General features: G+C 39.4%; 3 protein-coding genes across 6 annotated transcripts; 2 read left to right on the forward strand and 1 right to left on the reverse strand.

Moving 5' to 3' along the window:
- Window positions 1-91,663: 91,663 nt before the first annotated feature.
- On the reverse strand, window positions 91,664-217,686 carry Srp72 (signal recognition particle 72). The gene is made up of 12 exons (XM_067146409.2): window positions 217,566-217,686; window positions 217,290-217,407; window positions 217,071-217,208; window positions 216,876-216,993; window positions 196,924-197,114; window positions 193,892-194,162; window positions 142,939-143,142; window positions 129,039-129,200; window positions 126,726-126,884; window positions 126,460-126,620; window positions 116,450-116,659; window positions 91,664-91,854 (listed from the first exon to the last, which is right to left on the reverse strand). The coding sequence occupies exons 1-12, from the start codon at window positions 217,666-217,668 to the stop codon at window positions 91,716-91,718; spliced, it is 1,974 nt and encodes a 657-aa protein (XP_067002510.2). The 5' UTR covers window positions 217,669-217,686; the 3' UTR covers window positions 91,664-91,715.
- Window positions 217,687-217,905: 219 nt separating this feature from the next.
- On the forward strand, window positions 217,906-356,281 carry LOC136872613 (uncharacterized). 4 transcript variants are annotated; one of them, XM_067146416.2, is made up of 8 exons: window positions 217,906-218,095; window positions 237,898-238,332; window positions 267,363-267,512; window positions 270,141-270,239; window positions 293,413-293,553; window positions 313,735-313,833; window positions 332,801-332,950; window positions 354,698-356,281. In XM_067146416.2, exons 1-8 carry the CDS (start codon window positions 218,011-218,013, stop codon window positions 354,778-354,780), a joined length of 1,242 nt encoding a protein of 413 aa, XP_067002517.2. In that variant the 5' UTR covers window positions 217,906-218,010; the 3' UTR covers window positions 354,781-356,281. The 4 variants fall into 4 exon arrangements, with proteins under 4 accessions (XP_067002517.2, XP_067002523.2, XP_067002532.2 ...); XM_067146422.2 differs by having other exon boundaries at window positions 293,413-293,535; XM_067146431.2 differs by lacking the exon at window positions 270,141-270,239.
- A 20,218-nt stretch (window positions 356,282-376,499) lies between these two features.
- Window positions 376,500-377,974, forward strand: LOC136872638 (alpha-(1,3)-fucosyltransferase C). The gene has a single exon (XM_067146449.2). It carries the CDS (start codon window positions 376,657-376,659, stop codon window positions 377,656-377,658), a length of 1,002 nt encoding a protein of 333 aa, XP_067002550.2. The 5' UTR covers window positions 376,500-376,656; the 3' UTR covers window positions 377,659-377,974.
- Window positions 377,975-576,716: the final 198,742 nt, after the last annotated feature.

Raw genomic sequence — 576,716 nt, forward strand, 5'->3', positions numbered from 1 at the left:
TTAAATGTAGCAAAGGCTTTTCAGTCTGTCAAACACATAGCAAAATACAATGTAAATTAAAACACTAAAAGCATATCTGTAAAACACACACTAACATACAAAGAATGACATGTTTCGTTCTACAAGAACATCCTCAGATTCTATCAAATCAAATCACTTAAAATAAGCTTATATATGTACAGTATTGTTTACGTAGCGTAAACTTGTCAATGATAGAGAGATAAGTGATAACATGAAACAGTAATGACAAAAAATAAATTATATACAATTATAATATAGTGAAAAACTTACGTATTTATCTAGACTGCCGATGTTAAGTCTGTTGTCACCAAACACTATTTCAGGACTGTGGTCATGGAATGTTTGTGGTGAGCCACGCTGTGCGTGGAGAGGGGAGGGCAGTGTTTGGTGACAGCAGACTTAACATCGGCAGTCTAGATAAATACGTAAGTTTTTCACTATATTATAATTGTATATAATTTATTTTTTGTCATTACTGTTTCATGTTATCACTTATCTCTCTATCATTGACAAGTTTACGCTACGTAAACAATACTGTACATATATAAGCTTATTTGAAGTGATTTGATTTGATAGAATCTGAGGATGTTCTTGTAGAACGAAACATGTCATTCTTTGTATGTTAGTGTGTGTTTTACAGATATGCTTTTAGTGTTTTAATTTACATTGTATTTGCTATGTGTTTGACAGACTGAAAAGCCTTTGCTACATTTCACACGATACCTCATAATCTGGAGGCCTTCGGGCTCAGCAGCGGTCGCTTGGTAGGCCATTGTAACATTGCTCCAACACATTTGAAATGCTCATACAGCACAGCGTTCACTTCTGAGAAAATGATTTCCACTCTCTTTTCACTCTTTGATTTCTGTTTTTCTGCCACTCAGTTGAAAGTTCAATTTTATTCTTCACAATTGTGTTTGAGTTCCCTTGCACTTTTATTTTCAGGGAGATTTTTTCACTGAAAGTTAACAGCACTAATACTGGCCTGTGCCAGATCAAGTTCTGTGCATTTAACAGGGCATAGAGGGCAATTAATAAGGTGCCTTGTTGTTTGTACATCGCTGCATTCACATAGGATCTGATCCCCCTTCAGGAAGCCCCATTTCTTCATATTGCCCTTTGATCTTCACAATTGACATAAAAGCAAATGTACAGACACACAAATGACATTAAAATCTGGGATGAAATATGTGTAAAATTTGAAAAATAAATTAGGCTCTAAATTATTAGCACCTGGAGTATGCTCATCATCCAGACTCTTTCTTGCATTAATATTCATAGAATTGTTAGTTCCATCACTGGTAATCATTACAATTTCAATTGCATGACGGGAAGTGGTAAATGTTGATTCTGTAGTTAGATCATCAATCACGAAATCTATTTGAGTGGTGTTAGCAGTATGCAAGACACTAGACGCCACTGTAAATAACCACCAGCTGACGTAGAACTGCTAGATGGTGTTTCCACATCAACCAACATAAATAAAATGAGATGTTCCCGTAGTGCTGCTTAAAATCATGCTGGACATTATCAGGACGGCACATGAAGATGTGTTTAAAACTGACACATTATTAATTATTACTTTGTGGCTGGTATATATTTGTTTTTAGGTCAATTGTGTGTTTGTATATTTGTTTAGTTATTAGATGTATTACACTGACTTAGCAAATGTCATGGGATAGTCACCTAATAACGTGTGGGGCCTCCTCTGGCCCTGCGAACTGCAGTGAGATGCCGTGGAAGTGAGTCGACAAGTCCCTGGTAGTCCTCTGGACACAGCTGACACCAAATCGTTTGCAGAGCGGCCGCCAGTGCTGGTCTGTTCGTGGGTGCAGGATCCATGGCACGGAGCCTGCGTTCCAGGACACCCCAGATATGCTCAATAGGGTACATATCGGGGCTCCTGGGTGGCCATGGCAGTCGTTGGACCTCTGTTGCATATTCCTGGAACCATTCTCGGGCAACGTGGGAGCGATGTGGCAGCGCATTATCATCTTGAAACACCGCAGAACCGTCTGGCGCTGGAAGGCCAAAAATGGGTGGAGATGGTCTCCGAGCAGCTCAACATACCGCGTACCATTCAAAGTCTCTTCCAGAAGAACTAGGGAGCCCATTCCATACCAGGAAAATGCACCCCAGACCATAACAGACACACCAGCACCCTGGACCACACCTTCGAGGCAGGCGGAATCCATCGCTTCATGTGGTCTGCACCATACACGGTGCCTCCCATCGGCATGGTGCAGTTGAAATCGTGATTCGTCCGACCATATCACGTTACGCCATTGTTCCAGTGTCCATCCCTGGTGACTGGCAACAAATGCACGTTGATGTGCCCGATGACGTTGGGTTAACAGTGGCACCCATGTGCGGCGCCGGCTCCCATACCCCGTAGAACCCATGTTCCTACGGATTGTCCACTGGGAGACATGTCTAGCACGGCCTGTGTTGAATTTAGCTGTGATTTGTTGCATGGTTGCCTGTCTGTCACTATTGACAATCCGTCTCAGATGTCGTCGGTCACGGTCATTGAGGGTGGCTGGACGGCCAGTCATTCGTCTGTTGTGGGCGGTGACACCCGCATTCAACCATTCAGATACACCCTGGACACGGTTGATCGTGTGAAGCCGAATCCCTGCACCACTTCCGAAATCGCACTTCCCATCCGTCGAGCACCGACCACCATACCCCGATTTGCAAGTAATCAACTTCATTTTCCGTATCAAAATTTAACCACTAAGTTTTACAATATTTAAAATTCTTCCACCGTTTTGATACTTTTTTTGCCTTTTGGCAATTTTTTTAAAAATTTATTTGTCAACAGTACATGTTTCGTTCCTTATTTAAGAACATCCTCAGCTGTTATTGTAGCTTAGGTGAATTGCTAAGATTTAAAATACATTAATTTGCAGGTACGGTACATTGATTCATTTAAAAACTTCTGAAAATACCAATTAAATTAAATGATATTAAAAACAATGTAGGGGTTAGTGTGTTAATAAATGTGAGAGTGGATGATTACATAGTTGGTCAGCTTAAAAACTATGTCTATTCATTTGAATAGTTGTTAAAAAAAATTTTTGTTACATTAAAAAGTCTGTTTGCGGTTAAAAGTTATAAAAATAAAAGAAAAATGTTTGACTTTGTAACACCATTCAGATTATTGAATTTTTTTATCTTCTGTTCCTTCCAGGTAAGTTGTTATATATTATGAGTTTGCTTATGGTGCCTTTGATTGGGTCTAATGTGGAACTTTGAAGCTGATTGCTGAATAATATTTGTGAAGGGAGCACCATAAGCAAACTCATAACATATAACAACTTACCTGGAAGGAACAGAAGATTTAAAAAATTCAATAATCTGAACGGTGTTACAAAGTCAAACTTTTTTTTTTTTTTTGCTTTTAACCGCAAACAGACTTTTTAATGTAACAAAAAAATTTTTAACAACTATTCAAATGAATAGACATAGTTTTTAAGGTGACCAACTATGTAATCATCCGCTCTCACGTTATTAACACACTAACCCCTACATTGTTTTTAATATCATTTAATTTAATTGGTATTTTCAGAAGTTTTTAAACGAATCAGTGTACCGTACCTGCAAATTAATGTATTTTAAATCTTAGCAATTCACCTAAGCTACAATAACAGCTGAGGATGTTCCTAAATAAGGAACGAAACATGTACTGTTGACAAATAAATTTTTTAAAAAAATTGCCAAAAAGCAAAAAAGTATCAAAACAGTGGAAGAATTTTAAATATTGTAAAACTTAGTCACCATACCCCGTTCGAACGGTGTCAGCTCACGACGACGTTCCATGTTACACCTGTCACATGCACAGCCACAGCTCACAAGGTCTCCTACACAACTGCTACTGGCACAAGGGGCATGTGGTGCGCAGACAACACACCTGCGCATCAGTGCTCCACTATTCCATGACATTTGCTCAGTCAGTGTACATTAATGCTGAAGATGGCCATCCAAGGCCGAAACTAGTTCCTTGTTTAGTAATGTAATTAAAAAATACTGCATATTATAGTATTGAAAAGTGGATCATTACGGCATTAATTTAATAATTGGGATCGCAATTCAATGTGGATCAAAACCTCGGAAGTTTATATCCTATCTTTGGGAAGTAATAGTTCAGCTGGGTGTACAAATTTAACACATTTTTCTTTACTGTAATATTCTCGAAAAGCGTGACATACAAATTATTTATTCAATTCCTCAACTGTCAAGTTAATTGCAATTTTTCGCTCTTTTTCTTGGAACATTGGTGCACTCACTCAGTTTTTTTGCTCCGTCACATTTGAAATGCTCATACAGCACAACGTTCACTTCTGAGAAAATGATTTCCCGTCTCTTTTCACTCTTTGATTTCTGTTTTTCTGCCACTCACGTAAAAGTTCAATTTTATTCTTCACAATTGTGTTTGAGTTCCCTCGCACTTTTATTTTCAGGGAGCTTTTATCACTGAAAGTCCTTTCACACTAATGTTTTCTTGTCTTGAGATCTAAACATGCCCGTCCCTCCTATTCATGTTTACTGGACATTTGAAATTCTGTGGTATTTCTGTCTCAACAATCAGCACATGAAAGTCCCTTCTTTGTCAAGTTTAACTGAACTAGCTGACCTCGACCTTATCTGCGACAATCTGAGTTATGAGTAGAATGATCCAAACCAGGTTGGAAAATCCCTTGGTAACTTGTGAGTAAACAATCACTTGCAAATTCGTGGGCAACTAGAATTCTCAGTATGTACACTAATTAGACCGCAAGTCGACCCTAACAAAAGGTTTGGAAAGAGCTCTGTACAGAACAACAAAATTCATGGGTACTTCAGCATTCCTATGTACATTTTTTTTCTTTTCCTTGGACTCAAAATAGTACATACATTTAAAAAGGGATTCCTGTATGTCTGCAGAATGATTTTTAACAGAAAGGTTGACGTAGCTGTTAAACCACCAGCAAAAAAGCAAATTCATACAGTCGGTAGTAGACTGCTGTGTGGATTTGTTTTATTTTTATCAAACTGTCTATGAGCTGCTGCAGTCAGAGACATGACTTCCTCTTACCATCTGACATGGAAACACGAGATTGTGTGGCATTGATGATGCAGCAGTGTGTGTAGGCACCTAAAGAAATATACAGTAGGAACTCGATGATTGTAATCTGTAATCTGTGTTAAATTATTTTTTTTCTGCATGATGACTGAATAATAATTTTTGCATAAAACACAATTTTTGGTATTTTTGCTAAATTTGAATTGGACTAACAACGAATCTGGGTTAAAGGGGGCCAAACAAGTAAGGTTTACTGTGAAATGAAAATGTAGTGTCCAGCATTAGGCCTTGTTAAACTTGACTGAAGTACAAAAGATATGTATTTCTGTTTACAGAATATTATGCTTATACTTTAAAGTATACGTACGACAATACAGGCTTTATATTGAAATTCATTTTATGCAATGAATATTATACTTAGCAACAAATTATCATAAGATTATTTTTCCTTACTATCCAAAAATTTCACTAGGTGATGTTTAATTCTAGCACAAAGTCTGCTACTTGCATGACACACAGTGTTTGGTGCGAAATGTTCTGATGCGTAATTGCTGAATTATACCCAATATAATTGTGTTTCAACACATTTGGAATTTTTGAAGCTTTATACACTATGTAACTTCTGTCCCAGTTGTTCTTAAGTCGACTGTAATGCCGTTGTTATTTCAGGCATAAGATTCTCTATTCAGTGGTACATCATGTGCCAGAATTTACATGCTTCACTCTGCTTAATTGTCTGTAGGGATCGTAGGGCATCTCTGTACCTTACATCAGGGATCATAGTTGATATTTAGGCGGTATTTAATGTAATTTTATATCATAATGAATTGAGAAAAATCAATCATTCAATCAATAAATCATCATTCATCTGCATTGTTCAATGTTATTCATGAATGAATAAAGCTTCATCTTATATTATGTTTGAATGTATAAGAACAATTTATTAGATCTTGAAACTTTTATAACCTCCAATTTTCCCATCTCTGATATCTCACCCTATGATAAAATACACAGATGATCAAATAAGGTGGTCAAGATCAACCAGCATGTGAGTAAAACATAATTTCTGTGTTCTTTAAAGCAATGAACAACTTGATTCCGTTTGCTGGGTTGAATCGAACAGCTCTTGTGATTTTTTCTTCTGCTTCCATGGGAGTCTAGAACATGAAAATAACTGGAAATACCTTTCAAGTTATGAGCTATAAAACTTTTTTTAAGCATACCCCAGTTATTGGAGCCACCTAGGTTCGTTTTGGTTGGGAGTTTGACAAGATGCCCTTCCTAACGCCATGTGATTTTTGAGATGAAAATTGCAACCCAGGATCAGCTGGGATTCGAACGTCAGCTTTAGAGGTGGGAAGTTGGTAGTCAAGCCACTGAGCTAAGCATGCCTCTCTCACAAGTTATGAGCCATCGTACACTATTTTCGTTCTTAACGTAGTTCATTTTTGTTTGTTTTACAATTTGCTTTACTTTGCACCGATACAGATAGGTCTTATGGGACTGTGGGAGAGGAAAGAGCTAGTTGTGGGAAGTCGCCATGGCCTTAATTAAGGTACGGCCCCAGCATTTACCTTGTGTGAAAATGGGAAAGCCCGGAAATTCGTCTTCAGGGCTGGCGACAGTAGGGTTTGAACCCACTATCTCCCTAATGCAAGCTCACAGCTGCGTGCCCATAATCGCATGGCCAACTCGCTCGGTCTTCGTTTTACATTATTTATGAATTTCACTTCCTTCAGAGCTTCTTCTTCTTCTTCGTCTTCTTCTTATTCTTATTCTTCTACTTCTTCTTCGCGAATGAGACTGCAGAATTAAAATTTTCTAGCCTTTCTTTTAGCCCAATATTCTTCATATGCAACAAGCAAGTTTGGTTTCGTTGCTTTGACCATGTATTTAAAGATAAAAATTTCATTGTTCCGTATTGAAATTATTGATGTTAAAAATTAAATAATTGAAAAGGAGGTTCAACCTATTCAATACTTAAAAGAAAGAAATGCAGTAATCACATTCCTATTTAAATGGGACCGGTTTCGACCTTAGTCCAGGTCATCATCAGCCGTAAAAACATGTATAATGTTTATGAATATTGGAGGTCAGTTTCACACTCTGATAGGCACAAAGACACGACACCACATTCTGTCATGCACAAAGTCACAACACGATCAACTAATATACGAAGATCAAAAATAACTTGAAGTCGCAGATGAATAGATTTGTAGTAGAAAGCCGCCAGCTCCTGGTGATCAGCGCGGCACATTCGAGGTCATGCGCTGCGGTCGAACGCCAAAGTAGAGTGGAGAATGTTTTGAAAGTCCAGAATTTGTCACGGTTGCGGGAAGTTAAGTACGTATATAAAAATATACAACGCAAATCAGTATAATTGAATGAGTACTTGTTTTTTCAAGTCAGCTGTTTTCCAAGAACTTCAAGTTATTTTTGATCTTCGTATATTAGTTGATAGTGTTGTGACTTTGTGCATGACAGAATGTGGTGTCATGTCTTTGTGCCTATCAGAGTGTGAAACTGACTCCAATATTCATAAACATTGTACATGTTTTTACGGCTGATGATGACCTGGACTAAGGTCGAAACCGGTCCCATTTAAATAGGAATGTGATTACTGCATTTCTTTCTTTTAAGTATTGAATAGGTTGAACCTCCTTTTCAATTATTTAATTTTTGACCATGTATGTCAGTGAGTCTTCTCTCCTTTCTCGAAACCCTGCATGCGAGTGATCTTTCTGTGTTCATTTCAGCCATGTAGATTTAGTGACCCTAGCTATTTCAGATCCTTTTCTGTTTGTTGATACCAAGTTGGCCAGGGTAGCCTTATTCTTTAAAAATGTGTGGATTTTGTTAGTCTGTTTGAGCCCATTATTTCTAAGTGTAAATTTATTATACTGAAATTTAATATTTTTATATTCTCTTGCTAATAACATCATTAGTATAACTTTGCTATAAATGGAATTCTACTCCGCGGGTCATGGGTCGAACCCCCGTTCGATTTGTTTGCACCCATTCTGGATGAACAGGTGGGCATGGTTCGAAGCCATTTCATGGCCTTTTCTCTGCCAAGTTAAGAAGTGTGTGCAATCTTTTATCACAAGCACTTCTTACTCTATTTTACCCTTACGTTTTTTATACTTGGGCCTTTCCTCTAGGCTTATGGCTACAGGGTGGCTGCATGCTTTCCCTAATCATAAACCTCAATATTTTCAATTACATTGTAAGCTGGCTCTATTTCAAGCAGGCTGGGATGGCTTCCAGTGAACTCAGGTCTCTGAAAATGTGGTTGTAAATAGTCATCGAATGATTTTACATATCTTGCATTTATTACTTTTACACATCTTAATACAATTTGTATGCAGCATCCTTTGGTGTGAACCAAATACTTCTTTTTAAAATTTCCCACAGGGCAAGGGCAGCAACATTTATAGCGTAAACAGTGTAAAAGTAAGATAATTAATACTACAGTATTCCACATAGTGACCTTATATACATTAGTATGAATAGCATAAATTTCTTTTTCTTTATTAACAGTTAAGCTTTTACAGTACTTCTACCTTTTTGCTTATCCATTTCAAACAATCTACATGTGCAGTGCACTGTTTCTTAATTTAGGTACCAGGTGTATGCAGAAGTCTTTACCGGTTTCACTAAAAGATGGCGCCAGCAAACAGTACGCAGCGTATGAATTTGACACATGTCAGTTTGTTCGTCTGTCATCAACATAACACACACAAGTTGAGTCCGTCAAACACTAATATCTGTGTTGTATCGTTCAGTGATCATGTTGACATTGGTGCCTGAAAAAGAACATTTGCAGCACGTATTGCTTTTCTTATTTAATCAAAAGAAAAAGGCTGTGGAAAGTCATCGTTTGCTGTTAGAAATTATAGGATATAAACTTCATGCTTTTGATCATTTGCTGTTAGAAATCATAGGATAAACTTCATGCTTTTGATCCGTATTTAATTGTGATCACAATAATAATTATTAAATTAATGTTGTATGGTCCACCTTTTTCAATACTATATTATGCAGTGTTATTGAATATTGTTGAATTAGTAATGTAATTCAATAATATTGGATAATATAGTATTAAAAAAGGTGGACCATACAACATTAATTTAATAATTATTATTGTGCTGTAGAAACATGGTGAACCCACTCATTAATTACAACATGTGAGACATGGTTTCAACAATTTAAATGTGTTGATTTCAATGTGAAAGACAGTGCGCGCTCTGGTAGATTACAAAAGTGCAAAGATGAGCAATTGCAGCGTAACAGTTAATGTGCAACACTATCACCAACAAATGATTCATTTAAATCATGCATTGATCAAAAGATGACTGGAATGGGCCAGAAGATATGGCAGAGCGATTTTGTTACACAATAGTGTGCCACCTCACACAGCAAAACCAGTGAAAGACACCTTGAAATCACTTGGATGGGACATCCTTCTGCATCAATGGGGCACGCGCTCGCAGAGCAACGCTTCAGCAATTTCAAAGAAGGTGGAAAATGGCTCGACAAATGGTTTGTCACAAAAGACAAGCAGTTTTTCTCACATGGTATTCATAACTTACCTGAAAGGTGGGTGAAGTGTGTTGAAGCTGATGGCCAGTATTTTGAATAAGCAAAAAATGAATTTCCCTTGAAAATTAAGTGTTTTCTTTACCACAAAAACTGGCAAAACCTTATGCATACACCTGGTATATCTTTTAAGTTTAACCAAAATATCTGGAACTATGTCTTTTCTTCATGTAGTATTTACTTCTCCCATGAACTGTATTTTTCTGTCTGGTCCGTAAACAGTGTAAGGTCCATAAAGCGTTAAAATGCCCATGTCGTTGGTAGTTACATCGCCAATCCCTTTATGTATCATTGTTAACCTTTGTTAGCCCTGAACCAGCGATACTAACATAGACATGAGGTGAGAGAGACCGCCTTGAAAGCTAAAGAATAATGTGAGAAGTAAATGCTATTTTTCATTACAATGATTTTACCTTAAACTACCTAATAACATAACTTTTTTTTTCATCAATTTGATAATAGATACATTCACAGATCAGTTTCTGAAATTCAACATATGCAAAATTTCATACAAGTTGACATTCTTCACATCACAAGTAAATGTACCCTAACTGAGGATTACAATAGTTCTCTAAACATTTCACACAAAATTAAACAAACTGAAGAATGATCTTTTCTTATCAAAATTGCAAACACTGAACTTGTTGGTTCTTTATGTTGTGGTGCAAATTATAACTTACTGACATTCTCAAAATTACTAAATCTATTGGGTGCTGAGAAAAAGGATTTCCCCCTCCCCCCCACTTGTTTGAATTATGAATGAAGATAACTTTTAAAATAAATTTGGGTACTACTGTAATGAAATTACAGAAAGTGAACAATGAATTAAATTAGTATGAAAATCTTCATCCAGATCCCAGGGTGTTCGATCATGAGCTGACAAGAATCCAATTCTGCTGGCATAACCTTACATGACGCTGTTTGAGTAAGACATTGTTTTCAAACTCCCTTTTTAAACAGATGCAAACTGTGCATGTCCCAAAATTTTGTTTATTTTTGTATATTTGCCTTTCAGCTAGATTTATATACTCTGCCACTTAATTTCAGAAATAATTTGTGGACATTGTACAATTGGAAATGGCCCCTTACTCTGCAGTATAGGACTATGTTTTTCTTATTTCCTAACATTCTGTCTACATGTACATAACAGGTTTTGCTAATGGGCAACTCATATTTAACATGTCCATATTCATTGATCATTTCCAGCAGTGGCCTAATATTTTGTACTTAAAAATCATAAATGTTTAGGCTTACTTGTTATATCTTCTGTGTCTTGAGAAACTTTAACAGTTCTGAACAGTGGAGCAGTTTCCAGACTTTCAACTTTGTCTTAATTTAGTTTACGTGTGTGATGAATGTATAATTGTTACTCTTCTCAGATTTCTACTTGTTTTCTCTAATTAAACAAATATTTCTTTTGTGTTTTTCTTATTGTGTTATGGAATGTATAACGAATTGCAATGTGAACATATTGTATAAATGTTTGTAAGTTCTAGTCATGTCTGCAGCTAAATGTGATGATATTCCTTATTAGTACGTTAATGAAGACTGTGGAGTTTATTCAGTCTGTTACAAATAGTTATAATATTTGAGTTTCGTTAGTATAAAGTTGTGTTTGGAAAATAAGAGGCGATTTATGAAATAATTTTATACAGAGTATCAATAAAGTTTGACTTCAAACATAATTCATCTTGTCATTTTCTTTGTTTTGTATAGTTCACCATTAATTATTTTGCCTTTTCCATTGTATTTCTCCTTAAAACTACAATCACCACCTCCTGTTGTAGAAGAGTGTTGAAGTTTGTTCCATAACATTGTCAGGTCAGCAGCCCTGAGGATGGTTTTTCTTAGTTTCCCATTTTCACACCAGGCAAATCCTGGGGCTGTACTTTCAGTAAGATCACGGCTGTTACCTTTCCTGTACTGCATTGCCAGAAACCTATGTTAGTGCGATGTAAAACCTCTACAGTAAAACTTGGATGCATCGTTTTTCAAGGGGGGGGGGGGGGGGGGAATGACGACGGATGCGGGCAACATAAAAAATAGTGGGAAAGCAAAATAATAAAATACGGGTACTGTATTTGGACATTTTACGTTATATAAATATATTATTATTATACAAACAACAATAATGGCGTGCGGCCTTTGGCACCGGGTACAGGTCTTTCGAGTTGTCACGTGATGGGCGATCTACGCGCGTATGAAATTGCAGCTCTACCTAAGATGAATTCTAATGTTTAATTCGGCACACAAACAGCCCGCGAACCGTTGGAATTAACCAAGGAAAGTTCAAATCCCAATTGAGACCCCTTGAACCAAACGCCAACACGCGTTAACCATTTTACTCATAAGTTACTATACATAACGGTATCAAAATATTGCAACCATGATACAGTGTATGCTTACGCGATGAAATTAAAAAGGGTGACTTCTACGCCGTTTCGTTTCACCATCGCGTATGGAAAGAGGAAGTGAGTGCTCTCCCGTTGTTAATAGGGGGTGGTGGCAGACTGCGCTAGTGTAGCAATGGATGAACCGCGCTGCTCACGTTAATACAATAAGCGGGCGTGGCAATATACAAAACATACACGAAACAAATTCTCTATAAGACTTCCAGTTGTCAGAATAACCTTTGAATTATTCCCTTTCATGTGCCATGTGTGTACAGTCAAGGAATATTCAAATAAAGGAAGCTGGGAAACACACTAATTTAATGGCTTAACCCTTTCCTGCCCTTACCGCCTGAAAGCGCCCGACAGTTCAATTTGCCTTCCAGTCCTTAGCGCCCTGCTGCATTATCTGCACACCTCTGCGATCTATGCAATAGTTTTGTAATTTTTTTTTTTTTTTTCAGCAGTGAAGTGTTTATAAGGCATTTATGAACATGCAGTACAATATACAAGGCTTAGGAAATAAAAGAAGAGCAATAATCTACCTTGATGTTGCCTAGGCAACAGTCTTGAAATTCCGCGAGTGCAGGTCAGCTGTTTCGTTCGTAAACATGGCGGGATTGAATACTGCGGATATTGAAACTGAGCTGAATATAGCGAAGAAAGTAACACAGAATGATTGAGTAGGGCTGTAGGTGAATTTTTACTGAGTGAATAACATATCAACAAAGATAATTTTAGTGTTAACAGTGTTATAAGTGAAAACAGATTTCGAAAAATCGGACCTGATGGCGATGCTGCAACATTTGAGGTAACATAAACATTTTGTTCTGTTACTCCGAATGATTATACGGATGATGTTGAACCTGTCCATAATTTCGAAAGAGTGTTACGAGAAATGGATTATTTTTGACATATGTTAGGAGGAAACAAACTATTCAGTGACGTAGCCAATTGCATATATATACATGCAACATTCAAACAGGGACATTCCGGTAAAATATACACAGAATTGGAAGACACTTGCCCAGAGGAAATAAAAGCTGATATAGCGTACATGCACATCATTCCTCTTCCAGAATCACGTCATTATTGGTTTAGGGGTGGAGGTTTGAACCAACAACATTATGACTCTGTGAATAGAGAAATGGATGTGATATGTTTTCTAATGTTATTGAATATTTGAGTACGTTGTAATCAATAGTTTCTATTATATTTAACTTTTTCTGAAACAGGGTACTCTGCTTCATTTTTTCCTAAATAATAGGTTGAAACCTGGGGATAAGCGGAGTGAAAATGTGGGCGGGAGAAGGTTAATGTTATCCCCTGAAAAGGTTTGAACATCAATAATTCTGAAATGACTTACAAAGTATTGAGTTTTAATTGAAACTATAATGCAGTTCACATTATCAAGACATACCGGTATACAAAAAGTTTTAACTCACCCTTGAAAGCGTTAGTATTCCGAAACCTTAGAGAAGATTTGGACGACAGCAGCTCTTTCCTTATTTTCTTCGTATGAAAGAAGAATCAGCACTTAATGTAATGAAACATTAATTTTCCCACAAGATCATATCTGAGATCACTGCTGCATCCAAAGTCTGTAGGTTGGATAACTATAAGAGTCTATGCTGACCAAACATGCAAAAAAGTATATTACCCCTTGAATTTTATTTCTGAGACGACCTCTTCTGCTTGCAATAGCAACGTAAACACACACGGTGAAGGATATTTCAAGTATTGCAAGCTTTTCTTCATGCCGTAATTTTTAATGAGGGTAAATATTGCCAGTGGAAAATCAGTGGCTGTTCACTAGGAAGGGTACGAGCACAATCTAAGCAGTCAACATGTTCATCACTTTTTCTTACTAAGCCTGCCAAGTGAAACACTAAATTCTGTTTTGTGAGGTTTATCGCGTAAGGAAGAGATGCTTCATTTTCCCAGTCCCTGAGTACTATTTTTTCTTTAATCTGACCTCTGTGGAATCTTTAATTTCTTTATTCTTACGTTCACTTTCTTTAGCTGTTGTACAGATATGACCAACAAATGAAGTGAGGGGGGAATCTATCACTGACTCGCAATTTGCGGTCAAATTTAAGGCGAGTTTGGTAGGTACATGCACAGACTGCAGCCTGTGTAAATGCTTTAATTTACAGTAGCTCTGCGTACAACTAATTTCTCTTTGGTTCTAATTAAATTTCTACCAAGGTTTTTAACTTGTCTCCTCAAATTTAGTACAGTTCTAGAAGCATCGTCACTATCAGCTACTTTACAGGGCAAATTGAAACAAGGTTCTTTTATTTTTACATTATCACTGGGCGAGTTGGCCGTGCAGTTATGAGCGCGCAGCTGTGAACTTGCATCCGGGAGATAGTGGGTTCGAACCCCACTGTCGGCAGCCCTGAAGATGGCTTTCCGTGGTTTCCATTTTCACACCAGGCAAATGCTTGGGCTGTACCTTAATTAAGGCCACGGCCGCTTCCTTCTCAGTCCTAGCCCTTTCCTATACCATCCGTCGCCATAAGGCCTGTCTGTGTCGGTGCGACGTAAAGCAAATAGCAAAAAAAAATTGTTTACATTATCGTCACTATCAAGTATTTTAGATGTAGAGGGAAAATTTTGTTCATTACATTCTAAGCTACTACTGTTAGTATTGTCATTGCCAACATGTTCTTTGAGTAACTCTTGTTTGAATGGGGTTTTTTGAATTTTCAGGGACTTCCTTAAATAGAATGGTAAGTTTGGTAAAATGTGAGCAACAGCTCCTGGCTTTAAGCTCCACCTTATTCTCAGAATTTCAACTTTTCCCCCATTAATATATACAAGTTTACCTTTATAATAAGAAATTTCAAAAAATAACACTCGCAAATCCTAGACTTACGGGTAAGCTGCATGTCTCTCTTGGAATCGATCTAGCCCACTCAGAGAAGTGCTCATTTTCAGGTGGTGAGAAGAAATGTTTACCTCACCTGACCTGTAACAAGATCGACACCTCGGCACAAAGCACGACGGCATTTTCACACACACACACACACACTATAAGTAAAAATGCGTGCACCCAGTATAAACAATGCCATCTCTTCATCCTGACGCAAGTGTGATAACGGGTATAACTTGAAAACAATGTTCTCACACCCATGGGTAACTAATGCAGATATCGAGCTTGTATTATTATTATTACTACTATTATATTAAGATTCTGATTATTATTACTTGTATGTATGGCTATGAAGTGATGTACATCCATTTAGTACCATTATTATTATTATTATTATTATTATTATTTACGTAGTTGAATGATCGTATTGTGTGCGAGGTTATGTCATGAAACGTGTTGTACATAAATATTCAAATCAGTTCAGTTAATGTAAATACCTGTAAATTAATATCATATAATTTATTCTTACCTGTATAGTTTGTAATCCATAATTGTGAAACATACTGTAACTTCCAGAATGGGAATAGGCATTAGAACGATTGAGAATATTCTGTACATTGTAATCTGTGTATTGGGTACTCTAGAATCTTCATGAAGGTAGGGTTTTTTTTTTTTTTTTTTTTTTTGTGTAACGTATCTTTCTGGAAGCCTGGCCAGGCATATATATAAAGAGACGATTTTGACGGTGAAATGAGTTATTGAGAGTTACTGTTAAGTGAGTTGTTGGAAGAGAGTTATTGTGTACCACAAGTGGAAATGCTTTTAAGCAGTCAACTGTTTTATTTGTGTTTCAATGTTATCTCGATATTGTGCCATTTCACTGTTCGCAGTGAAGTTTATTTGGAACGAAAATGGTGACTGGGCCGTGAGAACGTCAGTAATAAAACGTCAAAGTATTCATAAATGTTAAAAGAATGATGCTTTCATCAGGTTCTTGAGGGGAATTAAATATAGAAGGCGGTGAGAAAGAAAGACGTCAGAATATTGTTAAAATTTATTATTGATAAATAACATTCTATTTCACTGGAGACAATCTGGCAGAACACTACGCGAATCAATTTGAGAAGAAGGCTAGTCCTAAAGAAAGAAGACCAAAAATTAAAGATAAAATAGTCCACGGAGACATCGGCGATAAAAGATTTATTCAACTCCGTATAATAAAACTGTACAGTCGGATCGGAAGATAACCTTATTGCTACGTCACGATATCCCAACAAGGCGACGTATCAAACGATAAAGTTTAATCTTAAGAAGCTAGAGAATAATAACAACGGTTGCGCAAGATATAGAAAATATTATATTACGGTCAGACTGAAGCCTTACTAGACATATTGAAAGACTCTATAAGATATCACTTTTAGAAGCGGTAGTCACAGTTATCAATAGATCACAGTAGGCTGTGCGTCCGTGAGACGACGAAAATGACCATGTTATGTACTTTTCTATTCCAACTACACAAGAAACCAGAGACATCATGTGCTAAAGAAGCAGAGGCAGAAGCTACCTGGGTTGTGCTGACACGAGCCGACAAATCAAGCCCATGACGACCGGAGATAATCTAAGACCGTCCCAGATGTTTCCCAAAGGATGAGAGGATGCCGTGAACCCAAACACAGCATGTCCTAGCCAGCTAGACATGTAACAACAACGACGGAAGCAGGAGGAAAGATAAGTCATTACAATTATTCCTTATGTGAGTAATTCAAATGATATTTGTTTTGCAAAGTGCCATTCTATATTTTATGTTTCTTTCTTGAAAGATATATATGAAGTGCTATCGTAAGTTTTCCAAAGAAGTGGTGTTGCGTGAAAAGACAACAAAAGTAATGCCGTTAGGGGTTATTATGTAATCATCTAATGTTACCTCTACTACAGTGGTAACACCAAACAAGGCACAAACATAGTTAAAAGGGGAAGGTAAAAGTACAATACACAATATAAGAAAACACTACACACTTGGAAAAACAGTAACTAGCCTTTACGCGGATCTCCAACAAAACAAGTACGTAACTATCAGTAGGGTCAACTAGTGAACGACAAAACGGGAAGATGGAAGGGCTGGGAACCTACCAAAGGCATGGACATGGCTTAGATAGCGGACTCCGAAATGAATCACCGTGATCCTTAGTTTTTAAAATATTATTTACAAGATAATTGTACATATACATTCCAAGTTATGAGCTATAAGTTCAGTGATATACATATACATAGGTTATTCGTAGCAGTGTAAATTCAAATTACAAATGAACTGTACATCTAGTTACCAATGCAGTAGTACAATGCAATTTACAGGTTATCCAAAATCTAGCGTACCTAAAGTGATACAGAACTATCAGAGGCAAACCCCAAGGGAAATACTATTAAACTACAATATACGTATTTTAGTGAAACAAAACGGGAATGCTTCGGAAACGAACAGGTAAGTCTAGCTGAAAACTAAGGCGTCATAAGTAGCTAATTTGGTGAATCTAGGCGAGGTTAGGGCAGACTCCTGTATGAAAAGCAAATCGGAACATTACGGAAATTTTAGCAGGAACGGAATTCAAGAGTGCTTACCCGAGGAGAGTGCCATCCCGAAAACCGGGGGACGTCAACCAGATAGACTGCTCGCAGACAGGTAGACCAAGACCGACAGATATCAGGATACCGAATACCTTCGAACACTGCCTCGCTCACTATATATAGGAATTACTGGCTTTGGAGGCAACCAATCAGCGTGCACGTGTTCCCTATCGCCACCTAGACTCACCAATCACAACCTTTCTTTCGATCGAGAACTTTGACTAACATTCTAGAATACGCATGATCGCGAAAGTCGTATTTTTTTCAGAATAGACAGAACACGCTTTCTAGAACACATACCAACAAAGTAACACACCCTGTACAAAAGTTATGTAACTCTCTAGGTCTTTCCAGGAACTATAGACAGAAATCTACTATTTACAAATGCCTATGTTACAACATTATACAGTACAGGTTAGGTCAATAAAAATAAAACATCATATTGCATTTTACAAACAAAGACTTCAAAATAAAATACATTCCACTCGCATTACATATTTCACTTGTAACATCTTCCTCCCCCCGAAAGTCGAGCCCTGCTCGACCAATAATATAACATCACTGGGGAGCAAGCGATAGAACGTTTTCACACAGTACCAATAGTAAAGGTGCATTACGTTAACACACACGATTTCTTGAAGTAACCTTTGTGATAACCAACCAACACAAACTGTCATATAATTTTCAAAAATAATATAGATCCACCTCTTGAATAAATATCACAAAATCCACATGGATTGTCACATTGCACTTCAAAATGCCTTCTTTCGCAGATGATTAGACAATTTGTAGTCTATCCACCAAATCATGTACACCATACTTTCTTCCAAATTCTAGAAATACCAAAACTCCTCACTTGTTGCTAACACTTTTGCACTACTTTCCCACAACGGTCACAGCACAGCTAGGCCACAGGTTCTTGCTGATGATGCGGCTGCCGACACGGTCGTTTGCCGCCAGCCTTCATTCAATGTCAGTCCAAACCCGACACCTAGACGAGATGCAGTTCAGTGGTCTCTTGCACCAAATAAGCCGGGGTGAGACACCGTCCAGTCCGCCTGCCACCAATAGGACGTTCCCCGCAGGATAGTGGTGCCGGATGGTGACGCCCAAGGCACACAGTGTGCCTCCCAAGTTGGCACTTCAGGTTGCTGCCTGAAGAATCTGGTCACTGCAGCCGCTGTAACACAAAAACCGCAGCAGACAGGGGAATACTTGCGGTAAAAGTATGCTGCTAGGCTCAATATCTCGTGGTCACCCCATGGGTGGCTTAATGAATATGCAGGAGGGATTCTCCCTTGCACACAGGGATATTAGGGCACTAGCCCCGGGGCAAGCACTGCTATCTACAATTCACATGACAAGATTATGGTGGGGGTGAAAAGAAACAACAGGAGAGTGCCCTAAACCTGACCGTTAAAGGAAGAAAATTCCAAGTAGTGACCCTAAACTAAAACTTATCTAACTTATAATACTAAATCGATTACACTAGAGGATACCTAAAGTATTCACTTACACAATTACTTACAACTAACTTACAATGAAACTTATTATCTTACAACTAAAACCTTATAAATAACCTCACCATAAAATTATGTTATAAGTAAATTCTTACAAATAACTTACAACTAAATCTACAAGGTCACCAGCAATGGTATTTGCCCTTCCCTACCAGACTTACGGTACCTTGATCTGGGAGAGATGTACTCTGCTGATCCTTTTCCTTTCGGGATCGCTCACCAATAATGTCACCGGGGTGAGGAACTTTAAAATGGTGCAGGGACCTCGAAATCTGGGGCCAACGTACTGATAACATGGTCCGCAGCACTACTGACGGGATGTGTTTTAATAAACACCTGGTCACCCACCGAGAGATCGTGCGGTCTTCGCCCGTGGTTGTAATTACGCTGGACCTTAGCGTAATAAACCTTCAAGTTCTTTCGTGCACGGTGCCAATTAGCTCGGATCTTTTCTGGGCTGGCATCGTCGGGCAGAAGATCATTAATTGACCATAGGTTAGATAGAGGAGAATTTGGAGTAAAAGCCAACATCAACGAAGCAGGGGTTTGCTTGTGGCTTTCATGGACAGCAGTGTTAAATGCAAATGACAACCAATTCAATGAAGAATCCCACTTGGAGTGATCTGAGGAGTGATAAGCGATTAGGGCAGATCGCAGGTTACGATTCACTCTCTCAGCATAATTTGGCTTCGGGTAATACGGGGTAGTGGTTACATGAGCAATGGATAGATCAAAACAGAAAATCCGGAACTGGGCCAAAGTAAAGGCTCTTGCGTTATCACTTACCAAGAACTGACAGCGTCCAAACGAGGCGAATATCTGTTTCAATCACGAGATGGTAGTGTTGGCGTTAGCCATCCGAGTGGGGAACAGCCACGTGAAACGCGAAAAGGCGTCAACACACACGAGTATGAAACGATGACCATTCCGAGGTCTCGGGAAAGGCCCAATATAGTCTATGAACAGTCTTTCCATGGGGCGAGAAGGTTGCTCAGAAGACAAGAGACCTAGACGAGTATTCGGGGCAGGTTTACTGATGTTGCAAATCTTACAGGACTTGACAAAGGTACGGATCTCACTATCCATGGATTTCCAAATAAAGTGGTTACGGATTTTTTCTCTTGTTTTGAAGACGCCCAGATGACCGCCCACTGGGGATTCATGAAAGTATTTGAAGAGAGCCGGGACCAGGTTAGTTGGGACTACAATTTTGGGGTCTCTCCGACCACGAGCAGGACAACACAAGACACCATTCTTAAGAATATAGGGCTTAACATGCTCACCGGATTTAATCCTGTCGACAATGGCTTTTAACTCAGGATCATCCTCTTGATGTTTGGCAATATCCTTGAAAAGGAAGGGAGAGTCAGTGAGAACTACATTGACAAAAGCTGATACTTGTTCGGGAGATGAGCCAACTGGCTCGGATTGAGGGTCAGAGCTGTCTGGATGGAACATCCTGCTGAGGCCATCAGCCACAACGTTTTCCGTGCCACGAATGTGGCGGGCTTGAAATTGGAAGGCTGAGATGCGCACTGCCCATCGTGCTAGACGACCGGTCTTTCGCGGCTTGGCCAGTACCCAACTCAACGCCTGATTGTCAGTTTCCAGATCGAAAGGGAGATGTTCCAGGTACATTCTGAAGCGTTCTAAGGAGAAGACAACAGCCAGGGCTTCCAGCTCATAAATGGAATAATTGCGCTCAGCAGGATTCAGGGCACGGGAAGCATAAGAAATAGGACGACGCCCTTCTTGAAATTCCTGTAGAAGAACTCCGGATATGCCTGAGGAAGAGGCGTCAGTCTGAAGGATGAAGCGTTTAGAAAAGTCTGGCATAGCCAGTACAGGGGCATTACATAAGGCAGATTTTAAGTCCATGAAGGCTTCACGTTGGGCATCAACCCACACAAATTTGGCATCCTTTCTTCTCAAATCGTTCAATGGAGCTGCACGTTCAGCAAAATTAGGAATGGATTTGCGAAAGAAATTCACCATGCCATTGAATCTGGCTACAGCCTTGACGTCCTTTGGAGGGGGGAAATTCTGGATGGCCGCAGTACGAGACTGATCGATTGAGACACCCCTCCCCGACACGATATGTCCTAAGAAGGACATCTGGGGTTGTGCGAAGGAAACCTTGGATGCCTTGAGGGTTCGACCTGCTTTACGCAGTCTTTCAAGCACTTCCTTGAGATGGAGTAGGTGTTCCTCGAAGGTTTCGCTAAAAATTACGAGATCGTCAAGGTAATTATAAACAAACTTGAACTTAATGTCCGATAAGACATAATCTAGTAACCGTGTAAGGACAGCCGCTCCAGTTGCTAGGCCAAAAGGGACGCGTTCGAATTCATATAGATTCCAATCGGTTGCAAATGCAGTGAGATGCTTGGATTCTTCGGCAAGGGGTATCTGGTAATAAGCCTGATTTAAATCGAAAGTGGTGAAAATTTTTGCATTGGCAAACCAAGAAAAACAAGAGTGCAAATCAGGAAGTGGGACAGATTGGAGGACTACCTTGCGGTTCAACATCCGATAGTCCACTACAGGCCGATAACCACCTTGTGGTTTAGGGACCAGAAACATGGGAGAAGAATAGGCTGACTTGGACGGGCGTATCACTCCGTCAGCGAGCATTTCATCAATAATAGCCTTCAGGGCATTCATTTTGGGAGGTGACAACCGGTACGGAGGAGAGCGAACAGGTATGTTATCTGTAACCTCAATTTTGTATTCTAATACATTGGTGACGCCTAACCTGTCGGTGAAGACATCAGGGAACTTATCGCAGAGTTTCCTAAGTTGGTTGGCCTGCTCTTCGGGTAAGTGATTAAAATCAAAAGCCTTGGGTTCATCAGAATCTTCGGGAACAGCGTTAACATGGCAAGGCAGAATAGGGGAGCGATCACACAGCTCAAATATTCTTGACAAAATTTGAAATGGAATCTGTTGAACTGGAGGTCCAAAATCATGCCTGTTTTTGCAATAAAATTTGCACCCAATGTGAATTGTCAGGATAAATCTTTTGCCACTAGCACTGGCATTTTTCAGGTGAAATCGCGGACTATAATCTTGACCCCTAGGGACCCTACAATATTCAATGAATTGGAATTAGCAGTATGGCAGGTTAAGGACACGGGTTGTAATGTAGGTAGCTTGCAAACAGTTTTCATAGAATCATACCAGGTCTCACTCATCAAGGTGACACTACTCCCAGAGTCTAGCAACGCACAGACAGGTCCATTATTTACCTCTGTGCATAAATATGGTAGTTTACAAGAAGGTATGGCAGAAATCCTACAAGATTGTAAGAAATGAAGACCAGAGTCAGACTGGGAGCAATCATTAGCCTCAGAATAAAGTAAATCAACCAAGGTACAGTCATGATCGACAAGACAAGAAGCCATGCTTTGGGATTTGTCATCAGAACAGGCGGTTAGTCATCTAGCACTACTACGGCCTGGGGGTCCAGAGCCAGAAGTGTTACGTGAGCACTGCCTAGAGAAATGCCTAGTTGATCCACAGTTACGGCAAGAAGTATTGGTAGAAGAGCCTCCACCCATCGCAGGTTTCCTATTGCCTAATGTCCCGGCCTTGGGACAATCCCGCCTGAGATGAGCCGTGGAGCCACAATTGAAACATGAACGGGGATTACGCACGTTGGAAGCAGATGTCGGGGTGGTTTTAGAATCCTGAGTAGGGGGTACGGTTATAGGAGGTGGGGCTAATGCCAGGCGTAGCTGGTGAGCATATCGAATGCCTTCAGCGGATACTGTAATTGCTTCCAACTGGGCGAATGTTGCAGGTCGGGGTGAAAGAGCCAGGTATGATCTATAGTTCGGGGCGAGACCTTCAACTATGTTGGCAACCATCTGAGCCTCTGAATAGTGGAGCCGGAAAATTTTAGCTTGGAGCTTAATGTCTTGAACATACTCAGATAGTGACTCATTAAAATGTTGTACTCTAAAATAGTGCTTCTGCACTAATGCAGACAAGGCACGAGCAGGAATGAAATATTCAAGAACATGGGCATGAAATTGATCTACTGACCATCTTTCAGTAATGGCCCTGACAATGTGCTCAGAAAGAGCTCCAGAGACATGTGGGTATAGAATTTGAAATACGTTGTCGTTACTGAGATTATGCACTATTGCCTGATCCTTGAATTCGGTTAGAAAGCGAAGGAAGGAAATAACTTCATCAATGGAGTTAACTGACAATTTCGAGATACCTTTAAACACAGTGGTCAACGGGTGAGGCAGATTGGAGAAAATCTGGGGGAAGACAGGTGTAGGGGGTGCGTGGGAAGGCTTAGAATAGTCCAGAGGGTTTAGCAAGGCCTCGTGCCTTTGATTCGGGTGCCCTTGTGAAAAGGACGGAGTACAGGATAGGTTAGGATTAACGTTATCCTGCAATGTTACGGGCGCAGACAACCTGATTTGAGAAAGGTTCTCACTAATCTGAGAGACCATTTGGGCATTAACCTGTTGTGTAGAGGTTATGCAACTCGATACGGGTGGCGCTAGGACAGATGGGTGGTTATGCACCATTGAATCAGACCCGGGTTGATTAGGAATAGAAGGTAAACACTGAGCTTCAACGGAATTAGCAGGAATCATAGGAAAACTAGTACGGGTACCAACATGCAAAAGAGATGTATCATTAGAATGACTTACAGGTGTCCTAGGTCCAGACAATGAAACAGAAGATCCCAGGGCAGCATTAGTCACCTCAGACTCCAGAATATGCCTAACACCAGCACTAGGTGTCAGATTGCCCACTTGAGCAGCAACAGATGCCTCGCCACAAATAACACTGTCACTCATTGCAGATGGGATCGAATTTGAGAAACGGTGTTATTGCCTTCAAACAAACCACTGATTCTGTTGAAAGTTGTGGAAAACTGTTCTAGTAAGGTTTGACATTTCTGCCGCTCAATTTTCGGCAATTCAACAGACAACAAATCCTTAATCCGGTCTAAATAATGTAATAACTGCCCCTTAACCCGCGCTAAGTGGCCATGCGAGGGCTTCGAAGCACTAAAGGACAAAAGAATGGCGTTAAATTCGGGTATCCTATCTTCAATCACGGCCAAAGACTCACGCAACTCGTCTGTAGTTAACTCAGGTATGGTTATAGGTAGGTCAAGGGACTGCTTCAACAGGCTAGTGTCATCTCTGACATTCCCTGTCGAATTAATTTTGCGAATTTTCAACTCGTAAATCAGTTCTGCCTTTCTTAAATGGAAAGGATTAGGAACAGCGCGAGCCATCCTGACAGGTAGAAAGAAGATTTCAAGCGATATACGAACCACAACTTTTACGGAGATTTAGGTTAGGTATGATCACGGTTCACTTTTCTTCTTCCGCAATCTAGCGCTTGCCTCTGCTACCAAATGTTACCTCTACTACAGTGGTAACACCAAACAAGGCACAGACACAGTTAAAAGGGGAAGGTAAGAGTACAATACACAATATAAGAAAACACTACACACTTGGAAAAACAGTAACTAGCCTTTACGCGAATCTCCAACAAAACAAGTACGTAACTATCAGTAGGGCCAAATAGTGATCGACAGAACGGGAAGATGGAAGGGCTGGGAACCTACCAAAGGCATGGACATGGCTTAGATAGCGGACTCCGAAATGAATCACCGTGATCCTTAGTTTTTAAAATATTATTTACAAGATAATTGTACATATACATTCCAAGTTATGAGCTATAAGTTCAGTGATATACATATACATAGGTTATTCGTAGCAGTGTAAATTCAAATTACAAATGAACTGTACATCTAGTTACCAATGCAGTAGTACAATGCAATTTACAGGTTATCCAAAATCTAGCGTACCTAAAGTGATACAGAACTATCAGAGGCAAACCCCAAGGGAAATACTATTAAACTACAATATACATATTTTAGTGAAACAAAACGGGAATGCTTCGGAAACGAACAGGTAAGTATAGCTGAAAAACTAAGGCGTCATGAGTAGCTAATTTGGTGAATCTAGGCGAGGTTAGGGCAGACTCCTGTATGAAAAGCAAATCGGAACATTACGGAAATTTTAGCAGGAACGGAATTCAAGAGTGCTTACCCGAGGAGAGTGCCATCCCGAAAACCGGGGGACGTCAACCAGATAGGCTGCTCGCAGACAGGTAGACCAAGACCGACAGATATCAGGATACCGAATACCTTCGAACACTGCCTCGCTCACTATATATAGGAATTACTGGCCTTGGAGGCAACCAATCAGCGTGCACGTGTTCCCTATCGCCACCTAGACTCACCAATCACAACCTTTCTTTCGATCGAGAACTTTGACTAACATTCTGGAATACGCATGATCGCGAAAGTCGTATTTTTTCAGAATAGACAGAACACGCTTTCTAGAACACATACCAACAAAGTAACACACCCTGTACAAAAGTTATGTAACTCTCTAGATCTTTCCAGGAACTATAGACAGAAATCTACTATTTACAAATGCCTATGTTACAACATTATACAGTACAGGTTAGGTCAATAAAAATAAAACATCATATTGCATTTTACAAACAAAGACTTCAAAATAAAATACATTCCACTCGCATTACATATTTCACTTGTAACATCTAACATGAATGACAAATCCATTGATGTAGGAAGTGGTTAGCCAGTGATAATTTAATTTTACGTTTGCAATGTTGTCAATGTTGAATGAAAAGAGGTTAATTTAGCTTCAATGCGAATATATTGCGACATTGTGGTGAACATTAAGTTTACATTAGGGCATGTACTGTTACGCTGAGATGAAATGAGATCGTATATAGGATATAATAACGCCGTATCAAGACATATGAAGATATTTTGTGGAATTTTAAAAAGATTGAGAACAGAATGGAATAATCAGATGGATGGCTAATGATGACAGAGTAGCATGCGTCAAGTTGAGATGAATTAATATGTTTATTGTAATGTAGAGTGAGACATGAGATGTGTAATGTGAAATGAATGATTCATATGTGAAGAATGGTAGAAGGTCATGATGAATAGTGATGGTGATGATTATTGTTTCGTCGTAAATGAAATTATAGATTATTTTAGCGACGATATTAGGTCAATTTACGTAATTTGAATTAGAGAATGATCATAATTGGTTCTCAAATGACTGTTAATTTTTCAACAAGCCATATACGAATATAGCACTAATTACGATCTAGATAACGTCCTATGTTGACACCTACATACTAGATCATCAAATAATTCCAGATAGGAAGAGTAGCACAAATGTAGCCTATGGGCTCCGTGCACTGATGAGAAAAATGCACCGCTGCGCTGCAAGTGGCGGACACTGTAAGTTAATGCGATCACCGCGTACATATCTCTGTCGTCTGACAGCGTGCTGCTTGGCCGACTAAATAATAACAGTGGGATTTCAGAGTGTTTTATGCAACAACAAACGGCCAAAGTATTCCGAACTTCCAGAAAGGGGTCATGTGTTAAATTTAAAAAAAAATGTTCGCAGGAAATAGCAACAGAGCGAATAACTGCAAATATGTTATGAGAAAAACGTTGGTTCACTAGATACACTACCATTTCATGATAGAAGCAACATAGTAATTTATGTATTATTCGTGGTGATAACGAGATTAATGTTCATGTACACCTTCAACAATGTTGTCTTCAGAAAAATATATTTGTTCTAATTCTAATACGTTATCATGTTAGCGTAGGTTAATGTTGCTAGGGAGGCTTTGGTAAAAAAAATATTTCTGCGGTTATTTATACAGTTTACTCAGAACATGTAATCTCGCGTACTGATCAACCCTGTGAATGGTCTCGACTTCGCACTTCAAAAGCGGGGAAAGAGAAATAAAACAAAAAGAGCGTAGAGGACATTTTTCTGATTAAAAAAAAGGCACAGGTTTGATGTTGGACCAATTGAAATTCCAGATTTCGAAACCGAATGTACACTCAAAAATGTTGCGGGAGGAGAAAATATCAGAATATTTTAACGTTGCCAGTAAATGATTGTGTCTGTATTTATAAAATATGAACACGACCACCTCTGTAATATAACGGTTAGGGCCACTAGTTTTCTTTGTCGGGGGCCCGGGCCTGATTCCAGATGCAGACAGAAATTTATGATTGACATGAGGGTACATGCAGCTCATGTTCATTAGGGGTTGCTGAAGAAGAGTTGCAACACTTCGGGGCGAGGACAGAACTTTACGTATGTAAAATGCGGAATATCTGTGAACTATTAACAGTGTTGTTTAATTGTGCATTGGAGAAAGTTATGCGTGAATGGAACAAGAAATACCAACCAACTAACCAGATCGGTAGAAATATTAAACTCAACTGCCTTGCTTTTGCGGACGATTTAGCATTACTTGCAAATATAATAGAAGAGGCTAAATGTCAAATTGAAAAACTAGAAATTATAGCAAAAATGGGATTACAAATTTCATTTAAAAAAAACAGAAACGATGCCAACTTTTAAAGTTGATTTACCAGTTATTCAACTGAACAGTAATAAAGAGATTAAAATTGTTCAGAAATTCAAATATCTTGGGGAAATATGGAACAAAAATGAAAAAGAAGCAATAGAACACAGAACAACTAAATTTAAACAAGCACGAAGACTTACCTGTCCAACCTATAAAAAAATATCTTTCAATAAACGCTAAGCTGAAACACTATAATTCCATAGATAAACCAGAGGCAACGTATGCTAGTGAAACTTTATTCAAATTTGTAAAATCTACAACAGACAAATTACAGAAAACTGATAGAAGAATTCTTAGAACAATTATTAATAAAAACACCAAGTTGATGGACAGTGGAGATTGTTGCCTAACAACATTGTCTATCGTGAATGTGAATCAATAATATCTACAATGCATAAACGAAGAATTTCCTTTTTCTGTCACATATCAAGATTACCTGACACCAGGATATTAAAATAACTATTTGATTACTTTTTGAAAAATAAAATCAATAATAACTGGTTCAAAGAAGTTCAGGATGATTTGGAAGAATTGGGTATACCGCGGCAACAAATCAAAGACAGAAAGGAGAAGAGGATTTTGAAGAACAAAAGCATAAGTCTCAAACTAAAAACAGTTGAACGGAAACAATATACTATATCGGACACACAAAGGGCTTCCAGGTCGGAGAGGATGAGAAAGTTCTGGGAGAAGAAAAAAGAAATTAACTCAAATGTATTGATTTAAGAGCTCCAATGTGGGCGAAAAATATGTAAATAATAATAAAAAATAATAATTGGGTAATGGAGGCCTATTTCTGTAATTACATTTGTCTACTGTCTTTTTAAATCCATTTCGTGAGGTTGACAAAACACTATCAAATATCTCATTGTGGTCTCTAGTACGATACGGTATGTTATTATTATTATTATTATTATTATTATTATTATTATTATTATTATTATTATTATTATTATTATCGTTATTATTATTTATTTTGTACACTTTTGTGGTAATGATATTAAAGCAGTTGTACAGATTTTAGGAAATCAATGCACAATAAAACGTAATTTACACTACATTTTTACGTAGAAGTTGAACTCTTAAATTTCCGTACAATTATTATTATTATTATTATTATTATTATTATTATTATTGCTTTCATTAAGTATGTTAATAGAATACAATGTATCTGTTGTGATGTGTGTGCTTTAAAACAGATGGCCTATTGTAGCTAGCTTACTTTGAAATTTAACATTGCTATAATAATTTGTTTGTAATTGTTAACCTTTACATTTTGTAAAGTGATATGTATTAAATACATGTAGAAATCCTGAATCACTTCCTGCGATTTACTGCTACGATCCACCGTCTTTTCAAATCCATTTCGTGAGGTCGTGAAGGAAGGCTCTGTATTACAGTATCTATTAATGCAGCCATCACAAGCACATCATTCTGTCGGAACGTTGCGACAGTAAAAAATAATCATCTTAAGACAAAACTGTAAAAATAATTGAATAAATGCATGAAAACACATATTCCAGCTTCTTATGGTGAACTTTGATGAAGATACCTCCAAGTAGTTCTCGTAGTATTCACCCGCAGCAGCACAGTGCTATACGCACGGAGCCTATATATATACGATTTTCTAACCACAAATATTCTCATTCAGATAAGTAAAGCTAGGAATAAGTCCACACACCGCCGGCTGCGCAGTAGCGTGTGACTGGGGAAGAGATGTCCATGCGCTTTCCGCCATGTTGAGGGCACTCCTGAGCTCGCCGAGGAGATCGTAGTATGGAATACATGCATTAACTTACATTAACAGACGTACGAAAACACCTGTCGATGTTATTATTTCTGTGTCACGAGATAACGCGGTAAGACGAATGTTAATTAGGTTCATCGAAAATATTTTGAAAAGGAACCGCAATAGGAAACAGAAGATCCGTATGAATATTCTCGTCAGTTCACTAACCAAAACATTTATGGACAAAATTTGGATTTAGTCTGTTTAAATGAACGTATTGTCCGGTTTCATTTTAAGCTATATGGTTCTGTTTGTATTAACTTTGAAACAACAATTGTATACATGAAAAATGTTGTATTTTAGATTTAAATTATTATCAGCGCTATATTATAAATAATTCAATTTATATTTTAATATTGTAACTCATTAGTGTATTGTCGCAATACGAGCATTAGCTCATGGGATATTTGAAAGCATAAAATAAATAAAACACTGTATTGCTACTTTTAAATCACATGCTTGGCAGAAGTTTTATACAGGGATGTAATCCAAGGTCAGAAGTGGTACAAGTGAACCGTGTAGTGTGAAAGTCTGTGTGTGTTCTTTCACATTAATTCTCGGTAAATATCCGACAATAATTCGTTAAGGCCTCAGAGAAACTTAACCATGCCCGAGATATTGATAGTGAAAGACACAGCCTACACCAAGTACTGTGCTCACACAAAAACTCAACACATTTTGCATATTGAACAATCTCCACTAACATGTTTCAAGTTAAAAGGACAGTTCCCAAAACAGAAAATTATCTTATACCGGTACATGAAACTGATAACCTTAAAAAAAGACCACGTAGCTCACAGGCTTGTAATGAGCATTTTATAGACTTGGGCCTAGTAAAACTTTCGGAATAGCATATTTAACCGTTGTTTTACTACAAAACAGATGTGAAAAAGGAGAATGTAAGACTTACGGTACCTATAAAGAATTGTTCAGATAATGCTTAATATTTTGAAGCAATAAATAGCCCTAAAACTAGACAGGTTTTATCAAGCTTTATCAGCCGTATGTTCCAGTTTCTGGGCTCGTGCTTTTTTTTTCAATTATTAGTACCGGTGCCCAGTCTGTAAGAAAAATAAACATGCATTTTTAAAGAATAACTGTTTATTTCTTAAGAATTATACCTCAATAAATTGGAAAACGCCAACGCATTCAAAATTCCACGTCCACACGCTCTCTGAATCCAACGTAATATAGCCTGCTTAATTGACGATTGTGGTAGTTGAAAATAATTTCATAACATTTCAATTTCCACGCAAGCGAAGATATACCGGATCCCTTCTGATAGCGATCTGTACATTCAAAAGCTGCACAAGGGTTCACCATCCTTGAATAATTGTCCACTCCACACGTAAAGCCTAACATGACTCTCCTTTAATATTGCCCGTAAATTTAACTATTGCAATATCTCCCACTTATTCACTGTAAACATTTGGTAATATATTATCAGTCCATCACATATACCACTGCTACAGACCCACTAACCGACACAACTCAATACGGAAGTACGCAAGGAACTGTAAATATTATCACGCGCTAACCATGCATTCAAAGCTGAAGTTCTCACAACAAGGCGATGCGCGAATGTGTTCAATATTCCTCATAGCATCAGCGGGCTCTGTCAATCTAGATAAGTAAAAAAGAAGTCTTTGGCCAGGAAGCTTATTTAACTGCATTAATCGATATCACTGGTGACTTTTCTCTATATATGAAGGCTAATGGTGATTGATAGAGTCTTCTTACAAGCTAGACCACTTGATATCCAGCAAAATCTAGTTAAATGATTGTCAGATATGAATGATAGCACAGTAACAGATCACATATAATTACTATGTGGGCACTTAAATTAATTTTTGAGATTAATAATTATTTTTAATGAATAATTTAAAAAATATAGGTCATGACATTTCGATCATGTTATTTTAAATGGAGTAATGACTTAATGAATTATCTTTCTCTCCACATGAAGTGAAACATAATACCAAGAGCTTTGAAGTGTTTGAGATATGTGAAATATTTAAAATATTTGTAATAACTAAGAAAACATTTCCTTATAACAAATAACATTGCTGATAATTGAGTATGGACAGCTACTGTCAAATGAATTTATCGTGCTGTGATGTGATTAGGGAATATTTAAGTAAAAGCAAGTAAGAGTTTTGGAAGCATTTCATACAACGTTTGATGAAAGATGATAATGTGATTTTAATTTTGTTCATAGCTTATTCAATACAAAGAATTTGCGTCAGACACATTTTATAGCCCCCAATCAAGATTGTAAATATTGTGAACATATTTATTCTTTTTATTTAGTTGGAGCAGACGGGGCCGTACCTTATGTGCTGAAGTGCTGCAGCACATTGTCTATTTGAAAAATAAATTACTTTAATAATATTATCTACAATCAAATACAGTGCAGTGAAGAAGACGCCAACCAAAAAATAACAAATCATTCAACTCTCCTCACAACCACGTTAGTCGTGCGCTCCACGCCGGGTGCTGACTGTGCAGATCACACTTCAGCGTGGCTCAGCGAGAATTTCTAAGCCTTTTGCCACAAAGCATGCGTGCCTAACTTCTTCGGTAGGCTGTGGAAAGAACAACCAAGACATCACTTCACAGCGAGTATTCGTTCGACCACACAGAGGCAGCACTGATCACACCAGCATTTCGACCGAAATGAGAATGTGGGAGGTGACTCAGCGGTAGTATTTAAGAGTGGATCGCTCAAAGCAAACGGGAAACTAAATACTGTAGAGAAAGCCATCAGCTGCAGGTCTTTTAATACTCCCAATTTGCCTATTCAATAGCCACATTTGTAAATCGATGAACTATAAAAAATTTACTTTTTATGCTGTCAAAATCAGGACATGATATTGTGATGTCCTTTAATTACAAATATCTAGTATATAAATTTCACTAAGTAAACTCGTGTCCCCATCCCGAGGTGGTGCAGCTCTTTTCAGGCACACCCACAATGGAGGTGAGCTGCATGTACCAATTCAACAACAGACCAGCCCTCCTGCCATTCTTAAATTTCTGGCAGTACCGGGAACCGAACCCGGGCCCCCGAGGACGGCAGCTAATAACACAAACGCACACTACGGAGGCGGACATAAATTTCACTATAACAACATAACATATAATTTTGCATTACGATGTTGCTGATTTTATTTCAATGATTTTTATAACGTTGCGAATTTCTGTTTCTGCGCGCTCACACCAAGTGTTTCTGAGTTCGTGAATGTTTTGTGATTGAAGGTGTTATTGTGTGTTTAATTAGTTTTGTATGAGGAATGTATATATATGTTGGGGCACTGGCCGGGCCCCCCCCCCCAAAATATTTCCTGAAACTAGAGCGAGGATTAGCCGTTGTTTTACGTACGGTACGAACAACTTAAAAACGTACGCCGAAATGTTAAATTAACGTAGCGACAAGAATCTATTAGTAGGGCTCAATAGGGACATACATAATTCTCCATATTTGTACTGCTTGAATGAAAGGAAGACACTTAGGATTGTGATGCGCGAGGATATTTCCCTGTAGAGGCCTCAGTATTGGGAATGAAACCGTGTATTGACAAATGTCAAGATATGAAGAAAGGGCCAATTAGCAAGGGATTACTCAGTAGGGGGCCGGAACGTGACCACCGAGATAACGGGGGCCACGTCCAGAAACAGCTGCAAGCTTATAACATCGTGTCAGCTTTTGCAGATCGGTTCCAGGAAACAACAATGTCCTAGGGATCCTCGGGTTGCACCGTGGTTGAGAGATGTGCTGTGTTTAAGTTGCAGCTTTGGGAAGACTGTGTCAGGATTGTAAGCTGCACGTTAGTTCCTCATTTTGTGCCATATAAGTAACATTTTTTGAAGAGGGACCGTTTTGTCACTGAAAAGCCAACACTATGTGCATCCTCGGTAAGTTATGAAAAAGTTTTTTTTAAATTCTTACAGTGCCAAGACAATCGCGGATGCGTGCCTAAGTTCGATAGGTAGGCCTATATATTTTGTCAAATGCCCGGGGACTGATTGGAACCTCAAATGAAACCATCAAAAGTGCGGGTAAATACTTTGTAATTGGCGGGCGTGATAACTCAGTTCCAATGCTTCTATCTTCTCATCAGGACGGCCCAGGCTTGAATCGCAGTCGATGCATGAAACATTTTTAAAATGGGTAGTCACGTTCTATTGATACGGATTCTACTTAAAACACTAGATCCCGTCCCTTACCTTTCTTTATACTTTTGAGCCAGAACCGCATCATTTATGGTGGTGTATTTTGAGTATCCAACCATTCTTCGGACTTACCTTGTACCTTAAATGGTGAGTGGATGCAGTGGCGTACCCACAAAATAATTTCAGTGGGTGGGGTGTAAGTCCAGGCCAGTAGTGTGGATACAACTTTTCCTTGGAAGGGGTTGTGAAAATATATTTTATTCTTTAATTAGAATTTGCTTTACGTCGCACCGTAGGTCGTCAATGGCGACGATGGGAAAGGAAAGGGCTGAGAGTGGGAAGAAGCGGCCGTGGCCTTAATTAAGGCACAGCCCCAGCATTTGCCTGGTGTGAAAATGGGAAACCACAGAAAACCATATTTAGGGCTGCCGACAGGGGTGTTTGAACCCACTATCTCCCGGATGCAAGCACACAGCTGAGCGCCCCTAACTGCACGGCCAACTCGCCCGGTGAATATGAAAAGAAAGCCGGTCCTACCGAGTGCGGTGACGGATCTTCAGTAGATATTGTTGGTTTTGATTGTTACCATGTACAATCATAGCTTTTGTACTCTTAACATAAACCGGCTGCATTATTGAAACTGTTCGTAAAATTGATAATATCGTTCTTCGTTTGTGAGGAAGTAGAATCTTCATTTAATTTGTCTTCTTAAAAAAAAGGAACCACTTTGGTACTACACCCCGTGAAGGTGACTACCTTCCAGGCCGTATATATTTCGATTACGAGAGACTCAAGGAAAACTCTACTGCACCCTGTATTCTCCCCATCCCATGCCTTTCTTAACTCTGTCAGTGCCGGGAATCGAATGCAGGATGTCTTAAGTCAAATTCGAAAATAAGGAGACCTAGAAGTACCAGCCGGCCCCACAGTGTACGGGTAGCGTGCCTGCCTCTTACCGGAGGCCCCGGGTTCTATTCCCGGCCAGGTCAGGGACTTTTACCTGGATCTGAGGGCTGGTTCGAGGTACACTCAGCCCACGTGTTTATAATTGAGGAGCTATCTGACGGTGAGATGGCGGCCCCGGTCTAGAAAGCCAGGAATAACAGCGGAGAGGATTCGTCGTGCTGACCACACAACACCTCGTAATCTGCAGGCCTCCGGGCTGAACAGCCGTCGCTTGGTAGGCGATGGCGCTTCGGGGCTGTTACGTCATGGAGTTTGATTTGGAAAAGTGAACAGAGAAGGAAGCGACACCCCTACAAGGCTCCTTAGTTTCCAGCTAGTTCTTCTGCCCGGCCTCGTGCGTTTAGGAGAGTAAAAAAACGTATGCCTTAATAAATGCTCCTCGTAAAACATTTGTAAAAATAGTAGCTGCATCTATTTATAACAATAATCACAAACGCCTCCTTTTCATGTGGCTCAGTTGGTTGAGTCGCTGTCCTTCTGAGTCTGAGTTCGCAGATTCAAATCCCGGATTGGATCGGTAACCCTTAAAACGGTGTTGAAATGGCAACAGATCAGTGTCGTTGATTTCTGGCACGTTAATAAAAATTATAGATACGAATATTAGCGTCACGAAGCTCTAACTTTATACTACTATATTCTGTATCCCAGACTTGCGTGGAAAAGTAATTAACAATTTACTTTACGTCACACCGACACAGATAGGTCTTATGGCGACGTCGGGATAGGAAATGCCTAGGAGTGGGAAGGAAGCGGCCGTGGCCTTAATTAAGGTACGGCCCCAGCATTTTCTTGGTGTGAAAATGGGAAACCACGGGCAAACATTTTCAGGGCTGCCGACAGTGGGGTTCGAATCCACTATCTCCCGGATGCAAGCTCACAGTTGCGTGACCCTAACCGCGTTGGAAACTAACAGGACAAGGTAAACCCTACATAGCATTTGTTGTAACGTGTATTTTTCTTTACCAGCTAACAAAATATCTATACCCATACGCTTTACATTATTTATTTATTTATTTATTTATTTATTTATTTATTTATTTATTTATTTATTAGTGCCTTCAGTACAGTGGCGAAGTTAGGGCTCCAGGCCCTCTAGTACACTTAACCACATACTAATCAAAATCTTAAATAAAATACTGAGATTCTTAAAATAGTTAAAACTGCATAAATTAATAGAATTTAAAATAAATTTAAATAAATTACGTACTAAATTAATATTAGAACTAATTAATATTAAAAACTCTTAAACATGGCTAATCCTCAGGAACGCACACATTCATACTTCAACCATTCAGTCAGCTGTCCTCAGCAGGTAGTCTCGGCGGGTGACCTTAAATCGTGATTTAAAAAAGCTAGTTTCTCTGACCTGAACTGGCAGGGAATTCCATAATCTGGCGACAGTCAACACAAATGATCTAATAATTTTATTTGTGCGGTGCAGTGGAATAGAAAGAATGGATCTAGAACGTGTATTAATGTTGTGAAATGATGATAAAAAGATGAATTTAGAAGAAATATACATTGGCTGACTTTCAGCTACCACTCTGATCACCATCGTTAAAGTGTGTAGCTGCCGACGTTTATCAGACATCAGCCATGAGACAGCCTGATAGTATGGGGTGATATGAACATCGTACCCGATATTGTAAATAAATCGCAGGCAGGAATTCAGTGCTCGTTGAAGTTTAAGTGTTTCTTCTCTCGTCATGTCAACTAAAACAACGTCACAATAATCAAGAATAGGGAGAATGAGTGTCTGTATTAGTTTGGCCTGTAGCTCAAATGGAAATACATTCCTCTGTCGTTTAAGAGGGTGAAGAACTCCAAAAATCTTTTTACGTATTTCTTTCGTTTGATCAGACCAATCAACTGTTACATTCATCATTACGCCGGGATTTTTAACCGTTTTACTGTAGGGAATAATGTTACCATTCAGTAGGATAGGCGGGATTGCGACATTGTTTGAGAAGCTCAGTAATTTTCGTGATCCAATTATAATTGTCTGAGTTTTTTGCAGTTTAGTATAAGAGAGCTTCGTTGTGCATATACACTGAGTCGTCGGAGGTCCCTGTTAATATCTTGTCTTGCAGTGTCGATATAGCCTATTTAAAGATCGTCAGCACAGAGGTCATGTGTGTTATTTCCTGTCACAGATGGTATGTCATTGATATAAATCTGTATCATAGTCGGAATTAGTACAGTGTCAAAGGCGCTACTGAAGTCAAGAAGGATACGTATAGTGAGCAGTCGTTTGTCCATAGCGTTTCTAATGTCTTCGGTAACCTTCAAAAGTGCTGTCGCGGTACTGTGACCCTTCTCAAATCCAGATTGCAAAGGGTCCAAAAGAGCATTTTTATTTAGGTATTCCAGAACTTCCTCGTATACTAAACGTTCAAAGTCTTTAGAAAGCGCAGGGAGTACGGACATATGACGATAGTCAGAGGGTGATTGTGGATCTAAACTCTTAGGTACCGATATAATATTAGCTGTTTTCCATACAGTAGGGAAAGTTCCGTTTAGTTAACAGTAGTTCAGTATGTGCGTCAGTATAGGCGAGATAGCACCCATAATGTTATGTATAAAAGTAATAGGAATATCATATACACCTGTAGTCTTTGATTTAATCGAGTACAAAGCCTTTTAACCTGATTTTCTGTGACACTGTGAAATGTGAATGGCGGATTGGCTGGAGGGGAGGGCGGTGAGTAGGTGCAGTTAATTTGGGTAGGTTGAATATTTATTCTACTAAAGTAATCGTTCAGTTCGTCAAGTGGAATGTCAGGAGTTGTCTGTCTCTGTTGATGTTTTCCTATTCCCAGAGCTCTAAGTTGGTCCCATGCGCGATTAGAATTTAAGTTGTTAGGTAAAATCCGAAAATATATGCATTTTTAAAATTTCTGATTAACTGCTTTGTGCGATTTCTTAAGATGCGGTTAGATTCGAAGTCTGTGTCATCTAGGGTTTGTTTATAATGTCGAAATAACGAGTCACGGTGGGCCATCATTCTCTTGCCTTCATCATCTAGCCATGGACAAGAAGGACGAGAAACCTGTATTCGACGCGTGTGTATTTGTGTGTGTATCTTTGCCGCATTATTTGTATAAAATGTCACTTCTTTATTGCTTATCACATGACCATTATTATTATAACATTACCGTATTTGTTCTAAACCAGAATATTGCATCCTTACTCAAAGTGTTTATTCTTGCATTCATTTCACTTCTACGCGGAATATATGAAATGCTGCAGTTATGTTGGGATGGGAGTAACAGAGATAGCTGGGGGACCGGGGGGTTGTCGTCCAAGGAGTCCAGACACCCCAGGAGTTTTAACGAAAGTTCTTTTATTGAGCATTTTATATATAATGTGCATTAATATTAGCTTCCGGAGTCCGACTCATTGGCTGAATGATCAGTGTTGAGGTCTTCGGTTCAGACGGTTCCGGGTTCGATTCCCGGCTGGATCGGGGATTTTAATCGCGTCTGAATAATTCTTCTGGCTGGGACTGGGTGTTTGTCCCAACATATTCATATTCAGACATCATACTACATTACCAACCACCAAATAAACACACAACACTGATTACATTCTTCTATATAGGGTTGGCGTCGGGAAGGACATCCGGCCGTAAAACAGGGCCAAATCCACATGTGCGACACATTTCGCACCCGCGACCCCACAGATGTGGGAAAAGTGGGGAAGAAGAAGAAGGAAATTACTATTAGCTTCCGGAATCCGCACGAATCCACCACTCTTACTTGGATCCAAGGACACTCATTTCCTTTTTTCGGTATTCTACACCACCTAAACTATGGAAGTTTGGACACCTATCAAAATAAAATTCTGGATGAATGCCCCCCCCCCCCAAACTGAAATCCTGGCTACGCTATTGTGTTGGGGTTGGTTGCGTGTTTGTTCAGTATGAAATCTCATTGGAGAGCCTCTTGAAAACCGCATATGTTTCTAAATATTTTTATTTTTGGACGGGGGATTGGTTACAGCACACAACTGATTTTCTGCACCAGCCGCCACTGAGTTGGAGGCCTCTAATTTGAAAACATTTTAAGATTAATAGATGAGACACGAAGTCAGTTGTTTACTATTTATTTCTTCAATATGACATTTAAAATATTTAAACCTTTTTCCAAGATTGTCCTTATTTTTAAGTGATTGTTAGTTAAGAATTATTGTAAGTTATGCGGAAACTAACCAGATTACGAACAGGAGACGTCCGTTGCGTAGGTTAGGTTTATCCGACCCCGGCGTTCTTCTCTCGATGCGGAACCCATAGCCCGGAAATTCGATTTAATTAGAAATTGATATTGTATTCGAGCTAGCCTGGATCTTACGCGACTCGACCTGGACGCGGGAACGGCGCAATATGCAGCGATTAACAATTGTCCTTAAGTGGCCCAGTTAACGTATCCCCAAGCACGCACACGAGATGCTGTCAGTTGGCACAATTATATTTACATGTATTTACAAATTAAACACACATAACCTTAATCGCTGTTGTCAAAACAACCCACTCACATCACAACTGCCATTTAAAAAACCGAATATCACAGCACATAGAGGTTAGAACCTTGGAACACAAATAAAACAGTTGACTGCTTAAAAGCATTTCCACATGTGGTACACAACTCTCTTCCAACAACTCACATAACAGTAACTCTCAATAACTAACTTCACCGTCAAGATCGTCTCTTTATGTATGTGCCCGGCCAGGCTTCCAGAAAGATACGTTACAAAAAAAACTACCTTCGTGAAAATTCTAGAGTGCCCAATACACAGATTGCAATGTACAGAATATTCTCAATCGTTCTAGTGCCTATTACCATTCTGGAAGTTACAGTGTGTTTCACAATTATGGATTACAAATTATACAGGTAAGAATAAATTTATAATATTAATTTACTGGTATTTACATTAACTGAACTGATTTGAATATTTATGTGCAACACATGTTTCATGACATAACCTCACACATAATGCGATCATTCGACTACGTAAATAATAATAATAATAATAATAATAATAATAATAATAATAATAATAATAATAATAATAATAAATGTATGTTTAGTAGAGTCTCGTTAATCCGAACTAATTGGGACCGGAGTCTGTTCGGATTGCGAAATTTTCGTATTAACCAAAAAATATTTTCTAAAAATAATGTTATTGTACGTACGTCCCGCTAACAACTTTTACGGTTTACGGGGACGCCTAGGTGCCAGGATTTTCTCCCGCAGGAGATCTTTTACGTGCCAGTAAATCTACTTACACGAGGCTGACGTATTTGAGCACCTTCAAATACCACAGGGCTGAGGCAGGATTGAACCAGCCAAGTTGGGGTCAGAAGGCCAGCGCCTCAACCGGCTGAGGAAAATAGTTTCTGCAATACAGTACATACTGTAATTTGAAATATCCATTGTTTATCAGTTACATAGATAAAATACTGTATAAAATTACAGGAGGGTAGTTAAGAACCCATGGAGTAGAAAACTACAATGAAAATGACATTAGCGAGTGGATGGAAGCTGACTGTCATCAAATACAAACAGATCAAGAAATTGTACCTGTGGTGGAGAAAGAATCTGGATTGACGAGGAACAGAGTGATGACAAAGAAGACCACAATGAACTAGTGTCACATTCATTTGCCGCGGCAGCCTTAGAACTTGCCGTACGCTACATCGAGCAACACTCCGCTCCTACGCTCAGTGATGTGATGTTTATGAGACGCTGGTTTAAGACTGCATATTCGAGTAGGTTCTAATCACTACGGCAAAAGAAACTAACGGACTTTGTAAAGATAAAAGATCAGTGATTGATGATTTATGATGTGTAATAGAGCTGGGATTTCTATGTTATTACATATTTTGTTCCTTGCTATTTAGGTGCTGGGAAAAGTAATATGTTCACAAAACACTCTATTGGGGTTATTATTACCGAATTTCATTTTACATATTTTTATATATTTGTGGGCATTCTACATATTCTTAGTGATATTACATAAAATTACATATTTTAGCGTTTTTCTGTTTTCATATATTGCTGAATTGAAGTTTCACACTTAATGTGGGGCTGTTGTCTGTTCTCTCAACAGGGGGATTAAGGCAATTACGAGTGACAGGTATTTGAGAGGATGATAGGTTATTCTAAAGGTTCCAATTAGCTGCAGGAAAACTGTTACTTTATATGTGCCAGTCTTAAATCTTTCATCTCTTTTAGAGTTAATTGCTTTACAGCTAGCCACTTTAAAGTTGGAGCTTCCAGGAATATTTTTCTAAGCGCATTTCTGTGACCTCTTTGTTATGTACTTAGGAATTTCCAAATCTGTTGTTATAGCTGTCTTCCTTTGAAATGTCTCAATTAGGTTTTAGTTTCTTCTGAACAGCTGAAGAACATAGTTAATCAACATCAGTTTCCTCTAGAGTCAATATGGCACCAGTAGCGTCCTCGCCGGCTTCAAAGTTAAAATCATGGATTGCAGTTGACGAGTCCTTTCAAACTGATGGCAAAGTAGTGATTTGCCAAGCATGCAACCAACATATCGCATTTTCCATGAAATCCCAGCTTGAGCAACATGGACGAAGTGCTCTGCATAGAGAAACCAACAGTTAGGTCTACAAAAGAAACAAATCCTTTTAACGCAGATGCAGCCTTCACCTTCAAGTAACCCTTTTTATAAAGACTTATGCAGTGCAATGATTGCAGCCAATATTCCATGGTATAAACTTGAAGTGCCTGAATTCACATCTTTTCTGGAAAAATACTGCAAGCAACATGTTCCTAACCAATCAACACTACGCAAGAATTATCTTCAAGTCTGCTATGACGAGGTAATGCACAACGTAAGACAGCATACAGGAAATTCTTTCAAATGGTTTGCTGTTGATGAAACAACAGATGCTAAGGGTAGATTTATTGCAAATCTTGTGGTGGAGAAGCTACAACCTGACAGCGCCTCAAAACCATGTTTGATCTACTGTAAAGAGCTAGACTATACAAATCACTCAACTATTGCGAGATTTGTGAATGATGGATTAAGAGCTCTGTGGCTGACTGAAATGAAAGGGGAAAAGGTATTAGTGATGTATTCTGATGCTGCAGCATATAAGCTGAAGGCTGCAACTGCTTTGAAGGTGTTTTATCCCAATATGCTCCATTTTACATGCTTGGCGCATGGACTGCAACGTGTTGCCGAAGATATTAGAGCTACGTTTCCACAAGTGAATTGATTAATTTCAGCAACAAAGAGGTTTTTCTAAAAGCTCGACAACGAGTGCTATCTTACAAACAGCAATTGCCAGAGATACCACTGCCGCCGGAACCAGTGTTAACGAGGTGGGGGACATGGATAGAAGCAGTTAAATTCTATAGTGAGCATCTAGATGCTATAAAGACTGTGGTAGATTCTTTTGATCCTGAAAATGCTGTATCTGTTAGTGAATCACAAACTGCCTTTAGTGACTCCAAAGTGGTCTCCTCAATCACCTACATCAGGGGCAACTTCTGCTGGCTTCCAGAAACCATCAAACGTCTAGAAACATCAGGACTCCCTGTGCAAGATTCTATTGCCATCATAGAGGATGCTGTTGAAAAACTAAGTGCTGTGCATGGGGAAACTGGTACAAGTGTATTGAGTAAATTGCAAAAAGTGTTGAAGAGAAATTCTGGTTATTCAACATTTCACAGTGTGTGCCGAATTCTAAATGGAGATGACGTTGATCCTCCTGAGGACATTTCTCCAGCGAAAATTCCTCGCCTAAAATTTGCCCCAGTTACATCACGTGATGTTGAAAGATCTTTCTCTGCATATAAGAACATCCTAAGTGACAAACGCCTTTCCATGACCCCAGAGAACATCGAAAATTACTAATAGTTCACTGTGCTACAAAATTTAAGGAATAAAGTGCTTTGAGTGTTGAAAATAATAAGTTTCTATTGAATATGTGTGTGATATATTCATATAATATGACTCCAAAGAACATTGAAAAATACTTAATTGTTCACTGTACTGCAAAATGTAATATAAAGCGCATTTAGTTCGTTGTAACTGACAAAATGGTAAGTTTATATTAATTATATGATATTACATATTTTGCCTATTCTACATATTTTGGTGCTTTTTGTTACATATTATGTACATATTATACCACTTGATACTACATAAAAATCCCAGCTCTAGTAATTATGTTTACATGAAGTTATTCTAGTAAAATATGACTAATAAAATGCAAGTAAATCTTCATTCTATAATACATTCTTTCATTTCAATAAGGAGTATTTTTTAAACAATTGAATATTTCAGTTGGGATTAACCGGACTTTCGGATTAGCGGGACTCTAGCGTTCACTTTATAACCATGCATACAAGTAATAATAATAATTACCATCATCATCCTAAAATAATAATAATAATAATAATAATAATAATAATAATAATAATAATAATAATAATAATAATAATAATAATAATAATAATAATAATAATAATAATAATAATCACGATCATAAAATAATAATTCGAGCTCGATATCTGCATTAGTTACCCATGGGTGAGAGAACAATGTTTTCAAGTTATACCTGTTATCGCACTTGCGTCAATCCAAAGTGATCATTGCGTTGCAGTGGCAAATCTCTGCACTGTAGGCACTAGTTTCTCCATTGTTGTAATGTGAAGCAAGTTGAAGTGCTCTCGCTTCCTCTTTCTGTTAGCTATGGTTTCGTTTTTCTTCACACATTTCGTAATAATTGAAAACATTTAAGTTCAGTTCTCTTATTACAAATTAAGGATATACGTGGATATTACGGAGATAACTTGTATTTAGGAAAAGATTGCGCAGATCCTTCGCGAACGATAGGTTAGATACCCAACAAGGCGCGGTTCCCGCAGTTCGGCTCAGACGATGTCATAGAGGTTAGAAATCAACACGGAATGTCTCGGACGATATCACAGCGGCCTGTGCGAGGCTACCAACTTAGGAACTAGTTACAAGACTAGGCTATGAGAAAAGATTATTGGTCTGGTTTGGTTAGGTCCGGCTTGTAACAAGACTATTGGGCAGAGGGCAACGAAACAGTCAACAGGCCTCTAGCATCCCACACACTCCACAAGGTACGACGCGATTAATCACCTTGTGACTAATTAAAAACGTATCCCGCACATTGCACGATTTTCTCATTTTCAACGAAGTTGGCAGCCTTAGCCAGCCTAGCGTATACGAGTCCAACACTCGGCCACCTATTTTCCTCGCTGCACACCCTCTTTTCTGCACAACATGTAAGCAAAGAGAATGCTTGTAAGGACAGGCAAGGAGTCTCGATTTCAGTAATAGCCGTGTGAGCACTAAAGGTGTGGTTTGTATGTGCAATCTGTCGGTTCAGTATTCAACTAAACTGTTGGAATGGCTGCAATAGCCAGTTGCTGAACGTATTTCTAATTATTATGAAAGGTGTTGTCAATATAATCTGGGGTGTTAAAAGAATCTGTTGAAGTAAATTTTAAAATGTAGTATATGCTTCATATAGCATACTTGAATAATATTTTATATTAATTTAAAGGTGGCGTCCCTGGTATGTTCGATCTCTAACCTAAGTTTCATGCTTGTTGTTTTAAGGGGTCTAACATCGAAAGTCATCGGCCCCAAACCTAAGTTTCACCCAGTTGGTATCGTAAGTTTTATCGATTGATATATACAGGAATTCACTTTGGAAGCTTTTAATCTGTTCTCGCAGGTTATTGCGCAACGCTATGAAGTACGTCCCTCTAAAAATTCAAATCATGGACACTTGTCGCCAAACGCTAGGAAGTAGAATGCGGTAAAAATCCAAATTCGCTAGGAAGTAGTACGCGACAGAAATGCAAATCGCCGGCTATTACCATGATCCTTGTTACCGCCATTCTAATAGTTTAGTTCTAGTTGAATGCGGACAGATGGGACATACACGGCTATTACTGTAACCGAGACTCCTTAAGGTGCGATTGTAGCCACACGGCGATAGCTGTCTCCATCTCCGCGCATGCGCATTTTGAATTTGGTCTGCGACTCGCTGCGATTGCGGCTTGAGCCGCCACACTGGTGCAGTGAGCAGTGCTGGCGGTCGCAGTCGCTGGAAGGAAATGACTATTGCTCAACACCTCCTCCGCAAGCATTCTCCTCTGTCAATCAAGGGCCGATAAGAGCCGAGCCGTGCTCAGATGTAAACAGTCTTGATATCTTGTCAAGATTACTGGGTCATAATTAATAGGAATAAATATACAGTATAATATGTACTTTAAATAACATGCAAATCCCACTCTGCATTATCATTTTTATGCGTTTTTATTTATTCCTTCATTCCCTTGATTACACCGATGGAATGGCATGTAAATAATTGACATATTGGTGCAATTAATGTTGTGTCTCTCAATTAAGTTGCGGGTTTGTTAAACTTGAAGTTTACCGGGCCAGTTGACTGTGCTGTTAGGGGCGCGCAGCTGTGAGCTTGCATCCGGGAGATAGTGGGATCGAATCCCACTATCGGCAGGCCTGAAGATGGTTTTCCGTGATTTTTCATTTTTACACCAGGCAAATACTGAGGCTGTACCTTAATGAAGCCACGGCCGCTTCCTTCTGGCTCCTAGGCCTTTCCTATGTCATCGTCGCCATAAGACCTGTCTGTGTCAGTGTAACATAAAGCCACCAACAAAAAAATCTTGAAGTCTATTACGACCACAGATTTACTGATCGTTATGTCTTACTGTAAAAACACTTTTTCAGCTGAGCTAAACACTGTTAAATTAAGATTAAAATGTCTGTACCTAAGAGAGAGTGCAAGTTTATCGGCTGGGCTGATAGGCTTCTTGTACCGATTTCACGGGGTTTTCAAAATTTCACTTTTTAAAAGTTAGAGAATATAACTAAACACTCAGTCTGAAATACTTCCTGAACTTTGTCTCATCACTTAAAAGATGCCTGTTAATTAAATTGTTATAGCGTCCTTCCTCATAGTGCGATGCAAATATACTGGTGACTTTCCTTCTTTTCGGGCCGAGTTACCACATAACATTTCTTCGTCTTCTTATTCTTCTTCCATTAAAATGTCAAGGAAAGCACTGCCACTAACGAAATCGCCCGTGCTCTCGTCCATTTCTGATGGACTGGACTGCACGACTGGCGCCTGGAAGCGTGTCTAAGAAAACATCCCACGTGCCCGTCGCTTGTGGCTGCTGTCGCCAACGTATATGGCGACCCCAGTCGTTGCGACTCTGGCAGCTGTGGCGGCTACAGTCGCACCTTGAAAAACGCACCTTTATCGCTCCTTACAAGCATTCTCTTTGCTTACAAGTTGTGCAGAAGAGAGGGTGTACAGCGAGGAATCCAGGTGGCCAAGTGTTGGACTCGTATACGCTACTGCCTAATACCAATACAGAAAATGGTGGCAAATTTGAGTTTTACACTTCTTACGTTTTAATTCTTGTAAATAAGAATACTTCTAGAGTTGGGTTAGTGGGTTGAAGAGAAGTGTTGGCACCAGGAGGCTCGTAGTGAGATTGCTCATGAATAACCTGCGCACAGCACTCCAGCCTACAAGATCCTTGTTCAAGACTAGCAATTCAGAATCGCTCGTACATTCTTGCGTCAACAGGTTGCTGTTATTATATGCTAAGAGTACTGAGCAATCTCTCTATAATAAAAGAACGTTTGCATATATTTTTATTACATATCATCAATCAATAAGGGAAAATTGTGGCCGAGGATAAATACCGTAAAATAGGGTGAATAGAAACAAAAACCAGGAAAGTTTAGTAATTTACTGTAAATAATACTGTAATTGTTGCATTTTAAAATTTGTTGGATATATTTGTGAAATAGCATATCCCGAAGAGAAATTCATGTTTCAAAGGTGTGTCCACAATGTTTTGTGGAAGCCATTCTCAGGTAAAGTGGAGCCAAATCATCAGAAGAAAATTGGCGCGGGAAAACTTCATTCAGACAGCAGGTAAAATATTGGCGTAGGCTAATCTTATTTTATGAAATACCTAGTCTGATGTTTAATAAATGATATCATAAATATGGCATTATTATATTTTTACATGTGTTTGTATATCTAACCTCAATTTATTTTTGAGCACAAATTGTCGATTTGTGGGGTGAATAGAAACAAAGAGTTTCATCATGCCCCGAACTTATAAACACGATCCTAGGAGCAAGTGCTATCACAAACACAGCCAAAGAAGCAATCCAGGCAGCAGTGGATGATATCACCAAAAATGCCCTCAGTTATGGGGATGCAAGAAAGAAACTATTCTCTATTGTACCATCATTTGACTCAAAAGGGTGCCATAAAGAAACAAAGTGGACAGTATTAACTGCAGAAGAAGAATTGCTTGAAGATAGCTTAAGTGTATGTGCTGAGTGGGCTTACCCAATGGACCCATATGATGCGAGGATTATTGTAAAACGCTATCTTAATTCTCGTGGGAAGATCGTAAAAATGTTCAGAGACGATATACCTGGCCGGGACTTCATTTGTTTTCAAATTTTGGATTTTATACAGTACAGGCATATATGTTTTATATTGTAAATGTGTAAAGTTTAGAAATACATCAGAATGTTGTAGACTTTTATTCAATTTAACCTACTCATTTTGTACTGAATTTATTGAAGATAGACATAAAAATGTTAAGAAAGGATGTTTACGTTATTATTCTACCCCACTTATAGCATTAATGTTAGATATAGACCGTTTCCAATCCCCCAACAATAGCAACATTATGGTAAAATGTATGCCTGTTCCCATTCACCCCACTGGCGGATAAATAGAAACAGACATGTTTTATAAAAATATTTTGTGAATGGCAACTGCCAAGACCATGATAATTTGACCAGTTAATAATTTGACCTACACCCATACAATGCCACAAAAATAATTAGTTTATCTTTTGTAAAGCGTTGTCCAGACAATTTCAAAAGTTAATTTTGTTTCTATTCACCCCATTTTACGGTACTTTTTCAACGATCGATGCGATGAAACGATACCGTAGTTCGAGGAACGATAGGTGTGGGGAAATTTAACATTGGTTTAGAGGTGTGACTCTCCGGATATAATGTGTCACTGCTCCAACTGCTCCAGTGACACGTTGCCGGTCCAGCCACAGATGGAGCTGAGGAGCATGGCATAGCTACGGCAGAGCGCGGTGACACGCTGCCGGTCCAGCCACAGATGGAGCGGAGGAGCATAGCATAGCACGCAGAACGCGGTGACACGCTGCCGGTCCAGTGACAACCGGTACAAGCACAAATGGAGCTGAGGAACATAGCATAGTAGGCTTACGTAGTCAGGGGATATACGATTTGCTCTGTTCTTCGATGATGTCATGATCACGCCTGTCTTATGGATGGAAAATTCTAAATTCCCATGGAGGGAATTAGATATTTTTCACCAATAGAGCATGTCTAAAAACATATCAGATGTAAGGCTTTTCAGGCGTTTGCTCTATTAACCAGCGTTTCGTCTTAGGTCTGACACTAGACTCATCAGAGTGGGATGTGTCAGACCCTACCCACTGACGCTGGGTGTATGCAGGTGAGCTTATCAGAAGCCTATATATGAGGCACAGTCTGATAACTGCATACGGGGGTTAAATCTCCACAATGGAATTATTGCCCGCCTAGCAATTCCGAATGGAAAATTCTAAATTCCCATGGAGGGAATTAGATATTTTTCACCAATAGAGCATGTCAAAAACATATCAGATGTAACTCTGGTTAATAGAGCAAACGCCTGAAAAGCCTTACATCTGATATGTTTTTTTCACGCCTGTCTTATCTGATTCGATAATGGCACACGGGTGGTAGGTTGAAAGACTCGAAAATATTTTTGATCTTCAATTAATAATTACATACATAATAATGTTATTTTGTTTTACGTCCCAATAACTACATTTACGGTTTTCGGAGACGCCGAGGTGCAGGAATTTTGTTCTGCAGGAGTTCTTTAACTTGCCAGTAAATTTACTATTAATAGACTAATCTTATTTGCTTTACGTCCCACTAACTACTATTACGGTTTTCGGAGACGCCGACGTGCCGTAATTTAGTCCCGCAGGAATTCTTTTACGTGCCTATATATCTACCGACACGAGGCTGGCGTATTTGAGCACCTTCAAATACCACAGGACTGAGCCAGGATCGAACCCGCCAAGTTGGGGTCAGAAGGCCAGCGCATCAACCGTCTGAGCCACCCAGCCCGGCAGTGTAAGTAAATATAATGACCGAGTAACTGGCTATACGGTTTGGGTTACGTATCTGTCAACTTCCATTCGGGAGATAATGGGTTCAAACTCCACTATCGGAAGCCTTGAAAATTGTTTTCCGTTGTTTCCCATTTTACATCAGGCAAATGCTGGTATAACCTGTACTGGCATCGTAGCCCTAATTCTTATCAAGTTCCACGTTGGACCGACAACAATATATGTATAGCCATCGCGCTGTACTTCCTCTCAATTTGCTTCATGTTGTAATACTAATTTAATATGTTGTTTCCCGTGCTATCTTTCCTCTTAAATGCTACTAATTAACTATACGAAATCGGGGACGGATATACAGATCAAGCGCGGTGGTTGCATGTCAATGTTTAGTCAGCATCTCAGGGTAAAACATCCATATATATCCGATAATACTATCTACCTTCGTAAGTTCCGTTGAAGAGGGTGAATTTGTTCAATAAGTTACTCATTTTCCCCAAAATCCTATCGTAAAATCAATATGAGCCTCTAAATATATCATAACTCTGAAATACCAGTCTATAAATTATCTTATAACTATTCTTCCTACCTCTACCTTGGAACATAAACGCTTAAATAATCTTAAAACTAATTTATTAGCATGCTAATACTACAAATAATAAAATAATATCAATCTCTAGTAATAGAGGAAAATAAACTCAAATGTGACACATTATCACTCTTGACAAATCAAATTCTTGAATTAATACAATTAAAATTGGGTAGGTATCATTAATTCATTTGGGCATTAATTATTATTTTAGCCCGCCTGGTGGCCATGATCGTTAAGGCGCTGAAGTCTAAAACGGTCTAACACCGAGGTTAGCCGGTTCGAGTCCCGTTGGTCGAAAAAATTTTCACCATCTGAATGTTGGCCGGCAGGGTAGGGGAGGTGGTGGTATACAATTTCTAATCACTAGATTGCGTGCCAAAAGCCTGGATTAAATTCCAAACCTCTCCGCAGTGCTCATATGACGCTGTTGATGGTGATTCGTCCGTCGGATGGGGACGTTAAGCCTTGAGCAGACCCCTTGGTGCTATTCGACAGGAGTAGGCTATGTGCCGGCACCGGGTTTCACCCTCTCCCTACTATCATATATCACGTCATTCATTTCATCTCCCATTAACTCCTCTGATGAGGTTGACGTCAGGAAGGGCATCCGGTTATAAAAAACCGCCACGACAAATTCATCTCACCTCATACCCGACCCCGTAGGGAAACGGGACAAGGGTTGGACAAACAACAACAACAACATTAATTATTATTTTGTTGTGTGACCACATTTCATGATTTTTATTTCATCATGGGGATAAATAAGGTTTATTCTTTATTAAAGGAGGGAGTAGTCTTTCTTTCCTTTAGGTCTATTTGCAGTCTTCTTTAGGATTGGTTTGGAAATACGTATTGACTTTTCTGTGGCATGAGATAAGTAACTCCTTTCCAACTATGGCTTCAAAATGACATCTTAAGTAATTAAAAGAAATTAATCCTAACCATATTAATATCAATTCCAACATCCTTATATTTAAAAAAAAATATGTGCCAAAATAAAATCAAAAATCTTTATTTACAAGTGCCATATCCATGTTCATCAATCGTCATAACCTGCTAGAGTCGTTCCGCTCAATTAAATACTATGTGCATTTTCAATTAAGATGAATCCTTTTGCTGCCTACCGATGTGCCGTGTTTAGGTTAAAACGTGCTCCAATATTATATATTCACTATGTGAGATAAATATATTGCTAGGCGACTATATCTCTTTTCCATATGTGCTTCAAAACACATGTAAATTACGATCAATCTATCTCAATATTTGATTTAAGTTCAACCACTCGACCATCTAACCTCTATGCTATACTTAATATTCACGTATCTAGGCCTTAATTCCATTGCTTGCCTCATTTTCAATCATAACATAACCGTAGCTAGGCCATAAATTAGCGCCTATGTCATTCAATCATTCTTTACACAATAACTATTCAACATTTCAAAACACCAACAACATATTATTATTCACGCATCTAATTACTGCGATTCCTCCTCATACAACCAATGTCTTTACTCAACTTCCCCATAATTAATACTACGTCGCAGTAAAACACTTCTTTTACCTCAGTATCTATTCATAACACTGCAAGCTGCTACTTTATTCCAATTCTTCGTAAATATGAACGATATTGGTCTTGTTAGTCGATCTGGTCGTTGGGTAACCTAGTCTTCTTACTATAGGGACCGTGCGTATAGCGAATGCTGCCATCTGGTGGCTTTATCTGAAGTAACTGGTAGGAGCGGTTGAAGCATTTTTTACCATCGAGTTATTGAATAGTGTTTTTTATTTTACTAGCTGTAAGTCTTTGGCTGTTCACATTGCTTACTGAGGTAGCCTACATTTTGATTAGGTTCTTTCAGCATATTCTCTAAGCATGAACGATACTCATAGTACCGCACCAGTAAACGCAGTAAATGTCACGTGAACTGTTCCGTGTACGGTTGTAATTAAACCTACTAAAACAGCCCACCAGGAACGAAATGTTTCCTTTTCCAGCCGCAGCTGCCCATAGATCAGAAGGGAAGCATGGATAACATATTTAAAACGTTCAACACTTGATGGAAAACTGTAGGTTACTGTGGGTTCCTACCAGTAATTCCAGAATCTGCATCCGACACTTTACTGATGGAACACCTACCAGAGGCCCTGATAGCCCTGGATATAAACCTACTTTGCATATGTTACCACGAAGAACTAATAAGGACGAAATACAGAGGAATCTGACAGTCAGGTACAAGAGGAGGAAAGGGAGACAAAGTGAAATGCAAGAAAACATGAATTCTGTTCCTGAATCACAATCTCCCCTAACTGTTTGTAGTATAGGTATTCAGACTGATAATTTACTATTTTCATATGACCAGGGAAATGTAAATGTACTATTTTGTAATTTATATTTGCCCAGTGATAATTCAAAATGTGATTCAGAAACTCTGACGATTTTACACACGAAAGTGTTAGACAAACAAAACACGTACGGAAGCGCTGCGACGCAGCAGAAAAAATAGTTGTAAGGTACTAAAGTATGTATCCATATTACTCTCTTCGAGTAAAATATTTCGTACTTTTTCTTAATTTACCGCAGATTTTACACTTTATTTGAGTAAAAACAATTATTATCTTCCATTTGGGACAAATAATACCGTGACATTTCGTGGATCGGATTCGTTCACGTAAGCAAAGGATCTAAATTAAGATTTTTTAAATTCTTATCTTGATGTTAATATTGTATGGGGTTCGACTAACATTTGTCTCTCTCAAACATAAACCAGATACTTCTTTTGAAAGTTTTTTTTTCCACCTGATATATGTGATGGCTATCATTAAGCTCTCTTCCTTTCCTCAAAGTAGAATTACTAAAATACTGAGAACTCCAGATAATTTTCTGAAAACCCACAAGAATAACAGCATTCGACATAGCTGATTAATTCAAATTATACGTATTCACAACACATTTCAATAAGTAAACAATGACAGCTTATGTTATTCTGGTGTTTCTCCTACCGATGAATAATCGTCTCTTCCGCAAGGGGCGCTGCGGTCGAAAATTTGTTGTTTCGCACGGTCCCTATATCTTAAGCATATAGGTTCAAAAACATCATCATTCACTTCCTGATACTGCTCACATTATCCTAAGATCAACTTATGAGCACGGCAGTATATTACTATACATACATAACACATATCTGTGGTTATTTTCTCCGGCATATGCCTTAGAATTCACATATTGGCACAAACAAGTTATATTTTGGCACTTCAGCACTTCTACAATTATACTACACTAAATGAAGTAATTTGATAGTTAAATTTCATGAAAATGTTACTTATCTCAAGCCATTTTTATGTCCGATGTTGGTTTCTTCTTCCTCCTCATGGCATCTCAGAACATCTAGCCTCGTGCTGGATTACGCCATACTGGATCTCTCTAAGTCACCGGGCCTGAGCTTACGATGATCTGGTCAGCCTTCCTCCATCGATTTATGCTAGCTCCATTTCGAGTTCAAATTCCATGTAACGAAAAGACATTGTTAATTTCACAGAATACATCTTAGTTTTCCGTATACAAAGCTCTTCCAAGTACATTGACTAATTGTATTCATGCTTCTTATTCTTTAAGGATAATGCTCAGAGTTTATTATATCTTTATAAATTGGTTCTTTCTTGGTGAAATATATTGCCTAAACAATGTTATTTGAATCTTGTAGATGGATTATTCGTATTATTTGAGAAAATTTGGCCGCTTATTAAGTTACTATTGGCCTTATTTATGAATGCCGTAATCCGACACCTCTTCTTCAGCTCAGTATTTGGAGTGTATTATACGTGCTTCCCTGCCGTTTTTAAAAAAAGTAGTTTTCAATAGTATGTTATTGGATTCTTCCCGCGTACGGATTCTAGTACGGTTCTCTCGATTATACTAGCTGTTCTTCTGGTTAGGTAATCACAATTTTATAGCTTGTTTCTGGTGTAATCTTCTTGCCAAAGTAGATAAGAATAGGACGTTTTCAATTATATTTTTTACGTACAATTGTTCATTTTTTATAGAGTTTCCTTTCCTTCTCGCTGGGCAATGCCTCTTAATTGTGATCAACTTGTCATAAAAGGTTACTCCGTGCATTCTTGACGCTTGAAGCTGACCTGCGCCATTTTTCATCCGATCTATCTTCATGTCAATTGACGTCAATTGTAACGTAATGGTACACTGGGTATGTTCCTAAACTAAGGCCACGGTCGCTTCCCACTCCTAGTCCTTTCCTATGCCATCGTCACAAGTCCGTGTCGGTGCGACGTAAAGCAGATTGTAAAAAAAAAAAAAAAAAAAATAGATAAAAGAAAGAAGACGATACAAGGCTGTCGAATTTGAGCACTTTCAAATACCTCTGGACTGAGCCAGGATCGAATCTGCCAATAGAGCTGGGAACGGTAGGAGCGGAGCGGAGCAGTTGTTTTCAATTTTAGGCCTTCCCCTAAACTACCATGTGAGTAAAATTATTTATAGCCTAGATTGTAGAGGCTCATCCCCCGACTTCACATACCGATTTTCATTAGACCACTAATAACATAAACAGTTGAGACTTCAATTTTAGGCCTTCCCCTAAACTACCATTTCACTCAGCGTGAGTAAAATGATCTATAGCCTAGATTGTAGAGGCTCATCCCCCGACTTCACATACTGATTTTCATTAAATTCTCTTCAACCGTTTTCTCGTGATGCGTGTACAGACAGACAGACAGAAATTACGTAAAAGTAAAAAGTGCATTTCCTTGTTACTATGGACATGACCGATACAGAAATACCATTATTTTCAAATTCTGAACAATGTACAGACAAAAGTCTTATTTTATATATATAGATGTAAGAGCATTGTATATAATACATGTTTACATGCACTGGAGTCTTATTGCTTAAACTGTTTTACTATTAATAATATTGTAAATGCATTTGCAATGGTATTACATGTGCCAATATTCAATCTACAGTATTCTATCCACCTGCACCTATTGCAAACTGAATGTCAGCAGATCAAAATCTGTTGTTCATAGGGTAACAAATAATGTGGCGATCTTGAAACGACTACAGCATTTGAATGACAAACGTGAGGGAACACATGCATCTGTGGAATTAGTAATGAAATTTAAATTGTAATTCCTCCTAAGATCACCGTTACGACATTGCCCACATTAAAGCATTTGAATTTTCCGCCCATGAATTCAATCGGAGGACTACCGGAGGTCTCCGGAGGACGAGCGAAAACAACTGCTCCGCTCCGCTCCTACCGTTCCCAGCTCTACTCCGTCCTCCGCTCGCCCTGCGAAACCACCGATTGGTTTCCAAGCAACAGTTGACTACCGGAGAATACCGGAGGGAGCGCTGCACTCGCACTACCGATTGCAATCATAGGAGCAACAGCTCCGTTCCCAGCTCTATCTGCCAAGTTGGGGCTAGAAAGCCAGTGCTGTACCAACCAAGCTACTCCACCTGGCACAATTTTATTTCAAGAAGTAAATTACAAGTAAGAATTACTTTTTTTTTGTAACACGTAACGATTACAAGTAAAATTTGCTATGAATGTAATCGTTACAAGTAATCCGATTACTTTTACCCAATTACTTCCCAACTCGGAAAATGAAAGCACTTTGTGTGCAATTCTTACCTAAGATCCTGACATGTGAATGACCTATAATATTGTTTAGAGATCGCCGAAAGTCATTTTGAAACATCTGATGCTTTAAAAAGTATTCAATGTTGTGAATTTAAAATGTTCATTGATCATATTCGCCAGATTAAATGTTTAGTTAATAGTATCAAAAATGATGTTTGACCATATTTTAACTATGTTAAGAAAAACGACCATTAATAATAATCATAATAATAAAATAATAATAATAAGGTATTATTATTATTATTATTATTATTATTATTATTATTATTTGTAGAAACGTTTGTGTTGAAGTAGATTACTGTGGATTTCTTTCATTCACATGAAATAATGAACACCGTACCGGTATTTCTCCGTCCTGTTCTTGTCACAACCTCCCTAATGGTACGGGATGACGATGGCTGGATCACTGGACCGCTTGCGAATAGCAGTAACAACACTTTCCGGTACAGCAAACTGCGTGTCGCAGCGCGACACTGTCACAGTAGCAGTGGACCGGTAGCAGCAAACTGCGAGTCGCAGCACGACACTGTCACAGTAGCAGTGGACCGGTAGCAGCAAACTGCGAGTCGCAGCGCGACACTGTCACAGTAGCAGTGGACCGGTAGCAGCAAACTGCGAGTCGCAGCGCGACACTGTCACAGTAGCAGTGGACCGGTAGCAGCAAACTGCGAGTCCCAGCGCGACACTGTCACAGTAGCAGTGGACCGGTAGCAACAAACTGCGTGTTGCAGCGCGACACTGTCACAGTAGCAGTGGACCGGTAGCAGCAAACTGCGAGTCGCAGCGCGACACTGTCACAGTAGCAGTGGACCTGTAGCAGCAAACTGCGAGCGCAGCGCGACACTGTCACAGTAGCAGTGGACCGGTAGCAGCAAACTGCGAGTCGCAGCGCGACACTGTCACAGTAGCAGTGGACCGGTAGCAGCAAACTGCGAGTTGCAGCGCGACACTGTCACAGTAGCAGTGGACCGGTAGCAGCAAACTGCGTGTCGCAGCGCGACACTGTCACAGTAGCAGTGGACCGGTAGCAGCAAACTGCGAGTCGCAGCGCGACACTGTCACAGTAGCAGCGGACCTGTAGCAGCAAACTGCGAGTCCAGCGCGACACTGTCACAGTAGCAGTGGACCTGTAGCAGCAAACTGCGAGTCCAGCGCGACACTGTCACAGTAGCAGTGGACCGGTAGCAGCAAACTGCGAGTCGCAGCGCGACACTGTCACAGTAGCAGTGGACCTGTAGCAGCAAACTGCGAGTCGCAGCGCGACACTGTCACAGTAGCAGTGGACCGGTAGAGAATAGACTCCTGGAGCAGGTTGTCGCTGCTCCATTCCAAGAATAGGTGATGCGTACCGGTACACCAGTACCGACACACATCTACATTGGTTTATATGGAACATTTTTGGGACCGAGTAAATTGAATGATGAATACAGGAAAATGACAGTTTCGGGAACGATGCATCGAGGTTCTACTGTATATTGTTGGAGTGCTGCACAAATCAGAGATTTAAGGTGTGAACTGTGATATCAACTGCAGATTTACTGAGTGGTTTTTTGCCCTTTCCCCACATTACCACATTTGTATTGTGTCCTAGGATAACTCTGTCCAGTGTAAAGCCCAAATATTTGCACTTACACTAACTCTTTGGAGTTCAATTGTATTTCTACTCCATCCCCAGCAAGACCACTTTAAAATCCAATAAATGTGGGGAAGAGATGCACTGAAGACCTCCCTGGAATGAGGGTATAACCAACAATTTTTTTAAAAGTGAGATTTCAGTGGAAATCGGGTGTCTCATCACGTCTCTATGCTGTGGTGTCATCTTATGCCTTACATTCGAACTTCATGCTGGTTCGATCAAGATGGTGGACAGTGCTTGTGTTAGTTCATCACCAGGTGTAATGAAATGTCGTATGGCTTTTAGTGCCGGGATATCCCAGGACGGGTTCGGCTCGCCAGGTACAGGTCTTTCTATTTGACACCCGTAGGCGACCTGCGCATCATGATGAGGATGAAATGATGATGAAGACAACACATACACCCAGCCCCCGTGCCATTGGAATTAACCAATTAAGGTTAAAATCCCCGACCCGGCCGGGAATCGAACCCGGGACCCTCTGAATCGAAGGCCAGTACGCTGACCGTTCAGCCAACGAGTCGGACACCAGGTGTAATGCATCATTTAAATAAAGGCCATAGACGAAATCACATCTGTATTTTGAAATATTTTCTTGACATTTTATTGTTATTATTTTTTATTATTACACTAACATTATATCCTATCATTTGAGTTCCAAGGCATGTATAGGATTTCTCCTCTGTTATATACAAACATAAGACATACTTGTAAACCTTACGTTGCAACAATAAAATATTGGTTTTAATACATGAATTCATTTGCACACTTGCATATGCAATTGGTTCAAGTAGTGTGTACCATGAAATCATCATCATCATCATCGTCACCATCATCATCATCAATGTCCCACTCCAATCGCCTGGGTGTGGTAACAAGCCCTCCTTTCTGTCCCACTTTTCCTGCTCCATTACTTCTGCCACATCCAATCCAGCTTCTCTAATGTCCTTCCAAATCTGATCCATCCACCTTCTTATTGGTCTTCCAACTGGTCCCTTTCCCTTAACTTCTCTTTCCAATTCCCTTCTCACTACCCATTCTTTCTCATTCTTTTTACATGTCCGAACCATCTCAGTCTTGCTTTCTGTATGTTCTTTTTTTTGCTAGTTGCTTTACGTTGCGCCGACACAGATAGGTCTTATGGCGATGATGGGACAGGAAAAGGCTAGGAGTGGGAAGGAAGCGGCCGTGGCCTTAATTAAGGTACAGCCCCAGCATTTTCCTGGTGTGAAAATGGGAAACCATGGAAAACTATTTTCAGGGCTGCCGACAGTGGGGTTCGAACCTACTATCTCCTGAATACTGGATACTGGCCGCACTTAAGCGACTGCAGCTATCAAGCTCAGTCTGTATGTTCTGTACTAACAGTTCTATATTTAGCTCTTCTCTGATTTTAATATTTTGAATTCTATCTCATCTTGCCCTTTTAACCTATGTTCTTAAAAATTTCATTTCCACTGCGTGAATCTTACTATCTTGTCTCTTATTAGTTACTAGCGTTTCTAGTCCGTATGTGACATCTGGTATGACATACTGCTTATATAATGTTAATTTCATTCTCTTGGGTACTTTGTCATCCCATAAAAGCTCTCTGACTCGATGATAAAATGTTGTACCTCTAGTCTGTTATTAATTTCAGGGTTGGTTTCATTACTTCCATTAATAATGCTAACCAGATATGTAAACTGTTTTACATTCTCTAAACGTTCTCCATCTATGTTTGACTTCTCTTTTTCTCGTTTCTGCAGTGCATGACTGCATTTTTCATTTTACTAATTACCATTCCAAACTCATTCAGATTTTCATTCCAAATGTCCAGTCTCCTTTGTACTTCCTTTTCTCTCTTTCCCCAAATCACCACATCATCTGCAAATACCAAAGCATTCACTGCATCACTACTGATACTCTGTTTTATACGTTTCATGGCTTCCTCCATCAATGTAATAAACAATAATGGTGACAGTGCACTTCCTTGCTTGAGACCTTTTTTGGTATAAAATGTTTCAGAGTCACCACTCCCCACTTGTACACTACTTTTACTCTCATGATACAACATTTTTATCTTGTTAATTAATGATTTTGGTACATTCCTTTTCAGTAGGCATTCCCATACATGTTTTCTCTTAACTGTATCATGAGCGTTTTCCAAATCCAAAAATACGAAGATGATTACCTTGTTCCTTACCAGGTGTTTCTCCGTTATTGTTCGCACTGTAAATATCAAGTCTATTGTTGATTTATTCAGTTTACAGCCATATTGTTCTTCCTCTAAATGTGTTTCTATTATATCCCTCAGTCTTTTGTCTATGGCTTTCTCTTATTATTTTTAACCCATGTGATAATAGGGTTATACCTCTATAATTTTCACAATTCTTCCTTTCTTGAACAGTGGTACAATGCTTCCTTGTTGCCAATCTTCAGGTTTCCTTTCATCCTTCCATCAGGGGCGAAGCGTCAGGGGAGACAGGGTAGACAGCGTGTACCCTTAACATTTTGTGAACGAAATACTGTCTAGTTAATTCAATTATTTTTAGGACATTAGTTATTTTCACATTCATAACATTATCGTAATCTCCGCTTTACTTATTTTCGCCTCACTTCGTCAATGTTAGGGCTCGCGTCAGTTACACGAAGCACGTAGGCGAAAGTAGATGCTGTCCATTCTGTGTATGATCCCTTTGATTTCAGATAGAGCAACACTAACGCTATCTGTAGGTGCTGACTGTGGAACTATGACTTTCCTATAGCGAGATTTCTCCGCCCAGTAGACAGACTTGCCAGCGTTTCTTCTTGCTCTCATTGGCTAGTATTTGGATCCCAGGTATAAAGGTGCTCTTATTGGCTATCATCTCAGACGTGCTTTTAATGTAGTTAATTTGAATTTATTTTATTATAAGCCAGTCTAAAAATAAAATAATCATATTCAAATACAAAATATAGCAAACTTACACCTAATAAATGAATGACAGCATGAAAACCCTTCAAGTACATGCATTTCCTTGCCCGCCATTATTAGTTAAGGTATTATAACCCCCACAACTACTGGCTTACATTCTGAAAAATGAACTCCGATGTGTGCATACGGAAACAACAAAATTGCTTAACTAGATGCCGTATATTCCGTTAACGTCAGTTTCTAGTGAACGCGCTATTAATGCATTGAAATGAATTAAAACCTATTTAAGGAATTCAGTGACCAACCAGAGACTTCAAGACGAGGGTAATAGATATATTTGCTGAAATGAAGGACAGGCGGATTGAACTCATTTACAAGAATATTGTTTAAGGTGACTTGTACAAAAATCTATTTATTTCTTATTTATCTTATTAAATCTACATAGCAATATATGACAACTCCCACTGCCCATTTAGTCTATATTTAAAAATAAAACGAGTGCATGTAGGATTATAGGTTGTTATAGAATTTGTCTTAGTTTCAGTCATTAATATAATATTGAATGTAGATCTGTATACGTCGAAAACTAAATTCCATATATACACTAATGTGATTAAAATAGTTTAAATTTTTAAAAAATCTCTGTCTCCCCCCTTACTTAGTTCACGCTTTGCCGCTGCCTTCCATATGGCATTGAGGGCTCAGTGTAGCCACTGTAGTCCAATGTTTCCTGCTACCTTAATCATATCAGCATTGAATTCGTCTTTTCCACTTGCTTTACCCTTGGCCATTGCTTTCACTGCCCTTTCAAGTTTCAACCATGTTATCGGGTTCTCTTCTTTTTCTCCGTCTATTATTTCCATTTTCTTATCTACTTCTTCCTCCGAGCAGTCATCCTCATTATAAAGTTTTTCAAAATACTATGCCATCACCTTCTGGAGACCCTTTTCGTCATGTATTATGGATCCATCTTCTCTCTCTAATGACTTGATTTTTTCTTGATTTATTCTTTTCGATTTTATTACTCTGTATAATAGTTTCTGATTTCGTCAATTTTGTTGGTAAACTCTCCCCAACATTTCTCCTTTTCTTCCTTGATACTCCTTTTTACTTGTAATTTCAATCATTTGTATTCCACATGTAACCTTTCTATCTTACAGGATTCTCATCCCTCTGATATATATTTTTGCTTTTCCTTATCCATTTCTTTCTTAACCTTGTTCTTTCTTTTATTTCTTTTTTATTTTGTCTGTCCACCACAGTGTCTTCTTTCTCTTAACCTTTGCTTTTGTTTTTACGCATACCTCAATTACTGCTTCCACAAATGTCTGTCTTAAATTGTCCCACTCTACTTCGTATTTCCGTGTTAGGCAACTTCCTTTTTATACAATCTTGGAATGCCATTCTTTTATCGTCCTCCTCCAATTCCCAAATCCTGATCTTTGGTTTCTTCTTCAATACAATTTTAGGGAATTTTTACTTGTTTTAATTCCACAATTAATAATCTGTGATCACCTTCCATACTTTCGCTGGGGTTATCTTCGTATTTATGACATATCTTCCCCATTCTCTGTCTTTTGTTATAAAATCGATGAGTGTTCCATACTGTCCATTTCAACTATATTGGCTGATCTTATGGCTATTTCTTTTCGTAAACCATGTGTTCTTCATTATCAGGTTATTTCTGATATAAGAGTCCAACAGTTTCTCTCCAGCATTGTTTCTATCACTATATTTTCAGAGATAACACTTCTAAAATAAAATAACTGAACGGAGGAATAGTTACACAATATGTCCACCATTTTCCCTGCATGTTTACATGAAAGCTAACCTTGAAGTTTTGTTGGACCAGGTCTGACATAGGACTTGAAAGTGGATTCAAAGGACGAATACAGATTCCACAAAAACACAGGCAAGTTTTCAGAAGTGGTTTGGTGTCTTTAAGTTGTTCTGCTGATGCACATTTGTCAGCTACCAAGTTTATTGCCTCCTAAGATATTTATTAACTGCGGTCAAAGTGCAAACGTGTCGTAACATACTTGAGGTTCCTGAACGTGTGCTTAGAGGCTTTTTATGAAAATTGCATTGTGAGATACTTGCCCATAAACACACAGCCTTTGCTGGCAAGCACTATGTCTTCTGCTATGTACTAAACAAATTTATTACTTTTATTGACTTGTCTCAGTCTTATCCTTGGCTTTAACAATATTAAAGTGATTTGAGGTGTGAGCAATTCTAGAAAAGCCATTCGTTATGCACACAGTTCCTGGGATGAATGGTGTGGAAATGTCGCTCACAGGGTTCATGTATTTCAGTGGGCTTGGTAGACTTATATGTAACAGCAACTTCTGGTGTGTTAAGGAAAGCAACAGGAAACTGCAGCGCTCATTTCCCTTGTACACCTCTTTGGCGACACCTAGGCCATGGCATCTATGAGAGCTGCTGACAGAGCTGTTGAGGATCCAACCAGCCTGTGGGATGATTAATTAACTCAACGTACATAAATATACACAGACATTTTAATGTTGAAAACATTCCTTAGCAGACAAAATAGGGGTCCCCATACAACAGAAAACTAAAATTAAGCAATTTTCCTCAATTGTGCCGAAAGTTGAAGGGCTAAAGGGCCCGGAAAGGTTTCAAATTGTGAGTCTTGGATAGCTCTATCATACATACATACATACATACATACATACATATCCCACGTTGTTCCATCTATATGATGGGTCAGCGAATGAAGTCTCTCCACCAGCTTCTGTCTTTGAATTTTTCTCCTTCTTCAGTGCTGTCCCAGTCCCCTCCTCATTACTGAATGTCATTTTTCACCGTGTTGTATATCACATTATTGGCTGCCCTCTTGGTCTTGAATATTTTAACTGCAGATCATACATTTTTCTGGATATGCGATCAAGATTCATCCTTCGCATGTGATCGTACCATTTGAGTCTATGCAGGGTTATGTTATCCTGCATTCTGCCAACCTGAGCCACATCCCTGATGTTTTTATTACAAATTTTATCTCGTCTTGTTTTGCCAACCCTCACTCGGACGAATCTCATATCAGCTGCCTGAATCCTTGCTTCATCCTTTTTCCTCATGTTCCAGGTCCCACTCCCATATGTCAAAATTGGCATGTAATAAGTCGGATAAATTGCTCGCTTGCATTTCAATTATACTTTTGGGTTCCATATTAGGTCTCGGACAACTCTGTAGAATGTTCCTCCAGCTTGAACCCTGCTGGTAACTTCCTCTTCAATGGAGCCTGTTGCTGATATTATGCTTCCTAGATAGTTGAATTTGTTGGACATCTTGAGTTGTCTACTCTCTATTTCAATGTAACCTTCAGGTTGACCATTTCTCTGCATAACCAACACTTCACTTTACTTATTGGGGTAAAACAAATTCATGGCCGCATATGACCGAATATAGGACTCACCTTGTTCAGCGTACTTGTTATGTGTTGTGAGAAGAGGTGTGGACTGGCAATGTTTGACGAAAATCTCCTGCTAACAAAATAATCGCTCCACCAAATCGGTTTTGATTGTTCCACAAATCTTGCATGGTTCAGTCTAATGCCTCTAAAGACTTTTTATGTGCCATGATGCATTCATCCCACATTATCAATTTACATTGCTGCAAAACCGTTTGCATTGCAGAGTTCTTCGATATGTTGCAGGTCAGAGTTTCGTTGCTTAGTATATTTAATGGCAATTTCAGCACTGAATGGGCTGTTCGACTGCCTTCCAACAATGTAGCTGCAATGCTTGATGAAGCAAGTGCGAGTGCAATTTCATTGTATGAGTGAATTGTTGCTAAAATCAATGAAATTAAGAAAGTTTTTCCTCTACCCCCGGGAGCGTCCAAGAAGTAAATCCCCTCCAGTTCCATCATTTACAACTTTCATTAGAATATCAAATACATACTTTTGTTGTTGGTTTAACAGCGGAAGATTTATTCAAACTGATTCTCTCTTGAAGCATCAAGATCGTACAGTTTTTCGCGTTGCAACTCCTGATTAAAAGCGTTGTGCATCGGGCGACTGGGCGCGGTCATGCCTAATTGAGATAATACTTTGTTTGACATCATCAAGCACCTGTTCTCAATTATTGATATCAATGCCTCATTGTACATTTCTTCATTGATTTGTAAATTTGGATTTCCTGTTGTGTTGCGCATTTGATGCAAGATATCATCACACATATCATCTTTGTATTTGATGTATAAATGCATTGGTTTTGATGGGAAGCATGTTGATATAATTATAGAAATCAATGTTCGTATTTGATGAGGTTGCGAAGACATTACAGCATCATTGAGAGTTTGATCCCCAATGAGCATCATTTTCTAACAGGTGCAAACGTAGACAGGCTTCTCTGTAAGAGCCACACAATTCACCATTAACAGTTCGTAAATGATGGAATGATGTTGGGCATCGAACATTGTCTAATAGCAATCCCAAATAAAAACACTCGTCGTTGCTTGGATGGACTGAATAAATTCGACCTATTGCATCGGTGGAATATACATTTGGATAACCTGGAACTGGTTTTCCTTGTTTCTGTCGTTGAAATTTCTTTGAGGATTGATTCCAGGTATAATATTTTGGCATTTTGGAGTATAGCAGTGTTCGGGCGAAATCATCATTCTGACACAATTCAAAAAAACTGGTCAGAGTTGTAGATGGTGGTTCAACAGCTCATTGTAATGCATTCTGAGCCATGAAATATACTCTTTGACCATTTTCTAAGTTTATGGCTAAGTGAACAACAGTGGGGTGTCTTTCTTAAATGGGAAAAGAAAAAATGTGCCAAATTGCTTCTTTACTGCTAACGTAGAGGTCTATTTGGTATTGGGTAACTTCATCATTGGAATGTCCGACTCGTTGGCTGAACGGTCAGCATACTGGCCTTCGGTTCAGAGGGTCCCGGGTTCGAGTCCCGGCCGGGTCGGGGATTTTAACCTTCATTGGTTAATTCCAATGGCCCGGGGGCTGGGTGTTTGTGCTGTCCTCAACATCCCTGCAACTCACACACCACACATAACACTATCCTCCACCACAATAACACGCAGTTACCTACACATGGCAGATGCCGCCCACCCTCATCGGAGGGTCTGCCTTACAAGGGCTGCACTCGGCTAGAAATAGCCACACGAAATTATATTATCATCATTGGAATTCTCTGCACTAACTCCAATCACAGCCATGTCTCTTCCTTTGGTTACATATTTACAAATGTATTTGATAGATTTGACAGAATGGCAAGAATCAACATTGATGTGCACCTTGAAAGTCTTTGATAGGATCGGTCAATATGGAACAATCCAAAGATTATCAATTTCAATGTATTGTTGATTCACTTTGACTATAGTTGATCTTCCATTGTCTGCAGTCGACTTGCGACAATACAGTGGATAACCTTCATTTCTGGAAATTGTCTCTGGTACTAATGCCCGTGGATAATGCTTTGAACATTTACCATCCACCATAACACAGTGAATTTTGATTGAGTGTTACACAGGGACCATGAATCATGTTTTTAATAACTACCTCATCCAAGCCTGGATCTACTTCTACATCAAGGATTTTAGCTGATATCACTTCATCAGCTTCATTTGGTCTTATATTCTCAACCAACCAAATCAGAATATGCGCATGAGGCAATCCACTTTTCTGCCACTCCACAGAATACATCCAGCAACGCGTCTCGCCAAACATGCTATGTTTCACAATGAAAGACTCTAGCCGTAATGTCATGGCGATCAATGGTTGATTGGCCAGGGAATAACTTTTGTTTGATTTCTATTCAGTGCGGATTGTATGTGAATGTGATAAATAAATTTGCTGTGCCATATTGACGAACATACGACATGCCATCTTGAGCATATTCATGCATGTGTCGAGGACTTCCAATGTATGTTGCTGGAAGAATGGTCATCTGCCCGACATTCTCTGCATTTCCATCACTGTTAATCGCATCTCGAAGGTGAATACACTCTTCAGAACAAGACCATTAATTTCCTAGATCTCACTATCACTAGGCTCCCCTCTTCCTTCAAATATAAAACTTACAGAAAACCTACGCATACTGCTACTACAATAAATCAGGACTCCATTCATCCTCTTAATCATAAACGGGCAACTTACAATAGTCTAGTATATTGAGCCTTCAACATACCTATGTCCAAATCAGACCTCAATAAAGAATTAAATACCATACGCAAGATAGCATTCTATAATGGCTACAACAAGAGTTTTATAGAAAGTATAATTAGCAAGTTCAAACATCGCTCAAAATCCAACCTACTTAAAGAAACTACTAAACCAAAACTTTTGCAGCCTTCACCTTTAACAACAACATCCATCCAATTACAAACATATTTAAGAAACCGAATATCAACATCTCCTTCAGAACCAATAATAGAAACTTAGACATTCTGCACAATTCTAACTCAATCAACACTTCCAACCCATTTGAAAAGTCAGGTGTATATAAATTTCATTGTAACGACTGCCTCAGTACTTATCTCGGACAGACCGGTAGATCATTCAAAATTAGATATACAGAACATGTAAACACTATCAAATACCGAAGATTCTCTGCAGTAGGACAACATATAAACGACTACAAACACAAATTTCAAGGCTTAGACCAAGACATAGACATCATCGAAATAATAAATAAAGGCCCTGCACTCGATTTAACAGAACAATTCTGTATATCACTTGATCAGTACTATAACCCTAATTATAATCTCAATGTACTCTGAGAAACCTACGATCTTGTTTGACACGTTCATTAAAATTTTAAATAATCTAAAAATACCCAAAAATCAATCAGTCATCAAAACAATACATAACATGCTCAAGTATTACCCCTACCGCTCTCCGCGCCCACCTGACTATAGTCCTGCCTCTATTGCCCTTCCCCTTCCCTTCCCTCCTACTTAGAAACTCCGCCCCTCACTGCACTCGTGCAGACCCGCCTCCACCTTCAGTTAGTCCGTTGGTTCCTCTCTGACACATCTGATACTAGCTTGGCATCCGAGGTGAGTCTGCTATTTTTTTATTAATAACATACATTCCTGGCTTACGTAATTCTAAAATCGCGGATTATATTTTCTTATAGGTTCCGCCTTGGTTCAAGATCCTTCTCGAACAACCTATGTACTTGCAACTCATAGCACAAGAATCTCTTCAATACCATTACAACAGAACTACTCTTAATCTAAAATGCTCTATCTAATATGATATAAATTAGAGTACAAACAACTTATACATAGAATCTACCAATGGACATTTTATATGCCAACATCAATGTGCAGTGACATTCAATCTTTTAAGCTCAAGCTCAAGCCATATTCGAATACTTTCTAGATTTTACTGTACATATTTTTATTTAGAAACACTCATAACTAAGCATGTGTCTACTTTTATAATGTTAAACATGGCTATAAAGTCTCCAAAAACACAACCCTACTGTTCAACAGACAAATATGGCACTATAAGCTGATTATTATACTTCACTTTCAATACTTTCTCCTTTTTTAACTAAAATACTAAGGTGTACACCTTATAAAACAATCTTTTATCCCATTGACTGTCAGCTTATATATGTATATATTTTTTAATTATTTTCATGTTTATATTCATTACATGTTATATTACTGTAGGAGTCATGATTAATGTAATATATCTTTGTACAATTGTCCTTGGCTGATGATATCAAACATTGTCGAAACCGGTACCAGATGTAAATAAACGTGATGTTTTAAATGTAAAACCCTCACGTAATACATTGTATTGAAAAGGTGGATATTAACTTTTCCCAATTCTCTATTGTGAATCTGGATTCAATATGGAACCTAAAGAATGAAATTCTTAATGTTAAATAAATCCACCTTTTTGCTCAAACCAGCCTGTTCTCTCTCCTCCTATTTTTACACAATTGACACTCCCATTGCACATCTCCTTCACTCTTTCTACGGTCTGTTCCTCGACACCTTTTCTCTGTAAGGCTTCTTGTTTCTACCCACACGGTCATAAGCTTTCTCAAAGTCCATGAAGGCCATCACAAGATCCTTACCCCATTCATAATGAAGCTCTTGTCGTTGCCTTACTGCGAATATAAGGTCTACTGTGGACCTTCCTGATCTGAAACCATACTGCTCTTCTCTTTTCTTCCACCCTCTTTCTGATTCTATTCTGCAGAATCTTCTCAAACACCTTTGCACAGTGGTATATCAATGTGACTCCCCTATAGTTCTTAAACTCTTTTCTATTCCCCTTCTTGAAAATGGGTATGATTACCCCCTTCTTCCAATCTTCAGGGGTCTTCCTTTCCTTCCATACTACTTTCAACACATGATAAAGCCACTGTTTCCCTACCTCTTCTGCTGCCTTCACCATCTCAATACTCACTTCATCTAACCCTGGAGCTTTCCCTCCTATCATCTTCTTCCATATTTCTAACTACCTCCCTGCTTCTACTTTCCTCCTCTGTGCATCCTTGTGGGTTTAGTAAATCTTCAAAATACTCCTTTCACATTCCTTTGAGTTTCTTCATTTCCATTTTTGTCTATCATTATAACATCTTCACTCTTGCCTTTCCTCTTACTCTTGACCATTCCATATAGTACTTTTTTTTATTTCCTTTGCTATCCTCTTCCATCATGTTTGTCCACTTTTCCATACATTTTTTCTTCTCCTCTGTTACAACCTTTTCAGCTTCTTCCTTTTTCGTCTTATATTCTTGTCTTGTCTCCGTTGTCCTCTGTTGAAACCACACTCTGAAAGCTTTATTCTTCTCCCTAATTGCCGCTTTGACTCTGTCGTTCCACCAGGGGTCTCCTTGTATCTTTTCCTGGCACTAGTTCTCCCACAAACTTCCTCTGCAGTTTTTACTAGTGTCCTCTTGAACCTTTCCCATTCCTCCTCTCCTGTTTTTGTATCATCTGTTGGTACGTTCAATCTTATTTTTTCTTGTTATTCTTCCTTGGTTTCGTTTTCCTTCAGTTTCCATATTTTGATGTCTTTCTTACTTCTCTGTTCTCTTCCTTTCCATCATTGTTCTCAGTTTCATTACCAGTAGTCTGTGGTCACTATCTAGGGCCTCTGATGGTATTACCCTTACATCTATAACATTCCTCTTCATTTCCCAGTCGTAGATCATGTAATCTACAATGGATTTCCTAAACCAGTCACTGCTATACCATGTTATCTTATGGCTTACTCTCTTTTCGAAATACAAGTTCCCGACCATCATCCCATTTCTTTTGCACAAATCCAGTAGTCTTTCTCCTTCCTTATTCCTATTTCCCCATCCTTCCGCTCCAAGCACATTCTCATAACCCGTCCTTTCCATGCACACATGGGCATTCAAGTCCCCCATTACCACTTTATTTTGTCCATTCAATTGTCTGTCCAATTCTTCCTCAAAGTCATCTTTATCTTGTTGCATGCATCTTGCTTGTGGAGCATACACTTGTACAATTTCCCAGGTTTTTCCTTTGACTGTTATTTTGACTTTTATCAACCTGTCACTTACCCCTTTTATTTCCTCTTTCAATCTATTTCTTACTACCACTCCTATTCCATTTCACTTTCCCTCATTATTTCCTATCCAGTACAACCAAAAACCATTCCACAGCACTCTCCTACCCAAGGTCTCTCTAGGGAGGTCTGGTCACGCTACCACAATCCTTTGCGGTGGCGGCCATATTGGGTCTCAAATATCGTTGTTATGTGGGCGTGCACGATGTAATGATGTGAGTTATTACTTGTATTTTGAAAGAAAATGAGATACTGTGCCGCTCCAAATTGTCAAAATAAGACAACTGACGGAATTAGAGTGTTTCGCTTCCCGAAAGTTAAGCAAAGGAGAGCTCAGTGGGTACAAAACCGTAGGCATGACAAATGGTAATCTACAGATAATTCCGTCTTGTGCGCGGTTTTGTGAACTTATACACTCGTATTACTCCTGAATAATACAGTAATATGTTTGTATGAACGATGTTTTATATTTATAGGTCTTATTATGTATTTTCTTCTAGCATAATTTTGAAGAATCACTATTTGAACTAAAGAGGGCAGATGGACGGAAACTACTCAAGTGGAATTCCATCTCAACAATTTTCAACGTCCCTAATCCACCGAAGTTTTTGACATATGATAGGAAACCTCCCAAAGAAAGGGAACTGTCTTTCAAAACAAGCAAGGAAAGTAACAGGAAATGTGTAATAGTAGTATTGTAGTTTATGAAAATTTCCTCTTCATGCGTCCGGCTCCATGGCTAAATGATTAGCGTGCTTGCCTTTTGGTCATAGCGGTCCCGGGTTCGATTCCCGGCAAAGTCAGGAATTTTAACCGTAATTGGTTAATTTCGCTGGCCTATCTCTTCAAACCAACAATTTGTGACAGCTTGTCATCATTACAACAATAATTGTTAATAGCAGTCTTTTACGGTACTGTAGTTACTATTTACAGCTATATTTCATTCACCTTAAATGCTCTATGGAGTACATTATCTGGCTGGACAAATACTTAAAGATCACAACACTCGCACTAACCAACTACTGTAATTTAATGTACCGTAGCCTAACATAATATCCTAATGTAATCCCTAAAATAGCCTAGTTAACTCAACTTAATAGTGACTGAATTTCTATTTCTTAAGGAATCGTGTCTACCAATGGCTGTAATTTTCTTAACCATTATTATTATTATTATTATTATTATTATTATTATTATTATTATTATTATTATTATATGCATGAACGTTAGGACTCAGTTGAAAGCCCCGTGGTCGCCAACCCAGGCTCCCTAGTTAGGAGCTCCTGACGCCCCTTTCAGTCACCTCTTATGACGGGCAGGGGATACCGTGGGTGTTATTCTATTTCCCCCGCCCACAGGGGGAAATCAATTTAGGTTGTGACTACGAGGCCCTTAGCTGAGTCTTAACATTGCTTTCACTTGTGTTAGGCTCTCACCTATTCTATCCCATCCGACTTCCCCTGGTCAACACTTGTTCTTTTCCGACCGCGACGGCATTAGCGCATTTGAGGCCAAGGAAGTTTTTCATTTCCACGCACTTTGTGGCCTTTTCTTTTGCCGATACCTTCATTTTTCGAAGTGTTGGACCCCTTCCATTTGTTTTCTTCTGATTAGTGTTTATAGACGATGGTTGCCCAGTTGTACTTCCTCTTAAAACAACAGTCACCACCACCACTTGGTACTATATAAGCTGCATGGGTTATCAATAAACTAGTTAGGAGTAGCTAAGAACATAACTCTTGTTGCACATGTGCAGAGTATTTTTGCCTTAAAACCCAAAGAAATACCACATGAATTGGTAACAACAGTTACCATACATCATTTAATGCACTCAACTCAAGAGGCATTCAGTGTTCGTCAACACACTGGGGTAACCCCTTAGAAACGCAGTATCGGTAATTACTTTCTTAATAAAGAAAACGCTGAAGGTAATTTATTACAACTGTCTCTTAGTACTTTAAGTATAGTACTTCAAGTTCAGTATTTCAAGTACCGGTAATCATAATATGACACAGGTACTGTACAGATTTCTATGTTTCTGTCAATAAGATTACGTATTTGACAGATGATATTAATACGAAACACAGTAAGACCAAGTTGTAAGGAAGTATAAGAGTAGGACATGAGCTTTCCTGTTGATTCTTGTTAAAAAAAAATTAAAAAATTCAGGCTCTGCTAATTATCTTCCTATTCAAATAGCTGTGAATGTATTAATATAATTTAAGTGTTATACAGTTATATATACGTGAACAGTACATGCCCAATTAAATTCTTTACGAAAATTAGTTGATGTTCTGTTTTTATTTCAATGTACGGCACCGAAATCCTCTAAATTCAAATACACTTGCCTTTGGTTACGCTCGCTTAAAGACCCAATATGGCGGCTCCATAAGAAGCATTCGTGACTTGACCTCCCTAGACAGACCTTGCTCCTACCCTCACCCCTCAACTTAGTCTTTGCCAGCCCTAGTATATCCAGTTTTCTTCTTTCCATCATGTCAACAACCTCTTCTACTTTTCCGGTCAGTGTTTGTATATTCAGTGTGCCAATTCGTAATCCTGTTCCTCACCAGGGTCGTCATCTGTTACATCCGTCCGGCTTATCGTTCCTTGTTTCCTTGAAAGCGAGTTAATATCCATCACCGGCTTGCTAGGCCTGTCGTGACTTCACCAGAGCCCTATCAGCCGCCATCTTTTTTCAGGATTCCTGTAGGGCCTTCACAGCTACCGTAGCGGTCTCGGGGCCCACACAGTCCCCACTGCACTTCACCCCCACAGGCTATTCCCTACTTGATGACATTGCCCATCTCCCATGATGTGGACGAGGGGTTGGAATTGTGGGAATGTTTGTGGTATCATTCACATTTAACAGCTTATCAAAATAATTCTTCCATTCTTCTTTGATTTCTCTGTCATCAGTAATGAGATACCTACAATCACTAGTCAGATAATTAGTCTGTTCTTTGTCCCTCCTCCTATTCTTCATCATTCCATACAACATTTTTCTGTTGCCATCTACATCTTTATTTAGTTTATCACTCCATTCATTCAATCATTTTTCTCTTTCTGTTCTGACAACCTGCTTAGATTCTTTTTCTGCCAGTTCATAGAGTTCTTTGTCCTTATCTGTTCGACTTTTGAAATATTTTCTGTAGGCATTATTCTTTTTAAGGACTGTGTCTCTTGTTTTATCATTCCACCATAGTGTCTCCTTCTATTTCCTTTTGTCATTTGTTCTTCCACATGTCTCCTCTGTTGTTTTAACCAAGCATTCCTTGAAATTTTTCTATTCTTCTTTAACTGTTCCAGTGTCTGTTTTTGGTATTCACTGCTGGATTTTTTCTTGATATTCTGTGCCCTTCTCTTTATCCTTCAATTTCCGTACCTTTAATTTTTTGTCCTGGATGGTACTTATTTCCTTCAACTTTTTAAACCTGAAACAACTAACAAGGAGCCTATGATCACTGTCAAGAGACACACTTGGGATCACTTTCACATTCAGCAACATTTTTTGTACCTATATGTTTATCTACCATAATATAATCAATGATGGACTCCTGTTGCCCATTCCATCTATATCTGGTGATTTTGTGACACTTCTGTATTACCAATAACTATGTTATTTCTTAAACAAAAATCTAGGAGTTTGCTTCCCTCAGCGTTCCTTGATCCTCATCCATGTGTGCTCACGATGCTCTTATAACCTTGCCTATCAGACCCTACTTGGGCATTCGTCACCAATAACAACGGTTCCTTCACCTCTAACTTGCTCTTCCAAGGATTCAAATAGGTCTTTCTCTGACCTATCACAATCTATTTGCAGAGCATAGCACTGAACGATACTATTGTTCTGGCTAGGGTTTAATTTTAATTGACTTGGATAATCCTGTCAGATTTGAAGTTTATGTCTATTACATGCTGATTCATTGAATGGTCCTTTTTAACACTCACTTCATTAGCTGAACTTCCTCCCGACCAATATAGATGGTAACCTTCTCTGAGTTCTTTTGACCTTTGTCCCTTCCATTTGGTTTCACTCAGTCCTAGTACATTAATATTCCTCTTTTTCATCAAAACAACACACCCTTCTATTTTCCCTGTAAAAGTAATGATATTCAGAGTTGCTACTCTGATTGTGGTTGTTATCTTGTAGATTTTAGTTCTCTTGCTGGATCTTGATGGAGCATCGAGCATTGAGCTGTCATTAATATCAATACCAGGAGAACTTGTGTCCTTATTGGGTTTGTTTAACAATCTGAGGCTTCTTTTGGTTTTGAAAGCAATTAAAATTTTTCTCTTCCACTGATTTGCAAGGCCTAATGTTTCAGAGGATTTTCTGTCAGGGGTTGTCTCCCTTAGCCTTTGGCAGTCCCCTGCCTCACTGCAAGGCAACAGCTGATGAGTTTGTGTCATTTCCTACACAAACATCTCATCTAACCTTCTAACAGAAAACTCCTCCATACGTAGCTGTTGGTTTTTCCCTAGTTTGTCGGGTTTGGTATCGGCCGCCCAACCCTCGGTCAGGCAGTCGCAGGTAGTACCATCTACTGTCACATATGGTGGCAGAGTCTTTCCTGACTTGACAGTGGACAAGTCTATCAAACTTAGAAAAAAAAATTAAAAAAAAAAATAAAAAAAATTTTGAAAATCACTTCCGGCCTTAATGCAGTTCTGGAAAAACAGCTTAAAATCGCTTGTTTCTCTACCTAGTTTTCTTTTTGATTCAAATCCTAGCCAAATTATTTACATTATTATTTTTTTTCTAGTGGCTTTACATCGCACCAACACAGATAGGCTTATGGCGATGATGGGATAGGAAACGCCTAGGAATGGGAAGGAAGCAGCCGTGGCCTTAATTAAGGAACAGCCCCAGCATTTGCCTGGTGTGAAAATGGGAAACCACGGAAAACCATCTTCAGGGCTGCCGACAGTAGGGTTCGAACCCACTATCTCCCGGATGCAAGAATTTTTGAAAAATTGTTCACACCGAATGTAGTTATAAGGGCTTAAGTGAAACTCTCTATTGACTCACATTAGCGCTCGTAGTGATGCTTAAGTGAAACAATGCATTGACTCACATTAGTGCTCGTAGTGGTAGAAAAAGGCAAAATTGCTAATCTAATCGACTGGATAATGATGATTAAGGAAAGGATTGTCAATTTTAGGAATAAATAAAAAACATATTTTCATACTTTATTAGATTTTATTTATTTACCAAAAATTCTTAGCTCGTATCCCTAGGATGTTTTCAACATTGAGTTGCTTGCCTGAAGGGCTAGAACTGTGGATTTTTTCCTGTGCTGGAGTTGAGCCCATTTTCTTGTATAAATCCACTAGTAGTTAATTTCTTGCACAGGTTGTTTGTTCCAGCTGAGCACCCTCGTTCATGGAAGGAGTATTTTTCAGTACTACATCACACAAGTTTTTGTTTTTTTTAACCTGTGTATAATTGTAAATTTTATTGTAAATCGCTTCTTTACTTGCCTCTTGAGAATGGTATTAGCCCATGGCATCTGGGAATCTTATATTCCAACTTAGGTTTTGTCATTAAGGCATGTTGCCGTATCAATCTAGTTTGTGAAATTCTTTTCAAACTTTGTAAAACATGTCTTAGCTGCTTCACAGCATGTTTTCATGTATGTCAAACAGTGGCGAAGCGTGAACTAAGTAAGGGGGTAGACAGAGATTTATTTTATTTAAACTGTTTCAAGCATATTATTATTATAAGGAATTTTGTTTTCGACGCATACATCTGTATTCAGTGGTATATTAATGACTGAAAATAAGACAAACCCTATAACAACCTATAACCCTACGTGCACTTGATTTATTTTTAAATATAGACGAAATGTGCCGCGCGAGTTGTCAAATAACATATTTTAAAAATAAAAAAATAGCAATATATTTCATTGTTATGTAGATTTAATAAGAGAAATAAGAAATAAATAGTTGTTCGTACAAGTCACCTTAAACAATATTCTTGTAAATGAGTTTAATCCGCCTGTCCTTCATTTCGGCAAATATATCTATTACTTTCGTCTTGAAGTCAGGCGTCTTGCAAAGATTCCACAGAAATTCCTTCTCTATAGCTAGAGTTTCCAAGTTAGACAGTCTCTGGTTGGTCATCTAATTCCTTAAATACGTTTTAATTCGTTGGAAGGCACTCACAGCGCGTTCAATAGAAACTGACTTTAACGGAATATACAGCATCAAGTTAAGCAATTTTTTTCGTATGTGTACTCTAGAATACCTTATTAAGACTGGAAGCCAAAAGTCGTTGGGGTTATAATACCGCAACTAACATTGGCGGGCAAGAAAATGCACGTACTGAAGGGTTTTGATGCTGTCATTCATTTATTAGGTGTACGTTTACTATACTTTGTATTTGAATATTATTAATTTATTTTTAGACGTGTCTTATAATAAAGTAAATTCAAATTAATTACATTAAAAGCATGTCTGAGATGGTAGCCAATAAGAGCACCTTTACAAGAGAGATCCAAATACTAGCCAATGAGAGCAAGAAGAGACGCTGGTAAGTCTGTCTACTGGGCGGAGACATCTCGCTATAGGAAAGTCATAGTTCCACAGTCAGTGCCTACAGATAGCGTTAGTGTTGCTCTATCTGAAAGCTTTGAAAATCAAAGGGAAAATACACAGAATGGACAGCGTCTACTTTCGCCTACGTGCTTCGTGTAACTAACGCGAGTCGAAGTGAGAAGAAAATAAGTAAAGTGGGGAATACAATAACGTTACGAATGTGGAAATAATTAATGTTCTAAAAACTAATTGCATTAACTAGACAATATTTCTTTCACAAAATGTTAAGGGTACACGCTGTCTACCCTGTCTCCCCTGACGCTTCGCCCCTGATGTCAAATTGTTTCATGGTTGTGCCTCTAAAATCCCCTTGATGTTCATCTTTGGTTGCTAGTGTTTTCTAAATTATTAATCTTCAGTTTTGTAAGTTTGAATTTCTGTTTTGATGTTAAATGTTTTTAAGCTGCCTGGTGTTTCTTGCCATTGTATAGAAAATTACGGAATAATGGAGTTTTTGTTGAAGCATTTTATTTTTTGGAAAAAGCCTCAAAGAGTGCTACAGGTAATGTATTCCTTGATTTACAAATTAACTGACCATAATTTGTTTTTTGCCCCCTACCATTTACTTTGTGCAAATGACCAGTCCTGCTCATGTAACAGGGGTATTCTTGCCGACTGTTCTACTTAACCCAAGCTGGCTTGTTCCAATAAGCACTGTGCATGGCACATAACAGTCTTTTACTTCTTTCCTAGCCTCCAGCGTCTACTGTGCAAGCTTTTCTATCATCCTTCTCACAGCAGTTCTAGTATTGAAATTACTAAGCACAACCTCGTAGTCTTTGGCTCTGCGTTATAGCTCGCAAAATATGGCAGTTGCAGAGTGACGATTACAGCAAGCTATTAAGAGAGTGGAACAGTGGACCTCACAAAATGGCTTTTGGTTTTCAACCGGAAAGAACTCTGTCGTACACTCCTGCTAGAAGCGCACTCTTCATGCCCATCCTGAGCTTTATTTAGGAGATGTCGCTCTTTCTGTAGTTGACACGTTTCTTGGGCTCCTTTCTGATAGCAAATTATTGTGGGAGGCACACATGTGTCAACTAAAAGCCAAGTGCCCTGAGAAGCTGAATATTTTAAAGTTTCTTAGCAACATTACTTGGACAGACCGCGCTGTACTCCTAAGATTTTATAGGGCACATATTTTATCCAGGTTACTCTATGGCACTGCAGCCTATAGATCTGCAAGGCCAAGCGTTCTTGCAAAACTGAATAGCATCCATCACAGCGGAGTTGGTTGGCATAGGGAGCATTCTGTACAAGCCCCATTGTTATCCTGCTTACTAAATCTGGTGTGTCGCCTTTACACCTGAGGCACCGTCAAATACTTTTGTCCCATGCTGCAAATTTGTGACAATGCCACTTCACCCAAACTATCCTTGTGTATTCTTCTTATTCTTCTTCATGTGCCATGTCCTCACAGAACGTTGGCGATCAGGAGCATGATCTTTTGTTTATTCATAGCTGTTCTGAACAGAGTAAGCTTTGTCACCCCAAACCACTGGCTCAAGTTGCCGAGCCATGATGTCCTACTTCTCCCCGGACCACATTTTCCATTAATTTTACCTTGGAGTATTACTTGCAGAAGTTGGTATTTATAGTTCCGCATCATATGACCAAAGTATTCTAGCTTCCTTCTCTTGATGGTAGTGAGAATTTCTGGTTCTTTGTTCATACGGTGCAAAATGCCTATATTGGTCATTTTAGCTGTCCAAGGTATCTTCAGCATCCTTTGGTACGTCCACATTTCAAATGCTTGCAACTTCTTGCACAGGGTCTCAGTTAGTGTCCATGCCTCAACGCTGTATAACAGAATGCTGAAAACGTCACACCGAAGTAGTCGTGTCCGTTGTGAAATGGAAAGGTCACGGCTTGTCAAAAGTTCTCTAAGTCTCTGAAGAGGTTCTGGCCTGCTCAATTCTGCATCGGATCTTGTGAGTAAGGTCCCAGTCATCAATGATGTGACATCCCAGGTATTTAAATGTTTCCACTCTTGCGATCTGTTCCTTTGTTGTTGTGAGATTACCTCGAATGCCATCTTCTTTCCTACTTATAACCATCCACTTGGTCTTCTTTACATTAAGCTTCAAGCCCAATGCGCTGCTGGCTTCAGTGACAGCATTAAGTAGTTCCTGTAGATCCTGGAGATTGGTTGCAAGTAGGACAGTGTCATCGGCATACCTGATGTTATTTATGATGAAACCATTAACCACAATTCCTTGAGTCTTTCCGTAAAGAGCATCTTGAAAAATCTTTTCTGAATAGATGTTGAAAAGCATGGGGGAAAGAATACAGCCTTGGCGAACTCCTTTCATAATTGAGACTTCTTCCGAGACACCAAGAACCTCTACATGAACTATTTTTAATTCAAGAAAAGTGTCATAAGTGCTACCATTGTGTTAACTTCTTGCCATTTTTTTGTGTAGGCTGATGATGACATGGACAGATGTCGAAACCGGTCCCTTAATAAATTAAATATGTTGCTACATTGATTCGTGCAACAGTGTTATTGTATTGAAAAGGTGGAACATTTTTCCTTTTTTAACATTGTTACTATTAGTTCAATACGGATCAGTTATGAAGTTTTTAACTTTAAATACATCAACTCTTATGCCAGCACACTGGTTCCAGTAGAGATTACCAATAATACGAATGTCCCGTCCATCAAGTCCTAATTCTCGAAGAATGTTCATAAGTTCATCATGGCGGACTGTATCAAAGGCCTTTTTGTAATCGATGAAACAAGCAAAAACATCGACATTGACATCTTGGCATCGTTGGACTAATACCTGAAGACTGAATAATGCCTCTCTAGTACCAAAACCATGTCTGAAACCAAACTGCGAGGTTCCGATATTCTCCTCACATTTATGAAAATTTCCGCATGCAAGACTTTTAGGAATACTTTCAGAACGTGGCTTATCTAACTAATTGTTCTATATTCATTGCAGAATTTTGCATTGGCTCTCTTAGGCAATATTACGAAAATCAATTTGAGCCAGTCTCGAGGAATGGTTCCACTATGGTGAATACTATTGAATAGGTCAACTAATAATGAAAGGGATTTTTCTTTCTCAAGCAGTTTCAGTATCTCAGCATACATCTTATCAGGGCCTGGAGCCTTCCCATTCTTCTCTGTTCTTATAGCATATTCTACTTTTGCACGTGTGATATCCACACCATCGTCTGCCCAAGCACCATGATCCACATTTCTGCGATCCAAGAAGAGATTTTGTACATATTCCATCCATTCCTTCAGTTTCTCTTCTGTGCTCGCTAAGATGTCACTATTCTTATTAAGGAGGACTCCACTACCCTTCTCGTTATATGCACCAGTTACTTGTTTCACTTTCTTGTATATGTTAAAAAAATCATGTTTTGAATTCATTAATTCTATTTCGTTGCATTCCTCAGAGAATTGTTGTTCTTTTTCATTCCTTACTCTATATCGTATTAAATTCTGCAAACTTGTATATTCCACAATGGAAATCATCGGCTGTATGCTGCTTACCCATGAGCATCGCAGCTGGTTGGTATACGCTTGGATAGCAGTCACAGATTGATGTATCTTCGGTTCCTTGTCTTGTCAGACGACCAAGTGGGGTACCTCTGTGGATAATATGATGAGCCGAAACAATACTTGATCTGCACACCGGCCCAGAAGAGAACACGGACACGGACCACTCCACTTATCGGAGGCCAGTACACATATTCAGTTGTTGTTTACACAGAAGGTTCATGGCCAGATGTGAAAGTAGGCTGTGCATTCATTGTCGACAATAACAGGTTTCTTTTTTCTCTCCCGGCAGCCTGTAGTGCATACACAGCAGAGTTCTGTGCTCTTCTTCTGCTGTGTACCACCTTCTTGAGCTCGCTATGATTTCTTCGGCACCCTCTGGTGCAGCAGATCCAGGACCTACTGGCAGGGTGTTGGGATGCTAGCACTTTGTGGCTCCCAAGCCACATGGGTGTAGATGGAAATGAGTTAGCTGATAGGGCTGCCAAGGAGGTTGTCACATTGCCCCCCTTGCTTTACAAGGTTCCAGCCAGTGATATTCGTTCACAGCTGAGACAATTGGTTACGTCTCATTGGGAGATGGAGTGGCAGGCCACCCTTCTCCCAAATAAGCTGAGAGCGATAAAAGGAACTACGAAGGTATGGAAGACTTCCCTTCAGGCTTCTTGGAGGGAAGCAGTGATATTATGCCGTCTTTGGTTCGGCCACGGCATAGCAATGCACTCCTACTTACTGAAGGGCGAAGGCCACCCGGTGTGTACTTGCGGCGGTCATTTTCTTTTTTTGCTAGTGGCTTTATGATGCACCAACACAGATAGGTCTGATGGCGATGATGGGATAGGAAAGACATAGAAGTTGGAAGGAAGCAGCCGTGGCCTTAATTAAGGTACAGCCCCAGCATTTGCCTGGTATGAAAATGGGAAACCAAGGAAAACCATCTTCAGGGCTGCCGACTGTGGGATTCGAACCCACTATCTCCTGGATGCAAGCTCACAACCACGTACCCCTAATTGCACGGCCAACTCGCTTGGTGGTGGTCATCTTAGCATGGTACACATCCTTATGGATTGCGTGGACCTGGCCGATCTGTGCTGTAGTCTAAAACTTCCGAGTACCATCTTGCTCATCCTACAAGATAACGAGCAGTCAACAGACCGCGTCATCTATTTTATAAGGCATAGTAGCCTGTTTCATTGTGTATAAAAATAGATTTTCTATTAGTTTTTATTTTATTGTTAACTATGTTTTATTCCATTGACTCTGTTTTAGTTTTAATATTCATCATCATCATTTCCCCTTATCCAGCTCCAGCTGGGTCGGGGTATTTATGGCACTTCTCCATCTTTCTCTTTCATTCCACCATCTTGTCCCAGTCTAAACTTTGTCTTCTTATGCCGCTATTCACTGATTCAATCCACCTTGTTCTAGGTCTTACTCTTGCTCTCGCACTTTGCCTTCAGCATCTGTCTCGGAATTCTATTCTCCTCCATACTCTTTACATGTACAAACCACTTTAGTTTATTCTTTTCAACCTCTCCTTTAGCTTTCCTATTCCAACTTCCTTCCTAACATCATCTCTTCTCACTCTGTCTTTCCTTGTCTTTCCTACCATACTTCTAAGGAATTTCATCTCACTGGCTTGAATTCTACTCTTTTGCCTGCTAGTCAAAGTCCAAGTCTCAGCTGCATTAGTCAGTATGGGTACATAGTGCACTTTGTACATCATCTCTTTACTTTTCCTTGGTAGTTCTCTGCTCCAAACAAGTTTCCTTACACTTTGGTAGAAAGCATTACCTGCTGTACCCTCCTGCTAATCTCCATGTCCATCCTAGCATTTTGCATTAACTCACTTCCTAGGTATTTAAAGCTGTCCACAATTTCCAGACTCTGACTTCCAATTTTCACAGTGCCCTTTCCTTGCCTTTCTCCTCTCGACATCACCACAGCCTAGCTTTTCTCTGTACTTATTTTCACACCATACTTCTCAATTTTTCGTTCAATACATCTAGTTGTTGTTGCACTTCTTTACTGCCTTTCGCCAGATCACATCAACTTTATCTCCATAGGCTTCCTTTGTTTCCTTTACAATTTCATCCATGATCATAATAAACAAAAGAGGTGACAGCACACTCCCCTGTCTTAGTCCAGTTTTATTCCTAAACCATTCTGTCTTTCCAACTGGGCTAAGTACTCTGCTAACACAGTTGTACATTGCTTGCACCATTTCTAACATTTCTCTTCCGAGTCTCTTTTTAACCATGGTTTCCAAAACCTTCTCTCTGCGTACACTATCATATGCCTTTTCTATATTTCTGAAAGTCATGACCAGACCCTTTCCATATTCCCAGTTCTCTTCCATCACCGGGCGCGTTGGCTGTGCTGTTAGGGGTGCGCGGCTGTGAGCTTGCATCCGGGAGATAGTGGGTTTGAATCCCACTGTCGGCAGCCCTGAAGATAGTTTTCAGCGGTTTCTCATTTTCACACCAGGCAAATGCTGGGGCTATACCTTAATTAAGGCCATGGCCGCTTCCTTTCAACTCCTAGACCTTTCCTACCACACATTGTCGCCATAAGACCTATTTGTGTCGTGCGACGTAAAGCCACTAGACAAAAATAAAATAAAATCTTCCACTCTTGAAGCCATACTGTTCCTCTTGTAACTCTCTCTTTCTCACTCAATCTTTCTTCTTTCTCATATCCTTTCCGGTATTTTAACTATCTGCGATAACAGTGTGATTTCTCTATAATTACCACAAACTTTTTTGTCCTCTTTCTTTAACACTGGTATTATTACCCCTTTCTTCCAGTCTTCTGGTACACATTTGTGTTTCCACATACACTTTAGTAGCTGCTACAACCATTGCATACCAACATGTCTAGCAGTCTTTATAATTTCCATACTGATTTCATCCATCCCTGTTGCTTTTCCCATCTTCATCTTTTGTACCGCTAACTCTACCTCCAGCATTGTTATATCATCCTCTGTTGTTGAGTCCTCACACTGTATTGGTTCTATCTCCCCTGTACAGTTGTTCACATTCAATAGCTTATCAAAATACTCCTTCCATCTTTATCTCTTCTGGGTGTGTTAACAATTCCCCATCTTCCTTTTCCACTAGCTTTGAGGTAAGTCTTTCTGTCCTCTTATAAATCCATGCAGCATATTTTTTTTTTTGCTAGTTGCTTTACGTCGCACCGACACAGATATGTCTTATGGCGACGATGGGATAGGAAAGGCCTAGGAAGTGGAAGGAAGCGGCCGTGGCCTTAATTAAGGTACAGCCCCGGCATTTGCCTGGTGTGAAAATGGGAAACTACGAGCATGCTTTTACTGCCACTTATATTCGCTTTATTTTTTGTGTAAATTCCCCCCAACTCTTCTTCTTTTGTTCTCCTACCACCTTCTTACATCTCCGTTTACTGTTGAGATACTTACTTTTGCTTTCCTTTGTTTGATCTCGGTTCCATTCTCGCTAGGCTTTCTTCTTTTCTTTCATCACTTTCCTCATTCCACCACAGTGTCTCCTTTTTTTTTTTTTTTTTTACTCTTGTAGATGTCCTGCTACAAGCACACTGCTGCACTAACAAATGCCTTTTTAAAATTGGCTCACTCCTCTTTTACATTTGCCACTTCAGTAACTGGGATTTGTTGCTTCAATCTCTCCTGGAAATCTTCCTGTACTTTGACTTTCAATTTCCATACTTTTATTTTGCTTTCTCTTATCTCTTTTAGTTTTTCCATTTTTGCCAACTGTAATTTTGCCACCACAACTATGGTCTCCATCAAATGCTTCTCCTGGTAAAACTGTCACATCCATCAACTTCCTGCGATTTGTCCTTTCCACCAAAAAGTAGTCAATTACTGATTTTGTTCTTCTGTCACCCCACCCATATCTCATCATTTTCCTGCTGTTTTTCTTTCGAAACCATGTATTCCCCACTATCCATTCTGTTTGCAGAAGTCCACTAGTTCCTCTCCTTCACAATTCTTTTTCCCATATCCATATGGTTCAATGACTTCTTCATTTCCTTGTCTCTTGTTTCTGACCTGTGCATTCAGATCTCCCATAATAACCACTTCCACACCTGAAATTTCTCTTTCTACTTTTTTCAAGAATCCTTCAATATCTTCTTCCCTGTTTCCTGTCTGTGGTGCTTAGACTTGTATGAAGTCCATCACTTCATTCTTCATCTTTAGTCTAATCTTCCTTATTCTGTCACTCCCACATTCTACCACTTAGACAAACTCCTCCAATTGCTTTGAAATGATTAGTATCACTTTGTTTATTGCCTCTTGGCCACACCTCCAGTATAATGTATATCCTTTCCTCAATTTCTTCCTTCCATTACCTTTCCATTTCATTACACTCAGCCCCATCATTTTCACCTTCTCCTTCTCCATGAAATCTACTACTCCCTCCACCTTTCCTGTCAGGGTCATAAGATTTACTACTGCTATCTTAATGTTCATTACTGTTCGCCCATTTCTCACAGTTCCCCCGGTACCCACAGAACTGCACATCACTTTAAGCAGGGGACGCCCTAACCTTTTCCGAGGTTGATTTCCTATCACCATACCATGATGTGGTCGCCACTCCCAAGGGCATTTTGTACCTACTGCCAGGTGTTATTCTAGGTCGCTCCACTGGAGTGCAGACGCCTTCTTTAGCCGCTCCTCTGGAGTGCTGTACAGACGCTACAAGTTTCCCTCTTCCACCTCCGATGCTGTACCGAAGTCCATCTTCTCCGCCACTGATGGCGTTGGGGTCTTCACCCATACCCTGGACTTGGGCCCTCCATATTTGTGACCCCTGGAGAGAGGGAGTTTTAATATTACAAGAAATAAATTGACAAGTAATATATGAAGTAATAGTACATTATGCAACAAGCCTATAATGGCAATAATTAAGACACAAGTATGTTTATAAAATGAGCAAAGTGAGTTTTATAATTCCCATACGTGTGTCTTAATTACCATTATAGGCGAGTTACATACGACTGTTTATGCTCGACGATAATTATAACTCTATTTTTTAAATATTCATAAATTTCTGTCGAGATGTCGCTTGACAGTGGAGTTCACTGAGCAGAGCGCATGTGCTGGGTTATTGATTTTCCGTGAGTGGATCAGAAACCTTCACAATGTCATGTGTTTTCAAAGCTTTGATATGAGGTTATCATAACCTAGCTTTATTTCAAACACAAATTGTTTATTGTACAGTTGGTGAAGTGAATTTGCGAGAATGTGCCGTGTGGTTGTGGAATATTGGAAGTAGAAGGTGCATTGATGTTAATATGTATGTCTGACATGTTTGATTTTGGTAACAAGTGTGAAGCTAGTGCGTTAAGCACAGGTGCGATGCTATCCTTACCCGACTGGTCAAACAGTTGTATCATAATGAAAATCTGAACTCTGATTGGCAGAGAACCTATATTATAATGAAACTTGAACTATACTGGGACTCATTAAAATTCAGTTTTCTGGCAGACAATATTTATATTTCGGCATCTCTCGAGCATAAATGATATTACATCAGTCTCGGGACTAGTTTCAGCCACTTAATGGTCATCTTCAGCCAAATAAAAATTAAACAGATTATATGATAACTAAAACATATGTATACCAGATAAAGAATACGTTGCAGGAATGATTATAACATTAAAATACATATAACAACAAAAGTTATGGTTATGATCTTGTCATAATATGATGTCTTTAAGTTCACTTAGAACCTCAGGCAAAGAAGTAAATCTGGAAATGATAGCAAGAATTAGGAATGAATAAACATACAGAAAATAAATTAAAAAGGAGAAAAGTTATTTATGAGACTCACCTCTAATGACTGATGTAGAACAAGCACTGACTTGTTGTAGGAAGCAGGCAATGTAAACAAAAGAGTAATAAGGAGAGGAGGGGAGGGGGAAGGAGGAGAGAAGGGGTGTCTAAGGTGGGAACAGATTTTCGGCCATGGGACAGCACATGGGTAATATTTACCATAAGTTCACTAATATCAACCACGACATGAAAATGGTTTTATCCATCTGGAACAGTTTTTCAATCCTAACTTCAATCTAAATGAAATTTCAGAGAAATCAATAATTTTATTTGATCTTTTAATTCCTATCTTTAGTAACCAAGTTTCAGATAAAAGGAATTCCTTCTTTTATTATCTTTTTAAATTCCCCTTTCAACAGCAGTCTAGCGGTTGTCGACGGGCCCTGGAAATTTCCATTTTTACATTCTGGCGAGGTTCTCAGCTTGTTGCACTGTCTGTTGGCTACAGTTTGAATTATTTGCCATAATATCACGGAGTAGCATTATCACTGATGTTAGTGCTGATATTTTTCCACTTTTAAAATCATTGTAACCATGAAAACAACCTACATACATGGGTCATCTTACGCACTTGCGTAGAGACACAAAGTGCAAAATATTTCACCATTTATATGCAAATTCATTATCTGATGTACCACACGGGTGACAAGCCTTGTGAATTCTCGTAGCTTCTCAGCTGACATTAGGGGATGGACTACGAGAATCCTCGCTTTTATGCATCTCATACTTCCTTGATCAATGAAACAATTGAAGGCTATTGCTGCATCTTTCTTTCTTTCAACCTTCATGTATTTTACAAAATAAATCTATTCCCTGGAACTCCAGTGCAGATGTCAACATGGCACAGCACATTCAGTTGTCGACAGACACCGATCAATATTTGTGATTAATTATGCAGACCGGTTATCATAGGTACCAAGTGACAGTGAATTGGACATTTCAATGATCAGCAGCTAACACTAAATGGTGAGCAACTGTAAAGAGAAACCTTGCATACTTGAATATAATAAGTACACAAAAGGCACAAACAGAGCATTCCTACTACAGTGGAACCTCAATTCTCTGTTTTTGGAGGGACCATGAAAATAAAACATGCAAAACAGGAAAAACGGAAAATTCGGGAATGAATGAAAGTCATCAACAATTTCGTTAAACATCACAAAAATGAAATATGAATAATTATAATCTTACAAATGGTCCTAAACCAAACCAAACTATAGCCCCAATGGGCCTTCGCCTATCAAGTGACCGCTGCTCAGTCCGCAGGCCTGCAGATTACGAGGTGACGCATGGTCAGTGTGACGAATCCTCTCGGCTGTTATTCCTGGTTCTCTAGACTAGGGTCGCCATCTCAGCATTAGATAGCTCCTCAATTAAAGGTAATCCCCTAGGCAAAGTGAACCTAGAGCCAGCCCTCATATCCAGGTAAAAATGCCCGACCTGGCTGGAAACTGAACATGGGCCGTCTGGGTGAGAGGCAGGCAAGTTAGACTGCAGGGCCAGCTTCAAACATTAATTTCATGTACGCGAGTTAAAATTCTCAATACTTTACATTCAGTTTTACTGGGGAAACTTTGTCAGTTTTCCATGAAAACTTCTTTCAATTCAGCAACTTTGATCAGCCAAACTCTTTGAAGATAACATACAGTAGATGTTGATTCCCATAGGGAACCTGAATTTTTTGTCCTGAATGAGTAAATTTATAATACATATATAAATGGCCTGTTATTGGACATTATAAATATTCTAGCTAACTCATTCCTGGCTGACAGCATTTCACCCCCGTGTGCTAAGATGGGCTCATTCGGGACAAATATTTCAGGTTCCCTATAGGAATCAACATCTATATCACTCTGATGGTCAAGCAGGCATCAATTTTTGGTAATGAGACAAAGTCTCTCATAGTGCATTGGCACTGCCGGTGGCTCCAAGTAGCCTCCACAGTGGCCTCCACGATATGCACTAGTCATGTGTCTTGGTGGGTATGCTATGTACCAACTGATGAGCCGGAGCACAACTTAGGACACAGGGGCGAAACGCTGGCAACCAGGAATGAGTTAGCTGGAAAATTTATAATGTCCAATAACGGACCATTTATATTGCTATTATAGATCTAATAATGCCAAGCCAAACAACAATTGACCACAAGTACAGTAGTTTTTAATACTCTAATGTAATAAAATAAAGCACATTAGATACAAAAGCGCCCAAGATGACTGCAAAATCCCCTCTTTTTTCTTCTTAATCTTCTATTGTAATTTGGTCACCAGTATACTGTTTGTAGGTGGTTCGTAGTCAGTTCCTGGACATCTTGTACTGTGTAAATTAGGCCTACATAGACTTTTAAAGGTTATGCTGAATTTGAGAATATTGTTTTGAATGTATGGATTCTCAAAAGTTCTCCTCGAATGCATTATATTAAATTCTGTCTGTCACTAATCACAAGAAAAAATATCCTCAAAACATATGGCTATTCGTGACCTTGAGCTCAGCTGGAAAGTACTCTTGCTGCACAAGTCAGTACGAGTGGGAAACGATATAAACTTTTTAAATGAAACATGCGCAAATAAAACGACTGCAGTTTTCATGACATTTTAATATGTGTAAATCCCAGTCATATATAGGACCAAAACAGTAATAGGCAATCCAAAGAACTCCCATGGATGTATGTAAGGTGCAACATCTGTCTCGAAAACATAATCGTAAGTTTGTTTGTTTGTCCAACCCTTGTCCCGTTTCCCTACGGGGTCGGGTATGAGGTGAGATGAATCTGTCATGGTGGGTTTTTATGACTGGATGCCCTTCCTGATGTCAACCTCATCAGAGGAGTTAATGAGATAAAATGAATGAAGTGATATATAATAGTAGGGAGAGGGTGAAACCCGGTGCCGGGACATAGCCTACTCCTGTCGAATAGCACCAAGGGGTCTGCTCAAGGCTTAACATCTCCATCTGACGGTCGAATCACCACCAACAGCGTCATATGCCCTCACTCCATATGAGCACTGCGGAGAGGTTTGGAATTTAATCCAGGCTTTTGGCACGCAATCTAGTGATTAGAAATTGTATACCACCACCTACCCTACCCTGCCGGCCAACATTCTGATGGTGAATTTTTTTTCGATCATCGGGACTCGAACTGGCTAACCTCGATGTCAGACCCTTTAGACTTCAGCGCCTTAACGATCATGGCCACCAGGTAGGCTTGATAATATAATCGTACTTGATGATATAAAAATACTAAATTTGTGTTAAGAACGAGTAGTTTCGATTCCTGCCTGAAAGCCCAGTGACTATACAGTGCCCTGAGAAAAGTGCCAAAAACCTGTATGGCGATACAATTGAAAAAAGTAAAGATATAAACGTCTAACCCTGGACATAATGTGGACGTTTTACAAGTATGAACATTTGACGAAACTCATTCAGTCTTCGAGCAGAGCTGTGGAAATGTGCTCTGCCTCCTTCCAATTGTTGTGGCCACACACTGCTTTATGGTTCCGAGAATTCTCTAAACAGTATCACCCGAATGCGATGCTAAGATGGTCCCTTATGCAAGGTCACCGCTGATCGCTTCCAGTACAGTAGCTGCTCTAATTATTGCAATGACGGGACGTTAACACCAAAATCCATAAGCATGTCGTAACTGTCCTTTCGTGAGATACAGTTTCTTGAAAAACTCTTGATTGAGGATTTAGCGTTGATAAGGTTGAAATTTCTGGACGGTTGATCCAGGAAATCGTTTCTTCGAGGAATGAATAATGTGGGATTTTCACAATGTGATTTAATTAGGATGCTTGTGGGACCACGCAATTTGAACGAATAATCCGTAGTTTCCGGGAACGAATAATCAAGGTTCCACTGTACACTGTGCTTAGAAAGATATCACACCGTACAGACTACTAAGCAACCTAATGAGTACATGATCCAAGTTTTAGGGCAATATCTTGAATACTTCGAGTTACAGCAGTATAATTTCTTTCTTGGAGGTTTGGGGCAGCAACCTCCGTTTGGGGCCCGTTCTCAATATGTTAAAGAATTTTTGTTTATGGGTCAACTTTTCAATGCATAAAAGATGTGACGAACTTAGCCATATAAAAATCTGGTACATGTTTCGACCTTATCAGGTCTTCTTCAGCCAATTATAAACATTGAAATTACATTTTAAAATTATAAAATATGTTGAACAAATGAAATAGTAAAATTATGAAAAACATGTATAAATCAGATATTTAAAAAAAATATATTATGCAATGCCTGACATAGAATAATATTCTTGCTTCCATTTGGTTGAAATAAACAATGTGGTTATTAGAAATAGAACATGTCTTAAGTCGATTTAAAAACTTAAATAAGTATGCTAATAAAGAAAAAGAAAAGAAGACAAAAGAAAACAAATTAGGTGAGTGGAATGTAATAATAATAATAATAATAATAATAATAATAATAATGTTATTGGCTTTATGTCCGACTAACTACTTTTATGGTTTTCGGAGACACCGAGGTGCCGAAATTTAGTCCCACAGGAGTTGTTTTATGTCCCAGTAAATCTACCGACATGAGGCTGACGTATTTGAGCACCTTCAAATACCACCAGACTGAGTCAGGATAGAACTTGCCAAGTTGGGGTCAGAAGGCCCACGCCTCAACCGTCTGAGCCAGTCAGCCCGGCGATGAGCGGAATGAAAAAAAATACTTATTTCCCTTTCCCCTTGGTCTCATCAAGCAGGCTCTGTAATGTCACAACACGTTGACGCTAGAATAAACACAGGCAGGCAATGGCTGGTTCGTTTGATGGTTCTGTGCTGTAATTGCTTTATTAGTTTCTGATTCCAAATTCAATTTTTTATTTCATTGAAGAGAAATTTTGTTCAGATTAAAGATAAGATTGTTTCTGCATAATGTGTTTTTAAAAAACTTTACATATATTCAAGATTTTAATCATTTAACTATTTCATTTCTTGAACTTGTTTTAAAATTGGCTGAAGATAACCTAATAGGGTTGAAATATGTACCAGATTTTTAATAATAATAATGTCATTTGCTTTAGGTCCCACTACCTAAATTTTTACGGTTTATGGAGATGGCCGAGGTGCCTAGATTTACTCCCGCATGCCTTTTTTTATGTTCCAGTAAATCTACGACACAAGGCTGACATATTTGAGCACCTTAAAATACCACTAGGCTGATCCAGGATCGAACCTGCCAAGTTGGGGTCACAAGGCCAGCGCCTCAACTGTTTGAGCCACTCAGCCCAGCGTCAGATTTTTATATGATTAAGTTTATCACTTGATTTGAGTGTTGATCTTTTATGTACAGGAAGGTGGAACCATAAACAATATTTCTTCAAGAATTTAAAATCAAGAACTTTTTTATGGTGTCAAAGGTTGGACACTAAGGGCTTCATCAATGAACTGATTTTAGGCCTTTGTAATGTGGAAGATCCTATTGTTACAGTAAATCATGCAAAGTCTTAACTCTCGCATGAACAAGACAGCAACCTATCTTCCTGTCGTCTTCAGGAATGATCACAGAAGGCATGAATGTGGAAGCTCTGACAGTGGTTTGACACTCGTAATATGGTAACCCTGATACAGGTAACACAAACAGAAAAATCTACTCCACGATGGTTGCAGGTGGAACCAGAAGAGGAAGATTCAAGATGCATTAGTCCAGCAGTCTTACTAATAAAAAATCCTTATACAGTTGTTTAACGCTTGTATAGTTACACACTGAATTAATCTTGTATAAGCGTTGCATATTTTTCTTACTGACAAACATGGTATATGCATTATGTATTACTATACCGCAAGTATACACTCGTTCCAAGTCGTAGGAATCTCTTCCTGCAGTTCACTGGCGTATTTCTTCATGTTCACCGCCTTTATGATCGCTTGTGCTGGTTATCTAGGAGAAAACCTTTCAAGAAGCTGCGTGGTAGCACGAATAGAATAGGATGATCGAATAAAGAGCAGAACGGTAATACATATATTTCTGTGGTATATTATTCTCACTAGTAAAAATTATGTCACTGATAATAATTACTAACCTCATTCTGCGCTCATGTCCGTAGTGCTGTGAAAACATGAAGTTCAAAACCATATAGAGCCACCTCTTGGATCTTTCATTAAGTTATTTCTCTCTGTAGTAATAATGACAATTTGAGCATCCTCTTTCGTAAATATATATTTAATTTTAAAACTTTTGTCTAGGAGAAATGGGTCACTCCATCTCTTGAAGTGTTTTATTTTACGAACATGTCCACCCTCCATAACCTCTATGTTACAAATATCGTGGTGATCATCGTTATTTTCCATTCATTCAATGTGTACTTAATGGATGTCGGATATTTTAACAAGATTATGTCACTGAAGACATTAAATACTAGTAAAATAAACTGATCAGTCATAGTTTCTTTTTTTGTCACCCACTGCTACACAACGCTTACACAAGGGTCCTGGTCTGTATAAGCAATTCAGTGAACAACTATATGTACATACAGGAGGGTTATACACGGTTTATTAGTAACAAATTGCACATACACGGTGTATAAACCTTGTATAAAAGTTATACACCGTTTATTAGTGAGATTGCAGGTGTATGTGAGACAAAGCTTTGTTTTAAAAAAAGCTCCCAAATAACATATTATATAGCTTTTATTTCCCTTAATATACAATGTACTTTTTTTTTCTACCACTTTCCACCTTTTTTCTTCTTTTTCTGTTGTACCTTCCGTTGCTGCTGTCGAGGACCTGCTGCTTCAGGAGCGGGGCTGTTATGAGGATTTGGAGATGCTTTAGCTTGTTGGCTAGGCATCTTGGTGATGTCACTGCAAAAATAAAACATTAGACATTAGTACAAGAGAAAGTATCCAATATCCTTTTATTTAAAAAGGAACCAATGCAATTCATTTCAGTAATATGGCTAGACCAGCGGCCTTCAACCCACGGACCAGACTGCATATGGCCCGCAAACAAATACTAATTTTAATTAAAATAAGTTGTTGTATTATAAATGTATTAGGTCGTGTTCAGTATGTATAAAAAAAATGTTGAATACAGAACAAAAGTGGCCAACTAGACCCCCAGTGGGATCTGAATCTACAACCTTCCAATCTGGCCCACAATAGATGACTTACGAAGCATGTTTATTAAGGGGACCCGGTAGGGTCAAATTTGGCAAAAAATGTGATTTTTACTTTTTCATTCCATAAAAATCTAGAGACATTAAAAAAAAAAATTGAGTTATCATTCACGGTCATATCTTTATTATAAGTGCTTTAAATTGCATTTCCAAGACAACACTGCATGGGCACGGTAACGTCATCTTCCAGGAGATTTCCTTGTTGACAAAGACAATACATGTTTCCATGGCTCCCTCCTCATATTCCCGCCCAATGGTGGTAAATGTGTGTAGATGTAACACAATGGGTATTTATGACATTGGCTAGTCTGTTCAGAGATAAGTGACGGATGAATAACAGCAAGTTAATATTCTGTGAAGTAAACTTCTTGAAAAGTGCGTTCATGGACGAACCCAGAACCCCAACGAGAGTGTTAATAATTTGATTTAGACCCGAATTCCCAAGAGAGATTTTGTAGACATCAAAACCTTGCATTTTGGAGTGTACGATGCTGTGGCTACTTATAATGAAGGTAACATCACAAAGTGTAAAACCTTAGAACAATTGGGAATCTCTCCTGAGTAACATATGATGACAAGCATGAAGAAAATCAATTGTGAACAGAAAAGGCTGAAAGTGCAGAAAAGGACTTTAAAAATGTGGCAAGACAAACCAAGAAAGCTGTGAGAAGACAACTAGAGGATGAAATGCAAGACAACCCAGATGATCCAATATGGGACAGGATTACACTGAAAAACTTTGAAGGCCTGTTTCTGCAAGTTCACTTTTTCTGAATAAAAGGAACATTTTCTCATAAACTATTTAGTATACAATCTTGAAACTTTCAGGTGTTATATAAACTCATAACATACATACTTTAACACGATGTTTTTGGAGAGAAGTGTTTAGTACAGAAATAAGGAGCTAATAAATGAGCGATTTTTTCCAAAAAATGTTGCACTTAATAATAATAATAATAATAATAATAATAATAATAATATTAAAAAAGTTTGGATGAATATCTCTAATGAATAAACCCCTGTGTTAAAACATGCAAGAAGGTATAAAGAATGCATGAAGAAAACCTGAAGCCTTTAGTATGAACCGTCGTTCAGAGCATGTGCGTTCAGTATGTACATCTGTAGGCTAGCCACAAACGCCATTACAGAAGCATTCACCCGTAGTTACGTTTGTACGTATTTAAAATGCACCTGACAATTAACGGTCCTGCCAAGTGTGAAGTACGTGCTGTGATTAGTTTTCTAAATCCAAAGACGTGAAGGCTGTTGAAATAAATCGGCAGATTAGTGAAGTGTACGGAAGACACGCTATGAATGAAGGAATGGTAAGAAAACGGGTTAGAGCATTTAAAGAAGGCCGAACTAATGTCCACATCAAAAAGCGTATTGGGCGACCATCTATCATTACTGAAGACAGACTTGGTGCAAAAAAGTTTATGCAAAGGTTCCAGACAACAGACACTTTACAATTTTGTCATTAACTTATGAGTCGCTTGAAATTTAAAGGAGAGTTCTTTATGAAATCGTGTCGGGACACTTAGACTATCAGAAGTTTTGCTCACGCTGGGTACCAAGGATGCTGAAAGTGGTGTACAAAACCAAGAGCATAGGCAATGCTTTGACTTTCCTTGAGTGGTACAGTAATCAAAGTGATGCGATCCTAAGCTGAATTGTCACTGGCAATGAAATATGGGCAGATTATGTTACACCAGAATCAAAACAGCAATGGAATAGAGACGCTCAATATCATCTAAGAATGTGAAATTCAAGTAAACAATTTCATCTTGCAAACTCATGTGCACTGTGTTTTGGGATATGGAGGGTGTGTTGCTTTTTGCACCGGGGTGACACAATAAATGTTGAGACTTATTGCGAGAAATTATGTAAACTTCATCGTAAATCCAAAACAAATGGTGTGCCACGCTCCCAAGAGGGGAGAATTCTTTCGCTTCATGACAATGCGCAATCTCACACGGCTAATCAAACCTCAGACCTCATCACTTCACTTGGTTGGGAACAATTTGATCATCCTCCGTAAAGTTCTGACCTAGCACCTAGTGACTCCCACTTGTTCCTACATTTAGGAGATCAGCACCACGACGATGATCTAAAAACAGTGGCTGGCACATCAGACGGCAGCTTTCTATGAAGACGGAATACAGGGGCTAGTTTCACCATATGACAAGTGCCTTAACACGCTTGGAACTTATGTTGAGAAATAGTTTAAGTTACAGGCTTATATGCAAAAAAAGAATTGTTTAAGAAATAGCATGACTTTTTATAACAAAACTGTACTTACTTAAAAAAACATGCCTCATACATGCACTTTTAATCTGTTGTGATGCCAGTAGTGCCAGATCTGTAGCTTAGATCCTTTCCAATGGAACAAATATAACAAAGGCCACCATAGCTTACAAAACCAGGCTAACCAACATTTGAGAAACATAGAAGCTTCTAGAAGTGCAAGTGTCAGTTATTTCTACGCTACCATAGCAAATGATTAACACCTAACAGTCAAGGAGATAAATGAACACACACATAACGTTTTCTTCAACTAACCTTTCCATAACTGATTTACATCATTACAGGCGAAAGGGTAAGTGATTATACATTCTCCAATTTTTCTTTTTAAACCCATCTTCTCTTCAAAAATATTTTCCTAAGCATTCACTCTCCTCTTGTTACAGACTTTACACCAAAAAGCTCTAATCAACATCAATATACCTTCGACTTTCGCTCCTTCAAGCAAGATAAATACGATTTGTAAGAACAATCAGGATCCTGATTACTCGAGGCTGATGATGCCCTAAATATGGGCGAAACATGTCCCTTGCAACCTTTTATGATAAGATTTAATTCTTAATTTACTAGATCTCTTTGTAATGAATAGGTGGATATTAAAATAACACTTGTAACATACTTTGTATTTACGTACATTTTAATACAGACCTAACATGAGAATTATAATGTATAATGTAGAAATATGCCAGCAGTGCAACTCAGACATTCCTCCATATGATATTACAGAATATTTGGATATCAGAAAAATTCCCAGAAAAATGGACAACAGCTATAATTAATCCAATTCATAAGAAATGTGAAAGAAGTACACCAGACAACTATAGCGGTATTTCCATCCTTGTCTGCACATGTAAGATTTTCTCTAAGATACCAATCAGATTAAAGAACAACTTTATCAAGAGGAGGACATATTGTTTGGGTTCAGACAAACATCACATCATTTCAATTTGCGGATAAATTAAAGGAATGAAGTAAGTAGACCTAAATGAAAATTCTCCAAATATCTGAGTCGTCGTTTCTTTTTCGTAAAAACTCTCTAAATTTTGTTCGGTTTTGTTTATTTCAGGAATTGGAAGAGAGTAAGAGGAGAAAATTCTGATTCATAAGAAGTCTAGAAAATTAAAGCAGACGTTCAGAAAGAAGAGAGAAGAAATTTTTTTTTTTTTTAAAAATGACTAACTTCATAAATGTAGTTTATTAATTTAATAAACAATGGCTATTTATTATTGTTATTTTATAATTCAGGATAGAGACTAATTTTATAGATTTTATAGAAGATGAAGAAAGAGTTACTATTTTCAGATATTAATAAGGACATAAATTAACATAGAGAGATTATTTAATTAGATTTTATCATTTATGATTGGTAACATTCTGGTAAAATATGTGACAAATGACAATGTAAATAGGCTAAAGAAAAAACTTAGAGTAATATTGTAACTAATTTAAAATTTATATATTTTAATATATAATTGAAATATGATACCAATGAACCATAGTCCTAAGATAATTAGTATTTGGCACCGCTGAGGAAGAGAGCGGAGGCTCTCGAAACATGTACATGTACGGTAATTAAATAGAATAAAGTGTACAAAGTATTGACAAGGCGGAAAATTATTTTACAGAAATTTGTATATAAGTCAATACAGACCAAAATGGTGAAAATAATCAAGTTAGGTGAATACCAGGAGACTTCAGACCTTGGAGAAGCTGCTCTGAACAAATAACTTTGAAGCTAGTCGTGGCATATTACAGAAAATGAAACAAACACTTTTCAATAATGTTTACAGATTTCAAGAAAGCTTATGACTCCATCCACAGACCATCATTATTAAAAATTTTAAGACATTTCGGACTTCACCCAAAGCTAATGAAATTGAACTTACTCCAACTAATACAATTTTTAAAATTAAGTTCAGAGAACTTTCTGAACCATTCTTGGTAACAACTGGTTTAAGACAGGGTGACGGAGTGTCACTTCTTCTTTTTAACTGTGCTGTAGAGGACGTTATGAGGGAATGGTACAAGAACAACTCAAAAAATATAAAAATTGGAATCCAGAAGAATAACATACATTTGAACTGTCTCGGATTTACTGATATTACTGGCCAGTGATATTCAGGCAACAAAACAACAAATAAAATCTTTACAGGAAATAGCTCAAAATACTGGTTTGAAAATTTCATTTGAAAAAAAAAAAAAAATGCTAACTCAACTTCTGCCTGCAAACAAGATTAATCTGGGAGACCACGAAATAAAAATTGTAGAAAAATTTAAATATTTAGGTGAAATAATCACATACCGTATAATCCCGAATACCACCCCCACTTTTTCTCCAAAATATTGGTTCTAAATCTTGGGTGCAGGTCGTATTCAAGCCGTTCATTCTCGTAAATATGTACTACGTTTACACGGAGTATTGAAATAGATTTGAATACGGTTACTGTACTCAATATACCACATGTAAATGGGCATTCAGGTCCTATTGTGTTTTAGTTGCGTTCTAGAAAACAAGATCATTTTTTCTTACTACGGTTACAGTGGCATGTAAACATGAAATGTAAGGTAATGAAATATGGTATATCACAGAATATGGGTACATATGCGGTAAAAATGAAAGCCGCTGCTGCGGATGCTCGATCGTCATTTGTTTCGCAAGTGTTGCTGGCATGCTGGGTGCGTGAATAGCTGATCTCGCAGGATATCGTACTGTGTGAGTGTCGAGACTGTTGGTTAAGGAAGTCTACCTCGCTCACATTCGAGTTCCGTATATGTCCCATGAAAGTGCTGTCTCTATAGTAAGCGATGGATTCAAAATGGCATCTGTGGTCATTTACTGTGCATGAGAAACTTTAAGTTGTAAGCAAAATATATGAAAATCGTGCCATTGGAAGAAAGTAAGATAATGATGAATCGTGCATTCGTGATTGGCGGAGGAAGAAGGAAAAACTTCTAAAAAGTAACGGTGATCGCAGAGCATTCCACAGGCGGAGTGCAGTGTTTCCAGAAATTGAACAACGGCTCCACAAATCTGTGATAGAAAAACGTGAGTTAGGATATGGTGTTTCTTGTGAAATGTGTCAATTGAAAGCACTAGAGATCTCGAAAGAACTCAAAACACAGGGTTTTACTGCAAGCCGCGGATAGATCCGAAACTTTTATCGGAGAATGGGATTGTGCATTTGGAGACGTATGTCTATTTCACAATGTCTCCCTGGGGCGTATGAAGAAAAATTATCTGCTTTTCAGCATCACATTATTCATTAGAGGAAGCAAACTTCTTATTTGCTGTCACAAATTGGGAATGCTGACCAGACACCTGTCTATTTTGAAATGCCACTGGAAAATACAGTGGATACGAAGGGTTCTAAAAGTGTAACCATCATAACAGGTGGTAACGACAAGCAACGATGCACGGTGATGTTGTGTGTATTAGCGGATGGAACCAAACTCCCTCCATATGTGGTTCTGAAAAGGAAAACACTTCCGAAAGGAAACTTGCAGTTCGGTGTTATTGTTAGAACACGAGTCCAGCTGGATGGACAGTGCGTTAGTTGAGGACTGGGTGAAGTGCGTTTGGCAACATCGCCCGGGAGCTTTGTTGCAAAAAGAAACATGCTTGTGTTGGACAGTTACCGAGGACATACAAATGATGCCGTAAAAGATATGATGAGGAAAGGAAAAACCAATCTTGCAATAATTCCCGGAGGACTCACTTCTGTTCTACAGCCATTGGATGTGTGCGTGAACCGGCCTTTCAAAACTGCAATGAAACAGTTGTACACTGAATGGATGTCTGATGGTGATCACGCATTAACACCAACCGGACAAGTGAAGAGGCCTGAAGTGGGAATATGCAGCTGGATCAAGATCGCATGAGCGTGCATTCCCAATGATCTAGTGTCCAAAAGCTTTAAGAAATGTGGAATTTCAAATTCAGTGGATGGTAGTGAGGACGATTATTTGTGGAAAGATGCCAGCGACAAAAGTTCCTATGGTGAAACTTCAGATGACGACGGTGAATTGTGAATGATCTGAGTATTGGGCCGATGTTATTTACGCTTTTTGTGATGATTGTATTAATTGTAAGTGGTTTGAATTTATATTTGTGGTATATCTGAAGAAAATTAAATACAGTAGGTATGTAAGTTATTTGATTTTTTTATATCTTTCCGTCTCAAATTTAAGGTGTGGGTCTTATTCGGTGGTGGGTGGTATTCAGGATTATACGGTCATTTGTATGAGAAACCGGCATGGCAAAATAGGATAAACTGGTTACAGCACATCATGTTACCAAAAATACACATAATAAAAAGTGTTTCTCAATAGCAACCAAACTGAAACACTACAAACAGTCACACAGCCACAAATTACATATACATGTGAAACGTTACTCAAAACAACAAACACATTTGTAACAGATAGAGTGCTCAAGTTAGAAAGGAGAATAGTGAGAACCTGTTTCAATAAAAATTATCAAGTAAACAGAGTCTGGAGACTAGCTTCCAATGAGACAGTTTATAAAGAAATAGAACCTGTGACTAGCACAATGAAAAAGAAACAAATATCATTCTTAGGGCATCTAATACGGTCACCAGAAAATAGTATCAGTAGAAAATTAATAGAAAAATTATGGAAGAGTAAGAGTAAGAATAATATTAGATGGATCACAGAACGTTTTTTCCTAGTTGCTTTACGTCGCACCAACACAGATAGGTCTTATGGCGACGATGGGACAGGAAAGGCCTAGGAATGGGAAGGAAGCGGCTGTGGCCTTAATTAAGGTACAGCCCCAGCATTTGCCTGGTGTGTAAATGGGAAACCACGGAAAACCATCTTCAGAGCTGCCAACAGTGGGGTTCGAGCCCACTGTCTCCCAGCTGCGTGCTCCTAACCGCACGGCCAACTCGCCTGGTGATCACAGAACTTAAAGAAGACATGAGAGAGTTGCATATTACAGTAGAAGATAAAATACAAAACAAATACACTCAACATGTGTGTGTGTTCGAGTCATCAGTCCATAGACTGGTTTCATGCAGCTCTCCATGCTACCCTATCCTGTGCTAACCTTTTCATTCCTACATAACTACCGCATCCTACATCTGCTCTAATCTGCTTGTCATATTCATACCTTGGTCTACCCCGACTGTTCTTACCACCTACACTTCCTTCAAAAACCAACTGAACAAGTCCTGGGTGTCTTAAGATGTGTCCTATCATTCTATTTCTTCTTCTCGTCAAATTTAACCAAATCAATCTCCTCTCACCAATTTGATTCAGTACCTCTTCATTTGTGATTCATCTAACCATCTCACCTTCAGCATTCTTCTGTAACATCACATTTCAAAAGCTTCTATTCTTTCTGAGCTAGTTATCGTCCATGTTTCACTTCCATACAATGCCACGCTCCACACGAAAGTCTTCAAAAACATCTTTCTAATTCCTATATCAATGTTTGAAGTAAGCAAATTTCTTTTCTTAAGAAAGCTCTTTCTTGCTTGAGCTAATCTGCATTTTATGTCCTCCTTACGTCTGCCATCGTTAGTTATTTTACTACCCAAGTAACAATATTCATCTACTTCCTTTAGGACTTCATTTCCTAATTTAATATTTCCTGCATCACCTGCCTTCATTCGACTGCACTTCATTACTTTTGTTTTGGACTTACTTATTTTCATCTTGTACTCCTTACCCAAGACTTCGTCCATACCATTCAGCAGCTTCTCGAGATCTTCTGCAGTCTCAGATAAAATAACAACATCATTGGCAAATCTCAAGGTTTTGATTTCCTCTCCTTGGACTGTGATTCCCTTTCCAAATTCCTCTTTGATTTCCTTTACTGCCTGTTCTATGTAAACATTGAAAAGGAGGGGGGACAAACTGCTGCCTTGCCTCACTCCTTTCTGGATTGCTGCTTCTTTTTCAAAGCCCTCGATTCTTATCACTGCAGACTGATTTTTATACAGATTGTAGAAAATTCTTCGTTCTCGGTATCTGATCCCAATCACCTTCAGAATCTTAAATAACTTGGTCCAATCAACATTATCAAATGCCTTTTCTAGATCTACAAATGCCATGTACGTGGGCTTGTCCTTCTTGATTCGATCCTCTAAGATCAGACGTAAAGTCAGGATTGCTTCACATGTTCCTACATTTCTTCTGAAGCCAAACTGATCTTCTCCCAACTCAGCTTCAACTTGTTTTTCCATTCTTCTGTAAACAATACGTGTTAAAATTTTGCAGGCATGAGATACTAAACTAATGGTGCAATAGTTTTCACACCTGTCAGCACCGGCTTTCTTGGGAATAGGTATAACAACAATTTGCCGAAAATCGGATGGGACTTCTCCTGTCTCATACATCTTACACACTAAATGGAATAACCTTGCCATGCTGGTTTCTCCTAAGGCAGTCAGTAATTCAGAGGGAATGTCATCAGTTCCAGGTGCCTTGTTTCTATTTAGGTCGCTCACAGCTCTGTCAAACTCTGACCTCAAAATTGGGTCTCCCATTTCATCAGCATCAACAGCCTCTTCTTGTTCCAGAACCAAATTCTTTACATCTTCACTTTGATACAACTGCTGGATATGTTCCTGCCATCTTCCTGCTTTGTCTTCTTTCCCCTAAAAGTGGCTTTCCATCTGAGCTGAGCTCTTAATATTCAACATATTGAAAGATAAACACACCAGACTACAGACGAAATTCAACAAGCAGAGAATAGGAAGAGTGATTCCAGAAGCAGAAAGAAAACTACGTTCAGAAAGGATGAACAGTATTGGGCTGACAAAAAGAAGAAAAACCTCCATAAACCTGACTAAGTAGTCCTATGTTGGCTAAAAGATTAAAATAAAATAAATAAATACAGTAAACTAGATATAAAGATGGACTGATACAGTAAACTAGATATAAGGATGGACTGAAATGCATTCTTGCAAATTTGAACCTGCTTATTGTCCACCACTACATCATAAACGAGTGATAACTGTCGCCAACTTATTGCTGGGTTTTCAGCAGAACACTCCTTTCACTTCTTGGACACTGATGTAACCAGCAGCGTGTGCATTTTGAATGTTATTGTCTTTAAAATTCCAAAAATTAAGATAAATACGTTCTCTAACTTTTTGAAAACCGACTGTGAAACATTTCCGTGTGCACTTGCAGTCTTGTCCGACACTTTTCTTCAGCTTTACCTCACCCTAATTTTTTTCATATGACTCACCACTATTTCTTATTCTTTGTTTTTCGCTTCTCCAGGTATTAGCACTTCTCTTATGTTTTTCTGTAAATACTCACGTAAAAATCATGTTATTTCCATCTCCATCAGCAATACTACCAACTGTTTTACACTATATTGCTCTTCAATACGGATTACTATGATATTTATTACCTACGATATGTGCTGAACATGACCTAATATACTGAAAGTTTACTTCAAATAGTAACATGGTGTTCAACGATGGCATCCTGTTCCACAATTTTGCTTCACATACATTTCATATGAGAGCCTGGAATGTTCGAATAAAGACAGCTCCAAACATGACATGTTTAATCTTCAGAATATCCACAATAAGTCTCAACAGATTGTAAGCATGGCAACAGCTCTACCGCGTACAATGTACCTAAGTCGTCAACTGACGATTCAGAGTCCAGGCATAAATACATGCATAAACATTGCATCATTAATGTGCAAATCCACCATCACTTGGAATCTGCTTATAATGAGCTGCTTGATGGAGATGTGTATGTACTGAATAGGAGAACATATTAAATTTCCTTTGAAAGTGAAAACCACCAATACAGAATGATTCTAATATCTTGTAATGAGCTGCTTAGAGTTCTCGGGCATATATTCTGATTATAAAATTGATGATGATGTTGAAAGTGATGTTAGAACTCAGTGATGACTTAAACCATAAAGAAAACTATAAAGCTTGTACAGTACTTGGAAATGCCATTGTTTTAACTTGTATAATAACCTGTCCATACATGTAAGTGATGGAAGTGATGATCAAAGCCATGTATGAATCCTGAGAAAGCTCCTAAATAAGGAAAGGCTGCTAACAATGAAGAAAAAAAAAGTAGCAAATAAAAAGGAATGGAAAAGAAATAAAAGAAGGATTAACAGACAGTTAACACATTGAAGACTGAGCAGGTGAAGTTAGATCTTACACTGTTGACTGAGCATTTTAGTGCATTTTCACATTTTCATACAAAAATAAATGATAACCTTACTTACAGTCACAACAAACCTATTTTGCATTCAGCAAAGTTTGAGCTATACATTCATACCTTGTTTTCAAAGTGGAGCAAAACCACTGACTTTTATAAAGAAATTTAAAAACCCTATCTTCTACTTTCAATTTTTTAAATTTTTACAATGCACATTAAAAACATGAAAAGTTAGGTAGTCACACCCACCATGATACATTTATGAAACACAACATACTAATCATTGAGAAATGAAAAAGTGCTTTAATTGTGGATAATGGCTCTAGTCATCGACCGCACAAGACAATGCGGCTATGAAGATGCCTTGGTAGTAGCAACTTAGTACTATAACAGAAATAGATTCTGATGATCTGTTGCCACGGGGTAATTTTTTAATAAACTAAAAGCACTGTGGAATTTATTCCAGCACTCTGCTAACGTTTGTAGTATGCTGAAGTGGATATATAAGTATTAGAACTCACAACACCATATGGTGCACGTCACTTGTCTTCAAAGTGTTCATGAATGTTGAGGTTCCTGCTAGAAGGGTGAAACAAAGATTGTTCGAAGTTAATCCAGCAGTGAAAGAGTAACTTCAGCTGAGACTGCAAGGAAAATATACACAAGATTTTTTTTGGAGCTGGGACTGACCGAATTGCAACGACATTACGTCAGTAGTTCGGTGAAGCAAAGTGTTAGACCAAAGAACACAACATCCTAAAGGAAGAAAAGCAAGAGCTACTTCCTAATAAAAGGAAATGAAAGAACTGATATGTCAGGTTATTACTTTTGATAATGTTTAATATCTTGGAAACATTTGGACAAACTACAATAGGAAAAGGGAGAAAAATACAATGAAATTGATAAAGAAAGGACAGGCTACCACGAGCCTGGGACAGAGGGACAAGAAGATGCTAGAGAATTCATAAGAAGTTCCCTACCCTTCCCCCCCACTGTAAACGGAAAGACTCCATGAAGGACTATTTGGCTGCTGATTTGAATGTTACTATCATGTTTGATTTATATAAGCAGAGGTGTATGGAAGAAGACAGATTACCAGAAAAATTGTCTTATACTGCCAAATATTTACAATGAAGTTTAACATAACCTTCAACAAACTAAGATGACGATGATGATAATAATAATAATTATAATAATAATAATAATAATAATTGCTTAACGGGCCATCTACGTCATTGGCCCTCTAAGAAAAGATATATTTAACAAGTGTTTTAAATATTTGTGACTCTCAGAAGAAGAAAAGGAGAACAATATACTTTTTTTTTTTTACAATCTGCTTTACATCGCACCGACACAAAATGGTCTTATGGCAACGATGGTATAGAAAAGTGCTAGGAATGGTAAGGAAGTAACCGTGGCCTTAATTAAGGACTGCCCCAGCATTTGCCTGGTGTGAAAATGGAAAACCATGGAAAACCATCTTCAGGGCTGCTGACAGTGGGGTTCAAACCCACTATTCCCAGATGCAAGCTGACAGGTACGTGATCCAAACCGCGTGGCCACTTGCTCGGTAATCTAAAGATTGATTACTGTGAACATATTAAAAGAAAAGAAATGGCTAGAATGTTTAAGAATTCCAACAAAGTTAAGGCAAAGAGTGGTGAAATTATAGTGGAGGAATCTGACTTACAAGCTGTCATTAGTTGTTCAAAATCAATTCTAAGGTAATTTTCTACAAAATATTACTCTTGGTGTACAAACAGTTCTTGATGCAGGTTCTAATAAAGTTGACTGGTACATGCAGATGAGACAAATGGAAGAAGAAGTGACCTTTTCTGATGCCTGCCGGGAGCAGAATACGAACATAAACTTGAGTACTGTGTGTGCATGAAGTTGCTGCTTTGAACATATCTGATTAAACAGGGCTTTTTTTTTTTTTTTTTTTTCCAACCTTGACATTCACACAAATTGAGGTAGACTCTGCTAGCAAAGAGAGGGGATCACATCAACATTTTTTAGGTCTGCTGGATGCTAAACAACTGTTAGGATGACTTCATCAAAATATGTAGTGTAGGAAATGGACAAGTCAAAATTTTTGGACTTTGCCTAGCTCCACAAAGAAAAGATTACCAACTGAGCTCTGTAAAATTTCAAGCAACCCTAGACAAACAATACCTCAAGCTTACTGTGGCTCCCAGTGCATAAGTGAAGCAAAGAAGAAAGACTCAAAACAGCTGATCATGAGACAAGAGAATGGCAATTCAGACTCAGAAGAATTTCTAGAATGAAACCTGAAATTCACTATTTGTATTTTGCTCCTTCATTTATGTGGATTTATTCCAGGATACGTAAAACAGTTGGCCACTATAATGAATTCTAAAATGAAAACAACTCATGTTAGAGACCCAACAAATGAGCCTACATTGTAATTCTAGAATCAAAGAAGTGTGTTAAGGTTTAGAGTCAGGAAGACATATCTGCAAACAGCAATTTGAGAAATAATTACTTGATCCTACTGAAACAATCTAAAATTTTACAAATGAGACACAAGAAAAAAAAATGTATGTACTCTATTTTTTCCTGCAATACTATTTTGAACATTTTGATATGATATAAAAGGTCTTTATTCACTGCAGAAAACTTTAAATTGCAATATCTCAAAACAGTGTTCTTGTAGTTATGCTTATCTGATTCTAAGCAGTTGAAATATGAAATCCTTCTGCACTGGGGCTCATAAAAGTAACAAACAACATATTATTGCAGTTCATTTTCTTTCTAAACCAAATATGTAATGTTGAAATGTTAGTTGAAGCTTTGTTTCCGACCAGAGGGTTGTTAAACAGTTTTCGGTCCCATTCTTCGACCGTGAATTAGTTGGAGGTTATCCTCGCTCATGTGCGAGAAAATGTCATAAGCTGCCATCTTGAATGCCATAACACTTCAGCAATACTCAGCAATGGTTCAGACCGGCACGTTCCTCGCGATATCAATAAGAACAAGCCAGGTGTCAAACTAGCAGTTTCTATTTTCGTAGGAATGGTACACCGCTTTGCATAACCTTTTAATGAAAGACCTAGATACCTCATAACTTACCTAGGCCTATGTAGTACTGGACGTCAATAATAACAAAACAAACGAGTTAGTGAAGAGTAATTACACTCTGTGCATTTGAGAGCTCGACTGTATACAGTAATCTCTAATGAAGCACTGTATTTAGTCATGTATTAGACCCCCCAACGTAATTTGTCACAGAAGAACAACGATTCCGCTTCGAAGCTGGTACAAACCTTACAGCAGCTTTGAAGACATCATACAAATTTGTGAATAGTTCTGTCCATACGACCCACGCAATGAAAACACACGTTGAAGTCATGTGGTACATGTGTGTTTCGTAGTTAAGAAATGTCCACCTCCGTAGCGTAGGCCTACTGCAGCTCTGATGACGTCGCTCACATAGCTGAATAGTTTCGTGTCCGACCCACGCATTGCATGCATGCATGCATCAGTCATGCTATATGCCTGTGTTTTGTAGTTAAGAATGTCCGCCAGCGTAATGGTTAGCATAATTAGGGTGCCATTCTCGGGAGTCTGGGTTTGATTTTCAGTACCGTACTGCCGTAAAAATGATACATGTAACTCCCCATCCTGGGGGGGGCGTGTCTGAAAGGAGCTGCACCACCTCGGGAGGAGGAGAAAAGTTTAGTTTAGTTGAGAAATATTCACAGTTGTTGTTGTTAATATAGCAGGTGATATCATTAACAAAGTGATCGTTTAATATCTTGTAACTCGGGCCAATATAGGTATTTTTTGGAGAGAAGAAGGTTTAAAACATGATAAAAACTACCCAATCATAATGATTATTTTACTCGCCAACGTACCTAACTAATGATAATAATGACACGCAAAAACAAGACTTTTACAAAAAAAAAAAGCATTATGACTTTTGGGACTTACCGGGATGTGAAGTGGAAAACAGGTGCAAAGTGGTCAGATGAGCACCATGCTCAACACAGCGAGCTAATTAAAACCTACTGAGTAAAAACGCCAGAATGTACAACGAAACTTATCGTTGTCACTAGCTGGCCGATTAGTGAATAATAAATAATAATAATAATAGTAATGATTTTATGTTTCCACTTTTAATGATTTTCGGAGATGCCAAACAAAACATACTACGATATGCATTAATAAGAAAATGGAGACAACGGACGTATGGAATTAAACATCATGATGATAAAATGCATTACCGCCACACCTGTAGATATCCACAAATGTGGCAAACTTTCCTATTGTTTATTTTTATTCTTTCTGTCGTGGAACTTTTGGCACTATCCGGGTGATAGCATACCTAACCTAAACAATACAGTCTCTCTTATCGCATTTACAGCTGTTTAGGTAAATCCTGATGTGATAAATATAGAGAACAAGCATGAAATATACTTAAAAATAAGGGTCTGGCTTTCAACAGCCACATTTATCAAAAGAATGCTTCCAGTCACTATGTATTACATTCGGAAGTACAACTCGTAACATACTCTAGTTATCAGCTGGTGGTTTGGCACACTTTCTACATGGCTTTATTTGAAAGGAGTGGCTTCTGCTACACATACACCATCTGGGAATATCAGAGATCATCTCCAGAAACCATTTGGGAATAGATTCACACTGTTTGGATTCTATAATGGAAATGAACCTATTTTTAAAAGGTTCAAAAGGATGGGACCTCAAATGTTCTCAACTGCAGTGCCTGACTGACGAGATGGCAGTGAAGATAACGTCACTTGGAATGATGACACGCCGGTAGTACGGAAGTTTGCGGCGCAAGACGATAATTCAAAGAAAGCAGTGGTCAAGTTTACTGTGTGGTAGGCCTACTGCTCAGCTCACAGAGACAAATGACAACATGCTACTACGTTATTTTGTATCAATAATATGAAAATACTATCCCCTTATCCCTTTTCTCTACGGAATCGAGAATGAAGCAGACGAATCTTTGTACCAAGTTTTTACAACCATATGCCCCTCCTGAAGAGAAACTCATCAGAGGAATTAATGAGATGTAACGCAATTAAATTTGGCTATATTTACTTTGACGCAAGTGGGATAAACTGATATAACTTGAAAACAATATTCTCTCACCCAAGGGTAAATAATGGAAGTAACGAGCTTGAATTATTATTATTATTATTATTATTATTATTATTATTATTACTTTGATGTACATCCACTTATTTGTATCATTATTAGTTTAGGATTGCATTATTTGTGAGGTTATGTCATGAAACATTTGTTGTATATAGATATTTATTTGAGTTTATTTAATGTAAGAACCTGTATATAATTTATTATTACCTGTATTAATGATTTGTAATCCACTACAGAATTGTGAAACATACTGTACATCAAGAATGGTACTGGGTAGATGAGATCTCGGTAGAATATTCTGTGCATTATATCTGGGCCTTAAGCACTCTAGAATTTACGAGAAATGTATCTTTCTAGAAGCCTGGCCAGGCACATATATAAAAAGGTGGTCTTGATAGGAGAGACGAGTTATTGTTTAGTACGAGTTTCACTGGTGAACAGGTGTTGGCTGACATGCCGATGTAGGCAGTCGGTAGTCATCTGTTTCAACTGTGTTTCAAGGTTGTAATCTCTATGTACTGTGATATGCAATTGTTAAAATGGCGGCGTGTTGATGTTCTCGGAGTGAAGTGTTTTGTTTGTAATACAGTGATTACGGTTATGTGCGTTTAATTTGTAAACAATTGTAAATAAATCTGTGTACACAAGTTGACAGCATTTTGTGTGCGTCATTGTGGATACATCATTGGCGACCATGGGACAGGACGTAAAAATGTACGAGTAAATACGAGTGTAAGTGCAAAATGATCAAAATGAAAGTGATACTAGAAAATATGTTGGTGAAACAGCTCAAAGACGAACTTACCAAGAGGAATCTCCCGACGAACGGGAAGAAGAAATCGCTACAGGCGCAGCTACGGGAAGATCTCGTGGAAAAAAAGAGAAGATCCCGAAAAGTTTTTCATTGAAGTCAACGAAGATTTTGAGACATAAGAGGTAAATATCTCTAAAATGTGTTCTAACTTAATGACCGTGATGCAGGCATTAAATGACAAAATTTCAGACGTCAATTCCGGCCTAATAAGATCGCAGCTCAAGTTCTGAAAGTAAATGACAAAATTTGAAACGTCAATTCCGGCCTAACAGGACAGATTGCAGATCAATTTTTGAAAGTAAATGACAAAATTTCAGACATAAATGACAAACTCTCAGGCAAAATTTCAGACATAAATGACAAACTTTCAGGCAAAATTTCAGACATAAATGACAAACTCTCAGGCAAAATTTCAGACATAAATGACAAACTCTCAGGCAAAATTTCAGATGAAATTTCTCGAGCTAACTCAGTTTTAACCAGACAAATATCACAAGTGTATTCACAGGTTTACAGAGTTGAACAGGGCCTAGAATAAAAAATTTTAATCTTAAATGACGAAATTTCATCGCAAATTAGCGACATCACCAATCAATTAACGGAGCAGATATCGGACATCAGGTCAAAACTGGATTTCGACCATGAAGGGAGATGCACAGAATATAAGGGAAAGCATCCTTCACGCAATAGAAAATAGATTAAATCAAACAGGACGTACCACCACACCTCTACACCCCCCCCCCCCCACCAAACTTAACCGGCAATACAGGACACCTAGACCTGAAGGTGATTATAGAGAGCCTTCAGATTCCACGGGCGATTGAAAGAGAACATGACTAGCTTCATCGAGGGATCCGTCAGTCTCTTAGGAAGGACTAACCTACCAGAGGACATCTTCGTGCAACTCATCACACCGCGATCAAAGGGGCAGGCCGCTACTGGGTGGAACAACTTGAAGAGTCTAAATTTAAACTGGACGGACTTCAAGAGGGAATTCCTTGCTAGGTTGAATTCTGAAAGGGTGAAGAGCTTCGTGAAAATAAAGCTACTGACTGAGACACAACCCACTGGCATGAGAGCAAGCGCCTTCATCCTAAGAAGTACCAACTCTTCAAACGTCTGCACCCAGAAGGAAGTGAAAACGAGAATTTCCAGACATCACAGAGCTACTCCACGATAAGATTCGACCCCTAGTGAAAGTGTCAACCGAGATCCTTTGATGATCTACGCAGAATAATCGCCCAGGTGGAGGAGGAACACAAGAGCAAAGCTACGAAAGAGCCCAGCGCAGTTAGGAAGTGCTACCAGTGTGGAAGAGCGGGACACCTGAAAAACAAGTGCCCAGCCTTGTGACACAGTGTTTAATTCATTGGGCCCAAGCCACGGAACCGTTCCGTGCTTCGTCTTGGTGGACCAAATGCCAGACCACGGAACTGTTTCACTGTCTCACTTTACTATGTAATTCAACTTTTCCTCAAGAGATGGCAGTGAGAGTTGCATTTGTGATTTGTTGACGGACTCTTTCTTTGCAATGTTATATGCTCTTTGTTGATATATATCGATAGTGTGCTTGATAATATTAATAATGTTATTTGTTTTACGTCCCACTAACTACTTTTTAAGGTCTTCGGAGACGCCCTTGATAATATTAGTTTGAAGTGGGCTATCTCTAGATTTTGAGATTCGCTTGTAAACAAGATGGCTGCCAGTAAAGAACCGAACTTTACCGATATATAAACCCCCTCTTAGAAAGTAATGATGATTAGGAATGTCATTTTTTCAGTGAAATTAGTAGTAATAGTGTGAGCAATGCTCCTGAAGAACAAATGGATGTGGAAATCGAAGAGGAAGTGTAAGTAGAAGACTGTGTTTCAGCTCAGCAGGCGGACTGAGTATGGACCTGTGATACTAATAAAATAAAATATTTTAAATGTATTCCTTGTTCCGCAATTTGTGGCATGAAAGCCATTTATTTTCATGTATATTTAAATCTTTGTCTTGTAAGTAAGAAATTTCTCATGATATGAAGCGACACTATATTTCCTCGAAAATAATTCCAGCCCCAATGCAGTTTCAATCCAACAAATATGCAGGGTTCAATGGATTAAGGTTGTGTGTGTTTAATTTGTATATAATTGTAAATAAATCCGTGTACGCAAGTTGACTACATTTTGTGTGCATCATTGTGGATACATCAACTTTTATATGTAGGCTTAGGCCTAAAAGTCATGTTCTCCGTTTATTGTCTTTTTATATTTAAGAAATACTGCCTTCCATCGAAAATAGCCAGTATAAATCAAATACATCATAAGTTTGTTAAAGTATAGTGTAGAATGTTTACATGTACAATTTTTAGCTCTTTATAGCTTAGAAATCATGTGTCACTGCACAAAATTTCAGGTTATCGCTTATTGGACTCCCCTTCACATTTTTGGCTGTAAACGTGGGAAGAAAGGGGTCTAATATGTGAGTAAATACTGTAATAATAGTTTGGAAATTTTGATGTGATAGAAGGTCTTTACTCACTGCACAAAACTTTGCATCGCAATATCTCAAAACAGTGTTTTTGTAATTATGCTTATCTGATCCTAAGCAGTTGAAATATGAAATCCTTTTGCACTGGGGCTCATAAAAGTTCAAACATATTATTGGAGTTCATTTACTTTCTAAAACAAATATGTAATGTTGAAATGTTAGTTGAAGCCTTGTTTCCGACCAGGGGGTTACTAACAGAGCCCGGATTTTATGTAATATAAAAATGAGAAATATCTACATAAATATGTAGCTAAAATTGACAAAATATGTAGTTAAATATGTAATAAATTTTAAAAAATACGTAACTTAATATCTAAGCTTTATTTGATGTATTCTTTTACATAGAAAAGGAAATAAAACCAAAAAAATTTAAAAGTGCAGATGTTATTCAACCTCTAATTTTCATTTGCAGGCACAATTAATAACTAAATACGGCAATCTTCCAAATTTTCTACGGTCATCGAATCCGTTCTATCTGTTAGAATGTTCTTATATATATATATAAAGACCTTTCAACTTGACATGAAGTCACTGACGCGTATTTCAAATTGCCCGGCAATATTTAACTGTAGACTTGCTCAAGCATGTAAGGTCCTTATTAAGAGAGAAGAAATTTGTTCTCATGAAACACAGATATGCTTATTAGGAAAATGTTTCTGAAGACTTTTGTAGTCTTTTATGGAAGTGAATCATCATGGGCAATACCGTAATAAAGAAAGAAAGTGCTTTCGACATGTGATATTAAACCAAGAAATGACGAAAGGATCACAAAAGAAGAGTCACTAAATCTGAGAGGAGAACAATGCGGCAAAGTCTGTGCAAGGGAAGATTGAAATACACAGCTCAAAACACCTAAGACTTACACCGTCAACACAGCTATGGGATGCGATTCTTTGAAAGAATACCTCACTTTAAATTATTGAATTATTTTTAGATGTTAGAGACGCAGGCCTACAGGCTTAAAAAAAAAAAAAACTATTTTCAAGTGCTGAATTAAAAATCTTAAGTCGATGTAAAATTAGTGAAAAAAGAATTGTGTTCTCTTTCAAATGCACTATATCCTTCAAAATATTTAAAATATGTAATATTTATCAAAATATTTATTATGCATCGAAATATGTAGAAATATGTAACGTTAAACTCCCGGAATAATGGTCATTTTAGAGTGATTCGCTGACATTTTAGCTTTTCTTGTAGTTACACGTATGGAAACAGAATATGTAATTACATTTAATCGAGGTTCTAGTTATTAAACATTGTTTCTGGGTCACATTCTTTGACCATGAATTACTTGGAGGGTACACACATCCATGTGCGAGAAAACGTCTTAAGCTGCCATCTTGAACGCAACAACACTTCAGTAATACTCAGCAATGGTTCAGACCGACTCGTCCCTCATGGTATTAATAAGTACAAGCCAGTTGTCAAACCAGTGGTTTCTATTTTTGTAGGAATGATACACTGCTCTGCATACCCTTTTAATGGAAGATCTGGATGCTTTATAACTAGAGACGAGAATTATAGGCACTAAAAACAGTTAAAATAGGCAGGCATATAGGCTCTTAAATTAGCCAAAATAGGCATGTAAATAGGCACTAACGTGTAAAATAGGCAAGAAAAAATACTTATAATTCAATAAAACGCTCAATTACTATAAAATGAATTTACAACAAGCAACGTTTCAATGTTTTCAGGTATCAATCTTATTCTCCTGTCGGGCAGAATGTTTTGTACTGAGAGAAATCTCTTAACATCACAGGAAGTGATTGGACAAAACTTCAATGAAGCCACTTCATCTGGTTTTAGTTCAACTGCTTCATCTACCTCACCTCGTAGCACCCTGGCTACTTTTACCGTCGTTTTCCATCATGGATTCTGCTGCAGGACTCTTATGGAATATTTTACTGACAGTGGCTACCTTCTCAGAGGTTCGGTCAACATTTCTCCTGACTTCTTCCACAACTCTAAATGACTCCACCAGGCGAAAGCCACTCGTCTCCTACTCGGTGATTGCTCCCGGCAGCTTGTTGAAATCTGAAGATGCTCCAGTTTATGCAAGGGGGATATTAGCTCCCATCATTGCAGTGCACAGGTCTATAGCAAATTGTTGTTGGTTACTGTTCACAGTGGACTGGTAGAAAAGCTGCGATGACAACGCTTTCTGTACTCATGTCAAATGCATCGCAGCATTTCTATGTTGATCTATATGGTATTTTTTCACATTTGATCTGAAAAATAATAAAATTGACTTAAATTACAATGTTTTTATATTCCTAAAGCTGGGCTAATTGGCAATAATGCTTAATATAAACATAATAATGGCGTATGGCCTCCGGAGAGGCCTGGTGCGGGTCTTTTTCTCGTAGACTACCTATTAGGCCACGTGCATGTCTGTGATGATTTCTAATGTTCAATATGCCACACACACCCAGCCCCGGAGCCATGGAATTAACCAATTAAGGTTAAAATCCCCGACCCGACTGGGAATCGAACCCGGGACCCTGTGAACCTAAGGCCAGTACGCTGACCATTCAGCCAACGAGTCGGACAGTATAAACATGCATTTGTTTCATAAAAAAGAGAAAGACTATAAGAGGGGATGTTTCTAGAAGTACAAAACTTTAAACTAGGAACAAGGGAATTCGTAATTTACATGGAAATATGTCCTCAAAATGTTCAGTTATAATCTGGCAGTTTCCTGTCGAGTTCACCGGGTGAAAAAAATCATGAAAATGATGCAAAACAATACCTGAGTAGCGTAGAGGAGAGATTCTTCCTACATGCTTGTCAGAAACTCACCAAGCTGCCTCCAGCAGTATTCTTACTTATATAGAAAAATTAAAATGGAGGCACTACAAATCTCAGATTTGTGAACATTTTATATGTTGCTATTCGCCTGCGTTGGTCACCCGGGACAGCTGTCATGAAGACTATTTTCTGTTGCCTGCAATACATCCTGCATCATGTGTGCCCATTTTGTACGTCTAGCCTCTGTGATATCGTCCTAGCTGCACCACATTTGATCGTCACCCTATGTTTCGCGAAGGCATAGCGGAAGCGTAATAGAATTTACTAGAGCCTATACATAGCGCTGGTGAAAGTTACTCACGATTTTTAAAAATTACAATTCAATTGTAGTCCGTTTCTGTGGTGTAGTAGTTAGCGTGATTAGACGCTACCAACGTAGGCTCGGGTTCGATTGCCGGGTCTGCCATGAAATTTGAAAAGTGGCACGAAGTCTGGAATGGGGTCCACTAAGCCTTGGGAGGTCAACTGAGTAGAGGTGGGGTCGATTCCCACATCACCGGGCGAGTTGGCCGTGCGGTTATGGCCGCGCAGCTGTAAGCTTGCATCCGGGAGATAGTGGGTTCGAATCCCACTGTCGGCAGCCATGAAGATGGTTTTGCGTGGTTTCCCATTTTCACACCAGGCAAATGCTGGGGCTGTACCTTAATTAAGGCCAATACCGCTTCCTTCCAACTCCTAGAACTTTCCTATCCCATCGTCGCCATAAGACCTATCTGTGTCGATGCGACGTAAAGCCGCTAGCAAAGAAATAAAATTCCCACCTCAGCCATCCTCGAAGTGCTTTTCTGTGGTTTCCCACTTCTCCTCAGGGAAATGCCGAGATGGTACCTAACTTAAAGACGTGGCCACTTCCTTCCCTCTTATTTGCCTGTCCCTTCCAATCTTCCCATGCCTTCACAAGGCGCCTGTTCAGCATAGGTGAGGCCGTCTGGAAAAAGGCACTAGTCCTCCTCCCCGGTTGTATTCCCCGACCCAAAGTCTCACGCTCCAGGACACTGCCCTTGACACGGTAGAGGTGGGATCCTTTGCTGAGTCCGAGGAAAAAGCCTACCCTGGAGGGTAAACAGATTAAGAAAGAAAGAAAGAAAGAAAGAAAGAAAGAAAGAAAGACAGACAGACAGACAGACAGACAGACAGACAGACAGACAGACAGACAGACAGACAGACAGACAGAAATAAAATATTTCAGTTTTAAATCTCTATTTTCGCGAGAATTGAATCAGAGTTCAAATTACCGATTTTTAATTTTCATCCACTCTGTGACAAGAAACCATCAGCGTTCTAACTCCTCGTTCAGTAATAAAATGATTATCTACATTTTAGTAACATAAATTATTGAAAGTTCACGGCTAATATAGCATTGCAACAAAATTAACTTTCCACAATAGTAAATTAATAGGCCTATAAATGCTACAATGAAATGAGATCGTAGTTCAGTTACAAAAAAAAGATAAAAGGAACAAACGAACTTGCCAAGCTTGGCAGAAGACTACTTTTCCATCCGTAGTGAAACTGGGATCCCCTGTGATCCACCGCTTCAGCCAGGACTTCCGACGATTTTTCTTTGCAATTACATTTTTTACGTCACGCCGACACAGATAAGTCTTATGGGGACGATGGGATGGGAAAGGTCTAGAAGTGGGAAGGAAGCGACCGTGGCCTTAATTAAGGTACAGCCTCAGCATTTGCCTGGTGTGAAAATGGGAAACCACAGAAAACCGTCCTCAGGGCTGCCGACAGTGGGGCTCGAACCCACTATCTCCCGGATGCAAGCTCACAGCTGCGCGCCCCTAAGCGCACATCCAAATCGCCCGATGATTTTTCTTCGGGTATTGCCACAGACACCCTTCTTCTTCACAATAAATCGCAACACGTTTTGAAGATAAAGCGTACGTGTACAACAGTTCACATCGAGAAGGAGGTATAGGGGTCCGACGTTGATTGGTTCTCGCATATGTCTTAGAATGTTGGAGGGGTTGAAGGCTTCGAGGTCAAATTGTTTCTTGTCTCTTCTGATGGAAATTTCCCAAGGACTATTTCTGGTGACTTCTAAAAATTCCCATTTTTGTTTGTGGGGTAAACAGATCTTGAGAAACGAGAAGAGCGCATCAGTTGCAATATAATGCATTGGAGGAAAACCGGCTTCTTTAAAATATATTTAAAAGGCATCAAATAGGCATAGAATAGGCAATTATACTCCAAACAGGCACAAACCCCTGAAATAGGCATTTATAGGCACAATAAAACCAACTAAATCTAGTTTAAAGGAACCTGAAACGGATTTATATCTCAAAAGCCTACGTTTCTGACCACAGGAATAAAATAGGCAAATAGGCAATTTCCTGTCTCTACTTATAACTTACAGTACCTATGGAGTACTGGACTCCATAATGAAACAAAAGAGTTGTTGAAGATTAATCACACTTTGTGCATTTGAGAGCTCAACAGTATACAGTAATCTCTAATGAAAGTAAATAGCTTTAAGAACAATATGTGTGTGTGTACTTACTACATATCGCTGGCCCCAGTAGCAGCTCCCTGAGTGCCTTTTCCGACATCCTTATTGCGACGATCCTTTTTCTTACGATAGCCCGTTCTTTCATGTCGCGGCAACCATCGCTCGGGATCTGGAGGAATGTTTGGATCAAAGTTCTTTGGCAGTTTGCCCTTGCGCTTACGTTTAGCCTTCTTCTTTTGGATTAGTTCATCTCCTGGTGTGCTGGAAAATATTTAACAAGGTTAGTATTCAGAAAAACACAAATTGTAAGATCTTGCAAGTTAGCTGAGTGTGGCAAAGTCAGCTCACATAGTTTCTACACAGTAACTGAAGTGAAATAGTATATGAAAAGCATGGCTGGATCTTTAAGCAGCTTTAATCTAGAGGTCAAAAATTCCTGCTTTTTGCTATATTGGTACGAAGAGACAAAGGTAATGAGAAATCATAACCCCACTCAGTAGGACCTTTTTAATGGGTGCACAGCCCTGCCGCTTTTACAGTCTGCCCAGCTAATGTAACCTAAGTATGTGCTAGTTACATAATGTTAATATGCATTTGAGTCACTGGATCCTCCAAATTAACATGTAAATGCTGTAAAACTGTTTATTTAAATGATAAATTATAATTTTTGTCAGCATATCTGCATTAATTACATCGAAGTTGAAGTGTAAAGCTTGACTATCAGATGGTGTCATGCACGGGTGGTGTCTGGATTAGCGTGGAATCGCACGCGAGCACTCGATTCTGTATGACGTCGCAAACCCAAGCAACCGAGTGGTAAACCCTGATGTCACATGATTATGAACGGGCAGTAGAACTCTAGGAGTTCAAAATACTCTGTTATGTCATGTTTGTAATAATGACACAAAAATAGTTCAATTTTGCAGTTAATGTTTACCTGCCTGATGTTGTTAATGCCCTGAGAGGAACAAATTGAAATTTTTCATATTCATTTTTTTATGTAGCATTCCCCAACCGGCTGCTCGTTCCTGCCACCTGGCTGACGAAAACGTTTGGGGAGAGCATTGCCACTAAATAGCAAATGAAAAGGGCTGTACATTCAGTGATTATTTCTTTGCAACTTTCTCAGATACAAGCTGTATTAGGTATTGCAATTCCATCAATGAGGTCATACAAGTTTATTCACTAGATGTTTAACACACTTACTAACAAACAGTGTATGACTTTTATGCCAGGTTTATACATGGTTTAGATGCAATTTGTTACAAATAAACCGTGTATGAGTGTTCTGTATATACATCTGTTACAGTTATTCATTGAATTGTTTATACAGACCAGACTCTTTATATAAGTGCTGTATAGCAGCGAGTGACCAAAAAGAAACAAGTGATCTGTGTATAATTATTTGCCAGAGTTTTGCCTCAATGTTGAGTTAGCTGGAAAATTTAAATTGTACAATAATGGACTAATTATACTGGAATTTAGAATTAACTCATTCACGACAAATATTGCAGGTTTCCTATGGGAATCAATATCCATTAACCTCATGCCATACTTTGACAGACATTTCCGTCTGCGCACCTGGACTACCTGAAAATGAAAACCCAAAACCTGTTTTCCAGTCAATGACCGGGTCAGGGATGGAATGAATGAAGCCCCCATCTTGTGGCGAGGATAGGAAGTGTGCCGGCTGCCGAGGCCTGTCGCACTCTTCTGGGGCAATGATTAATGACTGAGAGATGAAATGAAATTATAATGGAGTGTTGCTGGAATGAAAGATGACAGGGAAAACCGGAGTACCTGGAGAAAAACCTGTCCCGCCTCCGCTTTGTCCAGCACAAATCTCACGTGGAGTGACTGGGATTTGAACCACGGAACCCAGCGGTGAGAGGCCGACGCGCTGCAGCCTGAGCTACTACAGGGGCTTGGCACATGGACTATCTACAGATGCATATTTATGGTTACCGAGCCAGCAAGTTTTGTTCTATATGGTTACCGAGCCAGCAAGGTTTGTTCTATAAGTTTTCAAATGTAACCAACAGATGTCAGGAACTACCTGAACTTCATTTTTTTAATCATAAATGGTAACTCGCTCCTGAAATAAGGAAAAATGCACCTCACTACATGTTATTTGTAAACTAATATGGCAGCGGTCTTACTCTGTGGTAAAGAGAAGCTCAGAAGATAAGCTAACAAAACTGTAAATGGTCAACTAATTCCCTACAATTCTGGGATCATGTAACAAAAGGAACCAATGCATATATCTGTAAATATCTTGTATATTTACCAAAATTCTCTTACACTGGTAATATACACTGGACACCTCATGGTCAACATACTCGCTACCACCTCATCAAAAACGGCTCTAACTCAGAAGAAATTACAGTTATCCAGTCGATGCAGAATGGTGCAACAGGGGATTGTGCAAGGATACCTCCTTAGAGTACCTCAAATGTGAGGTTGTTTTGTATGTTGACACATATTTTTTTAGTGTTCCATACATAAGAGGACTTCTCCAAACCATAAACGTAGGGTGGAATGCAAAAAAAATGTTGTTTATATGTGTGTAACATCCGTGTATATATTTGTCTGTATTTCCATAAAATAAACAATTAAATGGTATGTAAGGGCTCAATTTTTTCCAAAAAATAATAAGTCAAAGGGTTAAGCACACATTGAAAGAATGGAAAATAATGATCTCCATAATATTTCTAACATAGAAGATATAGAAGATTCAGGGGTTATGGAGGCTGGAAATGTTTGTAAAATAAAACACTAAGAGAAGGAGTGACCCATTTCTCCTAGAGGACTGAAGTTTTAAAATGAAATATAGACGTATGAAGGAGTATGCTTGAACTGTCGTTAACACAGTCAGAAATGACCTAATGAAATATCCAAGAGGTGGTTCTATATCTTGCGAACTTAAAGTTCTCACAGGACTACCAATGAGAAAAATATACCACTGAAACATGGGTATTACTGGTCTTTTATTCTTCCCCTCCAAGTTACTTTATGTTGCATCAACACAGATAGATCTTATGGCAAATGATAGGACAGGAAAAGGCTAGGAGTGGGCAGGAAACACCCGTGGCTTTAAATAAGGTACAGCCCCAGCACTTGCCTGGTGCAAAAATGGGAAACCACGCAAAAACCCTCTTCAGGGCTGCTGACAGTGTGGTTCGAACCCGCTATCTCCCGAATACTGGATAATAATTGCACTTAATGGCTGCAGCTATTGAGCTCAGTGCATTACTGTTCTGATCTTGATTATTTGAATATTGACATTCTACTCTATTCGTGCTACCACGTAGCTTCTCGAAAGTTTTTGCTGCTAGATAACCAGCGAAAGCAATTATAAAGACAGTGAATGTGATGCAATATGCCAGTGAACAGCAGGAAGAGATTCCTACGGCTTGGAACGAGTGTATAAGTGCAGTATTAGTAATACAATCTGTATACCACGCTTATTAGTAAGAAAATTTTGCAACGCTTATGTTATGAAGAGACTTTTCATTTTTATAAATTTATTTCATTAATTGAAGTTGGCACTTTCCGAGCCTATTTTTGATTGGTTGGATGATTTTTGTATTGTTAAAAAATTGTTACGCATGCAACAGTCATGTTCGTCATCAAGTTGTAATATTGCATAAGGAAAACATATCAAATGCAATAAAGTATTGAAGGCATCAAGTCGCTTTACTACCAAATCAATAAAAAACATTGGCGCCCAACAGCACGGCTCTCAACCTGAGATGTTCAATACATGATAAATATGTTGATTCCCATAGGGAACCTGAAATATTTGTTCTGAATTAGTAAATTTATAATACCAATATAGTTGGTCCGTTATTGGACATTATAAATTTTCCAGCTAACTCATTCCCAGCTGCCAGCATTTCGCCCCAGTGTGGCAAGTTGGGCTCATCAGTTGGTAAATAGCACACCCACCAAGACGCATGGCTAGTGCATACCGTGGAGGCCACTGCGTAGGCTACTTGGAGCCACCGGCAGTACCAATGCACTATGAGAGACTTTGTCTCATTTTCAAAAACTGATGCCTGCCTGGCACGGAGGTTGAAGAGCAAGCAGATCTTGCAGGATTTTGAGAATAAAAGCGACGTAGGGACTTTAGTGGTTTTAGACAAAGGTGAAGCTAGTAAGACTCTTGGACTCCTTTGGGACTCGGCACAAGATTGCCTTCAGTTTCGAGCTGAGCTGGCAAAGCACTCACCAAGATCCAAAAGAGAAGTTGCCTACAAAATCGCACAAATTTTTGATCCACTAGGACTCGTGGGTCCAGTACTGATCAAAGGGGAAGTTGTTGATGCAGCATTTATAGGTGGATGGATTTGAATGGGATCAGCCATTGTGCCCAGAGCACCTTCAGATTTGGAATGAGTGCTATACATCATTGCTGGCCCCGTGGTGTAGGGGTAGCATGCTTGCCTCTTACCTGGAGGTCCCAGGTTCGATTCCCGGCCAGGTCAGGGATTTTTACCTGGACCTGAGGGCTGGTTCGAGGTCCACACAGCCTACGTGATTAGAATTGAGGAGCTATCTGACGTTAAGAGAGCGGCCCTGGTCTAGAAAGCCAAAAATAACGGTCGAGAGGATTCGTCGTGCTGACCACACGACACCTCGTAATCTGCAGGCCTTCGGTCTTAGCAGCAGTCGCTTGGTAGGCCAAGGCCCTTCAAGGGCTGTAGTGCCATGGGGTTTGGTTTGCTATACGTCATTAGAAAGACTAAACAACATCAGAATTATGAGAAACATAAATCCTGGAAATTGCTCTGGTTCTTTTGATTTGTTTGGATTTAGTAATACTTCAGAGAGGGCTTTCGGAGCCTGAATTTATGCAGTTTGTGAAACGCAAAGTAGTCTTTACATTTCCAATTTACTTTGGATGAAGAAGAAAGTAGCTACTTTAAAAACAATTTTGTTGCCAAGATTTGAATTGGAGGCAGCCCTTCTTCTTGCACAACTTGTCAAAACAACAGTGAGTGCTTTGGAAGAAAAAATTGGTCAGTTCAGATTATGGAGTGACAGTACAATTGTTTTGGGATGGATCAACACTGAGCCAATGCTGCTGAAGACATTTGTGGCAAACAGGATTGCAAAGATTCAAGAAGCCACTGATGCAACCACTTGGAAGCATGTTCCTTCGACTGAAGATCCAGCTGATCTTCCCTCAAGAGGAATTACTTCAGCAGAACTCGAAGACAAAACACTTTGGTGGAGTGGACCTTCTTGGCTTCGCACGCAATGTCAACAACCAGAGCATTCAGAAGAATTTGAAACAGAATTACCAGAGCTGAAGGTCACAGCAGTTATGTCGACAGCAACATCAACTAGCATTCTACTGAATAAATTCTACCATATAGTAGCATATTTTCAAAGATTAATTTACAATTGCAAACTCAAACCGCCAAAAAGGAAAAAAACGTTCACTAGAAATACAAGGAACTTGTAAAGCAGAGAAACAGGTAGTCAGATGGACACAATCAGAAACATTCCCTCAAGTACTACATTGCTTAATTAATAATTAAGACCTCCCAGAGAAGAGTTCTCTAAAGTCACTTGGTCCATTTCTGGATAGTGACGGATTGATTAAGGTTGGAGGAAGGCTTCGTTTTTCAAAGCTAACATCAGAACAGAGACATCCTGTGCTTCTACCAGCAAATCATCACATCACCAGAATTATCATGGAAAATGAACATCGTCGTCTGAAGCATTGTCCCCCAGAGCAACTGCTGCATGAAACTCAACAACGATATTGGCCTATCAGTAGCAGAAGAGAAGTGCAAAGGATTGTCAAGAGGTGTCTGAAGTGCTTTAGTTACCATCCTACAGTTCCAGAGGTACGCATGGCGGATTTACAAAAAAAAAAAAGTCAGTTTAGTTGTTCGACCCTTTGTTATCACAGGAGTGGACTATGCGGGTCCGATATCCGTACGAGAAAGCCACAGAAGAGGCCACATTCATACTTACAAGAGTTACGTAGCTGTATTTACATGCTTCAGTACCAAAGCAGTGCATTTGGTGTTGGTGTCGGAGCTAACAACCAAAGCTTTCTTAGTTACACTGCAACGCTTTACGGCAAGAAGAGATTTGTGCAAGCAGCTTTTCTCTGATAATGGGTAGAATTTCATTGGAGCAGCCAACGCACTACAAGATATCCAGTCCTTTTCACAAAAGGGGTCAATGACCAATACCCCCTCACTCGCTCAGCAGCAGATAGAGTGAAGTTTCATTCCTCCCTGGTCACCCCACTTTGGGGGATTGTGAGAAGCAGCTGTAAAGATGATGAAAAGACATTTACTAACTGAAACACAGGGACGTATGCTAACCTTCGAGGAAACTTACACTATTCTGTGTGATATTGAGGCTGTATTAAATTCAAGTCCCCTTACTCCCTTGCCAAATGATCCAAATGACCTACACTATTCTGTGTGATATTGAGGCTGTATTAAATACACGTCCCCTTACTCTCTTGTCAAATGATCCAAATGACTTAGAAGTCCTAACACCAGCACATTTTCTTCTAAGTGACTCGATCGTGCAACCCGTGCAAAGGGATTTGTTGAGAGAACCCGATAACCGCTTGTCATGTTGGCAGCATTTGCAGAAAATTTGGCAGTTGTTGTGGCAGAGATGGCAGCGAGAATACTTGCAGGAATTGCAAAAACGTGTCAAGTAGCACGGTACCAATAGACGTATTGATGTTGATTCTTTGGTGCTGTTAATTGAGGACAATATCCCTCGTCTAGAGTGACCTAGGGGTAGGATAGTTCAAGTTCACCCTGGACGAGATGGTGAGGTGAGGGTTGTTTCGCTGTCGCTCCCTCTAAAATTCCCACTGAGGAGTTAATTACCTCTGTTGAGGCAGCCATCCACAAACTACCTACGGATGAGGCTGAGGAGTTAAGAAAGAAATGTGTGAGACTTATAAGGTCCGCTGTTGTACCCGCGCCCAATTTAACAAGAGCTCTGAAGGAACTTAGACATGATTCTGAACTGACCATTCTCTCAGCTGATAAGTGTATGATTCTGAACTGACCATTCTCTCAGCTGATAAGGGTGATGCTACAGTGGTAATGGACACTGACGAGTATAAGAATAAGATCTTGGCTATGTTGTCAGAGCCTGTTTACAGACTAAGCTAACGTGACAGCACCACTCGAGTGGCCAACGCCACCATGAAGTTCTTAAGGCAATCTTCAATTCCAAAAGAGGTGGCTAAACATCTGTCCCTCCAGGGATGCAGTGCCACCTAGATTATATGGACTACCTAAGATCCATAAGGATGATGTTCCCCTCAGACCTATTGTTAGTACGATAGCTTCTCCTACGTATGCTCTGGCTAAATACCTACAAAAATTGCTTCAGCCGCACATAAGACGTACTGAATCATACGTCAGGGAATCTTGGTATTTCGTCAACAACTTGTCAACCATAATCCTTCAACCTAATGCACTTTTGGTGAGTTTCAATGTGGAATCCTTGTTCACTAAAGTGCCAATTGACTTGGTCATGTCTCTCATTGAACACCTGTTCCCTGAGGACATTACTAAGCTATTTTACCACTGCATGACTTCCAGCTATTTCTTGTGTGGTGGGAAGTTTTATGAACAGATGGGCGGAGTGGCTATGGGAAGTCCACTTTTGCCCGTAGTGGCTAATTTCTTTATGGAGCATTTCGAGGAGGAGGCTATTGCTACGGTGCCCGTCAAACCTATGATATGTTGATGATGCATCTGTGGTCTGGGCAGAAGGTCCTGAGAAACTTCATCTCTTTCTCAACCACCTAAATCAGCAACATCCTTCAATTAAATTCACTATGGAGATGGAGTCGGATGGATGTTCTAGTAAGAAAGAAACAAGACGGCTCCTTAGGACATACCGTCTATCGTAAGCCTACCCACGCAAATCGCTATCTTCATGTAGATTCTCACCACCATCCAGCACAAAAAGAAAGCATTCTCACGACACTCGCCAACATCATATCATATCACTCGCCAAGAGGGCGAGACGAATTTGTGAGCCATCAAATATCCAGGTGGAGATGGACACGCTCAAAGTCACATTCAAGGGTAATGGTTACAGCGATTTGCAGATTCATAGAACCCTGCATCCCAGAGAAACGACCTAGCAAAGCTCACAGAAGGAAGAAGTGAACTGCCGACTTGCTTTACATTCACAACACCACAGATCGAATTGCCAAGGTCCTTCACAACACCGCCACTAAAATTGCTCACAGTCTGGATAAAACCAAGGACAAATTTTCTCCACTTTTACATCCTGGGGTATACAAAATTCCCTGTACTTACGGTAGGGTATACATCGGCCAAACATGCCGGTCCATTGGACCCGTATCAAGGAAGATGAACATAATATTCGTCTCAACCAGCCGGACAAATCAGCAATAGCTGAGCATGCTCTATCGTCGGGTCACGATGTCATCTTCCAAGATGCCCGAGCTCTTACCCACACCAGACACTACAGGTCCAGGATTATATGGCAAGCTGTGGAAATATGTAGAAATCCTAACAATTTCAACAGGAACACTGGCTATCAATTAAGTAATACCTGGTTGCCAGCCATCAAGGTTTTACGTAAGTAGTTCCCTTCCCTGTTGTTATTTCTTCTCTGTGTTTTCCAAATTCGTACGTTCCTCATCGCCAGATGTTTCATTCCAGGCTTGTGTCAACGTCATACATCTGTCAATGTTATGTTACTTACACATGTTGTGACCCTCTTAGACTGATTATGATGGTTCCGTCAGCTTCTACTTTGAACGCTAGCACTGTACTGTGTCGAGGGAGCCATCTGGTGATGAATGAACGTAGCATTTCCACTTCTATTATAACGTCTAAAATCAAAAGCTCATTGTTTAAGAAGCCTTTCTCGTGGATAGTCGAAATTTTCTTCTGATGATGCAGAGCACAGTTCTCCGCGAAACGTAAAGATTTTTAACCTTATTTTCTTGACACGGCATAAGCCCAAAAGCCTATATCATGTCTATGGATATTTATATGTAGGCCTAAAAGTCGTGTTCACCATTTATTGGTGTAGAATGTTTACATGTACAATTTATAGCTCTTTATAGCCTAGAAGTCATGCGTTCACTGCACAAAATTTGAGGTTATCGCATATTGCACCCCTTTTACTTTTTTCTGGCTGTAAAAGTGGGGAAAAAAAAGGGTCTAATATGTGAGTAAATATGGTAACTGAAAGATTCTTTGATCCAAAATAACATCGCTGCGAGAGCAACTAGGTTGTTGTTCCGCCATGCTTGTTTACATCACAGATAAACTCCACAAATGTCTAAATAAAGGTCTTCAAGTTACTTCCCGAAGCTATACGCCATGATCAATTAGTTCTACATAATGCCCAACAGATGGCAGAACGTGCCAGAGATCAAATCTGCACTCGAGAGTGAACCGGGAAACTAAAAACATTAAAGTTCTCGTGCACTGTCTATAGCAGTGCTGGAGCAGCCACATCAGCCCGTCTGTATCTATTAAAAATAGTTTAGGTTGGGTCCACCTTGTCAAATTCTTTATTTTACCATACATGTTTCAGGAAAAATATCCATTCTATTTATCAGTGATGAAAACTGTATGACAAAATAAATAATTTTAATCATTAAAAGTATAATGACAAGGTGTACCCAACATACACTATTTTAAATAGTTTCTTTAATAGATCCAGACAAGTCAATACAGGGATCAAATAAATACCTATTATGGTTAAGTTTATCAATCAGCCTGTCTATAGGCGGGCTTAGCATTCATCGGGTTGAGAAGTATGAAAGGAAAGACAGGAATCTGGATATGTTGGGAAGATGGAAGAAGAAAGGACATCAAAGGAGATGATGGAGGCAAAGACTGACAGAAGGAGTACAAGAGGTACACCAGGACTCAATGAAGAACAGTATAAGGAGAAGGAACCTGGACTGGAACACAGCTGAGGACCAGCATGGTGGTAGGATAGAAAAGTACCATTAACATCCCAATCCAGCTTGAGCTGGAAAAGGGAAATTGATGTTGATGATGACTTACTCAGGTTTCCCTCCTGGAGAAGGCTCTACCTTGGCAGCCTTTTTAATCATTTTGCTGCCCATCATCCAGTTGGTGGTCTCTAGCGCTGCCACATCAGTCTTTTGATCCAAGTCCAGGGGAGGTAGCTGTTTACTCAAGCTTTGGGCCTTAGCAGGGTCAAACTACAACAAATCAATTCAGTAAAATGAGGATTAGATGGAGAGGGGATAAAAGCGTAGAGTGGTGGTTACTGTTAGACAGCAAGCAAGGTATGGATAGATGATTACCTGGGCATAAGCAACAACCAATTGAGCTAACGTTTTCTTGTCCTTGGGATTTTGACGGAGCAGTTCCTCGAGACTGTTGGCAGCTACCGCAGGTTCCCCACCTCGCAGATGGAACTCTGCTGCTTGACGCCACAGCATGCTTAAATCCCCCGTACTAACCTGTCAGCAAAACAAGAAGACAGACAGTGGAAAATTACTAGAGTGGAAAGAAGTGAAGACTTCATTAGGAAGTTCCATACTTCAAGTTCTTTTAGGATTTAAGCAGAAATAAACACGAAATGTTTATACATTTCCAAATATGAGTGTGATTTGATAGAATCTGATGATGTCCTTTCAAGAACGAAATGTAATTCTATTTGTTTTCTTTTCTTTTCAAGTATAATTCTGTTACTATATGTTTTCTTTTTCAGGTAATTTTTAAAATTTATTTATTCAAAATTAGTTTGGGCAGACTGGAGAACCTTTGGACTGGTCTCTCTCAGACTGTCTGAGACTGCTAATATGTAGTTCAGGTTCTATATCAGTCCTGGTCTGACCATACTTTAAGGTTACATTTGTCGTAAGTCTGTGGGAAAATGGCGGATGTGTTTTACCTTGTATGTAGCTTCGTATAAAATAGATATCTGTGCAGTTTTGCCTGATTTTAAATTTGATCTGCAGGAGATGCAAGTGGAAATATAACTGGACCCTCAAAGGGTTCATTTATTTAATGAAATTAGAGTAGAATATACCGTATTTCTCCTAATCCAAGACGACCCCCCCACTTTTTCCTTTAAGAAGTTTAATATCAGGCTTAAAAAGTGCTTCGTAAAAACACATGAATGCCTTTCTTATGCATTTTTAGACTATCTTTTGTCTTTATGCCAACGCCGAACAATGGCTTCAAAATAGTTATGCCTATGCCATATTTTTTTGCAGCTGTACAATAACGATTTATTTCCGTAGGTTTAATAGCCATTAAATTAAAATTGGCATCATGAAATCAAAGAGAACCCATTGAAAATTTGCCGGCAATACCTGTTTCACGCGACTCTACAATACAAGTATCCATCAGGAAAATATTCCTGCTATTTATAAAACTGTTACTTTTACTCAGTGTCAGGTACAACTAGCTGCTGCTACAAGCATGTCTCGCTTGCCGGGTTCAGCCAACTTCAGCTGCTAGCTATGTATAGGTCTAATAAAGACGTGGATGGTGAAGGTCAACGAACAAGTTTATTGCACCGTGGTATGGCCATTCAGCCTTTGCATTTTTTACGCATATCCCTGACAATTTCATCTTCAACTTCTTTAAAGCGTCCTTGTTGCGGATCACTGAATGAGCTTGTTGTATAGTACGCATTTTTAAGCTACCTTTGTCTTCACGCTAATGCTGAATATTGGCTTTAGTTAGGCCTATGCTGTGTTTTCTTGCGGCTGCACAATTATTCTTCATTTCTGTGTGTTTAATAACCACTAACTTAAAATTGGCTTCACAATATCGATGAGAACCCATTGAAAATTTGCCAACAATAGCTGTTCCATGTATCTTCATAATATGACGATCCACCACAAAAATATTCCTGCTGTCTATAAAACTTAATTTTACTAAGCATCAGGTATAGTAGATGCATTATAACTCTGCCACTGAGTAGCCGTGATCTTTCTAAAATTTCAAAGGCTCGCATGTTTTGATGTCATTCTGTGTTTTTTTTTTTTTTTGCTAGTAGCTTTATGTCACATTCTGCGGTTTGAGAAACATTTTTGTAGAGGCTAATAGAATGTCATTCTCTCTTCACTAATTCCCGAGATCCAGTGACGTTACACAGAGGTACTATACAACCGGTTGCCGCAGCTAATGATATACATCAAAGAGGCGGACATTGATTGTCAACGAGTTTTGTGTGTGAACACACTGGGGGTGAAAAGAAGCAGCGTGGTTACCGTGGTAGCTGCCAGTGGCGTTCATTGCTGTTAGGTCGTGAATGCGAGAAGACCCTTGATTTTTCACATGAGATTCTGAAAAAAAAAGAGGTTGTCTTGGATTTGGAGAAATATGGTACATTTTTTGAATGAAACAAAGCAAGTTTTACATGCCTAAACTTCTAAAAATCAGTTTAACTTCCATAGTGAAGAGTAGGGTCACATTAAGCTAAGTAAAAACTAGTGCTCTACGATGACTTCTTTCACCTGAAAAGTGCTCCATGAGCTAAAAAGTTTGGAAACCTCTGTTCCAAGCTATGTTTGCTGTTTGAGAGCCAATTTCACATTTTATCTGCTCCTGTAAGCCTACATGAAGTTACGAGATATTCATCATAAGTGGAGTTTACTTGCCTTGTTCTTGCGATACCAATCCACAGCATCTTTCAGCACGTTAGAAGCACCATCTCTATTGTTATCAGCCAAATACAGTGTGACTAATGCACTAACAATACCAGGCTTGAATGTTGAATCACCAAGGTTCTGAAGAACTCTGCATGCTTCCTTACGATCACCCTAAGGATGAAAATTCCAAAATAATCACATATATATACATAAGAACAAAAGGCATCTTACCATAATAAGGAAACAGGCACAATGTTGGAAATATCCCTTTAATTGCAATCAAGGAGCATCCAGACAGAACCAAAACCAAATTTGTCTGTCAGATACAGACTTTCAGGAGAAGTGAAAAGTGTAAATCAGCAATTGGACAACAGATTTCAAATGTGTAACTTAAATAAAAATACATTGACACAAGAAAACTCTGTGTATAACTGGTATAGATAAAAAAATCATGAACAATTGAATAATTCCATGCGTAAATATCGACGTACAGTGGACGCCGTTTCTTGTAATCACGGATAATATTATCCACTGTATTATATAATCACTTTTATGAAGTCCTGTACAAACGAATACTGAAACATTGAAAATCTTCTGTTTATTATGATCATGAATTCGGTTTATGTTATCAAATTTGCTTTCAAGAATTTCGTTCTCAAGTATGCGAGTAGAGTGCATACAAGAGAGTTACCAGAAGGAGAGGAGAATGTTGAACTTTGTCCAACAGGCTTAACGGAAGATGAAATTTCAGGAATGGATTAACATTGACAAGGGCATCATTACTGATGTAAAACAGACAGACGACGACATATGTGAGGCAGTTACTTCTGCAGAATTAGATATGAGAGGTAAAGAGCTTGGAGTAGAAGACAGCGATGCTGTTGATGACAATGTTGTCGAGCTGCCCAACACTAACGAAACTGAAATACGACAGGCGCTAGATATCTTGCGATGAGGTGTTCAGTGTAGGTCAGTGGACTTCCAAAAACATTATGAATATAAAAGATTGATTAATGGACTTTTGTGAGACAACCAGAAGGAAACAACAATTAGAAACTATTTTACATAGCTGAAAAAGTTAACTGTATTGCAGTGCTGTGTACCGGGATCTGTTTCATTGTAGTGCATGCAGGTTATGAATAAATACAGCAGGCTACCTATCAATTTTTATTTTTTGTTGCTATTTTGCTTTACGTCGCACCGACACAGATAAATCTCATGGCGACAAAGGGACAGGAACAGCCGTGGCCTTAATTAAGGTACAGCACCAGCATTTGTCTGCTGTGAAAATGGTAAACCACAGAAAACCATTTTCAGGGCTGCCGACAGTGGGGTTCGAACCCACTATCTCCCGGATGCGAGCTCACAGCTGCGTGCCCCTAACCGCACGGCCAACTCGCCCGGTAATTTTCATTTTTTGGCTACTGTTATCAATTGGTTAATGCTATCAAATCATCTTCATCCCAGAGTGATTATAATAAGCGGCGCCCACTGTATTTGGTTTTGCATAAACCGCATATGTCTTGTTTGTCTTGCACAGACACTAGCAGGAATTGTTCCTGTGGGGAGTGGAGAAGTCATCTAATAAACAAGACCTGCCTAGCAACGACTTTACATAAGTGCATACTTGATCTGCTTATGAACTTCAAATATATTTGTTTTCGGCGCAAGATAGTGATGTTCTGTTTACTCTCTTGACTGTGATTATTGTGTTTTGAACATTAACTGAATTGCTACGATGTGATACAATGTTAATATTTTGCCTGTGTTCAATATGTTAGTTATTTTAAGATCTTCGCTAATTGGCTGATGTTGACACTCTAAATGTGTTGAAACCGGTCCCAATAAACAGGTTGTAACTACTTTTTACTACCGAGTATTGAAAGGTGGATCCTTCCCTATAATATTGTACATCTTCTTATTTTCTCTATTCAATACGGAACAATCATGAAGTTTTTAACTTTAAATATCTAATAAACACTCGGCCTATGATTGGTGGTTCGGACATTTTCTTTTTCGTTCAGGCTCATAACTAGGACATACCTGCTGTTGCTCAGACCCAGATCTTCAATATTAAGAGGATCTGTTAGGTTTTGGTCGAGAGACAGTTTCAAATGATAATATTGGATCAAAACATTGTTTACTTAAACATTTGATTGTTTTGGACATGTTGAGTTTTGTCTGGACGCTCCTCAACTGAATTTTTTTTTTTTTTTTTTTTTTGCTAGTTGTTTTACGTCGCACCGACACAGATAGGTCTTACGGCAACGATGGGACAGGAAAGGGCTAGGAGTGGGAAGGAAGCGGCCGTGGCCTTAATTAAGGTAGAGCCCCAGCATTTGCCTGGTGTGAAAATGGGAAACCATGGAAAACCATTTTCAGGGCTGCCAACAGTGGGGTTCGAACCTACTATCTCCCGAATACTGGATACTGGCCGCACTTAAGCGACTGCAGCTATCGAGCTCAGTCAATTGATTTTAAGAGATGCCAGATCGCAGATTCATTACAGAGTAATGAGAGCCAGTAATTCAACTAACAGGTCTTTTCAATTATTATTTTATTTATTTATTTACACAATTTTTTTGTTTTTGTTTCTGAATTTGGCCTACTATAGACTGCATAGAAATAGTTTCTTAGCCTTTCTTCTCTTCCCAGAAAATCTTTATTCTTTTGTTTCTCATCTTTCTCTCCTCTTCAGAAATTATCTGTTTGGTTCTCCTTTTTAGTGGTTTCTCTTCAAATGATTTTAGACTGTCAAATCTTCTGAACTCTCTTCTATTGTGGATCATCTGTAGTATAATTCCAACTTCTTCAGCATCCCATTTGACCGCTTGTACCCACTTGGAGGTGGCCTTTAATTCCAAAATTTTTCTGAAGATCTTTCTGGTCAGTCATTTGTTATCAATTCTTACTAGGCATCCATAGAACTTCAGCCTTCATTTCTGCATTGTGTCCGTGATCTTCACAGTGTACTTGTCTTCCAAGTCCCATCAGTAGTCTTCTGTGGTCCCAGAATTTTCCGGACTTTAATATAACTTATCTAGACTCACAGAGCACGTTGATGCTATGAGGAATATTGACCACATTCGTGCATTGCCATGTTGTGGGCACTTCAGCTTTGAATGCATGGTTAGTACGTGATAATGTTTACAGTTCCTTAGGTGTTAGTGGATCCGTTGTAGTATTATATGTGATGGAGTGATAAAATATAGCCAAATGTTTTCAGTGAATAAGTCAGAGCTTTTGCAGTAGTTACACTGATGGGAAATATTAAAGGAGTGTTAAGTTAGGCCTTATGTGTGGAGTGGAAAATTATTCAAGGATGGTGAGTCCTTGTGCAGCTTTTAATCATACAGATCACTATCAGAAGGGATGTGGTATGCCTTCTCATAAATGAGTGGAAATTGAACAGTTATGAAATGACTTCATTTATCATAATCGTCAATTAAGCAGACTATAGGACGGTGGATTCAGAGAATGTGTGCACATCTAATTGTGAATGTGGCCTTTTTTTAATATAATGAGGGATAATTCTTAAGAATTAAACAGCTACGGTATTCTAAAAAAACTTGCATATTTTTCTTAAGACTGCGTACTGGTACTAATAATTGGAAAAGCATGAGCCTAGAATCCAGAAAAAGTGGTTGATACAGCTTGATACAACCTGTCTGGTTTTAGGGCAATGCATTGCTTCAAATTATTAAACATTATCTGAAAAATTCTTTATAAGTACCGTAAGTCTTAATTTCTCCCTTTTCACATTTGTTTTATAGTAAGAGTATGGTTAAATACTAGGCCCAAGTCTATAAAATGCTCATTACAAGCCTGTGAGGCATGTGGTCTTTCTTAAGGTTATCAGTTTCATGTACTGATTTATGATGTTTTTTTGCTTTCGGGGACTGGTCACTTAATTTAAAACATGTTAGTGGAGTTTGTTCAATAACAATGCAAAATGTGTTACTTGGAAATGGCTAAGTATCCCTCAGGTCTTAATGAGACATTGTCAGACATTTATCAAAAATCAATGTGAGAGAATGCACAGACTTGCACACTTCACGGCCCACTTTTACCACTTCTGACCTCGGATTACTTCCCAGTATAAAACTTCTGCCTGGCATGTGATTTAAAATTAGCAAAACAGTATATCTGGTTTGCGAACTGACGACCTTCTGTTTCCTATTACTGTCCCTTTTAGAAATATTTTCTGTGTACCTAATTAACATTCGTTCTTACCGTGTTATATCACGTTGTGCCGTTCACACATGATGTCTATCAGTAATAACCACGATTTGAGCAGTGAGAATGCTGGTGCATGGAATTGAGCCCAGCAGGATACGTCCAACATGGCACCGGAATAACTTGAAATGGCAATGTATATAGGCCCTATACATCACCAACGGAAAATCTTGAGAACGAGAAATGGACTTTTATAGTATTTTTAAGAAGTTAATTATGTGTAATGTTAGTTATTTAGCGTTAATTCATAAGTTATGTGTGTTGTAATTAGTTAATTTTAATAGATGAAGCCAAAGACATGTAAATGAACAATACATAACGGTAAAGTATCAAAGTTACGAATATACAATGGTGGCGGCGCGTATGTCGTGATTATCGCAGCTGTACTCTTTGAATATGTAGCAGTCAACACACTGAATTAATGATTCCTTTCTACTTTACTGTTATGTTGAAAAATACAAAATTAGATGATTATTGTTATTATTAAAAATGATAAAAGTTTTTGAGATGGTATTGTTCAGATTGACTACAAGCAGAAGGATTGATATTAACTAGCTAAAACAAATCATTGTATACAAGCATAATAATATCAACAAATGTTTCAGGCTCATTCTACAATGGAGACACATAATGCTGAATTGGAATATAATCAGAGTAACAAAAATGGAAGGCTAAAATGTAAAGGTGAGCTCCAATCGTCGTAAGCCTTGTGGGCATGAAGAGGAGGTACAAAGCCATGAGCAACCTGGACCCTGGCTTTCAAGTCAGTAATTTATAATATTCTAACTGTGAAATTATGTTCTTCTTGTAGACTTTCCTCTTTCTTTGTAGACGTAGTGCGGTATGTAATTTATAATTAGTGTAGATGTCCTGAAGTAGTTTAATCGATCATGGAGCAAACACATAATAAGCTATTGTGAGTGATATTGATAATTAAGACATTGTGATACGTACTTATCCGATAGTGATGTTCTAAATTTAACAATATTAATTAGCGTGTGCGTGAATATTTTATTGTGATGTGCCGATCTCAGTAGTGTTAATAGATAGTGATATCAATGATTGTTGGTGAACAGTGTAGAGAAATCTATGTATGATATGCATTGGTTTGAGTGTAGTTTATATTTATCTTTCTTAACATATATTATTAACATGGAAGCAAATACCAACACGTGTGACGGTGTGTGTTGTTTCATGCGAATGCTAGGAATTGGATTCCTGTGTCTAATGGTTTAATATTATCCAAGTTACTGATAATTATGGTGCATTTATGTCATGTGTTACATACTATATTTGGTCTTCGACAAATATCAGGTGGGTAAGTCGTGAATGTAATGGTGAGTTTATAATTTATATTCTGCATGTGAATTTATGTTTGTTGGTCTTTGTTGATGTGATATGATAATTAAAATAATGTAATGATGAATGATAGTGTTGATACAAATGACAGGTAAATTCGTATTGATATTGAATTGTTCTTCGAGTTGTGAAGGTGCATAGTATGTCCTAATGTAACAAGTGTGTGTTGATTAATAAGACAGAGTGCAGATGAAATCATTCGAATTTATATCATATTTATGTTGATCTTGGATTAAGATTGTTGGTCGAATCCATATGGTGTATTTGTATCGTGCATAATAGAAGTAATTAGCATATGTACTTTCAATTACTATCCATATTTGAGAGTATACACATCAAACTGATGTTGTGATTTCAACTAGTAAGCTACTGATATTTTAATGTTGGTTATTTGCCTGCTAAGTTACTAAGTTACATCTTTATGTGAATGATCATCTCTGCTACACATTTTACATGCAAATGATTGATATCAAGATGAAATGTGAGTAATTTCATCATTAGTTATGCAGTTACCACACATACCTGTGAGGATATTTGATCTTTTATTTGATTATAACCTAATCGTAGTTATTATTGAAGTATGTTATAGTTTTTTCGTAGATTACATATTACGAGATTCATTTATTTTATTTCTTGAGTATGATTTTGTTTTCTTGTTATTTCATGTCATTCATTAATTCAGATCAAAAATTAGATGTTGGCTTTTCAGGCGTTTGCTCTATTAACCAGCATTTCGTCTTAGGTCTGACACTAGACTCGTCAGAGTGGGATGTGTCAGACTTTACCCACTGATGCTGGGGTGTATGCAGGTGAACTTATCAGAAGCCTCTTAAGTGGCACAGTCTGATAACTGCATACGGGAGATAAAACTCCACAATGGAATTAATGCCCCCCTAGCAATTCCAAATGGTAATTCTAAATTCCATTGGAGGGAATTAGATATTTTTCCACCAATAGAGCATATCAAAAATCAGATCAAAAATTAGATGTTGGCTTTTCAGGCGTTTGCTCTATTAACCAGCATTTCGTCTTAGGTCTGACACTAGACTCGTCAGAGTGGGATGTGTCAGACCCTACCCACTGATGCTGGGGTGTATGCAGGTGGAGTTTTATCTCCCGTATGCAGTTATCAGACTGTGCCACATAAGAGGCTTCTGATAAGTTCACCTGCATACACCCCAGCATCAGTGGGTAGGGTCTGACACATCCCACTCTGACGAGTCTAGTGTCAGACCTAAGACGAAATGCTGGTTAATAGAGCAAACGCCTGAAAAGCCAACATCTAATTTTTGATCTGGTTTTTGATATGCTCTATTGGTGGAAAAATATCTAATTCCCTCCATGGGAATTTAGAATTACCATTTGGAATTGCTAGGCGGGCATTAATTCCATTGTGGAGTTTTATCTCCCGTATGCAGTTATCAGACTGTGCCTCATAAGAGGCTTCTGATAAGTTCACCTGCATACACCCCAGCATCAGTGGGTAGGGTCTGACACATCCCACTCTGACGAGTCTAGTGTCAGACCTAAGACGAAATGCTGGTTAATAGAGCAAACGCCTGAAAAGCCAACATCTAATTTTTGATCTGATTTTTGATATGCTCTATTGGTGGAAAAATATCTAATTCCCTCCATGGGAATTTAGAATTACCATTTGGAATTGCTAGGCGGGCATTAATTCCATTGTGGAGTTTTATCTCCCGTATGCAGTTATCAGACTGTGCCACATAAGAGGCTTCTGATAAGTTCACCTGCATACACCCCAGCATCAGTGGGTAGGGTCTGACACATCCCACTCTGACGAGTCTAGTGTCAGACCTAAGACGAAATGCTGGTTAATAGAGCAAACGCCTGAAAAGCCAACATCTAATTTTTGATCTGATTTTTGATATGCTCTATTGGTGGAAAAATATCTAATTCCCTCCATGGGAATTTAGAATTACCATTTGGAATTGCTAGGCGGGCATTAATTCCATTGTGGAGTTTTATCTCCCGTATGCAGTTATCAGACTGTGCCACATAAGAGGCTTCTGATAAGTTCACCTGCATACACCCCAGCATCAGTGGGTAGGGTCTGACACATCCCACTCTGACGAGTCTAGTGTCAGACCTAAGACGAAATGCTGGTTAATAGAGCAAACGCCTGAAAAGCCAACATCTAATTTTTGATCTGATATTTGATATGCTCTATTGGTGGAAAAATATCCAATTCCCTCCATGGGAATTTAGAATTACCATTTGGAATTGCTAGGCGGGCATTAATTCCATTGTGGAGTTTTATCTCCCGTATGCAGTTATCAGACTGTGCCACATAAGAGGCTTCTGATAAGTTCACCTGCATACACCCCAACATCAGTGGGTAGGGTCTGACACATCCCACTCTGACGAGTCTAGTGTCAGACCTAAGACGAAATGCTGGTTAATAAAGCAAATGCCTGAAAAGCCAACATCTAATTTTTGATCTGATTTTTGATAGGCTCTATTGGTGGAAAAATATCTAATTCCCTCCATGGGAATTTAGAATTACCATTCATTAATTCGTCGATAAAATAGCTCTTCTATCTAGATCTAGATCTTTTATGCATGTGAACGTCTTCATGGCAGTTTTCATTTAATGTAGGCTAGTTTATGTTAATTTTATTTGATTTTCATGTTACCGAAGAACATTATTAAATAGGACTATGTACCGAAAGCAAATATGAATAGCAAACTTTCATGTAATTTAATGAGTGCGATATAATACGCAGAATACTCATGAGTATTAAGAAGTTTATGTTTTGTAATACAATAATTACATCAAAATTTATGAACATTAATTAAGATGGTACATCGCATTAATGGTAACTGAAAGAAAATAATAATATATTTATCAATTGTGAACTAGTGTTCGTATAAATAGAACAATTGAAATTCGATAAGCCATGAAAACCGATAGTCACTGCATTACAGTGTGATAGGTTCAAATTAATAACTGAGTTCAATTTTATGTTTCCATGTTAGGATATGTTACCTAATTTTAACTCTTTGGTTTCGTCTAGGCATAGTTAGGGATTTTATTTGAATAAATACGTTACTGTCCAGAATGACTCAGTTGTTCAATGTAATTTTGGTATGCTGAATCACCCATGATAGTATATAATGATATTATGTCAATCAACATATATAAGATGACGTCAATATTTCGAGCCTAAACAATTTGGAAACGACGATTAAAATTACATGCGATCATGTGTATATTAAATAGTATAACATCAAGCATAAAATTAATCATGGTATGAAACTCGATGGAATGACTTGATAAATCGAATTCATAATCTAGTAAGCCGATCACCCAATAGGATTTCTGAAGCAATTTGATTTTATCGTCATTTTTAGATGTCAACTGATACGATGATATATGTAACAGCATTTAGCTGGCATTCAGACAACCTAGCTAGCTGAGGCATACAATTATCCCAATAAATTCTTGTAGTAAGAAGAACCTGTGCAAGAGCCTGAGTGCAAGGCTCCATGACACCGATTTTACGGGTGCAGCATCATAAAAATAGTAATAACAAGTGTTTTCATGCGTGTATTAATGTAAAATAATGCATGTATTCTGTCCTACGATCTCCTCTGTGAACTCAGGAGTACACTCAACATGGCAGGACGTGCATGGACATCTCTTCCCCAGTTGCACACTACTGCGCAGCTGGCGGTGTGGGGCCTTGGAGTTTCTCTGTATATTCCTTTCCTTCTTCTCGAGTCCTTGCAGCTCCCCCACCCATCCTTAAAAAAATAAGACACTCTGAAGCGTACAAATCTTCTGGTTTATTACCGAGTTATAATACCAGATTTCGGCTTTGTGGGATATTGCCAGTTTGTTATACCTGTTTTGTATTATCTTGTAGGTCACATCTTGTTCTCTGGCTCTTGCCTTCACTGCCTCTTTATCCAGTCTGTTGGTTTGGATCCATTTACCTGGGTATTTGAACTTCTCTGAACTTTTAATCTTCCCATGTTTTACCTTTATATACCTCTGACTTTGGTGCTTGTACTCATATAATCAGTCCTTGCATAAGAGACTTTCAACACCTGCTTTTTTGGCAATTTCATGCAGGCACTCCAACATCTTTTGGAGCATCTTCTTGGTTTTTGGTTAAGATGGCAAGGTCATCTGGAAAGCCTAAACACTTGATTTCTAGGTTCTGTCCTTTCTTCTACAGCTGTATTCCACTTATTCCTTCCAATTTCAGGGCTTCTTCTCAGGTTTTCATTATTTTCTTCGGTTCGATGTCAAAGAGGATCGGGAATAATCCGACTCTTTGTCTGACCCCTGTCGTATTTCAAACGGATCAGAGATTTCTCCTAAGAACTTTACTTTCGAGATGGTGTTAGTCGCTGTTAGTTTTCTGATTTCTCTCATTTTCTTGTCAATTCGAAACTCCTCTAAGACACTAAATAAGGTTTTCCATCAGTCGAGTTGTATGTTTTTTTGATGTCAACAAAGATGACCATGGTGTTCTGGCTCTTTATTGTTCTCATTATCAGAATGCTTTTAAGATTGAATATCTGTTGTATGAATCTATGAACGATCTCCCTTTAAGGAAACTAGCTTGGTATTCTCCAATGAGGTGATAAGGTTGATTATATTATGTTATAACATTAAAAAACTACGCTCACTTGGTGGCCATGATTGTTAAGGCGATGCAGTCTAAATGGTCCGATATCCTGATTAGCCAGTTCGAGTCCCGTTGGTAGAAAATTTTCACCATCATAATGTTGACCAGCAGGGTACGGGAGGTGGCGATATACAATTTCTAATCAATAGATAGCGTGCCAAAAGCCTGGATTAAATTCCAAACCTCTCCACAGTGCTCTTATGGAGTGAGGGCATATGAAGCTGTTGATGGCAATTCATTCGTCGGATGGGGACGTTAAGCCTTGAGCAGAGCCTTGGATGCTATTCAACAGGAGTAGGCTATGTGCTGGCACTAGGTTTTGCCCTCTCCCTTATTTTTTTAAAAGTTGTTTTACGTTGCACCGACACAGATAGATCTTCAACTAAGTATTTTTTATTTTCTACCTTGTATCGACAAGGTGGAAAATAAAAAATAGTTGTGAATCATATGGACCATGAAGCTAATTTTATGTAAACAGATAGGTCATACGGTGACGATGGGACAGGAAATGGCTAGGAGTGGGAAGGAAGCAGCCATGGCCTTAATTAAGGTACAGCCCCAGCATTTGCCTAGCACGAAAATGAGAAACCATGAAAAACAATCTTCAGGGCTGCCGATAGTAGGGTTCAAACCCACTATTTCCTGAACACTGGCTACTGGCAGCACTTAAGCGACTGCAACTATCGAGCTTGGTTCTCTCCCTTCTTACTATTATATATCACGTCATTCATTTCATCTCATTACCTCCCCTGATGAGGTTGACATTAGAAAGGGCATATGGTCATAAAAACCTGCCATCTCACCTCATACCCGACCCCGTAGAGAAACGGGACAAGGGTTGGACAAATAAACATAACCTACAATAAGTAGTCATTTTATATACTGTATATTCTTTTAATCAAAAAACACATTTTTCAGAACTGACATAGGCATTATCAAACCCACTAACTAATTAGTTAAAATGGGGACAGTTTGTGTGTCGATATTCAGAGTTTCTTTCATAGCAGGGCTATTTATTCAATTATTTGTATTCTATTCTTTAATTGTGCTGTTTCAGACAATGATAGATGACAGTGCGTGTGAAAGAAAAATGCTCTGGCATATAAGTGCAAAATGTGATGTTGGACTCTGCTTCATTCCGTTCCACATGAAGGGGCATACACAACATTGAGTCCTCACAGACCCCCACAGAAAAGTAGTGGAATGTCCAACATTACGACACCTGGGAAATGTAAACTGAAGAGCTCTGAATTTAAACACAATTATCCAATATTGACATTGTTATTGTATATAAACAATTTTATTATTTTTCTAAGTAAACAGGGAACTGAACAATAACGTATATCCTCTTCTCCACACTCGTCCTTCTATTTTCATTATTTTCTCTTGCAGACTACTCAAGCGCATACTGTAGAGTTTCGATAATCTGAGGTAATATTTCGGAGAGTTTGGCATCATTCATTCATTTCTGTGTCCGATCAGCATTTCCAAAATATTGCAGCTGTGATGACCTTGCTGTTTCCTCTAAAAACATCTTGTGATGTGCATGGGTTGTCCAGGAGAGGACAGATAAGTAGGTGGCTTGGGTCTTGTTCAGCACCACATTCACACGAGGTGTCTGCGTTTGCTGGAAGGATTCACATTCACACGAGGTGTTTGCATTTGCTGGAAGGATTCTCAATTTCTTCAGGTTGGTCTTGCATTGAGGGACGCCCACTCTTAAGCGGTTGAGGGACCTCCATACAAGGTTAGGTTTGTCGGCGCCAGGAGCTAGTTCTTCCTTTGGTGACGTATCTGTGGGCGGTGAGCTCCTCCATCTGTTAAGACGAATTGTCTCTGGTGTTCCTTCCAGCGGCACAGTCCTAGCACAGATGCTCTTGCAGGATCTTGGAGTGGATGTCGGTGGTCATTCTCCTGCTTTGTTCTCTTGGCGTCTACAGCAGTGGCCCTCCAGATGTTGAGTCGGGCTATTCAAACAATTGGGTACAGTTTCTGCACTGGCGTTGGTTTTAGGCATCCCAAGATTATCCTTACAGTACTGTTGAGCGCAGTTTCAACCTGCTTAGCATGTACTGAAATGTTCCACACAGGAGCGCCATACTCAGCGGCTGACACACACAGCGCAAGTGCAGAAGTCCTCACAATGTGCGAGCTGGCTCCCCAGGCACTGCCGATCAGCTCCTTAAGTATGCCATTGCGAGCATTGGCCTTCTGTTTTGTGTTCATGATGATGATGATGATGATGCTTGTTGTTTAAAGGGGCCTAATATCTAGGTCATCAGCCCCTAGTGGTATGAAATGAGACTAAATGCAATTGCAATTTAAAAGTCCAAAATCATCCCTTGACCAGAATTCAAAATGGGATGAAGAATGAATGGATGGATATGAATTTAAAACAATCAGTGGATCTGACCCACAATGCCCCACATTCCCAGAAACTAGCGTTAAACAATAGTAGTACTGACCAAGGGACTGCTTGTAAAGCATAATACTGAATCTATGATGCTTGTAGTCTAAAGGGGTCCAAAATCCCGGTCATCGGCCCCTCATAATGCTACTTATCGCTAGGAGAGTAGAAGCATGGTATGCGTCATGTTGCGGTACTAATCAAGAGTAGCGTAGGCTCGCAGTATTCCACATATTATGGTACTACTCACAGGTAATGTAATGCGCACATGTAACACAGACCTATGGAGTTTTTCACATTGCGGCACCATTCACAGGCAACGCAAACCTATGGTGTTCCTCACATAGGTGTACTAATCACAGGGGCTTGTACTATCTCCTGGTGTCCCTCACATAGTGGGTACTAATCATAAGCAAGGCAGACTCATAGTGTCGCTCATACAGTGGTGCTAATCACAGGTACTGTAAAACCCACCCTGATTCACACACTGTCGCTACTAATCACAAACCTATTGCATAACAAACATAGTGGTACTACGCGCAAATAAAGGCGACCCATGGTGTTCCCCGCGTGGTAGTACTATGGTTCTAATTCGATCATTCCTTGGTCACCCCTTTTATTTGCTTCTTACGACAGGCAGGGGATACTGTGGGTGCATTCTTCGCCTAAATCCCCCACCCACAGGGGGATGTGTGTTTAGTCCAAGAGAACTGTTTCATTTCACTCAGTCCTCCGGCAAGTCAGTTAGGACCCCCCTTTCCGCCACCTGGGATGCGCCACGTGGGAGTATCATCTCTCCACCTGCTACGCCAGCGTAGTAGGTTCGTGAGTTTCGTGTTCGGACATTGCTGCCTGTCTAGAGTAACACCTAGATAAACTGGTTTTGGGCAAAGTTTCAGTTGTTCCCCTCACAATGTGAGGTTTTTTGGCATGCAAACCAGGGACTATAAATTGTATATCACCACCTCTTCTACCCTGCAGGCTAACATTCTGATGGTGACATCCTTTTCACCAACAGGACGCGAACTGGCTAACCACAGACTTGGACGCCGTAACGATCATGGCCAGCGGATGGGCTACGCCAATACAGTGAGGAAAACCATCAAACAACTGACAAATCATATCATATATAGAAAGTTAGGAATTTGAAAAGGAGAACAGAAAGATAAACACGACAGGTTAGTGTAAGGAGACAAGAACACAACAGGACAAAGATACTCCAATTAGTTATTGTCATCATACTCACATCAGCCAAGAGCAGCTGGACAGCTGCTAGCTTCATTGCCAACTGTTGTTCCTTCTTGCCAGCAGTGTACTTATCCAACAATGCAGCAGCATCGCCTGCTTTGCCTTCCCGAGCCAAATGTACAGCACGGATCAATGTTGCCTCTGCCTCCAAGTCGGGGTAGGTCTGTACCAGTCGGTTGCAAAGTTGCTGACACTGTTCTGCCTGTTGACAGAAGTTACAATGTCAACGCATTTCATTCCAATGGGCAAAATCCACTTTAAAAGATTATTATGTACTCTGTTAAAAAAAAATAAATAAATAAAAAAAAAAAAAAAATGAGTGGGTCAGTACAACAGTGGTCCACACATCTGTGGTTCTTTTGCGAACACACTATAAGAAACCCAGTTTTCCTGGTAATGATGTATTCTGCGATGCCTCGGCAACTTAGCTGCAAAGTTACATAGCCTACTATTGACCTTTACACTCTCAGGGTAACATTGTATCGTTACCCCCATGTTCAGTGAAACCTCTCGGGGAAACGATCTATTAGTACCCTGAATTACTTTGAATTGTCACCTTATTTACACTTTACAAAGGCGAAAATGAGAGTATCCTCCTATTCAATACATCATATATTCCGTCATTAGACGGAGCAAACAAATTCAAACATGTTTCGGCTCGCTTGAGCCATCTTCAGTGAAAAATTAGGGGGGTTGGAATAATTTACATAATATAAGTTGAAAAAATGCTAAAAAACATAATGAAGGAGCAAATGAAAAAACAAACAAAAGAGAGCCTAGACGGAAACAAAATTAGCATAAATATACAATATTTACATCAATATGCAGAGCAAAAAACAACTTATTGCGACAAAATTCAGTGAACAGGTGTTAATTTGAAATAATAATTGAAACTAAAGACTGCGTTAACCTAAGAAACAAGGGAATGAGAAAACAAATGATGCAGATGGAAATGAATAATAGTAGCACATGGTGAGGTTGTGGACCTCATAGTTTACAAATTATTGGTTTAGTAAAAATGACAAAACAGCTTTGGAATTACTGTCAAAATCATCCTAGCAGAAACTCATCACATCAAACTGGTCAGGAGGAGAGCGGGAGCAAACATTTTTGAGAAACCAAGCCTGATATAACCTGCAGGCGAAAAGCCTGTGACAAGGAAAAAACACCAATGAAATTTAAGGCTTTAGAAATAGCAGCATTCTCAATGTCTTCTCAATCTAGCGGTCCATTTTCATATTCTATCAAATCACTTATAAAACAATCTTATATATGTACAGTATTGTTTACGTAACGTAAACTTGTCAATGATGGAGAGTTTGGTGATGACATGAAACAGTAATGACAAAAATAAAAATATATATAAGTATTAATATAATGAAAACTTACGTACTTATCTAGACTGCCGACGTTAAGTCCGTTGTCACCAAATACTATTTCAAGACTGTGGTCATGGAAAGTTTTTGGGAGGCACGCTGTGCGTGGAGAGGGGAGGGCAAGAATGAGAGGGGCCTTGTAGAGCGATGTGGATCTCTCCTATTGGATGATTTGAATCGAGTATACTGTACAGTGAAGATGGGAGGGAGAGTGGAGCGGAGCGGCTGGAGCGCTGTGGAACCTTCCATCAACATTCGAGAGGGGAGAGAGGTTATTGACCTACTCCATGTTAAATGTACTTTTATGTAATATGGAAGAATGCAAAATGAATAATTTAGGTGAATAAAGTAAGGAACGGTATTATTATTATTATTATTAATAATAATAATTATTATTATAAAAGAAATTTAATGAGTAGGTGTTGTCAGATATTATGTGAGTAGAGCAAATAGGGGGGAATTATTTAAATGTGTATGCTCATTCGGGTTATTTGCATTAGCATTTTTTGCGACGTAAATTTCTATTGCTTCTTTTATATTCAAAGATTTACTTTTATTTTCGAAGTGTAAAATTTTTAGATCAGTGTTGATGTCTGTGAAACGGTGTGAACAGTCGTATATGTGCTCCCCGAAGGCTGAATGCCGATTATATCTGACCACGTTTTTGTGTTCTTTGTATCTTGTATGGAAATTACATTTTGTTTGACCTATGTATGTGGCGTTGCAGTTAGGTTCTTGGCACTTGAGTTCATATACTCCTGACTTTGAGAAAGGATCCTTTTTGTTAAGGTTGCATCTGCTAATGTGTCTCTGTAGTGTGTTATTCGTTTGAAAGGCTACTTTTAAACCTTGTTTCTTGAAAATGTTAGCTACTTTGTAAGTGTTATTGTTAACATACTTGAGAACCATGTAGTTTTCTTTGTCATGTGTGGTGCTTTCCCAGCGAGTTTTCTTATGTTTATTTAACAGTTTATCTACTGTGCCTGGAGGATGGTTGTTTTCTTTCGCGATTTGTTTAATGACTTGCATCTCTTCATTGAAATCCGTTGCGCTCATTGGTATGGAAATAGCTCTATGTATCATTGTATTCAGTCTTGCTATTTTGTGTGTGTATGGGTGGTTCGAGTTGTTGTCAATAGTGTGCGACGTCTGAGTGGGCTTTCTGTATACTTTGTAAGATAGGTTGTCATTATTCCTGTTGATTGTGATGTCTAAATAGTTTATTTTCTTGTTATTTTCTGGCTCCATTGTGAAACTGATGAATTTGTGTAATGAATTTAGAGTGTTTAATAACTGGTGTGCATTAGTGATGTCATTATCATATATGCATATGACGTCATCCACGAATCTGCTCCAATGTAATATTCCTTTTGACAGCTGGCCCATTAAGAAGATGTTTTCGAAGTTATTCAGAAAAATGTTTGCTATTATACCTGATAGCAGTGAGCCCATGGCTAATCCTTCTTTTTGGCAATAGATTTTGTTGTTGAATGCAAAGCAATTTTGGTGTAGTGTTGTTCTAATAAGGTTTATAATTTCTTTGGTTTCTTGTAGAGAGGTGTTTTCTTTAAGAAGGTTTTCGATAATATTAATGGATTCATCTACTGATGAAACACTGAAAAACATGGCTTCATTCTTAACAAAAAAAAGACATCCTGAATGGCGGCAACGGCAAACTGGTGCTCAGTATTACACATGCTTACGTGATTTATTTGGTGATCTTCAGCAGTATATCATCGTTCTCAATGCGATTTTATTTTGGTGTAAATAAATATCACATGAGATATGTTCACTTACTTCTATAAAAAGAAAAAAAAAAACCTTTATTACTGCTAAGTCTATTCCTTAACAATACACAGTTACTACTCCAATAAATATACCTTTGATAATTAACAATTAGCCTTGTCAATACTTAGAGTTGTTTAATTAATTATTTTTGATTACCTCATACACTGTATGTGTTTTGAGGACTTTACTGTCCTCTTCCTCAGCAGTTTTTTCTCTCGCTACCAATTATCTCTTGGACCTCTTTACATATTATTACACATCAAACATCAAAGTTCTAAAGATCGCTTAATAGAATTTTCTTAAAATGTCATCCTTGTCCATTACCTAAGAATACAATCAATCTCTTAAAATTAGTGTCTCATAAATTTTTTACTAACATGAGATCATGTCAGTTAAATTTTGCTGGTATTTCCATCTGTCCTCGAAAATCCCTAGAGTTGGTGTTTGATGTATAATAATAAATAAAGAGGTCCAAGAGATAATTGGTAATGAGAGAAAAAAATTTGTAGGAAGAGGACAGTAAGGTCTTTGAAACATGTACAGTGTATGAGGTCTGTGTTCTCCCTAGTACCTTCTTAATGGGAGCACTGCCCTGCCAATTTTACAGACCGCCCGGCAAACATAACCTAAATATGTGCTAGTTACATAATATTAACACATATTTGAGTCATTGGGTGCTCAAAATTAAAAGGTAAAAACTGTAAAACTGTTTATTCAATAATCATCATTATTGTCAACAAAACTGCATCTCTAGGCGAGTTGGCCTTGTGGATAGGGCCGCGCAGCTGTGAGCTTGCATCCGGGAGATAGTGGGTTCGAACCCCAATGATGGCAGCCCTGAAGATGGTTTTCCGTGGTTTCCAGTTTTCATACCAAGCAAATTCTGGGGCTGAACATCAGTTAAGCGCCATGCCCGCTTCCTTCACACTCCTGGGCCTTTCCCATCCCATCGTCACCATAAGACCTATCTGTGTCGGTGTGACGTAAAACAAAAACAAAAAAATGGCATCAATTACATCAGAGTTTAAATGTTTAGCTTGACTATCGCACAGTGTTGTGCGCGAGCAGTTTATGGATTAGCGTGGAATCGTATACGAGCACTCGATTCCGCATGATGTTACAAACCTGTATGGCAAACAGCAACCAAGTGATAAGCCCCGAGTTACATGATAATGAATGAGCAGTAGAACTCTAGTTCAAAATACTCTCATACCTGCCAACTTTACAAAACCAAAAATCAGGAGATTGTGATATGAAAATCAGGAAAAAGCAGGAGATACAACTGGCCAAAACTGCTTATTCTATATGACTTGTGCAATACAGGAGTACTACAGTATATATTATAATACGTATTGTCTCCAAACCTGACTGTTGCTATACGAGGCTACAAGGCTAAAAATATCACATCTCTATTCCCTCACAGGATGCATGCGAGTGAGATGATAGGCCTCTGGTAAGCCTTCCGAAAATAGTATGAACTCATGCTCTACACGTGTGAATCAGGCATGCACCTAGATGCCATTACTTAGCAAATGCATAGATTAATATACTGCATCACGCACCCGAGCAATTATGCCAACCACAATGCTATTTTTATCAAGTAATAAATTAAAATTCACCAGAATTGTCCCCAAATGGCTCCTAAAATCTCTAGAAAAGTCACTAGTCACTATCTTTTAAATTGGGTCACTAAATTACTAAAAAAATACTCCAAATCTAGCGACAAGTCTCTAGAATCAACTAGACTGATGTGAACAAACACGACCATAGCACGTGAGAACGAGAGATTGACAATCGATATACAGGTTTACATAAATATCGCACATTCGCACGCATTTCTCATATCAATAAACGGGGCCAATGAGCGAAGGACTTCCGGCCACAGGCGTACAAAGCTGAAGCGTCGGGACTAGAAAAAAATGTTTGAATGGGAGGTGGGAAAAATTGTCTGATATTATTATTATTATTAATGCCCTGAGGAGGATAGAATGAGATTTTATCATATTCGTTTTTTAAGTAGCGTTCCCCCCCCCGATACTCATTGATGAACATTTCTGGGCAGATCACTGGAGGTGATAAAAATAATTAATTAAACAACTCTAAGTATTGACAAGGCTGACTGTTAATTATCAAAGGTATATTTATTGGAATAGAGATTGTAGTTAAAATAAAATCATAATTGTAAAATCAAACCACAATGGTTAAGTTAATAAACACACAGTTATATACAATTATACACAACACCATCTACAGAAACACACTAAAGCAATTTGCCGTCGATGCTGACAAGTTCAGATATCAACCAAATCTTCAGCTCACTGGAACACTCGCTCTAACCCACACTCTACACTCTGTCACCCGTGGCCTGTCAGCTTGATCGATGTATATATATATATATAAATACTGTTTGACAAATGATCTAGAAATATTGACTTCTAGAAATGTTCTTGCGACACTCTAAATGGAACACATCCAAACATACAAGGAACAATTGATTGACCGGCCTCTCGATTGGAGTAGATCAAACTCAAATGTTCGATTACATATACACAAACCACAGTGACGAAATCTACAAAATTCCTAATGTTTCTACATGTGTCATTACACATAAACCTCCATATGTATCGGAATGTTAATGGATTATATATACCCAATACACAAATATTACAGAGTTTTCTACAGCTTTCGACTACACAAATTTTGAGGTTAGACATATTCACAATACATATTTACAGGGTAGTCATACTTAGCATTTAATAAAATATAATTAAAGTATAATAAACATAATAATTGAACGTTTTATAGACGCCTCCATGGCTCAGACGGTAGCGCGCTGGTCTCTCACCGCTGGATACCGTGGTTCAAATCCATCCGAGATTTGTGCTGGACAAAGCGGAGGCAGGACAGGTTTTTCTCTGGGTACTTTGGTTTCACCTGTCATCTTTCATTCCAGCAACACTCTCCATTAACACTTCATCTCACCTGTCAGTCATTTATTATTGCCCCAGAGGAGTGCGACAGAGTTCGGCAACCGGCACATTTCATATCCTCGCCGCTAGATAGGGGCTTCATTCATTTTATTCCTGACCTGGTCGAATAACTGGAGACAGGTTGTGGATTTTCAATTGAAGGTTTTACAAGCGTTAGGTTAGTTCAACAGTATATATTTCATTTGTTAGTTTCTTAGATAACTCAGTCTTTAAGTAATTTTAGTGAGTAGTGTGAGTGTACTATTACGTGTAGTTCAGTACGGTACCATGAAGTTACGAGTACACATAACCTGTGCGAGATGGCAAAGCAAAATGCACATTTAGCTGATGATCGTATAATGGAATATCTACTGTATACTGTTATTCGAGTGAGAGTAATAATCTTTCATCGGAATCTTAAAGTGAGGAGAGTGATGTGCAAAATCCTGCACCACCAGATAGTGATGTTGCACTAAAAACTACATGGAGAGTGTTTTGCAAAACACAAGTGTACTTAGGTCAGTGACATATGATTGTACATTTTTACATTTTTCTATACCTATATCTTCAGATCTAAAAAACACATAATAATATTTAAAGTGCTAATAGAGTATAACACCAGCATCCTACTTAAGTCAACAGTTGGTACAGAAGGCCGGTAACTTTGTGCCAAATTACTTTAAAATGTTCTTATTAATCAAAATTTAATTTTTCTAAGTTTTAATTTTTTTTTCGTACATTTAAACCAGATGATATAGAGGCTCAATTACCTTTAAAGTAACTTGCAATAATTGTTTCTCTTAAAACTGCTATCAATATTTTCATTAGATTTGTTTTCATGATTTCCTGAACAAATATGTGCATTTCATAGTAAAAATGGTTGACAGCTATGAAAATAAAAGGTTTAAGAAGTTATAGTGATGATATAGTTTTGAAGATTCTACAATACCTTTGCTTGTTATAATGCTATTTTGATGAAACTTATTTGCACATAAGGAAAGAGGAAAATAACGGTTGAATAAATGCTTAAATTTTAGCCGCTAAGACAGCAAATTCCTAAAAGCTTTGTACAAGTTTGCTAGCCCCACAGTCTAGGATTAGTAAGGCTGTCTCTTCCCCGGAGGCCCTGGGAAAAAGTAAGACATGGTAGTCACTGGGCATAAGGTCAGGGCTATAGTAGGGAACTGATATGTTGCCAACCAAACGATTCAATACGAACCTAAGTTCAAGTTGCACTGTCATGAAGCAACAACACCTTAACGAGAAGGCAACGGCATTTATTCCGGATTGCGGGGTGAAGTTTTGCCAAGGTCGCACAATATGCAGCTGCATTGAATGCTGTCTCTGGTAGCATGAAGTCCACTATCAGAACAGCATGTTTACTCCAAAACACTGTTACCATATGCTTGCGAGTTGAAAAAATTTGCTTGAATATCACTTTTGTCAGATATGATGTGCATCGCCACTCCAATTATTGATGCTTGAATTCAGTGGTCATGTAGGACACCCATGTCTCATTCTCCGTGACAAAGTGGTCCAATAATGCATCACCTTCCTCATGGTACGAGGTCAAAAATTCAAAGAACTGGCACATCTCTTCATTTTGTGTTTCTTGGTCAGCATTTGCAGAGGCCATTGACTGCATAACTTTTTGTAGTTCAACTTTTCTGACACACAATTTTGCAGAGAACTGCCCTTGAAACATGTGGAAAGTGAAATGACATAGAATATCGTGACTGCCCGTTCGCAAGAAGGGTAGTATAAACCTCATGCACGATATTGACGAAAGCGACAGCAAACCTTTTGTTTTGCTAATGGCTTTACGTCGCACTGACACAGATAGGTCTTATGGCGATGATGGGATAGGAAAGGACTAGGAGTTGGAAGTGGCTGTGGCCTTAATTAAGGTACAGCCCCAGCATTTGCCTGGTGTGAAAATTCGGAACCATGGAAAACCATCTACAGAGCTGCCAGTGGGATTCGAAACCACTATTTCCCGGATGCAAGCTCACAGCCACGCGCCCCTAATTGCACGGCCAACTCGCCCGGTAGGCAGCAAACTACCTCTACCTCACTCCTTTTCTTGCCTAGTCTGCCACATTTTGGCACCATCAGCAGATTTTGTGGTTTCCTTATAAATGCATAACCTCTGGTGAAGCAATATGAGGATCCAACCAACCTCTGTACTGATGACCTAACAGACAGACTCCATAGATATGGCGATGAATTTCTGCTGACGGTACATTTCTTGCTGTCAAGAACTAGATAACTGACCATATGTACAAGCAACCCCAATGTGGCAACAAGTGTATGTTTGCATGCTGTGCCACGAGTAAGTGCACATGCATGAATGAACAAATGTGTGGGATTTTAAAACGCATGGACAACCAGTCCTTAATTAAAAAAGCTAAAGGAAATTTTCCCTTTCGCAAAAATCAAGTGATAATGAATATGCTGGCAAAAGTTCAGTCACTGCAGCACTTTTTCAGCACCGACATCTACGCGTGATTGCAATTTGTTTCTTTCTTGCGGTGTACCAGGCTACCAACTTTTCAAATTACGAACTAGTGGTACATTTTTTTTTTTTTGTTAGTTGCTTTACGTCGCGCCGACACAGATAGGTCTTCTGGCGACAATGGGACAGGGAAGGGCTGGGAGTGGGAAGGAAGCGGCCGTGGTCTTAATTAAGCTACAGCCCCAGCATTTGCCTGGTGTGAAAATGGGAAACCACGGAAAACCATTTTCAGGGCTGCCAACAGTGGGGTTCGAACCTACTATCTCCCGAATACTGGATACTGACCGCACTTAAGCGACTGCAGCTATCGAGCTCGGTAGTGGTACATTATTAGGTGAAAGCCTTTGGTCCGGATTGGTTATGACTGGCTAGTGACAAAAACCACTAGTCTGGATTGGTTAGGTCCAGCTAGTGACAAAACCACTGGTCTGGATTGGTTAGGTCCAGCTAGTGACAAAACCACTGGTCTGGAGTGATTATGTCCAGCTAGTGACAAAACCATTGGTCTGGATTGGTTAGGTCCAGCTAGTGACAAAACTATTGGTCTGGATTGGTTAGGTCCGGCTAGTGACAAAACCATTGGTCTGGATTGGTTAGGTCCAGCTAGTGACAAAACCACTGGTCTAGACTGGTTAGTGACAAAACAAACGGACTCTGACCAAGCAAAGGGGCAGTAAGCAGCTTTAGGCCTCTAGTTTTTAGTACATTTAGTTGTGTTTTTATTGTGTGCGGGTTGGTAACAGAATGTACTTGTCTTGATTGCTGGGAATGAGGTCATTTCCTATTATACCACAGCCAATGGAAATCCTTCAGAGATGGAGAATGGCACGTGCTAAATTAAATTACAGAAGTAAATGTACTTCTGGGGGCTGGTGGGCGAGTCCCTGGCTTTTGCAGTGAACACATCTCTCCTCTACAAACTATTCTGCACATGATTTGTACTATTTCAAAACCATTATAATGCTATGAAACTTAAAGACTGCACTTGCTTAATTTCTATGAATATGTCTTCAAAGCAACAAACAAGTTTTTTATACAAACAAAGCCCTCTTGTGTAAAGTCGGAGAGACTCCTGGATACCATGAGGAAAAAGAGGATTGATTTCTATGGACACATATTCCGAATGAATCCTGACAGATTAACTAAACAGATCTTTGACTTCTTTTACAAAAAGAAGGCTAAACCCAATTGGTTTAACCCATATGTACCCATTGTCAACATTTGTCGACGTTAATATCTGAATATTGTCAATCTTATATCGGTAAACCAGAAGAATATTTTTGAGGTGCATTGTTTACAGTTCATTGTTCGATATTTACTGCACAGCACGAAAACAAGAAACACTCATTTTGCTCCTTATTGCATAGCTGCGCGTGAAATATAATTTCATATACACTCAAGAGGATGACGCTTCCGTTGCGGTGAGTAATATTTTCTTATAATATTGTTACAGTTGAAAGTAAGATTGGACTGTTGTGTTAAAAATAAAAAACGAAACATACCTTTAACAGATTTTGAATTCATTTATGGGTGATTTATAGTTGCTTTTGTCTAGCAAAGCACAAAAGTTCCACGTCCACATATGTTGACAGTGGGAGCGAATGGGATTGCCTCAGTACTGATATAGAATTTTCATTTATTCTTCTCAGATCGACCGTCAAGCAGATCGTAAGCATCCTAGAGGAATCATAAGACATTCTAGATGCTAATATGTACATAGAACTACCTGAAAATGCTTTCCATAGTGACGGGAATAGCGATGATGATGAGTCATGTGGAGATATAAACAGACTCTCTGGTAATCAACTCCGGCCTGGTGCTGAACTAGTGTGTACAAAAATAAGTGAAAATGGTACAATCCATGTGCGAGATGGTGTATTAAGTGAAAATGAAGTCATGTTACTGATGAAGCAGTACCGCGTATGCCTTCAAATTATTCTGACGACGGTCAATAAAAAATGTAAGAAACAAAAAACCTATATGAAAGCAGGGCCAAGCACATCAATCAATCAATCAATCAATCAATCAATCAATCAATCAATCAATCAATCAATCAATCAATCAATCAATCACTACTGATCTGCATTTAGGGCAGTCGCCCAGGTGGCAGATTCCCTATCTGTTGTTTTCCTAGCCTTTTCTTAAATGATTGCAAAGAAATTGGAAATTTATTGAACATCTCCCTTGGTAAGTTATTCCAATCCCTAACTCCCCTTCCTATAAACGAATATTTGCCCCAATTTGTCCTCTTGAATTCCAACTTTATCTTCATATTCCTACTTTTAAAGACACCATCCAAACTTATTCGTCTACTGATGTCCTCCCACGCCATCTCTCCACTGACAGCTCGGAACATACCACTTAGTCGAGCAGCTCGTCTCCTTTCTCCCAAGTCTTACCAGCCCAAACTTTGCAACATTTTTGTAACGCTACTCTTTTGTCAGAAATTGCCCAGAACAAATCGAGCTGCTTTTCTTTGGATTTTTTCCAGTTCTTGAATCAAGTAATCCTGGTAAGGGTCCCACACACTGGAACCATACTCTAGTTGGGGTCTCACCAGAGACAAATATGCTCTCTCCTTTACATCCTTACTACAACCCCTAAATACTCTCATAACCATGTGCAGAGATCTGTACCCTTTATTTACAATCATATTTATGTGATTACCCCAATGAAGATCTTTCCTTATATTAATACCTAGGTATTTACAATAATCCCCAAAGGGAACTTTCACCCCATCAACGCAGTAATTAAAACTGAGAGGATTTTTCCTATTTGTGAAACTTACAACCTGACTTTTATCCCCGTTTATCATCATACCATTGCCTACTGTCCATATCACAACATTATCAAGATCATTGGGGGACATGAGAGAAACCTCCCAGTAGGGTGTATTTGCATGTGATATTGTTATACATCCGGGTGTCTCCTGGGCAACGGACTAGGACTCTTCCTAGACGGCTGATTCTCTCACACCAGAAGCAGAACTAATCAATCTTAAAATGTATTTTAAGAAACGGCTCTTTTCAGAGCCATCCATGACAATAACATCCATAAATATTGAAGGCCTGTCAGCTGCCAAAGAGGAACTCTTGAAAAAACTATGCCAAGATCAGAAATGTGACATCTTCTGCATTCAGGAAACGCATAGGGATGAACAACAGAAACGTCCAAAGATTTCAGGAATGATTTTAGTTGCAGAAAGGTCTCATGCGAAATATGGTAGTGCTGTATTTGTAAAGCCAGACATCCAGATCATCAGTACTCATCATACTGAAGATAACGACATCGAAATAATCACCGTGGAGTTAAGCAACATGACCATTACATCTGTGTACAAGCCTCCAAATGAAAAGTTCTCTTTCTTACCACCTGCAAATTTTGGTAATCAAACAAAGTCAATAGTAATCGGTGACTTTAACAGCCGTAGTCACGTCTGGGGATATGCTCAAGAAGATGAGAATGGAGAGATCGTCATTGCATGGGCTGAAACTCAGGAGCTTTCCCTTATTCATGACAGTAAGCTTCCCTCCTCCTTCAACAGTGGAAGATGGCACCGAGGGTATAACCCAGATCTTCTCTTTGTGAGCAACTGCTTTGTGAGCAACTGCTTTGTGCAGCAATGTTCTAAAGAAATGGGTTCACCAATCCCAAGAACACAACACCGGCCACTAATATCTCACCTCTCTTCACCCATAAGACCACACGAAGTTCGGTTCAGACGGAGATATAACTTTCGAAAGGCTGACTGGAAAAGGTTTTCCAGTATGTTGGATGAGAGGATAAAAACTGTCTCTCCTATACCCCAAGATTATGACAAATTCATCGATATCGTTAAGTTCTGTTCACGGGCATCAATTCCAGAGGCTTCAGGGCACGCTACCTTCAAGGTATAACTCGTGAAACAACTGCTCTGCTGCATGATTACTACAGGCTTCACGAAGAAGACCCATTTAGTGAGCAAACGATTCAAGCAGCACAAAGCGTTCTTTCCTCTATCTCCCAGGCAAAGAAGGAGACATGGATGAAGTTGATGTCTGAAGTCGATATGGGTAGGAGCAGTCAAGAAGCTTAGAGACTTTTAAAACACTTGAGCAATGATCCTACGCAAGGTAACACACATGTGTCAGTGTGAGTGCTTAATGGAAAACCAAAGCTTTCCATGAAAGTAGGGAAGAATCCTATAGTCAGACATCCAGACGAGAGCAATGAGTTATCTAAGCATTTCACACTAACTGAACTGGAATTAGCTCTCAGTAAGTGTAAGATTGGGAAGTCAGCAGGACTCGATGACCTTCGAATGGAACAAATTAAGAACTTTGGTCCTACTGCAAAGTGCTGGTTGCTAGAACTCATGAATAACTGCATTCAGTCTTCCATGATACCTAAAATATGGAGGAAGGCTAGGGTCATAGCCATTTTAAAACCAGGCAAAGATAAAAATGACCCTAGGAGCTACAGGCCAATCTCCTTATTATGACATCTTTTTAAGATTCTGGAGAGACTAATCCTCAATAGGTTGACTGATAAAATCGAGCCACTTCTGATTCCACAGCAAGCTGGATTCAGGAGAGGGAAAAGCTGCACATCGCAGGTGTTGAAATTAAGTCAACACATAGAAGATGGCTTTGAAAACCGGAAAATCACAGGAGCTGCATTTATAGATCTCTCGGCAGCATATGATACTGTTAATCACCGAATTCTCCTTGGAAAGGTATACAGCATGACAAAGGACTTCCATCTGACTTGTGCCATTAGAAACCTACTTCAAAATCGAAGTTTCTTCGCTGAGTTCCAGGGAAAAAGAAGCAGGTGGAGGATACAGAAGAACGGACTACCTCAGGGAAGCGTGTTGGCACCAATGCTTTTCAATATTTACACAAATGATCAGCCTCTTCCTGCCGGGACGAATAGTTTCATCTATGCTGATGATTGTGTCATCACATCTCAAGGGGATAACTTCGAGGCGATTGAACAAACATTGTCCACAGCTCTAGACACTCTTGCTGGCTATTACATGAAGAATCAACTAACACCAAACCCAACTAAGACGCAAACCTGTGTTTTCCATCTAAACAACAGAGAAGCTTCCCGAACTCTTAAGGTCACTTGGCAAGGCATAGCATTACAACACAATCCTACCCCGAAGTACCTCGGAGTCACTCTGGATCGTGCCTTAACCTACAGAAAACATTGTTTGAACATCAAGCAGAAAGTGGCTGCTAGAAACAATATTGTGCGGAAGCTAACTGGAACATCTTGGGGAGCACAACCAGACACAGTGAGGACATCTGCCCTTTCGCTCTGCTATTCCGCAGCTGAATACGCATGCCCGGTGTGGTACAAATCTTGCCATACCAAAGCAGTTGATGTAGCACTCGACGAAACCTGCCGCATTATTACTGGATGTTTGAGACCTACACCTTTGGAAAAAGTGTATTGCCTTGCAGGGATAGCACCTCCCGATATTCGCCGTGAAGTGGCAGCCAAGAAAGAAAAGAGAAAGCTGTTGACATCGGAAGCCCACCCTTCGTTTGGATATGAGCCACCACGCCAGCGGCTTAAGTCTAGGAAAAGCTTCTTGAGAGTAACCGAAACACTTGCAGGAACAGCGCAGCAAGCAAGAATTCAAGAATGGCGCGTCAGGAGTCAACATACGAGGATCAGTCAATGGATGACCCCAAAAGAGGAACTCCCTCCTGGCCATGTCACAGATTGGGTGAATTGGAGAGCACTGAACAGACTGCGCTCTGGTGTTACGCGGTGCAGGGTAAACCAGAAGAAATGGGGTTTCGAAGTGGACAGTACCTTGTGTGTATGTGGAGAAGAGCAGACCACAGCCCATTTGCTGCAATGCAGTTCATGCCCATTCAGCTGCACAACAGAAGACCTGGTTAAAGCGAAGCCAAATGCACTTGATGTTGCAAGGTTTTGGGCTCACATAGTTTAATGTGGCTCTTCGCCATTGGAGTATTTATATTATGTTTTATGTTTTTCCTTATCTTTAATTTTAAACTTATGTATGCTTCTGACACGATATAAATAAATAAATAAAGATCATTTTGCAGTAGCTCACAATCTTGTAACTTATTTATTACTCTGTACAGAATAACATCATCTGCGAAAAGCCTTATCTCTGATTCCACTTCTTTACACATATCATTGATATATATAAGAAAACATAAAGGTCCAATAATACTGCCTCGAGGAATTCCCCTCTTAATTTTTACAGGGACAGATAAAGCTTCACCTACTCTAATTCTCTGAGTTCTATTTTCTAGAAACAGAGCCACCCATTCAGTCACTCTTTTTTCTAGTCCAATTGCACTCATTTTTGCTAGTAGTCTCCCGTGATCTACCCTATCAAATGCCTTAGATAAGTCAATCGCCATACAGTCCAATTGACCACCTGCATCCAGGATATCTGCTATATCTTGCTGGAATCCTACAGTTGGGCTTCAGTGGAATAACCTTTCCTAAACCCAAACTGCCTTCTATCAAACCAGTTATTAATTTTGCAAACATGTCTAATATAATCAGAAAGAACGCTTTCCCAAAGCTTACATACAATGCATGTCAAACTGACTGGCCTGTAATTTTCAGCTTTATGTTTATCACCCTTTCCTTTATATACAGGGGCTACTATAGCAACTCTCCAATCATTTAGCAAAGTTCCTTCATGCAAACAATAATCAAACAAGTATTTCAGATATGGTACTATATCCCAACCCATTGTCTTTAGTATATCCCCCGAAACCTTATCAATTCCAGCTGCTTTTCTAGTTTTCAACTTTTGTATCTTACTGTAAATGTCATCTTGATTAATAAATTTCATGATGTTCCGTATTGATATCTATAGTATGTCATAGAAAGAAAGAGATCCACCTTATCAATACTAAATGTAATGTTGTTATTTTAAAACAGGACCGGTTTCGACTTATTACAAGTCATCTTCAGCTGTCATTTACATACACATTAGAATACATAATCAAACAGTTGTATCTTACAAATAAACATGTCGTGTTTGATAGACATTAGGTAATATGTCTAGAAGTGAAATTCTGCTTCTTACATCTAGGTTTAAAGAATCAAGAATATTAAAAAGATATCTATCTTTAACACATTAAAAAATAAAAAATTACAACACATGATAAAATTTGTTGTTTACACCTGACCTTGAATATAGCATTATCGTTCAAGTTTTACTAATAATAGTTCTTTAAAAGGACTTTTTTATTGCATTGTTTTTAGTCGACTAAATATGCTTAAATGTAGCCGCATGTGCTTATACAGATACTTCTTATTAGGCTTAGACTTTGTCAAATGAGTAATATGAATTCAAAGATGAAATTACAATAACAAAGTGAAGTGCGTTTGAATTAATAGTGATCTAGGTAATTGTAACCTCTGTTGAATAACTCCTGCAATTATATACTATTAGAAATACATTTCATGCAAAGAAGACATTAGCACACTTCAATATATAAAAAGTTGAAAGTTGCTGTTATAGGTAAATTTTAATACTTCTTTAGTATTAGTCACCTCCCCTATCTGGACATTATCCTTGTAACCGACAATCTTTACATACTGCTGACTGAATACTTCTGCCTTCTGAAGATCCTCACATACACACTCCAATCGTGTGAAAACCATACCACCGGGCGAGTTGGCCGTGCGCGTAGAGGCGTGCGGCTGTGAGCTTGCATCCGGGAGATAGTAGGTTCGAATCCCACTATCGGCAGCCCTGAAGATGGTTTTCCGTGGTTTCCCATTTTCACACCAGGCAAATGCTGGGGCTGTACCTTAATTAAGGCCACGGCCGATTCCTTCCACCTCCTAGGCCTTTCCTATCCCATCGTCGCCATAAGACGTATCTGTGTCGGTGCGACGTAAAGCCCCTAGAAAAAAAAAAAACCATACCAAACCAGTGTGTGTGGGAAAAGTGTGACATTATGAAGAAGCCAAGCACAGAGTTTACTTGACCAAACTTTCTAAACAATGAATATTCTCCAACACAATCGTTTGAGCTATTCTTCGATGATGAAATACTTGATTATATCATTCAGATCACAGTTCAGTACTGTGATGAGAAAGGTAATGTGTCATTTTCGTTGGTAAAAACTGAACTTCGGCTGTTCTTTGCAATATTGTTCCTTTCCAGTTACAATGTTATGGCCAGGAAAAGAAGGAAGCTGGTAGCCAGTATCGAGTAGAAAATGCTCCGCTTCCTGAGATTCATCTTTGTAAAAAAGAGAAACGTGGCAGTTACCACCAGCTCGGCGGGGCCACACAGTTTGGTCTGCCTGCTAAGCAGAGTCCTGGAGGGGCGTGCCATTCCAGCTGATGAGTCCAAATGGCACGTCTGGACGAAACTCTGCATAATGCACACGGCCTAACCACCCAAAAGCGGGTTCTATTGCTGTGATTTTAAGATCTGCGGCTGTGAAAGCATTTTTTGACAAATTCTAAGATATTTACATTTTTGTGACAACGCTAAACTAGACTGCAATGACCGTTTAGGAAAAATTCACCCCGTTTGGACTATGCTAAACAAATTCTGGCCACGGCATTATACTGGAAACACAATACCAGAATTACGAGTAGGTGGCTCAGTTGTTATGGACCTAATTTCAGAACTACCAGAAGGAACTCGTCTCAGCTTGATCTTTGATAATTATTTTACATCCTTTCAATTGCTGAAAAGGCTGAAGGAGAAAGGCCACAAAGGTACAGGTACCGTACGCCAGTATCGAGTAGAAAATGCTCCGCTTCCTGAGATTCATCTTTGTAAAAAAGAGAAACGTGGCAGTTACCACCAGCTAACAGGAAGTAACTCAGGTATCTCCCTCATACACTACAATGATAATAATGTTGTTACAGTAGCCTCAACTGTATGGAGTAATGCTGAAAAGAAATACGTAAGAGTAATTCAGCCAGCATGTATAATTTTGTATAATATGCACATGGGGGAGGGGGTCGATCGGTTGGATCAAAATGTATCTTGTTACCGCATTAGCATCAAAAACAAGAAATGGTCCTGGCCTCTAATTGTGTTCCTTCTGAACATCTCCATGAACAATGCATGGTAACTTTGATCTTATGCCACTACGCGTCCTAACACAGGAAGACCGAGTACGAAAGTATCTTCATGCGTGTTGTCAGCAGTGCGTTTCGATGGGGTATCCCACTACCTCAAAACAAGAGAGAAGCAAGTGCGGTGCGCTCAATGTGGTAAAGCTGCCAGAAAACAGTGCAAAAAATGTAATGTTGGCTGCCACGTCCTTTGCTTCGAGGCATTTCACTTACACTAAACCAGACTGGATGACGAAAAACAGAGTGTAACCTCAAAACACAGACTAAACTGTTCTGAAGTTCTATTTGTAGTTTTCATTTTTTGCTATTCTCAGAGTGATCATACTTGCTCAAAATTTGGTACTGTGTGTATAACAAGTACTACAAACATACAAATATTGCCTTTTGTTTTAAAACAGTGTGCATTCTAAACTGAGACAAAACTGTTCCTCATTTATGTTTTGAATCATAATTTTGTAATATTTTGTGGTTATTCAACACTTGTGTGACTAATATTTACTAAGTGATTAATTATTACATTAATATGAACTTAAAATGCAAAGAAAAGTTCCTTTATTGAGCATGTCTTTTACCCTACTGCCCATGCTCACTGTCAACATATGTCGACACGGTAAATCTCAATCAAGAAGTTAGTAAAATAACCACCTAATCGATACTTTATTATTGCCTCAGGCAAAATTAAATATAAAATTAGCACTTACAGGACATGTTTCGACCACTTAGTGGTCCTCTTCAGCTGTATAAAGAAATAATTGAGAAGAAAAAAACATTAGGAAAATAAGCACAAATAATAAAAGTTCTTTGGAGATTCTTTTATTAAAAAATGGAGGTCATCAGAACAGGACATCTTGCCTCTCGTTGTTGTTTGGAAAAGATGTTTATTCTGCGCTGTCTAGAGGGTTTGTCTTTGAGCGCGACTTGGTGAAGTAACGATGTGACACAGTCTGACAGTTCACGCAAAGCTCTGGAGAGAAGGGAAGTAGAGTTTTGTCGTCATCTAAAATATCATGTGAGGGAGGAGGGAGACTGGGTTGTGCTTCTGCGATGTTGTGTTTGATTATATCTCTTGTCCGTCTTGTCTGTTTTATGTCTACCCATTCCAAGTATTTACTAAATGTTCTCGTATAAGAATTTTTTAAATCGTTTTCATTAAGATTCTCTTCACCGTTTTCATTATCAAGAACGATGTGGATGTTTTACAGGTTGTTCATTAGATTTCCTTTATTTATCATACAGATAATTTGAAGGTCTTGTCTGATATTGGTGAATTAGCATGAACTGTCAGACTGTGTCACATCGTTACTTCACCAGGTCGCGCTCAAAGACAAACCCTCTAGACAGCGCAGAATAAACATCTTTCCCAAACAAGAATGAGAGGCAAGATGTCCTGTTCTGATGACCTCCATTTTTTGACAAAAGAATCTCCAAATAACTTTTATTATTTGTGCTTATTGTACTAATGTTTTTTCTTCTCAATTCTTTCTTTATACCGCTGAAGAGGACCACTAAGTGGTCGAAACATGTCCTGTAAGTGCTAATTTTATATTTAATTTTGCCTGAGGCAATAATAAAGTATCGATTAGGTGGTTATTTTACTAACTTCTTGATTATATTCACCTTTACAATACCATAAGTTTGTTTATTTATTTAAACAACATTATTAAATAATATGGGACATGTTTCGTCTAACTTGTAGACATCATCAGCCGTAAGATATTCAAGAAAAAGCTTTAAAAAGGACAAGGACAGAACAAACACAATAAAATAAATCGGTTGTCGAACAAAGTCAATCAAAATAGCGAGGATGTTTCAGATTGTTCCAAGTACAAACATTAAAATCCTGTTGATGAATAAAACTTAAATTCACACACATGAGAATGATATAGTAAAGCTTGTTGTTAAAATTCTTCTTGAGTGTGCCGTTGATACGCAGCAATCAGGTGCGTCGGCAAAAGCTGATAATGAAGTGTATAATGTTATTTGTAGCAGAAAAAAAGACGATCAACGAGCATGTGTAGGGAGTCCAGAGAGAAGATGTAAAAAAAGTCATATTGGTGCAAAATTGACATTTCTTATTAAAACTAGGTGGAATATCAGATCGTATGACGTACGTAATGTAAAAATACAGTGAAATTAAGTAAGCTGGTTTAAAAAAAGAAGATTGTGGCACATCTGATTACTTGCGAATTCGCTTCTCAAAGAGTAATTAGTGTTTTTTTTTTTTTGATTGAGGATGAATTACGGAGGACGTGTGTGATGGGAGCCGGTGTGAGGCGAAATTAGGGGAAGGTTGGAATCAATAGACGGGGAGCGATCATATGGAAGTTTGTTTGAATGTTTGTTGAAATAGGAACTGTTGAGTAATGCCTCAAAAATTATGTTCATAGTTTCTGAAAACTCATTTACATTATGATTGGGGTTGCGTTTTTGATCTATGTTAATATAAATGTTTTCTAAAATGTTGAGTAAACTGTCTTTACTATGAAAACAAAGAATTTTTTGGTCCTGTTCTATGGAAGTGAAGAAATGATTCGAATGTGTCATATGAGTGCTCATGGCGGAGTATCTTTTATGCTTGGCGGCGTCGACATGTTCTTTATATCTGATAAAAAAGCCTCTCCCGGTTTGCCCAATGTAGCTCGCGAAGCATTGAGTGCAATTTAACTTATATATACCTGATTTATTGTATTTGTTCATAGTGTTATTGATTTTATGGTGGTTGTAAAAGAGATTAATGTTATTGTTAATTGTTCTAAAGGCAATGTTGACCTTATGCTTCTTAAAAACGTTGGTGATTTCGTAAATCTTGTTATTGGTATAGGTGAAAGAGGCATAGTTTTCTGTTTTTCTTTTTGTTTCTCTAAGAAGGGTTGAACTGGGTCTGTTGACAATTTTGTTGACTATCTTGTCAATGGAATGCTTACTAAAACCGTTTTTATTTGCTATTAAGCGAATGGAATCGAGTTCTTTTTTACGATCTGCATCAGATAAGGGGATATGGTAGGCTCTTTGGATCAAACTATAAAAGGTTGCCCTTTTTTTGAGATTCCGGATGTATCGAATCTTGCCGAATGGTATTAACAGTTTGGGTGGGTTTCCTGAAAATAGTGTAAGAGAATTTATTGGATCTGTTGTTGATAGTGATATCTAAGAAGTTTAAAGAATTATTAACTTCAACTTCGGAAGTAAATTTGAACCATGGATCAATTTCATTAAAAAAAAAAACAACAACAAAAAAACACACTAATTACTCTTTGAGAAGCGAATACGCAAGTAATCAGATGTGCCACAATCTTCTTTTTTAAACCAGCTTACTTAATTTCACTGTATTTTTACATTACGTACGTCATACGATCTGATATTCCACCTAGTTTTAATAAGAAATGTCAATTTTGCACCAATATGACTTTTTTACATCTTCTCTCTGGACTCCCTACACATGCTCGTTGATCGTCTTTTTTCTGCTACAAATAACATTATACACTTCATTATCAGCTTTTGCCGACGCACCTGATTGCTACGTATCAACGGCACACTCAAGAAGAATTTTAATAACAAGCTTTACTATATCATTCTCATGTGTGTGAATTTAAGTTTTATTCATCAACAGGATTTTAATGTTTGTACTTGGAACAATCTGAAACATCCTCACTATTTTGATTGACGTTGTTCGACAACCGATTTATTTTATTGTGTTTGTTCTGTCCTTGTCCTTTTTAAAGCTTTTTCTTGAATATCTTACGGCTGATGATGTCTACAAGTTAGACAAAACATGTCCCGTATTATTTAATAATGTTGTTTAAATAAATAAACAAACTTATGGTGTTGTAAAGGTGGAATATCGAAACTTAACCTTAAACTATACGTACGACAATACGGACTTTACGATGAAATTTATTTTATGTGATATATTCATCGATACGGCCATGAAATGGACAACTTGTAATACGGTAAATCTCCGCGAAAATATGTTAATGAAACCTAAAATCATCATAACCCTTTCATTTAGGTTACAAACAACTGTACTTTCAAAATATATCGCAATATACCACAGAAAAATAATTTCGGCAGGTATGGGTTAAGGAAGTGGAAAAGGATCTGAGAGATCTTAAGATTACCGAACTCATGTTAAAGAATGGTACAGCCAAGACCGTGACCAAAGACAAAACTAAGAGTTTCCAAGTTAAGATCAACACCAGAAAACTGATTCATACCTCAGAGGAGGAAAGGAGGAAGAGATCCGTTAGAATGAAGAACTATTGGGAGAAGAAAAGAGCACAAGCATCTAAGAAGTGATTAATCTGATGTACCCCAAAGATGGGTGAGTGGAAGTGAAGAAGAAATGACTCAAATGATAACACTATTTATACAGATCATACTGAAAATGTGCTAGTGTCTTCTATTTCAACATATAGATAGATTACAATGTATAGAATATTCTCAATTTAGTGCCTTATTACCATTCTGGAAGTCACAGTGTGTTTCACAATTATGGATTACAGGTAAGAATAAATTAATTCACACGTATTTACATTAACGGAACTGATATCAATGTCTACATATAACACGTTTCATAACATCACACATAATACAATTATTCGACTACGTAAATAATAATAACACTAATACTTTCATGACATAACTTCACACACAATACGATCATTCAACTACGTAAATAGTAGGAACACTAATACTAAATGTATGTACACTTCATAGCTATACATAAAATTAATTATAATAATAATAACCATAATAATTCGAGCTCGATATCTGTATTAGTTACCCATGGGTGAGAGAATATTGTTCTGAAGTTATACCTGATATCACACTTGCGTCAACATCCCCCCTATAACTTGAAACAATTTCCACACTTTGTCACACTCGTCGATGTTGCCTTGGATGTAGGTTGTATCTTCTTTCTTCCTTGATGTCCCTGGTTGTGCTGCCCTCCTCTTGACCAGCATGTGCCGTGTCGGGGGTCGGGGTTGCCTCACTGCTAGCATCTTCCTCAATAGTCGATGTGTTCTCCTCATGATGACCAGATGGTGCTGCGTCATAAGTAGCCTCTCCTCCAGGCTTATTCTGTACGCTGCAACTCTGATGCGTGGACCTTGACAGAAGGGCTGGTCTTCAGTAAGTAGGCCCCATGGCCCAGGTGTTTATCCACCTCGATGGGACCGACCCACTTACGTGCGAGACCTGTGTGGAACCCTCCAATCTTATTACTGACTGGGTGGTTACATTGCAGTACTTGTTGGCCTGGTAGGAAGATCTGCATCTCTTTAACATCTTGAGCCTTGACCTGGGTAAGGAATCTCTTCTCCGCCAAAACTTGCTTCTCCTTGATGTTCTGCTGCTGTCACTCTGCCAGGGAAACATTTGCATCATCTTGACCCGAAGTGGATGGTGGACGAATCTTCCAATCCCCAGTGCCGCACAGATATCGACCAAGAAACAGCTCTGTTGGGGAATAGCCGGTGACATGGCTGATGCGTTGTCGCAGGGCAAAGAATGACTGCGGTATCTGACAGTCCCAGTGTCAATGTTTTCTGTCTATCAGGTGGATTCGTAGCATCCTTTTAAGCTCCTGGTTCTGTCGTTCCATTGGATTTGCCCTTGGGTTGTTCATAGGAGTGGTCCAGTGCTCCACACCCTATTCCGTCATCATTTGCTGCCACTTGCTCGACGTGAACTCACTCCCTTTGTCTGACAGAATGCACCATGGATAACCGTAGCAGCTGAACACCTCGTCTTGTAGCAGGCTAGTGATGCGTCCCGTCGTGGCTTCAGGTATCGGAAAGGCCTCAATCCATCTTGTGAAGAGTCAGTGATTACTAGGAGTCCTTTTGTACCTCATGGTGTTCTAGGGTAAGGACCCATAAAATCCAGGGCTATGACCTGCCACGGGCGTTGTGGCCGTCTTCCTCGTTGGCTGGAATCTACCTTCCTGTTGCTTACCTTGGTGCAGGCACAGATGTAGCACCCCTTCAAGTAGTCCAGCATGTCTTTCCGCATGTTGACCCAGAAGAATCTTCGTCGGATGGACTGATATGTCTCTTCGCCTCCTGGGTGTCCGGCTTCCGTGATATCGTGGAACTTCTCGAGGATGTCCCGTTGTGTGTTGCCTGGGGATCAATACTACAGCAGGCATGTAGGAGAGGTGCAACCTGGATATCAAGAGTCCTCCGTCAACCCTGAAGTTCTTGTAGCACATCTTAAATTCCCTCGGGACAAGTTGACTATCGGTGTTCTGCCTCCTAATCCACTGCGTCACAGTCCTACAGGGCTTGTCTTGTTCCTGCCACTGTTTGATCACTCCCAGATCAAGTTCATTCTTGATGGTCATAAGGATAGGTTCCTTAGGTTCACTCTCGAATTTCTGTGGGAACTCCCTCTCGACAATGGTGCTCCTAGCTTCAGGTTCCATCATCGGGTGCCTAGATAAGCTGTCTGCTCCTATGTTTGTCGGTCCTGGGACGTGAGACACATCGAAATCAAATTCTGCGATTAACAGAACCCATCGCATCAATTTAGATTTTGAGCCAGAGATCGAGTTCAACCATTTGAAAGTGGCGTTATCGATGTAGAGCCGGAAATTCCTTCCCTCCAAGTAGCCTCTGAATTTGCCCATGGCCCACACCACGGCCAAGGCTTCCTTCTCTGCAGTGTAGTAGCGTTGTTCGGTGGGAGATAACTTCCTGCTAGCATACTCGATGATGTCCCTTCCACCGTCACTCCTCTCCTGGAACAACACTGTTTCTAAGCCGGAGTCGCTGGCATCCGTCTGCAGGCACATCTTCCGTTGAGGGTCGGAATAGGCTAGACTGGAAGCATTGCACATCGCAACCTTAATGCCTTGGAATGCTGCTTCTCCCTTGCTGTCCCATCAGAATGGGCGGTTGTTATGGAATAGATCGGCGAGTGGTATTGCCTTCTCTTCAAAGTGTGGCATGAAGCTACTGCACCATCCACACAAGCCAAGGAACTGACGGATTTGTCGCTTGGTCCGGGGGCGTTGAGCTTCTTCGATAGCTCTATTCTTCTCTGGTTGCCTTTCTAAGCCTTCATAGGTTAGGACATGGCCAAGATATTCTACGCGGGACTGGGCGAAGTGGCACTTGTCCAACTGGCAAGTCAGTCCAGGAATCTTCAGTCGTTCTAGCACTTTCCTCAGATGTACAAGGTGTTCTTGAAAATTCTTCCTGTGAATTAAAACGTCATCGAGATACACTTGGCAAAACTCTGACATATCCTGATAATACCTTATCCATCAGTCGCATGAAGGTGGCGGGAGCATTCTTCAATCCATAGGGCATTACTGCAAACTGGTACAATTCTCTCGGTGTCATGAATACGGTCAGTGGTCCAGAACTTTCCTCGACCTCCACTTGCCAGTATCTGGAGTTGAGATCCAGCGTGCTGAAAATTCTAGACCCGCTTACTTGTTTCAGCGAATCTTTCAGGTCAGGCATGGGCTAGACATCACTAACGGTCTTCTCGTTCTACCTGCGGAAGTCCACACAGTCGATACTCCCCATTCTTCTTCTTCGGCAGGACGATAGGTGAAGCCCAACAGGATGTAGACAGTTTGATGAGACCTTGCCCTTACATCTCTTGAATCTTCTGGATGACGAAGTTGCACTTATCCGGGTTGATTGGATATTGATGTTGCTTGATGGATGAGGTAGCGCTGCATTCAATGGTATGTGTTACCGTGGTAGTCTGTCCTATTTTATTGGTGATAACTTCCGGAAAGTCCTTCAAGGTGTGTCTCAGCTCATCTTCACTCGGTCAAAGAGGTGTTAACTGGATATCTCCCAGGTTTACTTCAACTTCCGTATCCTTGCGAGTCCGGAAATTTCCATCGTGCCAGGCGACCATCAGACGTCTGTCTTTTCTCAAAAAGACTTCTCGAGCTGCATAGTCTAGGATCACCTTATATTCCACCAGAAAGTCATGACCTAATATGATGTCCAATATCAGGTTCTGAATCACTGCAACATCAATTACGATAGGCACGTTCATGCATTTATTGCTTACATTGGTCTGTCCTTGGATGGAACAGGTTACCCCATCCGCTGCTCCCACTACCCTTCCGAGATGGCGAGACTTCATAGGCGGTAGTAATCTGGCAACAGTCCCGTTAACAAATGAATGGCTTGCTTGGCTGTCGAGTATGACAAAAATTCTCGTTGTCTATCCTTAGGATGATAGCTGGGCAGGGTTGGCCTATCCTACTCACCATCTGACGAATCCCTCTCCTACTTGACCAGGGTTGGTCATTTGTCAGGTCTTGAGGCACCTTCCTGTTCTCGGTCTCATCCTCCCTTAACCCAGAATGGGCCGGACATAGTTTCTCCGACGTCAAGGCTGGGCACTTGTTCTTCAGGTGTCCCGCTCTTCCACACTGGTAGCACTTCCTAACTGCACTGGGCTCTTCCGTAGCTTTGATCTCATGTTCCTCCTCCAGCTGGGCGATGATTCTGCGTAGACCATCAAAGGATCTGGGTTGTGATACTTTCACTAGGGGCTGAATCTTATCGTGGAGTAGCTCTGTGATATCTGGTAAGATCTCGTTTTCACTCCCTTCCGGGTGCAGACGCTTGAAGAGTTGATACTTCTGTAGGATGAAGACGCTAGCTCTCATGCCAGTGGGTTGTGCCTCAGTCAGTAGCTTCCTTTTCACAGAGCTCTTCACCCCTTCAGAATTAAACCTAGCAAGGAATTCCCTCTTGAAGTCCGTACAGTTTAGATTTAATCCCTTCAAGTTGTTCCACCAAGTAGTGGCTTGCCCCTTTAATCGCGGTGTGATGAGTTGCACGAAGATGTCCTCTGGTAAACTAGTCCTTCCTAAGAGGTCGACTGATCCCTCAACGAAGCTAGTCGGGTTCTCCTCCAGTCGCCCGTGGAATTCCGGAAGGCTCTCTATAATCACCTTCGGGTCTAGGTGTGGTGGTATGTCCTGTTTGAGTCAATCTATTCTCTACTGAGTGAAGGATGCTTTCCCTTATATTTTGCACATCTCCCTTGATGGTCGAAATCCGGTTTTCTATCCTTCCTTCGACAGCAGAAAAACGGCTCCCAAGATTTCCCTCGATGGCAGATATACGACTTTCAAAATTTCTCTCGATGTTAGCAAGCCTCCCCTCAACCTGTTGTTTTATGCCAGAAACCTGGATTTCCAGTCCCTTCTTGAGGTCCCTTCCAGCTGGCTTACTCTACTATCTATCTGGTCAAGCTGTCCCAGTTTTGACCTGATGTCCAATATCTGCTATGTTAACTGATTGGTGACATTGCTAATTTGTGATGAAATTTTGTCATTTACGGTGAAATTTTTGATTATAGGCCCTGCTCCACATTGTAAACCTTTGAGTACACTTGTGATATTTGTATGGTAAAAGAGTTCAGTTTTTTGGGAAGCATCATTACATCTGATGGGAGATGCGAAAAGGACGTCTGTTCTCGAATAGCCCAGGCTAAAGAAGCTTTCAATAAAAAAAAAGAAGCCTGTTGACCTCCAAGGCAATATCCCTACCAGTTAGAAAGCATTTCATTAAGAGCTTTATTTGGAGCTTTGCGACCTATGGCTCTGAAACTTGGACTCTATTAAAAGCTGGTAAGAAAAGAATAGATGTATTTGAAGTGTGGTGCTGGCGTTGAATGTTACGAATTCCCTGGACTCACAGGCTAACAAATGAAGTTCTCAAGAGAGCTGAAGAAACCATCAGTCTAGAGAAACTGATCGCGAAAAGAAGATGTAGTTGGATAGGACCTTTACTCTGGCATTCATCATGGTGCACCACACTGCTTGAAGGGAAACTGGAAGGAAAGATTAGAAGAGGACGACCAAGAGCAGGGTTCCTTGATGGCATTAAAGGGCAACGTCTATATCAACTAATCAATCGGCTAGCTCAGGATACAACGTCGTTGGACGAGGACAGTCATGCTACCCACCAACCACCAGGTTGAGGAGAATGAGAGAGAGAGAACTAGTGCTAGTTTTTAAATTTTTTATGAATTTGATTTCCTTCGTTAAATTAACAGGTGACAGGGGTATTTTGAAGGCTCTGTAAACCATGTAAACCCTATCTCCCCTACTCGCTTGCCACAACAGCTTCATCATACGTATAACACAAGAAGCAGAAACACAAAAGCAAGCAGTCACTGTGCTGCAACAAGCACCGCGAGGCATCATAGCAGCAGTCAAAGGCGTAAATGAAGCACATCAATACGATCACCGACAGCATAACAAACAACACTCTCACGCATATTCTTTTGTTACAGCACCAACACATAAAGGTTGTCATAAAGGATAATACATCAACTTCCAGTTCTCAGATTTGAAGTCCCTTTTGACCAAGCTCTTAAAAAGAAAACGAACAACTTCCAAGCAACATGTCAATTCGTCAATTCAAGACAATTGCAGGTTATAAATTTCATTTTTTGTCCGTATTGAAGATCTACTTGTGATACAAATTCTTATAATTTTGTTAATTACCTCCTATTCAATACAATAAAAAACGTAATAAAAACTTATATATTTATTAAGTTGTTGATATGGTACATGTTTCGCTCCTTTTTCGTGAGCATCATCAGCCAATTATTATTTACTTAAGGTTATATAAGATCATGAATCTATTCTATTGGATTAAGATTATGCTTGTAAACCTGATTGACAAATCTTATAATATTTTACAAGTCATAACAATAAAATTATATCTTTAAGTTAAAACATATTTGTCTAAAATCTATCTAACATTTTATTGATGAAACTCATCTGGTGAACATCCTTTAAAATTATTTTAGAAAACCTTTTGAGATCTGGCTAATTGTATTGATTCAATGTTGTTTGATTTGTATGATTGTCGTTGAAACTTCGTTAACTATATTAACAATTTTCTACAGTTGATAATTGCCTATGTTATGAACATTTAACTTGTTCTCAATGTTGCTGGAGTAACATTTGTACAAAATGTATTGGAGTGCAAACAGAACAACAAGTAGTTCTCAAGAGGCTAGGAGTAACACTAGACAATTACGCAGCAGAAAGAAAAATATACCAACAAGCCCAATTTGGAACATACAAGAACAATTCAAATTCTACATCACATTACAAAGCGTTTATTCACCAACAAGTTTGTTCATGAACAATATTCTTGTATTGACAACATAAAATTAATGCCAATACATTTTGTACAAATGTTACTCGAGCAACATCGAGAACAAGTTAAATGTTCATAACATAGGCAATTATCAACTGTAGAAAATTGTTAATATAGTTAACAAAGTTTCAACAACAATCATACAAGTCAAGCAACATTGAATCAATAAATTAGCCAGATCTCAAAAGGTTTTCTAAAATAATTTTAAAGGATGTTCACCAGATGAGTTTCGTCAATAAAATGTTAGATAGATTTTAGACAAATATGTTTTAACTTAAAGACATAATTTTATTGTTATATGACTTGTAAAATATTACAAGATTTGTCCATCAGGTTTACAAGCATAATCTTAATCCAATAAAATAGATTCATGATCTTATATAACCTTAAGTAAATAATAATTGGCTGATGATGCTCACGAAAAAGGAGCGAAACATGTACCATATCAACAACTTAATAAATATGTAAGTTTTTATTACGTTTTTAATGTATTGAATGGGAGGTAATTAACATAATTATAAGAATTTGTATCACAATTCAAGACAAGTTTGGGAAAATACCAACAAGATGTACCTAGCCGTTCATAATAAATTATTGCAGCAAGCATCAAATTAATAAGAGACGTAGGACATTTCTCACTATTTCAACATGTACCGGTACATTAAGACTTTTAAGCCTTAGATACTATTGAATTTTAACAAGAATTATGACTCAAATTTTAAGTAGCACAATACAACAGCTATTGAGTTAGTAAAAATGAAGAGAATTTCAGCCTAATCTTTTCATTGTTTTGGGGATTTATCATGCATTGGACATCAGTGTTTATAGAATTAATGCCTATTTCAATTTTAACACTGTTATTAAATGTTAATCTGTTCATTGTGTCCACAAATGTCTTTCTGTTAATGTATATTACTACTTAATATTAAGATTATAATTAAGTACAAATTAGTTATAAGTAAAGTTAATAATGTTATGTCTTAAACTTGGGAAAAGTTATAAAGGCTGAGGATGCTCGGAAGTCGAGCGAAACATGTCCCCGTTAATATAGTATTGTAGTAAAATGATTTTCTAGTGACAAAAAACAATTATGTATTGAATAGGTGGAAAACAAAACTCGTATGCAAAGTACATAGGTCCTCAAACATAAAGCCAGTAAAAAGTTTACTTTCCAGATCCAGATTGATGTGGTAGTAAGATTAAGTTCCACCGGGACAGCTGTAAACTCTTTTTCCATGAAATCTTCTACTAATGATATCCTTTAAGAGAGGGGGGCGATCATATTCTAGGACTAACCTCTCATTGAGAGCACGGCGTCTAAACATATCCTAATACTGCCATTAGGTTTACGAAATATTGCCAGGGGATTGATGTACGGTGGTATGCAGGGTGAATTAATGCCATCTTTCATTTTCTGAGTGGGAAACCTGGCTTCGTTTCTGAATTTTTCGGGAATCGGGTATGGCTTCTTTTGTAAGGGGAATGATCTGTTACATTCAGATGATATTCATAACCCTTAATTTCACCAGGTTTGTCATCGAATACACTAGGAAAAGTATTAAAGACTTCTTGTTTTGCTTTCGCTAATTGTACACTGAGTTCTGGATCTTCAGTAACGCTGGTTATGGACAAAGTATTAGGGGCAGACTATGGAATCCTCTCTAACAACGGACTTTATCTCATCCTCTTCAGGATTACCCTCTCCAATTACCGCTTCGACTGGTGCTCCCTCGCATTCAGCGGGTATATCATGGTCACCACCAGCTTCTTTGATAAGGGTTCCTATTCCTTGCGTTTCCAAGTCCCCTCTATCCACCAGCTGCAGCTCTACAGAATCAGCACTGTTCAAATGTACGAGATTGGCATCATAATCGATGGTCCCTTTCTTTTATCATGAAGTTCAATCCCAAAACAAGGTCAAACTGGAGATGGAATATAACTAAGAAAATGTGTTCAAACAATCTTCCATTAATGTGAAATCCCAAAAAAGACTGCATCTTGCATTTTATATCCTTGTCAGGAACAATCCCTTTAACTTTAATTTGCGCCACTGGCAAATGTATAATGTCAATTTGATTCTTCAGCGACTCAGTTAATTTATTAGAAATAAGAGATGCTTGAGCTCCTGAATCAATAAATGTAATAACATTCAAGTTACCAACACGTATTGTGATTACAGGTAATAAACGTAAAATTATAGACCTACATTGTTGTACATCTTCATACAAAAGTTCTGTATAATGTATATGCCAATAATTAATGACAGATGAACATGTAGTTAGTGGATCATCCTCTCTTTGATTTTCAGGCAATCTCTTTACTGTAGATTCAAAGTTTTTTCCGCCCCAGTTAAGTTGGTATCATTCTCCTGTTTGTTTTGGGACTCATAATGTCGATGATATTCCAGAGAAGTAGCTCTTAGTTCATTGTGAGTTCTGTTCTTCTCCTTCACATACTCCCTCGTATCTCTCCATCTTCTTTCTAGCTCTTCTCTCCCGGAATCATGCTGTTCTTCTGGAGTTTTCTACTGTCTTCTCCAAGAGGTTCTCATTCTATAAGGATTTCTGTCTTGGTTTCATTGTCTTCAAAATCCTTGAAATCTAGTAGGAGAAGATTGACTAGCTCTTTGCTCTTCCCTCGGTCTAGAGTAATCTCTCGAGTTTATGATTCCGTGGAATTAGTAATCACCTCTTTAACTCTGCTACTCTTAGAAGTAGACTGTGTATTGGCAATATCTAAACTTCTCAATGTAGCATGTAGGTGTTCTAAAGTTATGATATTTGCAGCGACTAGTATTTCCTGCACGTCTGAAGGAAATTACAATGTCATGATCTGGATCAATTCTAGATCAGGCAGTTTAGGACCTAGAAACTGCATTAATAATCGGAAAAACGTGAAGTGTTGACAGAGGTGGTGTACTTTCTGGAGTAAAGCTGCATTTTTACGAAGTGTTGGGTTTCAGCATTCCAGAAATATTTTAAAAGTGCTTGCTTGAACTCTTCATATGTCTTAAAGCTACTTTTTAAATGCAATAAATGATAAAGCTGTACTTTCCAACATCTTTGCTATAACAGGAAGTCGTCTCTAACTGAATTCTATTTTCTTGAAAATAGTCCTCAACATTTAGTAGAAATTCCTGAGCAGTATACTTGTCTCATCCCGAGAATTTAACAGGTTTGTCATCTTGGACCTTAATAAGGGTAGTCGTGCTATGAATATCCGTCTAAGTATTAAGATTTACTGTGTTTGTTAAAGTATCTCTCTGTTTAAGTTGAGTTATTTCTTCAGAAATACTTTCCATCTTCGACTGCATAACAGCATCAAGTTGCGTTTCAGTTTGCAAATTTGTTTTATAATGTCTTGTGCATCCTTACAGAAAGCTGCTGAGTATGTGTGCTATCCAGTTGTTTCTGAAAAACGTTTGTCTAACTCTCCCTGAGTACTTTTAATAAGTCCTATCTCGTTCCCAAGTTTGCCAATGTTAGCCTTAAATGAATCTCGAAGATTTTCTTGAACTTATGCCATTTTAATTTGTGCTTGTGAGGTGTTACTGTGCAAATCTCAGAACTCGGATCTAAGTTCTTTTAAATGGGCAGTGAAAGACTGATATATAATAATAATAATAATAATAATAATAATAATAATAATAACAACAACAACGTAAACGTTTCCACCTTTTCAATACTAAAATATATTCACAAAATTATAAATTACACGGTACTAGTTTCGACTCATCTAGGGGTCATCATCAGCCGTATTGGAGCAAAGATCACTTTTGGTGAAATCCTAAGAAAATGTTATTTTAAAGAATAACAAGTGAAATGAGATGTTATTATGGTAATAGTTAATAATACAAGGAATATACATACTAAGAGGTTTTTAACAAAGAATAAAGTATAAATGGGGTGTTGTAAAAATTATAATCATGGAAATCAGTAAGTTCTTGTATTGAAATGACATATATAAAATTATATATGGCTTAGGAAGAGGGCTTAAGGTGGGGCTGAAGGGTGCGGGAGAAAGTGTAATTGTCTTGGAAAAGTACCTTTGATTAAATTTAGGATTGAGTTTAGGTTGGCTGCATTATTGTTTCTGAGGAAAGTGATAAATAGATCGAAGAGTATGTTGGGTTTCTCTGAGATTTCATTGAGATTGTGACTGGCATTAAAGTATTGGTCTAGGTGTAATACGAGGCTGTCCATGTCTTGTTCAAGGGCCCTTTACTCAACATAATGGAAAATTACTACATACACCTAGACCAATACTTTAATGCCAGTCACAATCTCAATGAAATCTCAGAGAAACCCAACATACTCTTCGATCTATTTATCACTTTCCTCAGAAACAATAATGCAGCCAACCTAAACTCAATCCTAAATTTAATCAAAGGTACTTTTCCAAGACAATTACACTTTCTCCCGCACCCTTCAGCCCCACCTTAAGCCCTCTTCCTAAGCCATATATAATTTTATATATGTCATTTCAATACAAGAACTTACTGATTTCCATGATTATAATTTTTACAACACCCCATTTATACTTTATTCTTTGTTAAAAACCTCTTAGTATGTATATTCCTTGTATTATTAACTATTACCATAATAACATCTCATTTCACTTGTTATTCTTTAAAATAACATTTTCTTAGGATTTCACCAAAAGTGATCTTTGCTCCAATACGGCTGATGATGACCCCTAGATGGGTCGAAACTAGTACCGTGTAATGTATAATTTTGTGAATATATTTTAGTATTGAAAAGGTGGAAACGTTTATGTTGTTATTATTATTACTTATATATTATTCTCAGTTCAATACGGACCAAAAACATGAAATTCATAACCATTAGTGAAAGACTGCACAGAAGGAAGAACAACTTGAAGATCTTTATCTAAAGACTATCACTAGAGTTTTTATTTCTTCTTTAAGGGACTCTAAATTTTCAATAAACTGATCATTCATCTCAATAAGTTTGGCCTCTACTTTCGTACTTGAATCAGCAAATCTTTTTGCCATCTGCACACCTGCTTCTCTGAATTGTTGCTCCAAAGTAGCATTTGAATCAGTGAACCTATTATTGATAGTTTTAACAGCTTCCACAAATTTCTTTCCCAAAGCCGATTGTGTTTCAGTAAACCTAATTTCAAGTGTGGTTAACATTAGTGGTAAATTCTTCGACTTTGGCATTAGTTGCTATAATCTGGGCAGTAGTTTAATCAATTTTGGTGTTTAACTGAGTGCTGGATTCATTTATCTGACTGTTTAACTGAGTATTGGACTCCATCTGCATGTTCGTGTCATTAATGCTAAGCCTAAGTGCTTCTATGGCTGCTACAATGTTATCCATGTTGATGAAATTTTTCTAAGTCTTGTCATACGATCAGAAGAATTTAAGTGTTGGCCTGTCAACGCAGTTCAATGTATGTCTTGCTATCTCAAAAGGTGTCTTGTTAATGATTGGATTTGTAAGACTTAAACACGCTTGTATGTTCAGATTTTGTTCTATGCTTTTTACGGTACTCCATTCGAGACCTAAAATATTGATCGACATCTATTATACTTCTTGGCGTAGCCCCAATCGAGGCCCTTAAATGTTCGGCGCCATCTATTACATCTTTCTCTGTACCACGAAAAGTCATATTAAAAGGGGGCATGAGACTGGTCTAAGGGAGTGTTCAGTTCTTAGGAGTCTGTACAGAGAAAGGTGTTTGCAGTGCGAAATAATAGATGTTATTTTTAAAATGTTAAGTTTATTTAACTTGTATATGGCATAAATAACTCCTTCATTATTTCGCATTTAAAACATAAATTAAATTTAAACTTCTTTCTATTGGATTTAATGCTGCCCAAATATTATGAATCTTAGTGAGTGCTGGCAATAAATGAAATTTGAAAACAATCACTCTTTTCATTAAATTCATAGAGTTTGCAAAATAAATATCACTCCACTTGGAAAGGAATTGTCACTCAGAATTACTAAAGTCTTTCTAGAATATTAGCACTTCAAACTCCTACAGTCTTTCTAAAGTTACCACTTGAAATTCCTACGGTCTTTCTAAATTGACACTTAAGAAGAAACAAACAAACATAGTTACCCTTCTCGCAAAGTCTAGTATTACTGTGTAATTTACGAGTACTGTCTAATACACTGAAAAATTACGGGACTTATAGACTTCTACTTGGTAATGAAGGTTTATTGAAAATGAAGTAATCACTGTCTTTACAGCAATATTTGAGATAAAAGTTTGTTGGTAAATGCACTCATATCACCGGATTAGTCTTGAGGCTGGAAGTGGAAAAATGCGGTGCAGTGAACAGCATTTGGAATTCCTCAGATGTCGTGATGTCCATCATAGTACCACGTACCATCTCCTATGCTGTATTACACAAAATCCCACGCTGTAGCATGTTAATTTCCATGTCGTCTCGAATATCAGGTCGATATGGTGAGGTAGACACACGGTCAGGGTTTCAGTGTCGCTAATGAATTCCGTGAACACGAGCAAGTTCAACTGACTGTATAAGTTACGAGTGTCGGATAAGCACGATTTGACTAAGCGAAAAATATTAAATCACTAGTAGAAAGTAATTAGAAACACAGTTCGAACCACAGTTTCATCGTGCACAGTTTCAAACTGGAAACACAGTTTAAAAAATGTGGCTTGATTAATTACAACCACAGTTCGAAATAAGCACAGTTCAAGACACAGTTTTTCAAACAGGTCATCCTATTTACACACGTAATTCACATCACTGTCTTTAAAGCTCGATGTATGACGAACATTTGGTTTGTAATAAAGTACGAGTTCAAATAATGATAGTGTTAATAAGTGTAAATTTAGTTCACTCACAACACATGTATGATGTAGTTTAAATGTCCCTACTTATACTTTACACACAAATTAAGAAGAATATGGGTTATTTCCCTTAAATAGAGTTAGTATTCCACTAATTTGTCATAAAATAACCTTAATATCCACTCGGTTGTCCACTATCACAGTTCAAAAATAAGTCAAGTTCGAGTTTCAATACAAGACAAAGCTAAGTCGTTCACTTTCTGTCACGAAAAATACTAAGTTCGTGAATCTTAAAATATTATAAGCCTGGAGCTAACACTGTAAAATGTTAAAGTTCGTCTCAACACACACTGGAATTTTTCTAAGTCCTGAAATACTGTACAACTTTTACAAGTACGGCAACGATTCTGTCAAGAATAACACGTGACGAAGTTACTAGGTTCATGACCAGTATGGAGAACAACATGACGATCCGTCATCTGTGAGTTGCAATTTGTAACTGCTTATACCTTGCATTAGCCTGCCCGCCCTTTTATACAGAATGCCGAGGTCAACTGCTTGTCCTCATGGAAAAATGCAATTTCTTTGCAGCTCAATATCTCGACAATCCATGAGCCGATTTACATGAAATTTTAGCAAGTTGATATTTAAATAACGAGCTACATGATGATGTACTTTATTTTTAAATATCTCAAAGGGTTTAGGAGATATAAAAAACCTTCTGGTACATTCCAGAAGATTAGACGAAGTTCACGTGATGATTGCGTCATCTCGCATGCTTGCAGCTGATGAAGTAGCTAGCTCGTTTCTTTCCTGTGGCTCCTCCGTGCTGTCCCGTTACGTTGCACATTCTTCACATGTGTTTGAGCCGCCTCGTTGCAAATATCCTTCTAATTAAAAACTACGTTCCAGGCCATAGGCATTCCTGGTTCACTATGGTGATAAAGATATTTACAAATGGATACAACATTTGAAAGCTAAAAGAAAGCAGCCATAATTGATAAGATTTCTGTGGATTTACTAGAGGCAATGGTTTGGGATATACATTGCTGTTTGCAGAAAGTGAAACACCAAGACCAAGAGCTGTGATCACAATGCAATTTATTCCACATATTAGGGACAAAACAAGACACAAATGATTACAATTACAGAACTGTACATGCACGCTGACCGTGGAAATTCAGTACAGCGTAGCATCACCACCCGCTGTAATCAGAGCCGCTAGGCGTTGTGGCAGGGAATCAAAGAGCACCTGATTATGCTGCTGAGGAATACTCTGCCACGCGGTTTGTAGGCGCATCCATAAATCATCAACAGTGGCTGCAGGAGGACCTGAACGAACAAGTTGCCGACCGACCATATCCCAGACATGTTCAATGGGTGACATATCCGGCGAATGGGCAGGCCAGGGAAGCAGTGGTATCCGTCATTCTTCGAAGAAGGCTTGCGCATTCCTCGCCCCATGCGACCGGCCATTGTCCTGCTGGAATATGGCGTCTGGAACGGCCTACAGGAGGGGCAGTGCCTCGGGCTGTAAAACCTCCCTGATGTAGCAGTAGCTGTTCAGATTGCCCTCAAGACATAGGAGGCGAGATTGCATGTTATAGGTAATTGCGTCCCAAACCATCACACTTGGCTTTTGTCTGCTATGCCGCTCAACAATACAGTCTGCCCGATGGCGTTCACCACGGCAGCGTCTAACGCGTATGCGGCCATCACTGTAGGTTGAAGTGGGACTCGTCCAAAAACACTACATTTTGCCACTCAGCATGCCAGCGTTGGTGTTCACATGCCCATTGCAGTCTACGGCGTTGGTGGTTGCTGGTGAATGGAAGTCGGCGCAATGGCATGCGTCCCTTCAGTCCGGCCCTCAGAAGATGATATTGAACCGTCGATGCAGACATCCCCACACCTGTTGCAGTGCTCCAACATCGTGGATAAAGCTGTTCTGTCCATTACAGCCAAGCGGACACAATGGCGGTCATCTCGCGCTGTGGTCACATTGTGTCGTCCAGTACGCTGTGTACGGCCCTCTTCTCTCCACTGGTTCCACATACGCCTCACTGTTGAAGCAGCGTACCCTGCACGAGCCGCAGTGTCACGGAACGACAGACCCATCTCCTGGAGCCCTATCATTTTGCCCCGTTCGAACGAACGCACTCCCATGCTGATATTCCCTCCTGTGATGTCGGCGAGGTATAGTGGCACTTAGGTACATGTTTCCACTTCGTATGACGGCTCCGCACTGACTGAGCATTGCGTAACACTGACCTGGCCGGTCACACACAGAAGGGCACTGCTGGGCCTACGTGTACGCTACATGCACACCATCTCTCTGCAATTTCAATCACTTATTATGGTTCCACTGTTCTACACGTCCTCTGATTTTGGCGTTTCGGACCATTGCTTTTGAGTGATTCACTTTCTACAAACAGCAGTGTAGTATCATATTTGAAGTACTTGTTTGATAACTGTTTGCATGAAGGATCTATGCCAAATTAAAGGAGAGTATTTCATAGCCCCAGTATACAAACGAAAGGGTGATAAAACAAAGTGGATAGTTATAGGTTGGTTTGCCTGATGTACTGCATGTAAGCTCTGGAAAGGTATTATTTCTATTTATCTTAGACAAGTTTGCAAAATTACTAACTGGTTTGATAGAAATCAGTTTGATCTGCCAAGTTATGCCAGTGAGTTTTAACTTACAGGATTCCAGCAAGATATAGAAGATAATTTGGATTCAGTAGAACAAATGAATATCAGTAACGACCTATCGAAGGCTTTTGATGGGAGACTACTGACAGAAATGAGGGCTACTGGACTCGTCGAAACAGTTATTGAACATCTGGCTAAAAGTCTAGAAAAAAGAACTTGGTGAATTAGAGTAGACAAAGGATGGTTTGATCCTGTACCATACCTGCCAACTTTACAAAACCAAAAATCAGGAGATTCTGATGTGAAAATCGGGAAAAATCAGGAGAAATCAGGAGCTACAATTGGTCAAAACTGCTTATTCTACATGACTTGTGCAATACAGTACTATGATATATTTACAACACTTATAGTCTCACAGCCCGACTGTTGCTATACGAGGCTACAAGGCTAAAAATTCCACATCTCTATTACCTCACAGAAAGTATGTGAGTGAGATGATTGGCCTCTGATAAGCCTTCCGAAAATAGTATGAACTCATGTTCCACACGTGTGAATCAGTCATGCACTCAGATGCCATTACTCAGTAAATGCATAGATTACGGTATATTGCATCAAGTGCCTGCGCGATCATGTGAAGCTCAATGCTATTTGTATCAAATAACTAGCTGTTGTACCCGTGCTTCGCTACAGTATTCTCAGAAAGACTATCCTTATAGTTTTCCCAACTGAAGTCAACATAGGTCAATACAATAACGTCAGTACAAATGTCACAATTAAAAGTAATGCTGTCATATGGAATATTCGATAAAATGGAAAACAGCATATTTTCTCACTTTTAACAAAAAGTACTACGGTGTCGATCTAACAGATGAAAGTTCCAGAGCTAGAATGACCAGGCTGCAGACAGCCGCAAAACACTCCTGTGTCATTATTGCATTGAAGTATGCACACTGCTCATTCCAATCACTGCCTCAGAGAAGGGATCAAAAAGCTGGAATACTATGACGATCCAGTGTGTTATGTACCAGCAGTATCAGAAAATTTATGAACCAGAGGAATAGCATGCTTAAGAAGAGAGAGATCTAACTCCCCAGCTACTTCCCGCCAATATTCAGGCAGGCTGTTATACTCGATACGCAGCAGTAATATCGGAGATAAATGCCAGCAGAATACACAAAGCACATCATCACAAATAATGGTCAATGTAATGTTATTGTTGATCAATTTCATGAGCTTTCTGTATCGCAGGTCTTCACATTTAGTTATCTTCCGACTCTGCGATATTACAGCATCTTATGTAAAGTGAGTCCTTTCTTCATGACTTCATGTGTTATTATTTAAGTAATCATTCCTTCATGACGTTTTTCTCATTCTTATAATCATCTTCACAATTTAATCACCATCACCACCAATATTATTATAGTCGGTGCGATAAAACTGAATAAGACATAAATAACCAGACATTGTACTCTCTATAACTTTTGTTATGTAGTAGTTTTCAATATGGCCAATAAGATAGGTAATTCAAAATTAAATTTTTGGCACCTTCCCCTAAACTACCATTTCGAGCAGGGTGAACAAAATTATTTATAGCGTAGACTGTAGTTCCTTACTTCCCAACTTCACATACCGATTTTCATTAATTTCTGTTCACCCATTTTCTCGTAGTTCGGCGCTGATATGGACTTGGTAACAAAAATCCAAATTCATGAATACATCTTATCATAGCCAGTACGGTAAAAATGTAAAAGTTAAGACGTAAATGATAGGAATTTTCATAACTTTAATGAAGTTGTTTTTATTGATAGGGCCAATAATAACAATATTTGAGAATGAAATTTTAGGCCTTCCCCTAAACTACCATTTCATTCAGTATAAATACAATTATTTATGGCCTAGATTGTAGCGACTTATTCCCCGACTTTATATACCGATTTTTGTTAAATTCTCTTCAGCCGTTTTCTTGTGATGGGCGTACATACATACATACATACATACATACATACATACAGACAGACAGACAGACAGACAGACAGACAGACAGACAGACAGACAGACAGACAGACAGACAGACAGACATTACGGAAAATTAAAACGTGTATTTCTCCTTGTTACTGTGGTCACGACCGGTACAGAAATATTATTCTTTTTAAATTCTGAGCAATGTACAGACACTCTTATTTATATTGAGATAAATTAAAATTTGTCGGAAATGTCTCCTAAAATCTCTAGTAAAGTTACTAGTCGGTATCATTGAAATTCTGTTACTAAATTACTAAAAATGAAACCATATCTAGCGACTAGAATCTGAATCTCTAGAATCGACTAGACTGATGTGAACGAACACGAACATAGCACGCGAGAACGAGAGACTGACAATCGATATACGCGTCGCGATATACAGGTTTCAATAATCATCACACATTCGCGCACATTTCTCCCATTAATAAACGTCGATATTTCATTTGAAAGCGGCCAATGAGCGAAGGACTGCCGGCCACTGGCGTAAAAAAAAAGCTGAAATGGCGGGATTTGAAAACAAATTTTTGAAGTTCACCAAAAAATAAGCAAAAATCGGTAGAAATAATAAAATAATCGGGAGGCGGGAAAAACTGTGGAAAATCGGGAGTCTCCCGCCTAAATCGGGAAAGTTGGTAGGTATGCTGTACATATTAAAATTTCTGCAAGGCAGTATTATTGGACCTTTATGTTTTCTATATATATATGAGATGTGTAAAGACTGCAAAAAGACCTTGACAATGTTGTGAGATGAACAGAGAATATGGTATGGTGGTAAACATGGTGAAAAGTCCTCTCAGTTTTAATTTCTATGTTAATGGAGTGAAAGTATCTCATGCGGACCTCTGTAAGTACCTAGGTATGGCATGGCTCAAAATCTATTGTGTTTCTTAGCATTAACACTTTCTTGATAGCAGGATTAGAAGTTTTTACCAGTTTGGCAAATGTAGATGGAAGCACAGTTGTGGCATCTGAGCTTGTAAATATCAGAATTGGAATATTTGTTATTAATGCTGACATACTGACTGTATCATCATCATCATTTCTCAACTCCAGTTTCCGGGGTGTGGTGTGCAAGCGCTCGCCATCTCCTTCTGTCTTCATATATCTTCTGATCCAGTACATCCTCCCATTTGTATCCTCTCTCCTCCACATTAGTCTCTATCCAACGTTTTCTTGGTCTTCCCTGTGGTCTTCTTCCTACGAGATTAAGGTCGAAATATTTTCTGGCCGGTCTTTCCCTGTTCATTCTCATTACGTGCCCATACCACTGATACCACTGAAGTCTGCATTTCTTTATGACACTGATAATAGGAACCTCATTACCAGCTACTTTCCTATTCACTTCATTTCTGATCTTGTCCTTTCTGGTTTTCTTGGTTCATGGTTCTAATGAATCTCATTTCAGTTGCTTGGATTCTACTGACTGTAACATACGGACTAGAAATGCTGGTAACTAATAAGAGACAAGATAGGAAGATCCAAGCAGTAGAAATGAAATTTTAAGAACATTGGTTAAAAAGACAAGAAGAGATAGAATTCAAAATATTACAATTAGAGAAGAGCTAAATATAGAACCGTTAGTACAAAACATACAGAAAGCAACACTGAGATGGTTCGGACATGTAAAAAGAATGGGAAAGGAAGGGAATTGGAAAGAGAAGTTAAGGGAAGGAGACCAATTGGAAGACTGAGAAGAAGGTGGATGGATCAGATTTGGAAGGACATTAGAGAAGCTGGATTGGATGTGGTGGAAGTAATGGAGCACAGGAAAAATGGAAGGAGAGAAAGGAGTAGAGGAGGCTTGTTAACCACACCCAGGTGACTGGAGTGGGACAGAATAATGAAGATTAGACTCAAGATGAAGAATGAAGTGATGGATTTCATACAAGTGTATGCAACACAGATGGGAAACAGGTAAGAAGATATTGAAGGATTCTTGGAGAAAGTAGAAAGATAAATTTCAGGTGTGGAAGTGGTTATAATGGGAGATCTGAATGCACAGGTTGGAAATGAGAGACAAGGAAAGCAAGAAGTCATTGGACCATATGGATATGGGAAAAAGAATCCCCGAAGGAGAGGAACTAGTGAACTTCTGTGAAAGGAATGGACTTATAGTGAGGAATACATGGTTTCGAAAGAAAAACAGCAAGAAAATTATGAGAAATGGGTGGGGTGACAGAAGAACAAAATCAGTAACTTACTACTTTTTGGTGGAAAGGACAAATTGCAGGAAGTTGATGGATGTGACAGCTTTACCAGGAGAAGCATTTGATGGGGACCATAGAGTTGTGGTGGCAAAATTATGGTTGGGAAAAAGGGAAAACTAAAGAGATAAGAGAAAGCAAAATTAAAGTATGGAAACTGAAAAACAAAAATGTACAGGAAGATTTTCAGGAGAGATTGAAGCAGCAAAACCCAGTTACTGAAGTGGAAAATGTAGAAGAGGAGTGGGCCAATTTTACAAAGGCATTTGTTAGTGCAGCAGAGAGTGCCTGTGGCAGGACATCTACAAGAAGAGAGCCTGGCGAGAATGGAACCGAGATCAAACAGAGGAAAGCAAAAGGAAGTCTCTCAACAGCAAATGGCGATATAAGAAGGTGGTAGGAGAACAAAAGAAGAAGAGTTGGGAGGAATTTACACAAAAATTAAAGCATATATAAGCGGCAGTAAAAGGATGCTGCATGGATTTATAAGAAGTAAGAGGACAGAAAGAGTTACCTCAAAGCTAGTGGAAAAGGAAGATGGGGAATTGTTAACACACCCAGAAGAGATAAAGATGGAAGGAGTATTTTGATAAGCTATTGAATGTGAAAACTGTACAGTGTGGGGACTCAAAAACAGAGGATGATATAACAATGTGGGAGGTGGAGTTAGTGGTACAAAAGATGCAAGATGGAAAAAGCTACAGGGATGGATGAAATGATAAATGCTGCTGGACCTGTTGGTATGCGATGGTTGTACCGACTACTAAAATGTATGTGGAAATGAAACTGTGTACCAGAAGACTGGAAAAAAGGGATAATAATACCAGTGTTTAAGAAAGGGGACAAGAAAGTTTCTGGTAACTACACAGGAATCACACTTATATCGCAGGTAGTTAAAATACTGGAAAGGATATTAGAAGAATGAGAAGAAAGACTGAGGGAGAGTTAGAAGAGGAACAATATGGCTTCAGGAGTGGAAGATCTGCAATGGACCCAATCTTTAGCGTGAGACAGCTGATGGAAAAGAACTGGGAATATGGAAAGGATCTGGTCATGACTTTCATAGATATAGAAAAGGCATATGATAGTGTCCCCAGAGAGAAGGTTTGGGAAACCATGGTTAAAAAGAGACTCTGAAGAGAAATGTTAGAAATAGTGCAATCAATGTACAACAGCTGTGCTAGCAGAGCACTGACCCCAGTTGGAAAGACAGGATTAAGCCTGGACTAAGATAGGGCAGTGTGCTGTCACCTCTTTTGTTTATTATGGTCCTGGACAAAATTGTAAAGGAAATAAAGGAAGCCTATGGAGATAAATATACTGCTATTTGCAGATGATGATGTGATCTGGCGAAAGAGCAGCAAAGAAGTGCAACAACAACTAGACGTACTGAACAAAAAAATTGAGAAGTATGGCATGAAAATCAGTACAGCAAAAAGCAAGACTATGGTGATGTCAAGAGGGGAAAGGGAAGGAAAGGGCACTGTGAAAATTGGAAGTCAGAGTCTGGAAATTGTTGACAGCTTTAAATACCTATGAAGTGAATTAATCCAAAATGCTAGGGTGGACATGGAGATTAGCAGGAGGGTACAGCAGAGTAATGCATTCTACCAAAGTGTAAGAAAACTTGTTTGGAGCACAGAAGTACCAAGGAAAAGTAAGGAGATAATGTACAAAATGTACTATGTACTGATACTGACTTATGCACACAATCTAGCCTAAGCGAGCAACGAGTGCAGACGTGCTGGGTCGAGTGTGCCGATAGAGGAGGAGTGGAGTGTGAGTGGTGAGAGCAAGAGGGAAGACGAGGGTGAAGAGGGAGATGATTAGTGCTGAACAATATTGGGTAGTTATTAGAAGATGCCAGGGGAGAAGGAAGAAGGAAACAGTCAAAAGAGAAGGAAGTAAAGTGGAAATAAGAGGGTGAGATGATATTGGTGGTAGCGGTGATCATAGTACTGCTAGTTAGAGGGGCGTGGAAGTAAACTCGGCCCGACTTCCAGTGGCAATATGAGCTGGGAAGATGTGGAGGTCATAAGGAGGGTGGTAAAGGAGGTTGTGGAAGAATTATGTCCATTTGAACATTAAAAATATGATTCAGGAACAAGCGAAAGAGCTCAAAAATATGAGGCAAAGGATCCAGGGAAAAACAGATGAAATAATTACCAAAGTGGGAAACAATGAGAGAGAAATTGTGTCACTCAAAGAGAAAATTAGGAATATGGAAGAAGAGGTGGTGAAGCTGAAGGCAGAAATAGAAGACAGTACCCATGAATGCAGGAACAAATACTTATTTATATATGGAGTGCCAGAAGAAAAAGGAGAGGACAAAGTGATGACAATTTATGAAGTTGTGGAAGTCATCCAAAACAGAATGAAAATTAACTTCAGTGAAGTTGATGCGATGTGGAAAGGATAGGTAATGCACAGGGTAACAGGCCGATAAAAGTGAAGTTGTTATCCACTCTGATGGCGGAGATAGAGATAAGAAACAGGGGTAATCTACAGAGTACAAAAATTTGGATTACGAGAGACATAGGAAGAGAAGGGATTAAGAATATAAAAAACCTTAAGAAACATTTAGTGAGGGTCACTCTTCAAGGATTAAGAGCTCACATTAGGGGTCAGGAATTAGTGGTAACCAATGGCCAATGGACCAGATTTTGGACAGTGACTAAATTACAGGAATCAGAAGAGAATTTGAAGCAAGAAGAAGTGATGGGGAAGAGAGTGGAAGAAAGGCAAGTTATAGAAAGCAATGTCGGAGAAGACAGACATGGTGATAAGGAAAGAACCAGGGGAAACAGGAAGTTGTGTGAGGAAAGGCAGGGAGATGAACATAGTGAAAGAGTGGCCGTGCCTAGTGAGAAGGAAAGAGCAGTGGACAACAGGGTGAGAATAGAAATGTGTAGAGAAGCAGCTATGGACATAGCCAGGGAAGCGGAAAGGCAGAGAGGTGAACACAGTGAAGGAATGGACGTGCGGAGTGAAAAGGAAAGGTCAGACAGGGAGAGAATAGAGCTGTTTATGAACAAAGGCAGGAGCAGGAGCTTAAGAGATCTGTGGGGAATGAAAAAAATGATGAGGGCATAGTAACAAGAAGTAAAAAGTCAAGTAAAGTTAGTAAGTAAGTAAGGGAATAGTGGATGAAGACATGGTGGTAATATAAGGAAAGATGGTTTGGGTGGTTAAGAATAAGGAAGTTAAGGCCACCACAAACAGAAAGCTAGGCTAAGCTACGCGGTGTGAAAAATATCGCTCCCAATGCATTTAAGTATGATGACACACACAGACCGCTATGCTAAGCTATACAATGCCAAGCTAAGCTAAGCTAGACAGATCGCTACACAGGCGATTTTCTTGGCTGTAGCTGGCCTAGCGCATGCGCTTTTCATTTCTGAGCAGTTGGTCTGGCGGGCTGTCGTGTGTTTAGTCGTGTCGTGTGAGTCTCTTCTGGTAGTACTTTTATATATATATATATATTTTTTTTTTTTGCTAGGGGCTTTACGTCGCACCGACACAGATAGGTCTTATGGCGACGATGGGATAGGAAAGGCCTAGGAGTTGGAAGGAAGCGGCCGTGGCCTTAATTAAGGTACAGCCCCAGCATTTGCCTGGTGTGAAAATGGGAAACCACGGAAAACCATCTTCAGGGCTGCCGATAGTGGGATTCGAACCTACTATCTCCCGGATGCAAGCCTCACAGCCGCGCGCCTCTACGCGCACGGCCAACTTGCCCGGTCTTTGATATTTTAATACAATGGATAATGGGCCAAAAGAAGAACTACTAATTGAGGAGGTGAAAAAAAAATATCACGGGCTTTATGATACATCATAAAATTACTAAAGAGACTTGATAAGAAAAGAAAACTGTTGGCAGGAAATAAGTTCAGTACTTCAAATTGATTGTAAGTAGGTTACCATTTATAAATTAGCTATATAATCACAATTTTGACAGTTCTAATTGTTTGAGAAGAATACTTTTTTCACATGATTTTACGCACATTATTTACAATTGATCAGATGCAGTTGAAGCACCTGTTCTACAACTGTATGCCATATTCTTAAATATATCAACAGTTCCCAAGAAAGGTGAAATGATAGCATATATTGTTTTAGGTAAAGAACTTAAAAACTTCTGAAAAAAGACTGAGAGACTGTTTTAGGGAGGCATTGATGAGACAAAAAGAGAGTAAAAGTGGACAGGAAGGGGAAAAAATGGAGTGGAGATTCCACAAACTAATGGAATTCATATTGCCTTACTAAGAAGATGAGCTGTTATTTTAATGCACACGGTATGACTAATATTTAAAATATTAAAACTATTAAATATTGATGAAATTATTTACATGTTGAGTATATTATAATTTAAAACGCATGGAATTCATTCGAGGTTATAAGAAAACAAGAACGTCTTGATTTGTTATGTTTTGCAGCTAAGAAATCATAAACATTTCACTAATAAAATGAACAACAAGAATAATTGCGTGTGAAGCACAAGGACTAGGACAGTTCAATAGGCTCATTCTCCACAAACAGATCTCCATGTGTCATTTCTTAACATACGATTGGATGTGTATTAATAGCTTAATTTTGTCGGTGCGACGTAAAGCCCCTAGCAAAAAAAAAAAGCTTAATTTTCCTTACAGCACACATTCAAACATTGACAGACAGGAAACATATCGACGTCAAGAGATAACTAAAGTAGCCATCCAGATGACTGTGAGAGTCAGGAATGTGATTACCTACATTCCTTATCACATATCTCTGATTCATCATTTGTTCTGTACGCCCCCACACCTACACAATCTCAGCCAGTCAAACCCCTTCGAAAAAAAAATCATGCCATCGAGCAGTAGTGCAGAGAGAGCAATTGATTATTTATAACTGAGAGACAATAAAAGTGCTGCCTAGCATAGTTTAGCTTAGCTTTTTATTCGTGTCATAGCACACCACAGCTTGGCACTGCTTAGTGTAGCATAGTGTAGCGTAGCATAGGTCTCTGTGTGTGGTGGCCTAAAGGCCACTATAAACAGTGGCTGTGAGGATTGGAAATACAGAGTGATTTAAATTTGAAATGTGTAGTGCATTTAGTTGTTAAGTGTAATTTTGTTATGAGTGATTATAGTTAAGTAGATTTAAGAATTAAGCTGGAAGGAGAGTGGAGTTGGCAGGGTGATATTTGGAGTGATTGTAAATAAGGAAAGATGGTCTGGTAGATTTAAGAATTAAGCCGGAAGGAGAGTGGAGTTGGCAGGGTGATATTTGGAGTGATTGTAAATAAGGAAAGATGGTCTGGTTTGTTAAGAGTATGTAGAAATTGGAAGGTGATGGAGTGTGCTTGTTAATGGGCTTCGAAATGTATACTGAATTTAATGGTTAAGTGGGATTTTGAGGTGTGATTATAGTTAAGTAGATTTGAATTATAAGTATTGAATGTCGGAATGATAAGAGCGATAGTGAAATTTAGTTGATGGGTAAGAGTCAGGCATGGTAATTTAAGTTAATGGTGGATCTATGGCTTTGGTAACTGTATGCCAAGTGTAATGTTGGACCTGTGTCTTTGCTAACGGTATGTAAATTGAAATGGAAATGTAAGTGAGCTTGATATGATGTGGAGCTGTGTCTTTGTTAACTGTATGCCAAATGTAATCAATATGTAAAGTGAGCTTGATATGGTAGATGGTTAAGAGATGGGTTACGGTAATTCAAGTGAATATGGCCTGGAATTTAAATGTTTGTTGATGGTGCTGAGGGGTGTTTGGAGGTTGGTCATAGAGTGATCAGAGTTATTATGTTTGAATGATAAGAGAGGTAGTGAAGTGTAGATGGTAACTATGGATGATTCTGTTAGAAAGTTAATGGTGGATATGTGTCTGTTAGTAGTTAGAGAGAGGATGAACAATAGGTGGAGTTGATGGTTTATAGTAATTGAATTCGAGGGTTGAAATTAATAGGTGATTATGATTGGTATATATACGAAGGGGATGATGATTGGGGCTGCTCTATGGAATGTAAATTATGGGAAGTGGTTGATGTATATAATTGTATTGGAGGGAAGAAGTGAATATGTGGAGAGGGCTGATATAATATGACATTACTGTCTGTCATAATTAATGTAAGACTATCGTTGGCATATGTGTGAAGGGTATGATGGTAAAATATGATGGCGTAAGTTAATATGGTGAGTGAATTATGTGACTGTAGTTGATATACACCGACTGAGCAAATGTCATGGGATAGCGAAGCACTGATGCGCAGATGTGTTGTTTGCGCACCAAACGCCCCCTGTGACAGCGGCAGTTGTATAGGAGACCTTGCGAGCAGTGGCTGTGATTGTGACAGGTGTAACATGGAACGTCGTCGTGAGCTGACACCGTTCGAAAGGGGAATGGTGGTCGGTGCTTGACGGATTGGAAGTGCGATTTCGGAAGTAGTGCGGGAATTCGGCTTCACACGATCAACCGTGTCCAGAGTGTATCGTGAATGGTTGAATGCAGGTGTCACCGTCCACAACAGACGAACGACCGGCCGTCCAGCCACCCTCGATGACCGTGACCGGCGTCATCTGAGACCGATTGTCAGTAGTGACAGACGGGCAACCGTGCAACAAATCATGGCTCAATTCAACACAGGCCGTGCTAGACACGTCTCCCAGTGGAAAATCCATAGGAACATGGGTTCTATTGGGTATGGGAACCGGCGCCGCACACGGGTGCCACTGTTAACCCAACGTCATCGGGCACAACAACGCGCATTTGTCGCCAGTCACCAGGGATGGACACTGGAACAACGGCATAACGTGATAGGGTCGGGCGAATCACAATTTCAACTGCACCATGCCGATGGGAGGCACCGTGTATGGCGCAGACCACATGAAGCGATGGATCCTGCCTGCCTCGAAGGTGTGGTCCAGGGCGTTGGTGTGTCTGGTATGGTCTGGGGTGCATTTTCCTGGTATGGAATGGGCCCCCTAGTTGTTCTGGAAGAGACTTTGAATGGTACGCGGTATGTTGAGCTGCTCGGAGACTACCTCCACCCATTTTTGGCCTTCCAGCGCCCAGACGGTTCTGTGGTGTTTCAAGAAGATAACGCGCCGCCACATCGCTCCCACATCGCCCGGGAATGATTCCAGGAACATGTAGCGGAGGTCCAACGACTGCCATGGCCACCCAGGAGCCCCGATATGTACCCTATCGAGCATATCTGGGATGTCCTGGAACGCAGGCTCCGTGCCATGGATCCTGCACCCACGAACAGACCAGCATTGGCAGCCGCTCTGTAAACGATTTGGTGTCAGCTGCGTCCAGAGGACTACCAGGGACTTGTCGACTCACTTCCACGGCGTCTCACTGCAGTTATATTGCTAGTAAGTAAGGTAAGAGTGTGATTGTAAAAATGGTAAGGTGATACTGTTGGCAGATGATGGAACGAGGAAGTAGGTCATGCAGAAACTGCTGGAGATTGCGGCACATCAACACGGCAGGAGGTGTAACTGTTTGGCTGTAACAGCAAACTTGAGTAGGTCAATGAGTGTGGATGGCATATGTCATGGAATGTACGAGGTCCGCGAGTACAGCCAGAAGAGAGATGGAAGTCTTTAACCTCTGTGTGCCGATTTGCCATTGTTTCATTTGACCTTATTATAGGTTATTTTATTCAGTTCACGCGTTACAGGGTTTTTGGATCTCCGGAAAGAAGCCGCTTGTGAGCCATTTGACTTGAATTATTATAGTGCTTTCTTGTTTTATTATTATTATTATTATTATTATTATTATTAATTCATTATTGTTTTAATTAGGGGACTTTAAGTTGAAAGAGCTTGCATAGATTGGGGCACTATTATTTTTCTCCATTATTAGATCACTAAGGTAGAAAATTATGTAGATCTGGAGGAAAATAAAGAATAAAGGACTTATGCAGCTGAGACTTTGACCAGCAGGCAAGAGAGAAGAATTCAAGCCAGTGAGATAAAATTCCTAAGAAGTATGATAGGAAAGACAAGGAAAGACAAGGAAAGACAGAGTGAGAAATGAAGGTTAGGAAGGAAGTTGGGATAGGAAAGCTAAATGAGAGAGTTTAAAAGAATAAACTAAGGTGGTTTGGAGTGGTGAAGACGATGGAGGAGAATATAATTACAAGGCAGATGCTAGAGGCATAGTGTGAGGGCAAAAGAGCAAGAGGAAGACTTAGAAAAAGGTAGATTGAATCAATGAAGAGCAGCATAAGAAGACAATATTTGGACTGGGACAAGATCATGGAAGAAAAATGGTGGAAGGAAAAAGGAAGATGAACTGCCATAATAACCCCGACCCGGCAGGAACTGGATAAGGGGAAGTGAAGATTATGACTGTATACAATTATGATCCTACCTGACTAGTATAGAGTGCAAGTAGACACTGGTTGAGAGCAATGTTCTTTCTTTGTCTCGACGTGAGTTTATGTTCTAAGGCATCAAGAGTGGCACTTTTAATCTTCTTTTTAGAATCAAACACATTCTGGTCTTTATTCAGCGTAACCATATTGTTGCTGGCAATGGCTACCAGACCAATATCATCTGGTTTCTGTTTAAGTGCTGCTGCATAGATAGCTTGAGCTTCTTTCTCTCTTCCTTGCATCTGAAGGCAATAAGCTAACTGGACTCTGAAATATAGAAAAAAAAAAAAAAAAAAACCATACAAAAATATTACAATAAAATTACAAGAATCAATTACCAATTAATGTTACGACTTGCAGTTCTAATGAACTAACACACAGTTGAAATCAAAATCTATATCACTAGTCAAATGGACAAAATTAAGAAGACAGTTGAGAATAATGCAGATTCAGTGACCATCATGTGTCTGTGAGGAATCATGCATGTCCTATTTATACAAGCCCACAAGTGAAAGCATTGTACCATATTTATCCGATTGTAAGCCAACCTTTTATTTTTACCTTTTTTCTTGGTTCAAAACATGCCCCTCGGCTTAGAATTGGTTTCATTAACATGGCCGGTAAAGAAGAAGCCACACCTTATTGACAAAATTGGAAAATGTTCTAAAAAAAAAAAAAAAAGCGAGAAGCCACCACCTGTAAGTTTTCACCACCATGTAGTCCCAGGCCTGGTTTCATCATGAGTTGTTAAATAGATACAAATTGTTATAAAGTTACAAGTTATGATCAGTGCAAATGTAGAAGGCAGAACCAAAGGACAACAGGTCGTTTCAACATTTTAATGGCAATCGCCAGCTAAGAATGGGAACAGTCATTTATAGACCTCTATCATTCTTTCCACGCTGTTCTGCATTACGATGTATACTATGTTACAACACTGTTTTGAGTTCTTTTTTTTCTTTTTTTGGTATTTGCTTTACGTTGCACCGACACATATAGGTCTTATGGTGACGATGGGACAGGAAAGGCCTAGGAGTGGGAAGGAAGCGACCGTGGCCTTAATTAAGGTACAGCCCCAGCATTTGCCTGGTGTGAAAATGGGAAACCATGGAAAACCATCTTCAGGGCTGCCGACAGTGGGGTTCGAACCCACTATCTCCCGGATACAAGCTTACAGCTGCATGACCCTAACCGCACAGCCAACTCACCTGGTGAGGTCTTGTTTCAGGATAGGCTTGTTTGGCTACTGCCTCAATGTCACACTAATACAATGAAGGTTTTCCACGATGGAAGGATGGGAAAGGTCTAGTATTGGAAAGGTAGCAGCCAAGGCCTTAATTTACCTGGTGAGAAAATGGTAAACAACGAGGGCTAGGGAGTCTCATTTTCACATCCTTTGAGGCCTTTGGCCGATAGCTTCATTTTTCAAAGTGTCAGATCCCTTCCATTTTTTCCTTCTGGTTGGTGTTGTTAGAAGGATGGTTGCCTAGTTGTACTTCCTCTTAAAACACCACCACTGTTGTAGTATGACTTGTTTGTCAATACAGAGCGAACACTGTGACTTACGAATAAACTTGTTACATTCGATGTACATTTCATTTCACTAGACTTGGTACTTAAGGTGCTACCATATCTAAAATTTGGATCTGTGTGTACAACACAGGCAACGCAATTGTGTTTTCAGGTGTTGCTTTTATCAATTTGAGCCAAATAAAGCTTGTTCTTGTTCTGTGTTTTTTTGCAAATTACTTCATAGAGAATGCTTATTAGATTTTAACTACACTGCTAGATAGTGCGTAAATTCATTTGTTATATGATTTGAAAAATGTGATTTAGCTTTGAATAAAATGTTAAATATTTTTATTAACTTCAGTTTGGAAACAAGACTATTGCAGGAATCGCAGAGTTGTATTTTACTTCCTCATTTGACGTGATGTTTACACGAGCATTGGCCAGGCCTTCAACTAAAATGACAAGACATTCATGCATCACGCCAAGTTGTATGTACTTGCTTATGTTTTGATCACCCCTGCAAGTGCTTCCCTTTTGCAAACTTTTGTGAATAGAACAGGGATCTGGTTGTTTACAGCTTTCCTTCCAAGAACTTGTACCATAATTTATTACCCAATTGTAGCCTCTGAAAGCACAAATATTTTATCAGGTGTCAATTGGTCTCCTAGCCTATGGCTAGGCCAGTGACGGAAATGGTAATACTGAGATAACAGAAAACTTTTAGACAGTGATTCGGAGGACAGTGATGGCGATTATGATAATATGACAGTTCATCTGATACGAGTGACAGTGAAATCGTACCTAAAACCCCAAGTGCAAAACCAAAACATAGTGACTGGGTGTGTGTTAGTAATATTGATAACCAACCAATTATCACTTTACAGGCTCTCCAGGGGTATCAGAACTGAGAGACAAATACTTCGATAATATTTTATCGGATTTGTTTGTATTTTTGGATTTGATGGACCTATGTTGTTTTCCCGACTACGCAGGAAACAAATATTTGTGCTACAGAACAATATTGGGCCCAGATAGGTAAAAAGAATAGACGATTAAAAGTGGTTTGACATGAATGAGGATTAAATTAAAGCTACTTTGTCCTCCACATTATGATGTCCCACGTTTGTAAGCCTCGCATCCAACTTATCGAAACAAATGCCTCTACATGTACCTGATGTTCAAAATTTATCACACAAAATCTTTGTTCTGAAGTCACTGTTGGCGAGTACAATTATTTTGAATACTTCGCTGAAAACAGTACATGAAAATTCTGGTTGCTGTTCCATTTATGGTATTTTGGTCACAGCGGTGCACAGTAGTTCTGACTGGATGGCTCACTCATGTTAAGATCGATTTAAATCTGATTTAAAAGCGATTGCGCGGGACCGTCAAACCTGAAGTGACTGAGTTAACAGCGAACACACTAGATCATCAGTGTGAAGCATTGTATGCTGTACACAACAGAATGAATATAGCTGTCTATAAAAAAATTTGCCAAGTTTGATACACAACTTACTTAATAATTCCTAATTCATCCTCAATATCCTCTTCTGGAGTGCCATCTTCCTCAAGAGACTCTCTACACAGTTTCTCAGTAGCTTTCAACTTTCGTTCAGCATCCTGATACTGAGCACGACCGATCAACTGACATGCCCGGTTGTATGACAGCTCGTATGTATGCTCACGAAGTTGAGGGGTCTCCTTATTCTGTGAAATGAAACAAACAATTTTCACTATTACATGACACAATCAATTTTATTTCATACAAAAAAATAACAAACAGAATAGGACATCAAGCATACCATAGGTTTATACAACTAGACAGTTTTAAAAACTATACATCAACTTGCCAAAAAAGTTCTTACAAACTGTACAAAACTGTGTTGATTTTCCTCCTAGTCAATACTCAACATTACATCAAATTAAGGTCACTGTTCCAGTTGTTTTGAGCTGATGTTAGGGTTACATAAAATCAGCTTCATGGTCCGTATCGCACTTAAACAGATTCACAACTAAGTATTTTTTTTTAATTTCTACCTTGTCGATACAATAAATTGCTTAAGGCAACTTATTGGTTAAAAGTGGTACATGTTTCGTATATTATCAAGATCTTCTTATGTTAATTTTAAGGACACTTCCTCTAAAACATGATACTTTGTCAATATATGAATGTTTCATCTAAACAGTGTTATGTGGCTGAAGATGTTGATAATATACAAAACATGTACCACTTTTAACCAATAAGTTGCCTTAAGCAATTTAGTGTATCGACAAGGTGGAAAATAAAATAGTTGTGAATCTGATGTTAGGGTTCGGAATGGCGCAGGCACCATGAAGCCACGGACCCCACTCATCAACATATCACTATACAGGCTGGTGGCGGCTCTATAATGGTGGAGTTGTGTTCAGGTGGCATGGGTTGGATTCACTGGTCCACCTCAACAGTCTTGATAAAGACGTTTCATTTCCGTGTTGATGTTAACTTACTTCAAAACTATCTTAACCCTCTTGGAGCCAGGAGCCGATCTGATCGGCCGCTCACTAGCAGCTGGAAGAGGCCAGAGCTCCGCCTGCACTCTACTACTGTAAAGTGCCAGGCCGTTTTTAGTAGAATTACGTGCATTTTAACATTCGCGTATATCTACCGGTGTATGTCAAATACCGGCAAGAAATTTTCTATACGTCGACTACATAAAATAAACAACTGATTTAGAGTGATATAAATAATTAAAAAGTATTATTGTTGATATTATGGTTGTCGAAAACGTTTACTTTTAGGAAGAGAAAAACATTTTTGCACTTTCTTTCTCAATATCTACTTTGAAAATATCATCTACGATACAAAAGAATATACGTCTAAATGCAGAATTTATTTCTAAATATAATTCTATAAAATAATTATTTTGAACGCAAAAAATAAAAATATAAAAAATTAAAATTCAAACGTATGTCCCTAATGAAAATAAGACAATTTTACTCACCGATAAAATTCATGTATATATCGATGTATGGCAAACACTTAAGATAAATTTTATATATGTGGTGTAGATTGTATAAAAATAGTTCTGAGTTATTAAAAAGTAAAAAATAATAGTTGAGATTATAGGTTTTATTTGATCGGAAATCCCCTTTTCTAGTTTTCTGTTTCAGTATCTATTTTTAAAAACATCTTACAATACAATACAATATGCGTAATTAAAACATCTATGGCACTAAATCCCTGATGGGCCTTGGTCTACTAAGCGAGCGCTGCTCAGTCCGAAGACCTGCAGTTTACGAGGTGACGCATGGTCAGTAGGACAAATTCTCTCGTTCATTATTCATGGTTTTCTAGACCAAGGTAGCTCTCTTAGCCTAAGATCTCTCCTCGATTGTCATCACTTAGGGTCACTTAGTTTGAGTGGACCTCGAACCAACACTCAGACCCAGGTAAAAGTCGCTCACCTGTCCGGGAATCGAACCCATGACCTCCGAGTGAGAGGCAGGCACACTACACTTGACCCGTGGGGACCGGCATTTACGTAATGATAGAGAATTCATTTATGAACAAAATAATTGCTCTGAACGAGAAAAAGAAAAGAAAAAAATGCAAGCACAAATTTACTATGTCACTGGTAAAAAAGAAGGAAAATGACAAAATAAATTTACTCACCGAAAATTTTTTAGAAGAAGACCCGTCACCGCAATATAATGTTGTTCAAAGTTTGAGACCACTGTTGAAGCACTTAAAGTTATTTACACTAACACTAATCACTTATCACTAACACTAATCACTTATCACTAACACTAATAGGAACAATAAAAAGCGTAACGCAACGTCATATAAAATCTCTGTTTTTTGTTCAAGTAGAACTTCAAATATATTTTGTTTATTTAGGGCACTTATGAAGAGCTGCACATTTAGTATGCAGGCCTTTATCGCACTTGATGCACACAGTTCGCGACCTCTTTCTCTGTTGCGGAGAGCTACATACAACGCACCGTCTTTCTAATGTACCTGACAAAGGTTTTACGCCACACACGGGAATATTCGTGATAATCTTTTGTCTATTCTCAAACCATTCGGTACTCAGAGATTCAATTATACTGGAGTAGAACTGGAGCCTAGTCATTTTCTTTCCGTTACAGTTTTCTAAATACATCAAATAAGCATTTAAGACCATTCTCGAAATTATATTGAATGCAACTTTTTTCCAGAATTTCAAAGTTCTACGCTCATCTAAATAAAAATACACCATCATGTCATTTGTATCAATGCCACCCATATAACGATTATAGTCTAAAATCACATTAGGTTTCCTCTTGGGTTGATTAATGTTTCTAGCAGTTGCAGGCACTTCTGATTCTATTGCAGCTCCGCGTGTACTTATAACCACCACCTGATTTTTCTGAGATTTTTTCTGTTTGGATCCCACTAGTAAAATTGGCCCCTGTCTGAAATATTTATTACAAACTAATTTAAATGGCTTTTTCACAGCATCTGGTAGTCCCTTCCTGTTTCTTCGTATAGTACCGGTAATAAATGTTCCAAGTGAGTATAAATGTTTTGCAAGGGGGATTGACGTAAAATAATTATCTGCGTAAACGTGAAAACCTTTCATAAAATAATTCCCTAGGGACATGAGTTTGGTCACTACAGTGTAGGCCAGTCCATTAATTCTGATTTCGTTTCTGTCTTCAGTGGATCTTGCTCCTCGGTAGGTATAAAAACCAACACAATACTTACTAACTGCATCACACAACATCCAAAATTTTATCCCCCACTTGTGATGGTGCTTATTCGGCATGTATTGGAGTAGTTGTGTATGGCATTTAGTTCCAACTAAACTTTCGTCTATGGAAAGTTGCTGATGAGGAGTATAATGGTGTCTAAATAGCCTATTAGCATGATCTACAAGAGGCTGGAATCGAGCACAGGCATCATAGTTTGGAGAGCCAGGAGGAGAAAGCTTACTGTTGTCAACTAAATGAAAAAATTTCAAAATAAGCTGAAACCTATTCCTTGAGAACATTTCACCAAACCAAGGGGTAATGAAATGGTCTACAGTACTCCAGTACGAAACAATGGTAGGTTTTCTTATCAGTCCCATATTCATGATGACAGCAATGAACGCCCTTATTTCATCAATTGTAGTGCGTCTCCAACATCGAGAGCGGGAATTAGGTGACAGTTCATTACAAGTAAGGAGTTGGTCAGCGTAGCGATTGGTCTCTGTGACTATAAGGTTTAGCAGAGAAAAAGTGAAAAATAAATTAAAGTATGATATGGGCGGAGAATCAGGCGGAGGGGCATGTTTAGGTCCAGGAATTTCCATGAACGAAACAGGAGGCTGAGGAACGTTGTCAGGTTCATTGGGAGAAATTTCCACAAAATGTTCTCCAGAGACATCATCATCATCATCATCTTCGTCATCACTAGTTTCATCAACAACAGTATTCACAGTAGCTTTACTGCCATTAGAAACAAATAAACGCCTCTTCTTTAGCTGTGGTGATCCCGGGGGCGTGTCTGGTATAATTTCATCACTACTCTCCGAACTAAATTCACTATCGCTATCCGATGAATCATCCGCGTTCACTTCGCATTGTTCCAAATATTCCATTAATTTATTGTCATCAATACCTGCTGAAAATATATCACGTGATCCACTTGCCATTCTGCTGTCAAGAATCCACACACTGTAAGAAGCAATCTTGTACTGACCGGTTAGCGGTATTTCTAAACACAGGAAACAACTCTTGTGAAAGCTAGAACACCCTCTTAGAAATTCCAAAGCAAGGTCAGGCACATAATAACTTGTAGCCCCTTTACTACAGGTTGTCACAAAAGTATGCACGTCACTATAGACTGCCAAAAAAGTATGTATATCACAGAATTTCCAGCCGGCCGATGTAATCGGCTCTGGCAACTTCCGCACGGATATTTAAAGGCCGATCTCATCGGCTCTGGCAATTTAAAGGGCGGACGCTCGCAGTACCGCCTGGCTCCAAGAGAGTTAAAAAGATGTTCCATCAAATCAACACTTGTTATGTAAATTAACTAGTTTTATTACACTAGAGGACCAGTTACAACTCATCATGGAGTCATCCTCAGCACAAATATTAAAATCACGAACCATTATACCGGGTAAGCAGAATAAAGCTGAACCGCTCCATCCTGTGCACAGTAATTCCTGAGTGAGTTAGTCGGTCGGTGACAAAATACAGTGCCGGATGTACTCAAGGTTGCTACCGCGCCAGGTTTCACTCTTTGTTGAACGTTTGCAAACATGGCACGTGTTTTGTTAGTGACATTAGTACAGTGTGTGAATTCGGTGAAATAGCTCAAGTGGCTCAAGTCGGATATCGGTATTCTGTTCCTCAAAGGGTATTCATTTACGATTCATATGTCCGTACAGAAAGTGTGAGGGCGTAAGGAATTACTTCAAGAGAAGTTTCTTGATGTTTAACTCCAGGTAGGACTTTGATTCATAGATTACTAAATAAATTCTTGATAAGAAACGCAATAAATCACGAACAGTACTCACACAAGAAACTGTATTCGTAATGCTCTGCAAATGTCTCCTACAAAATCACTTCGACGACTTGCTCAGGAAATGGAAATTTCCTATGGTTCTGTTTGAACGGGTACAAAATGTTACTGAAGTTAAAGCCGTATAAGATTACTGCAGTGCAAGAACTTCAACCGGGTGACCCTGCATTACAAATGTGATTTTGTAAATGGGTTTTGAATGCGATACATGATGGAGAAATTGAACCCAATCTAATGTTCCTTTTGGATGAATCGTGGTTTCATGTAAGTGGGTATATTAAAAAATAAAATATATTATTACTGGAGTACTGAAAAGCCTAATCAGCTTCACCAAGTACTCCTGCATCATGCAAAAATAGGAGAGTGTGTTATTACCGGCGAGAGAATAATAGGCTCAATTTATTTTTCCGGAAACCATCAACAGTGATAGGTATGTACAAACCATTTTGTATGTTAGAAATATAGGGTCGATGCATAAGTTTGTGTGGTATTCTTTTGGATTGGCAACAATGCAGTGTGAAGGAATTGCTTATCGTTATTCCGTTGTTTTAACTGAGCTTGGAGTTTGTGTGTTGTGAAACACAGGTTTTCTTGATTTCCGACACATTTTACTCTTTGAGTTTATCCGAGGATCCAGTGCAGCAGGAGGTGCAAGAACAATTTGTGAAGTGTACAGGAATGAAGCAATTGCTGAAAGAACAGCACAAAAATGGTTTTCCCTGCTTTTGAGCACAACGGTCTGACTTGTCTGATAATCCCCGTTCTGGAAGACCTTCAGATTTTTATGAAAATCGCTTGAATGAGTTGCTTCATGAGAATCCTTGTCAAACAATGCAGGAAATGGTGTAAGTTGTTTAATGTGATCAGACAACTAGTGTACACCATTTGCATTCGATGGGTAACGTACAGAAATTGGATATATGGGTACCACATGTGCTAAGTGACAGTAACAAAAATCAACGAGTAAACATCTGTTCATCATTGCTTGTCTGGCACAAGTTGGCTTGTGATAGGCATGGAGCATTCCTTTCAAACATTGTTACGGGTGACTAGAAATGGTGCCTGTTTGTCAACATGAAGAAGAGGAAAGAGCGGCTCAGCCCATCAAAAAAATCAACTCCCTGTGCCAAGGACAGTGCTCATCCACAGAAAATCATGTTGTGTATTTTGTGGAACAAAGATGGCATTCTTCACCATGAACTTCTTCCGAAAAACATAACTATTACCCCTGCTGTGTATAGTGACCAGCTAAGATGGCTTGCCATTGCTACTGACAACAAAAGACAAAGACAACACCAGTCTTATTGCTCCATGATAACGCTCGTTCGCATGCAGCGCAATTGACCAAAGGTGTGATGCTGAACTTGGCTGGGAACCTTTTCCTCATCCTCCGTATTCTCCTGACCTTGCCCACTCAGATTTCCATCTTTTTCGCTCTCTTTCTAACCACATTCAGGGGGGAGTGTTTCCCGACAAAGCTTCTCTTGACCAATGGCTAACAGATTTCTTCCAGTCAAAACCAAAACAGTTCTACAGGCGAGGCATTCAACAGCTACCTGAATGTTGGCAGAAGGTCATAGAGAGTGGAGGTGAATACATCACTGAATGATTGTGATTTACAGTGCGTGACAGTGACAGTAAAATAAAATAAAATATAAGAGCTGCACAAACTTAAGCATCAACTCAATAGCTTATGCGACAATGTATTTACTGTGGACTTCCTGTCATGCACACATATTTCATGTGCAGGCTGCGCTGCTGGGCTGCGGGACTGGTTCCGCTTTATGTTGTTCACCCTGTACAATTACATACATACAGATATAAATTTATAATAAAATATCATATTACCATGTGGAGGTTCTGGAAAATAATTGTTCAATATCCTGTTATTTACATTTATAAAAGAGTCTTGATTTAAAAACTCATACTGAAAGTGACTGTTGGCTTGCTTGCTTGCTTGTTAAAAGGGGCCTAACATCTAGGTCATCGGCCCTTGAAGGTAACTAATTTTACACATAAATAAATTATGGTGTAGTATGAAAAATTATTTTTTGTAGAACTTCTGTGACCATGTGGATATATTTGTCTTTTCTGGTATATATTCAACTAATGTCAAATGGGCCTTATTTACAAAAATCAGTCTAATCTTGGCAATATATTGGTGTTTTGGAAGGGAACATCCTTTAACCCCTTAGGTGGGCATGACATCTTTAGATGTTTTCGCGCTGGGCTTCTACAGTGGGTATGACGACATTAGTCGATCGTAAAATTTATCGTGTATTTATCTTGACGTTGAAGGCATATGGCGTTGCCATGGAATCTATCGCATTAGTTGATATGTTTCGAAGAGATCACGCTGTGTATTTTTTATTAGAGCTGTCACAGCTCTGTAAAATATACAGTATTTGGTTTGGCGCCATGCACGATGTTCCCGCAAAACCATTTACGTCGCGAAGCATGGCTTCCAAACGTAAAGTAGATTGGCTTGATTGTGCGGGTATTTCAACAGTTTTAGAAGCGGAGAGTGATGATCAGATATCTTCTTTATTTGATGATGATGAGTGGATTCATACTGATGAAGAGGACAGTAAAAGTGATCCTGAAAGTGAAACTGAGGTTTTTCCAGATGAACCAAGTGACGCGGACAACGTTCAAAATGTTCAAACTCAGCCAGCTCACTTCGTTGAGAATGGTGCTCCAAGACCAAGGTTTACTTTTACGGGTGTAAATAAGATAAATATAGACTTTAGTGACGTGAAAAGGCTTTGTGTGTAACACGTTGTTTCCGCCTATTTCACACATAACAATCTACAAAACCGATAATCATCTGGATTCAGAATAATATAAATAATGTTAACCCATTTGGATTCATAACAATGTAAATAATGTACATAATGTTAGTATCCCAGTATTGAAGAATAAAATTACTATCATATTAGATTAAAATAATTGTGTACATATTTATGAAGGAAATATTTAAATATCACAAAGTGGGGAAAAAGTACTCAGGGGAGGTTATGCATGTGGAGAATTTAGTTAGCAGTTAAGGGGTTAAGGGGATTACTGGTTGTTATTATCATGTTACGCACAGAGAACTAGCGAGATTGTGATGTTTGATGTCTATTATACAATTTGTAATGTTGAAAATATGTGAATGTTCCCTTCCTTGCCCATGTGTCCTACCGCTGAAGTGTTACCTATACAGGTCGTTGACCAGTGATGGCTACGCTCAACTGCTTAACGATCGCTTGCAGTCCTTCATGGCCTTGACGTACCATAACAATAATGAGATATTCTAGCAGGATAATGCACTGTGTCATCAGGCCCAAGTTGTCTAGAACTGATTTGAGGAGCATTCTGGAGTTTCAATGATTGCTACAGCCACCTTGTTCACCTGATAAGAACTCTAATATTCTTTAAATCACTACAACAATGATTTATTATTGAATAGTATCCTCCTTATGGTTAATGTGAATTACATTTCCACCTAACTTAATCCCTTCCTGCCATTTTATACCTTTCAGCAGATGATCCATGTAAACTACGAACAGCAAAGGTGAAAGATTACAGCCTTGTCTAACCCCTGTAAGTACCCTGAACCCAGAACTCATTCTACCATCAATTCTCACTAAAGCCCAATTGTCAACATAAATGCCTTTGATTGATTTTAATAATCTAACTTTAATTCCATAGTCCCCCAGTATAGTGAACACCTTTTCCCTTGGTACCCTGTCATATGCTTTCTCTAGAACAATGAAACATAAACACAACTGCCTATTCCTCTCGTAGCATTTTTCAATTACCTGGCGCATACTGAAAATCTGACCCTGGCAGCCTCTCTGTGGTCTGAAACCACACTGGTTTTCATCCAACTTCCTCTCAACGACTGATCGCACCCTCCCTTCCAAGATGCCAGTGAATACTTTGCCTGGTATACTAATCAATGAGATACCTTGATAGCTGTTGCAATCCTTCCTGTTTCCTTGCTTATAGATAGGTGCAATTACTGCTTTTGTCCAATCTGAAGGTACCTTACCAACACTCCACGCTAATTTTACTACTCTGTGAAACCATTTCATCCCTGCCTTCCCACTATACTTCACCCTTTCAGGTCTAATTTCATCTATTCCTACTGCCTTATGACAATGGAGTTTATTTACCATCCTTTCCACTTCCTCAAGCATAATTTCACCATCATTTTTCTCCTCCCCATAAGCTTGGCTGTTTGCAACACCATTAGGATGATTTCCTTTTACATTGAGAAGATGTTCAAAATATTCCCTCCACCTCTCCAGTGATTTCCTGGGATCTATTATGAGTTCACCTGAATTACTCAAAACACTGTTCATTTCCTTTTTCCCTCCCTTCCTAAGATTCTTTATTACTGTCCAGAAAGGTTTCCCTGCTGCTTGCCCTAGCCTTTCCAGGTTATTACCAAAATCTTCCCATGACTTCTTTTTGGATTCAACAACTATTTGTTTCGCTCTGTTTCCTTCATCTACATACAAATCCCTGTCTGCCTCGGCCCTTGTTTGGAGCCATTTCTGATAAGCCTTCTTTTTAAGTTTACAGGCTGCTCTCACTTCATCATTCCACCAAGATGTTCGCCTTTTGCCATCTTTACACAGAGTTGTTCCTAGGCATTCCCTTGCTGTTTCTACTACAGCATCCCTGTATGCCACACATTCACTTTCTATATCCTGAACCTGCTTACTGTCTACTGTTCGAAACTTCTCACTAATCATATCCATGTACTTCTGTCTAATTTCCTCGTCCTGGAGATTTTCTACCCTTATTCGTTTGCAGACGGATTTCACTTTCTCTACCCTAAGCCTGGAGATACTTAGTTCACTACAAATCAGATAGTGGTCTGTATCATCGAAAAATCCGCAAAAAACTAGTACATTCCTAACAGATTTCCTGAATTTGAAGTCGGTTAAGATATAGTCTATTATGGATCTGGTACCCCTAGCCTCCCATGTGTAGCGGTGAATAGCCTTATGCTTGAAGAATGTATTCGTAACAGCTAAACCCATACTAGCACAGAAGTCCAGCAAACGCTTCCCATTCCCATTAGCTTCCATATCTTCCCCACATTTACCAATCACCCTTTCGTATCCTTCAATTCTATTCCCAACTCTCGCATTGAAATCGCCCATTAGCACTACTCTATCCTTGCTGTTGACCCTGATCACGATGTCACTCAATGCTTCATTAAACTTGTCAACTTCATTCCCATCTGCACCCTCACATGGTGAATACACGGACACAATTCTAGTCCTAATTCCTCCAACTGACAAATCTACCCACATCATTCGCTCATTTACGTGCCTAACAAAAACTATGTTGCGTGCAATGGTATTCCTGATAAAGAGCCCTACCCTAGACTCTGCCCTTCCCTTTCTATTACCTGTCAAGTACACTTTATAATCTCGTATCTCTTCCTCGTTATCTCCCCTTACCCGAATATCACTTACTCCTAGGACATCCAGATGCATCCTCTTTGCTGACTCAGCCAGTTCTACCTTCTTTCTTCCATAAGCCCCATTAATATTGATAGCTCCCCATCGAATTCCATTTCATTCGCCAAGTTGTTTCAAAGGAGTCCCTCGCCTGTCCAATGGGAGTGGGACTCCATTACTCCCATAGGTCCGAGGCCTGCTTAAAATGTTCTGAGCTCGGTAAATTCATGAAGCAGGATGCTACCCTACTTGCACATAGTCCAAGTGAGGATCTCTTCTCTAACGGGTTATGGACTACCGGTGAATTGTATAGTCCTAGCTGCCTGAGCACAAGGAGGGCCATGACTTAGAATATGTCCGAGATGCCCACTCCCATTCCATAGCAACTGGTATCCCGACTCTCAGGACCAATTACTAGGCCACTCAGCCGTTGCCCATGGTTCACGAACCAGGACGTGATTACAGTAACCCACAAACATGAACCATCAATTATTCAGCTTGGGAAAAAAACAAAATCATTAACAATTGTGCAGTCTTGGAAAAAAATCATCGCAGATATTTCTGAAGACGATGGATTTCTCGGATTTGCTTAAGCCGATACAGTTAGTACAGTGAATGAAGCCGTAAAAACTGTCCAAGGTGGAGAGGAAGTTGATGAAGACAATATTCGTCAGTGGTTCAATTGTGACCAGAACGACCAAGGTTATGAAGAGCTGACAGATGAACAGATTTAAAAGCAGAAAACCATGACTGATTATTTTCAGAAACAGTAAAGTTAGGTAGTATGAATATTTTTCTTTGCCTTATTAGTTTCAACAAAAAGTGTTGTTTATATTTTTCCATTTGTTAATTGTGCTAAGTGCTACTTTTACTGCAATGTATTGGGTAAGTTAAAAGATTTTTTTTTTTGCTAGGGGCTTTACGTCCCACCGGCACAGATAGGTCTTATGGCGACGATGGGATAGGAAAGGCCTAGGAGTTGGAAGGAAGCGGCTGTGGCCTTAATTAAGGTACAGCCCCAGCATTTGCCTGGTGTGAAAATGGGAAACCACGGAAAACCATCTTCAGGGCTGCCGATAGTGGGATTCGAACCTACTATCTCCCGGATGCAAGCTCACAGCCGCGCGCCTCTACGCGCACGGCCAACTCACCCGTTAAGTTAAAAGAGAACAAAACAGTAGTATCATTTATTATCATCTGAACTGCACTTTCAGTACGCCTGTTCTATTCTTAAACACGATTTTGCTTATCCAGGAAGCCTTAACCCTACATTATACCGGTTAATCAAGAGTTGAGTGTATGAATATTATGTTCGATGGAAAGAAGGTAGCAGAAGTTGATCAGTTCCAATACCTTGGCAGCATTGTAACTCAAGATGGCCATTGCTCAGGTGAAAACACCAACAGGATTCAGAAAGGAGCTCGTTTGTACCATCAAGTTAGGAACCTCCTCTGGGACAGCAAAATTCCTTTAATATCTAAGAAAACTTTGTATCAGGCCTACTTTGTACCATACAGTCTGGAAACTTGCACTATCAACAGAAGGGATAACAGCAGACTCCAGGCTGCAGAAATGAAATTCCTGAGACCAATGCTGCAGAAAACAAGAGGAGATAAGATCCGGAATGAAAAGGTCTGCGAAGACATCCAAGTGAAACCACTCAACGAAATTCCAGCAACATAACGATTGAGATGGTTTGGTCACTTGAAGAGGATGGATCTGAAGAGGGTACCACGAAAATGGTTTGACAAAGATCTGGAGGGAAAGCGACCTAGGGGCAGACCAAGGACAGATCTCCCAAATAAAAGATAATCTGCAAGGAAAAGGAGTGGAATTGTGTAAAGATGAAGAGAAGGAGAGGTGTACTTGCATAGACCTAAGTGAAGACCGCACTTGCACTGCACCTGGGAAACTGGAGACGGTTAAATGATGATTATGATGATGATAACACATTAGTCTAAGACACTAACAGCTCTTCCAAACCATTGCACATCATTGCTGGTTTCATGTCCATGCTGAAATGCTTCTGCCTATCTTGTGACGGGTTGGTATATAAGGGCATTATTAGCACAGCTTCCACAAGCTCTCCATGATATTCTTGGGAATTACAACCCTGGTGAATGGTCAGCTTGATGTACACACAACTGTTCTTGCCTCGTTACATCCATTCTACTGCAGTTGATTAATCTCATATTTGCTGTTCCGTATTGACACCAATAACCTTGAAAGGAAATAATTCTGATAAACATGATACTGTATAGGCATTTGGGCTTATGCCGTATCAAGAAAATAAGGCGAAATTCTTAACGTTTCGCAGAAAACTGTGCTCTGTGTCCTCAGAAGAAATCTTGACTGACCACGAGAAAGGCTTCTTAACACATTAATGAGGGGATACGTTAATTAACGTAGTTTCGTATCGGTGCGCGGGCGACCGGCTACGTAAATTAACGTTTTCTCACATTGCTTCATTCTTGTGTGATTTTATCCTCTCTGCCGTTTATTAATCAAAATATTTCGTGTTGTTTAAAAACTAAAGTCTCTGTTGATCGTAATTTAGATAGATATATTCTTTTCTTGACAATGCTTTCTGCACAGGAAGGTTGATTTCACAACACTCTGTACCGCGTGACTGAGTGAATTGTCAGATGTCAGCATGGCGCGCCATAGCAAAGACAGCTTGAACGATGATGAAATATTTTGAGAATTTCATGCTGATAGTTTATCTGATGTCGCTAGTGATTGCAAAAGTGTAAGCATCGGTGATTGTGAAGATGTGTGTCCGTCAACATCAAAATATACGCGTGGAAGTGAAAGTGTGACATGCAGTTCAGAAGAGTCTGTTGACGACAACAATAATACGAGTGAAGATGCCAGTGATAGTAGTGACAGTGAGGTTGATGGCTGGACAAATAAGGATGAAAACACAGTCCTAGAACCATTTTCAGGTTTTACAGGCGTTTATATTTCATCCTACTTCTCATGCTAGGTGTGCTTCTGTTGCCGGTCTACAGGAAATAATGGAGTAGCGCGCGCCCGGACGATAATGTGTTAAACAATGGCACTTTAAAATTTAGATGTTATAATAGAAGTGGAACTGGTACGTTCATTCGCCATCAGATGGCCCCCACGTGGCCACTTCCACTTCTGTTATAACGTCCAAATTTCAAAGTATCATTGTTTAAGAAGCCTTTCTCGTGGTCAGCCGAGATTTCTTCTGAGGATGCAGAGCACAGTTTTCTGTGAAACGTTAAGAATTTCACCTTATTTTCTTGACACGGCATAAGCCCAAAAGCCTATACAGTATCATGTCTGTAAGTACGGGCGGTGAAAGCATTAATGGCAATGAAATCATTCTGGTTCCACCTTAATCAGATTCTTAAAATCTTTAACTTATTATTATTACTATTAATATTTACAAATTGCACATTTTTTAGTACATGTTTCATCCTTATAGAGGACTTCTTCAGCCAACGGATAATGCAAAAATAATTGATATAAGATTAAGAATTTTTTTATAAACATCAGACATTGTACATAAAGATTTCATAATTTCTAGTGATTATTTGTTCCTATGTAATGAATACTGACAATATTGTTAATATTATTGACATGGCAGACTTCTATTCAACTCGGAGTTTTCAGTGTAATGACGTTAAGATACTGCTTTGTTGAGCAGCTGTTCTCCTTACTCCCAAATCTTCCCAGACCAAAATTTGCAACATTTTTGTAACACTACTTTTTTTTTGTTGAAAATTGCCCACAACAGATCATGCTGCTTTCCCTTGGATCTTTTCCAGTTCTTGTATCAAGCAATCCTGGTAACGTCCCATACGCTGGAACAATACTCTTAATTGGGGTCTAACCAAATATTTGCATGCCCTCTCCTTTACATCCTTAGTATAACCCCTAAATACTCTCATAACCAAGTGGAGAGATCTGTAACTTTTTTTCACAACCTTGTTAATGTGATTACCACAACGAAGATTTTTCTTTGTATTACCACCTACTTACAGGGATTCCCATGAGGTATTTTCACCCCATCAACACAGAAATTAAAACTGAGAGGACTTTTTCTCTTGGTGAAACTTTCAACCTGACTTTCCATCCTGCTTCCCATCATACCATTGGCTGCTGTCCATCTCACAAACTTGTTGAGGTCTCTTTGAAGTCGCAGTTGATTTATTTCAAGTCATCATCGATCGTGGCATTGGTGGCAATAACAGAGTCCAGGTTCTTAAATTTGTCTGTCATTACCAGTGATTCACATGCTAGGTAAGGTGTATTAGGTGGACCTTGAACTTCTGGCTTGGCGAAGTTACAGAAGATGTACTCCGTCTTTTTACCACTAACACTGAGTCCATCTGTCTCCAATAGTGATGGAATATTGGATTAATTTTATTCCGTTTACGTTACTGAATTGATGCAGTGATCCAATGCACAGCACATTAGAGTCACCGTTCGTATTACATCTGTGTGTACTGATAGGTAGCAGTAACAACATTCAATGTTCACTGCTCTCATCAGCTCTTCATTCTCTGAACTGCTTTCCTATGCATGGTATCCAGCCTTCTGATACAGATTTCTCCTGCAGCCATCTCTTTGCACCATGTTTGGATGTTACAAAGTCCCTCCCCCCCAAAACAGTGACAACTCCATTAAATAAGTATAAATGTATGTATATGTATGTATGTATGTATGTATGTTAGGTATTCAGCCCAAAGGCTGGTTGGATCCTCAACAGGTCCACCATTAGCTGTCATAGATGGCCTAGGTGTCACTGAAGAGGCGTACTAGGGAAATGAGAAGTGAGCTAGTTTCCCGTTGCTTTCCTCACCGAGCCAGAAGTTGCTATTGCACATCAGTCTGCCAAGCCCACTGGAATGCCTGCACCAACCGACCCTATGAGCGAAATTTTCACACCATTCATAGCAGGGACTGGCTGCATAAGGAATGGCATTACTAGCGTCACTCATACCTCAGCCACTTTCATATTGTCAAAGCCAAGGAAGAGAATGAGACAGGTCAATGAAAGTAACAATTTTATTCTAGCCCATACCAGAAGACATAGCGCACTGTAAACACTACATCTTGCCAGCAAAGGCATAAGTATAAATTAGATGTAAAAATATCTTTCCACCCTCAGTCAGTGATCTCGTGATTCGATGATTGATGTCTTGTACAATGATGCGATATACAAACTGAGATAATACTGAGGTGTTCTTCCAAATATAAAACAGACATTTCTGAGTGGTCATGAGCAAGATTCATAGACATAGGCTAGAGAGTTAAGATGAAATCAATTATCGAATGTCAATTGAGTTATAATACCATGATTCATTAAATTAACCTCTCATGCCGGGAGCATGTGAATGTCACGTGTGTGGTAGTCGTATCTATCGGTCGATGCATGTGACGTTCACGCTGAGGGCATCACCTGTTCCAAAACAGTCTAGCTCTGCCATCTCTTGACAATTCTCTGTATTACGCGACATATGAAACCCTGAGACTCGGTTCTCCCCACCTTGTGTGTTTTCTTTGACCTAGAACTGTAATTTTGTTATAAAATACATCTTGGTTTCACGTTGCCAACTGCTGTTGTTTTAAGGCTGCCAAATTTGGTATAAAGTCCTATGAGGTCTGTGAATCGTCCACGGAGTACTTCTGGCAATTCATTATATACACAGGTGTCACAACTGATATACAAACTGATTTACTGTACAGTGAAACATAGAAGACAACACAACCAGTAGTAAAAATGCTAAAACCTCTCTTTGGTATTGGACACACTCTCTGGATGGACAATTACTATAATTCTCCAGATTTGTGTCTTATATTGAAGGGGAATAGTGTCAATGCAGCTGGTACCCTTAGGCTCAACAGGAAAGATGTTCCAAAGAAATAAAAAAACACAAATTCAAGGTGAACTTGTAGCATATCATTCACAGGGTGAAATGGTTCTGAAATGGCTTGACAAGAAACAGGTTTCTTTCATTTCCACATTTCACGATGCCTCGATGAAAACCTCAGAGAAACAGGGCAAGGAAATGGAGAAACCCACTGGCATCACAGAATATAATAAGTTTATGGGGGATGTTGATCTCAAAGATAAGAAACTGCAGCCCTACCTCATAGAGAGGAAGCATTGAATAAAATGGTACATAAAACTTTTCAGACGATTATTGAACACAACATTTCACAATTCCATCCCGGAATGTAAAAAAAAAGTCACCTCGATTACAGAATTCAGTTAGTGCAGGAAGTCACTGAGATCCATGGAAAGACTGCAGACTTCCATAAACGTGATAGACCTTCCAAAACACCTCATCCATAGAGACTTACTGCTCGACATTTCATTGAAAGGCTCCCTCCCACAGAGAAGAAAGGTAAACTTTACAAAAGGTGTGTGGTGCGTATGCAAAAAACAGAAGGAAACACCATTCTGGTGCAAGGAATGCAGCGTTGGGCTCTGAGTAGATGGGTGTTAAGTTTATCACACTGAAGCCAACTTTTAGGTGAGTTAAATTTTTTTTTTGGTAACAAAGTGTCTTGTTGTGGTGTGTATCTCCTCAAAATTTGGGTTATTTATGTGGAAACGTGTTGAGATATACGTATACGTACTGTAACATAGCTGCTGCTTGGCCAATTAAATTACTGCCTCTGGCGAGAGAATTTTTTTCCCGGCTTGAGGGGGTAATGAATAGAAGAACCTGTAATCAGCCTGTCTACTTACTATCTACTTTTATAACACTGCAAAAGAATCTAACTACAGTTTTATTCAAACCACCCTGTTAGTGGAAATGCAAGTGAATATATTATTTTCAAACGAGCTGAAAGCGACAGTCTGTAATAAAGCCACAAGAATACGATTCTTACAGCAAGCCATGGCTCTTTATGTCTTGCTTACAGCGGACATTCCGCTGCCTGCCAATGTCCAGTGTAAATCATATGAATTGAATTTTGGTCCTATTGATGATTTATCACTATTAACAAGGATGAGAAGGTCCACCTATTCAATACTATATTATCTTAAGCAAAGAAGTGACATAAAAGTGTTAGATGTATGTGCAAAAGACATCAGTTTTACTGGACTCAAGTGTAACCACAACATATTTCATCAGTGCATCAAGACATGCCAATAATGTTATATTAGGTGTTGGTGTTTACAAGTTACACTTAATGTTCTTTTCCATTTATAATTTAAGACTGAAGATGACCCAATACAAGGATCAAAACTAGTCCCGATGTAATATAAAATATTAACATATTATATAAAGTATTGATTAGGTGGACCTTCTCATCCTTGTTGATAGTAATAGCAATAGCAATCAGGAGAAGATCCTACCATTAGTAGCTCTGGTATTTGTCATGTGTTGTTTTGTGGGGTACAATAGCACCGATCAGCACAGTGTGGCGACTTGCTAGATGCACTGTTGCGATGACAGTGGGTTCAAAGCATTGGTTGCTGCTTCAGTGAGTCAAAGAGATGTAGAAATATACATAAATAAATGTATGTTACAGAAAAAATAAATATAGTATTGAATAGGTGGATCTTCTCATCTTTGTTGATAATGTTCAGTGTTCCGATAATGAACTGCATGTGTATGTGCACGTGTTTTCTCTCACTAATCCGCAATGCATCACTAAGCACTGTCACAGCTGACTCGTGTGCCATGAGCTCAGCATTTGGTGATTCAATTCACGCGGACAGCTGAATGAATTGATATACTGCTTTGAATCATTCACTCAGTAGCCAACACGATTTACAATAATACATTACCAAATTTCTAAAGTAAACAAACAAACTGTCTTTGTCTCATATTTCTTAGACGGTTTTAGAGAATATTTTTCTACTGGTTTAACGTTGCACTAAAACATCGAAGTTTTTTGTTGACTGAAAGATGGGAAAGTAATGGCATTGGCCTGGTGTAAAAATCAGAAACCTGGGATTATAACTTTCAGGGCTGCCGACAGTGAGATTCGAATCCAACATCCCCTGGATACAAGCTCACAGCTGCGTGTCCCTAACCGAATGACCAACTCGGCTTGTATTTTTACAAAATCCTGTTAATAGAGGTTGGTTGCCCAGTTGTACTTCCTCTTAAAACAATAATCACCACCTGATAACAATGAATAATATTATTGGCTTAACGTCCCACTAACTACTTTTACAGCTTTGGGAGACTGTGAGGTGCTGGAATTTAGTCTCGCAGGAGTTCTTTTACGTGCCACTAAATCTACCGACACAAGGCTGACTTATTTGAGCACCTTCAAATACCACCGGACTGAGCCAGGATCGAACCTACCAAGTTGGGGTTAGAAGGCCAGCGCCTCAACCGTCTGAGCCACTCAGCCCAGCAATCACCACCTGACACAGGTAGAAGCAATGCAAGATAGAGGAGCTGTGGTCCCCAACCCACGCTTGGAAATTCAGAGTGCCTGGTCTTCTTTTCAATTGCCTCTTAAGACCGGCAGGGGATACCGTAAATGTATCCTACTGCCCCAACTCACAGGGAGATTATGAACTTAGGTCAGGTTAAATACATGACCATAGTACTTGGGGGAAAGCTAGAGGGGTCTGGGAGCGTTAGCTCCCAGGTTAGAGCCATAAAGTGGCCCACAGTCCTCTAGTATTCCCTGTGATAGTATTGGCTAGTTACAAGACCATCAGGTAGTTACGTCGCGGATACTGCAATAACATCCGACACACAATATAATGTCACTTTCAAGAAGTGTGGCAGCAATGGACTTAATGATGCAAGCTCTATCAGAGACAACAGGAACTGCCCAACTGCCAATAGGATCATAGGAAATGCTGCATTTCAGAGACTGACACAGTGTCGGTTTTAATTTTCCTACAAAAGAAAACTTCTACAGACAGGTTGGTGGTCCCTGGCAAGCATGAAGGAAGGAATTCTTCTCACGTCTACTTTAGGTACTGTTTCACATCTTTTTCACACAATTTTCATCTTCCTAAAAATATGAACCAGCTAGTAAAGTGTAACTAACTGTCCTTTACACAGAGTGTTTTACAAGATATGTTGAGCTATCGGAAATGAGCCCTGGGTGGCATTTAAGGTCAGAAAAATTAATGTAGCTTTGTTGCACTCAATTTTCCCAAAATGGCAGTAATGTTGTACAAGATTCAATCATGGCTTTGACACATTCAATTCTCCATTAACAGTAGCAATGTGGTACAAGATTTGATCACCTAAAAAGGTGTACTATACAACTGCTATATCTTGGTTGTGGAACCTCCGATGTCCACGACATGGCAACTCTGATACAAGAAACACAAATTAGGAAAACTTACTCCATTAGGCTGCTAACCTCCTGCAAGAAGACTGCACCAGATAAAGGTACAACTGCATAAAGGAAAATACATTTTTTTGCAGTAATAGTAATAATTCATGGGGGAGGGCTCTCTAATGGCATAAATGGTAATATAATATCATTCGACAAGGGGTAATAACTTACAGATCCCTCAATGTAGAGATTGGCAATAACTGCTGACAAGTTAGTTTCCCGTTCATCTTCGTAATCATCATTACTGTTCTTTACAATATCACGATAAACGTCAAAGCACTCTTCGTACCTGAAACACAAATGTACTTCCTGTACTTCAAAAATTAAAATAACCTCAACAGAAACTGTAATAATAGGAGCACTTACTTTTCTAGTCGATAGAGAATCTGTGCCTTCAACTCTTTCAGTTTCGCTGTCAAATTCGAGGCAGAATTGACAGTCTTTAATGCTTCTTGCGGTTGATTGAGACGATATTGACAATATGCCTTTTCAAATGCTAAGTTACTGAAATTTTGAAAGACCATGTGTAAACACAGGGACAAAATTAATTCGTTAACTGAGGTACTATACATGCTCATTACTTACGAGGACAATTTAGGTTCTTTAGCGATTGCTTTCAATGCATCTTGGAATCTTGACAACTGAATAAGGCAAACGATTCTGCAATGAAATGCCTTTTCCTCATTAGGAGCAATTTGGAGTACTGAAACACAAAATTAAATTATTTCCATTGACAGTACCCACAGCAGGAACATAAATAAACACGAGGGCACATGCAAGACATATTGGCAACAACATTTTTGAATTTGCATAGGCATATGCTATGAAAATTACGATCAAGAAGATGTTTATTAGGTTTACATTTATTTGCTGTTTTAAGGGCCCTTTCGAATTCGCCGTTCTGCCCAAATCGATTTAATTCAGCGTACAGTACACTCGCATTCGTTTCTCTAGTAGCAGCCATGATGGCAAACTAATAAGAGCGCTATCTGTAGGTAATTTTGAAGCACCGCCGTCTCGATCGAGACGGCTGTGTTTTGAAGTTACCCCTCGGCCGTGCTCTTTCTTCCTTGACATTTTATGATTAATCTAGGGCTTCCTTGTATGAGAGCGATTGGTCAACATTTTTATTGCGCATGTACCACGTGGTGTGCTGGGTCATTTAAAAAAGTATTTACAGAAGCTTTTCGTTGGTTCTGTCCACTGTCGATCTTTGTTGAGTTGTAGTGGAAATCATTCATCGCTTGGAAAGCTTGCGAATTATTCTCGAATTGCAGTCGACAGATTATTCTCTTTCTTTACGAATATGGAGTCAATATTCAATATATTTGGCTCTCAACAGGAGGCGGTGAAATTACAAAAGCCAGTGTCGTCTTCCGGGACGTTTCTGGGTAAGGTTTTCTTTACTATAGTAGATTTTAACACACGATCTTCTATAGTCAGCCACATCCGAAGAAAGTAGTGCATATTAGTTTGTTTTAACTTCAATAATACTAGCTGGTCAAACCAAACATACATCTATACTCTATAGAACATGGATTAATCCGATGTTGAATGTACTTTATGTAAAGAATAAACTGGAAACTAAGGAGTGAAAAATGGGTTGTTCGACAGGAAAACTAACGTTGGGTCCTCTAGACCAACGGCAATTTTTAAATTTACAAACCCGCACTCTTGAACGAAGGCTACCCTTCTTTTGTCGAGAGAAAAGTTGTTAATTAATACACATGCCTGAACAGATTCGTAATCACCTTTAACCTCCCATAACTCCTCCTCTCGGCATATATCCTATGGTAAATGACGGTAAATTAATACGCACGTACATCTTGACAAACTTGCTTCCCTCGGAATCCATAACTAAAATAGACGAATAAAAAAGATGAGTAACACTTGGAAAAATTTTCTGAAACCTACTTTGCATTTAGCCTACATTTATCGTAGATAATTTTTATTCATTTTTTATTTTATAATTTATGTCCGCCTCCTTGGCTTAAATGGTCAGCGTTGTTACCTTCGGTTCAGAGGGGTCCCGGTTTCGATTCCGGCCGGGTGGAGCAGTTTAACCATTCTTGGCTAACAGAGACACTACACGGAGCTGTAACAATTTTGGGCCCCCTACCATTTCATCTATATAGGTATAAGCCTGCCTTTTATTTGTCGTCAGTAGCACTATAATTAAACACAAGTGAATATTAATAAGAATAACTGAAATAGCAGCATTAATAGCTGAGCTGAGTGGCTCAGACTTGAGGCGGTGACCTTCTCACCCCAACTTGACAGATTTCATCCTGGTTCAGTTCCATGGTGTTTGAATGTGCTCAGATACGCCAGCCTCTTGTCTGTAGATTTACTGACATGTAAAAGAACTGCGGGACAAAATTCCGGCAACTCGGCGTGTCAGAAAACTTTCGGAAGTCGTTAGTGAGATGCAAAAACAGTAACATTACTTAGTAAAACAAAATAACTTAAAGTTAATTTTAAATACTGTATGTTTCATAGTTACTTCACTCACCCTAAACATACCTTTCTCTGCTTTTCTTGGAACTGAATACACTTGTAACTTCGGAATAATCTAGAAATGAGGTGATATTCTTCATGGACAGTACTGTAAGTCCCAACAATTGTTCTTTGTGATATCCATGGGGAGGTCATCTTTAGTCCACTGGTATCAGTGCACAACTTGCGCTCCTTACCCAGTTGTGCAATATTTGGAATTTAATGTAGAATATAAATAATTACCAGTATTTAATTTATGTTGATTTTCTTTAGAGGGAATTTTAAGTGAAGTAATGAGTGAAAGAAAAATTGACTTGAAATTGTAGAAAAGAAAGAGGAAAAAATAAATAATTTTACTTGAAATTATCTATAAGAAAATGTGAAGAGAAATAATAGAAATAATAACAAAAGTTTAAGATAATATGGGTAACAATCATCCCTCAGCGGCAGTTCATATGAGAAATTATGAATAATACAGCTTGAATTTAGTCAGCAGTATGTGGTAAAACTGTATCACGGTCATTCAAAGGTAAGTTAGGTCTTTATTAAATTCTGTCTGGAGAAACTACTTTCAGCAGGCGCAGTGGTTAGGCTACAAGAATAGTAAAACTAATTCTCAGCAGAGTACAAATACTTCACAAAGCTTTTTTCTCTTATGTGTAGTTAAATGCTGCATATGTGTGAAGGGATTACGATCACAAGTGCTTGTAATTCCTCAGATAGTTAATATCATCACAATTTTCACCATCAAACACATCATTTATCAAATCTGGACTGTTTAAAAAGTGTCTGTAGGCATTATTTTCAGATATGACAAGTCATACATAAACCCAAAGGTGGCAAAGTACTAGGCAAATGTTAGAAATCATCATCTGCAGTTTCCAGCTGTTGGCCGGGTCTGCTTGGAACATAAGCCACTCCATCTTGTCTTCCCACTACTTCGCCCTAGTCACTCTTGCCCAGTCCTCTCCTCTTCTCAGTACAGACTCTTCCACTCATTTTATCCACCTGTCTCTTCGTCTTCCTCTTGGCTGTTTACCTGTTATCTCCATTTCGTGCATCCTCCTCGGTATCCTTTTCCTGTCATTCTCTTCATGTGTCTATACCATCTAAGTCTAGATGCCTCTATCCTATTCTGTAGTGGCTCTTCTTTTACTATATCTTGAACCTTCTCATTTCTCATCTTATCCCATCTTGTCACTCCTAACCTGCTTCTCAGAAATTTCATTTCACTTGCCTGTATTCTATTCATGGCTCTCTGTCTCATTACCCAAGTCCTCGGCTGCACACGTCAGAATAGGTATATAGTACATCCTGTATATCACTCTTTTGCTTCTCTGAGGGACATCCTTGCTCCAAACTAGGCTTCTGACACTTTTCAGGAATGCTCCTGCTTGTCTTCCACGCTTGATTCTTTCCTTATAATTTCTTCCACTTTCCTCTATGATACTTCCTAAGTACCGGTACTTGAAACTCTCTACCTTCCTAAGCTGTTCCCCTCCAAGCATTATCCCTCTCATAGGTCTCTCCTTCCTAGTTGTGATCACTATCTCGCTCTTTTGGGCATTAAATTTCATTCCATATTGTTTCACCTCATCTACCCAAGCATCTAACTGTTCCTGGATATCCTCTTCCTTTTCTCCCCAGACTAACAATGTTTGAAATATAGTTTTTAAATTTGATTGAATATCATTTATCATAACATTGAAATATTCTACCTTGACTTGGTCTCGTAACCAAACATCTTGGTCTTTGCATGTTAATGTAAATTTATATTTACTATTTCTTGCATAAGTAGATATTGATGAGTTTCTTCTAATGCAAACTTACAACCTGTTGAATAATATTTTGCAGTCCAAGCACAAAACATCTGAAAATGAGTTTTTGTGCAAATAGTCTCAATATCTTGATATAGGTTACACGCTAAACTAACATGAGATAGGATATCATACAATATATAATTCGTGAAAGCAGAAACTCATATGTTTTCATTTCAATTAACTGATTCACATTCGCACACTATTACAGAATCATAACAGGTTCTACAAAGTCCTCACTGTGGTTTGCTCTGTGATACTGCTTGGCAGCGAGGCATGGGAGCGTTATTTTATATCCAGTATTAGGAGCTGTGTCCTCAACATCTACCATTATTCTTTGAAACTAGGTAATTGCATCTGATCATTGCTTCAATTTTTAAAAGGTCCATAAGCAACAAGATATGTTCTCTAACTTTGAAGAGTTCCGGTCCTTCTGCTTGAAGGGAGTTTGTTACGGGTCTAAAATGCCACTGTATTTTGCCATTAGGTGAATTGCAACAACAGTCAGAGTTCGATGCTGAACAGTGAAGGTTATGTGCACGTTGTTGAGTCTTATTTTCGAGAGCCTTCGTGATACTGGAAAATTTTTCTGAAAAGAGCCAGATGCTTTCGTTCTTTGAGGATTATCTTCTTTCACAGAAAAGAGGCAAGTAGCAGATCTGCTTCCTTCGGGGTTGCCTTTCACGAGAAAAAAAAGAAAGAAAAAAGTTAATTATTTCCTTCATGGTACCTGCTGCATTCTTCACAACAGAGTTCATTGAGGTCGTTTGTCATCAGGTTAAGTTTGACTAGCATAGTGACAGAAAATAGCCTTTTGGTACCTATCTTGTATTAATTTTAGCAACACCACTTCCACGTTCTGCCATTGTAGCACAACCATCGTATCTTTGACCAAATAGTTCAGTTAAATCCAGACCAGAGCTTGTTAACAAATTGAAAATTGAGGTTGCGACTGTCTTCTGAACTGAACTGCAGTTAAAATATGCTTAGTTGTGTAGCAGCTTCTCAAGATTTCAAAGGAAGCCACACACCCGATCTTGTGAGAGCAGAGAAAGAGCTAATGAACAGTGTGGCCCTAATAACAGGAGTCCACTGTTGATTTTTCACACAAATCAAGATGTTAATGACTCAGATCAGTTAAGGCACATAGGGCGGTAGAAAAAATTTCCCATGTTGTATCCTCTTCTAACTTCATTCATTGTTGATGCAGGTGTGATAAACTGATATGACTTGAAAAGAATATTCTCTCACCCATGGGTAAATATTGCAAGTATTGAGAACTTCATTCATTGTGTGACTGCATTTCTTAGTTTCTTTTTGGTTTTGACAACTCTGACTCGAGGCCTGGGTGTTTGTGTTTATCCCTATACACATCTCATTGCATACACATCTCTGTACTACCAACTGCCACAGAAACGAGCAATACTGAATATATCCCTCCACATAGGGATGGTGTCATAAAGGGCAACTGACTGTAAAACAGAGCCAAGGCCACTTGTGCATAACAATTTCCACCATTGATTTTTTTGTTATTTACAATGGTTCATGTTTGTGGGTTACTGTAGTCACGTCCTAGTTCGTGAACCATGGGCAACGGCTGAGTGGCCTAGTAAGTGGTCCTGAGAGTAGGGATACCAGTTGCTATGGAATGGGAGTGGGCATCTCGGACATATTCTGAGTCGTGGTCCTCCTTGTGCTCAGGTGGCTAGGACTATACAATTCACCGGTGGTCCATAACCCGTTAGAGGAGAGATCCTCGCTTGGACTATGTGCAAGTAGGGCAGCATCCTGCTTCATGAATTTGCCGAGCTCAGAACACTTTAAGCAAGCCTCGGACCTATGAGAGTAATGGAATCCCACTCCCATTTGACAGGCGAGGGACTCCTTGGAAACAACTTCGCGAACGAAATGGAATTCGATGGGGAGCTATCAATATTAATGGGGCTTATGGAAGAAAGAAGGTAGAACTGGCTGAGTCAGCAAAGAGAATGCATCTGGATGTGCTAGGAGTAAGTGATATTCGGGTAAGGGGAGATGAGGAAGAGATAGGAGATTATAAAGTGTACTTGACGGGTGTTAGAAAGGGAAGGGCAGAGTCTGGGGTAGGGCTCTTTATCAGGAATACCATTGCACGCAACATAGTTTCTGTTAGGCACGTAAATGAGCGAATGATATGGGTAGATTTGTCAGTTGGAGGAATTAGGACAAGAATTGTGTCCGTGTATTCACCATGTGAGGGCACAGATGAGGATGAAGTTGACAAGTTTTATGAAGCATTGAGTGACACCGTGGTCAGGGTAAACAGCAAGGATAGAATAGTGCTAATGGGCGATTTCAATGCGAGAGTTGGGAATAGAATTGAAGGATACGAAAGGGTGATTGGTAAATGTGGGGAAGATATGGAAGCTAATGGGAATGGGAAGCGTTTGCTGGACTTCTGTGCTAGTATGGGTTTAGCTGTTACGAATACATTCTTCAAGCATAAGGCTATTCACCGCTACACATGGGAGGCTAGGGGTACCAGATCCATAATAGACTATATCTTAACCGACTTCAAATTCAGGAAATCTGTTAGGAATGTACGAGTTTTTTGCGGATTTTTCGATGATACAGACCACTATCTGATTTGTAGTGAACTAAGTATCTCCAGGCTTAGGGTAGAGAAAGTGAAATCCGTCTGCAAACGAATAAGGGTAGAAAATCTCCAGGACGAGGAAATTAGACAGAAGTACATGGATATGATTAGTGAGAAGTTTCGAACAGTAGACAGTAAGCAGGTTCAGGATATAGAAAGTGAATGTGTGGCATACAGGGATGCTGTAGTAGAAACAGCAAGGGAATGCCTAGGAACAACTCTGTGTAAAGATGGCAAAAGGCGAACATCTTGGTGGAATGATGAAGTGAGAGCAGCCTGTAAACTTAAAAAGAAGGCTTATCAGAAATGGCTCCAAACAGGGGCCGAGGCAGACAGGGGTTTGTACGTAGATGAAAGAAACAGAGCGAAACAAATAGTTGTTGAATCCAAAAATAAGTCGTGGGAAGATTTTGGTAATAACCTGGAAAGGCTAGGGCAAGCAGCAGGGAAACCTTTCTGGACAGTAATAAAGAATCTTAGTAAGGGAGGGGAAAAAGGAAATGAACAGTGTTTTGAGTAATTCAGGTGAACTCATAATAGATCCTAGGAAATCACTGGAGAGGTGGAGGGAATATTTTGAACATCTTCTCAATGTAAAAGGAAATCATCATGGTGGTGTTGCAAACAGTCAAGCTCATGGGGAGGAGGAAAATGATGTTGGTGAAATTATGCTTGAGGAAGTGGAAAGGATGGTAAATAAACTCCATGTCATAAGGCAGCAGGAATAGATGAAATTAGACCTGAAAGGGTGAAGTATAGTGGGAAGGCAGGGATGAAATGGTTTCACAGAGTAGTAAAATTAGCGTGGAGTGTTGGTAAGGTACGTTCAGATTGGACAAAAGCAGTAATTGCACCTATCTATAAGCAAGGGAACAGGAAGGATTGCAACAGCTATCAAGGTATCTCATTGATTAGTATACCAGGCAAAGTATTCACTGGCATCTTGGAAGGGAGGGTGCGATCAGTCGTTGAGAGGAAGTTGGATGAAAACCAGTGTGGTTTCAGACCACAGAGAGGCTGTCAGGGTCAGATTTTCAGTATGCACCAGGTAATTGAAAAATGCTACGAGAGGAATAGGCAGTTGTGTTTGTTTCGTAGGTCTAGAGAAAGCATATGGCAGGGTAGCGAGGGAAAAGATGTTCGCCATACTGGGGGACTATGGAATTAAAGGTAGATTATTAAAATCAATCAAAGGCATTTATGTTGACAATTGGGCTTCAGTGAGAATTGATGGTAGAATGAGTTCTGGGTTCAGGGTACTTACAGGGGTTAGACAAGGCTGCAATCTTTCACCTTTGCTGTTCGTAGTTTACATGGATCATCTGCTGAAAGGTATAAAATGGCAGGGAGGCTGACGACTTGGTCTTAATGGCAGACTGTGCCGAAAGCCTGCAGTCTAATATCTTGGAACTTGAAAATAGGTGCAAGAGTATGGTATGAAAATTAGCCTCTCGAAGACTAAATTGATGTCAGTAGGTAAGAAATTCGACAGAATTGAATGTCAGATTGGTGATACAAAGCTAGAACAGGTCGATTATTTCAAGTATTTAGGTTGTGTGTTCTCCCAGGATGGTAATATAGTAAATGAGATTGAATCAAGATGTAGTAAAGCTAATGCAGTGAGCTCACAGTTGCGATCAGCAGTATTCTGTAAGAAGGAAGTCAGCTCCCAGACGAAACTATCTTTACATCGGTCTGTTTTCAGACCAACTTTGCTTTACCGGAGCGAAAGCTGGGTGGACTGAGGATATCTTATTCATAAGTTAGAAGTAACAGACATGAAAGTAGCAAGAATGATTGCTGGTACAAACAGGTGGGAACAATGGCTGGATGGTACTCGGATTGAGGAGATAAAGGCTAATTTAGGAATGAACTCGATGGATGAAGCTGTACGCATAAACCGGCTTCGGTGGTGGGGTCATATGAGTAGAATGGAGGAGGATAGGTTACCTAGGAGAATAATGGACTCTGTTATGGAGGGTAAGAGAAGTAGAGGGAGACCAAGACGACGATGGTTAGACTCGGTTTCTGACGATTTAAAGATAAGAGGTATAGAACTAAATGAGGCCACAACACTAGTTGCAAATCGAGTATTGTGGCGATGTTTAGTAAATTCTCAGAGGCTTGCAGACTGAACGCTGAAAGGCATAACAGTCTATAGCCTAATGATAATGTATGTATGTATGTATGTATGTATGTATGTATGTATGTACAATGTTTTTTCAATTTACAACTATTCTTAATTGTGTTCAATTTTCATAACTTTATTGGAAAATATTAATCACTCGTATTTTGCCAGGCCAAGAAATGTCATGACCACTTAAGAAGCACATTTAAACATCAGATATCCAGATGGAGATGGGCACGCTTAAAGTCTCGTTCAAGGGTAATGGTTACAGCAATTTGCTGATTCATAGAGCCCTGCATCCCAGACAAAGGACCAAGTAAAGCTCACAGAAGGAAGAAGTGAAGGAAATTGCCTACTTGCCTTACATTCACAACTCCACAGATCGAATTGCCAAGGTCCTCCGCAAACACAATATAAAAACAGTGTTAAGCACCGCCACTAAAATTGCTCACAGTCTGAGTAAAACCAAAGACATATTCTCCCCACTTCTACATCCTGGGGTATACAAAATTCCCGGTACTTGCGGTAAAGTATACATCGGCCAATCGTGCCGGTCCATTGGTACCCGTATCAAGGAACATGAACGTAATATTCGTCTCAACCAGCCAGACAAATCGGCAATAGCTGAGAATGCTCTATCGTTGGGTCATGATGTCGTGTTCCAAGATGTTCAAGCTCTTACCCACACTAGACACTACAGGTCCAAGATTGTACGGGAAGCTGTGGAAATATGTAGAAATCCTAACAATTTCAACAGGGACACTGGCTATCAATTAAGTAATACCTGGTTGCCAGCCATCATGAATTTACGTAGGTAGTTCCCTTCCCTGTCCCTTCACTATTGTTATTTTGTCTCGGTGTTTTCCAAATTCATACGTTCCTCATCGCCAGATGTTTCATTCCAGGCTTGTGTCAACGTCATATGGTTACGTACACATGTTATGTGAACCTCTTAGACTGATTCTGATGGTTCGGTCAGCTTCCGCTTCGAACGCTAGAGCTGTTCCACGTCCGGGGAGCCATCTGGTGGCGAATGAACGTACCATTTCCGCTTCTATTATAACGTCTAAATTTAAAAATTCATTTTTTAAGAAGCCTTTCTCAAGGGCAGTCAAGATTTTCTTCTGATGCCGCAGAGCACAGTTCTCTGCAAAACGTAAAGGATTTCACCTTATTTTCTTGATACGGCATAAGCCCAAAAGCCTATACAGCCTACTATAACTACGGGTGTGAAAGCATCAGTGGCAACATTTAAACATTGTTTCTTACACACCTCTTGATATAAAGATACAGTTTTTCTTACATCAGTTGGCATGTACAGTATGTATTTATTATATCTGTAAAGCCATACGCTAAATAAATAGCCTATATTCATACCTTTTCTTAAATTGTTATATTATTTTGTTATCCACCACAGTAATTGTGGGAAATAGGGCTAATGTATGAAAAGTTAGATATCTACCTACTGCAGCACATTTGTCAAGACTCAAAATCATGATCATTGTCACTTCCAGAACTAAGAGATGCAGAAAGGAATCTTGCTGGCTGAGTTTGCAAACATTAATTGAAATTGAACGACCTGGGGTTTCTATTTGTTTCTGCAAAAGTGAGATTTTGAGCTGCAAAAACAAAATTTCACTGTTCTGAGTCTGAATGCTTTCCAACTTTGTCCACAAGCAGGTGCAGTTGCTGCAATACTGAGAATTCCTACAACAGTTGTGTATAATAGTCATTTGTTGCAATAATGTTTCCACTAAGTTTTTGGGGACATATTTTCTGCAGCTCTCCACAGTAAATTGTGGTTCATTATATTCCTTTGCTGCTGTACTCAGCTATGTCAATTGGCACCATCACTTCATTGACACTTGGAATTTTATGGGCAATCTCCATGATAGTGTCCAAAGCTCCCACGTCTTTTCACCTGATGTTTTCCTTGTAGTTTTCATTATTCGTTACGGAAGACCAATCCTTTGAGTTTGTTTGGTTTCCCAAGGAGTGGAGAATGTTTGGCACCTTTGCAAATGGCATGGTTGTTCCCCTCCAATCTTGGAGCTGACTCAGAAATAGGTCATAGCACCTTGTTTCATCTTTTCCCAAACTTCATCATCTAAGATAGGCCTCTGCTTTTTCCAATCTCATGGCAGAATGGGAGAACTCCCTTGTTTGCTAATAGTCTGTCTCCCTAACACATTGAAGATGAATGCGAAACTGCTAGGATTGGGAGGGAAGTTGCCATGTCCTTAATTAATATTCAGCCCCACCATTTGCCTGATATGAAAATGGGGAAACTACAGAAAACAATCTTCTGGGCTGCCGGCGGCAGGATTTGAGCCCAGTATCTCCCAACTGCAAGCTCACAGCTACGCGATCCTAACTGCATGGCCAACTTGCTCGGTGAGATAACTCTTTTTATAGGGATGTAGCTTGAATACTGCTTTCAGAATTTAATAGGCTATCTGAGCCCTTACAAATGGAGCCCCATCTTGTTTCTGTGAGGATGCCACTCCCCTCCCCACCTCCATTGTGTTTTTCTGCATTTTTAGTACTGATTGGGCATACGATGATTAGAAAAGAAATTGACGTTCTTGCAGGAGTCGGTGAGATTCTGTATGATTCTGTATTTGAAAAATCTTTCGCAAGGACCACGTTCTAGACTTTAACCTTCAAAAGTTTTCACGCAAGCTTCATGTTAGAGGTGTTGTCTGTTATTAGTGCTTGAACTTCGGAAGGCCCTATTTTCTTAATTTCAGTGCCTGGAATCTCGGCAGTGTATTCTCCAGTGTTATGCGAGGTTTTTGCCTCTTGCTTTTATGAATGCAGGTTGGAGAGTTGCACAATAATATTGATACAAGGATTTCTGTTGATGTCCATCCAAGAGTTCATTATTGTTAGTGATTCTGCTTTATAGATTATCTTGTAACTTTTCCTTGGACTCTGTCATATTCTTTATCTAACAATCTATTAGACAGACAGTAATGAGAAGGCAATTCGTAGGATGGGCATAATAATGTGGTCTCCAGTAAGGGTTTTCCATTATATAAAGGAGACAACTGGCATATATTACTCAAAGTAAGGATTTGTCAAGTTTCTCCTTTCCTTCTGTGGTTATAGCCATGTAAGCTTATACACTAAGGGTACATCCTTACACTTTTTTCCCCTGTTAACATAGAAGGTAGTGATTTATAGTTATTATAGTTGAAGCTTTCACCATGTACGGAGCAGCATCAGTAACAAAGAGAAGGTTTTCCCGCTTAATTTAATCCTTCCACAAAATTTTTAGTGCATTATCAAAAAGAATTACAATTGTTGAATAATTTGCTCTCTCTAAAACTTCTGAGGTTAGTAGAAAAATATCCCCAGGGTGATCAGCACTGTGTTCCAATAATTATATTCCCTGCAGTGTCAGTCGTTTCAATAGATATCCAAATGTTATTGTCTGCTACACTGTCGTGTTTAAGAGTATCTTCATAACAACGCGATAAATAGTTTTTTCACAGTGTTGATTCTGTAGGAACAGATTTTTTAGTGTATTTCTCCAGGAAATTCTTGAAGTGGGAGATTGTTCACCTTGTTTTGAGGAATGTTTGCAGACACCATCATCTCAAAGTTCCTTTGGAAAATCTGGACATCTGTTCATCGCTGAAGATGTAACGGCCTTATCGAATATCAATTGCTGCCTCTTCATATTGACATATTGTCGTTTGACATTGCTGCTGTGTTTTGCCGTGTTACAATGTTGTTGCACATTAAAAATTTTTTCAGCCACGACTTTCACTTCACACAACTTGCAAAATAGAACTAAACAGTCTGTACAGAAATATTCTTCTGCAAATTCCTTAACAAATTTAACTTAACACTAGTAGAAGACTTTTCCTTAGGCATACTGGAATGTGTGCTGGGATATGATTTACTGTAAACTGATGCTTGTGTAAGTGAAATTAGGTTTTCTAATATCTGAACAAAGACAAGTGAACAATTACCAGAAGTAATTAGCTCACTGCTGGGACGGGATTTTCCGGATTATTTCTGTCTCTACTTGGGAGACCGGGTTGCCGAGTACAGCGGGTTGGTTAGGCTGAGGTCTATGACCTTCATTGTATACGAAGGATATTCCACTTGTATCAACAGCGTGATACCGAGAAGCAGTTTTGTGAATACTAGTTCACGTTCAGTGAGTTGAAGATGATTTTGCACACCTACAGCTGTCGTCAAACTGCTGAAATATGAATTTTGTACTAAAAGAGCTCAAAATATGACCTTATGGCAAAAAAATAGCAAAAATACGCATTTATATGACAAATTAAAATCATTTGTGACGATAATCACCTGATTTGTACCAAAATCCAATCAGACAAAAAAATAGAGACAAAGAAAAAAATATCTTGAATGATCATTTACTTGGGTAAGAGAATCTCCGTTGGTACTTATGTTGAGGCTAGTTTGTTGGTTATGTGTCGCGATTTCAATATGTAACTGGTCAAGTTGGCAGCAATGATAAGACATTAAAAAAAAAAACAGGGTGGTGATATTTGCTTTTTAGTATATAGCCTTACATGCTGAGATGCTATAAATGTATCTGACGTGCCAACTCTCCCAATTTAAGCAAGAGACTCCTGAGTTTTCATCATTCTTCCCGATCTCCCGATTTTCAGAGCAGTTTCAGTAATTATCGTATTATTTTAAACTACATACAAATTTACAAAATATACATTTAATGTTAACCTAGTCAATACTTACAATACCACATTTTGTGGTTAAATAATTATAAAAGATAGAAAGGTTGTGAACATTTTTCGCCCTTCTTAATGGGCATCATCAGCACAATGAATAACCTTAAAACAAATAATTTCAATTAAGAACGTTTACAGTTATTGGTCATATAAAATTGGAATGAGATGTTGTGTAGTTATTTTTGATATGATTAGAATGTTTGATGCGAATGTTACAAACACAAGTTAAAACTATTGTAGTACATTTTTACAATATTGTCTAAAAATATATATGTTTATATTGATGAGAGTTTTTTTAATTGGCATTTGTCTGGAATTGAAATGGATTCTCTTCTTTTAACCTTTTGGTGAAAGTCAATATTATTGTCGTGTTCACCACCAAGCAGATTTGAAGAATAAGATATGTATAAAACATATGTTCCTATTGTAGAAATTAGGTCAATTAATAATGAGACGTATTGGGATATCATTCTTATGTATTTTGGGGAGGGCTCTAGCTTTAGGGAGGCTGGGATTCATGTTTGTGAGACTTTGTTGTTCCTGGTCATAAAAAAGTTGATTTTTTAGCGATGATTTTATGTTTCTTTGTATTCTTGCTATCGGGTCTTGTAGTGTAGTTATTATCATTATCATTAAGAAAATCTTCCTAATTTCTATTGACTAGGTTAACATTAAATGTATATTTTGTAAATTTGTATGTAATCACTGTCGTCAGTACGGACCAAAAATGAGATTAATGATTTATTTTAAACTCCCGCACGTTTCCTCGTTCTATTGATACGTAGCTGAGTATGGCTTGTCGATAGTAGTTGTAATAATTACGGCAGTACGGGGCATGGTGGCCAGCCTCTTTTTCCTCTTTGGTCTATAATACAGTCAAATACTCAAATAGCTTAATAATAGGAAGTGGAAGTCGCAAGCGAATAATCTAACCTCAGAAGTAGCACACCATAGACGTCTACCCGGGGCAGGACCTGCGTAAGTGTTTGTTACGTCACGTAGTAGTGCTTCTTGGTTGTATGTCTTGATATTTGTTTTGGCCAAAATGTCAAAAAAATAAATATGATGCAGTGTTTAAAAGTGCGTATAGGAAAGAGTTAGTGTTTCAGTGAATCCAGGAAGAGACCAGCATCACAATCTGTACTACATGTAAGTGTGCTTTTGCAGTTGTGCATGGTGGGAAGTGCGATCTACTCAAACATGTGCAAACGAAAAAACATAAGTGTCCAGTGTGTAGAAAGAAACCAGAAACTGAACTTTTCATGTAAAAACCAAGATATAAATCCTGTGACGAATGCCGAGGCTTTATTTACATCATTTATCGTAGAACATAACCTGCCTGTAAATTGTGCCGACAACGCGGGGCCTTTGTTTCGCAAAATGTTTCCTGATGCGGAAATTGCTAAACGATATGGGTGTGCTAGAACAAAAACAGCGGCTGTCATTACATAAATGTGCATTGAAGAAAGGGTGAAAATTGTATCACACTTGCAGGTGAATGCAGTTTCTTTTGCTACTGATGGTAGCAATAAAAGGACTTAATAAATCTTATTGTAACAGTTTTTAGGTTTGAACTCGATGAAATTCAGAGTTGCCTAGTCTCTGTGCCTAATTTAGAAGGGGATGGTACTGCACCTAACATTGACATTGGCGTATGGCCTCCAGAGAGGCCTGGTGTGTGTCTTTTTTCTCGTAGACGGCCTATTAGGTGACCTACATGTCTGTGAAGATGAGGGCCCTACCTAGGATGATTTCTAATGCTGAACACGCCACACACACCCAGGCCCTGAGCCATTGGAATTAACAAATTAATGTTAAAATCCCTGACCCGGCTGGGATTCGAACCGGGGACCCTCTGGACCAAAGGCCAGTACGCTAACCATGGAGCCAGGTGCTCTTGATGCTGATGATCCATTAATGGTAGGATTAAAGAATGGTGTGGCAGGATGTTTGAAGCAGGAAAATAGTAACACAATCATCGTAGGCTGCTCTTGTCTCCTAATTAATCTTGATGCAGAGAAGGGTGCAGCGTGCTTGCCTGTAAATATAGATGAAAGTATAATTGATATATTTTATTATCTGGGAAGGAGTGTAAAGAGGAAGAAAAGTTCAGAGAATTTCAGACTTTACACAGCTCAGAGATCAGATCATAACACTTCACCAAATCTTTTTGCCGTTCTCTCAAGTTTCATCGATATCTTTGAGAATCGAAATGTAGCTGTTCAGTCAAGTATGCTGCACATCCACTTATTAAAGTCAGTTTTGGAGGAACTATTGAAGAATACAATGGCAAGGTTCATGAAACCACACGTTACTATAAGCTCCTCTTCTCTCCTTGATGTAGATTATCATACTCCAGCAAATCAAAAGGATGATTGTGATCTGATGATAGGGAACTCTGCATTTGTTTTGGTGAACACTATGAAATCTGAGGAAAAGTGCATATTCTTTAAGTCTGTTAGAAAGTATTCTCTTCATCATTTATATACAGTTGAAGATGACCACTAAGTGGTCAAAACATGTTCTGCGTGTGCTAATGTATTTTTAATTTTGCCAAAGGTAAAAATAAAGTATCGATTAGGTGGTTTTTAAATTTATTTATTAATTGTACCCATTGACACGGTCATGAAGTGGACAGCTTGCAGTACTACTTTGCCGATCGAACAGTCCAAACTTCCAGAGCTGGAATGACCAAGCCGCAGACAGCCGTGATCTGTGAATACTCTTAGATTATTTTTTTGGTGGCTGGGTGGGGGGGTCAATTAGTGGAGAGTCCCAGGGCAAAAACTATGCCCTTTTACTAATCTGTTTCCCCGGAGTACCTGATGAGTCATAAAACCTCAATTCACTACACTGGCGGCGGAAATTTTTCCTCCAAGCCAGAAGAGAAAGCCCCGTTTCATTGCTAATTTGGAATAAAATGAATGTAGCATTTATAAAAATGAAGAGGAAGAAGCTTTCTTAAGAAATGGCTCTTTTCAGGGTTGTATACTGTCTTAGCAAATGTCATGGGATAGTCACCTAATAGCGTGTGGGGCCTCCTCTGGCCCTGCGAACTGCAGTGAGACGCCGTGGAATGACAAGTCCCTGGTAGTCCTCTGGACACAGTTGACACCAAATCGTTTGCAGAGCGGCCATCAATGCTGGTCTGTTCGTGGGTGTAGGATCCATGGTACGGAGCCTGCGTTCAGGACATCCCAGATATGCTCGATAGGGTTCATATCGGGGTTCCTGGGTGGCCTTGGCAGTCGCTGGACCTCGGCTGCATGTTCCTGGAACAATTCCCGGGCGACGTGGGAGCGATGTGGCGGCGCGTTATAATCTTGAAACGCTGCAGAACCATCTGGGCCCATTAGGGGAGGCCCATTCCATACCAGGAAAATGCACCCCAGACCATAAGACACACCAGCACCCTGGACCACACCTTCGAGGCAGGTGGGATCCATCGCTTCATGTGGTCTGCGCCATACACGGTACCTCCCATCGGCATGGTGGGGTTGAAATCGTAACTCGTCCGACCATATCGCATTACGCCATTGTTCCAGTGTCCATCCCTGGTGACTGGCGACAAATGCGCGTCGTTGTGCCCGATGACGTTGGGTTAACAGTGGCACCCGTTGCGGCACCAGCTCCCATACCCTATAGAACCCATGTTCCTGCGGATTGTCTACTGGGAGACGTGTCTAGCACAGCCTGTGTTGAATTGAGCCGTGATTTGTTGCACGGTTGCCAGTCTGTCACTGTTGACAATCTGTCTCAGATGTCGCCGGTCACAGTCATCGAGGGTGGCTGGACACCCGGTCGTTCATCTGTTGTGGACGGTGACACCCACATTCAACCATTCACGATACACCCTGGATGCAGTTGATCATGTGAAGCCGAATTCCCGCACCACTTCCGAAATCGCATTTCCCATCCGTCGGGCACCGACCACCATACCCCGTTCGAACGGTGTCAGCTCACGATGACGTTCCATGTTACACCTGTCACATGCACAGCCACTGCTCACGAGGTCTCCTATACAACTGCCGCTGGCACAGGGGGCGTGTGGTGCGCAGACAACACACCTGCGCATCAGTGCTCCACTATCCCATGACATTTGCTCAGTCAGTGTATTTTGAGTTATTTAATGAATTGTGGTGATATAATTGGGAATAGGCCTAAAAAGTAATTCTAGACCAGGTCATACTACTACTACTACTACTACTACTACTACTACTAAGTGAACCTCTGCCTTAAGTGTGCATACTGTTCATTAAAAACAGTGCGTCAGAGTACGGATCGATTAGCTGGAATACTATGATGAACCATTGTTGCGTACCAGCAGTATCGGAAAATGTATGAACCAGAGGAATGGCATGCTACAGAAGAAAGTTTTCTATCTCCCCAGCTATTTCCCGTCAGTATTCAGTCAGGCTGTTATACTTGGTACGCAACAGTAATCCCATCTATCGGAGAAGAGTGGCAGCATCGGAGGCAAAGAACATCACAACAAACAATGGTCAATGTAATGTTATTGTTGATCATTATGTCCTTTCGATGTTGTAGGCCTTCACGTTTAGTTTTCTTCCGATTCTGAAATACCACTCTTATAGATGGTACGGTAAATCTGAATAAAACATAAATGATCGGAAATTGTATTCTCTATAACTTTTGTTATGTAGTACTTTTCGACAGGACCAATAATACAGGTATTTAAAAATTAAATTTTAGGCGCCTTCCCCTAAACTACAATTTCATCTGGGGTGAACACAATTTTGTATAGCTTAGACTGTAGTTTCTTATTCTCCGAATCTGTATACCGATTTTCATTAAATTGTTAACCCATGTTCTCGTGGCTGAGCGTTAATAAGGTCTTAGCAACAAAAATACAAATTCATGAATCTGTGTTATCATAGCTGGTACGGTAAAAATGTATAAGACGTAAATGGTCGGAAATTTAATTCTATATAACTTTAGTTATGTGGTATTTATGGATAGGACAACTAATAATATAAATATTTGAGAATTAAATTTTAGGCCTTCCCCTAAACTACCATTTCACTCAGTGTGAATAAAATAATTTATAGCCTAGATTGTAGTGGCTTATCGCCAGACTTTACATACCGATTTTCACTGAATCCTTTTCAGCAGTTTTCTCGTGATGCGTGTACATACAGAAATTACGGAAAAGTAAAAAGTGCATTTCCTTGTTACTGTGGACACGACTGATACAGAAATGCCATTCTTATCAAATTCTGAGCAATGTACAGACAAAACTCTTATACAGAAATGCCATTCTTATCAAATTCTGAGCAATGTACAGACAAAACTCTTATACAGAAATGCCATTCTTATCAAATTCTGAGCAATGTACAGACAAAACTCTTATTTTATAGATAGGTCAAATAGAGTTGTAATGTATTGAATTAAAATGAATTATTACACGTTCTGCCATCAGTGATGTGTCGTCATAATACGTCGCGATTCACTGCCGAATTTCTCCTTATTTTTTACTTTTGAAAGCTGGCATGTCTGGTATCTGCTTTGGCAGTATGAAAAAATTATGTACTTACATTAACTCCACTGTCTTGAATCACACCAACAGAACTACATAAAGGCCCACTTTTAGAATTTTCTGCTTCATGGATCATATTGGCACACTTCGACCACTGGTTAAAATTTTTTTTCATTCTGGTGGCATTGTTTGCATATTGCTGTCCCTGGTAAATACATTTTCCTGTAAACTTAGCGCACCTTCCTGAATTCCATTAAAATGTCTCCACGCATTTGTTTTCTTACAGTTAACCCTCTGTTGGTCGCGCCTCATTTCTTAACGCTGCTGGTCGTGGGTGAGCGAAGCGCTCATCATTAATGTAATATGATTTTTGAGGCCTTTATTGTTATTATTTTTGCTGTTATTGTTTTAATTTTGATACTTTTTATTCTTTAATTACTTTTTTGTTGACAGGTTAAGTTAAGTACAATATTCATTGAAACAGAATACACATAATTATGCAAACACCATGGTGACTTACTCTCCTACGGAATAGCAAACTTTACAGCGCTGTACAAAGCCCTCAAATATTTCTCGTATCGCTGCTAATTTATCGACGGATTTCCTTTCATTTCTCGTCTGAGAATCATCAAATCAGAGACATCTCAAAAGTAAGTAAAATCTCCGGTATGACATCATTAGGTGAAATATTTCTTTAGCTGTCCCATCCGTCGCCCACACTGTCTTCGCATTTTGTGTAACACGTGACACCTGGTGGATGAATCACGATGTTTCTTTCCTTCCTACGTTTGTTGGGGCTAGGGGGATGAATATTCCACAGAGTAATGTTGTTACGACCAACGTATTGAGGATCAGGCTTGATTGGCTGACCAGGAACGGCTTCGTCCACAGAAACATCAGATGCGCTGTCGTGATCGCTGTTGGCGGGTTGCTCTGTATCTGAGCACTCAGAATCTTCATTATTGCATTCAGCTAAGAGAACTGCTTCATCATCCGACTCCTCTAATAAACAAGTACAAATCATGAAATCTTGATTCATGACTTGTAGGCTAATACGATAGGAATAATGTGGAAGTTGGAAAAAATGTAACGCCAATGGTCGCGGGTGAGCGACTCGCTCACTTATAGTGCACTGTGGTCATTAACGGTTGCCTGGCTGGTAATGAAAGTCGCGCCGCACCCTGCAACATTGTTGGACTTGCTCAGAACATTCCAAAAGTCAGCTACTCGGTGATTAAGAGGTATAGTGCTACTTAGCTTCGCATGGCACATCTTTAAAAAGGAAAGTGAGCGCCGCGCTCACCCCGCAACCAACGGAGGGTTAAGACAGTTGCAGGTTACTAGATATTATGTCTACATTAAAATGAGCAATGATACAGACTTTTATATCTATTGAACTCATTCACACAGCAGAGCACAGAAGAAATTGATAACACATTTGTGGCCTGACTGCTCAGGAATTCGCTGAAATGTGCAGGGCGGAGTTAGCAGAGGCAACTCGGGGACCCACTGCTGTTATTTGACATGTGAATGATACCGTATGTTCCAGAAACATCTACTCGTAAAGAATGTTTGCACAGTCAAGATACAGAAATCTAAAAATTTTCTAGAAAAATATGGTGGAAAATGTTCTGCTTTGCATGAGTTTGCACAAGAGACGCTGTTAAGGCGTGGGATAAACAGTGGAAGAGGATTTATTCAATTTTCTTAATTTTAGTTTTTTCATATTTATATGCTTTGAAAACATCAAAGTCTTAAGTGTATTTTAGTTGCTTCATTTAAAAGTAGTCTCCTTGTGGTCAAAGTTTAAAACTGTACCATTCTGTATTATAGTTTGACCGTGTAATATTTAAACTGCACTCCTTTAAATAAATTTTCTTTTGATTGCAGATGTTGGCCCACTGAAGCAGAGAGCAAAGAGTGACAGTTCCAATGTGTACAGCAAGAAAGTTCTTGGAGATATTCGAAACACTCTTCAAACAAATAAGAAAGTTGACTCTGATGAAAATGGTCCTATTAAGGGAAAAATGGGTGAAGATTCTGCCTTTGCAGGTTGTTCCAGAACTCCTTTACTTCCAAAATCCCAGGGAGTTCCCAAAACGGTACACAAAGTTTTTGAGAAATCACTTAAAAACCAAACGCCAGCACCTAAGAAATATCTTGAAGTTCCTAAGACTGTGCACAAACTTCCAAATCATAAAACCAAGGGAAAATCAACATTAAAGTCCGGGACACCTTCACTGAAAACCAGCAAGTTTTCTCCTGTCTTTCGGGAAATGGTCACTGGTTCACCAGAGCTTCAAGGACCATGTCCTGAAACTGAGGGTACGTTCTTTATTCTTACATTTATGTACTCTTGCAAAAATACTGTTGATTAGTGCAGGAAATCATACCAGTTTACCTCAACAGCTTATAAGCAACAACACAATGTAGTAATTTGTTGAAGTAGTACACTGTAGAAAAGTTTGAGGTTGTTTAGATACATTCTTGTTAGTAATAATGATTAATACGAATTTTGACAGTTTTAGTGATATCTTCTAAAGTTGAAATTTAGAAGTTTTTCTCTAGTTTCACTGAATTATAATACAATTGGCATCTCTCCATACCAAGGTTATTATTTATTTTTTTATGGCTTTTAGTGCCAGGAATGTCAGAGGACATGTTCGGCTTTGGAGTGTGCAGACGGGGAAAGGTTAGTGCTGACGCTGATTCACAATTATTTGATAAGATAATCAGCTATGTGGGAAACGACAGGAAAGGAACGTGACTGTAGCGGGTGATCTCAATTTACCAAATGTCAATTGGGAAGGAAATGCGAACGACAGGAAGCATGAACAACAAATGGCTAATAAGTTAATATGGGAAGGGCACATGATTAAGAAAGTGATGGAACCAACTAGAGGGAAGAATATTCTGGACATGGTGCTGGTAAAACCATATGAGCTCTATAGAGAAACCGAAGTAATAGATGGTATTGATGATCACGAAGTTGTTGTTGTAGTTAAAAATGTGATAGAAAGGAAGAGCTTAAAAGTATGACTTAAGCAGTACCATATGGCTGATAAAACAGGCATGAGGGAGTTTTTAAGTAACTATGATCGGTGGAAAACTGTAAATAAAAATGTAAACAGACTCTGGGAGGGTTTAAAGCAATTGTTCAGGAATGTGATAACAGGTTTGTACCTTTCAAGGTAGTAACGAATGGTAAGGACTCATTAGGTTATAACGGAGAAGTAAAGAGACTAAGAATGAGGTGCAGGCTAGAAAGAAATAGTTAGAAATTGCTGTGGAAGTAAGAAGAAATTGAATGAACTTACTAGGAAATTAAATCTAGCAAAGAAGTTAGCTAAGGATAACATGATGGCCAGTATAATTGGCAGTCATACAAATTTTAGTGAAAAATGGAAAGGTATGTGTGCACCATTAGTGCATTGTCTCCGAAAAATTGGACATCGTAAAAATATAAAATGTGAGATATTTATGCATAGTTTTAAGCCCATGATACTTCCCTGTGCTTCAGAAAGGCTGTAGTTAAGAGGAACGAAGAATATATTATTCTTCAGCCTTACCATTCATTGCTGATTCACACTTATTGCAGGCATGGCAGCAAAGTTTTGGAGGATGAACCAACATTTAGTAGGAGCAGTACATAAAGCCTCTTGATGACGGATGTGAGACGGGTTATGATGATGATGATGATGATGATGACAGATGAGTATGAGGGTGATCTAATTTACCTTGGTGGAAAGAACTAAAGTTGGCGCAATTCTCTGCGGATACTTCCCTCCTGAATCGTTGGCACTTGAGATAGTAGTCTAAGAAACGCCTTATACAAGGTTGAAAACAAGCTCACAATTCTAGCAGGAGACCTTAATTGCAGAATATAGGTGGGCCGGCACAAGGTTTCCCTTGACAGTTGTAAGTCATGTTGGCACCACTACAAAAATGAAATGAAGAACGTCACCCGTCAATCAGAATCACCAATCTACTACTTTTTATGTCAAATAGAGTTACGCATTTTATTCATGTTAATTCTTATCGAGCTCGATAGCTGCAGTCGCTTAAGTGCGGCCAGTATCCAGTATTCGGGAGATAGTAGGTTCGAATCCCACTGTCGGCAGCACTGAAAATGGTTTTCTGTGGTTTCCCATTTTTCACACCAGGCAAATGCTGGGGATGTACCTTAAGGCCACGGCCGCTTCCTTCCCACTCCTAGCCCTTTCCTGTCGCATCGTCGCCATAAGACCTATCTATAATACCAATATAGTTGGTCCGTTATTGGACATTATAAATTTTCCAGCTAGCTCATTCTTGGTTGCCAGCGTTTCGCCCTCGTGTGCTAGGGTGGGCTCATCAGTTGGTACCTAGCACACCTACCAATACGCTGGCTAGTGCATACCGTCGAGGCCACTGCGTAGGCTAACTGGAGCCACCGGCAGTGCCAATGCACTAAGAGACTTTGTCTCATCACTAAAAATTGATGCCTGCTTGGCCATCAGATGATATAGATGTTGATATAGATGTTGATATTTCAGATTCCCTATGGGAATCAACATCTATATCATAAGACCTATCTGTCGGTGCGACGTAAAGCAACTAGCAAAAAAAAAAAAACTTATTTAATTCCGTATAGTGTTTAAATATTTTATTTGCTTACACAAATATGAGCATTTAAAAAAATGTTATAAGGTGTAAGGGAGCCACAAAATAAATACGAACTATTTTCAGTTGATTGTTGTTGGCAATATGGGTAGTATGGTGGTGCCATCTATAACTAGCTTGACTACCATATTGAAGTGTTGCCATTTTGTCTGTCACCACTAGCACGTGGTCAGGTGTGATTCACGTGTTTATGAAAGTTTTTTTAAATTGAGATATAATTGTGAAATTTTATTTTAACGAATGCAGTGCAAAGTCTCGGAAACGGCAACATAGTCATGAAGCGCGAAGTGATAATTCTTTGCGCCGCAGTGTGTCCCTTAATAGTCAGGCATTAGAATTAATGCGGAGGACTCACGAGTTTTAGGAGAGGGAGAGGAAATTCGTACGCTTGTATAGCGGTCTCTCTGTTCCTGCAGATCATGTTGTGGAACGCATATGTCAAACATTTGGGCTTTTAAAGCGTTCTGTTATTCAGAAAGGTGTTTGCCTCCAAGAACAGAAGTTAAAAAGCGACTGGGGAACGTAGCAGTCTCGGAAACATATGATAGTAGGGACTTGTTTCACAGCACTCCGGGAAAGAAACAAATGAAGCTATCTCCTGTAACAAGAATTGTTTCCAGGCTGATGCAATACAAAGACACAAGTAAGATTATTACAGCTCAGTCCTTTCTGTCGTTATGGACAATGCACCTTACCACTCTGCAATAATGGACAAGACCCCTACTTCGACTGCCCGTTAAGAACTGTTCGTGGAATGGCTGCAGGAAAGAAATATCCCAGCGCATATGTGTATGACTAAATTAGTCGACGAGGTAGCAAAGGAACAAGGACACGAGATCATTAGTTTCTTGCCATACCACTGTCGCTTCAACTACATCGAGTTGGTACGGTATGGGGTGAAGTAAAACATACCGTACACACTAACAAGTCCTTCACAATTACTGAAGTGAAAGGACTGTTCTGGGAGAGTATTGCTCGAATGGATGCGGCTTTGTGGATGAAGAAAGCAATGTCGCAACATTCATTAACCTTTACCACTCGTCTGTCGGGTGAGGCCCGACATTACAATATTCCTGTTCCGATCGCATGTCGGGGGAGACCCGACATGGAATTTTATCGCCCACCACTCGTCTGCCGACTCTTAGCTGACAAAATACACGATGATATACTCTACTGCCATCTTTTGGTTCCGCGTGGAACTTTGTAGAATAGAGATACTATTCGACAGTCAGTCAAAAATCCATTATTTAGATGGCAGTGTAGCCGTCAGCTGTCAAATTACGCACATGAAAGCTCGAGCGATAGTAAACAAACATGGCTGCCATGTGCTCTTCTAGTCATACATATGTTGCATATGTCAGGCAACACACAAAACCTCAGTATTTTCGCACCTCTGCTCCTAATGAATATATCTAATAGCATTTCACGTTGCCTAAAAGTGAACTGACGATGGTCGGTTTGTGTACCGTAACCAAACATGTACCTTATGCTGACGGCTGGCACAATTCTAAATCAAAAGATTCGGATTTCAAGAAATTGCTGTTTACAGTGGTTTCAGCCTACAAACTACCGCGAGGTATGAAAACAGAGACTGAATAGAGTTTTTCAATTGCTTTTTAGCGATAATTTGTACACTAAATTATTAACAAAACCAATCGGTATGCGATAACGGTGGTAATAATAATAATAATAATAATAATAAAAATGCAAAATAATTCGTCTTAAATTCCACATATTGCTTTTATTTGCTCCAGTATAGCTTGCTGTAAACGTGTATAGCCTAACTACATCATTTAAAACCAAGTGCTATCTCCAAAATCGTGAAAGATTAATACAGGTCATATAAGACAAAAATGTACATTTAAAATACGAGTAGTAGAGGCAACGCAGAGAACTTTACTTCGAGGGGTAAGGGTTAACTTGGCAATGGCAATACATGGCTTCATCAGTGACTGTCAGGAGTTGATGATCTCTTACATGATCCTTGGCCTAGACAACGATGACAATGACAACGAAGGCGACGGTAGTGATGGCAGTGATCTGGAGGGTATCGAGCCTCTACCTTTGTGAATCGGGTATGATATTAAGGTTTCTGAATTTTCGTAAATTTTATAGATTTTACTTGAAACCTTTTGTGTTAGAACCAGTGTATATTATTCTAACATTTATTGGCATATTTAAAGTGAGATTCTTGTCGGCCGATTTCTTCCATATTTTCTAACAACGCGATAATAAGAACTTCGTAGTATATTTATTTTGTATCATTTTGTGTGATAAATAATCGGTGAATTGGAAGTTCGATTTTTGTCGGTGGATTTCATTTGTATTGTGTATCATCGCAATGAAATTAAAAACATTTCTCCCATGTTTTTAAAAATTCTCGTGTCGTGCAGTCAGCTATTGTTGCGGTGGCAACATCGCTTTGTGTGCCATTGCAGTGTGACCAACATTGTGCTCAGCTGTCATGTGCAACCTTACGCCGGCCCACCTATAGATATGAAAAGTAACAAAACTGAGGCAGTAACATCACTTTTAGATCAAGAAAGTCTGCTACTAATTAATGATAATAAACTCGTAACGTACCTATGCCACAATGGAACAAGTGAAATTGACCTAGTCTTTTCAAACAATCAGGTCAGAATCCTTAGTCACCATATTTAAAAATCATCCATGTTAATAGACATCAGGTAGCACCTGCCGGTCTTAACTTCTCTGAAAACTACCTGGAAAACCCTTCAACCCCAGGAGAGTAATCAAGTTACAGTAGAATGAAAAGAACCCTGAACATAGAAACACTCAAGCAAGAGGCACGCACCGCAAACAAACATGTCCCCCAGCAACTAAGTAACGGACAACTTGAAAATGCAGCCCGGATTATAAAAGACGCAATAAAAACAGCAGCTGGACCAGCAGGAAGCTCTGTTCGTAAGTCAAAACCATGTTTCGATGCTCAATGCTATGCTGAAAGGAAATATGTAATAGACTACCTACATAAAAAAAGATCTAGTGATAAAAACGCAAACAAATTTGAAAGATATAACAGTGCTCGTCGAAAAAACAGAGGAACTCTAAAGAAAAAGGAAAGAAACTATCTAGACATGAAACACTCAACTGGCAGAAGCAGCTCAGGTAAATCCTTTTGTAGTACTAAGAGACCAAGACGACCACATTTCAGCAACAACATCGACATAGAAACATTTTGTGTCAATTCTTAATTACAGAAACCTGGGTACAAATATAAAAGTAGATGAAATCTATGAATCAAACTACCAACTTATCACTGAAAAAGACGTTCCAAAGATAACAGAATCCAAAAAAGAAGAAAGCTCCTTACCTCGATGGTATATTAAATGAACATTTGAAATCTTCCCTTGAACAGTTCATGTTATGGACAAAACTGTTCAACAAATATTTAGAAAAGGGAGATATACCGCACTCCTGGAGGTACTCCAAAATCAAAATACTATACAAAGGGAAAGGAATAGACAACCCAAATTCCTATAGAGGGATCACCATAGGGAACAATGGCTTTAAAGTGTTCGCTAAAATCCTTTGTAACAGACTGACCAAGCTGATTGACAACTCTGTTCCGGACTCTGTTTGGCTTTCGAAAGGGTAGATCAACGCTCCACGCAGCAAAGAACCTGTTGAATGATATGATACCTTAAGGATGGAAAAAGGAAATTCTTTGCATTATTCCTAGACTTTAATAAAGCTTTCGACTTGTTGGACAGAGAAGTACTTATCACAAAACTAGAGCGCTTAACAGGAAAGGATAACTACCTGGCCAATAATAATCCGAAACATTCTGACACAAGATTGATCGTAGATGATGGCATCACTATGTCCAGTGACTTAGCCAAACGGATGGAGTACTACAGGGGGACCCTTTTGAGTCCTATATTATTCAATATTGCAACTTCTGATGTGACAATCATCCATGAGAAGGATAAGAAAGTCTTGTTGTACATGTATGCTGATGACATCGTCACAGGAGGACCAATCCTGCAAGAGGTGAAAGGTGCACTCAATAGACTCTCGGAATGGGCTATAGAAAATAAATTCACAATTAACACTAAGACAGTTCAAATGACATTCCAGAAATAAGGAAAGATTGCGTCCATAGACCATTTATACTTAAGGGGGAAACTAATTAGCAATTGTAAATCAGTTCAAATATCTAGGAATTACCCTTCACACGAACCGGACCACCTTTTCTATACACAGCAGCGATTAGAGCCATGAAAGACATCCAAAATCCAGAAACATTATCCTTGACCACCGCAGTGAAACTTTCAAGCGAAAATAATGCCAGTTCTATCATACGGAATGGAACTTGTATGGGATCATTTTAAAAATAAGCGACCTGGAAACCCTAGAGACAGTGAAGGCATCATTCCTCAAAAGAACACTATGTATCAAAATTCACCCAATCAAGACCTGTATACATATTAACAAAAGACTATCTAATACAAGAGATCAGAAATAAAATCGTTCTATCTTCAACGGACGCCTTTCAGCAAACATTAAGACAAGAAAAACAAAAAAAAGATTGATATTTGGTGGGAATTTTACAGCACTGATGCGATGATGAAAAGGGAGTGGACCCAGTCAAACTGAGTTGAGACATGTGGTCACAAGGTTTGCATGTCATGGTTTCCGTCATGCTATCTGCATCAATAAGAGATTCCATGAACGTTGTGATTCGTGTATATGTGAACTGTGTGGTGAGAGTTGTGGAAGATATCACTTGCAGTTTTTCAAAAAGATCAAAATCATTGTGACTATTGCACATTGCATTGCATTGCATTGCATTGCATTGCATTGCATTGCACTGCATTTCTTAATTACATACCTGCCAACCCTTTCGATTTACCTGGAAATTTTCAGTTTTTAACACGTCTTCCGATTTTCTGATTTATTTTTACTTCCTATTTTTGACCAGTATAACCTCCAGTGCCCGCCCCACGGTGTAGGAGTATCGTGCCTGCCTCTTACCCGGAGGCGCCGGGGTGGATATCTGGCCAGGTTAGGGCTGAGGGCTGGTTCGAGGTCCACTCAGCCTACGTGATTACAATTGAGGAGCTATCTGATGGTGAGATGGCGACCCCGGTCTAGAAAGCCAAGAATAACGGCCGAGAGGATCCGTCGTGCTGACCACACCACAGCTCGTAATCTGCAGCCTTTGGACAGAGCATCTGTCGCATGGTAGGCTATTGCCCTTCGGGGTGGTTGCACCATGGAGTTTGGTTTTATAACCTCCAGTACGGTCAATACTCTTCCCCTAGGATAAAGGATAAATTCTTATGTGCTTGTGTAAGGTATGCAAGCTAATTTTCAAGCGTATTTATTTGATGCTTTATTTCACGAGTGTTTCGTCCGTCACCTTCATGTATAATGTTTCCCGCTCACCACAGCAGCATGTGTACTTTATACAGCTGGGGATTCGGGACGTCAATCATCCTGCGAGCAAGAGAGGCTAGCGTGCGCTAGCAAATCAGTTAATCGGAACGAAAGAATGAGTTTGTTATTGTGTGGTTCTCATGCTATTAACATTGTTTCTGTGCGTAGTTTCGTTCGTGTAGTAGGCCATGCGTTTTTCTTGTGTTTTTGTGCCCCCCCCGTCAAAAGTCGTATATGATAATGTATGGGACATATTGAATTGTTTTGTATGTGGTAGTTTCCCGTATTTCATTGCATAATTTTAATGAGTTGAATGTATTTCATGGAGTTGTGTTGGTGACAGTTTCTGGTATTTTCTCTTCTTGTTATGACCAGAAACTGTAAGAAACATTATCTTAAAGTGTTCAGAGATACCTATAAATTACATTTCATTTTACAGTCTAATAAAGGAAACTATTATGCATTTTATTGCATGTGTCTGTGTGACATAAATATTCATATGCGTCATAAATGAGAATGATCAGGTACATTTTCTTGTAACCATATTAGTTTTCTTAAGATTTAAAATTTAATGGTCATTTCGCATCGTAACTGTAGATATGTATGCCTTTTATCGTGAATTTTTTTTTCACCTAGACCGTGGTGCAATATATGTGATGAAATCCAAGAATTAAAAATCTTCCTATTTTTGATTTCTAAAACTTGGCAGGTATGTAATTATTTATTAAGCTACTTTTGAGTAAATGTGAAGGGCAAATGGCTTCAACAGAATATGAAAAAGGGAAGGCTATGTCTTGGAAGTCAAAATATTACTGGAAAATCTACAGATGGAACTTAAAAACCAGAAAAACCAAGCAAAAGGAAGCTGCCGTGCGAAAATAAAAGGAGTCATCACACAAGAAGCAACCACAAAGTGGACAAGATCACAATCTATATCTCGTTTAATAACTGCGTTCGTGTCGCCCCCTCCCCAAATTAGACGGTGCGAAAAACTGTGAAATTCCACTAGACTTCTTTCTCTGCCAGTGGCTACAGGATAACTTTTTAAGTGTATACAGCAATATTTAAAAAAAAAAAAGGCTGAAAGAATTTGGTCTTGGTGGAAATGTAGTCCTACCTCTCATTGGTGCATGTGAAACTGAATTAAACAGGGGGCATTCAATATTCTTCGACTTTACATCTCTGAAATTTCTATGATATCTGGCTTCAAAGGGAATAAGTGCAACAGGGACATTTCAAGAAAAGCAGACAGAGAAATGCCTCCTTCGAAAAACGGTGGTCAGTAAAATAAAGGTGATCATATGACTGCAGCAGTTGTGATGGTGCGTTACTGGTGTGCTGGAATGACAACAGTTTTGTCATTGCTGGTGCGAACTACAAACAGATGGAGAAAAAGGATACACTGAAGTGTCTGTACCACAATGAAAGCTGTTAAAGTCCTAAAATAATGGGATCCGAAGATTGGATCAGCTTGACCAATTTCGAGTTTACCCGAAATGAATCTGTGGACATAAACGTAAATAGAGTAGCTTATACAGTATTGTGACAGGTCTGCAGTGGAAATTGCAGGTCCACTTTGCAGTGTAAATTTGATAAGGTAACTCTGCCTAGCTTGCATTATTGTACCAGTACATTGTCGTGCTGAGTAACTAGAGTTGTTGTACTGACCCGAATGCATAGCATCTGATATATTGGACGCCCTGTGTAAATAAAACTAAACATTCTGATTGTTAGGAACGTGTTTCTGCGATTGTTAAGAGTAGAATTGAAATACAAAACAAAAAATTACTTTATGCACCAATGAGTCAAGGCAGAAATAGTTTCCAAGAAGGACATTCCAGGAATCATTGCTGAACAACGGCAGTGTGTATGCAAGGATCTTCAATAGGCAGAAGTATTCAGTCAGTATGTAAAGATTGTTGGTTACAAAGATAATGTCCAAATAGGGGAAGTGACTAATACTAAAGAAGTATTAAAATGTACCTACAATGACATTTGCAATAAGATACAAAACTTGAAAACCAGAAAAACAGCTGGAATTGATAAGATTTCGGAGGATATACTAAAGACAACGGGTTGGGATGTGCACTGCCGGCCAAAAGTTTCTGGACAAGCATTGAACTGTTAAAGAATGGACGGAGATTAAAAGAATACAACATACCTATGCAAGGAATTGACAAATATATTCTAAAACTAATATTTACACCACCTACCTACTATCTATTTACTCTGGATCGGTTAAAACTGGCTAGAAACTGCCAGGAACTGAATACGGCTTCTTACACTCGAGAAACACAGTGTAAAAGACACATCCCCAAAGCAGAGAGACAATAACATAGAGCAGAGGTCATTTAAAACAAATAAGGATTATTAACATAAGGTTAGCAAGAAAAGATTAAGATATGGGCATAGAACAAGCAAAATGGTGAAACAGAGTCGAATACTCGCATACGTAGTTCGTGAAGATATTTCAATCGCAATTGAGTCGTTTGACTCATCAAACTGGATCTCGTGAAAATTTACACTTTTGTAACGGATACAATTCAATCATTACCAGACACTGGTAATTAAAATGTGATCCAAAGTATTTCTTTCTTAGGGACCACATGTCATAGAGGTGAGAGTAGCAGCTTTCACACAAGAAAATATTATCACGGCTCCCCAGATAGTCGAAGCTTTTTTAAAGAAACATGGTTCCCAACAATCTCCATAGAGACTGTATCCCCAGAAATAAAAAATGCCAGTGAAACAATGCTGACAAAAAATAAAATAAATATGGAACACAAGGAGGAAAGGAGTTGCCATAGTTACAGAAAGAAACTCGAGTCAAATGAAACGAGTAAAATTAAAGTCCAGAAATAAGCACGTCAGTTGGCTGAGCAAGCTGGAAACAAAGAGATAAAATGAGAATCATAAAAGCAAATATCCATAAGAAACTGAAAAAACAACACACGTCCCATAACCAGTGTGTGTGTGTGTGTGTGTGTGTGTGTGTGTGTGAGTGTGCGAGACAGTATCAAGACATGTTATGATTAGGATCGTAACAGCATGACAAGAATCAGTCAATGGCTCACGAGCTTGAACTGAGAGCACAGATCAGATATCTGGGTCGCCGCGAATAGGCCTGCCTCACCCAGTCAACACCATAACCAAAATAACTTGGATGCCGCATGATACACATTCATATCACACATCAAGGCGAACATGAATCATACAGCATCAGCGTTAAACCATATTACAGAACATAAGATCAAGCCAGACGTCGAAGCCAAAGAGAAATAAAAGGTCTCCAATCAAAACCCACAAACTAACTAATCACACACACGAAACAGTCAGATCATTGCTACCTTTTGCTCAATGTAGGAATAATAACGTAATAAGCAGGCATGAAGAAAAAGGAAGGACACTGAATTAAGTCCGCAGCAAATAAATAAACGATTTGTTACCTCTACTACAGTGGTAACACTAAACATGGCACAAACACAGTTAAAAGGGAGGGTAAGAGCACAATACACAATATAAGTAAACACTACACACTCGGAAAAACAGTAGCTAGCATACGCAGATCTCCAACAAAACAAGTACGTAACTATCAGTAGGGCCAACTAGTGAACGACAAAAGGGAAGATGGAAGGGCTGGGAACCTACCAAAGGCATGGACATGGCTTAGATAGCGGATTCCGAAATGAATCACCGTGATCCTTAGTTTTAAAAATATTATTTACAAGATAATTCTACATACACATTCCAAGTTACGAGCTATAAGTTCAGTGATATACATAGGTTGTTCGTAGCAGTGTAAATTCAAATTACAAATCAGCTGTACATCTAGTTACCAGTGCAGTAGTACAATGCAATTTACAGGTTATCCAAAATCTAGCGTACCGTACCTAAAGTGATACAAAACTATGAGAGGCAAACCCCAAGGGAAATACTATTAAACTACAATATACATATTTTAGTGAAACAAAACGGGAATGCCTCGAAAACGAACAGGTAAGTCTAGCAGAAAAACTAAGGCGTCATAAGTAACTAATTTGGTGAATCTAGGCGAGGTTAGGGCAGACTCCTGTATGAAAACCAAATCGGAACATTACGGAATTTTTAGCAGGAACGGAATTCAAGAGTGCTTACCCGAGGAGTGTGCCATCCCGAAAACCGGAGAGACGTCATCCAGATAGGCTGCTGGCAGACAGATAAACCGAGACCGATAGAATTCAGGAGACAGAATTTTTTCGAACACTACCTCGCTCACTATATATAGGAATTACTGGCCTTGGAGGCAACCAATCAGCGTGCACGTGTTCCCTATCGCCACCTAGACTCACCAATCACAATCTTACTTTCGATTGCGAACTTAGCCTAACATTCTAGAATACGCACGATCGCGAAAGTTGTATTTTTCCAGAATAAACAGAACACACTTTCTAGAACACATACCAACAAAGTAACACACCCAGTACAAAAGTTATGTAACTTTCTAGATCTTTCCAGGACTTATAGACAGAATTCTACTATTTACAAATGCCTATGTTACAACATTAATCAGTACAGGTTAGGTCATTAAATTATCTTATGCTCTACAAATAACAGTACAGGTTAGGTCATGATAAATAAAACATTATATGATACTTCGCCAATAAAGTCTTAAAAAAAATTACATTCCACTCATCCTACATAGTTCACTTGTAACATCTTCCTCCCCCCCTGAAAGTCGAGCCCTGCTCGACCAATAATATAACATCACTGGGGAGCAAGCGATAGAACGTTTTCACACAGTACCAATAGTAAAGGTACATCACCTTAACACACACGATTTCTTGAAGTAGCCTTTGCGATAACCAAGCAACACAAACTGTTACATAATTTTCAAAGATAATATAGATCCACTTCTTGAATAAATATCATAAAATTCACATGGATTGTCACATTGCACTTCAAAATGCCTTCTTTCACAGATGATTAGACAATTTGTAGTCTGTCCACCAAATCATGTACACCATACTTTCTTCCAAATTCTAGAAATACCAAAACTCCTCACTTGTTGCTAACACTTTTGCACTAATTTCCCGCAACAGTCACAGCACAGCTAGGGCACAGGTTCTTGCTGATGATGCGGCTGCCGACACGGCCGTTTGACGCCAGCCTCCATTCAATGTCAGTCGAAACCCGACACCTAAGTGAGATGCAGTTCAGAGGTCTCTTGCACCAAATAAGCCGGGGTGAGACACCGTCCAGTCCACCTGCCACCAATAGGACATTCCCCGCAGGATAGTGGTGCCGGATGGTGACGCCCAAAGCACACAGTGTGCCTCCCAATTTGGCACTTCAGGTTGCTGCCTGAAGAAGCTGGTCACTGCAGCCGCTGTAACACACACAAACCGCAGCAGACAGGGGAATACTTTGAGGTAAAAGTATGCTGCTGGGCTCAAGATCTCGCGTGGAGTCACCCGATGGGTGGCTTAATAACTATGCAGTAGGGACTCTCCCTCGCACACCAGGGATATTAGGGCACTAGCCCCGGGGTAAGCACTGCTATCTAAAATTCGTGACAAGGTTATGGTGGGGGTGAAAAGAAACTACAGGAGGGTGCCCTAAACCTGACCGTAAAAGGAAGAAAATTCCAAGTAGTGACCCTAAACTAAAACTTATCTAACTTATAATACTAAATCGATTACACTAGAGGATACCTAAAGTAATCACTTACACAATTACTTACAACTAACTTACAATAAAACTTATTATCTTATAACCAAAACCTTATAAATAACCTCACAATAAAATTATTTTATAACTAAATTCTTACAAATAACTTACAACTAAATCTACAAGGTCACCAACAATGGTATTTACCCTTCCCTACCAGACTTAAGGTACCTTGATCTGGGAGAGATGTACTCTGCTGATCCTTTTCCTTTCGGGATCGCTCACCAATAATGTCACCGGGGTGAGGAACTTTAAAATGGTGCAGGGACCTCGAAATCTGGGGGCCAACTTACTGATAACATGGTCCGCAGCACTACTGACGGGATGTGTTCTAATAAATACCTGGTCACCCACAGAGAGATCGTGCGGTCTTCGCCCGTGGTTGTAATTACGCTGGACCTTAGCGTAATAAACCTTCAAGTTCTTTCGTGCACGGTGCCAATTAGCTCGGATCTTTTCTGGGCTGGCATCGTCGGGCAGAAGATCATTAATTGACCATAGGTTAGATAGAGGAGAATTTGGAGTAAAAGCCAACATCAACGAAGCAGGGGTTTCCTTGTGGCTTTCATGGACAGCAGTGTTAAATGCAAATGACAACCAATTCAATGAGGAATCCCACTTGGAGTGGTCTGAGGAGTGATAAGCGATTAGGGCAGATCGCAGGTTACGATTCACTCTCTCAGTATAATTGGGCTTCGGGTAATACGGGGTAGTGGTTACATGAGCAATGGATAGATCAAAACAGAAATTCCGGAACTGGGCAGAAGTAAAGGCTCTTGCGTTATCACTTACCAAGAATTGACAGGGTCCAAACGAGGCGAATATCTGTTTCAAGCACGAGATGGTGGTGTTGGCGTTAGCCATCCGAGTGGGGAACAGCCACGTAAAACACGAAAAGGCATCAACACACACGAGTATGAAACGATGACCATTCCGAGATCTCGGGAAAGGACCAATATAGTCTATGAACAGTCTTTCCATGGGGCGAGAAGTTTGCTCAGAAGACAAGAGACCTAGACGAGTATTCGGGGCAGGTTTACTGATGTTGCAAGTCTTACAGGACTTGACAAGGGTACGGATCTCACTATCCATGGATTTCCAAATAAAGTGGTTACGGATTTTTTCTCTTGTTTTGAAAACGCCCAGATGACCGCCCACTGGGGATTCATGAAAGTATTTGAAGAGAGTCGGGACCAGGTTAGTTGGGACTACAATTTTGGGGTCTCTGCGACCACGAGCAGGACAACACAAGACACCATTCTTAAGAATATAGGGCTTAACATGCTCACCGGATTTAATCCTGTCGACAATGGCTTTTAACTCAGGATCATCCTCTTGATGTTTGGCAATATCCTTGAAAAGGAAGGGAGAGTCAGTGAGAACTACATTGACAAAAGCTGACACTTGTTCGGGAGATGAGTCAACTGGCTCGGATTGAGGGTCAGAGCTGTCTGGATGGAACATCCTACTGAGGCCATCAGCCACAACGTTTTCCATGCCACGAATGTGGCGGGCTTGAAATTGGAAGGCTGAGATGCGCACTGCCCATCGTGCTAGACGACCGGTCTTTCGCGGCTTGGCCAGTACCCAACTCAACGCCTGATTGTCAGTTTCCAGATCGAAAGAGAGATGTTCCAGGCACATTCTGAAGCGTTCTAAGGAGAAGACAACAGCCAGGGCTTCCAACTCATAAATGGAATAATTGCGCTCAGCAGGATTTAGGGCACGGGAAGCATAAGAAATAGGACGACGCCCTTCTTGAAATTCCTGTAGAAGAACTCCGGATATGCCTGAGGAAGAGGCGTCAGTCTGAAGGATGAAGCGTTTAGAAAAGTCTGGCATAGCCAGTACAGGGGCGTTACATAAGGCAGATTTCAAGTCCATGAAGGCTTCACGTTGGGCATCACCCCACACAAATTTGGCATCCTTTCTTCTCAAATCGTTCAATGGAGCTGCACGTTCAGCAAAATTAGGAATAAACTTGCGAAAGAAATTCACCATGCCAATGAATCTGGCTACAGCCTTGACGTCCTTTGGAGGGGGAAAATTCTGGATGGCGGCAGTACGAGACTGATCGATTGAGACACCCCTCCCCGACACGATATGTCCTAAGAAGGACATCTGGGGTTGTGCGAAGGAAACCTTGGATGCCTTGAGGGTTAGACCTGCTTTACGCAGTCTTTCCAGCACTTCGTTGAGATGGAGTAGGTGTTCCTCGAAGGTTTTGCTGAAAATTACGAGATCGTCCAGGTAATTATAAACAAACTTGAACTTAATGTCCGATAAGACATAATCTAGTAACCGTGTAAGGACAGCCGCTCCAGTTGCTAGGCCAAAAGGGACGCGTTCGAATTCATATAGGTTCCAATCGGTTGCAAATGCAGTGAGATGCTTGGATTCTTCGGCAAGGGGTATCTGGTAATAAGCCTGATTTAAATCGAAAGTGGTGAAAATTTTTGCATTGGCAAACCAAGAAAAACAAGAGTGCAAATCAGGAAGTGGGACAGATTGGAGGACTACCTTACGGTTCAACATCCGATAGTCCACTACAGGCCGATAACCACCTTGTGGTTTGGGAACCAGAAACATTGGAGAAGAATAGGCTGACTTGGAAGGGTGAATCACTCCATCAGCGAGCATTTGATCAATGATAGCCTTCAGGGCTTTCATTTTGGGAGGTGACAACCGGTACGGAGGAGAGCGAACAGGTATGTTATCCGTAACCTCAATTTTGTATTCTAATACATTGGTGACACCTAACCTGTCGGTGAAGACATCAGGGAACTTATCGCAGAGTTTCCTAAGTTGATTGGCCTGCTCTTCGGGTAAGTGATTAAAATCAAAAGCCTTGGGTTCATCGGAATCTTCAGGAACAGCGTTAACGTGGCAAGGCAGAATAAGGGAGCGATCACACAGCTCAAAGGTTCTTGCAGAAAATTTAAAATGGAATCTGTTGAACTGGAGGTCCAAAATCATGCCTGTTTTAGCAATAAAGTTTGCACCCAATATGAATTGGCAGGATAAATCTTTTGCCACTAGCACTGGCATTTTCCAGGTGAAATCACGGACTCTAATCTTGACCTGTAGGGACCCTACAATATTCAATGAATTGGAATTAGCAGTATGGCATGTTAAGGACACTGGTTGTAATGTAGGTAGCTTGCAAACAGTTTTCATAGAATCATACCAGGTCTTGCTCATCAAGGTGACACTACTCCCAGAGTCTAGCAATGCACAGACAGGTTCATTATTTACCTCTATGCATAAATATGGTAGTTTACAAGAAGGTATGGCAGAAATCCTACAAGATTGTAAGAAATGAAGACCCGAGTCAACCTGGGAGCAATCATTAGCCTCAGAATAAAGTAAATCAACCAAGGTACAGTCATGATCGATAAGACAAGAAGCCATGCTTTGGGATTTGTCATCAGAACAGGCGGTTAGTCATCTAGCACTACTGCGGCCTGGCGGTCCAGAGCCAGAAGTGTTACGTGGGCACTGCCTAGAGAAATGCCTAGTTGATCCACAGTTACGGCAAGAAGTACTGGTGGACGAGCCTCCACCCATCGCAGGTTTCCTAGTGTCTAATGTCCCGGCCTTGGGACAATCCCGCCTGAGATGAGCCGTGGAGCCACAGTTGAAACATGAACGGGGATTACGCGCGTTGGAAGCAGGTGACGGGGTGGTTATATAATCCTGAGTAGGGGGTGCGGTTATAGGAGGTGGGGCTAATGCCAGGCGTAGCTGGTCAGCATATCGAATGCCTTCAGCGGACACTGTAACTGCTTCCAACTGGGCGAATGTTGCAGGTCGGGGTGAAAGAGCCAGATATGATCTATAGTTGGGGGCGAGACCTTCAACTATGTTGGCAACAATCTGAGCCTCTGAATAGTGGAGCCGGAAAATTTTAGCTTGGAGCTTAATGTCTTGAATATACTCAGATAGTGACTCATTAAAATGTTGTGCTCTAAAATAGTGCTTCTGCACTAATGCAGACAAGGCACGAGCAGGAATGAAATATTCAAGAACATGGGCATAAAATTGATCTACTGACCATCTTTCAGTAATGGCCCTGACAATGTGCTCAGAAAGAGCTCCAGAGACATGTGGGTATAGAATTTGAAATACATTGTCGTTACTGACATTATACACTATTGCCTGATCCTTGAATTCGGTTAGAAAGCGAAGGAAGGAAATAACTTCATCAACGGAGTTAACTGAAAATTTCAAGGTACCTTTAAACACAGTGGTCAACGGGTGAGGCAGATTGGAGAAAATCTGGGGGAAGACAGGTGTAGGGGGTGCTTGGGAAGGCTTAGAATAATCCAGAGGGTTTAGCAAGGCCTCGTGCCTTTGATTCGGGTGCCCTTGTGAAAAGGCCGGAGCACAGGATAGGTTAGGATTAACGTTATCCCGCAATGTTACGGGCGCAGACAACCTAATTTGAGAAAGGTTCTCACTAATCTGAGAGACCATTTGGGCATTCACCGGTTGTGTAGAGGTTATGCAACTCGATACGGGTGGCGCTAGGACAGGTGGGTGGTTATGCACCACTGAATCAGACCCGGGTTGATTAGGAATAGAAGGTAAACACTGAGCTTCAACGGAATTAGCAGGAATCATAGGAAAACTAGTACGGTTACCAACATGCAAAAGAGATGTATCATCAGAATGACTTACAGGTGTCTTAGGTCCAGACAATGAAACAGAAGATTCCAGGGCAGCATTAGTCACCTCAGACTCCTGAATATGCCTAACACCAGCACTAGGTGTCAGATTGCCCACTTGAACCGCAACAGATGCCTCGCCACAATTAACACTGTCACTCATTGCAGATGGGGTCGACACTTGTATTTGAGAAATGGTGTTATTGCCTTCAAACAAACCACTGATTCTGTTGAAAATTGTGGAAAACTGTTCTAGTAAGGTTTGACATTTCTGCCGCTCGATTTCCGGCAATTCAACAGACAACAAATCCTTAATCCTGTCTAAATAATGTAATAACTGCCCCTTAACCCGCGCTAATTGGCCATGCGAGGGCTTCGAAGCACTAAAGGACAAAAGAATGGCGTTAAATTCGGGTAACCTGTCTTCAATCACGGCCAAAGACTCACACAACTCGTCTGTAGTTAACTCAGGTATGGTTACAGGTAGGTCAAGGGACTGCTTCAACAGGCTAGTGTCATCTCTGACATTCCCTGTCGAATTAATTTTGCGAATTTTTAACTCGTAAATCAGTTCTGCCTTTCTTAAATGGAAAGGATTAGGAACAGCGCGAGCCATCCTGACAGGTAGAAAGAAGATTTCAAGCGATATACGAACCACAACTTTTACGGAGTTTTAGGTTAGGTATGATCACGGTTCACTTTTCTTCTTCCGCAATCTAGCGCTTGCCTCTGCTACCAAATGTTACCTCTACTACAGTGGTAACACTAAACAAGGCACAAACACAGTTAAAAGGGAGGGTAAGAGCACAATACACAATATAAGTAAACACTACACACTCGGAAAAACAGTAGCTAGCATACGCAGATCTCCAACAAAACAAGTACGTAACTATCAGTAGGGCCAACTAGTGAATGACAAAAGGGAAGATGGAAGGGCTGGGAACCTACCAAAGGCATGGACATGGCTTAGATAGCGGATTCCGAAATGAATCACCGTGATCCTTAGTTTTAAAAATATTATTTACAAGATAATTCTACATATACATTCCAAGTTATGAGCTATAAGTTCAGTGATATACATAGGTTGTTCGTAGCAGTGTAAATTCAAATTACAAATCAGCTGTACATCTAGTTACCAGTGCAGTAGTACAATGCAATTTACAGGTTATCCAAAATCTAGCGTACCGTACCTAAAGTGATACAAAACTATGAGAGGCAAACCCCAAGGGAAATACTATTAAACTACAATATACATATTTTAGTGAAACAAAACGGGAATGCCTCGAAAACGAACAGGTAAGTCTAGCAGAAAAACTAAGGCGTCATAAGTAACTAATTTGGTGAATCTAGGCGAGGTTAGGGCAGACTCCTGTATGAAAACCAAATCGGAACATTACGGAATTTTTAGCAGGAACGGAATTCAAGAGTGCTTACCTGAGGAGTGTGCCATCCCGAAAACCGGAGGGACGTCATCCAGATAGGCTGCTGGCAGACAGATAAACCGAGACCGACAGAATTCAGGAGACAGAATTTTTTCGAACACTACCTCGCTCACTATATATAGGAATTACTGGCCTTGGAGGCAACCAATCAGCGTGCACGTGTTCCCTATCGCCACCTAGACTCACCAATCACAATCTTACTTTCGATTGCGAACTTAGCCTAACATTCTAGAATACGCACGATCGCGAAAGTTGTATTTTTCCAGAATAAACAGAACACACTTTCTAGAACACATACCAACAAAGTAACACACCCAGTACAAAAGTTATGTAACTTTCTAGATCTTTCCAGGACTTATAGACAGAATTCTACTATTTACAAATGCCTATGTTACAACATTATACAGTACAGGTTAGGTCATTAAATTATCTTATGCTCTACAAATAACAGTACAGGTTAAGTCATGATAAATAAAACATTATATGATACTTCGCCAATAAAGTCTTAAAAAAAATTACATTCCACTCATCCTACATAGTTCACTTGTAACACGATTAATACACAGAACAGGGATCTCTCAGTAAACAAAACCCGCATAACTATGGCAAGCCAAGGAAGGATAGATAGGATAAATACCTGGAGATTGAAGATGTTAATTGCGTTGATTCTAAGTAATCATGTGCATTGACTCTGAACTGAGAGAACTATACAAGGTAAAGTATGATTTTTTTTGAAATGCCATTTATGAGATTATTTTCATCTCTTAGGCTAACGTCTCCAACCTTTTAATTTTTTTAAAATCCAAGCCGCCATTGTCCCCAGATCAGAGATCACATGAATCAAAGATAAGCTAGAAAGAAATGCTTTGGCAATCCTCTGTTACATGAACTGCTGCACTGGAGACACTGATAAGTTTCAATCTGTTGGAAAATCTAACCTATTTTCAATACCGTATCGTCTAGTACCTTGTTCATTATGGCTTTGGTAATTAGAAATATTTCTCCTGACAACTCTAAAAAGTCGTTATTTATTAGTATGGGTCGTCCCTTGCCATCTTCAGTTTATAGTCTTCATACATCAGTAAAGCTTCAAACTTATGTCTTCTACAAGCCTCCATTTTGAAATTATAGCAGCTGTTAAGAGGTTTAACACAGGGCTGCTGCCAGGTTAATTTAACATAAGTATTAACAATTTGTTAGAGTTAACAATTCTTGATGAGACGACCATTTTGCTAAATTGTGTTAAGTCTCCTTAACAGCAGAGTTAACACTTAACATTCGTTGAAGAAACCGGGCCTTAATGGCCGCATAAAGCAGTGCTGTTTATATTCGTCATCTGTGCATTCTTACACCTTAGTCAGCGTTACTGGTTGTAACAGGAAGTTGGTTGACCTTGTTGAGATAACCCTGGCGTTGAGAGGGCTCATGTTTATCTCGGCTGTTTTAGCGGGAAAATCTCAGCATTTCCTTGAGCGTCAAGTCGGTACTTGAGATTCCAATGCAGTGCATGTCGTTCGTACAGAGTGTAGTGTAATGTCTTATAAAACAAAGTTTCTTACAGAAGAAGAACTGTTAGATATTGTTCACAATTATGATTCTGGTGATGAACTTATTCCTGAAATACTCAGATAGTGAAAGCGAGAGTGACAAGGAAATTCCTATTCCCGAATCTCATAGGCCTATAGAGGAAAGTGAAGTTTCTGATATATATCATCCTAATTATTGCCCACCTGTTCCACCATTTACAGGGAATTCAGGTCTAAACGTTCAAATACAAAATGAGCAGGATATTATGAGTTACGTGAGTATTTTCATGAATGACTAATTTTATCAGTATGTGTGTGAGATGACAAATCTGTACATGGGTCAAGTGATAAGTGCGGTGCCCCAGCCTTTCACAAAGAATTCGATCATGCAATCCTGGAAACCAATTGATGTCTCTGAGTTGAAAACGTTTTTAGGGTTGATGTTCATCACAGGTATAGTCCAAAAGCCTGACATAAAAATGTAGCCTACTGGACCGAAGACCCTGTTTTTCAGACTCCGATATTTTCTAAAACAATGTCCCTAACACGCTTCTTTCATATTCTTTCATCACTTCAGTGATAATAATCATTATGCCAATAGTACAGATAGGCTGTAAAATTCGATGTATTTTGGAAATATTGAGCAATAAACTTTCAACCATATACACTCCAGGCAAAAAGATTGCATTGGATGAGGGTATGCTACCTTGGCAAGGGCGTTCGAAATTTCGAGTCTACAATCCGGGAAAACTTACTAAGTGTGGCATTTTAGTCAGGCTGGTGTGCGTGTCTAGTTCAGGATATATTTGCACTCTCAAAATTTATGATGGAAGTGGAATTTCACTCAGAGACAGTGTTGGAATTACTGAATCCCTACCTTGACCAGGGGTACGCGGTGTATATATATATATATATATATATATATATGGATAATTTCTATAACAGTGTTGGTTTGGCTAAGGAGTTGCGTGAGTGCAACACTGTTTTTTGCAACAATCCCTAAAGAAGTCAGGGAACGACAGAAAAGTCTGAAGAGGGGTGAAATGACTTGGCGAGGTTCTTCTTCTTTCATGGATGGACAAGAGGGTCATAGCAATGATTTCAACAATGCATTCAGCAGAAATGGCAGAAGTACCAAAAGATAGATTTGAAAAACCTGCAATGAAGCCGGAACATATTGTTGATTATAACCCACACATGCATGGAGTGGATATTGCTGATCAGTATCTTGTGATGGATCTATTCATGAGGAAAACAGGTAAATGGTCCAAAAAGGTTTTCTTTTTCATTTTACAATGTGTCATCTTCAATGCATTTAGGCTTCATCAAAAGAACACTAGAAACAAATCCCTTTCATTTCTGTTGTTCATGCAAACAGTCTGTAGATATCTGATACAAGATATGCAAATAATTCAGTCAGTTTCTCCAGTTCCTTCTGAAGCATCATCAAGTATGAACATCTCTAAATCCCCACCCCCACAACGAGTACCATCAAAGGACTCGGTCTCCGGCCTGATGGAAAAAGGAAGCTGCAAATTCTTGTAAAATTTCCACATGTAAAAAGTAAGAGCACCCCCTCATGAAAGTGTAGTGTGCATAAAAAATGAAGTTAGAAGTGAAACAATGTGGTACTGCAATAAGTGTGGTGTTCCTCTCCACCCTGGAACCAGTGACACCAGATATCACACCCCCAATATCTACTAGAGGTAAGCACAAAGTATCATGTTTCTAACATTTATAGTTCAGGGGTAATGGTAAATTTTATTAAGTGATGCATGTTAAGAGGACCGGGCGTGAAAATCTCTGGTCCAGGCATTCAAATGTCCCGCTGAGAAGCAGGTACTGAACGACTGAACGTGTTAAGGAGAGGGCATATAAGTCTCTGGTAAGACTCAAACTAGAATATGGTGCCAATGTATCGGAGCCTCACCAGGATTACTTGATTTGAGAACTGGAAAAATCCAAAGAAAAGCAGCTCGATTTGTTCTGGGTGGTTTCCGACAAAAGAGTAGCGTTACAAAAATGTTGCAAAGTTTGGTCTGGGAAGACTTGGGAGAAACGAGCTGCTCGACTAAATGATATGTTCTGAGCAATCAGTTGAGAGATGGCATGAAGTGGCATTAGTAGACTAATAAGTTTGCACAATGTTTTTAAAAGTAGGGAAGATTTAAAAATGAAGATAAAGCTGGAATTCAAGAGGACAAATTGGGGCAAATATTCATTAGTATCGTGATGTGAGTATAATGGTGTGTCAGTAAGAGACGAAAATGCGTTGCTTCTGCGCAGGTGATGTCACGCGGGGAGCACTGCGAGAAACTGGCTCCACAGCTTCATGGCTTACCGCTGTTGTATTTTTAGTGTGATAAACATGCGTTATGTATTGAAATACGTGCCGTATATAATTTGAAGCTCTGTTATTCTTCTCATTAAGCTGCAAGGAACACAGTTTTGAAAATGCCGGGCTAAGCAGTAGCAGGCTGTTCAAGCTACTACGTGAAAAGCAAAGGGTCAAACACAAAGTATTTTTCATTCCCGAAAAATAAAGACCTTGCCAGACTGTGGGGGAAAAACGCTTGTCGGTGCAGTGATAAATTTATTGTGAAACACGGTACGTATTTATAATGTATGATAAATTATTATTGTCTTTATTCGATACATGCTGCGTTAAGTTAATAAAAAGTTTATTACTTTAGGTCGAGTTTGCTCGCTTCATTTCGCTATGTCGTACTTTGAAATCCCCTTAAGACAACAGCTATTGAATTACATTCTGAGAGAATTACTTCAGTGTTCGGACATATTTTTTCTCCAGGGCAAATAAAAATATTAATGAACCGTGAAAATAAAATCAAAAGTAAGAGATTTCGTTGGACCTCAGATGATAAATGAATTGAAATGGTGTATGGTTTTTAGTGCCAGGAGTGTCCGAGGACATGTTCGGCTCGCCAGGTGTAGGTCTTTTGATTTGACACCAGTAGGCAACCTGCGCTTCGTAATGAGAATGAAATGATGATGAAGACGACACGTACCCAGTCCACGTGCCAACAAAATTAACCAATGATGGTTAAAATTCCCGACCCTACCGCGAATCGAACCTGGGACCCCTGTAACCAAAGGCCAGCACGCTAACCATTTAGCCGTGGAGCCAGAATTTACACGGTGTATCAGCAGTGATATTGCGAAGTGTCAGTCCAAAGGCATACCGTTGCCTAAGAACCCCCCATTACCCATTTCCGACTCCATCATTGAGCTTATGGGCAGCATGTTTCAATGTAGAATAGGGTATACTACGCAATTTGCTTGTTGTAATGAAAACTAAGGCCCGTGAATTAAGCCATCAGGAGCGTTTAACTGTTCTGGTATTTGATGAAATATATATATCGAATGAAATTTGCATCGATAAGAAACTGGAACAGAGAGTAGGACCACACAAGACTTGTCAAATTGTCATAGCTAGAGGCTTCGTGAAAGTGTGGATGACTCCAGGACACACAAATATGCTCAAAGCTTTTGAAGTTATGCTATCAAAAGAAACAATCAGGAAAGCTTGAAATACATTGCTGGCTATATCACTCACAAGTTTCGCAACAAATATTCCTATTTACGTACAACTGTGTCCGCCTCTGGGGTGTAGTGGTTAGTGTGATTAGCTGCCACCCCTGAAGGCCCGGGTTCGATTCCCGGCTCTGCCACGAAATTTGAAAAGTGGTACGAGGGCTGGAACGGGGTCCACTCAGCCTTGGGAGGTCAACTGAGTAGACATGGGTTCGATTCCCACCTCAGCCATCCTGGAAGTGGTTTCCTACTTGTCCTCCAGGAAAATGCCGGGATGGTACCTAACTTAAGGCCACGGCCGCTTCCTTCCCTCTTCCTTGTCTATCCCTTCCAATCTTCACATCCCCTGCAAGGCCCCTGTTCAGCATAGCAGCTGAGGCCGCCTGGGCGAGGTACTGGTTATTCTCCCCAGTTGTATCCCCTGACCAAGAGTCCGAAGCTCCAGGACACTGCCCTTGAGGCGGTAGAGGTGGGATCCCTCGCTGAGTCCGAGGGAAAAGCCGAACCTGGAGGGTAAACAGATGATGATGATGATGATGATGACGAGGTACAACTGTTCGGCGGCCATAAACAAATAAACTGGCTCCAATGTGTCTCAAGAGGAAATTTGATGAGTCCCGGTTACGAGTTACTGAAAGTTACAAATTTACTGGAGAAAGAATCTAAGACCTTTACGGTAACTCGGTACCTTTGCGGGGGACCCTACATATTTGACAAACTGACAGAGAGAACCATGACGGAATTACCACCAACTGTGAAAATTCCTCGAAGTAATTTTAACCTCAGCACGCACAAGATCTTGTGTTCGCTTAATGCAGTTAAACAGGAAGAAAATTAGATAATATACTCTGAGAGAAACGTCCAAGAAAATTTCAAACATTATAAACTGCTAGAGCTATAACTCTTACGTGTAAGGCATTCATTACATAAATGTAAGAGTATGTGAACGACATAATAATTGACTGTGGTAACATATTAGTGGTCTCTCGATTGTAAATGAATACATTTTGAACGATGCGCTCTCTTCACAGAGCGAGAAATGTAACCGCCTACCTTGCTTTGCTACCAGCATGACGTCACTGCGGTAGACTGGATGCGCACTGACTCACCATTATACTTGCATCATGATTAGTATCAAGGGAGATGTTCAGCAAATTTACTATTTCTTTACAGTCATTTAAGGAAAGGCTAGGGAAACGGATACGGAATCTGCCACCTGGACAACTGTCCTAAATGCAGATCAGTAGTAATTGTTTGGTTCAACTGGTACAAGTCTTTTTATTTGATGGCCATGGGCAACCTGAGTGTCGATGTGGGAAAGATGGGGAGAGGGTGAAACCTGGAGTTGGCACATAGCGTGCTCCTGCTGAACAACACAGAGGCATGCTCAAAGATTAACAGACAGATCACCATTATCATATGCCCTCACTCCATATGAACACCGTGGAGAGGTTTGGAATTGAATCCAGGAGTTTTGCATGCAATGTAGTGTCATAGGTCAAATAGAAAGACATGCACCAGTTGAGGCGAACGTGTCCTCGGACACTTCTGGCACTGAAAGCTATGAAGCAAGCATATTATTTTAGATATGTATGAGAGTCTTACAGAACACAATGTAATTCGCCTTTTAGAGACTTCATATCCAAATTAAAATGTGGTTTTAAGATACATTGCTCAAATTTTATTTTCCATATCCTAATTTTGTGCACTTTTAATTTTGCTATGTGTATGTACATACATGATATATTACGAGGGATAAATACCAAGAAAAGCAACATGCAGTCGACTATACAAAAGCAACGAAAATGACAAAATTGGCCATGCTGTTAGGGTCGTCTACCTGTGAGCTTGCATTCAGTAGGGGATGGGTTAAGATCCTTCAGTTGGCAGCCCTGAAGATGGCTTTCGGTGGTTTCCCCATTTTCACACCAGGTAAATATTAGGGCTGTACTGCAAGAAAGGCCATGGTTGCTACCTTCCCAATCCTTGTCTCTAAAAACCCTCAATGTGTTAGTACGATGTTAAGCCACAAGCAAACTAAGAAACAGCAACAGAAATGCAACAAAATCGCAAGGTGGTAATGTGTGACATTCAAAACCCTACTTCGAGGCCCTAAGGTATGCCTGAACATGACTGGCATACTATAGGTCATTCCACATTAAAAAACAGTATTGCTCTTAAGGACCTACGAGCGAACAAACCCCGTCTTAGATGTCCATAAATCCTTGTGATTAAGGAATATAATGTACTTTACATTGTATTATGAAAGAAGAAAGTATGAGGCATTTTGTGCCAGAGTATTATTAAAATAACTACTGAAGATTTTCCATTTCATAAATACATTCCCAGGGAGGAAGTACATTTGCAGGAACAGCCATCTTTTTGTTGTGTCCCTTCATTTCCCTTCTGTGTCGCTGTGGTACATGTGACAGGTAATTCTTTATTCTGTGAATCCTGGCAGCTTATTATTGTTGAAGAGAAGTCCTCTATTTTTGTGTTGCATATTTTTTAAAGTCTTAATATCAGTGTGTACTTGTCTTGTGTTGAGTGAGTGTTATGCAATTAGACTACGTGTGTGATTTCTTTCTTTAACATTAATACAGAGATTTATTTACTCTATGGATGAGGCTAAGGAAGAAACAAAGTAAATAGTAAACTGTGCTTAATTTCCAGCATATTTTCTTCCCCCTTTTAACCTTAAAATTGCGTTTAACAAATTTGTTCTGCTGTTTTGCCGTTATCCTGCCTATATCGAAATGAGCCTCTCTAAATCCCCTGCCACTCCAATCCCCTAAGAGTTCATAAAAATTACCTTCAGCTTAGTTTCGTCGACCTTTTATCTCAAGCTTAAATGCTGAGTTTCGCACATTTATATGCCACAGTTTTCCTGTGATGTTGTCAAGCAGAGCTGTTCTATATGGCGACGTTGTCATAAGAGCAATACTGATTTAATGTGGAATGACCCTTAACTGCCAAAGATTCCAACTTGTTTTAGGGCAGATTATGCCACTCTTGCAGAGCAGCTGAATATTAACAGGAGGATTAGGACGGTAGAAAATTGCTCTCTTCAGTTCATGCCATGCGTGTTTAACGCATTTCATGTATGTAGAATATCGTCGTTGCCGGGACAAAACCTCCTATGTGATAATATTTTTGGTGATATACTGACCCGCAGCACGTTCATTATGAGGAGCGAGAATGCCTCAACCATATTCACACGATATTGCACCTTAGATGACAGAACCTCACCAGTCAAAGTTCTAAGCTAAAATATTTCACATAGGTTTTGTCCCGGCAGCAACGATATGCTAGCCACATCATTTGCTATACGCCATGCATCTCAAGGAACTGATTGAATGCTCTGGCTTGATGGGCATGAACATTATCATCCACTGGTGTAAAGCCTTCACCCATAGTGGCAGCATATCCTGCAAGAGCAACTAAAGGTTGGAGGATAGTATCTCTGTACCAGACCAGTCTTGTTACTCTGGATAGGAATTAGAGACATACATTGACCAAATGTGATCTACCTCTAAACATGATAGAACCCCTTTGTTCTTTTTGGCATCCCAGGATGAAAGGCTCGTTCCCATCTCTCACTGGCCATCACAGGACTGTAATTCTCTCGTATGAGTGCAAGTTTATGGTGACCTTATCACAAAAGCATGCACTTCCACTGTTTGCAATGGCATGCGTTACGAGTTGTTGCCTGCTTCACATGAGCTCTCCTGTGGTGTGATTTTAAGATAAACTTCTGACATAAGCCTCTTTGATATGTCCCTTTTGTGCAGTCCATTTCCCTGTGTCTGATCTGATACATTCACTCCAGGAGCTCTCCGAAGATCCTGGTGGAACAAAGTGATAGTGCAGTGAGCCTATGACTTGATGAAAGCAACAAATACTGATCCTCTCTGAACGTTTTCTGAACTCTGGGACATCACTCTGACTTCCAGTATGAATGCCAACATCCAGCAATGTCACAATTCAAATGCAGGTAGTAGCAGTAAGGGTCATTCTTGCCATGTTAGCCTCAGTCCTACATGTGCTGTGATGCTGTTAAACTGATGGATATTGACAAATGCCTCCTTTTGGACAAATGTTGAATCTCATCAGGGTTTATTGTGTCTTTCTCTGTGACATTGGCCTGTAGATATGTTTGAGGTACCTAGACCTATGCCATGTGAAATTATAATATGCAAAATTTTTCTGCGTGCTGTATTAATTCTGTACTTGTGTGGTTTGAAAATGATGAATTTTTTTGTTTTTCCTATTTTGAAAAACCACTTTAGGGTTTTCAAGTCACCAAAAAATTCCAATCTCTACTGATACTGCATTAATTTTTTTATTTTTTTCCTAAAGCTTGATAGCTGTTAAAATAGTCTCCTTTCCCCCCATAGATAGTTACGAAGATATCTGGTCTTCTACTGAACGTCCTTCTCTAAGAGATTATGGAAAGATTATGGAATTCTGGGATGATAACACACAACCCAGTATGGTGCAGAGCCCTCAAATACCCGAACTCTTGAAAGGCACAGCTTTAAATACAAGTAAGTATATAGAATATACAACATTGTATTCATGAAAATGAAAATCCACAGCCTGTTTCCAGGCATTCGACCGGGTCAGAGATGGCATAAATGAAGCCCCCATCTAGCGGTGAGGATAGGAAGTAGGCCGGCAGCTGAAGCTTGTCACACTCGTTTGGGGCAATGATAAATGACTGACAGATGAAACGAAATGTTAATGGAGAGTGTTGCTGGAATGAAAGATAACAGGGAAAACCAGAGTGCCCAGGGGAAAAACCTGTGCCACCTCCGAATTATCCAGCATTGATCTCACATGGAGTGACTGGGATTTGAACCATGGTGAGAGAGGCCAGTGAGAGGCCAGAGCTGCTGCCTGAGCCACAGAGGTCCCTCTCCAATTAGTGTTATATAGAGGATCGTTGTCTAGTTGTACTTCCTCGTAAAGCATTAATAATTCATAATATAATTATTTTCAATTAGTTGAATTTTTGTAGAATGTGATGTTCATGATACATTTACAATGCAAATCAAGTAGTCTATAAAACAAAAAAATAGGAATATGGAAATCAACTTACAATATGATAAATGCAATGATAGATCAGTGGGACGAGACAAGGACAATCTCCACATCTTTATATACTGCTATCTACAGATATGACGGGGTCCCTTAACAGAGTCCTGGCATTGCTTCCACTTACTTGTGCCCAAGGTCCTCACTTTCATCTATCCTATCTGACCTAACTTGGTCAACTCTTGTTCTTTTCCAATCTGACGGTATTAGAGCAGTCGAGGCCTAGAGAGTCTTTCATTTTCACGACCTTCTTGCCCTTGTCTGGCCGATAACTTCCTTGTTTGAAGTGTTGGACCCCTTCAATTTTTCCTCTCTGATTAGTGTTATATAGAGGATCGTTGCCTAGTTGTACTTCCTCATAAAGCATTAATTACCACCATCACCTTTACAGATACGCAGATTCTCACCAATTCTACATTCACCAAACTCATATCTTGTTTCTAACTTTATCAGGAGAGCAGGCATGGTACTTGTTGACAGATATTCAGTCAGGATGGGCAAGTGTGGGACAGTTGTGGCAAGCTCCAATGCCACCAGATAGCATAGAATGCAAACGTTGAAAGTTCAGAGCAGATGACACGACAAAGACAGTTCAGAGAGCAGAAAGAAAGAATAGCAGTGCATCAGGTATATTTTATGGTGGAGACAACTTTGGCTTCCAAACGTTTTTAGTCTATGGAATTCATCCCCAACTGGCTTTCAAAGTTGAAAAAGCCTGTGTTATTAAGATGGAAGGTGAAAGTCTGCATCATAGATTAGGTTTTAGTTGGTTCTTCCTATAATAATCGGTGAGTGTGTTAAGAGCTTCAGACAACTTCTACTTGACATACTCTAAATCATTCACTTGAACAGTGGTCTGCAAGGATGAAATTTTCTGTCCCATTTGGTGATGAACTGATAACTGAAATGAAATGTCGTATGGCTTTTAGTGCTGGGATATCCCAGGAAGGGTTTGGCTCGCCAGGTGCAGGTCTTTCTATTTGACACCCGTAGGTGACATGCGTGTCGTGATGAGGATGAAATGATGATGAAGACAGCACATACACCCAGCCCCCGTGCCATTGGAATTAACCAATTAAGGTTAAAATCCCCATCCCGGCCGGGAATCGAACCCGGGACCCTCTGAACCGAAGGCCAGTACGCTGACCGTTCAGCCAACGAGTCGGACACTGATAACTGATCATTGGTGTAAATATTGTACAACAATGGTGCAAGCACATACGCTGGGAGTGGCCTATTTCTGTCTTCTCCATCTGCTGCTGCGGCTCTGGAAAAAAAAAACTGCTTTTCAAGCTGGTTTCTGATGATGCAGGTAAGATGATAGTCCTTTGTGATGTTGTGGACTTTTTCCATGATGAACAGTATCATAAGCTGTCTAGAGGACTATAAACACAGTTCCTGTGATCTACTGCTTTTCGAAACCATCTTATATATGCTGAATTAGTTTTAATACCTCTGAAGTGCAGTTCTTTCCTTTCCTGAAATTATAACAGACCTTTCATTACTGCTGACATTTTCAGATGGAATGAAATGGAATTCTTAAGATGGTTTATACAGAGGGCTGACAGTGATTGATGATGATGATGATGATGATGATGATGATGATAATAATAATCTTTCAAAGGAACTGTGGCACAATATTCTGAAGAAGCTTGTTGCCATCACTGCATCTCATTTGTCTGGTTCCATGGCAAACTAGTTAAAATCCTGGCCTTTGGTCTAAGGAACAATGTTCATTGGTGAATTTATCTGGTTCGGTGACTGGATTTTTTGTGCTGCCTTCAACATCAAATTTCTTTGGAGATGTGCAAGTTGCCCATGAGTATCAACTCAAGACTGCTCCAGACCTCTCCGGAGAGCATACATCATCGCCCGTCCGTCATCTTAGTCTCCATCTGCAGTTGGGTATGTCAAGGGATACCCAACACACTGAGTTCAGCTCCTGACTGCAGCAGGGGGATTTGCAATTTGTGATATATTTTAAAATGTTGATTTCCAGATTACCTAGTTTGTTTTGTTTTATTTTGTTAGTAGTGAAACTGTGATTTTGTAGTTCATTACTTTTCTTCTCTTTCTAGATATTGATTTCTTGAGTGATCTTGCTAAACTCTGTGAGACGGAAGTATCTTCAGCTGATCCTCAGCTGGAGATACAAGGACCTGCTCCTTTTAATGAAGGTACCTGTTTGTCTGTAGATTAACTTGCTGTGGTTGTCTACAATAGTTTCTTTACTTTTCATTACAAGTAATGGAAAAAAATTTACAAATCGAGACATATGGCAAATTCCAGGAAGCGTAGCGATCAGTGTTTACGTTGAACGGACTTTTAACTTTGCATACCTTTATGGTTTTTCTAAATTCTGCGAATTGTGGTCACTTTTATTGATAATGTCATGTTGTAATTGTTAGGTATCATTTTTAAGTTTTTAGTGTATACGTTCACGAAAATTGATAATATCTGTAGATAGATGAGATAGTGCAAATTGCAAAAAATCCAAGTTATAAGTTTGTGTATGTGTAGAAGCCCACTGAGCCCAAGGTCACGTGCAAATGAAAACACCAACCAAGTCTTTCGCAGCACATACATAGTACTCGCAAGTATAGCAATCAAAATAAATTCCAAGCTATCAGCAGAATAGCGCAGAGATTATTTTCTGAACCTTTACCCAGGAGGTATACTGTGGTAAGTGCATAAAAGAAAAAGGGGAGGGGAAGCAGGGATAGCAAAAACAGCCCAAACAACAAGGTTCAAATCACAAGATGTATTACAAGACCACCAGAAGGAAAGATTTTTACAATCAAGTACACCTTTGATAAATATGAAACAAAAATAACAGTAATTACAACGTTTAGGTGCGTAAGCAAGAAATTGGAATGTTTACATGGAATTCCACAAGGGAAAGTAGATTTTGAGATTGTAACAAGAATTCTCTAAATTATGTTGGCAATAGAAAAAGAATTTAAAGGGACGATGATCAGACTATGAGTAGTCCTAATTATAACCCTATTAACAAGACATAATATGTACATCTGGGGAAACACATTATGGAATGACTGGAAATAGCATATCTTATGGACAATACCAAAGGGATCTAACAACAGTATTTTTACATTAAAAGAGAAAAAGCACCATAATTATACACCATATGAGAAAAAGTTAACAAAGAGTATAGGCCACTATTACAGTTAAGAACGACGTAAAATTTGTGAAAATAGAAAGGAAGTCAACTGAACAGGAAAAAAAAAATACGCAAGGAGAGGGAAAAGAAAGCAGGATTAAAGGGAATGGCGAGGGTGAGAGGGTAAAAAACCAGGCTGCTGTGTCTATTTCCGTATTAATAAAATCCCGCACACACAGGGCTTACACAAAGTTCCGTGTCAGTGGTAGAGTTCGCCGAAGCACAAGTCCTTTTGCACAAGATCCTGACCAAGTCTGAAGAATTTGTTTACCAAGCGACATGAAGTGCCCAGAATGGGTGAAGTTAAAAAGAAAAATGTATGCTAAGGCCTGAAGTGCTAAGGAGTGAAGAAAATCGAAAGTATTAAAATATCATAAATTACAAGTCTGCTCACCCTGCACAAAGATATGATGTGACGTAGAATAGAATGTTTAAAATTGCCACGGGCCAGCCGTGCGAAAGAGTTCCTGCTCCCACTGCTTTACATGCACAATGAACACCTGATCCCCGATGGAAAGGCAGCGGCGAGTTATGTAGCGGAGCGAAGTGTAATCTGGAATATACGAGAAACAGGTGACGTAATCAAAAGCCAGCAAGGAAGGCGAGACAGCACACAGTCGCTGGTGAGGCGGGTGAGCAGACGGAGCACAGTTTGTCGAGTAGCAATGTTTACGGCAGCACGACGGCGAAGTATGCAGAAGGTAAGATGAACATAGTGGCCATGATTTCGGGAGCACGTATAATAATGTAATGTAATATGGTTCACAAGAAGAACAAAGGTACATTCTGCAAAAAACAAATGTGCGAGTTGCATAATGTCTCCGTAATATAAAGGCGATTGTCGTGTGTTTACTTGAGTGTCGCGGGATTACACATGTGAATCAGTCCTATGGTGAGATGGCATGAGGGGCTAATAAAACTTAAACTCCGCATCAAATACGATCGCTGAATGATGAAATGTATATTTGATATCGCAGCAAGTAATAATAAAGAAGGGGTGCGATGGCGCAGCGGTCAAGCTGTTTGGAACCATCAAGGCAGATTGGGTTTGAGTCCCAATTAATGCACGTGGGATTTTCGAGGTGAAAGTTGCATTTGGTGGTTTGGATTTTGCGTAAAAAATGATGTCCTGTGGCTTATGATACTGACATCATCGGTCACATAAAACTACAAGCTTAATTCTTCCTAATAATAATAATAATAATAAGGTATATAACTACAGATAGTGGTACTGACATGTGCCCTACTTAATAAAGTGTTTTTTATGAATTGTCACACATTTATTTAACACTATTAACAGTGAATGTAAAATGAACTAAAATATTTAAAAACTGAACCTGCAATGCTTAAGTAGCCTACAGTTTGAATGACAGCTTGGTCAGAAAAAAACATAATGAAGTGAAAAAAAAATGTCCATTCTGCTTCTGGTATAGACTCATCAAAATACCATTCCCCACTAGTAAAACGAGTCACTGGTAATTTTCTTTCGAATACACTTACATTTAAAATGCACTAGTCTTTTGTCTGTGGTTCACAAAATAATTCACCTTTATCGTTGCACTGGCGATAATTGGTTACAAAATAAATATCACCATTACTTTCAGTTATGGTACGAACATAATGTATCGAATGTTTCTTTCCACTGTATTTTCCAACTATGAAGTCACCCACTTCAAAAGCCGCATCACGGGGGGTGGGATTTTTGTCATCTGCTTCGATCTTGTAGTCTGAATGTAGAGTGTGTGTGATAGTTTCAGAATAATATTTTCTTGCCTGAAATATATATTTTTGAATGGCTCCAATAATGAATCTCATGTGTTCCTGGTAGTGCACAGAAATGTACTTTGGTCGAAGTCCACAAAAAGAAGACCAACCGATTGCGTGATGTGTGTATTCTTGTTTAAAAACTTCGTATGTGTCTTGCATTTTAATGCATATGACTTGTTTGTTTTTTAACGTTTTTCTCCAGGACTGTCCTTTACGGAGATAAAATCTCCTGCTCGAGGAGATGGCCAACTGATATCATCTGGGTTGAAAAATATAAGAACTTCTTGATTTGGAAGTGAAGATTTCCTGCGCTTGCCGGAGGTAGATGAACTTACACAAAATTTTACACTCAGCGCAGAAACAACTTGCAGTTTCTTCTACGGACTCACTGGTGAACATGCTCCGAATGCTTTACAGCTTTCTCCAATGTTTGTTTGCATTTATAACCAGACATTGGCATACTCAGCTCTGCATTTGATGTTGATGGTTTTGTTGTTGGACTTGTAGAATAGGAAGTAACTGTTGGTAGGCCCTGACGTTTTTTTCTGTGCTCTGTGTTTCTTCACAGATTTCGTACCTATTGACGGTGTACGCACAACTGGGCAGGTGTATTCTTTCTTCTCGCGATACCATTTAAAACACTCTTTGTGAGTAAATTGCATTATTAAAAATCACCTCGGTGTGAATACCAGTTGCTATTTTAAAATACGTCCTTTACAAGCGAGTGTGATGCAGAAAATGAATCCTGTGGCAGTGGGGAACTTCCCGGCCGCCTGCTTGCAAGAATGCCGTAAACACGCGACATATTTTACTATCAGCTTCATATGAATCCATTTGAAATTTTAAACGAATGATGTAGCAGCTTGAGTGTGCAGTATTGGCTTTGCATACTAAGTTTTATTCAAATTGTGCAACACACTTTTCGTCCACAGAAAATTTTATACCTTTTTTGTCGTGTGTTTACACAGCCTGCAGCAATAAATTAGTTGCTTTATTACACCTTACTTAAACTGTTAATAACCTAAATAAGTTCTTTACTGCAAAGAGAAATAGCATTTAGAATTAACATTTACCAATAGTTATTTTCATAACTTTTCATCATAATAAACAGCAAATCCTAAAATTATTGAGAAGTATCGCATGAATTTAACCCTCTAGATAAAGGTTCAATTAAGCACACAATTGAAAACTTAAAGATATCAATAAATTAATACATACCATAAAATTAATAAAACCGGGCGAGTTGGCTGTGCGGTTAGGGGCATGCGGCTGTGAGCTTGCATCCAGGGGACAGTCGGTTCGAATCCCACCATCGGCAGCCCTGAAGATGGTTTTCCATGGTTTCCCATTTTCACGCCAGGCAAATGCTGGGGGTGTACCTTAATTAAGGCCACGGCCGCTTCCTTCCAACTCCTAGGCCTTTCCTATCCCATTGTCGCCATAAGACCCATCTGTGTCGGTGTGACCTAAAGCCAATAGCAAAATAAAAAAAAAATGAATAAAATGTCATGTTTTATCTATCATAAAAACAAATTGTTGAGTTTTATTTTAACTTTACTTTCTCCTACTTGGGTGGATTATTCTCTGTATCAGCCATATGTAAAAAGACAGGAGCATTGAAAGGAACACAACAGGAAGAACACTTGACAGGTCAGGGAGAAATGGGAAGATAAGACAGGACAAGAACAATCTCCTCTTCATATGCTGCTCTCTTCATAAATAGGAACCCCTGTGGGTGGGGAATGCATATGAATACACCCATGGTATCCCTTGCCTGTCATAAGGGGCGACCAAGGAATGATGACATTAGAACCATGGGACTACTTGTGATTAGTACCATTACGTGCGGAACACCATGGATCGACGTTACTTGTGAACAGTACCACCTTGTGATGAAAACCATGGGTCTATATTACATAGGAACAGTACCCTCATGTGAGGAACACTGCGGGTCTGGGCGATGCTTGTGATAAGTGTCATCGTGTGTATTCCACTGGTCAGTTCCAGTGTGTTCAGAGTGGGCCTGCATTCCCTGTGAGTAGTACCACTTCATGGGAAACACCAGGGCTCTGCGTTGCCTGTGATTGCTGCTACTATGTGAGAAACGCCACAGGTTTGGTTGGCGCCCGTAATTAGTACCACTATGCGAGTAATACCATTGGTCTGCATTACCCGAGATCTGTATCATTGTGTCACAAACACCATGGGTTTGTGTTGACTGTGGGTGTTATCATAATGTGTGATACTCTGTGGGTCCACATTGCCTATGATTATTACCACTATGCGAGCGACACCATGAGCATACAGGGTGAACAAAAAGTGCCGCACGTGGAGGTCGGCATGTGGTTCCTCGTCTAAATTTGCGACAAAAGTTTATCTTAAAGATAAAAATTTCATTGTTCTGTATTGAAAAGTATCACAGTTAAAATTGAAATAATAAATAAAGAGGTTCAACCTATTCAATACAAAAGAATAAGAAATGCGGTGATTACATTCTTATTTAATAAGTAGAAGTGGTACCGGTTTCGACCCTAGTCCAGGTCATCATCAGCCGATTAAAACATGAAAAACAATGCATAGGAAAAAGAAAATAAAAGATCAAGTTTACTCCGGATCAGTAGAAGAGGCGATATAAAAATGACAGGGGTAGACACTGTAAAATTCAGAAGAAGTAAAATGTAAGTCACCTAAAAGAAACAGTGCGTAATTTTCTGAACAGCAGTATGGCACATGCAGTGTTAGGCAAAGTCTTGTAATGTTTATGAAAAGCGGAGAACGGTTAAATGAGCTAGCTTGTGTACACTGTCGGGCACAGTCATAACACAATCGAACACATATGAAGATCCATAATCGTGCTGAAGTTGAAGATGAGTAGATCAATTGAAGTAACTTGCCACCTCCTGGTGATCAGCGCGATACATTCAACATCAGGCACTGTGGTTTCAAACGCCAACATAAAATGAAGAATAGCTTAATGGTACAGTATTTGCTTCGGTTGTGGGAATGTAAGTATATACAGATACATATAATATAATTCAATATAATTAAATAAGTAATTGCGATCCTGTAGAATTTTTGGAACAGTTGACGTGAAAAAACAATTGTGAAGAGAAAAAATATAGTAAAAAGCGCAATACCGGAAACAAATGAAAACATATGCACAGTGCGCTATTTTTTAAAATGTAAAAAATTCAGGTCGTGATTGAAGTAGTCAAAGTCGGCGCAAGGCAAGAGTTAAATTTGAATGAGAAGAACCGAAATGGAGGTGGCATTTTTTTTTTTTTTTGAGGTGAAAAGAAAAGATAGGATAAATTAATGGAGGAAGAGGAATAGTGGAATAAGAGATTGAAGTTAAACGGTGTTGAGGAAGGCTGAGATAGGGAGATGAAGGAGGGGTATACAGATTCAAATGTAACAACTGCAGCTCCTCCTACATCGGACAAACTGGTCGCAACTTCAATATCAGATACTCTGAACACAACAACGCCATTAAATACAACAGATTCTCTGCCATTACACGCTTATTTTTAATTTAAGGTTAAGACTATGGCTGATGATGCCTTCAAGGAAGGCGAAACATGTACCACTATTAGTTAACAAATTTATGTAAATCATCCAAGACGATTTTGTATTGATTAGGTGGTCTAATAAATAACTTAATGTTATTATTTCAATACTTCAATCATGACCTGAATTTTTTAAAATTTAAAAAATAGCGCACTGTGCATATGTTTTAATTTGTTTCCGGTTTTGCACTTTTTACTATATTTTTTCTCTTCACAATTGTTTTTTTTCACGTCAACTGTTCCAAAAATTCTACAGGATCACAAGTACTTATTCAGTTATATTGAATTATATTATATGTATCTATATATACTTTCATTCCTGCAACCGAAGCAAGTACTGGACCATTAAGCTATTCTTCATTTTACGTTGGCGTTTGAAACCACAGTGCCTGATGTTGAATATATAGAGGGTTCAAACCCGGCAGAGGTAGTCGGATTTTTGAAGGGTGGAAAAAAGTCCATTCGACACTCCATGTCGTACGATGTCGGCATGTAAAAGATCTCTGGTGACACATTTGGTGTTTACCCGACAAAATTCATTAAATCTCAGCCATAGACGCCCAAGGGAGTTTTGGTTTACTCGGTCTGCCATCTAGTGGGGGCCTAGAGTAAAACGGAATGTTGAAATTGACGAGCAGACAGCCAGATGGCGTCAAATTGAAATGTCTGCACACGGTAGCTGAGGCCATACGATTATTATTATTATTATTATTATTATTATTATTATTATTATTATTATTATTACCGGGAGCTGGCAAGTTACTTCAGTTGATCTACACATCTTCAGCTTCAGCACGATTATGGATCTTCATATGTGTTCAATTGTATTATGACTTTGTGCCTGACAGTGTATACAAGCTAGCTTATTTAACCGTTCTCCGCTTTTCATAAATATTAAGACTTTGCCTAACACTGTGTGTGTTATACTGCCGTTCAGAAAATTAGTCACTGTTTCTTTTAAGTGACTTAAATTTTACTTCTGAATTTTACAGTGTCTACCCCCGTCATTTTTATATCGCCTCTTGTACTGATCCGGAGTGAACTTGATCTTTTCTTCTCTTTTCTTTTTCCTATGCCTTGTTTTTCATGTTTTAATCGGCTGATGATGACCTGGACTAGGGTCGAAACCGGTACCACTTATTATTAAATAAGAATGTAATCACTGCATTTCTTATTCTTTTGTATTGAATAGGTTGAACCTCTTTATTTATTATTTCAATTTTAAAAGTTTATCTTGCAAAACCTATAGGTTTAATAGAAATGAGAGTTAAGAAATGAGTCTGGCAAGGCTGTGACGGCGTGCACTGTGGCCAAGCACAGGTCTCATGAACTCTGCCGGAGCTGTCCCATTAGCTCAGTGAAACGAGGTAATGCCATAAATGCCGGTTGTGCGCACGCACCAATGTTCGAGTCGCGATCCAGCCAATTTTTTTTTTCTATCCAGTTAATGTATCAAATTGTAGGCAATGTACACCTCCACTATGCAATACACTATGTTCTTACTTACCGTTACAGTTACCTTTATTTAAACATTCAAACATAACATGAACTTCTTACAGACGTAAACGACCACTTTTTGTCCCTGGCACAAATAAAGCTAATGCGTAGAACATAATGGTTTATACAGTAACATCGTCTTTATCCAGTGCAGCACAAGGACACAATACAGTACAGTAGGTAGGCTACACTGGATTGCCCATTATGCTGTGCACAATAATTCCATAGTGTACGTGTGACATCCAGTCTTATCTTCAGAGCCGGTAAGTACACTTACGAGCAACGTTCACTTCACAGCAGATGTTCAAAACGACCCCCTTGCATTTGCAAACACTTAGCCACTCACTGGAGCATACTTCGCTGGACCGTACGCAACACACCTGCATCCACCATTGCCGATGCAGCACGCACGCGAACTATTAGGTCTTGTACATCCATGGGTGGAGTACTATAAACATGTTCCTTTAAGTGTTCCCACAAATAAAAATCTAGTGGATTAAAGTCCAAGGTACGTGGAGGCCAGAACATTGGACCTCCACGACCAATCCATTTCTCCGGAAACGCTTCATTTAAGCATTTATGCACAGTCATTCCAAAGTGTGGTGGTGCACCATCGTGCTGAAACCATAGCTGTCTCCGAACACAAAGGGGGAACGTTTTCTAAAGCATCAGGCAAAGTATTGCCCAGAAACATACGATAGCGGGCGCATTCAACTTGTCCGTTAATAGGTAAGGGCCTAACAGCACTCCTCCCACGATTCCAGCCCACAGGTTTATGCCAAAGCGTGCCTGAAAGCCACGTTCATAGGTGACGTGGGTTGTCGTCAGACCAATAATGGCTGTTGTGATGGTTGAAAATACCTTCCCGAGTGAAGCTACATTTGTCACTCCATATCACATTCTTTATAAAATGTTTATCTTCAACTTGTTGCAAAAGCCATTCATCGAACTGTACTCGAGGTGATTGGTGAACGGCTTCAAGAATGTCATCCTCTGTTTGTGGAGTACGTTTAGTCCTTGGACGACCCTTGTCCACTACTTGTGGATGAAGAGTACCGCTTTCCCGCAGGCGTTGCTCAATTTAAAGATGTTTAAAGATAGAAATTTCATAATTTTCCGTATTGAACTGCCTCACAATTAAATTGAAAAAAGAAATAAAGTGGTTCAACCTATTCAATGCAAGAAAAATAAGAAATGTAATATCACATTCTTATTTGATTAAAAGCAGTACCTGTTTCGACCACTATTCTGGGTCTTCATCAGCCGATTAAATAAAAATATAAAACAATGTATAGGAAAACTATAAGTAAAGGATAAGTCTTTAACTAAAAGCAGTTCAAGAAGCACTATAACACTATAGAGATTAGCACTGCGTGATGTAAGATACTAAAATCCATAAGAAGTCGAAGATTGGTCATTTAAATTAAGCAAAGTGCAAGTTCTTGAAGAGCAGCACAACATACGTAATGTCCGGCACTGTGCTTCTAAGTGCTAATGAAACTTGGTGAATAGTTCAATGATCGAGCCTGCAAATGCTGCTTGGTGCGAAAATATATAATACAGTTTGATATAATTGAAGTATATATCAATGTTTATAGCAGTATTTCCAGGCTGTTGTGCTGCTCTTCAAGAACTTGCACCTTGCTTTATTTAAATGACTGATCTTCGACTTCTTCTGGATTTTAGGATCTTACATCACACAGTGCTAATTCCTATAGCGTTATAGTGCTTCTTGAACTGCGTTTAGTGAAAGACATCCTTTACTTATTGTTTTCCTATGCATTGCTTTATATTTTTATTTAATCAGCTGATGATGACCCAGAATAGTGATCGAAACCGGTACCGTTTTTAATCAGATAAGAATGTAACATTACATTTATTTTCCTTGTATTGAATAGGTTGAACCACTTTATTTCTAGTTTTCAATTTAATGGCGTTGCTCAAGGCGACGGAAAACATTCATATAAGGATGGCGCGTTTTAGGGTACCGTGCTGCATACTCACGAGCAGCAAAAGCTTTGTTATCGGATTCACCAAACACTAAAAGCATATCGACATATTCGCCTTTTGTGTACTCCATCAGAAAGCCGCCCTACATGCACTGGACAGGACCAGTTATAGTTGTGCACTGCGTGGTTAGTAGACTCATGGATTCAGTTGAATGGGTCACACTGTCACGTGTTCGACTATTGTCATGTGAAAACAGGATGTCATGCTTACAAACGCACTTGCACGATGAGAACTAGGGACCTGATGCCACACACACAAAGGAAAAGAAACAACCTGACGTAGATTTGAGCCGTAGCTCCAGGGTGCATGTGGGTTTGATAAGCCAGCCGTCTACTCGGTGAGCTGCGACGGTGGGTATGGTAGAGTGGGATGATGCACCTTCCTCTTAAATTCCGATGCACTGCAGGATGTGACAGTGTTGCAAGCTTCTCATTTTTGACTTGTTTTCCAACAGCACCAGATCCGATTTGGCTTTAGAAACTTTTGTCTGCAATCGCATGCCGACCTCCAAGTGTGGCCTTTTGTGTTCACCCTGTAATGTGGCCCATGATCAGTCCCACTATGTGAGGAGCACCATGGGTCTGTTGCTTGCGAGTAGTACCCTTATGTGAGGAACACCATAGGTTTGTGTAGCCTGTGAGTGATGGCACTGTGTGACATACCATGGGCATACATTATCTGTAATTAGTACCACCATGCGAGAAACACCAGGAGCCTATAATACCTGTGATTAATACCACTGTATGAGGAACACCATGGTTCTGCTTTACCAGTGATTAGTACCATGACGATAGACCGGTTATCTCGATTTTGGACCACTTTAGATAATAAGTGTCACTCCAGTAAGGCATTATGAATTGGATTCACTGATTGTTTTTGTTTCAAGATTATTTTTTCAACATCATTCGTTTTAGATTCTAGTCAGTGGATATATTTTGAAGTTTCAATTATAATGCCATTTCATTACACCTCGTACCATTAGGGGCCGATGACCTAGCTATCAGGCCCCTTTAGGGAATTGTACCATTAAAGGCCGATGACCTAGCTGTTAGGCCCCTGTAAACAACAAATCTTCATCTTGAAATAGATGGCTCTCCTGTATCAATCTCTGTTCTTCTCAGTCCCTGACCAGCTTGTTTCTGCTTTCCAGCTTCATCAGGATGGTGGGCTTAAGCACTCACTAAGGAACCATCTTGACAGATGTTCGTTCTCGATGTGTAGGATAATAAGAAAGCCAGATAAGCACAAGAAAAAGGGACAAAATGAAGATGAATGCAGGTGATGAAGGATGAGGCTTGTTGTTGCTCTTGCTAGTTCTTTTCCAGTACTTACATTGACTTGTTAGATTCCTTTTGTCCATGTGTTGCTAGTCTTTTACCACCTGTATGTATAGTTTTCTAGTTTCCATACGCTTACCAGTCTTCGTTTTTCTATATTCCTGACATTAAGACTGAAGATCTGTCAAGATGGCCTCACATTATCGAAGCTTGCCTTCCTAATAGAGCTAGGGAGCAGGGGCTGAGAACTAGAATTGATGAAGACAGACTTGATCAATTGAAGACTACATAATGTGAAGGTGTGGAGATTGTCATTGTCCTTGTGAGTTTGCTTTCTATTTCTCACCCTTTTTGCACTGACCTTTCATTGTATTTTTTCCTTTTATATGTTCCTTTTGATATTTCTTTTCATTGTATTGTCCAGATTTCATTTGTGTATCTCCAGACTCTAGAAGTGTTGACTAATCAGTACCGTATTTACGTGAATAATCCCTGCACCCTAATTTTAGGAACGCTCATTTTGAAAAAAATTAAACGAACTAAAATTACTTCCATTGAAAGAGCAACATAGTCATAAACAAACATTTCATATCACTCCGCGAGGTCTGCGCAAATGTGAAAGTGTAAATTTACGGATCACTGCTATAAAATATATTTGCCATATAAATTAAGTAGGCCTAGGCATTTCATTAATCTGAACTTGCATAGAGTCCTCTCCTAAATTACTTACAAATTTGTTACACTCCACGTCTAAAACACTTTTTGCACGTTATAAATTTCATATTAGAGCCCGTATTGTCAAAGTATCAAATTGTGAAAATTTAGATTTTATAATTCCACCTTTACAATACTATTTCCAAAATGTATCCAACAGGGTGCATGCAGTAGTGAAACAAACATAGCTCCGTTAACACGTTTGGAAAAAAATCTGTTAGTCTCTATTGCTTGTTGCGGTTAACCTTTCCTCCCTTCACGTTGAAACTTCTCGTCAATACCATGCAGCCGAGTTTCATAAATGGAGCTTGTCATCCTCGACTTCTGGGCTTGTTTTCGTACGTGACCGGTAATTGACACCCGAGAAACGGCGAGGATTTGCTGATCACAAAATTGTAGTTTTTCGGTTCCCGTCATATTAGTTTCCAGCTTCACTGTAACTCTTTCTTTACTTGTTATATGTTGCAAACAAACCACAAATGCCGTATTGCACAGTAAAATGTTGCACAAAATTTGAGTTAGACTATTCTTTGCTTCAAGGGAGGAAATGTTTGCTTCAAGAAATTGAGAAATTAGTATAACTGAATTTCGAGAATAGAGAAATAAATATACGTGAAGAATAGTACAAACGGCCGGAAAATCAAAGTTAGTTCGAGATACTGAAAATTCGAGTAATGGAGGTTCGAGATATCGAGGTTCGATCGTATTATTATTCGTATGTATGCGTCATAAATGAGAAGGATTAGGTACATTTTCTTGTAACCATTTTTTTTAATTTTTTTTTATTTTTTTTATTTTTTTTTAAGATTTTAAATTTAAAGATCAATTCACATTGTAACTATAGACATATATGCCTTTTACCTTGTCCTTTTTTCACTTAGACCGTGGTGCAATATATGTGATGAAATCCAAGAAAAAATCTTCCTATTTTTGATATCTTAAAGTTGGCAGCTATGCAGCAGTGTACATAACTAATTTCAGAGGTTGTTAAATTTCAGGAAGGCTGTTCTCGTGTAAATTTATAGTGAAAATGTTGTTATTCTACATTGAGCATGAAATGTTTTCATAATACATGTGCGGTAAACCTAGGTTACGTGACGCTGTTTGAAGTAAGAGAATGGAAATATCTGCCACAAGCCTCTGGAGTGATGCTATTACAATTTTTAAGAACGCAACTGAATATGCATGTTCAGACTATAGGAATTAAGAGAATACATGCTAATGAGTATGCCACTGCTTGGGAATCGTCTGCGATCAGGTGTAAACAAACGGATTGCTGTTTCATACCTGTTTTAATGTGTTTTTGTGCGAGTTCGGCATCTTCCCAGACTTTCATGGAAAATCATGTATAACGTTATAAAAAGAATGTTAAACCGGAGCGGTTTTGCATTCACTGACAAAAATCTGTCAAAATGAAGCGCAAACCAAAACTACAATACAGTGTGTAGAGTAAATATGTTCCTTTTTATTGCTGTCATATTGCTGTCGTGTAAATAAGGTATGATGGTACAATTTATGTAAAAGGTGTGCTTTCTACTAAAACCTCGATTTAAGGTAAACCCCCCTTTCTAAGGTTGAAAAGATCGGGTTCCTGTAAAAACGTTAAATAGCGTTTCTACTGTAGCATTTTCTCTCTGAAAAAGAGATAGCATTCTTATTTTCTATTTTTTTCCGAGGTTGGCACATGCTGCCATGTCGTGTGCGTCACGAGCATAGCACAGTGAATTTCGTAGCACATGGACTGCGTATATTTAGCGTGAGGTAGTGTTTTTATCTTCTATGTTGTTAGGAAGTGACGCGAGTGATATTCTTGTGAATATGAAACAGTGAGGCAGGCAGTGACAGTTCACATTACACAGAAGTTACTACTACTACTACTACTACTGCTGCTACTACTGCTACTACTACAGATTGACTTGGCAAGATGCAAGTAAACATAACAAATCGAAGCTCAATTTTCAATTTCAAGAAAATGCTGGTCTGAAACATAGACTTTCTTCAGATACCATACCAATTCATTATGCCTTCCTATTTTTCACAGCTTCACTTCTCTTTTTTGGTACTGAAACAAATGGATATTCAAAACAATTCATTGAAAAGAACACTAAGAGATAAAAGTGTTTACAGCATGCATTCTGAATATGGGAATACAGTAAAACTCCATTAAGACATTTCTGCACGGAACAAAACAGAAAGTGTCCAACGAGAAAACGTTCTACTGCATATACAAATGAAAACTAACAAACAGGGATATGGAAACTGTAGACAAGATTTTTTTCCAACATGACAGCATTGTACGTTACGTATCTGCGGGGACAGTGGAAAAACTATCTGCCATTTCTAAAGATGGGGAGAGTATTAAAAGGTGTGAAAAACACAAGAGAACAAATATGAAAACTTTTTCTGCTGGGGCTTATAAAAAAAGTGTACTGAAAGGTGTGAAAAACACCAAACAACAAATACGAAAATATGTGCAAGGGGGTCAATAAAAATATCAAACTATTATTGCAGATCACACTCTTTTTAAAACAAATGTTAGTAGAATTCTTTTATTTCGAAGCAGTGGGTTATTAAACATTAATTTCTTGTCACGCTCTTAGACAATGAATTGGAGGTTACACTCGACCATGTGCGACCGGGAGGAATGACTTTGGCCACAATTTTGAATAAACTTCGGTCATCTCACGTGGTAGAGTCGAAACTCGAAGGTGAGAGTTCAACATTAGCGACCTCTGCACAGATTAAGATGCGGACGCCAGTCCACTTTCTGACATATTTTAATTTTTACTTCATTAGTAAGCAATTTCACGACATTTTCCGTATCGATAACTATTCTATCTCAAGACAAATATGCACCACGCTTCTCAGTTTTGCACAATTATGTTCTTAACCCAGATACAGGCTACCGTGTGATGCACCAAATATTCGCTACACTTCCCTGTAACACTCAACTCAAAATAAGCTTCTGACTTCCGAATGGAATGTGAAGTACAAGCACAAATTGGCTCGCTGTGTTATTTAGCAATCTCACTGCTGACCGGCAAGCAGAAATAACCTGATCCTAAAGAACACGTAGTTTATGAAAAGGAATAGCCATAAGATCAGCCAATAGACAGTATGGAACACTCGTAGACTTTATCATAACAGACCGAGAATGGGGAAGATACGTCATGTTATATGAAGATAATCCCCTGTGAAAGTATGGAAGGTGATCATAGCTTACTAATTGTGGAATTAAAACAAGTAAAAATCCCTAAAATTGTATTTAAGCAGAAACCAAAGATCAGGATTTGGAAGGATGAAAGAATGGCATTCCAAGATTGTATAAAAAGGAAGTTGCCCAACACAGAAATACGAAGTGGAGAAGAAGTGTGGGACAGTTTAAGACAGTCATTTGTGGAAGCAGCAATAGAGGTATGTGGGAAAGCAAAGGTTAAAGGAAAGGAGACAGTGGTGGACAGACAAAATAAAAAAAAAAAAAAAAAAAAAAGAAATAAAATAAAGAAACAAGGTGAAGAAAGAAATGGATAAGGAAAAGCAAAAAACATATCAGAGGGATGAGAATAAGATAGAAAGGTCACATGTGTAATACAAAAGTTTGAAACTGCAAGTAAAGAGGGGGATCAAGGAAGAAAAGGAGGAATGTAGGGGAGAGTTTACCAACAGAATTGAGCAAGATAGTTGAGGAAATCAGAAACTATTATACAGAGTAATAAAATCAAAAAGAATAAATCAAGAAAAAATAAAGGCATTAGAGGGAAGATGGATCCATAGTACATGACGAAGGTCTTCAGAAGGTGATGGCAAAGTATTTTGAAAAACTTTATAATGAGGATGACTGCTCGGAGGAAGGAGATAAGAAAATAGAAATAGATGGAGAAAAAGAAGAGAACCCGATAACATGGTTGGAATTGAAAGGGTAGTGAAAGCATTGACCAAAGGTAAAGCAAGTGGAAAAGATGGAATTCAATGCTAATATGATTGTCAGCTGGAAGCATTGGACTACAGTGGCTATACAGAGCACTCAATGCCATATGAAATGATACCTGAAGATTGGCATCAAGGAACCGTTGTACCTCTGTTCAAAAAAGGAAATAGGAAGAAATGTGAAAATTATAGCGGTATAATCCTATTATCCCATGGGCTAAAAATAATGGAGAAAGTCATAGACAAAAGACTGAGGGATATAATAAAAACACAGAGGAAGAATAATGTGGCTTTAGACCGAATAGATCAACAATAGACTTTATATTTACAGTGCAAAAATCACCTGGAAAGGAACAAGGAAATCATCTTTGTATTTTTGGATGTGGAAAAAGCTTATGATACAGTTAAGAGAAAACATCTATTGAATGCCTACTGAAAAGGTATGTACCAGAATCATCAACAAGATAAAAATGTTGTATCATGAGAGAAAAAGCAGTGTACAAGTGGGAAGTGGTGACTCTGAAACATGTTATACAAAAAAAGTCTCAAGCAAGGAGGTGCACTGTTGCCACTATTGTTTATTATATTGATGGATGAAATCATAAAACATGTAAAACGGAGTGTCTGCAGTGATGAAGTGAATGCTTTGGTATTTGCAGATGATGTGGTGATTTGGGGAAAGGGAGGAAAGGAAGTACAAAAGAGACTGGACATTTGGAATGAAAATCTGAAGGAGTTTGGAATGATAATCAGTAAAAAGAAAACTGTGGTCATGCACTGTGGAAAAGAGAAAGAGAAGCCAAGTGAACATAGATGGAGAATGGTTAGAGAATGTAGAACAGTTTACATATCTGGGCAGCATTAATGGAAGTAATGAAATCAACCCTGAAATGAGTAACAGACTAAATAAAGGTACAACATTTTATCAAGTCAGAGAGCTTTTATGGGATGACAAAGTATCCAAGAGAACAAAATTAACATTATATAAACAGTATTTCATACCAGTTGTAACATACGGACTAGAAAGGCTGGTAACGAATAAGAGAGAAGATGGTAAGATTCAAGCAGTAGAAATGAAATTTCTAAGAACAGTGGTTAAAAAGACAAGAAGAGATAGAATTCAAAATATTAAAAATCAGAAGAGCTGAATATAGAACTGTTAGTCCAGAAGATACAGAAAGCAAGACTCCGATGTTTCGGACGAGTAAAAAGAATGGGAAAGGAACGGGTAGTAGGGAATTGGAAAGAGAACTTCAGGACGTGAGACCTGTTGGAAGACCGAGAAGAAGGTGGATGGATCAGGTTTGGAAGGATATTAGGGAAGCTGGATTGGATGTGGCGGAAGTAATGGAGCAGGAAAGTGGAAGGACAGAAAAGAGTGGAGGAGGCTTGTAAACCACACCTGGGCAACTGGAGTGGAACATGGATGGTGATGATGAATATACTACATGAACAATTTTGTTGATTTTGGTCGGAGCTAAGAGCCATACCCAGCTGAAACAGGTATACTTTGCCAAATATTCTGAAAGATGTCCCACACTTCCGATGAAGGACACTCTTTTCTGACTTGCCAATCCAACTCCTCCCACATCACCTCAATTGGATTTAAGTCCGGGGATTGGGGAGGGTCTTAAGCTTATCCGGCGCTACAGCCCTGTGCGAGCCTTGGCCTCTTCTACGATAGTCCGCCATCTACTTCGATCCTGAGCGGCTGCTCTCCATGGGCGGATGTTTATTGCCCTCAGGTCGGCTTCAACTTCATCGCTCGATCTATTATGGGGCTTTCCTTGTCGCCGTCTTTTATCTACTCGGGATTTGAATACTTTTCTTGGCATTTGGTCTTCCTCCATTCTTTCCACATGGCCAAGCCATCGCAATCTCTGTGCCTTAATAAATCTAACTATATCCTCCTGGTCTAATATGTTATGTATTTCAGCATTCGTCCTTATCCTCCAACCATTCTGGTCTTGAATTGGGCCATATATTCATCTAATAATCTTCCTTTCAAATATTCTTAATTTATTTGCATCATCAACTAAAAGGTTCCAGGCTTTTGAGCCAAATGTCACTACAGGTCTAATAAGGGTCTTATATATTTTGAATTTTGTAGGTTTAGACAATAGATGAGATTTAAATAATGTAAGATTTGCATAATAGGCCCTGTTTCCAGCTATTATTCTACGATGTATCCTCATTTATTCTATTATTGTTTGTCAACATGGTTCCCAAATACTCAAAACTTTGTACATTCTTAAAATTATGCTCATTTATTGTCAGATTATCTTGACTTCTTCTGCTCTCTAACAGTCACATGCATATACTTAGATTTACTGTTATTCACCTCCAATCCCATCCATTTTCCTGCTTCCTCCATTTCAAGAAACATTTGCTTCAAATATCTATCATTCCTGGCCATTAACACTAAATCATCTGCGTACGCACAAACTCATATACAATATTTCCGGTATCCATTATTTTTTCAAAGACTTGGTTAATTGCCAGATTAAACAAAGTAGCTGAGAGTGCATCACCTTGTCTGACTCCTGTATTAAGGGCAAACTCATTTCCAATTCTTCCATCCACCATCACCTTTGCCCTTACTTCTCCTAAAGTGATTCTGATCATCCTAATCCGTTTCTGTGGTATTCCTGTAGTCTCCATATGTTCATATAGCTTATCCTTGTACATACTGTCAAATGCTTGTCTAAAATGTACAAATAACATATGTAGATCTATAGTATGGTCATAGCATTTTTCCATCGTTTGACGTACCATGAATGTACTCCTGTTTTGCCTGAAGCCACACTGTACTTCATCCAATCTCTCTTCAACATATGGAGTCAAATATTGTATAATAGTATATTTGAAAATACTTTATGGATGATATTCAGTAATATAATTCACCTATAATTAGTGCATTCATATTTATTTCTCTTCTTATATATTGGGAAAATTATTCCTGTGTTCCACTCATCAGGTATCCGTTGTTCCTCCCAAATCTTAATAATCAGTTCATGTACCTCTTGTAGCATTTCTTTGCTACTATTTTTAATCAGTTCACTTGTTATTCAGTCTTCTCCTGCTGCTTTATGGTTATTTAATTTTGCAATAGCATTTTCTTCATCTTTCAATGTGGGGGCATTTATCCATTGTTCTCTGACCCACTCTGCTCCATATGCCTTCCACTTTCTTCCACCTCTTCTTTCCTTTTTAAGGAGCTCTCGGAAGTATTCGGTCCATCTTTCACTTATTTCCTCTTCATTCTGTTGTAGCTTGCCTTCTTTATTCTTACAGCCTTTCAATCTTGGCTTATACCCCTTCCTGAAATAATTTTCATTATAGAAGTCCTTTGTCCTCTTCTGTAACCTTTGTGTCTCTATACTCTCTAGTTTCTTCTTAATCATCTCTTTTCTTCTTTTTACAGATGTTATTAGCTTCACGTCTGCATTTCTTATACTTTTCCCTATTTGACCTTGTATCTCTCTGTAACATTTTTGCTCTTGCTGCATTCTTCCTTTCAATTGCTTCCTCACACTCCATATCAAACCAAATATTTCTTTTCTTTTTAGCTATACCCAGTGTTTCTTGTGCTGCATTTTGTATGCACTTTTGAACTTTTGCCCACCTCTCCTCTATTCCAGATACTTGTCCAATTGTCTGTAAAGTATTATTCATTTTTGACTGGAATTCTTGTTTTCCTTCTGGTTGTTGTAGTTTTTCCAAATTCCATATCCTTCTTTCTGTAGGTTGTCTCCTCTGTCCTGTTGCCAATTTTTGTCTCACTATTGCTTTTACTAAATAATGATCAGAATCACAGTTTGGCCCTCTGCACGTCCTTACGTCAATAACGGATGCTGCATGCCTCATAGTCACTAGTACATGATCTATTTGATTTACTACTGTGCTTCCTGGCATCTTCCACGTTCCTTTATGTATTTTCTTATGATCAAAGCAGGTGCTTTTAATTGTAAGACCACTCGTAGTTGCAAACTGTCCCAAATGAAAACCTTTCTCATTTGATTCTTCATGTAGTGTATATTTCCCTGTTATTGGTCTCATACACTCTTCCATTCCCACTTTGGCATTAAAATCTCCTAAAATAATAATTGTCATATCTTGGTCCCTCTTCAGCGGTTTGTACTAACTCATAAAATTGTTCCTTCCTTTCCTCATCTGCATGTTCAATTGGTGCATGTGCTGATATAACAGTTATGTTCCTAAACTTCCCCTTAATCCGAAGCTTACATATTCTGAGATCGGATCAAATCCTATTACACTCCTCTTCAATTTCCCATGTACTATAAATCCCGTACAGAACTGTCCTGTTTCCGGCCCACTGTAATAGAGGTTATAATCTTTCTTTTCGATACATCCTTGCCCTTTCCATCTTATTTCCTGAGTCGCTACTAAGTTGTATCCAAATCTTTTTGTTTCATTTACTATTTCTTGCATTTTTCCTGGTTTCAACTTTGTTCTTACATTCCATGTCGCCATGTTTATATCTGCTTCCCCTATTCGTGTCCTTTTTCTAAGCTTTTGTAGTCTTTGATTTCCATCCGGTTTTCTCGTAGAAGTCTTGTGAACAGTGCCAAGGTGAGGCCGTTAACCCCACGCTCAACCCTATCCACTGGCTGGGGTCATTGATTTTGGAGCATCCTACTCCTAGACAGGTTGTCTTCACCATGACTAAGGAGTTCCGTCTACCCCATCTTACGTCCTCAACTAATTAACCCCAGTGAGGATGGGTTGCCTCATCCGCCTTTTCCACCATTCCGAAGGTCTCCTTCTCTGCTGGATCCGCCATTAAGGTCTTCACCCGTAACCCTGGGCATGGGTTCCACTTTATACCCCATGGGACTGGGTCCCCACCTGAACTTAGCTATTCTTTTACACTGGCCTACTGGAGTAGAGGATGCCCACCCCCGCAACGTGGATGGCGCCACGCAGGAGTTACTCAAGTGGAGAATAGGGAAGGTGTCCCTATCTCCCTTGAGTCGGGTTAATGGTTGTGTATGGTACCACAACCAAAGGCATTGGGGAAGATCATTCCATTATAAACAATTTCCCAGAATTTTGTTTGTTTTGCAGATAATTAATGCAATAGGAAGCAGTGTGTCTGGGGTCATTATCTTGTTGGAGGACAAACCCACGTTGCTGTCTGGACGGAAGAGCATAACGAGATAGGATGGACTGAAGAGCATAACGAGATAGGATGGAATGGTATAAGTTTTTGTCCATTGTTCCTCGAATTCGGTGCAGTCTACTAATTCCTCTTAATGTGAAACAACACCAAACCATCATGGAGCCCCCTCCAAGTTTCCCTAGCTGTTATACAGTAGGATGCATTGTATCTGATGCTGAGTAATATATTCTTTCATTAAACAATCATTAAAGATATTCTTGTAGGTACATACATTTAGTTCGGAAACTTTTGTTCGGCAGTGTTTTTTAAAATCAGGAGTTTATAAGATCAAATGTAACACCTGTGGAAAAACCTACATCGGGCAAACCGGTAGAAACTTCAATATCAGATACCATGAGCACACTAACACAATAAAATACAACAGGTTTTCAGCCATCGGCCAACACATGCAAGATTATAACCATAATTTCACCAATATCGAACAAGACATGGACATCCTCGTATTAGCAAACAAGGGCCCTTTACTCGACATAATGGAAAATTACTACATACACCTAGACCAATACTTTAACGCCAGTCACAATCTCAATGAAATCTCAGAGAAACCCAACATACTCTTAGATCTATTTATCACTTTCCTCAGAAACAATAATGCAGCCAAGCAAAACTCAATCCTAAATTTAATCAAAGGTACTTTTCCAAGACAATTACCCTTTCTCCCACACCCTTCAGCCCCACCTTAAGCCCTCTTCCCCTCCCAAACCACTTCCACTCTTCCTAAGCCATATGTGTCATTTTACATTGCATTCTTCATTATAAGAACTTACCGTTTTCCATGATTATATAATTTTTACAACACTAACCCCCTTTTATACTTTGTTCCAAACCTCTTATGTATATTCCTTGTATATTTATTAGCTATTACTCACCTGTCCCATACTAACATCTCAGTTCATTTACCACATTCACTTGTTATTCCATAATAATCTTACTGTTAAAATTAACATGTTCTTAGGATTTCGTCAAGAGTGATCTTTGCTTTGATATGGCTGATGATGACCCTAGATGGGTCGAAACTAGTTCCAATGTAATTTAAAAATATTGTGAATATATTTTGTATTGAATAGGTGGAAACCTTTAGTGTGTTGTTACTCATATGTTATTCTCAGTTCAATACGGACCAACAACATGAAATTTATAACCCTTAAGTTTTTGGTGACGTAGCAGATGACATAGACCGTAGAATGTAAACACAGAATGGCAGTCAGTATGTAGTGGGACACGGGAGGGAGGAGACAGGTGAGCACCAAATATGATTAAACCATTAATACATAGATGATAATAATAACAGTAGAAAACATATAGTCCAGTAGAAATGTAGATATTGCAGAATATATGGGGACGTAGATGCGACGATGTTTCGAGAAGCTTGCAGAACGTAGATCGAAGGGTTATGGCAGGAGTACGTTACAGAACCAGGATGAAAGGCTCATTCCCATCTCTCACTGGCCATCTCAAGACTGTAATGAGTACAAGTTTATGATGACCTTATCAGAAAAGTATCCACTTGCACTGTTTGCAATGGCATGGGTTGTTGCCTGCTTCACATGAGCTCTCTTGTGGTGTGGTTTTAAGAGAAACTTCTGACATAAACCTCCTATGATATGTCCTCTCTCGTGCAACTGATTTCCCTGTGTGTGATGTGATACATTCACTCCAGGGGCTCTCCCAAGTTCTTGGTGGAACAAAGTGATAGTGCAGTGGGCCTGTGACTTGACAAAAGCAACAAATACTGATCCTCCCTGAATTTTTTCTAAATCCTGGCACATCACTCTGACTTGTTCCAGTATGAACACAAACATCCAACAATGTTACAATTCAAATGCGGTTAGTAGCAAATAGGGTCAATCTTGCCGCGTTAACCTCAATCCAATGTGCTGTGATGCTGTTAAACTGACTGACATGACAAATGCCTCGTTTTGGACATACATTGAATCTGATCTGAGTTTGTCTCTCTCTGACATTGGCCTGTAGATATGTTTGAGGTACCTTGACCTGTGCTATGTGAAATTGTAATATGCAAAAAAATTTCTGTGCACTGTATTAATTCTGTACTTGTATAGTTTGAAAATGACAAATTTTTTGTTTTTCCTATTTAGAAAAACCACTTAAGGGTTTAAGTACCAAAAAATTCCGATCTCTGCTGATACGGCTTTTTTATTTCTTTCCTAAAGCTTGATAGCTGTTATAATAGTCTTCTTTCCCCTATAGATAATTACGAAGATATCTGGTCTCCTAGTGAACGTCCTTTACTAAGAGATTATGGAAATATATGGGATGTCAGCAAATATCCCCATATGGTGGAGAGCCCTCAAATACCTGAACTTGTGAAAGGTACATGTTTAAATACAGGTAAGTATAGGCCCTATAGAATAGACAGTAATGTATTCATAATTAATATAATTATTTTCACATAGTTGAATTTACGTAGATTGTGACGTTTGTGATACATTTACAATGCCAATCAAGTAGTCTGTAAAATAATAAAATAGGAATATGAAAATAAACATACAATAGGATAAACACAATGATAGACCAGTGGAAGGAGACAAGGACAATCTCCACATCTTTACGTACTGCTATCTACAGATATGAGGTGGCCCTTAGCTGAGTCCTGGCATTGCTTCCACTTCCTTGTGCCAAGCTCCTAACTTTCATCTATCCTATCTGACCTAATTCGGTCAATTCTTGTTCTTTTCCGACCTAGGCGGTATTAGAGCACTCGAGGCCTAGGGAGTCTTTCATTTTCATGACCTTCGTGGCCCTTGTCTTTCTTTGGCTGATACATTGCGTTTTTTGAAGCACTGGACCCCTTCCATTTTTTTTCTCTGATTAGTGTTATATAGAGTGGTTACCCAGTTGTACTTCCTCATAAACCAATAACCACCACCACCACCACCACCACCTCTACAGATATGTAGATTCTCACAAATTCTACATTCATTGAGCTCGTATCTTGTTTCCAACTTTATCAGGAGAGCAGGCATGAACTCGTTGAGTCAGGATGGGCAAGTGTGGGATAGTTGTGGCAGGCTCCAGTGCCACCAGACAGCATGGAATGCAAACTTCTAAAGTTCAGAGCATATGACAGAACAAAGACAGTTCAGAAGTAGAAAGAAAACATAGGAATGCATCAGGTATATTTTATATTGGAGAAAACTTGAGGTGGACAGCACAGGATGGCTTAGGAGGCCCATCTGGTCAACAACACAACCAAGTTCAACTTGCATCATTCAACATAAGTCCACCTGACTTCAGCTCATCAGAAGAAACTATTTTAATGTGGCATCAATATTACACTATTTTATGTACACATTCAAGAACATGTACAATATGTTCACAATGTCAAGATAAGTATATGGTTAATTCAATTCGCATAGCCACTCGTGTTGTATTCATCATCATCATCATCATTTCCCATTATCCAGCTGTAGTCGGGTGGAGCAAATATGATTCCTCTCCTCTTTCTTTGGTCTTTCCATCACTCCTCCAATACTGTGTTCCAGTCCAGGTTTCTTTCTCTAATACTGCATTGGATTGTGTCCTTCCATCTGTCGTGGTCTTCCGCTGCCTCTCCTTCCTTGCATTTGCATTTCCATCACCTTTTTTGGCATTCTTTGATCACTCATTCACTTTATGTGCCCAAACCATCTTAATCGGCTCTTCTCTATTCTGTCATTCATTTTTTCCACTCCAATTTCTTCCCGGATTTTCTCATTCCTTATTTTGTCTTCTATTCCGTATCATACTCCTCAAGAACTTAATTTCAGCTGCCTGTATTCGACTCTAATCTTTCTTTGTCATTGTCAAAGTTTCTGTTCCGTAAGTTGTTACGGGTACGTAACATATCTTGTACATAGTTTCCTTTGCTTCCATTGGCACATCTTTGTCTCATAACATGTTTTCATGTTGTATTATATTTGTGTAATTCCACGCATGTAAGGACATTTTAACCTGTGCAATAACTGGACCTCATGGTTCACATCATGTTCATGTTGTGCTATTTTAAGATTCAAGATTGACAAGACACTAATACGCTATGTCACAAGTTTCACAGACTTTTTATTCGCCAATTTTAATATGACCTTGCCATATTTCCTATGATTTTGTGTGTGACTGAAGATGTCCCATAACAGGACGAAATGTGTATCACCAGTATTGTTTAATATACAGTGAAACCTCGGAATGCGAGTAACTTGGTTTACGAGTGTTTTGCAAGACGAGCAAATATTTTAAATAAATTGTAACTTGATAAGCGAGTGAGGTTCCGCAATACGAGCGTCACATGTGCCTATGTTTTCCCCTCCCCTGTTCGTTTGTTGAATGGATGAACAAGATCTTTGGTCCTGTAGTGAAGACATACCTTTCAGAAAATAATCTGCTGCTCAAAGTCTTCCTGGTTATGGACAATGCTCCTGCTCATCCTTCAGGCCTTGAGGCCTTAAAGATGACTTACTGGAGGAATTCAAGTTCGTTAAGGTTAAGTTCCTTCCTCCCAACACCACTCCACTACTCCAGCCTATGGATCTGCAAGTCATTTCGAACTTCATAAAGCTAAAAACCAAGGCACTATTTCAGCGATGCTTCCAAGTGACCGAAGAAACAAACATTACCCTCCGACAGTTTGGGAGAAATCATTTCCCCATCGTGAACTGCCTGAAGATCATCGATAAAGCCTGGGATGGAGTCACCAAGAGAACTCTCGCTTCCGCTTGAGCAAATCTGTGGCTTAAGTGTGCTCTTAGACGTGACTTTGAGGGGATTGTTGGTGACGGTGAGCTGCCGATTGCCGATGAAATTGTGTCCTTAGGGAAGACTATGGGGCTGGAGGTGAATGACAAGGACATTCAAGAGCTGGTGGAAGAACATAGCTAGGAACTGACCGCCAACGAACTGGTGGACCTGCATCGCGTACAACAGGAGGAGGTTATGGAGATCTTGTCCGGGGAGGAGGAAAAAATCAATGGAATCTCTCACTTCAACTGAGATTTGGAAGAAGTGCAAAATGTGGGAAATCGTGCAAAATTTTGTAGAAAAACACCACCCGAATGAGGCTGTAACAGTGCGAGCGACGAATCAGTTCAATGACAATGCAATGTCACATTTTTGCGAAATCCTTAAAAAGAGGCAAAAGCAAGTCATTGGAGAGTTTCCTCGTTAAAGTTGAATGAAAAGAAAACAATTCCAGTGAGCCAACAGATAGCAGTGATTCCGTTAGTGAAATTCGGGCTACACAGTAACTCTTCTCATGTCATCTCTCGTCTCCCTCACACCAACAATGATTCTATTATAAGGAAAAGTGCACTTCAATTTGTTTTACGTTATGTTTTGTTTTAGAAATGGTATGCGAATACATATTTTTGTGTTGTGGACGATTCATCCGCGTTTCAATTGTTTCTTATGGGAAAACTTGCTTTGATATACGAGCGCTTTGGATTACAAGCTGGAACGAATTATGCTCGCAATCCAAGGTTCCACTGTAGTCTTATTAATTACAATATTGTGAAGGTGGAATTATAAATTTAAATTTTCACAAGTTGATAACTTTGTCTTCCAAATGGTTTTAGCCAGTGGAATTCATCCCCAACTGACTTTCAAAGTTGAGAAAGCCTGTGTTATTAAGATGGAAAGTGAAAGTCTGCATCTTAGATTAGGTTTTAATTGGTTCTTCCTATAATAACGTGTGCGTGCGTGCGTACGTGTGTTTTAAGAGCTTCAGACAACTACTTGACAAACTCTAAATCATTCACTTGAACAGTGGTCTGCATTGATGAAGTTTACTGTTCCATTTTGTGATGAACTGACGATTGATCGGTGATGTAAATATTGAACAGCAGTGGTGCAAGCACGCACCCTTGGGGTGGCCTATTTCTCGTGTCTTTTCCATCTGCTTCTCTGCCCGTGGAAAACAGAAAAATCTGTGCTTTTCAAGCTTGTTTTTGATGCTGAAGGTAAGGTGATAGCCCTTTGTGATAATATTGTGGACTTTTCCCAGGAGATGATTAACAGTATCATAAGCTGTCTAGAGGACTATGAACACAGCTCCTGTGATCTGCTGCCTTTCAAAACCATCTTCATGCTGTGTTAGTTTTAATACCTCTGAAGTACAGTTCTTCCCTTTCCTGAAATTGTAAATTGAAATTTTCAGACGGAATGAAATAGAATTCCAATTATTCTTAAGGTGGTTTATACAGACAGCTAACTGTGATGTTACTAAGTTTCACAGATGAATAATAATAATAATAATAATAATAATAATAATAATAATAATAATAATAATAATAATAATAATAATAATTCAATGGAACAAAATACTGTATTTACTTGTGTATTAGACTCACTCACGTATTAGACCCCCTTGGCTTTTCGAGACAAGGAAAATGAAATACACAAACCTCGCATACAAGTCACCCCCCCCCCCCCCCTCCCCCGACGTAATTCATCAGAGAGCTATTCTGCTTCGAAGCAGCTACAAGCCTTATGCAGCTCTGAAGACATCACACAAATTTGTGAATAGTTTCGTCCGTACGACCCACGCAGTGAAAATGCGCCGAAGTCATGCGGTACATCTGTGTTTCATAGTTAAGGAATGTCTGCCTCCATAGTAACGTAGGCTTCATGCAGCTCTGATGTCGCACAATTAGGTGAATAGTTTCGTGTCCCGATCCGCGCGTTGCAAGCACACACTAGTCATGCATGTATGTCTGTGTTTTGTAGTTGAGAATGAACGCCAGCATAATGGTTAGCACGATTAGCTGCCGTTCTCGGGAGCCTGAGTTAGATTCCCGGTACCGTATTGAAGAGATTTAAGAATGGCAGGAATGTTGATTTTTGCGGTAAAAATGGTACATGCAACTTCCTTGCATTGGGGGCCTGTCTTAAAAAAGAGCTGCACCACCTCGGGATGAGGAAATGAGTTTACTTTAGTTAAGAAATATTCACAGTTGTTGCTAGGCCTATTAATGCAGGCAGGTGAGATCATTAACATAGTGATAGTTAATAACTCATAACTCGGGCCAATATAGGGCTATTTGGGAGAAAAGGAGGTTTAAAACTGATAAAAACAATCCAATCAAAATTGTTTTACTTGCCAACGTATCTAACAAATAACAATATTCATTTTTTTATGTCCCAACTTACTTCCAATGATGTTTGGAGACTCCAGACAAAACATACTAAGGTATGCGTTAATAAAAAATGGGAGACAACGAACATACGGAATTAAACATTATGATAATAAAACGCACTACCACCACACCTATAGATATCCATAAATGCGGCAAACTTCTTATTTTAATTCTTTTCGTCTTGGAACTTTTGGCACTATCTGGGCGATACCATACCTAACCTAAACAGTGAGGTCTCTTATCTCATTTACAGCTGTTTAGGTAAATCCTGATGTGATAAATGTAGAGAACTAGTGTGAAATATACTTAAAAATAAGGGTGTGGTTTTCAACAGCTGCAGTTATGAAAAGAATGCTTCCAGTCACTATGTATTACATTCGGAAATAAAACTCGTAACATACGCTAGTTATCAGCTGGTGATTTGGCAAGTTTTCAACAACACGTCTTTATTCTGAAGGAGTGGTTTCTGCTACACATACACCAGCTGGGAATATTGGAGACCATCTCCAGAAACCATTTGGGAATGCTTCACACAGTTTGGACTCAATAGTCAGGAACGAAATTGTTTTTGATAGGTTCAAAAAGATGGGACCTCGAATGCTCTTGGTCTCAATTACACTGCATGGCTGATGAGATGGCACTAATGGCAGTGAAGATGTCACATGGAATGACGACGCCAGTAGCAGGGAAGTTAAAGGCTGGTTTACACGGGGAGAGTAGAGTGGATAGTAGAGTAGCTACGTTACTCTACTCAATCAATCAGTAACTACTGATCTGCATTTAGGGCAGTCGCCCAGGTGGCAGATTCCCTATCTGTTGTTTTCCTAGCCTTTTCTTAAAAGATTGCAAAGAAATTGGAAATTTATTGAACATCTCTCTTGGTAAGTTATTCCAATCCCTAACTCCTCTTCCTAGAAACGAATATTTGTCCCAATTTGTCCTCTTGAATTCCAACTTTATCTTCATATTGTGATCTTTCCTTCTTTTAAAGACACCATCCAAACTTATTCATCTACTAATGTCCTCCCACGCCATCTCTCCACTGACAGCTTGGAACATGCCACTTAATTGAAATAATAACATTAAGTTATTTATTAGACCACCTAATCAATACGAAATCGTCTTGGGTGATTTACATAAATTTGTTAGCTAATAGTGGTACATGTTTAGCCTTCCCTGAAGGCATCATCAGCCATAGTCTTAACCTTAAATTAAAAATAAGCGTCTAAATAACATGTAGTAATGAAATGAATTTTAAAATTTTGAAGAGATTTGAAGTAAAATAACATTAAAAATAACAATGATGGTTTGAAAATACAATGTGATGAGATACAATAGTGGAAGTATTAACAAAATTAACATTAGAAGGCTGCTAAAATAAGTACAATGGATAAAACAACAGATTGTTATACAACAAGTAGTAAGATTGCATAAAAGTAAAGTTGATAGTCTGGCGGTTATAATTAGACGATGGCGAAAAATCTTATATAATCAAAGTAAAGAAGAGAGAATAAAAGTCAAAGTTAGTCGAGAGATCCGAAGTTAATCATGATCTTGAAGATAAAAGACGAAAGTCAGATGCATATGGTGAAGTTGTAGAACACGTTGAGGATATGAAGTTGGTGAATAGAAGTTGAAGAACAGTTTCAAATAGGATCACTATGGACCATCTCAAAATTTGAAGTGATGTTCAAATGTTGTAAATTGTGAGTTTGTAGATATTCTAGTGGAAAAAGCATATACAAGTGGAATCTGTAAATGGAAGCAAGAAACGTAGAGATAATTGTGTGAAAAGATATTTGAAAAATATTGAAGTAGAATCGTATGCACTTACCATTTGACGGTGACAAAGATAGCTTGTAATATTATGAGTTAGAAGTATTTGCAACAGTAGACTTCTTGCTACGTGTGTTATAACTGAAGTTTTGTGCTGGAGGGGGATCTGTTTGTGTTGACGTAACTATTGGAGGGGGGCTGCTATTGGTGGGAGGGAAGGAAGAGAGTGTATTACTGCGCGTGTTGTAACGGTGTAAGGCTATTGGAGGGAGCGATGTTACGGTGGGTGTGGCTATGGGTTTATTGGTTGTATTTGAATTAGAGGTACTAGCGGCGGGGGGGAAGGGAGGGGGTATATTAGCTGTAGGGGAGGTGGGAACTCTAATTTATGTGAGGTTGAAGATTTTTAAGAATTTGTTGGTGAGGGAAGTTGATTCTCGTAATAAAATAAGAATCTGTTCATACAAGGGGCTTTTTTTATCAATAGTGTCATTTAGATTTTTATCTTTATTAAAATGTTGGTCGAGGAAAATAAATAAGTTTTCATATTCTGTCATGAGTTTGCTTTTATCGACTCTTTTTAGGATATGGAGGTCTTGTTCTATTGTGGTGAATTTATGCCCGGTGTCCCTCATATGGTTGGCCATTGCGGAGAATTTGTTGTGTCTTTGGGCATTGTAATGCTCGGCGTATCTGGTAGAGAAGCTGCGGCCAGTTTGGCCAACATAAGAAAAATTACATGTAGAGCATTTCAATCTGTATATTCCTGATCCAGAGTAACTATTGTCTGTGATGTTAATAGAGTTGTGATTGAAGAATAAATTACGATTAGTGTTTTTTGTTGTGTAGGCTATTTTTATTTCGTGCTTAATTAATGAATTGGTTATCGGGTAAATGCTATGGTTAGTGAACGTGAATTTAGCGTATTTTGGTTTGACGGGTTTTAATGGAGTTAAATTGGTAGCTAGTTTCAGTTTGGTTTTATTAATGATTTTATCAATCATACTCGTGTTAAATCCATTGAATTTAGCTATTTCCTTGATGAATAGTAATTCTTTCTTTAAATTAATAGAGGACATAGGGATCTTTAATGCTCTATATATTAAACTGTGATAAGTGGCTTTTTTATGTGAGTTGGGATGTAAAGAATCATTTTTTATGGTTGTTGGAGAAAAGGTGGGTCTTCTGTATATTTGGAAGTCGAATTTGTTCAATGTTCGTGTGATTTTGATATCTAAGAAGTTCAAAGAGTTATTGAACTCATCTTCTTTAGTGAATTTAATATTATTATCTAAGTTGTTGAGGAATGATAGTATGTTATTGCTGCTGTTGATTTGTTTATCAATGATAGCTATGGTATCAAAATCTAATGCCACTCAAAAGTAAGTAAACAACATATGGTTGAAAAATGAAATTAAACTATTATACAAGAAGAAATCTCTACTAAATTTACAATTATATAGGACTCATTTGACCATCTCTCAGAAATTACCCCCACTTGAATGGAGCTCATTTTTAAGGTACACTGACCTCAAACTATCTTACGTATTAGACAAGAAACAGAAAACCCTAAACCATAAATTACTTTGTCTTCAAGAAAACAAATGTAAAACTCCTGACCAAAATACAAACAACAAAGTGTCCCCTTCCCATTTGACTAACATTCCCACTACAATCAACCTATCTAATGCAACCTTCTCTAACCAAGAATTAAATCTATTAGATAAAGGCATCAAACATAATTGGCCTAATCACAAAAAGGCAGAAGACATCATCACTACCATCGCTGAAACCGAAACTAATATCGATAAACAAATCCCAGTTCATAAACAGAATGACGTACGATATGAAGTAAAAAAGAAACTCCCAACTTTGATTAATGACATAACATCTAATAATTACAATGTCTCGAAACAAATTCTAAACCTGAAATCCAAAATCCATAACAACGTAGTAATTACAAAAGCAGATAAGGGCAACACCATAGTAATAATGAACAAACAAGATTACATCAATAAAACTGAAACCTTTTTTTCAGACAATACCTATACCTTAATTAACAAAGATCCAACAAACAAAATACAGCGTAACTTAAAGAACCTTCTTAAAAATTCTAACTTCATTTTAAATGATCAAGATTATCAGAAATTAACTGTAATGAACCCAAAATTACCTACAGTCAGATCACTGCCCAAAATTCATAAAAATGATGTCCCCATTCGGCCTATAATTAATAGTATCAATAGTCCTACCTATAAAACCTCTCAATTCCTACACAAATTCCTAAAAAAACACTTCAATTTCACAACTCCAACCCCATAAAGAACTCGATCGAACTTTGTAATTCCCTAAATAAGTTCAGTCTACAACCAAACCACGTTTTATGTTCTTTTGACATCACCAACATGTATACTAATATCCCTATCAACAATACTATTAACATCATAAAAAACAATCTGTTGAAACATAGCACATTGAGTAAAATCGAAATTGATGAATGGTTAAAATTACTTAATTTCGTTTTAGACAACAACTATTTTACCTTCATTAAGAAAATTTACAAACAAGAAGGTCTAGCGATGGGAGACCTGTTATCTGGAATACTAGCCGATATATACTTAGATAATCTCGAACATAGTAAGATTATTAATAACATCAACGGACTCTGTCTTTGGCATCGCTATGTTGATGATACCATAGCTATCATTGATAAACAAATCAACAACAGCAATAACATACTATCATTCCTCAACAACTTAAATAATAATATTAAATTCACTAAAGAAGATGAGTTCAATAACTCTATGAACTTCTTAGATATCAAAATCACACGAGCATTGAACAAATTCGACTTCCAAATATACAGAAAACCCACCTTTTCTCCAACAACCATAAAAAATGATTCTTTACATCCCAACTCACATAAAAAAGCCACTTATCACAGTTTAATATATAGAGCATTAAAGATCCCTATGTCCTCTATTAATTTAAAGAAAGAATTACTATTCATCAAGGAAATAGCTAAATTCAATGGATTTGATAAAATCATCAATAAAACCAAACTGAAACTAGCTACCAATTTAACTCCATTAAAACCCGTCAAACCAAAATACGCTAAATTCACGTTCACTAACCATAGCATTTACCCGATAACCAATTCATTAATTAAGCACGAAATAAAAATAGCCTACACAACAAAAAACACTAATCGTAATTTATTCTTCAATCACAACTCTATTAACATCACAGACAATAGTTACTCTGGGTCAGGAATATACAGATTGAAATGCTCTACATGTAATTTTTCTTATGTTGGCCAAACTGGCCGCAGCTTCTCTACCAGATACGCCGAGCATTACAATGCCCAAAGACACAACAAATTCTCCGCAATGGCCAACCATATGAGGGACACCGGGCATAAATTCACCACAATAGAACAAGACCTCCATATCCTAAAAAGAGTCGATAAAAGCAAACTCATGACAGAATATGAAAACTTATTTATTTTCCTCGACCAACATTTTAATAAAGATAAAAATCTAAATGACACTATTGATAAAAAAAAGCCCCTTGTATGAACAGATTCTTATTTTATTACGAGAATCAACTTCCCTCACCAACAAATTCTTAAAAATCTTCAACCTCACATCAATTAGAGTTCCCACCTCCCCTACAGCTAATATACCCCCCTCCCTTCCCCCCGCCGCTAGTACCTCTAATTCAAATACAACCAATAAACCCATAGCCACACCCACCGTAACATCGCTCCCTCCAATAGCCTTACACCGTTACAACACGCGCAGTAATACACTCTCTTCCTTCCCTCCCACCAATAGCAGCCCCCCTCCAATAGTTACGTCAACACAAACAGATCCCCCTCCAGCACAAAACTTCAGTTATAACACACGTAGCAAGAAGTCTACTGTTGCAAATACTTCTAACTCATAATATTACAAGCTATCTTTGTCACCGTCAAATGGTAAGTGCATACGATTCTACTTCAATATTTTTCAAATATCTTTTCACACAATTATCTCTACGTTTCTTGCTTCCATTTACAGATTCCACTTGTATATGCTTTTTCCACTAGAATATCTACAAACTCACAATTTACAACATTTGAACATCACTTCAAATTTTGAGATGGTCCATAGTGATCCTATTTGAAACTGTTCTTCAACTTCTATTCACCAACTTCATATCCTCAACGTGTTCTACAACTTCACCATATGCATCTGACTTTCGTCTTTTATCTTCAAGATCATGATTAACTTCGGATCTCTCGACTAACTTTGACTTTTATTCTCTCTTCTTTACTTTGATTATATAAGATTTTTCGCCATCGTCTAATTATAACCGCCAGACTATCAACTTTACTTTTATGCAATCTTACTACTTGTTGTATAACAATCTGTTGTTTTATCCATTGTACTTATTTTAGCAGCCTTCTAATGTTAATTTTGTTAATACTTCCACTATTGTATCTCATCACATTGTATTTTCAAACCATCATTGTTATTTTAAATGTCATTTTACTTCAAATCTCTTCAAGATTTTAAAATTCATTTCATTACTACATGTTATTAAACGCTTATTTTTAATTTAAGGTTAAGACTATGGCTGATGATGCCTTCAGGGAAGGCGAAACATGTACCACTATTAGCTAACAAATTTATGTAAATCATCCAAAACGATTTTGTATTGATTAGGTGGTCTAATAAATAACTTAATGTTATTATTTCAATCAAATATCATCAATACGGACCAAAAATGATATTTATTACATGTAATGTAACATACCACTTAGTCGAGCAGCTCGTCTCCTTTCTACCAAGTCTTCCCAGCCCAAACTTTGCAACATTTTTGTAACGCTCATTGTCTAGTAGAGTTGACACTCGTATAGTTCATTCGTGAGTAGAGTCGTAGCACCATGTCGAGGCATAAGCATATCGTAAGGAAGTGTTCAAAGACATTTGTAAATATATTACTGCAAGTGTTTAATAAAGTGTTAGAAAAAGAAGCAATTTAGGAAAGAAGGGAATGGGTAAGAGGCTGGCTTAGTAGGAGAGATACACTAGAGGCTTCAGCAATACTTCTGAGAGAACTTGCAACAGAGGATAAAGAAGAATACAGAAAGTGCATGAGGTCGACGCCTGATAACTTCCAGATATTGTTAGATGCGATAACACTGCAAATTCAAAGAAAGGACACAGTGATGAGTGGTGCAATAACACAAGAAGTGAGCTTGAGGTGACTGAAGTTCTTGGCCGCTGGTAATAGCTACCGTACCCTATCTCACTTTTTCAAAGTTTCAAAGCCGGCCATATCGAAGTTTATTCCCGAAGTTTGTGATGCAGTCTTCAGCAGCGTAAAGGCTTTCATAAAGGTAAGATTCCGTGGTAAATAATTTAGGATTAAAACCCATTATTGCAAAATTTAGGATTAAAACCCATTACTGCATAGCGTCCGAAAAATCGGACGTTATAAAATATAAAATTGTGTGATATTGATGCATGGTTTTAAGCCCGCAATACTTTCTTGTGTTTCAGAAAGGCTGTAGCTAACAAGAGCCAAGAATACATCAGTCTTTATCCTTACCATTCATTGTTGAATCAATCACACTTACTGCGAGCATGGCGGCAAGGTAGTGCAGAGTTTTGTGCAACAGTCGAGATATTTATTTATGAATTAACAAATATTTCCAATAATTGTAAACTTTGGTATGGATCATATTGTTGACACTCCTGTGAATCTACTGACACACAAAGATGTCAATTACCGATGTCGATAGCTGCAGTTGCTTAAGTGCGGCCAGTATCCAGTATTCGGGAGATAGTAGGTTCGAACCCCACTGTCGGCAGCCCTGAAAATGGTTTTCCATGGTTTCCCATTTTCACACCAGGCAAATGCTGGGGCTGTACCTTAATTAATGCCACGGCCGCTTCCTTCCCACTCCTAGCCCTTTCCTATCCCATCGTCGCCGTAAGATCTATCTGTGTCGGTGCGACGTAAAACAACTAGCAAAAAAAGTCAATTATGTCTTATTGATGTGACTGAGGCGTATAAATTTAGCTGTCCTGAAAATCGGACGCTATGCACAGGGAGTCCTACTGTCTGAGATATGTATTCCCATACTAGTTTGATGGTGAGTGAAATATTGGAAGTTTTCAAGGAAGGACCGACATTTGGAGAGGAGCAGCAAATCAAACCACCTGATGACTGGTGTGAAACGGTTAATAATGACAGATGAGTACAAGGGTTATCTAAATTACACTGGTAAAAACCTACTTCTGAGTAAATGTGAAGGGCAAATTGCTTCAACAGAATATGAAAAAAGGGAAGTCTAGGTCCAGTTGTAGTCAAATATTACTGAAAGTTTACAGGTGGAACTGAAAAACCAGACAACTGTGCAAAAGGAAGCTGTCATGCAAAAATATTCATACATAAGATTGGGCCAGTACCCCTGTTTCAGAGATCCCTGATAGAAAATTCAAAAACATTAGTAGGTCAAATTGTAACACAAAAGAAGCAACTCCAAAGTGGACAAGATCACAAACTACATCTCATTTGGTGACTGTTTTCCTGTCCCCCCCTTGCCACATCAGATGATGCGCAAAATTGTGTAATTCCGCTAGACTTCTTTCTCTGCCAGTGGCTATAGGATACCTTGCCACCTTTTCAAGTGTATACAGCAATATAAAATGAAATGCTGAAGTAATTTGGACTTGGAGGAAGTATAGTCCTGCCTCTCATTGATGCAGGTGGAACTGAATCAAGCATGGTGCATACAATATTCTTAGACAACTACTTAGTCCTGAAATTGGTAAGCCACCAGCCTTCAAAGGGAATAAGTGCAACAGGGACATTTCAAGAAAACCAGACAGAGAAGTGCCCCCTTCAAAGAAAGGCAGAGAAGAAAAAGAAGGGGATCATAAGACTGCAGGAGTTTTGTGGTGTGTTGCTGGTGCATTGGAATGACAAGTGTTGTCACTGCTGGTCCGAACTACAAACGATAAGCGGCACATCAAGGTGGTCCAGCGTAATAAAAAAAAAAAAAAAAAAGCAAAGTGTCTAAGAACTTTCATTGCGGTACAAAGTCCTATAGTGGCACCCGAAGAGTGGATCATCTTGACCAGTTTGGACTTCACCTGAAATGCTTCTGTGGATGTCATCAGTAAATACATAACCGTAAATAGCGTATACAGTATTGTGATAAGTCTCTAGTGGAAATTGTAGATCTACTTTACAGTGTAAATTGGATAAGATAATCCTACCTTGCAACATTATCTATACTAATATTACAAAGAGGAAAAATTTGTATATTTGTAACGTATAGACTCAAAAACTACTGAACGGATTTTAAAAATTACTCTACCTATAGAAAGCTACATTGCCAGTGGGTAATATGGGCTGTATTTTTATTTTCAAAACAATTCGAGGTGGAGGGGCACGGGGGAGATATAACAATAGGCAAAATATAGAATTTGTCGTACAAGGACAAGACACAGCTCAATTTAATCCCTTTGACACAAAGAACAAAACTCGTTAAGCCCCATGAGCCCAAAAACCATGTTTTAAGGCCCTAAAACCACCCGTTACGGAGATATTAGCACCATACTACCCCTGCTCTAGGAATCGGGTAAAGTAATGAACTGCTGTAACCATGGCAATGTTACCTGCAGGATTCTACAGCAGCAAAATTATCTACAATATATCACAAAAACCTAACATGTTACAGACATGAAAACTGGTATATTTTGAAATCCCCTTCAAAAAAAGAACACAAATGTTCATTTTCAGAAAATCCAAAATCCACTTAAGGGGGAGGGGGTGGGGGTGAAAAGAAGGTAGGAAGGAGTTGAATTATTTATGGGGATACATATATCTCAGAAAATGAAGATGTTACAGACGTTAAAATTGGTTCTTGGAATCTCCTTTGAAAATGAACACACTTTTTGTTTTTGTTTTGGAAAATGAAGAGAATAAAAGAGAATAAAAAAGCAGGTGAATTTTTGAAATGAGTTTCTTCTTCTACCGTTTTACCCATACCTGTGAGGTTGCGTGTGCGAACTGTGTCGCACATGTGAAATTGACCCTTTCTTAGATGCCCTTACAGACGGCAACCGTATGTGTAGGGATGTAATTACTATTGCATGTTCTTATTGTGGTTAGTAATGTGGTGTGTTGAGTGAATATGAAGAAGAGAATGTTGGGACAAACACAAACAACCTGTCCCCGAGCCAGAAGAACTACTCACACGCGATTAAAAACCTTGACCTAGTCCGGAATCGAAGCCGGAACCCTGTGAACCGAAAACCTCAACGCTCACCACTCATCCAAGAAGTGGTGCAGTTTTTATAATGAGTATATCTACATCTCATAAACTTAACATGTTACAGACATGAAAATTGGTATTTGTGGTCTCCTTTAAAAATAAACACATACTTTTTGTTTTTGGAAAATCAACTTAAGCTAGAGATCGAAAATAAGTGAACAAAGGGTTGAATTCTCTTTGAGGATACTTATATCAAAAAACTAAGATGTTACAGATGTGAAATTTGGTATTTGGAATCTCCTTTAGAAACAAAGAAAACTTTTTTCCAACATAAAAGAGGACTGTTTCTCGCACATAGAGTTCCATGTCCCGTGTTCCAGATTTAGGTCTGCCAGTAGCCTGCTCATCTTAGCCCCAAAAGGAAATGCCACAAACGTGGTATACAAAGAGGTTCTGGGGTAAATGAAATGCAATTTTTCGGTGAGTTTTTATACTTTCGGAATTTACAGATAATGTCTTAGTGCAGTGCCGAGGAACAAGTAATTTTTATCAAATTACGAAATCCTCGTGAGAGAAACTGTGGGTAACGGCTAGTTGTACAATATAATGCTGAGTAACTAGTGTTGTTATACTGACCGGAGTGCATACCGTCCGATAAATAAAACTATCACTTGTATGAACTTTCTGATTGTTGGAACGTGTTTCTGCAATTATTAAGAGTGGAAAGTGTAGATAAATTAAAATAAAACACAAAAATTTAACTTTATGTACTAATGGGTGAAAATGTAAAACAAAGAAGGGAGATAATACTCACTTTATTTAACAAGGGGGCATTCCCTACTCGTCACCACAGATTTCGCTCAAATTTATAGAACATGCAGGGCTTGGCTAGAAATGAAAGTACCCAAAGTGGGGACTCCAGATGGCCAAGCGTATAGAAAAAAAAAAATATTGACACGGCTCTCGCACCATATAAGCCACTTGCGTTAGTACGCACGCCGAGCAGTTGTTGGCGTAGCGGTAAGAGCTTGGACTAGTAATTTGATAGTTGTGGGTTCGGCTCCCCGTGTGGAGAATATTTTTCCCAATTTTTATATTCATTTATTTTAATTTATTTTTCTTAATCTGCTTACCCTCCAGGGTTGGCTTTTCCCTCGGACTCAGCGAGGGATCCCACCTCTACCGCCTCAAGGGCAGTGTCCTGGAGCTCCCGACTCTGGGTCGGGGGATACAACTGGGGAGGATGACCAGTACCTCTCCCAGGCGGTCTCACCTGCTATGCTGAACAGGGGCGTTGCGGGGGGGGGGGGGGGTGGGAAGATTGGAAGGGATAGACAAGGAAGAGGGAAGGAAGCAGGTGTGGCCTTAAGTTAGGTACCATCCCGGCATTTGCCTGGAGGAGAAGTGAGAAACCACGGAAAACCACTTCCAGGATGGCTGAGGTGGGAATCGAACCCACCTCTACTCATTTGACCTCCCGAGGCTGAGTGGACCCCGTTCCAACCCTCATACCACTTTTCAAATTTCGTGGCAGAGCCGGGAATCGAACCCGGGCTTCCGGGGGTGGCAGCTAATCACACTAACCACTACACTACAGAGGCGGACTTTAATTTATTTTATTTATATGCAAAAGACATATAAGACGTCATTTTTTTTAATGAGCGCACAATTGTAGAAAAATTGCAGTTGCAAACTTTTCCAACGTTCAAACAGAAATTCCTTTTTCTCCTTTACTGGCTATCTCCCCTCCTTGGGGAATGTGCCATAAACGTGAATAGTCGTTTCGCTGTAAGATTCGTTTTCACCTGACAAGTGAAGGTTGCTCCTGGCGCCTGTACACAAGCAATAGATTCTTGGTACAGGTAGAAAAAGTCTAACAATGAAATCTCAATATTTTACCTTTTCTATGCCTTCTGCATATAAATAAATCAATAAAATGAATTATTCACCTGTTTACGTAATTGGAAAATGAATAATATAAAATTTGACAGAAAAATAGTCTCCACATGGTGAGTTGAACCCACGACCATCGAATTACCAGTCCAAGCTCTTACCCCTAGGCCAACAACTGCTCGGCGTGTGCCCAAACGTAAGTGGCTTATACTGTGCGAGAACCGCGTCAACATTTTTATTTTTATTTTCTATACGCTTGGCCGTCTGGAGTTCCCACTTTGGGTACTTTTATTTCTAGCCAAGCCCTGCATGTTCTATAAATTTGAGCGAAATCGGTTGTGATGAGTAGGGAATGCCCCCTTGTAAGACATTTTTTTATATTTGTAAAAATATCACATTGTTCACTTTTATTGGTTGGACACTTCCCAAGCTTGATACAGGACGACATCGATTGGCGTTGACACGTATAGTATTTCTGGTGTAACAGTGACTGATTGTACTGATGAATGCGGTGGAAGCAGGGAGTACTGGACTTAGGACACAGAGTGTGGAATGGGCAAAGTGGAGGTATCAGATTCATATGAACAGCTGGGAGTGAAGATATCCATGTTTTGTTACTTGGTAGAGGACTTGCTCCAAGTCAAGCCAGCCTGTACCATGTGAAATGTTCTTTGGATATCACTTTTCGCCAAAACAGCAAGAGTGCGAGGTAATGCACTTAAGGATAATGCTGCAATTTTCCCATATGCGTCATTCTCATTTCTGGGAGAATGCTCCTCGGCTAGTATCTCGTTGACACCGTGAAGTTCTTAGATTTACAAATTTTTATCAGTTCTTAGTTGAAGGTACATTGCATTTTTTAAAAAATTTTCTGTTTCAGTTCCATTATACCAAAACTCTCTTGACCCATTTTCCTAACAAAGTCCTCTTCCGCCGCCCACCTCCATGTTTTTGTTTCTGTAAATAATGCTGTTTATGTTCTATAATCATTCCTTTTCTCAGTAAAGTTCTATAAATTTGCAAGTTTCTTCTTCTGTGAAAACAAATGCAAAGATGCTCAATTTACTCTACTCCATGGAATATCGTCCATGCACACATGGAAATTAAGTAGTCGAGCGTTCTCGACCTTCTCCGCCAGTTCTCGGAGCTCGGTTCTGGTGGAGGGGGAAGGAGAGTGGTAGTTACTTCACTACAGCAGAAAGCCACTCTACTGCTTGCTAGCCACTCTACTCTACCTGGCAGTATGAGTTGTTCACCAGATGCTAGTATCTCAAACCAGGCTTCAGCAGCGCAAGACAATTAAAATGAAAGCAGTGATCAGGTTTACTGTGTGGTAGGCCTACTGCTCAACTGATACAGACAAATGACTGACCATTGAATTATTTTGTATCAATATTGCATAGTATAATACGATACACTTATCCCTTTTCTCTACGGGGTTGAGTATGAAGCGAGACGAATCTTCATAGAGTTTTTATGGCCTTCCTGATGTCAACCTAACCAGAGGAATGAATGAGATGGAACAAATGACAATATATGATTAATTAAACTGACTATATTTGTTTTATATATAGGCCTAAAAGTAGTGTTCACCATTTATTGCTCTTTTACATTTAAAAATGTTGCCTTCCAACGAAAATAGCCAGTATAACTCAAATACATTCATGGGTTTGTTAAAGAACAATGTAGAATGTTTACATGTACAACCTATAGCTCTTACAGCCTAGAAGTCGTGTGTTCACTGCACAAAATTTGAGGTTATCGCCTATTGGATGCCCCTTTACTTGTTTTAGCTGTAAAAATGGGAAAGAAAGGGGTCTAATACATGAGTAAATACGGTATTCTGAAGACGCTTGTTGCCATCACTGCATCTCATTTGTCTGGTTCCATGGCAAACTAGTTAATATCCTGGCCTTTGGTCGAAGGAACATTGTTCATTAGTGAATTTCTCTGTTTCGGGGACTGGGTTTTTATGCTGCGTTCAACATTAAATTTCTTTGGAGATGTGCAGGTTGCCCATGAGTATCAACTCAAGACTGCACCAGACCTATCCAGAGAGCATATATAATCGCCTATCATCATCAGTCTCCATCTGCTGTTGGGTATGTGAAGAGATACCCAACACACAATGACTTAGTTTCAGCTCTTGACTGCAGGAGGCAGATTTACAATTTGTAATATATTTTAAAATGTTGATTACCGGATTACCTAGTTTGTTTTGTTTTATTTTTGTAACCGGCTTCCAGTTCAATGCGTAACCGGTAACTGGCTACATGACACATACTAAAGAAATAATAATAATATGCTTAAATCATATGTACTTTGGACAGCTGTAAGACAAAACAAAACAAAACCTGTAAGACAAAACAAAACACCAGCTGAAACTGCATCGAGAAATAAACATTAGGTTGGACAACGTGACGACTGTAATAACGGATATGGAACTGGTGTGGGAAACATTACCAGGGCCATGGGGATACATGGGTTGCAGACTTTTAAGTAAAATCAATGGTGATCTCTTGTCTATATTATTTTCCCAACATAAAAGTTACGCCAAAATAAAATTTGAATAAATTTCATCAATACAAAATCAAGTTAAAATATCTGAAAAACATCAAATCGGATGCAATGTGCTTAGGTCAATTCCCTTAAATCAAAGAGGCTAAGGCAAAGATATATACTAACACAATGCAACTTCCAAAATACAATGATTAAGGGTAGTAAGGAAACACACGATATAAGAAATACAATATTCAGTGAAAGTTAATGGCGCTTTCAGACATTTCGCGCCACATAATGGAAACCAGGGGGAAATCAGAAATACTCAAACTTGATGCAGAGGCCAGGTGAACTTACTCCCACACCAAAAACACTTCTATGCAGAGTGGAGGAAAAACTAGCGTGCAACAAGAGACACGAAGTTACTGGAGGCCACCCCAGAGGGAAATACAATTAATCATTTAATTATACAGTTTACAAAACTAAATGAAAGGGAAATGCCTCCAAAATCAATCAAACAGGCAGGCTCAGCTGGAAAGCTAAGGCATTTTAATAATTGAGTGGCGAGTCTGGGTGTGTAGGGGTAAATTCCTATGTGAAAAGAAAAGAAGATATATTGAAGTTAAATTAAGGTGGAAAAGAAACTAACAATGCTTACCCCAAGGCAGCCCATCCTGGGCAGAAGGATCGCCGAAGTACGTCTGACTCGCTGGTCAGGTCAGAAGCAAAAGACGACTAAAGTTTTCCTCGCTCTCTCAAGGAGGGTAAGCTACAAAAGTTCACGTAATACTAATGAAAACACAGTATTACAAATATTCAATAATAGTAAATAATAATTGTCCAAATGACTGTCATCTATAAGTCCACATGTTTTTCTTTTTCTTTCTCCATGAAACCTGTGTCAATTTTATTAGTAGTGAAACTGTGATGTTTTTTAGTTCATAACTTTTCTTCTCTTTCCAGGAATTGATTCCTTGAGTGATCTTGCTAAACTCTGTGAGATGAAAGTATCTTCAGCTGATCCTGAGCCGGAGATACAAGGACCTGCTCCTTTTAATGAAGGTACCTGTTCGTATGTAGATTAACTTGCTGTGGTTGTTGATGTCTACAACAATAGTTTCTTTACTTCTCATTGCAAGTAATGGAGAAAAATCGTGCAAATCTTGTCGTATGTAAAGACAGGAAAATTGAAAGGGACACAACAGGCAAAACACTTGACAGGTCAAGGAGAAAAGGGGAAGATAACACAGGACAAGAACAATCTCCTTATCTTCATATGTTGCTCTCTTCAGGTAGAAACACCTGTGTGTGGGGGACGCAGATAAAGAATACGCCCACTGAATCCCCTGCCTGTTGAAAGGGGCGACCAAGGCACGATGACATTAGAACCATGGTATTACTTGTGATTAGTACCATTACGTGCGGAACACCATGGGTCGATGTTACTTGTGACTAGTACCACCTTACGAAGAAAGCCATGTCTACTACATTACGTAGGAGCATTACCATTGTGAGGAACACTACGAGTCTGGGCGTTGCTTGTGATAAGTATCATCGTGCGTGTTCCACTGGTCGGTTCCACTGTGATCATAGTGGGCCTGCGTTCCCTGGGAGTAATACCACTTTATGAGAAACACCATGGAGTCTGTGCTGCCTGTGATTATTGCCACTATGTGAGAAACACCACGGGTTTGGCTGGCGCCCGTAATTAGTACCACTATGTAACACCATTCGCCTGCACTGCCTGAAGTTAGTATCATGTGAGGAACGCCACGGGTTTGTGTTGCCTGTGGGTGTTATCATGATGTGTGATACACCGTGGGCCCACATTGCCTGTGATTTATTACCACTATGTGAGACACCATGAATATACGTGGCCAGTGATTAGTCCCACTACGTGAGGTATACCATTGGTCTGTGTTGCTTGTGGGTAGTAACCTTATGTGAGGAACACCAAAGGTTTGTGTTGCCTGTGAGTGATGCCACTGTGCGACATACCATGGGTCTACAGTACATTATCTGTGATTAGTACCACCATGCGAGAAACACAATGAATGTACATTACCTGTAATTAATACCACTATAGGAGGAACACCATGGTTCTGCTTTACCAGTGATTAGTACCATTATGAGGGACCGGTGACCTAGTTTTTGGACCACTTTAGATAATAAGTATCATCCCAGTAATTAGCTGCCTCTGTGGATCAGTGGTAGTGTCGGCCTCCGGATCCCAAGATAGCGGGTTCAAACCCGGCAGAGGTAGTCGGATTTTTGAAGGGCGGAAAAAAGTCCATTCGACACTCCATGTCGTACGATGTCGGCATGTAAAAGATCTCTGGTGACACATTTGATGTTTACCCGACAAAATTCATTAAATCTCAGCCATAGACGCCCAAGAGAGTTTCGGTTTACTCGGTCTGCCATCTAGTGAGGACCTAGAGTAAAACGGAACGTCGAAATTGACGAGCCGACAGCCAGATGGCGTCAAATTGAAATGTCTGCACACGGTAGCTGAGGCCATACGATTATTATTATTATTATTATTATTATTATTATTATTATTATTATTATCCCAGTAATTAAGGCATTATCATACCTGCCAACTTTTCTCATTTAGGCGGGAGACTCCCGATTTTCGACACTTTCCCGCCTCCCGATTATTCTCTTGCTTCCCCTGATTTCTGCTTATTTCTTGGTGAACTTCAAAAATTTGTTTTCGAATCCTGCCATTTCAGCCAGTGGCCAGAAGTCCTTCGCTCACTGGCCACTTTCAAGTGGAATATAGACGTTTATTAATGCGAGAAATGTGCGCGAATGTGTGATCTTTATTGAAACCGGGTATATCGCGACACGTATATAGATTGTCAACCTCTCATTCTCGTGTGTTATGTTCGTCTTCATTCACATCAGTCTAGTACATTCTAGAGATTTTTTTAATATTTTGCTTTATGTCGTACTGATACAGATAGGTCTTATGGCGACGATGGGATAGGAAAGGCCTAGGATTGGGAAGGAAGCATCCGTGGCCTGAATTAAGGTGCAGCCCCAGCATTTGGCCAGTGTGAAAATGGGGAAACCACGGAAAACCATCTTCAGGGGTGCCGACAGTGGGATTCGAACCCACTATCTCCCAGATGCAAGCTCACAGTTGCGCGCCCATACCCACACGGTGATTCTAGAGACTAGTCGCTAGATATGGAATCTTTTTTTAGTAATTTAGTGACAGAATTTCAATGATAACGACTAGTGACTTTTCTAGAGCTTTTAGGGGCCATTTGGAGACAATTCTGACTAATTTTAATTTATCTCAATCTAAATAAAATAATATTGGTTGTCTGTATATTGCTCGGAATTTAAAAAGAATATTTCTGTACCGCTTGTGACCATAGTAACAAGGGGAAATGCATGTTTTAATTTTCTGTAATTTCTTTATGTATGTATGCGCATCAAGAGAAAATGGCTTAAGATAATTTAATGAAAATCGGTATTTAAAGCTGGGGAATAAGTCCCTACAATCTAGGCCATGCATGTTTTAATTTTCTGTAATTTGTTTATGTATGTATGTAATGTATGTATGTATGTATGTATGCGCATCAAGAGAAAATGGCTTAAGAGAATTTAATGAAAATCGGTATTTAAAGCTGGGGAATAAGTCCCTGCAATCTAGGCCATAAATAATTATATTCACGCTGAGTGAAATGGTAGTTTAGGGAAGACCTGAAATTTAATTCTCAAATATTTATGCTTTTATTGGCCTTATTGATAAACACTACATAACTAGTTATATATTATTAAGTTTCCTATTATTTATGTCTTATACATTTTTACCGTATCGGCTATGATAACAGATATTTATGAATTTGGATTTTTGTTGCTAAGTCCATATCAGCGCAGAGTCATGAGAAAATGGGTGAACAGAATTTAGTGAAAATCCTTATGTAAAGTCGGGGAATAAAGAACTATGCTATAAATAATTTTATTACTGAGCTCGATAGCTGCAGTTGCTGAAGTGCAGCCAGTATCCAGTATTCAGGAGATAGTAGGTGTGAACCCCACTGTCGGCAGCCCTGAAAATGGTTTTCCGTGGTTTCCCATTTTCACACCAGGCAAATGCTGAGGCTGTACCTTAATCAAGGCCACGGCTGCTTCCTTCCCACTCCTAGCCCTTCCTTGTCCCATCGTCGCCATAAGACCTATCTGTGTCGCTGCGACGTAAAGCAACTAGCAAAAAAAAAAAAAAATTTTATTCACCCTGTTCGAAAGTAGTTATGGGGAAGGTGCCGAAAATTGAATTTTTAATTACTTGTCTTAGCCTATTAGTCATATCAAAAAGTACTACATAACAATCGTTATAGTTAATACAGTTTCCGATTATGTCTTATTCAGTTTTACCTTACCGACTACAATAATATTGGTGGTTGATGGGAGGCCAATTCTAGGCGTTGCGTGTTTACATTTGTACACTTCTTTATATATATATATATATATATATATATATATATATATATATATATATATATATATAATACACACGAAACTTACCATCTAAGCAAATTAAGACTTGTGCATAATGTCTAGATGATACTTAACAACCTCCACAAATTTCATTGTTGTAAACCTGAGGTATGTAATTTTATAAAATTTTAAACATAGAGATTGGTGTTTACTAGAGATGGAAGTTACATATCGTAACATAATACTGTATCCTAATCCATAACAGTAAGCTGTTCCAGAAATATTATGTTCCTCTGGGGACCCTAATACAAAAGTAACTGTCTCAGCGCAACCAAGAGAAGGGTAGGGAGTTTCTGAGTGGCTAACGGATATTAGGAAGCATAGCAGCTCGCTTTAAGCGCGCACTCTGCGCAGGCGCGAGCGATACTTTTGTAACAGTTTAGTGGCAGTACTGATATTCCCATCTTGTTACTTGCTGGTCGGTTATAGATATTCTTTAGTTATTCTAAGTGCTTTGTATTAGACTTACAGGTGGTGATGCATACAGTAGCTTAGTTCCTCGGAACAATTACGCGTGGTCTTCTCAGTTTGAATCTCGTGTTTCACGAAAATTGTTTCCAAAAACACGTTGAAATAAGCCACCAAATAATAATAATACTGTATAATAATAATAATAATATCATGAAAACTAATATCCACAGCCTGTTTCCAGTCATTCGACCGGGCCAGGAATGGAATGAATGAAGCCCCATTCTAGCGGCGAGGATAGGAATTGTGCTGGCTGCCGAAGCCTGTCGCACCCCTCTGGGGCAATGATTAATGAATGAAATGATACTGGAGAGTGTTTCTGTAATGTAAAATGATAGGGAAAACCGGAATACCCGGAGAAAAACCTGTCCCGCCTCCGCTTTGTCCAGCACAAATCTCACATAGTGACAGGGATTTGAACCACGGAACCCAGCGGTGAGAGGCCGGCGCACTGCCACCTGAGCCACGGAGGAATAATAATAATAATAATAATGGTAAGGTAAGGGTTATTCTGCCCGAAGGCAGGTCCGAACCTCCGCAGAGGTGTTCCTAAAATTATTTAAAATTTTACCGCTTCATATACAGTGGTTCTGATAATGTACATGGTAGTCAAATAACAGGTCCTGAAAGGCTATCGCAAGTCCCATGATGTGAATCTGTGCGTCCTGAAATTTCGCATCGACAAGCTGCTATCGTAATTTTTACCAGTGCAAAGAGGAGTGATATACAGGGGGGAAAAAGAAAGATGCTGGTCAAACCACTTACACTGTTTACCACATATCCACAACTTCTGTATATGACGAAAGACGATTTTGGAGCCTTTTATGCTGGCTTTACAGAGAGAGTTGGCTACACGGTTTGTGTAACGTAGCTGTTAGCTTGTATTCGGGAGATGATGGAATCTAACCCCACTGTCGGCAGTCCTCAAGATGGTTTTCGGTGGTTTCCCATTTTCACATCAACCAAATGCTGGGACTGTTTCTCAGTTAAGGCCGCGGTAGTTTTCGTCCTAGTCCTGTCCTATCCTATCCCATCGTCACCGTGAGATCCGTCTGTGTCGGTGCGACATAAAAAAACAAATAACAAAAAAAAGTACTGGGTTAAAATCTGCTTACGTCTTGCCTGATAAGGGCTATTTCCTCAAGAACCATTCCGGCGGCTTCTGAAGTGTATGTGACATTAGTTCATCAACATATTTTATAAAGTCTGGTCCTAGTGTTTAACTACAGATCCTTGGACATCTATGAATACACATAACTACCTAGCAGCCACGGCGCCTTTATAAATGAAAGTTTCGAAATATTGGTTCTCGGAATGTAATTGGGTCATTGCAAACATTTTTCTAGGAATAGTTAAGAATGTGAGTGACGAGCTGGCGAAAGGGACAGTGGGAGAGAAGAGAGATGAAGATATAGTATTGCTATTTATAAGTACGTACTAAGGTGCGGTTAGGGGCTACAAGAGACAACAAGTATAAGGGACGTTCCTTCCAAACGTTGACCTGCAACTTGTATTATGTTACTTTTATATCCTAATACTCCAACCTAATACTACAATGTAACGGATACACAGGAACATGATACCGGAAAGTAACCATTTGTCCCATCCCTAGTGTTTACACGGAATGGACTTTAACTTCACATACCTTTACATCTTTTCTAAATTCTGCAAATTGTGGTAACTTTTATTGATAATGTTAAGGTATTGTTTACAAGAAGGACAAGGGTACTTTTTGCAAAAAACAACAAATGTGTAAGTTGCGTAATGTCTGCGTAATATAGTTAAAGGTGATTGTCGCATGTTTACTCAAGTGTGTCGCTGGATTACACATGCAAATCAGTGCTATGGGGACATGGCATGAGGGGCTAATAAATCTTAAACTCTGCATCAGATACGATCACTGAATGATAAAATGTTTATTTAATATCGCAGTAAGTAATAAAGAAGGGGTGTGTTGGTGCAGCGGTCAAGCTGCTTGGAACCATCAAGACTGACTAGGTTTGAGTCCCGATTAAAGCGTATGTGATTTTTGAGGTGAAAGTCACGTCCATTGGTTCAGATTTCGCGTAAAAAACGAGGTCTCGTGTTTATGAACGCAAGATTATTGATCACGTAAAACTACAAGCTTCATTCCTCCTTGTAGTAGTAGTAGTAGTAATAATAATAATAATAATAATAATAATAATAATAATAATAATAATAATAATAATAATAATAATCTCAATCTCATGATAATGATAATAAGGTATATAACTACAGATACTTTTACTGACATGTGGCCTACTTAGTTTTTTTATGAATTGTCGCACATTTATTTAACACTAATAACAGTGAATGTAGGACGTAAATTTGAAGGGATGAGGCGAGAAATAGCACGTGGAGTAGGTTTAAAGACGAGAAGATGATTTTGCAAACGGAAAGGACCAGAGTAATTTGGAAGAGAAAGGTCATAGATCAACTGTTGGCAATACGGATCTTGTTTCTGATGGTCTACACACGACTGAAAAGAAAAAGGAAAATTGGTCAGGGAAGAAAGAGAAGTAATAGCATTAACCAGCAAAGAATCAATTTCAGGTTCATGGGATTGATTATCTTCAAAAAGGCGGGATAAAGCATCAGCAACTGAATTATGAAAACCCGATACGAACTTAAGCGAAAATTTAAAACGAGATAACCGAAGGAGCCAACGACCAGTACGACCTATCTTAGGAGCATTATGAAGCAACCAGGATAAAGCTTGATTATTGATTTACCACAAATTCCCGATGGTCCAAGTATTCGGCCAAATGTTCAATGGCTAGAAGAAGCCCGAGAGCTTCTCTTTCGTAGACAGAATACTTTCGTTCGCCAGGATATAAGAGATGGCTGAAATAGGCAATGGGTAAGGTTTGGCCATTAGAAGTTTGTTGTAACACAGCACCAAGAGCGACGTCAGAGGCATCAGTTGAGAGTTCAAAGGGGAGGGGAAAAATGGGAATTTGCAGAAGAGGGGCATGAGAGTTTTGATTTTAAGGTATTAAAAGCAATTTGTTGAGAATTAGTCCAATGAAATTTAACACCTTTTCTTCTAAGGAGATTTAAAGGTTCCAAAATTTGAGAGAAATTAGGAATGTATTTGGCATAAAATCCAACCATCCCTAAGAAAGAGCGCAACTGTTTCAAATTCTGAGGAGGGGGAATTTTGTGAATGGCGGAAACATGGTCAGGATCAACAGCGACACACTGTGAACTGAGGATATGACCAAGAAATTTGATAGATGTTTGAGCGACAAGAACCTTGGAAGGGTTAACAGTCAAACCAACTGAACGAAGACGTGTAAGAACTTCACGGACATGCAGGAGGTGAGATTCAAAATCAGGAGAATAAACAAGGATATCGTCAATAAAAGGAAATAAATATTTGTACTTAAGATCGGAAAATAACGAATCAACAAAATGCTGCATGATCTGGAATCCAAGATTTAAACCAAAATTAACTTTTTTGAACTGATATAAACCATTAGGCGTAATAAACGCAGTGTAGCGAGAACTAATATCATCAAGAGGAATCTGATTGTAAGAGGAATTGAAATAAAAAATAGTAAAATAATGGGAATGGGAAAAATGTTAAAAAGCAGATTGTAATTTGGGCATTGGATAGGAATCATACAGTATACGGGAGTTCAATTTTCTGAATCAAGAATGAGACCAGTGTGAGAAAAAAAATCAAAATCTAAGATAAGAGGAGACGATAAATGTTCAACCACAAGAAAGGTAAAAGGCCAGAAAAAGTATTGCATTTTAATGCTTAAAGATACAGTGCCAAGAACATGAAGGGGTTGGTTTGATGCAGAAATATATTGTCGAGAAGATGGAATATACTACAAATGAGGAAAATTAGCTTTTAATGATTCAAAAAATGGTAAACTAATAAGGGATACAGCCGCACCTGAATCTAAAAGAGCAATCGATGGCAAATTATTCAGTTAACACATGAGAAGTACATGGAAGAAAGGAAGCACTATTTATAGTGGAAGAAAATTGAGGAACATTTTGAGCAGGAGAAGAGGTATGTGAAGGCAGGTTTTCCCCAATAATACGACGACTGCCTAACGATGTGGGTGGAAGGCGTTTCCCGAAAGTGAGGCAGTACAATACTTAGAAATATGTCCCTGAAATATGTTCCTGACCTTTACAACGGAAGCATGTTATATTTGAACGATTGGTGGATGGAGAAGGGGAGACGGAAGGCGAAGGTAACGAAGTAGGTGAAGGAGGGGGGGCGATGCTAGGTGGGGGAGTAGATGAATAATATGAAAGGTCTCCTAAAGAATTAATGACATGAGACTGAGCCAAATTATATAGCTGAAGCATGGTAGTGGGGGGTTAAGTGCATCAATGAGCTGACGAAAGGAAGGAGCAGCATAAAAATGGACAATTGAGATTAACTCAGAAGTATTATCAGCGATGTTTAATACATCACTATAGGTGGTAATAGAATCAAGATAGTCATGTGTAGATTCAGTGGGTAATTGCTGGCAACGGACCATCTCAGTACTTAATTTACAACGAATCTCATATGGTAAAAAATAATTGTGTATTATAGTCCGTAAGTGAAACCGTGAAGAGAAATTAGACACATTATCAAGCCAAAATTTTGAAAAGAAACCAGTAGTTTTAGCCGACAAGAGGCCGATTAATTGAGGGAAGGAAGCAAGTGTAATATTTAAAAATTTTCTTACAGAAAAAAGCCAAATGGTCAAGCTTTGAGGATCAGTAGCCTGTAGTTGAGGTACAAGAAGCAATGACTGTTTAACTATCTGAATATTAAGTGCACTGTCAACAGAATTGGAGTGAGGGGAGGAAGAACAATGGGATGGTGGCGACGGAAACATTGCATGTTGAGAAAAGACTGGAGGAGGTTTTATGTCATCAGGGGAAAGCATTGATGAATTAGAAGAAGGAGAGAAAGAAATAAAGTTCCCAACAGGAGGGCTGGGCAACGACAAATTATGATATGAAGGAAGTGGTGAAGAATTCGAACTGTCACCCAGAGGAAAGTTATCGGAGAAACATGCCATAGCTAGAAGTAAAAAAGGAACAGGGCATATAGTTAATAGAAAGAATGGTCTGCTACCATTTGTGGCGTACTGGGTCAGTATGAGAGCCGCTGAACGCTTGAGGCGAGCAGATATTGTTTCACTGGTGGAAACTTGTTAAACCATTGAAAGGCATATGCCTGTTTTTTTTTTTTTTTTTTCAATACAATGGCAGTATCACCAAACTATACATGGAAATGTACTTTTTCATTTTATGACTTACCAGTATGTATATAATCTTAACACACGCAGAAGATAGAAAATAATATGATTAGTCAACCGACGGGTAGACAAAATTGTACTACTAGCTGCATATTTATGTTAACATAATATACTGTACCATTTTATTCGTGGTACTGACAGAAATAATAACGAAAACTTGCTACTCTTTAGTGCTGAAAACAAGCAACTGCCATGGTCCTGGGGTTGTGTATAGTGCTCCTTTAATGATGGCTACGGTTTGATTTCCGCAGTGAGGAATTAAATATTAGTATCACTATACAGGACTATAGTTTGAGAAAATACTACTAGTTTCTCGGTGAAAACAAGCAGTTATCCTGGTCCCGGATACAAATAGCATTGCGCTTTGCATAATCGTGTGTGAGCTTGATCCAATATATTAATCTGTGCATTTGCTAAGTAATGGCATCTAAGTGCATGACTGATTTACACGTGTGGAGCATGAGTTCATACTATTTTCGGAAGGCTTATCAGAGACTGATCATCTCACTCACATACTGCCTGTGAGGGAATAGAGATGTGTAATTTTTAGCCTTGTAGCCTTATATAGCCGGGCTGGCTATGAGCCTTGCGAGCCACATGTGGCTCTGACTCAGTCTGCTGCGGCTCTTGGCATCAAGCTTAGAGTAAAATTAATTCATATAATTAATGGAAACGCCGGCCCCGTGGTGTAGGGGTAGCGTGCCTGCCTCTCACCCGGAGGCCCCGGGTTAGATTCCCGGCCAGGTCAGGGATTTTTACCTGGACCTGAGGGCTGGTTCGAGGTCCACTCAGCCTACGTGATTAGAATTGAGGAGCTATCTGACGGTGAGATAGCGGCCCCGGTCTAGAAAGCCAAGAATAATGGCCGAGAGGATTCGTCGTGCTGACTACACAACACCTCGTAATCTGCAGGCCTTCGGGCTGAGCTGTGGTCGCTTGGTAGGCCAAGGTCCTTCAAGGGCTGTAGTGCCATGGGGTTTGGTAATTAATGGAAACTAACAACTTCTCGCACTGTAGAGTTGGAGCTATTAGAACTTCAAGAGGTCGAAAGAATAAAAGGACTCAAACGAAGTGGCGTTTCTACCATATAATTTTGTAAGAATGTTCCAGAAGAAGGAAAAAAAAAAACCTAACAAAAGAGTGTGCTAAGAGACTTAACTGAATCTTTGGGACTATTTATGTGTTAATCACTGTACTCAATCGCTTAAATTCATTAAATCTAAATATCGATCTGAACTAACTGATGAACATTTAAGTAAACTTGTGCGAACTGAGCTTACCAATTATCAGCCAGATTTAAAACAGCAAAAATGAACACTCGAAAAACACTTATCAAAAGTAAAATTTCATTCCTTGATGTGTACCTGAACAACATTGTTCTGTGTTGTGTAGAAAATAAATGTTCCTTCATTTGTTATAAAATGAAAAGCGTGTCTTAATTTTATAAACCATTTTCAAAACATTCTCCCAATTTTGTCTCCTAAATTTCTGGCTCCCAAAATTAAGGTTAGTGGCCACCCCTGTTATATAGCAACAGTTGGGCTCTGAGATAATAAGTGTTATAAATATATCATAGTACTGTATTGTGCAAGACATGTAGAATAAGCAGTTTTGACCAATTGTATCTCCTGATTTTCATATCAAAAGATCTTCTGATTTTTGGTTTTGCAAAGTTGGCAGGTATGCATTATGAATTGGTCCACTGATTGTTTTTGTTTCACGATCATTTTTTCTTCATTTGTTTTAGATTAGTCATTGGATATATTTTGAAGTTTTAATTAGTGTCACTTCATTGCACCTCGTACCATTAGAGGCCGATGACCTAGCTGTCAGGCCCCTTTCAACAAATCTTCATCTTGAAATAGATGGCTCTCTCCTGTATCAATCTGTTCTTCTCAGTCCCTGACAAGCTCGTTTCTGCTATCCAGCATCATCAGGAGGGTGGGCTTCAGCACTCACTAAGGAACAATCTTGACAGATATTCATTCTGGATGTGTAGGGTAATAAGAAAGCCAGATAAGCACAGGAAAAAGGAAGATAAAAAATTAAGATGAATGCAGGTGATAAAGGACGATGCTTGTTGTTGCTCTGGTTGGTTCCTTTCCAGTACTTACATTGACTTGCTAGTTCCTTCTGTTCTTGTCTTGAGTTGCTACTCTTTCACCACCTGTATGTATCGTTTTCTCTTTTCCCTGTGCTTACCTGTCTTATTTTTTTCTGTACTCTTGACATGAAGACTGAAGATCTGTCGAGATGACCTCTTACAGTATTGAGCTTGTCTTCCTAATGAAGCTAGGAATCGGGGCTGAGAACTATAATTGATAAGGATAGGCTTGATCAATTTGAAGACTACATTGTGGGAAGATGTGGAGATTGTCGTTGTCCTTGTGCATTTTTCTATTTCTCTCCCTCTTTGCACTGACCTTTCATTGTATTTCTTCCTGTTATATGTTCCTTTTGATATTTCTTTTCATTGATATTGTCCAGATTGCATTCCTGTATCTCCAGACTCTAGAAGTGTTGACTAATCAGTGTTTAACCCAATGGCTGCCAAGATCCATTACAAGCTACTACTCTGTGAATTGAAAAACTGCTATGATTCAATGAGATCTGATGCCATAAAGGCTGGTTTTCAAATACAGTTTGTTCAGACTTAACGCAACAGATGTCTTGCATGTGCACGTTGGCTGATCCATGGCAACCTCTAGCTACAAGTATATACAGTATAACCCCGATTGTGCACGACCTCGATTTAACGCAAACCTGCATTTAATGGAAGAAATTGCCAGTCCTGAAAATTATTCCATAAGATAAAGTGACCAGACATCCCGTTTTGAACGGGACAGTACCGTTTTTCAACCTGTTGTTCCAGTGTCCTGACAGATTTTGTCGGGATGCCTCTTTGTCCCGTTTTGTTAGAAAATGAATTTTAATTTTAGTCTCTGTTCGTCAGCGTAATATTTTAAATTATTATAAATACTGAAATTCGTGTATGGCAAGGTAACTGTCTTTATGTCCATAACAACTAAGCTAGCTAAGAGTAAAGAGGGAATATAGGAGGCTGTGACAATATTCGTTACGAGCAGCAACATATATGGCAACCCTGCTACTCTGCCTGCATTTGTTTTCCTTGCTTGAAGCGAGTCCCTGGTTAATTCTCTCAACAACAGCAGTTGGAGTGTCGTATGATGCAGGATTAAAGATGCCGAAACGAAAATGTATGTCCACTACTGCGTTGCAAGAAAGGTAAGTGCCTTATTAACTTAGAATTTATAGCGAATTTAATGCAATTCAACTCCCAGTAATTATGTATAGATCAACAAATACTTACTTTCTATCGTAGGTACATATAAAGAAAACACTGACCGATTGTGATTGTGATGTTCGTTGCACAATTTGTAACACCGAATTCTCTGTGTCCCATGGAGGGGAAAAGAGACATTCATTCATGAGTAGGAAGCTAAGACCCCATGAAAGATCATACACCATAACAGAGTTGGAAGACTTAGCTATTGTTTATTCGTTACAATATTGAAAAAAAATTGTTTATGGCTATCCTATCAAATTTTCACTGATTACAAAGCCTTAACTTTTGTTTTATCATCGGATATTACCAACGAAAGAGTACCCAAATGGGCCGTTTTCATCCAGCAGTTTGATTTGACAGTCATACACAAACCCGGTCGTAAAAACATTCTAGCAGATGCGCTTAGTCGTAATCCAACTGACGTAATTCTGGCTAATCATATGGAAGTACTAAATAATGCACAATATACCACCATTACAGGCCAACCCACTCGTACAGAGCCACCAAATACAAAATTCTTGGTACTCCGTGCTTGGCTCCGTGTTCATGCTGGCCAACCTAAATATATTTCCGCGTGTATCGAAAAACATACGCTACACATGCCATCAATGAATTGCTCCCAAAAACTTCATACTTGCCGAAATCCAAAAATAAAATAAATACTTTTATACAATTGATTTCATAAAATTGGTATTTTTACAAGCAAGACTATGCGTAAGTCGCTGTACCGTTTCCTTCTTGTAGCCTCTGTCGTGTGGCACTGAACACTTAGAGCGTTAGCTATTACATCTAACATGTACCCGAGCTAGCTGCTCCTCCGCCGTAAGACAACGTGAATTCCAAGCGAGACCCACAGCTATCATCCCGCCTCCCCAATAGGAGACTGGAAGCGCATGCATCAACCAAGCGACTTGAATTCCGCTGGGGTAGCTCATTCGTGCCGGCAGAGAAACCAAACTCACTGGAGAGACCAGGGCTGCAGTAGAGCGAATGGGTTATTGAACCAACTGTACTTGTCTTTGGAGTTTTTTATTTCATAAATTAACGTTCTAAGGAATAATAATAAAATGTAAATACAAAATTACTTGCACCAGCGGCGCTAGGATAGCGGAGGTTCTCTTCACGCCGGTAAAGCCCGGAGAGATCATGGCACTAGATTTGTATAGACCACTTCGCAAGGCGACCAAGGGGAACACACATTGCCATCGTCGTGGATGTATTCTCAAAATACACCATGTTGTTGCCCATACAAAAATTAATGCCGGGAACATAATAAGACGACTAAAGGAAAACATCTTTCCTGAGGTGGGGACACCCGAATATTTGACGGACCATGGGACACAATTTAGATCTGTTGAATTTCGAGAAGCTTCGGATGATCTGGGGATCTGCCATATTATGAATTCAATAAGACATCCCGAAGCTAATCCTGCAGGATGTATTATGAGGGAATTAGCTAAATTCTGTAGAATTTACTGTAGTGATAGGCACTGGAAATGGATAGAGGTCCTACCTGTCATGCAGGAGATCGTCAACTCTGACACATGAATCAACCAACGACATTCCTCTCAATCTACATTGTGGGATTACACCGGATAGGCCATGGGATAGAATACTCCAGACACCACCTGACGTTGTCGTTCCTCAACAAACTAAGATTGCTAACGCGTTAACATGATTAAGACATGCAGCTACAATTAGAGAGCGACGCCACTGTAATAAGAAATGTTGACAACCCCTTAAACAGGGAGATCTGGTATTGATCCGTAAGCTGGCCGCTTCTAATCCAGAGCAACAGATATATGCGAGAAATTTACATGAGAATACTTTAGAAAAGATGCGCGCAGGATCTTGTGATCTTGTGTACTGTGTCAGCACATTAAACCCAACAATTATTTAATTAGAGAATTTCCGAATTGATACTATTCTTCGAAACGGAGTGTATCAGATAGCCAGAATGGGTGGTGTTTTGGAAGGCATATACAACACCTCCAATCTCAGGAAATACGTTGAACAAAAGGAATAACTGAGTATTAAAGAAAATCCTTTGAATTTTCTTTATCCACCGAGGGAGGAACATGTACCAGGAAATGCCTATGGCCTGGAACATAATTTTGTTAACACTAGAACAATTTCTCCTTGATCATTTTAACAATTTGATCAGTCCGTTGTACCTAGGAAGGTCATAAGCGGTTATTTTGACAGTTTCACTCCCTTGATATTGTAATCTGAGCTTCATATCCGTATTGATGATTCACACAAATGCAAAGAGGAGAATTCCACCCAATCAATACTTGTTTGTTATTATTAAAAATACTGGACCGGTTTCGACCCTAGCGGGTCATCCTCAGCTGAACACACATATATATAACACATCGTGCAAATGCAAACATTACCATATCTAAAAAGAAATATCCTGTGACGATAACATGTCAGGTTGTACTCATGAGTAGGGCATTCGTCAAATTGGAAATGAAGTATATGTTATCATTTATCAATGCGACATGCGTGAATGCCCATCTATGAAAAGTGAATATTCTTGAACTTAAAACTAACTTGTAAGTATACATAAAATAAAAACATATACGTAAAACACTTTAATGCTTTCATGCTTGGAAGAATTAGATCCTTTTATTGCTTTGTTATACGCCTGCGGAGCTTATAAACTTACCAGTCTAGCCGTAGATCAACTGTGGTCTTCTTTATGGGGTCCCCTGGTTTTCACCAACACTATGGCAAGAAACAGGTTCAAAGAAATACTAAGGTATTTACGCTTTGATCTCCGTAAAACTAAGTCCACTCGTTTGCAGACAGATAAATTTGCTTTGGCGTCTGCTATTTGTAATAGATTTATGGAGAATTGTTATGCGTGCTATAAACCAGGAGCAAATGTCAGAGCTGATGAACAGCTCTTCCCCAGCAAAGCTCGGTGTTCACGCAGTACATGGCCAACAAGCCAGATAAATTTGGCATAATATTCTAGCCTCTAGTAGACGTTGATTCTAAGTATGTATGCAGTGGGTTTCCTTATCTTGGCGACCTGCCAATAAGTCACTGCCTGAAAATATCATGAAACTTATGGACTCATACCTCTTGAAAGAACATAACGTGACCACTGATAACTTCTTTACATCGGTAAAGTTAGCTGAGAGACTGAAAGAGAAGAAAAGTAGTATTGTTGAAACAATCAATCGAGTGAGGAAGGAAATCGCGTAATCATAATAAAGCATTACGTATGAATCTGTACGAGACTGTCATACTTCAGAAGGAAGATCACGCTACTCTCACAGTATGTCAGGGAAAAGTGAACAAGAATGTGCTTCTGCTAAGCACTCTACACCCGAGCGTTCAAGTCAGTGATAACAAGAAGTTCCCTAGTACTACTGAATTTTATAACTGAACTAAGTATGGTGTGGTTGTAGCTGATCAAATGGCGTGTAAATTCACCAATAGGGCTAGATGCTGAAGGTGGCCTCTACATGTATTTTACAGCGTCCTTGATCTAGCAGCAACAAATCCATGGATGGTCTACAAGAAAGTCATGATTGTATTCTTGAAGTGATACAAGAATTAAGATCTGATTTTGTGAAGACAAGATCCTGGTTGATTGAACTCCTTACCCTTCAGCCTGAGCCTCAAACTCAGGTCCAGTGTGCCAGTCATAAGTGACGACAATGTAAAGTGAACTCCAGTTGTAAACAGAACAAAACCTCTGACACGTGTTCTTTCTGCAACAAAGTAGTCTGTGGAAAATGTTCGTGTATGGTAATCACTTGCATAAATTGCTTGTCAAGTGCCTGAATTGGCTTATAAACAAATAGAGATTGTTATTTTTATCCTAAATTTTCACAAATGTATACAATAAGAAGTCCACAAAAATATTTCATTGTTATCTATTAGCAGTGAGAGAATATGGACAATTATTAATATTTAACAATGGATTGGTCTGTACAGTATATCCAAACGGTCAACTAAGTTGTTTTAAAATAAAATATTGAACATTCACATGTTTCCCAGAACCTAGATGACCGCCTGCGGCCTTTATAGGTATGGTGAAAGTTCGGCCGTCCTAGTGTTAAATGAATGTTTGCAACGGGACGGCTTGAAAGTGTATGTTAAGTGTACCAAGTAATGGTACGGCACGGAGCTGCGAGCAAGATAAGTCACCGGCTGCAAGCATGCAGATGATGAAACTATCATGTGAACTTCACTTGATCCTCTAGAATATTCCGGAAAGATTTTGATAACTTCTGAACCCTTTAAGATATTGAAAAGTGACATATATCATCGTGTAGCTCATTATCTGAATGTCAATGTGGTATAATATCGTGAAAATCGGTCCGCGGATTTTTGAGTCATTCAGCTACAAAGAAACTACGTCTTTCACGAGAAGAAACAGCTGACCTCGACCGTTCGTATAAAAGGACGGGGTCCAGCAAGGCATATTCAGTTGCAACTTGCAGCTGACAAATACTCTTGCTGATCTCCGCATGTGGGTCTACGAGAGTCGAACACTGTAATCTTGTCGTGTGTTGTCTTTAATACAATCTTCGTCGTACTTGTTAAAACTGCATAGTAGTTTGCTTTGAGACAGACTGAAACATTTTACAGTGATATTTCAAAACTTATAATTTATCTGCGATTCACAAACTTATTAATTTTGTGCTAGAAAGTGTACAACTTCACTTAACTTAATCTTGTGCTAAAACTCAAACGTGACTTACTTCGAAGTGTCATATTGAATAAATGAGTTAACATAAAGGCTATTTTATGACAATTTAGTTGAACACTAACTTTTTATTCAGTAGAAATAACCGTAATATCTTTTTAATTCGTGTGCGACGAATATTTAGGAAAGTTTGAACTAAACCAGACTTGTGTCACGAGTGAACTATATTTTACAATTCATAACATGATTGTCATTTGAACCTTTATTCAAATAGAATCCAAACATTTGTCATTTGAAGTTGTGCATTGAACAAAACTTTGAATTACGTGTGTAAACAGTATAAACTTTGTACGATAAACTGTGCTTCTAATTAGTCAAGTAATTATTTTTGCAAGAGACATTACATTTTGCACATAGTAAAAACGTGCCAATTCAACACTTGCAACCTATACAGTCAGTTGAACTTTATTGTGTTCGCAAAATTCATTAGCGACACCAGAAACCCTGACAGTGCCTTTTTCACTGTATCAGCCTGATGTTGAAGACGACTGCAATCAAAGAATGTACCAGCTATTTAGTAATATCTTCATGTGCTGTCCTTGATTCAACCAATGACAATTTCCAACAGAGGAACTTTTAAGCATTTTCATATTTTAACAAGAAGCACTAATGGAACATTTTAACATAATGCAATGCATCCAAGGATCTGAGCCTGATTTTATTTTCATATTTTACGTGTTGTGCACATAGTTCATCCCAGATGTTTTCAACACCTTTTAACGTCATGTATGTTTATACATTTGTTTTAGTCATCAGATGTGCTTGTACAGTTTTGTATTAAGGCTGATGATGACCAGCCAAGACCAAAGCATTCCATAATATAGTGTTGAAAAAAATGGACCATTAAGACATAAGTTTAGTTATTATTGTGTATTTTAAACTCTTCTTAAATTTCATTAATAATTGTATAATATTAAATTAGTTACTGTTTGTGTGCTTTTGATTGTAAAACCGATCCCATTTAGCATCATTGTAAGAATTTAGTAAAGAAGCAAATGCAGTTTATTACTATATACGGGTACTATTATACTGTTATTTTTTTCTCCACAATTGTTTTTTGTTTATGGGAATAGAACTTTTCAGCTATGAGAGGAGCCTTCTTCCTTTTGACCTTATTCATGTTTCTCCACGCCATCGTGAAACACTGTCAATCGTGAAACACTGTCAAGCTACTTTGTGTAACACTGCTTCTCTTTCAGTCCAAGATGGAAGTGCACAGTGTGTCGACGCGCTGCCTCGAAACAATACGCTGTGTCATATTGACTGTTTCGAAGCAGTCAGCAGTGTCACTTTGCCCATCTCTAGTTGCCAGTGCCATCTGTGTGGCAGTCCACGGTAACTCGGGGAGAGCTTACTCTTCCTCTCCTAGACGCTGTGTTTACAGTAAACAAAATACTACAGTCACCACAATAATACTGGTATTGACGACCTACAATGTCCTTAACCATAAAACTAATCATCGGTAACATTATATTGACTATTAATAGGAGAGTGCTGCCTCATCTGTTGCCACACATTAAGACATAAGTTTAGTTATTATTGTGTATTTTAAACTCTTCTTAAATTTCAGTAACCTGTTAATGATAGCTGTAGCAATAAGTGATATATCTGTCATAAGAGAGGTGAAATTTTACAGAGGGACTGAAAATCTGCTTGGTGATGGAGGAATTGGAAATGTTCATTATGTTGGCTTTTTTCCTCTCCCCGTAGATTCCTACGAAGACGTCTTGCCTGTAAGGGAACTTCCTGTATTGGATGACTTTAAAAGGATTATGGTGTTCTGGGACACTAATAAGCAGCCTGCAGAGTTAGAACATATTTCTGTCCCTGAACCTGAAAAAGATGGGACAATTGATTTGGGTAAGCTATCATATTAACAAATGCTGTGTCCATACCGTTGTCTATGTATGTTTTACTTGTCTCAGAAACTGATGACCCAGTTTCGATAAAATTTGTACGATAAATCATAAAGAGAAAGTTTGCAAAATTGTTTGTATATAACAGTTATAGTTTGGACATATCTTCAGACTTGACGCGTTGTACAATAGCTGCCTAGCAGTCTCCAGAGAAAATTCTTTAACATGTCAATCACAGGCATCAATTAATATTTTTATGTTGCAACAAATAAAGTCCTTGAGCAGTATTCCCTGCTACCATCTTGTGCTTTCTTTGGCAGTATTTACATATTGCTCTTATATTTCTTGGTGAGTGTTTATTTCTAGCATGCATGTCTAACGGTGGTGGTGCTGGTGGTGGTTTTAAGATGAAGTACAACTGGGCAACCATCCTCTAAATGTTGTTTAATCTCTTTGTCGACTGCAAGGAAGGCAAGCGCCAAGAGAACAAAGTCCTTAGGACTCTACTAAGGAGTCACTCAGGAAGTACTGTCCTAGAAAACCACTTCTGCTGCATCATCTCATTCCTTCTATGTTGCATATCCACTCCTTAAGTATTGCCTGTATCAGGGCATGACATGATTTTATCCTCAGAATATACTAAAATGCCGTTATAACGAACGCCAGTTTAACGAAATGTTCAGAATAGCAAAATTCTTTTCGAAGTGAAGAAAGGAGAAATAGCGAAGGTGTATGACATGAAATTCCTTACTAATGAAGACAAAATTAAAATCTGCAGAAAGTGGACTTGGCGTCCGCATCTTTAAGCACGCAGAGGTTGCAAATGTTGAATTCGCACCTTCGAGTTTTGACTAGATCACTTGTCAAAGTTTTGTTCAATTCAAAATGGCGGCCAATAATTCCTGCCAGTCGGACATGGTTGAGTGTAACCTCCAATTCACTGTCAGAGTATGATAAGAGAATAATATTTAATAACCCCCTGCTCCGAAATAAAAGGCTTCTACTAACATTTGTTTAAAAAAAAGTGTGATCTGCAATAATACAGTATGCGCCAAAATATACAGTACTCATTTTCGCGCAGTGCGCGTGCGCACGCCTGAGCATCTGCGTGTTGTTACATCACCATGATGAATTGTTAGTTGTGTAAAGAACGTTGTGTTATGTGGTTGGAAGCGACGATGGGTCTCGCGACAGAGGAAAAAGTGTTTATAGTGGAGTATTATTTTCACTCGCACGGAAACTGTTATCAAGGTGGGCCGAGTTTAAAGTTAGTGGCGGAACAATATCGTGAACACTTCAAAAGCCAGCACCTAGCAACGCAGTTATGCTATCTATTGTTAAAAAATTTCATTGTACGGGTAGTGTATTGTGTCAACGCAAGGGAAGGTCTGGTAGGCCAGTAACTGTGTCCACAAATGAAAATCATGGACGTGTCCTCAATCAGCTATTGCAGTCTCCAAAGCAAAGTCTTCAGTGAACAGCTCTGAAATTGAACATCAGCCCTACGTCACTTCGACGATTGTTTAAAGACATAGTTGGATTTCTGTACCGAATACAGGTTGGGCGATTGACAGAGCATAATAGAAGTCAGGGTGGAATATTGTGCACGATTTTTGGCCATGGTGTACGAGGACCCAGATTTCTTGTTCAACATGTGGTTCTCCGACGAAAGTCACATTCACTTGGATGGTTGTATCAATCGCCAAACAACTCTCTTTCTTGGTTTTGAGAGGCCAGACACCATAGTCCAGAAACTGCTACATAGTGTGCGTGTGACGATATGGTGTGCTAGGTCCGTATTTCATAGAGAATGATGGTGCACCTCTTACTGTTAACCAGGAATGCTATAGGAACATGGTGATCAGGCCATTTATTCAGGATCTAAGAAGGTTTTGTCGTGCCAGGAACATGCAGATGAATAGACAGTGGTTCCAACAAGACGGGGTGACCTGCCACACCACTCGACAGACTGTGGCTATGCTGCAAGAAACCTTTCCCGGACAAGTAATTTCCCGCTGGTCTGAGTTCCCCTACCCAACACATTCCCCCGATCTCGCACCACGTGATGCTTATGTGTGGGGAATATTAAAGGAGCAAAGTTTCAATTGTCCAGATCCAACCAAAATTGTGCTTGCATTACGTCAGAAGATCATCTCATTCTTTGGGACTCTGCAGCAACCTATGTTCCAGAATATGTTGGAAAATCTGCGTGATTGTTATGAACACTACCTACAGTGCAGTGGAGTACATTTTGAACATTAACACTATCATCTCGATAAGTAAGGCAATGACAATAATACTAACATAATTTCCAGTAACTGTATATTTTGGCGCAATACTGTACTTCGATATTTTTATTGGCCCCCGTGCACATGTTTTCATATTTGTAGTTCGGTGTTTTTCACAACTTTCATTGCACTCGTTATTTTATGACCCGCAGCAGAAAAGGTTCTCATATTTGTTCTCTCGTGTTTTTCACATATTTTATTAATACTTTCCCCTCATCTTTAGATATGGTAGATACAGTTTACACTGTACCTCCGGATATACAATGTAAAATGCCCTCATGTCGGAAAAGGTCATATTTAGTGTTTCTGTATCCCTGTTGAATAGTTTTTATTGATATATTCAGTACTGTAGTATGTTTTCTTGCTTAACACGTTCTTTTTTTTTTTGGTTCCCTGTAGAAACGTCATAAGGAGGTTTTACTGTATATCATAAATGTCATAAAAGAACAATAAAACTACACTATTCATAAAATAAACACATCCATAAGTTCAAAAGTAAATTTTAGAAATAGTCACCTATATGACGGCAAAGTTTATACAGATTTTTTTAACAGAAACATTTTAAGTTTACTTCAGCAGTAGTACCCAACAGCTTAATTGAATTTTGCAACAGAACCAAGGATAGAGGAAAGTAAGACATATAAGTAACATAGAAGATATGTATTCCAACATACCGATTTCTAAAATAAAAGATATTATAAGTGATAGGAATCCGTGTGATGAGGAGGAAGAGGAAGATGTGCCTCAAAGTGTTAAACAGTGTTAAACTCTTCTGCAGGCAACAAACATGGCATGTAGTCTTCAGGATTTCTTCTGTCACAAAGTGATGTGCCAGAATCTGTGTTAAATTCAAGTGCAGCGGTTGCTAACTACCTTGGATATTCATTTGTGTCTGGGAGTGTTCAGAAGAAAATCAGATTTTTTCAAAATATAAAGTCGAGGACATAATGTACCGGTACAGGGTAAAATTTGAGATGCTAAAAACTTCTTGAAAGACCCTGTACTTCATATCATGACTTCACGTGTGTGTGTATATATGTATCCTAATTTTCCTCTCATTTAATAAATACAGTATTAGGGTTTTTAATGTGTAAATTCATGTTGAGATAACATAGATTCTTCAACAGGTTTAGTAATGGGAGAGTTCTTAAGAATTGACTTATTCAGTATAACAAAATTTCACTATATCAAATTAAATTCTGAGGTCCCCAAAATTTTGTTATACTGGTATTTTACTGTACTAACATACGTAAAATTAATGTGTACGAGTCATGTAACTGCACACTGCTCCTTCCTGTGTTACCCCCAACAAACTACCCTCCATGCAGTGCTTCCACTGACCATTGTGGGTGATGTCACCATAGCATTTAGATGCATGTGAGCGGAACGAATGCCGGGAAACCTTACTTTCGGTAAGTCATTGCGCTTTTTTTCCCGAATTGTTAGTGGATGTGGGCCTCTCTGAGGAAGACGTTCACAAGACTGGAGCGGTGCAAGTGCATGTGGTCATCTTGTAGAACAGATCTGGTTGCAAAATGTTGTCGGTATGGTTGCACAATGGACCCGAGGATTCCATTCCGGTATTGTGTACCAAGCATATTGCCCTCTACGACGATGAGTGGCGTCAGACATCCATAGATAATGTCGTTCCAAAAAATGATGGATGGCGTGCAGGACTCGCCTGGCATTATCTCACTCTCCGAACGGTTATCCAGCATCAGTCACATTCAACTCTCACCTGTGAAGAGGTCCTGCCACCATTGTTCCAGAGTCCAGTCAAAGTGCTCCCTTGCCCATCTGTACCTGGCGTCACGGTGTTGGGATGTACGTGCAGGTGTTTGCCAAGGAACTCCTGAGTGGAGGTCGTCCCTATGGAGACTATTTCTGATTGTCTTCATAGACACAGCCCTACCAGTTGCCTGCTGTAAGACATAATGCGCGTGTGGTCAAAAGCGTTAATGACTTGTTGAGGCATGTTTGTATACTGCATAGGACTCAACTGCTCTCTCGTCATGTTGTGTCAATAGGTGATAGTAACAGCACACTCTTCTGGACTGTTCTGAGACCGAGGAGACAACCGAGGCAACAGGAGCTGATGACCGTTACTTGTGAATCCTGACTCGCAAGAACCCGACAGACACCACAACAGAACTGCATTATGTCTTACAGCAGGCAAGACTCTTATGCATTGCCCATAATTATTATGGATTTTGCAAGAGTGTTAAGGGGAAATTATTATGGAAAAGCGAAATTATCATGGAAAATCATTCGACAAAGAATGGATTGTCTCGGTGGTGTTTGTGTCAATCCACACTAGTTGACCAGCATACATATTCGAACAATGCATTTGCTAAAGAAACTGGAAACTTATTCCAGAGTTTCTGAACACTAACCCGTAAGTTTTTTTTAGGAGCTTGATTAGAAACTGGCAAGCTCACTCACGCCAATTTCAAGTCTAAGGTCGTTGATGAACACGGGCATTAGTTTGAAGAGATTGACTGTAGGCTTGCTGTGAGCAATGTGGTTCATTTTCATTGGTTGTAGCATTTCTATTAGTGGCTGTGTGCAATGGGATTACTGATAACACACTTCATATTGGAACTTTATATGTTCCAGCTTGTTTGAATTACGGTGCATTTGTTTAAAGTTCTTACAGTGTTCGTGCAAAATATGTTTGGAGATGATGATTCCAGAGTATGATAAACATGTTTTAGTATCACTCTTATTTACCATTAGCTGATATACCTGTGCTTCGCTACGGAATTCTACATTGTATACAGAATTGTAGGTTAGGAACAGTCCAGAGTTCCAGAGCTGGAATGACCAGGCTGCAGACAGCCGTGATCCATGAACAGTCTGTCTTTTTTCGGGGTTGTTCGAATAGTGAAGAGTCCCAGGGCAAGAACTATGCCCTTTTACTAATCTGTTTCCTACGAGTACGCGATGAGTCGGAAAATCTCAATTCACTACACTGGCGGTGGAAAAATCTATCCGACTTGGAGGCAGATTTTTCCTCCAAGCCAGAGGAGAAACCCCCTCTTCACTACTAATTTTGAATAAAATGAATGTAGAATTTAATAAAAGTGAAGAGGAAGAAGCTCTTTTTAAGAAAGGTCTCTTTTCAGGCTTGAATTTTGAGTTATTTAGTGAATTGTGGTTCTATAATTTGGAATATGCCTAAATTGTAATTCTAGACCAGGTCATACTACTACTACTACTACTACTACTACTACTACTACTACTACTACTACTACTACTAAATAAGCCTTTGCCTTAAGAGTGCACACTGCTCATTCAAAACAGCACGTCAGAGTAGGGATCGAATAGCTGGACTACTATGATGAACCAGTGAGTTATGTACCAGCAGAACTATATCAGAAAATGTATGAACCAGAGGAATGACACGCTAAAGAAGAAAGTTTTCTAACTCCCCAGCTATTTTCCGCCAGTATTGTCAGGCTATTATACTCGGTACGCAGCAGTAATCCAATCTATCAGAGTTGAGCGGCAGCATAACAGACGAACATCACAACAAACAATGGTCAATGTAATGTTATTGTTGATCAATGTTATATGCGCTTTCAATATTGTAGGCCTTCACATTTAGTTTTCTTACGACTCTAAAATACCACTCATGTCATTGTCGGTACAGTAAAATTGAATAAAACGTTAATGGTCGGAAATTGTATTCTCTATAACTTTTGTTATGTAGTACTTTTCGATAGGACCAATAACATAGGTATTTAAAAATTAAATTTTAGGCGCCTTCCCCTAAACTACAATATACCGAGCTCGATAGCTGCAGTCGCTTAAGTGCGGCCAGTATCCAGTATTCGGGAGATAGTAGGTTCGAACCCCACTGTCGGCAGCCCTGAAAATGGTTTTCCGTGGTTTCCCATTTTCACACCAGGCAAATGTTGGGGCTGTACATTACTTAAGGCCACGGCCGCTTCCTTCCCACTCCTAACCATTTCCTGTCCCATCGTCGCCATAAGACGTATCTGTGTCGGTGCGACGTAAAGAAAACTAGGAAAAAAAAAACTACAATTCCATACAGGGCAAATAAAATTGTTTATAATTTAATGTGTAGTTTTTAATTCCCCCACTCTATATACAGACTTTCATTAAATTCTGTTAACCCATTTTCTCGTGGCTCGTCGTTGATATAGACTTAGCAACAAAAATACAAATTCATGAATATCCGTGTTATGAAAACCAGTACAGTAACAATGTATGACATAAATGATCGGAAATTTAATTCTATATAACTTTAGTTATGTAGTATTTATCGATAGGACCACTAATAATATAAATATTTGAGAATTACATTTTAGGCCTTCCCCTAAACTACCATTACACTCAGCGTGAGTAGAATGATTTATAGCCTAGATTGTAGCGGCTCATCCCCCGACTTCACATACTGATTTTCATTAAATTCTCCTCTGCCGTTTTCTCGTGATGCGTGTTCATTCATACAGACAGACAGACAAATTATGGAAAAGTAAAAAGTGCATTTGCTTGTTACTAAGAACATGACTGGTACAGAAATACCATTCTTTTCAAATTCTGAGCAATGTACAGACTAAACTCTTATTTTATATATATATAGATGTCGCATTAAATTTAATGCAGGGAAAATGGAAATATCCCAGGGAAAATACAGCGAAAACAGTTTTTGGTTTCTAGTGGGAACCCTGTCTAAGAAACTTGTAAATTGTGAATAGCAAAGTGAACATTATCGCATGCCTGCCAACTTTCCCGATTTAGGTGGGAGACTCCCGATTTTCGACAGTTTTTCCCGCCTCCCGATTATTCTATTATTTCTCCCGATTTTAGCTTATTTTTTGGTGAACTTCAAACATTTATTTTCAAATCCCGTCGTTTCAGCTTCTTTACGCCAGTGGCTGGAAGTCCTTCACTCATTGGCCGCTTTCAAACGAAACATAGACGTTTAATGAATGCGAGAAATGTTCACGAATGTACGATGTTTATTGAAACCTTTATATCGCGACGCGTGTATCGATTGTCAATCTCTCGTTCTCGCGTTCTATGTTGGTGTTCGTTCACATCAGTCTAGTCGATTCCATTCTCTTTGGTAGATTCTAGAGACTCGTTGCTAGATATTGAGTGTTACTTAGTAATTTGGTGACAGAATTTCAGTGATAAATACTATAACTACTAGTGACTTTTCTAGAGATTTTACGAGCCATTTGGAGACAATTCAGACTAATTTTTATTTATCTCAATATAAATAAAACAAGAGTTTTGTCTGTACATTGTTCAGAATTTAAAAAGAATGTTATTTGCGTACCGGTCGCGACCATCCATAGTAACAAGGGGGTATGCGCGTTTTAATTTTCCGTAATGTCTGTTTGTACGTACGTGCGTACGCACGCTCATCACAAGAAAATGGCTGAAGAGAATTTAATGAAAATCGGTATATAACGTCGGGGAATAAGTCGCTACAATCTAGGCCATAAATAATTTTATTCGCGCTGAGTGAAATGGTAGTTTAGGGGAAGGCCTAAAATTTAATTCTAAAATATTTGTTATTATTGGCCCTATCGATAAATACTACATAACTAAAGTTATATATTATAAAATTTCCTATCATTTACGTCTTATACATTTTTACCTTACCGCCTATGATAGAGATATTCATGGATTCGGATTTTTTTGCTAAGTCCATATCAGCGCCGGGATACGTGAAAATGGGTTAACAGAATTTTATGTAAAGTCGCGGAATAAGGAACTACAGTCTACGCTATAAATAATTTTATTCACTCTGTTCAAAATGGTAGTTTAGGGGAAGGTGCCAAAAATTTAATTTTTAATTACCTATCTTACTGGTCATATTGAAAATACTACATAACAAAAGTTCCAGAGAATACAATTTCCGATTATTTATGTGTTATTAAGTTTTACCGTACCGACTACAATAATATTGGTGGTGATGGTGATTAAGTTGTGAAGATAATTATAAGAATGAGAAAAAAGTCATGAAGGAACAATTGCTTAAATAACACAAGAGGTTGTCATGCAAGAGAAGAGGACTCACTTGACATTAGATGCTCTAAATCACAGATTTGGAAGAAAACTAAGTGTGAAGGCCTCCAATATAGAAAGCTCATAAAATTGATCAGCAATAACATTACATTGACCATTGTTTGTTGTCATGTGCTTTGTGTATTCTGCTGCCATTTATCTCCGATAGATAGGATTACTGCTGCATGTTGAGTATAACAGCCTGCCTGAATATTGGCGGGAAGTAGATGGGGAGTGGGGAGTTAGATATCTCTTCTTTAGCATGCCATTCCTCTGGTTCATAAATTTTCTGATACTACAGGTAGGTAACACACTGGATCAGCGTAGTATTCCAGCTATTCAATCCTAACTCTGAGGCAGTGATTGGAATGAGCAGTGTGCAAACTTAAACGGAATAATTACACAGGAGTATTCGCGGCTGTCTGCAGCCTGGTCATTCTAGCTCTGAAACTTTTGAACTGTTAGATCAACACCATAGTACATTTTGCTAAAAGTGAGAAAATGTGCTGTTTTCATTTTATCGAATATTTCATATGACAACATTGCTTTTTATCGCAACATTCATACTGGCGTCATTGTAATGACCTATTTAGACGTTAGTTGGGAAAACTATAAGGACAGTCTTTCTGAGAATTCCGTAGCGAAGCACGGGTTCATCAGCTGGTTAATTGATCCAAATAGTATTGCGCTTTGCATAATCGCACGGGCACTTGGTGCAATATATTAATCTATGCATTTGCTAAGTAGCCTAATGGCACCTAAGTGCATAACTCATTCACACATGCGTTCATACTATTTTCAGCAGGCTTATCAGGGACCGATCATCTCATTCACATACTTTCTGTGAGGGAATATAGATGTGTAATTTTTAGCCCTGTAGCCTCGTATAGCTACAATCGGGCTTTGAGACAATAAGTATTTTATATATATATATTGTAGTACTGTATTGTGCAAGACATGTAGAATAAGCAGTTTTGATCAATTGTATCTCCTGATTTTTCCTGATTTTCATATCAAAATCTCCTGATTTTTGGTTTTGTAAAGTTGGCAGGTATGTTATCGTGAACACCATTGTACAGTTCTGTTGTATATATGAGTCTGACTCGTTAAAGGATTAACAACTTAAAGCTTAAACATATATAAATAAGTTTACCTATCTAAAAAACATCTTGGTGGAATGATGAAGTGAGAGCAGCTTGTAAACGTAAAAAGAAGGCTTATCAGAAATGGCTCCAAACAAGGGCCGAGGCAGACAGGGTTTTGTACGTAGATGAAAGAAACAAATATTTGTTGAATCCAAAAAGGAGTCGTGGGAAGATTTTGGTAATCTGCAAAGGCTAGGTCAAGCAGCAGGGAAACCTTTCTGGACGGTAATAAAGAAACTTAGGAAGGGAGGGAAAAAGGAAATGAGCAGTGTTTTGAGTAATTCAGGTGAACTCATAATAGATCCCAGGGAATCACTGGAGAGGTGGAGGGAATATTTTGAACGTGTTCTCAATGTAAGAGGAAATCATCCTGGTGGTGTTGGGAACAACCAAGCTCATGGGGAGGAGGAAAATGATGGTGAAATTATGCTTCAGGAAGTGGAAAGGATGGTAAATAAACTCCTTGTCATAAGGCAGCAGGAATAGATGAAATTAGACCTGAAATGGTGAAGTATAGTGGGAAAGCAGGGATGAAATGGCTTCAGAGAGTACAGTAGTAAAATTAGTATGGAGTGTTGGTAAGGTACCTTCAGATTGGGCAAAAGCAGTAATTGCAGCTATCTTTAAGCAAGGGAAGAGGAAGGATAGCAACAACTATCAAGGTATGATTGCAACAACTATCAAGGTATCTCATTGATTAGTATACCAGGCAAAGTATTCACTGGAATCTTGGAAGGGAGGGTGCGATCAGTCGTTGAAAGGAAGTTGGATGAAAACCAGTGTGGTTTCAGACCACAGAGAGGCTGTCAGGATCAGATTTTCAGTATGCGCCAGGTAATTGAAAAATGCTACGAGAGGAATAGACAGTTGTTTGTTTCGTAGATCTAGAGAAAACATGACAGGGTACCGAGGGAAAAGATGTTCGCCATACTATGGAATTAAAGGTAGATTATTAACCCCTCAGCGTCGCAGCAATTTAAAGAGCTTCCTACCCCGTGGCCGGATGAGATTTCAACTACGCACGAATGAAATACATTGATTCACTCAAAGCATTACTACAAGTTTAAGACTAGCCTGATATTCACGAAATTTGGAATTCCTTACGAAAGAACTATGTACATGCAGATAATTACATAATTGTTTCACATTTCCTTAGTAATTTAGTTTCATGTGATAGAGTTAGAAGCACTCGTCGAGACAGAGACCCAAGTCACACTCCTGGCAGCAGTACACAGACGTCTTGTTTTCGCCGTGTTTTGAATACACGATACAGTCTCTGAGCTGTAGATTTCTCACTCTTGGGTGCTAATTTCCTGATAAAATGTCTTTCCTGCAACGTTGGAACTGTATCTGATGCGCGCCGGCCTTGAATATTTCGTTCCCTGCCCGAGCGAGCATATTTTGTAAACAAACCTTCCATCAGCTGAACCCGATAAGATATCTGCTCAATGTTTGTCCCTGTGACTTGTCTGAATATTACTAGAGAATTTAGGAATCCGAATTCACTGTTGAAAACTCCCGTTTGATCTGTATGATTACCTGTAGTCTCCTACACAAAATTTCCAAGTACTGGTTCCTCCTCATCGTCACTCTCATCATTTACTGCTGCATCCGCCAGAGCCACATCATCTATTTCATTATCACTGATACTCATACTGCCACTACTATTTCCGACTAACCTTTCATCTGAATTACACAACATTTCAAGCACGTTACTGTCAGTCAAACCACGGCTGAGCGCAGCGCGTCACACGCACTGAAGCGGCAGCGGGACCGAAAGCAGCAGGACGAAAATGAATGAGGGGAATAACAAACCAACTCGATACATATTTCAGATGAAAGGTCGAGATATCGTCTTTCAAACGAGATGTATACCATGAACAACTGGTTCTTGTATTGTATTTTTTTGACTCATGGAAACAGACAGCTGAGCTCTCGTAACTTGGTTCAACAGCTGATCGGGAACTTCACATTCCACAAACATACGGGCAGGAAAAGTAGTACCCATTGGCCGTCCATCCCCTAAATTTTCATTCTCTTTATGTTTACAAATTAAAAATAGGGCAGCTTCTGGGAGAGGCAAACAAACACCTTTCAAATGAATGGATGAAAACCATAACGGTATAAGTAGCATTTTGGTCATTCAGAGAAAAAGGCATTTAAACATTTTAACACTCATATAAAGCATGCTATTTGTAGTTATATTACCCATCACTAGAGCGCAGAATATTACTGCTATCACTTGTATCTCTTTGCTGGTGAAAAGATACATTCTCCCGGAGTTACATCCTGCAATTAACTCATTTTTTTTTAAATGTCACTTATAACGTTATGGTTTTCATCCATTCAAATGTAAGCAGTGTGATCTACCACTGTGCAGGACGGAGTGCTTTTTGGAATACCATCAAGAGCGAAATGTGAATATTAAAAATTAGGATAAGTACACATTTATATGCACTAATCACTTAGGAAGGAAATCCAAAAGGAATTACATTTATATCTTTGAGTTTGACTTCTAGTTATTTTCTTTGAAAGGCTGTTATTTGTGCTGCTGTGCCTATTGGGATTTAAAGGATTCTGTCAGAAAACATGGTAATTACTGCCGGGCATCCGCCTTTCAAACGGGAAATGGCAAAGGGTTAATAAACAACTGGTCCCGAAACAAAAGGCTTCTACTAACATTTGTTTTAGAAAGAGTGTGATCTGCAGTAATACATGTTTCTATTGGAACCTGTGAAACTGTTTTCATATGTGTTGTCTGTTGTTTTTCATGCCTTTTAATACTTTCCCTTCATCTTTAGAAATGGTAGGTATAATTTTCTTTGTATCTGCGGAAAGACGACGTAAAATGCCCTCGTGTAGAAAAAATCGTATCTAGTGTTTCCGTATCCCTGTTGGGTAGTTTTTATTCATGTATTTAGTAGTACATTATCTTGCTTAACATGTTCTTTTTCCTTGTTGCCTGCAGAAAGTCTTAAATTTTTACTGTATTTCAATATCTATTCTTATGACAAGTTTTACATGGCTATAATTACTTCAGAATCATTACAGTTGATTTAGTACATAAATTTAGCATTATTTACATGGTTTCTAATAATTACAGTTTAGAATTAAGGAGGATTTTTGCTTGCATTTCAACTCCCTATTTTGCATTTTACTCCAACAGGCCTTCAAAGTCTGAAATGGCTTATTCTTTGCAGTGTAATAAGCCAAATTATAGTATTTTTAAATTATCAAATACCTTTTTTCCATTTTCTTTACACATGTTGCCATAGGAATATTTTCTGGTGCTAACTCCAGAGTATGTTACAAATATTTTATGCTGAAATAATTTATCATGTTTTTTTAAGTCTCGAGCTTGAAAGGTCCTTTGAATTCTCTCAACTTTCAAGTTCTGGTCAGAAAGATGAGGAATCTCCAGTACAGTCAGTACTCTTCCCTAGGATAAATTCTCTTATGCTTGTGTAATTTTAGCAACCTCATTTTCAAGCGTATTTATTTGTTGCTCTATTTAGTGAGTGTATCATTAGTCTCCTTCGTGTATCATCTTTCCTGCTCACTACAGCAGCGGTGTGTGCTGTTCAACTGGGAATTCCGGGCGGCAATCGTCCTACAAGCCAGAGAAGCTAGTGCGCACTAGCGACTCTGGTAATCGGGATGAAAGAGTGAGTTCTTATGTGGTTTGTGCGCTTTTGTGGTTCTGTGCTTTTCCCCCTGTCAAAATCATATGTTAATAATGTAGGAGACGTATTGATCTGTTTTGTTTGTGGTAGTTTTGCAAATTTCAGTGCATTTTTCATTCTTAGTTCATAATTTTGACTTGAATGTATTTCAGAGAGTTGTGTCGGTGACAGTTTCTGGTATTTTCTCTTCACATTATGACCGCAAAACATGACATAAACGTTATCTCTAAGTGTTCACAGATACCTATAAAATTGTATTTTCCATTCATTTTACAGGCTAATAAAGGAAACTATTATGCATTTTGTTCCGTATGTGGGTGTGATATAAATATCTCGCATGGAGGGAAGACTGATATAGCTCACAGTATCACACTAGCTGTCTCAAGAGGAACAACAATTTTTTTTGTAGGCGGGAAGGAAGCTGATGCAGTCACTCAAGCAGAATGTTTGTTCACGGCGTTCATTGTCGAACATAACCTTGCATTGTCTTGTTCGGATCATGCTGTACCGTTGTTAAGAAAGATGTTCCCAGATTCAGACATTGCCTGGTAAAGACGAGGACACAATTCCAGTCATCTCTGACGAAAATTTCAGTAAACTATTGGTGCTCAAATCAAGACTGAGTGGAAAGTGTTATGAGCAGCAGTGTGGCAGTACATTTTTGAATAGCGCAAAGTTAGATTTCAACTCAGTCGTGTTCACGGAACATTAGTACCATGGTTACCACTTGCATCACCAATATCTACGCAATGTCCAATGTTTATTTCTCGCCGACGACGTGATCTCGTGCTGCAGAAGGCTGCCATCCTCTCTACTTGGGAACTAGACTACAGGTCTGGATTGGTTAGGGTAGGGCCTGGACAAGACCAGTATATGGGGATAAGCAAATGGGTTCTGGGGGTGTAAGACTCCAGGTTAGAGCTGCAAAGTGGCCTTAGGCCTCTAGTTTCCTGTGGAAACACCATTGGTCTGCACCGGTTAGGATAGTGGCTGGACAAGACCATTGGTCTGGGTAGGTTAGGGTAGGGTGTGGACAAGACCTTTGGTCTGGATTCGTTAGGGTAGTGGGCCTTAGACCAAAATGAACTTTTTTCTTGCCGTACTACAGTAACACATTCTATGTGGATTACTGGTGTGAAGATGAAATACCTTTTTCTTGTTAGTTGTTAAATGCTTAATTGATTAAGAATGCCAGATAGTAGCAGAGCCTACTGTACTACCGTGTCCTCAGCAGATAGTACCTTGAATTCGAAACACCAGTGCATCTCTGAATTGTTGATGTAATTCTATTGATATGTTCTCGTGTATTATACATTGCTTCATTTACAGGCTTTGTTAGCTGTACTCTTTTTTACTGCGTGGGTTGGTTACACTATGTACTTCTGATCATTGGTATCCGGCTCCATGGCTAAATGGTCACAGGGGTCCCGGGTTCGATTCCTGGCAAGGTCAAGAATTTTAACCATCATTGGTTAATTTCGCTGGTATGGGGGCTGGGTGTATGTGATGTGAGGAGGATGAAATAATGATGGTGACAAGGCGCAGGTTGCCTACGGGCATCAAATCAAAAGACCTGCACCTGGCAAGCCAAACATGTCCTCAGACACTCCCGGCACTAAAAGCCATACACCATTTCATTTCTGATCATTGATGGAAATGACATACCTGCCAACTTTCACGGTTTATCCGTAAAATTTACGGAAATTGCAGCATTTTACGGTTTTACGGATGGACGGTGTCATTTTATGACTTTGCGGACAAAAATTTGAAAAAAACATTTGATAATCGCTCCACTTTCATACATTTGATTGTTTGCGTGGGTCAAAGCATGCTCGGTCTTCGTTAAAAGGCAAGTCCACGATAGAAGTGTTTGAGTTTTTGTGTTATAATTTTGTGCTTCATAGTTTCCTGTATTCGTTGGACTACTATAATTACATTGTTCCAGTGAGTGGGTATACTGCTGTTAGCGAAGCCCATTAAGTTATGAAGAAGAATAATAATAGTAATTACATTCGTTCTGTGTGTGTGTGTGTGTGTGTGTGTGTGTGTAACGTGTGCATATTCCTTGTTCGCGAGGTTGGTGTCGTGTTCATTTAATTGTTTAAGACTTTGTGTGCTTCGACATGTTTTAATTGAAGTGTTTGACTGCCTTGAGTGTTTGTTATAATTTTTTGTGACGTTCAGTGGTCCAGGTTCCTTTCAATGTTTCAGTTTGTTCTCGGACATTTTCATACTCTATATTCCGATTGTAGATTATCATGAATAAATCCGGCAAGAAACGGTACTTCCAGACATTTAAAGAATCATATTCTGTTGATTTTACATGTATACTGAAATGAAGAAAGGGAGAAAAATTTGCCTTTTGCACAGTATGTGGGTGTGATATTAATATTGCACATGGTGGACGCAATGATTTAAGTGATGTTTAGTTATTCGCATTCAGACTACCAACATAGTGAATGATCTCCGGGATACAGATAAATCCCTTTTCTTTTAGTCAGTGAGAAACTATTTTTGTACTGCCTGTGACTACATCAAGTTTCCCCTCAAAGATGATGTGTTAAAGCATGCTCGAGTTGCTAGGTTAGACAAAATTTAAGATGCACAGTTTTCTTCCATTCTTATTTTTTTCTTGGAAAGATTTCTTATGTTATGCAAGGAAGAGAATGAAACTACAGATGAGGTGGTGAATTGAGTTCAGTTTGATGACACTTTGGTTGCAAATCACGATGCTGCAAGCGGTTCCAGTTGGGCACAAATATCAAGAATTCGTGGAGCCGATGGACTTCTTAAGTATAACAGACTTTCTAGAATAATGCTGTCTATTCTCGCCATACCTCATAGCAATGCAGAATGTGAACCTGATTTCAGCCTTGTGAAGAAGAATAGAACAGAGTTCAGATCATCCATGTCCAATGAATCTCTGGAGTCTATTTCTGTATTGAAGACCAGGAGTTCTGTTCCCTGTTATGACAAAGTATTTTCTCAAGACTTTTTGCAGGAAACTAAAAAGGCCACAACTATGACTTTCAACTCGAACTAGTGTGTGATTTGCAGTGTGTATTATATTGTTTCTTGCCTGTGTTACGTTAAACGAGTTTTATTGTGTAAAGCCTTTTTCAGTTATTGCATTTGTGCTAAATTTATCAAGGAAGTCCTGATATATATGCTCCAAACTAATATTCACCACGTCTGCTGCTGTTTAACATGGATTTCTTCTTGATTGTTATATTCATCTACAAATCATTGGCCTATGATGTAAGTAGATATGATTGCATTGAAGTATCCTGTTTAAAGCATGTGGAGACAATCATAAAGGAAGACATTTATTACTTTAAACTTACATCTTTTCACGGTTTCTTGCTTGTGGAGTACAGTACATCCCCTATCCGAGAGGACTTGAAGTGTATATAGTCTTTATTTTTTTCGTGTGGTGTAGATTATTGATAGTTGAAAAGTTTAGTGTGGTTAACTTTTATACATGTCGCCTGTTATGTGATTGTCATATATCCTAGTATTCCGCCGCCTCATTCAGTAAATCAAGTCGACAAGGCAGTGATGTTAGAAGATCACGTGGCTCGTTTTATATTCTTTCCTGGATAACAGCGCATAGATAAGAATATTTCAATCGTAGTTATACGGTCACATATACATGTTCGCAATATGGCTAACAATCTTTCCGACGAACAACAATCACATGGTGTACAATGCACGCACTGTGGGAAATATTATCGATCCGATAGGGGCGTAAGCATACACGTTAGCAGAGCTCACCCTGCAGTGCACAGAGATACCCTGGTCAAGAAGCAGAGTAAAATCAGCATTATACGAAATTCTCCAGAGAATCGTCAGTTCAATGAAACCACAACCAATACCGCTACTACTCAAGCTCCGAATATGGACGAGTACAACTGCGATCTGATTGAATGGAAATCGAAGTTTTCTGAAAACCTAACAGACGACCACTTCGACGAGGCCGTTAATGACTTTGTCCAATTCTTAGCTTCAGTACCACATATTCTTCCCGGGCCGAAACACCCCGCCCAGAAATATTACGAACTGAGAAAGAATGGCCAACTAAATTCTACCCAACGTTCATATAGGACCTCTTCAAACCCTGAAAGATCAACGAAAAGGGGAAGAGAGAAGAGAAGAAGGAAGTACATGTATGAATCCACTCAGTTCTACTATTACAATCAGCGGCGAAAAGCCATACGCAATGTGTTTACAAACGAACAACCGATTTGCAGCCTGAAAGATGATGTATTGCACACATTCTTTTCGGACATATTTTCTAGGCCTAACGACCACAAAAGACCAGAATACCCTCAAAAATTCACTGAGAGTGAAATCATGGAGACTAACGACCTATACAATCCGGTCATATCTAAAGAAGACATTATTCAGGCAACACAGAACATCAAGATAGACACCGCAAGCGGTCCTGACCACGTAATCGTCCGAGCTATTAAAAACAGCACGATTTCAGAGATAATCGCAATCATCGCCACTAGAATGCTAACAACAGGGTTAGTACCATCGACTTTCAAGAAAGCCCGTACAATTCTGGTTCACAAAGGAGGCGACGTAAACGATCCCAGTAACTGGCGTCCAATTACTATATGCTCAGTTATTAGACGAGTCATCGAGAGAGTTCTTGACAAACAGCTTCGGAACTACATTGGGTTTCATGACAACCAAAGGGGTTTCACCAATACACCCGGTACTTACATAAACACCTCAATTTTGGAAGCCGCTTTACAGCACACTAGGCAAGAAAAGAACGATGCATGCATTATATTTCTCAACGTTCGCAAAGCTTTTGATAACGTCGGACATGCGCACCTCCAGAGCACACTGGAGTCGGTCGGAGTTCCCGAAAAACTGACGAGACTGATAATTGCTCTACAAGAGGGAAACGTAACACAGATAGAGACACGAAAACAGGGAACAAAACCCATCAAAATTAATCGCGGTGTGCTTCAAGGCTCCCCTTTGTCACCGGCATTATTTAACATCGCTACCATATTGTGGAAGAACTTTCTGAAGATTCTTTAGCAAGGAATTACGGTTACTCGATTGCAAACGAGGAGCCCAACCTCACTATAATGTGTTTCGCCGACGATACGGTAATATTTGGGAAAAACACTGAATCTGCTGCCGAACTAGCCAGGATCGCCATAGAAAGATTTAAGGAACTCGGCCTGCACATCAGCGCTTCAAAATCAGCCTGTCTTTCTATCAAGAAAGGTCGGCTAACGGAGGAGAATATCATCATTAATGACGACTGTGAAATTAAATCACAGTGCAACGGAAGTGCAATTCGATCAGATGCGGATAAAATATTAAAGAGTGGAACTAAAGAATTATTACAACTACCAGCAGACGTTCCGGATCACATAGTATACTCCGAAAGGAAGTATAAAGGCCTCGGTTTGTTTCGCGCGACTTGGGAAGCCAAACTACAGCATATTAACATCTGTAATAAATTATCGCTTGCAAATAACGACTACATTAATGCAACTAGAAACTTGGAACAAGAGCGTACAATTTGTTTGCAAGATCTAGGCATAGAAATGAATGATCGAGTTATGTCCAAAAATAGCCATCTTCCCAACGTAAGGAAGGTCCGACAGACACTACGAGACAGAGAAGTTCAGTCATGGACGAAGTTGCCGCACAAAGGAAAGGGCGTCGGACTCTTCCAGGAATACACGCCAGCGAACAAATGGATAAGAGATCACCAAGGCTTATCCTGTGCGGAATGGAGAGAGGCCATCAAGATGACAGCGAACGTGTGCGCCGTTCGCTCCCTGCCAGGAAGGTCCCAGGACAACACCCTCTGTCGGCATTGCCACAGAGAGCACGAAACCCTTGCCCATGTCCTGGGAGCCTGCCCTCACGGGGAGGTATTGAGAAATTCCCGCCATCATACAATACGACACATGATTGCGACCTCGCTGAGGGATCACGGTTTCACGGTGCACGAAGAGGTCTCTGGCCTAGCTACCGACGGGAGTAACAGACGTATTGACATGATAGCCTTTCAACCAGCTAGCAAGCAAGGACTAATCTTAGATCCCACAATATGCTTCGAGTCGCACGTTGGCCAGGCCGAAGAGGTGGACGCCGAAAAGAAGTCAATTTACCAGCCAACTGTAAACTACTATAAAGATAAATATCACCTAGACAATATTTCCGTCCATGGACTCATGATCGGAGCTCGAGGCACAATCCCTAAATTTCTTGTACAGCTATGGGATTCTCTCGGTCTCAGCCGGACACGACTCCACGACATCGCTATCGCCGCAATACGAGGTTCAGTGACCATACTCCGCAATCATCTATATAAAATCTGACGAACCGTATTGCAAATCTATTCCTGAGCCTTTTGGGGAATCTTCTACCTGGCACACTAGCAAAGTCAACAGTAACTTAGAAGACAAAATACTGTGTAGTCGACATACTTTGTCCTTGTGGCAGCCTCCGCATGGGGGAAGTTGTAATAATAATAATAATAATAATAATAATAATAATAATAATAATAATAATAAGTTGCCCAGAAGTATTATTTTCGTCAAGCCCGGGGTATGTAAAAAATCGTAAGATTTTTTGTCGCGCGTGAGTTTTACTGATAGCCCTTTTCAAAAGTTGGCAGGTATGGAATGACATCACAACATATTTTGTCAGCCAATAGCAATGCGAGTAGCCATTCCAGCAATGGAACGTTGCATGCACTACTCTCCTTTAGGTTATAAAAGTAAGTATACTTCTGTGGGTGGGCTGGCGGGTCCCTGGACATGGCAATGAACACATCTCTTCTCTAAGAGGAATTCCATGCAAGTTTTGCATGCTTTCTACTTCATCACCGTCTTATAAAACTTGTGTGAATAGGTATGGAATTTTACCAAAGTTAGCTGCCAGTTCAACACTAAACAAGTAAACACAGCAGCCTGTCGCCTACATGTGTACATTTTCCACCATTTGGTAAGTTGTCAGTTCTTGGCTTATCTGTCTAAACGTTACTGTCTGTACACTGTCATAAATGAAAACGATTAGGTACATTTTCTTGTAACCATTTTTATGTTTTTAAGATTTTAAGTTTAATGGTCAGTTCACATTGTAACCTTAGATAAGTATGCCTTTTATCTTGTCCTTTTTTACGGAGACCGTGGTGCAATATACTTGATTATATCCAAGAATTAAATGTTCCTATTTTTTATTTCTAAAAGTTGGCAGGTATGGGGGTATCTTCTTGCTCCCACTTCACTTTCATCATAGTTTTCACTTGCTGAAGCCTCCCTGTATACACCATAAACTATGTTAAAACTGCATCATCATTTACTGTACCGGTACTTGATGTTGAAGCAGTCGCCCTGACGAGACAGAAAATAAATTTGAGAGTAACCCTTGCTTGTTCGGTTTTCTCTCAGTTAAGGAAGCACATTTCATACTGGCATGAATACCACAAAAATGTAACAGAAGTTTAAAAAACCAAGGAAGACTGTGCCTTAAGCATCAAGCAACTTGTCGGCTATATTGAAATGTAGTCCTGGGTATACCTGATAGATTGTTCTGCATACAAAGTCAACATTCACATAGACAATGTTTGATGTCAGAGATGTGTAAAAGTTCATATGGGTTTTGCCTGACATACACGTCGGGTACTGCCTGACTCGTCATTAGTAAGGGTTAATATAATTACTGCTGTAAATATAAAAATAGTTTTATTCACAAGGTTTAGGTTGTACTGTAATAGCGTTCAGGCCTGAAATGAGCTGCAAAAATTATGCCAAATAGATAAAAAATTACATTGCAATATTTTGGTCTAGTGCAAGTGATAGTTACTATGTGGAGTGAGTTAGATAATGCAACAACATAGCAGTGTTTTGGTTGGTCAAGTCCGACTGGTATCTTGAAGGAAAATTCTCCCCATTTGTCGCAGTCCATAATACATTTGATGGGGTTCATGACTATCAATGTCCATAATGGTTGCAAGGTTACTGTAAAACTGACTGATAAGAGTATCTCTTTAAACAGCTCTTACTGTTCTAACTCATTTTCATCAATTTCAACAATTGTTGTGTTGCAATCCAGGTCCCTTAATATGTTGTTTTTCATGGTCAGATGACTTTTTGATCGTATTCCTTCAGTCCTAGGATCAATCACCCTTCTTTCTTCCATCCTCTCAATATATCAAAACCATTTCACTCTCCATTCTGTGGGAAAGCTTTTCTTCTCAGATTTCCTGAGTTCTGCATTTCATATTCTGCCCTTTCTTGTCTTTTCTCTTGTACTTGTTAAAAATTTTCCAGTCATATTGTTCGGAAAGATGTTGAGTTTTTCAATGCTGCTAAATTTCTGTATATATCTGTATTTCACAGTAACCTTTTCATCAGTGTCCGGGTCTCTGCCAAATGTTGGTATGGGGCAATAACTTATTCATCACCTCTAAACTTCTTTTGTACTTTCTTCTTCCAAATAAAGTTCCTTGTGCTCTCATTGTTTTATAGATTTCCATACCGAATGTTGCATCCTGCATCACTTTTCTTCACAAGTACTTGTCTTCACTGTTGTTTTCTTATTTCAGATATCAATTTGGTTTTACCATTGGTTCAAGATGTGGACATGAATGTGATGGCTGTTCCATATCCTGCTGTTGAAGAAGCATAATGCTTTCATTTGTGAGAAAGTTAAAAAAGTTCCTCTCTTCATTTTGCTCTGTTAGCTTTAGTTCCATTAAGTTATGTACTCATCTATATTTATTATTTTATCTATTTTCTTCAGTATAATGCTGTATGTCCTATAGCAATTAGATAGCTTGTATGATAGTGACTACAAAAGTCTGCATTTTATGCCAGTCGTTTATTCCTATTTTGTACTATGTATTATACCCTACTTTTTTAGTAAGTGCACCTGAATCACACTTTTGAACCTTGTTTACAAGTAAATTATTTTTAACAGTGCTAGACAATGCCACTAGATTGTATTTTAGATTAAATACAGATCTACAGATATTTTATTATATTTTTAAAAAGAAACCAGTGATAAAACTTCCCAGTGTAAAGTAAAATTGTGAAGACAGGGTCTATTTGTCATGACCTTTCATATTGTGATTTGAAGTCTGTTGTTGCTGGGAATGTAAAATTAATTTCTAGTGTTTCTTGTTGAGTTTCTGTGATAGGATATTAATTTACTTGTTAAAGATTGTAATATCTGTAAACAAGGTTCAAACGTATGATTCAGGTGCATTGACTAAAAAAGTAGTGTATCATGTAATGAACACAATAGGTAGAACAGTGTATTGTTCTTAAAATGTTTACTCTTGCTGCATAACAATGTTTTCAGCTGGGCTAGTTGCTGTGTCATTTAGTAACACAGCTTGATAATGTTAATTCATATCTTGGTACTGGATGAGATGTTTTTTAATGTTTTAAGTATTTGTCAATTGTAATATTGTCTTTAATATGATTTTCTGAATTTTTAATCCAGAGTTTATAAAATTTGTTTGGAAATATTATTAGTTTTTTTTATTTTAATTTTTTTTAAAAACTGTATCAGAGAACCATAGGTTACAGGTAGTTGCATTGATTGTGTTAGATGTGCTGCAGAAGTAAATGATGGATTCAGACTCTTAGCAATATGGTAATATGTACTGTATGTAAAAATATCTGGCAAACCAGATGATGTTGAGAATTTAGACTAAGTTGTAACAAGGGAATGATTGTTTCAGATTCTAAATTTTTTGCTCTACCCTGAGCAAAACTTCAATTTTGCATCCACTGTTATCAAGATGAAGTTTGGTAATTGTTTCAATGCTATGCGATTCTTGTAATTGTTTGCCTATAGATTTATTTGCGAAAAGAAATGCTCCATGTGCATTATAATTCATAACACAAATTCTTTTAATTGTAACATTTACATAAAGGAAATGCTTTTTGGGCAATAATTTGGAATTGTATTTTGCCAAGAAATGTGAGGTGAGGGAAGGTAGAAAAAGGATTTATATTCCTGCTGGGAATTAAAGAATAGCTTAAATTATTGATTCTATAGGATTGATTACTTTGTGATTTTTTTTTAAATGAATAAAAGACTGATAGGAGAAAATAATTTGTTAATATTGTACAGTGATGTAACTTCTATTTGGAAGAATAAAAATATTGTTATAACTATTTGTTGGTCACTTTTATTTCTGTGTCAGACAGCTTTTTTTTCTTTTTCTTTTTTTTTTTTTCTCAAAACATTCTGTCCACCTCCACATATCCTCCTTAATCTTCTTCAGTTATTCCTTCCTCAGTCTCCTCCTTGACCTTCTCCCTTTGAATCTGTTATTTGACTTTTCTCATCATTTTTTTACATGTCTAACCCTCCATAGTTGAGCCTTTTTCTGATCTGTCAATTTTTTGAACATACAGCTACCCTCTTATCTCCTTTTTTATTTTTATTGTTTCACTTTACACACCATCCTGGTGTGGTTGTATGCATGTTTGTTTGGAGAATAGCATAAACTATACTGCCCATGTGGCACCTGTCATTTTCTGTAGGTTATTGTTAGTGGCCACTTCACTGCCTGGTAGTCGCCCTGAGTTTCTTGCGGGTAAAAGTACTATTGAGAGACACTTTCAGGTATTTTAGGATGGCATAAATTTTTTTTCTCCCCCATTGATGAAAAGCACAGGTTTAGGTTTTCCTAGAGATTTCTTAGCTCTGAAGATGGTTTCCACTTTTTACATCAGGTGAATACTAGGGCTGTACTCTAAAGGCCACAGTTGGTAACCTGTTTAAGTTGATGTGATGTTAAACCATTAACAAAAATAAAACCAGTTCTGTGTATAACACAGATTGCTCTATAGTTTTGTGGCGATCTCACCGAAACAACGTAAGTTTTGTTTCCTCCATGGTATATTTTTGATCACTGCTGTTAGAAGTGACAAAACGATTTTCAAAGTAACGGCAATACTGCACCAAGAAGTTGATCGCATCAACCAAAGAGAACAAGCAGAGTGACTGGGTGGGGGATAGTGGGAGAGGTTTTCTGTGGTAGGTACCAAAAAACCCCCCCACATATCGCCATACAATAGTTTTAGATAAATCAACTGTATTGGAATAGTAAGTTTGGCAGAATACACACTGATTAACATAGGAGCAAAACAGGTCCGAAACAAACTCTGGACATAAATCATCAAAACGATTTTTTAAACTTCCCTTAAGAAGAGTTTACAATTCACGAATAAGGTAGATGTAACAAGGAACTATTACACAGGACTTCGTTACAGTTTACAAATAATGTTTCATACATGATCATCTCGGATGATATTCTTTCTAGAGGAATAGTCATAAAACTTTTGAAGGAGCAACTTTTTTTTTCTATGATAATAGTAGTAGTAATAATAATAATAGTATGTTTTTCCACACTACACACTAATTAACATAGGACAATAGGTCCGAGAGAGATCCTAGATGTGAATCAGCAAAGCGATAGCCAAGCTTCCCTTAACAGGAATAAAGTAAAAGGAAACTACCACACAGGATTGTTTTCAATTTTCAAAAAACATTTCATACATCATGATCTCAGATAGTATTCTCTCTAGATTTCACCTATAAAATGGAACTACTACACAGGATTTAGTTAAAAATTTAAAAAAAAAGAAAAAAGGGTTTTATACATGATCATCTCAGATGATTTTCTTCCTAGGGAAATAGACATAAAACTTTTGAAAGATCTATGATGATTATAATATTCGGCCACAGTTACAAATCAAACACTTCCAGGGCGTTTTTACAAAAAGCCTAATGATCCAAGTGAAAGAGAAAGGGGAGGGAAAGGAGGAGGATAAAAATAACAAGGACATGTAAGGAAGAATTGGGACTCTGAGTGCACGATACTGGAGAATGCTCATCTGCCAAATAATGTCCAATTTTCAAAGCTTGGGAAAATTCTGTTGGCGATGTTTACCCTCAGTCCACATCAATAATTTCCAGTATGTAAAAAAAATTTTTTCTTATAAGTAGAAAGTAGTAAAAATTTAGGCGTGAACCAGGGCCTTCGAAATGAAGAGTGTATTAACACCCAACACGCCTGAAAGGCTAAGTTAAAATTTTCCAAGAATAAGCATGTGAAGTGTTTTAGCTCACCCAGTTCCAAAGACGTTAAGTTTTCCAGTTGGATGGAAATGGAAACCGCATCGCACAGTAAGCCGTGCAAAGTCAGTGGCCCTTCCACACACACACACACACACACACACACACACACACACACTTTACACAAGTTGATGCCAGTCTGCTCGGACGGGCGATGCAGTTCAATATATACACGCCCAGAAGCGATGACCAGTCTATTCTAGAAGGTTTAAGTGACGTGGCAGATGACGTAGATGGTGTTAAGGGGGCACAGAATGACAGTATGTTGAGAGTTGCAGGAGCGGAAAGACGGGTGAGCAGAAAGTAAGGTTAATCCAATGATACGTAGAGGTATAGATGACAAAAGCAGATAATAATAATAATAATAATAATAGTAGTAGTAGTAGTAGTAGTAGTAGAAGAAAGCAAATAGTCCAGTAGAAACATAGATATTGCAGAGTATATAGTGACTTAGATGCAAAGATGTTTCTAGAAGCTTGTAAAAATGTAGATCAAAGGGTTATGGCAGGAGCACGTTACAGTTTGCACCAGGGCATTCTAATTTATAAGGGAATGTGCTTGCTTGTTTGTCTGCCTCCATAGCACAGCAGTTAGTGCTGTTTGCTGCAGTCCTCAGAGGCCCAGGTTCGATTCCTGGTACTGTCAGGGATTTAAGACATGACAGTAAGCTTCCACTAAGTTTCAACAGTGGTCGATGGAAACGTGGTTACAATCCAGACCTTATTTTCGCCAGTGAACACGTATCTCAGCAGTGTGCGAAATCAGTCTGTTCTCCCCTACCCAACTCTCAACATCGCCCTATCATGTGCCAAATGACCACTGTAACACGACCAATTACAGTACCTTTTCGGAGAAGGTTTAACTTCAAAAAGGCTAATTGGGAAAAATTTAGCAATACACTTGATAGCTTCATATGGGAGATTCCTCCAGAACCAGAATCTTACGACACTTTTGTTGATGCAGTATCGGGAGCTTCACGTTTATCAATGCCCAGAGGTTGCAGGTTGCAGAAAACACTGCTACCAAGGTTGAACTGCTGATGCAAAAGTCTACCTAGAGAAGTACCTTGCCCTCTTCGAAGTGAACCCTTTCAGCAAAGAGACAATTTCAGCCGAACATGACTTACTCTCTTCAATCTCAGAAAACAAAAGGAAAACTTTGTTGAAACTGATGGAGGAAACAGATTTCTCAGTTAATAGTAAATAGGCTTTTGGAGACTTCTGAAAAAAACTGCACAGTGACCCAACTAAATGTTCAGTCCATGCTAATGTCACAGCCAATCATGTTGCTTCACAGTTGCTTAATAATAGCAAATCACGATCAACTATTAGGAAATCGGAGTCAAAAATTGTAACCGGGGAATTTGAGGCTATCAGTACTTTAGCCAGACCATTTAATCTCACTGAATTAAATACTAGTATTACCATGTGCAAAAGTGATAAAGCTGCAGGTTTGGACGATATCTGCTCTGAGCAAATAAAGCACTTCGGTTCTGGAACAAAGTTGTGGCTCGTGGAATTATTCAACAAATGCCTAGCATCATCCAGCATCCCAAAGATTTGGCGGAAGGCACGGGTGATTGCAATTCTAAAACCAGGCAAAAAACCTGAAAATCCAAAACGTTATGGACCAATATCTCTTCTATGCCACTTGTATAAAATCATGAAACGAATGATTTTGAATCGCTTTACTGAAGTTACTGACCCACTTCTTATTCCACAGCAGTCAGGATTTAGACCTGGAAGAAATTGCACCTCCCAGATTTTGCATCTGACTCAGCACATTGAAGATGGCTTTGAGTTAAAAAGTCACAGGCATCGCATATGTTGATCTCACAGCAGCGTATGGCACGGTAAACCATAGACTCCTTTAAAAAAAAAATTTCACGGTCTTACTAAAGATCTTGAGTTAACACGACTGGTAGCTATACTTCTTCATAACCTCTGATTCTTTGTTGAATTTCTGGGTCGGCGAAGTCGTTGGCGAACTCAAAAAGAATGGCTTGCCTCAAGGAAGTGTACTGGCGCCTTTGTTATTTAATATATACACAAATGATCAGCCACAGCCTCAAGACACCAAGAGCTAATGACCTTGCGCTCGCTGTCCAGTCAGATAGTTTTGAAGTGATAGAATGCACCCTGAAAGCTGTGCTAGAACAACTCGGCAACTACTTTGATCAAAACCAACTTGTGCCAAACCCAAGCAAAATCCAAGTTTGTGCATTCCATTTACGACATTGACAAACCAACAGGAAACTTGCTGTGACATGGAATGGAGCTACACTAGACCACTGCTTCCAACCCAAATACTTGGGCGTCACTCTCAATTGCAGTCTCTTCAAGGTGCACTGTATGAATGTAAAACAAACGGTCTCTTCCAGGAACACACTACTTAGAAAACTCGTTAGATCTACTTGGGGCACACACCCACAAACTGTTAGAACTACTACACTAGCCTTATGTTACTCCGCCGGTGAATATGCCTGTCCAGCATGGTACAAATCTGCCCACGCAAAACAGATAGATGTGGCACTCAATGAAAGCTGTATAATAATTACTGGTGTCCTGATGCCAACTCCTCTTGAGAAAATCAATTACCTTGCCGGTATTGCTCCTTGTGATGTCAGGGGAGAGGGTGCTGCTAATAACGAAAGGCTTAAAACAAATTTAATGCCTTCACATCCACTTTTTGGATACCAACCTGCCCAACGAAGACTGAAGTCCAGGAAAGCCTTTTTAACATCTTCAGAACACCTGGAAGGATCATCGGACAAAGTCAGGATTACCAAATGGAAACAAAAGACCCCTGGCCTTTTGAAATGGATGGAACCACGGGAAGTGTTGCCTCCCGGTCACACCGAGGACTGGTTGACATGGAAGTCATTAAACAGAGATCTAGAGTGGGTAGAACCAGAGTGAATGTACAGAAATGGAACTTCCCCATCGATACGGCCTTTTGTGACTGGTGAACTTCAGACAACTTAACACCTGCTATGCTGCCCCCTGTGTCCATCAAACTGCACAGTGGAAGACTTGGTGCTGGCCGATCCAAATGCCCTTGAAGTGGCCAAATTTTGGGCTGAATCGGTGTGACATCTGTATGACATATATTGTTGTAGACCTTTTACTTGTATATATCTGTGTATATAAATTGTTTCTTTTAAATGTAGTAGTATTCTATTGTACTTCTGATTCGAATAAAGAAAGAAAGAAGGGATTTAAGAAAGGCAAGAGGGCTGGTATGTCACTAAAATAGTACAATACCCCATTAGTGCATTCATTACTAAGATGTTTTCTTGCTTAGCACATTGTAAATTCCAAGTGCCAATTCCCAGCTTATTGAATCTATATAAAAATACCTTGTTTATCACATTACTTTTTTTGTTTTTGTTTTTTGTTGCTATTATCACTTGGAACAATCACATTTTCCCCTTCCCTGAAAATGTTGTTTGTCGTCCCTCGCGTGTGGAATATGATTTCCAACACAGATGATAGCCTTCTCCTTATGAGGCAGGTTGGGGAAATTGTGATGAAAGGTGGCCTTGAATTCCTGAACTACCCAGGGTAAATTTTCCTTTTGAGGTGCAAGTTGCTAGTTTGAAGAAAGTTCAGTTTTGCTTGCCAGTTAGTATTGATGATACTGAATAATCCAATGAGCTTGTATGTTTGTGTTTGTTTTTTGCATTCCAGTGAAAATTGTTTTCTCTGAGTTATACAGTACAGTGATCATTGTCGTGTGATAGCCTGCTTACGGAACATAATTGTGAGAAGATCGGGTGAGTTGGCCGTGCGGTTAGTGGTGCGCAGTTGTGAGCTTGCGTCCAGGAAATAGTGGGTTCGAATCACACTGTCGGCAGCCCTTTCCTATCCCATTGTCGCCATAAGACCTATCTGTGTTGGTGCGACGTAAAGCCACTAGCCAAAAAAAAAAAAATTGTGAGAAGTTCAGTAGCGTGGTAGATATTTGTCTTGTAATAGCCTAGATATGGATAAGACAAAAGTCGTGAAATTTCTTACCAATGAAGATAAAATTAAAATCCTCCAGGAACTGATATGCATCCACATCTAATGCATGTCAAGTTTGGTGACTGTTAAAACTCTAACCTGCAACTTGTCTTTTTGAGCCAATGCTAGGTATTGCCAAATCGCTGTCATGTAAAAGATGGTGGCCAAGGCCGTCCCTCACACGCGCGAATATAACCTGAGTAATACAGGGTAGAAGAATGTGACCAGAAAACGGTGTTTAATAACCAACTGGTCCAAAGCATGAGGGTTCAGGTAACACTTGTCTTAGAAATGAAGTGACCAGCAATAATTTAGTTACTTTTATCGGCTGCAGTACAAAAAGGTTTTTTTTCATATATGTTCTCTCGGGAAGTTTTTCACATTTTTTCAGTATCTGTTGCTGCTGTATAGGCCTTATGGGAAAAGTTTTTTGTATTTGCTTTCTTGGTTTTTCTCACCTTTTAACCATTGAAGCCGGTTCGATGTGTACATGTACGGACCTACAAAACATAAGCCAGGAGCGGTTTGATGTATACCTGTATGGACTACGCTAGCGATGGTTTAGATGTACATCTGCATGCCATCTGTTGGTTGTCAACGTGAACTTTTAGCATGGCTCGCAGCACAGGGTATCATTCTATGCAGGGGAGTACCTTCTACTGAAATGCGGTATTGTTGGCATAAAAAGAATTTGTTTAATTAACGTCGACCGTTGTAAACATGGCGTCGTCCTTGCATGGTCTGTATATATCTAATGCAGCTCTCGAACGCATATTAGGTGAAAGTAGTGATGAGAATAATCAGTGATAATGAAAGTGTTAGTGGTGATTGTGCACAGCAGGAAATTACGTGTGATGTAAATAATGATAGTAATCTAAGTGAATGCTCACCCGAGTGGTCATGGACACCTGTTGATTAGAATTTTATTGCAACATGAAGGTAATTAGCATTTTTTCACTTGGCATGCCACGCTTTCGTATGTAGATATATAACATCTGCATGATATGAACTGCATATCCACTTATTTTGAACAAAATCAGACAAGTCGTTTAGAAGTTATAGCAATGCTTGTGACAGCATGTAAAATTGTGATATTTTTCTAACATTAATTACTGCTGTAGGGAAAACTTGGCCAACTTTTAATACTGGCTTGAAGGGTTCATACTCACTTGTCACCTTTAGAAATGGTAGATGCAGTGTTTACTGTACTGTATGTATACTTAGATTAAAATTCACACATGTCTGAAAAAAGTGTCAAGTATTTCCGTATCCCCCAAATGAAATGACAAATTCTGCTGTCCACCTTCTGGGTCAACTGGGGTAGATCAGACCTACCGGTACCACCTTTTTTGCTGCCAACACGTACCGTATTTCACCGTATGATCGTCGCACTTTTTATACCAAAATTTTCAAAAAGTTACTTGGGTGCGACAATTACGTGAAGAGTATTTTAATACCATTATTATATTACTGAGAATAAAAGCTAAACTGTATTTTATACAAGTTTAAGGTGCATGTAATAATCACGTATATACAGGTACACCAAAATAATTCAGTCCTAATCAAAAATAATAATTTATTCGCAACAGTTCGGCAAACGTTTCTCCAGTCTGAACATAATTCATTGCATTATTGTGAAATACGGTGTTCCCGGTAAACAATTTACTCAAAATCTTCTGTGTCGCTATTGCTAGTTTCTGTATTCGATGCTCCGCCCTCACAATTGCTCATGGCAGTATCAGATTCTTCGTTACTCTACCACAGTGAGTCGTCTTCAGATCCATCTAGTACATTCGAAATCCAAGTCTTTTTGAAGCTCTTGGAGACTAGTTCAGGTGATATAAGGTCCCAACTCTTAATTGCCTCTTAATTGCCTACGATCATTAGTCAAAGGATTGATGCCTAATATTTCCAGCGGACGTCAATTGCCGATTGCCACGCATTATCCCCTCGTAAAATCAATGTGATTGATCTTTAAATGGTTTTTTTAATGTCCAGTGGCTACAAAGTAGATGTTCGGGCACTGGGAATGACTACCTGTTGTCTTATTTTCATTGAGAAGGTGCTTCACTTCATTCACGAGGTGACCTCGGAATCTGTCTAAAATAAGCAGAACTGGCTGTTCCATTAGTGCACTGGGTCTTCTCTCCCACAAAGTTTTAACCCAGTCTAGCATGAGTTCTACGACTGTCTGACCCTTTGGTTGCACTCACACATGAATTCCATGGGGAAACTGTATTTACTTATACATCGTTTTCCTCATGAAAATTACGTAAGGCGGCAACTTTCCTCTGTCAGCTGTGCATCGTAATTTCACGGTACTGCTGATTTATGAAAATCAGCTATACACTAGGTGATCCTTTCAGTGCAATAGTGCTGTTGCGAGGCACATCGAAAAAGCCTGGAACCTGATCAGCACTGTCGATTTGAAAAAGTGTTAAGTTTCCTGCCGCAAAACTTAAGACAAATTGGTGAACATTTACAATCCTATCCATGTAATCAGCAACCTTTGACATAGCTCTCCTTAAAGTGAGGTGTTCTTGCGGTACTGCCATTGTTACGTATTTCATTGACGCACACAAACACTTCGTCAGTTTTTGGACACTTTGCTATTTCCGGACATCTAAATACGCGTCTAGAATTTTTGTTTTTAGCTCGTCTTTTAATTTCTGCCAGTCATGTATGCTAAGTTTCCACTCACTATAACTTTTCTTTCCACAGGTCTGTTGCCGTGCTGTTCAGCGAAGACAATTATCTTAGCTTGAAGGCCACATAATAGTTTCTGTAATTATCCATAATTACAAATATGTGCGTCACATGTTAATGTATTGCTATGTAAATTACTCTCCATAACTGTTCAGTATTATTATATTCAAGAACAAAATATTTCTACAAACACCCCAAAAGCAAAATAAAACTTAAAATTCTCACGCACACATCTACAGTAATCAAGTCGCTTACAAAAGCACACGTGCATCTGTATATTTCAGAACAGCAATGGAGGCTGGTGGTATCTGAAGCTGGGTGTTGTACCAACATTTTCAGTGTCACACTTTTATAGCTTACAGAAATAACAGACTATTACCGTTAAGTAATGAACTACATTCCTACTAAAACTGTAATATATCTGGCAATTACAACCCAGGAAATAAGAGGCTAATTGTATACTCTTAAGTACAGTTACTCTTAATAATGTTATTGGCTTTATGTTCCACTAACAATTTTTTACAGTTTTCGGAGATGCTGAGGTGCCGGAGTGATTTTACATGCCAATAAATCTACTGACACGAGACTGACATATTTGAGCACCTTCAAATACCACCGGACTGAGCCATGTTGGGATCAAAAGGCCAGCACCTCAAAAATTTGAGCCACTCAGCCTGGCACAGTTACTTTTGCCTTCCTTGAATTGAAATGTTGCCGTCCTGTTCTTCATTGAAGCAAGATGTTGATAATATTGCGAGTGGTCTGGTATGGCATGGAAAAGAAATTAGCCAGCCAGTTGACCATGCGGTTAGAGTCGCGTAGCTGTGAGCTTTCATTCGGGGTATAGTGATTTTGAACACCACTGTCGGAAGCCCTGAAGATGGTTTTGCATGGTTTCCCATTTTCACACTGTGCCTGAATTAAAGCCACGGTCGCTTCCTTCCAACTCCTATCCCATCGTCACCGAAAGATCTATCTGCGTCGGTGCAACATAAATGAAATTTGTAAATGTACAAAATGGAAATGAATTACTTTTGCGAGAGGAGAGAAAGTAGGAATGAAGTAATCTCTGCAGTGGCGCAATCTAACGGGGACATTTGGAACTGTTTTCTCGGTAGGGAACTTGCTAGTCTCATGCAACTCCCTGAGACCATTACTGGCAAGCATGCTACCTGATGCTATGCAGGCTTAGGCTCATCCCTGCTGAGGTACATTGCGCCGTGCTGTCCGGTAGGGAGGTACTGTAGGAAAGCAAACCCCCTGAGTTTGATTCAAAGCCAGCTGCGTTTGTTGGTCCATTAAGAAGTATCCTGCAACAATACCACGCACCGCCCCTGCAGAGCAGTCGATAATTCCGAGAGAGTACCTGATAAACACAAAACAGGAAAAACCTACCTACCCCAACAACACAGAGAGGTCCACTAGAGGTGAAGTACAAGGGTTACAAGCAGGGGTGTAAATTTCCCAGTACCGGAACATTATAGCAGACCACAATAATATGATAAGGTTATGAAAAAAGAATGCATTCATTCCGATGTCTTCCTCTGTGGATGGGGGACGCAGATGAAGAATACACTCACGGTGACTAAAAGGGGCCTAAGGGGCTCTCAACTTGGGAGTGTGGGGTGGTGACCACGGGGCCCTTAGCTGAGTCCTGGCATTGCTTCCATTTACTTGTGCCAGGCTCCTCATTTTCATCTATCCTGTCCGACCTCCCTTGGTCAACTCTTGTTCTTTTCCAACCCCGACAGTATTAGAGCATTTGAAGCCTAGGGAGTCTTTCATTTTCACGCCCTTCGTGGCCCTTGCCTTTCTTCATCCGTTTCTTCATTTTTCGAAGTGACGGATCCCTTCTTTATTCTCTTTTCTCTCTGTCTACCCCCTTTGGGTGGGGGATGCAGACGAAGAATACACCCACGGTATCCCCTGCCTGTTGTGAGAGGCAACTAAAAGGGGCGACCAAGGGATGATTGTTTTAGAACCATGAAACTACTTTTGATTAGTACCATCATGTGGAGAACCTCATGGGTTGTCTTTACTTTCAAGTAGTACCACTATATTAGGTACACAATAGGTTTGTGACTAGTAGCAGCAGAGAGTGGTTCACTGTGGGTTACCAGTACCCATGATTAGTACCATTGTGAGAAACACCACGGATCTGGGCATTGCCTGTGATTAGTACCACTATATGAGCGACACCGTGGGTCTGCGTTGCCTGTGATTAATACCCACTATATGAGGAACACTGCGGGATTACCGGTGCCCGTGATTAGTACACATAGGTGAGGAACTCCATCGGTTTGCGTTGCCTATGAGTGGCGCCATTATGTGAGAAACACATTACCTGTGTTACCTGTACGACGTACAATACTTGTGAGTAGTACCATCATGTGTGGAACACCATGCGGCTACACTACTTTTGATTAGTACCCCAACATGACAACTACCATGGTTCTACTTCACTAGCGACAAGTGCCATTATGAGGGGCCGTTGACCTAGATTTTGGACCCGTTTAGACAACAAGCATCCTCAATATTGTGCTTAAGAAGTGTTCCCTCGGTCAGTAGTACTTTTTTAATGATAGTTTTTAGGTCGGATCCACTGATTGTTTCAAATTCATATTCATCCATTCATTCTTCATGACATTTTTTATTTTGGTCTGTGGATGATTTTGGACTTTAGTACCATTAGGGGCTGATGACCTAGATGTTAGGCCCCTTTAAACAACGAGCATCATCATCATTCTGATGTTTACCATTGATAAGAGCAAATATTTACTTTCTTTTACGTGAATTAGATTCTCAATGACTCATTTTGTCGCCGTTTGCCTGCATGTTCCGATACGAGTGCATCTCTGATTGTAAGGCTTTGAAAGTCGTACTATAAAAGCGTGTGCGGTGCCGGTATTTCCTGACGACGTTGCCGATAAGCGGTAACTTACAGCCTTGCTACTTATTTCAAATGAAAATTCATGTCACTGGTGAATGAATTGTACACTCTCTCACGACCATGTTGTCAAACTACTGATAATTTTAGTGTGTGCGGAGCTCGTATTTCACTGTGACGTTGTCGATAAGCGATAATTTACAGCCTTACGTATTTCAAATGAAAATTCATGTCACTGGTGAATAAATTGTACACTGTCTCGCGACCACGTTGCCAAACTACTGATAAGCCATTCGTCGTACGTATACCAGTATTATCTACGTACTTATTTATTGATTTATACGTTGTAAGGCTTCTCGTAAATGTGACCGTTTTGCCAAATGGCCGGTATACCATATATGTATTAAAACTGCGAATTCATATGCAACTTACAATGCAGCTCCATTTACCTTTTAACCCACTCCAGTATAAATTTTTTTGTAGCTAAAGGTCTTCGAAGAGTAGCTAATCTCCAATAAAAGCCGTATAGAGTTTACAATTTATAGCTAATCAATATGCCTTCGCTGGCAGGACCTATTGTTTACAGTGCACTATGTCTTCTGGTATGGGGTAAAGCAATTTTGTTACTGTCATTGATCTGTCTCTGTCTTATCCTTGGCTTTGACAATATGAAAGTGACTGAGGTATGAGCGATGCTAGTAATGCCATTCCTTGTACAGCCAGTCCCTGCTATGAATGGTATGAAGATGTTGCTCATAGGGTCGGTCGGTGCATGCATTTCAGTGGGCTTGGCAGACTGATATGTAATAGCAACTTCTGGCTCAGTGAGGAAAGCAACGGGAAACTACCTCACTCATTTCCCTAGTACGCCTCTTCAGTGATGCCTAGGCCATCTATGACAGCTGATGGCAGAGCTGTTGAGGATCCAACCAGCCTTAGGACTGAAGACTGAACATACATACAGCTAATCAATAACTCTAAACCACTTGGTTTAGTGTAAAATAGAGAGATTGGTAACACTGGTTCCCAAGCGAGTCCAGGGAAACACCGGGATTCCATCATAAACACGGCATTGATTTATCAGCATTTGTGAACGCCCCTGTCACTTTGTGTGTAGTAGAACAGAGCTAGTTGCGAACAGATTTTGGAGGCAGTTCATTCACACAGGTTTGCAGACTAAACAATGAAAGGCATAACAGTCTACAATGACCATGTATGTCATGGGATAGTCACCTAATAGCGTGTGGGGCCTCCTCTGGCCCTGCGAATGGCAGTGAGACGCCATGGAAGTGAGTCGACAAGTCCCTGGTAGTCCTCTGGACGCAGCTGACACCAAATCGTTTGCAGAGCGGCCGCCAATGCTGGTCTATTCCTGGGTGCAGGATCCATGGCACGGAGCCTGTGTTCCAGGACATCCCAGATATACTCGATAGGGCTCATATCGGGGCTCCTGGGTGGCCATGGCAGTCGTTGGACCTCCGCTGCATGTTCCTGGAACCATTCCCGGGCGACATGGGAGCGATGTGGCAGCGTGTTATCATCTTGAAACACCACAGAACCGTCTGGGTGCTGGAAGGCCAAAAATGGGTGGAGATAGTCTCTGAGCAGCTCAACATACCGTGTACCATTCAAAGTCTCTTCCAGAACAACTAGGGAGTCCATTCCATACCAGGAAAATGCACCCCAGACCATAACAGAGACACCAGCGCCCTGGACCACACCTTCGAGGCAGGCGGGAACCATCACTTCGTGTGATCTGCACCATACACGATGCCTCCCATCGGCATGGTGCAGTTGAAATCATGATTCGTCTGACCATATCATGTTACGCCATTATTCCAGTGTCCATCCCTGGTGACTGGTGATAAATGCGCATCGTTGTGCTCGATAACGTTGGGTTAACAGTGGCACCCATGTGCGGCGCCGGCTCCCATACCCCATAGAACCCATGTTCCTACGGATTTCCCTCTGGGAGACGTGTCTAGCACGGCCTGTGTTGAATTGAGCCGTGATTTGTTGCATGGTTGCCCGTCTGTCACTATTGACAATCCGTCTCAGATGTCGCCGGTCACAGACATCAAGGATGGCTGGACGGCCGGTCATTCGTCTGTTGTGCACGGTGACACCCGCATTCAACCATTCACGATACACCCTGGATACAGTTGATCGCGTGAAGCCGAATTCCCGTACCACTTCCGAAATCGTACTCCCCATTCGTCGGGCACCGACCACCATGCCCCGTTCGAATGTGTCAGCTCACGACGACGTTCCATGTTACACCTGTCACATGCACAGCTACTGCTCACAAGATCTCCTATATAACTGCCGCTGGCACAGGGGGCGTGTGGTGCGCAGACAATATGCCTGCGCATCAGTGCTCCGCTATCCCATGATATTTGCTCAGTCAGTGTTTGTATGTTCTAAGATTTAACTCATTAATGGAATATGGACAAATGAGTGTGCTCCCTGATTATCTTTTGGAAGGGAATTTCTGCTGTTAAAACATCAAAGTTGTTGAGTCATTAAGCGGTTTAAAATTTTCTCGTCTATCACACATCTTAAACAGATTGATGAACAAAATTGGACGTGCGACTGTTATGAAATTTTAAATTTTTTATATTGAAAATAAAAGCATGTGATGATTATGCGGTGGCGACGATTAAACGGTGAAATATGGTATTTCTTACGCCATTTGCTGTGAATAGAAGGTGAAAGCACCTTGCAGCTCTTCCTGGTGACCAAGATGTCTGTATGGTATTGCTCTGCATTCCACATGATGTCAGAAGCCTCTCCTGAGACATGTCTCACGAAACAAAATGTCAAGAATTTCTCCATTTTCTCCAGACATGTCCTCAGGCAGTAACTTGGTACTGGCCATTATGACACCAAAAGTGGAAGCAGTGGTGGCTCGTAATCAATTCTGCCCGTGGGGCCCGATGTAAAATTTTTGGTCATGAATATGGGATTGAGGCAGGCATTTCTGAAATATGGGATTGTATACCGTATTGTACTATACTATACTGTACTGTACCACAAAATTCTAAAAGACAGTACATATAGCAAAATATATCGGCCTAAATATATACATTAAATCGTTAATAATAAAGAAATAGAATTGAACTCACCAAATGGCACATTACTTATACAGCTGTTGGGCACTCTTACTCTTCTGACTGGCAAATATTTCAGTGACTGTTGTTGAAGTTGGAAATTTCATCTATTTTCTCCGTATGAATTGAACAAACAGCGAGTGAATTGTCAGTTTTGATCCGTACTATTCCAAAAGGAATTCTTGACTCCTTTTAATGTGCTGATACTTTGTGCTGCTTCCGCTGTTGAAATGGGAGAAGTGCAATTTTTAAAGTTTTGTTTACCTCAGAGAACGATCCTTCGAAGGAATGCTTCATGAAGAACGTGAAAAAATCAGACTAAAGGAATATCTTTTAAAGGTATCATTGCGGTAAATCACTGAAAGTTCATTTCTCAATTTCTCTTGGGAAATAAATAAATCAAAATGTATAGACTAAATTCATTGGGTAAATATCTCTGAATGTAGCAAACTTTTCTGATCAATAATTTTGAAACTACTAAATATAAGAGACTGTTGGAATTGATCTTTCATTTGGTTGATCACTATTGGCATCTACAGTCAGATTTACACCAGAGCTGTATTTAGATCCTTTTGTTGTTGCAGTAGAATATTTATCTTTATCTGATACCTTTCACTGTTCTCTCTTATTTCAGAAACAGCTGATACGAAACGTTGTAATGCATTGTATATGGTAACTGCATTGGCACTCTGCATCTGAATGTGTTAAACAAAATATAAACCTACTTCATCATCTTAAGAAAAAATAAAAATTCTGAATTGTTAAGTAATGTTTTAAACCAAAACACTCCCTTATTGTTACATCATCTTAACCATCTTTGTTCTCAATTTTCTCAAAACATTCCAATAAATGTGATTTGTTTCCATAAACACTACTCACATTCTGAGACTGGAAGTTTCATCTTGTTGAAGAAACTGATTGCAATGCATCACTTCTCTTAGGCGATGAAGAGAAAATCTTAGTGAATCTTTCAACAGGTTTATTGTCCTTAAAGTGCTGCAATATGATGAATCAACTTTTTCAGGTAATATCTGCAACTTCATCTGCCTGCATAGAAACTAAAGTTGCAGCGTTGATATCTTTGACAAAGTCTTCAATGTACACTTGATACGTACAATCTAATAGTTCGTTTTGTATAATGTGCAACATTTATTTAGAAACTGATGTGCGAGTTCTGTTCAGATGGTCATCTAACACACTGTCGAGATTGAAAATGAAATGGCGTATGGCTTTTAGTGCCGGGAGTGCCCAAGGGCAGTTCGGCTTGCCAGGTGCAGGTATTTCGATTTGACGCCCGTAGGCGACCTGCATGTTGTGATGAGGATGAAATAATGATGAAGATGACACGTACACCCAGCCCCTGTGCCAGCGGGGTTAACCAATGATGGTTAAAATTCCTGACCCCGCCGGGAATCGAACCTGGGATCTCTGTGACCAAAGGCCATTTAGCCATGGAGCCAGACACTGTTGAGATTACCAAGAAGATACAACAGATCTAAGAAAATGACCTCGGTTTGCTGAATCCTGTTTTTCATTATGGCTCCTCAGTGGTAATTTGTGAGCTCCACAAAATTTTAAGCACCCTACTGCTCTATTTAGTATGTGTGTATTTTTTGTGACTACTTCATTATGGTTCTGGATTGAGATTTTATAATTATGCACCATCAATTTGTCCACCAATGATAACAGTCCCAAATATTTTGTATTTACAGGCACTTTTTAAGTGTAGTGCGCTTTCCTAGTGTGTTTTAATTCATTCACTTAAATGTTTTAGATCCTTACAGCTGGTCATTAGGGGCCAATGACCGGGATGTTAGGCCCCTTTAAACAACAATCATCATCATCATCATCATCATCATCACAGCTGGTCGTTGACTGCAATCCTTCAGCATGAAATAGCACACTAAATAAAAAAAAAACAGACTTTGTTTCTGTTTACTCACTGTTAACCATGACTTTTTACTGAACCATGTATTACAGAAAGTTCTTTTTTTCTTACCATCAAGTTGAGATAGTGTGAAATCATTTGGTTGGTAAGTACCTAAATGTTTAATTTGAATCTTTTTTCTAAACTTAATGAATTGAAGAGAGTTTTTAATAAACAATCCGCTCGGTTCATCTTAAAGACATTCGCTTGTCCACCAAACAGTTGAGACTGCAATAATCACACTTCCATGCAGCGCGCCGACTTTGGGGCAGCAAGGTGCTTTCTGGCCCCCACCCCCACCCAAAAAATTTTCGCCTAGATGTTAAGTCCCCTTAAAACGTGGAGTTTGTTAGTCTTTGGAAGCTGCTCCAGCATTAAATCTGGAGAAGGTGGTAGATGGTTTTACATCAAGAAAAAATAATGAAATGGCGTATAGCTTTCAGTGGCGGGAGTGTCCAAGGACAAGTTTGGCTCGCCAGATGCAGGTCTTTTGATTTGACTCCCTTAGGCGACCTGCGCATCATGATGAGGATGAAGACGACATGTACACCCAGCCCCCATGCCAGAGAAATTAACCAATTATGGTTAAAATTCCCGACCCTGCCGGGAATTGAACCCGGGACCCCTGTGTCCAAAGGCCAGCACGCTAACCATTTAGCCATGGAGCCAGACTTTATATCAAGAAATGAGATTAAAAAGCGGACGTTCATTTAGAGAACTATATTTCACATTTCGTATCATGAAATGTATAATATACAGTACGATAATAGGATATTTATTAAGAAATCTTTGTGTGAATATTATTAAAAACTCCATACATAAGACTCATTCAAATTGTATTTGAGAAACATGCTCTATTTCTGTTCTGTTTTTTTGTTTGTAAATATTGTTATTACAGTATATAGGAATGTTTGCATTAATAGTTGTTCCTTATTTTACATAACTGTGTTCATGTTTATCATGCCCCCTCCCCCCATAATTACCCACAGTCAGCACTCCTGTTTCCGCGCACAGGCAAATAAAGCATAAATTACAGCTGGTGCAACGGGCCAGCTTCCTCTGGCCCCAAACGACATGATAACTCGCCACCTACACCCACGAACACTGCCACTCTGCCAGGCTGCCGAGGAGGGGATGTAAGCCAGTCGACTGTTGCGCCGCTGAGAACACGCAGGGAGGCAAGGCGATAGGGGCCAAACAGAGGCTGGCTCGCTCACACGGAAGCAAGGCCGTTGACGGACTATTAGCATTGAATATCATACTTACTTCATAGTTTTTGCAATGAAAACAACAAATACAAAGGTGGGGCCTGGCCCCTCTGGCCCTTATGGTAGATCTGCCCCTGAGTGGAAGTCTTGTTTCTAACATTTTTGACACTGGGCTGAGTGGCTTAGACGGTTGAGGCGCTGGCCTTTGGACCCAGGCTTGGCAGGTTCAATTCTGGCTCAGTCTGGTGGTATTTGGAGGTGCTCAAGTACGCCAGCCTCATGTCAGTAGATTTACTGGCACCTAAAAGAACTCCTACAGGACTAAATTCCGGCACCTTGGCATCTCTGAAAACTGTAAAAGTAGTTGGTGGGATGTAAAGCATATAACATTATTATAATAATATTTTTGACTTGCTGACAGGGAATCAAATGCATTTCATTCCATTAGAACGAACCATGCCTTTACCTCCTGATTATGCAGCCCCTAACCTGATACTATTGATGTTCATCATAAGTCATTTGTTTGCTGATGAGGGTGTTCAAAGTCTATCAGTGTTATTTATGGGCGAGTCTGATGAAATGGCTTACAGTGAATTGTTTTTTTTTTTTTTTTTTTTTTTTTTTTTTTTTTGCTATTTGCTTTACGTCGCACCGACACAGATATGTCTTACGGCGACGATGGGATAGGAAAGGCCTAGGAATTGAAAGGAAGTGGCCATGGCCTTAATTAAGGTACAACCCCGGCATTTGCCTGGAGTGAAAATGGGAAACCACGGAAAACCATCTTCAGGGCTGCCGACAGTGGGGCTCGAACCCACTATCTCCCGATTACTGGATACTGGCCGCACTTAAGCGACTGCAGCTATCGAGATCGGTATTATAATGAATAATAATTAGTGTACATGTTCAGCTGGTGTATGCAGATATTTTGATTAGGCACCATTTAGGCTGCATGCATGCCTGTTTCAGTGTGCCATTTTACTCTTCCAAATGGCAGTGGGGGGGAGAATCATTTAGGTGACCTTCTACAGAGTTTCATTTTATTTCGTCAGACCCAAATGTCACCAGAATCTTTAACATGTTCACTCTGTGTGGCATAGAGTACTGTACTGAGTTCAACTTTTTTTTTTGGTATTTCAAAAATCCAACTACCTCTACTGAGGTTAAACCCATGGTCCTGCGATGTGAAGGTTGACCTCCAAGCTGTGATCAGAGGGAGCATTTAACCCTACGCGGGCGGAAGCATTTTATGTCTGTACGCAGACCGAAAATATGGCAAATTAAAACTCCTCCAGAATTATCAAACACTAGCTATAAATGTGCATATGTACATAATATTAATTAATTACCTTGAATATTGGATATACTCCAATATAGTGTCCCGTAGGATATAGTCCAATTTTATCACAGCAGCATGTTAGCGCAAAAAAGGCATAAGAGTCATTCCAGAAATACTCTTAAGTTGTTATGCCAATCAAAGATCTTATTATCAGATAGTGTTGGAGATGATCAATCTTTGATTCTACATGCTCTAGTTGGAGGTGTTGCCTGTTGTTTCCCAGGAGTACTGTTTCCTGGTGAATTATGTCAAAATTTTGGTATCAAAGAATAGCAAAAGGTACTCTGTAGAGTCAGTTGCCATGTCGAGATATGAATGTAAAATTGATCCTTGATTAATATTATATATCAGAACGGTACTTGTGAAGATCTTAGGTCCAAGTTACTCATGTCAATCCTTTCGTCAGCTGTTTCATTCTCCTGGGCAATTGAGTCACTCTTGCACTGAGAAGACTCAGTACTTGGAGTTCAGTCTTTTCAATCTTCAAATGAAAAACCACTTTCATCTACATTCGTAGAGTCCAAAATTTAAATAATCTATTGCTCATTGACTCTTTTCTTACTAACCATATCGTAAAATAGCAATAAAATCACAAAAGGCAGGTCTCAAAACTTGCAATGCACACTTGACTGAACACGATGGCCTCTCACAGCTTGTTAAAATCTAGCAGGGAGATAACACTGTTCTTTTAGAGGTTTACTGCCTTGTATTGACTTTTCTTTATTACTACATCCACTGGTGACTGGGTCTCTGACCATTGAATATTATTCTGCTTTACTCCCTCTTGCTTTAACTTTTAGAGGATGGAGTAACATTTTAGATGTAATTACAGGATTATGGAGGTAGATCAACCACAGGCACTTGCAGACTGAGCAGTAACAGGTGTATGGATATCTGTGCATGTTGAAAGTTTAAGGTACTGTTATTCATTGTTGTGTGGAATGCGTCCACTCCTTTACAGTCTGGTGACATAACCTGATATGAAGTGGCAAACAGGATGTGATAAGATAACCTATCTTATACTCAGCCATAGCTGGATAGCAAACAAGGTAGTATCACACAATGTTCAATAAGAAATGCAGGCTTTTCTTTATAGCACTGTGCTGTGTTATCATCTTGAAATATGAATATTCAAATGTGAAATTTTTTTCAGACAGAGCATACAAAATAACTAACAGGACAACTCTCATATCCAAGTCCATTCTCCTATGGAATAGCTACTTTGATATGCCACACTTCAATTTTGGAGGAACTGGCCAGAAGCCTTTCGAGGATGCAGGGTGTCCGGTGAACAGCTGTATAATCACAGACAGGGTTACAGACAAACTGGAAATGCCTGTTGAAGAGTATGATGCAGTCTTGTTCCATATGTACTACGTGAAGAAGTGGCAGCTACCAAATCAAAGGAAATCTCATCAGAGGTATGTGTTCTTTCTTCTCGAATCTCCACAGAATGTTCCAGTAAGCACACTACCAGTGTACAAAGATTACTTCAACTGGACTTTGACGTATCGTTTCGACTCTGACATCTGGCGGCCGTATGGCTGGTTAGCTAGTCGTCCCATGCCAATAAACGAATATCCAAGCACCACTAATTTTCAGTTGATACAGCCACAATATGATTCAAATGAGAACATATTAATACAAATATCTCAGAAGAAACACCTTGTAGCATGGTTTGTTTCGCGTTGTAATGTTGCTAGTCAGCGTTCAAAGTATGTGGAGAAATTGGCTAAATATATCCCTATTCATATTTATGGAAAGTGTGGAAATTACAGTTGTCCTAAAGGAAATAGAACTGGATGTTATGAACAACTTGAAAGAAATTATAAATTTTATTTGTCCTTTGAAAATTCTCTATGCAAGGACTATGTTACTGAAAAACTATTTGGTGTTATTAATTATAATGTGGTTCCAGTTGTATATGGAGGAGTCAACTATAGTAAAATTATGCCACCAATGTCTTACATAGATGCAGCAGACTTCAGCACTCCACAGGATCTAGCTGACTATCTTTTGTACTTAGACAAGACTCCAGATGAGTATGTCAAGTATTTCTGGTGGAAAAGCCACTACAGGGTCTACTCACAAAGTAAACATGTACTGTGCAAACTGTGTGAGATGTTGCACAATTTGAACCTGCCAAACAAAGTATATCCTGACATTAGAGAATGGTGGGGAGGTAAAGGCCTGTGTCACTCACCACAAGAAATTTTCAAAAGTTTTTAATAAAGTTTAATGTACATTGATTTAAAATTTTATTAAATATTTGAGGAATATTTTCCAGATATCGCTACCTCTTCTTTCGGTGCAGTCTCCTTGCAGAAAGTCGGTGAGCATCGTGGAGTAAGTTTCCTTATTTATTTATTAATTCTGCTTCCTGTATCAGAGTTGTTGTACCGTAGATGTGGAGCCAATGTGGGAGGATAATTTCCTCTGGCCATGTCTAGCCTTTCTCCTATGTCTTGCCTTCCATGATTGGTTGAATAAGGCTGCATTTGTCATTTTGGAAGGTGTAACCAGAATAGGTTGTTTTCCTGCATTTTACAATATGTGTTACACAATTCGAACCTATCAGACATAATATATTCTCATATTAGAGAATAGTGGGGTGGCGAACTTCCCAGCTCGATGTAGTACCTCCTCACTGGTGATGTGGTCTACCCATGGGATCGCCAACATTCTGGGATACATCCATATATCAAAAGCCTGCAGTCTTTCAACACCGTAAAGTAGCACCAGTAACAACACCTTACGACACACTGTGTTTTGAATTGGAGTTCACCATTGCGCACTAAATTTCAGAAACAAACTTCTTGTTTTGATTCCCTGGTTCCCTACTGACGATTGTTATATAAATTAAAATACTAGTATAATTGTTCCACCAAGTGAATGCATTCATATTTATTCACAACTCAAGATTGCAAAAAAAGATTTAAAGTAACAGTAGGTCTACATGTTTCAGCCTCATTAGGCCATTTTCAGCTGCATAGAAATAACATTGGCTAAGAATTTAATGTAATGAAATACTACAAAACATGAATAGAATTTACATTCATAAGATATAGATACTTCAAGATAAAATAGATGCGTGCTAAAATATCATTAGATGAGAGTTGCCCAGTAAGGTGAACCGGCAGCTGATAAGTGTTTCCCTTCTGAATGATAGTAGTTGAAGGGATGTTAAGCTCATATCTCATGATTAACCTGTTCTCTCATGTCAGAAGATGTTTGCACTACTATGGTAACTCATGAGCTTTGACTGTTGTAGGGAATACAGTTACTTAGCCATGTGGGAGGTTTGTAATAATTTTTTTTCTTACCAATGACCAATGTATAGGGTACGGACAGGAAACTAGGGTATATGCCTTCAGAATTACTCAATGCTTTGCAGAGGTAAACCTCTTGATAAGAATAAGCATGCTGTGAAGTCTTGGTCAACCAGAGGAGTCAAATGATGGTTGGGGGTTCCATTTACAGCAAATAGCATATCGTTGCCATGCGAGCAATACCACGCAGTCTGACAGATCTCTTCCTATCCATTACTATCCTTAATATTGGTCACACTTCCGAGCTTCATATGGATATGCTGTTGAACAGAATTTTTTTGTTGCGTTAATTTTCCTATACAGATATGCAGGGGACGGATTTTTACTTAATAAATGTTTTCATCTGGGAGATATTGGGTTCAAACCCCACTGTCGGCAGCCCTGAAGATGGTTTTCTCTAGTTTCCCATTTTCACACCAGGCAAAATGTTGGGGTATATCTTAATCAAGGCCATGGCCGCTTTCCTATCCCATCATTGCAACGTAAAGAAAATCGTAAAAGAAAAATACTTTTTTGCTTATAGATAAAAGACATGCCTTTGCTGGCAAAACCTAGTATTTACAGAGAACTATGTCTTCTGGCGTAGGCTAAAACGAATTTGTTACTTTCACTGACCTGTCTCGGTCTCATCCTTAGCTTTGACAATATGAAAGTGACCGAGGTGTGAGTGATGCTAGTAACACTATTCCTTATGCAACCAGTCCCTGTTACGAGTGTTGTGAAAAAGTTGCTCATAGGGTCAATTGGTGCGGGCATTTCAGTGGGTTTGGCAGACTGATATGTAATAGCAATTTCCGGCTCAGTGAGGAAAGCAACGGGAAACTACCTCACTCCTCATTTCAAATCAAATCAAAATCTCTGTATTTGCAAATGAGGTGTCTACCTCGGTGGCAAATGGTACACTAAAATACATTATTGTCAAGAACTAAATTTTAAATTAACAAGAGAAGAAGAAAATTTTCCTAGAATACAATATTATACAATTTATGCTAACAATTTTTTCTATTAAACACACAGCTCATTCTTAATAAATTTATGTTGTTTACAAAATTGTACTTATATCATCTCCTTACTTACAAACATAGTCATACAGTATGTGGAATTACTTCAAATAATACTATACAACTGGTATAAGATTAAAATTTACATTGCATTTATTTATTTATTTTTTTACCCATTTTGGAACCTAAGTAGCATAACGACCTGCTGCGTCTTAACCAGAGTCCCTTTCGCCACCACTTTTCAGAGTTCCTGAAGGGCCTTCACAGCTACTGTAGTGGTCCCAGGGCCCTCGAAGTCCCCACTGTACTTCACCCCCACAGACAGTCCCCTACTACGGCTGTCCAAACTCCATAGACCAGGGGATGGAATTAATTTATTCACATTTTTTATTTACAGTAACCTGCACAGGTCGAATGCCCTCTAACATTTCATTTATTTTTTCTGTTGCTGTTTATTCTCTTCTTGAATATCTACAGATTTTGGAAAAGGATCAAACACTACCCCTGGTAAACTGTTCCATTCCTTCACGCCCTTCCCAATGAATGAAATTTTATCCCAATCACTTCTGCTAAAATTCCTTCTAATTTTATACTTGTGGTCAGTTCTGCCAATATAATTAGTTTCCAACTGAAGCTTCTCACGGATTTCTCCCCTTGCTTCTTCTCCTGTATAGGCTCTATATAATCCTATATGTCTAGTTTTCTCCCTTCTCTTACTTAAAGTTTCCTACCCAAGTTTCTCTAACATTTCTGATACACTACTTTTTCTCCTGAAATCCCCTGTTACAAATCTTGCTGCTTTCCTCTGCACCCTATCTATTTCTTTTATTAGGTATTCTTGGTGAGGATCCCAAACACTGTTTTCATATTCCAATAATGGACGAACCATACTTAAGTAACTTTTTTTCTTTTAACTCTTTGTTGCATACTTTAAGTAGTCTCATTATGACATGTAACGATCTGTATGCTTTCCCACAAATGTCATCAACATGACCCTTCCAGTGCAAATTACTTTCAAATTTCACACCTAAGTATTTGCACTTGCCATCTTTTGGGATAACTACCTCATCCAAAGTATATTCAAATTCAGTTTTAAAGTTCCTGTTTGTAAATGTTGTAACAGTTGATTTGCCTCCACTAACCTTCATATTATTTTCTTCAACCCATTGTTGGATACTTTCAAGGTCCCTTTGTAATTCTGAACAATCCTCAATGTAATTTATTTCCCTATAAACAATTATGTCATCTGCATACAATCTTATTTTTGATGTTATATTGTTCCTTAATCATTTGCGTATATTAAGAAAAGTAACGGACCGATTATACTACCCTGTGCAATTCCCTTCCAAACTTTCTCTTCGTGTGATATATTATTTTCTACTTTGACTTTCTGAACCCTTGAATTTAGAAATGTTCTTATCCATCGTATAACCCTTATATCCAATCCTATTCCCTCCAATTTATTTAATATTATTCCATGTTCCACTCTATCAAAGGCTTTGGAAAGATCTATGGCTATGCAATCTAACTGGCCTCCTGAATCCAGCTGATCTGATATGTCCTGCTGAAGTCCCATCAGTTGTGCCTCACAAGAAAATTTATTTCTAAATCCATACTGGCTCCTCATGAACCAATTTTTATCATCACATATCCCTCTGATGTACTTTGCTATTAAACTCTCCAGTATTTTACAAACTATACTGGTCAGGCTGATTGGTCTGTAGTTCTCTGTTTTTTTTTATCACCCTTTCCTTTATAAATTGTTATTATCATAGTCAAAGAGAAATTTTAAATAAGGCACTATGTACCACCGCATTGTCTTTAATACCTCCCCAGTAATTTGATCACTTCCTGCTGCTTTTCCTTGCTGAAGCAGTTGGATTTCTCTGAAAATATCTTCATTTGTGAATGAGAAGCTTCTTGTTTCCCTATGTGTCTCTCCCTCTCCTTCTTCTGTTACAGTTTCCAACTCCTGACAATCTTCTACTGAATCTCTGAATTCCCTACTAGATAGATTTGCTTTCTCAGTATCTGTTGAATAGTGTACACCCCCTTCTCCCACCATTGTAGGAATTTGGATTACTTTTCCTTTTTGGTTCCTAATGTATGAATACAGCTTTTTCCATTTCCCTTTGTGGTCATTACCCTCTTGAAGTATGCCACTCATATAATTCTCTTTTGCTTCCTTTTTCACTCTATTCAGTTCTTTCATTAGCTTTTTTCTAGTTTCTCTATTCTTCCTACCCTCTTTGATTTTCCTGTTTACTATTCTACATTTCCGTTTTAATTTTCTTACTTCCCTTGTATAATAAAGAGGGTCTGAGGTCATTTTACCCTTCTTAAAAGGTACAGATTTCTTCTCACCTTCCCAAATGATTCCCTTGTATGCCTCTTCAGTGGTGCCACCTAACGGCTGATGGCGGAGCTGTTGAGGTCCAATCCAGCCTCCGGGCTGAGCATTTAACATACATACATACATACATGTATATTTATTGAACAAAGCAATGACTTCCCGCAATCACGGGTTGCCATAAAGGATAAAATAAAGCATATTGGGATAGAGAATGTTTTATCACATAGAATTACAGCGGTGATACAGATTTTTTAAATTATGGAGGTCCGATCAGGTGAGATTTCAGGATATGTACGGATCCACGTATGGTGGTGGTAACTATTCTTTCAATGATGTTCATAGGCAGGTCGAATTTCTTCCAGAATTCTATGAACAAGGCAGGTATTTTGTCACGAGCACCAACCATTAGGCCGATAATCTCTACTTCATTCAGCTGGTATTTATTTTTGTAGAACGGAATGGTGGGTGCGTAAATGTTCTGCTTTTAAAGATGAACTTCAGTAGACTGGCCAACATGGTGCTCGAATCGGATGGTCGGATCGATAGTGAAGCCTTCTTGTCGTTATCTTTAAAGGCAATTATGTCAATTCGTCTTGTGCTCCCTGACGTAGACAAACCGTGAACTTCTTCATATACAAGGAAGTTTTTGCTACGGAGTTCTGCAATCAGTGTTTTGTGGTGACGTGAGTTTCTCAGTACTTCGCCGTAGGGGCAAGAACCCAGAACGTGATCGGTGTTTCTTTCTCTCTGACGCATCTGCGACAGAGGTTTCCGTCCTGAGTTCTGCCCAGGATAGGTCATACTGCAGAAGCATTTGATGGCATCTTGATTGCCTCTCGCCATTCACTACAAGAAAGTCCCTGGTGATGCCTGATCCAATTATTGGCCGGATTGTACTGTTTATACAACTCTACACCGATCCCCTTCTGAGGCAAAGAGCACCAAGTTGCCATTTTACAACTTCTTAGTTCTTGACAGATTTTTCTTGGATTTGGAAGGTTAATATCTGTGATGTTGAGGGCCTGTAGACAGTACGTCGTTTCGGATGTCAGATCATGCATCTTTAAAACGTAGCTGTTGCTGGCTCGACGAAGAGCGTTGCATGCGCTTATTTCTTGCAGATGTACTTCCCAGGTTGCTTTGAAAAGTCCAAGGCCTTTGAATCTTAAATCAGAATACAGAGCACTATTGGGTGTATCCGTGGGTAGTTGCAAAATTTCCTTTAGAGAACTCTTTACTATTTTGTCGGCGGTTTTCAGGAAGTTAAGCGGTATCAATTTCAGCAGTCTGAAAAGCATGTACAAGAGTAGGGCTGACCGGTTTGTTCAAAACAATGAACATTTGATCTGCCTTTAACAAAGAAGAGGCTGTAAGCGCATCTAACTTCTTGTGCAAGGTTTTTAAAGAAGTGTTCGCATCAAAGGTGCGTGTTTCGTTAAAAGTGACGCCAAGATATCGAATTTATTCTTTTTCTTTAATAGTACAGATCTTAAAATTGTCGTGAATATCGAGCACTCCGTCCACGAGTTCCCCCTTTCAATATATATGCCTACACATTTGTTGGCATTTATCTGTAGACCAATTTCCTGGAACAACGTGATAGCGATGCATGTCAACTCAAGAGCTGCTTCCTTATTTTTGCCAACAATGACTGTGTTATCGCCGAAACCTATAATACTAAGAGGGGGTAATTCATCAGAAACTGATTTGCCATATGCTCGTAGTAGGTTTTCTTCTATTATCTCATCAAAAATTAAATCTGTGGCCAGGTTATGCAATGCTGGCGATAATGGTGATCCCTGCAAAAGTCCTCTCAACAAGAGAATTGGCTTCGTTTTACCCTTAGTGGTTGTGATCTTTGTTGTATTGTCAGTCTGTAGATTGATGATTAGTTCCTTCAATTTAGATGGAAGTGGCTCGGCAGCTAGTGTTAGATTTAGGTGCTGATGTCCGATGTTGTTGAAGGCTTTTGATATGTCTAAGAAAATCACGGTTGAGGAGTCCTCTGAGAATGGAAGTATTTATACGGCATCCTGGCTGGTCGTTAAAGCCTCTTTGGTGTTCACTGAAAGTTACAAAGGAGCGCAAATGCTGATCTAATACCCTTTTAACAACACGTCTAATTACCGAACAGATCGTTACTGGTCTCCAGTTTGACAGACATTCCACATCGCCTTTCTCATGTATCAACACGGTTCTAGCACACTTTAGACACTGGAGTATTTTCCTTGTTGAAAGCATTCAAGTCACAATGATTACTATGATTTCGCATACCGTGTCATCCCTGATGACACGTCTAAGACACGGTCAGGACCAGGAGCGGTATCTACTGCAATTCGACGTGTTGCTGCGGAGATTTCTTTTTTTTGTGATTCTGGGGCTGTACGTTTCATCTAGCTCTACACGGTCTACGTCACTGATTTTGGAGCAGTAATTATGCCTTATATTGGAATTTTCAATGGAAAATAAATCCAAGTTAAAAATTTAAATTTCGTGTGGCTATTTCTAGCCAAGTGCAGCCCTCGTAAGGCAGACCCTCCGATGAGGGTGGGTGGCATCTGCCATGTGTAGGTAACTGCGTGTTATTGTGGTGGAGGATAGTGTTATGTGTGGTATGTGAGTTGCAGGGATGTTGGGGACAGCGCAAACACCCAGCTCCTGGGCCATTGGAATTAACCAATGAAGGTTAAAATCCCTGACCCGGCCGGGAATCTAACCTGGGACCTTCTGAACCGAAATCCAGTACACTGACCATTCAGCCAATGAGTCGGACATAAATTGAAGTAAGCGGCAGATATTTTGAAAATATTGACGTTGCAAGATGCAGATTTTGGATTCAGTACCCTCTGCGCGGCTTTCCTTCGCTGATTGTAGAACTGAAACTGAGTGAGCTGATAGTTATATTTACGTTTTCTTTCTTGGCGTTCTCTCTTGGTCGCACGTTGTGGATTGAAGGACTTGCTATATGTTTTACCTTGATGTCCAAGACGTTGTTTTCTCCTGGCTTCGTAATATTTCATAGCCAGGTGTTTTGGACCAGGTAAGAAATGGATAAAGTTACTCAGAAATTCCGACAACTCCCATACGAGTGTGTCGAAATCAGAATTGTTTTCACTGGAGAACTGAACGAATTTATTCTTCTATTCCTTTAATTCTGACTGTAAAGTAGTCTCCTCTTGAACAGGATATTGATGCTCATTGGGAATAATATCATCTTCTGACTGAGATGCGCATTGACTGAAGTTGGTTAACAAGGTACTTCGATGTATTTGTGGATGTGGGCAACTAATGTGATCTTTACACCTCTTGCTCCTTGAAAATATCCACCACAGTGAGGGCATTGGCTTCTTTGGGTATCGGAATTATCTTTCGGTCTGTTCACAGTCTCCTCGTTTTATTCATCCTGTACATCTTCACTTTCTGTCTCAGAGTCCGAATATTTATATTGTGGTCTAAAATGTCTTCCTAACGAAGACTATATTCGCGTGGAGCCCGTAAAAGTAGTAGGTCGTTCCGTCGGGGCGTAGTACTGATTCTCATTCTGGCTTAAGCTATCTTTATGCTTCTTCCCCATGTGGACAAGCAAGCCTTTATGAGAAAAGGTTTTATCACAGTGAAGGCATTTATTTCTTGTTTCTAAATCATCTGCATTCTGGATGAGGACGATGGTTAAGCGGAATGCCAAAGTTTAATGGTATGACAATTCATGGCAGAGTACCATAGTGACCATATAGCAGCTTAACTACGACGGAAATTACGAACTCGAACACTGTAATCTGTATATGATATTTTATTTCACTAAAAAATATTTGTGTGTTTTTTATGTAATTTTTTTTTACATATTTTGAATAAAAACATAATTTTTTGTTCTAACTCATGAATTTTTATTTTATCTTTGTTCTGATTTTTAAATTTGAAAACTCAAATTTCATATATTTTCTGTATTAATGGAAACGCAATGCGATTCAATTTTGTAAATTTGTTCTGTAGTGAGTGACTAACCTTGACTGCATGTGCTGGCTTCCTTTGTCAGAGGGGAATCCCTCATGAGATCTAATGCAATGTTATGCACAGGACGCGACGTAGTATTCTTCACTTCAGTCAATCACTGCCCTTGCTAAGTTTGAACCACATCTAAGTGAAGTGTAAAGTGATTGTGGTTGGTGATATAATGCCAAAAGGAAAGTCAAGTATATGTTCTTGTTTTGCAGCAATATATTTCTGAATTTAGTGGAATCTTTTTCAAGTAACGGCAAAATTCTATTCTGCCAAAAATGTGGGGAACCTGTAAGTGTAGAATAGCGGTCGCAAGTCTTGCAGAATTTAGCAGGAAATAAACATAAAATAGCCACTTCACATACTACCTAGAGACAAGAACTTTTAGGTGAAACATCTTCCTCGTCACATACCCCAATTTCAGAAAGTTCCGAATATTATGCAGATTTATGCAAAACTTTTCTTTCTTGTGATATTCCTTTGTAAAAATTAACGGGTGGACAGCTTAGAATTTTTTTTACAAAGTAAACAAATTTTGGACACCTAATGAATGAACGTTAAGAAAATTGTATGTCCCTGCATGTTACACAGGAATGCTAGGAAAGATCAGAGGAGAATGTGAAAAAAAAAAGTGTGGGTACGCCTGTAGAGGTAGAAAAGTGGGAAACGTTGAGGTAGGTGTGTTAGCCAGTGTCTGTATTAGTTTGGCCTTTAGCTCATATGGAAATACATCTCTCTGCCGTTTAAGAGGGTGAACCGCTCCAGAAATCTTTTTATGGGTTTGGTTGGATTGCTGCATGGTTTAAACAACTCGTTAATTTTCATGATCCTGTTATGATTGCCTGTGTTTTTGCGGCATTTAGCATAAGAGGATTTTGTTGTGCGTATATACTGAATCGTCAGAGGTCATTGTTAATATCTTCTATAGTTTCAGCTAAGTCTAAAGTCTTGCAGTGTCGATAAATTTGAAGATCATCAGCATAGAGGTGGTGTGTGTTGTTTCCTATCACAGATGGTACGTCATTAATATAAATACAGTAAAGAAGGGCCCAGGAACTACCTTGTAGGGTACGTCTAAGTTTCCTTTTCCATTTAGAGGCCTTGTCGGTTATTGTTACCCGCTCTTGACGTTTACTCAAATAAGAACTAAAAAGCTTTAGCACAGCTGGGTTGAAATTTAGCAATTTCATTTTCTTTATCATAATCTGAAATTCTGTAGTGTCAAAGGTGCTACTGAAGTCGAGAAGGATAAGTATAGTGAACAGTCATTTGTCCATAGCGTTTCTAATGTTTTGTATGACATATTTACCCACTCCTACAGTATAATGTACTTAAGGTTCATTCTTTACATATTAGCATAGGAAAATGAACACAACGAAAATTGTGGCTGGGAGGCATGACCGATCTTAGGAGAATAATGGGTTGGAAAACCACTGACAGGTATGCAGTATTGCTCATGCAGCGACGATATGTACGTGCAAGAGGAAGAAAGTGGGCAAGAAGTCTGATTACCCCAGTCAACCACAAGGTAGATGACACAATCTGCCGTTTTACTTGAGGTGGAGCTCCCAATTCATGGCGAATGGGAAAGATTTGCACACATCCGCTGATACGTTATAGAGCATATATATTTTTTGATATAGTGGAAGACATTTATTTTTGATTTCAACTTAATCCATAAACATGAGGATTTTCAATCTGCCTCTTACAGGATGTCCCGGGTTCAGTTCCTGGCCAGGTCAGGGATTTTTACCTGGGTCTGAGGGCTGGTTCGGGGTCCACTCAGCCTTCGTGAAAACAATTGAGGAGCTATCTGATGGTGAGATGGCGGCCCCGGTACAGGAAGTCAAGAATAATGAACAAGAGAATTCGTCATGCTGACCACACAACACCTCGTAATTTGCAGGCCTTTAAGCTGAGCAACAGTCGCTTGTTAGATCATGAAAGTCAGTCACTGGTTTTGGGAGTCCCACAAACTAAAGTGCAATTTAATATTTATTCCCAGTGTACCTATTAGTTTCAAGAGCAGAAATACATACATACATACATACATACATACATACATACATACATACATACATACATACATACATACATACATACATACATACATACATACATACTTCATTATAACTTATACCTTTCAGTTTTCATTCTGCACGCTTTTGTGAATTCATCAAACACTGAGAAAATCCTCTATTTGTAACTAGCTGTGTGGCCTCATTTCTATAACTCTTATCTAGAAATTATTAGAAAATGAGTCTAACCATCGCAGTCTTGGTCTCCCTCTACTTCTCTTACCAGTAGCGGTGATTGGGAATTAGAAGTTGGGAGGGGGAGGGGAATGTACAGACTACAAAACGTACTTGAATTTTATGGATACAGCTGAAGGGCGGGGGGAGGGGAATACATTAAGACAAGAAAAACCAAAGCTGCAAAATATTAAGTTTTTTGATGCTCTCTGGGCGAATTTCGACACAGGGGTAAAGGTTGACAGTCTACCAGCTTAAGTGCAGAGTAATAGTTTGAGATTTTGATTGAGTACTGCCCCCATTATTGCCGAGCTAAGCCCAGCCAGTGAGCGAGAGATCCCGGGGTGGACCGTTCGTTTCTGGCTTTCCATTTTTAGAGGCATTTAAGGGAAAAAGGGGTGACGAGCAAGCAAAAATGTAAAATTTAAAAACAAACACTTACATTTATTAACATACGTAACCAAAACACAAAAATATCCTTGCTAGGATTTAATTACAATGAGCTTTCATAATGTCTGGTCTCCCTGTAGCAATTAACAACCAAAATGTAATCCTCGTCCTCCAGTTTTACTGTTCTGGAATGAAAATTAACAAAAGATTAGGCCTTCACTGCCTTCAAAAATTAAAATATTTAAATGAAAGTATCCAGAGACTTCAATGAGAATTTACATAAAATTAGTAGGCAGCTATCTCGCTTATTATTCCACAATAAAATTAAGGTTCCATTAATTAATAGTAATCTCAACACGTGGTCAATGTTAAATTCTGATGAATTTCAATAACTAAACTGCATAACTTCCATTAATAACACCAGTAGAAACTCTGATGAAAAATCAAAATTATTTCCAAAATTTATAATTAATTAATTATTATTATTAATCTCCAACATTATCTGTGTAGCATTTTACTTTTATCATCACACGATCATGTTTAAAAATTAGTGTATCTCACTAAATAATTCTCCTGGTAATTATAATACACATTTTCCTAATTAAGTAGATTTTCAATTAATTATGATTATCATTACTCATTATCACCTAAATTCAAGCTGATTATGCAGTTTGTGAACATTAAATTTATATTTGCATGGCACTTAAAGTTCCAAGTCAGTTTGAAAATATTTCGAAATTTTAATATAAATGCATTGAAAATTTTCTCATATCCACGTGTGAGTTAGTTAAAGATTAATTTATAAATCGTTTGCCATTGCTAAAAATGAACTCGACGATCTTTCGTCTAAATCTTTAGAAAGAGTAAATTAAATCCTAGCCTGGTCTTACTCGACACTAATCTCATCAAATTGTTCCTTAAGGTGTGCTTAACAAATCTTTTTTTTTTTGCTAGTTGCTTTACGTCGCACCGACACAGATAGGTCTTATGGCGACGATGGGACAGGAAAGGGCTAGGAGTGGGAAGGAAGCGGCCGTGGCCTTAATTAAGGTACAGCCTCAGCATTTGCCTGGTGTGAAAATGGGAAACCACGGAAAACCATTTTCAGGGCTGTCGACAGTGGGGTTCGAACCTACTATCTCCCGAATACTGGATACTGGCCGCACTTAAGCGACTGCAGCTATCGAGCTCGGTGCTTAACAAATCATCATGGTGGGAAATAACGTTGAAAATAATCTGAGCGGTTGCGGAAAATGCACGACCAGATTAAATTACATTAAACAATCGAAAACATGGAAAATATTCATATTTACAACACACACACCACACTCACACAAGTTAACACGTAATTTTATATACAATATTTACAACGAATCCTACCATTATAAATTAGTTAATTATTTTAGCATGGTCGCGTCAATAATATCCGGAGGATGAATTCGTGTCTGGAAATATTCTTACTCTAATAGTGGCTAGTGATCAAACTTCCTGGTATCACTTGAAATGAAATACTCCTTAAACAGCAACGGAGATTCATCTAAATTTCTGAAATTAATTTGAAGGTTCTAATAGAATTCCATAATCATCACCATCACATAGGTTACAAGTCGCAAATGTAGTGTTCGTGAGCCTTAATCACATTATTACTCCCTATTCATGAAATGTATTCAACGTGTGCTCCACTTATAAAAAATCACATTGTGCTCCCAAAGACACAACAACAAGTCATTCACGACCGTTTAATTCCATTCTTAACCCGATCTTTACTTATTTTTATTATGATTTTTAGTGATTATTAGATCTATCAGTCCTCCTGAAATGTCCTAAAATTAGATGACTCGATCCTAAAGAATGCAAGTGATCTTAAAATGACACTAAATTCGACCCTATCTCACTAATTTTACACGTAACTCCAATCCAGATTATTTCCAATGTCACAGGTAAACAAATGAAGTGTATCGCGTGGTCAGTGATTTTTAAATCTGTCTAAATCCTATGTATGAGAAATTCAAAGACAGACTACACAGCTAATCTAATAGATTTCAAATTTCAGTCACACACACGTAACTCGACTACCATGGTACCTCAAGAAATGAAAAATGAAATAACTCAATCTACTACAAGAACTAATAGAGCTACGATTTAGAGAAGAAAGATCCTCTAGTTTTACAAAGATGAGAAAGAAAATAAACAGTTAAAATGGTACTCAAGTTTAGCTGAGGTTCGATTCCAGGTTGAAGTCAGTCATTCCGGCATTTTCGCGGTCAGTCACCCTCTCCGACCAGAAGTGCCTTACATGTTTAGAAGGTCATGGAGACACGGCAGTAGACATCCCATGATGAAATTAAGATGCACATTGTAGAGGAAGAATCCATCTTGATGTACGCGGCGATTACTGGTATGAATTCCGCCACGTTCCATAAGTGTAGGCTGTAACTAATACAACAAATATTAAAATGTGTACACACACGCTGGAATACTAAATGTTCTCGTGGAGAAATAAACTTGGATCACTAATGTTGATGTTCACTCCATAAGATTTTAAAATAAAACTGCACTAATTTTAGCAGAGCGGATGTCTGCTAGCACGGCTGAATTTTTTCCACGTGGTTCCGATGAAAGAGTAGCGTTGACAAGCAGCAGAGCAGAGTAGAACAAAGCAGAGAACAGAGAGTGATTTACTGCGAACATGACATTTTATAGTCTTCGCTCGGGAGGTGTGTACTTTTTAGATACGATCATTGGTTCACGGGGTCTCTTGTAATTGGTTGTGACTGTTTCTAGAAGCTTGCCTGCTCGCAGCACAGGTTGTCGGCGCGTGGCTCGCTGGGAACACTGGCTTGTCACGTGATCTACCCTGCACTCAGTCGAACACGGATCAATACATTGTCCCTCTGAACGACATAAAAAAAACAGTTCGGTGCTCACACACACACAGCTTTCCAAATGATGAATACAACTCCCGGCGAACAATAAAACTTTTAATGTTGACTTGTCGTAAATAATCTAATGATAGCCAAATTTGAGGGGGACATCTCTCCCTTGGTTTGGGTATAATTTCATAAGCAGATGAAATTATAGAATAGTAGTGCCCATTAAATATATTTGTTCCCGAAAATTTGGATTATAAGTGGCATGGAAGTAGCGTAGATGAGCTCACAACAAGTGCCCGTTCTCCTAGAGACTCGAAGTTCTCCGTTCCGCTCCTTACATCTAGTGGCCTAGGACTTTCACACAGGTGTTCCAAAAGTTTGACTCTTTATTCAGTAAATAATTTTCCCTTCAACTTGACGGTTACTTAATGTTAGTTCACTGTGTAGATGTCTTGTAGATTCTTCACTCCTGACATTCTCCGGACCAGGCTTTCAGGATTCAGGCTATCTCCTTTGATTAGACATGAAGTTTTTTCTTCATGGCGCCTTGTCTGTGTTGCTGACTCGAGTTGTTGTTGGCTTTCTCGAACCTTAGCCTCTTGGTACTGAAGGTTTTCCGCTCCCACGATATCAGGGTTGGTATCCTGGTTCTGTATTGCTCTTCTCCACCTTTCTTTTTCCTGAGTTGAGCTCTGGAGGTCTTTAAGGTATTTTTCCTTCTCCTCTTCTCGCCAATCCCTACGTCCTCTTGACTGGCGGAAGTCCTGGTTTCTTCTCCAACTCCTGGGATAGTCTATGTACGATCGCTTCCTTCCGTTTCGTCGTGAATATTCACAGTTCATTACGGGCCTATTTCGACGTACTGGCGATCGATCACGAGGCGAATCTTGCCCTTCGGGTTTACGTTGCCACGTTCTCCCTTGGTTGATCGGTCTCGATTCTTCCTCCTTACTTGTGGAGGAAACTTGATGAACTTGAGGCTCTAGATTTCGCCCCTGACGAGCTGGTTCTTTGGACGTCATGTCCAGCTGTCGTAATAATGCCTCAGCCTGGATTGCTGTTTGTGTGTTCAAGGCTATCATAATCCTCTGCACGTCAGGCGGTAGTTGTCGGACAATTACCTTGACCAGTTCAGACTCAGATGGTGGTGAATCTAGTTCTCTAAGTTTACGTAATTGACTAGCGAAGAAGTCTGCGTACTTAGTAGGCATTGACGACGCATAGTTCCTGGCGTATAGCTCCGTTTTAAGGTTATGTTGTACGTCGCTATTCCAGTATTTTTCCAGGAATGCCTTCTTGAAACCGTCTAAGTCGTTGAATGAGAATCTAATTGCCACAAATCAGGTGTGCACTGCATTTTAAAGAAATCTTTCAGTGACTCTCAATTCCCTTTCTGTTGGGATTTTCGCATCACAGAAGTAGTCCTGTAGTTCGTTGATAAAGCCTTTTGGTGTCACGTTACCTCTGACATTGTTGAATTTTTTTGGCTGGTCCTCGTGAAGTCGGATAATATTAACTATCTGCGTCTGACCAGTCGCGTTCAATGGGGACGTATTAACATCGGCCCTGAAGAAATGTCGATAGGATTAGCGGCGCTCCTTCCTAACGTTGCCAGTGGGGTTGATGCCTGAGCTGAGCCAGTTATGCGCGGTTCAAGTAACGCTTGTTTTTCTAGCAGCGAGTTGGTTATCGTGCTAGTATTTTCGCTTTGGATTTTTAGGAGATGCATCTCATGTACAAGCTCCTTAATTCCGTCCGAGTATTCCTTTCTTATACCATCGGTATCAGTTTTAGAGTCGATCTTGACCTTTTGAATTTTTATTAATCAAGGTGGCCTTAATGGATTTCATCTCGGATCGACTATCCTCGAGCGATTCGTAAAAGTAGTCCATCCGTTCTGAATTGTCAGCCTGGGATGTCTTGATTTCATCAACGATGCCCTTTTCGACTTGTTTCAGGTTTTCGTTCAGTCCGGTGAACTTCCATGCCCATGCCAATTTAGTGGCTTTGAGGTCCTCGGCGTTATCGTCAATCTTTTTCTCAATGCTCTGGAATGATTGCTCAACTTCTCCCTTGTACTTGTCTATTCCTGTCAAGGTGTCTTGTTGAACGTTAGCCAACCGTTCGCTAAATTCGTTTGATATATCTCCCATGGATTTAGTTATGTTTTCGTTTACTTCCTTTTTCATACTCGCGAAATCGCTCTTGACTATTACGAGTTCGCTTTGCATTGAAGCTAACTTGCCATTAAAGAGCTTAATGTCCGCGCATATTCTTCCAAGACCTTCCTCGGTTTGGTGTTTAATGTCAGTAAGCTTTTCCTCTAGAGCTTCCCCAAGAGATTTTTCCAAATTTATCTGAGCATCACTAAGATCACTAAGTCTCTTCTCTAAGTTGGATTGACTGTCTTTAAGATTGCAGAGTCCCTTTTCTAAAATAACCTGGCTATTACCAAGATCACTAAGTCCTTTTTCTAAATAAGCCTGGCTATCGTTAAGGGATTTTTCCAGGTTGGCCTGATTGTCACAAAATTTCTTTTCCAAGTTAGCCTGATTATTGCTAAGCTCAACAGAGTCCTTGCTCTAATTTAGCTTGATTATCACTTTCTTCTCTAAATTAGTGTAAAGTCTCTACTCCATCTCCAGTAACATCTGCCGTAAGTCCTCCATAATAACGATAATTCATTAAATGGCTACTCTGACAAGAGAAGGATTCCGATCGGGACGCGGGAATGTTAGGAATCGAACCCATCTAATAGCAAAGGCAATGATATATCGACACCATGAAAATTCTAAATTTTACCAATATCGGTCATAATTATCTGCCTAATTTAAGTTAATTTCATCAACGCAATAAATTCAAAATTCCTAGTCACCAGCAAGAATTTTATCTTAAACAAAGCCCGCATAAATTAAATTTAACACGTGCTTATGTTAGCCACAAGAATTTGGGCGAATAAATGTATCAGAGTCAGCCTAACTTAATCGACGTTTGATCTTGTCAATGTCATGAACACTGGACAGCTCAAGATCATTTTAAGCTTGAATAAGCCCATCTTTCGAGCTCCACGTTTGAATAAGCCATCTTAAATGCCCCCATTATTGCCGAGCTAAGCCAGGCCAGTGAGCGAGAGATCCCTGGGTGGACCGTTCGTTCCTGGCTTTCCATTTTTAGAGGCATTTAAAGGAAAAAGGGGTGACGACCAAGCAAAAATTTAAATTTAAAAACAACACTCTTACATTTATTAACATAAGCATCCAAAACACAAAAATATCCTTGCCAGGACTTAATTACAATGAGCTTTCATAATGTCTGGTCTCCCTGTAGCAATTAACAACCAAAATGTAATCCTCGTCCTCCAGTTTTACTGTTCTGGAATGAAAATTAACGAAAGATTAGGCATTCACTGCCTTCGAAAATTGAAATATTTAAATGTAAGTATCCAGAGACTTCAATGAGAATTTACATAAAATTAGTAGGCAGCTATCTCGCTTATTATTCCACAATAAAATTAACTTAAGGTTCCATTAATTTATAGTAATCTGAACATTTGGTCAATGTTAAATTCTGATGAATTTCAATAACTGAAGTGTATAACTTCCATTAATAACATCAGTAGAAACTCTGAGGAAAATTCAAAATTAATTCCAAAATTTATAATTAATTATTATTATTATTAATCTCCAACATTATCTGTGTAGCATTTTACTTTTATCATCACACGATCGTGTTTACAAAATAGTGTATCTCACTAAATAATTCTCCTGGTAGTTATAATACACATTTTCCTAATTACGTAGATTTTCAATTAATTATGATTATCATTACTCGTTATCACCTAAATTCAAGCTGATTATGCCGTTTGTGAACATTAAATTTATATTTGCATGGCACTTAAAGTTTCAAGTCAGTTTGAAAATATTTCGAAATTTTAATATAAATGCACTGAAACTTTTCTCATATCCACGTGTGAGTTAGTTAAAGATTAATTTATAAATCGTTTGCCATTGCTAAAAATGAACTCGACGATCTTTCGTCTAAATCTTTAGAAAGAGTAAATTAAATCCTAGCCTGGTCTTACTCGACACTAATCTCATCAAATTGTTCCTTAAGGTGTGCTAAACAAATAATCATGGTGGCAAACAACGTTGAAAATAATCTGAGCGGTTGCGATAAATGCACGATCAGATTAAATTATATTAAACAATCGAAATCATGGAAAATATTCATAATTACAGCACACACACCACACTCACACAAGTTAACACGTAATTTTTATATACAGTATTTACAACGAATCCTGCCATTATAAATTAGTTAATTATTTTAGCATGGTCGCGTCAATAATATCCGGAGGATGAATACAGCAACGGAGATTCATCTAAATTTCTGAAATTAATTTGAAGATTCTAATAGAATTTCATAATCATCACCATCACATAGGCTACAAGTCGCAAATGTAGCGTTCATGAGTCTTAAGCACATTATTATTACTCCCTATTCATGAAATGTATTCAACGTGTGCTCCACTTATAAAAAATCACATTGTGCTCCCAAAGACACAACAACAAGTCATTCAATAATAAATCCTCCAATTAATAAATTATTGAATTAATATTCCGCAGGATTGCCATATTCCAGGCGCATCATGAACTGAGCACATTAAATCTCACATATAAGGAATCTAAGATAAATTATAGCTCACGACCGTTTAATTCCATTCTTAACCCGATCTTTACTTAATTTTATTATTATTTTCAGTGATTATTAGATCTATCAGTCCTCCTGAAATGTCCTAAAATTAGATGACTCGATCCTAAAGAATGCAAGTGATCTTAAAATGACACTAAATTCGACCCTATCTCACTAATTTTACACGTAACTCCAATCCAGATTATTTCCAATGTCACAGGTAAACAAATGAAGTGTATCGCGTGGTCAGTGATTTTTAAATCTGTCTAAATCCTATGTATGAGAAATTCAAAGACAGACTACACAGCTAATCTAATAGATTTCAAATTTCAGTCACACACACGTAACTCGACTACCATGGTACCTCAAGAAATGAAAAATGAAATAACTCAATCTACTACAAGAACTAATAGAGCTACGATTTAGAGAAGAAAGATCCTCTAGTTTTACAAAGATGAGAAAGAAAATAAACAGTTAAAATAGTACTCAAGTTTAGCTGAGGTTCGATTCTAGTTTGAAGTCAGTCATTCCGGCATTTTCCTGGCCAGTCACCCTCTTCGACCAGAAGTGCCTTACATGTTTAGAAGGTCATGGAGATACGGCAGTAGACGTCCCACGATGAAATTAAGATGCACATTGTAGAGGAAGAATCCATCTTGATGTACGCGGCGATTACTGGTATGAATTCCGCCACGTTCCATAAGTGTAGGCTGTAACTAATACAACAAATATTAAAATGTGTACACACACGCTGGAATACTAAATGTTCTCGTGGAGAAATAAACTTGGATCACTAATGTTGAGGTTCACTCCATAAGATTTTAAAATAAAACTGCACTAATTTTAGCAGAGCGGATGTCTGCTAGCACGGCTGAATTTTTTCCACGTGGTTCCGATGAAAGAGTAGCGTTGACAAGCAGCAGAGCAGAGTAGAACAAAGCAGAGAACAGAGAGTGATTTACTGCGAACATGACATTTTATAGTCTTCGCTCGGGAGGTGTGTACTTTTTAGAGACGATCATTGGTTCACGGGGTCCCTTGTAATTGGTTGTGACTGTTTCTAGATGCTTGTCTGCTCGCAGCACAGGTTGTCGGCGCGTGGCTCGCTGGGAACACTGGCTTGTCACGTGATCTACCCTGCACTCAGTCGAACACGTATCAATACATTGTCCCTCTGAACGACATAAAAAAAAACCAGTTTGGTGCACACACACACAGCTTTCCAAATTTTGAATACAACTCCCGGCGAACAATAAAACTTTTAATGTTGACTTGTCGTAAATAATCTAATGGACTACTTGCTGTGGCACTATACAAATCGGTTAGCCATGACGAACCTTACATACATACATTATCATTATAGACTGTTATGCCTTTCAGAGTTCAGTCTGCAAGCCTCTGAGAATTTACTAAACGTCGCCACAATCCTCGATTTGCAACTAGTGTTGTGGCCTCATTTAGTTCTATACCTCTTATCTTTAAATCGTTAGAAACCGAGTCATCCATCGTCGTCTTGGTCTCCCTCTACTTCTCTTACCCTCCATTGCAGAGTCCATTATTCTCCTAGGTAACCTATCCTCCTCCATTCGCCTCGCATGACCCCACCACCGAAGCCGGTTTATGCGAACAGCTTCATCCATCGAGTTCATTCTTAAATTAGCCTTTATCTCCTCATTCCGAGTACCCTCCTGCCATTGTTCCCACTTGTTTGTACCAGCAATCATTCTTGCTACTTTCATGTCTGTTACTTCTAACTTATGAATAAGATATCCTGACTCCACCCAGCTTTCGCTCCCGTAAAGCAAAGTTGGTCTGGAAACAGACCGATGTAAAGATAGTTTCGTCTGGGAGCTGACTTCCTTCTTACAGAATACTGCTGATCGCAACTGCGAGCTCACTGCATTAGCTTTACTACACCTTGATTCAATCTCACTTACTATATTACCATCCTGGGAGAACACACAACCTAAATACTTGAAATTATCGACCTGTTCTAGCTTTGTATCACCAATCTGACATTCAATTCTGTTGAATTTCTTACCTGCTGACATCAATTTAGTCTTCGAGAGGCTCATTTTCATACCATACTCATTGCACCTATTGTCAAGTTCCAAGATATTAGACTGCAGGCTTTCGGCACAATCTGCCATTAAGACTAAGTCGTCAGCATACTCCAAACTGCTTACTACATTTCCACCTAACTGAATCCCTCCCTGCCATTTTATACCTTTCAGCAGATGATCCATGTAAACGACGAACAGCAAAGGTGAAAGATTGCAGCCTTGTCTAACTCCTGTAAGTACTCTGAACCAAGCACTCATTCTACCATCGATTCTCACTGAAGCCCAATTGTCAACATAAATGCCTTTGATTGATTTTAATAATCTACCTTTAATTCCATCGTCCCCCAGTATAATGAACATATTTTCCCTCGGTACCCTGTCATATGCTTTCTCTAGACCTACGAAACCTAAACACAACTGCCTATTCCTCTCGTAGCATTATTCAATTACCTGGCGCATACTGAAAATCTAATCCTGACAGCCTCTCTGTGGTCTGAAACCACACTGGTTTTCATCCAACTTCCTCTCAACGACTGATTGTACCCTTGCTTCCAAGATGCCAGTGAATACTTTGCCTGGTATACTAATCAATGAGATACCTCGATAGTTGTTGCAATCCTTCCTGTTCCCTTGCTTATAGATAGGTGTAATTACTGCTTTTGTCCAATCTGAAAGTACCTTACCAACACTCCACGCTAATTTTACTACTCTATGAAGCCATTTCATCCTTGCCTTCCCACTATACTTCACCATTTCAGGTCTAATTTCATCTATTCCTGCTGCCTTATGGCAATGGAGTTTATTTTCCATCCTTTCCACTTCCTCAAACATAATTTCACCAACATCATTTTCCACCTCCCCATGAACTTGGCTGTCCGCAACACCACCAGGATGATTTCCTTTTACATTGAGAAGATGTTCAAAATATTCCCTCCACCTCTCCAGTGATTCCCTGTGATCTATTATGAGTTCACCTGAATTACTCAAAACACTGTTCATTTCCTTTTTCCCTCCCTTCTTAAGATTCTTTATTACTGTCCAGAAAGGTTTCCCTGCTGCTTGACCTAGCCTTTCCAGGTTATAACCAAAATCTTCCCTTGACTTCTTTTTGGATTCAACAACTATTTGTTTCGTTCTGTTTCTTTCATCCACGTTCAAATCCCTGTCTGCCTCGACTCTTGTTTGGTGCCATTTCTGATAAGCCTTCTTTTTACGTTTACAGGCTGCTCTCACTTCATCATTCCACCAAGATGTTCGCCTTTTCCCATCTTTACACACAGTTGTTCCTAGGCATTCCCTTGCTGTTTACTACAGCATCCCTGTATGCCACCCATTCACTTTCTATATCCTCTACCTGCTTACTGTCTACCGTTCGAAACTTCTCACTAATCATATCCATGTACTTCTGTCTAATTTCCTCGTCCTGGAGATTTTCTACCCTTATTCGTTTGCAGACAGATTTCACTTTCTCTACCGTAGGCCTAGAGATACTTAGTTCACTACAGATCAGATAATGGTCTGTATCATCGAAAAATCTCGTACATTCCTAACAGATTTCCTGAATTCAAAGTCTGTTAAGATATAGTCTATTATGGATCTGGTACCCCTAGCCTCCCATGTGTAGCGGTGAATGGCCTTATGCTTGAAGAATGTATTCGTAACAGCTAAACCCATACTAGCACAGAAGTCCAGCAAACGCTTCCCATTCCCATTAGCTTCCATATCTTCCCCTCATTTACCAATCACCTTTCGTATCTTTCAGTTCTATTCCCAACTCTCGCATTGAAATCGCCCATTAGCACTATTCTATCCTTGCTGTTGACCCTGACCACGACGTCACTCAATGCTTCATAAAACTTGTCAACTTCATCGCCATCTGCACCCTCACATGGTGAATACACGGACACAATTCTTGTCCTAATTCCTCCCACTGACAAATCTACCCACATCATTCGCTCATTTACATGCCTAACCGAAACTATGTTGCGTGCAATGGTATTCCTGATAAAGAGCCCTACCCCATACTCTGCCCTTCCCTTTCTAACACCCGTCAAGTACACTTTATAATCTCCTATATCTTCCTCATTATCTCTCCTTACCCGAATAATACTTACTCCTAGCACATCCAGATGTATCCTCTTTGCTGACTAAGCCAGTTCTACCTTCTTTCTTCCATAAGCCCCATTAATATTGATAGCTCCCCATCGAATTCCATTTCGTTCGCCAAGTTGTTTCCAAGGAGTCCCTCGCCTGTCAACCTTTTTTGAGTATTTTTGCTAGTAATTTTGTTAATAATTAAAGAAAATAAAGGGAATAATTATGAGCCGCCGTGGCTCAGGCGGCAGCGCGCCGGCCTCTCACCGCTGGGTTTCATGCTTCAAATCCCGGTCAATCCATTTGAGATCTGTGCTGGACAAAGTGGAGGCGAGACAGTTTTTTCTCCGCGTACTCCGGGTTTCCCTGTCATCTTTCATTCCAGCAATACTCTCCACTATCTTTTCATTTCATCTTTCATTCATTAATCATTGCCCCAGAGGAGTGCCACAGGATTCGGCCGCCGACACAATTCCTATTCTCGCCGCTAGGTGGGGGCTTCATTTATTCCATTCCTGACCCGGTCGAATGACTGGAAACAGGCTGTGGATTTTTCAAAGGGAATAATTAGCTGATATTAAGATGACAGGGCTTGTTCAAATTGCTTGCTTTAGTAATTTATAGTTTCAGTCGGCTAAAAATGGAATTAGTGGGGGGCTGGGGCTGCTACTGTCTCGCCGCTACTATCTCTTACTCTCCATGACCAAATCCGTTATTCTCCTACGTATCCTATCCTCCATTCACCTCACATGACCGCACCACCACAGCCAGTTTATACGTGCGGCTTCATCAATCGAGTTCATCGCTGACTTAGCCTTTAGCTCCTTACTCCGAATACCCTCCTGCCATTGTTCCCACCTGTTTTTACCAGCATCATTCGTGCTACTTCTGTTACTGAAAATACACATATTTTCATCCAACTGTTACTTCTAACTTATGTATAAGATATCCTGAGTCCACCCAGCTTTCACTCCAGTAAAGCAAAGTTGATCTGAAAAGAGACCGATGTAAAGAGTTTCGTACACGAGCTGACTTTTTTTTACAGAATACTGTTGATCACAACTACGAGTGCACTGCATTACCTTTATTGCTCTTTGATTTAATCTCTGGAAGAACACACATCCTGTACGGCTCCATGGCTAAATGGTTAGCGTGCTGGCCTTTCGTCACAGGGGTCCCGGGTTCGATTCCCGCCAGGGTCGAGAATTTTAACCATGATTGGTTAATTTCGTTGGCATGCGGGCTGGGTGTATGTGTTGTCTTCATCATTTCATCTTCATCACGGCGCGCAGATAGCCTACGGGCGTCAAATCAAAAGACCTGCACCTGGCGAGCCAAACTTGTCCTCGGACACTCCCGGCACTAAAAGTCATACGCCATTTCATTTAACACACATCCTAAATAATTGAAATGATCTACCTGTTCTAGCTTTGTATTCCAAACCTGACATTCAGTTCTCTGAAGTGTTTTTAACTGCTTACATCGCTTTAATCTTGGAAAGGCTAATTGTCATATCATACTCATTGCACTTATTTTCACATTCCAAGATATTCGACTGCAGGCTTTCAGCACAATGTGGCATTAAGATAAAGACATTGGTATAGGCCAAACTGTCACTTAACTCCTTGCCACTTTATACCTTTCAGTAGATGATCCATGTGAACTGCTGTATGAACAACAAAGGTGAAAGATTACAGCCTTGTCTAACCCCTCTGAGTACTTTGAACCAGAAACTCATTCTATCATCAATTCTCACTACAGCCCAATTTTCAACAGAATTGTCTTTGATTGTATTTAATAATTTACCCATAATTCCATTGTCACCCAAGTATGGTGAACATATTTTCCCTTTGTACTCTTATCATATGCCTTTTCTAGATCTACGAAACAAACATTCTGTAACAATATATTCCTCTCGTTGCATTTTCAATCATCTATGGTCTGAAAATACACAGATTTTCATCCAACTACTGTCAACTACTGATTGCACCCTCCATTCCAAAATGCCAGTGAACACTTTGCCTGGTACACTAATCAATGAAATACTTCGATAGTTGCAATCCTTCCTGTTCCCTTGCTTATCGATACGTGCAGTTACCGATTTTGTCCAGTCAGGAGGTAACTTACTAACATTCCATGCTAATCTTATTACTCTATGAAACCATTTCATTCCTGCATTCCCACTATATTTCACCATTTCAGATCTAATTTTTCTATTCCTGCTGCTTTATGACAATGGAGTATTTAATATTCTTTCCACTCAGCCTACATGGTTAAAATTGAGGAGCTGTCTGACGGTGAGATAGCGGCCCGGGTCTCGAAAGCCCAGAATAACGACCGAGAGTATGCGTCGTGCTGACCACACGGTCCCTCGTAAAATGCAAGCCTTCGGGCTGAGCAGCGGTCGCTGGGGAGGCGAAAGCCCTTTCAAGGGCGTAAGTGTCGTGGGGTTTAGGGTTTGGTTTTTTCCACTACCTCAAGCATAGTTTCACCATCATCACTGTCTTCCTCCCCATGAGCTCGGTTATTCATTGGCATCAACAGAAATATTTTCTTTTACTTTGAGAAGATTTTTCAGAATATTCCTTCCACCAGTCCTTGATTCCCTGGAATCTATTATGAGTTCACTTGATTTACCCAAAACACTATTAAGTTCTGTTTTCCCTCCCTTCCTGTATGTATGTTTAGTCCTCAGCCCGAAGGCTGGTTGGATCCTCAACAGCTCCGCCATCAGCTGTCATAGATGGCCTAGGCATCACTGAAGAGGCGTACTAGGGAAATGAGGAGTGAGGTAGTTTCCCGTTGCTTTCCTCACTGAGCCAGAAGTTGCTATTACATATCAGTCTGCCAAGCCCACTGAAATGCACGCACCAACCGACCCTATGAGCAATATTTTCACACCATTCATAGCAGGGACTGGCTGCAGAAGGAATGGCATTACTAGAATCACTCATACCTCAGTCACTTTCATTTTGTCAAAGCCAAGGATAAAGCTGAGACAGATCAATGAAAGTAACAAGATTGCTCTAGCCCATACCAGAAGACATAGTGCACTGTAAACACTAGGTCCCGCCAGCAAGGGCAACCTCCCTTCCTAGGATTCTTTATTACTGCCCTGAAGGATTTCACTGCCACTTGACCTAGCCTTTCCAGGTTATTACCGAAATCTTGTCATGACTTCTTGGATTCATCACTTATTTGTTTTTCCCTGTTTCTTTCATCAACATACCATTCCATTTGTATCCACCCTTGCTTGGAGAAATTTCTGATACGTCTTCTCTTTATTTTTGCAAGCTGCACTCACTTCATCATTCCACCAAGATGTTTGCTTTTTCCCATCTTTACACACAGTTGTTTCTAGGCATTCCCTAATGGTTTCTACTACGGTATCCCTGTATGCCATCCATTCTCTTTTTATATCCTGAACCTGCTTACTGTCTATTGTTTGGAACATTTCACTAATATCCACGAACTTCTGTCTGACTTTCTCACCCTGGAGATTTTTTACCCTTATACATCTGCAGAAAGATTTCACTGTCTCTATTGCAGGCCTAGAGATACTTAGTTCACTAGAGATCAGATAGTGGTCCACAGCATTAATAAGTCCCTGGAATATCCACACATTCTTCCTGAATTCAAAGTCGGTTATGAATAGTCTACATTTATAGATTTGGTGTCTGTACCCTCTCATGTGTAGCAGCCTTATGCTTGAAGAATGTATTCGGAACAGCTAATCCAATAAATGCATCCCATTCCAGTAGGCTTCTATATCTTCCCCACATTTACCCATCTTCTTTTTGTATTCTTCATTTCTATTTGCAGATCTCACAATAAAATCGCCCATTAGCACTATCCTATCCTTTCTGTTGAGCCTGTCATTCAGTGCTTCATAAAACTAGTCAACTTCATCCTAATCTGCACCCTCACATCGTAAAAGACTGAGAAAATTCTTGTCCTAATTCCTCCAACAGCTAAATCTTCCCACATCATTCACTCATTTTACATGCCTGACAGAAAATATGTTGCGTGCAGTAGTATTCCAGATGAACAGTCCTACCCTACACTCTAGCCTTCCCTTTTTAACACCCATCAAGTACACTTTAGAATTTCCTATCTCTTCCTCGTTATCTCCCTTTACCCAAATAAAATTCACTCTTAACAGATCCAGATGCATCCTCTTTGCTGATTTGGCCTGTTCTACTTTCTTTCTTCCGTAAGTTTCACCAATATTGATAGCTCCCCATGGAATTCTATCTCATTCGCCAAGTTGTTTCTAAAACGTTCCTCACCTGTCGAATGGAAGTAGGACTCTGTTATTCCCATATATCCAAGGCTTGCTCAGTATATTCTGTGAAACAGAATCTCTCCTCTAACGGGCTAGGGACCATCGGTGGATTATGTAGTCCTAGCCGCCCGAGCACAAGGAGGGCCTTGACTCAGAATATGTCCGAGATGCTCACTTCTATTCCATGGCTACTGGTATTCTGACTCTCAGGACCACTTAATAGGCCACTCAGCCGCTGCCCATGGTTCATGAACTAGGACGTGACTACTATAGTTCACGCCACGAACCATACAGAAATCTGAGGCATGATTTTTCCACTTAGAGATCCATGGGGTATTTGAAGGGAGTCAAACATCAACTTGTAGCTCTTCTATTCTGTAAGGCTGAATTTGTGGCTTCAAGTATGTTCTGCTCTTCATTCCTTTAATTTTTTAGTATACATTTATGGTTAATTAAAAGTATTTCCTAAGATGAGAACAAAAGAGTAGAGCCTCCGTGGCTCAGGCGGCTCACCGCTAGGTTCCCTGGTTCAAATCCTGGTCACTCCATGTGAGATTTGTGCTGGACAAAGCGGGGGCAGGACGGGTTTTTCTCCGGGTATTCCGGTTTTCCCTGTCATCTTTCATTCCAGCAATACTTTCCAATATCATTTCATCTGTCAGTCACTAATCATTGCTCCAGAGGAGTGCGACATGCTTCGACAGCCGGCGCAATTTCTGTCCTCGCCGCTACATGGAGGCTTCATTCATTCCATTTCTGACCTCGGATGAGCACCGTGTCGTTATTTTTCGTCACTACCTCTCCGTGCCGGGAGTGGGTAATTTGTGCGTCTGCTGCCTTCCTTGGATGTGGTAGCCGTTTCTCAGGCTCCCTCTCCGGAATCGAATCCTGATTTCCCGTTATCCGTTACAACCATGGTAGGCGCAGAACCTACCATCGACAGTTGATAAGGCAGACATTTGAAAGATGCGTCGCCGGTACGAGGACCGTGCGATCAGCCCAAAGTTATTCAGAGTCACCAAGGCAAACGGACCGGACGAACCGATCGATTGATTTTGATCTAATAAAAGCGTCCCTTCCACTTCTGGTCAACACCCTGTTTGCATGTATTAGCTCTAAAATTGTCACAGTTATCCAAGTAAAGTGGTACGATCTGAGGAACCATAACTGTTAATGAGCCATTCGCGGTTTCACCTTAATTTGGCTTGCACTGAGACATGCACAGCTTAATCTTTGAGACAAGCGTATGACTACAGGCAGGATCAGTCAGGGAGCTGGCTAGCTCGAGAGCCGAAACCGAACGTCGTAGCCCGCCGCCGACGAGTGCGGCCTGCGGGTCACACATTTAATTACATTTTGCAAATAAGCATTTACATTAATTTCAATAAAGGTGAACTGATTCGATATAGTATAATTTAAAGACAAGCAATTCTAAACGAATATAAACTCAAAGCCGTACACTTGAGAGAGGAATGTTCAAAATGCTACAGTATTAACTTTCTTGTAGAAGGGTGATGAGATTCTTGAAGTTTTGACTCTCGATCAAGTAGGCCAAAGCATAAATCTAGTAAAAGTGTTATCATTTAGACTTCTACGGCCCGTGTAACTATTCATGATGTATATTTTGGGCTTATGCCGTGTAATGAACTATATAAACACTTTCAACGCGTTTCAAATAGAACCTTGCCTTTTTTCTCAGGAAAAAACAGAAAAAAGGAAACACGACGCATGGCATTTTTTTAAGAGTGAGCAACAAAGAACTTAAAATGGAGCCCTAAGAAGTAATAGGGGCGCCATTTTAGCCCATGCTAGGGACAACGAATGGCAACAGAAAAGTATAATTTTCTGAAGAGGCTGAGGAAGTTAGACAAGAATGTTCCAGAGTTCTCAAGACCGCTAAGCCACCTAAGACCAACTTACAACAAGGCGAAAGCGTGGCGCTAAAAGATCTAAGGGACAATTCTGATATAATCGTTCTTCCCGCTGACAAGGGTAACGCGACAGTGGTGATGGATAAGGATGATTATGATAACAAGATCTTGTCTTTGTCAGCAGATCCTATACGCAGGATTAATAGTCGTGATCCTACAACTCGCTACTCAAATGCAACCGTCAAATTGATCGAGCAATCTTCTGTTCCAGAAGATACAGCTCTCCTTCCAGGTGATGCTATTCCTCCGAGACTGTAATGAGGAAGGTGTTTCTGTTGTTAGTACGATTGGTTCCCTTACATATGCCCTTCCTAAATATTTAGGTATCGTTAGTCTGCTTCAACCACTCCTGGGCAACACCCCTTCCTATGTTAAGGATTCCACACACATCGTTGAGAAGTTAAACCGAGATAATACCTGTTATCGTGGTGGTGGTGGTATCCGAGATAACGTTGTTGGTGAATGCAGTTATCTCGGTTTACGGAGCTTTAAACTAAGATAACAGCTTTTACTCGCCTTGGCCATAAAAACGCAGAGATGAATGGGGAATAAAAGGAATGTTATGTGTGTTTTTTCTATGTCTTACTTCAGGTAAATATTTTATGCCACAGCGACTGTCAGCGCATTCTTAATTCCATTAACTACTACGATTTTTATTGGTTTGCAGGAGCAGGAATGTGGTCTCTGTCAACACTGTGTAAGAATGTAATATTAATGAAAAAATATTCAGTACTGACCACAGCTTCGGCAGTGCGCCGGCCTCTCACTGCTGGGTGACTCCTTGTGAGATTTGTGTTCGACAAAGCGGAGGCGGGACAGGTTTTTCTCCGGGTACTCCGGTTTTCCCTGTCAATGCCAGCAACACTCTCCACTATCATTTAATTTCATCTTTCATTCGTTAATCATTGCCCCAGAAGAGTGCGACAAGTTTCGGCAGCCGGCACAATTCCTATCCTCACTGCTAGATGGGGGCTTCATTCATTCCATTCCTGACCCGCTCGAATGACTACTCGATAGCTGCAGTCGCTTAAGTGCGGCCAGTATCCAGTAATAGGGAGATAGTGGATTCGAGCCCCACTGTCGGCAGCCCTAAAGATGGTTTTTCCGTGGTTTCCCATTTTCACACAAGGGAAATGCCGGGGCTGTACCTTAATTAAGGCCACGGCCGCTTCCCTCCACTTCCTATACCTTTCCTAACCCATCGTCGCCATAAGACATACTGTGTCGGTGCGACGTTAAGCAAAAAAATAAAAATAAAAAATAAATAGCAAACAGGCTGTGGATTTTCATTTTCACTGACCACAGTTTATTTTTATTTTATTTTTCAATTTGCTTTACGTCGCACCGACGCAGATAGGTCTTACGGCGACGATGGGATAGGCCTTGGCCTTCCTGGTATGAAAAATGGGAAACCACGGAAAACCATCTTTAGGGCTTCGACAGTGGGGTTCGAACCCACTATCTCCCGGATTTAAGTTAACACCACACTTCAATTATTGCTAATTAATTTATAGTAGAGACTAGTGGAGCTAATAAGGAAATTAATCGAGTTACTGCAGTAAGATTGCATAGTGAACTAAGTTCTTAACATAAAGGAATTAGAGGGAAAAATTAATTCGTTGGAAGAACATATTTAGCTATTTTTAAGGACACATTTGCCTGCATATATTTGGGCGACTTTTGATTCCTAAACATCTGAACCCTAGACAAACCATGGCTACGGGGTAAGTTACAATAATAGGAGGGCGAATCAAAAAGCAAGTTACACAACTCGCCGCGAGAGCGTGCTGCGTGTCATGACCGAGGCCATTGCGGAGCAAGCTACAGTTAACTTCTGACACATCTGACAGGAAGGCTGTTGTGGTATCCCGTCGTATTGTGTGTATAGAGCGACCTTGGGCTCAATGGCGCATCAACTGGATGTTCACTCCAAATAGGAAGTGCGTGCGATCAGATTTCTGTGGGCTAAACGGCTCAATTGCACGGACATTCATTGTGAAATCACTGCTGTATATGGTGAGCGTGCAATTTCTCGCGCAGGTATTGTAAAGTGGTGTAAGCAGTTTTACGCCGGACGCATGGATCTCACGGACAAATATCGCGAAGGAAGGCCCACAACGTCCAGTACCGTTGCAAATGTTGACCATGTGGATGGGACCATTAAAGAGAATCGGCGAATAACACTGCAGCAAATTGCCAGCATGCTGAACATTTCGTATGGTAGTGTGTTCTCCATTGTTCACCAGCACCTTGGATTTCGTAAACTGTGTCAAAAATGGGCCCCACGTCTGCTCACCGATGTTCACAAGGGACAACATTTTCAATCGTCACTGGCATTTTTGCAGCGGTATTCTATGGACGGCAACGAGTTTCTGCGGCGAATCATCACAGGGGCGATGAAAGGTGGATCCACCACTTCACCTCCGAAACAAAGAGAACTTCGATGGAATGGGTGCATACCACATCACCATCACGAAAGAAGGCCAAGGTCCAACTTTCAGCAAGAAAGGTAATGGTGATAGTGTTCCTTGACATGGAGGGTGTAGTTCACCTGGAACTTATGCCGAAAGGCAGAACAATCAACTCGGCTTGGTATTGTCAAACGTTGAGCCGGTTGCGTAAGGCAATTAAAGAAAAGGGGCAGGGAAAATTGAGCGCAGATGTGATTTTGTTGCACGATAACTCAACACCTCATACGGCCCGCCAAACGTCCTAATTGCTGCAGCGATTCAAGTGGGAGGTATGGTAACATCCTCTATACCAGGGATGGCCACTAACCTTACTTCTGGGAGCCGCAAATTTTGGAGACAAAAAATTGGAAGCATGTTTAGAAAATGGTTTATAAAATGAAGACACGTGGAGGAACAAATGAAGGAACATTTATTTTCTACACTACACCGAACATTATTTTTCAGGTACACATCAAGGAACGAGATTTTACTTTTGAGAAGTGATTTTTCTGAGTGTTCATTTTTGCTGTTAGTTTTTTGAAATCTGGCTGATAATTGGTAAGCGCAGTTCGCACAATTTCACTTAAATGTTCATCAGTTCGTTCAGATTGATATGTAGATTAAATGAATTTAATCGTTGAGTACAGTGATTCACACACATAAATAGTCCCAAAGATTGAGATTAGTCTTTTGGCACACTGTTTTGTTAGTGTGTATTTTTCTTCTGGAACATTCTTCCAAAATTCTATGGTAGATGTGCCACTTCGTTTGAGTCCTTTTAAACCTTCGTCGTCTTGCAGTTCTTGTAGCTCCAACTCTACAGCTGCTGTATCCTTTGATATTGGACATGAAACAGGACAGCCATCGCTCACAACATCAACAGAAAAAGGGTTTTCCAGGAATGATCTCAAATAATTAAATCAGCCATTGATTTCTTCAGCAAGGCCAGACATTTTACTCATGTAATCTTCAGTTTCCACCTGAACGTCAGGAAGGCTTTCAGTAATTTTCTTCAAACATTTGAAGTGAGAAAATGTTTTAGTCTGAAGGTTTTTCCCAAAAAGCTTCAACTTGCTATGAAAGCCAAATACAGTCTGGGCCAATTCAGACATATCTTTACAAGGAAGATATTGCTTTTGAGCGGGAGAGTGTGTCAGTGAGCCAGTGTCGTGAGGTGAAGCCAGTCGCGTTCACGTATAGGCAGTAGCGAGTGTCGAATCTGTACTGAAACAGCACACAACAGCACACAGAAAAGTATTGACATTCGCTACTGCCTATACGTGAACGCGACTGGCTTCACCTGACGACACTAGCTCACTGACACACTCTCCCGCTCAAAGCACTATCAAATGGAAGGCGCCGGAACTATCTTCACCTCCCATGTCTTACCACTGACCTACAGCGCTAATAACGTTAAGCCGCACATCACTGCTACTGACTGACGCCAGCCGCGAGATGTCGTTAGATTCCATTAATTATATCATTAAATTTAACTCTAAGGTTGGTGTCAAGAGCCGCACAAGACTGACTCAAGAGCCGCATGTGGCCAGCCCTGCTCTATGCAGTCCAGACTTAGCGCCATGCGATTATCATGTGTTCAGAAAGGTGAAAAAGGATCTCGGTGGACGACGACTCCAAAACGATGAGGAGGTGGGAGCAGCTTGTCTCCAGGTGGTTATATAGCGCTGGAGGTTATTTCTACGTATCCGGAATCGAAAAATTGGTTGACCTTTCCGAGAAATGTTTACAATCTCTTGGGAACTATGTGGAAAACTAAACTTGCCTTGCATGTTTTCATAGTCGTGTTGCCTATGTTCATAAATGGCCATAACTTGGAAGTGTAACTTACTTTTTGATTCGCCCTCGTAGATATACCCGCTGCCTTTGCTGGCGAGACGTAGTGTTTGCAGTGCACTATGTCTTTTGATATGGGCTAGAACAATTTTACTTTCATTGATCTGTCTCAGTCTTATCCTAGGCTTTGACGATATTTAAGTGACTAAGGTATGAGCGGTGCTAGTAATGCCATTCCTTATGCAGCCAGTCCCTGCTATAAATGGTGTTAAAATATTCCTCATAGTATCGGTTGGTGCATGCATTTCAATGGGCTTGGCGGACTTATGTAATAGCAACTTCTGACTCACTGAGGAAGAAAACGGAAAACTATATCACTCCTCATTTCCCTAGTTCGCCTCTTCAGTGATGCCTAGGCGATCTATGACAGCTGTTGAGGATCCAACCAGCCTTTGGGTTGAGGACTGAACATAGCCTACATACAGATATATCTGATTCATCCGAGCTCCTACTCATGTTTGAGTTGGAGAATACAGAACAAACTGTAATAACGCAAGAAAGCATAAAAAATAAACGGCATGATAAACAACAGCATTACACTATGTTTACATCAGTAGTAACTTAAATACGTCTGGTATGGCACGGCACTTGAAAGATAGAGTACTTTATTTACAGTACGTGACAAAGTAAGATAAAATATCACGACTCAAGACCGACTCCAATCCTCAGACCGTAATATTAAAAAGACATCGCGGCCGAAGTAGCCGGATTGCTGGTATTGGCTAACACGAAAATATTACGTACATGTTATATAAACGGCGGTAATTTAACATGATAAATGTAACATCATAGGGAAAATCACTTTTACACGTATGAAAACGCTTCGCCAACAAGTAATCAACTAGAATCACATATATTCTACTAAAAAAGAGCCCAACAAGGTAATTATTTAGAAATTTCAATTCGTCAAATAACGTTTTCTCTTAGATTTCACTTCCCTAGATAGATGAAAATACATTATAAAACTGTTAAAATGATATTTCTAACATCGTTTTGAATGTTTCAGAATAAATTAAGGTGCGGAATTCCTCGATTTATTCGCTCTCATGAGAACTGTTAAACATAATTTGTTACCTTAGTTTTGAAGTGGTGGACAATTTCTTAAATTCAGCACCCAATGAATGGAAAGTACACCCGAAATAATGATGTTATTGGCTTTACGTCCCACTAACTACATTTTTTTTTACGGTTTTCGGAGACGTCGAAGTGCCGAAGTTTAGTCCTGCAGTAGTTCTTTTACGTGTCAGTAAATCTACCGACACAAGGCTGACGTATTTGAGCATCTTCAAATACCACCGAACTGAGCCAGGATCGAATCTGCCAACTTGGGGTTAGAAGGCCAGCGCCTTAACCGTCTGAGTCACTCAGCCCAAGTACACCCGCAATGATTATGTTAACCGGGTATAGTGCGCATTGGTATCACCCAAATATCACTATAAAATTTGTCACAAATGGAACATAATAATTGCTTTTACACATATCAAGTGAAAAATCCCTGGCAAATTAAGAAATATTTGATTTTTGGAGAATATCATATATATATACCGTACGTACTTTACCACTTTACAAGTACATTTGGTGTTGCGCTCACAGTGACACACGTCTGTCTTTTGTCTTACACTTTCAACGATTTCGTGTGTGATATCTGTATTCACTGAAGTTCTTTGCTTTCGTTTCATTGCTTCACTTGTCAAACATCATCATTTCATGAATTCTATCACGATATGCAATATTTAATAGGCGACAAAGTGGTATGGCCAATGTACATAAGAAAAATTCAGTGGACTAGTGATTTATCGAGCTACTTTCGTTCGACCAGAAATAAAAATATTTATTGGTCCAGGGATCATGCTATTTTTCTGTTGACCTCCATTTTGCTGTTTAAACTGGTCGCTCTTAGTATGGACAAAGATAATGAGAATCTACAGACATAGCCCTCCCATTCCACGGTGCTAGCCCTGGACCTGAAGAAAGTAACAAAAGACGACACCAGCAGCGAATGGACAAGGATAATGAGAATCCACAGACATAGCCCTCCCATTCCACGGTGCTAGCCCTGGACCTGAAGAAAGTAACAAAAGACGGCACCAGCAGCGCAGTACGTCATAAACCAGTCCTGTCTACAAGCCTTAAGTATGTTTTCATATTTCTCAAATAACGACGGTATTTCTTAATTTGCCGGGGATTTTTCACTTGATATGTGTAAAAGCAATTATTATGTTCCATTTGTGACAAATTTTACAGTGATACTTGGGTGATACCAATGCGCATCGTACCCGTAGCCTTAGTATTGAAACGTTCAGACACTAAAGATATAATAGGTTTTTGCCCATTAAAGAACATGAGTGCAAAAACTCGGTTGACTAAACATTGATATTTAACCACATGGATGAGCTTCAGTTCGGCGCTGTCTGCTTGATAACAGATAACCACAGCATGAATCTGTAGGTGTTGGTAGTGTAAAACCCTACGTTACAAACCCAGCTAATCCCTCAAGTCACTATATCTTCTGTGTAACAGTATACAGATTGCTCCGTCTGTCACACTTATAAGCTTTGTTATACTCCAAGATCCAGCCAAACATTTCCGCAGGCAAAGCACAGATTATTGTAAAATACACTTGCATCTAAATCACTCGACATTTGGAAGCACATAGACACTCACGGAATAACACAATATCAGTTATATTCTATCTAAATTAATATTTTTCGAGGAACACGAATAGTTTGGAGGTAGAGAAGTGGCTTCCCTAACCTCAGACTTATTCTCAAAATGATGTATGCACGGTAGAGTTTTCTCATGGACTTCAAAATAATCACGATGTCTATTCATAATCCATTTCTCTCTTAATGTTCTATTCCATTAAAAAAACTTAAAAATAGTTGCATGAGTGGTATTGCCATAGTTAGACTAAAACCTGCTCCACCTAGTGCACTCATGTTCTTTAATGGATAAAAACACAATCAAAACAAACACATTCTCACATTACTGTGTATAATTACGGATCCTATGTGTCCACTGACTCATATAAATACACTCGCACACTTATATTCTACAAAGACACTAAGATTTATCGTTAACTTTAATAAAATTACACCGACTACATAGGATAACAGCAAACCAAAACAAACCCACATTTCCAACAATTCCGGCTACTCGATTCGCCATCTTTGAACGATCGAGAGTAGCATTAAGGTCTGAGCAAGACCGACTACAATATATCAGACCTTAATGTTACTATCGATTGGGAGGAAAATGGCGACTTCGTGGGCGAGCGTTTGAGACATGAGGTTGGTTCATATCTGTGTTTACATTCTGCTAAAGAGTGTTATATTGATCGAGTTATTGAAGTATAAAGTATATGTTTGGTAAAATAGTAATCTATAACGGTTTATTAGTATGGTGTTTTGTTAGAAGTTTATATGATGGTATTTTTAATGTATAATAATGTTTATGATTGCCGTGCTGTAACATAAGAAAAATGGGTCGTTCCTGCTGCGTCGTGGTTGTAGATCTAAAAGTACCGTTGCGAAGCTTTTAAATTCCCTGAAGATAGATCTCTACAGGAGAAATGGATAAGGAATATTCACCGGGAAAATTTGGAAGTCAAAGACCAAACTATCGTAGGCTATGTGTGTAACCAAAATTTGTGGTTAGGGAAGATCTCTTTTCAACCGATAATGGTGAGCCTATTCGTTTTTGTTTTCTCATTCAGTCGGAGTAATTTCATGTAAGTTGACGATAAGTATTAGTTTCTATGTAGAATATAAGTGTGTGAGTGTATTTATATGGGTCAGTGGTCACTAGGATCTGTAATTATACGCAGTCATGTGAGAATATGTTTGTTTTGATCGTGTTGAGAACCGGATTTAAATTAAAAGAGAAGTGAATTAGGAACATACATCGTGAATATTTCTACAAAACAGTAGTGTGCATATGTCATCTGAGAGTAAGTCTGAGATTAGGGAAGACTACTTTTTTTCTAATTCTAATTGGTGGACCTATTCGTATTCCTCGAAAAAAATTTATTTCAATAGATAATAGTTGATATGGTGATGTTCCTTCAGTGTCTATGCGCTTCAAAGTGTCGCGTGATTTAGATGCAATTGTTTTTTGAAAGAATCTGTGCTTACCTGCGGGAACATTTGGCTAGATCTTGGTGAATAACAAAACTTATAGTGTGACAGATGGAGCAATTTGTACTCTGTTACACAGAAGAAATAGTGACTTGCAGGGATGGTTGTGGTGGTGATTATTGTTTTAAGAGGAAGTACAACTAGGCAACCATCCTCTATACAACATTAATCAGAGAGAAAGAATGGAAGGCGTCCGACACTTCGAAAAATGAAGGTATCGGCCGAAGGAAGACAAGGGCCACGAAGGGCAAGAAAATGAAAGACTCCCTAGGCCTCCATACGTAATACCGTCGGGATCTGAAAACAATAAGTGTTGACCAAGGGAGGTCGGATAGGATAGATGAAAGTGAGGAGCCTGGCACAAGTACGTGGAAGCAATGCCAGGACTCAACTGAGGGCCCCGTGGTCGCTACCCCACGCTCCAAAATTCAGAGCCCCTGGGACCCCTTTTAGTCGCCTCTTACGACAGGCAGGGGACACCGTGGGTGTTATTCTACCACCCCCACCCACAGGGGGGCTTGCAGGGATTAGCTTTGTTTTTAACTCAGGGGTTTTATTGTACCAATACTTTCCGATTCATGCTATGGATATCTGTTATCAAGCAGTCTACACAAAATTGTAGCTCGTCCATGTAGGTTAAAGACATCATTGTTTAGAGTCAATAGAGTTGTTTTACTCATGTTCTTAAATGGGGAAAATCCTAGTATATCTTTAGTGTTTGAACGCTTCATTGCAAAGTTTACCATCATGGTTGGAAGTGCTACTATATCATATGTAAACACATGATATAAGAGTTTCTAGTAAGGAAGGCTAAACATCACCGGGGCCGTTCATTGGGCTGGCATAATCATTTTGGGTGTACTTCATTTTCATCGAGTGCTGAACATTAGAAATTGTCGACCATTTCGAAACTAAGGCAACACGTTATGTTTCATGTAGTTCTTATGAGAGTGAATAAATTGAGGAATTTCGCACCTTAAATTATTTTTAAACATTCAACATGATGTTATAAATATCATTTTAAAAGTTTTATAATGTATTTCCATCTATCCAGCAAAGTGTAACCTAAGAGAAAACGTTATTTGACTGAGTGAAATTTCGAACTAATCAGCTTGTTGTTCTCTTTTACTGTGGGGCTGTCCATCTAGTCTAGCAGAATATGTGTGATTCTAGTTGATTACATGTGATGAGTAGTTGTTCGCGAAGCGTTTTCATAGTGGTAGCAGTGATTTTCCCTATGATGTTACATTTATCATGTTAAATTACCACCGTTTGCAAAATGTGTACGTGATCTTTTTGTAATTTCTGGCAGATTGAACCAGATATTGTGTAGCTCTTTCAGTGGTATCAACACAAGTAATTTAATGTCACGCCGGGCTGAGTGGCTCAGACGGTTGAAGCTCTGGCCTTCTGACCCCAAGTTGGCGGGTTTGATCCCGGCTCAGTCCGGTAGATTTGAAGGTGCTCAAATACGTCAGCCTCGTGTCAGTAAATTTACTGGCAGGTAAAACAACTCCTGCGGCACTAAATTTCGACATCTTCGAAAATCCTGAGTTGGTTTATTGTCGAAATGAAGTTATTGCGTGCTACCCTAACCTTCATCAGACGGCAGCTACTGCGCCCACGATGTCCACCATCTTGGTTTTGATATTACGGTCTGATATATTGTAGTCGGTCTTGGTCTGAGGATTGGAGTCGGTCTTGCTCGACTCAAAGGAAATGTTTCGAAAGGAAAGAAAAGGATAAAAAAGGACATGTATGAACTCATACGTCTGCTGAGAGTTTCAAGAAAGCAAAGGGCCGATGACCTTTTAGATATTAGGCCCCTTTAAACAACAAGCATCATCAAGGAAGCATATTAGATGGAAGGAGAATGCAAAATGAATACCTTGCCGGTATAGTGTCTACTTTAGAGCTGTCAAGACGTTAGCCGTGTGTTGACACACTGGAGTGAAGATGGCTAAACAAACTTTTACTGTTCATGTTGTATATTTTGTATTTATGCCGTGTAATGAACAATACAACACTCTCAACGTGTTTAAAAATGAACCTTGCCTTTCTTCATCAGGAGAAAACAGGAAAAGGAAATACGACGCATCAAAGGTTGTTAATAGAAAGCAACAAGGAACTAAAAATGGTGTCCTGAGATGTAATAGGGACGCCATTTTAGCCCCATGCTAGGGACAACGAATGACAACAGTAAAGTATCATTTTCTGATGGTTCTGATAATAGGTAGCCATGGTTCGCTGAGGTTGGAGCCTGTATCACAGTTGAAATTATCTGGGTGTTTACGTATTTCAACCACCTCCCTGGTGATTTTGGGGCGATATTGTTTTATAGGGCAAGAACATCTACTCCTTGGAACATGACACCGTGGCCAAGTGTTAAGGCGAGATCAGCAACAGCTGTTTTGGGTCGGTATATGCAGAGTGGGTCTCGGCTCATGCGTGACCATGGCTGTTCCGTGGTCCAACAGTTTTGCACTCTTATCGGCCAACCGAGCAGAGGAGGCTGTACCGTGGCTCTACGCCTCTGCATTCGGGAGATGGGACAGGGCTGGACCGCACGGCTGGCCCCAACCACCGGCTGTCCTGGAATGGTTTTCCATTCTGCACTAAGGCGAATGCTGGGACAGTCCCTAGTATAGGCTTCGGCCGCCAACTCCCCTCCCCCACCTCCTCCGTGCATCTCCTTCACTGTAACAAAACTCCCGGCCTGCGAGAGGGCATCACCGTCTAAGAAGCCCGCTTCCCACTTCAGGGGAAGAATCAAGTACAAGTAGTAGTACAATTGATTTATCAGGTTGTTTGAGTCTGATACACCTGTTATGTTCCTTAATGCGATTACATATCGTTCTCGAAGTCTGCCCATATAAACCTTGCCACAAGTACAGGAAACTCTGATAGACATAAAAGTAGCGGGCACAAAGAGGTGACAGGTGTAGATATAGGTTGTTGCAATTTAGGCAAACTGTCCTGAGTTGGTCGTAGGAGTTTCAAATACAGTTCGTACATTGTACTTACGTACAATTTTAGCATCACGATCCGTCGTATAGGTAAGCCGTTCCTTTTACGTCTTTTTTTCTTAACAGACGTCCGATTATGCGTCGGTTTGAGAACTAGAGATATAAAATCTTTGCTGTAACCGTTGAACGACAAAGCTTTCTCTTCGAAGTTCTCCATGAAGAAATTAACCAGAACGGGAGAGAGAAGGCTTCCCATCGCCGCACCATCTGCCTGTTCTTAATATTCACCATTCCATAGAAAGTAGGCGGTCATGCAGCGATAGAAAAGTCTTGCGATGTCTTCATAATATAATTAATGAGAGACATAACATAAATACATAAATACTCTCGTAAACAGAGACCCACTAAGATATCACCTGGCTGAACTGATTTAGATTTTTAAATTTTACAGGAGATTGGTTGGGTGATAAACTGGGAAATCTAAGATAATAGCCTTGCAAGGTGGCACCTCGTAGACGGCTGGAATCTCTAATTTAAAGAGAAAATCACAGCGTCGAGTAATATGATCAACATTATGCAATTAATATACGTCCTAGGTAGATAAAATAACGTGCGACATACTTCGAGGACTACGACGACACTGATTTTAAGACACATTTTAGGTTATCTAAAGCTTCGATTATAGTACTGTCAGTGTTATCAATGATCGAACATAACCTGGAATTCCCAACACACAGGTAGGACTAAGATGAATTTTCGATAATAGCGTTTATCTTGTACTGTTCACGACTGGATGACTTTTAAAATGAAGAATTAAGTAATACTGTCTTAATTTTTTAGTAAAATATACAATGTGTAGGCTATAATTTGTTTTCTTATTCACTGCTAGCAATTACCCGCGGCTTCACTCGCGTGGATTTCTTTATTTTTAAAGGAGATTCCAAATACCCATTCCCACATCTGTAACATTTTCAGTTTTTGAGATATACATAAGTATCCCTATAAATAGAATTCAACCTCTTGATCAGTACTTCCCCCCCCCCTGATCTACGTGTATTTTCCGAAAACAAAAATACCCCGCTTATTTTTAAAGGAGATTCCAAATACCGAATTTCTCGCTTGTAACATCTTCAGTTTTTAAGATATACGTATCCTCATAAAAGACAATTCAACTGTTCTCTCGGCATTGTACTAAGACATTATCTGAAAATTCCTAAAGTATAAAAACTCACCCAAAAATTAAGTTACATTTACCCCAGGAATTCTTTGTAAACCCTGTTTATGGTATTACCTTTTGGGGCTAAGACGACCATGCTACATAGAACTGTACCTGTGAGAAACAGTCTTCTCTCAACCCGAAAATATAAATACAGTACATGCTTCTTTATTTTTAAAGGAGATTCCAAATACCCATTCCCACATCTGTAACATTTTCAGTTTTTGAGATATACATAAGTATCCCTATAAATAGAATTCAACCTCTTGATCAGTACTTCCCCCCCCCCCCCTGATCTACGTGTATTTTCCGAAAACAAAAATACCCCGCTTATTTTTAAAGGAGATTCCAAATACCGAATTTCTCGCTTGTAACATCTTCAGTTTTTAAGATATACGTATCCTCATAAAAGACAATTCAACTGTTTTTCACTTCTTTTCGACCCCTGTTAAGTGTCTTCTCCGAAAACAAAAACGTACGGGTTCGTGTATTTTTAAAGGACCTTCCAAATACCAAGTTTCTTGTCTCTAGAATGTGAAGTTTTTGACATATAATGTAGATATACCGGTACTCATTTTCAAAATTCACCCGCTTTTCCAATTCTTTTCAGCCCTTGGAACTGGATTTTCCGAAAACCAAAAAAATACGTGTTTCTTTATTTTAAAAGGAGATTCCAAATACCAGTTTTCATGTCTGTACGTCTGTAACACCTTCAATGTTTGAGATAAATGTATACTCATACGAATAATTCAACTTCTTCTTCACTCACTTCTTTCCAGCCCTCTTCGCCTTAAGTGGACTTTCCCAAAAAATTCGTGTTTTTATTTTGAAAGGAAATTCAAAATACTAACTTCCACGTCTGTAACAGCTTCAGTTTTTAAGATAAAGTATCGTCATAAACATATTTCAACTTATTTACTTACTTTCAACCCCACACCCCTTACGTCGATTTTCCGAAAAAAAAAACAAATGCGTGTTTCTTCATTTTTAAGGAGATTCCAAATACTAATTTTCACGTCTGTAAATTCTCCAGTTTTTGATGTACAAGTATACTCATAAAAGTAATTCAATTCCATTTTCACCCTTCTTCTTACCCGTTAAATTGATTGCAACCTCCTCAAAAGTACGCGTTTCTTCATTTTTAAAAGTGATTCCAAACACCAATTTTTATCTCTTTAACATATTTAGTTTTTGAGATATAATTATCCTCACAAAAAGAATTCAACAAATTTTTCAATTCATTCAGCCCCCTTAAGTGGATTTTCCGGAGACAAAAGAACACGTGTTTCTTTACTTTGAAAGAAGATTCCAAATACAAATGTTCAAGCGTCTAACATGTTCAGTTTTTTAGATATAAGTATCCTCATAAAATGAATTCAACTCCTTTTTCACCCAAGCCCGTTAAGTTGATTCCCCCCTCGAAAAATGCGTGTTTATTTATTTTTTAAGGAGATTCCAAATACTAATTTTCACGGCGGTAACATCTTAATTTTTGAGATATAAGTATCCTCATACAAAGAATTCAGGTAATATTTCAATTAATTCATCCCCCCAAAGTGGATTTTCCAAAGACAAAAGATAACGTGTTTCTTTACTTTTAAAAATTCCAAATACAAATTTCCACGCCTGTAACCTTCAGTTTTGAGATATAAGTTTCTCCAGAAAAAGCATTCAATTTTTTTTACTTTCACACTCCCCATTCAAATGAATTTTCCAAAAACAAACAGTACCCATTTCTTAAAAGAGCTTCCAAATACCAATTATCACGACTGTAACAACTTCAGTTTTTGAGATATATGTATCCTCGTAAAAGGAATTCATCTCCGTTTACATCCTCCCCCCCACCAAGTTGATTCCCCCCAAATGCTTGTTTCTTTATTTTATTTTTAAAGGAGATTCCAAATACCGGTTTTCACGTTTGTAACACCTTTAGATTTTTTGGTGTATAAATACAATCTCATGGTTCATGTTTGTGGGTTACTGTAGTCACGTCCTAGTTCGTGAACCATGGGCAACGGCTGAGTGGCCTAGTAAGTGGTCCTGAGAGTCGGGATACCAGTTGCTATGGAATGGGAGTGGGCACCTCGGACATATTCTGAGTCGTGGCCCTCCTTGTGCTCAGGCGGCTAGGGCTATACAATTCACCGGTGGTCCATAACCCGTTAGAGGAGAGATCCTCACTTGGACTATGTGCAAGTAGGGCAGCATCCTGCTTCATGAATTTACCGAGCTCAGAACACTTTAAGCAAGCCTCGGACCTATGGGAGTAATGGAGTCCCACTCCCATTTGACAGGCGAGGGACTCCTTGGAAACAACTTGGCGAACGAAATGGAATTCGATGGGGAGCTATCAATATTAATGGGGCTTATGGAAGAAAGAAGGTAGAACTGGCTGAGTCAGCAAAGAGGATGAATCTGGATGTGCTAGGAGTAAGTGATATTCGGGTAAGGGGAGATAAGGAGGAAGAGATAGGAGATTATAAAGTGTACTTGACGGGTGTTAGAAAGGGAAGGGCAGAGTCTGGGGTAGGGCTCTTTATCAGGAATACCATTGCACGCAACATAGTTTCGGTTAGGCATGTAAATAAGCGAATGATGTGGGTAGATTTGTCAGTGGGAGGAATTAGGACAAGAATTGTGTCCGTGTATTCACCATCTGAGGGTGCAGATGACGATGAAGTTGACAAGTTTTATGAAGCATTGAGTGACGTCGTGGTCAGGGTCAACAGCAAGGATAGAATAGTGCTAATGGGCGATTTCAATGCGAGAGTTGGGAATAGAACTGAAGGATACAAAAGGGTGATTGGTAAATGTGGGGAAGATATGGAAGCTAATGGGAATGGGAAGCGTTTGCTGGACTTCTGTGCTAGTATGGGTTTAGCTGTTACGAATACATTCTTCAAGCATAAGGCTATTCACCGCTACACATGGGAGGCTAGGGGTACCAGATCCATAATAGACTATATCTTAACAGACTTTGAATTCAGGAAATCTTTTAGGAATGTACGAGTTTTTCGGGGATTTTTCGATGATACAGACCACTATCTGATCTGTAGTGAACTAAGTATTTCTAGGCCTAGGGTAGAGAAAGTGAAATCTGTCGCCAAACGAATAAGGGTAGAAAATCTCCAGGACGAGGAAATTAGTGAGAAGTTTCGAACAGTAGACAGTAAGCAGGTTGAGGATATAGAAAGTGAATGGGTGGCATACAGGGACGCTGTAGTAGAAACAGCAAGGGAATGCCTAGGAACAACTGTGTGTAAAGATGGGAAAAGGCGAACATCTTGGTGGAATGATGAAGTGAGAGCAGCTTGTAAACGTAAAAAGAAGGCTTATCAGAAATGGCTCCAAACAAGGGCCGAGGCAGACAGGGATTGGTACATAGATGAAAGAAACAGAACGAAACAAATAGTTGTTGAATCCAAAAAGAAGTCAAGGGAAGATTTTGGTAATAACCTGGAAAGGCTAGGTCAAGCAGCAGGGAAACCTTTCTGGACAGTAATAAAGAATCTTAGGAAGGGAGGGAAAAAGGAAATGAACAGTGTTTTGAGTAATTCGGGTGAACTCATAATAGATCCCAGGGAATCACTGGAGAGGTGGAGGGAATATTTTGAACATCTTCTCAATGTAAAAGGAAATCATCATGGTGGTGTTGCGAAGAGTCAAGCTCATGGGGAGGAGGAAACTGATGTTGGTGAAATTATGCTTGAGGAAGTGGAAAGGATAGTAAATAAACTCCGTTGTCATAAGGCAGCAGGAATAGATGAAATTAGAGCTGAAATGGTGAAGTATAGTGGGAAGGCAGGGATGAAATGGCTTCATAGAGTAGTAAAATTAGCGTGGAGTATTGGTAAGGTACCTTCAGATTGGACAAAAGCAGTAATTGCACCTATCTATAAGCAAGGGAACAGGAAGGAATGCAACAACTATCGAGGTATCTCATTGATTAGTATACCAGGCAAAGTATTCACTGGCATCTTGGAAGGGAGGGTGCGATCAGTCGTTGAGAGGAAGTTGGATGAAAACCAGTGTGGCTTCAGACCACAGAGAGGCTGTCAGGATCAGATTTTCAGTATGCGCCAGGTAATTGAAAAATGCTACGAGAGGAATAGGCAGTTGTGTTTATGTTTCGTAGATCTAGAGAAAGCATATGACAGGGTACCGAGGGAAAAGATGTTCGCTATACTGAAGGACTATGGAATTAAAGGTAGATTATTAAAATCAATCAAAGGCATTTATGTTGACAATTGGGCTTCCGTTAGAATTGATGGTAGAATGAGTTCTTGGTTCAGAGTACTTACAGGAGTTAGACAAGGCTGTAATCTTTCACCTTTGCTGTTTGGAGTTTACATGGATCATCTGCTGAAAGGTATAAAATGGCAGGGAGGGATTGAGTTAGGTAGAAATGTAGTAAGCAGTTTGGCCTATGCTGACGACTTGGTCTTAATGGCAGACTGTGCCGAAAGCCTGCAGTCTAATATCTTGGAACTTGAAAATAGGTGCAATGAGTATGGTATGAAAATTAGCCTCTCGAAGACTAAACTGATGTCAGTAGGTAAGAAATTCAACAGAATTGAATGTCAGATTGGTGATACAAAGCTAGAACAGGTCGATAATTTCAAGTATTTAGGTTGTGTGTTTTCCCAGGATGGTAATATAGTGAGATTGAATCAAGGTGTAGTAAAGCTAATGCAGTGAGCTCGCAGTTGCGATCAGCAGTATTCTGTAAGAAGGAAGCCAGCTCCCAGACGAAACTATCTTTACATAGGTCTGTTTTCAGACCAACTTTGCTTTATGGGAGCGAAAGCTGGGTGGACTCAGGATATCTTATTCATAAGTTAGAAGTAACAGACATGAAAGTAGCAAGAATGATTGCTGGTACAAACAGGTGGGAACAATGGCAGGACGGAACTCGGAACTGGGAGATAAAGGCTAATTTAAGAATGAACTCGATGGATGAAGCTGTACGCATAAACCGGCTTCGGTGGGTCGGTCATGTGAGGCGAATGGAGGAGGATAGGTTACCTAGGAGAATAATGGACTCTGTTATGGAGGGTAAGAGAAGTAGAGGGAGACCAAGACGACGATGGTTAGACTCGGTTTCTAACGATTTAAAGATAAGAGGTATAGAACTAAATGAGACCACAACACCAGTTGCAAATCGAGGATTGTGGCGATGTTTAGTAAATTCTCAGTGGCTTGCAGACTGAACGCTGAAAGGCATAACAGTCTATAATGATAATGTATGTATGTATGTATGTATGTAATACAATCTCATACAAATAATTCAACTAATATTTCAATTCTTTCACCTCCCCCCCCCCCGTTAAGGGTTTTGCCCGAAACCAAAGAATGCGTGTTTCCTTATTTTTAACGGAGATTCCAAATACCAATCTTCACGTCTGTATCATGTTAAGTTTCTGTGATATACTGTAGATACGCTAATTTTAAATTTTCACCCCCTTTTTCAGTTCCCCTTAATTGGATTTTCGGAAAAAATATTTATATTTCTTTACTTTTTCAGGAAGTTCCAAATACCAGTTTTCAAATCTGTAATATGTTACGTGTCTGAGATAATTTGCAGACCGAGTCTTTTTTAAAATTCACCCCGTTTTACACTCCTGTTCACCCCCTATTCTTCGGATTATCCAAAAACGCAAACATACGTGTTTCTTAATTTTCAAAAGAGATTCCAAATTTCAATTTTTATGTCTGTAACATCTTCAGTTTTTGAGATATAAGTCTCCTCATAAAAGGTGTACAAACAGTTTTCCACCTTTTTTCACCCCCGTTAATGGGATTTTACGAAAACAAAAAATACGTGTTTCTTTATTTTTAAAGATTCCAAATACCAATTTTTACGTCTGTAAACTTTTTTTTGAGGTATAGATATTTTCATTTTAAATCTTCACCCCTTTAGAGACGGGATATCCAAAAATCCTCTCTTAGCGAGCACTTACATGTTAATATGAATGTATCTCCAAAATTTCATTTCTTTATGTCCAGTAGTTTTTGCTCGGCGATGATGAATCAGTCAGTCAGTCAGTCAGTCAGTCAGTCAGTCAGTCAGTCAGTCAGTCAGTCAGTCAGTCAGTCAGTCAGTCAGTCAGTCAGTCAGTCAGTCAGTCAGGACAAGTTATTTTATATATATAGATTATGTTAATGCTTTCTGTCACGGAATTGAATAATTCATTCTCTTGGAAAGTCATATTAGGCTTCTTTCTTCGTTTCTGCTTTAGCGGACATAATTTATGATAAATTGTTTGCAAACCCCGAATGGAATCAAAAACTTGTTTACATTTCGTTAATGGTGGTAGCACGTAGTCATTTGTTTTCCGCGCGTCAGTATTAAATATTTAATGTTCAAATTCAGATGTAAACGAAAAGTTAAGTTTTGATAAACCGAGATAAATTCTGTGGTTAATACAGAAGCGAGCGTTCTCCTAGACAATGACATTATCCGAGTTTTGGAAATCGATGATAACAGCAAAAGTAACTGATGTTGGTGAATACGGACCTAACAGTGTCGCTATGTTGCTGACACTTCGGCTCCCTAGTGCTGGATCGGTAGACCTCTGTTATCTTCGAGAAACGGATTGGCAACCTATGACACCCAAAGTGAATCGATTATGCATCACCGAAAGACATCTGGCGATGTAATCGCAAAACTTCGAATACTATTGTTATTTTTACAATAAAGCAAAGAAATATGGGTGAAAAATGAACTTTTGAAACCTATTTCAATGGCCGAGGAAAATCCAAGAACATCACATGAACGCCTTAGAACTCCTGCTCGGAAAAGAACAACACGATCTGTACATCGTGAGGACAGAAAAATAATAGCAGACAGAGAAGACTTCTTCCCCAGTAAGTCGATTGAATGATCTGCCGCATATACGGGGAAAACCATTTCCACAATTAAGAGAATTAAAACATTATTTCCATGCCTCTCACTCTGACGAATCTCCACGCACCCCTAGTAAAAAAAGAAGTAGGCCAGTCTATTTTGTTATGTTTGATATCATTCTGGATAATGAAGAAAAATGTCACGAGACATGATATATATGTGTGTCTGAGACACAGTTGTGTTTTTTAGATAATAAAGGTTTGGAAAATTCATATCGATCACATTATCAATTTCATTCAGATTTCAGTTCCATTTAGTTGGCAGTTATACTGGAGCAGTTGAGTTCCCCCTTTGTCCCTCACCTCCTTAAAACGAAATGTCTACTAAAAGTTTCGTGGATAGTACTTTCACTTCCCACCATTTGCAGAAGAGGATTTTTTTCTTCGGTAGAGGACCATTCCTCACCGAACTCTTTAACGTAATTTCTTAAAGTAAGAAACATGCAGTGTAGCAAAACATATTCCATTATTTTAGCGAATGCAAGTCCATTACTTGCGTATTAGAGATTACATGCAAGTAAACTTTATGTATTGAAGTGTATAATTAATATTGTCGTGTGGTGTAAGACCCTCGGTCGGGCTAAGTAGTGGTCGCTGGCTGCGCGTTTTGGGTGTCGTAGCTATCAGCATGCATTCGGGAAATAGCGGGTTCGAACACCACTGTCAACAGCAGGTTTGTGTGGTTTCTCATTTTTACACCAGTCAAATTATTCGTTTACAATTGAACATTGAGCGTTTTATAGGTGGGCCGGCGTAAGGTTGCACATGACAGCTACGCAAAATGTTGGTCACACTGCAGTGGCGCAAGAAGCGATGTTGTCGCCATAGCAACAGCTGATTGCACGACACGTAAGATTTTAGAAACGTGAGATAAATGTTTTTAATGCCATCGCGATGATACACGATACAAATGAAATCGGCCGACAACAATCGCACTTTCAACACACCGAATAAGTTTACAATTAAATATATCACACAAAATGATACGAGATAAATCTACTACGAAGTTTTTATTATCGCGATGTTAGAGAATGCGGAAGAAATCGGCAGACAAGAAACTCACTTTAAATACACCAATAAATGTTACAATAATATACACCGGTACTAACACAAAAGATTTTGAGTAAAATCTATTAAATTGACGAACTGCCCTCGTGATGTCCAGGCCGTACTGTAACTCTGATGACGTCACGCTTTGGGTGGGACTTGGAGGCGATACGCATCCGCTCCACTTGAATAACACACTCGTTTAAATTACTTAAGAATCTGTTAACACCTTATAAAACCAAAAACTATTCATAAATATTTGTTAGTTCTGATATACAATGCATATCCTTCCCCGTAACGTTCTATTTCTCGCGTATATCCGTCCGTTTCCTTGAGTACAGGCTAACATTTTGAGACATATTTTTGCGGTTTCTATCCATTTTCTAGTCAACTGGAACATTCACATCATACAAACCGATAGAAAACAAGCAACAGATTACCAATACAATGTACTATAAATGTAAATTATTTCTGTACCACCGATTTAGTACCTACAAGAACAAAACATTGTGTCATTGTCATTAAATTCAGTTATTGTTTAAAAATGTAGATTTTTGAACAGCAAATAATGCCTATACAATTATTTTCATATTCAATTTTCATGGAATAACCCTGTTTGATAGGAAAAATCCTAGCAGTGTTATTTCACAATACATTCCTACCTAAAATGGTACAATGTATAAATTGGACTTGAATTTTCATATACCGGTACACCGAATTCAAATAATCCGAGTCTTACTACATAAAAATACATCTAACGTTACCCATGTTTCTGACATAATAAGAAATTTTAACTCACCATCTGGACGATGAAATGAAATGGCGTATGGCTTTTAGTGCCGGGAGTGTCCGAAGACATGTTCGGCTCGCCAGGTGCAGGTCTTTCGAGTTGACTCCCGTAGGCGACCTGCGCGTCGTGATGAGGATGAAATGATGATGAAGACAACACATACACCCAGCCCCCGTGCCATTGGAATAAACCAATTAAGGTTAAAATCCCCGACCCGGCCGGGAATCGAACCCGGGACCCTCTGAGCCGAAGCCCAGTACTCTGACCGTTCAGCCAACGAGTCGGACATCTGGACGATACACTCTTATTTCCCTCAGCATTTAGTGTTCAGAAAATTGGTTGATACACACAACTGTGTGGTGATTAACGATTCAATTCTCCCTAGGAATAGCCTTCTTCCATATCCTAACTCTTTCTTCATCAGAAGGAAACACAAATACTGGAGTGTTTCTCTCCTCGTTTATAATTTGCTTTGCAGCCAGGCACACAGCAACTCTTAGCACGGTGATTTCTCTCACTGATAACCATAACTCAACTTTATACGCATCATCGTTGATAATAAAACGCTGAATGCATTAACTCAATTTCATTTTACACTAGGGATATAACATTACACAAATAAACTACAAAATTGAAACACGGCAGAGCGATATTCTTAACCTAGAGCCTCACAGGAATACACGCTCACACTAAGTTTTCTTCACTAACTGAGGACTTTTCACTTAATAATGCTGTCGATAACAACGACTCAATCTAATATATATCTGAGCAAACATGCGGCCAACGTTAAAAGTTTCAATAAAACAGCGAAGAATTCACATGTAACCCAACCAACTCATGTGCTTAACTTCCCCCCTAACGATCAGCTGATTGCTTTCCCGCGCTCCCTACAGTACGGCCTGGACATTATGAAGGCAGTGTCATCGTCCAGGCAGATAATCAACTCCTGACAGTCACTGATGATGCCGAGTTAATTAATGTTGCGACATAGCCAACTTTCTTTCTCCACGAAGCCGCATCCACTAGAGCAATACCCTCTCGGAACAGTCTTTGCACTTAAGTAATTGTGAAGGATTTGTTATTTGTGCGTATGTAACGTTTCACATAACTCCATACCAGTTCAGTAGGGTTGAAGTGACAGTGGTGCGGCGGCAACCTAATCGACTACGCTACCTCATCGACTACGTACGTCGGAGAAACCGGCTTGTTTTGTTTCACCAGTGCATATAAGGCTAATTTAGTCATACCCATATGCGCTGGGATATTTCTTGCCTGCAGCCATTCTACTAACAATTCTTTACGGGCGCTCGAAGTTAGGGGTCTTGTCCATTATTACGGAGTGGTAAAGTGCACTGTCCATAACAGTGACAGAAGGGCTTTTGAGCTGTTGCAGGAGCTTCTTAAACCAATCTAAAAAGCGAACACGGTCCATATCTTTTAGGACTGTCATCAGTCCAAGATTTATCAATGCACTCCCCAGCATTCTCCCACGTCTCATCCAACCATATTACCTCGTGGAGATCCTTCCCGACAATTTTATTTAGAAAGCCATCACGATGTGCGACTTTTCAAGCAGCAGTTTTCTTCCGTTCAGTTTTTTGTATCTGAAACCTAAGGCTCGCAATACCGATTTTAAGGAAGTTTTACCCCCGGAGAAATATTTTTCTGTTTAAGGAGACTAGTAATTTTGCCACCACAGGGTATTCCTTCCTGGTGTAATAATCGTACACGTGTCTACGTATTGCATCAGCCTGGAAAGAATCAATTCCTGCCACAGGAGATGGCTTAAATAGTTTCTTTCCTGGAGTGCTAAGAAACAAGTCCCCACACTCAGCCCCGTTTCCGTTAGTGCTATGTTCCGCAGTCCTTTTTTCCTTCAGTTCCTGGAGGAGAACACCTTTCTGAACAACAGCCCGCTTTGAAAGCCCTAATGTTTGACTTGTACGTTCCACGACTTGATCTGCAGGAACAGAGGGACGACCATACAAGCGTACGAATTCCCTCTCCCTCTCGTAAAACTCGCGAGTTCTCCGCACTAATTCACATGCCTGAGTATTAAGGGACAATCCTCGACGCAAAGGATTATTACTTCGCGATTCATCATATTGTTGTTTCCGTGACATCGGACTGCACTAGTTACAAAAAAAATCACAGTTATCTCACAAAAAAAAAAACCCACTTTCATCAACGCGCGAATCACACCTGACAACGTGCTAGCGACGACAGACAAGCGGTAACACTTCAAAACGGAAGTCAAGGTAGTTATAGATGGCACCCCTATACTAGCCATATTGCCAACAACAACCAAATGAAAATAGATCATCTTTATTTTGCAGCTCGCTTAAACATTACATTTAAAAAATGCTCATGTTTTGTAAGTATATAAAAGGTTATACGCACTCTAAAAAATTAAATACGAACTAATATGTATAAAATCCATAACTGTATCTGAAATATAAAGTAATGGATTGGTCGTTCTGATTGACGGGTGACGTTCTTCAATTATTTTTGTAGTAGTGCCAACATGAACCATAACTGTCAAGTGCAACCTTGTACCGGCCCACCTATAAACACCTGTGCGGGTCGCTAGCATAGGTTTCCGTGGTTTCTCGTTTTTACATCAGGAAAATGCTGCGGCTGAACCTTAACCGCAGAAAGCTATTGTATGCGTGTTGCAGAGTTTACAATTGAGTGTTCTAAACAGTTGTGCATAGGTTACCGTGATTTCTCATCAGACAAATGCTAGGGACTGTACCTTCGCGTAGCTGCAGAAGAGCATCCACAACGTTTAAAGTTCGATGTAAAAATTTCATTAGGCAATCAGAGGAGTGTGGGTTCTAAGTTTAGCTCGGAGACGAGGTATTTTTCATTGCACTTCTCTTCGTACACGCAATATTGAGGAAGAGCGTACTTCAATGTTTACAGTTCGATGTGAACACTACAGTAGGCAAAAAACATCAAATGTTACAATCAAAACAAGGTAAGTTAACAATATACATTTCCGATCCCTCTCACAGCTCATTTTATCTACATGGGGGTAGTGATTATTGATTTAAGAGGAAGTACACTTCTATTCCTCTCCCCTGTGAACAAAGTTCGAATCCCATGATTTTTTATTGTGTTAGAACAGGGTTTGAATCCATGCTTTTTCTCCTTAACACAATATGATGTAGGACAACGGTATCCCCTGCTAAGTAGTAAAATAATTTCATCTGCACAGTAGTATGTTTTTATTCTGTTACGGCAGGTAAATTACCATACAGATGTTGCATGTGTTCGAATCCCGCAAAACCCATCTCCATAGGACCAAGGTATCCCCTGATAAGTAGTAACTAAATAATTGTATCTGTAGTGAATAAGAAGTACTTAACACAACTCTACGTCAGATGGAGATATACAACGTTTGCATGTTCTACAAGCGCGCTCATTGCATAGAAGTGCGTTTGTATCAACAGAAAGATTAATCCCATAATGCACGTGGGAACAGAGTTTGAATCTCACAATGTTTTGCGTTATACGTTTTTCTGTTCTGAACACTAATAGTCAACATGTTTCGTCTTGTCGGATAAAGACATACAGCATTAGCTTGTTTTACAATCAATTCTAGTGTGTGCTAATTGTAACAGTATTGAACTTGTCTTGTCGAATCGAGACATACAGCACAGTAGCGTTAAAAGTTTTTCTGTTCTGAACACTAATATCAATATGTTTTGTCTTGTCGGATGAAGACATACAGCATTTGCTTGTCAGTTCGATATTTTTGCTAACTGCATTCTGTAACTGCATTGAACCTGTTTTGTCTTGTCGGATACAGCATTTGCTTATCCTATATTCAATTCTATATTTTTCGCGTAGTGAATGCAATCGAAGAAAGTATTACCTTCTCCTTACCGCATCCTCCTCCTCCTCCTACCGCTCCCTCCTCAGTCGAAAAAGGTAAAAACTTATGCGACGAGAACAAGAGGACAACGTTACACCAGTTTGATAACGTAAGTATATCTGCACTCATTTTTTATTCCATTCAGGAAGGGATCTGTCCGTAGGACGAGGGAATGAGCTAACCTCAGTACCTGTGAGGAGGAAAGTACGGAGGAGGAACACGGCTATGTCCCATTGGAGGAGGAGGAGGAGGAGGAGGAGGAAGCTGTTATCTTGGCGGCTGTTACAGTTTCAAAATTAGTGTCGGAAAAGGATCATGTCGAGAAGGGCAGCTTCCTTAATCCTCTCTCCAAAATGATGTCGAGAAGGAACCATGTCGATGACATTTCTGTATCTAACAGCGTGACGATACGGAGAACAGCACAGTCCGTCCTCCTCCTCCTTACAGTTACGGAGGTCAGCTGAATCCCCTTCTCCTTATCACAGTAGTGTATCCGACAGCGTGACGTCATAGAGAACAGCACAATCCCTCCTCCTTCTCCCCGACCTCACAGTTACGGAGGTCAGCTCAATCCCCTCCTCCTCCTCATCACAGTACCGTATCCGACAGCGTAACGTCATAGAGGACAGCACAATCCCTCCTCCTTCTTCTTGCAGTTATGGAGGTCAGCTCAATCCCCTCCTCCTCGTACAGTTCTGTATCCGACAGCGTAACATGATAGAAACAGCACAATTCCTCCTCCTCCGCAGCAATGACATCAACATAGTTATGCTTGTTTAGTCATGTTTGTTAACAAGGTTACTCTCTAGTAATCTGAAGCCTTTAAGATAGGTATAAAGGAAATGCAATAAGTAGAATATTTTAAATTTAATAAAATATTTATTTACTGGTTTTTATCCTATTTTTACATGTAATATCGCAATAACATTATTATTGTAATTGATGTGCGTCAACGAGTAAGTTAACGTTTTTACAGAATCTTACATCTGCATAGGGTAAGATAGTTTTGCTAATATGTGTAGGCAGTTGATGTGTAGAAAACGCAATAACTTGTTTTGATCCGGTATGTGCTTCTGCATTGTTATCAGTAGATAAAACTTAACACCGTTTGATTGAAAAGAAGTGGTCAAACCTTCTTCTTTTTCTTCTACTACCACATCTTGCTTCCCTTCTTGAGATGTTTGCACAGCTACGGAACATGTTGTCGGCTTAGAAAATAAAGTAGAATAAAAAAGCTCCGATGTAAAAGAAACGTTGTGTTCTTCTTTTTCTTCCTTATGCGTCTCCTTTTTATCTGGTGGTGTGAGGTTAGTAACAGAACTTGTAGTAAGCTCAGACGACGTCATATCGTTTCGATCACGATTCTTTATAACGCGCTTTTGATATTTAGTCAATGTTTCTATGCGTTCTACTGGTACATTACTTAAACAAATGTGTTTAGAATGTACATGTCGTGTGAGATTATCACGTTTGTTGATTATAGCAGTACATTGTTTGCATGCATATATTCCGAATTTATGCTTTACAGCTTTATGTCATTGAAGATTGTCAAGTCTTGAAAAACTCACACTACAAAGATCGCACATAAACATAATAGATGTATAGGTAGATATGATGTATAGTTTTACACTGCAGCCGACAAATAACGACTGCCAATCTATCTGTAAAACTGCGCCTAATATGGAGGAGGTGGAGGAGGAGGAGGCTGTTACATTTTCAAATTCCGTAGACAACGTAGTTAAGATAACAGCAGTAAGGTTAGGGTCTGAGGGTGCTGAGAAGGGCAGCTAGCTTTAAAACTATGTTATTTAAGAGGTTGATATGTCGAGAAGGGCAGTTTGCTATAAGGTGCTAGGTATGTTGAGAAGGGCAGCTTGCCATAAGATGGTGGTATGTCGAAAAGGGAAGCCTGCCATAAGTTGGTGGTATGTCGAGAAGTACAGCTTGCTACAAGATGGTAGTATGTCGAGAAGGGAAGCTTGCCATAAGATGATGGTATGTCGAGAAGGGCAGCTTGCTATAAGAAGGTGGTGTGTCGAGGGCAGCTTGCCTGTAATTAGGCCCCTGGCTATGTCCTCAAATTCTGCGGCGTGGCTAAGTCCAATCAAGATTATTTAAATTCCGCGCCACTACGTGCTAAAGGTGAGGTTTAGCTCCGTCAAGATGGCAGCACTGAGGTAAGCCATGTTCACTTGTTTAAACTTCGCGCCCACATGGTTAGGATCTGTCAGAAACGCACGTGGATTTCGAATTCGCCGCCCCCTAGGTAGCAGCAATCAGGTTAGGGTCTGTCAAGATGGCGTTACAGAGGATAGTCACTGTTGAGTTGTAACGTGCAAATAATAACTACGTCTTTCTTACAACACTTTATTACTACTACATACAAAACAAAAGGGAATCTACAAGCGTAAAACTCCACTTAGTTACTAGTCTGTCCGGTAGGTGTCGTTTGCTTGTTCATTCAAACCTCAACATCCTCCCCACCCTGGTCGATTTCGAGAGGAATCACCAGTTGCACCGGTCGGCTGATTCTTGAACCATCTGGCAGACGCAGGATGGCTGTCCTCACTCGGCCGTCTCTTCCCTGAAGGACTTCGTCGACTCGGGCTCTTTTCCACATATGGCTAGGCAGGACGTCTTCTTGTAAGAGGGCAACATCTCCTACACGAAGTCTCGGATGTTTACCAGTTGGAGACCTGACCTCATGGTAGTTCCGCAACTGAAGGAGGTATTCCTTTTTCCACCTTCGCCAAAAGTCTTCAACCATTTTCATCTTCGTGCGAAATTCCCTTGTAAGGTCTTTCTTATTTACTGGCTCAGGTCCAACTGGAATTGTTGTGAGTTTCTCGCCGTTGAGGAAATGTGAGGGTGTTAACACTTCAGAGTTACTTTCGTCTTGAACAATGGGACGTGAATTCAGGGTGGCTTCAATGCTGATCAGAACTGTGCGGAGACCCTCTTCATCGACCTGTGAGCGACCTAGAACCTTTCTAAGGCAGCGCTTAGTGGAGCCAATCATTCTCTCCCACCATCCTCCCCACCAAGCCGCCCGTGGAGCTATAAACTTCCACGTCACATTGTGATGTGCCATATATTCATGAGTCTTCGGACCGCTGAGCACGTCTGAGAGTTGGAGTTCTCTGTTCGCTGCTTGGAATGTTTGGGCATTGTCGGTGTATATAGTGTGTGGGACACCTCGTCGTCCTACGAAGCGTTGAAAAGCCATTAAGAATCTGTCGGTAGTTAAGTCCGTTGAGAGTTCCAGGTGTATAGCTCTCACAGTTGCACACGTGAACAGAACGATGTAAACCTTCTTGGTCGTGTTCTCTGACTTGACAAAGAGTGGGCCTGCGAAGTCGATTCCGGTCACAGTAAATGGTCGACTAGGACGGACGCGATCTAAAGGCAATGGGGCTTCTACCTCCTCACACCTTTTCTTGTGGGATATTTTGCACGGCAGGCATCCATGCAACACCTTTTTGATGATTTGGCGGGCTCGTAGAATCCAAAATTCATTGCGAAGTTCAGTGAGTATTATGCGTACGCCCAAGTGATGAAGTCTGATATGGGTCTGCCGAATTAGCAGGTGCGTGAAAGTGTGCGATCCATCCAAAAGCACTGGGTGTTTCTCAGCATTTGTCAAGTCTGCAAATTGTAGGCGGCCACCAAGACGAATAATACCATCTTGTAGGAAGGGATTGAATCGCAAAATCTTGGATGATTTTGGCAACTGATGGTTTTTCTTCAAGGCTGCCAGTTCAGCAGTGAAGCATTCCTCTTGAACCTGACGTATCCAATACACTCTGGCATTCTCGATATCTTCGGCAGTTAAATAATTTCCGCTGCCCTTTTGTTTCTTCTTCATACACGTAACAAAACGTAGGACCCATGCGGTAACGTGTAATAACTTCCAGTACGAACTGAAACGTGACGCGAGGAGCAATGGTTCTGGAGCTGTGGCTACTAGGACTTGAGACGTCGTCTTTGCTTCTGGCAGGGTCATGTCCGGGACAGTGACGTCGCGGGGCCAGGAGTTTGGGTGTTCGGCAAGCCAAGAAGGTCCTTGCCACCATGAATCCCTCGAAGCTAGATCTTGGGCTGTAATTCCTCTGGAGAGGCAATCCGCAGGATTGTCGATGCCGGGGCAGTGTCTCCACTGACTGGACACGGTATGCGTCTGAATCTCTGTCACACGGTTGCAGACAAAAGTCTTCCAGCGGTTTGGATTGTTTCGGATCCATCCTAATGTGACGGTTGAGTCACTCCATAAGGTGGCACAAGAGGACTCAACTCCAGTCTCTTGGCAAAAGTAGTGAAGAAGACGGGATCCAAGCAAGGCTGCAAGCAATTCCAGTCTGGGGAGTGTGACTTTCTTCACGGGCGATAATCGATTTTTACTGCAAACCAGCGTGACGGAAGAAGTGTTTTTGGAAGTCATCCGAACGTACAGCGCAGCACCATATGCCCTTTCGGAAGCATCACAAAACACGTGCACGGATAAATCGTCGTTAAATTTAGATATACCAATCCATCTTGGAATGCGGATGGAAGACAAATACGGCAGGTTAGATGTCCAAGCTTGCCACCTCTGGCTTAGGACAGTTGGGAGAATTTCATCCCATTGCAGTCCCTTGCACCAAGTGTCTTGGAAGAGGATCTTTCCGGTGATCAGGACGGGGGAAAACAGCCCTAGAGGGTCGTAAATTCTGGCAGTAACTTGCAGAAGGTGGCGTTTAGTTGCTGGCTGGTCAAGTAGTACGGCGGTCATATCGTCTGGAGTTGCGAAGAGGTAGTCAGATTCCGTATTCCAATTAACACCAAGGACTCGTGTTTCCGATTTCACCTCTCGACCTTCTGCTCTCCAGATGTCTTTCAGTGGCTCTGAATTTGTAAACCATTTCGACAACGGAAGTTTGATGTGTCGAAGTAGGCCTGTGAGTTCATAGTAGACGACGGCGGCCAAGTTATCATTATCGACGCTCCCTGCGAAGTCGTCCATAAAGGTACAACCATCCAGGAGTGCTGCTGCAGTGGGATATTTCTCCTGATGCAGTGTAACCAGTTCTCGTAGAGTAGCGGACAGAAGGAAGGGGCTGCAGGTAAGTCCAAACGGTAATCGAGTGAAGCGATACGTTATGACGTCTCTGGTGATCTGGTACGTGCCATCAGTGGTGGTTTGGACTCGGTACCACAGAAATCTTGTGAGATCTCTGTCGTTTTCATCTAGGGATAGCTGTAGAAAGGCTTGACTTCCATCGCAGACAATGGCACTTGGACGCATTCGAAAACGGAGCAACGTCGCTAGAATTTCAGGCAGCAGATTTGGTCCCATCTCTAGGGCATCATTTAATGCTGGTTGGCCTCGTTCATGAGAAGAGGCATCGAACACGATCCTCCATTTTATGCCCTCTCTCTTTTGCTTCTTCACAGCGTGATGTGGTAGGTAGAAGACGTTTCCGGGAGTCTCATACGTCGGAGCTATTTCTACTTGTCCCTTCGCTATGTAGTCCAACATGTGCGTGTGGTACATAGTTTGGAAGTCCGCATCTTGATTCAATCGTTTCTCAAGGCTCTGAAATCTTTTCTCAGCTGTTGACCGGTTATCAGACAAGACGATGTCTTTTTTTCTTGGAAGTGATACAACTCTTCTTCCGTCTAGGATCCGGTGTGTCTCATGAAATTTGTGAAGGATAGCGGCATCCGTATCGTTCAGTGTCCTGTCTTGTGTATCGCGAATCCCAATTGTTTCCAGATCCCAGAATGTTCGCATGGTTTCTGCAGATATCTCACTATTAGTGACTGAGACGTGGTGCGTCGTAACCTGATTTACTGAAGCTCCAGACCGGTTTCCCGTTAGTACCCAGCCGAAGACTGTGGGTAGCAGTACGAGGGAAGGCGTGATTGACATCGGTTGTTCCAGTTTTACAATTTTCCAATAATGGTCCGCGCCGATTAGTATTTCAATAGGTGGTTCTTCGTTGTCAACTTGCGGGTCTGCGAGTGTCAGGTTCCGGAAATCCTGAGGGACACTTGGGTGAGAGGAATAGGTATTCTGACTTTCGAAGGCCGTGAGTGTTACGGTTGTCTTCGTTGAAAATCCAATCATGTCAAACTGGATAAGTCGGCGTGGCTTGGTAATGCTGGATGTCGCTTCGAAGGCCGTCACTGCAAGTTCTCGACTACCAGTCACGCGTAGTTGAAGAGCATCCACCAAAGACTTGGCTATAAAGCTGGACTGGCTTCCGGCGTCTAACAGACATCTTGTTAGTTTAGATATTCCCGTCGGTCCTATGATCCAAACACGAGCAGTGTGAAGAAAGGAAAAATTTGATGTGGTAACTTCTATTTTACTGACAGACGTGGGTTGAGAGTTCGCGTTACAGATTGATACGTGATGAAGTTGCTTACATTTTGTGCATGAAACATTCCCTTTCTTGTAGCACTGGCGGACGCTGTGGCCCCTATTTAGGCAGAGAAAACATCTTTTGGAAAGTTTTAGCTTGTCTATTCTGTCCTGAATGTTAGCTGTTTCTTTACATCCTTGCGCCCAGTGGCCTCTACTTTCACAAAAGGCACAAAAGGGGGTTATTGTCGTGTTTCTTTTCGTCTTAGATTTTGCTGCTCCCGTAGTAACTTGAAGAGTAGCCGCTGTTGGTGTGTAGGGTGATAGAGGTGGCGTGCTAAATTCTCCTCGTATCTTCTGAGATTTTAGTGCTGCTTCTGCCTCTTCATTTAGGAATTCCATTAATGTCATCAAATGACCTTCTGGGATATTTTCGCGTTTGGCGTGGATCAACCAACGTCTACAGATCTCAGCTGGAAATGCTCTTAGGATTTTTGGCGCCAGCACGCGACCATACAGGTTTACATCTTCCCCTAGGGCTTTGAGGGCTTGAACTCTTCGGTGGCATTCCACGTATGTCATATTTAGTTCTTCAGGGGTCTCCGAGAATGCGGGCTTTAAATTCTCCAGGAAGTCCAGGTGGGCCTGGATTATTCTGTTCTTGTCTCCGTAACGTGCTACCAGTATTGTCTTCGTTTGTTCGTAGGTATCTGCGCGCACTGCAATGCCATCTACGAGTCGCTTTGGCTCCCCTTCGAGATACCCTCGCAGGAAAACGTGCTTGTTTATGTCGGATATTGACGGGTTCTTGTCGACCGAGGACTGGAACTGCTCCCAGAACGTAGACCAAGTCTCTATGTCGCCGGAGAACGGTTCGAGCCTGATCGTTGGTAATTTTACTCCTTGAATATTCGTGGGATGAACGTCTGAACAGGGTGTAGAAGACACACTAGTTTGTTCTTTCTTCTTTCCGAGAAGGCTATTAGCCTTCTGAAGAGCGCGCTTTGAGGTATCTATATATTCTTCACAAGTGCATGCGTCTGCTTCATAATCTTCATCTTGTAACAGGTCATGTATGGAGTCATCTAAGGCTATTAACTGTTGCAATGTATCTTGAAGACGATCATGGATGTGTTGAATCTCACTGAGGTCTGTAGAGTCATTACAGCCTTTTAAAAATGTGGAGAAGCGTGTAGCATTATTACGCTGAGTTGTTCTCTTCCGTTTAAGCTTCTTAAGCTGCTGTTCGTTGTCAGTCATTGTGAATGGAAAGTGCCGTTGGGGTAGAGAGGAGGTAATTTATTGCTCTTCCAGGTAGGTATGCGACTGAGGGATGGGGTGGGTCAGTTCTGATGTGATGTAGTACGGCGAAGTCGTAAAGATAGCGCAGTATGTAGTGTTCTGACTCCAGTAGGTGCTGACAGATGGCAGCACTAGTCACGTACTTAATCGTGGAAACACGTAGAAGGTGGCAGATGGCGTTCCTATAGCTATTCAAAATGGCTACTCGTGCACAATGAGAAAATCATGCGTGCATGCTCACAGTAATTTCGACTCAATCCATGCAGTTGTTGCGAATTCCTTGCTAGCATGCTCTGTTAAGCAAACGATTCTTGATATATTTCACAGAATGAATAAATATCGTACTCAAGTGTGTATCGGATATTACCGGCTGGCGTCTCGTGTTGTGAAGTCCCGTGTCTTATTTAACGTAATCTGCACTTCACTTCACTTTCCACTTCGTATCTTCGTCTAAGAATGTTCAAAGAACGTCGTCTCGTGATGCGGTGATACGTAATTTGAACCGTGAGCGAGTTTTCGGCACCAATATGTTGAGTTGTAACGTGCAAATAATAACTACGTCTTTCTTACAACACTTTATTACTACTACATACAAAACAAAAGGGAATCTACAAGCGTAAAACTCCACTTAGTTACTAGTCTGTCCGGTAGGTGTCGTTTGCTTGTTCATTCAAACCTCAACAGTCACGTTCACATGTTTAAAATTCCGCGTCCCACGTGGTTAAGGATGGCAGCTGTCATCTTGACAGAGGTGGTGATGGTGGTGATTATTGTGTTAAGAGGAAGTTCAACTGGGCAACCATCCTCTATATAACACTAATCAAGAGAGAAAATATGGAAGGGATCCGACACTTCGAAAAATGAAGGTATCGGCCAAAGAAGACAAGGGCCACGAAGGGCGTGAAAATGGAAGACTCCCTAGCCCCGCAAACCTAATAGCGTTGGGGTTGTAAAAGAACAAGAGTTGACTAAGGGAGGTCGGATAGGATAGATGAAAGTGAGGAGCCTGGCACAAGTAAGTGGAAGCAATGTCAGGACTCAACTAAGGGCCCCGTGGTCGCCAACTCATGCTCCAAAGTTCATAGCCACTGGGGCCATCTTGACAGATAACAAAAAGCACGTGGATTTTAAATTGCGCGCCCCTAGGCAGCAGCAATTAGGTTAGGGCCTCTCAAGATGGCAGCATTGAGGTTAGCCATGTTTACTTGTTTAAAATCCTGCGTCCACGTGGTTTAGACCTGTCAAGATAGCAGATCTCAAGAGCACGTGGATTTAAATTCCGCGCCACCACGCGCATAAAGTAGCAGCAATGAGGTTTAGCCCCGTCAAGATGACATCAGTGAGGTTATCGACGTTTTGTTGTTTAAATTCCGCGCCCGCGTGGTTAAAGATGGCAGATGTCATCTTGACATATGTCAAAATAACGTGGATTTTTAATTGCCCGTCACCACGTGCATAAGATGGCAGCAATGAGATTTAGTCCCGTCAAGATGACAGCAGTGAGGTTTTCGACGTTTTGTTGTTTAAAATTCCGCGCCCGCGTGGTTAAAGATGGCAGCTGTCATCTTGACTGATGTCAAAATAACGTGGATTTTTAATTGCCCGCCACCACGTGCATAAGGTGGCAGCAATGAGATTTAGTCCCGTCAATATGGCAGCACTGAGATTAGCGACGCTCTCTTTTCCTTAAAAGTGAGGTTCGGGTCCGTCAAGATGACAGCTGTCAAAAAGCACGTGGCCATGCACGTGGCTTTGTTTACAAACAAGTGCATGTGGTCGTGACGTCACGGTCACGTGGTCATGACGTCATAGGGCCAATGACCTTGGCCGAGGTCAATGACCTCGTTGGAAAATGCTCATGCAATTCCCATTGTTTCTGAACTCTCACTGCTCCTCTATTTTCTAATATTGTCTGTAGTGTATTTGGTAACACTTCCTATTTGCTTTCTAATACAAACAAAATCTATATGTGACACTACCCAGTAAACCATACCTTAAATCGCATGACAAAATTTTACGCTACTGAGGAAAAGGGCGGGAAGGACAATATAGATTTTTAGATTCGAGTACCATCTGTTAGCCTGATCCTTGAACTACGTGATGAAATGAGTGACGGTGATGTGACCATACGGAAAAGTTTTCAAAATAACCTTGTAAACAGGCTGTTCAGTCTAACAAAATTATACCTTAAGTCGCAGTGAGGATTTGTCATTGGATTAATCGTGTAAATCAATAATTGGTTAACGGTTGTGTCTAGTTTACGAAGGATCTTTAATAATATCCACATAATAATAATAATAATAATAATAATAATAATAATAATAATAATAATAATAATAATAATTATTATTATTATTACGGAGTTATCCGTGGAGCAGAGAGATGTGAAAGAAGGTGCGGGTGTTTAATGGGTCTAACTAGGATATCAGAAATTGAATTAAAACTTTAACAAAGGTTATATTTCTCTTTAAATCACAAACTTAACAAATCTTTCACTCAATAAAATAATGAGGTAACAGGTACAAATAGCAATCTTGAAACAAGACTGGGAAAATCTAAGATAAGTGGAGTTTTACAGATTTGGGGCTTCAAGCCCTTAGTTTACAAATTCTGAGATACCGGATCCAGTTTACAAACTTGCGAAATCTCAATGTTTAGACAAGGACGGAAATATCCCCATTTAAGAGCACTTGCTCCAAAATTTACAATATTTAGCTTTCCAGAGGCACCCTTTACAATAACAAAAACCCAGAAAAGAGTTTACAGGCTCTCAATTTCTTACAGCCTACTCAAGGTAACATTACACAAAATTTTAAGATATACGGCCTCTCAAGGCACGATTTCCAATGGAAATGGTTTTACACAGGGGTATCTAGTACCCAACCTACTGGGCCTTCGTGGAAAAGGAATAACAAGTTGAATTAATGGCCCGAACACAAAATGAATGGAGGCGTATACTTGCACTCCTAAATCTATATAAATAAAATTGTAGGGGGTCCGCTGTCTGTAATTTCTTTTGTTTTGCCAATTTTTCAGATATTTATCCGTTTTAGGTCAACTCAAGACCGAATCGGTGGTTTTTACGTTTCGTGTCTGTTTGTTTGTCTGTTTGTCTGTTTGTCTGTTTGTCTGTCTGTTTGTTTGTCTGTTCCACCATCACGTCGAAACGGCTGGATAGATCTCAACCAAACTTCATATTTAGAGTAAACTCATCCCGGGGATGGTTTCGATATGCACATCATTTTAAAATCTTTCAATACTCGGGGGTTTATAGGAAAACCAGAATGGTTTTTCCACCATCACGTTGAAACGGCTGGATAGATCTCAACTAAACTTCATATCTAGAGTATACTCATCTCGGGGAAGGTTTCGATATGCATATTATTTTAAAATCTTTGAATAGACCGGGGGTTTATAGGAAAACCAGAATGGTTTTTCCACCATCACTTCGAAACGGCTGGATAGATCTCAACCAAACTTCATATTTAGAGTATACTCATCCCGGGGAAGGTTTCGATATGCATATCGTTTTAAAATCTTTCAATAGACGGGGGTTTATAGGAAAACCTGAATGGTTTTTCCACCATCACTTCGAAACAGCTGGATAGATCTCAACCAAACTTCATATTTAGAGAATACTCATCTCGGGGAAGGTTTCTATATGCATATTATTTTACAATCGTCGAATAGACGGGTGGTTTATAGGAAAACCAGAATGGGTTTCCTCCATTTTCTCTTATACTATTGATTTTTTGTAAACTTCGTTTACCGTACGTGAAACTTCTCTTCATTATAAACAACTTTTGTTATGTTCATAATTTACCTTACTCTTCACATGACGGAGAAATTTACAATTTTCCGCTGGTATCATGCTCTGCATTGAGTGACCGACAGACCGACAACGAAACTACAGGTTACCATGGCAACGTCTCTGACTGCATGCCAGCAGGGAAGTAACGTATTGCCATTTTCCTCATCATGCTTTTAAATTCGTGGTTGTTCCTTGGGTAGAAGGCAAGAGAGGCGTCAATCGGCCTATCTGCGGGATATTGGCGGAATATCGTTGGATATTATAACCGCCCTCGAATAGATTAAGTAATAACACCATTAGTCATCTTCTTATTATTTGTTTACCTAAGAATCACTGACCTAAATTTCTCCTCTGTTACCGCTTTATTATATCCATTACTCACACTAGCATAATTTATTGAGGGGCATTTGATTTTCCAATACATTCACTTGGCATTTACATATTTGTCGTTATCCGGCTGTCCGCAGTTATAATCCATTTTCTATTACTTTCAACTTTCTTAACTGTATTATTTCTTCCTTAATTACGCCGTATGTACGCGAGTGCTACAAACTACTGGATTTATTTCCACCAAGACTCATATTTAGAATACACTTGTCCTTGATAGGTTTTGGGCAAATATTGTTTCTAAATCCCTGAACTGACTGGGGGTTTATACGAAACCGAAACAGTGATTTTGCACTTCCACAAAATATACACAACCAAACTTAATGGAAATCTACCTACCTTGGTAGATAATAATTTCTAAACCTTTTTTTCATGTGCATCATTTCGATACGAGGATTAATAAGGGAGATATCATTAACGGACCGTTTTTCTGTACAAGTCCCATCGGACTTAACTCCCGAGCGGGTGCGTGTAAAGCGTACTCCTTACAATTTGAAAACTACTGAAGACATTCGAACCAAAATTTATATTTAGCATCCACCTGTCCAAAGGTAGGTTTTAAACGCAAATAACATTTCATGTTCCGGAATGGACTCGCGGTTTATAGGGAACCGAAATGGTGATTTTACTCTTCCACAACATATACAGAACAAGACCAACCTGACTGGAAATCGACCAAACGTGATGGAATTCCACCTCTAAACCTTTTTTTCATGTGCATTCTTTCGTCAGGAGGATTACTAAGGGAGATATCATGAATGGTCACTTTTGCAGGTTAAGTCCAGCGGACATAGCCCAAAAGGTGTTTTACATGGAGCAGATTCCTTATCTATATAAATCAAATCGTAACGACTGTGTGCCTCTACACTGACTATTTTGACGAAATTTTCGTACAGCTTTCCGTTTAAGGGGTAATAATGACCATCTCCATAATTTTTGGTTTAGTTTCCTGAAAGTACTAATTTTTATCCGCCTCGCCCAAAATCCAAATTGCGCCATAATCTGCCAGAAGAAAAAGAAGATAATTGAAATTTGACAAAATTATACGTTTAAGCCTGTAACGAACGGAAAACTTCCTAGATCATTAAATTTTTCACTTTGAATCCCCGAAGAATATCGAAATACGCAGGCAATTTTAATGATGGTGCAGACCTTCGAAAATTCCTATCCTATAACGGATTGCACAATCTCCGTTCAATTTGGAATGATCTACAACCGTGGTCTTATGACTTTTTGCCGTATCTGTATCCCTTTTACGTTTGATTTTTCTCTTTAATCGATGTTAAGTCAATTTGGAATTTTCACATGCATAATTCATACTTTCAATTACTTATATGAAATACAGAATCATTAAACTCTTCACGAAAATTGGCCCACCCAGTAGCCATATGTGAGCCAAATGCTATGTATGTATCCGAAAAGTAATGTAATGTGAGATAATCTTAGAAAACCTTTACCCTGTTCCACGTTTCTAATTCAATCTGACCCAAGAATAGATGACATATCATAGGACCAGCCATTTAGGCCACTAAATCCGGCGTGTCTTATGGTATAATCCTTTGTCGATATGACGTACGTTTAGTAGCAGTTAATCTGTAAATGAAGGTCTTCAATATTGTAAATACGCATATACTTTCGTATGTCGATATATATATTCACTGATGTCGATTTTTAGCGATCGAGAAAGGGTGGGTCTGCTATTGTAATAAGTTCTCCCCACACCGACTTTGACTGGCAGTAGGAAAGGGTTCCTTCTCCAACTCCTGTGTAACTGTCATTAGTAAGGAAAGCCTAAAATTATAATGAATAGTTCCCTTCTCGATTTGACTTGCAGAAGGCAAGTGAGCATGCAGTTTTGTTTAAAACTCCCCTACCCGATTGTGTTTGGCAGTAGGCAAGGGTGCCTATCATTATAAAGAAATGTCCTCATCTAAAATGTGACTGGCATTAGGCATAGTGGCCTGCTATTTTGATGGAAACTCACCAACTTGGTGTGACTGGCAGTAAGCTGGCTGGCAGTAGGAAAATGGGCCTGGCATTATAATGATAACTGCACAACTCAATTTCGAGTGATAGTAGGGTAATTGCCTGCCATTATAATAAAAACTCCTCAACTGAAATCTGTCTGGAAGTAGGAAGGGGGCTGCCATATTAACGAAAACTCCCCAAATCGATTTTGTCCGCGTAGTAGGCAATGGGGCCTGCAATTATTACGTAATCATCCCAACTCGATTGTGAATGGCAGTAGGCAAGTGAGTCTGCCGCTATATCACAAATCCGTAACAAACACTTTACATTGGAAACAACGTACGGGGAACTCCCCATGCTCTTTCTCGGATAACGCTAAGAGACATGCAATTTTAAAACAATCTTATTTACTGCATGTACACTATTTACTTCGATAACCGAATACAATGTAGAATACCGTAGCGAAGCACGGGTACATTCGCTAGTAAAAAATAAAATCCTAACGGGGCTCTCGGCCCAGAGATACAGGGGCTAATCCCAAGCTACTGAGGTGACTCGAATGAAAGTTACTTTAAGGCATTACAGAAAAGAAGAAAAACAGTTACAAAATCGTAGTCACCTCGAACCAAGTTGAAGGGGAACTCGAGAAGGTAACGCACTCTCTATCCCCGAATTACAGTTAAAGATTTTATGAAATTTTTACCTTAGCCGAACGAAAATTTACATTTAAAAAAAGGTTGGGTACATCGTTAGAAATTCGGACCTTCCCCTCGGATAAATTTGCGGAGACAGCAAGAAAGATAGAATTTACGTGGCCATTACCTGGCTGTTGTTCTGCCTGCCGAATAATGAGGTGCCCCGAATCCTGCCTTAACACACACACTCAGAATGACGACGATCAATGAGACAAGGTAGCCAGAAAAGCCTCAGCTTATTTACCCGAAGGGGAGGTTCGAGAGGATTCTGGACTAGTCTGGACACACCCTCTCAATTTTATTGGTAAATTCAAAAGTTACACAAAAAAACCCCAAGAAGAAGCCTGTGATAGGCTGAAAAATAAGTACAGAAAATTAGTGATTGGTCACATTCAAAAACTGCGGAATAAGAGAGAAACAAACCTTGAAATATATTAAAAAATAAGTGAAAGTTGATATACTTGAGAAAACATATGAACACAAAATTTCTTTCCATAACAGCTTCTTTTACCTTGCACTAGAGTGCATGACCATAGTTTTTGGTAGTGACATCTATGGAGAAATGTGCAAACTTCTTGAAGTAAACGAACAGAAAGCAAATAAATCCAGTCAGTTTAGGCAACTTCACAATAACACAATTACTTAATACTTCAGTGCTGACATCTTCTGATTAACGTTCCAACTTCATGTAGTAGCAGTTTCACGTTTGGTTAGATAGATAGAGTTCTTTAAGGCGCATCTTTTGAATGTGCGCAGTTGAGGTGTACCTCCCGGTACAATTATTACTATTATTATTATTATTATTATTATTATTATTATTATTATTATTAACTTTAGCATTGCTACTATTAATATAATTATTGTATCCTTACCTTATTTGTACATCGTAAGACAGAAATTCCGCATATATGAATGCTGTAAGACTAAAACATCCTTTTTCAAATTTTGAACATGTTTGCATATTTATTTCCTGGGAATCAAACTTCTAAATATTTATGAAAATTATTTTAATACTCAAAGCTGATATTCTTTTATCCAGTGAAACAGATTTTTTAAAGTCGTTAATATATTTTCGGAGTACTATACTGAATTTTCCAGTCGATTTTATCGAAATTCAATAAATTCTGTTTTGCAACTTCAAAGTTTTTTAAAGGTAGAGATTTGTGGTTTTCACGAAAATGATCCCAAATTTATCTAGTATCAAAACAGAAAATAAACCAAAAAATGCGATTACCCTTTATGTGTCAGTGACTAAATATTTAGCCACCTGAATTTTCTGTGCGTGATCACATTTTATTCGTTATTGGAAGAACATTATTTGTAGCAGAGGTAATTGCAGGTTGGATTTCGTTTGATTTGATAATGTTTTTTTCATAAGACCATTTCAACGAACTTCAGAACCTGGTGGCTTAATATTTAGCCGCTGTTCATTTGTACTGACAATAGCTTGTGTGCATTATTAGCTGCACGTGGATTATTGGCGATGGTTAAAGATCATTAACTTATACGAAATCACTCCAGAAACACTCGATAAATAGCTACAAACTGAGAACACTGCTAGGTGTCTAAATATTTAGCCACGTTCTTCCCAGATAGCAGCAGAGTGCAGGAAACGCACGGAGGACAGAAAGTTACCATATATATATATATATATATATATATACTAGCAGTTGTACCCGTGCTTCGCTACGGTATTCCAGACTGTATACGGATATCGAAGTAAATTACTGTACATGAAGTTAATAATTTTTAAATCGCATGTAAATTGACGTTATCCGAGAAAAAGCATAGGGAGGTCCGCAGACGATGTTTCCAATGTAAAGTGCGAGTTGTGGAGTTGTGATGATAACGACAGGTGCAGGTCTACCACAATTCATTATGTTTTAGAAACGTTGAATGGGGTGACATTTGTGTAAGATTTTCACACAGTGCATTACTTTTCAGATACTTATGCGACAGCTTCAAACATAGAATTTGGCTCACATATGGCTACTGGGTGGGCCAATATTCGTGTAGAAATTGATGATCCCATCTTTCCTATAAGTGAATCAAACCATCAATTGTACGTATACAAAGTGCAAAATTTAGGTAAATCCAGAAACAGAAAAAAAATTAATGTATAAGGGATAGAAATACGACAAAAGGTCATAGGACCGAAGTTGTAGATCACTCCAGATTGAGCAGAGATTGTGCCATCCGTTTTGTGATACGACTTACCGTTTAGCTACGAAATACATCGAAAGGAAGGACTGCACCGTCATTAAAATTGCCTCCATATTTCGATATTTTTCGGGGGTAAAAAATAAAATTTTTAAACATCCCGTAAATTACATGCTAAAAGCTATAAATTTGCAAAATTTCAATTTTCTAACTTGTCTGGGAGATTGTGCTGCGATCTTGATACGGGAGAGTGGGTTAAAAATCAGGACTTTAAGGAAACGTTTAAGCCCATAGAACCTGTAAGTTCTGGATAAATATCACCGACTGTCTTCTTATGCAGGTTTGAAACTCCCAGCATGTACCCCTCAGAGAATTATGAAAATTTGAGATTTTTCTAGGGATCCTGAAGTCATCACGTTGTCTGGTACCAAAATCTTTACTTTACTGCGCTCCGGCAAGTAGTGGAGACGTTGCATGTGCTGTGAGGAAGGGTAGTAGGGTACGAATTTTTGCCAAGGTCGTGGCCACTGACTTATAATTCACCCAATTGTCGCGCGCATTCATCAGTCTGGCAGTCTCTTTAGTGTTTGTTAGTTTCTTAGTGAGTATTCAAATACTAAATTATTTTAATTATATAATCATGCTGTACTTCTATGTAATTATACCGGGCGAGGTGGCGGTGGGGTTACGGGCGTGTAGCTCTAAGTTTGCACTCGGGAGATCCCACTGTCAGCAGCCCTGAAGATGGTTGTCCGTGGTTTCCCATTTGCACACCAGGCAAGTGCTGGGGCTGTACCTTATTTAAGGCCACGGTCGCTTCCTTTCCACGCGCAGCCCTTTTCTGTCTCATCGTCGCCATAAATCCTATCTATGTCGGTGCGACGTAAAGCCAATTGTAAAAAAAAAAAAAAAAAAATTCAGTTGTATTCGTACTGCAACAGGAGCTAATACCAACGTTCCTATGTTATTTCTTTGTGTTATGTTATTTATTAAGCAAATTCCCCGTAGTATGTTTGTGAGGCCTGGTGAAAATGTTATTATACAGCATTGAATCAAAATCTCAAAAAAACTATTATTACGAATAGGCCTAATCCACGGGGCTGATTAATTACATTTACTTATAAAAAGCATAATACAAACGAAATAATTTAGTTCGGTGAATGTAAAGTTGGTATTCTCTCGCGTTGAAATTACAATCACAATTAATTATATCTGTTTTTACAGTTGACTTTATGTCGCACCGCCACAGATAGAACTTATGGGAAAAAAAGCAACCGTGGCCTTAATTAAGGTACAGCCTCAGCGTTTGCCTGGTATGACAATGGAATACCACGGAAAACCATCTTCAGTGGTGTCGACAATGGGATTCGAAACCATTATCTCCCGAGTGCAAGCTCACAACTGCGCGCCCGTAACCCCACGGCCAGATCGCCCTGTACAATTACATAGATGTACGGCATGATTATGCAATTAATAACCATTTAGTATTTTAATACATACTAAGAAACCAACAGACAATAAATGCGCGCAGCAAGCGGGTGAATTATAACTCCGTGGCCACCACCTCGGCAAAAATTTGTACCCCTACTACCCTTCCTCACAGCACACAGGAAAGATTTAGCATATAAGACAGGGCCTCTCAAACGACCAAAATCTCACGCGTGCAGATAGAGGCGCAAGAGCTCCGTGCACTGTGCATCGCTGCCGCTCGACATGGCTCGGATCAACGCTTCGTCTCTGGGCTACTCGGCTAAGCTCGGCTCAACTCGCCTATGCTCGGCTCGAGTCAGCTTGGATTTGGAGCGCTACGGCGCAAGTGGGGCAGAGGGAGACAGGCGGAGCGAGCGAGACAGGCGTGAGGAAAGAGAGAGTAAGCGCTATTGCTCCAAATCGAGGAGTGGGGGGTCTGCACTCTGGTCAACCAAGCCAAGTCGTCTCTTGCACCGTGCACAGTGCATGCACCACGCGCATGCACCCTGAGAGGCTCTGATATAAGACAACAAGGCGTGTACAAATAGCTTTTTTAAAAATAATTCCTAGTTCCAGCTGGCTAAAATGGAATATATGTCATATTTACTCTACAAAGTGCGGGTGGGAGCGACTGTCCCTCCTCACCCCACCCCCTAACCGCCGCTACTGTTTGTAGACACGCCAAAGATGCAGTAGTACCGGGCGAGTTGGCCGTGCGCGTAGAGGCGCGTGGCTGCGAGCTTGCATCCGGGAGATAGTAGGTTCGAATCCCACTATCGGCAGCCCTGAAGATGGTTTTCCGTGGTTTCCCATTTTCACACTAGGCAAATGCTGGGGCTGTACCTTAATTAAGGCCACGGCCGCTTCCTTCCAACTCCTAGGCCTTTCCTATCCCATGGTCACCATAAGACCTATCTGTGTCGGTGCGACGTAAGGCCCCTAGCAAAAAAAAAAGATGCAGTAAATGAAATCTAATAACTTATTTATTTATACACGTGTAGACATTCCACTCGATGGAAGAGTTGCATGTATGAAACAAAAACTAATACTGTTCGGTGAAGTACGTATGTAGAAGGCATACGTCTGTTTGGAGCTTCTGTTGCATTCCGACCAGATTGTTCAGATTAAAATAATGTCTGTGTATTCACCGCTGCTGATCACACTAGCTACTGCCGATATGCAGACAGCAAATATAGTGCGGCTGTAGCATACACCAGCCTAGAACTATGCGGTCGAAAACGATGTCTCCTAATGCAAGGGGTGCATTCGACCGGCAACGCTGAGTAACATGCTGCGAGTGTGACTGTTTCTTATCTCTTCATATTCTGACGTAACCTGCCCGCTGGCAGTAGTTCCCCTGTTAAAATCAGTTGGTAGACACCCCACGCATCACTTATGCATGCGGGACATTTATAAGTAGAAAGTACGGCGTCCGTGAGCCACCTGGTATATATATATTACAGTATATATAGATCCCGCCAAACAGACTTCCATTTTTTAGTGTGGATAATATTTTACCCGCTTCCTAGTGGTTCTAGGGGCGTCTTACTCCCACAGTACGTTTTCCAGGTAGTAAGTCATACTTGAAAGTCATACTGGAACATACACACGTCCATTATCTCGGTCATTTGTGACCATTTATTTTTTCACCCTTTCTCACCCCCTATGCCAAAGGGGGCTGAAGTTAGACTTTAAACATCCGGAATGTTACTATTCATCTCAGCGACCCGGAAAACTATGGATTCGGCAGTATATTAGATTACTATTATATCTCACTCCCCCTTCCCCCACCCTAAAGGGGGCTAAACTTTGAGTTTTAAAAGATCGGAATGTTACTATTCATCTCAGCGACCCCGAAAAGTATGGATTCGACACTACTTTCAATGATTTGTACATCTCAGTCCCCTTGCCCCCCTCCCGCCCCTAAGGGTTCCTGGGGTGTTTTACCGCCATGTGGTTTGTCTCTTGATACTAAAAATTCGGAGTGTCACTATTTACCTCAGCGACTATGTATTCGACACTATTATTTCTATATATCATTATTATTTCTATATATCACTCTCCCATCGCCCCCCACAATGAAGGGGGCTGAACTTGGACTTTAAAAAATTCCTAAGTGTCATTGTTCATCTCAGCGACCCCGAAAAGTATGGATTCGACACTATTTTCGATTATTTTTATATCTCAGCCCCCTCGCCCCCTCCTGCCGCTAAGGGTTCCTGGGCTGTCTTACCCCCACGGGGTTTCTCTCCTGATACTAAAAATCCGGAGTGTACAATTCACCTCGGCGACCCCGAAAACTATGTATTCGACATTATTTTCGCTATTTTCGTTTAATTTTACACTGACTGACAGAGCAAATGCAACACCAAGAAGGAGTGGTCAGAACTTTATGCCAATTGCAGGGTAGACTGACGTCACTGAGGTATGCTCATGATGTGAAATGCGCCGCTGTGCTGCGCACGTAGCGAACGATAAATGGGACACGGCGTTGGCGAATGGCCCACTTCGTACCGTGATTTCTCAGCCGACAGTCATTGTAGAACGTGTTGTCGTGTGCCACAGGACACGTGTATAGCTAAGAATGCCAGGCCGCCGTCAACGGAGGCATTTCCAGCAGACAGACGACTTTACGAGGGGTATGGTGATCGGGCTGAGAAGGGCAGGTTGGTCGCTTCGTCAAATCGCAGCCGATACCCATAGGGATGTGTCCACGGTGCAGCGCCTGTGGCGAAGATGGTTGGCGCAGGGACATGTGGCACGTGCGAGGGGTCCAGGCGCAGCCCGAGTGACGTCAGCACGCGAGGATCGGCGCATCCGCCGCCAAGCGGTGGCAGCCCCGCACGCCACGTCAACCGCCATTCTTCAGCATGTGCAAGACACCCTGGCTGTTCCAATATCGACCAGAACAATTTCCCGTCGATTGGTTGAAGGAGGCCTGCACTCCCGGCGTCCGCTCAGAAGACTACCATTGACTCCACAGCATAGACGTGCACGCCTGGCATGGTGCCGGGCTAGAGCGACTTGGATGAGGGAATGGCGGAACGTCGTGTTCTCCGATGAGTCACGCTTCTGTTCTGTCAGTGATAGTCACCCCAGACGAGTGTGGCGTCGGCGTGGAGAAAGGTCAAATCCGGCAGTAACTGTGGAGCGCCCTACCGCTAGACAACGCGGCATCATGGTTTGGGGCGCTATTGCGTATGATTCCACGTCACCTCTAGTGCGTATTCAAGGCACGTTAAATGCCCACCGCTACGTGCAGCATGTGCTGCGGCCGGTGGCACTCCCGTACCTTCAGGGGCTGCCCAATGCTCTGTTTCAGCAGGATAATGCCCGCCCACACACTGCTCGCATCTCCCAACAGGCTCTACGAGGTGTACAGATGCTTCCGTGGCCAGCGTACTCTCCGGATCTCTCACCAATCGAACACGTGTGGGATCTCATTGGACGCCGTTTGCAAACTCTGCCCCAGCCTCGTACGGACGACCAACTGTGGCAAATGGTTGACAGAGAATGGAGAACCATCCCTCAGGACACCATCCGCACTCTTATTGACTCTGTACCTCGACGTGTTTCTGCGTGCATCGCCGCTCGCGGTGGTCCTACATCCTACTGAGTCGATGCCGTGCGCATTGTGTAACCTGCATATCGGTTTGAAATAAACATCAATTATTCGTCCGTGCCGTCTCTGTTTTTTCCCCAACTTTCATCCCTTTCGAACCACTCCTTCTTGGTCTTGCATTTGCTCTGTCAGTCAGTGTATTTGGAGAGATAAACGGGATGATTAAAATCTAAGTATTTTCGTTAAGTAGAATAAGTTAATTAAAGTCAATTTAGTTATTCCTGGGACAACTTAAAACGCGGGAATGATATATTAAAAAGAACAATGAATGTCGCGTCATCGAGTGTGTACAACACAAACCTAACATAACTGAGCCAACATTAACGACGATATTCTTTCTCAGACCGAGTAACTTAAACAATCGTCACACCAATAAATTGTTCAAAAGGACGAGGTTATTGGGTGTCAATGTAGAAACCAGACAGATTTCCAAGAAATACAGGAATATCATCCAATAAAATGCAAGATAAGTCACACTTCATTCATAACTGAACTTAATACAAAATAGCAATATAATGACGGTTCTAATAATAAAAAGATTTTCACAGTAATTCCGCACGAATGTGCTCAGCCAAGATCGACTAAAATATCAGACCGTAATATAAAAAACCAAAATGGTGGACGTCGTGAGGGCAGCAGGTGCCGACTGATGAATGTTAGATAGCACGTAATAACTTCATTTCAACCATAAATCGCCGCATATCCATAATAATAATAATAATAATAATAATAATAATAATAATAATAATAATAATAATAATAATAATAATAATAATAATAATAATGTGCTTACGTCCCACTAACTACTGTTCACATTTTCGAAGATGTCAGAATTTTGTCCCGCAGGAGTTCTTTTACATGCATAAAACTACCGATACGAGACTGATGTATTTGAACACCTTTATTTCAAAACTAGCTGATGTACCCGTGCTTCGCTACGGAATTTTACATTGTATACAGAATTCTAGGTTAGGTAGTGTACGCGTTGTGAGCAAAATTGTATTAAATTGCATATCTCTGAACGTTAGCCTAGAAACGTGACGGGGAAGTCACCAAACGTCTTTTCTCACATGAAGACTGAGTTAGACAATTTTCATTGTAATGGTAGGCTCGCTTGTCTACCATCAGTCACAATCAGGTTGGGGAGTTTTCGTTATAATGGTAGACACTCACTCCCCACCTACATTTTTTACATCCTCAGAAAGACTGTCTTAGTGGTTTTCCCATCTGAAATGAACGTACGTCATTACAATGCCGTCAGTAGGAATGGCGCGATTAAATACAATGCTTTCATATGAAATACTCGATCAAATGAAAAACCACACATTTTTCTCACTTTTAACGAACAGGATTACGTTGCCGATCTAACAGTCCAAAGTTCCAGAGCTGGAATGAGCCGCAGAAGGCCGTGATCCGTGAACACTCTTCGTCTTTTTTCGGCGGGGAGCGGGTCGAATAGTGGAGACTCGCTGGGCAAAACTATGCCCTTTTACTAAAATGTTTCCTAGGAGTACCCCATTAGTCGACAAATCTTAATTCACTACACTGGCGGCGGAAAAATCTATCTGACTTGGAGGCAAATTTTTCCTCCAAGTCAGAGGAGAAACCCTTTCTTCACTGCTAATTAGAAATAAAATGAATGTAGAATTTTATGAAAGTGAAGAGGAAGAAGCTTTTCTTAAGAAACGGCTCTTTTCAGGGTTGAATTTTGAGATATTTAGTGAATTGTGGTGCTATAATTTGGAATCGGCCTAAATTGTAATTCTGTTTGATGATCATCAAATTGTAATTCTAGACCAGGTCATACTACTACTACGTGAGCCTCTGCCTAAGTGTGCACACTGCACATTCAAACAGCGCGTCAGAGTAGGGATCGAATAGCTGGAATACTATGATTAACCAGGGTGTTACGTACCAGCTGTCTCAGAAAATGTATGAACCAGAGGAATGGCATGTTAAAGAAGAAAGGTTTCTAACACCCCAGCTATTTCCCGCCAGCCCGCCAGTATTCAGTCAGACTGTTATACTCGGTACGCAGCAGTAATCCCATATATCGGAGTTGAGAGGCAGCATAAGACACAAAAAAACATCACAACAAACAATGGTCAATGTAATGTTATTGTTGATCAATGTTATGCACATTCGATATTGTAGGCTTTCACATTTTCTAAAATACCGCTCTTACCATAGTCGGTTGAGGAAAGCAACGGGATCTACCTCACTCCTCCTTTCCCTTGTACGCCTCTTCAGTGATGCCTAGGCCATCTATGACAGCTGATGGCAGAGCTGTTGAGTATCCCACCAGGGGCATCGCTGACGGACTGAACGTACACACACCATAGTCGGTACGGTAAAACTGAATAAAACGTAAATGATTGGAAATTGCATTCTCTATAACTTTTGTTATGTAATACTTTTCAATAATACCAATAAGATAGGTATTTAAAAATTACATTTTAGGTGCTTTCCCCTAAACTACAATTTCGTCCAGGGTGAAAAAAATGTTTCTAGCTCAGACTGCTGTTTCTTATTCCCTGACTCTATATACCGATTTTCATTCAATTCTGTTAATCCATTTCCTCGTGGCTCGGCGTTGATATGGAGTTAGCAACAAAATTAAAAATTCATGAATATCCGTGTTATAGCCGGTACGGTAAAATATATGACATAAATTGTTGGATATTTAATTCTGTATAACTTTGGTTATGTAGTATTTATCGATACGATCACAAATAATATAAATATTTGAGAATTAAATCTTAGGTCTTCCTCTAAACCACCATTTCACTCAGCGTGAATAAAATTATTTATAGCCTAGATTGTAGTGGCTCATTCTCCGACTGAGCATACCAATTTTCATTGAGATAGGACCACTAATAACGTAAATATTTAATAATTAAATTTTTGGCTTTCCTCTAAACTATTTCATTCAGCGTGAATAAAATTATGTATAGCTTAGATTGTAGCGACTTATTCCCCGATTTCGTATACCACTTTTCATTAAGATAGAACCACTAACAACATAAATATTTGAATATTAAATTTTAGGCCTTCCTGTAAACTACCATTTCTATCAGCGTGAATAAAATTATTTATGGTCCAGATTGTAGCGACTTATTCTCCGACTTTGCATACCGATTTTCATTAAATTCTTTTTAGCCGTTTTCTAGTGATGCGTGTACAGACAGACAGACAGACAGACAGACAGACAGACAGACAGACAGACAGACAGACAGACAGACAGACAGACAGACAGACAGACAGACAGACAGACATTACGAAAAAGTAAAAAGTGCATTTCCTTGTTACTGGGGACATGATCGATACATAAATACCATTCTTTTTGAATTCTGAGCAATGTACAGACAAAACTCTTATTTTATATATATAGATTAATGTTAAAACGTTCTTACGTAGAAGGAAGTGATTGAAATGATGCATACATTATGGAACAAGTACCTAAGAGGCTACTGAAGATAAATACACACATACATGTAGTTATGTCAAATAAATTCCTTTAGCATCAGGTACCTACATTATTACTAACACAACAATGACATACAGAAACATGCAAGTAATTAAGTACCACACGCAATAGGCTTCTTTCTGATGAACAGCTTTCATTAAATTCTCTTTAGCCGTTTTCTAGTGATGCGTGTTGCACCCATAAGCGAATTTACGTAATTAATTTACAAATTAAAAGTTGAATATTTCGCATATCGAATACTACAGTAGGCTGTGAGAGCTAGCAGTCACAAAGGAACTTTCTGGTGCCAGTCAGTCGGCAAGGAAAATCCTCGAAACTCTTCTTAGAGCACGAGCAACTTGTAAACCGCCCTGAGTACTCCATCCAATAAATTTTATGGTACCGCCTAGGAGTGACAACTTTCTACTTGGTTCTCACGAGAAAATCACGCGTTGAGACCTGACCTACTTAGAAGGACAAAGAGACAACGATAATACCCACCAACCCTAGGGAGAAAATGGAAGCATCCACGCTACGAAGAGCGCGAAAGTCTCAGCCAATCACAAAATTCCAAATTTGAATGTCCTGTCATAGCGGGAATCTACAGTCAGTATTTCGCTATTTGAAGCCCGGAGTAGTGGTGAAAAACAGTCCTGACTTTCTAATAATATTTGAAAATTTGTCAGTGCGAAGGTGTGGTTAATTATTGGCTAATTAATAAAAATTTAACTTCACACGGAAGAGTAGTATCGCCCAGGAAATGAACTGTCATGGCGGGAAGGAGCCATTCGCTGGAAGAAAATATCGCCGGTGACGCGCGCCGTGGTGTGGATTATCCTGTGATCGTAACCCACGGCGCAATATAACAAGTAAGTCAGACCGAAATTAGGAAGATTTTGTACATAAATTTTGAAACTTTAACCTACGGATGTATGATAAAGCGCTCCCTAGTGCTGGATCACTACGCCGCATCCCTTCCACAGAACTATTTTCAAGGTGGGGGAGAACTCATTACAAAAACCAGCGAGCAGGGTGGTGAATCTTCAGTGTGACAGTGTGTGACGGTGTGACTGTGTGTTTCACTGTGTATCCTGTGTTCGTAGGTTAGTTGAATCTTCAGTGTATTTAGAGTGTGTCAGCTAATTCAGTTAGTCAGCTTTGAACTTTACTTTTGTCTGGTAAGAAAGCGATCAGAGACACTTGTTGGCATTCTGAGTGAGCCATGTATTTTACTTGGGAGAGTAACATTTCAGAAATGAACACTTTAACAAACTTTACGTTGAATTTATGCAGGGATGACAGGCAATAGCTATACTTTCAACACTTGGCTTAAATGAACTCACATTACGAATCGAGAGGGACAAGTCCATGTTTTCAGCGTAGCTGCATAAAACCTTTCTAATCCACGTGTAGTTTGACATTTGTTGGAAAGCTATTTTTTCTTCATTTTTGGAGGACGATCAGCATAAATTTCTCCACATCATTGGAAACTGTACTTTAGCTTGCTTGTACCACTTACAATAAACTGTTTTGGCAAGCGAGATGTTTGCGGGGAGAAACTAGTTAAAGCAGACAGGGAGCAGAATGTCTTTCATTAATGGAAGGCCGCAATGTTGAAGACCTTGAGCAAACTGTTGTGTTCCGAAGGGGTGAACGATCGGTAAGCTGTAAGTAAACAGCTGAGAGAGCGGTGTGGAGACCAGCAGGTGTTCTTTCAGGCAGGTAGCGGAGAGGAAACTTTCGACTTCACGTCAGGAGTCTATGCAGTGCTATCGTCTAATCTTCACTGGAGTGCGAGAAAATGCGTGTGTTTATGTCAATGTAAGCGTGTGTAACGCCATGATAAAAATGTATCAAGTTTGCGTGTGTGAAAATTTGGAATACCACGTCAGCTTCAAGATGGAATTCTAATTCACCATGACGGAGCCCGGAGGGTGATCCAACATGCCTCCATCACCCAGGTATGAGCATCAATAAAATAATGTAAATAAATATGTAGGACCGTGCCTAATCGATGATCAAATGTAGCTTAGACTGTTAGATAGGACTGTAAATAATTCACATAATAATAATATAATCATAATCATAATTATATAATAATAATAATAATAATAATAATAATAATAATAATAATAATAATAATAATAATAATATTTTTGCGGTTTAGCTAGGGTTATTTGCGCACTTCCTTTATGTAGATGTGTTTGCGTATTGTTATGGATTATTCTGCAGTATGTCACTTTGACAGTTTAGGATGCTATATTATTTGATCTCAATGAGTGTAATGCCGATTTATAATAATAATAATAATCATCTTGTTATTATATCGTTGGTTTTGAGTGATATTTCTGTTGGAGTTGTGATTTTGTAGACGCCGCCTTGTTGATTTTAATGCTTATTTTGCTATTTTGCGCCTTCAGCTTGTTTTATGTTGTGGAATCATCCTTCAGATGACCGTTTCCGGTAGTTCTTATCCCGTGTATTTTGCGATGTTTTGGTAGACGCGAGTATTTATTTCTGTGTAGTTGCGGTTCCACATTCTTCAATAGCTGTGTTTTGAGAGGCAATCTCGTCATTTTAATAAACAGTTAGTGACAGGAAGCCATTGATGAGTCAGATCTGATATTTTGTGATATGTGAAGCAGAGAATGATCTAGAGATCGAGCTAAATGAATAATATCCCTGATGATCTACGTTGATAATGGAAATGTGATATTTGGGCCATGTCATGAACTGTCGTAAGAAATAGTGATGTGCACGACAGATATTTCGCCCGCCGGATACGAGGGAGGCTGTATTATGAGGTATTACGTCGAGATTAATGATGAGTGAAATACAATTGAGAGATGAATAATTTAACCAAGAGTGTTAAATATGTTACGACATGGGTTATGATTGTAGGCAGAAGCCTGTATTTTGTTTCAAATAATTCCAGGGAAAGTAGATGCTCGGCAAATATGCTAGCCGTAGTACATGTGAGCAGAGCGACGAGTCAATGTGTATTTTGATAGTCAGGTAGTGTCATGGATGACATGGAATAGCAGTTATTATTGTCCATAAAGGTTAAATGGTGTCATGGCCAGACATTTGTCGTCTGAGGTTAGAGATTGCCGTCAAATTCACAATATTTTGCTACTCGTAGCGGGGGTAAATTTTTCTGTAGACTCCGATATTTTGCGCATTTCATCCTTATTAATTTTCAGTAGGCAGCGATGTTGGGATCTAGTTTTGTTTATTTGTTATTCTTTCTGAGTGTACCTTTTATTACCGTTTATTTGTAGGATGTGATCGTATGTGAATTATTTATATTTGATTTGATGTAAATAGATAGGTGTAGTTAGGCTAGTTTTGATTTCTGTATTTTTCTTTTGTTGGAGCAGTGTTTCTCCATTAGCAGGTCTAATTATGTAAATAAGATTTCATGTGTTAGGATAAGAGATCATCGATTAGGTCACAGTCAAAACCATAGTAGTGGTATGCTCATACCAGGCATTCAGTAATTACCAGACCTTTAAAAAAATCCACTACATTTTAATTAGGAAATGAAGCGATCTTTAATAAGTCACTTGTATAATAACTGCCGCAATGAATGAGGTAAATAAGATGGGATCTGCCTCCATCTAGTGGTGGTACCACAAATAATGAGTTCATAATGAAATGCAGTCAGCGGCAAATTAAGTAAATTTTAATGTACAAGGATCGCTTTCATTTGAAATGTAAACATGAGGCACTTGGCCTAATCATTATTTTACTTTTTTAAAGAGGTCCAGGCTATCACAGTCATGCAAGTGAAGTTTAAATAATTAGATGAGTGGTTGTAACACTCAGGTTCATGTGTCAATAATTTCCTTTTCAACCACGAGTAGTTTGAATGTGATAGTGGTTACGTGGTAAATGAAGTACGATGTCCATGGCTGTTTTCTTTGAATTATTCCTTATTTGTTACACTTGTTTAGGGCAGTCCATGATTATTTAAAAGCTGGGTGTTTCCCAACTAAGCCACATGTTTTAAAGATTTGATAAATACCTCTGAGTCAGTGTTGATTTGATGACGTAATTAATTAATTAATTATTCAACTACATTAATTTATTTTGAGTGACATTTTCTACGTAATACAATTCTGTACTTCAAATGAGGTGGTATTTTCTGACCAGAGTTTTTGAATTTATTCACGTTATCAACTTGAAGACTGTGTCAACGGAATCTGGAACATAATTATTTTGATCGACTTTCAGTCAATTTTATTAGGCAGATAATGGAGTTATTGTAAGGCAGATCCTCAAATCTTTAATTTTCTTAGTCTCATTTATTTCACTTTGTTTACATTTTTCACCAGTTTAGTTTATTTTCATTTTTTGGGACTTTGCACTTTATTCAATAAATCAGTTTGTTATTTAAATTTTAATTCAGTCTTTGGGTACAATCATTTATAGTTAGTTTACCCCATCTTTTCATTTCCTCACTCCCTGATCGACGTGTGGCCTATCTTTGGGGATACCAACGGACGGTCCGCGACTGAGGAAGAAGAGTCTACATGCAGCGGTGAGTATCATTTATTACATTTATTACAGGAGCAGCTGGCGCACAGAAGAAGGAAGAGGTTCACCGCAGTTGTTGCCTTGAAAAGGGCACAGTGTACAGACAGACAGACAGACAGACAGACAGACAGACAGACAGACAGACAGACAGACAGACAGACAGACAGACAGACAGACAGACAGACAGACAGACAGACAGACAGACAGACAGACAGACAGACAGACAGACAGACAGACAGACAGACAGACAGACAGACAGACAGACAGACAGACAGACAGACAGACAGACAGACAGACAGACAGACAGACAGACAGACAGACAGACAGACAGACAGACAGACAGACAGACAGACAGACAGACAGACAGACATTACGGAAAAGTAAAACGTGCATTTCCTTGTTACTGGGGACTATTAAGAGACAGCAGGTAGAAAATAGAAAGTAATGTTATGTAAATAGCAGTTTACCTGGTAAGTTTGCGTGCTGTTGAGCTTAAGACCCTTGCGGATATTCTGCTTCGCTCCTAGGTCCTCAGTATTGCTCCTCTCAATCTGTTGAATGTGAATTTATTTTTAGCAATGTCCTTGGAGCTATTTTTGTCATGCAGAAGTTCTGAGTAGTTTTTGACACAGATGTTGACCGGGACTTTAATTCACTTCTCCAAAAATGGTATGCGACACTTGCAAACATAGTCAGCATTACTTAAGGTATTTTAAGCCATTTCGAAACCTAGTTTCACTACAGCATCTCTCTGTTTGTCTAATTTCAAAAAATGTGGTTCATATTCAACACTGATAAGGGTTTGGAAAAGGCAATACACATCAAAAGTAAGGGATAGAAGAAAAGCTGAAGGATACTTCAATCCACCTCTGTTAGTTGAGTGAAATATGAATAAAGTTCCATATTATCGCAATCAGCACTTCAATAGATGCTTGTTGTCAAAGAGAATAAACAGAGACTTGGAAGGATCAGCTGTATTTTAGGATCCCGCCGCTTAATAGCTCAAACATTTTCCTATTTGTTCGATGATTATCAGAGACTACATCAAAGTTAAGTTCATTCATGACTGTGAGAACATCTAATGTTAGTTTCAGTAGTGTCTCAGAATTAATGTTTTTTTTACTGGGAAGAGACCTATGACATCCTTGTACTTCGAATGTAAGGATGAACACATAAAAATGGGCTTATTGGTGGCTGCCTCAGACTCAGACCCATTTTCAGCAATCCCTATTATCTTTCCTGCTTTATATGTCAGCTTGGCATTAACATAAATTTCATCCATCATGACTGTAACAACTTCATCCTCATCATTCAAAAGTTTAGACTTCTCCATTAGGAAACATTTTTGAGGAGATCCAATACCACAATCTTTTGGACCTATTTTACCTAATAATTGACGAAGAAACACATGATGAGGTAGAGTCATAAGGTTAATTTTACGAATGGCCTGACAGGCTCCTGGATATGAGTAAGAAATTGTAGTAGCCCATATAAGAAGCTATGACGAGTGCTGTACATGACTTACTACAGACAATTCCAACTGTTCTAGAGCAAATTTAATTTTTCTACGTCTTACTATTTTTCAGATCACTGTCAAGAACCAAGGCCTCCTTTAAAAACATTCACAAGGACAGAAATTCTATCAGATGTGGGAACAGGTTCATCACTGTAATTTGAAAGATAACTCGCCAAATTGTCCAGCTTACTCCACCTATTACACTTGAGGTCACTGTTTCCTTCACACTGCAGTATCCACTTAAACTTCTCAGTAGGCACACACAGATTCTTATAAAATACTTTTACATCTAAGGAACTCGATATCGATACTTTGAAACACACATTCATTGATGGTACATCGCTGAATTTACCACCACTGTGTAGGCCTATCTTAATAAAAAGAACACTATTTTCACTCCTAATTACTGTGAACGGAGCCACCTGTTTACTGCCGAGAATTCTTCTGAAGTCTTCAAAAGATGGTACAAATTCTGCTCACAACACTTAGCAAAATTCTTCTCCTCCCTGTCGGTCACTTGTTGTAATCGTTCTTCTGGATTTCTCCTACCTTTGGGGAGTCTAACTGTATGGTAAGAAGGTTGATTTGGGAAAATTATAGGAACTGAATCAGGAGTTAATTTAGGACTTCTACGAGGGTTACGAATAGGCTCACCATTTTCGGTTGGAAGGAGAACTTCCCCAACCACAAATTTTGGTTCGACATGTTTCATACTTACAACAGTTTGGTCTTTGACTTCCAAATTTTCCTGACGAATATTCCTTATACATTTATGACTCTTTTGGGAATTTAAAAGTTGAAGTATCCGTAATGTTATAGTTCGATCTACAACCAGGAACGCAGCAAGAACGACCCATTTCATGAAATGTTACAGTACGGCAATAACAATGCACCATACTAATGAACCGATATATATTACTATTTCACCAAATATATGTCCGACTCGTTGGCTGAATGGTCAGCGTACTGGCCTTCGGTTCAGAGGGTCCCGGGTTCGATTCCCGGCTGGGTCGGGGATTTGAACCTTCATTGGTTAATTCCATTGGCCCGGGGCCTGGGTGTTTCTGCTGTCCCCAACATCCCTGCAACTCACACACCACACATGACACTATCCTCCCCCACAATAACACGCAGTTACCTACACATGGCAGATGCCGCCCAGACTCATCGGAGGGTCTGCCTTACAAGGGCTGTACTCGGCTAGAAATAGCCGCACGAAAAAAAAACCAAATATATACTTTATACTTCAATTACTCGATCAAAATAACACTATTAACACAATGTAAACACAGCCGTGAACCAACCGCATGTCTCAAATATTCGCCCACCAAAGCGCCATTTTCCTCTCAATCGATAGTAGTATTAAGGTCTGATATAAATCAAGACCAAGACCGACTCCAATCCTCAGACCGTAATATAAAAATAACATGGCGGCCGAAGTACCCGGACTGCTGGAATTTTCTAACACGAAAAAATCACGTACATATTATACAAACGGCGATAATTTAACATGAAAAATATAACATCATAAGGAAAATATCTTTTTACGTATGAAAACGATTCGCTAACAAGTACGCACCACATATAATCAACTAAAATCACATATATTCTACTGGAAAAGAGAACAACAAAATAATTATTTAAAAATTTCAATTATTCAAATAACGTTATGTCTTCGATTTTACTTCGCTGGATTGATGAAAATACATTATGAGACTGTTAAACTAAATTTTTATTAATTCATTTTGAATGTTTCAAAGTAAATTAAAATGCGAAGTTCCTCAATTTATTCGCTCTCATGAGAACTATGAAACATGATTTGTTGCCTTAGTTTTGAAGTGGTGGACATTTCATTACATTCAGCACCTAGTGAAAGGAAATTACATCCGACATCCCACAAACTTCTTTTTTACGGTTTTTTGGAGACGCCGAAGTTCCGGAATGTAGTTCTGCAGGAGTTCTTTTACGTGCCAGTAAATCTACCGTCACGAGTCTGACGTAAATGAGCACCTTTAAATACCACCGGACTGATGCAGGATCTAACCTGCCAAGTTGGGTTCAGAAGACCAGTGCCTGAACCGTCTGAGCCACTCAGCCCGAGTACAACCGAAATGACTAGGCCCCCTATGTTAACCCAATGAACGGCCCTGGTAATGCTAACATAATGTTGACATATGTCATAGCAGCACTTCACACAATAATGGTAACGTTAGTGATGAAAAGTTCAGACACTAAACATATAATAGGTTTTTACCCATTAAAGAACATGAGTGCAAAAGCTCTATTGACTCTAAACATAGATATTTAACCACATGGACGAGCCTCAGTTCGGCGTAGTCTGCTTCATAACAGATAACCGCAGCATGAATCGGAAGGTGTAGGTAGTGTAAAACCCTGCGTTACTAACCCAGCTAATCCTTCCAAGTCACTATTTCTTCTGTGTAACAGTGTGCAGATTGCTCCATCTGTCACACTTATACGCTTTGTTATACTCCAAGATCCAGCCAAATATTTTCGCTGGCAGGCACAAATTATTGTATAATACACTTGCATCTAAATCATTCGACACTTTGAAGCTCATAGACACTGACGGAATATTACAATACCTAAATTAATATTTGTCTAGGAACACGAATATGTTCACAGTTTGGAATTAGAGGAAATTCTTCCCTAACCTCAGACTTATTCTCAAAATGATGTATGCAGTTTTGCCATCGAGTTCAAAATAATTGCAATGTATATTCCTAATCCATTTCTGTCTTAATGTTTTATTCCGTAGAAAACTTAGAAATAATATTGTATGAGAGGCAGTGCCACAGTTAGACTTAAACCTGGTTCACAACACGATCAAAACAAACATTTTCTCACATTACTGCGTATAATTACAGATCCTATGTGTCCATTGATTCATATAAATACACTCGCACACTTATATTCTACAAAGAAAATACACTGAATGACAGAGCAAATGCAACACCAAGAAGGAGTGGTCAGAACTTTATGCCAATTGCAGGTAGACTGACGTCACTGAGGTATGCTCATGATGTGAAATGCGCCGCTGTGCTGCGCACGTAGCGAACGATAAATGGGACACGGCGTTGGCGAATGGCCCACTTCGTACCGTGATTTCTCAGCCGACAGTCATTGTAGAACGTGTTGTCGTGTGCCACAGGACACGTGTATAGCTAAGAATGCCAGGCCGCCGTCAACGGAGGCATTTCCAGCAGACAGACGACTTTACGAGGGGTATGGTGATCGGGCTGAGAAGGGCAGGTTGGTCGCTTCGTCAAATCGCAGCCGATACCCATAGGGATGTGTCCACGGTGCAGCGCCTGTGGCGAAGATGGTTGGCGCAGGGACATGTGGCACGTGCGAGGGGTCCAGGCGCAGCCCGAGTGACGTCAGCACGCGAGGATCGGCGCATCCGCCGCCAAGCGGTGGCAGCCCCGCACGCCACGTCAACCGCCATTCTTCAGCATGTGCAAGACACCCTGGCTGTTCCAATATCGACCAGAACAATTTCCCGTGGATTGCTTGAAGGAGGCCTGCACTCCCGGCGTCCGCTCAGAAGACTACCATTGACTCCACAGCATAGACGTGCACGCCTGGCATGGTGCCGGGCTAGAGCGACTTGGATGAGGGAATGGCGGAACGTCGTGTTCTCCGATGAGTCACGCTTCTGTTCTGTCAGTGATAGTCACCGCAGACGAGTGTGGCGTCGGCGTGGAGAAAGGTCAAATCCGGCAGTAACTGTGGAGCGCCCTACCGCTAGACAACGCGGCATCATGGTTTGGGTATGATTGCGTATGATTCCACGTCACCTCTAGTGCGTATTCAAGGCACGTTAAATGCCCACCGCTACGTGCAGCATGTGCTGCGGCCGGTGGCACTCCCGTACCTTCAGAGGCTGCCCAATGCTCTGTTTCAGCAGGATAATGCCCGCCCACACACGGCTCGCATCTCCCAACAGGTTCTACGAGGTGCACAGATGCTTCCGTGACCAGCGTACTCTCCGGATCTCTCACCAATCGAACACGTGTGGGATCTCATTGGACGCCGTTTGCAAACTCTGCCCCAGCCTCGTACGGACGACCAACTGTGGCAAATGGTTGACAGAGAATGGAGAACCATCCCTCAGGACACCATCCGCACTCTTATTGACTCTGTACCTCGACGTGTTTCTGCGTGCATCGCCGCTCGCGGTGGTCCTACATCCTACTGAGTCGATGCCGTGCGCATTGTGTAACCTGCATATCGGTTTGAAATAAACATCAATTATTCGTCCGTGCCGTCTCTGTTTTTTCCCCAACTTTCATCCCTTTCGAACCACTCCTTCTTGGTGTTGCATTTGCTCTGTCAGTCAGTGTAACATGTATCGTCAACGTTCATGAATTTATACCGACTACATACGATAACAACAAATCAATACAAACCCACACTTCCAACATATCCGGCTACTCGATTCACCATCTTTGACCGATCGAGAGTAGCATTAAGGTCTGAAGATTGGAGTCGGTCTTGATCAAGACCAACTACAATACCTCAGACCTTAACCGACCTATCGAAACTGTCCATAATGGCGGCAACTAGAGTGCTAGCATGCGTCTGTTTTGATTTTGTGTAAGTTGTGTTGTTGCCAAATATTTACGGAAATTTGAATATCATAAATTATATTTATTTATAGTCCTTAAAAGGTTATACATCTTTTTTCAGTGCCGTAAGAAGCTGTTTTATCAAAGAGATTTATTCCAACAATAACAGTGGTGGGTATGTTAATGTTGATTCTCGTGTTCTTCTCTGAAAGTATTTTCTTTATTGTCAGTTACCTATGCAACATGTCTATAGTGTAATGTGCTGTGTGCCTGGATTGAGTAAGGGGAAGGGAACAAGCTTCAGTATTCCCGTATCCAAAAGATCTAGTATTAAGACAAAAATGGGTTATGAGCATTCGTAAGGAAGACATCGAACCGAATGATGTGCCTAATAATGTTGTGTGCATTAATCATTTTTGAAATGAAATGTATCTAATTCGAGTGCCGCGCAAACTTCCGAAGTTAAAACTAATGATGCCTATCCTAGCATTTGCCCTAACAGCCAACGTACCTTACTACAAAGAAAATTAAATCAGTCCCGGAAAGATCCGGAAAATCATGACCAAGATTTATGATTTAGGGACTAAAATAAACTAAACGCTGTTGCAAGAATTATTTAATTAATTTTCAACGTTTTACAATGAACGTGCGTAAACTAAACCTAAACCCAATTCTCGTGAGTGAAAAGGAGGATTATGTCCCTTTTTTATAAAATAGAATTGTGCCATCAATTCTGGTGAGTTTTATGGTGACGAGTGCTTTAGATGGTCAAGTGTATCATATAAATATCACTTGTACCTACTCAATAATCCAGGTGGATTTTGAAGGGTTGAAATTTTGTTGGAGAAATTTGTTTGCGTGTTTTACATAATGGGCTGTGGTTAATTGAGGTGTTGCATAGTATTTCATGTAAAGTTAATAATGTTTTTAATGCCATCTATATATGTTATTTGCTGACCGGAGTTCCATATGCGAAATATTTTTATACTCTGTGTCTGTTTCAATCTAACGTTGATAAAATAATTCTCCTTTTGTCATTTTCCCACTGAAATTATAATTAGACTTACACTATACGCGATAACGCTACTTTTTGTGTTTAATTATTCATATTTTGAGTTAGTGAATTGCATTCCATGGCGTTAGACTTGTGATCTTTTCTTAAGGTGACTCGGAAAAAACATGCATAACTTTCCCCTAAAACTCTCATATCGCCCACCGATGTCCACCATGTTTTTTTCTGGATAACGGTCTGATATAATTGCAGTTGGTCGTGCATAAATTGTAATCGGTTTTGGCTCATCTGTTCTCCATATCCAAAGATTGCTTACTACGGGAAAGGAACTACGTCAGCGCACAATGGCTCAGGCACGCGACGATCAAGCGCGGGAATTTGGGGTAACCCGTCTTTTCGTAGCCATGTTGAAAGACACGTTATTTTCTATGTCATGTGTAAACATTTGCCAAGACTGATTGTTTTCAACCAAAAGGACGGATATTCTCCAGTACCGCCAGTACAGACAATTAGAAATATGTACAATTACAAAACACAATTGAATAAAAGGTCTATTCAGAAATAGCTTTAAAGGGTTTTTAAAAGCTTTCTTTATACTTTAAATAACAGAATATTTACGCATATCTCGTTTCTCATATCACTATAGTCTACATATCAATATAGAGGTAAACAATGTTAGGAAAGGAATGTGTGTCGAGCGTAATAACTCTCTGCTGCATTATCATCTTGGGACATCAGTGTTCCAGTATTAGAACGTCTGGTCATACATATCTCAGAAATAGAACTCACAAACAAAAGACCATACTCATATGGCATAGCTACACTAAGACGCCAACCTGTCCTTTCCGCGGAACAGGCCAGGAACCTTTCCTGATGGGAGAGTGCCCAGTGAACAACTGTTTCGTCACAGACATCCTTACGGACGATCTCGAGGTGCCCGTTGAGGAGTACGATGCTATCGTGTTCAATATGCACGATTTGGAGTGGGGGATATTACCAAGACAAAGAAAATCTCACCAGAGGTACGTGTTTTTTCTTCTGGAATCCCCCCAGAAACGTCCAGGATATTCATTCAAAATCCCTGATTATTTCTTCAACTGGACGATGACATATCGTCGTGACTCTGACATCTGGAGGCCTTATGGATGGTTAACCAGTGATAACACTTCTATAAAAAATGAACCAAAATACACCAACTTTAATTTAATACAGCCAAAATTTGACACCAATGAGACCTCAGTATTTTTCCTATCTCAGAAAAAATACCTTGTGGCCTGGTTTGTTTCCAACTGTGAAACATTTAGTAGACGAGAGGCTTATGCATTGGAATTAAACTATTATATCCCTATTCATATTTATGGGAAGTGTGGACGTTACAATTGTTCTACAGAAAAGATCAGGCCTACTGAATGTTACAGACTACTTGAAAGGGATTACAAATTTTATTTGTCGTTCGAGAATTCTCTATGCAAGGAATATGTCACCGAAAAACTATTTGAAATTCTTAAATACAATGTGGTGCCAATTGTGTATGGAGGAGCTAATTATAGTGAAATTCTTCCTCCGATGTCTTACATAAATGTTGCTGACTTCAGCACTGTATTCGACCTAGCGAATTATCTGTTGTACTTAGACAAGACTCCAGATGAATATATCAAGTATTTCTGGTGGAAGAGTTACTACAGTGTCCGCGAATCAAATATGGTGTGCAAAGTGTGCGAGATGCTACACAATTCCAGCCTTCCATGCAAAGTATATCATGACATTCGAGCATGGTGGGAAAGCGAAGGGATTTGTTACTTACCCGTGGCACAAGATAGCTCAGGGAAGACATATTTCGGTAGTTTATGTCTATGGAGTGGAAAAGATGGCATAAGATTGAAATGTTTCTTAATTATCACGTTTTCTATCCTATTACGGCAGGTGTAATACTGCATTCGTTATTTCTTTTGTTTTGCTTATAATACCAGTCTTCTGGAAAGATTTTTCTGTTAGGATAGTAGATCAGAGTAGCATATGTATCTACTCCACCAAATATTAAACTCTGTCCTTGAAATATATCGGTGTATGAATACTCTGTAATCCAATATAATCAATAAACTCTGAGCATGTGAAATAATGAATATTAAAGATTCTATGCATTAACATTGCTGATTAGTACTAGCTGAATGCGAGTTACACGTGGATAGGATGGTAAGTGTGGTATCCGTGCTCCCAAGCAACTGCAAATTAAATGTAAGGATGAGAAAGGCTCTAAATGTAACATTACAAGAAAGCAGTACAGCAGTCAAAAGGACAGTATCATAGTTGAACAAATAAAACAATTCTGTTATTGGTGGAGCGTAATCACAGAAGTTAGCAGATATATGATAGAATTAAAGAGGATACATAATTTGAAGAAATCAGCTTTCCTGAGTAAGAGCTAGCTTCTGAGCAGCAAGGAAACCAGCTTGGATAGGAAAAAAAAAAAAAAGGTTCCCAGAAGTCACCTGTGAGTGACGCTCGGCTGGCGACAATTTTCCAGTGATGGCTGGACCGTGTTAAGGCTCAGCACTGTCGCCAGTTCTCTTCATTATGATCAAGGGCACCATCACACTGGAATTACAGCTGAACGTTCGCTGGACGATGCTTTACGCTGACGACGTCATGCTTTCTGTTGCTACAAGAGATTAACTGCAGAGTCACATCCAGTCTTGGAATGACCACCCCAACCATTTCGAAATCAACCTGAACATACATGAAACTAAATAACTTATTTAGAGAATGTTACAACTCCTATAACCCTGAAATTCAATGGACAACACTTGAAAAATCTTGGCCTTTTCCAATAACTTGGCTTCCATCTCTATAGTGAGGGTAGCATTTGTGGCGACATTCGAGAAAGAGTTAATACGGCCGGGATGCGCTGGTGGGAATTCATGGGTGTACTCTGGGATGATCTGCAAGTTTGTTGACACCGCGAATTGTGCAGCAACGACGATGCAGAGAGCCGTCGCCATGCCATGAACACGCAAATGCTCTGATGACCATGTAACCAATGGCAGCATTCGGAAGAAGAAATTCAGTGTACCATCCATTACAGGAAGGATGAGAGAAAACCGGGCTCGCTGGTTTGGACATGTTCTAAGAATCACCAAAACCACTGACTACATGGAAAACGTAGGCTAACGACCACGTGGGCGGCGAAAACAGAGATGGAAGCACACCATTAATAAGGATTTACAGATTCTTGGCCTGCAACTTGAAGATGAATTTGATCGACCCAAGTGGCTTTCAGAGATCCGGGAAAACGCTTGGGTGATGATCATGAAGATGAATCGTGTGTACTGGTCTACTGTAATGAGGTGAAGATTGGACGTTAGAAAAAGCAGAGCTGAATCATCTCGAAGCGGCAGGAATGTGGATACAAAGCAAGATGGCGGGAACAAGCTGGATAGAAAGAAACATGCCTCTGTAGGGCGTCTTTTTAGTAAATGCAGAGATGTACCTTCCCCTTAAGACGTCGGGGATTAGCGATGAGAATTATAAGAACCAATTCATTTAGTTGCAAAGAGGAAATATGACAGGGTACCGAGGGAAAAGATGTTCACTATACTGGGGGACTGTGGGATTAAAGGCAGATCAATCAAGGGCATTTATGTTGACAATAGGGCTGAATTGAGAATTGATGGTAGAATGAGTTCTTGGTTCAGGGTACTTACAGGGGTTAGACAAGGATATCTTTCACCTTTGTTGTTCGTAGTTTACATGGATCATATGCTGAAAGGTTTGAAGTGACAGGGAGGGATTCAGTTAGGTAGAAATGTAGTAAGCAGTCTGGCCTATGCCGACGACTTGGTCTTAATGGCGGATTGTGCCGAAAGCCTGCAGTCTAATATCTTGCAACTTGAAAATAGGTGCAATGAGTATGGTATGAAAATTAGCCTTTCGAAGACTAAATTGATGTCAATAGGTAAGAAATTCAACAGAATTGAATGTCAGAGGGGTGATACAAAGCTGGAACAGGTAGATAATTTCAAGTATTTAATATGTGTGTTCTTCCAGGATGGTAATATAGTAAGTGAGATTGAATCAAGGTGCAGTAAAGCTAATATAGTGAGCTGACAGTTACAATCAACAGTATTCTGTAATAAGGAAGTCAGTTCCCGGACGAAACTGTCTTTACATCGGTTTGTTTTCAGACCAACTTTGCTTTACGGGAGCGAAAGCTGGGTGGAGTCAGGATATCTTACTCATAAGTTAGATGTAACAGATATGAAAGTAGCAAGAATGATTGCTGGTACAAACAGGTGGGAACAGTGGCACTAGGGTACTCGGAATGAGGGGATAAAGGCTAATTTAGGAATGAACTCGAGGGGTGAACCTGAACGCATAAACCGGCTTCGGTGATGGGGTCATGTGTGGTGAATCGGGGAGGATAGGTTACCTAGGAGAATGATGAACTCTGTTATGGAGAGTAAGAGAAGTAGAGGGAGACCAAGACGACGATGGTTAGACTCAGCTTCTAACGATTTAAAGATAAGAGGTATAGAAGTAAATGAGGCCATAGAACTAGTTGCAAATAGAGGATTCTGGCGACGTTTAGTAAATTCACAGATGCTTGCTGACTGAACGCTGAAATGCATAATGGTCTTATAATGATGTATGTATGGATGTAAGTAGATGAAAATCATTTCAAACACTAAACGTCATTCATTAAAATAAAAATGATGGGAAAATAATTTTCGAAGCTTAGTCTCACCTTGTAACGTTCGCCACTTATTGTCTCTGTGTTAAAAAAGAGAAATTAAAAACCCACAAAATGAAGTAATATCTTTTACTTCCAAACGTTTGCATTATTCCATCTCCGTGCGAAAAAGCAAACAGTGATTTCTTCAAGATTGGCGCTCTGTAAACTAACTGTAATTTTAATTTCCTTAAGACGTCGTTCTGTAAAGTAATTTTAACTGTGATTTTACTTATTATTTGTTGAAAAATGGCGGTAGGTTGTCACTATCGTAACGGCCGCAGAGGTTTGAAGACTTACTTACTAGAAATAAAAGACAAATATTATGTGGATAATAACTTTTATTCAATAAAACGTGGTACACTTGTGGTGTGGTGTAGTATGGGTCTGTGATATGAGATTTAAGAGTTCGGGAGTAATATTAGAGTAAAAGTAAGATCAATAAGTGAACTGACCAGAGTGCTGAGATATTTGCCCCGCACAACATTGAAATTAATGTGATGTTTGAGGAAATCAAATGTCTTTTCATTTCTTTGGATGTATACACTGACTGACAGAGCAAATGCAACACCAAGGAGGAGTGGTTCGAAAGGGATGAAAGTTGGGGAAAAAACAGAGACGGCACGGACGAATAATTGATGTTTATTTCAAACCGATATGCAGGTTACACAATGCGCACGGCATCGACTCAGTAGGATGTAGGACCACCGCGAGCGGCGATGCACGCAGAAACACGTCGAGGTACAGAGTCAATAAGAGTGCGGATGGTGTCCTGAGGGATGGTTCTCCATTCTCTGTCAACCATTTGCCACAGTTGGTCGTCCGTACGAGGCTGGGGCAGAGTTTGCAAACGGCGTCCAATGAGATCCCACACGTGTTCGATTGGTGAGAGATCCGGAGAGTACGCTGGTCACGGAAGCATCTGTGCACCTCGTAGAACCTGTTGGGAGATGCAAGCAGTGTGTGGGCGGGCATTATCCTGCTGAAACAGAGCATTGGGCAGCCTCTGAAGGTACGGGAGTGCCACCGGCCGCAGCACATGCTGCACGTAGCGGTGGGCATTTAACGTGCCTTGAATACGCACTAGAGGTGACGTGGAATCATACGCAATCATACCCAAACCATGATGCCGCGTTGTCTAGCAGTAGGGCGCTCCACAGTTACTGCCGGATTTGACCTTTCTCCACGCCGACGCCACACTCGTCTGCGGTGACTATCACTGACAGAACAGAAGCGTGACTCATCGGAGAACACGACGTTCTGCCATTCCCTCATCCAAGTCGCTCTAGCCCGGCACCATGCCAGGCGTGCACGTCTATGCTGTGGAGTCAATGGTAGTCTTCTGAGCGGACGCCGGGAGTGCAGGCCTCCTTCAACCAATCGACGGGAAATTGTTCTGGTCGATATTGGAACAGCCAGGGTGTCTTGCACATGCTGAAGAATGGCGGTTGACGTGGCGTGCGGGGCTGCCACCGCTTGGCGGCGGATGCGCCGATCCTCGCGTGCTGACGTCACTCGGGCTGCGCCTGGACCCCTCGCACGTGCCACATGTCCCTGCGCCAACCATCTTCGCCACAGGCGCTGCACCGTGGACACATCCCTATGGGTATCGGCTGCGATTTGACGAAGCGACCAACCTGCCCTTCTCAGCCCGATCACCATACCCCTCCTAAAGTCGTCTGTCTGCTGGAAATGCCTCCGTTGACGGCGGCCTGGCATTCTTAGCTATACACGTGTCCTGTGGCACACGACAACACATTCTACAATGACTGTCGGCTGAGAAATCACGGTACGAAGTGGGCCATTCGCCAACGCCGTGTCCCATTTATCGTTCGCTACGTGCGCAGCACAGCGGCGCATTTCACATCATGAGCATACCTCAGTGACGTCAGTCTACCCTTGCAATTGGCATAAAGTTCTGACCACTCCTTCTTGGTGTTGCTTTTGCTCTGTCAGTCAGTGTATATTAAAATCGGGTATCATGATGATTTTCACATCAACATCAATATCAAACTCGTGGTCAATCATTATACATACTTGATTCAGAGCAACGCGTGAGAAGCGTTTTCAAATCGCCAAAATTGATGGAAGGATGAATATATACGGAGTCTAATAAAAACAGAAAGTCCGTTAAAAGTTACGTCTACCATAAAAATATCACTGGCATCAGTTTGTTCCAGGTGTAGTTTTCTACCAACAGTGAAATTAATTGGTTCACAACCTACAACACAATTGAGATTTCTGTATAATATGTAATCCTGGAATTTGGAGTTAAAACTAAATTGGCAAACCTAATTCGTGAAACACTTACAGACACTATCTCGAAAGTAAAATTTATGGGTGAAATATCTCGACCTTTCAAAATAAATACAGGTGTCAGGCAGGGCGATGGTCTATCTCCACTCCTTTTCAATTGTGTCATGGAGAAAATTGTAAGAATTTGGAATGAAAAACTGAAAGAATCCAAAATATTGTCACTAATGCTGGGGAAGAAGAACAAAGATGTTGCAATAAATTGCCTAGCATTTGCAGATGATTTTGCCATACTTTCAGAAAGCCTTACAGATGCAGCAATGCAAGTCAATCTCCTTGAAAAGACAGCCAACATGACAGGCTTGAGAATCTCTGCCGAAGAAACAAAATTTTTGACGAATATAAAAAGTGCTCCAAAGTTTTTAGTAACGGATATTGGTCAAATAGAAAAGGTAAAGAAATTCAAATATTTGGGTGAGACAATTCAAGAAAATGGTTTAGAAAAATCTGCTATAGAGGAGAGGATACAAAAGATGGAAAGAGCTTACGGTATAACTAAGAATAGGCCTACTTATAACAAAAAGTGCTTATCAACAAAACTTAAAACAAAGCACTACAGCACAGAAGTGAAACCAGAATCCCTTTATGCCAGCGAATGTCTAGCACTGAACTACAAGCTCGATAAATTAGAAATATTAGAAAGAAGAGTTATAAGGAAACTATTTTGTCCTCTAAGAATTGCAGAGTTTTGGAAATTAAGAAGTAACAATGAAATTTACCAGAACGTAGAAAACATATCAGAAACAATAAGAAAAAGGAGATTGCTATTTCTTGGACACATTGACAGAATGGATGACAATAGATTAACTAAACGAATCTTCAAGTACCTTTGGGAAAAGAAATCAACTACCACCTGGATTCAAGAAGTCAAGAAAGACCTGGAAAGGAACAACATACGAGAAGAAGAATTATTGGAAAGAAAGATTTTTAGGAAGAATGGAAGGATTCCAAGGGAGGAAGGAAAAGAAAACAGGCACAAAGTGGACTGAAGACAGGAAAAAGAAGAATCACAGTGAAACAATGAAAGAATACTGGAAGAAAAGGAAATAACTAAGGAGGAAGAATTGAAATTGTAACGTGGTCCTTAGAAGGCCGGAACGCAAGAAGAAGATAGGGCCCCATATACGCGCAGACTTCTGGAATACTTACCTGCGCAGACTTGCTTCCGGGAGGTCAGTCGGAAGTATGCAGTTACCCACACACGCGCAGACTAAATTATTATTTACGGAGGAAGTTGAATACGACGCGCTCTGCTGTTTTCCGTTTAAAATTACGCGCTTCGAATGGTTGAAATATGTATACGGATTGAAAGTAATTAGATAGTCGGTATAGAAGATGAGTTGTTACTCGGACCAAGACCGACTACAATATATCAGACCGTAATATCAAAACCAAGATGGTGGACGTCGTGGGCGCAGTAGCTGCCGACTGATGAAGGTTAGGGTAGCACGCAATAACTTCATTTCGACGATAAACCAACTCACGATTTTCAGAGATGTCGGAATTTCGTCCCAAAGGAGTTATTTTACCTGCCAGTAAATTTACCGACACGAGGCTGACGTATTTGAGCACCTTCAAATACTACTGGACTGAGCCGGGATCAAACCCGCCAAGTTGGGGTCAGAAGGCCAGAGCTTCAACCACCTGAGCCACTCAGCCCGGCGCCACATTAAATTACTTGTGTTGATACCACTGAAAGAGCTACACAATATCTGGTTCAATCCGCCAGAAATTAAGAAAAGATCACGTACATATTTTGCAAACGGTGGTAGGTAATTTAACATGATACATGTAACATCATAAGGAAAATCACTGTTGCACCTATGAAAACGCTTCGCGAACAAGTATTCATCACATGATCAACTAGAATCACGCATATTCTGCTAGAATAGATGGACAGCCCCACAGCAAAAGAGAACAACAAGCTGATTATTTCGAAATTTCACTTAGTCAAATAACGTTTTCTCTTAGATTACACTTCGCTGGATAGATGGAAACACATTATAAAACTGTTAAAATGATATTTATAACACCATTTTGAATGTTTAAAAATAATTTAAGGTGCGAAATTCCTCGATTTATTCACTTTCATAAGAACTATGAAACATAACGTGTTGACTTAGTTTCGCAGTGTTGGACAATTTCTCATGTTCAGCACTCGATGAAAATGAAGAAAATGAAAATGATGAAAATGAAGTACACCCAAAATGATTATGCCAGCCCAATGAACAGCCCCGGTGATGTTAAGCCTTCCTTACTAGAAACTCTTATATCATGTGTTGACATATGATATAGTAGCACTTCCAACCATGGTGGTAAACTTAGCAATGAAGCGTTCAGACACGAAATATATAATAGGATTTTTCCCATTGAAGAACGTGAGTAAAACAACTCTATTGACTTTAAACAATGATGTCTTTAACCTACATGGACGAGCTACAATTTTGTGTAGACTGCTTGATAACAGATATCCACAGCATGAATTGGAAGGTATTGGTACAGTAAAACCCCTGAGTTATAAACAAAGCTAATCCCTGCATTTCCACCCTGTGGGTGGGGGCGGTAGAATAACACCCATGGTATCCCCTGCCTGTCGTAAGAGGCGACTAAAAGGCGCCCCAGGGGCTCTGAACTCTGGAGCGACCACGGGGCCCTCAGCTGAGTCCTAGCATTGCTTCCACTTACTTGTGCCAGGCTCCTCACTTTCATCTATCATATCCGGCCTCCCTTGGTCAACACTTGTTCTTTTCTGACCCCGATGGTATTACGTATGGATGCCTACGGAGTCTTTCATTTTCATGCCCTTCGTGGCCCTTGTCTTCCTTCGGCCGATACCTTCATTTTTCGAAGTGTCGGACCCATTCCATTCTTTCTCTGTGATTAGTGTTATACAGAGGATGGTTGCCTAGTTGTATTACCTCTTAAAACAATAATCACCACCACCACCACCACCATCCCTGCAAGTCACTATTTCTTCTGTGTAACAGTGTTCAGATTGCTCCATCTATCACACTATAAGTTTTGTCATACACCAAGATCTAGCTAAATGTTCCCGCAGGCAAGCACAGATTCTTTCAAAATACAATTGCATCTAAATCACACGACACTTTGAAGCACATAGACACTGAAGGAACATCACCATATCAATTATCAATATCTAAATGAATTGTTTTTTCGAGGAATACGAATAGGTCCACCATTTAGAATTAGAAAAAAATAGTCTTCCCTAATCTCAGAATTACTCTCAGATGACATATGCACACTACTGTTTTGTAGAAATATTCACGATGTATGTTCCTAATCCACTTCTCTCTTAATGTTTTATTCCTTAGAGAACTTAAGAATAGATGTATGAGAGGCATTGCCATAGTTCGATTTAAATCCGGTTCACAACACGATCAAAACTAATATATTCTCACATGACTGCGTATAATTCCAGATCCTAGTGACCAGTGATCCATATAAATACACTCACACACTTATATTCTACATAGAAACTAATACTTATCGTCAACTTACATGAAATTACTCCGACTGAATGAAAAAACTAAAACGAATAGGCTCACCGTTATCGGTTGGAAAGAGATTTTGGTTACACACATAGCCTAGTACGATAGTTTGGTCTTTGACTTCCAAATTTTCCCGGTGAATATTCCTTATCCATTTCTCCTGTAGAGATCTATCTTCAGGGAATTTAAAAGCTTCAGCAACGGTATAATTAGATCTACAACCACGAACGCAGCAGGAACGACCCATTTTGTGCTATGTTACAGCACGACAATATAAATACTATTATGCATAAAAAATACCATCATATAAATTTCTAACAAAACACCATACTGATAAACCGTTATAGATTACTATTTTACCAAATCTATACTTTATACTTCAATAACTCGATCAAAATAACACTCTTTAACAAAATGTAAACACAGATATGAACCAACCACATGTCTCAAACGCTCGCCCACGAAGTTGCCATTTTCCTCCTAATCGATAGAAACATTAAGGTCTGATACAAGACCGACTACAATATATCAGACCGTAATATCAAAACCAAGATGGTGGACGTCGTGGGCGCAGTAGCTGCCGACTGATGAAGGTTAGGGTAGCACGCAATAACTTCATTTCGACGATAAACCAACTCACGATTTTCGGAGATGTCGGAATTTAGTGCCGCAGGAGTTGTTTTACCTGCCAGTAAATTTACCGATACGAGGCTGACGTATTTGAGCACCTTCAAATACTACTGGACTGAGCGGGGATCAAACCCGCCAAGTTGGGGTCAGAAGGCCAGAGCTTCAACCGTCTGAGCCACTCAGCCCGGCGTCACATTAAATTACTTCTGTTGATACCACTGAAAGAGCTACCTACACAATATCTGGTTCAATCCACCAGAAATTACGAAAAGATCACGTACATAGGCCTAGATGCAAACGGTGGTAGGTAATTTAAAATGATAAATGTAACATCATAGGGAAAATCACTGTTGCACCGATGAAAACGCTTCGCGAACAGGTACTCATCACATGTAATCAACTAGAATCATACATATTCTGCTAGAATAGATGGACAGCCCCACAGCAAACGAGAACAACAAGCTCATTATTTCGAAATTTCACTTAGTCAAATGACGTTTTCTCTTAGATTACACTTCACTGGATAGATGGAAATGCATTATACATCTGTTAAAATGATATTTATAACATCATTTTGAATGTTTAAAAATAATTTAAGGTTCGAAATTCCTCAATTTATTCACTCTCATAAGAACTATGAAACATAACGTGTTGCCTTAGTTTCGAAGTGGTGGACAATTTCTAATGTTCAGCACTCGATAAAAATGAAGTACACCCGAAATGATTACGCCAGCCCAATGAAGAGCCCCGGTGATGTTAAGCCTTCCTTATAGGAAACTCTTAAATCGTATGTTGACATATGATATAGTAGCACTTCCAACCACGGTGGTAAACTTAGAAATGAAGCGTTCAAACACTAAAGATATGATAGGATTTTTCCCATTGAAGAACATGAGTAAAACAACTCTATTGACTCTAAACAATGATGTCTTTAACCTACATGGGCGAGCTACAATTTGGTGTAGACTGCTTGATAACAGATATCCACAGCATGAATCGGAAGGTATTGGTACAATAAAACCCCTGAGTTACAAACGAAGCTAATCCCTGCAAGTCCCCCCTGCGGGTGGGGGCGGTAGAATAATACCCACGATATCCCCTGCCTGTCGTAAGAGACGACTAAAAGGGGCCCCAAGGGCTCTGAACTTTGGGGCGTGGGTTGGCGACCACGGGGCCCTCAGCTGAGTCCTGGCATTGCTTCCACTTACTTGTGCCAGGCTCCTCACTTTCATCTATCCTATCCGACCTCCCTTGGTCAACACTAGTTCTTTTCAGACCCCGACGGTATTACTTATGGAGACCTAGGGAGTCTTTCATTTTCATGCCCTTCGTGGCCCTTGTCTTCCTTCGGCCGATACCTTCATTTTTCGAAGTGTGGGGCCCCTTCCATTCTTTCTCTCTGATTAGTGTTATATAGACGATGGTTGCCTAGTTGTACTTCCTCTTGAAACAATAATCACCACCACCATCCCTGCAAATCACTATTTCTTCTGTATAACAGTGTACAGTTTGCTCCATCTGTAACACTATACGTTTTGTTATACACCAAGATCTAGCCAAATGTTCCCTCAGGCAAGCACAGATTCTTTCAAATACAATTGCATCTAAATTACACGACACTTTGAAGCACATAGATAGACACTGAAGGAACATCACCATATCAATTATCATGTATCTAAATGAATTGTTCTTTCGAGGAATACGAATAGGTCTAACATTTAGAATTAGAAAAAATAGTCTTCCCTAATCTCAGACTTACTCTCAGATGACATATGCACACTACTGTTTTGTAGAAATATTCACGATGTATGTTCCTAATCCACTTCTCTCTTAATGTTTTATTCCTTAGAGAACTTAAGAATAGATGTATGAGAGGCATTGCCATAGTTCGATTAAAATCCAGTTCACAACACGATGAAAACAAACATATTCTCACATGGCTGCGTATAATTACAAATCCTAGTGACCAGTGACCCATATAAATACACTCACACACTTATATTCTACATACAAACTAATACTTATCGTCAACTTACATGAAATTACTCCGACTGAATAAGAAAACAAAAACGAATATGTTCATCATTATCGGTTGGAAAGAGATCTTCCCTAACCACAAATTTTGGTCACACACATAGCCTACGATAGTTTGGTCTTTGAATTCCAAATTTTCCCGGTGAATATTCCTTATCCATTTCTCCTGTAGAGATCTATCTTCAGGGAATGTAAAAGCTTCAGCAACGGTATAATTAAATTTACAACCACGAACGCATCAGGAACGACCGATTTTGTGTTATGTTACAGCACGGCAATATAAACACTATTATACATTAAAAATGCCACCATATAAACTTCTAACAAAACACCATACTGATAAACCGTTATAGATTACTATTTTACCAAACATATATTTTATACTTCAATAACTCGATCAAAATGACACTCTTTAACAGAATGTAAACACAGATATGAACCAACCACATGTCTCAAACGCTCGCCCACGAAGTCGCCATTTTCCTCCCAATCGATAGTAACATTATGGTCTGATATATTGTAGTCGGTCTTGTCTGATATTATTGTAGTCGGTCTTGCTCGGACATAATGCAGCGCTCTGCACGAAGAAGACGCGCAAAAAGAAAAAACAAATTCAGGTAGGTTACCGTACCACGTTTACACTTTCTGCCGCAACTCGGAGATAGCGCTTTCGTCGCAAAGTCTCTGGCTGAATTCAAGCAGCGCCAAAATGTCACTGCACACATTTTGACGGCAGACTTATCGACCAAACACACAGAGACATGTCTGAAGAGACTGGTTTGCGCAGACTTACCTCCGACTAAGTCTGCGCGTGTATGGAGCCCTTATAACACTCGCTTTTCTTTTACCATTAATTTCTTTGGATTTCAATGTACTATTCATGTGAGCTTTGCGTTCAAATCCTTCCACTTCTAGAATTTCATCTTCATTCATCCAAGTTTCAGATAATGCAAGTAAATCGGATTGCTTGATAATTTCGTCGGTAGCAATGTCGTGTTGATGTGTCGCAAACTTTGCGCGTTAATATTTGTATTGCCAGGCATATCCTGCTACGGTAATTGAGTAGGCCGTACAGCCAGCGTCTCAACGCCGAGTGTTGGGCGGCTGGAAATAACCCAGCCAAGTGAGGGGACCAACGGCTTCGGGCGGAGTCCTCTTGGTAGGGCGATGAACCCTCAGTGGAGGAAATTCCACTGGAATTCATAACTGTAAGCGTCTGACCCATAGTGGGCGGTTTGTGGGCAGCGTCTGTTCTCCAAGTTAGGGGCGGCTGTTAACCTGATGCAACGGAAAACCACTGCACAAGCAAAATACCAAGATTAGCGGTCATGGATAGAAGCTTGAGCGAAACTGTAAATACTGATCATGGGCTTCGGAACCCAAGATCCGGCAGGAGAGGGGATGGCTGCAAGGCCTCTCAGGTCGTGATCCAACGAAATCTTTGCAGGAAAGTGCGCAATAAATTCAATATAGGGACTTGGAAAGTGAAAACTTTGCTAATAGGAAAACTAGAAGAAATCAAAATCGCATTGCAAGAAACAGCACTTGATATTTTAGGAATATGTGAAACAAGGTGGTCAGGAAACGGGGACTTCTGTTCAGACGAATTTAGAATAATTTACAGTGGAAGTGAAAAGTCGGGAATGGAGTGGCTATTATCTTGCGAAGAAAATGGTCCAGTCATGTGATCAACACATATCATGTAAGTGACAGATTGATGATGATCAAAGTGAAAGCCACTCCAGTTGATCTAGTGATCATTCAGGTATACTGCCCAACTTCAAACAGTTCCGATGAAGAGGTAGAGATAGTCTACGAGCAAATTGAAAGCTTGTTGGAACTCATAGGTGATAAAGATAATGTGGTCGTAATGGGCGATTTTAATGCCTCTGTTGGTTCACATAGCAACTTGAAATATGCTGGTAAATTCGGACTAGGGAACATGAACAAAAGAGGTCAGAGACTTTTAGAATTTTGTGAACAGCATGCTATGGTTATAACAAACACATTCTTTGAAGTACCTGTCCGAAGAAGATACACATGGAAAGCACCTGGAGATAATGCACAATATCAGATTAATTATATATTAGTCAGACAGCGATATCGAAACCAGATTAAATCCAGCCACAGCTATCCAGGACCTGATGTGGACAGCGACCACAATCTTGTAATAGCCAAGTGTGACATTAAGCTAAAGAAGAATATGAAATTGACCCAGCACAAATGAAACACACACATTTTAAAGAACACTGGCATACAAAAGGCATATAAAATGAAAACTAATCAGTTAGCAGAGACTTTTCATTACAGTGCAAAATGGGAGGAAATAAGGAATGGTATAACTGAAGCTGCTGAGGAAGTGCTGGGAAGAAGACAGTTACAGCCGAGGAAGCCATGGATGACTGATGAAATCATAAACCTTATTCGCGAAAGGAATAAGGAGAGGAGAGTAGGGAATAAAGAACGGTACAAAGAAATTAGAAATCAGATCACAACAAAGTGTCGCGAAGCAAAGGAAAACTGGATGAAGGAGACAAGCGAGACTATAGAAAAGGACACGATCAGAGGACAGGTAGAAAAGGCATATTTCAGTATCAGAACCCTACAACACAAACCAAAAACCAGAAACTCCATAGAGATAAAATGGGAAACCTCCTGTTCAACACCGAAGAAATCTGTGAACGTTGGAAAGAATACATTGAAGACCTGTACCAAGGAAACGATGTAAATAATACAACCAGCTGCATTGAAAAAGAACACGAGATAGACGAATGCAGAAAGGCTCCCTCAATCACATCTTCAGAATTTAATGCAGCACTACACAGTCTCCAGGAAAAGAAAGCACCCGGTCCAGATAACATTCCAGCAGAACTTCTGAAACACTTGGGTGACGATATGAAACGTTATTTTTTTCAGCTGGTGTCAGATTGCTATGGGAATGGCATAGTTCCACCTGACTTTAGTAAAACCAGAACTGTTGCAATACCAAAAAAGAGGAATGCCACGGACTGTTCAGATTATCGAACTGTCACTCTCCTGTCTCATGCTTCAAAAATACTGCTCAACATCATCAAGAATAGAATTAAAGGGAAATTAGAACACTATATCGATAATGACCAGTTTGGATTTCGATCAGGGAGCTGTACTAGGGAATCAATTCTGGCATTACGTTTAATTCTGGAGAGAAGAATTGAGAGGAATAGGAAAGTATACGTGACCTTTGTCGACTTAGAGAAAGCTTTTGATCGAGTAGACTGGGAACAACTTTTCCTTACCATGAAAAAAGCAGAGAATGATCAACATATTAGCAGAAACTTTAGGCAAATGGGACCTCAAAATTAATACAAGGAATACAAAAACCACTACATATGTAAAGACAAGAAAACACATATAACGCACTTCAAAATTGGCCCTGATAAAATAGAACAAGTGAAACGGTTTTACTACCTAGGAACCCTGATCACGAGTGATAATCGGAGTATATCAGAAGTCACGAAGAGGATAGCCATGGCAAAGAGAGCATTCCAACATAAAAAGCATTTGCTGGCCAACAAACATACAGATATTCAAACTCGGAAGGCCTTTGCATACACCTTTGTATGGAGCGTGCTTCTGTATGGTTGCGAAAGCTGGACACTAGGAATGCAAGAAAAGAAAATACTAGAGGCAGTTGAAATGTGGATCTGGAGAAGAATGCAGAGGATAAGTTGGACTGAAATGAAGAGCAATGCCGAAGTTCTTAGAGAGATAAGAGAAGAACGGAATCTGATAACTGAAATTGAAAAACGGAAAATAAAATTTATTGGTCACATTCTGCGGCATGAGGAGTTCCTTTGTAATATCATTGAAGGAAGAATTGTTGGAAAAAAGAGGAAGAGGACGACCCAGAGTGTCTTACTTCAAGAATTTGCTTCTGAGGATGAAGTGCAAGATCTACGCTGAGTTGAAAAGACTATCTTGAGACTATCTTGAGATAGACAACTGTGGCTGCAGCGACAAGACTTAGCCTTTTAGAATATGATGATGATGATGATTATTATTAAATCTGTTATTCTATACAACTGATCACGACGTATTCACAACGACAGCTAACCTCCAACTGAGCGCCATCTTATATCAGATTATGCGTGGGACGTCACATTTTAACATGAAGTTTGTCGTAAATTGAAGCGGTATTTCATAAAAACTACGTTTCAGATTTTCAATTTGTTTTTACAAGTAGCATCCTTTTCCATCTGTCAATTGAAACATTAAGTATAATCCTACCCTAGGCGAAATACGCGTTCTACCCAAACACTAAAATCGTCTTAACATTTATCTTCCCATGCAACCGTTGTCGGGGAACGTCAGTCTACGATAAAAAGTAATTTGAAATTGTAATTGAGTATATTTCTCGAGTATCTTATATCGAGCCCAATTACTTTTTTCTTGTACTATTCGCATCACTGAAGTTAGCATAGTCGCGAATCAAGACCTACAGCTTTAAACTCTAACGAACAGCACGTTATCATTCGCAGTGGGATAGGAAAGCCGAACGCTAGTATCAATAATAAATAATAATAATGTAATTTGCTTTACGTCCCACTAACTACACTTTTAAGGTTTTCGGAGACGCCGAGGTGCCGGAATTTAGTCCCGCAGGAGTTCTTTTACCTGCCAGTAGTTCTACCGACACGAGGCTGACGTATTTGAGCACTTTCTAATACCACCGGACTGAGCCAGGATCGAACCTGCCACGTTGGGGTCAGAAGGCCAGCGCCTCAACTGTCTGAGCCACTCAGCCCGGCGAACGCTAGTATCAGACAATAGCTGTATATCAAGTACTAGAAATGCAGGGCTTCTGCAACCTCCGGCCTCCGGTGGCCCCTGGGAGAGACTCCCACCGCTAGGTGACGTCACAGCACGGGCGATTAAAACCTGGGCTGCTGGCTACGAGTGCATGCTTAACCTCACACGTGAAATTATAAACTAAGGCTAGCTTCGTGTGGAGGCTTAACCTTACAGACCTCGGGTAAAAGTAAAGTAAACTCATGTCCCCATCCCGAGGTGGTGCAGCTCTTTTCAGGGACACCCCCGATGGAGGTGAGCTGCATGTACCATTTCAACCACCTTCCTGCCATTCTTAAATTTCTGGCAGTACCGGGAATCGGACCCGTGCCCCAGAGGACGGCAGCTAATAACACTAACCGTTACTCTACGGAGGCGGACAGACCTCGGGTTAAGGCCGTTAACTTTACAGACCCAAGTTCGATATCTAAGATTACAAGCTTAACCTAACGGACTGAAAATTCAACACCCGAGCTAACTGCATAAGAGTGTAAGCTTATCTAACAGACTTTAATTTGGATACCCAGGCTAATATCAAGAGAGTACAAGCTTAATGTCACGCTGACAACGTGTTAACCTTACGTGGCTAAGAGTGCAGGTTTATGCGTAATTCTAGAGAACGACTTCAGGGACTCGTAGCTGAACTTGGAACAGAATGGCGGCTACACATTGTACTGATGGGACTAGGGAGATGGGTGTATGGCTTAATACATATGCTTTATTCATAGCGGGCGTACCGTTGGAAGTCCATGTCAGAGACTCAGAGCTGAACATAGAATTCTGAATAGGATGGCGGATGGACAACCTCCCTACAGTCTTGTTTGATCTACCTGCATCACTCCGCGAGGACTCCAAGAGTCATATTGAACAAATAGTATACATATCACATGTTAAGCTATCAGAGGGTTCTTCGATTGATATAGCACTGGGATTACAGCGGACACCTTGATTGATTGACCTTTGTGTCCAAGCTTCAGCGGCACATTCAGCAACTCAGACGCGTGGAATTGATGCACAGAACTTTAAGAACTGGCTCCAATCATAAAAATGTAAGTGATTGTAGTCATGCGGTTCCGAGAGTCGACAGAATAAAGAAACCATTTAAACCTCCATATGGAGGTCCCTTAAGAGTGGTTGCTAAGACACAGATACACCGTAGAAAAAACCTAAAAATAGAACACCCTTTGAGAGGTTTTCAATTCACTGAACATTTATTGTAGAGACAATACATAAGGAGTAGATGAAATGATTACATTTCGATGTTGTCATTAATGCTTTCACGGCCCGCACTTAAAGACATGATACTGTATAGGCTTTTGGGCTTATGCCTTGTCAAGAAAATAAGGTGAAATTCTTAACGTTTCGCAGGGAACTGTGCTCTGCGTCCTCAGAAAAATCTCGACTGTCCACGAGAAAGGCTTCTTAAACAATGACACTTTAAATTTGGAATTTTATAATAGAAGTGGAAAATGGTACGTTGATTCACCACCAGATGGCCCCCAGGACATGGCAACGCAAGCGTTCGAAGCGGAAACTGACCGAACCATCACAGTCAGTCTAAGCGGTTCACATAACGTGTTTGCGTAACACATGACTTTGGCAGGTGTATGGCATAGTCACAAGCCTGGAATGAAACATCTGGGGACGAGGAACGTACGAATTTGGAAAACACCGAGACAATAGCGAAGGAACCGGTAAGGGAACTACCTACGTAAATTCCTAATGGTTGGCAACCAGGTACAGTATTACTTAATTGCTAGCCACGTCCTGGGAACCATCTGGTGGCGAATGAACGTATCATTTTCCACTTCTATTATAACGTTCCAAATTTAAAGTGTCATTGTTTAAGAAGCCTTTCTCGTGGACAGTCGAGATTTCTTCTGAGGACGCAGAGCACAGTTCCCTGCGAAACGTTAAGAATTTTATCTTATTTTCTTGACACGGCGTAAGCCCAAAAGCCTATACAGTATCATACATTTTGATGGTCTAGAAACACATTGTTCTAAGTCCATTTTATTAAAGTATTAATTACGAAGGTCAACGATTATTTCATGTGTGAGCTATGCTGTGAAATACAAGGAAGGAGGACATCCATTTAAAATACCCGATATCAACAGAATAGTTTTGTTCCATGTCCATATTTTCTGTTAATTTCCCGACCATGCTATTCCATGACCAAGGATCACAGCACCAATGTAACATCAAACACAACATGTCCACTGCCATAAAGCCAGAAATATTTTTGGAAAATGCCGACCATAATATGAACTTATAGAACACAAATACCAAGAACCTGGTCGTAGTGCTGTTCAGGAGGTAGATTCAATGCATGCAGTTACAGAACAACACATTAGAAATCTGGAACTCCGTAGTCCATTACCTTTGTTTAGGGTTATTCTGAACTGTAGGTCAAATAAGACATTCAAAGTTAGGCAAATGTTACCAAAAGATTTTTTAAATTTGGATATTAAATCAGTTGCTCTTAAATCAAATCGAAAGAAAGTGCATACTTAAAATTAAAGCATGTAAAATATGAAAAATACTCATTTTCAGATAGTGATTTTAAGGAAATTAACGTATTTATGCACACTTGCACGATGTGTAATTCTACTGTAAGTTTACCACAATCAAAAGTAATTAGCACTGCAAGCCGAAAAATGTATGCATAAACGATAAAGGACATTAAGTCCCTTTACAAGTATTTCTCATTAGAAAACAAAGACGTATGGATGGCACTGTTTCCTGAAAAGAAACTTGTATCAATGATCTCAGAAACTGAGAACAATAGTGTAGTACAAATATTTGTTAAAATGAATATATCTACTACAGAAAGGTCCAGAAAAATGTAGTCGTCCCTAAAATCAAAGTAAGTTGAGAGTATACATTTTCGATCCCTCTTACAGCTAATTTTATCTGCATAATAGTAGTAATTATTGATTTAACAGGAAGTACACTTCTATTCCTCTCGCTTGTAAACAAAGTTTCAATCCGATGAATTTTTATTGTGTTAAAACAGGGTTTCAATCAATAATTTTTCTCCTTAAGACAATATGATGTAGGATAAAGGTATCCCCTGCTAAGTAGTAAAATAATTTCATCTGCACAGTAGTATGTTTCTTATTCTGTTACGGCAGGTAAATTACTATACAGATGTTGCATGTGTTCGAATCCCGCAAAATCTATCTCCTTAGGACAAAGGTATCCTCTGCTATGTAGTAATAATTTTATCTACAGTTATTAAGAAGAAGTATGTCGGTTAGGGATATGCAACATTTGAAATTCTATGTGTGCGTGTTGATTGCATAGGAATGCGATTGTATCAACAGAGAGATTCATCTTATAATGTTTTGTGTTATAAGTTTTTCTGTTCTAAACACTAATAGCCAACATGTTTGTCTTGTTCTACAATCAATTCTAAGGTGTGCTAACTGTAACTTGTCCTGACGAATAGAAACATATAGCACAGTAGCGATAAAAGTTTTCTGTTTAATAGTCAGCATGTTTCGTCTTGTCGAATAAAGACATACAGCATGTGAATTCTATATTTTTACAATTGCATTCTGCAACTAGATTGAACCTGTTTTGTCTTGTCGGATACAGCATTTGCTTATCCTACATTAGTTTTGCATGCTGAAAAAAGTATTACCTTCTCCTTTGTATAGGCTCTTATGACACGGCATAGGGACGCTTGCGCAAGATGGTGGCTATCTAATTGCACAAGATGGCTGCTATACATAGGCTCTGTGTATACCTTTTGCCAGGAGGAAGAGCTCTTTTGCCATACAGATAAGGAACAGCCCTTTTGCCCTTTTGCTAGGAGGAGGTGGCAAGGAGCCATTTATCCAGGAAGATTAGCCCTTTTGCCTTTTTGCCCTACAGATGAGGAGGAAGTGTTCTTCTTGCCCATTTGCCCTTTTGCTAGGAGGAGGTGCCCTTTTGCATTTTGCCCTTTTGCTAGGAGGAGGTGCCCTTTTGCATTTTGCCCTTTTGCTACGAGGAGGTGCCCTTTTGCCCTTTTGCCAGGAAGAGTAGCCCATTTGCCCTTTTGCACTACAGATGAGGAGGAGGTGTTTCTTTGCCCATTTACCCTTTTGCTAGAAGGAGGTACCATTTTGCCCTTTTGCTATACGGGTGAGGAGGGCGGCTGTGTACCTTCGGAGAAGGAGGAGGCCATAAGAGCCTATGTATAGCCGCCATATTATGCAGTAGCCCCCTCGGCTAGCTTTCTCCATAAGGGCCTGTGTATAGCCGCCATCTTCGGCAAGCGCCCTTAAACGTCTCCTAAGATCAGCCGCCATCTTGCACAGTAACCTCTGATTCTAGGAGTTAGCCTCATAAGAGCCTGTGTATAACTGCCATCATGCGCAGTAGCCTCTAAGCTTCCTTCCTCCACATAAGTCTGTGTATAGCCGCCATATTGCGCAAGCGCCCAAGACCATCGTCTTTCTCCATAAGAGCCGACGTATAGACGCCATCTTGTGCAATCGCCCATGGCCGGCATCTTTCTCCATAAGAACCTATGTATAGCCACCTACTTGCGCAAGCGCCCTTAAGCCGTCTCATATCAGCCTATATAAAGCCGCCATCTAGCGCAGTAGCCTCTAAGCTAGCTTTCTCCATATAAGCCTGTGTATAGCCGCCTCTTGTGCAATCGCCCATACACGTTTCACAAGAGCCTGTGTATAGCCATCATCTTGCGCAAGCGTCCCTAGGCCGTCTCGTAATGGGCTATGTGTATTCGCCAACTTGCGCAAGCTCCCTAGTCCGTCTTATAAGAGCCTATGTATAGTCGCCATCTTGTGCAATTAGAGAGCCCCCATCTTGCGCGAGCGTCCCTGGGCCGTCTCATATGTGCCTATGTATAGCAGCCATCTTGCGCAAGCGCCCTTAAGCCGTCTCATAAGAGCCTATGTATAGCAGCTATCTTGTGCAATTAGATAGCCACCATCTTGCGCAAGCGTCCCTAGGCCGTATCATAAGAGCCTATGTATAGCAGCCATCTTGCGTAAGCGCCCCTAGGCCGTCTCATAAGGAGCTGTGTATAGCCGCCATCATATGCAATTAGCGTCGGGAAGGGCATCTTGCCTTAAAACTAAGGATAGATCCCTTCAAGCTGGCGTATGTGAGGTTAGGCTCGCTCTCTTAGGCGCCGGGAAGAGCAACTAGTCGTTAAAATAAGGTTACGCCCCTCAAGATAGCGACTGTGTGGTTAGGCGCGTCAGGAAGGGCATCTAGCCGTAAAACCAAGTTTAGCCCCCTTCAAGATAGCGGATATGCAGTTAGGCTCGCTTTTAGGCGTCGGGAAGGTCAACTAGCCTTTAAAGTAAGTTTACGCCCCTCACGATTGTGACTGTAATGTTATGTGCGTCGGGAAGGGCATCTTGCCTTAAAACTAAGGATAGCCCGTTCAAAATCGCGGATGTAAGGTTAGGTTCGCTCTCTTAGGCGTCGGGAAGGACAACTGGCCGTTAAAGTAAGCTTACGCCCCTCAAGATGGCGACTGTGAGGTTAGGCTCGCTCTCTTGTGTAAAATCCGCATATCGGCCTAGCCCTTCTACTATACTAGGGGTCAATGACCTCGGGGTCAGACCCCGCCTAGATACACTATTAGGGTCAATGACCTCGGGTGCTGGAGCAGCAAAATAGTGATGGCTCAACGTGTTTGAACTGCCCCGTCATGATGGCAGCATGATGCTCTCTTATTTAAATATGGACGCTGACAGCTGTCACAAAAGCTCGTGGCTTTGTTAAAAATAAGAGCACGTGGAATTTCAAATTGCCCGCCACTACGTGTCTAAGGTGGCACCCATGAGGATTTAGCCCCGTCATGATGCCAGCATGATGCTCCCTTGTTTAAAGATGGCCGCTGGCAGCTGTCAAAAAAGCACGTGGAATTTCAAATCGCCCGTCACCCCGTGCTTAAGCTGGTAGCCATGAGGTTTAGTACCGTAAAGATGGCAGCACTGAGGTTAGCGATGCTGCCTTGTTTAAAGATGGCAGCTGTCATAAAAGTACGTGGCTTTGTTTAAAAACAAGAGCACGTGGTCATGACGTCACGGTCATGTGCTCATGACGTCAGGGTTCAATAACCTTTGGCCGGGGTCAATGACCTCGGGTGCTGACGCAGCCGAACAAGAGCTGACGACAATTGTTTAGAACTGTCACTGCTCCACTACTGCCGCACCTTCCATAGTAGCGCATCTCAATACCATACAATACAAAGCGCTTCGAGTATGTGTAGGTGCATTGAAAACTACTCCCACGAATACTTACTTGTGGAAACAGGTGAATATCCTTTGCGGATTCGAAGAAAGACCCTAGCGTGTAAATACCTTCTTAAGACATTCCTTTGGCCCGGTCACCATTAATTTCCAAAATTACAGTTTCTACATGAATATTATACGAAACACCCTCCGAGAGGCGAACGAACTCCTGCTCTCTATCAGAAATACAAACTGTTGTGCACACAGAGCAATACATTTTTACGTTTGCCAAATCTTCCTGTGTATTCTGACCTTATAATAGCCTACTTTTCCAACCTAAAATCATAACATCCTCTACAACTCATTTTTCGCCTTTAGAACACAATTCTTTTCATAGTCCTTCCGCGTCCCAAAAAATAAGAATTTCCTTATCTGAGAACGAGATCAGTATTTAACACTGACGGTTCTAAGTCCGCGCAAGGCGTTGGAGCGGCATTTTTATTATCAATTGTAATATATTGAAACCTTTCGTTTAACAAATAATTTTTCTATATTTTCTGCAGAATTATTTGCGATTAGACAAGCACTTATTCACGTTCAGCGACTGCATTATAAACGAACAACTATATATAAGGATGATCAAAGTGTACTTTATGCATTAACCTCTTCCAAGTTCTCTTATAATTGGTATCTCTACAATGTGAAATATTTGTTGTATCAACTCGAACAATCAGGAGTGTACATAACAGTGTGTTGCTCCCAGGGCATTCCGGTATTTTTGGAAATGAGCGAGTTGATTCTGCAGCTAAGGCAGCTAGTAGTCAAAATACAACACCAATTCTCGTGGCCCTTCCTCCCCTTGACTTTCTTCCTGAACTTTACGATATAGCATATAGTTCGTGGCAAGAGGATTGGCAATAATCCACTCATAATAAAGGCAATTTTTTAAAATCAAATTCAGCCGCAAATTCCTCACAAACCAAAACTGACGGCTGCGACATAAAGTCGGCATATCACGAATATCATACGTCTTCGTTTCAACCACGCACTACACCGCAATATAAGTACCATTTCCACCTTTCTAACCTCTCTACCTGTGTGTGTGGCCACCCACATGGTGACAGTAATCACATTTTATTTCAGTGTCTACAATTTGATTCTCCCCGTCGTCAATTTATGCAACGCCTTGTAAATTTATCTATTCCCCTTTCTACTAGTGTTTCCTGTTTATTGTCAACCCTCACTGCCACTTTAATTGATATATTAAATTTCTTGATGAGTCGAAATTGCAGTTGTAAAAGATGAGCTATTCCCTCCTTCATATTGTCAAAATATGCTTCTTGTTTCCACTGTAAAATTTATTCCAACCCCTACGGGTAAATACAAGCAAGTCACAACAAAGCGTGTGAGATTCCTACAATAATTGGCCTCATAACATATATTATCTATCTCACATTCTAAGTAAAATTTATATAATAAAATTCCGTATTCAAGACACTTTTGTTTACACCACAGACACAGTGACTGGACGAAATTCAGAGTCCAACCTACACCCGCAATAATAATAATAATAATAATAATAATAATAATAATAATAATAATAATAATAATAATAATAATATGATGATGATGATGATGATGAAGGTCACGTGAATGGCACGACAATCTTAGCGACAATTTAGCGACAGTTTTCCAGCAGATGACAGTACAGGAAAGAATGAAGTAAGATTGTCGTTTGAGCAACTCAAGGCCGTATTGAAGTGATACTGGAAGTACGAAAACATGATGGAGGTACAATGGCAATGGCGTAATGTATACGGAACTCAGCCACTAACACGTACAATAATTTATCGTATTCAGGATACATTTGAAGCCGACGGAACTGTTCAGGATGTGCATAAGAAAAGGTCTGGCCGACCAAACACATCAACAAGTCCAGCTTCCAGCGCTGCTGTGTTGCAAAATTTTACTAGGTCATCTCAGAAAACTGTGAATCAGGGTGCAAGTGATAGCGGGGTAAGCCGACCAACCGTACCACGAATTCTGAAGGCTGCAAAGTGGAAAGTGTACATTCCAAGATCACTGCGTGCTGTGAACGAGGACGACCCGGATTGAAGGATGGAACACTGCGAGTGGTTTGAAGGTATGCTCCGCGAGGATAACAGGTTTGCAGGGATGGTTATCTGGTCTGACGAGGCGTAATTAAAACTGAACAATACTCTAAACCACCACAACTGCATGTACTGGGCCCTGAAAATCCTCATGTTCACATGGACAAACATGTTAATCTACCCGGTGTTAATGTGTGACGTGGACTGTCATCGCGCGGCTTGATTGGCCCATTCTTATTGGAAGGTACCGTAACTGGTGAGGTTTATCTTTATAAGTTGCAAAGATCGATTTTGCCTGCCATCCGAGAGGTGTTTGGAAATTAAAGGTTTTACGTAGATGTCAGAGCCTATTTGGTTGAAAATCTACCTGGACGATGGATAGGTCGACGAGGAGCTGTTGAGTACCCACCACGGTCTCCAGACCTTACACCCCTTGACTTCTACCTATGGAGGATCGTGAAAAATGAAGTTTATCGACAAAAACCAGCTACACTGAACAAGCTACGAGAAAGCATCGAAGCGTCTTGTGCGGCTATCACACCGGCAACACTGACAGCCGTATTTCAACAGAACATGGATGAGCTAGGCCACCATAGCTAAATTGGTAGAGCAACCGACGCGAAATCGGGAAATTGTGGGTTTGGATCCTACTGGTGTCCGGCTGGCCATTTTTTCTGTACTTAACATCTCTTCTACACGTACTAAATGTAGGATGAAAGTCGGTTTCGATGGCATCGACGTTGTTTGGCTGCTAATGGGGGTCACTTAGAACACAAAAAATAACCTTCCCCATTTTGTTCCATTAATATTGACTATCAGATTGTGTCTTCATTTTACTGGACCTCACTGTATGAATGTTCTATGTTCTTCATCTCTGAAATAAATCTATTTCTTTAGACCATTTTGTTCCATGTCCATCACTATCACCTCCATGGGGCCTATTAATTTCCAATGTTTGGAATGGTTTGTTCATTAATACACCTTATAATTACATAAGAATCTACTAATGTCCCAAAGTCAGTCTGTGATAATAAATAAGGTGTAAATTGACTGCCCTGAAATGAAATCGCTTCTGTAAAATGAGATTAATGGGACTTGGAAGAACATTGTTCTACAGTAGACCATCGACTTACAGATCAATAGCTCAAGCGGTTTTGAGGTACCAGGTACGGACTCATGCTGAAATACCCACATTAATACGCAGTGTAGATCCACGGGCGGCAATGAAGACGCTGACTTTGGCATGCAGCCCATCATACAGGTGGTGAATACTGTCTTGGGATACATCATTCCATGCCTGCTTGCTTGTTCAGTAGTTCCGTAAGAGTTGTGGGTTGACGAGTCGAATGTGCCACTTGTCGTCACACCATGTCCGACACGTGCTGGATTGGAGACAAGTCCGGAGATGGTGCTGGCCAGGGAAGTTGCTGCACAACTTGCAGAGCACGGTGAGTTTCACGGGCAGTGTGTGGGAGAGCATTATCCTGTTGTCAACAGCGCATGTTGCAAGAACGGCAAAATAACGGGTCTGACAACATTCTTCACGAGGATCAAAGGACAGCGATAGTTATAGCTTGTCGTACCCCAAACCATAAGGCCTGAGATAGGGCCAGTGCGTCTTGCACGAATGCACTCTATGAGACAGAGCTCACTAGATCTACGCCATCGCGTGAACGACCACCACTTGCATGCAGGCAGAATCCGCTTTCATCGTTGAAGACCACAGCGCGCCATTCCATCTTCCAGGTGACCGACCCTCTGTCGGCACCAGTCGAGCCGTGCACGTCGATTCTGTGGCATGAGTGGCGGATGGACTAGAAGTGTGCGTGCCAGTGGTCCCACTGCTAGCAACCGGTTCGTAACAGTTCTTGTTGACACTCCTCGGTTCACATTCGCTCTTATCTGTGCTCTGGTAGCGGTACGATCTGCCACTGCTGCCCTTACAATACGACGATCTTGCTGGGCGTCTGTGCCTATGGACGTCCACAGCACGACGATCTTGGCGGGCGTCTGTGCCGTATGGACGTCGAGAACCTCGTCTTTGAGTGTGAGAATGTTCACGGGCCCACTTTTGCCAGCGTCGGTACACAACTGACGTGGCACATCCTCGCCACTCGGAAGCCCACAATTTGAGCCGTTTCAAATTCCCTCAGTTGACTGTAGGAAGCACGAGTGCGTCTCCGTGGCATGATGACTGCCTGCTTTACACGTTTGCACCGGCCGCCAGCAGTCCCTTTTAAAGTGCAGACACAGATGGTATTCTGGTAGCTATACCACTACGCTATTTGCTGACAGAAACTATTAACAGCACATCCACTATCCCCCCCCCCTCCCAAATGTCACAAGCCAAGACCAACTACAGTTATTACACCTGACCGTAACCGAGAAGGAACATGGCGGACATCGGTGGGCAACATGAGAGGTTAAGATTAATGTTATGTATCGCTATTCTGCGTCCCCTAAAGAAAACATCACAAGTCAAACGTCATGAAATGCAACTCATTCACTCAAAATATGAATAGTTATGCACCAAAATCAACGTTATCACGCAACTATAACTGTGATTTCAGAGGGAAAATATCGAAGGGAGAATTATTTTATCAACGTCAGGTTGAAAAACATACACACCATAAAAATATTTTACGTATGAAATTCTGGATAGCAAATACGATAAATGGATGTCAACAGATAGCATTATTAACCTTACATGAAATACCATGTAACATCATTAACCACAGACCATTTCGTGAAACATGCAAACAAGTGCATTTTTAGAACAAAATTTCAATTCGCCACAATCCACTTATTCCAACTCACGAGAAATGGGGTTAGATTTCGTACCTCCGTTGTAAAACACCAAAAAGATTCAATTACGTAATTCTTGTACCCGTTTAAAAATGTTTCATACCTCAGCCGTAACTCTGACTCACAATTTTTCGGATATTTCCGGGACTGATTTCATTTTATAGTTAGGCACGTTGGATGATTGGGGAAGATGCAAGGATAGGCATCATTCGGTAACCTCAAAAGTTTGTGTGGCACCCGAAGTGGATAGAAACCTATTGTGGTTATAATATCTTCCCTAACAATACAATTGATATTAAAATTAATAATGCACACAACACTAGTATCACTTGCTTCGAAGTTTTACCAATTTACCATAATACTAGGTCTTTTGGAAATCTGAACACTAAAGTTTTTGCCCTGCCCATATAATTGGACTTACATCCAGGCACACAGCACATACGACCCATCTAATAAAACTATAAACATACCCACAGGTAAATGAAAATGTAAAGAAAATGAGTTCTGAGAAGAACGAGGACAATCACCTTATCACCACCGGAACTGTTCGAATACATACGCTTTTTATGAACAAACAGCTCCTTACGGCACTGAATGAGGCCCTAGAGCATTTTTGATATTGTAAATGGGTATAATATTCGATTAACATTAAAATTTCCGTAAATATTTGGTAACAACTCAACTTACACGAATAAAAACAAACACATGCTAGCACTCCAACTGCCACCATTGTGGGATATTTCGGTAGGTCGGTTAAGATGTGAGGTATTGTAGTTGGTATAGCACAAGCCGTCATCGGATCAAAATCAATATCATCTTTCCAGGTGTATTTTGATTTCAGTAATAGAAACAAGATTGTAAATGTCTTAATTGATCGCTTGAAGGAATTCTATGTCGATACAGCAGACGATGAAACCTCTGCCGCTGGCGCTGAAGCGATCATCTGACCCTCTGGAAAGGAAAATGTGATGACGAAGTTTCATAGTGGAAGGACAGTAAGGTTTCCTGTGCGGCACTTAGAAATCATTGTATATATATATATATATATATATTTTGATTCTCTTATGGCCTAGGTACATTTTTAAACCTTAATCATTGAGATTTAGTGTTTATGTGTTTGTTACTAGAAGGGAGTGTTGTAGGCATCCCGTAGTGGACGTGGCTGTGACGTGTTTGAGCGGCGGCCATATCGTTGGACCTGTCTTAAACTCCTACTTTCAAAATGTGACAGGCGCAGAGAGGGTGCTGAGCACGGTGAAAGATGTAAGTAGTCTCGTTTTTTTTTTGAGGAGTTTTGTTGTTTCTCTTGGGGAGAAAAAAAAAACAAAGATGTTAGAAACTATATTGATCAATTCATAAGTTAATTAACGTAAATTTAATAATTCCTGCGACAACTAAACATGCGGGAAAGGGACATTAAATGAACAGTAAACATTGTTTCGTCAAATATACACAACTTCCCACCTAACATAACTGAGGCAGCAGTAAGGACGAGATTCTTTCTCAGACCGAGGATCTTAAAGACTCGCCACACCAACGAAGTGCTCAAAAGGAAGAGGTTATTTGATGGCAATGTACAAGCGAGACGATTTTCCAAGAAATGCTGAAATAATTATGTAAGATAAATCGAACTTAATTCATTCATGAACTTAAAATCACGTAAGACATTATGATGGCAATATAAAAAAATCAGAGATATTCCTCGCGAATGTGATCAGCTGTTTCCCAATACCAAAGATGACTTTTAGGAAGAAGGAACTACGCAGCGCATAATGAGGCAGGTGCTCATTGATTGGCCGCGGACAAATGAGGTAACATGTCTTTTGTAGTAATCTTGATTTAACTTACCTCTTAGGCATTTTGAATGACACATTATTTCCTACGTCATATGTAGACATCTAACGACATTGATTGTTGTCAACCGGAAGGACAGAAATTCTCAAGCACAAACACATACAAACATTTAAAATATGGATAAATAGTTTAATAAAAAGTATATTCAAATGTAGCTTTATAATGTAACTAACCCAACTTTCAACTCATACTAATATCTTGTTACTAAAGTCACTATAATCTACATATAAATTGGAATATAGAAGTTAAAAATGTTTAAAAAGGAACGTGTGTTTAGCATTATAATCCTTTGCTGCTTTATCTCCTTGGGACATGAATGTTCAAGTATTTGGAACGTGTCTCAGGACAGAGTGTATACCCTCGTAGCTAGAAGTGGTAAGTATTTCAGAAATAGGACTCTCAAATCAAAGACCATACTCCTATGGCATTTATATCCCCCTGAACAGCGACACTTCCCTTTCGGCGGAACAGGCCAGGGGCCTTTCCAGATGGCACGGTGTCCAGTGGACGACTGTTTCGTTACAGACTTCCTTACAGACAAACTGGAAATGCCCGTTGAGGAGTACGATGCTGTCTTCTTCGATATCAGCAATGTGTTCTGGTCAGCTTTACCAATAAAAAGAAAATTTCATCAGCGGTACGTGTTTTTTCTTCTGGAATCTCCGCAAAAACTTCCAGTAACATCATTTAAACGCCATAAAGATTACTTCAACTGGACTATGACTTATCGTCGTGACTCTGACATCTGGCGGCCTTATGGATGGTTAACCAGTGATAACACTTCTATGAAAAATGAACCAAGATACACCAACTTTAATTTAATACAGCCAAAATTTGACACCAATGGGACCTCAGTATTTGTCCTATCTCAGAAAAAATACATTGTGGCCTGGTTTGTTTCCAGCTGTGAAACATTTAGTAGACGAGAGGCTTATGCATTGGAATTAAACTATTATATCCCAATTCATATTTATGGGAAGTGTGGACGTTACAATTGTTCTACAGAAAAAATCAGGCTTACTAAATGTTACGAACTACTTGATAGGGATTACAAATTTTATTTGTCGTTCGAGAATTCTCTATGCAAGGAATATGTTACTGAAAAACTATTTGAAATTCTTAAATACAATGTGGTACCAATTGTGTATGGAGGAGCAAATTATAGCGAAGTTCTACCACCAATGTCTTACATAAATGTTGCTGACTTCAGCACTGCATACGACCTAGCTAATTATCTGTTGTACTTAGACAAGACTCCAGATGAATATATCAAGTATTTCTGGTGGAAGAGTTACTACAAGGTCCGCGAATCAAATATGGTGTGCAAACTGTGTGAGATGCTACACAATTCCAGTCTTCCACCTAAAGTGTATCCTGACATTCAAGAATGGTGGGAAAGCGTGGGGATTTGTCACTTACCGGTACCAGAAGAGAATTCTGGGAAGAAATATTTTGGTATTTTATGTCTGTGGAGAGAACATGGCAGGAACAGATGGCATAATAATGACATGTATTTAAATTACCACGTTTTCTATTCTATTACGGGAAGTGTAATAACAATTTGGTTATTTATTTTGTTTTCCTTTTAAGATTATTCTTATGGAAAGATTTCCTGTAATTGTAGATGCTCAAAGATTAGAGTAGCAAAATATGTATTCACTTCTTTCATTGAAATGTATCGGTGACTTTATATTTGGTAATCTATATACTATTACTAAAAATGAGATTGTGTTTATTTGTTTCGGATATGGTAGAAAACTACAGGACCGAGTCACTCAACGATACTTTTGATTTTAATACAGAGTCTGTCTTATAAACCCAGACCGGACGCACGGTGTTTTTACTCTGGACTACGACAGCTGCAGTGTGGGAGGCGCGTGCGTAGTGTTTGACCTTGAAAGCACACTGCACGTGTTCGACCTTGCAAGCATCAGCCGACAGTCTAAATCTCGGCTGTTAATATGGTGAGACAGTTATCATTGCAACGCTGTATTCGTATGTAAATCTTAATGGTCGTGTGAACAGTCACAACTCTAGCTAATTGTGTGCAGAAAATCCCAATGATGTTTATGAAGTGTTTGGTGGGCTGTTAGTGCAAGAAGAATAATTGGGCCTGTTGCTTTTTTTGTGTGACAACAGTAAATGGAGAGAGGTGACATTCTGACGCCGTTCTTCCAACAGTTAACAGAAGGAGAAAAATCGTGTGAATGGTTTCAACAAGATTCAGCCCCTGCCCATACAGCAGAAAGTTCACTTGTTACAATCTCGGAAGTGTTTACAGACAGAGTGATCAGTGCTGGTCTATTTCCCTCTCATTCTCCAGATCTAACAATGTGCTCATACATAAGAGGAACTGAAATAAATAAGAATGAAATGAGAAACTGTGGCAGAACTCACTCGCGTCATCCAGAATGTGGTTACCAGATAAAATGCCTGTATAACCCAGGAAGGACGACACTTCCAGCCATTTATAATGTGAGATCGAATATAAGATTGCATACGCGCTTAAAGCAGCTAACGTAGCACAGATTACAAACACCACGCTTTCGGTCTGAGTTTATATGAGACTGTATCAAATCAAATCAAAATCTCTTTATTTGCAAATGAGGTGTCTACCTCGGTGGCAAATGGTACACTAAAATACATTATTGTCAAGCACTAAATTTTAAATTAACAAGAGATGAAGAAAATTTTCCTAGAATACAATATTATACAATTTACGCTAATAATCATCCTTAATAAATTTATATTGTTTACAAAATTCTACTTATATAATATCTTAAAAACATAGACAACTCATATACAGTATGTGAAATTACTTCTAATAATAATATACAACTGGTATAAGATTAAAATTAACATTGAATTTATTTACATATTTATATTTTACCCATTTTGGAACCTAAGTAGCATAACGACCTGCTGCGTCTTAACCAGAGCCCCTTTTGCCACCACTTTTCAGAGTTCCTGAAGGGCCTTCACAGCTACCGTAGCGGTCCCAGGGCCCTCGAAGTCCCCACTGTATATTTCACCATTTCGAACTAGTGCGTATGTCCCAATATTGTTTTCCTGGATCAACTGAAATGACAGGTTAACGGTTGGCCCTATGGAAAAATGAAGAGCACGGCGTGGCCTTGAAGTTGCATTCTCTTCAAGAAACGTGATATACTTTTTCTTTGTAACTGTAAAAGTTTTCCGGAAATTTCAGCCTACCTCGTTATTCGATTGTTAACATGCCAGCTGAAGAATACGTTTGGATTCTATAGTTGTATTGTTGAGAGTGCTAAGCGTGCTCATCCACATTTGAGAACTGCAGTTCATTTATGCAGCCATTTTCATTATCATCATCATCGCCATCGTATTATATGCATACTAGCTGTTACTCGCGGCTTCGCACGCGTGAAATTCGTAATTTCAGAAAAGTAATCGTTCCACGGTACTGCACTAAGACAGTATCTAAAAATCTCTAAAGTATAAAATCTCACCGAAAAATTGAGGGTTTTCTTTACCCCAGAACCTCTCTGTAAATTACATTTGTGGTAATGCCTTTGGGACTACTGGCAGAGTTAACTTTGGGACATGTGAGAAACAGTCCTCTCTCAAGTCGAAAAGGAAAGAAACGTGTCTTTCTTTATTTTTAAAGGAGGTTCCAAATACCTATTTCCACGTCTGTAATATCTTCAGTTTTTATGATACAAGTATCCTGATAAAAGAATTCAACTCCTCTTTCACTTCTTTGCAACCCCTCGCCCTCCCCCCGCCCCGTTAAGCGGAATTTCCAAAAACAATAAATGCGTGCTTCTTTAGTTTTAAAGGTTTCAAAATATCAGTTTTTACCTCTGTAACATGCTAAGTTTTTGAGATATATAATTTTTAAGAATCACCCCATTTCACTTCTTTTAACTCCCCCTTAAATGGATTTTTCAGAGACCAAAAATGCGTGTTTCCTTATTTTTGAAGGGGTTTCCCAATATTCATTTTTACGTCTATAACACGTTGATTATTTCAGATATACTCATTTTAAAATTCACCCCTTTTTCACTTCTTTTCTCTCCCCTTAAGTGAATTTTCCGAAAATAAAAACTATACGCGTTTCTCTGTTTTTATAGGATATTCCATTTACCAATTTTTACGGCTGTAAAATCTTCAGTTTTTGAGATGAAGGTATCGTCATAAAAAGATTTAATCACTTTTCCACTTATTTTTACCGCCCTTAAGGTGATTTTTCGAAGAAAAACGCGTTTCTTTTCTTTTAGAGGAGATTCCAAATATAAATTCTCACTTCTTTAAACCGTTAAGTTTTTGAGTTTTGTGTATACGTTTAGGATTCGTATTTAACGGGCTTATAATTCATATTTCATTTTGCGTAGACAACCAGTGTTTCACTCATGGCCAGCTTTATGTGGCGTGCTCTCCAGTGTCGAGATGAGAAGGTCGTGAATATTATCTACAAGACGGAGTTGTAAGACACACATTACTTGCGGGCCACTTTAATTCACAAGTCCGTACTCTAGCTAGTCCAGTACAATCAGCAAACTCAACAAATTTGAAATAATTAATAGAGAAAAATGTTATACCAGTGTCTAGCTAAAACTGAAGTTAAAAATACAACATTTAAACAAAATTAATGAAATCGAACAGCAAATTTGAACTCCAATATTCCCTTTTTAATATCGAAAACATGTCTTAACAGGCAAAGTAGGGTTTCCCATACTACGAAAAATGTAAAAATTAAGCAATTTCCTCAATTGTGCCGAAAGTTGAAAAGCTAAAGGGCCCGGGAATATTTCAAATTATAGGTCTCCGATAGGTCTATAAAAAAAATCGAAAATCACTTACGGCCTAAATGCAGTTCCCGAGAAACAGCCTAAAATCGCTTGTTTCTTTACTGGTTTTCCTTTTGATTCAAATCCTAGCCAAGTTAACTTATTTACATATTTCTTTCGTAATGTGTTCCTTGATTCAATACCCTCAGGCGTTTTTTGTTGTTTTGAAAAATGTCCACGCAGGAAACGCAGCGTTGACTCACATTAGCGTTCGTAGTGGTGCTTAAGTGAAACAATCCATTGACTCACATTAGCGCTCGTGGTGGTAGAAAAAGGCAAACTGCTAATCTAATCGGTCTGGTAACGATGATTAAGAAAAATATTGTGATTTTTAGGAATAAATAAAGAATATATTCTCATACTTTATTATATTTATCTAAAGTTCGTAGCTCATATCCCTAGGGATATTAGCAACATTGAGTTGCTTGACTGTAGGGCTAGAACTGTGGATTTTGTTAAATAATAATCAAATTAAATTGAAGACTCATTGGAATAATTGATAATTTACTAACTTGTACATTAACTGCAAATCTGTATGTTTTAGACTTGAGGATAATAATAATAATAATAATAATAATAATAATAATAATAATAATAATAATAATAATAATAATAATAATAATAATAATAATAATAATAATAATTGTACCGGGAGGTACACCTCAACCCCGCACATTTAAAGGAAGCGCCTTGAGAAACTCTGTCTATCGAACAAACGTGAAACTGCTAACACATAAAAGTTGGGACATTAATCAGAAGATGTCACTACTGAATAACTGAGAAGTTTGTTATTTTAAAGTTTCCTAAACTGACTGGATTTCTTTTTCTTTGTTTTGGTGTACATCAAGAAGGTTGGACCATTTTCCATAGATGCCTCTACAAAAACTGAGGTCATGCACTCTGGAGCAAGATGGAAGAATGAGTGATTTAAAGTTGTTTTGTTTTTATATGTTTTTTCAACTAAATTAACTTTAATTTATTTTAATATTTCAAGGTTTGCAACACTTCCTTCTAATCCCGCCAGCTTTTGAGTCGGACCAATCAGAAATTTTCTGTATTTATTTTTCAACCAATAATAGGCTTCTTGCAACTTTTTATTCTACCAATAAAAATGGGAGGGTTTGTTCGGATTTAACCCTCCCCTCGGGTATATAAGCTGCTGTTTTTCAAGCTACTTGTCTTATGGATCGTCGAGGTTCTGAGTGTGTGTGTGTGTGTGTGTGTGTGTGTGTGTGTGTGTGTGTGTGTGTGTGTGTGTGTGTGTGTGTGTGTGTGTGTGTTAAGACAGGAGGCGAGGTGCCTCATTCTTCAGCAGGCAGAACATCAGTCCAGGTAATGGCCACCAGTTTTCTATCTCTGTAGCTATCTCCGAAAACTCAACCATGTAACAGTCTGTTTTCTAAAGTGTAAACTTTCTTCCTGCTAATGTAAAATTTCATAAAGTTTTAAACTGTAAATCAGAGATAGAGAGTGCGTTACCCTCTCGAGTCCCCCTTCAATTTATCTTGAGGTGACAAAGATTTTGTAACTGATTCTCTTCCTGTAAAACATTAATTAACCTTCCTTCTAGTCACCTCAGTAGCTTGGGATTAGCCTCTGCATCATCGAGCCGCGAGCCCAAGTAGGGTTTTATTCTTGGTTTTCTTGGAGCGTAAGTGTACGCCTCCATACACTTTGAGTTTGGGCCAGTAATTTAACCTGTTCTTCTTTTCTACGAAGGCCCAGTAGTTTGGGTAATACATACCCCTGTGTACAAAAATGGTAAATTGTAGGTTGGGCCTAGAGAGGCCAGAAGTGTAAGGTTTTTGTGTAATCTTGCCTTGAGTATGCTGTAAGAAATGGGGGGGGGGGGGCACAGCCTCCTAGGTTGAAGTGGGAGAGCATGTAAGCTCTTTATTGTGATTGCTGTAACACTGAGGGGTGCCTCTGGAAGGCTATAAATTGTAACGGTTGGAGCGAAGTGCTCTGTCTTGGGAGTTTCTCTCCTTGTCTCTCTAAACGCTACTTTTGCGGCGTTGTAAACTTGTAATTCGGAGCTTGAAGCTCAGAAATTGTAAATTTCGTGTATCAACATTGCTTTGTACCTGTTACCTTGTTATTTCACTAAGTGAAAATTTTTAAGTTTGTGATTTGGAAAGAAATATATACTTTAAAGATTTAATTTAATTTTTGATATCGTAGATATACCCCACCTTCTTTCACCTCTCTCTGATCCACGGAACCTCCGTAATAATAATAATAATAATAATAATAATAATAATAATAATAATAATAATAATAATAATAATAATAATAATAATAATAATAATAATAATAGACTCTTACAATGAACAGGAACGATCTAATAGAAAAACTAGAGGCTAAAGAAAGGAGGATGAAAAATCCTGGGTCCCATCAAATAAAACAGCGAGTACAGAAGGGGTCACTACCACGAATTATACAAGCACGTGGAGAAGGTATCTGACACGATTCGAAAAAGAAGGATTGCCTTTTATAGCCACGTGACACGAGTTAACCCAGGCAGGATATCTAAACGGATATTAACGTACTTTTCAAGATAAGAAAACCAAACGGGCATGGTTCAACAGAAGTTGAGAAAGATCTACGAGAAATGGAAATTTCTCCTAAAGATATCCAGGAGCGTGTTCCGCTTAAGGAAAAGCTACATACGCACAAAGATTTCCAGGAAAAGCCGAAGCTAAAGACAAGAAAGGCGTGGACCCAAGAGAGAAAAGAACGACACCGAAGACGAATGCAGGAACATTCGGTGGCAGTTAAAGCTCGGAAAAGGAGACATTTGACTGACCTGGTCTCTAGTTGGCCGAAAGGATGAATAATAATAATAATAATAATAATAATAATAATAATAATAATAATAATAATAATAATAATAATAATAACAGCTTAAAATCAAACGTTCGTTCCTCTTATTAAAGAACTTTCCGAGGAATCACCACTTCGTTAGGAAGAATTGGGCCTAATTCAGTGGAGGATGCAGAGAGGGGCTAAGGATGCTTTAGCCACCTCCCCACACATACACTCTAGTTACCGTACTTTTAAAAAATTGATTCAACTTTCAAGATTTTCGGGCTCGAAGCTTGCTGCCGAATTAAATATGCCAGGTCAATTAATTGGAAGCCAAGTTCTGATTTTAAATGAACAACCTATGGCATTTTACAGACACACTGTTTCGGGCTTCAACTGAACTTGTGCAATTCAAAAAGCTGTGATGTTAAGGAGAATTAAGACTATGTTAGGGATTATCTCATCAGTGACAACGTTTTGTCCCTGCTTTTCAAAGAGTGTTATTAGTGAACCTGATATCATTGAGTCAAAAAAGACCAAGTTAAAAGAATTTTGTCCCCTTCATGGGGTAGAAAGCCATGATAGCTTCGTTGTATTTCAGGAACTAATGTTTCATATTGAAAGGCTTCTTGAACAAATAGGAGATGATCCAGAGTGAGCCGTTAAGTAAAACTGTTGCTTTGAGAAGAAGTGAATTTATCATTTGTTTGGAAACAACTGTTCACTGTTTGGCCCATACTGTGCAACTAAGCAATTCCTTACAAGATCCTAAACAATATTTATCGTATACATTGTTTTACATTGGCACCGTAATGGGAAGGTTGAGTATGACGAGAAAAAAAAAACGATGAAAAGTGTAAGAGCATTTTTATCGCAGCAAGTGGCATGGCTGCTTCAATGGTTGAAGAAATCCATTTGTGGCAGACAAACTCAAAGAATGAATATGTCAGCTAAGAATCCTGAGGAATATTTCAGGAAGGTAGGAGGTTGTTCTTTCCTTTTGGCAACCCTTTAGTAAGCCTTTGTGATAATGTTAACAAAGTGATCTCTTTAGGCCCGTATTCACCAACGCGAGTAAAAACTATTACCGTACCTTTGTTTAAATCTAAGGAAATAAAAAAAAAAAGTTAGATTTGTATTTACCAACATTACCTCGGTTTGAAATTTTACCGGAGAAAGGTTGGTCATGGCGGTAAGGTAGGAAATCTACAAGTAAGATGCAGCTCGTAGACGGCTGGAATATTTAACTGAAAGAGAAAATCAGAAGGACGAGGAATACGAATAAGATTAGGCTATAAAATGTCCTGGCTGGATAAAAAGAACCTTAAGGACTGAGGCGACACTGATTTTCTAACGCATTTAGGTTACCTAAAGCCTCGACACTGTCAGCGTTATCCATGATCGAATATAACCTGGAATTCCCAACATGTTCCGTAATAATAAATTTGGAGCTTAATCTATAAGGATATAATTTATTGCACAGGAATATTTTATAACACTTTTTTTAACAAAACTTCCAACATACCAAAAAGAAACATTCACATTGCGCACTTCACGACTGTCATCGTTTTTGAAACAAAACTTAAGGGAGGGCTGTCATGATACCAACAACTACAAACACATAACAGGATAGGTATCAAAATTCTCTTAACATCCTCCCCACCTTGCAATTTTCATTTACACTAATCCACAGATAAAATTGCAACACAATGAAAATAGACAGCAGCATTCTACAATAAAACATTACAATTTTCACACAATACCTGTCTCTTCTGGAATATTTAGAAGTCCAAACGTTCTGGTATTTTCACTGTTCTACCACTTCTTGTAGACTTCACTTGTGGATTTGCCACTGCATCAGATGAATCGTGCGAAGCCTTCTCTGGCTGTATCTTCACGATAGAATCTAGCCGATTGCTCTGTACTACTGCAGATTCATCTGATGAAGCCACTTCTAAGGGATAAAGCCTTTGAACTGGCCGCACACTCTCGCCCGCAGCCGTTTCCAGTTTGACAATCCTGACGACACCATCCTCACCAGGGTACACCTCCTGGACGACACCTAGTGGCCAACCGACTCGTTTGATGTCATCAGCTCCGATCAGCACGTCTCCAACGTTCACTTTGTTGGTTGTCCTACCTCCCTGTTGAATAAGAAGAGCCAGGTATTCTTTGTGGAACCTCTGCCGAAGATCGTCCCGCCGTTTCTGTAGATAACGCTATCTTAATTCTATTCCTTTTTTGTCGATGTCATCCAAATCTGGTACATCAGTACTGGGTATCTCATGAAGAAAATCAGCTGGTTTCAGTGGTTTCAGATCGTGCAACTCATCGGATACGTATGTCATTGGCCGTGAATTTATAATAGCTTCAGAGTCACACAGTATCGTGCTTAACTTTTCGCAAGTAACCGAAGCCTTGCCCAAGTTACGACGAAGCAGTTCTTTCACCATTCCAATAAGCCCCTCCCACCACCCTCCCCACCATGCAACAGTGGGAGGGTTGAAGTTATTCTTTCTACGACACAACTGGAAGCTATTTCTTCGCAGTTTAACACTTGCAAAGCGTGGTTAGCCCCTGTGAAGTTTGTGCCGTTGTCGGAGTAGATAACCGACACCCTGCCCCTGCGAGCAATGAATCTTCGTAGGGCTTGTAGGAATGCGTTTGTTGACAGAGACCTGACAAGCACAATATGAACTGCTCGAAAGACGGCGCAGGTGAATAACACGAGCCACGCCTTCTCTCCAGTCTTCAGATACAATGGTCCAGCAAGATCTACCCCGGTGACTTGAAATACTGCGGTGCAGTTAACTCGCTCCTTTTACCTGGAGCGATACCTCTTACATCTGACACAGCTCATTATGATTCGCCTAACCAACTTTCTTCCTCCTATGATCCAGAAGTCTTCTCTAAGCATTGTTAATAAAGTTTGAAGTCCCATGTGCTTAGACAGGCAATGTTTTTCCACCACCATTCTCTCAACGACGATGTTATCTGAAGGCAGCTCAATGGGATACTTGAAGTTTTATTTATAATCACCGTAGGCTAACTTTGTTCGTAGCCTTAGAATTCCCTGACTATCTTAAAAAATCTGAGTTTTCTTTTTCATTTTTTGCTCTATGATCTCTTTGTTCTCTGTTTGAGAATACATCTTATCAGACACTTTTCTGCCTCGACTACTTCTTCTACAGATAGTTCTCCCTTCCTTTTGGCATCTCGGTGTCGTATGTTGTAGACAAATCTCAGTGCCCACCCAATCATGTGTAACGTTCTACGGTAACTAGAAAAATAGCAGGGTCTCGATGTAAACTCTTCCTTATCAAATACTGCATTCGTTACGAGAATCTTTCTCTTCTTGTTGACTTCATCCTCAGGAGCCACAATGTCCTATTTAGGCCATCGTTCAGTGTCATCCTTGAGCCATGTGCGACCTTCCCACCACTTACTTGCTACCAAAAACTTTGTGCTGATGCCTCTGGATAGTAGGTCAGCAGGGTTTAAAAACTCTGGAACATGATGCCAATCCTTCGGGTTACTGAACTTGCGCATTTCCTCAACAATATATACTCCAGTTTCCTTTCGTCTTGATCCAGGTGAGCACCACTGTAGAATCACTCCAAAAGTACGTTTTACAGTCTTGAAGTGTTAATGCCCTTTTTCACTTGTGTGCATAACCGAATGGCTATGGTCGCAGCTAACAATTCTAGGCAGTGTATAGTTATCGGCCCTAAAAGTGCAACCCTAGCTTTAGCTTGGACCAACTGTAATGACACAATAGAGTCCTTTTCTGCCTTTAGGAATAATCACGTAGCATATGACAACTTGCTGGCATCAGCAAAACACATAAATGGTTAATCCCCTGCTATCAAATTCCCATCGTACAAGTCTTCTTGGAATCCTGCATTGTTTCAACTAAGGTAAGTGTTTCACCCAAGAATGGAATTTGTTTGTTATTTGTTGTGGTAATTCCTCGTCCCATCCACATTTTTCTCTCCAGGCTTCCTGCACAATACTTTAGGGATTAATGTTACTGGACACAAAAAACCAAGTGGATCAAAAATACGTTGTACAATTGGAAGTAAGCTTCTCTTAGAAGTTGAAAGTGTGGTTATCTCAACTGTATTAATGATACAGAACATCTCGTCTGACCGAGCATCCCACATAAAACCAAGTATTGAAACAATGTTCTCCAACTCTGATTTTTCTGGTGAACTGCTTATCCACCCTCTTAATTCAAAATGTGCTGAACTCATCATTACCGAGCTCGATAGCTGCAGTCGCTTAAGTGCGGCCAGTATTCAGTATTCGGGAAATAGTAGGTTCGAACCCCACTGTCGGCAGCCCTGAAAATGGTTTTCCGTGGTTTCCCATTTTCACACCAGCCAAATGCTGGGGCTGTACCTTAATTAAGGCCACGGCCGCTTCCTTCTCACTCCTAGCCCCTTCCTGTCCCATCGAAGCCAAAAGACCTATCTGTACCGGTGCGACGTAAAGCAACTAGCAAAAAAAAAAAAAAAAAAAAAAAAAAAAAAACTCATCATTTTTGTAGATTTTTCAATGAACTCGCTCAACTGTTCTTTGGTTTCACATCTAGTGACACAATTGTCCACATAGAAAGAATTCTGCAGCCTTTTGGCCATTTTCAGATCTTCAACTGAAACTTTACTCAGGTGATGCGATATCGTTGCTCCTAATAGGAATGGGCTGCACGTAACCCCAAACACTACTCTGCAATGTCACAATGTGATGATCTCGCCTTTGGAATAATCTTTCCACCAGAGAAATCTTAGAAAATCCCTGTCATACTCATAGAGGCTTATCTGCAGGAACGCCTTTTTAATATCAGCTGTGACCCCTATGGCATGCTTTCGAAACTGCAACAAAAGTTTGGGAATAATCTCGATTAAATTTGATCCCTTCTCCAAGCATTTATTCAGCGAATTGCCATGTCTGTCCTTTGCCGTGGCATCAAACACAGGCCTAATTTTAGTAGTTAAACTTGATTCCTTAATTACTGCTCTGTGTGGTAAATAGTGGCCTGACGTCTCGTCATTCTCATTTACAGTCTCCACGATTCCACATTCTATCCACTCCTGAAGCACTTCATCATAATCTTTAAGCTTGTCCAAGTTTATCAATCTTCTAGTGACTGCTTCCAACATCTTTTCAGCTAACTTCCTGTTATCCAACAATTCTGAATGGCTATCCTTCCAGGAGAGACGAACCTCGTATCTCCCTTCTTCATTCACCCTTACAGTTTCATTGAAGTGTTTCACGACTTCCTCTTCCATCTCTTTCTTTGACTGAGACTCTGCAGGGTTGCTTATGCCAATGGTTTCTAACTTCCACAAGTCTGATATATCCATTGCTTTACCACAGGTGAGACTGACTAATGACTGATTACCCTTAGCCAGATATCGCTGACCCATCACTGTCCAACCTAACCTGGTTTCCAGTGCATACATATTTTCATCCAGCTTAACCAGAACTCCTGTAAGCAGCTTTCCCAAAACATCAGCTCCAAGCAACAAATGCACCCCTGGAACATTGACCCCCATATCTGTTAACTGAATGTTTCTAGTTGCAAGAACAGGATAAACATGTTGAGTTTCTAACCTTGTAACATAACCACATCTTTTCTTCCTATCAAGTACCGAGACTGTGCATTTGAAATCCCCTTTTAGTGCTTGTAGTGTTACATCATAAATATTATGGGGTTCTTAGCTAGTTTCTACACCCCCAAACAAACAATGAGACATCACTTCCTTTCCCTGTTTTTGTAGTCCTAACTTACGCTTTCTTTGGTTATGTAAGACATTTGTGACCCAGAATGTAATAAAATTCGTGCAAACTTGACAGATCCTTCACTACTAGAAACTTTCACAACAAGAATTTGTAATAGCGTCTCTGCATTTTGATGGGCAGTTAAAGTCTCAATGTTTGGATTATTTTGATTATCATTTCTCTTTGAATTTTCCCTCTCCTCTTTCTTAGTAACTATATCAGGAAATAAGATAGCATAATGATCCCTTTTAAGCAAATCATACACTTCACAAATGCTTTACATTTGCTCGAGTTATGCCCCTTCCTTGAACAACGAAAGCAAGCACCCCTTCTCTTCAAAATATCTTTCCATTCTGGCGATTCCTCACTTTAAAACAATCAGCAGATCTATGGGAACTCTTGTCACACCAGATACAACCTGTTTCCGTTTTCTGACCCTCACTTGAGTACAAAGCAACAGCAGTGGGAAGTCTCTCTTGTTTACCTGGTTTGCATAACATGTCCTCCCTTTTCACAATCAAACTAGAGCGAGCAAGTGGCAAACATTCTTCGCTCTCCACTTCTTGTTTTATAAGCAGAAACAACTTGCTTATGTGATGATCGTGATCATTTTCTGATATATGAGATGCCTGAACTCTCTCCCATGCCTTCATAACCTCTTCTGGTAATGCAGACTCCACCAGAGGATACAGCATTGCTGCATACTTATCACTAGTGACTCCTAAAGATTTCAAAGCTCTCAATTGTGTTTCTAATTTATCATAGAGTCTTCCAATACTAAGGCTACTACCTTCGGTAGCTTGAAGCAGAAGAAAATTTAGAAGTTCTCGGACATATATTTCTATAAGTAATTCTTCCCTAGCATACCTGGATTTCAGGTGATCTATTGCCTTTTGATAGTTCGCTCCGGACGGAGGGAAACTCTCAACTAGCTCCCTGGCCACGGAACCTGGAACAGTAGCTTGTAGAAGATACTGAAATTTATCTTCCGGGTCGATATCACTATCGTCGTTTATTTTCTTAAATTGTCCCGAAAAACCAATCCAGTTTTTTATATCTCCCTCGAACTGTTTAAGCTGTAGCTTGGGTAAACTGAAATTCCTTTTCTTCGTCGTCTCGATCTCAAGCGGTAAGGCTTCACCTCCACCAACAGATAAATTCACTTGAAAATTATTTTCGAACCTAACCTTAGCTTGAGGCTACTTCTCTCGGTACGTTTCTGCCGTGTCGAATTCCTTGGCGTCGTCTTTTTCTGTCGTTTCTACGACACACCTAAGGGCTTGAACCTTTTCATCCAAAGATAACACCCGCATTGCCTTATCTTCTAAAATACGGAAGTACGTCAACATTTCTTCCGCATCTAAGACTGTTTCAGATATTTTTGTTTGAAACTCGCCATGTGCTTTCGTAAATAGTCTACGTATTTGTGATCTTTCCTTATTATACTGCTTAAGCTCCTCCATCTTAACTACGTCCTGCCACGGTAGCCAGAAAATGTTCCGTAATAATAGATTTGGAGCTTAATCTATAAGGAACTAATTTATTGCACAGGAATATTTTCTAACACCTTTTTTTGTAACATAACTTCCAATAGACCAAAAAACATTCACCTTGCGCACTTCACGACTGTCATCTTTTTTGAAACAAAACTTAGGGTCGGTGCGACGTAAAGCAACTAGCAAAAAATAAATAAATAAATAAATAAATAAAAAAGAACTCATCATTTTAGTAGATTTTTTCAATGAACTCGCTCAACTGTTCTTTGGCATGATACCAACCACTACAAACACATAACAGGTTAGATATCAAAATTCCCATAACACCCAACACATACGTAGGACTGAGATGAATTTTCAGTTATAGCTTATATTTTGTATGGTATACGATTGGATGATTTTTAGTGAAGGGCTAAGAAATATTGCCTTATATTTTGAGTGAAGTATTCAATGTGTAGGCTATAATTTGTTTTCTTATTCTATGTTAGGTAAATTTACTCCATATAGTAAACTTTATCTTGTAGGTTGATCACTGCATAAAATAAGTGCATTATTGTATTATAAGATGTCAGAATGTTCAGTTCACATTTATTTCATGGTCCTCGCAGCCCGGATATGTTTGCCTTACTCCTACAATCCAGCATTCTATGTAAGGTAATTAATGTAACCATTGGATTTCAGTCACTTAGTAGTGATTCTGATCGAATTCAAACGATGTTTGACCAAATTTAACCTAGCGCTTAACTACTAGCACTTCTGTTCGCCCCAAATCCCAACTTCTCAAGCAACTCGCGGCTAGGTTATGGTACAACTAGCGCTACCTTTCGCCCAAAGACATAACTTCTAATCAGCTCGCAATGAAGGTCGACAATCGTCCACTGCCACAAATACCATCTAATGATAAATTCACGAACTTTTATGAAATCTTGTAATTAGTTCCCAAAATACTCTTCCATTCATACAGAAGTGTTATCGGCACACTTTTTCTGGATATATTTACACCCTAGTGCTGAACCGGCTGACCTCGGCAATCTTCGAGATTCGTACTGGCAACATTTGAAACACAAACTATGAATCGCTTATGCATCGCTGTGCGACATCTGGCATACACTTTACGTACTAGTACTGTTGTTGTTTACACAGCAAAGCCAAATTATAGAATTCATGCTAGGAACAAGATTCGCATCGAGAAATGTTGTATAATGTTATATAATGCTATATAATGTGTGTGTGACACAGTTGTTGGCTGAAGATAATAACGTTTTAGAAACTTCTATCGATCGATCATATTCTCGATTCAATTCAGATTTAATTTTCATTCAGCTGGCAGCACTACCGGAACCGGGAGAGCTCCCTCCTTACTCCTCAATCCCGTACACAAATATATCCAGAAAAGGTGTGCCGATAATACATCTTACTTCAGAAAAATTTTGATTCCCTACACTGTAATTTATCCGAATCTTACTCATTTTATAGCACCACGATATTATATAAATAGTGAAGAGTTCATCAAACGAACGTTAACCTACAGGCGAGCAACCTTGAAGACTTGTGTAACTCGTATTCAACACTTCGTTGAATCAGAAATATTTTTTCCGATATCAACTTCATTCAGGTTAATTTAAACAAATTGATCTCGATCAACGAAGAATTCAAGTAAATTCAAAGCCAACTAGAGTGGCATGATGAAGAAAACGAGGAATCTAACACGATTTACCTAAAAGAATTCGAAGACACAATCGACTTGCTGGAGGCCAAATTAAGAAAGGCCATCAATCTACAAAACAAGTCAGGGAATGATGAAGTGCTCACTCAGTCATCACATGGAATGACTAGAAATATCAAACTATCCTAAAATAAATCTCCCTTTGACGGGATTCTAATTACCTGGCGCATTTCAAAGACACGTTTGAAGGCCTGGTGGTCAACAGTAATAACCTATTAAACATAGATAAATTCTACTACTTGCTTTGCTCTCTGAAAGGCGAAGCCAAGGACAGCGTAAGAAACATCAGCATTTCTGACGCCAACTTTCAAGTAGCCTACAACATTCTGGTCAAACGTTATCATTCATCCAAATTAATTGCAGCTGAAAACAATAGGAAAATTACGGAAACTTCAAATAAAATAGGTTCAAGGGAGAATGAAATACGCAAGCTGATCGACACATTCAATGCCCAACCAAGTATCGCATGATAACACAACAACCTTACATTTCCACAGCAGAGAGATGTTACATCTGCTCAGAAGAGCACAGACTATATAAATGACCTGGTTTCCTCATTTTGAGCTCTGATGAAAGTTTCAAATTGATCAAGGATAGCAATCTCTGCAGTAACTGCCTTGGTCCATCACGCACTTGGAAGGCATGCAGATGTGGAAGAAATACCACCACACGTTGCTACACCAAAACGACCAGAATAAGGAAGCAACTAACGCAACAACACTATGGCACAAAACCCACAGAATAACGACACACTCCAATCGTCGTATCATTGTGTCAGAAGTGCTACAAACACTCAGGTTCTTCCAAGTACAGTCACAGTTAAAATCAAGGACTCAAACGGAAGATATCGCATGCGGTCCGTATTAGATAGCGACTCCCAAAGCAGCTTCATATCCGAGCAGGCGGTACAACAACTTAAACTTAAGAAGAAAACGACGACCGTTATATTCCTGAAAGCATTCGGTGAACTGACATCCGAAGCTGATTCATCAGTAAACATAGAAGTACACTCGACGAGCAGTGACTTCCATTTCAATATGGTATGGTTTGTATGGTATATGTGGTATGGAAAGCTGGCAATATCCCTGCATCAAACATCGACCTCAAGAAATGAAATATCCCAAAGGATGTCATCCTCGCTGATCCAGACCTCCACCTTCCTCAGAGTACTCACTTGTTAATCGGAGCTCAGTTCTTTTTGCATCTCATGAAGGAGGAAAGAAAAATTCGCGCATTATATCCCACACTTCAGAACACTCAGCTAGGATGGATTCTAAGCGGGAAGTATCCACAGCAAATAAATAAAGGGGAAGGTAATGGGCAAAGATCTAACTCATTCTTCGTTAAGTCCGACCTCAGTCTAGAGAATCAAATACAGCGATTCTGGTCCACAGAGGAAATAAGTAACGAAATTCGTTCACCAGAGCATGTGGAATTTGAAAAACATTTCATCGATACCACCTTAAGGGATGAGAGTGGAAGATGTGTAGTAGAACTGCCCATGAGAAAATAAAGTAACCTAGGGCCCTCAAACGAGATTGCAAGACAACATTTTCACTTCCTGAGAGGAAACTGCAAATGCAGAGCAACCTTCGTCGAGATTATGTTGAGTTCATGAGGAAATATGAAGCACTTGGACACATGGTCGAACTTCAACCAAATTCCACACTGTGACAAACAGAATATAACATTCCTCATCACACTGTTCACAAGCACTCGAGCAGTCCACCATAACAAGGGTGGTTTTGATGCCTCTGCAAGAACCGACAATGGCGCGGCATTAAATTACATTTTAATTGTAGGACCAACAGTTAAATACTACTTATTCTCATTGGAAATGCTGTTTAGTGTACATAGAATAGCCTTCACAGTTGACGTAGAGAAAATGTACCCACAGTAAGAGTGCATCTAAAACATCAACCGCTGCAATGCATATTATGCGATAAAGCCTTCAGGACGAACTAAAATCCTTCACTCTCACTACCGTCACATATGGCACATCATCAGCAGCTTACTTAGCTACAAGATGCCTGGTACAGTTGGTTACAGATGAAGCAACCAGATTCCCTCGAGTGGCTTCACTGCCCCGCCATGAATTTTATGTGGATGATTGCGTCTCAGAAACAGAGACTTTGGATGAAGCTCTAAGGCTGCGAATCGAACTTCAAGACCTTATTCAGCTTGGAGGATTTCCATTGAGAAAGTCATGTACAAATAGCCCAGAACTCATTGAATATATCCCAGAGAACTTACGAGAATATAAGAATTCATTGACTGATAATGAGAGCGGCATTGTAAAGACGTTAGGTTTGAATTGGTACCCATCAACGGACCAATTTCAAATCAACTGTAGCTTGAACCCACATGAGTCGAGTTCAGGGAAATCCAAGTGCTCAAGACGTACGGCACTCCCCATAATATCATCAATATTCGACCCACTAGGGCTGATAACTCCTGTAGTTGTTCTCTTCAAAGTCTTCATGCAACACTTGCGGCAAGAAGGTTCAGGATGGGCTGGTCAATTATTCGGGAATTTTCTCGATACCTGGATTGACCTATATCGACAAATATCATTACTTAATAATTTCAGAATTCCAAGACTGGTCCTCAGTGAAGGGATAGTGAAGAACATCGAGATACACGGCTTCTGCGATGCTTCACAGACTGCTTACGGGGCTACCGTATATATAAGGTATGTCAACCACAAAGCCTAGGTTTTCACGAGACTTCTTTGTGCAAAATCAAGGGTTGCATCTCTAAAACAAATTTCAATCCACCGACTCGAATTATGTGGTGCCCTAATGTTGGCTCGCTTCAAGAAGAAAATGCTTGAAACTCTACGCACTATCCCCGATGGTGTACAACTTTACACTTATTCAGCAATTGTATTGCCTTGGTTACGCGCATTCCTACAAAATAGAAAACATTCGTGGCAAACAGGGTGGCAGAAATTCAAGACACTGTACTAGTCTCCCATTGCCATCACGTAGGATCACAGTACAATCCTTCAGACCTTGCATCACGAGGAATAGAGCCATTGCTTGTTGAAGACAGTGAACTATGGTGGGAAGGTACCAGGTAGTTGCGTCTAGATCCTGCGTCATTACCATCACGATCAGGATGCGTCGCTTCGAAGATCCCTGACCAAAGAATTATAACATCACTTACTGTCATACAACACGATGATACATTCCTGGATTGCTTCTCATCCTTAAACAGATTACTCAGAATTGCTGGTCATTGTTTCAGATTCTCTTTCAATCCATCACCACCGAAACCACAAGACAGAAATAATGCCTTCAAAGTCTGTGTCAATATGGTGCAATCGGTCTCTTATCAAAGAGAAATACACTGCTTCAAACAAGGTAAGTCTGTTGTTACAAATAGTACACTGAAGAGTCTGAGCCCAATTCTGGGCCAAAATGGTTTTCGTCGAGTTGGAGGAAGAGTACAAAATGCGCCAATTCCATACAAAGCCAAGATGCAACTCATATTTCCTCCTGAACATCACTTCACCAAACTTGTCTTCCTGAGTGAATATGCAAGATTCCTCAACGTAGGACCTCAACTACTCATTTCATCGCTGCGACAGAGATGTTCGATACCCAGGATTCTCCAAGTAGTTAAGAAAAGCATTCATTCATGCTACACATGTTTCAGACTGAAACGTTCAGCAGCTCAACAGGAAATGGTAAACTTCCCAAGATATAGAGTTACACTTACCAGAGCCTTTATGAACGTCGGAGTAGAGTATACTGGCCCATTCTTAATACGGATAGACACACGACGAAGCAAGACAACGGGAAAGGCTTACGCTGGAATCTTTCGATCAGAGCTGTGCACATCGAAATCATCTCTGATCTTACAAAAAGTGCATTTATGGCAGCATTACGTCGTTTCACCTCACGTCGAGATTGTCATGCAATATCTAGGCCTACAGCAGCAATGGCACCAATTTCATTGGTGCATCGAGGCAATTGCAAAACTTCAGAAGTTCCTACAGGATGGGAAGCAAGAAAAATAAATTGTGAAGGTCGCAGAAGGAATGGGCATTACCTGGGACTTCATCCCTCCATCTGCAACTCATTTTGGAGGTGCCTGGGAATCCATGGAAAAAGCATTTTAATATCATCTTCGAAGAACAACGGGAACAAAAGTACTCACCTTTGAAGAATTAATTACCCTATTTCTCAAATCGAAGCTTTCCTGAACAGTCGCCCTCTAACCAGACTTAGTGATGATCCGACAGATTCATCCTACCTCAGTCCATCATATTTTCATATCGGTGAGCAACTCACGGTACTTCCCGACCGCGATCTCGAACCTTGCCCCATCAATAGTCTTTCTAAATAGGCCACTCATACAAAGAATGACTCAAGACTTCTAGCAAATCTGGTATAAGGACTACCTCAACACACTTCAGCAACGTTAAAAATGGACACAAGGGCATCCTATCCTACGTCCTGGTGATCTTGTGTTCATCAAGGGTGACAACCTGCCTCCTCCTCAATGGAGAAGAGGATTATGGTCCATCTCGGAGCTGACAGTCTCTCCAGGGTAGCTACTATTAACATCAGTTCTGGTGCCATCATGCGTCCTATCTAAAAATTGTGTATGTTGCCAGAAATGAAGTGGGATTGATCATCGAACTACAATCTGCTTGAACATTATAACATATTATATTTATCGAATTTTCCCTATTTTCACGTGGTGAATTTTTGTGTGCATCTGTTTTTTTTGTTTGCAAAAGGCCAATGCCTTTTTGTGGGGCGGTATGTTAGGTAAATTTAATCAATATAGTAAACTTTATCTTGTGGGTTGGTAACTGTATAAAATAAGTGCGTTATTGTAGCACAAGAATTGCTTCTCTAGGAACGTCATAGTAGGCTTCTCTCTTCGTTTCTGGTCAGCAGCACACATCACTTATTTGTAAATGCCGAACATAATTACAAACTTGTTTATATTTCGATAATGGCGGCAGCATGAACTCATTTGCTTTCCGTGAGTCATTACGAAAAAATCAAGGTTCAAACGAATGGGCAATAAATGTATAAGATCACTTGAGTCAAACCCACGAATTTTGGATATTTCGAACTGGTCAAATTTTGATTGATATGAACTGCTATCATGTACCTGTACAGAGAAAAGTTGATGTAGTGGTGAACATTAAACATTATTTAATGGAATTTTGTGCTGAAATAAATATCATAAATTACCGTAACTAGCCTTTGCTATACTGTAACAATTTTCTTAAAATAAACTTGACAAATTTCATTACTATGGAAGTAAAATATCCCAATTACTCGTTTTTGCTTTGTGGTACGGTATTTTTTAAAGTTATCTCCTGCCTATAGGGAATTCTGTATCCGCCTTTGAGGCCTATGGTCCAAAACAGTATACGTTATGAGCTTGAATTATTTATGTTCATGCCAAATCACACGAAAAAGATCAACAAAAATGTGAAAAGGATATTGTTATAAATTAGCAATAAATAAACTCAAAACAAGATGAACACAACTGAAACGCTTTTAATAAACCAGATTTACGTAACACGGTGTTAAGTCACATCACAATCGGTTTGATGATATCAGACTGTCAAAAACACACGCTTATTCCTGTGACAGTCACTGACGTAACTCATGGCGATGTACAAAGGAGATAACAAGATAACGAATGGAGAGCAGGAAAAATTACGTAACTGTAACGAAGTACACTGATAACTCAAGGTTCATAACTTATCTGATTCGTATCCTAACCTGCTGTGAATATAGCGTTACTTAGATAGATAGATAGATAGATAGATAGATAGATAGATAGATAGATAGATAGATAGATAGATAGATAGATAGATAGATAATGCCTTTATTGGTGGCGAAGTTAGGGCTCAAGGCCCTCTCTTACACTTAACCACTAGATGAGTATACATATACATAACTTATAATTTCGAATACAAATAAAACAAATAATACTAATAGCAATAATAATAATAATATTAATAATAATAATAATAATAATAATAATAATAATAATAATAATAATAATAATAATAATAATAATAATAATAATAATGAAAGAATCCTTAATTTTAAAATACACAAAATAACGTACACTTAAATTATTTAACTGCAGTAATCCATTCATTCATCCCATTCATTCCTTCATTCACTCAACAATTATCCAGCAAGTCAGCGGGATCTACCCAGCAAATGCTCCCGGCAAGCCTCTTTAAACTTGCGATGAGAAGGATTTTCTCTAATGTTCGCAGGTAGCGAATTCCATGACCTAGACACAGAGATTATGAAGGAGCGGTTGTACACAGCAGTACGGTTTATAGGTATGGCAAGAGAGGAACCAGATCTTGTATTGTGTTCATGATAGGACGAGAGGTAAGAAAAAGATGAAGACAGATAGTCGGGAGTATTAGTGGAAAGAACTTTGTGCAGAAGCGATAGCATGTGAAGTTCACGGCGCTGGTGCACTCGAAGCCACGACAGCTCCTTATAATAAGGTGACATATGAGCATCATATCGCAGATTAAAGATATATCTTATGCAGCTGTTCAGGCTGCGGTCCAGTTTCTTGTTACTGTCCCAGGTTATTCCAGTCAACACAGTGTCACAGTAGTCAAATATAGCTAGTATAAGAGAGCGAATTATTTGTACTTTAAGTCAAACAGAGAATATATTAGCGAACCGTTTCAGGGGATATAAGCTTTTATGTACTTTATTGCATGTGCTTATCACCTGTTGAGTCCAGTTTAGAGTCTCAGTCATGATAATTCCTAAGTTGGTCACTGAAGTAGAGTAGGGTATGATTTTATTGTTAAAAATTATTGGGGGGATGTTCTGTTGCTTGAGGGAATAAAGGTTTTTACTGGTACCGATAATAATAACTTGAGTCTTATTTGGATTCATTAATAAACTGTTTTTATTTGCATAGTCACTAAGATGTTGAAGGTCAGAATTTATTTTAGTAATTGCAGTATCAATATCACTCGGTTTTGAATGATAGTAAATCTGTATATCATCCGCGTACACTTGCAATTTTTCAGAATTTAAGAGCTTTTGATATATCATTAATTTGGATGATAAATAGCAGTGGTCCAAGAACCGACCCCTGAGGGACGCCGAGGGTCTTCCTTTGCCATCCTGAACTCAAATTTCCAACTGTTACACGTTGCCGGCGATTTTCAAGATAAGATAAAAAGAAACGAAGTGATACACTGTTAAAATTTAGCTCTCGAAGTTTCTGCAGTAGTAACTGAGGATTAACAGTGTCGAAGGCACTACTGAGATCTAATAATGTCAATACAGTCACGTCCCGTTGGTCCATTGCACGTCTGATATCATCTGTCACTCGTAGTAAAGCTGTCGCAGTGCTATGTCCTTTCCTGCAGCCGGATTGAAAGGGATTCAAGAGGGAATGCTTGGTAAGGTATTCAGTAACTTGTGTATGAACTAGACGTTCAAGCACCTTGGATAAGGGTGGTAGAATGGATACTGGACGATAATCTGAAGGAGAATCCAACTTGGAGCTCTTCGGGATGGGTCTAATTAGTGCATCTTTCCAAACATCTGGGAAAACTCCGTTTGTCAGGCAGTAGTTAAATATATGAGTTAGTATTGGCAGAACAGCTCCTAAAATATCCTTAATAAGCGATATAGGAATGTCATCATTACCTGTGGCATTAGATGTTATAGCGTATATCACACGTTTAACTTCATTCGAGCTGACATTTCTAAAAGAGAATTGCTCATACACAGGCTGCTCTTGTAACAAGGGTAGTGAATTTTCTGGGAAGGAGGTAGAGGCTATTCTTGGCCGTGCGAAATGATCATTTAAAACATATAGCGATATGCTTGGCACATGTTGCTCTACGGCTTTACCTTTACCTAACGTGCGTAATTTATTCCATTTTTGTCTCGGGCTGTTATTGTTCATCAGTTCCTGAAAGTATTTATATTTAGCATTCCTAATTAACTGCTTTGTTCTGTTTCTCAGAATCTTGTATTGCTGGAAATCATCTGTGTCATGCGTCTGTCTGTATTGTCTGTACAGTTTGTCACGACTGGTCATAGCAGATCTTATCTCGGCCGTTAGCCAAGCGGAAGAATGGCGGGTGATTCTTACCTGTTTCTTTGGTGCGTGCTTGTCAAATATTTCCAGTACCAGTGAATTGAATTTGTTTACTTTAGAGTTAATGTTCTGAAAATTACGTATACTATCCCAAGGCAAGTTATATGCATCGTAGCGTAGTTCATTCCGGTCCATATGTCGTAAGTCCCGTATTGTAATGTAGCGTGGTTTGTACTTAGGTATTCGAGTAGAATAACACACGTACAGTAGGTCATGTGAAGAGATGCCAGGAGCAGGGATCTGTCCGTGTTTAATTACTTTTTGAGGTTGATTTGTCACAAGAAGATCAATTAAGGTATGACTTGTGCGGTCAGAGTAATGAACATGATTAGTAGCGTTGAGGGGTAAAATTGTCATGTTTGTAGCGATAAATAAATTCAGTAGATTGTTCGCGTCACTAGTCTGCTTCAAAAGGTCAGTGTTAAAGTCGCCCATGATTATAATGTCATCGTATGCCGAGATAAGATTTGCTAATGCCTCTTCAAAATCATCAGTCTGTCTTATTTTAGGCGGCTTGTATACAATCCCTATCAATATCTTTTTATGGCAGTCTAATTCTACAAACATAAATTCCGGTCGCAGTGTAAGTCGTGGGTCAGAAGTGGAAATTATCTTACATTTCAGGTCATTTCTGTAATAAAGTAGAAGCCCACCACCTAGATAATTAACGAAATTAAATCTTACACATTTTATTTATTTACTCGTGTCAGTAGCACAATATAGATTATAGATGCATATTATTAAATAAAAAACATGAATTTACAATATTTACATAAAATTATACAGTTATTTACGAAATATCGGCCTGGAAGTTGGCCACGTTCACAGCACTGATACTGACCTGTGCTAGATCAAGTTCTGTGCATTTGACAGGGCACAGAGGACAATAAGGTGCCTTGTCGTTTGTTCCACGCCCCATTCACTTAGGGTCTGACCTCCTTCACGAGGCCCCATTTCTTCATATTGTCCTTGGATCTGTTAGTCTGTTCAGTGCCTTCCATGTAGTCCAGGTTTCTTCATGACCACGCGAGAGCTTTCCCTCCAATTTTAATCGTTCTGGATGAAAAGGGATCTTCTGACTCCAGAGTAGAAAGCTGGTGTTCTTTGCATCTGCACTAGTGGGAAATAAGGAGTTCATAAAACCGTTCCTGGACTTCAATTAATTTGGTGGTAGTTTGTGTCCTTGTAGGGGGTAGGATGGGTTGGTAGAAGCCCTTAACCTCTCCGCACTTGCAGCTACTATACATCTGATCTCAGCAGGGGCTATTCCTGCAAGGGAGTTGGTGTTGGTTTCAGACATGTTTCGTTCAGGGTGACATCGACTTTTTCGGCATGTGTAGATTTATACTAAACGGGACTAACATACTCCCCTGCTGAGTAACAAAGTGCTAAGGCTGTTGTCCTTACCGCATGAGGATGGGCATCGCACTCTGAACCTGTCACTTTACGGAGCAGAGAGTTCTGAGAGGAGGTCCTTTGCCTTGATGTTTGAACATTGCTCCCTGTAAGTTAGAGAGCGATCCAAAGTAACACCCAAGTATTTCGGTGTGTAATTATGTTCTAGAAATTTGTCCTTCCACTTAACTTGCAAGTTCCTTGAGGCTTGTTTGTTCTTCAGATGGAAAGCACATACTTGAGTTTTTGATGGGTTTGGTTTGAGATTATTGGTCTTATAGTACTGAGACGAAATATCCAATGCTGAAGTGAGATTGTTTTCTACCATATCATCAGCGTATAGGAAGCTTTTATCTTACACATAATAATTATACTAATTCATAATAAATAAAATTTAATTTTCCAAGAGAGCATACGGCTTGTAGAAAATTAAAATAACACACAGAGAGAAGCACACGATTATCCCAGTATAATAATTATAATGATATTAAATAGGTCACCGGAAGGGTAACAAAAATTAAAACATTAAAAAATAGATAATATGTTAGTTTACTCGCTAGACGACTTAGTGATTTTATGGAATTTAGGTTCTTCTAACTGCGATCGAGTATCCCATAGTTTATCTTCAGTTAAAACGTGGTTTTGTCCGCTTCCTCTGTAGATCAGATGAACTTGTTTTAAGCCACGTTTTCGAGCTCGAAACGCAACATTTAATAGGATTGCTCGAGTCCAAAGAAAATTTTGTCTAATGCCCATACAATGATGAAAAGCGCAAGATAGAAAATCTTGCAACTGACACGCCAGAGAACATATACTCAGAAAATAAGTGTAGAGGTCTCGGCCTTTCCAAAAAGCGACGGGAAGCTTACCTTCAGTGCATTAACGGGTTAACAACTCCTTAATCATTGGCTCGCGCCTCGAGAGATTCCCATACGGAAAGTAAAGAATGTTTGAAACTTCTGAACGTTTCGAAAATCGATGCTCAGAAAACCGTAAATTCACAGAACGGTCTGTACGATACTAAAACATTACGGTAAGAGATCGTGAATTTTCCTCTTATTGTTTACTAAGTCAAAGAAGACTTTGAGTAGAAACATATACAAAGAGCATTCACCAGCAAATTCTAGGGTCAAAATACACATCGGCCTGTCTAATAACGAGTGACGAGAGGCGATAAAAGTGACGACAAACATGTGTGGCGCGGCAGATTCCTGGACAACAAATTCTGTCGGCGATGCTGTGGACGGAAAGAAACGGTTGCTCATTACCTTGGATCCTGCAAACATCGAGAGCTGCTGCGAAATACTTGACACGATCAAATTATGTCCTTCATAGCAAAAAAAAAAACAAAAAAACAAAACAAAAAAAAGCCTTTAATGTCTATAAAGTATTTTACGGATTGGGCATGAACAGCAGTTCTTGTCGTATGGACATGATAGCCTTCAGGGAATACAGCCATACAACCATAATGCCTTCGTACGGTTGGAACACCCGACAGGCCAATCAGAAGAGGTACGAACCTACAGTACCCAATTGCAAGTCAAAATACAATCTTCAAGAGTTTGAAGTAATCAGGCACCATATATTCAGCGCCGTTACTGATGAGAACTTTGAAAATGATGTAATCTCGTTGTTTATTCCTTCGCAACATCTCCATCACATGTGATAAACCTGTATACACGAGCATATCTCCGAACGCATCTTCTATATTTCTTTTTCTTTTTACGTAACAACCCACCGAATAAATTCTCTGTTCAACCGAATATCTCATTTTCCAATCGATTACTTAACACACAAGAAATATCTTCTTATAAATAAAGTTGTATGGGGTTCGCTGTCTGTAATGCCAGTTATTTCGTCATATTTTGACAATTTTTTTCCATTTTAGGTCAACTGAAGGTCACATCAGTTGTTTTTAACTTTCGTGTCTGTTTGTTTGTTTGTTTGTTTGTTTGTTTGATGCACTATGACGGGTGAACGGCTGAATAGATCTCGACCAAACTTCATATTTAGGGTCTAGTCATCCAGGTGGAGGTTTCTATATGAATATCATTGAATAGACTGGGGTTATTCAATTTTCTTTTACACTATTGATTATAAGTTTCGATCTAACTTCATATTTAGAGGTTTCTCATACAGGAGCAGACTTCGATATGCGTGTCATTTAAAATTCACGTAATAGACTGGTGGTTTACAGGAAGAAAAGAAGAGTTTTTCAATTTTACCTTATACTATTGATTATAGTTTGTCAATTTTATCTTATACTATTGATTATATGTAAAATATGTAGAATATACGTGAAACGCCCCTTCATTTTAAATATTTTTTGTTATATACATATTTTCGCTTACTCTTCAAATGATGGAGAAAATTACTATTTTTTGCAATCTTCACGTTCTGTAGGCAGTGACGGACACCATCGCGACCTATAGTTCCGTGGTGCAAAATTGTTATGAGTACAAACATTCACGATAACAACACGAACGGAAATATAAATACTCGAATATAAGTCCAGAATCAGTTATTCTTTGTAGCAACATACATAAGTCAAGTAAGATGAACAATAACACATTTAGGATAAGGCTACAAGATAAAAATATGTAAACGGTGTTATGCATTCCCCATCCCCCACTAGTGCAGATGCAAAGAAGACCAGACTTCTACTCTGGAGTCAGAAGATCCCTTTTCATCCAGAACGATTAAAATTGGAGGAAAAGCTCTCGCGTGGTCATGAAGAAACCTGGACTACATGGAAGGCACTGAACAGACTAACAGATCCAAGGACAATATGAAGAAATGGGGCCTCGTGAAGGAGGTCAGACCCTAAGTGAATGGGGCGTGGAACAAACGACAAGGAACCTTATTGTCCTCTGTGCCCTGTCAAATGCACAGAACTTGATCTAGCACAGGTCAGTATCAGTGCTGTGAACGTGGCCAAATTCTAGGCCGATATTTCGTAAATAACTGTATAATTTTATGAAATTTGGTAATTTCATGTTTTTTTATTTAATAATATGCATCTATAATCTATATTGTGCAACTGACACGAGTAAATAAATAAAATGTGTAAGATTTAATTTCGTTAATGATGTAAGTAACGCTATATTCAATGCAGGTTAGGATACGATTCAGATAAGTTATGAAGCTTGAGTTATCAGTGTATTTCGTCACATTTACGTAATTTTTCCTGCTCTCCATTCGTTATCTTGTTATCTTATCTCCTCTGTACATTGCCATGGGTTACGTCAGTGATTGTCACAGGAATGGGCGGGTGCTTTTGACAGTCTGATATCGTCAAACCGATTGTGATGTGACTTAACACCGTGTTACGTAAAGCTGGTTTATTAAAAGCGTTTCTTTTGTGTTCATCTTGTTTTGAGTTTATTTATTGCTAATTTATAACAATACCCTTTTCACATTTTTGTTGATCTTTTTCGTGTGATTTGGCATGAACATAAATAATTTAAGCTTCATAACGTATACTCTTTGGGACCATAGGCCTCAAAGGCGGATACAGAATTCCCTATAGGTAGGAGATAACTTTAAAAAACACCGCACCACATAGCAAAATCGAGTAATTACGATATTTTACTTCCATAGTAATGAAATTTGCCGAGTTTATTTTAAGGAAATTGTTACAGTATAGCAAAGGCTAGTTACGGTAATTTATGATATTTATTTCAGCACAAAATTCCATTAAATAATGTTTAATGTTCACCACTACATCAACTTTTCTCTGTACAGGTACATGATAGCAGTTCATATCAATCAAAATTTGACCAGTTCGAAATATCCAAAATTCGTGGGTTTGACTCAAGTGATCTTCAACATTTATTGTCCATTTCTTTGAACCTTAAATTTTTCGTACTGACTCATTGAAAACAAATGAGTTTGTGCTTGCTCAGAATTTAAAAAGGATTGTATTCCTCTATCAATCATTTCCACAGTAACAAGGAAATGCACTTTTTACTTTTCCGTAATGTCTGTCTGTCTGTCTGTCCGTCCGTCTGTCTGTCTATCTGTCTGTCTGTATGTACACGCATCACGAGAAAACGGCTGAAGAGAATTTAATGGAAATCGGTACGCAAAGTCGGGTAATAAGTCGCTACAATCTAGGCTATAAATAGTTTTATTCACGCTGACTGAAATGGTAGTTTAGGGGAAGGCCTAAATTTTAATTCCCATATACTTATGTTATTAGTGGTCATATCTTAATGAAAATCGGTATACAATGTCGGGAAATAAGTCGCTATAATCTGGGCCATAAATAATTCTATTCACGCTGAGAAAAATGGTAGTTTAGGGGAAGGCCTACAATGGAATTCTCTAATATTAATGTTATTAGTGGTCCTATCTTAACGAAAATCGGTATACAAAGTCGGGGAATAAGTCTCTATAATCTAGGTCATAAATACCTTTATTGACGTTGAATGAAATGGTAGTTTAGGGGTAGGCCCAAAATTCAATTCCCAAATAACTGTTATTAGTGATCGTATCGATAAATACTACATAACTAAAGTTATTTAGTATTATATTTCCGATCATTTTATCTTATACATTGATACCATACCGGTTATGATTAGAGATATTCATGAATTTGTATTTTTGTTACTAAGTCCTTATCAGCGCCCAGTCACGAGAAAATGGGTAGACAGGATTTAATGAAAATCGGTAGGTATGTAAAGTCGGAGAATAAGGAACTACAGTCTACGCTATAAATAATTTTATAAGACGCCCTAAGGTCACAGAATCGAAAGAAAACTAAATGTGAAGGCCTACAATATAGAAAGCTCATAAAATTAATCAACAATAACATTACATTGACCATTGTTTGTTGTGGTGTGCTTTGTCTTCTGTTGCCACTCATCTCCTATAGATATGATTACTGCTGCGTACTGAGATTTTTTTAAAATTTGCCTTATGTCGCACCGACACACTTAGGTCTTATGGAGACGATGGGATAGGAAAGGGCTATGAGTGTGAAGCAAGCGGCCTTGGCCTTAATTAAGGTATACCCGCAGCATTTGCCTGGTGTGAAAATAGAAATCCACGGAATAACATCTTCAAGGCTGCCGACAGCATGGATCGAATCCACTATCTCCCGGATGGAAGCTCACAGCTGCGCGCCCTTAACCACACGGCCAACTCGCCCAGTCGTACGAGTGTAACAGTCTGCTTAAATATTGGCGGGAAGTAGCTGGGGAGTTAGGTAACTTTATTCTCTAGTATGCCATTCCTCTGGTTCATAAGTTTTCCGATTGTACTGGTACGTAACAGACTGCTTTATCATGGCATTCGAGTTATTAAATCCCTACTCTGAGGCACTGACTGGAATGAGCGGTGTGCATATTTAACAGAAAAAAGGCAGAGGAGTGTTTACGGCTGTTTGCGGCCTGGACATTTCAGCTCTGGAACTTTGGACTGTTAGATCGGCACCGTAGTACTGTTCGTTAAAAGTGATAAAAAGAGCAGTTTTTCATTTGATCGAGTATTTTATATGATAACATTGCTTTTAATAGCTACATTTCTACTGACGTTTTTGTAATGACCTATATTGACTTCACTTAGGAAAACCACAAAGTCAGTCTTTCTGAGAATCCCGTAGCGAAGCACGGGTACATCAACTAGTTATCTATATCTATATATATAAAATAACTTGTCCTGACTGACTGACTGACTGACTGATTCATCATCGCAGAGCCAAAACTACTGGACGTAAAGAAATGAAATTTTGGGGATATATTCATATTATGATGTAGGTTCTCGCTAAGAGAGGATTTTTGGATATTCCTTCTCTAAGGGGGTGAAAAGGGGGGTGAAATTTTAAAATGAGTGTATCTATATCTCAAAACTTTAAAAGTTTACAGATGTAAAAATTGGTATTTAGAATCTTCTTTAAAAATAAGGAAACACGTATTTTTTTGTTTTCAGAAAATACCAATAGGAGGGGTGAAAAAGGGTGAAAAATGGGGGGAAATGGGTTGAATGCCTTTAATCAGGATACCAGTACTTATATCTCAGAAACTGAAGATATTACAGACCTGAAAATTGGTGCTTTTGATCTTTTTTAAAAATAAAGAAACACGTATTTTTTGTTTTTGGAAAATCCAATTAATACGAGGGTGAAAAGGGGGTGAATTTTTAAAATGAGTGAATCTATATCACCAAAATTTTTAAGTTTGCAGATGTAAAAAATGGTATTTAGAATCTTCATTAAAAATAAAGAAACACGTATTTTTTTGTTTTCGGAAAATCGCAATAGGAGGGATGAAAAGGGGTGAAGAAAGGGTTGAATGCTTTTTTTTTTTTTTTTTGCTACTTGCTTTACGTCGCACCGACACAGATAGGTCTTATGGCGACGATGGGGCAGGAAATGCCTGGGAATGGGAAGGAAGTGGCCGTGGCCTTAATTGAATGCCTTTAATGAGGCTACTTATGTTTCAGAAACTGAAGATATTACAGACCTGAAAATTGGCGTTTGGGATCTCTTTTAAAAATAAAGAAACACGTATTTTTTTGTTTCTGGAAAATCCAATTAACGGGGGGTGGGGTGGGGTGAAAAGGGTGTTATATTTTAAAATGAGTGTATCTATATCTCAAAACTTTTAAAGGTTATAGATGTGAAAATTGGTATTTAGAATCTCCTTTAAAACAAAGAAACACGTATATTTTGTTTTCGGAAAATCCCAATAGGTAGGAAGGGTGGAAAAGGTTGAAGAATGGGTCGAATGCCTTTAATGAGTCTACTTATATTTCAGAACCTGAAGATATTACAGACCTGAAAATTGGTATTTGGGATCTCCTTTAAAAATAAAGAAAGACGTATTTTTTTGTTTTTGGAAACTCCAATTAATGGGGGTGGGGGTGAAAAGGGCGTGATTTTTTAAAATGAGTGTATCTATATCTCAAAACTGTTAAAGTTTATAGATGTAAAAATTGGTATTTAGAATCTCCTTAAAAAATAAAGGAACACGCATTCTTTTGTTTTCGGAAAATCCCAATAGGAAGGGTGTAAAAGGGTGAATAATTGGTTGAATGCCTTTAATGAGGCTACTTATATTTCAGAACCTGAAGATATTACAGAACTGAAAATTTGTATATGGGATCTTCTTTAAAAACAAAGAAACACGTATATTTTAGTTTTAGGAAAATCCAATTAGTGGCGGTTAAACAGAAGTGACAAATTGCGGTGAATTTTTTGAAAGACTATATCTCCAGAATATCTTGGAAACGTAAAATGTTACAGTCGTAAAAAGTGGGTGTTTGGAATCTCATGTAAATGTAAAGAAACATAGGTGATTTGTTTTTGGAAACTCCTTTTAAGGGGAACTCAAAAGGGGTGAAATATTAAAATGAGAATTTTTACAGTATGTCTAAAAAAAACGTAACATGTTACAGAAGTGAAAAATGGATATTTTATCTCTATTAAACATAAAGAAACGTGTATTTTTAGTTTTCGGAAATACCACTTGGTTGGAGGGGGGTGTGTGTAAAGGTTTCTAAAAATGGTGTTGAATTCTTTTAATTAGGCTACTGATATCTCAAAAATGAAGATGTTACGGACGTGAAATTTGATATTTGCAATCTGCTTTAAAAGTAAAGAAACACGTATTCTTGGAAAATCCATTATGGGGGGGAGGGGTGAAAGAATTGAAAAAATAATTGACTTAATTGTATGAGAATACATACATCTAATAAAAACTAAAGTTGTTACAGATGTGAAAATTCGTATTTGGATCTCCTTTAAAAACAAAGAAAAACGCGTTTGGTGGGGGGGGGGGGGACCATCTTGGGGGCCGGGAGTGTAAAGGAGTTGAAATCCTTTCATGAGGACACATAAATCAAAAATTGAAGAAGTTAGAGACGTGATAATTGGTATTTAGAAGATCCTTTACGATTAAAGAAATAAGTATTGTTTTTGCGGAAAAATTCACTTAGGTGGGGGGGGGGGGGGGGAGTAGTGTGAAATGAAGTGAAAAAAGTAAATTATTTTTATAGGGATACTTATATCTCAAAACTGAAGGTAATAGACGTGAACATTGGTGTTTGGAATCTCCTTTAAACATAAAGAAACACGCCTTCTTTTAATTATTTTTTTGGGTGGGGGGTGGCAGTAAATAAACTTAACGGCGGTGGGGTGTAGAAGGAGGTGAGACCAATTGAGTTTACTGTACTTAATGTACTTATAAGGATCCTCCGTTGCTCAGGCGGCAGCACGCCGGCCTCTCACAGCTGGGTTCCGTGGTTCAAATCCCGGTCACTCCATGTGACATTCGTGCTGGACAAAACGGAGGCGGGACAGGTTTTTCTCCGGATACTCCGGTTTTCCCTGTCATCATTCATCCCAGCAACATATAATAATAATAATAATAATAATAATAATAATAATAATGTTCCGGACCGTCGTCAAATGTGCGGACCACGCTGGAAACGGCTCCTGGACGGGTAATGACTAAGAATGCAGTCCGGCCGCGGGTTCAGTGCCGCCAAGGCACCCAATATGACACCACGCCGTATCTCCTGAAGGATTTTATCGATATTAAAAATGATTATAGGAAAAGATGGCAAAGATTTACGGACCTAGCTGACCGGGAGGAATACCTGAGCGTAGTCCGGGTAGTACGAAATCGATTGCTGGGAAGAAAGATTGAAAAATGTGAGTAAACGTGCCGTATTCTAATAGAAAACTAGTCAGATCGGGAATTTTGGTGGATTCTCGCTGAAAAAGAGTCAGATCGCGAATTTCGGCGGATTATATATCTAAAACAATAAGCATTCAATTATAAATTTCAGTAAAATACCGTAGCGAAGCACGGGTATCTTGCTAGTATCTATATATATATAAAATAACTTGTCGTGACTGACTGACTGACTGACTGACTGACTGACTGACTGACTGATTCATCATCGCCGAGCCAAAACTACTGGACATAAAGGAATGAAATTTTGTGGATACATTGATATTAAGATGTAGGTGCTCGCTAAGAGAGGATTTTTGGATATTTCGTCGTTAAGGGGGTGAAAAGGGGGGTGAAATTTTAAACTGAGTATACCTATATCTCAAAACTTTAAAAGTGTACAGATGTAAAAATTGGTATTTAGAATCTTCTTTAAAAATAACGAAACACGTATTTTTTTGTTTTCAGAAAATCCCAACAGGAGGGGTGAAAAAGGGTGAAAATGGGGAAAAATGGGTTGAATGCCTTTAATCAGGATACCGGTACTTATATATCAGAAACTGAAGATATTACAGACCTGAAAATTGGTACATTTGATCTCTTTAAAAAATAAAGAAACACGTATATTTTTGTTTTTGGAAAATCCAGTTAATCGGAGGGTGAAAAGGGGGTGAATTTTTAAAATGAGTGAATCTATATATCCAAACTTTTAAAGTGTGCAGATGTAAAAATTGGTATTTAGAATCTTCATTAAAAATAAAGAAATAGTATTTTTTTATTTTCGGAAAATCGCAATAGGGGGAGTGAAAAGGGGTGAAAAGGGGGTTGAATGCCTTTAATGAGGCTACTTATATCTCAGAAACTGGAGATATTACAGACCTGAAAATTGGTGTTTGGGATCTCCTTTAAAAATAAAGAAACCTATTTTTTTTGTTTCTGGAAAATCCAAGTAAGGGGGGTGAAAAGGGGGTAATATTTTCAAATGTGTGTATCTATATCTCAAAACTGTTAAAGGTTATAGATGTGAAAATTGGTATTTAGAATTTCCTTTAAAAATAAAGAAACACGTATATTTTGTTTTCGGAAAATCCTAATAGGAAGGGTGGAAAAGGTTGAAAAGGGGTCGAATGCCTTTCATGAGTCTACTTATATTTCAGAACCTGAAGATATTACAGACCTGAAAATTGGTGTTTGGGATCTCCTTTAAAAATAAAGAAACGCGTATTTTTTTGTTTTGGAAAATCCCATTAATGGGGGCGGGGATGAAAAGGGGGCGAAATTTTAAAATGAGTGTATCTATATCTCAAAACTTTTAAAGTTTATAGATGTAAGAATTGGTATTTAGAATCTCCTTTAAGAATAAAGAAACACGTATTTTTTGTTTTTGGAAAATGCCAATAGAAAGGGTGGAAAAGGTTGAAAAAGAGGTTGAATGCCTTTAATGAGGATACTTCTATCTTAGAAACTGAAGATATTCCAGACTTGAATATTGGTATTTGGGATCTCCTTTAAAAATAAAGAAACATGTATTTTTTTGTTTTTAGAAAATACAATTAATTGTGGGGGTGAAAAGGGCGGTGAATTTTTAAAATAATTGTATGTATATCTCAAAACTTTTATTGTTATTTGCTTTACGTCCCGTTACTACTTTTTGGTTTTCGGAGACGCCGAGGTGCCGGAATTTTGTCCCGCAGGAGTTCTTTTACGTGCCAGTAAATCTGCCGACACGAGGCTTATGTATTTTTGAGCACCTTCAAATAACACCGAACCAGCCAAGTTGGGGTCAGGAGGCCAGCACCTCAACCATCTGAGCCACTCAGGCCGGCTCAAAACTTTTAAAGTGTGCAGATGTAAAAATTGGTATTTAGAATCCACTTTAATAATAAAGAAACACATGTTTTTTGTTTTCGGAAAATCCCAATAGGAGGGGTGGAAAAGGTTGAAAAAGTGGTTGAATGCCTTTATGAGGATACTTATATCTCAGAAACAGAAGATATTACAGACCTGAAAATTGGTATGTGGGATCTCCTTTGAAAATAAATTAACATGTATTTTTTGTTTTTGGAAAATCCAATCAATGGGGGTTGAACAGGAGTGACAAATTGGGGTGAATTTTTGAATGACTATATCTACAGTATATCTCAGAAATGTAAGATGTTACGGACGTAAAAATTGGTATTTGGAATCTCCTGTAAATGTAAATGTAAAGAAACATAGGTGATTTGTTTTTGGAAACTCCACTTAACAGGAACTAAAAGTGCGGTGAAATTTTAAAATGAGCATTTCTACAGTATATCTCAAAAACGTATTATATTACCAAAGTGAAAAATAATATTTTTGTCTCTACTAAAAATTAAAAAAACATGTATTTTTTCTTTCTTAAAAACCACTTGGGTGGAGGGGTAAAAGTGACTGAAAATGGGGTTGAATTCTTTTAATTAGGATACTGATATCTCAAAAAATGAGGATGTTACAGTCGTGAAATTTGGTATTTGGAATCTCCTTTAAAAACAAAGGAATACGTATTTTTTGTTTTCGGAAATCCACCTAAAGGGGAGAGATATAGAAAAATTAGTTCAATTATGTGTATGAGGATACTATTATCTCCAAAACTAAAGATTTTGCAGACGTGGAAATTGGTATTTAGAATCTGTTTTAAAATGAAACAAACACGTTTTCTCGGAAAATCCAATGAAGTGGGCGGGGGGGGGGGGGATGAAAAATTGAAAAAATTTATTGAATTAATTGTATGTGGATACTTACATCTAATATAAATTAAAGTTTTTACAGACGTGAAAATTTGTATTTGGATCTCCTTATCTCCTTCATTGGATTTTCCGAGAATACTTGTTTCTTTAATTTTAAAACAGATTCCAAATACCAATTTTCACGTCTGCAAAATCTTTCGTTTTTGAGATAATACTATCCTCATACAAATAATTCAACTAATATTTCAATATCCTTCCCCCCTTTAGGTGGGTTTCCGAAAACAAAAACAAAAATACGTATTCCTTTATTTTCAAAGGAGATTCCAAATACCAAATTTCACGTCTGTAACATTTTCAGCTTTTGAGATATCAGTATCCTAATTAAAAGAATTCAACCCCATTTTCAGTCACTTTTACCGCTCCACCCAAGTGGTTTTTCAGGAAAAAAAAACACGTTTCTTAATTTTTAGTAGAGATAAAAGTACTGTTTTTCACTTCGGTGACATGTTAAGTTTTGAGATATACTGTAGAAATGCTCATTTTAAAATTTCACCGCTTTTTTGTTTCCACTTAAGTGGAGTTTCCAAAAACAAATCACCTATGTTTCTTTACATTTACAGGAGATTCCAAATATCAATTTTTCCGTCTGTAACATTTTATGTTTCTGATATACTGTATACTGTAGATATAGTCTTTCTAAAAATTCACCCAAATTTGTCACTCCTGTTTAACCCCCATTAATTTGATTTTCCAAAAGCAAATGTACGTGTTTCTTTATTTTCAAAATCAAAATCTCTTTATTTGCAAATGAGGTGTCTACTTCGGTGGCAAATGGTACACTAAAATACATTATTGGTAAGCACTAAATTTTAAATTAACGAGAGAAGAAGAAAATTTTCCTAGAATACAATATTATACAATTTACGCTAACAATTTTTTCTATTAAACACACAGCTCATCCTTAATAAATTTATATTGTTTACAAAATTCTACTTATAATATCTCCTGTACTTACAAACATAGTCAACTCATATACAGTATGTGGAATTACTTCAAATAATACTATGCAACTGGTATAAGATTAAAATTTACATTGTGTTAATTTACTTTTTTTTACCCATTTTGGAACCTAAGTAGCGTAACGACCTGCTGTGTCTTAACCAGAGCCCCTTTTGCCACCACTTTTCAAAGTTCCTGAAGGGCCTTCACAGCTACCGTAGTGGTCGCAGGGCCCTCGAAGTCCCCACTGTACTTCACCCCTACAGGCAGTCCCCTACTTCGGCCATCCAAACTCCATAGACCAGGGGATGGAATTAATTTATTCACACACATTTTTTATTTACAATAAGCTGTACTGGTCAAATGCCCTCTAACATTTCATTTACTTTCTCTGTTCCTGTTTATTCTCTTCTTGAATATCTGTACAGATTTTGGAAAAGGATCAAACACTACCTCTGGTAAACTGTTCCACTCCTTCACGCCCTTTCCCATGAATGAAAATTTACCCCAATCGCTTCTGCTAAAATTCCTTCTAATTTTATACTTGTGGCCAGTTCTGCCAATAAAATTATTTTCCAACCGAAGCCTTTCATGGATATCCCCCCATTCTTTTTCTCCTGTATAGGCTCTATATAATCCTATATGTCTAGTTTTCTCCCTTCTTTTACTTAATTTTTCCCACCCAAGTTCCTCTAACATTTCTGATACACTACTTTTTCTCCTGAAATCTCCTGTTACAAATCTTGCTGCTTTCCTCTGCACACTATCTATTTTTTTTATTAGGTATTCTTGGTGAGGATCCCAAACACTGTTTGCATATTCCAATAATGGACAAACCATACTTAGGTAACTTTTTTCTTTTAATTCTTTGTTGCATCTTTAAGTAGCCTCATTATGACATGTATCTGTATGCTTTCCCAACAATGTCACCAACATGACCCTTTCAGTGCAAATTACTTTCAAATCTTACATCCAAGTATTTGCACTTGCCATCTTTTGGGATAACTACCTCATCCAAAGTATATTCAAATTCAGTTTTAAAGCTCCGGTTTGTAAATTTGGATTCCGTTTCCTTTGATTTGCCTCCATTAACCTTCATATTATTTTCTTCAACCCATTGTTGGATACTCTCGAGGTCCCTTTGTAATTCTGAACAATCCTCAATATTATTTATTTCCCTATAAACAATTATGTCATTTGCATACAATCTTATTTTTGATGTTATATTGTTCCCTAAATCATTTGCGTATATTAAGAAAAATAACGGACCGATTATACTACCCTGTGCAATTCCCTTCCAAACTTTCTCTTCCTGCGATACATTATTTCCTACTTTGACTTTCTGAACCCTTGAATTTAGAAATGTTTATCCAACGTGTAACCCTTACGTCCAATCCTATTCCCTCCAATTTCTTTAATAATATTCCACGTTCCACTCTATCAAAGGCTTTGAAAAGATCTATGGCTATGCAAACTAACTGGCCTTCTGAATCCAACTGATCTGATATGTCCTGCTGAAATCCCACCAGTTGTGCCTCACAAGAAAATTTCTTTCTAAATCCATACTGGCTCCGCATGAACCAATTCTTATCATCACATATTCCTCTGATGTACTTTGCTATTAAACTCTCGAGTATTTTACAAACTATACTGGTCAGGCTGATTGGTCTGCAGTTCTCTGGTTTCTTTTTATCACCCTTTCCTTTATAAATTGGTATAATTATAGATTAATATTATTTATGACATAGTCAAAGATAAATTTTAAATAAGGCACTATGTACCACCCCATTGTCTTTAATACCTCCCCAGTAATTTGATCACTTCCTGCTGCTTTTCCTTCCTGAAGTAGTTGGATTTCTCTGAAAATATCTTCATTTGTGAATGAGAAGCTTCTTGTTTCCCTATGTGTCTCTCCCTCTCTATCTTCTGTTTTGGTTTCCAACTCCTGACAATCTTCTACTGAATCTCTGAATTCCCTACTAAGTAGATTTGCTTTCTCAGCATCTGTTGAATAGTGTTCACCCCCTTCCCCCACCATTGTAGGAATTTGGATTCTTTTCCTTTTTGATTCCTAATATATGAATATAGCTTTTTCCATTTCCTTTTGTGGTCATTACCCTCTTGAAGAATGCCATTCATATAATTCTCTTTTGCTTACTTTTTCACTCTATTCAGTTCCCTCATTAGCTGTTTTCTAGTTTCTCTATTCACCCTGCCCTCTTTGATTTTCCTGTTTACTATTCTACATTTTCTTTTTAATTTTCTTACTTCCCTTGTATAATAAACAGGGTATGAGGTCATTTTACCCTTCTTAACAGGTACAAATGCCTTCTCTCCTTCCCAAATGATCCCTTTAAATTTAGCCCCAAGTGTATCCACATACTCCCTTCACTTATCCAACAAGTGAAATGTGATTTAAGGTAAGTCCCAAATTCATCAACTTTAGTTTTTCTGTATAATTTCTTGTCTAGTGTGACCCTCTTACTAAGCATTTTGGGTACCTATTCCTTCAATTACCTCAGTTTTATCAACAATTTCTCATGGTTTAACCAAGAATACATCTAGCAAGTTATTGAGACGATGTACATATTTTATATATTGTATGTGTTTATATGCTCAACCATTTACTAATAATCTCATATACACAAACTATATTTTGATGTGTAAGTGCCCGCCAGTATGTAATGTTCTGTACAATTCCTGTGTGTGTGCCTACAGGCTCGCTGGAATTAATTGAAATGAATGAATGAATGAATGAATGAATGAATGAATGAATGAATGAATGAATGAATACTTGTGTAAATCCTCCCTCCCAAATTAACTATTTTGCCAGTTTCTGTTCATGGGCTTCACTTGCAGCTCCATTCCATTCAACTTCAGGCAAGTTTATATCTCCCCAATTATTATTGTTTTTAAGAGTATAAGCCATTATTTTCTTAGATATTTCCATGTCTCTTTCCTCTCTTCCAGGCCTATATGTTCCTATATTTCCCACCTCCTTCATATTATCACAAACTAATCTTATCCCTAATATTTCATCCCTTTCATCGGTAAACCATTCATGTGAACAATAAGTTTCCTTCACCAGAATAAACCCCTCTCCCCCTCCCATTTTATCTCCTCGGTCTCTACGATAGACTGTATACCCTTCTGGAAATACTTCTCTATTACCCACCCCTTCTCTCAATCACGATTCCACTCCTATCACCACATCAGTCTTATAAGATTCCATCAATGTATCGAATTTTAATTGTGTATTTACTACACTCTGACAGTTTACCAACAGCAATCTCAGTCCCCCTTCCTCCCTAAAACTTGACTGTTGCAATTGGGTAACATTTGACTCATGAGTGGAGAACTTCCCTGGAACCAAGATCCTTGTACATAGATCTTGATTTAAGGATCTGGGTTTTCTGGCAAGTTTCCCTGTTTGTGCCAGTTTAGTGGTATGGGTTTTCTTAGGTGCAGATTAGTTTGCAGATCTCTGTTGATAATTGTAACAGTTTGTCTACAGAGAGTTGCTTTTCCTTTACCATTCAGATGTAACCCATGCCTAGTGAGCATTTGCCTGCCAAGACCTAAAGTATCTACTACATAGACAATTCTAAAACTCTTACATAATCTCTTGATTTTTATTTTTACATTATGTAGAGCTTTGTTCACACACGAGTCCTCTAAAAGGTCATACCTGGGTGGCACATTTAACTACAATTACTTTTGAGTCAGGTAGTTTGGAAATCTTACCCCTGAGGGTCGTAATTAGTTCCTCGCCTTCACTTGCAGCAATGTCATTTGTACCACTCACTATCGCCACATAATTGTCCTTCTCTAACACAGGATCACAACTTGAAAGGACGTCTTCAGTTTTGGCACCTGGTTTTATTAGTCCTACAACCTCAGTTTCTGGATTCTGCTGCTCATCCTTGATGCCTCCTGCCATACCCCGCCCGTGACTGTGTGCGTAGAGATGAATTTTTGGCGATCCTGATTTTCGGTTGGTTTTCTTCTTCTGTAGGTTACCTCCACTGGATTTAAAATTATTCGGAAAACTTGATGTGCCCTCTTCTGGAACTTGTTGCAATGACTGAAATCTATTTTGGCACTGCAAAGAATTTTTTCCCGGTTTTAAGTTGCACATAGTTTCTCCCATATGTTTAACCACGGCCGACTTGATGCGTCGCTCTAGCTAGCTGGGAGCGCAGCGATGGATCCAGTCAGCCGTGGTTTAACATTAGGCCTAAAATTGCTACGCGTCATTGCCGTCCACGGCGATCTTTCTTCTCCAATGTCTTCTTTATCTTCCAGTTTTTTTATTCTGTCCTTTAAGCTTTCATTTTCAAGTTTTAGAGCACACACGTCTTCTTGTAGCACTCCTAGAATCTTAAGTACCATAGTTTCGTCTCTCTCTCTCTCTTGTTGTTCTGCCTCACTATCAGTTTGTTTACACTCGAGACACATCCAAACACTTTTTTCAATATCAGTGCTATTTACAATTTACAAAGTCTGTAATATCTTCTGTTTCTGAGGCATAAGTATCCTCATGAAGGCATTCAACCACTTTTTCACCCTTTTTGCCCCTCCCATTGGGATTTTCCGAAAAAAAAAAGTGTTTCTTAATTTTCTTTGCTAGTTGCTTTACGTCGCACCGACACAGATAGGTCTTATGGAGACGATGGGACAGGCAAGGGCTAGGCGTGGGAAGGAAAGCGGCCGGCCTTAATTATGGTACAGCCCCGGCATTTGCCTGGTGTGAAAATGGGAAACCAGGGCTGCCGACAGTGGAGTTCGAACCTACTATCTCCCGAATACTGGATATTGGCCGCACTTAAGCGACTGCAGCTATCGAGCTCGGTTTTCTTTATTATTAAAGGGGATTCTAAATACCAATTTTTACATCTGTACACTTTAAAAGTTTTGAGCCGGGCCGAGTGGCTCAGCCGGTTGAGGCGCTGGCCTTCTGAGCCCAACTTGGCAGGCTCGATCCTGGCTCAGTCCGGTCGTCATGGGCGCCCGCAGGATCTTTTCCAGGGGCGGGGGGCACATTAACAATTTTCTTGAATATAAAACCAACATAACATCAGCAACATTAAATTGTTTACAGAAATTTCCAGTTATAACAGATGTTAGATGACTGTCAGTAAGTTCAGTTTATGAAATGATCTGGTATGATATTAAACATGCCGGTCGTACTTTAAGGTGCTCAAATACGTCAGACTCGTGTCTGTAGATTTACTGGCACGTAAAAGAACTCCTGCGAGACAAAATTTCGGCAACTCGGCGTCTCCGAAAACAAAAAATAATTAGTGGGACGTAAAGCAAATAACATTAAAAGTTTTGATCATTTAAAAATTAACCCCCTTTTCACTCCCACAATTATTTGGATTTTCCAAAAACAAAACATACGTGTTCCTTTATTTTTAAAGGAGATCCCAAATACCAATTTTCAGGTTTGTAATATCTTCAGTTTCTGAGATATAAGTATCCTCATTAAAGGCATTCAACGCTTTTTCACCCTTTTAACCCCTCCTATTGGGTTTTTCCGAAAACAAAAAAAAAAATACGCGTTTCCTTATTTTTAATGAAGATTCTAAATACCAATTTTTACATCTGTAAACTTTTAAAGTTTTGAGATATAGATACATTCATTTTAAAATTTCACCCCCTTTTCACCCCCTTAGCGATGGAATATCCAAAAATCCTCTCTTAGCGAGCACCTACATGTTAATAGGAATGTATCCCCAAGATTTCATTTCTTTATGTCCAGTAGTTTTGGTGGTGGTGGTGGTGATTATTGTTTCAAGAGGAAGTACAACTTGGTAACCATCCTCTATATAACACTAATCAGACAGGAAAAATGGAAGGGATCCGACACTTCGAAAAATGAAGATATCGGACAAAGAAAGACAAGGGCCACGAAGGGCGTGAAAATGAAAGACTCCCTAGCCCTCGCAAACCTAATAGCGTCGGTGTCGGAAAGGAACAAGAGTTGACCAAGAGAGGTCAGACAGGATAGATGAAAGTGAAGAGCCTGGCACAAGTGGAAGCAATACCAGGACTCAGCTGAGGGCCCCGTGGTCGCCAACCCACGCTCCAAAATTCAGAGCCCTTGGGGCCCCTTTTAATCGCCTCTTACGACAGGCAGGGGATACCGTGGGTGTTATTCTACCGCCCCCACCCACAGGAGGTCCAGTAGTTTTGGCTCAGCGATGATGAATCAGTCAGTCAGTCAGGACAAGTTATAGATTATGGTGATTTTTCACAAGTTTTCATTGCCTGATTCATTTTTCTCGTCGTCTTGATGACCGTTATTGTGGCATTTTTGTTTTGAGAATTGAGACTTGAGTCTGATTTCACTGAGATCGGGAGAACGTTGCTGATTGATTTGACGTTGGTGGTGATAGTTACTAATTTCACATTTTATTCACCACTTATTTGGGTGACTTTTCGTATCATCCATTACCTGATTATCCTGAATTTTAATTAGGGATTTATTGAATTAAGGAGTGGTTTCTCCTTGACCTGACATTGCTCTACAAGACTTGGTGGTGGTAGTTACTGACCTCACATTTTATTCACCATTTCTTGGATGACTGTTCGTGTTATCTATTACCTGTTTCCTCTGCATTTTAATTAGTAATTTGGATTGATTTAAAATTCTATTAAATATTTGAAGAATATTTTTCAGATATCGCTACTTCTTCTTTCGGTACAGTACCCTTGCAGAAGGTCGGTGAGGATCGTGGAGTAAGTTTCCTTCTTTATTTATTAATTCTGCTTCCTGTATCAGAGTTGTTGTACCGTAGATGTGGAGCCAATGTGGGAGGATAATTTCCTCTGGCCATGTCTAGCCTTTCTCCTCTGTCTTGCCTTCCATGAATTGTTGAATAAGGCTGCATTTGTAGTTTTGCGACATGTAACCGGAATAAGCTGTTTTCCTGCGTTTTGCGATACGTGCTACACAATTCCAAACTATCACACATAATATATTCTCATATTAGGGAATGGTGGGGTGGTGAACTTCCCAGCTCGATGTAGTACCTCCTCACTGCTTGATGATGATGCTTGTTGTTTCAAGGGGCCTAACATCTAGGTCATCGGCCCTACCTCCTCACTGGTGATGTGGTCTACCCATGCGATCTCCAACATTCTGGGACATATCCATATATCAAAAGCCTGCAGTCTTTCAACACCGTAAAGTGGCACCAGTAACAACACCTCACGACAAATCGTGTTTTCAATTGGAGTTCATCACTGCGCACTAAATTTCAAAAACAAATTATTTAAACTTTATTTTGGTTCCCTCCTGACGATTGATATATAAATTAAAATACTAGTATAATTGTTCCATCAAGTGAATGCATTCAAATTTATTCACAACTCAAGATTGCAAAAAGATTTAAAGTAACAGTTCATGTTTCGGCCTCATTAGGCCATTTTCAGCTGCATAGAAATAACATTGGCTTAGAATTTAATGTGATGAAATTACAAAATATGAATAGAATTTACCTTCATAAGATATACATTTAAGATGAAATTACCGAGCTCGATAACTGCAGTCGCTTAAGTGTGGCCAGTATCTACTATTATGGAGATAGTGGGTTCGAACCGCACGGTTGACAACCCTGGAGATGGTTCTCCGTGGTTTGTATGTGTTGTGTTTTTCCGACTATTTATTCCTGGGTGCTCATCGTGCCCAGATGTGCCGTGGCACGCTACAAGAATACTATGAGACTGGTCTAACACAATAATATATAGTATTCGTCGTGGAAATTTCAGGTTCGTTTCGCATTGCTTTGGTGTAATGGGTTGCACAAGTCTTTTAAGGTATTTTTTCCCCGCGACGTGAGGGCTATGATCTTAAATTACTACCATAATTCATATCTAAGTCCACACCTTAGGTAACTAAAAACCTTCTACAGGATTGCTCGGAACTATTACTGGCCAAACTTGAAAAGGGATCTCTGCGAATACGTCAGGAAGAGTGACGTTTGCCAAAAATGAAAACCTGCTAGAAGAGTCAAGTCGGTTTCCACTCCGCTAACATTGCGAACTCTCCCGGGGAGAAATTGTTCATTGATTTCTGTGGTCAACTGGCAAAATCCAAGAACGTAAATATCGGCATACTGCCTGTCATTGACGGTTTTTCAAAGTTTGTTTGGCTATTTCCCTGTTTTTAAAATGAATTCCGCTGTCACCCCTTAAATTGCTCTCAAATCATATCTTTGTTATTTTCGGTCCTCCCAAGACTTTGGTTTCGACAACTCCTCTGTTTTCACCTGTACCCTGTGACGTGAGACGATAGAATGAATCAAATTAACACTGTAACATGGCAGTTATTATGATTACAGTACACATCAATACTGTGACGAGGCATTATTTAAATATAAATGAGACGGTGGCAGGTAGGAAAAATACACAGAAACGTGAGGGGTGACAGATAATTATGAACACAATAACAGTAAGGCATTCACCAAGCACTAAGATCAGGCAAGATAAAAATTCACACACACAGTGCACTTACACAGTAACACCAGTAGCAATACAGCGTCACTACACCCCAAGCAGAACACGAATAAGGAACAGAAATTAGTACATGCAAGTGGCAACTTACCTCAAAGGTGTAAATATGTGGAGGCCGAGCTCATTAGTTCACCATTGCAAATGTGACCACGATTTTAAAAATTATCAGAATAAATATAGTAAATTTTAGAGGATAGTTCAGAACCATGATCATGAAAAGATAAGAACTAGTTAAGAAATAGTAAAATTTAATAACAACAGTTTATGAACATTATAATGTCTGTCCTCGAAGGATCCAACAAATTAACTAATAAATAATTCATTTGTTTTAGAATTAATAGAACGAAGAGGAAGACGAAGAAGAAGCTGGCAGTTTAACAATAAATTTATTATACAAATATTAATGGAGAAAAACGAAACTAATACGTTAGTACGGTGTGAACAAAGAACGGAGTAGGTATATTAATGTTGTTCATAACATGCAATTCTATTTTCTTTAGGACAACTGTAATTTCCACACTTTCCATAAATATGAATAGGGATATATTTAGCCAATTTCTCCACATACTTTGAACGCTGACTAGCAGCATTGCAATTCGAAACAAACCATGCTACAAGGTGTTTCTTCTGAGATATTGGTATTGATGTGTTCTCATTCGAATCATATTGTGGCAGTATCGACATTGCCCTCAAAATATAATACACATGAAAACTCACCGCATAAAGGACACCAATAGAGATAATTCGAAAATCAATTTGGGTAGAAGAGAATTTAAAATTAAATGAATTGAAACCAGAGGGCAAGGTTAGATAAAATAAAATAAAACAACCAATGAAGAAGAAGGAATGCTCACAACCAAACGTGGGGCAAAACTTTTGAAAATTTCTTGTGGCGAGTGACAAACCCCTTTACCTCCCCAACATTCTCTAATGTCAGGATATACTTTGTTTGACAGGTTTGAATTGTGCAACATCTCACACAGTTTGCACAGTACATGAGCACTTTGTCTGTAGACCCTGTAGTGGCTTTTCCACCAGAAATACTTGACATACTCATCTGGAATCTTGTCTAAGTACGAAAGATAGTTAGCTAGATCCTGTGGAGCGCTGAAGTCTGCTGCATCTATGTAAGACATTGGTGGCATAATTTTACTATAAGTGACTCCTCCATACACAACTGGAACCACATTATAATTAATAACATCAAATAGTTTTTCAGTAACGTAGTCCTTGCATAGAGAATTTTCAAAGGACAAATAAAATTTATAATTTCTTTCAAGTTGTTCATAACATGAAATTCTATTTTCTTTAGGACAACTGTAATTTCCACACTTTCCATAAATATGAATAGGGATATATTTAGCCAATTTCTCCACATACTTTGAACGCTGACTAGCAGCATTGCAATTCGAAACAAACCATGCTACAAGGTGTTTCTTCTGAGATATTGCTATTGATGTGTTCTCATTCGAATCATATTGTGGCAGTATCGACTGAAAATTAGTGGAGCTTGGATACTCGTTTATTGGCATCGGACGACTAGCTAACCAGCCATACGGTCGCCAGATGTCAGAGTCGAGACGATACGTCAGAGTCCAGTTGAAGTAATCTTTGTACACTGGTAGTGTGCTTACTGGAACACTCTGTGGAGATTCCTCAAGAAAGAACACATACCTCTGATGAGATTTCCTTCGATTTGGTAGCTGCCACTTCTTCACGTGGTACATATGGAACAAGATTGCATCGTACTCTTCAACAGGTATTTCCAGTTTGTCTGTAACCCTGTCTGTGATTATACAGCTGTTCACCGGACACCCTGCATCCTCGAAAGGCTTCTGGCCAGTTCCTCCAAACCTGAAGTGTGGAAATTCAAAGTAGCTATTCCATAGGAGAATTGTCTTTGACATGAGAGTTGTCCTGTTAATTATTTTGTATGCTCTGGGAAAACATTTCACATTTGAATATTCGTATTTCAAGATGATAACACAGCACAGTGCTATAAAAAAAGCCTGCATCTCTTCTTGAACGTTGTATGATCCTGTCTTGTATACTATGCAGCTACGGCTGAGTAGATAATACAAACGTACTTCAGGACTGTTACTGGTAATAATGAATAACCAAATATATTGTTGAAGATTGTGATATGTAGGAATTAGAGAAATTTAGTTTTGTATGTTGACAGTAGATGTAAATAATGACGAAACAGTTAACTCTAGGTTATTGTATGTTTACAAGAAGTAATAAGAACCACGATCTGTTAGTTTTGTAACAAGCACGCGTTTCAGTGAACACCCGTAAAACATATAAATATTATTTGTAGAGAACAAGGAAACTTTATAAGCAATGAGTACACTGCAATTAGTGTTTCTCCCTTCCTACCCACAAAACACCAAACAGAAGTGCACAGTCCATGTTAGAGCCTGGAAACAAAGATGACCGCAGAGCTCCTAGTGGCATGGCTGCTAAATGATAGCACGGCCGAATGGATCCCTTGCTGCGCTAGCGAGAGCTATGCATAGAGTTGGCCGCGGTTATAGGTATGAGAATCTTAGCTTATTCATTCATTCATTCATTCATTCATTCATTTCAATTAATTCCAACGAGCCTGTAGGCTCATACATAGGAATTGTACAGGACATTACGTACTGGCGGGCACTTACACATCAAAATATAGTTTGTGTATATGAGACTATTAGTAAATGGTTGAGCATATAAACACATACAATATATAAAATATGTACATCATCAATATGAGGATTACAGATAATTATTTCTGGCTGTATTTACATTCACATAACATGAAAGTTGCAAAGGTACAAGAATAGATTACAGATTATTTTCATTTACATAACATAAGAGTCTGCCTGCTGTCATTTCTTGATGGATACAGTACTTTTGCATCCATCTCTTGGCACAGGCCAGAGTAAAGTGTAGCTTTCACCGAAGTACCAGTCAACATCCATGGCTGTGACAATATGGAAGCTGCTGGGGTATGGGTAGTGCTGAGTAATGACATTCAGAGCATGACTTGTGCATCTGAGTGTTATGAAAGGTGCTCCTCATAGGGTCAGTCGTGCTGCAATAGTACTTTCTGACCCAGTGAGGAAAGCAATGGCAAACTACCTCACTCCTCATCTTGCCTAGTACGCCTCATTTTGGCACTGCCATTGGTTTTTGGGGTTTCCTTATAACCGCATACCCTCTGGTGGTGCTATTTGAGGATCCAACCAGCCTCTGGCTGACGACCTAACAGACAGACAACATAAGAGTTGCAGAATTACAAGAATATATTTCAGATTATTTACAATTACATAACATAAAAGTTGCAGACGTACAAGAATTGATTACAGAGTATTTACAGCAGATATACATAACACAGAGTTGCAGAGGTACAAGAACAGATTACAGAGTATTTACATAACATAAAAGTTGCAGAGGTACAAGAATAATTCCGGACAGTTTGCAATATTGTTTGGGAGAATGACTTAAATGACAACTGATATTTTGATTTAAACAGCACTGTACCTTTCCCAAAAATAATGCTTGACTCTCTGTTTGAATTTTGCCAAAGTTGGTGCCGCTTTTACCTCCACAGGGATGTTGTTAAATAACTGGATCGCAGAGAACTTCAAGCTGTTTATACCATATTTATTAGACCGAACATTGTATAAGGCAAAGTCATTTGCGTGCCTAGTACTATATGGATGGTTGTCAGAATTCAGAGTATATGTAGTGTTGTGGTGTATAAATTTATGTTTTATTTTATACATGAGTAGAAGGTGTAATGAATTCTGTACTCATGCTTAGGGGTGGTATTTTAGCACTTAGGTATAGATATTTTATTGGCGTTAAGTAGGGGAGATTAAGTATATTTCTAACAGCTCTATTTTGTACTACCATTAGCTCATTCAAGTCACACTTCTTACAGCGCATCCGGATTACATTCAAATATTGTAGGTGACTATGCATTAAAGAGTAGAAGATCTGTTTTAGAAGATGTTGTGGGATAAGATAACTAAGTTTCTTTAAAATTCCTGCAACAGGTGTGATCTTTTTAGTAATGTATTCAACATGCTCTGTCCAGTTCAAGTTCCTATCAATCACCAACCCAAGATATTTGACAGTACTAACTAGTTTTATTTCAGTATTCTGCATATATATTTTACTGTGCGGAATTTCATGCTGACCTTGTTTTGTCATTATCATATAATTAGTCTTTTGCACATTAATTGTTAATTTATTTGCTTGAAACCAAAAGCACAGAGTATTGAGGTCTTCCTGCATATCTTTAACAATGGAGTCTATATTGCAACCAGTATAGAATAAGTTTGTGTCGTCGGCATATAGTGTGATACGTCCTTTCAAACGGCAAGTTGCTATGCCGTTGATGTAGACTAGAAAGAGTATCGGCCCTACTACTGACCCCTGTGGAACGCCATGGGTTACCCTAATTGCTGAGCTCCTACAATTATTCAGCACTACATACTGTTTTCTATCAGACAGATAATTATCAAACCACTTCAAAGCAACTCCACGAACTCCTGCTCTCTCTAATTTAGCTAACAGTCTTTCATGGTCCACTGTTTCAAAGGCCTTCTTTAGGTCCATAAACAACCCACCAGCAAAATTATTAAAATCTATTGACTCTTGCAGCAGATTTATGAGATCTACGGTTGCTATTTTAGTGTTAGAGTTCTCACGAAAGCCATATTGTGCATTGTAAAAGAAATGATTTTTGTTTAAAAAAGTAAGAAGTCTCTTTTTAACAATAGTTTCTAATATTTTGGAGATTATGGAGAGAATGCAGGTAGGCCTATAGTTACTAGGATTCCTCCCATCCCCACCCTTGAAGGCAGTAACTACTTTAGCTACTTTTAGCTCACTAGGTAATGTACCAGATGCCAACGATTCGTTAATGATCTCTGTTATCATCCCGCTTAAAGAATCTTGGAATTCTTTTAGAAAGTTGGCAGTTATACCATCCTGCCCACAGCTACTCTTGTTTTTTAGATTTGATATTATAGATCTTACTTCTGTTTCATCAGTTGGATATAGGTAAAATGAGTTCAAGTAACTAGGAACCCCACGTGTTTCAGTGCTCGGGGGGGGGGGGATTGCTGAAGCCATGGTTTTAGCAATGTTTGAAAAATATAAATTTAATGATTCACATATTTCCTGACTGTCTGTAATTATCTTGTTATCTATTTCTAGAGATGTACAATTTTCGCCTTTTGTTGTTTTTCTGTTATGTATGATTTCATTGATTATTTTTCATGTTTCCTTTGGGTTCTTGTTATGAATTCTAAATTTTTCAGAGTAATATTTGTTTTTAAGCCCCTTTTTAGATTTGTTACATTGTTTCTACACCTGCGATATTCCTGATTGAAATTGATGTTATTCTTTGGGGTGGGATTTTTAAGTTTCGCATGTAAAATGTCACGTCGCTTAATAAGGCTGAGAAGTTCAGAAGATATCAATGGCGAGCTACCAGTTCTTTGTGTTCGATGACTTTGTGCTTTCTGTCTTTGTGTACTAAGCGGTAGTTGGTCAATAAAGGAATTATATAATATGTCAATCCTACTAGTAGTGTTGTTTATGACTTTTGTGTTATGTTAAGTGATATTACTACTTTCGGGTCTATCATTGTTTTTCGGTCTACATTAGTTACTTTCAGCCTTTTCAGTTCAAGCTATTGTGATGGAGATTTAGAATTTGGCAAAAGAATATCAAATATTAATATATTATGGTCACTTATGTAGCTACCAACATTTGATAAATAATAATATATTCCAGAATTATTTATAGACACATGATCTATTAAAGTGCTTGTGGTATCACATATTCGTGTTGGATATACATTATTGCATTGCTTGAATTCATAGCAAGAAAGCAGGTTCATGTATTTTCTTTTTAGTTGGTCACTAGTTAAGATATCAATATTCGTGTCACCCAAAAATAGGCATAAATTGTTAGTTGTTTTACTTAGAAAATTTTCGAAGGATGTTAGAAATGGTGTGGCATTATTCCTATTTGGGTTATATTCTGCAATTAAATTAATACTTTTATATTTACTACTACTAAATTTATCCCTATAAATTTCAACCCATATCAAGCTATGATCAAGTTCACAATTCATTTTCACATTTACTTTCCAACAGTGCGAAATGTAAATACGTAAGCCACCTCCAGCTTTGCCGTCTCTGTGTGAAAATATGCTTCTATAATTTGGTATATTATAGTATTTCGCCTCTTCACTTTCTACCCAGGTTTCTGTCACAACCAATATATTTACCTGACCTATAACGTGCAAAATAATTTCTATTTCATCAAGTTTGTTTCGGATACTCCTGCTGTTTAGGTACAAGCTCCTAACCGCACTGTAAGAGCTGTTTCCGTCCAGGTGAGAAGCAACTGTATATGAACTGATGTTCTGTAAAACAAAATTATTTATGGAATCGTATTGAATTTCATAACAGCCTAATGGAAAATGGAATATTTGTTGTAAAACTTAGGTACTGCCATTAACGAGACAGTGTTAGTATGATATCTTGGCTGTGCCGTTACACTTGTGTCTTCGCTCTGCAACTTTCTAATATCATCAATGCTCCTAATTCGCACTGATCGATGGTTTTCAGTCCTTCTTACGTAGATTTTGCAGTCCCTTGTCCAAATATATTTATATCCATATTGTCGTAGATCCCTGGCCATCTTGTGGAGATATTTATTCCTCGATGTCAGATGTTCATTGATATATACAGCTCGGTTAGCTGCTTGGATACCTAAATCTTTACAGCTTAGTGTTGATTTATTCTTCCTTGCTGCGAGCAGCTGATCCTTTTTTAACCGGCTAAAAAATTTTACAAGGAGAGGAGGAGGGTGTTCCTGCTTCTTTTGGGGTAGACGATGACATGCATCAATATCACCGTCGGTCACTTCGACACCGAGCGCATTGCCAAGTGCTTTCACAACTTCGACTGGATTCTCGTCACCAAGCCGAGGCAGTCCATGAATTTCTACGTTGTTCCTCCGGACGTACTGTTGGAGGTCTTGATTTTCCTCTCTAAGCTTAGAGACTTCTTCATCTGCTCTTGTCTTTTCCCTTTCGAGGACAGCAACCTTAGGCTTCAATGCCGCTACTTCTGCCATGGCGTTTTGAATGTCATCAGTTATTTTGTGCAGCTGACGCTTAATATCGTCGAAACTCTCAGCACAGGTTACCGACTTTCTAATTTCCGCTTGTTCAGCTTCGATTCCTTCTAGTTTACATAGCGTTTTGTGGATGTCCCTAACTACAGATTCCATATCCCCAAGCTTATGGTCACTCGGCCCTGTGGTCAGATCGCCATTCACACCATCACACTTGCCGCAGTACCACTTCTTTGATTTGTCCTCAATTAGTGTCTTGAATTCCCGTTTATTTAATTTAACACATGCTCTGTGATGTTTTCTATGACACTCGGCAGGAATTGATTTTATGCACGAACCACACACAGCTAATTGCTTATTTCCCGCCATCTTGTATTGTATGGTATGAAAACTTTCATTTTGTTATATATAATATCCCTCCTCCCCACACGTTTCTCAATATCTTAACATGCTGAATAACATGCAATAGTCTACTTTTTTTTCTCATAATGAACATGACATGACTGAGCAATATGTTTTACTACTGGGTCATAAATTACTTTGTATTTTCAGACTTTCGTATACATAATGAAACGAAATTCAATATGTTATTCAATTTGTTAAAATACTGAGAAACTTGTGGGGATGCGGGATATCCTAAACAACAAAACGAAAGTTTTCATACCAGGAGGTACTCTGCAAGCTAAGATTCTCATACCTATCACCGCGGCCAACTCGCTAAATTCGGAAACCTACAAGCTGAAAAATAAACTTTGTCATTGGGAACAGAACCACAATGTCGCATACAATGACATTGTGTGTTCAGTTTGGAATGAGGAGCTTTAAGTTGTTTGTATTCTGTGTGAGAAACACTAACATAACTTTATCAACCAATAAAAACAATATCATGATGACATTTGAAGTTTATTGAATTGTAACTTAATACGTTGAAAACACTACACACATTTTAAATGACAACAGGAGAAGCAGATGACACTGATCTTTCCTTCAGTGAAAGGACAGGTACATGAAAGAAGACAATCAATCAATCAATCAATCAATCAATCAATCAATCAATCAATCAATCAATCAATCAATCAATCAATCAATCAATCAATCAATCAATCAATCAATCAATCAATCAATCAATCAATCAATCAATCAATCAATCAATCAATCAATCAATCAATCAATCAATCAATCAATCAATCAATCAATCAATCAATCAATCAATCAATCAATCAATCAATCAATCAATCAATCAATCAATCAATCAATCAATCAATCAATCAACACCACACAATTCTTAAAATTGCCTAGGACTACATCAGTTAATGAAGACAACAGTACCATGGTTTAAGCAAAAGTACAAGCATCAATAAAATACATGTATCTTCATTATAGACGGTTATGCCCTTCACCGTTCAGCCTACAATCCTCTGTGAATTAACTATGTCTCTTCAAAGCCCTCTTTTCGCAACTAGCTCTGTGGTTTCGTTTAGTTCTACACCTCTGACCTTTAAGTGGTGGTGGTTGTTGATTTGAGAAGAAGTACAACTAATCAACCAGTCTCTATATAACACTACTCAGAGAGAAAAAATGGAAGGGATCCGACACTTCAAAAAGTGAAGATACCGGCCAAAGGAAGACAAGGGCCATGAAAATGGAAGACTCCCTAGGATTCGCAACCTAGTACCGTCAGGTCGAAAAGAACAAAAGCTGGCCAAGGGAGGTCTGATAACATAGATGGAAGTGAGGAGCCTGACAAGTAATTGGACGCAATGCCAGTACTCAGCTAAGGGCACTATGGTCACCAACCCACGCTCCGAAGTTTGGAGCCACTAGGGCCGCTTTTAGTCGTCTCTTATGACAGGCAGGAGAGTCCGGCTCCTTGGCTAAATGGTTAGCGTGCTGGCTTTTGGTCACAGGGGTCCCGGGTTCGATTCCCGGCAGGGTCGGGAATTTTAACCTTAATTGGTTAATTTCGCTGGCACGGGGGCTGGGTGTATGTGTCGTCTTCATCATCATTTCATCCTCATCACGACGCGCAGGTGTCAAATCAAAAGACCTGCATCTGGCGAGCCGAACATGTCCTCGGACACTCCCGGCACTAAAAGCCATACGCCATTTCATTCACAGGCAGGAGATACTGTGGGTGTTATTCTACCCCCCCCCCACAGGCGAATCTGACCTTAAAAGCCCTGAAAACTCTGTCTAATCATCGCCGTGGTCTCGCCCTACCTCTCTTACCCTCCATAACCAAGTCCATTATTCTCCTAGGAATCATCTTCATCCATTAGTTCCCCCCGTGGGTGGAGGCGATAGAACAGCACCCACAATATCCCCTGTCTGTCATAAGAGTCGATTAAAAGGGGCTCTTGGATTGGGAGCGTGGGTTGGCGACCAGGAGACCCTTAGCTGAGACCTAGCATTGCTTCCACTTGCTTGTGCCAGGCTCCTCACAGTCTATCCTATCCAACCTCCCTTGGTCAACTCTTGCTCTTTTCCAACTCTGACGGTATTACACATGGAAGTCTAGGGAGTATTTCATTTTCCTGCCCTTTGCGGCCCTTTTCTTTTCTTTGACAGGTTCCTTTATTTTTCGAAGTGTCAGATCCCAGGGCTCTCAGGACCACTTGCTAGGCCACTCAACCTTTGCCCATGGTTCACGAACTAGGATGTGACTACAGAAACCCACACCATGAACCCATACAGTATATACAGATAATATTTACAACCACACAAGTCTTAAAATTCCTCAGCCTACATATGACAATGCGTGACCGAATCAGTGAAGGACAAGCAGTATACAATAGGCTGTACACATATAATGCTTATAGCCACACAAGTCTTAAAACTAAATTACCTAGGCCAACATATTGTGATGTTTGGGACATCACTGCATGTTTTCAATTATTGAACTATATAATTAATTGATAAGATGTATATATTTAATCACTGATAGGTCATGTTTATATATATATAGGGTTTTTATCATCCATTTCAATCATCATTTCATTTCTTTGTATCGCGGCTATAACGTATTCTGAACGAACAAATTATTGGGTAAAGTATTTCAACATCATTCATATTTATAACTTGCAGTAAATTTTCCAATAGCCGTTGTGAGGTGACAAGAGTTAGCAGGCTAATTTCAGCCCATTTCCAGGAAAAGTACGTCATCTAGGTTACGAGAGACCTCACCCTCTCTACTTCATGAAGAGGCAGTTGATACATTATAAACGCCCACTTTTCGAACTTCGCTACCTGACGCTTTATTTCAGCGGGAAAGTTCAGCCTATGTGAATGAACGTAATGAAGCAACGTGATGGATTCACAGCAATACATAGGAGAAGGGATGAGACCTCGAATCTTACTGGACCATGTGATATGGCTGATGGAAGGAGACTTTTGAACGGATATACTTCGAAAACAAGAGCTGGAGAGGACATTCTTATTCTCACTCTTAGACACTGAGATACTCTTGGAAGAGACTCTTACTACGATTCTACGTCTGCACATCGGAGAAGATTTTAACTTAGTTCACTTCGCATCTGAGTATATACTACTCAAAAGTTACTCTCATTGGGACTTGTTATCTCAGTGACGAGAGGTAGTCAACGGGAGACAGGTTTTGACTAGTATGGGGAAGGAGAGCTTTTATTATGAATTTAGCTACATTACTGTTCCGTAATACGGAAGAATACAAGTGTATTCTCTCCATGAACATATCCCATGGTGGTTTTGCTTTTAAAAATAGGGCTCATTACGTCTTTATGTAATGAGTAAAGTAGGAAGTGTTAAAGGCAGGAAAAGCATAAGTAGGACTGGAATCCAACAACAGATGAGGCAGCCGGTACGAGAGATCCATCAATCATCGGCTTCAAGACAACAGAGTCTACATATGGTGAGCTTATGGCATAAGTTACTGCAAGTCTTCGCGCAACAGTTCATTTTCTTAGAGTTAATTTCATTCAATTTTTCTTTTGCTTCCGGAAGTTCAGATTTCGTCAATACGCCGTTACGTCACGTTTTCCATCCTAATAAATAGCTGTTGTATGTTCTGAAATTATTATTAATGATCCTTAAATTCCAAGTTAGTGTACTTAATGATTTGTGTCCCATCCCTGGGAGTTTTTTGAGTCTCATTACGTATTTTTATTATTATTATTAATTATCAACTTTTGTTTTCAAGCCATAAGCTTGAAGGCTGGCGCCCATGGGATATTGTTTATGGAGAAACAATGAAATATTATTTATTTATATTAATATTAAAGTGACCCGCCACGTTATAAGTTTGTCAAACATCTGTGGGCCGAGTGGGTACGTCACAATATGGCATAGCAAACCCAATCGACCAATGAAGAAAATGTAAATTTCCAATTACTTTGCAATCATTTAAGAAAAGACTATGAAAACAACAGATAGGGAATCTGTCACCTGAGCGACTGCCCTTAATGTAGATCAGTAGCGACTGACTTTTGATCCCTTCAATTTTTTCTCTCTGATTAGTGTTGATAGAGGATGGTTGCCTAGTTGTACTTCCTCTTAAAACAATAACATCCAGCACCACCACTATTCATTAGTCTTCCCATCCTCTTTCTTTATTCTTAACCTGCAGGTTGTCTAATCCCTGGACATTTTCACTAATCTTATCCATATATTCCTTTCTAATTTCCTCATTGTAGAGTTTTTCCACACTTAACCGTCCGCAAATGGACTTCACTTACGTTATCCTACGTAAAAGTCTGCAAAGAAGGGTGCTAACCTAATCTTACTTACACATAGTCCCAGTGAATGAAAATTCTTCCCTCTAACAGGTTATGGGACCACCGGTGGATTTCATAATCCAAGCCACCTGAGCACAAGGAGGGCCACTACATAGAATATGTCTGAGATGCCCACTCCTCTTCCATAGAAACTGGTACCGGATATCCCAACTCTCAGGTCCACCTGCTAGGCCACTCAACCATTGTCCATGGTTCACAAACTAGGATGTGGCCACAAGAACCCACATGACGAACCCATACAGTATAATACAGATAATATTTACAACCACACAAGTCTTAAAATTCCTCAGCCTACATATGACAATGTGTAACCTAATCAATGAAGGACAAGCTGTATACAATAGGCTGTACACATATAGTGCTTACAGCGCACAAGTCTTAAAACTGAATTACCTAGGCCAACATATGGCATAGCAAACCCCATCAACCAATGAAGAAAATATATTGGTGCCAGCAAAAAGGACAAGCAGTCATACAATCTATACAACTGCACAAGTCTTAAGACTACGTAGGCCTGCATACAGCTAACTTTATAATAAATTCTAGCAAAATGAACACTGTTTACAAACACAATTGTTACTGGGATTTGAATTTTTTAAACCTTTTTGTCATGTCCAGCTGAATACTTTCTCTCAACCAAATGCTTACACTCTTTTAAATGAGAAATGTAAGAGCTGCCTTCAAAATTACATTTTCAAGACAATGTTTCCTACAAAAAGGAGCAGGCTGGCCTGGAGAATACACCTTTAAAGCTATCTTATAATGCTTCTGTATGACCATATTTGTCCAAAAATGTATACAATTGGTAATGAATATGAAGCAGAAAATCTTTTTGTTCACTGGCATACTGCAAGTTAGCTGATGAACTGTTTTCTTTGAAATATGTAAATAAATAGCTTTCAGTCAAGTTAGGTGAATATAGATTTCCCTTGTACACATCACACTCATTATTTATACCTAAAACTTTCAAAATATATACTTATACATATGTCACAGCTCAATTTCCTCCAAAAGTTCAGAGTAGGATTCACTGGTCTGAATTGAGACAGTAATATATACCTTTACAATCAATAGAGCCAGTGCCACTTACGTACTCCTGGATTGTCATCATCAGCACTTTTGATATAAATTGCTAAGGGGAAAACAATTATCACTCTCACACTTACCCATAGTCTTGAAGGGCAAAGCCATATTATTTCCAATATACATTTTTAAAGTTATTACAAACTAAAAACATGTAGGATTTGTGTTGGAAATGCCATGCTGTCATATGCTACATAATTAATTCTCTAAGTGGTCCTGATTGAGAGCTTTCATATTAAGATACCTGAATCCTGCTTTCTTGTGTCTATTCCACAAAAACTTTTTTTTTTTTTTTTTTGCTAGGGGCTTTACGTCGCACCGACACAGATAGGTCTTATGGCGACGATGGGATAGGAACGGCCTAGGAGTTGGAAGGAAGCGGCCGTGGCCTTAATTAAGGTACAGCCCCAGCATTTGCCTGGTGTGAAAATGGGAAACCACGGAAAACCATCTTCAGGGCTGCCGATAGTGGGATTCGAACCTACTATCTCCCGGATGCAAGCTCACAGCCGAGCGCCTCTACGCGCACGGCCAACTCGCCCGGTCCACAAAAACTTAACAGATCTTATAGTAATCTGCCACCCATCAATGAAATTGAATGTGCATGTCTTATCTCTACCAGTTTTAAGGTCTCATATTTTCCAGGTGCCTACCTCTTTTATTAGAATAGTGTTCCAAAACTCAGTGTGTGGAGAATTTCCTGAAAGGGCATATCTATACATCTTACTTTCATGGGCATTCTGGTTACAACTATTCAAAGAATCCAGAAGGTTGCCACTTGCTTCTACAAATTCTGCTGTGTGTATATTTCTCAGGGAAACACTTTGAGTAGCTACATATGTTTCAGTTACAGCTGCCGCAGTATGGCTTAACTGTGCAGCAGCAACTTTAACTTTCATTCTTACATAGCTATCCTGGAAGCTGAAATGTTGTTTTCTCAGTTTGGGCAAAGTTTTAAATATTTTCTCTTGGTCTATATTGAATAGGCTATTGAATGTATTTAAATTTTACCACCCTGTGATCATTAACCTGCATCTTATTTTCAATTAAGGCACTTCAGGTATTTTTCAGCAGAAGGGGAACATCATATATGACAACAATTGGTTCACTATTCACACGAAAATGGAATGGACTGGGTATATCTAAATTACTTTGACAATGCTTTCTGATTTCTCGAGCCATGGTCACAAATTGTGCAAACAACTTTCAACCCTTACTTATTACAAATTCATTCAGCTGTTGTAAGGCTACATTACTTGCTGGTACTGACTTTGTGGTGAAATAGTAGGCAATTACAGTATTTGTTTCCAAGTTCTGTGAATACCTCTTAGCAAGAAAACTAATTCATGATTTGCTAGAGCAGATGACCTTCCTAAAGGACCAAGATCTTCATACCTACATATACCTTGTTTATTAGCCTCATAATATAACCCCTTTTCTAGTGACATTTCATCAAATAGGAGGACACAGTATTTGTTAATATCAGATATTTTAGAACCTCTACTTTCATCACTTCAACTATGGATGAATTAAGACGAGTGTCATAAGGTATTTGAGATGGTAAAGAGTTCAAAGCCTGACAGAGGGGAGATTATCGAGTAACCAAATATCGATATAAGCCAGGCCCACATTTATAAATTGGAAGTGCCACAACCTTATCCTCATTCTACCACATACCAGATAGAGGTTTGTTAGCATTCTGTAACTGAGCACTGATAAATGATTTCTGACAAAAAATGATATTCACCTTCATTCATAACAGTTTGTGTGTTTTCTCCAATCTCAATCTCTTCAACATCACTTACTACGGAAAGATCTAGATTACCGGTACAAATCCTGTTTGTGAACTTACTGAAATTTCAGTTAGGCCTAATTTCTATTTTATGCCATGCTATTACTTGATACAGGCATGTCTAAGTTACAGGGATTATAGGGTATAGTTTCCAGATGTTTAATATGCAGATAAAGTTGGAATTCAAGAGGACAGATTGGGGCAAAGGTTACGTGAATGATGGTGATCCACGAAATATCACTGTAATATTTGTCACAAATAAACTCAAATAAAGTCTCAAATCCCAGGTTAAGAAATAATACGAAATATTTTATTTTAGAGAATACATACTATACGCGCACTTTTTCTTGAGCCCGGAGCTCCCTAGTGCTGAATCGGTAGACCTCGGTTATCTTCGACATCCATATCGGCAACCTTTGAAACACAAACTATGAATCGCTTATTCATCGCTGTGCGACATCTGGCGTACACTTTGCAAACTAGTACAGTTGTTGTTCACACAGCAAAGCCAAACTATTTAATTCATGCTAGTAACAAGATTCGCATTGAGAAATGTTATATAATGTTAAATAATGTATGTGTGACACAATTGTTGACGTAAGATAATAAATGTTTATAAAATTCATATCGATCGATCATATTATCGATTCAATTCAGATTTCATTTCCATCCAGTTGGCAGTATAACCGGAACTGGCAGCACTCCCTCCTTGCTCCTCACCCCGTAAAAATCGGGCTCAAGAAAAAGTGCGCGTATAGTACTTTACTGCCTTACAACAACTATTTCTGCTACGTCGCAGCGCTTCCGTAAGTGTTTTGTTTGTCCAACACTCTCGTCTGTGATGTCTTTGCTCACTGAAGTTCTTTGGTGTCGTTTTATTGATTTTTCTCATTCGATGTAATTTGGTGGGTTGTCACTTCATGTGCATTAACTGATTCATTAAACGATTTATTGGTCCAGGGATCATGCTATTTCCCTTTTAAAATATACATATATATGTATGTATTGGTCCACGGATCATGCTATTTTTCAACAAAATACCCGCACTCCCATTCGCTAAAAGCTCGTTGGTGCCAGCCCTGGATCTAAAAAAAAAAAAAAAAAAAAAAAAAAAGACGGCGCGAGCAGCGGAATGCAAGACATATGGCCAAAGATGACAAAAATCGCAGACATAGCACTCCCATTCATCGGTGCCAGCCCTGGACCTCAAGAAAGAAACAAAAGACGGCGCAAGCAGCGGAATGCAACACCATGGACTCCTATTTACAGCCAGTAAATACGTATGGTATACATATTTCTTGCTAGTAACGACGGTATTTCTTAATCAACCTGGGATTTGAGACTTTATTTGAGTTAATCAATGATTACCTTTCGTTTGTGACAAATATTACAGTGATATTTCGTGGATCACCATCACCCTAAACGTAGATCATTGATTGATTGATTGAACAACATCATAATTTAATTGGTGCCTAGAATGCCGGCAGTTAATAAGGTCCTTCTCAAGAAAATGAACTTTACAAACGTAAAAACTAGAACAATTTACACCATCACTCACACGACACACATGCTTCCACTGCTTCAGAGAATCCTTTCTTTATGAAAAATGTTTATTTTTGATGTTGAGATTGCTAGTCATATCGATATAATAGCCACTTGTACATGCTGAAAACTTGCAGGTGTACGGTACGTTAACCTCAAGGTGTTACCTCTCTGAAATAAAGAACATCACATTTGAAAACAAAGTTTCAAAACTGAAAACAATGAAATGGAAGGAATGAAAACGTATGATTTAATACACTATTTATAATAATAAATATTTAACTGCGCACAATGTGCATGAATACAAGTATTACACTGACTCACAAAAGTTTCTGAGAGATTCTGTTCTCAATTTGAAAACGTGTGATTTAATACACTATTTATAATAATAAATATTTAACTGCCCACAATGTGCATGAATACAAGTATTACACTGACTCACAAAAGTTTCTGAGAGATTCTGTTCTCAATTTGCACTTTAGTACATGGTATCTCTCACAGAGTTCACCACATCTTCTGCACTTACAGTCATGGCAGGGGTCATGAAATTGCTTGGATTCACACAGTTTATGGTGAAATCCATGCACGGCGAGCCTTGCTGATATATGTCTTAATTTATAACCTCCTTACATCCACTCTAAATTAATCATTGCGTCACTGAGGTAAAAATCGTCCGATATGTTGTTCCTCTTTTGAAGAAGTTCCTGCAGTAGTGCCTTATACGCCGCGGTGGTGGGGAGCAGGAACTTCAGACGCAGCTCTTCTACATAGAACAGTTCTCTTGTCAGTACGTAAACGAGGCGCGAAGGAGTGTACTTGGATAGACAAAGTACTCTTTTAAGAAATGCTGATTTTACATTCTCTAAACTTTGCAATTGTGCCTTGGTAAGGTGCACCCATATGTTTTCTATTCCGTAGGACACAACTGGACTGACTTTGAGATGAAACAACTCTATGGCCGTCGTCAGTGATAAGCTGCTGAGAAGTTTGATGCCACCCATTGCTTTAATGGCCGCGTTTAGTCTTTCTTTGACATGAAGGGAAAATTGTTTTCCAGCCGAATGAAATGTTATTCCCAAGTACCGGAAACTTGATACTGATCTTAACTGCCGGTCCCCATAGTAAAATGTACCCTTCTTGCCTCCTCTCCTAAAAAACATCGAGACGGTCTTATCCTCATTCAGTCTCAGCTTAGTATCTTCTGCCCATTTACTCACTTTGTTAAAATTACTTTGCAGGTCAGACTCTGAGATGGACGTTAAGGCCATGTCATCTGCATACATGAGTAATTTGACATTACTAGACGTTATCGATTTTGTAATGTCTGCCGTTGCAATAATGAAGAGCAAAGGACTCAACGGGTCACCTTGGAGTACACCAATAGTTTGTAAAATAGGACCTGATCTGGTAATGCCATCACTGATTTCTATCCAATTGCTGGTGAGCAGATCTTTGATTAGTGGAAGAAGATAGAACCTATGGTCGGTGATATTTTGTAACTTCTCAAATAGAATAGTTCTCTCAATCGTGTCAAAAGCCTTTGAATAATCAATGAAGATGGCATGAAGTTTTCCTCTAGGTTGATCCAAGGCTTCCTCTATGTCCCGTTGAAGGCATTGAACTGCCTGAAGTGTTGACCTACCACTCCTGAAACCAAATTGAGAATCTGGGAGTTTGTCCGCAATGAACTCTGTAATGCGTTTATAAGAAGGCTACATTTCCATAACTTACCTTCGCTGTGTTTAGCATCTTTCAGCAGAAAATATCATTTATCGTTTATGTTCTGACTACATGTAGCTTATAATGAAATTGCAGAACTACAGAACTCAAACATATAACAATACTTGGACATTAATCGTATCCGAAAAAATTAACAGACTCCTTCTTCGTCGCAAATTCTTCTATAATATTAAGCCGTATAGAACTCATTCGCCATCGCCATTTTCGAATTTATGACTGTGATTACGAGCAAAGAGAATATTACGAGCATAGGCCACGAGGCCAAGCCAGCCAATCACGACGCGACTCTTCCCCTTGCAGCGCTTCCAAGAGGTATGGCCCTGAAATACGACCTGTTGCAGCACCGCCGTCTCGATCCTCCTATACTGCCTGCTCTTTGCGAGCCTTTTTGTGACTACGCTCTGACAAAATTTCTCTAGATGGCAGACATAGACGCACAATGTTCTCAATTTATTCTAATGACGACAGCCAACAAAACACTATGCAGTTTGGTCATAAGTTCACTGAAGCTCGTGAATTACATCAGTAATATTAAATATCTGCAATATTACCTATATGAAGTCGCAGTTGGCCTCTTCATGCACAATTTAAAGATTTTCCTGGACGAAGGCTTGCAGTGGTACTGTACGTTTTGTGTTCTTGCCAACGCAATATCAAATAATAGAGGTCTTACGAACTTGGTTAGGATAATATCACTAACAGTATGCCGATGTTCTTTGACCTCACACTGTAACAAAACACATTCTGAAAGGGGTTTCTTTTTGCTATTTTTTTACGTAGCACCGACACAGATAGGTCTTATGGCGACGATGGGATAGGAATGGGAAGGAAGCGGCCGCGGCCTTAATTAAGGTACAGCCCCAGCATTTGCCTGATGTGAAAATAGGAAACCACGGTAAACCATCTTCAGGGCTACCAACAGCGGAGTTGGAACCCACAATCTCCCGGATGCAAGCTCACAGCTGCGCGCTCCTAACCGCACGGCCAACTCACCCGGTATTCTGAAAGGGAAGACGTCGCAAGTCGTCGTATTACGCTCGTACATTTGAAGGACTTCGACAATAGGGCACAGTAGCTTAAACGAACTCCTGCAGATGCTTCACCAGAGCAACAAAACAAGGTTTCGGGTATCGAACTCCTCCTCTGTCCTGATGCATAATCAGTTCCATTTAGCGGTGTCGAAGCTCTAGGCACTGATATGTTGCTGACACAAATGTGACACTGCATCCTATCTTCAACAACACGAACCTAGTACCCGCAAATTAGGATTTGATTTCCTGTTCCTAGTTTGATTGGAATATTATCGTCTGGATATCTGAGGTTGTCCAAAATGTCTAAACATGAAGACGTTTGTTTTGTGAGTGTCCGTCACAGTTCTTATCACAAGGAATCTACTATCCTCCACGGCTTTAATCACCTTCTAAAAAAAAAAAAAAAAATCCGCATCCTGTTTCCAGTCATTCGACCGGGTAAGGAATGGAGTGAATGAAGCCCCCATCTAGCAGCGAGAATAGGAATTGTGCCGGCTGCCGAAGCCTGTCGCAGTCCTCCGGGGCAATGATTAATGAATGACAGATGACATGAAATAATATTCGAGAGTGTTGCTGGAATGAAATATGACAGGGAAAACCGGAGTATCCGGAGAAAATCCTGTCCCGCCTCCGCTTTGTCCAGCACAAATCTCACATTGAGTGACCGGGATTTGAACCACAGAACCCGCGGTGAGAGGCCGGCGCGCTACCACCTGAGCCGCGGAGACTCCATCACCTTCTGAAATAAGGTGTAAATGCGCAGATGCGAGAGTAATCTGAGGATATCCAATTACTTCCTTTATTAGGCCCTTGTCTAGATAAAGCCGACAGCCACTTTTCTCTTAATTCCCTTTTAGACCGTATTTCATTGAGTCGTATCATTTCTGGCTGCGAACCACCTTGCCGAAATTGGCAAAATGGTACACAACGGTGTCGTCCCATTTGCGATCAGTCCCATTTGCGATCACTCTTATCAGTGACATACAGTCAGGTTGCTGTGAGGAAATTCCCTGCTGAAGGACTGGTTCAGGAAGACATCTCTCAAATAACTGGTGAAACAACATACTAGGTTTTTTACGAATCGTATGTTGTAACTCATTAAATTACTCATATTTACCGTTTGAGACTGATGCATTAATACCGGGACTGACAGAGAATAAAAAGTGTTACCAGATGGTTGTGGGTGTAAAGGCGGTTAAATGAGTTTTAAGAAGTAGGTCAAAAGATGGGCATATTAAAACCGTTTAATTTTACACTTTCCAATTTCAAAACAAAGAATTTTGCTGTAACATTTTGCTTCTTCGAGAGTGCTACTCTTTTTTTTAAAGAAATTATAGCTCATTTCAAACTTAGCAGTTAACTTACACTTTCTTATACAGTATGGGACACTATTAAATTACTGCTTTTTATTTATTTTTTGCTATTTGTTTTACGTCGCACCGACGCAGAGGTCTTATGGCGACGATGGGACAGGAAAGGCCTGGGAATGGGAAGGAAGGGTCCGTGGCCTTAATTAAGGTACAGCCCCATTATTTGCCTGGTGTGAAAACGAGAAACCACGGAAAACCATCTTCAGGGCTGCCGACAGTGGGGTTCGACCCCACTATCTTCCGGATGCGAGCTCACAGCTGCTCGCTTCTAACCGCACGGCCAACTTGCCTGGTAAATTACTGCTTAAATAATGCTCAAACTGTTCAAATATTCATACTGACACGTTAAGTAAACAGCTGCTCAAAATATAATTTGTCTGCTTTCATCTATCTGTATGTATGTCTACTCCTTACTTTCGTTTCTTGATACTGTGTCGGGGATGAGATGAGATTAATTTATACGGCATGTTTCTGCGGCCAGATGCCCTTCCTGACAATTCAGTTGAGGAGCTAATGAAGTTGAAATGTGTTATGGTGGGAGAACTCAGCTCTGACCTGTGGATAGGAACTGTCCCGGCATTTTCCTGGAAGTAAAAATATTAAACCACACGAAACCATTCTGAGAACAGCCAACAGTGGGGTTTGAACCCACACGTTTCCCGAATGGAGAGCTTGACCCCATAGCCGTAGCGCGTTAACACGTACAGCCACTCAACCTACTTTGACCTATATAAATAAAATGATAATTTTTGTCTGTACGCTCGGATTAGATGCACAAGATTCCAGAACTTAAAAAAATAGATTAAAATAAGTTGAAGGAATTATGATTCTATAATGATAGCGCGAAAAGATGAGATTGCATTCGGGAAATAGTGGGTTCAAACCCCATTGTCGGCACCCCTGAAGGTGGTTTTCCGTGGTTTCCTATTTTCACAACAAGAAAGTGTACCTTAACTAAGGCTATGGCCACTTCCTTCCCACTCCTAGCCCTTTCCTATCCCATTGTCGCCATAAGACATATCTGTGTTGGTGCAACGTAAAGGCAGCGGTAAAAAGAAAAACACCCATGTCACCATACATCCCTGACTTTTCCGTAAATTTCTCTAAGAGTTTCCGTAAGGTAAAGCACAAGGCTTGCCTCTCTTCGTCTCAATGACCTGCATGTCGTAAGTAAGCACGCAGATAACAACAAAAACTACGTACAATAATGATGGATGTCTACAGCTGGAATTATTACAGTATGTTAAAAAACGTAGACTAATATTACCTCAAAAAAAAAAAAAAACGTTCAAGAGAGAGGGGACGTGTTGGAAGAATCCACATCACACGGTTGCGTGGAGTATGCCCTAATTAGCAGTCCCTCTTCTGCATGGACGTTGGAAAACCTTGATAGGTGCTGATAATTTTACAATGATCGCAAATGGGACACGAACTGGTCTTTCTTCTCATTCTTTTTTTCTACTGTAATGGGCGTGATCGCAAATGGGACAAATTTTGCTGTGATCGCAAATGGGACACAACCTACACAACAATTGAATATTTCGGGGAAAGAATCTGGTTTCACTTCTATGAAAAGTATACCTTGCACGAACGGAAAGAAACAAGTACCGTACCATCACCTTAAAATCATTTTTGAAATATCTATAAGCATGACATGATTAATGCATTTCACAGTTCTACACAAAATATCTCTTGTACGAACGGAAGTGACCATACACGTTTACTCATTGTACGAAATAACTCAGGTTTTCACACACATTCACGCGCCAATATACAGTGCTACACCCACACTGACAGCGAAGATTGTGCGTCTACTGCTGCACTCTTACGACGACTGTGAGAAGTATTGGTAGTCGCGCCTTCCTGTGTTAAACCATAAACTAGTGGCATAGAGCAGGCAGTATAAGAGGACCGAGACATCGGTGTGTTGCAGTTTTGTCGTATCCACCGCCGTCTCAATCGCTATATACTGCCTGCTCTGTGCCGCGAGAATTGCGTTTACAGCGACAGTAGTATAATTGGACAGTTCGGCCGCCACCGCCACCGCGGGCTCCCAGAGGCCACCTCCACCGCCACCGCAGCCAGAGACCTCCCAGATGCCTCCTCCACCACCAGCACAGCCAGAGGCCTCCCAGATGCCTCCTCCACCACCACCACAGCCAGAGGCCTCCCAGAGGTCTCCTCCACCACCCGCGGGAAATTTGAATTTGTAAACAAAGCCACGTGCTTTCTGACAGCTATCATCGACAACAACGCATCGCTAACCTCAGTACTGCCATCTTGACGGCCTAAACCTCAGTAGTACCAACTTAACCTAACTAGCGCGAGGTAAACAAAGCCACGTGTTTTTTGACAGCCACGTGCTTTTTGACAGACAACAACGCATCGCTAACCTCAGTACTGCCATCTTGACGGGCCTAAACCTCAATAGTACCAACTTAACCTAACTAGCGCGTGGTAACAAAGCCACGTGCTTTTATTTGACAGCTGTCATCCGCCATCTTTAAACTACAGAGCACTGTGCTGCCCTCTTTATCGCAGTAGCTACAAATTCGTCACCTGTCATCCGCAGTGCTGCCATCTTGGCGGGCCTAAACCTTAGTGCTACCAACTTAACCTCACTAGTGCGAGATTTGAATCGGTAAACAAATCCACATGCTTTTTTGACAGCTATCATCCGCCATCTTTAATCTATAGAGCACAGTGCTGCCCTCTTTAGCTACTTACCTTTGAAATGTGGTGGCGGATAATTTGAAAAATGCTTTTTGACAGCAGCCATCTTTGAGCACCGTGCTGCCCTCTTTAGCTAGATACCTTTGAAATGTGGTGGCAGGCAATTCCACATGACAGCAGCCATCTTTAATCAAGAGAGCACCGTGCTGCCCTCTATGTGGTGGCGGCAATTTGAAAAATTCTACATGCTCTTGTTTGGAAACAAATCCACGTGCTTTTTTGACAGCCGTCATCCGCCATCTTTAATCAACAGAGCACAGTGCTGCCCTCTTTAGCTAGATACCTTTGAAATGTGGTGGCGGCAAATTCCACGTGCCCTTGTTTGGAAACAAAGCTATGTGCTTTTTTTGACAGCTGTCATCCGCCATCTTTAATCAACAGAGCACCGTGCTGCACTCTCTAGTTGAAATGTGGTGGCGGCAAATTCTACATTCTCTTGTTTGGAAACAAACCTATGCGCTTTTTTTGACAGCTATCATCCGCCATCTTTAATCCAGAGAGCACCGTGCTGCAGCTACCATCCGCCATCTTTAATCCAGAGAGCACCGTGCTGCACTCTCTAGTTGAAATGTGGTGGCGGCAAATTCTACATTCTCTTGTTTGGAAACAAACCTATACGCTTTTTTGACAGCTATCATCCACCATCTTTAATCCAGAGAGAACAGTGCTGCACTCTATGTGGTGGTGGCAAATTCTACGCGCTCTACAAACCCATGTGCTTTTCTGACAGCTGTCATCCGCCATCTTTAATCCAGAGAGAACAGTGCTGCACTCTATGTGGTGGCGGCAAATTCCACGTGCTCTTGTTTGGAAACAAATTCTACGTGCTCTTCAGCTGTCATCCACCATCTTTAATCAAGAGAGCACCGTGCTGCCCTCTTTGTGGTGGCGGATAATTTGAAAAATTCTTTTTTGATCAGCAGCCATCTTTAATCCAGAGAGAACACTGCTGCCCTCTTTAGCTACTTACCTTTGAGGCGGTTAATTTGAAAAATTCTATTTGACAAGCTGCCATCTTTAATGAAAAGAGCATCGTGCTGCTATCTTGCGGGTAATTTTTACGTCAAAGCTGTCGTCCACCATCTTGCATTGCTAACCTTAGTGCTGCCCTCTTTAGCTACTTACCTTTGAAAAAAAATCTATTTGACATGCTGTCACCCGCCATCTTGCATCGCAAACCTCAGTGCTGCACTCTTTAGTTGAAATCTGGTGGCGGATAATTTGAAAAAATCTTTATGACAAGCAGCCATCTTTAATCCAGAGAGAACAGTGCTGCCATCTTTAGCTACTGCCATCTTACATCGCTTACCTCGGTGCTGCACTCTTTAGTTGAAATGTGGTGGCGGTAAATTCGAACAAGTTTAATCACGCATCGGGAAAGCTAGAGTGAGCACGTGCTGCAGTGATGACGTCATCATGCATGTTTAGACTTGTCCGTTTTCTTAAGAGTAAGTCGGTGTAAAGGAATGCAATAAGTATACATCATAAAAACAAGAGTTTGCATGTGCTGCAGTGATGACGTTATTGTGCATGTTTAAACCCGTTCGTTGACTAAAAGCTTTAGTCTTCGAGAAACAGTGATAGAGAGTGGAGTGCAAGCATGACGAAAACATTAATAGTTGATGTGCAAGGCTTTAAAGTAAACGGAAACAAATTTGTGTTTAAAGATGTGGCTGTGTTAGATTGCAGTGTGTTGTGGGCACCAAAACTTGTTATTTTAGTATTTAGTCCACCGTTCCCTTATTGTTTGCAAACAGATGAAGATAAAAAGCAGACTCAGTGGATTGAAAACAATTTAGGTTTGAAGTGGGAAGAAAAAGGAATACCTTATCGTTTTCTACCTTTAATGATGAATGCACATTTGTCATGAGCAGATCTTGTTCTTTTAAAAGGTTGTGAAAAGAAAGAATGGTTGCGTGATTTTCTACCAGCATCGTGTGAAGTTATCGACATGCATGAATTGGGGTGCCTATCATTTAAACCTCTTCCGAAAGAGCATAGTAGAGAAACAAGTAAACAGTCTTTACAACATGTATGCATGCTCTTTGATTGGTTGTGTTGCAGTGCATGCCGGGAAGTGAACAACATATGTAAACTGCAATGTCGAAATAACCTTAGTGTAAAAGAAACATTTGTAGAGTAAAGACATCATGTCATTTCTAACAGATACTAAGTGTAACGCAGTTGAAAAGGCGATCGTAAAGTTTTATGCATGCAAAAAGAAACTAGACACTTTTACTGAAGAAGAGTTAAATGCATTACCAAAGGCATTTTTGGTTAATGTAGCTGCGAATGCTGTAAAGAAGATTTGGGATAAGGTGCCTCGTGAGTGGACTCAAGATTCTGTTTTGTCAGAGCTTCAAACGTGTAGTTTACATCATGAACACGTGAGTTTAGGTAGAAGACCTTCTGTGAGACAGAGCCGTACACGTCAACTTATTAAACTGTATCACGGACCTAAAACTAACGAGTTGTCTTCGCTTATAAACACTTATCATGGCTGTGGAGAGAGTAAACAAGGAAAAGGTGAAGAAACGTGCTGGGAGAAAGATGAGGAAGCATGTTGGGCGTGGACTCATCAATAGAGTGATTGATCTTCTTTTCTTCGTGCTTCATCTCCCCTGCGGCCCTAGAGCACGTTCGCCTGACACGTAGTTACATGCTGCCTGCATAGAGTATGTCGTGTAGCTGTTAAAATCTGCTTCGTAAAGTTATGCCGTGTGTGTGTTATTACCTAGTGCTTTAGCTGCTCAGAAGAATATAGCAGCACTTGTCGTTGTTGGTGTAATAAAACGAAAACTGAGTGACAAAGACCGTAAAATAAACAAAGGATAAATATATATATATTCTAAAATAAATATGAATTGTCAAAACATATTACAGGTGTTGTTTAATCCTACAGCATGTCCTAGTGACTTAGAAGAAAGGAAACGTAGAGGATTAAAAGAAAACACACATAAGATTTAAAGTACATCCTCTTTATTAATCCATGAATTAAAGCTGTTATTAAAACCAAGCCATTTAACATACAGTTTATTGCCACGACGTCGAATAACACGTTCAACTAAATAGTGGTCAGGATATTTTGTTTTCTGCAGTTCTTCGATGTAGAATCCTCCTTCAATAGGCTGTCCTCTGAGATCGCGAAGTAAATACGTAACTGGATTAGTAAGCTTAACACTTCTGATTTGAAAAATTTCAGTGCTCCAGTTAGGTGTGTATCCTTTTGCAAAGATAGACTTGTGTTTGCTGATGCGAACAAAATCACCTTCTTTAAAGCGATGGCGACGTAGATCAGCTGTTTTAATTACAAGATGAATAGCATTTATACGAGGTGTAATCTTTGTAACAAGACGTGGCTTTGTTCCGATAGTGCGATGAGGTGTATCATTGTAGGTAGATAAAAGTCTAGGTAGCAGATCAATCCAACGATATGAACCTTGCGCTGTAAATTCTCGCCACATCATTGTTTTGAGTGTACGATTAAAGCGTTCTACAACACTTGCCTTGAGATTGCTGAACGTAGAGTAGTGTTGAATGCCAAGTAACTTGAGGTAAGAAGAAAAATCCTTGTTGTAAAGCTCTTTACCTTGATCAGTTTGAAGAAGCCTTGGGCAGCGTTTCGATTCTTCAACACTATGTTTAAATGCTTCTTTAACTTGAGCTGCTGTTTTAGAACGCACGGGTTGAGCAAAATCAAACTTCGAGTACACATCGATAACAGTAAGTAGATACTTATACCCCTTATTACTAGAGGCATATTGAATCATTTCTACTAAGTCTGCTTGCCAGAGATCATCTTTTCCTCGTGTAATAACGCGTCTGCGACAGTAGGTGCGACGTGCTGATTTATGTAACTCATGTGCGATGTTTACCTTTACAGGTGAGATCTTCTCTTGACGAGCCATTACAAAATAATACCGGCATAACGTAGTTCTCTTTCTATTTCTAGAATTTCTGATCCGTGACCAGTGTGACCAGCCTCTTGCGATGCTCTTAAAAGTTGTAATCGTTCAACGAGTAAGTTTGGGTCATTCCAGTATCTTACATCCACATACGGTAACAAAGGCTTGTAGATAACATCAAGACTACGTACAGTCGGAAACAGCTTAGAAATAAACTCACGATACTTACAACTCTTATTCGCATTTACAGCTTCTGTTCTCTTGTAATTACGTCGTGTTGCACCAGTAGCAAAAAGTATTGCTTTGTATTTTTTAAGATCATCTTGTAAAATTATATCCTTGTCAGGTATTCGTGAGAAAAGGAGTTCTAAGAGTCCTTTCGTAGGTTTATAGGTAACACCTTTTACAATGAGTTTGTTGTTATTAATCTTAACATTTGAATTTCCTATCCGGAAACAGTCATCTTCGTAGCGAATACCGTAGGTAGTGTCAGTTTGTCCTGTAAAAAGTTTTTCTATATAAGGTGCAAAGAGAGATCCATAGGTATCTTGAATAAAAGTTCTAAACTGATTGCGATACTCTGGTGTAATCATAACCTCAGACAAAGATGGTAGATTTTGCGTCGATGTAGTAGGTGTTTCAGCAATAACATCTGTAGTTAAAAACTCAACACGCTTAGATGGTGATGTATCATTAAGTTCTTCTTCTTGTTCTTCTTCTTCCTTATCTTCCACTTCTTGATCTACATCCTGCTTCTTCTCTTCCTTATCTTGTTCATGCTTTTCTTCTTCATGCTTCTCTTTATATGATGTTTGCATAGAAGCAAAACTTGAAGTAGACTGCGGTATTGAAGTAGAATTAAAAATTTCTTTGAGTGGTGTACTTAGTTGTGTTTTTAAAAATAAATCCGTGTCTGCTTGAATACGTTTAAGCTCCTTAAATTTCCGTCGAATATTGTTTCGAGCTTGGATGATATGTTTTGTGATCTCCTTGCTAGATGTTAACATGATGATGGTTTTTAATCAATTAGTTACTGTAATTCTGTGTTAATGCATATAAAATGATCGAAACCCATGCAATATCGTCCATGCTGTACATCACTTTCTTTATCAATAACTATAAAGCTGTAACAGTGTAATGACCAACATTTAGCACACATACGTTTAAAGTCATCGAATGTCATATCAGTGTTAACATGATCGTTATACACATGTCGTATGTTGCGCTCATCTTGCCGAAAAAGCACAATAACATTTGCGTTGTCGCGAATCAACTGCTTAGGCACACGAGAATAGGTTTGGCACAAATAGATGCAATCAACATATTTATGCCGACCCATACTAAAAAAATGCACGAATAACGTTTTGCTGTTCTGTTGCGACATCATCAAAGATCATAAGAGAATTAGGAAGCACATCGTCTGGTGATGGTACTTGCTCATGCGAATTAAATTTAAAATATCTTATTCCATCTTTAACTAGATCGTGCATTACATTTTGTAGAATAGTATATAGCGGCTGATAGAGTGACTTTGCGAAGACGTAAATATTCTCGAAGCGTACACCATTTACAGAAGTAATAAGTGTGAGTAAAAGATTTGTTTTCCCGCATCCCGACGGGCCTGATATAATACATCGAACAGTAAAAGGAAACAACGTTCCATGACGTTTTCCTGTAGTTGTACTAGAACTAGGTAAGAGATGTGGTACAATGTCGGTAACAGGTAGCGTGTCTTGCTGCTTTATAATCTTCATGATAACTGAATCATAAAGTACGTAATAGTAATATATATATTAAACGAAACAAGAGGTGACGGTTAGTTTATGATTTGCTCTTGACTAGTAAAGTCGTGTCCAGCATGGTGAAACAACGATATCCAAACGACATGAAGAAGAAGAAGAAATTAAAAACTGTTGGATGGAAAGATGTTATAAAGGCTGCGCAAAAAGCTATTCGAGGGGAATACAATCCTCGTGTAGCTATTACTAAGGCGTTACGCGCAGCAAGAGCGAGAATTTCTCCAAAGTGCAGAGCAATATTTAGTAAACGTGCACGAATTATTCCTGTACCAAAACGAGGAGGACTTCTTCCTGCGCTGTTTGCTGGCTTAGCAGCTTTAGGGTCATTGCTAGGTGGTGCTAGTGCTGTAGCGAGAACTGTCAAAGCTGTAGAAGAAGCGAAACAACAGTTGAAAGAGAGTGAACGTCATAACAAGACGATGGAGGCAATTGCGTTACGAGGCAAAGGTATGAACATGAAGCTAGCGCCATACAAGAAAGGGCTTGGTATCTACATTTCTCCAAAAAACGTCTACTGAATGCACTGCCATATCGAGCTCTAACGCATGATGAAGTTTTTACGTTTGCTAAACAACTAGGAATTCATTATTTTCGAGGAGTGTATATGCGCGATCAACTACCAGCGCGCCCACGTAAACGTGAAAGTGCCGTAATTAACTTGGACGACAGTCGTGGACCTGGAACTCATTACGTTGCTTATGTAAAACGTAAATCTAAAGTATGGTATTTTGATAGCTATGGAGACTTATCTCCTCCTTTTGAGCTCATACGTTATTTCGGGAGCAGTGCAGACATTGTTTACAATAAAAACCGTGTGCAAAACTTTAATACACGCATGTGCGGACGATTATGTCTTATGTTCTTATATCAAACCCAGACAGTAGAGAAAGTGCATTAGTGTCTAC

This window comes from Anabrus simplex, chromosome 1 (assembly GCF_040414725.1).
Source record: "Anabrus simplex isolate iqAnaSimp1 chromosome 1, ASM4041472v1, whole genome shotgun sequence".
Taxonomy (NCBI): Eukaryota; Metazoa; Arthropoda; class Insecta; order Orthoptera; family Tettigoniidae; genus Anabrus; species Anabrus simplex.

What these genes read in the sequence shown, in the direction of transcription:
- Srp72 (XM_067146409.2), bottom strand. Translation starts at nt 217,668, where the DNA reads ATGGCTGCTACTAGAGAAACGAATGCGAGTGTACTGTACGCTGAATTA. An exon ending in ATTCTCTATCGACTAGAAAA is followed by an intron (nt 216,994 to 217,070) that starts GTAAGTGCTCCT and finishes TTTGTGTTTCAG; the next exon opens with GTACGAAGAGTGCTTTGACG. An exon ending in GATGAATTAGGAATTATTAA is followed by an intron (nt 194,163 to 196,923) that starts GTAAGTTGTGTA and finishes TCTATATTTCAG; the next exon opens with AGTCCAGTTAGCTTATTGCC.
- LOC136872613 (XM_067146416.2), top strand. Translation starts at nt 218,011, where the DNA reads ATGGAGTCAATATTCAATATATTTGGCTCTCAACAGGAGGCGGTGAAA. An exon ending in AGGCACAGCTTTAAATACAA is followed by an intron (nt 267,513 to 270,140) that starts GTAAGTATATAG and finishes TTCTCTTTCTAG; the next exon opens with ATATTGATTTCTTGAGTGAT. An exon ending in AGGTACATGTTTAAATACAG is followed by an intron (nt 293,554 to 313,734) that starts GTAAGTATAGGC and finishes TTCTCTTTCCAG; the next exon opens with GAATTGATTCCTTGAGTGAT.
- LOC136872638 (XM_067146449.2), top strand. Translation starts at nt 376,657, where the DNA reads ATGCCACACTTCAATTTTGGAGGAACTGGCCAGAAGCCTTTCGAGGAT.